The sequence below is a fragment of the Cydia splendana genome, chromosome 10, assembly GCF_910591565.1.
Source record: "Cydia splendana chromosome 10, ilCydSple1.2, whole genome shotgun sequence".
NCBI classification, from domain to species: domain Eukaryota; kingdom Metazoa; phylum Arthropoda; class Insecta; order Lepidoptera; family Tortricidae; genus Cydia; species Cydia splendana.
Window position 1 is genome coordinate 13486097 of NC_085969.1, and position 576716 is coordinate 14062812.

Below are 576716 nucleotides of genomic sequence, written 5' to 3' on the forward strand. Positions count from 1 at the left end.
ATTTAAATCACAACGGTTACACTCACAAAATACAAAACAAATAAATACAAGGGACTGTAACCGTTGTGATCTAAATATTTTAGTGTGATTTTGGTTTCGGAATCTGTAATGACTATAGGAAATCGGATAAAGAATTTTATATAGAGCTATTTAGCGTTCTACCGTCTGCTAAACAAACTAACTATAAATAAAATTAGAATAACACCCCAGAAACTATGTATGTGCAGGATGTTACAGATTTCGTGCCTGCGAATTCTAGCGATAAGTCGCCAGCATTTGAGCTCTACACTAAAACCTATGCTTGAAAACTGAATGTTTCCATGTTAAAGGGAAAAGGTCTAAAATAGTGCTGCATCCAGTTTGAGGTCATATATTTTGTATAAACTGTATACAATATATTAGATATTTTATATAATGATACAAACATTTTATTACAGTATAATATCAACAAATATAGTCAACCATTTAGTGTATCTTTTGAAGCAATATGTTGGTATAATCATCACCACATTCATATCATTATAAAATAATTTAACTAACTAGCATAACTATGAGCATAACAATTTTACTGGTATATTTTATAGTGCCAATATTTCATATGTAGAATGTACCAATTTTAGAAAAAAAACGAATGCTTTTGTTTATTAGCGCTCTGACTTGTAATCTCGCGTCCTAATTTCATAAATCTATTTTTATTTAACCCGATTGCAGTGCTGGGCACAGCTGTGATAATGGGCACTCAGCCCGTAGTGTCCGGTCGGAAGCGTGCACTGACGTGCATCTATGCACTCTGTTGCAGAACTCAAAGTGATGTTTGCCGTGTCCCGAGTAAACACTGGCGGACAGACGAAGTTGTAATGCGACATCTGGGCACGCTGAATCTCATTGTTCCATTTCGCTACTTTTATCCAGGAAAATCTCATTTCTAAAATGTTACGGCACCAGGGCGAGTATTACTTTTATACATTTGTCCGAGAACTTTGGCGAGAATTTACTTGGAATTGGGTTTTCATATTTTATTATCTATAAAGTCGTCATTCTTATTTTACGATGTTCTTTTGACGATATTGATGCGGATAACAAAGCTTGCTAGATAATCTGGCTCTATTATCGAAAATACTATAAAAAATAAGCGTATCATCTCACTTTTCCTGATGTAAATTTAGTAATATTTTATAGCATAATTTTATTGTTTTTACGTTCAAAAAATCAGTATTTGGGTCTAATTTGGTTTAGAAATTTCGGAAAAATACAAATGGCCCTTACAAAACACTCTCCCCTGTTGTTATTCGAGAAGTAGAATATATTTAAGAATGTATAACCACGTGCTGCTGACTGCGAACTGAATGAAATAAAATATTGGTGGATTATTAAATACGCCGGGCGCATATTGCCATAACTGAATTTGTAAGCAAGCTCCGTTTGAACGCTGCCGTTTGAATTTTCCAGGAATAAATTACGTGACAGTTATAACAATTCTGCTTTCTTCCGGCAACAGTGAGGCTGCATTCAGAAACTTGGAATCTCTTAAGACTCCGATAAATATTGGTAAGGGGCTCTGTTACAGTGCAGACTTGAAAGTCCTTTCATTGTTTCGCAGTTCTGTTTAACTTATATTTTCACCTAGACTAGGCGGATATTAATCTTCCAAACTGTTATACGTAGTCGGTAACTAGAAAATAATAATAAATAAGAATTTTGATATTTCATTGAATCTGTTACAATTACATTGAAATCTGCGATTTCAGGTGCCATATTACCACCAAACACAATTACTGAGGTGGCATTTGCCTCCGCTCTGGCCCGCGCTTCTATGGAGAGTGAACATTACCTGTTTGTAATGAAAGTGGAATATGTTCCCAATGATGACAGTTTTGCTGCGGCTAAAGCTGGTAATAAAGTAAACTGTTTACGTCAAAACTTTGGTATAATACTTGTGACTACAAGTACGACATAATGTAACAAAAGTGTTTTTTTATTAAAAGGTAAAAGGTCGTCAATGTTACTAGTCACCTTTAACTCAAAAATAACTGGCATTGCTATTACTGAACGACTTTCAAAGTTTCGCGTCTCGGCGCGATGAGCTTCGTCAGTAAGCATGCCAGTTTGTGTACGAAAATAACAATAACGCTTCTGATATCGTATCCAACGCTTTATAGTCATGACGATGACAAATATATGTTTAGTTTGATACAATTTGTATTTGTAGCCTGCAATCTGGTATCGGCGGGAGTGATCGCAATATTCGGCCCCACTGATGCCACTTCAGCATCCGTCGTAGAGGCACAATGCCGAGCTGCTAGAATTCCTCACATACAGGTACGAGAATTTGGTTGAGGAACGTAGTGCCGAATTATTTACAACAACCTATGCTGTACAAAGGGCATTAGTTCTGAGAGTTGCATAAAAAGGCACAGTCGCGCTTATCGTGACACTATATTTGTATTTCTTTATTTAGATCTTCTAGGTCCATTTTGTGTAAAAGTTCGAAACAAATAAGTCGCTTTTTAAAAAAGTCCAGAAAAATATGTTCAAGCTACACAAGCTTATATTTAGTTTCACCTGTCTGACTATCTAGACAGAGATACAGCACGCGGGTAGTCAATTCTTGTAAGTCTGACCCACTTGTGGCCATTCTCGGTATCCGATTGTGCCTATAAGTACTGTAAATTTGCATCGATTTCAAATGTAGCCATGGAAATTATAACGGTCGGACAGTTGCCTGTTAGAATTGTTTTCATTACCATAACATTTGATGACTACAAAAAAAGGCAGATTTGACAGACTTATAAGGCCTATTATGTACTTTACCAACTAACTAAGGGACTTATTAATTGTGTACTAAGCAAACTCAACTGCTAATGAAACCATAATGTTTTTAAATGACCCAATGTTGTTCGCTGTCGTCGTTGAGGTTCTCGTCTCGCCAACAGCGAAGTTTTAGTGTTTCCTAGCTTAACGAGTAACGGCCCGATTTGAACTTTAAGAAACGTCACATTTGACACTGATGTCTAATCCATATCGTTTCTAGATCTATTAATTGACGTATCCTAAAGTGCGAATCGGGCAGTAAGTATTCCTATTTTAGGCTGTGTGGCGTCCGCCGCCCATTCGAGGCTATCAGCAACCGACACCGCCAGGTATCAACTTGTATCCTGAGGCAGTGGCCCTATCGAAGGCTGTCGCGCATTTTATCAAGGACAGCGATTGGAACTCCTACACGTTGCTTTACGACGATGATTACGGTCGGTATTATTTATACCATAAATATTTAACTTATCTGCTTGCTAAGTGATAAATAATTCAATAAAATAGACAATAATATGTCCATAATTAAAATTTAGACTCCTTGATTAGTACCTAACTTAGATTCTAAGCATTCAAACTGATACCTAGCATCTGATCCCATCATAAATTACTTCATGATCAGAGTAGTAGAGACGAGTAAATAAACAAAATAAAATCAAAACGAATTTTCGAACGTAAGCTTATGGACCCATTACTGAACCCCTAGTGTACATTTCAACGTCCTATGGTCACCGTTTTGGAAACTCAAAATCCCATACAAAATTAGACTTAACGCAAACGCATACGTCACGTTTCGATAGCGTTATCGACAGCGATTAGTGACAGATTTATTTATAGGGCAATTTTTAAAATTTTTAACAGGTCTAATAAGACTTCAAGAAATCCTCAAATTTGCGGACCCGGAACACAAATGGTCGGCCAGAAGGCTAGTGCCCGGGGCAGACAACCGGCCCTTATTGAAGTCGTTGAAGTTGGCGGGTGAAAGCAGGGTCGTCCTAGACTGCCCTCCTCACAGGGTGATGGATTATCTGCGCCAAGCGAACGAGGTGCAGTTCTTTCAAGACTATATGGTGAGATATAGCTTAAATATTCATTCATTGTGTTTAGATGAATGTTTCAAAATGAAAATGTAATAAAATGCTTCTGTAGCAATTCTGTAGGGACATGAAGAAGTGATTGAATGAAGACATGAAGTTGAAATATTACGAATTTTATCGTTATTTTATTAATTATTTTATTTTATTAATTCAGCGGTATCATACTGGGTACCTCAGTACCTATTTACTTTTTAAGATAAAGTAGAGTAGAGCAATCTCAAAAAAATTAGTAAGTACCTACCTACCAACGTTTGTATGTTACATGTTACATAGCATTTGTTTGTATATGTTAGTTACTTATGTTTATTTCTTTTAGAGCTACGTTCTTATGTCACTAGATGCACACACGTTGGACTTAGAAGAACTGCGTTACGGTTTGTCGAACGTGACTTGCCTGCGGATATTCGCTCATGAAGACTCAAGGACGCGCTCGTATTTAGCCGATTGGAAAGTTAGGGCCTCGCCCGAAGTGAAGATACCGAAAGATACACAGGACATTACAGTAAGTCCACCTTGATTACCTTTAGTTTGTAACAAATTTTATGCATTCGATTTTCTTCTGTATCGTTATACTCATAAAGTCCGGATTACAAGCATTGTCCTGTTTGGGCGTCTTAAACATAGACTCTTGCTAAGCTTGACCATAGTTTGTTGAGTAAATAATACATTCGATGGACAAGGCGGTCGTAGGCAAACTGTAATTAGTACTTTAAGGAAAAAATCCTAGATATTAGCCAAAAAGATATGTCCTATTTCCTACTTATTTTATATCAATTACATTGTACCGAGTCCTGCATCAGCGTTACTAGAGCTCGGTATCTAATCCTAGATATACATAATTATTATTTAACTTAAGCTCTCACTCTTGGCCGTAACAAATGTCTTGATTGTAACTGCTTTGTTGCATTATTTACGCTTATAAAATTTCTTTCTTGTTTATTTAGGTCGAAGTGGCATTAGCCAGCGACGCCGCAAGACTGATTACGGCTGCAGTGGAAAGCTCTCCAGAGGAATTTAAGGTTGAAGCGCAGGAACTTGAGTGCAACTCCGAAAGTCAGTGGGAGATCGGGGAAGAATTCATCAATCACATATTAACGGTAGACGTAACGTATAAACTCTAACTCGGAGGCCTCATGCATTTGTTTTTCTGGGATATTTTATTTTCACCGAAAGGCATGTTCTAGTCTAGTGAATTCACCCGAAGCGTTTTGTCGAGGCTTTCAGAGCATTCTTACTTTTGAACCTTTCACGATTGATGACTAACAAAATGATGTATATTAAAACACATAAAACGCATAAATAACTTTAATTATTGGTGGCGATCTGGACGTATTGCACGATATGTTGGGTCGGTAAAGTTGGTATTTACGATACTTATACTTAAATCTTTCGTATGCACGGTATCGTAATATAACTACATAAATTGTAAATATATAAGGCCTGTAATCTAGACATTCTAGACCCAAATAAAACCGACAATTTTGTCGAAAACGGCCTATTATTAAACTATTTACACTCGTTTAAATGACAGCACGAAAGCTGAAATTGTTATTTCGATTGTTTTCAGAACCCAATAGTAGGTATAACAGACCAGATAATGTTGGACAATACAACGGGCGAACGTATTAATTTCAACGTGGAAATAATGGAATTATCAAACAGCGGGTTTAACAGCATTGCGAAATGGAATCCAGATACCGGCTTTGTGTACGTGCGATCGGAGGACGAAGTTTCCGATCTACTTGCGGAAAAATGGCAAAATAAAACTTTTCGGGTCGTGTCCCGAATCGGAGCCCCCTATCTTGTAGAAAGGGTTCCTGAAGAAGGCGAAGAACTAACAGGAAACGACCGCTACGAAGGTTATTCAAAAGACTTGATACATGAAATCCTTAAAGAAACTCTCCATTTAAATTATGTGATTGAGATCGTGCCAGGAAATTTATACGGTTCTTACCATAAAGATACAAGGAAATGGGACGGGCTGGTCGGCCATCTTTTAGAAAGGGTTGGTTGCATTTGTTTGTAAAACATTTGTTTGTACCTACATAAGCAATAAACACGTTACGAGTATAGTATAGTATATGTACGAGTATGTACATTTAAGGTCATAGTTAAGGCAAAGATACAAAATAATCTACACGACCTTACCCACTTGAAAATAAACGAGTTCACGTAATTTTGTACCTTTATCCGGAATCGGGATCGATATTTTTGTCTGTACACCTACCTACTTATACAAACTATTTTGATCATGATTCGTGATAGTCTAAAATGGTAGATCCATACATTAGTCATCTATTTATCGAATACGTATTCAAAACAAAAGCTTGTTTTCAGAAAGCGGACTTAGCAATATGCGACCTAACGATAACCTACGAGCGGCGTTCGGCGGTAGACTTCACTACCCCCTTCATGACTCTCGGCATCAGCATTCTGTATTCTAAACCTATTCCTCCGGAGCCGGAACTCTTCGGCTTCCTGAAGCCGTTCTCAGTCGATGTCTGGATTTATATGGCTGGTTCTTTTCTTATGGTGTCTCTGCTTTTACACATTTTAGCGAGGTATGTTAAAGATTTATGTTATATGGCTTCGTTGATTCGTGTCAAATATGCGCCTATAAAATAGTTATTTACGATACAAAAGGAAAAGAAAAGAGGAAATTCGAAACGAGTGGCGATAAATTAAAACATGACCGAAGGGAGTGTTTTAAATCGACACGAGTTGCGAATTACCTATTCGCACGTGTATCGTACAACGTTTTACAGTACATATGGCCCTTTAACCTTTTGACATACGCACGGAAAATAGGACCATAATATGTACTGTAAAGTCAGTATCATAAAGTAACCAGCCTTAAATATCTCATTGTAACTCTACGCGCAAACTGTATTTACTAGTCCCTAACTCGTAAACTCAGTTAATTAGTCGTAGGTACTATTTCATTCAACCATTTAGTATTTCCACTACTGGATAAATGCATCTGGGTTGTCCAATTGTCCATTCTATTTAACAACTTAAATTCGGTAAGTGCTAGGTACCTATTAGGACTTCGCAAAACTTTACGTGGTACACCTTTACGTCAGGTATAGGTAGGTAAGCATAGGTATACTACGATTTGGTTGTATGTAACTTATAATTACCGGCACTGATAAATATTAAGTTTTTTTTAAATAGTCTAGGCCGAAATTTTCATATCAACCGCAAATAACACGACGACATTTTATGTTAGTTACTATTAACTAGGTTAAAATAGTATGTTTTTATTCCTACAGGCTAGCACCAAATGATTGGGAAAACCCACATCCCTGTGACAAGTCACCCGAAGAGCTGGAAAATATATGGCATATTAAAAACTCGGCTTGGCTCACCATGGGGTCTATTATGACTCAAGGCTCCGACATTTTGCCAAAGTAAGTTCCAGAACTATCATATAAAACTATGTTCTTCCTCTTCATGTTTTTATGACTTTAGATTTTATTTCGTAGATTTTGAAACACATAAACATTTAAACAGTTCACATTTATGTCCATGAGTTTAATGTAAATTTATAGGTACATGAAATCTTCCAATAAGGTAGGTACTTAAGAACAAAAACAGAACTAGTATATCTTCTCAAACAAATCCCCTTGTTATTACGCGTTTTGTTTTTCTTATGACTTATTACGGTGTTTTATGCCTACTGATAGTTGGTATTCTAACTAGGCAGGTATAATAAATCAGGGATAGGACGAAGTTAACTCCAAAAAAGAAATATACGAGTATATATGTATATTTATATAAGAAAATAAAATCTCTAGATGTGTGAAGATGAAGACAGATACAGATGTTCTCAAAACACGTAACTCTCGCTTAGTGTTTCCCCGAAAGTATCATTAATCATCGTTTTATTTGACTTTAACACATCTAGGCGTGCAATGTGAGCAGTCTTTATACTATGTTTCTTTAGCTGGTGATTTCTCCCGTCCTGAAACCCATTCATATTGTTGTAATCTTAACAGCAACACTCTTAACTGACCATATCATCATCTTCCTCGTGTTATCCCGGCATTTTGCTACGGCTCATGGCCATGGGAGCCTAGGGACCGCTTGGCAACTAATCCCGAGAATTGGCGTAGGCACTAATTTTTACGAAAGCGACTGCCATCTGACCTTCCAACCCAGAGGGTAAACTAGGCCTTATTGGGATAGTCCGGTTTCCTCACGATGTTTTCCTTCACCGAAAAACCACGGATCATATACGGAACTTAATATCTTTGCATTATAAGTTTATTAGAAAATTGTCATTTAGGTATATCTGTTTTACGAAAACAAGTATTTGTCACTAGGGGTTACTCCACCCGCTGGGTGTGCGGTATGTGGTGGTTCTTCGCACTCATCATGTGCTCGTCGTACACGGCTAACTTGGCTGCCTTCTTGACCAACGCGGCTATGGACGATTCCATCAAAAGCGCGGAAGACTTGGCGGCGCAGTCTAAGATCAAATATGGAACAGTTAATGGTGGTTCTACCTATTCGTTCTTTAAGGTAATTTGAGAACACTGACATTTCAGTGACAGTCACTTTTCTTAAACAAAAAAAAATTTTGCGAATGAAGTAAAATATTTGCTTGTATCCGGCCTTAGCCATTATAAACGGTAATAGTGCCTGTTTATTTTTTATTTATTTATTTATTTTTTCAGCGATCTAACTTTTCTACATATGCAAAAATGTGGACAGCAATGGAATCCGCAAGACCGTCGGTTTTTGTGCCGAACAACGATGTAGGTGTCGAAAGGTATAAAGCACGTATTACCTATATTTTCTGTAAGTATGTATATATTTGTTGCTTACTTCACCTCCTAGGGATAGACTGAAAATCAGCACTGTTAGCACAGCTTTCCATATTTCGCTGTTAACATTTTGTAAACCTATTTTATAATGGCTTATTATTAACCGGGCAACTAAAATATTAAACAGGAACTTTCACTGGGCATATAATAATATAATTTGGCTGTGCATTAATATTTTAGCACCAATAAATTTATATTAGCCTCAAATTTAAGAATCATATTTTTAAAAAACTGGCAGCAAAATCAAGCCACCCAAAAAAATTATAGGGACCTTGAATTGATAGGTTGGCGTACAAAATAATAAGTTGGCAACTAATATTGTAAAGCGATCATAAAATTTGGTTGTTTATATATTTTGTACATAAACAGAATACCTAAGATACCTATATACATAAGCTTTAAATACTACATTTTTAAATAATTTAAATTTAAACATATGCATACTTAGTACTTTAAATTGACAAATTTCCTAATCCACAAAAAAACACAAATTTATTTACGTATAATACTATACTTATAGTCCAAATTCCTAATCATGAAACACCTAATGGCCATTATACCATTAGGTCTTTAAATTTTTAATTACTAATTTCAATAGTTACCACTGTGTTCTGCCAGAGTCAAAAGATAGGTGCGACGAGCGAAGCGAGGAGGAGCGTGTTAGGTTGACCGTGTAGTGACCAAACAAAATATTTTAAAAGAACTTCATTTTTAAATTAATAGATAGCCGTTTTTTTTTTTAAATGTGCTACATAAATAGTCTCCAATATAATAATTCAGTTGCCAAATAAATACTTGGTACCTGCCTAAAAATAAATAAAAGCTGTAACGGCATTAAAATACAACTCATATTGATATATTTTAAGGCTCCGTTTTAGTTGCCAAACTATTAATTTTAGTACCCATTTCTATTATTTTAAACTACCTAAATTCGACAAATTAGTTGACCGGTTAAATACGTGCCTTTTATAATTATTTTTTACATAGACACACTATGTATTGTGTCATCTTGTTTTTGTAATAATATTTTTTATAAAGGGTGCTTAAAGGCAAAAGGGAGTATGCATTTCTGATGGAGTCCACGGCCATTGAGTACCAGCTGGAGCGAAATTGCGAATTAATGCAAGTGGGCGGCTTGCTTGACTCGAAGGGATATGGTATAGCTATGCCATTTTGTGAGTATTACACATAAATACATATTATACTAATATTTTATTTCATATTATAATTTATTTTATACTTATTGCTTACCTACTCAACCTGACATCGTTAACGTTATAGGTATGAATCTGTCATAATTTTAAGGCAGTTCTATAAAGGCGATCCAATAGTTAAAAATCAACAAAGAAATAATATTTTGTAAGGCTTGCAAAATATTTTTATATCGCGAAAACACAATTATTTAATCATCTTTACTTGTTTTCTAAGGTTTTTCCATAGCAAATGAATAATTTATGATAAATATTTTTAGTCTCTTCCTATCGCACTGCTGTGGACAATGCTGTTTTGAAATTAGCCGAAAGCGGGAGACTAGTGGAACTTAAGAATCGATGGTGGAAAGCACCGGAGGAGAACGCGTGTGTTGTAAGTAAAAACAAGTCATAAATAAGTGGACAAGAGACCTAAACCGTCTGACTAGAAGAAAACTTTTACATTACCTATGGATACATATCTTAAATGCTTCTAGATAAGAATTGACTTTTCATTGCATTGGCATATTAAGGTCAAGTTTAATTTTAGACGAGCTACCAGACGACTAGTATAAATTGTGGCTTAGACTACTTACCTACTGATTAGACTATCTGTTTTTTAGGGTTCCGTACCTCAAAAGGAAAAAACGGAACCCTTATAGGATCACTCGTGCGTCTGTCCGTCCGTCTGTCACAGCCCATTTTCTCCAAAAGTACTGGACCAATTAAGTTGAAATTTGGTACACATATATAAACAAAGACGGACATTATACGTAAACAAATGAATTTTAAACATGGAGGCCACTTTTGGGGGGTAAATGCGAAAATTAAAAATTAATGTTTTTTAAGCTATATCGTATTACATATCAAATGAAAGAGCTCATTTTGAGAATCTGAAATACATTTTTTTTGTAATTTTAAAATAAATAGTTTAGAAGTTATTTAAGAAAATAGCCAAAACATGACCATGCATTATCTCCGAAACTACTAGGTCTAAAATTTTGAAAAAAATACACAAAATAGTTCTTTACCTATAGATGACAGGAAAATCTATTAGAAATATGTAGTCAAACGTGAGTCGGACTAATTACTTTTAAAAGCAATTCACTCGCGTTTCACATATAAAAAATACATTGTTAAAAATTGGGTAATGTCCGGAACCCTTGGAATGCGAGTCCGACTCGCACTTGGCCGGTTTTTTAAACCAGTTGCTGGTCTAGCAGCGTCTTAAACCAGCAGCGTTTCAGACCAGTTAACTCTTTAAACTAGTACCGTCCAATTTGTACCACTACATTGCACATTCCCGTTCCATTTGCTATGATATCCTTAATTAAGGCGAAAAACGCCATAAATAGAGATCTAATGTAATATTTAAACTGTGAAATATTGCTATCGAACTGCTTTGAGTTAAAGTTGCTCAATGTCAATTTTTGTACTCAGTCAGAGGAAGCAGGCGAAGAAGGTGCGAGTGCAGCAGAACTGGGTGTGGACAATGTCGGTGGAGTGTTCATAGTGTTGGGCACCGGCTGTGGAATAGCAGCCGCCATGGGAATATTTGAGTTCTTATGGCATGTTAAGGATGTCGCTATAGAACAAAAGGTAATAAACATCATTAGCAATTATTTTTTTAAGATTACTTTAGTGAATCACGCTACAATACTTCATCTTACCAGTTAAGGTTAGTTGAAGCAAATGAACCTTCTTTGTTGAGTGAAAATAATTATGTAAATGACCTTATTTAGTTAATTACCTGTATTTAATAAATTCACTCTTTAATCATTAAAATATAATCACTAGCCCCAACGCTATAAGTGACATACACGAAACAAACATACGTAGGTTCCTAAAATCATAAACAATTCCCGTAGTCCGGTTAAAAGCGTTTGAAATGGTTTTCTACTCTATTCAGATGTCACGGACTGAAGCATTTTGGGCGGAGTTCATCTTCGCGCTGAGTTTCTGGGAGACAGAGAAACCCGTGGCTCACTCCAGGCCATCTTCATCAGCATCCGGTTCGGGCAGTGACGACCGCTCACGCGCCTCCTCGGTGCTGCGCTCGGCTGCCGACTTGTTCCGTTTAGATGTCTTTAAATGAACCGCCAGAAAAGCACTTTTGTAGCGATTGTCTATCACCTTGCATCACGCTTGGTGCATTCTTTGAAGTTTTCATGTTGTTCTTTTGCTATTCGGTGCTTTGTATACGTAATCGCGACGTAGCGGCTCGCGTACTTAGCTTACTTTCGTTACCGTAAAAATGAAGCTTTTAGTAATAAACTGCTACAAATCGGTTGAAAACTTTGCAAAATTAATTAAATATACCTAATGAAAAAAACATAATATTTTATTATTACATTATATACAAAATCCGACCTTGGACTAAAAAAAGAAACAGGTGGGCTGTTTTAAAAACCTACACACTAATAGCCCTTCTGTAGTTCGATCTTCCCACCCACAGCCCACAGACATTAGCGGTCAGGCCTTCGGTCCAACGTAGAGCTTGACCTTCAGCACGAGGGGTCGACGGACTAGTATACTTCATTCAAGTTTATAAACGACTGCGCAAAGCTTAGCACAGATGCTGCTCTGGAACGGGAGCGTTCTCGGCTCGGAGATGTGGATTTGATGGAAGGAGCGGCAGAGCGCGGGGGCGCTGCTGGCTTGCTCAGCACGCGGGGGTCGAGGGACACGCGCCATTCACTTGCTAATGCCTCTTTGTAGGATATCTAAAAAAATAGAAATGATAATTGTATATTCAAAAATAAAAAAAATGTAGCGTACGTATGGTTTAGAAATCCAGAATTTCAAAAACCAGTTCGAAATGCCGATTCGGAATTAACTAGAAATATGTTATAATTATATTATACCTACATATGTTAAAAGAGGGTGTTTATTGCCAGACAAGTTGGATGGAACCTTTTAAACAACTATTAGCTTATTCAGACGCCTCTGCTGGTTTAAAAATAAAAGGAAATGCAAACATTAAAGTGCAAGTTAAATAAAGGCAACACATCTTTTGATAGGTACGCTTGAGTATTTGCAAAAACGGAGAACAAACGATATTAAAAATAATATTTGATGAATCTTACACCCTCCTTGACGGCGATCTCATGGGAATGCAAGAAGAATCCGATAATCGCAACGATGAAACCTAAAATTCCCCCAACACCGAGCACCAAGAATATCCCACTCGTATTTTTCATCTGGACGGAACCGCTGTCCTCATTTTTTTCCTTTTTTCCGTTTGAGTCATCATTCTGTAAGAGATATTGACACTATGATTTAAAAAAAATATACTTCTACAGGAAAATGTAATCTACTTCTACAAACGTAGTGCATAATTGTTTTCCATCGTATTTTCTCGGATACGTTCTTATTTGTCATGCTACTTCAGTCAACGTCAGTATTTTTTATACCTAGACTGACTGAAATAGCAAGACACGTTCGTACGTTTCCGTGAAAAACGATGGAAAATAATTATGCACTACATCTGTACCTAAGTATTGCAAAGGTTGATGGCAACCGATTTCGTTTGAGAAAAAAGACTGAATATTTGTTTGACCAATAAGTATTCCAAGTAGCCTTTTAAGTAATTTATGCCAACATAAATTACTTAAATCCCAATAGAGGTAACATTTGGACTGCGGCTGCAGGACCGTTACTGCTGTAGCTTTGCAATAGCAAGAAAGAGCAATGGATCTGTCAAGCTAGTAATTATAAATTACCTGGCATTCCTTGATATCTGGGCGGTCGGGATCTTTAACCCACCATTTATTTTTTAGGTCTTGAAGTTTTCCTTTTTCCTGAAGGTCCAATATTGCGTTATTTATAGCCATTCTATGTGGTGAGTCTGTAATGCAGATGTGTAAATAAAATGAATTTCATATTTCTCTTTTTGTGTAAATTATTACGAGTACAAGTGTTAAAAGTGATATCAGATAAGTTTATATAAAAAATGCACATGAATATATAGTTGTCAAAAATATTTACGAGTATATCTCACTTTATGTAGCTATGACATCGCCTGTACCTGTTTCGTGAGTTAATTAAATGCACACAACGCAAAAAATTGTGATATCACCAACAGATTATTAGTGACATTTAAAAGTATCACATCGTAAAGTTAATTTTATTATTTTGACGCCTCACGGTGGTGGACCATTCAATTGTGTCTACAACGAAATTCAACGAGTAAATTATAGTTTTTGATTCCTTCACTTCATTCCTATTATGCCCCAACCTTGATAGACATTTTAAATTTTATTCAACTATACACTACGTACTGACGACCTGGTTAAGGTCGCAGGAGTCAGCTGGATGCGCGTGGCGCAAGACCGGTCATTGTGGCACTCTTTGGGGGAGGCCTATATCCAGCAGTGGATGTCTTCTGGCTGATATGATGATGATGATGATGATGATGATACACTACGAACTAATACAAATAACAAACTGTTGTAGTCAAATCATAAAACGTCTGCGCATTTCATGATTTGGCTATGATTACGCATTATAACAATAGCATTTCTACTATATAGCAGGTTATTCATATATAAGTACATAAATTCATCTTACTTTTAGGCATTGCAATTCCGTAATCCTTGGAATCAAGTTTTCCTCCAACCATCTTCAACCTACAGTCTTGCTGCATAAAGTATTCAATGGTAGTTGATTCCATAAAGAATACAAATTTTCCTTTACTCCGTAACACGCGCTCCATTCCTTCATCATTGTTAGCTGTGAGTGTTGTAGGATTCGCGGTAGACATCCCTTGATAAAGCTTTTGATAGACTGGATCATTTGAGTTCTAGAAAGCATAATGGTATAAGTAAGTTTAATGACTGGCCTTCTAAAGGTAACATTTGGATTCGGACTTCATCACCAGCTTTAAAATCAATGGTAATGTCCTGGGTAAATAACATTTCATGCAAAAAAGCCGTTGGTAGTAAAGCAGCACACTACCGCTGCAGCAGTAACGCTGGCTTGAATTTGAATGTTATCTTCATTGGCAAGGAGGCCCGCGTGTGGCGCCATAGGTGTGGTGTTTTTTCGCTTACCCGAGAATACGTACACAAAATGCAAAAACAATCCATGAGCCTCACCTGGAAGAACTTATGCGTGGAACCATTAAGCATTGCACCGTAGCTGACAGCTGTCTGCTCTGAGAGATCCTTCGCACTCTCGATGTTGTTGCTACGACGATTGTTGCTCATGAAAGTTGACATGTTGGCCGTGTACGAGGCCGTCACAATCATGGCGAAGAACCACCACGTGCCTGCTATCCACCGGGAGCCGGCACCCCTGCAGCGGTAGATAACTTTATAGTAAATTGCTTGGCCTAGAATTGCGCGGAGGCGACCAGAAAGCCTATTGCCAATTTTGTACTGAGACTGACTGAAATAGCAAGACACGTTCGTACGTTTCCGTGAAAATACGACGGAAAACAATTATGCACTACATCTGTCCTTACCTAGGTAATATATCACACCCTTGAGTCATGATTGATCCCATCGTCAGCCACATACAATTGTAAAGGCTCCAAATGTTTTGAAGTTGTTTGGGGTTGCGATCGCAGGGATGCGGGTTTACCCAGTCTTCTTGGCTCATTCTAAAATAATAATGATTACCTAATACATTTGTAGAAAGAAGTGCTTGCACATATGAATGTTTTTATTATGGAGTATATTTAATTAGTTTTTGCAGTATTTGTATCCAAAAATCTTCTAGTTACTTACCTAGCACATATTAGTAAAACAAGTGATGTAATAATGTATACCACAGCGAGATACAGCCAAACGTCAGTGGACAGCGGGTTGACGAAAGAGAACATATCTGGGTCCGGTGGAGGGTCCACTTTGAACAGCATACTGATACCCAAGCTCATGAACGGAATTGAGAAATCCACCACAGCATTCCGCTCCGATGTTATAGTCAAGTCGGAAATTGCGAAATGGGCTTTCTAGAAAAGGATAAAAGTTATCAAGGAACGTGTTAATACATATATATTATTATTCGCTTGCCCTTTTTCCATGCATTTGGGGTCGGCAGAGGTCTTTTTTTCTAATCCTCTCTGTCGCCCGTCACTTCTTTATTCACATCCGTTTTCATATCGTCTCTTACGTAGTACATTCTTCTTTTCCTTACTTTGTATTTGCTCTTCCATTCCACATTACAAAGAAAACATTGTCATTAATAGAATGTACAATATTCGTTTTGCAGCATATTATTTCTACTTACATGTTCCAGTATTTCTCCTATTAAACCAGACCATCTCCTGCTGCCCTCTATTGGGCCACCGACCTTAAGGCCAGGATCTTCAACTACGTGGAACCAGCCGGGATGTTCTTTTTCTCTGATATATTTGAAAATTTCATCCATTAGATCGATGACGTAACCTTTAGGTGGATCCCCGTTTTTTGGTACAATATAATACGGGGCTTCTTTCCGTGTTACTACCTAAAATAGATAATAAATACTATTCATACTGTACGAGTATTATAAACTAGCTAGCTCTCCTTAAACTTGCCAACCTTACTCACGAGTCAGGAAAACAACGCTATACCTACAGAGTAAGTTGATATTCTAAAACCAAACAATGTTACAAAGGATCTATTAGCAGTTTTAAATAATTATGGTTTTGATGCTCATGTTAAAGTTCCAACTAGGCTCAATTCTTACATCGACCAAATTGCAAGTAATATAAAGAAGGTGTCTGTGAACATACATCATCTTGGACTTTCTGACCATGAGACTGCTCAGTCAATAACACTGCAAACTATTAAACGACAAAATACTTACACTACTTGGTTTGAATATAAGCATGGCTACAGCTTACATAATATACATACATTTTACAAATGTATCTCGGCTCTTTCTTTTTCTGAAGTCACTAGTTCAAATGATTCAAAAGAGGCATTTCAGCAATTTTATGATCTTATATGTCTATTTTATGGTTTATGTTTTCCAATTGTAAAGGTAAAAATAAATAACAGGACGAGCAGAATGAATTGACAAACCATAGGCTTGAAAAAATCATGTGCAAGGAAAAGGACACTATACTTTAATTATATCAGAAACAAATTAAATAAACAATCGAACAAAATAAAATACAAAAAATATAATAGGGTATTGAAAAGGTGTATATTAAATGCCCAAAAAATTCAAAACGCCAGATACCTACAGAATAGTAAAAACAAGTGCAAAGCCACTTGGAATGTCATTTCGTCTACCGTAAATAAAAACTGTATGGAGAACAATATAGACATCATCGGACACAACAATAATATCCACTCTAATCCTGTTGAAATCTGTAACATTTTTAACAATCACTTTATAGGTTCCCAAATAGCACTACGCTCTTCACCAAGCAAACAGTCTTGTGGATCTGTCTTAATTGACGCAAATCCTAACACTATTCTCTTAAAACCAGTGGACGAAAATGAAATTTATAAGATAATTATGTCATTGAATAATTGTAAATCTAGTGGCTATGATAATATTAATACAAAAATGCTTAAGTTATGTGCCTCTTATCTATGTGTTCCTCTTGCCCATGTAATAAATCTTTCATTTATAGAAGGTACCTTTCCACAAGAATTAAAAATCTGTGTTGTCAAACCATTATACAAAAAAGGGGACAATCAGGATTATAATAACTATAGGCCTATCACCTTAATCCCAATTATTTCAAAAATACTGGAAAAGGCATTTCACTGTAGACTAAATGACTTTTTAACAAAATATAATATTTTTTGCCCTGAACAATTTGGTTTCCGCAAGGGCAAATCGACATATCTCGCTTGTTTTGATTTAGTTAAGTTTATTGCTGAGTGTATCAACGAAAGCGTCCCCGTCATGTCCATGTTTATTTTTTTTTATTTTTTTTTATTTTATTTATTTGGAGAACCAACAGCTATGACAATACCATAGAAATTATAGTGGATACACATGACAAAAGCGTTTGATTTTGTCAATCATTCTAGACTTCTACACAAGCTGGAATTGTATGGTGTGAGATGAATAGCACTTAGCTGGATCAAGAGTTTTAAGTTTTAAGATTGTCCAAAGCTACATATACCTCGGCTCCACGATCACGAACAATGGTGGGTGAGAGGACGAGATCCGCAGAAGATGTGCTATCACAAGATCTGCCGTTGACAAGCTGAACAGAGTCTGGTGCAACCGCAACATCACTAAAACCACGAAAGTGCGCCTAATGAGAAGCTTAGTCTTCCCAATATTTCTTTATGGTGCAGAAACGTGGACGGTGCGTCTGAAAGATCGACGCAAAATTGACGCACTCGAAATGTGGTGCTGGCGGAGACTACTGCAAATTCCTTGGACTGCGTTTCGGACCAATGTTTCGATCTTGGAAGAACTCAAAGTGAAGGAGAGATTATCGTCGACTGTTCAAATACGAATCCTCAAATACTTCGGGCACGTTACACGAAACCAAAACTCCATGGAACGTCTCGTTGTCCAGGGACGAGTGGAAGGCAAGCGGTCACGAGGTCGGTCACCTACGCGCTGGACAGTCCTGATCAAATCTGCGACACAAACCACCATAGTCCAATGTTCCCGTAACGCTGAAGACCGTGGCAAGTGGAGGCGCATTGCGAGGGCTGCGTTATCCACGATAGATACGTCTCATCATACAACCACGACCACTCTGTCAAGAGTGAACGACTGAGGAGGGAGAGGGATCAAAAGTTACTTGGAAAACAGAAGGCAATGCACAGAAATTTTCCAAATAAAAGAAACAGGACATACAATACTAAAGCAATCATATAGGTCACATTTCAAAACCGTTAATAAAGGTATTCCGCAGGGCAGTATTCTTGGGCCTTTGCTATTCGTTCTCTACATTAATGGTCTGCCAAAGCCACTTTGAATAAAAGTATAATGTTTGCTGACGATACAACTTTGATAATCAAATGTAATAACAAAATTGATTTTGAACGTGACATAAATAATTAATTAAAGGACATTATTACCTGGATGCAAGTAAATGAACTACAAATAAATATTAGTAAAACTAAATTTATGCAATTTTCTTCGTACAACTCAAGCGACATTTATATACGTTTAATCGATAATAATGAAGAAGTCGAGAAAGTTGACACATTTAAATTTTTAGGAATAACCACAGACAATCACTTGAATTGGAAGGAGCATATTGAGCAAATTTGTAAAATACCTTGATAGATTCGTTTTTGCACTAAAAAGATTACGAAGTACTGTATCATCTGAAGCAGCACTTACAGCCTATCATGGATATGTATCGTCTGTTCTACTTTATGGACTGATATTGTGGGGCAATTCAGTAGATGTGGATAGAGTCTTCAAAATCCAGAAAAAGTGTGTCAGGGCTATTTGCAACGCACAATTTGACGACTGCTGCGTCCCACTATTTAAAAATTTGCATGTTTTACCCTTGCCATGCCTCTATATACGCGAAGTAAGTGTATTTGTCACCTCAAATCCACATTACTTTAAAACTAGGACTCAAATCATGGAAAGAAGGACAAGAGTGAGAGTATTAAATGGACTAGATAAACCGCTTGGAAAAAAAAATATTTACAGACGAAATGCTTTTAACATGTGCATCGAAATTTATAAACGCATACCCGAAGACATAAGGTCACTACAGGGACCTCTCTTTAGGCGTGTACTGACAAATTGGTTATTGGACAAATGTTATTATAGTGTTAAGGAATTTATTGAATGTAATGGGACTGTTATATAACCTGTATTGTTTAATGTTAATTATTATTATTATTTATTTTTCTGATATTATTTTATGCTTATCTAATAAATTTTGATTATATTGATTTAAAAATGTCCTAAATTATGTGTTAGGTATTTATGTAATTTAATATTTGCATGCCTGTATGTGGGCCGAATACACTGAGCAAAAAAAAAAACTGTATTACCAACTAATCAAAAACTGTATTCTGGCAAATAAATTATTTGATTGATTGATTGATTGTAAGTAAAATAGACTTATGGTTCTAAACTTGTATGAGGGTGTTACACATTTCCAGTTGGCCTGCTACAGATTTGAACATTATGTATGATATATTGTTTCGCTGTGCCCTAACTCTTTTATCATACGTTTGTCAAGCAGGCGTGAATACTTAATGTAGGTACACCTATATACGTCACGACAAGCCTGTTTCACGATCCTACCAAAACGATCAATCGAAGGCGTCAATCAAAAGTTCTTTATTCGCCTTTACTTAATCACGTTGTTACTGTGTTTGACAATCGCTTAAATCGATGTTGTAAATAGACAATCGCGATTCTTTATCTATCGCCGCGTTTCGATGTAAGATCAAGCCGAGTGAGCTACAATCCGTTTCATTCTGTCACTGAGCCTCGGCCACGGAACGCACGCTCGCGACCGCTAGCGCGATGCATTTATGGCTTCAGCGTCGTGTGCACGCTCCTGACGCTCTGAGCGTGCGTTTCGTGGCCCTGGGGTAACATTTCATGGAAACTTCATTTCACGGTGACATACTTGACAAGCGCGCTTGATTGCCTCGAGAGTTTCGTGACTATTTTACTCCTAAATCATGCACGTAAATAAAGATCTCACCCTAAAAGTAATATTTGATTTAACATCCGGAACATAGTTCAAGTTTATATCCTCTATCTTGTCGGTCGTCGAATTCCAGTTGCCGACATACACAAATTGGCTTTCATTGTTTAGTTTTGAATAGTGCAACATAAAATTAACACGTTTTCCTTTATCGTCGAATTCTACGTTGCCGGTGAATCCCTGACTTATTGCGGTCTGAAAATAAAAATAAATTGAACTAAATACAAAATATCAAGGAAAAAAGGCACAACATTAATTTACACCAAGTAATATCAAACCAATATCGAGTAATAGCGATAACGCTATGGGTCAAATATAATTATAGCGATATGGGAAATAGGACACCTTTCCTCAATTTGTTGAGTCGAAATGGGCCCAGCAAAGTCGATGAGAGGGCGGAGTTGGGGTGACAGGATGAATAAAACAACTTATCCTTAATACTATTACTCTGATAGTTACGAGTAGGTTTAGTTATAAGTCTACCAGTTAAGTAGAGCACACTGACTTGTTGATGACACATAACTAAAAAAAAAAAACTACTTACATTAGTTGAGAGTAAAGCGTCCCGTAGATTCGGGCCCATTTCCCATGGCTGAGTCCGTCCATCGTAGCACAGAGGCGGAGGTTGTGGTATACTGTATGAGCTATGATGAATGTTGTCTAACATGTATTTAATAGATTTCTCGAGATGACTGAGTGCATCTGCCGCCAAATAAGTTTCAATCTGAAAGTATTGCCGTGTGGATAAATTGGTGATAAGCGCTTTTCTTCAAAACATGCTCGGATATCTAATATAAAAAACGGTTTTGACAGCCAAACTAGATACTTATCGCCGTAGGTATTTAGTTAAACGTCTTCTGTGACTGCAAAAAATCAGGTTGTACATATCAGTTTCAGTCTTACTATAAATGGATTGGTTTATTTTTTGTTTACAATTCATTTGTAGCGCGAGAGAGCGGTTTCTAGGGGGCAATATGGAGCCCCTCGTTTATATGCGCGAAGTGATAGTAACAAGTTTTAGTTTCCGATTTAGGCCACAAGATGGCAGGACCCTCCAATGCGCAACGGAGCGTGCGTTAACTGTACGGGTTAACATCTGCTGCCACAATACCCTGCTGCTTGGCGTGAAGTGTCGATCGACCGCCTTAACGCGTACGGGCTATTATTGTAGAAGAATAATGTTGCTTTATACTTACTTTTTTAGGATTATCGATACGATTATCAGCCCACTTGTCTTTTTGTTCCATTGTTAAATGCCAGGTAGTCACGTTACCTTCGATGTTTATTGAAGTCAAGTCAACCGTATATGCATCTAAGGATGTTAATAGAATATTCTGAAATAATAGACAATTCATTAAAGTTAAAGTATCGGAATCCCAAAATAATTTTATTCCTAAACCTTTTTTATGGTTACAAAAATATGGTTTTTTATGGTTTGTATGGTTGGTGTATTATAATCATGCATTAAAATTAACAACACTGTTTTAGAGCATAAAATATGTCACTTTTAGCTTTCAGTAACAATTTCAAAGTAACTATTTATGAAAGTTGAAAAATTATGACAAAACGATTACCATAAATGGTATATCGACGCGAGAGATATATTGGCGAAATGCTTATGACATGACAAATTAGAATTTTTGACCTTGAAAGCTCTAGGATCAATGCCGAATACTTTAAAAATCATTAAGTATGTATATTACTTTCGGACCTTTTTTTTTCGATTTTGATAATGTTACTTATGAACTGTTACGTTACGGCAAAAGTCACTAAGACGATTTTTAAGCAGACTTTTGAACAAAATATGTCCAATTTGGTTATACCTCTTGAGCTACAGCTGCCCAAAGACGTATAAAAATATTTAAGCTTTATTCATAAAATAGCTTTATGATAATTACGTTGATAGTAATCAATAACTTACTTGGTATGCGGTGTAGTTCACCACACTTGTTATTTCCTCTAAATACTTTTTAATATTATCCGCTTTGCAGTCTATTATATGGTAACTGAGGCGAGCAACTTTAAAAACATGCTTGAATGTTTCTCTATTGTCGCCCTCAGGATATATTTTCTTGAAGAGTATAGGTTTTTTGTCATTTTCCCAAGTATTAATGACTTCTTGGAGACGAATAAAACCTTAAATCACAAAATGTTTATGTAAAGTATTTAATTTTATACTTATCCCATTTTAACCAATCAATTCGATTGGTAGACAAAACAATGGTCCCAGGTTTAAGTACCTATATCTTCATTTTAGTGTAAAGTACTTACCTTGGTTTTTATAAAAAAAGTAAGGGTACAATATAAACCAGGAAACATCTATGGAGTTATCCACAGACAATATGTTATAAGGACTTACTAAGAAAACAAATCAAACAAAACAAAGAAAACAAAAAAGTTTAGTTAAGTTTAGTTACCTACTGATGTACCCTGATAATTTTGACTAAGTATGGAGTTTCAACCTCACTATGTTTTACACTTCACCGAGTATAAATAAAAATCTGACAACGGGGAGGTCTTTCACGACGAGGGGAGCTGTAACATCAGCGTGAGGAAGAGTGACTCTTACACACGTGAAACTTAATGCACCTATAGTTGCCACATCATTTGACACTAGTTTCGAAATTTTATTAATTCGTTTTTCGAAATAAATAAGTACAGCGTGTCATAATATTGCATCTAAGACAACTATCTGAGGCTAAACCTATAAATAATAACAAACCCTTTCGTATACTTACTTCCTTCGTCTTCATACATGAATGAGAACCGATCCCAATCCTTCTTTTTGATATAAGTAGCGTAAACTTTCGAGATAACATCCGGGGGTGGATAGTAGGAAATTGTAAAACCTTCTTTAGGCGCTGATACAGCTGGTTCCCAATCCAAGGTTAGATGTGGAATCTTAAAATTTCATACGATTATGCTAATGATCGACGTTAATAAATATTTGACCAAAATAAACTTAACTACTACCAAAAATGAACTATTATGATATACCTATTAAAGCAATCAATAATTATAAGCATGCAAATAAAAGTGGTTTTTGTATAAAAAGTATTTTACACTCCAGTTTTAAATAAAGTATTTGTAAAATTAAATGATTATTTTTTGTAGTAAACGGTAGTAGGGAATGCTCGAATGTCGTGAGTTCAAACTTCCTTCGCGCTCGATAGTCATAATATTTTTATTAGGAAAAAATACAAGAGAATTGAATGTAATGTCTAATATTGTAAAGGTTGTCGAATTAAACCTACCTGTAATTTGTTGCTACGTAAACATACGTTGTCACAAATTCCTCTGGTAGGTCTGGCGTCAACTATCGCTGATGATCGAAAGCCTTCATCACACACTGAAATTAATAAAAATGTAAAATTACTCAAAATATCGTTAAACTTCAGTCTTTAAGTAACGTCCATAATAAAAACTATGGTTCGATAGTAGAATCTATATCTCTAGGTACTAACTACCTATATGATCTGTGGTACTAATAATGTTGTCATTGTTTGAAGGTCGGAAACTATCAGTGAGAAGACGTCAAAAATTAACTCTTCGATAGAGTCCGTCAAGGCTACCGCTTGACTTCTTTTAATACAATCAAGGCGTCATATTTTCTTAGAAATTTTAAATTTATGATGATAGTCCCACACTTTTTCAATACAAATTCCATGCAGAGAAGCTTGGTCCAGTTCTATTCTTCTTTTTATATTGTAAACATTAAAAAATATAGGTATCTCCTAAGATCTGCTAAGTTCAAATAAAAATTAAGTACACAGAAACGAACGGATTAGTTTAAAGGTAGAGCTTATTATATAAACAATTACTTTCCAATGACACTGTAAAGCTGTCAGGACTTCTTGAAATCTTCTCTTTGCCGAAGTATGAACGTCTCGAGTCATTTGCAAATTTTCTGAAGACTTCTACTGTTTTGTCATCCGACAACCTGGTGAACAATCCCCCTGTAAATTTCAAACAAACGATTATTGAAAACGTGTTAAGAAAAAAGGAACCAATGGTGCAGATCAATGTCCCTTTGTCAATAGACAGTATTTTTTAATCTCTAAACATACTTTTTGTCACTTGTTTTACCTTTCGTTAGTTGACTTTTGACCTTAATTGTTACTTATAAAATAAGCAGATTTGTTGATGCTTAGGCCATATTTCCAATGAGCTGCATGATAGTTACCATTCTATGTTTCGTATTTAGTTTTACTATGTTACCTACATACTAAAAATAAAACCGACAGTTTTGACACACACAACTTATACTTACAGATAGGGAATTGACTCCTTGCCGAAGTAATTGCCTTTATTTGGCAAATTTGCAGTACAAGTGCCAGTATAAACAATAATTTAAAGCGGTCCATTTTATACTTTTAGGCGTGCAAGCATAGTGAGAGCCCACACCGTCTGATATATTTTTGGAAAGCATTTTAGGTCGCGCAGACGGCGGCGTCGCGTTGTGATTGCCGGCATTTGACGATAGTTCTCCGGAAATAATACGGATAGTTTCATGTCTGAATAAATGTTAGAGTTTAGGCTGAGTTATTAAAGTTTGATTGCACTCGTCGAAGTGAGTGTTATGTCTGAACTATGTGGAGTGATTACAAAGTATTGTGATTTAACTTTTGACTAGTGGTAATTTTCCATATTGGTTTTTTGGTGCGTGAATGTGACAACATCAAATATGTGGAGAAGGACGCTACTATTTTCTATTTTCATGCAAACATGTTTGTGTCAGATAAGGCATATACATATAGAAGAAAAATCACAATTAAATATAGGTAAGCTTTTCTTGTATGAATATTAAGTTTAATACTGAGACTAAAGAACAAATTGCCTATCTTTTTTTTAATCTAATCGATGGGCCAAGCAAAAAAAATATTAGTTTGAAATTTATTGTATTTTAAACATGAATGTGAAAATGGCCTGCTTGACCACTTAACCCTTAAATGCATGATTTTTTCTTTTTGCCCGAAATTAATATATGTATCACATAATTGTTTGCCGACTCTAGGTAAAATAGTTAAAAAAAATATAACTTAGATTTTGTAATAAAAATTATCAACTTCTGGATATTTCCAAGTTTTCCGACTTTTCGTCTTAAAACGAATGTAATTTTTATAAATTAAAAATATTGCGTAAATTTAACTCTTAAATCATCACCCTACTACTTGATGTTTGGTATAAAGGTGCGTTCAAGAACGTAAGCCTTTTTTCTTTAAATCTGTGAGCTGTCTAATGCTTTGTAGACATTTGGCAACAGTATGAGAGCAATGAGACCTGACATTTATTTATTTTTTACTTATATAAAAATATGAACATTTCTTTTATTATGCAAATTGACATGTAATTTTTTTTTTTTTATTATCCTTAGTTCATTAAGTGAATTGTATATATAAATGACAATGTATGACCATTACTGAATAAATGATATGATATGATATGCATTTAAGGGTTTAGTTAATCTAAAATTTAACTTCCTTGAATCAAGTCAATATTATTGTCCGTTTTTAGAACCAAAGTAAACATTCACGTAATTTTCGACATTTTGATGACCGGTCTGGCCTTGTTGGTATTAACTCTGCCTATTAACCCGATGGTCCTGGGTTCGAAACTGGGATCTGGGTAAGGGCATTTATTTGTAGGATGAGCACAGATATTTGTTCCTGAGTCATGAGTGTTTTCTATGATTTAAGTATTCTTTTGTATATTATATTTATATATCGTTGTCTGAGTACTCACAACACAAACTCTCTTGAGCTTACTTTGGGGCTTAGTCAATTTGTATATTTACGAAAAACAATGGCCAACAGTGGGGATCTTCGAACCGGGTTCCGGAGTGGAGATGGGTGCCTTCAATGAAAGCATGAACAGTGCCGTGGGTGATGGCAACCGGCGGTTGGAGCCAATCATCATCAAGCCCACCGCGTCTGACAGCTACTCCGTAGTAACTGACCGTAAGTCTCAACTATACAAATACCACGAGTTTGAGGACATTTAGAAAGTACACTTGACATCAAAATCTGAATGATATCAGTTGGTTATCGCGCTTATGCATGTAATCTTTTTTTATGTTGTTTGTCAAAGGACATTCATATTATAGTCATATTATTCTTGCAGTGTGTACAGATGATTCAATAAGAACTATAGCCGTGCTTGGACCACACAATTTGATATCAGACAGGGGTGTGCTCAACCATTGCTCTAAATTGAATATTCCATACCTGCAAGCTACATGGCAGCCTTTTGACCCTGATTCCGAGGAAGAAGAAGATATAGAAAATTCCAATGACAATGAAGAAGACGAAAATGATGAAAACGAAGAACAGGAATACAAATTTAAAAATATTGCTATTAATTTTTTTCCGGACGCAAATGAAGTGGCAAATGCGTACGCTGATGTATTAAAATTCTATAACTGGGAAAGTTTTATAGTTCTCTATGAAGATGATTATGGTACCTACGTTTGAAGTCAAATAAGCTAATAATCGATATCTATTTTCTTTATTAATCTTTCTTCTTGGGTGTATTATTATAGACATTCTATTATACATATTTTTGAATATCACTTCTGCTATTCTTAATCGTTTAGTAGTTGAAAATGCAACAAGAGATCTCGTTAGGGCTCGTCACATTTCATTGCATTAGTATGCGATAATTGCGATATAATAAAAATTCGATGCACAGATAAATATTAAGATTACCATTGCCACCATTGTGAAGTATTTTATAAAGAGTTCCTCTTTCTATTACGTATACGATGCATTTTTTTCCAGGATTATTAAGAGTTCAGAAAATCATATCTAACTATTCAACAAATTTTTATGTGATATTTCGTAAATTGGACCCTGAGGCTGAAAACTACGAGGTATCTGTTTTTGGTATTAGAAACTTGGGTATTAATTTTATTGATGTGTTATAACAATTAATTATGAGACACAATAACATATTTTCAGATATTTAAAGAACTAAGTAAGATGCAAGAAAGTCGTATTATATTAGATTGTCATGTCGACAATATCTTAAAATATATAGAAGTTGCTGCCAAACTCAATATGCTTAACTCATATCAGGTAATATACATAACACCTCACCTAATATACATAATACACAGTATGATTTGATAATTATTGTTGTAATGTTACTTTTTGTGGCTCGTTAGCCGCTTCAGCTACTTTTGATTCTGGCTGTATAGTAATTACTACCTTCGTTATTTTAAAGCGAGATATGCCCAGGGCGATTTCTAAATTGTTGGTGTGGAATAAACTGGAAATATTACATATCGGCTAGGTGGTTAATAATCTCATTTAATTATTTTTTCAGCATTATACATTAACATCTATGGATACATCCCGGGTGGCGGATCAGTTGACCACATACGCTTCGAATTTTACTTGGCTTAGCCTTGCAGAGTACGAGAAACTTAGCAGTGCACAAGGCAGTCTTAATTCAAGAGTTAGTCACTGGAATAATGGTATCTCACTACCCGTTGTCAAATTTCCGGTATGTTATGGTAATTTCTTGTTATATGACAGTCGACTGATAAATAAAATCCTGAAAGATTTTGGATTGGAGAAAAAACTACGATAAACAAACAACATATATACTCCTACATTTACAAGTAATAAGGTAGTTAAAACTACAGAATCGATCATCTTAGATACGGATGTATGCATCAAACTTTGATATATACTGCGGCCAAAGTCTTATGACAAAGGTGAAAAGTATTGTGTCGGTCTAATGGCAAAGGTCCGGGCGGCTTGACAACTGTTACTGGTTGGGTTTTATTGTTTTTGATTATATATATACAAATAGGTAGTTAACATGTCTACTCTACTATTTAATGGCGTTGCATTGCATACTACAAAAATGTTGTCCAGATGTTACAGACGAGTGGTACCTATACCTATTAAGAACATATTTCAGTTTGCATTAAAAATAAAGTAATTTTCCAGAATGATGCTTTATTAATGGATGACGTTGCAAGACACGTCTTGGAGGCAGCGGAAAAATCAAGTATTCCCCCAGATTCCCAAGGAAAACTGTGCAGCAGTGAACCATGGGAATACGGAGCTAAGCTACAAGAACATATACTGAACGTATGTCTTATTTTATTCCGCTGCAATTTAATGACGCTTATAGTAAGACCTCTCATCCTACTCATTCCTCTATTCTGTTCCTTTTATTGATGTTATTTAAGCGGTGACCAACTAAGATAATTTGATTTCATGTTTCGAATGTGGCATACCTACAATGTCCAACTTTGCTGGTATAGGTAAAGGGACAAGTACTAGCCTCGACAAAACTTAATACTTACCATAAAATAACTTGAATATATCGTACATTGAAATATAACAAATATTTGATAATAACTTTTCAGACAACAACTACAGGAGTTACTGGAATAATATCATTTGATCCAATGACAGGCCGTAGAAAAGACTACACATTATATTTAAATGAGATACACCAATCACATTTGCATACCATTGCCACGTGGAAGTCTGAGCAACAGGAGTTTGTAAGCGACGAAAAGGCTATTGAGATACTAAGTAATCAGTCAAATACTCATCATTTCAAAGTAAGAATTACTTACCTCTATAGTAGAACATTGTATACACTACACTTATTACGATTATTTCTTTTTATTTCTGATAACATTTAGGTCATTTTTTTTCATTTGTTGTTTTTCATTTAACTATTTTATTATGTTTTTATCCACTTGTGTTTCGTTGTTTAAAATTAAAAACCATTTCTGACTGACAGGTTATGTCCCGACCTGCTGAACCATATATCGCGAAAAAGAAATGCTACATCGACCATCTACCGGGTCCCGACTGCGAAGAAGATGACGATGGACTTGAATATGAAGGGTTCTCGGTAGATTTGGTCACAAATATATTTAAAGTTCTCAAAGATGAGAATCCTGGATATACGTTTGAATTTGTGTATGACCCGAATATCACTTACGGAAAATATGACACCGTTCAAAAGAAATGGGATGGACTGATTGGAAAATTACTAGATAAAGTAAGTTTGTTTTACGGATTTTAAATTCTGATCAGCGATCACACATCACCCCGCGTTGAATAAATATTACCTTTTGTTAGAGATATAGATTTAAATCGCTATCTAAAATATTAACGACTTTTTTTTAGCAAGCCGATCTGGTCGTATGTGACTTGACAATGACCGAAGCTCGGAAGAAGCTAGTCGATTTTTCGGTACCAATTATGACTGTGGGTATCAGTATTCTCTTCACCAAGGATAATAAGGTCCCGATCGATACGCTGTCATTCCTCAAACCTTATTCTGTGGAAATGTGGATCTACACAGGGACAGCATACTGTATTGTGTCTATAGTACTCTTTGTTTGCTCAAGGTAGGTAAATATACCAGATTAAATGTTTTAACAGCGTTTTTTGTTATTATCCTCAACAGAATACTAGGTAAATTGTAATGCTTAGAGATGCTGGTCTATTAAACCAAATTTATTACGCAATATCCTTCCATTATGGTAAGAATGTGTTAAAATAATGTCACTAAAATGTCTAGATTTGAAACGCTTGAAGTAAGATTTATTTACATAATATATAATATAAAGTATGCAACGCACCAACAGTGACTTTATATCAAATAACTCTATTAAGCGCAGGTGCTCTATGTAGAAAAAAGAGTGATAAAATGATTAGCTTCTATAATATTCCAGAATATCTCCAGGTGACTGGGAAAATCCGCAGCCGTGCGAAAAGGAGCCAGAAGAGTTGGAAAACATATGGAACTTCAAAAATAGCACCTGGCTAACAATGGGGTCTATTATGACTCAAGGATGTGACATTTTACCTAAGTATAGACTTTATGTATCCTCCTAACGCCCAAAGACCTTTGAAAAGATTTTGAGTAGGAACACAAGTCAGTTTCGTTATCGTTTAAAAGTACCTAGCTGAATTTAAACCTACACAATTGGTTATAGTCTGTAGGCGTAATTGCAAAACATGTTTGGCTTCGCAAACCATGTTACTTTATTTGCCCAAATAAAAAACATGTATTTTTCCTGAATATATTCTGAGCCTGTACCATGCAAACCTATTAAAAGGACTTCAAAGGTTTCATAGTTTAGTTTAGTTTAGTTTATTTATTTCATAATGATACATTACAGTATAAATTATTCTTACGCTAATCTACATGAATTTACATTATGATCGTCAATAATTTAGCATGCAAACATAATTATACAATCTCATGTTACTTTTTATTGAAAGTTTGTTATTAATTATGTTTATGGTTTTAATAAATCTATACATATAATAAAGCTGAAGAGGGTCGAAAGTCTGTACATGGAAGATATTCGAAAAAAAGTTAGGTGGGGATACTTAGAATCGATAACAGAACACGTTCCAACAATTTTTAGAATTTTTGTCTGTTTGTCTGTTTATCTGTTTATCTGTTTGTCTTTTTATATGAACGCGCATCACGTGAAAACGGCTGAACGGATTTTGATAGAAACTTTACTAATCTGTCGAGAAAATCCCCGGCCAGGTTATAGGCTATAAAAATTCAACTCCTAAAAGGGGGGGTAGCTACAACACTCGATTGACTTAAGTTTGCCCTTGAATCTTATGGCGCTACTTAGGAAGGAGGGGCAAACTTTTTTCAAATATATGCTACCACTATAGAGTACCCTGGTAAACTAACATATGGCGCTGAATTTAATACGTTGTGATATGAATAAGCCACCGAGGAAGGTTTTTGCCAAATTAACTCTAAGTTCAGAATAGGGGGTACGGATATCAACAAATTTAATTGAATAATTGTGTTGATTTAATAATACAATAAAATTAAACGACAAAAAATTGATTGCCACACATTGCACAGTGCCATCTTTTGGGGCACAGAGTAAACATTAAGTAATCAAGAAAACTAAAAATGAGTTTACATAGTTACGTAGTAAAATAAACACACATATCAACACGCGTTTAATTGCATAATTATTTAAAATTATTATTTTTCTCCGTCATGAATTATACCTAATCGTAATTATATCGCATCCATATCAAATCCATATTCATACGTATCGCCTCCTTTAAGCATTTAATAATGGCCACGAAGGTGGGTACTTTAAAAAAAAAACATTGACCTCTGTCATTTGCAGTACCGGATTAACCCTTTTAAGCAAAATAAGCACTTGCTTAGGGCAACACGTCTAGGGGGCACCAAAACCGTAGGCAAGAAAACGCGCAGGCTGCATCAGCATTGCAGTTGTCGTGGAGTAGGTACCTACATGAAACTTTTATACGTGTACAAGTACCCATCTAACAACGAAGGGTAGTAGGGATCAAGTAAGAGAGTGAGGGTACGTAAGAACATCTCCAACGTAGGCTTTCGATTTGACCTTACGCGGAGGCCCTTAAAGTCATGGAAAAAATCTTGCTTTCGGGCTTGCGGCCAACCGATTTTTTCGACATAGGTTACCGATTTTATAGCGAATTTTGCTCTCTTGCACGCCAGATTTGTCGGCCAAGCCGAGTTGCTCCTTAGCCGCGATCCTGAGACCTAACTGTCAAAGTGTTATAAGGGGCCCCGTGAAAGCCGAAAACTAAAAGCATCCTATAAAGTACCTTAGCGCTTTCGAGTGAAGCCAAAGAGCGAGCAGTAGGATTTATAAGAGTCGTGATTACATGCATGGATTCGATTTCAAGCCACTCTTTTGCAGTTGGGCGTTAGGTCTTATGCGAGGCCTTCTGCCTTACGGCAAAGTTGATCTTCTGCCTTAATTACACTTGGGCGTGGATCCAAATCCAAGCTTTCCTCTTTCGCAGCTGGGCCTTCTGCCTTGCTCACACTTCGCCAATTCAATTCACTTGGTCAATTCCAAGCTCTGCTTTCTTGCATCTTTCTCTGTATGAAAACAACCTCGCTGAGACCCTTAAATATGCCCTATGCGAAGCTAGGCTGATAGAAAACTGTCCCATCCCTTCTCTGTATGAAATCCTGGATTCGCGCCTGGTTGGGACTAAAAGTAAAAATGTACAACTGTCTATCAAATTGCGTTTTTTATATCGAAAAATTTTCGCGCTCGCTTTGCTCGCGTTTTCAATAACTTTCTAACATATGATAAAGGTGACATTCGGGTGGCGACTGCAGCAGCATTACTCTGTTGCAACATTACTGCTGCAGCACTGTCAATTTTCGTGATATGGGATGTGACTGATTTCCATACTAAAAGTAAAAATGTACAACTGTCTATCAAATTGCGTTTTTATATCGAAAAATTTTCGCGCTCGCTTCGCTCGCGTTTTCAATAACATTCAAAGATATGATAAAGGTGATAATCGGGTGGCGACTGCAGCAGCATTACTCTGTTGCAATGTTACTGCTGCAGCACTGTCAATTTTCGTGACAAAATGATGTAACTGATTTCCATACTAAAAGTAAAAATCTACAACTGTCTATCAAATTGCGTTTTTATATCGAAAAATATTCGCGCTCGCTTCGCTCGCGAATTCAATAACATTCCAAGGTATGATAATGGTGACATTCGGGTGGCGACTGCAGCAACATTAGATACTCTGTTGCAACGTTACTGCTGCGGCACTATCAATTTTCGTGATAAAATGTTGTGACTGATTAATTTATTTATTAATGCATGAACGTCACTCAATTTACCAAAAAAAATCAATGTAATCTTGATGACCCTAGGGAGAGGGGGCACCATGGTCTAGGAATGCTCAGGGCATCAAAATATCTTAATCCGGCACTGGTCGTTTGCGGAGTCAAACGATTTGGGACTCGCATTTTATACGCATTACCATGCCTTCCCGAAAAAAATCGAATCATTTGCGAAAGTCTCGCGACGCATTGAGGTTACAAGGGGCACGGTCTTCCTCAGGCGTCCGTAGAAGACCACGGTGAGTGGCGCTCTAGCCAGGCAGGCCGCTTCGCTTTCGCTCGCGCGCGTACCTATACCTTACTGTATCGTCCGATATACACCTACTACTCTGTCGTTTAAATCACGTGTAAAATTTGAATAAGGGCGAAAAAAACTATTGCTTTTGGAGTGTAGTTTTATTTAGTGGTACCTAATTGTAAAATATTTTATCTGGACTACAGTCCTCTAGCATATCCATCTGTCAACTTTACTTCAAGTTCCGCCTCCAGGAGTGGGAGAGAAATTAGGATTAGAAAGTAGCAGCTTACTGATACAGACCAAATTCCACGCGGGCGGAGCCGCGGGCACAGCTAGTTTATTATAATTGCTCAAAAAAAATTAAAATGTATAGTTGGATAAAAAAAAAACAATGTCAACAATGATAATCAAATTACTAGCGAGGAATATTTCAGGGTGATAGTCTGAGTCCTCTGTGGTTCTGCCTAGCTCTGAATCCTCTCAGTACCTTGCTGAAGAATTTAGAACTAGGTTGCCGGCTTCGGAGAGGGGGTGAAGTCATTTCTCACCTTCTGTACATGGATGATCTCAAATTATTTGCACCAAATAGCCAAGACTTGGTGGAGCTACTGAAAACTACCGAAGTCTTCAGTAATGCCATCAACATGGAGTTTGGTGTCGATAAATGTGCGGTTATGCATGTACAGCGGGGGAAAGTTGTAAATTCAACAAATTTACAACTTTCTGAGACAATGTCTTTCAGATCCATCTCTGAATCAGAAACCTATAAATACCTTGGCATGTCACAGTCGTTGGGTATTGAGGAAGAAGGTATTAGACGGTCGGTGAAGGAGCGCTTTTTCAGTCGGCTCACAAAAGTACTCAACAGTCTTTTGTCAGGAGGCAACAAAGTGCGCGCCTTCAACGCCTGGGTAATGCCTCTACTCACATACTCCTTTGGCATACTAAGGTGGACTCAGACCGAGCTGGATGCCCAGGATCGGAAGGTCCGACAGCTGCTCACCACACACCGTATGTTGCACCCACGCTCGTCTGTTATGAGATTGTACATCCCACGGAAATGTGGAGGTCGCGGCTTTCTAAACGCCAAAAATCTCCACAACCGTGAGGTGTACAATCTCAGGAATTATTTCCTCAACAACGAGTGTGGGATGCATCGTGATGTGGTGGCAGCTGACAAGGGCCTCACGCCGCTCTCCTTGGCGAACGAGAACTGGCGCAAACCTGTAGTACTAAGCACCGAGGACCGCAAGGCGGTATGGAAGGATAAGCAGCTACACGGGCGGTTCTACAAGGCCCTCACGGGACCCGATGTGGACCTGCTCGCGTCGGTGAACTGGTTACGATTCGGGGACCTCTTCGGAGAAACCGAGGGTTTTGCCTGTGCAATTGCGGACGAAGTGATGATGACGAACAACTATCGGAAATATATCCTGAAGGACGGTACGGTCGACATTTGTCGGGCATGCCGCCGTCCCGGAGAGTCACTCAGGCATATTATCTCCGGTTGTTCTCATCTTGCTAACGGCGAGTACTTGCACAGACATAACCTCGTAGCCAGAATTATTCACCAGCAGCTTGCCCTCCTATACGGCCTTGTGGACCGCGAAGTGCCGTACTACAAGTACTCACCTGCGCCAGTTCTCGAAAATGGTCGTGCCACGCTCTATTGGGATCGATCTATCATCACTGACAGGACTATTGTAGCCAATAAGCCTGACATCGTGCTGATAGATCGATCGCAGCGCCGGACCGTGCTCGTCGACGTCACCATCCCCCATGATGAGAATCTCGTGAAGGCCGAGAAGGACAAGTCCAGCAAGTACCTAGACTTAGCCCACGAGATAACCGCTATGTGGGATGTTGACTCGACGATCATTGTTCCTATAGTCGTGTCAGCGAACGGTCTCATAGCGAAGAGTCTCGACCAACACCTAGAGAGACTCTCGCTGGGTGGTTGGATCAAGGGTCAGATGCAGAAGGCGGTAATTTTGGACACGGCGCGTATAGTACGTCGATTCCTCACTCTGCGGCCCTGACCACCGGCAGCTTGGACCCTGCCCCGCTGCCGGCGGCACCCTAGGTTAGGTTTTTTATAATGTGTTTATATATTTTTGTTATGTTTTGTAAATGTTTTTATATTTTACTTTTATACTCACATTGTAAAACCCTAACCTAAGACCCTAATTGAATAAAGATCAAATTACTATAATTTAAAAAGAAATTTGAGAACTATCGTCAAATTGAAAAAAAAAACTCAATAAATAACAGAATACATGTCTAATATCTCATAATGATCGTCATACTAAAACTAAGAGCATATAAGGACAATGAAACTCTGGGCGCTAAGAGGATATTGTAACTATAAACTCATCTAATATAATTTAATATTATCTTTTTATTTGCCTCAATAATATGAAACCAGTGAACTTTCAGAGCTTTCGGCTCCCGTTGGGTATGTGCCATGTGGTGGTTTTTCGCCATGATTGTCTGTCAAACTTATATCGCCCAGCTAGCCGCTTCACTAACGTCTGCTATGGAAAACGCACCCATTGAGGGAATCGAAGACCTGGCCAAGCAGACCAAAGTTCTATACGGAGCTTTTGAGGCAGGCTCCACTATAGAGTTCTTTAAGGTATGAATATTTGCGGTAGACGGACAGGAGTCTTTTTCTAGAACGGTAAATAAATCTCATTAGTCCATGAATGTCTAATCAAATGAGTTTATCATTTATGAAAATACATGGGTCCCCATGTAATACTGGCATGAATAGTTCGATTCCCAAGATTTTATAGTCCTTTTTTTGAAAATTGTGTGATACAGAAGAATTATTGTATGTATTTTAAATACGTGTCCGGTTTGCAAACGATATGATTATATCTACACTATAATCGACTGACAAGCATCTGCAACTTTTTTTGACACTTAAAACATTAAGCCTAGACTTAACATCATTCACAGAATTCGAAAGATAAGATGTACCGCAAGATCTATGAGAATATGATAGCAACACCAGGCGTATTAGTAGAGAGCAACGAGGTCGGAGAAAAACGTGTATTAGCAAGCAAAAACAAATTTGCATTCTTCATGGAGTCTGCCAGCATTGAGTACAAGATGAAACGGAATTGCTTGCTCAAGAAAGTGGGGGGTGAACTGGACTCAAAGGATTATGGGATTGGAATGCCTGCAAGTAAGTCTAATGCACAAGTAAATAATGTACTTCAACTCTTTTTTCCCGACCTACACGCATAGTACTCAGCGCGATATTAGGTAATTCGCTTACTGAAGGCCCGCGAGCAGCGGTCAGCGCGGTGCGTAGTGCGTACGGCAGCGCATCGGCGTTCACCTTTCGCCTGTTGGAGTTATACTAAAACGCTCTCTGGACATCATACATATTGGCCTGTCAGTGCCGACGGTCAGCGTGACACTAAAACCAGCCTAAAAAGCGCTTGACTTGATTTACTTCAGAAATCATCAAATCACCCAAGTCACGGACGACGCACGTCTTTAAAAATTGTGGCATTTTTTTTTCAGATTCACCGCATAGATCAAAAATCAATAGAGCCATATTAAAACTAAAGGAAAATAATAAATTGAATGATATCAAAGACAAATGGTGGAATGAAAAATTTGGCGCTATACCATGTGAAGTAAGTTTCAACAAAACAAAGGGTACAATGATGAATAACTTTGCTGACGTAATTTTGACAGCTGAACTAATTGACGAATATACATATGAACCTTAACGATGAAAATATTTTTTGTGGTAGATAACTGGATTGTTTGGCAATTAGGTACATTCATCCTTGACAACCCAGTAGTTATTTAGCAGTATTCAGTATCCTTAATATTTATTTCTTTTTGTATGCCAAATTTATTAGACAATTGTTCTAATATCATAGTCAAATTAAGTAGATTATTACAAAATAAATATACTCATATAATATATCTGTGCCTCCAGTGTAAAAGGGTTAAACTCAAAAAATTGAATTTTTCAGTATGGCCGAAAAACGTTACAAACCGTGTTTTCTCTGCATTATTTCTAAAAAAATTAAGTTTATGTTTTTAGTTTAGATAGCTTAAGTTGTGAATTATAACTTGTCATTGAAATTAACCTGACATAATATATGTGAAGGTAACAGAAATATTGGCTTTAAAAAAAAACTTATATCCCTTTTCACAAAAATAATGAATGTGTGAAAAGGTTAAACTGCACTTTCTCTAGTGGTGCTAAAATCTTTTTCAACTTTTGTACTGTGTAAAGCTGTAAAGAAACCATTTTGGGATCATAATATTGCATTTTTTTAGAATGATGGTAAAAAAGAACAAACCAAAAATAATAATATGAATGTAATTAAAGACTGACTTAATTTCTTTAATTTATCTGTTGAAATTGCGAATGGGCAGTACAACAGGGCAGTTGTACTTGTTGGTCTTACTTCCCCATCTTTGTTTTTTTTTTGTTTTTGTTGCCCAATTATTTCATAATCAGTCTTCCAGGTGTCTTTTCTTCGACAGGACTTTCTTTTTGATATTTGAATTCGCTCACCTCAATAAACAACAACTTTTCCTTTTTTTCGTTTACCTTTTCTCGCAGTGACTTCAGTTTTCCATAGCACACTGAAGTTATAAAAGCTGATGGCATGCGTCATGATTACACGAGCGGAACTCACAGGAGCCGAGCGCCGTACGCGCCGCCGACCCCTCTTCTGCACCCCGCACATCCTATTGACTTCCACCGTTTTGCACACATTGATCAACTAAAAAAATTCATATGAAAAGGAATCTAAGTGAACATTAACCATAATCATTAACTCAATTTAGCGAAACTAGATGGTGAAAAACGGTCAAAGTAAATTATTTATACCCCTTTAAAATACAATAAAATAAAAATATATTTATTACCCGAACACAAAACCAGAACTTTAACCCTTTTGCACAATCGATATCTCAGCAATTAGACGTCGTAGAGCCGTGGGTGTCAGCACAAAAGATGTAGTTTCTTGAAATAAACCTTTTACTGGCAAAATTTGTAATTTGGACAAACTCGAGTTAAACCCTTTTACACTGGAGGCACAGATATCAGACCCAGTAAATAGGTGCATTATTGTTGATCGATAATGCCGCCAGGCGCATTCGTACTTTATTCTTTTTTTATAAAGTTTATTAATATATAATTTATTTCAGGATACGGTAGATCTCAACGACGTGGAAGGTGACTTGGAACTTGAGAACTTAGCCGGTGCCTTTTATGTGCTGATCGGCGGACTTTTTGTTGCGCTATTTATTACTGCTGCCGAGTTCATGAACGAAGTCCAGAACATAGTGGTTGCTCGTCGTCGTGAAGTAAGATACTAATGGTGCTAACTGATCGTTATTTATTTGTTGTGTACAAAATGATGTTATAGAATTCGTCTGAATATTTACAACAATTTTTTAATGAATTTAAGCGTGTGAATGCTACATTAAAAAAGTGTTTGTGGATATACCTAATAAGTACCTACATAGGTACTTGTTTAACAGTAAGGGCCACAATGACAGACCCTAACCCAAGGGCCATAATCAATATATGTATGGCGGTAGGCGTCAGCGTCTAGCGTACAGTTCGTGGAAGAGGCGTTTAAAGCGCAACCATCTTAGACCCGCTGGATAATGTGACAATGATAAAGATATATTTGCAGGTGACCCACAAAGAAGCGTTTATGGCGGAGCTGAAAGCTTCCCTGAACTTCTTCCAGCTCCAAAAGCCGGTTATGTGCAGCCGCGCCCCATCTATCGCTTCACGCGGATCTTCTCAGAGATCGCTGAAGTCGCAAAAATCGAACAGGTCGAATGTGCGCGAGCAGTTTCTTACCAACTTTCTTGAATTTGAAAAGGGACAGAACTTATAAATGAACATCCTGGAGCCACGATTTATGTTGCTATGAGTAAAAAAATACATAATTTTAAGTTCCGTAAAGTCAGGTAACTATAGTCCTATACCACAAACTGTAGTTCAATTTTTAACGTTGATTACCTATTGATGAGCCGAATTGAACTATGTATTAGGTACCTACTGGATTGAAATACTACTACTACTTGGACTTGAAATTATTTTCGAGCTAGGATGTAGGTACCTACTAATGCCTTTTTAAATAACATACTCACATCAAAGATATGAATACAGTATACAGTGAAACCTGGACAAGTGAGACTTCAAGGGACGAGCAGATTTGTCTCACTTAAAGAGGTATTCCACTTACCCAGGCTCTCAGTTAGCCAGGTGCAAATAAATTTCTGTCTCATTTACAGAGGGTCCCATTAATAGAGGTGAGAATAGAGGATATATCTCAGTTATAGAGGTGGTTTATTAACCACCAAAAACACCTTAAATACCTTATTAGGTATTTTGTAATTATCTTTAAATGTTTAGGTAAAATAATCCTTGTCCCTAAATATTTTTTAAGTCTGTTTAAATATTTATTTGAATTTATTTTGAATGATTTTCCAAAGGATAGATTTTTTCAATTAAATTTGGTACGGACTTCATTGCGTCTTAGAAATTTATTAAATGAAAATGTATTTATTCTTGTTAGATATCAAGATTTCAGCTTTTGTTTCGATAGTTTTAACTTCATAAAGTAACTAAATAAAACTTGATGTCGTTTAGACACAATTAAGCAAATGTGGAATTTGTGGATAGACTAAGGGTTAGTAAGAATACGGGAATAGATCAATAAAGTCCAAGTTAGAGAGGTCATAGATTGACGTTATCTCAGATACAGAGGTAATTCGTATAAAATTCTAAAAAACAATTAGGAAAATGTAATATTATAAATATAGTCTCAGTAAAAGAGGTAAAATACACTCTCTGTCTCAATTATAGAGGTAAATGTGACTATAAAATCACAACAACTAATCCCAGTTATAGAGGTTCGTTTTATCTCACTAACAGAGGTAATTCAGTGCTAAAGTGTCGGGACCGCACCATGAGATATAGAGGTTTCTCACTTATCCAGGTCCCACTTAACCAGGTTTCACTTACACAAACTTGAATTTGTACTAATTCAAATCAGTGATGTGGACTAAATTTACCTGACTTTACAGTTGGTGTAATTTAAAGTTTAGCAAATTCTTAACTAAATATATGGTAAAAACAACAACAGACAATAAATAAGCTTGTTACAAGTAGGTATTATTACTTTTTGATAATGTATTTTATTTAAAAAAAAAGTAGGTAGTTTAAACAATTCATGTTGTTTAAAATTAACCTTGAACCGTCTTTAATATCTTACTGACAATTATTATGATTTCAATCAATAAGTATAGTAACAAAATTTCATGTTAAATGTACTTAATTTGAAAACACTACTTAATCCGCCATTTGAATTTGTATTACGAGAATATACCTAATAATTATCATTCTGAATGCGGCATATTATTGAACCAAGTGAACCACATCACTAGTTTGCATTTTGCACATGCATGCATGCATCGTGGACATGAATATTACCTATCATGAATTTCAACATTTGCCTAAATTCATTCGGCTTAATTATTCCAAAGGTTAAAAATCTGTGCCGGTATATAGTCCCAAAAAAGCACTCTGTTACTTTTCAGGTCTACTATGTGAAAGGTTGAAATTGTGAAGAATCAGATCATTTCGGCGGCGGCATTTCAGATAATTTTAAAACCTCAGTAAAGGCATTTTAGACTTCTAATAAAAATATACGGATATGTTCATCGTTAGGTACTGTCAAGAAGGTAGGAAATAAAATATGCCTTTTGTTGTTTCTTATTCATTTTACTCTCAGATTGTTTTCTAGTTTATTTGATGTAAACTTGAGACTCTTTTATTGTAATGTCGATGTCGTAGCGTTACAAGATGAAATGTAAGAAAAGGCGGCGTCTACACCTATGTAGTCTCAAGTACTGTCCATTAGCTCCTAAAGTGGCAATTATTTTGTGTACGACTTTGAACTCTATAGATAGACTTACTATAAGTTGTTACAGTAAATTGATTGATCAAAGAAAACGTTTAATTTTAAATATGTAGGATAATCCTTAGTTAAATTCTTCTACAATTACATCTCTAGTACTTATATTGTTTTGCTGAGTGGCAAACTAAAAGAAGAAAACGCTTACAATAATCCTACAAAAGACAGATATAAGAGAATATGTGGTAACGATTGCTGTTGTGAAATGTAATCGGTAAATACAAGTAACCTTAACTTTATTCGTTTGCCAAATTTATAGAATAAGTATTCCTAAAATACTTTCGCCCGCTGTTCACCCTCATTACCGTTCAATATTTCCAAACACATTAACCGTTGTTTATAAGACTGTATTTACAAATATTTGGTCTTTCTTGTTATATGAGTAGCTACAGAAATAATCCAAAATTAGTGAATCAATCAGAAAAATTAAATGCTGTTTCCATAATCATATACGTAGGTACAGTCGAGTCTACTCGAAGAATACGTAACTTTTATTTTTTGGTGCATACTCACTGTTCTAGTTTACCGACTTTAAATTAGGGCTTCCAATACCGGGATCCCGGGATCCCGAAATACCGGGATCCCGTCTGTTTAAACAGATTTTTCAATACCGGTATTTTTTAATGAAATACCGGGATCCCGGTATTTTCAAAAACAAGGAAAATGTGCCTATTATAACGTTTAAAATCTATTAAAATGCTCAAATTCGGCTGTATCAAGAAGATAACTTGCCAATTTAATTAAAGAAGATCATTTAATTGAAACAAGATCTGTGCATATGCGTTAGATAAATATTTGGTGATGAATTCTGATGTTCAGGATATATTAAGGGGCTACCCCACGCGAATGACCTTCGATCTGAATCCCTTAGTTTTCTAATGTTTTTTGTGGCTTATTATATTAACAACAACAGCTTGAAGCAATATATACTGCAAAACGTAATTACAGACCAAAAAAAGTAAGAAAATGTTGCCACTTTTTACTAGCGCGTCTTGTATTTATGCAAAAATAAGTATATAAAAGTACTTTTTTAAATCGCAGGAGTAAAATTACTAATAAATAAATTATCTTAGCGTGATTATTTATCAAAAGGAATTTACTATTTTACAAACAAATTATTGCAGTGGCAACATTGTCTTACTTTTTTTGGTCTTGAATTACGTTTTGCAGTTTAGTATCCTATATTTACTTCAAAGTTCATCGCCTTCGAGATATTTGGCATCAAAGTTGAACAATTTTAGGCTAAAAACTGGTTTTCTGGCCATAACTTTTGTGTTAATTAGTTTAAAATGAAAACCCTGGACACGTTTCTCGAGACGTCAAATACGAACCCAAATATTTAGATTTCGTACATGTAATTGTAAGATTCTTCACTGCAAACTAGATACGAAAAAAGTGTTTTTTTTTTTAGAAAAAATAGGAGATTCGATTCAAAACTTGTCAAAAATGTCGGGTAGCCCCTTAATATAATTAGTTCTTAAAATTTTATCAAAAAGTAGAATGAAATTAATTGTAATGGCATACGAATCATTGGTGCCAAAGAATATTTATTGGCTGATTATTAGGTTGAACTAAAAATGTGGCTTGTGAAGTCAACAAGGCGGATAAAATGATTGCCAACCTGGAGGGTTCACATAATTATTGCAGATGGCGATTATTGTTTAATATCCTAAGCTAAGGACATACATATCTGGTGTAAATGTGAGCCTTTAAAAAAAACTCAAATTTTTAAGCCATTTATAGTCAATACCGGGATCCCGGGATCCCGGTATTGATACAGACAGTTTCGGTATTAATACCGGTATTGAAAAAAGTCCGGTATTTGGAAGCCCTACTTTAAATCCGAACTTTTTACGAACTTCTTGAAAGTGGATAAAGTTCTTATTGTTGTCCAGACTCCGTATAAATGGAAGTGCTTGAGGAGATATGGGACATCGTTAAAGTATGCTTTTAGGAATGTGATTCGCTCTCTCAGGGGGCGCGGGCGAGTTTGAACGGACCAGTATAGGAGGACTCTCCGGTTACGCATAGTTGGGTCAATTTTCAAATAGGCATTTTTTTGCTGTCCCACGGCTAAAACTCGAAGTCCATAAGGCTAAAAGACTGGGTATGTATATATTTTCATTCAATGGATTATAAGCTTTAAAAATCATGCACAACTGTACCTAAAATATTATTTATTTCTGACAAAATCGCATTTGAAGTTCCAAAAACGGCGAAATTTGCCGTTTTTCGCGTGTCCCAGTGGCGACATAGCGCAAAAAAAAATCATAACTTTGGATGTAGGCAACGTATTATAAACAACTTTGTATTTTTATAAAGAGCATTTTCTAGAGAATTGATTTAATCATATTGATAAATTAATGCGTTATTTAATAAAACAAGGGAAGCCTTTTTATCGCTGTCCCGTGCGGCACCTGTTTTGTTATGACTTAAATATACCCCCTATAATCTTCTTTGTCTATTGAATAACGGTTAGATTAAATTTACGACGCAATACTGCGGTTTGTTGGGCATCGATTGACATCGAATGTAGACGCGGAAACAGTTTAATTTATTTAAAAACAGGTAAGAATCTCTTTCGATATATTTTTGTACGACTACAATGACATTTGTATGGACGCTTAATACACGACATAGTTGAAATAAAAATGTTTATTTTATAATAATAGTTGCAAATATAGTGTTAAAATATATAGTAAAATAAATAAGTGAATCGGTTGTATTGTGTAGGAAATATCGGTAAAAAATATTATTGGCGACATGTCGCGACATTTGTATGGCGACATTTATACGGCTATTTTGACCATAAAAATGTCGATTGTGGCATACAAATGTCGACACAGTGTCATACAGATGTCGAGAAGGTGCCATACAAATGTCGTCAGGGTCTTATAAATGCAACAAAAATAATAAATAGTGGCATATACATGTTGATACTGCCATAAAATGTCGAAAAAATGCCTTATACATGTCAAAAGCGCCTTACAAATGGCTAAATAGTGCCATACAAATGTCGATCTTTAAACGTCCATATCTAGCTAACTATAAAAAGTACAGAGGTGCCTCGTACAGTATATTTTTTGTTGTTAAGAGCCCTTTCTAAAACGATGATTATAAATCAGATTTTTCAAAAATAAAAAATTGCCATACAAATGTCAAAAACACCCTCTTCAAAAATTGACCCAGTTACGGATTTTTCGGTCACATTAGGCTGGTTAGCTTTACTTGCCCGCGTTCGAAATGAGAACACAGGGGCAGTTGTCAATGGCACGACGTTCGCGAGTCGAGTACCAATCCCGCACTGGCTGTATTCCAACGGATAAGAGTCAAGTCGACCGCTGATTTAGGCGGAAAACACACGCAGGCAGAGTGGCATCGAGCTGTCGAAATCGAAATTTAATGATTCTAATGGGTAAGTACGACAATGTTTCAAATTCAAACGCACTTGTACATGCTATCCTGTGTTCCGTCATAGAACATCATAAGCAGGGCATTCAATGAAACTTGACACTGTACCTTATTACAAAATCTGGGCGTCTGGCAGCTGTTCATCGGTGGAGGTCAGAATGACAAGCCAGCAAAATTTTTCTGTTGAAAAAAGGAATGCTTAAGTACTAGAAAAGAACCAATATTGTCTTAAGTTTTCTTATAAACATCTTTTTAGACACTACTCTTTATCAAAGAGAATAGAGTCTATAGAGACGGATTGTCAAAGTAAATTATGTAGCCACTGTAAATTTACTGCCATCTTTCGACAGAACATAAAACTGTTAGAACGCCATTTCACTTTGCCATCCTTATTCTTTCACTGATATGTGTCAACTTATTAAATATTAATATTAACGCCATCTACTCGACTATAGGCCAAAGGTATCGTGCAATGTTTTCGAGCGATGGCGCCATAACCTTCAGCCTATGCTCGAGTAGATGGCGTTAATATTAATATTTAACAAGTTAACACATGTCAGTGAAAGAATAAGGATCAAAGTCAAATGGCGTTCAAACAGCGTTAATCTTCTGTCGAAAGATAGCAGTAAATGAACTGTAGCTACATAATTTACCATAACAGTAACTCTCTACTTCAAATTCTCTTTGTCTTATCTACACCACGAAGAGTGACATTTATGCGTGTGAATGGATCTCCATGTGTCCCGTGCCTTACGTGAAAATCAAAGTCGCTTAATTCTCTGCAAGTTTCAAGAATGGATTTCCTTTGTAATATTTTAATAATAGAACGGAAAAAGCTCTTCTTCCAAGATTGGTTCAATTTTATGTACCTACCTATCAGCTTGTAACGTAGTAATCATAATTATTAGCGGTTACCATTTTCGTTAAGTAGGTACTAAGAAGTTTCAAAGTATATTTTATTTTTCAATACATGTTCTTTTCACATTATGATCAAAACAATGCTAGTATTATACGTTGACATGAATTTAGCTCAAAATTATTACAAATAGGTACCTAATCAATAAAATATGTGATATCCTACCTATTCTATTTCTTAATTTTGCAGCTACGTTTTTATCGTCCATCCCCAAAAGGGGATTTGAGGCAAATATCCATATATTTAGTGAATAGAATCAGGCGTTACTTTGCGGAAAAAATATAAATATATTGCCGCTAAAATAAATACGCAAATAGCGGTGGGAGGGTGGGATCATTCATTGCATGTAAAAAATACGCAAGTAAGTATAACGGGTTAGCACTGATTGACTAGCACGTTATCTTTTCACGGATTTGCAAAGTAATATTTTGGTTTTGATCCTTATATTTATCTAACAACTACATTTAATTTTAAGAGCATGAGTATTTAAATACTTAAATTACCTACATACAAAGTTGTAAGTTACCTACATACTAGAGATGTGCGCCGATGGCAAAATCATCGGCGGCGGCGTCCGATGATTTTTTGACCGGCGGCGGCGGCGTGATCGGCGTGAAATCGGCGTGGCATAATTTTTGATACTGCATGAGAACGTAGCTGTAGAAACTCTACATTAAAGCTTTCTGAGTATTTACTAGGCTATCCAAAACATATTATGAGTGTTTTCTAAATTATTGTCGAAAATTTATATCCCATCACGTCACTTGGCATTTGGCAACCATTCTTACTAACCTGATGGTTACCAACGGTATGTTTAAATATTAACATAAAAATAGGTACTTTAAAACGCTACATTTTATGCAGTATAATGACTTTGTAAGCGGAATACAAATAAAACACAAAAATAATTATTTATAAGTTAAGTCGTAAATCTATATATATACTTTTCCCAGCCGCTGTCGCCTCACCTAGAATTTTGTACGAAATAATGATGAACTACTTTACATTTGTCTGAACTGAATTATCAGAAATGTATGTTAGAATAAATATGTCATCGTTTTCGAAAGTAAACGCCAGGTTGATTCGCTCAACAGAATGTCTTTGAAGTGTCCTGTGTCGCATGGCACTTGCAGGGGAAAACCCGCGTGTCTTCAGACCTACATACTGCGAGCCCACATGCTACCCAAAGATTTGAAAGACGAGCCCTCTAACGTAAAATCGCTTGAAAAACTTTTTATGAGATAATACATTGTATTTCATAAAAGAGTTTTATGGAATATAGGTCTACTTTGTTTTCTTTACTGGTAGCTTAGTGATGACCCTTGGTGATTTAAGTTCCTATAAGTGTAATTGCTTAACCTGACTATTATAATTTTGATTGAAATATATATTGTCAAGTAAAAGAAGCCGATAATCACGATAAAATGACTAAGAATTGATTGTGTGTTGATTGTTTTAAAATAAATGAAATTGTATAATTGCTTAACCTGACTTTTATAATTTTGATTGGAATATATATTGTTAAGTAAAAGACCTAGGACAAGTAGTCCAATTAGGTAGGTCCAACTTCGAGAAAGAGGTCAACCGCCGAATCCAACTCGGTTGGACAGCGTTCGGGAAACTTCGTAATGTCTTTTCGTCCGACATACCTCAGTGCCTCAAGACGAAAGTCTTTAATCAATGTGTGTTACCAGTGATGACTTACGGCTCCGAAACGTGGTCTTTCACTATCAGCCTCATCTCAAAACTCAAAGTCGCTCAACGAGCTAAGGAGAGGGCTATGCTCGGAGTTTTTTTGCGTGATCGAATCAGAAATGAGGAGATCCGTAGACGAACTAAGGTCACCGACATAGCCCACCGGATTAGCAAGCTGAAGTGGCAATGGGCGGGCCACATTGCACGCAGAGAAGATGGCCGATGGGGTCGAAAAGTGCTCGAGTGGAGACCACGGATTAGCAAGCGCAGCGTAGGACGTCCACCCACAAGACGGACAGACGACCTTGTTAAGGTCGCCGGAGGACGCTGGATGCGGGTCGCCTCCAACCGGTACGAATGGAGGTCCAAGGGGGAGGCCTATGTTCAGCAGTGGACGTCTTATGGCTGAGATTATGATGATGATGATGAAGTAAAAGAAGCCGATAATCACGATAGAATGACTAAGAATTGATTGTGTGTTGATTGTTTTAAAATAAATGAAATTGTATATTATAGGATAAATATCTATCATATGATGACCCTTATGCGTGTCACCAGCATCATACGAGATATCATAAAATACGCAATTATAATCGTAGTGAAAGCTGGCTGGAGATTCTAAGAAGAAAATAGCATTTTTATGTCCTAGGATATGCATACCTGCAATTTTCTTGACTTTAGTTCACTTATTAAATTGACAATCAAGAGACTAAAACAAAATGCGTTCTACAAAAAAGCTGTGCGATAAAATATCAAATAATAACCTGTGATCCAGAAACTAGATCTTGTTTAAATTAACGCTAAATCGTTATCACAGCTAACAGCGCAACGACAAAAATGATGCTAATTTGGTTCACTGGCAAATAATAAGCGAAAAAGCATAAGGATCTTCAAATTATGTGTCTGATACTATCTACTCACTACGCAAAATGCGATAAGATACGTTAGGTATCAATATTTCCCACGCCGATTATACGCCGGTCAAATTTATCGGCGGCGGCGGCGTGGAAAAATCATCGGCGGCGGCGGCGCGGCGGCGCGGCGCACATGTCTACTACATACATGTTAGTCGGACCACTTGTTTATGTCAGGAATGGCTATTATAGTCCGGTAGCAATTTTGCAGCGCTTTTGAAGTTATAAGATTATTAATGTTCCTTATTTTTTACATATAGTTTCCAGACCACACACTAAACCTAATAATAATAATTTGTGTAATAATAAGGATTCTCTGCCTCTGGCTTGCCTTAGCCGGCCGGCCAGAGTGGAGTCGTTAGAGCTATAAGCTCCAGGAGTGGAAGTGAAATATGCATAAGGCGCGAGTTGGCACAGTGGCTGTTAACAGCCACTGGGTAGAAAGCGGCGCACACCTCTCGACACCCCTGAGCCGCTCACACCGGTGTTGCCCTTGAGCCATCCCAGATGTCGCTTTTTGTGGGGGCCCATCTTGTGAGGGCGAGTCACCGTCTGCCGGAAATAAAATTGCATACCGTTTTATTAGGCAGGCGTCCGGTTTTTTACCCCATAGCTCAGTTCTTAGTCCATTGCTTTCACCCAATAACCTAGTACATTTTAGATTCCATCAACTCTCAATAGTCCTTACACCCTGGCGGGTGCTGCCTCTGCGTGCGTCCCATGACACTGGCAAAGGCAGCCTCCGCTCGGTGTACCCCTTACATTTCATTAAAGTGTCAAAAGGGCCTCTACGTGTTGGCTTCGGCTCCGCGCACGCCTCCCAAAGGTCCGGAACACCATTGTTCCGTGATGGGAAAGACATACAAATAATTTGTGTCATCCTAGGTACTTGCTTAAGTAGAAATTTAGGTATTTCTTTTTTTAAACAGCATTCGGTAAAAAAAATATTCTAGATGAAATTCTTTGGTTCCCTGTAAATTCAAAGTGGCTTCCGACGTACACACGCATTTTGTGTCATTTTCATCCACGGGTATAATGACATTTAATAAATACCTCATAGTGAACCTAAAATGCCTAAAATAAAATTATAGTCGGTAAGTGAAGTGTTGTACTTCACAGGATATTATAATATGTTATTCAAACAAATGTGTGTCAAATTCATCCACCGCTTTTATTTTTAATATTTTTTTTTTCTTATAAACATCATGTATCTGCCACAAAAAAAAATCATGTTATTAAGTTTACGTCTACATTATTATAATGCCACATCAAGACAACATTCATAATTTGGGTCATTTTCAACAACGGTTTTTTACTATTTGGCAAAATAAAACTTTGCATGAACGGCGTACGCGGGGAAGGCTACCTACGCGGGTTGGGTGCTTGTTACATGAACATTATGGCTCCTCTACACGATGGGCCAACGCCGGCCACTCAATGAGATAGCAATATCACTTGCTCCCTCTAACGCATAAATGCGTCCCTTGGAGTGGCCGGCGTTGGCCCATCGTGTAGAGGAGCCATTACAGTGTATTTATTTCATTCGGAGGCATAATTACATTAAGTCTTTTCATAGTGTGGGAGTAAGTATGTTGTAAGTATATTTAAAAATAAAATGTAGGCTCCTCATACTGACCAACATTCGTGACGTTCGCAATCAAAAGGTACCACTTTATCCTTGCCATAAAGACTCTCTGACAGGTTATTTGTATAAAGATACAATAAAATTTCGTCTTTATGGTAAACGACAAAGTGGTCCCTACCTTTTGAATGAGAATGTCACATCAGCGACTTTTAAAAATAACATTTATTCGATATTTAGTACACTTTTTAAGATTATTTTAAGACGCCATGTATTGCTAATTTTGTGATGTATAAAGCGTGGCAAGCAACGTCAGTTACATTGAATACAAGACTTCATAAATTTTAAAAGTTATTGAAAAAAAAATATGCTCGTTTGAGGAGCAGAATATAATTGTTTTAATTATTTTGGTGATATTACGGGCTCCACCGGGTTGGTATAATCATTAGAAAAAAATTTGCCTTGCGATTATCGTTAGCCACGCCCCCCACAACATAGCATGAATTGAATGCAATGAAAATATTTGCACTTGCATGTGCAACTATAATATGTACCTAGTTGATACACAATATAAAGACTGATTTTATTAATTTTAGTAATATATATTATTACGATACCTTTTGGTTCAATTGGCGTAAATGACAAAAAGGCTACTTTTCAGGAGACGCGAAAAACTGCATTTTTTTAAATGTTTATAATATATTTTTGTTGTTTATTGAGGTATGTTTTTGATGTGTATTGGAAAAGTACTCAAAATGTTAGTCTCTTTAACCTGAATTAGCGATTGCTATAGATATGATTATATCTATAAATTAAATACGAAAGAAGTTAATGTCCTTTGAAATTAGTCAAAAACACTATGAATGTCCTTTACGCCCATGAAATTTTTGAAAATTTAGTGAATCTTGTTTATTAGGGGGTCGTAAGTGACGTTACCAGACTATTTTATACCAAAATCGGGGTGTATTATACCAGTCACGGTACACATGTTAACTTTTCTCAGCATAATTTACTGTTACGAAGCTTAAAACAGTATCAAACGGTAGTTGATTATGCCAGGTATATCCCGATTAGAGTTATAATTAATATTTTTCTGATAATATAGTATAATAATAAAGAAAACACAGGCATATTATCTCCGGTTGTTTTCATCTTGCTAACGGCGAGTACTTGCACAGACATAATCTCGTAGCCAGAATTATTCACCAGCAGCTTGCCTTTGCCTTGTGGACCGCGAAGTTCTCAGCTGCGCCAGTTCTCGAAAATGGTCGTGCCACGCTCTATTGGGATCGATCTATCATCACTGACAGAACTATTGTAGCCAATAAGCCTGAAATCGTGCTGATAGATCTATCGCAGCGCCGGGCCGTGCTCGTCGATGTCACCATCCCCCATGTTGAGAATCTCGTGAAGGCCGAGAAGGACAAGTCCAGTAAGTACCTAGACTTAGCTCACGAGATAACCGCCGTGTGGGATGTTGATTCTACGATGATTGTTCCTATAGTCGTGTCGGCGAATGGTCTCATAGGGAAGAGTCTCGACCAACACCTAGAGACACTCTCGCTGGGTGGTTGGATCAAGGGACAGATGCAGAAGGCAGTAATTTTGGACACGGCGCGTATAGTACGTCGGTTCCTCACTCTGCGGCCCTGACCACCGGCAGCTTGGGCCCTGCCCCGCTGCCGGCGGCACCCTAGGTTAGGTTTTTATAATGTGTTTATATATTTTTTGTAATGATTTGTAAGTGTTTTTATATTGTACTTATATACTCACATTGTAAAACCCTAACTTAAGACCTAAATTAAATAAAGAAGAAAACACAATATTTTTAACCAATTATATAATACAAAATAATTACATGCTCAAAAAGTAGCTAATATACGGGAATGAAGGTAAAGTAAATGTCCCACTGCCTTATAACAATCATAACATAACAGCTTTTAATCATAACAAGGGAAGTAATAGATCGCCTAACGATGATTAGAATGAGCATATCAAGCATTTGGACGTTTACTTAATGAACAAAAGACTATACAGTATGTTATAATAGGTAATCATTGGTTCAATATGTCAAGTGGTCTTATTTTAAAATACGATTAATCATTCCTATTTAAGTAATAATTTCTGTGTTATTTAGACCACGTTACCTTTAGCTGCAATAATTTATAATTTCATACGCTTAAAAATATTTTCTGTTAGAACGATTATGAAACAATTGAATGAATGAATGATTTTATAGGACATTCTTACACAGATTGGCTTAGTCGATAAACAACGATATTATAGAATATAAGAAATTATATGTATAATAATATACTATAAGAAATTCCACTGCGAGTAAAACGATGATAGTTGCTGAAAAACACCGAGCTGAGGTTTTTAATTTGAAGAGCAAACATTACATTTTAGTAATAAAGGACCCATACAACTATTTATATATGAGGCATTCTAGACCTTTACGCCCATGAACAAAGATAACTGCCGAAAAAACTCTTAGTGTAAATGCTTTCAAATTTAAGGGCAAACGTTACAATGTAGGTCCCAGAAAACTATTTATTTGTTATTATACACCGCTACGTCCATGTTATTTGTTTTAAATTTAGAGTTTATAAACTAATTCGTGGTAGTAAACGATACAAATATTAGAAAATTCCTTTACAACCTTGTTCGCTTCATATACTTATGGTAAAATCATTTTAGGGCGGGTCATAAAGGGCAAGTAAAATAATATCAATAGTAATATATGTCCTTTACAACCATATTGACCATACGAGATACGATATGAAAAATCATCAAGACAAATTAAGGGCTTAAAGGACGACAAAAGACATGTTAGTCATTTACAACAATATTTATATTTAGCGGTAACCTTTACGATTATATCTATGAATTTCTAATTTATAACTGGTCATTTACGCCCCTTGAGATAAGCTGTTTTTGCAAGCTCATAGTGAAAAAATTGGGTCGTAAATGCAACTTTTTAAGAGATATCGAATTTTTCACTATACAGAACGAAAGCGCTTGGAATTCTGAACAAAACTGTATATAACGACTACCGTAGGCTCAAAGGGCGTAAGGGACAAAATTGCGAAAATGCAGTTATACTCAGTATTTTTTTCTCTATCGAATAGTATATTTAACGGCTCGATAACTTGAAAAAAATGTCCGTTAAGCCCTATGAAAAATCAATGCTTAAACACAATTTTCCAACGCATTTGGCCGTATCTGCCAATTCAAAAAAATGTTGTGAGACATTTTGGCGTAACTCCCAACTTTGTGTACGATACGCCCTTTTGCATCGGAAATTTTATTAAATATGTTGTAATTTTTTTCCGTTACGCCTCTTTGCAGTAGCTTTTTGAGTGCTAAATGTACGTTACGCCCACAACTAATGGATATTTATACGAGTGTTAGATAATTCAATGTAAGAAATACGCCCCCATACTATGTATAGTTTCGGGTTTATAATTGTTGCTTTTTTGTGTTGAAGTGGGATGACCTAGTTATACTTTCCTTGTCAATTTTTTTATTAAGTAGGTACTTGCATTACCTGCTCATGTGCTCATTGCTTTATTTATAGGGTTCCTAAATTTTGACAATTTAAACTGAACTAGTGGGTACTTTTTCATCAGTTTTATGAAAATAATAAAACATGACTATATTCAAATGATAATTATGGCGATTAATTAAGGTTAGACTGATAACTATTAGTTTTGTTTGTGACTGGGTCATTGGTAATATTGATTAAGACGTAATATTAATACTTTTTTGTTTAAACCCTAATTTACAGGATTAACCTTATGAAGGTTACTGTCTAAGTATAACGTTTGCATTTCAATCCATAGAAGTACGTAAGCCTGGCCATATGCCTTTTTCTACTCTAATATAATGTCATAAATATGCGATCATTCGACTACCGTAGGCTCAAAGGGCGTAAGGGACAAAATGGCGAAAATGAGTTATGAATGCAGTTATACTCCGTTTTTTTTTCTCTATCGAATGGTATATTTAACTTCTCGATAACTTGAAAAAAATGTCTGTTAAGCCCTTTGAAAAATCAATGCTTGAACACAATTTTCCAACGCATTTTGCCGTATCTGCCAATTCAAAAAAATTACATGAGACATTTGGGCGTAACTCCCAACTTTTTGTACGATACGCCCTTTTGTAGCGGATATTTTATTAAATATGTGCTAATTTTTTGTCAGTTACGCCTATTTGCAGTAGAGGTTTGAGTGGTTACATTACGTTACGCCCACAACTAGTGGATATTTATACGAATGTTAGAGAATACAATGTAAGAGATACGCCAACATACTATGTACAATTTCGAGTTTATAATTGTTGCTTTTTTGTGTTTAATTGGGATGACCTAGTACTTTCCTTGTCATTTTTTTTATTAAGTAGGTACTTGCATTACCTGCTCATGTGGTCATTAATGCTTTATTATATAGGGTTACTAAAATTTGACAATTTATACTGAACTAGTTGGTACCTTTTTCATCAGTTTTAAGAAAATAATAAAACATGATTATATTCAAGTGATAATAAAATTATGGCAATTAATTAAGGTTAGACTGATAACTTTCGGTTTTGTATGTGACTGGCCCATTTGCAATTATGATTAGACGTAATATTAATACATTTTCGTTTAAATTAAACCCTAATTTATAGGAATATGAAAGTTATTGTAAGTATACGTTTGGATTTAAATCCATAGAAGTACGAAGTTGCCCTAGCCATATGCCTTTTTTGCTCCTTACTCTGATGTTATGTTATAAATAATCGCATATTCATTAAGTTTTACTGAACAGGCATACAAAATATCAAAACTACTATTGTACTATTGTATTGTGTTGTTAGTTAGTGATATGGAGAAGATTAAAGAGGATCTGATTAGGAGGAATGAATATGACAAACTCAAAGAGAAGTGTCGGCAATCGGACTCGGATGAAGATTGAATGTTTTATGTTAAGTAGGAAAATATAATTTGCCCTAAAGGGTCGTTGATAACCTAGATAGGTAATGTACATGGCACGAGTTTTTCACCTCGATAATACGATTTTCGTAACACGAGAAAAAGCATAGAGTTAGACCAAGATAACTGTGCAACAGAAGCAGAAGCAGTGGTGGCCGAGTGGATATGACGTCTGAATTTCAATTCGGAGGTCGCGGGTTCAAATCCTGGCTCGTACCAATGAGTTTTTCGAACTTATGTACGAAATATCATTTGATATTTACCACTAGCTTTTCGGTTAAGGAAAACATCGTGAGGAAACCTGCATAGTGCATAGTGCATACATCTGCTAAGAAATTCAAACGTGTATGTGAAGTCCCCAAACCGCATTGGGCTAGCGTGGGGACTATAGCCCAAGCCCTCTCGCGCATGAGAGGAGGCCTGTGCCCAGCAGTGGGACGTATATAGGCTGAGATGATGATGATGATGATGATTGTACCTATTAGTATTATAGTGTGTAAACTTAAATTTTACTATCAAATTAAGATTACAAACAGATATAACGCATACATACTTTCTGTAGTAAAGTAATCGTTATAAATTGTTTTGATATAAGTACATAAATAGATATAGATGATAGGACAGCAGTGATTCTGTTCTAGAAATATAAACAAATAAAAAAAGAAACATTGGTTTTCGTGGCTTAAAAAAACGACCTTTTCCAAGTTTAAGTATCCAAAATAACAAAAAATGGGGCAAAAACTTAACAGTGAATACATCTCTATGGGTTTTTGAAAAAATAATTGTAAATTATAGTACTTAGAAGTACTAGTGTTCCTTAAATGCAAGTTGCCAATATTGCAACGAAATTGTTGGATTTACGCCAAATGGTACTAAAACAGTTAATTTTTTGTACATTACGCCCTTTTTCTAATAAGATAAACCATAAAAAAGAGGCGTAAGGGACGCCCTTCTTAAAACAGTCGTGTTTTTTGGCGTAACGGACTTGCTATTTTCGTAAATAAGCAGTGTATTATATTTTCAAGCAATCAGATTAAAAGAGCTCAAAAGTTAAGAATAAGCCACACACAGGCATCAGTTTATTCAAACAAACAAAAAAGTTATAATTTTTTTTCTCAAAACAAAACTGTTTTTTGGCTTTTTTGAAAAATCGCGTTTTGTCCGTTAAGCCCTTTGAGCCTACGGTAGTCGATATACATTAAGGTTTACTGAATAGACGTACGAAATTTCAAAACTACTATTATACCTAATAGTATTTTAGTATGTAAAAGTAAAATTTATAATCCAATTAACATTACAAACAGAAATAACGCATAATACTTTCTATAGTAAAATTAATTTGTTACAAATTGTTGTATATCAATATACATAAATGGTAGGACAGCAGTGATTCTGTTGAAGTAATATAAACAAATAAAAAAAAAAACATTGTTTTTGTGGCTAAGAAAACGACCTTTTCCACGTTTAAGTATCCAAAATAACAAAAATGGGGAAAAACTTAACAGCACACTAATACATTTCTATAATTTTTCGGAAAAAAAAATGTAAATTATAGTACTTAGAAGTATAGTGTTCCCTAAATGCAAGTTGCCAATATTGCAACGAAATTGTTGGATTTACGCCAAATGGTACTAAAACAGTTTAATTTTTAGAACATTACGCCCTTTTTCTAATAAGATAAACAATAAAGAAGAGGCGTAAGGTACGCCCTTCTTAAAATAGTCGTGTTTTTTGGCGTAACGGACATGCTGTTTTCGTAAATAAGCATTGTATTATAAGTTCAAGAAATCATTTTAAAAGACCTCTAAAAGTTAGGAATAAGCCACATACAGGCATCAGTTAATTCCAACAAACAAAAAAGGTCTGATTTTTTTCTCAAAACAAAACTGTTTTTTGGCTCTCCTGAAAAATCGCGTTTTGTCAGTTAAGCCCTTTGAGCCTACGGTAGTGGATATAACTCATTTTCGCCAAAATGTCCTTTACGCCAATTGAACCCAATCCAAGAAGCTTGAACTATCAAAAGTGTTGGTAATTATCATTTAAGGTAAATATATTCAAAACATCAGAATAAACAGGCATTAAATAACCTCATTTTTTTTGTTCGTAGCATTTTTTTTTAAATAGGTATTATTAATTGCACAATTAATAATACCTATTATAAAAAAATCATAAGAGCAAAAAAAAACATTAAAAAAATAATGTGCATAATTTATGTTAAGTATGGAAAGACTGGTTTATGCTATTTATAATGAAAAAAAAAATATATCTCTATATTAAAATTTATTAGTCAAGTCACGGTATTAATAACCAATTTTACTAAAGTGGTACCTTTTCCCTGTCACTGTCACAAATATATGATGCATGACCGTGAACACTGAAGTTTGCAAATTGCGGACACTTTCTCTTTTACTCCAATTAGACGTATTTAAAAATGACAGAGAAAGATGTCCGCAATTTGCGAATTGCGATGTTCGCGGTAGGCCCTCAGGATGGATCTGTCGCATATTTGTTAATCAACATTACGTAACGAACGTCAAAGAGGAATTTCACATTCTCAATGTGTATAGATATAAACAGACCTTAATTCTCGCAATAAGATGTACTTACTTACAGTTCTTTTGGTAAATAAATGGTGACATTGTACAATATCTATAAGTTCTCTTTGTAGTAGTATAACTTTGCATAAGTTGCGTTAATTTGGCGCGCAGGCGAAGTAAACATGCGTTGCGTACGCAACGTGTGGTTTTTAGATAGAGGCCCTTACCCGCCGCCGCCACGCCAAGGTAGCGCCGTGCCCGCCGTGCCCGCCCTCCCTGCACGGCCCGCGTTGCCCGTTAATAGCCGCCCGCTAGCATCGTATGAACGCAATAGTTATTTGTACAACAAGAGATCAAAGTTTGATATTTCTTCGAGTGCTTATTTTGAGTCCCGTGCAAGCGAAAGATTCTATAATAGATTCACGAGCGTAACGAGTGAATCTAATTTAGAATCTTGAGCGTAGTAAGGGATTCAAAAGCGCACGAGATGTAAATAACTTTGATCTCGTGTAGTACACAAAATTTTTCACCCTAAGCAGTGAGAACATACCTAGAGGGACAGAGATAATAGAACCCAAGTATATCGAACTTGTATTAGACCCCGCATGTTGAAATGACATTTGACTATAAAGGTCACTTGAATGTCATTTTGTCTCACTCAGTGTTTTTAAGCAAAGTACCCTTGTTCGAGCTGCTGGGGTGAAAACATTATTTGTGGTATTATCTATGAAAAGGGACCTTATTGTCGATGGCGCTTACGACACTAACATCGATGAGCACAAAACGTAGTAGTTTAAAATTGGGGATTCTGGCCCATTTTAGTTATTTTGATTTCCAATTTAGCAATTAAGTTTCTTTGATTACTGGAACATTCAATGTTGCTGTCTATCCAATGCGGAGGTCAATTTATGTTATGTGACGCTGATAAACTTATCAGTCATCGGGTTTAAAGGTCCCTTTGTAGTTTTTTATAAATAACTCGTAAACGGTGACCTGTAGCAAAAATGTTCTGATACATAAGTAATCTACTTAAAATCTACTCACACCAGAGGATGCTGAAGACCGGACGCTTAGCTAAAACGCTAGGTTGAAGGAGAAGAAGATTGATCCTAGCGAAAAAGTGTATAGAATATTTAAGGCGCTCTTATACTCGAGTTTTACGTTTTCAAGGGGGTGAAGCAGACGAGTGGTAGAACGGGCAGGCGGGCGCCCCGCGCGGCGCACCGCACCATTCCCGCGCAGCACGTCTACGTCCTTATTCTGACGACATCGGTATTCTGAATCGTCAGTTCCGAGATTTTTAGTTCGGCAATTAATATTGAAAAAGATTTATTAGTAAATTCGAATTTTGATGAGTACTTAATGAAATTAAAAACCGGACAAGCGCGAGTCGGACTCGCCCACTGAGCCCACCGAGGGTCCCTTTGTAGTTTTTTATAAATAACTCGTAAACGGTGACCTGTAGCAAAAATGTTCTGATACATAAGTAATCTACTTAAAATCTACTCACACCAGAGGATGCTGAAGACCGGACGCTTAGCTAAAACGCTAGGTTGAAGGAGAAGAAGATTGATCCTAGCGAAAAAGTGTATAGAATATTTAAGGCGCTCTTATACTCGAGTTTTACGTTTTCAAGGGGGTGAAGCAGACGAGTGGTAGAACGGGCAGGCGGGCGCCCCGCGCGGCGCACCGCACCATTCCCGCGCAGCACGTCTACGTCCTTATTCTGACGACATCGGTATTCTGAATCGTCAGTTCCGAGATTTTTAGTTCGGCAATTAATATTGAAAAAGATTTATTAGTAAATTCGAATTTTGATGAGTACTTAATGAAATTAAAAACCGGACAAGCGCGAGTCGGACTCGCCCACTGAGCCCACCGAGGGTTCCGTACTTTTTAGTATTTGTTGTTATAGCGGCAACAGAAATACATCATCTGTGAAAATTTCAACTGTCTAGCTATCACGGTTCGTGAGATACAGCCTGCTGACAGACGGACGGACGAACGGACGGACAGCGGAGTCTTACTAATAGGGTTCCGTTTTACCCTTTGGGTAGGGAACCCTAAAAATGGTAGTCTTACCTACCGTGGTGAGGTCGGTGAGTGTACCTAAATAATTATTAATTATATGTATACAATATGAGTGTATACTTGACTGATCATGTTTTTTGTAAAAATCGATTTCGACTGGCAAAACATATTATTTTTTGGCAACCGGGTTTTTTAACCTAATTAGACCCCGCTGAATCCGAAATTGCCGGTTGATTGATCGAATTCTTGACTGGAAGTGAGATAGTTGATATTAAAGGTCCCTTTTTTTTAGTTTTTCGTAAATAACTCTTAAACGGTGGCGCATAACAAAAATTTTCTTAAACATAAGTAATCTACATAAAATTGCCTACAAGAAAGATTCCGTACAATTTTTCGCTAGGATCAATATTTAAAGAGATATTAAGGCGGGAAAGTTAATTATAATCACTTTTTGAAGGTCTCTTTTTTTAGTTTTTCGTAAATAACTCGTAAACGGTGGCCAATATGAAAAAAATAGTTAAACGTTAATAATCGACACAACATTTTGAATAAAAAAAGATTTAGTACATTTTTAGCAGGGATCAATATTTAAAAAGATAATAAAGAGGGAAAGTTAATTATAATAAATTCTAAGGTTCCTTGTTTTTATTTTTTCGTTAATAATTTGAAAAGTATGACTCATAGCAAAAACAAATTTTACACAGATAATAAACATAAAATTTCCGACAAGAAACATGTATAACACTTTTCGCTAGGATCAATATTTAAAAAGACAAAGCATCCGGTAAGTCAATTATAATCAATTTTAAAGTCCCTTTTTAGTTTTTTGTAAATAACTCGTAAACGGTGTCCCATAGCACAATAGGTTTTTATGAATAAATAATCTCCATAAAATTTTCTGCAAAAAACATCTGAACACTTTTCTCTAGGATCAATATTTAAAACGATATTAAAGGAAGAAAGTTAATCACAATCAGTTCACAGGTCGCTTTTTTTTCGTAAATAACTCGTAAACGGTTGCAACGGGGGCAGTTGCAAAAAATATTATACATAAATATTGAACATAAAATTGTCCACAAAAAAGGTTTTGTACACTTTTTCGCTACGATCAATATTTAATGAGGTATTAAAGGGGGTAAGTTAATTATAATCAATTTCCAGGTCCCTATTTTAAGTTTTTCGTAAATGACTCGTAAACGGTGGCCCATAGCAAAATAGGTTCTTAATGTTAACTAACCCCCCTTGGCTAAAAAGTGGCCTCCATGTTTAAAATTCATTTGTTTACGTAAGATGTCCGTCTTTGGGTCACGAATTTACATGTGTGTACCAAATTTCAACTTAATTGGTCCAGTACTTTTGAAGAAAATGGGCTGTGACAGACGGACAGACAGACAGACAGTCGTGCGCGGTCGGCCAAACGTCACTAACGGATGCTCGTAAATTTTGCAATTTTAACGGGCAAAATGGAGAAAAGTGATACGAATACATTGCAAAACTTGCTAATAGACCTAATCAAACCGATCGAAAACAAAGTGTCGGAGTTAAGTGCAAAATTAGACGACTTATTTGCTGAAATACGTGAAGTGAAATCAGTTTTACCGATCAAAAATACTGTGAGGTCAACCGATCTGTCCAATAACAGCGTAAACAACAGCGCCTCGTCTACACCATGCAGCGCGGTGTCGACACCGACTAGCCGTCCTGCTCGCACGCAGGCGCCTGCGCCGCGTAAAACGCGCGCTTCCGCCATCCGAACGAAAGAGAAGCTGGCTGCGCTTGTAAGCAAACCGTCAAATTTCAAACAAAAGAACCAGCTACCAAAACCGGAGTCCCAGCGCATACCGACCGCCATGAGAATACAAAATGACAACGCAAAAAATGCTGAAATTATCAAACCAAAAAGTGACCAAATTGTGAATGACATTGTACAAACGGATGATTTAAGTAAACAAGTGAATAATACCCCACATAACCCTGTACCGAAAACAAACAGTGAAAGTTCGTCTACCGAGCCCTCTAACAAAGAGACCCAGCCCGAAAAGCCTGGTTGGGAGCCCCCAAAGAGCCGTCACCAACGTCGGCGCAGTCATAAACCTGCCCCCGTATCAATAAAGGGGACCGCAAAAAACACCGAGGTCGCCGGAGTAGAAGTGCTTAGATACTTACACGGGTGCTACTTCAAGTACGATTCAACGCCTGAAAACATTATTAGCCACCTAAGAAGTATTTGTGATGATGTCCAGTACACCGTGGAAGCTATACCATCGAAAAGAAATACTTACAAGTCATTCAAGATAGGCATACCTACAAATGTTTATGACAACTTCCTAACGGCATCTGCATGGCCCTTAAACACCTGCATAACCGATGGCGGCCCTTTCTCCGACCCAGGGAGTCAAGAGCTCCCAATGCAGATGCCAACTAGTAGGACGCCCTCACCTGCAAACCTAAACAATGATAAAAGACCATTGCATAACACCGTACAAATGAAGATTTTACATCAAAACATAAATCGACTAGCAAACAAAACGTATAAAATTGAATCTGAACTACAGATAAGTGATCAAATTGACGTGCTTTGTTTTACTGAGCACTGGCTACAGGCTAATCAAATAGATTCTGTTAACATATTAAACTACAACCTGAGGGCCCAATTCTGCCGATCAACAAAGAACGGTGGAGGGAGCTGTATCTATGTCAGGACCGGAATCCCATGCATCGAGCGAAAAGAAGTCACGGACCTCGGAATTGAATCCCAGTTCGAGATCTGTGCTGTGGAGTGCATCGGACTTGACCTCGTCATCGTGTGTGTATACAGACCCCCGAGCGGTGATGTACCTTTATACCTATCTATGCTAAATAAACTTTTAAGTCTTAATTTTATTCAAAATTATAAGGTGATAATAACTGGTGATATCAACATTGATTTAATACCTAAATGTAGTAATGTAAAATCCCTATTAAATACAGTACATCAATTTGGGTTTAAGCAACTAGTAAATGTACCTACTAGGATAACTAATACATCAAAGACCTGTATCGATCACGCATATAGCAATATAAATAGAAATGACATTAAATCTGTATCGTGTTATGACTTGAATTTATCTGACCATCTCTGTGTATGTATAATTGTTGACATTTCAAATAATCGATTAACTCAATTAAATCACATTTCCAAAAGATCATTCACATTTCAACGAAAAAATGACTTCACTCAGTGTCTAAATTTTTATCAATGGGATCAAATTCTTAATAAAAGTGACTGCCCTAGCAAAACAACTGAACTCTTAATGAATGTCATCAAACATTATTATGATATCTATTTTCCTATAAAAAAACATTTAGTAAAAAATACTGTAAGTGTGTGGGTCAACGAAGCTGTAAAATCTTTACGTAAAAAGATAAACAAAACTAAACAGGTTTTATCATCGCACTCGCAACCCGACAGCACTGAGTCACGCACCGATCGGCTGACGCTGCAAAGTTTAGAATCTGACTACTGGACAACGTTGAGACAAGTACGTAGTAATTTTATTAACAACCTGATATCGAACAGTAATGGTGATAACATGTGTAGAAGTGTATGGCGGGTAATATCGGCAGAGACGGGCAAAAATATGAAATGCAAGGGCGGTGCAATTGATGTATTTGTTAGTAAGGCTGCGGGCGACAGCGTCGGCCAGCGCGCGGCCGCTGCCGCCGCGCAGCTAAACAGGTATTACATTGATGCGAATGTAAACAACTCAAACCCGTGCGCTCGCACCGCGCTCGCATATCTAGATCAATACCTACAAAATGCACCGCCTGCACCCTACGTGTTTGAACCATTCACGTTGAATGAAATTTTAATAACATGTAAGAAAATTAAACGCAAAAAATCCAAAGACAATAATGACATGTCTACTGAAATTATTGACTGCTTCCCTCCGGTTGTAATCTCATTATTCCTATTATTATTCAATAAGTGCATTCACGCCGGAATATATCCTGATAGCCTAAAGGAAATTAAAGTACAGCCGGTTTACAAAGGCAAAGGTGAAATGCACCTACCTAAACATTTCCGTCCGATATCACTGATACCAGTTATTTCAAAAATATTTGAACGAATGATGAGCAATAGGATAATGAATCATATTACATCTAATAACCTATTAAACCGGCAGCAATATGCCTACCAACCCGGGCGGTCGACGGCGGACGCGGCGCGCGATGTTGTGACGCGGGTGCTGGCACACCTGTCGCGCGCCTTCGAGATGATCGACCACTCACTATTGCTAGCCAAACTCTCCCGCTACGGCTTCAGTGGAAGTTTTCATGACGCTGTTGCCTCGTTTCTAAGCAATCGAAGGCAAGCTACATACGTGCTCAATACGAAGTCAATTCTGGAACCGATAAGATGTTCTGCTGTTCCTCAAGGATCCGTGATGGGCAATAACTTGTTTCTGATCTTAGTAAACGATATCACAACCGCTTGTCCCTACCCCGAGTACGTGATGTTCGCCGATGACACCTGCATCATAGTCAACGCCGATAATTTCGACAACTTAAAATTGAAACTTGCCCATGTAATGCATCAAATGGCCGAGTGGTTTACGGCAAATGGTATGTTACTAAATGTCGATAAGACTAATATAATTCATTTTCAATTAAAAAAGACACACAACCCAATAAATATAAAAGTGAACGATATCACAGTTCCCCAAGTTGACACGACAAGGTACTTAGGGTACATGATCGACGCCGGGCTGACGTGGGCCGCGCACGTCGACCACATGTTCGACAAGCTGTCCTCGGCATGCTACGCCCTGTCCAGATTCGCGCCCACCCTGTCTGCCAATAACCTGCGTAAAGCGTACTTTGGATATTTTCACTCTGTCTTAATCCAAGGAATTGACTTATGGGCCACGTCGGCCACCTGGGAAAGACTCTTTAAATTACAGAAACGTGCCTTACGCATCATTGATCGGAAACCACTCGACCATCCGGCGAAAGAAATATTTAAAAATCATAAGATCTTAACCTTGCCAAGTATATATATACTGACAGCTTGTGACTACATAGGCGAGAACCTACATAACTACCAAACACTAAATAGGACGTCACGTAGGCAACCGCTGCTAATAGCTCCGAACCGGCGGCTGGCGAAGGCCCGTGCAGCGCTCAGTGTTGCCGGGGCGAGCATATATAACCATGTTCCTCTAAACATAAAAGAGGCTAAAAGCAACGCAGCATTCTCGAAAAAACTGAAGGCAATATTAATGGACCTAGCATGTTACACTGTCTCAGAGTTTCTGCAAATGACCAACCCGTTGACCCTAACACATCAAATACCTAATATGTAAATCATAACCTGTAGGTATGTTTACTAAAAACAAAGGAATGTAATAAATAATTTTAAGATAATATACTTAATGCATAATGTATATAATGTTTGTGGACTATGAGAAAGCCTTCGATTCGGTGGAAACATGGGCGGTGCTTGAGTCTCTTCAGCGATGCCATATTGACTATCGGTACATCGAAGTGTTGAAGTGTTTGTATAGTAACGCCACCATGTCAGTCCGAGTACAGGAGCAGAGCACGAGGGCGATTCCATTGCGAAGAGGCGTAAGGCAGGGAGACGTTATCTCTCCGAAACTGTTTACTGCCGTAATGGAAGACGCCTTCAAGCTCCTGGAATGGGAAGGACTTGGCATCAACATCAACGGCGAATACATCACTCACCTTCGGTTTGCCGACGATATCGTAGTCATGGCAAAGTCGATGGAGGAACTCAGCATGATGCTCGATGACCTCAACCGAGTTTCACAACGGGTGGGCTTGAAAATGAACATGGACAAGACGAAACTTATGTCAAATGCCAATGTTGTGCCCATCCCAGTCTCTGTTGGGAACTCGGTACTCGAAGTTGTTGACTCGTACATCTACCTAGGACAAGTAGTCCAATTAGGTAGGTCCAACTTCGAGAAAGAGGTCAACCGCCGAATCCAACTCGGTTGGGCAGCGTTCGGGAAACTACGTAATGTCTTTTCGTCCGACATACCACAGTGCCTCAAGACGAAATCAATGTGTTACCAGTGATGACTTACGGCTCCGAAACGTGGTCTTTCACTATCGGCCTCATCTCAAAACTTAAAGTCGCTCAACGAGCTATGGAGAGGGCTATGCTCGGAGTTTCTCGGGTAAGTAATATAAGACATAACAACTTACACTATAATATTCATATTATATACGCTCATATTGTATAAGTTTGTTTTGTATACCGTTCAAGGTGTATAACGAACGTTAGATATAACATCAAAATATCTATTTTTGTTAAGTATAACGTTATTTAAGTATAATATCATTGTATATAACGATCATTATGTATAACGTTCATAATATCTCAGATTTAGAATGTATATTACTCAATACATCTAACACCAAAATGCATAATGCTCGTATAGAATAACCTAACCTACTTTTCTGGCAGCAGTTTGTTTTCTGTAGGGGTCGCAGTTCTAACCTAACCTAACCTACTTTTCTGGCAGCAGTTTGTTTTTTGGAGAGGTCGCAGTTCTACCTAATCTAAACCTACTTTTCTGGCAGCAGATTGTTTTCTGTAGGGGTCGCAGTTCTAACCTAACCTAACCTAACCTACTTTTCTGACAGCAATTTGTTTTCTGTAGGGGTCGCAGTTCTAACCTAACCTAACCTACTTTTCTGGCAGCAGATTGTTTTCTGTAGGGGTCGCAGTTCTAACCTAACCTAACCTAACCTACTTTTCTGGCAGCAGTTTGTTTTCTGTAGGGGTCGCAATTCTAACCTAACCTAACCTACTTTTCTGACAGCAGTTTGTTTTCTGTAGGGGCCGCAGTTCTAACCTAACCTAACCTACTTTTCTGGCAGCAGTTTGTTTCTGTAGGGGTCACAGTTCTAACCTAACCTAACCCACTTTTCTGGCAGCAGTTTGTTTTCTGCAGAGGTCGCAGTTCTAACCTAACCTAACCCACTTTTCTGGCAGCAGTTTGTTTCTGTAGGGGTCACAGTTCTAACCTAACCTAACCCACTTTTCTGGCAGCAGTTTGTTTTCTGCAGAGGTCGCAGTTCTAACCTAACCTAACCTACTTTTCTGGCAGCAGTTTGTTTTCTGTAGGGGTCGCAGTTCTAACCTAACCTAACCTACTTTTCTGGCAACAGCTTGTTTTGTATAGGGGTAGCAGTTATAACCTATTTAGTATACGTACGCTTTTATATTTTATAATCATTATACTAAAAGATAGTATATACTATGATCGATATACGTTATGAATGTTATATAAACTGAATTTATAGTAATTGAGTGCTATATAAAAAATCATTATACAAAATGAGTATTACTTTAACTGACCGTTATTCCTAATAAAAATATTGATTTTGATGTTATAGCAAACGTTCATTATATCTTGTGAACGTTATTAATATGAAATTATATATTATGTAGTTATATCTCGTGGGACGCACCCGAGTTTCTCTACGTGATCGAATCAGAAATGAGGAGATCCGTAGACGAACTAAAGTCACCGACATAGCCCACCGGATTAGCAAGCTGAAGTGGCAATGGGCAGGCCACATTGCACGCAGAGAAGATGGCCGATGGGGTCGAAAAGTGCTCGAGTGGAGACCACGGACTAGCAAGCGCAGCGTAGGACGTCCACCCACAAGATGGACAGATGATCTTGTTAAGGTCGCCGGAAGACGCTGGATGCGGGTCGCTTCCAACCGGCACGTATGGAGGTCCAAGGGGGAGGCCTATGTTCAGCAGTGGACGTCTTATGGCTGAGATGATGATGATAATGTATATAATTAATTAATTATGAACTGTGTGTACCTATTGTGTGACTTATAAATATGTATGTGATATTTACGAATAAATGATCTGAAATCTGAAATCTGCACGAGTGATCCTATAAGGGTTCCGTTTTTTCCTTTTGAGGTACGGGACCCTAAAAACTAAAAAAAGTGACATGTGAATTGATTGTAATGAACTCTCTTCCTTTAATATCGTTTTAAATATTGATCCTAGAGAAAAGTGTTCAGATGTTTTTTGCAGGAAATTTTATGTAGATTATTTATTCATAAAACCTATTTTGCTATAGGACACCGTTTACGAGTTATTTACAAAAAACTAAAAAGGGACTTTAAAATTGATTGTAATTAACTTACCGGCTGCTTTGTCTTTTTAAATATTGATCCTAGCGAAAAGTGTTCTACATGTTTCTTGTAGGAAATTTTATGTTTATTATTTATGTGTGATCAACAGGGTAAAGACCGGTAGTGATCACCGAATCGTAAGAGGCACACTGAATATCAATATTAAAATTGAAAGGTCCAGCCTGATGAAGTTTACGCTCCGACCTAATCGAGCCCATGTTCAAAACCCCGAAAGCTTTCAACTCGAGCTCTCTAACCGCTTTGCTTGCCTAGAGAACTTGGCTTCAGTGGACGAAATCAACGACGGGCTAGTGGAAACTGTCCACACAGTAGGGTCTAAGTTTTTTAGACCCCGCCGTAAAGATAGACCTCAGAAATTGACCGAGCAAACCTTAAACCTCATGGCTGAACGACGCTCGCTACAGTTGCAGTCTCCCGATGACGCGGAGTCATATAGGTAGCTCAATAGACGTATATATAAGTCCTTGCGACATGATCTGCGTCTCTTTAATACTAACCGTATTAAAGAGACTATTGAGCGAAACCAAGGCTCCAAAGTGTTCGCAAAGGACAAAGCAACGCAAGCAAAGCAAGGATCTATTGGGCAAAGCCAGCTGACAAAGCTGAAACGGGAAGATGGCAGCATAGCGTCGAGCAAAGCGGAGGTTTTAGGTGAGATCGAGAGGTTCTATGGACAGTTATACACTTCGATCGCAAAGCCCGTTCCGCCCTACAGCTTGGTAGGAGATCCAAGAGCCAAGCTGTCCCGACATTATACCGAAGATATCCCGGACATCAGTCTGTACGAGATTAGGATGGCCCTGAAGCAGCTTAAGAACAACAAGGCGCCAAGCAAAGACGAAATCACTTCAGAGCTTCTGAGAGCGGGTGGAACACCGGTACTTAAAGTCCTCCAGAAGCTCTTTAATTCCGTCTTGTCCGAGGGCATAACGCCTGAAACATGGAATAGAGGCGAGGTGGTGCTGTTCTTCAAAAAAGGTGATAACAACCTATTGAAGAACTACAGACCCATCACGCTTCTGAGCCATGTCTATAAGCTGTTTTCAAGGGTCATCACGAACCGTCTCGAACACAGACTTGATGACTTCCAGCCTCCCGAACAAGCCGGTTTCCGAAAAGGCTATAGTACCATAGACCACATCCATACGCTGCGGCAAGTTATACAGAAGACCGAAGAGTATAACTTGCCATTATGCTTAGCGTTTGTGGACTATGAGAAAGCCATGTTTCGGTGGAAACATGGGCGGTGCTTGACTCTCTTCAGCGATGCCATATTGACTATCGGTACATCGAAGTGTTGAAGTGTTTGTATAATAACGCCACCATGTCGGTCCGAGTACAGGAGCAGAGCACGAGGGCGATTCCATTGCAAAGAGGCGTAAGGCAGGGAGACGTTATCTCTCCGAAACTGTTTACTGCCGTAATGGAAGACGCCTTCAAGCTCCTGGAATGGGAAGGACTTGGCATCAACATCAACGGCGACTACATCACTCACCTTCGGTTTGCCGACGATATCGTACACATATTTAATTACACAAACGGGTCTACCGCGATATAATTTCATTGTTTTTACCTTTAATTCCGACGTTTCAGCTGAGTTGCACCAGCTGTGGTCACGGAAAGACTGACGTCCCAACAAATGTCAACGGAGATATTAATAAAACACCACTAAACTACCCGAAATTAGTTTATAAAAATGTTCGGGGTAGACAAAGAAATTGCAGCTACCCGTTAAAGTTTAATGTTTATTGTCCACGGCACGACACGCAACACTCACAGTATCCGTACACTGGTCCGAAGATATATCCGCTGGTTTCAACATTTGAATCACTGGTCCCCAAGTAGACGATAATTTGTACCCGTCCTCACGATTGAAATTTTTAGGGTGTTTTTTAATTTCAATCGCCTCTCTCACAAACCCTCTTCTCTCCTCTCCTTCTCTTCTGACGATATCGTAGTCATGGCAAAGTCGATGGAGGAACTCAGCATGATGCTCGATGACCTCAACCGAGTTTCACAACGGGTGGGCTTGAAAATGAACATGGACAAGACGAAACTTATGTCAAATGCCAATGTTGTGCCCATCCCAGTCTCTGTTGGGAACTCGGTACTCGAAGTTGTTGACTCGTACATCTACCTAGGACAAGTAGTCCAATTAGGTAGGTCCAACTTCGAGAAAGAGGTCAACCGCCGAATCCAACTCGGTTGGGCAGCGTTCGGGAAACTACGTAATGTCTTTTCGTCCGACATACCTCATTGCCTCAAGACGAAAGTCTTTAATCAATGTGTGTTACCAGTGATGACTTACGGCTCCGAAACGTGGTCTTTCACTATCGGCCTCATCTCAAAACTCAAAGTCGCTCAACGAGCTATGGAGAGGGCTATGCTCGGAGTTTCTCTACGTGATCGAATCAGAAATGAGGAGATCCGTAGACGAACTAAAGTCACCGACATAGCCCACCGGATTAGCAAGCTGAAGTGGCAATGGGCAGGCCACATTGCACGCAGAGAAGATGGCCGATGGGGTCGAAATGTGCTCGAGTAGAGACCACGGACTAGCAAGCGCAGCGTAGGACGTCCACCCACAAGATGGACAGACGATCTTGTTAAGGTCGCCGGAAGACGCTGGATGCGGGTCGCTTCCAACCGGCACGTATGAAGGTCCAAGGGGGAGGCCTATGTTCAGCAGTGGACGTCTTATGGCTGAGATGATGATGATGATGATGATTTATGTGTAAGATTTGTTTTTGCTATGAGTCATACTTTTCAAATTATTAACGAAAAAATAAAAACAAGGAACCTTAGAATTTATTATAATTAACTTTCCCTCTTTATTATCTTTTTAAATATTGATCCCTGCTAAAAATGTACTGAATCTTTTTTATTGAAAATTTTGTGTAGATTATTAGTTCATTTTTTTTTATATTGGCCACTGTTTACGAGTTATTTACGAAAAACTAAAAAAAGGGACCTTTAATATCACATATCTCACTTCCAGTCAAGAATTCGATCAAGCAACCGGCAAATTCGGATTCAGCGGGGTCTAATTAGGTTAAAAAACCCGGTTGCCAAAAAGTAATATGTTTTGCCAGTAGAAATCGATTTTTACAAAAATGTGACCAGTCTAAATTATTCAATTTGATTAATTTTATAGCCTTTTAAAATATGTTTACACAATTTATCAATCGTGACTGAATTCCGGATTGGTTAGATGGGTGTGTGCCTTTGCTGCCCAACTTGTTATAAAATGACAATATGACGGACGAATGTCTGAAATGTCACCGTATTTAAGAATTATTTTGCTTTTCTTCGTAAGTATGTTGAAAAACATTGTGTGTATAACATATTTGCATATTTATACTGTGATTACCCATTTTATGAAACGTCCGCTAAACTAGCACAGGTCCGACGCTGACAGTGGTCACGGGCGTACTGGCGTGAGGAATAGGCGCAAGGTATTGCCGCGTAGGGTGTAATTTAGTAGGCAAAATGTTGAATTCATCAAATGATGAATGAAAAAATTAACGTATCGATAAAAGGACAAGCAATAATGAAGATTTACTTAAAAGCTATCGACTGAAGTAAGTTTCATATACATTTTCGTCCTAGTACTTCTAACATAAGGAAATAAAGACAGTGTTAGGCATGTTTTCAACTTAAGATTCTATCGAGAAAATAATGAGCCGTCGTGTTTCTGACAAGCAATAACGTAGTTCAAGGACTGAAGTTATACATACTAGAAAATAATGCATGAAATCCTTGTAAAAGTCTGTAAATATGGTGACAAAAAAGTGCATTTTACTACACACTTCGCCTTAATGTAGACAATTTGATGTAGATTACTTATGTGTCAGAACATTTATTGCTACAAGTCACCGTATACGAGTTATTTATAAAAAACTACAAAGGGACCTTAAACCCGATGACTGATCAGTTCATCAGCGTCACATAACATAAATTGACCTCCGCATTGGATAGACAGCAACATTGAATGTTCCAGTAATCAAAGAAACTTAATTGCTAAATTGGAAATCAAAATAACTAAAATGGGCCAGAATCACCAATTTTAAACTACTACGATTAGTGCTCATCGATGTTAGTGTCGTAAGCGCCATCGACAATAAGGTCCCTTTTCATAGATAATACCACATTTTTGTATTATATGTTTATGCAATGGATGAAACTGACACAAATTCATATTTCTTATTAATCCCGCCTTTTATATTAATAAGATGTGAACTCTAGTAACTTTAATATTATTTTGTTATGGTAATAGCCTGTTAGAACAAAATTATCACAAATCTTATGAAGCTATGCCTTAATAAGACACAAAAACATGTAATGTACATATTGACACGATTAAATGCCACGTCAGCAAGTTTTTTTAACTTTAATTATTTTTTGAGTCATTTTGAATAGTATGACATAGTATCCGATTGCAATGGACGTAATTGACACAAACTATGTTTTTACATTAAAAAAACTATCCTAAATGCGACACAGTTACATGTTTTCTCTCGAATATTCTTTTCTCCAAAATAATTCAAAATATAAATAATTACCACAAATTATTAAATTACTTAAGAAGCAAATAATATCTGTGACACAAAACAAAATGTAAGATTAACATCTTAAAACAGTATTCGTAAGCGAAAAAATAATTGACTTTAATATTACTTTAAGTTAGGGCTCAAAATATAGCCAGCGCTACAGGACTATTAAGTACGTTAACATTGCTACCTACTTGTCTAGGCTTCACAATAATACGTATTTCGCGAAAATATGTTACCCTTGTCACCCCGGTAACAGCGTTAAACGCTAAGGTATGGGGCCTTGAAATACTTAGACCACAGATTAAACGGGTTAGGTATCTTTATAATACATGTACAAATGCAGATACGCTTCTGTTTTTTACTTGGGAATTGAAAGTGCGACTACTTAGGCTTAAGGTAGCTTTCAGATTCAAACTACACCAGCGTTACTGCAGAAACCGTCAGATTCAATAGAAATTTCTCATTAAATGACTTTTTGACGTTTCTTGCAGCAATGCAGTGGGTTGCATTACTGCAGCAGTATTGCCGCGCGACATTACTGCCGACTGCATTACGGGACTAATAAATATTTGTGCTCATCATGACATCCTAAAAATCCCTCACCGGGACTCGAATCCTGCACCATTCTATTAGCATTTTATATTCTGTACTAGTTTTATAATATATAGTATTATTCCAAGCTTAACAACGTAACGGTTTAATAAAACAATATGGCTAATACAGTGTACCAACACAAGATGATTGTAATATTAGTTATAATGACAGTTATTGAAAGCCCGCCAAAACTATACTTTTTAAGAGCGTAGGGCTGATATATGTTATCTGTGACTTTTAGCTTTGCCTGTCAACTTGTGAAGGATTACCGCTAAATGAGAAACCTGCTTTGTAAAACTAATATTAATTATAAACCTGTCAAGAAGAACATCGTCTTTATATTTTAAAGCAGCATACGAATCCCCAGAAAGAGGCTCACAGGGTGGGTTATCAATTCAGACAATATTCTCGTACTCATGCAATAAGTAGGCACATAATTTTAGTATTTCATGTTATTGTTTTAATACTTTCGTGTAGGTACTTGTATTTTGTCTGGTAAGTTTTGAGACAGTCGTTTCGGATAAGTAAGGATTTTCTCAGTTGGCTTTTGCACAAGTTAAAGTGGTTATGTACGCCCGCGTTGCACACAGCCGCACAAAGGCATAGGGTAAGAATGAGGAGCTTTCACGTGCTAAAATTATCTTAATAGGTACAGTACAATGACCAAGTACAAACTGATTGCATGGTTACAGCCTCCTAGCCTACTCGGTGACCCTGCCTGCGAAGCAGGAGGTCCCGGTCCCGAGCTCGAATCCCGCTAAGCACATTTATTTTTTGTGTTCAACACGAATTTGTTCTAGACTTATGGATGTTATTTATGTATCTAAGTATTTTATAATTACTTACTTTTAGAATACTGTTGATACAAGCCGCTAATACATATACTTACATACTTACATAAATATATGTTAATCTTATTATTTATCTCCTCCACTAGACAGGCTATGCCTAGTGTGGAGGTCAGTACCTATGCCTAACATGTAAATTTTGTCAAATAAACAATTTGTATGTAAATTAGCTTAACATACGTTTATAGATAAATACGTAAGTACCTACTTATCTATAAAAGAATGTTAAGCTAATAAATACCCATAAATAAATTTATATTCCCGTTTTTTGCTGTAGTGGGTACCTCTGTTCTACTGTTTACACCACGGCGTTTTTATAAAGACAAATAACTGCCTAATACAGTTAAGTCGCGGTTCCGCTCTCAGAAACTCGCTAACGAGCCAGTGACAGAATTTCAAAGCGAACGACAAAGACAAGACTTGCCGAGTTTTACAACGCTTTCTTACTTAACGAGTCTGGCGTGCTTATTACTGCAAATTGGCATACGTAAATCGTGGAAAATTGCCCCGAGGTAAGTTTATTTGACTTTTTATTTTTAAGTTACTTATGCTTGGCCGATTTACACGTGATCTGCTGCGGTGACCGACGCGACAGGTAAATAGAATTACCAATTATTGCAATCGCATATTATAATAGGTACAGTTTTATGTATCTGTAGCAAACCAGCCTATTCCTTTGTCTACAGTAAATAAGAACAAAGTTTACTAAATACCCAAGGCGCCATCGCCATCGCACTAACACTACACGATATTGTACCGCAGTGCCCCCATTGTAGTCGAGTTACGATCGCGCACTGCGAAAATGTTTACCGCGCTCATCATAAAATCCCATGCCAATATGATTTGGTAGTCGCAGTGTGCAGTTTACGATTGTCCCACATTCAACTGTTTGTCAAGTAATCCCAAAAACTGGTAATTTAAACGTTTACACGATCCTCGTGGTTCAGATGTCAATATGTTTGGGGTTTCGGAGTCTGTATTGGCACGCATCGTTGCGTGTTGACGTAAGTGCGAGTTTTTTTTATGCCACAATCCGCGACGGTTGCAATCTTTGAGCGCTTGCAATTTTAGTTGTGCGTGTTGCCGAACCTATGTATAGGTCTACAAGGATTCACACGGTGATCAATGATTTCACAAATAACAATTTGTGAAACACTCATTTCACAAACAGCTTCAAACTAAACTATTATCCCCAAATACGACAAATTTATAAAGGACTTTTTATAAAATGACTATATTTTGTGAAACGTTTTTAGTGAATAATATAGTCAACTCTTAACTCGACATGAACCATGTAGATTATATGCAACATATAAAAATGCTTTCGTTCAGATATTCAACATTAGTACATATTTATGCCAGTTTTCATAAATTGACTAAGAGAATCTGTTAGTTTAGCGAAAGGTGGCTGCTACGCCGAATAACCGGTGAAAATTCTTAGAGTCTCAATTACAGTTAAAACTTCCCCGAACTTTAACGGAAACTAAGTTTCAAATATGCCTAAACTTGTCCTATCAATTTCATCTCTCGTTGCCCCGGCTTTACCTCATGGCTCACCAAAAGAGAACCTGATCGCATTGGCACAGGCACGAGTTTTGAATGAGCCATTTGAAATCCAACTCAGTTGGGTCACTAAGCCTTTTTGGGATTACTCTGATCGCCTCATAATATTTTCCTTCATCGAAATGCGACTCGTTTCGTATAGTTCCAAGAAACTTATTGGTAATTTAATTTATTGGAGTCGGGGTACAGACTCGCTTTCTCTGTTTGAAAATCGCACACCTTACCGCTAGAATAATACCAGCATCAATAATGGCGGAAACTTTTATCCGCAGAAACTTTTAACAGAAAAGGTTTTATCCGCAACTAATACTGATACTGAACTTCTTTCATCAATGTTAAAATATAAAAACAAAACAACAATCAGTCTAATCAATAGTGATATGGATAATCAGGAGTTGTTGACGGTCTGACACCGTTGCCGGGCGTCAGACCGTTAACAACTCCTGAGGATGCCTCGTAGAGAGGCGAAACACGTGTCGAGGATTATTCTTTTGGTGGTTTGTTATATTTATTTGCGTACATATTTATTTTTGCGGTGGGAGGGTGGGAATATTAATTGCATGTAAAAATACGCAAGTAAGTATAACGGGTTAGCACTGATTGACTAGCACGTTATCTTTTCGCGGATTAGCAAAGTAATATTTTCGTTTTAATTAGTCTAATCAATTATTGAAATCAATTTCAATTGAATTTATTTCTATTTTCGAGGGACTACATCTTAGAGGTCAAGCCTTATAGTTCCCAAACTTTGCCTATATCCATTACTCTCACAATTCCTATTAGCCGAGAGCTCAATATTTAATCAGCAAGCTCCCAGATCGGTTCGCAATTAGCCCCTTGATTGCTCTTTATTTGCTTTCGGCGGTAAGTGCTCTCGATTAGTTCTGAATCTTTAATGTGTCTTAAGCAATCTGTGGCTACTACGTTGGAGACAGGATACACCGTAATCTTAAACTGAACGGCAAACAGCAATATAATGAATACTTATATATGACTAGCGACCCGTCCCGGCTTCGCAAGAGTTACACAAAACCTTAACAAATTATACTTAAACCTTCCTCAAGAATCACTCTATTGTTAATGAAAACCGCATGAAAATCCGTTCAGTGGTTTTCGAGTAGAGATGCACCGGATATCCGGTTACTATCCGATATCCGGCCTATCCGGCCAATATTTTACTATCCGGCTGGATACCGGATAGTGACCTACTATCCGGCTGAATACCGGATAGTAACATTGCTTGATTTCGGAGTAAACAAATTGGATTTAAGAAACAGACACGGTCATAATCGTACTTGTTTATTATTTTAAAACAATTTAATCATTCCATTGACTTGCACGCGCACTCATTTCGAACCTAGAAATGAGTCCGCGCGAACGTTTACTAGGAAACAGGTCAAACCTGCAGAATGCGCACCTGAAAAACCGAAATGTAGGTATAGTTCCTCTGGCCGAATATTCGGCGGCCGGATACCGGATATTCGGCCCATGTTCAGGCCGAATATCCGGTATCCGGTATCCGGCCAAACAACTATCCGTTGCATCTCTATTTTCGAGTTTATCGCGAACATACAAACACACAAACAGACAGAGGCGGCGGGGGACTTTGTTTTATAAAGTGTAGTGATTCGTTGAAACTTTTGTTAATAGAGTTGTAAGTTGCTGGTTGCAAAACATTGACACGATTTTAACATTGTCTTTGATAGGACCAATATGTAGCCCAGATTTCTACAGTTTTCTATCCTCAAACGTAGAACCAGACCGAGTGACCCATATCATAAGATAAAAGCAATGAGGCGATATGATCGATATCGTAAGTTAATATGTACCAGTCTCAAGTCTTAACTGACCAGCGGTCAACCTTATTTCTTTGTGATAAGGCTTAAGGAAGTCAATTAACATTAGGCGATAGTACCAGTATACGTAATGTTGACCTTTTCGAAGTTTCGGGGCTCTTGCGGTTTACAAGATGAGGGTACTCAGACCGCTAACTATAATAATGGAGGCTTGACCGGTACAACTTCGTAATAGTTGTGTTACCTATAAGTATGTAGCCTATCGCAGTCTACATACTTATAGGTAAATATTTTATTATGATGAGTGAGGGATGTAGTGGACTCATTAAGATTGTATAGGGTCAGACATATGATAGCATACGGTGCTATTCACAGTATCTACGAAAACAAAATAACATAAGAAATATAAAGTTCACCGCCGCATGAATCTAAGTAATGAAGAAAGATATAACAAGATTGTTAAGGTATCGTTTATTCACATTACAATCACAGTAGCGAGCGCAGCATGGTTCCATTTTTATCGCCTATCACTATGCGCGTCCCTTTCGCACTTACATACTTGTTAGAAGGTGACAGGCATGGTACCAACTGTAACGGATGTGGTTTTATCGGAACCGAAAACGGAAACAGATGTTTTCAATTTAGTTTAACGGAACCGAAAACGGAAACGGAACCGAAAACGGAAACGGAACCGAAAACGGAACCGGAACCAGAATCGGAGCCTGAGTGATAGGTGGACGAGATTAGACGTGTGCGCCGATTAAGAAATGATCGGCGGCGGCGTTTGCCAAAAAAGTCTGCTCCTAGTATTGCCTGAAGGGTGGTCTGCTGAAACCCCCATGCAGGACACTCCTCGAGAGTATGACGCGCGGTGTCTACCTGCGCGCCACACTCATGGCACATGGGGGATTCCTCGCTCCCTATATGGTGCAGGTACTTACCAAAGCATCCATGGTCAGTAAGTATCTGCACCATGTGAAAAGCCAGGGTTCCCTGCCGCCTTTCTACCCATCGTTCCAGATGCGGCAGTATAGCCTCTACCGTTGTCAGCCCATATTCTGCTCCGCCGAGCTCTACCCTCCAGCGGCGAAGTGTCTCTACTTGGGCTAACGCCCGGATGTTTCGCACTTCTTCTTCTTCCGGGAATTCTGCCGCCGCTCTTCTCCCAGCCCTGTAACGGTGGACCTCCGCAAGAATGTGAGCTTGCAGATGCCAGGGAGGGTTTGCAGCCAAGGTCGTTGCCGCTGTAAAGGATACCGTCCGATACCCGCGGACGGCTCTCAATGATATTGCCCTCTGTGGCCTGCACAGTAGAGCCCTATTTTCCGCAGAAAGGGCATCTACCCATATAGGAGCACCATAGAGGCCCATACTACGCAGGACGCGAGAGTAAAGGAGCTTACATGTGGTGTTCGGCTCACCAACGTTAGGAAGCAGCCGGCTGAGGGCTGCGGCTGTAGACATCAGCCTGAGGGCAAGACTGGCAAAGTGCGCCTTAAATTGCCAACGGCCATCCAGAATAAGGCCTAAGTATTTCATTTGGGCCTTAACCGCCACAACCTCCCCATATACTCTAATATGGGCATTGTGAGGGGGTCCTCTTCTTGGGCCATGGAAAAGAAGAGCTTCCGTCTTTGGTAGAGATACCTCAAGACCCAGCTGGTGGATTCGTTCCACCATAAGTGAGGTTCCAATAGTCACCTTTCTGGCTGCATCTTCATAAGAGATGCCTCGGCACGTAATAAGTGTGTCATCTGCATAGGCCAGCACATTCATTCCAGGCAGGACTGGGCCCCGCAATTAGCTTGCATTAAGACTTGGTCCCAATGACCTTCGATCCGATCTGTAACTCTCCGTTTTCTCAAGCTTTCCATGGCTTGTCCTATTAAAAATGGCATACTTCAACAAAACAGAACTCCACATATCCTTGAAATTTGCTAGACATAGTGGACTGCTATGGCTTTTTTTTAATGGTTTTGTTGTCGTACAAGCGCCAGGCTCACTGAGACGTATCTTCTTTCTCGTTTTCTCACTGCTGAGGATCGTGACATGTAATTTGTCTCCATTTCATGCGGTCAGAAGCCGTATGGACTGCACGGTGCAGACTGCCGCAAGCCGATCTCTTCATAGCGTTTGACCATCTCACACATGCTCCAACTCGAGCACGTTTGCCATTCATTCGGCTTTAAATTCATATGTTTCTCCACATCATACGTTGGATAATATGTCCGAAGAATCTAAGAACTCACCCATGGCATGTTGGCAAGAGCTGAGTGGCGATATAGAGCTCTCTGAGAATGGAGGGGTTGGTTCTCCTAGCTGTCCAAGGTATAAGCAGCAGTTTTCATTCGTTCGTTATCCGTAGACGGTGAATACTTAGGATTACTCATTTACTTTAATTGGTGTGTCAAATAGTTTCTGCAACTGGCTATTCAGTTTCATTTAATTAATAATTGATGTATATTTGACAACTGTAACATAAATAACACAAAAAATCCATATTGTAATCGAAGAACCAACTTGGAATAGCTAATTAACAACACTCAAGGTCACGCCGATTTCACGCCGATCATTTATCGGCGGCGGCGGCGTGGTCAAAAAGCCCGGCGGCGGCGGCGCGCCGGCGCGGCGCACACGTCTAGACGAGATGTTAAGGGTAGGTCTATTAAAAACAAAAATTCTAAATATTAATCAGCCTTTATTATGCCAGGCCTTTATTTTGGATTGGAATTGCACCACTTTTGATTTTTTAGCAGTCTCTTTAAGGGTCATTTGTTTTTTCGCCTCTTGAAGCGGCGTGTCTTTGGATGTCGAAGGCTGTGTATTTAACTATTTATCTTTTCAACTTCTGATTGGTTAAATTGATCATATTCTGCAACATGCATACACTTCAAATGACTTTTTAACGATGTAGACGTTTTCCCCTTTCTAGAATAAACCTTCAGCACAGAATAAATAATAGTACTAGGTACAGAAGACTCACTCTCTAACAAAACGCGTCTGTTACGATCAGCACAGATATGGCCGCTAGGTGGCGACAGCGCCACGCGCGGCTTATGGCAAACCCCAAAATTGGGGCCGAACGGATGTACTTTTAGCTACCTGTAGCAAAGCGACGGAGTGAGCCACGCCTGCCTTCAGACAAAGTTTACACTTAGCCGTGTCCCCACTAACTTCATCCAAATAGTTCCAAATCGAACTTGATTTCGGCTTCATTGTGCGTTTTTTACACACTAACATTCACCACACACAATACACACAGTCAGTAGTCACTACACAATAGAACACATACGATTTTAATTTTAATAACACGAATAAAACAAAGTATACAAACAAACAACAAATTAGCGTAGCACGTGGCAAGCGGGGCGATGAGCGAATGACTGGTATGAACCTGTTTGTTTTTGATGTACGCCGCCGCCGCGCGAAGCATTGACATCCGTTATAACTTCCGTTTCAAACATAACGGAACCGGAACAGAAACGGATGTGTAATACCAAACGGAAGTTCCGCCTTAACGGAAACGGAAACGGAGCTCCGTAACATCCCTGGTACCAAGCGATAAAAACGCGACCGTGCTACGGGGGTAGGCTTCGCAAAAACCGCAATATAGGAGTAAGCTTGTGACAAAGGGTTTCTTATTTCACTGAGAGCGGTTTCACCAAAAGATACTTTTAACAAAATGAGAACAGTCTCTCTAGTCTTTTTAATGTATTAGTATTTACTTTTCAGAATTAGACTAAAGGCAAGAAAAATCATCCTGTAGGATGTAGCTGTAATTTATAAACCACTAAAACTAATACGGAACGTAATATATTATACGATTTATACTTACGTATTAGTTTTAAAATTATGAGTGGAAATCGTGTTAGTTTAAACTTTAAATCAACATATCCTGTAGGTATATGTTCATAGTCACAATAATTCTTTAATGAAATATGAAAATTTTCGTCCGGCTTTAATATAGGTACGTATTCTGACGACGTGGTGTCGTAAAAGTAGTTTTGGCAGTACTAAAAGAACCCGCTTACATTGTTGGAGGCGTTTTACGACGGTGTTTTACGGATTCCGTCGGACTAAAGAGGCTTACAAATCGTTCCTAAATTTAATTGCTCAAAAGTTGTTGAGAATGAAGAATCCTTGTTTAGTCGGGTAAATGCCTTTTCCAATGAAGATCTTTCACCTATACATTCATTTGACTTGTGTTCTGCTATGAATTAATAAATAATTAAATAGGTACCGTAGACCGGGGTGACTTTGGAAAATTTGGGGTTACTTTGATAGATTTAAAACGGCCACAGAACCATTATTCATTATTTACTGAAAATGTTCCTGTATCTAGTTAGAATACTATATATTCATATTCACCTACTGTAAAAAATCTCTCATAAATATATATTATGGCTTAAAAACTAGAATTTTAAAGTCGCCCCTGCATTTGAAAGTCACCCCGGTCAATGGTAGGCTTTTAAGATTTTAAAATAATGTTTTCAAACTGGATACTAGGTTTTACTGTAGGACGAGTGTAGGTACATACCACCGCATTTGTGATACTTAAACTACAAAATTGCCCATGACTCGAGTGATATAAAGCCAGTTCTCTAAATCTGGGTCCTGTAGCGAGGTAGATCAGAGTAAGCGCACGTGATATATTGCGTTGTCCTATAGTCGTATCGCTTCCAGGTCATATGACGCGGTCTGACTACTATAAGTTGGACCTTTATTATCGTAGAAACTTTGCGCTATAAGAGATCACACTTGTTTGGTTTCGTGACTAGGCGAGAGCTAGGTTATTGATAGAAGTAACGCCTCTATACTACCAGTCACGTATCACATTCGTTCCCTGCATGCCTGCAGTCGTACAGCATCTTAGAAACGATGTGCCGTAACTACATTTGATTAACACTCGATTGTGTACCCTGTTGTATAAGAAACAAGTTTTATAACTGACTGAGAATTTAATTGTAGATATGATGGATAAGTTTCACACGGCAGCGACTCTGCCTGGGCGCAGCTGCTGGGTCCCATACTTGTACGGCGCTTTGTCAAGACTTCGTGAAAATTCAAAAGAGTTTCTCATTCAAGTTTGTTAGAGCGAGCATTATTAGCTTGGAATTTGATATTATGTTGAACTTTGCCGTTTCTGCCTTAATTGATGTTTTAAGAGTGTACGCTTGGATCACTTACTTTGACGTGCTTTGACTTTATGCTTTGACAATTTAACTGAATTTAGGAGGAAAATTCGGATATGTACTCGAGCTGCGGAAACCTGCCCGTATTACAATACAATATTATAAATAAAGTATTTTACCTATAACTAGTACGTTTTACGCATCGTTTACGTTCAGAGATCGCATCGTAACAAAAGGAACATAGGGAGTGTTCCGGAAAAAAAGTAGCAGCACATTATGAGCCCGATTCGGATTTTGAAATAGACACTTATTAGACATCTTTTAGACATCACCAAGATACGATAACGATATGTTTAAGATCTAACCTGTCAAATTTGACATTTGCGCGATTCTGGAGATACCTACTGTTGAACGATTTCCACAGGATATGACTTAGAGATCCAATTCACATCTAATAGATATCTTACTCTATCTAACGTAAAAGTGACATTGGTTGCCCGAATTGCGCTGCAAAAAAGAACTAGTTGATATCTAACCTATAACGTATCTAGAATGGATCTAGTACGTGTCGTCTCTTGTGAATATCTTGAAGTTCGAATACGGCAGTATGTGGATTTTTCATTTAATTTTGTAATCATTTGTAAGCATTTCATTTCTATAGTGATCTGTAGATAGACTATTCTTTACAATTAAATACACTCGTATTTAATACAAAAGCGTGAATTAGAGTTTTCGCGTTTTATATGACATGTCTCATGACACTTTTTGAACAGTGTCTTTTGAAGGAAATTATAAGGTATTTCTCATACACATCGTTTTTTCTAATAGTTTGAAAAGCGAATTAATACATTATCAAAATATGTTTCGTTCTATATAAAACTTTTATTATTTGACTTCACTTTGTGGTAGTTTCATGGAATTTCTACTTTTGTATATTTGCCATTTTTACAGAGATTTGTCTTCCATAGAAAATGAGAGGTTAGATTGGAGAGACTTCCTATCTACCCAAGATAAATTCCAATTTATTGGAATAGCTTATTCATTAGATGATGTTCTTAAAAGCATAAAAAAGTAATGAAACTGGAACTTCATTTGTGGCGTGGTAGAAAACGGTCAACATAATATTATCAAATTGTACTGTTCAAAAAGTTACAAAGTACATTGCAATAAAAATGGGAAAAGTCAAACAATTTCATATTTATCGATATTATTTTATTTTATATTTTTACTTTATAGTATATAATTAACTAAATTACAAAAAATATAAACTGCTTCATAATTAGCAAAAAAAATATACCATATAATTCACAGCTACTTTTTTACTGGACCACTCCTTACCTTCCAAATCGCTAATGTGACAGCACGTAATTTTGTGAGATACGAGCTGCCAAATGACAAATTGGAATTTGGAATACCGAAGATACTTACCTAAGATTTTTTTTTCGTTAAATAGAGACCATGTTTCATTAAACGTTGCCCATTTTTTGCGATAAACTTCCATTCCCGTTTTGCTATTTCTATCGTTTATTGATCACAAGCAAGCTCAAATAAACCAGTATCCAACTGATCTTTGAGGACAGATATTTATTATGGATCTAAGAGTTAAAGTAATATTAGTTCGTCTTCAATCGCCCAGCAATAGGAATGCTCTGGTTTCCTCTCGCTGGTATTGAGCGAAGTTTAATCAAGTTTGTGCTCTGCCCCAATTTATTTCGCATTTAGTTACTAACAATCTTTAGCCTATTATTATTTACTTGATAATGGTCTGATTATTTAGAAATATATTTATTTTAATTCGTAGGTACCTACATGTCTTCTTTCTGTCTGTGGTGTTAATAGTATATATATCTTACGAACCTTTTCTCATATACCTGTCATCACATAAATTGTGTCGTTCTAGTTATTCACGTGCATAATATAAAAAGACAAGAGTTGTCCTAACAAATTCCCTCATAATATTTGTATTTTATTATCCTGTTTTCCTATTAACGTTATGAATGTATATCTAATTACATCTGTACCAGTGCACCTTTTGAAACCTAATCCAGCATTTTAAGTTTAATTACGGAAGTCAGCGGCGCGCCTACGGCTGTAAATTGTGAACCTGCCGCCAATTTCGAAAATAAAAATTTTGTTATCTGCCTCTCTATCGCTTGCATATTTGAACGATAGAGAGTTAAATAGAGGAACGAACGAACGAAGCGGTTCGCGGTAGGCCTCTGTACTCTGTATCTGCACTAATATGGTTATCCCGCGCTTTGAACGTCGGAGCATTTAATTGGGACGGACTCGCCATCAGCCTGCATAATGAGAAAATGGCTTCCCTTAGTTGTACTGCTCTTTGGTAATGAGTGTTCTGACTAATCTGTTTCCATACATTTTTACGGGTTGAACTTAAGATCACATATATTAAAAGTATGTAGGTATAATTAGTACCTACATACTTACGTTGATATATGTAACCAATAAGAACATGTTCAAATTATATTCATTATTAATGGGCAGTATTTTCTAATTAATAGATGATTTAAATAAGGCGTAAAAACCCTTCCTTACATAAGTGAACATTCCTTAATACTAAGATTGTTTCAAGTAATTTAGTAAACAAAACCAAATCGACTACTACAATAGGTACCTACTAAAGAACTATATAGTCTGTATCTATAGTTATTTAAATAAAACAAACTATTTGTACATTTTCGGGTAGTTATAACATTGATTGGTAAACCAACCAAATACAAAACCACCTGGATCTGTCACTGAACGACCTGTCTTTAACCTTATTTGATCGTGTAATGTCTTCATCTATCCTCAACTGGCTTAAGGAGCCATTTGAAGGTAGATTTTGTTTACTTTTATTTGAATACCTAAAGATATAGACTATAAGTTCTTATAAAACTATCTATGTACTGTATGAACTTAAGGTGAATACTTTATATTAGTGACGGCTACATTTGGGCAGCATCCATGAAAAATACGCAATAATTATAACAAAACATATTATGGGGAAACTGGGTTAGGATAAAATCCATTACTACACTAGAGGTACTTTAGCAGGGTTATACACTCGGGTGCAAAGAAATCGGACCACCCCAGCATTTTTATCATTTTTTCAATTTCTGTAAAAACTGTATGTGCTACTGTGACATATTATATACCTAATGAAAGGTTGGCTTTTCCTCTATAAATTGATGTGCTTTTCACAGGTTTACTTCCAATATTTTCAGGCTTTCAGGGCTAAGAACTTTGTCACCCTAAAAATGCATACTGGAGTGAAACTTATGCATAATGGGAAAACTGCGATTCTAAAGATATCAAGTAAAAATTAAAACAATTTTCAGCATTTTAATACCGTGTATTGCCTCCTCTAGCCCTACGACATGCAGTCATTCGGTTTTTCATTGATCTTATGAATTTTTTTACAGTGTCTTGAGGGATGCCCGCCCATTCTTCTTCGATCGCAGTCTTTAGCTCCAGTAAGGATTCAGGGGCGGGATTTCTGGCCCGGATTCTTCTTTTCAGCTCGTCCCAAATGTGCTCGATCGGGTTTAGGTCAGGACTGCGGGCTGGCCACTCCATGACTCTGATGCCGACCTCCTCCAAGTACTCCTTAGTGATCCGGGCTGTATGCGGCCGAGCGTTATCTTGCATGAGGATGAACTCATCGCCGATATAACCCGCAAATGGGACCACATGATCAGCCAGGATTTCCTCCACGTACCGACGTGCAGTCAAACCGCCTGAATTCGGTCTGGTACCTGGCCCTGTGATGAACACAATGTCCGTCTTCGCTTCCAAAGAAATACCAGCCCAGACCATGATTGACCCCCCACCATAAGCAACACGTTCCTCGATGCAGCATTGAGAGAACCGCTCCCCAGGTCTTCGGTAGACTCGTACCCGTCCGTCATTGCCAGACAAAGTTATCCTGCACTCGTCGGAAAAAAGTACGGAACTCCATTGCTGAAGGGTCCATTCTTCATGTTCGCGAGCGAAGACGCGTCGTTGTCCACGATGTATTGGGGTGAGTTTTGGGCCATTTGCAGCTCTGTGAGCTGTCAATTCCTTCTCCTTCAGTCGTCTTCTAACTGTCCATCGGCTGATAGACACATTCCTGGTCTCTAGGAGCTTCTGCTGAAGCTGAACGGCATTCAGTCGACGATTTCGTAGCGAGGTAAGAACGATGAAACGGTCATCTCTCTCAGAAGTGATGCGAGTTCTGCCAGTTCCGGGTCTTCTGGATAACGTCTGATCTACGCGGAATCTCTGGAAGACACGTTGAACCGATGACTTCGATAGGTTGAGTTGTCGAGCCACTGCACGTTGACTAAGCCCTCCCTGCAATAGGGCAACTGCTTGGCCGGCTTCAGTCGAGGTAGTATCCATTTTTCTCCAGTTTTTCCAGGTTCAGGCGATGAGAGTAGTGTTCAGGAAGACGTACCAATCACGAATGATGCATAAACAATGATAATGACTGTTTTTATACCTAATGATAAGTGGTCAATTAGTGCATGCGCTAATGAGGCAGTTGGAGGGGGGTGATCTCCAGGCCCATATTTTGCACAATATCCATCCCCACCCCTGAATATTGATGTCATTTGATAGGGCAGAAAATTATCTACCACGTGGTATTTAAATTATCATGATCGAGGTTACAGTTTTTACACAAATTGAAAAAATGTTGAAAATGCTGGGGTGGTCCGATTTCTTTGCACCCGAGTGTAGTTAAGCGTACTCGAATTGTTCACAGATGGCTGGCTCGTTAAAATATTGTTGTGAAGTAAATTGAAAATGTTTATAGACTTCATCAACGCAGGCCTATTTAAATTTAAGTTTTATGATTTCTCTAGTTTCAGTGAGTAAATTTAATTATTTACGCAGACTGTTATTTATAAAAGCTTAGACATTATACAATACACAATATTGTAATAATGATAATAATTAATAAATGAAAATTACCAACATCTAAATGAACAATTATCACCCAGTCTCCTTAAATAATTTGTGCGTCGAGCAGGCAAATATTTTGAGGAGAGAGATAAAACAAATATCAGGGGTCAACTACCCACAAAATAGTAGGTACTTAGTCTTACTGTTCTACAAATGATTTGGTTTACCTACATTAGGTCGAGTGTATGTTTATGGTGTAATCTTCTAAAGCTCCAATTGCAACTATGTATTCCAACACGGTGCCGAGGAAGGTGTCCAAAAAATAAATATTTAACCATAAGCGTCAGTTCTACTATGTAGTTGAGTTCTTTGTAGTATTCATTTTTGTCTGTAGTTATGTTACGTTCTTCTTCATTTATTCTACTCATAAAATTATAGCAAGCTTAGAAGCACCGAGCTCGCGCACAGTTGAAGGTATTATTCCATACTTAGCTTTGCCTTTAATGTGCCATCTTTCATGTAAATTTCCACATAATTTTATTTTAAACTAAGATTGAGCGTAGACGCGAGCAATTTATTTATTCATTAGAACGGCGTCGCTTCGTTGTTCTCTGATATGAAATCTCATATTAACTTGTCTACTTCCACGGTGGATTTATGTGGCGAGGAAAATTGTCTCGTCGACTTGATGTATGACTTCACCATGTTATGTATGCACAAAGTTTGTTCCCCGAGAAGAACCCTAAACCCTGGAGCATTTTGTTGGTCTTATAATTAAAACTTTTGGTTTACAGCCCTACCTTTATTTTGTATATAAAATTAAGGGCGTACAGATGCAGTGAAGTAATAATAAAATTATTTAGATAAGCAAAGATATACAGGGTGACCTTAGCCATTGGACAAACCCTGAAATCCCACGTAGGGTTACTTCTCAGAAATGCTCTAACGGTAATATTTTTTTAATTAGAACTAAATATAAAACAAAAAAATTATCAAACAAAAGTTATTCCCAATAATCTACAACAAAAAGAAATATACTGTATTAATCACTGGCAGTGCTTTTGACAATTTGTTTGAAAATGTGCGGCAATGATGACATTTGTCAAAAGTCAGAATCTTATTAATGTCATAAATAAAAAAGATAATCACAACGGTCGAAGAAGGTTTCATACTATTTATTACCTCAGGAGCTACTAACACATACAGGTTGCTCCAAAGTAAAAAAATCGTAATTTGTTAATTTCTTCGTAACCGCTACACCGACTGTTATGATACTTTGTATACTGGTTCTAAATACCCTAATGCATATGTACATTTCGGCTTTGTCCAATGGCTAGGGACACCCTGTATGGCAGTTTGCTTCTGAGTAAGAAGTTGGTGCATTCTACTCTTCAACTTTACTCTAGCTACACAGTGAACATACGCATGCGTCCAATTAAATTAAATCCACCGACCCAATGTATTTGTTATGTCTACTGCTGTTTAGGTACATCAAATTTACCCCAAGTCTGGAAAATTAATGAAAAAATACATAAATATACCGCTGAAGATGAAATTGCTAAAAAGTAATAGAGTTAGACCAAGAAATGTCTCCAGCGATTTTGATAGCCCACGCAGTCCAAGTGTTATTTTAAACATCAAACTTCTATGAAATTATGACGTATAAGTAAATAACACTTGCACTGGCTATCAAAATCGCTGCAGACTTTTTTTGGTCTAACTCTAGCATGCTTTTGTTCTACTTATGCAGTGAGCTAATAGAGATGATTATTATGTTTAATTTTATAACATGATCTTCTTAAAAAGGACCGATAGTTAGCGACCTAACAGGGAAATTACTATAGAAGTTAGATGCTAATTTCACGTATACAAGGTTGTTGGCAGAAGCTAGATGTAAATAAATATCATCAATCTATTGCCACTTTCTACAATCTTGCTTGGTAAATGCAACCATCGTATCGCGATAAATTCCCAACAATCTTGAAAATTTTGCCTACACTACAAATGAAAGCACTAGGTATATTTGCGGCCGTCCCGCATCTGTGGAGGATTGTTGTTTTTATTTACATAGCAATTTATGCTAAACATCTGATGTATTTGGGTTCAAACGACAGGCCCAAATAGATTTGTATGTAAACCGGGATATCACGTGTCGCGAGCCCTGTTGACCTTTTCCATTTGATTTATCTAATAACAATGGAATCGGATCCCCTTTGTTCTCCATGTATTAAATACTTGTGGCTTATACCGAAAAGGCGTGTTAAAACTTAAATAATGTATGGAAATGATCAGATCTATAACTTTCGTTCGCATCTCTGTCATTTGGTTTGTCGATAAATGATCGTAATGTTTCATGCCGTCCCCTATACGTAGTACCTACCTTTTTATATTTTTTTAATTTCGTGAAAAATGCGATGTGTCACATGAATTCATAATCGTCCGTCAAATTTGACTCAAGTTTTCCCTGAGTTAATTAATCCATGTGTCGGTAGTCCCTAATTTTTTTTTTTTAACGGCCATGATATTTCATAAGACATAATTTTACTTGTTTTATTTCTAGATTTAAGTTGTCACTGTTATTTGTTAGTATCAATCATTCATTGACTTACTTGTAATTAGTTTGTTTGTAATATAATAATTTTCGATATTACCTGTGTTATTACTCAGCAAAAGTAATTTTATTATTTGTATTTATTTTTAGACACCAAGAATCATAAGTCGGTATCGAGAATTGTAAGAATTACATTGTGCATGTTACAAAATATGACAACTATAAGTAAATATGGAGAAGACCATCTATCAGATAAGACCGTCTACAAGATTTTACGTCGCTTCTAATTCTTGCGTGTATCACACTTACAAAAGGTCATTAGAGCAGAATTCTTACTACGGTAATCTTCCCAACCATAAATTTTAATTGCCGGTCTTCTCCACATTTCCCTTAAACGAAAGTCAATACTGTCTGAAATAGTCATATTGTGTACTTGACAGAAACCAACCGCGGCTTGTTTTTACGCCTCTCTGGCTCATTAATCAATGTTCTTTCACTATCTGGCTTAGAATAATATGTCTTGTGTTTTTGCTTCGGGGCCCAAAAAGTTTTGGGTAATTTCGTATACAAAGGAATTTTGTAGCAATCAAAGTTTATATAGAGTTACGCAGTTAGAGAGATAGAGTTACGCAAAGCTGGTATTAATTACTAATCTACACGTACAAACTATGTATAGTTACACCCTGATGTAGGGTGTTATCTCATTAGACGCATTCCTACAAATAAATTCATATCAACTAAGGGTCAATCACTAAAAATATATAGGTAACATAATATCATTAATAGCACACATTTGCGACCATTATTCATTTAGCCTGAAAAAAAAAACGGAGTATAGAATGAATTACAGTCGCCATCAGATATCGATACAGCTGCTCCGATGACCGCCTAAGGTGTTAAAGTGTGTGTTCAGATATTTTTGAGCACCTTGGACGCTCTGATATATCTGATGCCGACTGTACAACCAATGTTTCATGCCATTCCGTCGGCTACACGAAGAAAATTATACAATAAGAATAAAACACACGGAAAGTGTTTTTTTCCTTAATATTCGACTATACTAATAACAGCGCCATCTACAATAACAAAGATGAAACGCAACGACTTCTTTTACCCCGAACAACGGCGTTCCACGCACCCCTAATATTGCTGGCTCTAGGCTTCTACAGCCTTTTGGTGTCTTCGAAATGGTACAGAGGTCGCTACAAGTAGCAATTGTCCAAAACAGCGAAATAAAACTTTGCTTACTTATTTTTACACGCTTCATAGGTATTTATATACAGGAGACGAATATTTATTGTGTTATAACTTTTTAAAAATGCGTATTTTTTATTGAATTACAACTGTCACAACATAAACTATCAAAGAAATCAAGCTAGTTGTGAATTGCTAAACTACATGACATCAACCAAAATACATCTTTAGTTTTTCGTTATATAGATAAGTGATTTTAACTTATATTTGTGACACGTCACGCGCATGCGTACACGCGCAATTTTTAAATCTGTTAGTCACAAACGCAAGAACACTAAACAAACTATTATATCATTTGGAACGATCTCAATGCATCGTTTAATCGGCTGCGTCTGGCTATTTCTATCCGACAACGAGCAGTCGCGTGGCATAATTTCGTTACTATCATTGCATTAATCTAAACTCTATATTTCTTATATAAATATCATGTCCTAAATAAACCGATGACCATAAAATTTAAAGTTAAGTTTGTAATGCGAGGGTTTAAAACATGCATTGTAAAAGTCAGTGGTTAGTGTTTATAATTAGTTGCGTCGCATATGGAAAAGCTCAGAAAAACATTGGTAAGTGGTGTGTTATGGTTGTTAGGACGTAATGGCGCTAGTAATATTTGTATTAACGCCGCTATACTTATAATATAACATTATCGAATTCCTTCGAAAGGAGATACCTACGGTTCGCAACTTTAAGTATCTTCAGTTAAAGTCGCAAATACCTTATCCCCTTTATTTAACTTAAGAGGTTTGAGAATTTAGTCAGCAACTTTTTCAGGTGCTATATGCGACGATGGTGGGTTTGTGTTAGAAGCAGCCTTTACCGTGGCCATAGAGTCTGTTTCGAGTGAAGATGACCCATACGAGGCTAAAGTAGTACGCACCACACCGGGAGACGTACTTGAGGCCCACAATGCTATGTGTTCAGTTTTAGAGGTAAGGATGTAAACTTTTACAAATCTACTTGCATGTCAAGCTCATTGAGGTTGTAGCAGTTTTGCAAAGAAAATTGATAATATCAAATACGAGGCCAAAGTAATAATTGTCAGACACAGGGTCCGGTCATCCGTAGTCTACGGACTTAATTCTGGGATGTATATGTACTTAGAAGTAATCTGTAATTTGCGAACCCCGATGTAATTATGACTTTATTGATTTTCTATTTTGTTGAAAAAAGTGTTTGAAAGTTTAATCTAAAAATACGTAAACGCTACTTCTGTCACAAATGAGAAATTTAAACTTAATTTTTTCAGGGAAATGTTTTCGGTGTGTTCGCCCCAACAAACGAAAAAGCGTTGAAACACGTTCAATCCATATCTGATTATCTTGAAGTCCCTCAAATATTGGTGGACCAGTCAGTGGCACATAATCGGAATTGGTCGGCGATTAATCTGTATCCAAATCATGTGACATATTCGCAAGTACGTTTTTTTCTTCTAAATAGAAATGTTTGTTATTTCTTCATGAAGACATAGATAACCTGAACTTGCTTGCTGAAGTCAATAAGCCGGCAAAAATAATCAACGAACAAGAATTCATTCATTTAATTTTAAAGATGGATAGTCCATATGTTATAAAAACTTTTACAAAAAATAAGTAAACCGACTTCAAAAAGGATAAAATAAAATATTAGCCGTTTTAAGTATATGCGTTACCAACTGATATGTTTGAAGTCGGTGCCAAGACAAATTTGAAGCATACCATGATTTTAGGCCGATTTGAGAAGAATGTGGCTATATGTATATACGTTGGATTGCCTTACACGACAGCAATGATCATACTTTCTGTAGATACCTAAGAACACACTCCACCGGAGTCCGTACCATGTTTGTTCGTACTAGTATAAAACCAATGCGATTGCCGACATGTTTTTTAAATAGCAATTTTTACAAATTTTCGAACTGGCCATAGTAAGTACTCAGGTGTGGGATTGGGACTGAGTTATTTCCCGTCTCTTATCCAGAGAACTTGATTTCCCAATATAAAACAATTCAAGGACCATTTACAGGGCTTTAACTTTTTACCTGCATCGCAAATTTCACCAGTTAACATGGCAGTTGTTTAGCCGAAAAGGTGACAAAGAGACAGACAGTATTACTTTCACCCTTATAATATTAGTACAGTTGTAATGTGATTTATAGACATAAAGCTGATTATTTTTGACTGGTATTGTTAATATTTGTCTTGGCACCGACTTCAAACATATCAGTTGGTAACGCATATACTTAAAACGGCTAATATTTTATTTTATCCTTTTTGAAGTCGGTTTACTTTTTTTTTGTAATAGTTTAAATTTCCATTTTTAGTTTTCAGGCATTGTTAAAAGCTTATGAGTGACGCGTGAGTCGCGTGACGCATGAATGAAAAACATAATAATGCGTATCACTAAATTCGAAATCATACCTGTTACTGCACAAACACAAAATCCATCCTCCGCCTCGTCACTGTCTCAATCCCTCAACCCCCCGATCACTCAACCTCACAGCACATCAACCCCTGATCACGGAACCCTGAACCCTGAACCACCAACCCTTTAACCGCCATTTCCCGACTCCTCAGTAGCCTTACCATAAGTCTAACACTGACATATTCGCTAGCGTGTGCATAACTTACTTTCTATGCGGCTCGCTCGTACTGGCATCCTATTAGTGCGAGCGAGATGTATAGTACCTAAGTAAGTTACGAAGAAGTTAGTGAATATGTAGTGTCAAACTCGTGGTAAGGCTACAGTTGAACTTCATCAAATTGGTGATTTTCGGGAGGAAATGCTTGAGTTAAAACAACGATGTCGCCATACTCGTGCCATTAAAAATTGAGGAGTTCCCTCATTTCCTTATAAATTCCGTCATCAAAATAGAACCAACAATATTATGGGAACACCTTGGAGGTAACTTCGTTCAAACAAAAAAAGAATTACTCAAATCGGACCACGGGTTCCGGAGTAATCTACATTTATAAAATCATCGTCATTATCATCAACAATCATCATCATCAGGTCCACTTCATCAAATTAGTGGTTTTCAAGAGGAAATGCTTGATTTGCTTAAGACAATACCCAAATCACCATACATGTGCCTTTAAAAATTGAGGAGTTCCCTCAATGCATGAAGCATTGAGGGAACTCCTCAATTTTTAAAGGCTCCCATCATCAGAATAGCACCAGATTAATGTGGGACGTCCCTGGAGGCAGTTCCCTTCAAACAAAAAAAGAATTGCCCAAATCGGACCACGGGTCTTGGAGTAATCGCTGAACGTCCTACATTTTAAGAAATCGTCATGATTATCATCAAAACAATCATCATCATCAGGTCCACTTCATCAAATTGGTGGTTTTGGAGAGAAAATGCTCGTTGCTTAAGAAAACACCCAAATTACCATACAATTCTTCATGGATCCTATCATCAGAACAGCACCAGATTAATGTGGGACCACCTTGGAAGTACCTTCTTTTTAACAAAAAAAGAATTAGGTAGTCAAATCGGCCTACGGGTCTCGGAATAATCGGTGAACATACATAAAATAAAAAAAAATAAAAAAACGGGGCAAGTGCGAGTCGGACTCGCGCACGAAGGGTTCCGTACCATTATGCAAAAAACGGCAAAAAAAAAAACGGTCACCCATCAAAGTACTGACGCCGTCCGACGTTGCTTAACTTCGGTCAAAAATCACGTTTGTTGTATGGGAGCCCCACTTAAATCTTTATTTTATTCTATTTTTAGTATTTGTTGTTATAGCGGCAACAGAAATACATCATCTGTGAAAATTTCAACTGTCTAGCTATCACGGTTCGTGAGATACAGCCTGGTGACAGACGGACGGACGGACGGACGGACGGACAGACGGACGGACGGACGGACGGACAGACGGACGGACGGACGGACGGACAGCGGAGTCTTAGTAATAGGGTCCCGTTTTACCCTTTGGGTACGGAACCCTAAAAACATAGCCACAACCGAATACAGAACCTCCTCCTGAAATTGAAGTCGGTTAAAAAGAATAGGCGATTGGCATTCCAAACCTGAACGTCGATGTGTTTGTTTTTCTTTAACATGAATATAGAGCTAAGAGGATATATGTAATTAGATTTAAATTTAAATCTTAATAGAAAAAAGATTTGCTTTACAGGCTTTCGCCGACATTATTGACAACAAAGGTTGGGAAGAATTTACTATCATTTATGAGGGCGCGGAACTACTTCCATTTTTCGATGCCATTTTTGCTTTGCAAGACTTGGAAGCTGGCAATGAAGTCTTAATGACTGTCGTGCAGTTACCAGATGGCGACGATTTTAGGTACTTAATAATCTTTCGCTAAATCAAAGTAATAGTTAAAAGAAGCAATTCATCGCTGTTGGTCAAAGATACAAAACATTTTTCACCAATTTAACTATCTATATTTAGGGTTGTTTATACGATAGATATCGCTATCGTTAAATGTGTCAGTCTTAATTCTAATTAAAAACTTAATGAGATTGTGCAAATCTTCTAAAATTTACATAGATCCACATTGCTCTTGCTTACCGACCGCCGCTATGACTACGACGATTCAGACACTTTTCTAACTATAATTTTGTAAATGACGTCCTTTGCTTACATAGCGCAATTTTACGCTATACCTATAGGTTTTATATTATACAACTTAGTGCAAAAACGACGAATACAAAACGGGGTGTTAAAAGGCATCATTATTTCAGATCTCATTTACAAACGATAAAAAAGTCTGGATCTCTAAATTACCTCGTCAACTGCAGAAGGGAGACTTTAGAAACATTCCTACAACAGGCACAACAAGTCGGAATTATGTCTGATGAACACAGCTATGTTATAATGAATCCAGACTTCCAGACTATTGACTTGGACCCCTTTAAATACGGTGGATCTAATATAACAGGTAATGCGATTTATGAAAGAAAACTAGCAGTAGGTACTAATTTACAAAAAACCTACAAAAAGTTAGATTCGGATTGCGACTGCAGCTGTGTTACAGCGACTAGCGTTTAATAGGCGACGTCACTGTAATTTTCTTGATAAAATACGTTGCTCAGTATTTGCCGCATTGCTGTAGCAAACAGCAATTTTAAAAAGAAAGTGATAGTGAGATCGCCTATTTTGCGCTGCTGTAGGTACCTAACATTGCAACAATAGCTGCATCAGCAAAGCTTTAAAGAATTAGCAAACTGTTCAACTAAAGGGGGTGATATGAAATAATATTTCTACACTAAAATATAATAACATCTAATTAGGTAACTAGGCAAACACACTTACCCGACTTTAAACATACCTATCAGTTGCTAGCGCATATTATAAAAGGGATAATTAATATTTTATTGTATCCTTTTTGAAGTCGGTGTTTCCTTTTTAAAAAGGTTAACTTTATTAACTTTCCAGCAGTTTAATTTTTTTTGTATGTGTCTTCTATAGGAGTTCGATTTTTCGACCCAAGCGTCGAAGCAATTCAGAACTATATAAAGAGCATCAACGCAAAAGTAGCAGAGCTATCCGAAGATCAAATACCAGAAGCCGTAACTGAAAATGGACTGACACTCAGTTTAGCTTTGATGTACGACGCTGTGATGTTATATGTGGCGGCCGTAAAAGCTATGGCGCTCGAAGATGGCTCGAGTGTCACTTGTGAGAGTGGAACGGGATGGGCTTTTGGATCTACTCTGCTTAATAATCTTAAAACGGTATGTACACGTCAATAACAAGTTATTCACGTAACTTAATGGCTTAGCCCATGAATCACCATTATCATCATAAAACGGTCACTCTTGGACATAGGTCTTTCCCAAGTATCTCCAGTTAAAGATCTCCACTATAACCGGTTTCATCTAGTAGTTTATTCTCTTGTTGTCGTCGGATGTGAACTGTACATACATATATGTAGTACTTACAGATGTAGTGCATAATTGTTTTCCATCGTTTTTATTCGGAAGCGTTCGTATTTATCATGCTACTTCAGTCAACCTCAGTACTTTTTGTACCGAGACACTGAAATAGCAAGATACTCGTACCTTTCCGTACGATAGAATAAACCCCCTTCTTCGAAAAATCTACGAAAATTATTTAATTTAAGATTGATTGATAGATTGAAGACCCTTTTTTTTCACCCTTTTTATTAATATTTTTTCTACAGATGGAAATTGAAGGGTTGACTGGACTTATCAAGTTCGACGATGATGGACTACGTTCATATTTTGAGATAGAGATACTTGAACTTATGGCACATGGCATAGAAACGGTACATTTGAAGATTGTTTTTTTTAATTTTCTACTTTACGAGTGTAAAATAACTACTGATTCGTTAGAGACTAAACGTACAGAGAACAGAGAAAATAACTGCTAATTCTGCACCGACTTTGTAGCCACAAAGTGCCACTTCCACAGTCTGTCACTACAAAGTCTGTGTCTAGCTTGGTCTGACTCTTCGTACCGACTTATTAGTATTTTTTTATGAAGGTAGCGACTTGGAACATTGAGGAAGGATATAAGGAGACCAGAGTCATAATACCTGCAGCAGAAGTAGAAGGTTCGGAATCTATGAAAGGAAAACATTTCATTGTTTTGACAGCCTTAGTAAGTACATAGTAAGAAAGTTACGTAGGTACTTACACAATTTAGTGCGATCTTTGTTTGGTTTTTGTACTTTTAGCCCATAGTAAAATTACTTAGGAACGACGAAAGCGTCGACCTACTTTGCATTTTATTCTAACCGATAATTTAGACTATTAATATATATTAAAGTAAAAGTGGCTTGAACTCACTACCTTGGCTTTTTATACAAGATTAAGGCTTATAAATATGTAGCAAATGTCGACTTTTTTTTATAACACGCTGTGTATATGTGAATGAGTCCAACAATAATTTATAACATCTTCTAGAGTGCGCCTTACGGCATGCTGAAAGAGTCCCCCAAAAAGCTCGAAGGGAACGATCGGTACGAAGGTTTCGGCATTGAGCTCATCGACGAGTTGGCCAAAATGAACGAGTTCAACTATACCTTCGATATTCAGGCCGATGGCGTTTATGGATCCTTGGACAAGAAGACGGGCAAGTGGAACGGTATGATGGAGAAAGTTATGGACGGGGTGAGGAAAAGCATTTATGTACTTATAAACTTCCTAAACTTTTTTGATATCGAATCCCTTGAACAAGTAGACGTCTTAAGTCAGAGGAGTTTAGCGTTAGGCGAAGCGATGAACCACGAAAAACAACATTGAATGAAGCTGCCCATATTGACATCTGACAGCACTAATTTGATTTAACTCGTGTTTAGCTAAGAGGACCTGTAACTACCTGTGTTCATAAAATTATTTTTTATTTGTACTTCAGAGAGCGGACTTTGCGATTACTGATTTAACAATAACAGCAGCGCGTCAAAAAGCTGTAGATTTCACGAGTCCTTTCATGAACCTTGGGATCACTATTTTGTACAAAAAGCCGACGAAACAGCCACCAGACTTGTTCTCTTTCATTTCTCCGTTTTCTTTGGAGGTAAGCACTCCTATAATCTTTCAAAAATTCAGGAACTTCGTATCATCACGCTCCGCGATTGTTGCGCCAATTTGGGTCCTAGCTAAATTGGTTGTTCATTACTGACTTTCCAAATTAGCAAGAACCCTAACTGGCATAACAATCCCGTGTAGTGAATGTACCTACAAAACGACGGGAAATCAAACCATTCACCATTTTTTTTTTCAGGTTTGGGGTTGGCTGGCAGGAGCATACGTCGGGGTTTCCCTATTACTATTTCTACTAGGAAGGATAGCTCCAGAGGAATGGCAGAATCCTTATCCATGTATTGAAGAACCAGAGACTTTGGACAACCAGTTCACAATGGCTAATTCGTTTTGGTTTACTCTAGGAAGTGTGCTGACTCAGGGATCTGAGATTGCTCCAATGTAACTACCTTAGAATATGTATTACCGGTAATGCCTAGACATTGAGTAAACTGCTTAACACATCAAAGCAAAGTACAAAATTAAACTTATTTCATACTTTGCCCAGACATTCTATATATGAAACCTAGCAACTACTAAGTCGAAAACCACTATTATCAAAATCAACTGTGCCCTGCTCATTTTCAAAATCAACTTGATAGTTACCGTTTGTTTGCAATATTTATTGGATCATATCGTTCTTAGCTGTATAAGTTCAAGTAAATTGAATAAGTAAAATAAATTAAATATTTATTACATGACTACTGGAACTTATTTAAAAAATCTTATTTCAGAGCGGTGTCAACACGAATGGCTGGGAGTATGTGGTGGTTCTTCACTTTAATCATGGTATCTTCATACACCGCAAACTTGGCGGCATTTTTGACGGTGGAGGCTAAATTCTATGCTATAAAAACAGTACAAGACTTGGCAAATAATCCATACGACATAACGTACGGGGCTAAAAAGGGAGGTGCCACATTGGGATTCTTTAAAGTAAGTCTATATTCAAGTTGTAAGTAACTAACATGTGAAGCCGGTGAAAGGACTCAACCTAACGAAGGATTCCCGAGAAGTCCGAAATTCAATAATACAGCTCCTGCTTTGAAAGTTATAAGTTGGGCTTATGTACTATTTTTGGCAACATCAATTTCAGGAATCCGATAATTTGCTGTACCAGAAAATGTATCAATACATGGATGAACACCCTGAGTACCAAACGTCTACTAATGATGAAGGACTGGCAAGGTATTTTTCAAATAAATATGTACATCACAGACATTATTATAGTTACGAGAATACATGACAATATGTACATTTACAATTATGATTCACGAAATTAAAAGTTCACTGAAGCGCATAACTTGATTTAGTCCGCGATACAAATGTATTGTTACCTGTCTTTTACTTGGGTTGACTTGAATCAAAATTAAATAATGTTGTGTAGTTTTAATTCGGAGTTCTTTACACTGTACATTTTTCTACAATTGTGATATACTTATGTACATCTAGATACAATACTGATAGGTTACATCACACCGTCACAGTTTCCTATTTTCTAATATTGGAAATTGAAGAGGCCCAATTTATAAACAGAAGAACGTAGTCCCATTTGTAATCACTGGTGATTTGCTTTCAGAGCAAAATCGACGGAAGAAAATTATGCATTTCTGATGGAATCGACATCAATTGAGTACATGGTGGAAAGAAATTGTGATGTGGCTCAAGTCGGAGGATTACTTGACAGCAAGGGTTATGGAATTGCTATGAAGAAAAGTAAGAATCTAGATTTGTCATGAAATCGGCCATCTTCTTTGACTGTATACTATTCTTTCTACTCTGTATAAGTACTATTATTTTACTGAACTTCTTACATCTCAAGGACGCAGCACTGACTATGATTAAAAATATCTAAACGTCAAAGCGGCAAGATATTTTTGAGGGCGTTAGTAGATAATTTATGAAGTTGATTCTACAGTTACAGCTGCATATATTAGTATGGTGAATGAGAGATTTACTTATAAATAATTCGTCCATTTCAGACAGTCCATTTCGGCAACCCATGAGCGAATCAATTTTGCAGCTCCAAGAAGAAGGTAAACTGACGCGGATGAAGGACAAATGGTGGAAGGAGAAACGAGGTGGAGGGGCGTGTGCGGTCAGTGTAATAATAATTCAGCCTATATACGTCCCACTGCTGGGCACAGGCCTCCTCTCACGCGCGAAAGGGCTTGGGTTATAGTCCCCACGCTAGCCCAATGCGGATTGGGAACTTCACATACACCTTTGAATTTCTTCGCAGATGTTTTCCTTCACCGAAAAGCTAGTGGTAAATATCAAGTGATATTTCATACATAAGTTCCGAAAAACTCATTAGTACGAGCCAGGATTTGAACCCGCGACCTCCGGATTGAAAGTCGGGCGTCATATCCACTCGGCCACCACCGCTTGTTAGTGTACTCGATTTATATTTTACTTTATTTTAGTTATTACTACTTATAGTTTTAGCTTCATTAAATAAGAGTCAATTCAATACTGTCAACATCAATTCTTACGATACTCCAACAATCAATACAACAAATCATTGCATTATATATTTAGGTTGGAGACTTGGAGAGATAAAATGACTAAACGTATTCAAAGAAACTACAGCGTCGTTTTTGACGACGAATTGATCTATCTTGGTTTCTTATACATAGAAACCAAGATAGATCAATTACGAATTTTTGTGGGTCAGAGTGTCTACCGCTTCTCAGCTACCAATCGAGCACAACATGTAGGATCACGTTTTTCTCATTAGAATTCGGATGGGGTTTGTACATACGGGTTTATGATGGTAAGAATAATATCTCGTAAAGCTAGTAAGTACTTACATAAAAATAAACTTCAAGATGGTGTTTCCAGGATGACGATGCGAGCAGCGCTGAAGCCCAGCCTTTGGTGCTGGCGAACGTGGGAGGAGTTTTCATTGTCCTCGCTGCTGGCTCCGGCCTGGCCGTCATCTGCGCTATTTTCGAGATGCTCGTTGACATATGGCTGATATCACATAGGGAAAATGTAAGAATAAACCTATCATTTTTAGATTCCTTGAATTAGTCCACATGAATTCGCAGTTTTTTATAGAGAATTTTTGAATGTTAGAAAGACAGTTAATAAAAAAATAGCTTTAGCTCTGAAATATAACGGGATTTGCAATAACTATGACAATACAAATTAAGAGCTTTATGATTGTTTAGATAAATAAGAAAATCAAATATATACCTAATCTGGTAGTCATAAACTTATTCGAAGTTAAACATCGAAAGGCTTGTACAAATAGCGTGGATCTAAGACCTAGGTTTCCGGTAAAATAGTTAGCAACGTTTTGCTTGTTTACCTATATTCCACTTGACATTGTTTTATTTTATTTTATCAGAATAGCATGAATCAGTGCAACCCCTACCCCTGCCCCCGCCAATTTAGTCTTGCCGAGTTGTCAGTTCGTCTTAAGGGTAAATATCGTAACGTAATATATAATACATATCGACGCTGGAAAGGAGAAATTGGATAAGCGACACGCAGCTAACTTTACGGGGGAGCCAAAAAACTGCAATACTTTCTAAAAAAAATCATTAAAATTCCCAATGATGACGAAATTCCTATATGAGTAATTTTATATGGTTATAGTGATGTATTCTACATTATCCAATTATTATTTTACCTTCAAATGAGTTATTTAAGAATTTAGTGTCGCTTAAGCAAAATGGTCCTCAAAATAAATTTAGGTAAATTTATCTTACCGACATGTTTCACAAGAAATTAGTCAGGTAAAAAACTCCAAGCTAAATTTGTTGACAGAATTTATCGAGTAAAAACTATCTTATTGCAAAGTATGCTTATTTTATAGTCAAGCAAAAAAGTATATACGTAAAATTTGTCAAAAACATATCAAGATAAATTATCTAATCACTTTCTAAACAACGAGTAGACGTGTGGTAAACATTCCTCTTTGCATACGAGAAAAACTTGCAGAAAAAAGAAGACTCAGAAGAGTCTGGCAACTTAATAGACATGTGGAGGACAAGCGGTTATTCCAAAAAGCTGCTCGGGAACTAAAAGCGATGATTGCAGAAAATGAAAACTACACATTTCAACAACAACTTTTGTCACTATCGGCGAAGAAGTGTGATGAGTATTCCTTGTGGAAACTTACAAAACAATTCAAAAGGCCCCAAAAAACTGTTCCTCCACTGAAATCTCAGTCTGGTACATGGGTTAAAAGTCCCAAAGAAAAAGCCGAACTCTTCGCGCAACACCTTAGCAAAGTTTTTATGCCCAATACTAGCTCAATGACAGACTTCGAACATGAGGTGAAGGCTTCCCTGGAAAGCGATCAACAACTGTCACTGCCTATTCATGCTACTACTCCAAGAGAGCTAAAAAAGGCAATAACAATGCTAAGCAATAAGAAGGCACCTGGTTTCGACTTAATAACGGCAGAAGTTATGAAACACATACCTAAAAAATCTATTGTCTATGTGACTATGCTATTTAATGCCATAATGCGAATACATTATTATCCCAGACTATGGACAGTGTCTCAAATCTGTATGATACCCAAACCTGGAAAAACGCCTAAAGACCCAAGCTCCTACAGACCAATTAGTCTTCTACCAATAATGTCAAAACTCTTCGAAAAGCTCTTCCTGCGGAGACTCAAGCCAATCCTAGAGAAAGAAGCTATCATACCCAACCACCAGTTTGGATTTCGAGAACAGCATTCAACAGTAGAACAAGTACATCGTGTGGTAAACAAGATAAAACAATCTTTGGAACAAAAGGAATATTGTGCTGCTGTGTTTCTGGATATCCAGCAAGCATTTGATAGAGTCTGGCATGATGGGCTGTTACATAAACTAAAAATGTTATTACCTAACTCATTTTATATGGTATTAAGATCTTACCTACAAGACAGAAAATTTCAGGTCAAATTTGGCGATGAAGTGTCCCAGTTGTACAGCATCAAAGCCTCTGTCCCGCAAGGCTCCGTACTGGGCCCTGTTCTGTACTCAATATTTACGGCTGACCTACCATGTAGTGAAGAAGTGGTAACGGCAACATATGCTGATGATACAGCCTGTCTTGCAAGTCACGTAAACCCGACCATAGCAGCTGAAAAATTACAAACTCATTTATGCAAGATAAAAGAATGGCTTGAAAAGTGGAGAATAAAGCCAAATGTGAGTAAATCAGTACAAATAACATTTACACTACGAAGAGAGAACTGTCCAGCCGTGAACCTGAGAGGAGAACAACTACCCCAAGAAACTTGTGTAAGATACCTTGGTCTTCACTTGGATAGAAGACTAACATGGGCCAACCACATCAAAACAAAGAGAAAAGAAGCAGACCTTCATTACAAGCGCCTGTACTGGCTGATCGGCCGACAATCACCTCTGACACTAACTAATAAAATGCTAGTGTATAAATGCATTATAAAACCCATATGGACATACGGGATTGAACTCTGGGGAACGGCCAGTAACTCAAACCTCGAAATTTTACAAAGGTTTCAGAATAATGTCCTAAGGGCTGTAACATGTGCACCATGGTTTGCAAAAAATACAGAGATACATGAATACGTAAATATTCCAACAATCAAAGAGGAAGTTAACAGATATTGTGTTAAATACAAAGAACGACTAAAAAAACATACAAACGAACTTGCAAGGGACCTGGTAAACACCAATGACAATCCGAGTAGGCTGAAAAGGTGGCAAATACTGCGGCTGGACCAAAGGCACTAGAAGATAAACTCATCAAAGTCAAGAGAGAGTATTTAATGGAATACCTCTCAAAACCCTCAAAACGACAGAACATCTGATTATGGCTAAAACAGCCGATTGCAGATAAAAGGACCATAAAAAAAAAAAAAAAACTTTCTAAGGAGCAATTTCAAACTTGATAAGCTGCTTATGCGACACATTTTCAAACTATGATACATCTACATTCTATGAGCTTTATAGTTATTAACCACAAGGAAATTATTGTCATACCTACGCATATAAAAAAACACCCTTTAAGGAATTTTTATAGCTTTATTTCAAATAAGAAGTTATGTAACGAGTCTTAAGATAACAAGTGTACCATTTCTATTTGAGATCAAAATTGCTTTAAATGGTCAACTTAATTACGTGGTACCAGTAAGAATGGGAATGGCAAATTTGTATTTGAAACCAAAATAGGAAAAAATATTATCTCGTGTTTTCATCCCTTAGATTAACATTAGTTTATTTTATTTTATCTATTTTTTCCCTTACTTGGCAATTTTTCTGATATTATGAAAAATAACAACAAAAAGAAAGTACTTAAGTTAAAAAGGTAACTTCCAACAAATTTCAGGTAAAATGGAATAAACGACAAAAATTTTATATCTGAAATTAGCTAAATGATGATAAGCGCCAATAGTTCACATTTGACAGTTAAGCAAATTTATCCATATGACATTAAAACCTATTATTCGGTCAGGTAAAATTAGTTAACCGACAGTGAATGGTTAGTTGTCATAAGGCAAAACTATCCAAGTGAAGGTTAAGCTGAACTGGCAAATAAGTAAAAAACTCTAAGGATCATCACATCGAATAACTTTTCATCTAATCTCCACTTTTAAAAAATTTGTTGGTAACTAAGTCGTTTAGTAACTTAAATGTACCAGTGATTCTCCAAATCACCGACTGGATAAGCGACACTAAAATCGTCAGATGGGTACGAAACCTAGTCCATTCGATGCAGAAAAATCTGGCGATTCCAACGATGTATATAACTCAATATCTCTGAAAATGTCGCTTATCCAATTTCTCCTTTCCAGCGTCGATTATCATGTCTACTAACAGTTAACTCATAATGAACTTCCTCATAACATAGCATGAATTACCTACTAATAGTTCAGTTGAATGTAATCCTAAAGCTCTAAAGGATTTTTATCATAGTACTAATGACATGTACAGTAAAATACAAATATTTTACTAAATCAAAATTTTAATGATTTTTTTACACTTTTCAAGACATGTGCTGTACAATACAGGGAATAACAGGCGATCTAACTCTAAACAGCAATATCATTTTCATTTCTCATGCTCTGAAAGAGGGTCATTGTTGTTCTAAAAGGTGTGCAGACAATGATACGTTTCTGCACTAGAGCATTTTAGGTTCCAAGTACGATTTTATTAATTATTTTACGATAAGCAATTGCATTCTGATATTTGACTCCCCATTCCATAAATAACGATACTTTTGCCTAAATTTTTAATTGAAAGTACCCTCAAAAAATACTATTAAAATGTATACAAAACATGCATTTTACTTTCATCGATTCGAAATGAAAAGTAGAGTGTTTAACTCGGGTGAAAGGCATCATTTCAGCCTCGGACTACCTCGGCAGAAATGAGTGCCTTTCATCCCTTGGTTAACAATCTACTATTTATAATTGTCATTATATCATTATCTTTAGCTTAGGCATTTTCATTTGTTATTTTGTAAACAACGCCTTTTCACATTATAATTTATTTTTAAAGAATAAGTAACCCTACACATTGACAAATGATTTTAAATTCTTTTACATTCCAGGTGTCCTTTATAGAAGAATTAAAAGCTGAAATAAAGTTCATCATCAGCGGTAGCAGCGATACCAAGCCTGTACGCCACAGGGAACTTTCTGGGAGTGGCTCAGGGGGCTCTAAGAAGTCCAAAGTCGAAGACGAAGAGTCCCACAAGGAGGCCGAGAATAACCTGAATGCACCAACGCCGTCCGAACGTTCTGTGTCGCATCATTCGAGGCATACCTTGCATAGCCGAAGGCAGAGCAATGCTGTGCAAATGGCACGAATGAGAAAATTCAGCAAGGCAACATACTGATGATTGCATTAGCAAATAAGCTTGTAAATTTATTAAGAATATTTATATATGACATAAAAAATACTTAATTTGAAGTTGCGTTTTATCTGGAAAAAATTATAGAAAACCATTGATTAACATTTTTTTTAGTAGGCCTAAGTATAAGTACTAATAGAGTTCCTCGACATAGTATTTTGGATTAATTACTTTACTTGTTTTAATAATTTCCAAATTTGAGTGAAGACTTTATTTTCGCCGATGACACTATCTTCAATATATTTTTCGGATTATAAAACAGAAGGTAAATAAAAACATTCCCAAATATTTAGTCACTTCCACATTACGTCACGCGTTCGGCGACGACCCAAAAACCCGGACACACGCCACGCATCACTCCTCGCGTCAACTGCTAATTAACACCCGGCTTGAGAAATGTGCTGTCTCTGCGCTGTACTGGAGTGTCAATCAAATTGCTTACCGAATAAAAAGCTAAGAAGAGCCGGGTTAAGAGCTTTCTTCAATTACGCAATGTTATCAAGGATCTCGAGGTCACGTTGCACCGGTTCACGCAAGAACTATAAGTAGACTCGGCCGTGCGTGTTGCATTAGGAATAGGCGTAACTTGATTGGGTGCTCTAACGCTCTAACGAAGGAACCGAAGAACAGATCAGAGTTCAAAACTTGGTACCAAAAAGACAAATTGCATGGTAGTTGGCCGAATTTTCCGGTATGTAAGTAATATACCATAAGAATATTGAAATACAAGGTCGTATAAGATAAATAATGCATCATTTTATAATTTACTAGCGACCCGCCACAGCTTCGCATGGGTTAACAAATTATACACCTAAACCTTCCTCAAGAATCACTCTATTGATAGGTGAAAACTACATGAAAATCCGTTCAGTAGTTTTGAGTTTATCGCGAGCGTACAAACACATAAACAAACAGACGCGGCAGGGGACTTTGTTTTATAAGGTGATGGTGTAAATATTACTTAATCCGCTTCTTGATTGATTGCCGCTTCTGAAATTATTGGGGGCTGTGACATAAGCTCGATTGAAGTTTAAAATATGGTGCCAAACAGATGTTCATACAGTTGATCCAAACCGTGTTTACCGATTTTGCGTCTTTGATTTTATCACAGTCCACAAATTCATTATTGGGTTTCAGCTCTTTGAAATTAATATTTGGTATTTAATTTTCTCGATGTCAAGTTATTACGTAAGTAATGTGCCGTAAAAGTCTGTCAAGTAGGTACCTCAACTCAACGGTGTATGCTTCAGGGAGATCAAATGAAGTTATAAGTTTCTCAGCAATTTGTCCGGCTAATGGCGGCGTTTGAAAGATCGCGGTCGCGCCGTGTCCTCTTGCAGTTGTTATTCCTGTTTCTCACCGAGCATGGGCAAGTGCAGGGCAAACCAGCATAAAGCGCCTACTATAAACGTCAAATTGCACCTGACTCACAACTGCTTTACGCATAGTCGTATATATTCAATATGTCTTCTACTTTTTCTTAACACTTACCTAGGCGTAATTGAACAGAGTAGTACTATTATTTATTCTGTGACAGAGTACAAAAAGTAGAAGACATATACGACTATGCGTAAAGCAATTGTGAGTCAGGTGCAATTTGACCGTGGTCTTCATGCAGGCAGGTTTGTGTACTTTCATCACCTGGTACTACTTTTCCCCAAAATAAAACGCCTGGCATTGTTATATTTGAATTAAATACATAATTAGCTATGATATCACACCAAACACAGAGCTCTATAAATTACACAAATTTAATTGATTTTACAACCCCTTTGTTGCCCAACCACTGTTACACCCACCGCTGAACAGCTGCCAGGCGCCCGGATTATTTAATAATGATAGTATATTTCGTTGCTCTATAAATTGCATACCTATTTCCGTAGCTAGCTCTCTGGCTATTAACTTTACTTTATTAAATTGACTATGGCCACAGTAAGCTCAAGAAGGATTGATATTATATTCTTCGCTGGGTTCCAGTCGGTCCATCATTGTTCTTATAAATATAATTTTAGAAAGGAACAATGAAAAGGGTCATGACCAAATGCCCATTAACTTATACTCGTATACTCGTCTCTTTATTCTTCATTAGAGGTTCAGTTCGACTCGCTTTCGCTTGATAGGCAGTTGGAATAAAAGGCTAGGACATAAAGCCCCATGTATCACAGCGGACAACATCGCCTGTTCTAAGGCTCAGAGAAATTAATGACGACATAACACTCATAACCATTTATTTAAGGAGCTTTATTATGTTTATTATGACCCATTATAAATATATAATATTAATACTTACATACATAAAATGTATTTTTTTGCAAAAGCGGCACTTTCTTGTGTAAATTATATACTTACCTCCATATTCAGAAAAAAAATAATGTCGAATTAAAAAAAATACATGTTATGTTTTTTAAAGAAGTATAATTAATGTTAATTATGGCAATAACATGTACAATCACCTGCGCTCGCGGTGTTCCGCCCGAGAGCGATATTCGTTTGAACGCCTTGCAGGTAGCCAGGTAGCCGCTCGGTTGGAAGGATTAAGGCAAATTTTTCTTAACTGGAACACGCCGCGAGCGCAGGCGATTGTACCTACATACAATTTTTGTTTAAAAATTGATAAATATTAGCAATAAATTAGTAATAAATAAATCACGTCCCTGTTTTACCTAGTACTTATTGCCACTTATAACAGAAATAGCCAAGAAAAATCAGATCTCGTTTACTTCTATCACGGAGAATACCGCCTTCTCCTGGCAAATTGGACACTAAGATCAGAAGGAGAATGGCGCGAGCTATGCGAGTGACTTCTTGACCTCCGGGTGCTCGCAGACCGCACCGACAGCGAGCGCAGAGACCGCAGCTCGTCCTTGCCTTCGGCCTCGGCCACGGCGTCGGCCTCGGGGGACTCGTCGGTCTTCGCTGGGCGTTTCACCGGCTTCACGTCACCGCTAAACTTTAAGGCGAATTTCAGTTCTTCAACCAGCTCGTATTTGAATGTAGTCTGTAAACATAAAAAGTGGAAAATAAACTTTTTACCTACACTTTCTCGACGTAACGACTAGAGTACTAAATATTTTTGAGCTAATTAAACTTCCGGATTATTGACAGATGGATATAATGAGAAGACAATATATTTATACTTGGTTTCTTGTTGACTGCGGAAACCTAAAATATTACGGGGCAACACATTAACAATGTCTTACTTACTTTGTATTTGACAGACCGCTGGAAGACTCCCCACAACATGTCGAGTATCGAAATGACTATACCGAGAATACAACCTACTCCCAGAACAACAAACACCCCTGTCATATGCTTCATCCCTAATTGTTTTTCCTCTTCTTTTGTCTCTTGCTGTAGTGACAAAAAAAAAACACGTTTTTAATCAATATCGTGTAGAACAACGTGAAATGTCTCAGTTAGACATTCGTGCAAGTGGCGAATAGCGTGCGCCAGTAATGTGAACGCAGAAAAAACGAATTCGCCTCTTCCGTCGCCTCTCCATTCGCACGAATGTGTAAATACACCCAGCTGCAAATTTGCATTAACACTTTATGAATGAATTTTGTCCAACAATGGCATCGGTAGGCGACAAAATCGATGTCGGTGCCGTTATGTAGACGATTTTCAGTGAAAAATTTTCACCAGTAATTAGATAGTTTACAGACATGCTTACCCCACATTTTCCCCCTCCTCTTTTTTCTTTCCACCACAGATCTCTCAGTTTCTGTAACTCTCCGATTTCCTGAAGTCTCAGTAATGCATCGTCCATTACTTTTTTATAGGGTGAACCTGAAATTGGCAAATCTAATTAATAAATATACATATCATAACAATAAAAATGATGTTGGTTCGTAAAAACCTTGCTAAATTTAGAAAAGCCACAGTCACAAGAACACGATTTAAATATTCGCGTTTTGAACATGAACACATATTAACTCACATATAAGGCTCATTTAGACGATGTGAGAACTCGCATGCGAGTTTCATTACATTGCGGTTTTTGATCGGTCGTCGGTTGAATTGGACGTAACCAACAATCCGCAATGTAACTAAAATCGCATGCGAGTTCACGCGCCGTCTAAATTAGCCCTTATAGACGGGTCTATCGCGAATTTATTTTATTACCTTTATTTACCGACGTTTCGACACAGGTTTCACTGGTCGTGGTCGCGGCTAACTGATGTGCAAAATGCCAAAACAGAGATTTGTGCAACTACCCGACGAATAGTGTATGAAAAAGTTTGGGGTAAATATCACATTTTCAAATCACCCACTACACATAATGTTAACTATTGTCAATATAGATATTCAATAGACATAGATATTGACAACTATGTAGATTTGTACTGACATCGCGAGATTGTTGTCTGCATAAGTTTCAGGTGTCTAGTAAAAATACTAGGTACCTTACCTAATACGTAGTAGTATTCTGAAACAATTTGTTGCCGCGGTGTGTTATTTTTTTACTCAACATTCCTAATAGTGATAGCCGTACAGCCTGAAATTCGGGAATCAGCTGCAAATGGTGTTAAAGGTATGAAAATCGGCACGATTAATCTTTAGGCCATTTGAATCAATTTGACCCGTAGCACCAAAAAAAAAACAAACGGAAAGGAATTATGACGTCATCTTTTTTTAGTATGGAAAAATAAAAAAAAAATGTTCAGAAACCTGTCGTGTGTGGTATTAACTGAAAGGGCATTTTGAGCCGGTTCTAAAAATATATCACATTATTATATTTCCGTCACTTGCATTCAATTAAAATAAATATAATTTTCAAAACATACCAAGTTTGGGCTCCTCCAGATACGAAACCGTTGAATTATTTTTTGCAAAATATACCTCAAGTAATACCTAATATCCTCATATCTAACCCCAAGAAATTAATTTCGAAAATATTTAGTTTTAGTATTTTTTTTTTTATTATTACATAAATGCCCTTACCAGGGCTTGTATATATGTGTATACGGGCATATATTTGTGTGATGATGATGATGAACACACAAATAAATGCCCTTACCAGGATTCGAACCTGAGACCTCCTGCTACATATGTATGTTAATCTGTAAGGTATTTGTAATATGGGCCTTGTTGCCTGAATTAAATTTCTAAATAAAATAAATAAATAGGCAGGGTCACTATCGACTAGGCTAGGAGGCCGTTTCATTGATATATTGATAGATCACAATTTGTAATAATATTATTATTTTATAAATACTAAAACTAAATATTTTCGAAATTAATTTCTTGGGGTTAGATATGAGGATATCGGGTATTACTTGAGGTATATTTTGCAAAAAATAATTTAACGGTTTCGTATCTGGAGGAGCCCAAACTTGGTATGTTTTGAAAATTATTTTTATTTTAATTGAATCCAAGTGACGGAAATATAATAATGTGATATATTTTTAGAACCGGCTCAAAATTCCATTTCTTTTAATACCACACATTGATAGGTTTCTGAACAATTTTTTTTATTTTTCCATACAAAAAAAAAAGATCACGTCATAACTCCTGTCCGGTTTTTTTTTGGTGCTACGGGTCAAATTGATTCAAATGGCCTAAAGATTAATCGTGCCGATTTTCATACCTTTAACACCATTTGCAGCTGATTTTGGTCAACCGCTACTACTATAATAAACCGAATTCCTTACGCACTAATAATTACTTAAGTACCTACTGAATAATTCACTTGTACGTGTATCTTTACGGTTCAGAATCTATATTTATAAATACCTTTTTTTATTCCAATGCCATAACTCTTTGAGTCTAACAGATCACCAATTTGCATCAACGAGCAATGTCTTTCTTTGTAATATTCAATTGAAGGCGATTCCATAAAAAATGCATAATTCATGGTTTCTGCCCTGAAAAAAAAGCTACTAATCAAAGATGGAAAGGTCATATTTTAGAGGTGACATTTTGGCGCTTTTCTTATCGTATAAAAGCGCTAGGCCAATTAGTATAGGTATAGTTTGAAACTGAATACCTACATGGTAGGTAATCATATTTTACTCGTAAATATTTTGAAACACAGACACTTGCTACCGATATCTTTCTAACGATATTATAACTCATAAAATTCAAAAATTCCTGCTACACAGATCGAAAAATAGGGAAAATTACGTCATGTCTCAATGAGGGAGCTCGGACGTTACCAGGACATTATGAATATTATGACTGTAACCTGAGTGGTTTATTAGACGCTTCAAGAGTTAAACGTAATAGCTGATTGACGTTAAATTAAGCATAAATACGGGATTTTTGATATCATAGATACCTAAAAATAAAATAAAGAAACCTACTTCTGTACTCCTTCGTCGTTACCGGGGGCATTCCAACCATTCTTGACCATTTTTTCATACATTTTTTTGTATGTATTATCTTGTGAGTCCTAAAACGTGTTGTAATATTGATATATTTTTAAAATTAAAGAGATAATACACACACAATTACATAATGATAGTGTTTGACTTCAGTTTTTAGTAATTCGTACCTATATCTTTATACAAAAAATAGTTCTGTATCAAATTACTAACATATATTTCTTTACATTTCGTGATAAAAGTACCTAATATAATCTTTAAAAAAAACGACTTCACAAAACAGTTTGAAATGCCATTTCATTATTTACAACCGTCTCATAACAATTATAATTAGCGTCAAGACTTTTAAATATATTTTGTCGTAGAGGAGTTCCATTCTGGTCCGTATGAGCAGTTCCATTTTACCAAATAGCACAATCGAAGTGCAAATGCTGGGTTTTTACATATTTTAGTCCCGATCCAGGAAAGTTCGTTTATTAGTAAAGAATTAGGCACCTTAAAAAATTGAATAGTTGACCCCGTATCTTTGGCACCATACATGATGTTCTTAGTTTCATACAGATCATACGCATTTTCGAAGGGTAAAACGTTCTTCTCCACTACAAGAAAGGCCACCAAGGTCCCAACATACGATGCAACCATGATCATAGTGAAGAACCACCATATACTCGTTATCATGCGCGGAGCAAAGGCGCTGTAAACAAAAGTCATTTCACAAACAGGCCAATTCGAACGCGCACCGAACATCAAAAAGATATTTGAATCAACAGTTAGCTGTCATACGCGCGTGCGTGTCGCTCGCACTAATACATGGACAAATCCGAGCGAAAAAAAAGGCGCGTATGACAACGTACTGATATTATTCAAATGTCATTTTGATGTCAGTTGCACATTTGAATTGGCCTGTAAAAGTCATATTTTGTATTGGTTCCCTTATATTCCAAGACTTCTCTTTCCGCAAAGACTAATTATTGTTATTAATCAAAATAGCTGCGGATCTGCAAATCAAGCAGCAAGAACGACAGACAGACAGAAAAGGGTTAGTAAAATTTTTGTAGGTATCAATATCTTCTTTCATTCCACGGAGTCTCATTTTAAAGTTAAAGTGAAGTTTCTTACATCGGGGCAATTTCGGAACCCTGTTGCATGACTGAGCCAATGATGAGCCACACGGAATTGGCAAAGCTGAACTGATTGCTTAGTTCCTCCGGCTCCTCGATACAGGGCTGCGGATTCTGCCACTCCTTGTGCGACAATCGCCCCACCAGGATCATAATCACCCCGAGAAGTAGTTGTATCAGTACCATGTAATACCAAACCTAGAAATATTAAAGCAATAGTTATTTATTATGAAAACATAGTTGTCATTTAACTTTCTCTCTGGCTTATATTGAGACACAATTAAGTGAAATAATCCAAGATTGATTCGAAAAATTTAACTAGCTTTCCAAGGGTTTCTAATCATGACAGGCAAGCAAACTCTACTGCAGAGTGCAACACAACTTTTAACCTCACCGTTGTAAAACATGACAAATATTATTAGTTATCATTGAAAAAGATCTTAAACCAATACTGCCAAACCCAGCACGGACATCATGGTCGCATTTTTATCACCTGTCATGTCATGCGTCACTTTCGCGCTTTCATACTTGTTAGAATTAGAACACGCGTGACAAGTATGGTGACAGATGATAAAAAGGCGACCATCTTAGCCCTACAGGAAAGTTCGTAGGAAAACTGCCGTATTTCGTCTCTGGCATGAGCGAACTGTAATACAAATAACCATAAAAATTGCAAAATATAACCTGTTATAATTAGAACTTGAACCAGTATTCCTCACCTCTGGTGCGAACACTTCCATGAACGAAAACATTGCCGGGGGCTGTTTACTGGGCTCACGGTAAAGAATTGCGATGCCAAGTGACATAAATGGTGTTAAGAAGTCAATAGCTTTTAATCTGTTTGATGTTATAGTAAAATCGCAAATGCCGAAATCCGCTTTCTGAAAGGAATGCATATCATTGAAAGCCAGGAACTCTGTCAGTTTACATGAAAATTAATAAACAATTATGTTGGACTGACCCCGTGATCGATTTCCCCAGCTATCCCGTCCGTGTCCTTCAGAGTCTCATTCCAGCCTCCATATTTGAGACCTGTCACTTCAAATTCGCATTGGAATCCTAATTCATCAGCTAGTCTTTCAAATAAGTCGATAGCAAAACCTTCGTAACGGTCGTTACCCGTCAGCGTCGTGGCAGACTCTTTTAGGTAGCAAAATGGTGAGACCTAGAATTATAAGAAAACAAGTAATTATAATTTATTTAGCACTCCCAACTTGATAGTTACAATCTGTGGTAACTAGAAAAAATAAATCGTTTGAAAATTCATCTGTTGTATGTTTATTTCAGGGCGTGCCTATCCTATGTTCATATGTATGTATCAGAAAATTTTGTAAGTTTTCTGTAAGTTACTCTCGAGGGAATGATTTAGTATAAATACCATTGCAACGAGTATTTTAAATGTTAGGTTTCTCATTATGGATTCTCCGGTGATGTCAGGCATCAAAAGTAACGGTCGATTTACTGTAATATCGTTCTCCTTAAAGTCCCAATCTCCCATCTGAAAAAATCATTGTACCTCTGTATCATAAACTTCATGAAAATATGTATGTATTAGTAGAGAGGAATATTAAATTATTAATCGCTTTAAACAATAATCGACCCAGGAATGGCCGTTGTAGCTAACTATGCTATTACACTGTGTGTGATGTGGTTACTACTATCAAGAGCTTGCAATTTCTATCAGGTGTCGTAATATTTTGAAACTTTTAGTCAACATGAATACTTTACCGCACTAGTGCGGTAATTAGCAATTTACGTGTATATTTCGAAAATTTAAAGGGTCAAATGTATTGTAAAACGTCGTATGAAATACGTGCGAATAGGTAATTCGCAATTCGAGTCGATTTAAAACACACCCTTTTAAACAATCTTACCAGCTGACTACCTGCAGATGTTAATTCCAAAATGTTTATGTGCACATCTGATCTCTGACCGAATTCATCAAATATTAGTGGTCCTGTTGATTCCTCAATCTTATTCTAGAAACAGAAAAGAACGGAAGATAAACACCAACTTTCTCTATATGAAATCATAAATAAAGTTTCCGGAGGAATAAGAATAAATTTGTTCTACTCATAAAATTTCATCTCCTTGGTTATTTTTTTATGACAAAACAGGACCTTAAATGTATGCATTAGTTTTTCCGCCCTAAGTTAGAATAAATACATTGCACGACAAAATAATAATACAGAAAAATCACCGTTTTCATGAAGTTTAAAATAGAGGATCCGTAATCCCAGGAATTGTAATCTTCACAGTTGACAGTGCCAGAATCTACAGTCATGTCCTTCACCATTTTAATAGTTTCATTTAACAACTTCACAGCATCATGTATCAAGTATTGTTTAATTTCATTGTAACTCTGCTCCATCGTCCAGTCTGTGGTTTTGGAAATCATAAAACCTGAAAAAAATAGGAATTCATTTTAAGACAATCAAGTATAGCCCCAACGGGCAACAGCCCGGTTCTCGAACAACCTACACGGCAGGAAGTTGTAACATGGGACATCCTAAAAAAAGCGAAATGAGGAGAGCTAAAACATAATATCGTTCTAGTGGCCTTTACCCAATTGATTAGGTAATGGACAAATTTTGCCTGCTGGTGGTATTGTAACAGCAGATCAAAAAGGAGATGTCGGAACGACTTAGACGCGTACTACCTACGACGAATGATGTGAAACAGTTAGAACAGGACCGGATGGGGAAAAGAGGGGAGGAGTGGGATACTAAAGTAGGCTACTTAATAAAAAAGCTTACCAGTCATGTTGACGCCCCCATATCTGTACGAAGTTAAATCCTTATAAAACAAATCAAGCGACAAGAATATGTAAGAGTGCTCATCGGCCATCAAGCCCACTTGTTGGGCATGCTTTAAGAACTGTTCTAGTTTCTTCGATGGACAATCCACGATGAAATTCGTGTATCCATTCCTCTTCGAATTTATGAGGACGTCTCTGAAAAAAAACAGTAGGTACTAACTAACTACTTATAGTGTAATATAATATAAATTAGAGATTGTATTGTTTAGCAAGCAGGTCGATATGTCATTAAATTTTAGTTGTTCTTGTTACCATATTAGTAACTATAACTACATAAGAGCCATTCTTTAACACTTGTTTACAATGTTAGACTGCTTCCAAAGGACACACATTAACATTCGGTTTTAAAGCGAAGTTGCTTTAAGAAACTACTAACAAATAGGACTATGACTGAGAAAATAGATACCCACCTATAGTCCTTCCCACTTAGTTCTCGAATGGAGACAGTCATGGTCTTGCTGGCCATTTCCAGCACGTCGCTCACCCGCATCAAACTGTAGCCCTTCTCGTACATAATGGTGACGTTTGTCCATTTTTTCAATTCAACTAGCTTTGATATGACCTGGAGATAAAACATGTTTACGTTTAGTTAAGAGCCCATCAACGTGCACACTAGCGCCACTGCTAAATAATCGTGATTATTTAAATATAACGACAGATATTTAAAAAATATTTAAAACGTACTGCATTTTGTATTTACTTTTGAATACATCAAACTAGTTTTTATGTTGCTGGATTCATCAATCTATGCGTCCAAAGTTAAAACGGCCGTTTTTGTTTTGAGTTCATAGATTGACGAATCCAGCAACATAAAAACTAGTTTGATGTATTGAAAAGGTACTTAAATAAATAAAAGAACGTAGCGGCCCTCTTTTTTAAATATCTTTCGTTAAATTTAAATAATCACGATTAATTAGCAGGGGCGCTAGTGTGCACGTTGATGGGCTCTTAATAAATATGGGTGCTTATAAAGAACCCGGTTTCACGTTTGTGCTCACTTTCTTGCTACCTATAAGTGAAATTATAAGTTTATAACCATCTTAGATGCTCTTAACTAAATGGGCTACATTGCTTATAGACTGGTACCTAGACCAATGATGCCTAAAAGATCTGGATGGTAACAGCAAACTAGTTGTACTTACTTATACATATTTAGCATGTGAAAAAAAAAACAACATAGACGTACGTTACGGTTGTAATTATATTACCTACATGAGAGCGGTTACTTTCTGTTAGTAGATTTATTTTAGCTAATATTTTAATGATGATATATTCTTGCCATGTTATAAGCCTGAGGGCTGGGATGCAGGTTGAGATGGAACCAGTCCTCCTTGATCAAGTCATTGTGGTCGATCAGGATGTGCGGAATGTCCAACAAGTCACATATCGCTTGGACGTGTGCGGTGACTTTCCCGCTGGTGCCGTCAATGATACCAATGACACCTGCCTGAAAAAGTATTAGATTGTGGTTATAATACTATTTACTTTACGAAATATAATAATGTAAACGTCACTATACAAATTTTGAGCAATATAAGTATTAAAAATTGGTATGAAAAATAAATTCCAGTGCAACATAATTAAAATACAACTATTTTACCATTTACACATAAGTATTCGGGAGGTTTGGCCAAATTAACCTTTTGTCTGTGTTTGATTACACTGTTAAAAATTATGTAATTTTACATGCAAAAAATTACATAATCCTGTAAAATTCCCGAAAAATTCTGGGAAATTTACGGAAAAATATGACATTTTACGTAATTCTCGTAAAAATTTACGAGAATTACGTAAAATGTTTTTTAACATAATTTTTAACAGTGTAGGAAACTTGCCGATTTTTTCAGTAATCTTTCCGCATTTTATTCAAAACGATTTTTCCTGCTCTATACGGCACGACTGACTTTTATTTTGACCCACGTTTTTGGTCATACGAAATGTTTCCAGCAGTTTGAAAACTTCTGTCAACTATATATAATCGCGTATTAGGACGACGTATGTGACGATTATTTTGATTATTCATAGACTCACATTGGCGAGGTTGCACACGTGTTCTCCAGCTTCTATCAATTCTCCCTTTCGTGACACTTTTCTGATCAACACCTGGAACCCAAAGTGTTCAGCGCTGTTGGTCAGTGTTACGTCTAACTCATCTCCTTCATAAAATAAACCCCCTGAAATGAAAAGTAAATGTAGTTTAGTAAATAGCAGCTAAAAGCCTCTGCCCGTGACTCAGTTCGCGAAAAAGTGGCAAAAAAAATCAATTCCAAATTCAAGTCTTCATTATTTCCCCTTTGATTTTATTTGAAAAAAGAATCTTAGTCGAGCTCTAAAATATTTAAAGAATATGTTTACCAAATTTCAAGATTTTTGAACGGTTTAGCCTCTAAGTTATCTGTCACTATTTAAACAACGGAACCATATAAACTGAAAGAGAAAATATTGATCTATATCGGGAGCTCAGTCACTCGGTCAAAGTCAGTCAGTTAACACTTCAATTAACTTTTTGCAAACTGTAGGTAGGTATTTCCAAGATGTTGCAGTAGGTAAGTACTGCATAACTTAGGTAAAGAAAAGGTATTTACTGCAAATTTATCGCCATTAGTCATGGGACAAATGAACCACTTCTTTCGGATATCGAGAAACTCTCGTATTAGTCATTTTCTATTGATCTACGTAGTTACTTATATATTTTGCAGAATTCATACATTACAAGGAGAGTAATATTTTGGTAGACTAGTAATTATGCCAGTCGACAGTCATTTTCTTGGCATACCTAGTAATGTTAAGGTGAGGACTAAGGTTCATGGGCATAAATAAATATCAATCCCAAGGAAGTACTGAAATAAACCTACCAACGGCTTGTAACATCTTAAATATTTAGTCATTTTCTAATGAACACGGTCCTAATGTTAGTAAACAACAAGATTTATATAAATATTTACCTATTACAAACTGGCTTTGTATAAAAACACATTGCGCCAACACTCCTAGTACTATCACTTTAATCATTCTTAACTACATCCACTTTAAAATAGTTAAGTTTACGATCTTTCACATATTAACCGCAGGTCTTAAAATTTAACGAGTTTACACGATCTAATTAGTATAAGTAATCGGTTAACTGTATAAACGTTTGGAGTTTACGCCGGTTCTATGTAATGTGTTTAGATTGTGCGCCGACGCGACAGAAATAATCCTAACCTATATTTAACGCTATTCTCCAAAACGACATACCTTGCGACCGTCGCGGCGGCAGACAGTGATGGGGCGAATATGGATGCGGTTATTAAAACCACGACCTAAAATTTATTGATATAGTACTTTACTTTTCTTTACAATTATATTGACTACCTACTTAGATATTTAAAATTGCCCAATTTGATTGGACAGCGCCTGTGGTAAGTATAGGTACCTAATTATAGAATCTTCAATAAAATTACCTTTTTGTCAATGACGCCATATAAATAAGTGATATTATGTGTAGCACCACATCGTATTTCTGTAAATAAATAGATTTGCAAAAGTACATTAGGTATAGCTCAATCGGACACCGAAAACGGGCCGAGATCCAGTTTGACTAAATTACAGACATGGCAGAATGGTACGGACTGAATAAAAGCTCCTCTAAAAACAGCCCTTCCTGTGAAAATATTCATGTTGAAGTGATTTTTTAGAATCCCGAAACGCAAAAAAGCTTCTACATATTACAATAAACGCTTAGTTGCGTCTTTTTGCGAATATAAAAAACCCGAAATATCCCAAAACTGTTTAAAAAGAAATAGTTTCTCGGACTCTGAACTGAACAGATATTTACCAAAATGAATCTTCCCCCAAATAGTTTATAAACAGTCGGACTGTGACGCCATTGGGGTTTTCATAAGTTTTTAGGGTTCCGTACCTCAAAAGGAAAAAACGGAACCCTTATCTTGTTGTCCGACCGTCCGTCTGTCTGTATGTCAAGACCCTTTATCTCGGGAGCGCGTGGACGTATCGAGTTGAAATTAAAACCATATACTCAGGTCTACTGTCTGTGCAAAATTCAAATGTCTAAGTTAACGAAAAAAATAATATGCGATCGTTATTAATGCTACAAAAAACGTAAATTTCGGCACTTTCAAGGGAATCAAAATTGATAGGGTATGAAATTTGGCAAGTAATATTTAATGTCGTACTTGTGTGAGAACTCTCTCTGCAAAATCATTTGTGGAAATGAGAGTCATGATCTTGTGAGCTGCTATTGTAGATAACTGAAATGAATCGCCGCCCTTATGTCCTTTAGCGTCACCGTCGAGCGTCGGATGTAGGGTAACTCGCCAGTAACTGGCCACTGTTAGTAATTGGCCACCCTAAACTAAAAATGAATTCTATTCACTTATAAACTTAATTCATTTTAGTATAAGGTTTCAATAACTAGCCAGCCTTCAATAACTAGCCGCCTTATACTAAAATGAATTCTGTTTATAAGTGAATAGAATTCATTTTTAGTTTAGAGTGGCCAATCACTAACAGCGGCCAGTTAATGGCGAATTACCCTACGTACTAAATAAACGTCACTTACTAAACTTAATGTGGATGGACATGGACATTAAAGTGTTTGTGTTGAAGTATATCGTCCACGAATGCCTTGTTTTTCCTTTCGAGATATTTATAGGTAATTTAATAAATGACTTGACTATTATACACTGTATTTATAATAAATAATATATATATAATTTGTGACGGTTAGTTTTATTAAGTGACGGTGTGTTTTGTGACTTGTTAAGTGTAAACAAGTCACAAATTATATATATATATTATTAGCTGCATTACTGGTACGGCATTAAATATACGCCTAGTCATTTTTTTACAAGAAGTTTTATCAGTAATATCTTCTATAAAGTAATTTATTAATAATTATAGCTGGGGAGCCGACGATGCTAAATGTGGAATCGAAATATTTTTTAAATTTCGGGAGGTTGGTGGAGGGTTAAAAACTCGTTAAGCAGTTTGTGGATATGGTCGTTTTAGTCCAAGTTAATGCTTTATTTTTCTATAACTTAATATAACACTTATTTGTAGGCATTTTCTTAATCTGACGAACACAAAGTCTGACGCCTAATTTTTACATTGTAACCATCAGATTAAGGAAATGCGTACAAATAATTATCAAATTTAGTAATAGCACAATTATAGCGTTAATTTGGACTAATATGACCAAATCCACAATCTGCTTAACAATTTGTTGAACCCCCCACCAAGCCCCCACCAACCCCCCACCAACCAATGGCTCAACATAGAAGGCTAATAGGGGTAAAGGTAGACTACACGGGGTAGCAAGATATCACTCATATCTTAATCTGAAGCGCTCGAGTAACTACAAAAATCCCCTCTTGGGCTCCCCTACTATTATTATGCACGGCAGAGGTGTCAACTACTGGAACTCATTGGATATTCGTCGCACGGTCTGAAACGGATCGGCCATTGGCAACTAAAAACGTGCCCAGTTCGTACACAGAGAGTGAAGTGAACTAACTAGAGTAACAATTTTATACAATTGTGCTATAGATACAATAGCCCTACTTCTGAGTTAAGTCATTTCTGTTATTGGTGTTGGTGAGGTAGGTACTTGCCTGATGCATTTTGAATAGAAATTTTACTCTATTACTCGGTACTCTGGTTAGAACCGTTGTCTGGTTCCGGGGTCAAATGCTGTGTACACATCTTTTCAATTTCACACGCTATAAAGGGAAGATAAGGAATAGATGACTGCAGGCGAATTTAATTGTGTACCTGCGTAAACGTTGGCTTTCGGCCTTATAGCCTCTACCCGATAGTAACGAGACTTCCGGGCCTTGTCTAGTGATAAACTTACCTATCTACAAAGCACGTAGGTTATTATAATGAAAAAGAAGCACATACAAGCAGCATTAATATTAGGTCCTTACCTATGAAATTGGCGTTTTTGTTCATAGATATAAGTCTGATCCTAGTTTTTTTTTTTTTACAAAAGTACATACACAATTACAATAAAACTACAGTGCACTCAATAAACAACGATTTTACATACAATTAATTGTTATTTTTTATTGTTAAGTGTTCAGAATTAAGCCTTGAAAATAGGTCTTTTCATGTGCTGTCGGTTCGAGTATTAAAATTACTTATATTTTTCTAATGGTACCAATTTTCAAGAAATGGAGATATTGAAAACATACCTTAAAGGTGTCAAAAATTACTGGAAAAATTTTGTTTGGTTTGAATTAGCCATCAAAAAAATATCCGCAAAATTAATTGTATGGAAATTCGTGTTTCGTTGACATTCTCCGGACAAAACGCCAATTTCATAGGTAATGACCTAATAGTATATAGCTGGTGAGATTTCATGTATCTAGATCAAAATTGTGGCCCAGTGTCTAAAAGCTTTTAATTTTTTTTTATTAACACAAAGTATATAAGAACATTCATAAAATTATGACAGCGAACAAAGCCCCCTGAGGCTCAAATGCCGCTGTAAGCTTAAATAAAGATGTATACAATATTAGTCGCAGATACTTTGGAACGTGAGCGTGAATATACTTAACCTTTTTCGGCATTTTCCCCCTTTAGTCTATAGGTAGGTATTTTAAATGGATAAGTATATATGGGCATTTTCACTTTAAAAGTGTACTTACCATTAACTTTTTCTCTTTTTTCACATAGTACATTTTGTATGGACCGTTACAAAAATGACACCCAAAATTTTTATGAAAAATTGCGGACACTTTTTTTCTTTGTCTCATTCAATAGTTACTCCTGATTCTGAGTTTAAATAACCCAAAAGTTGATCGTTTGCGAAAAAAAGTAAATGGTACCTTTTATTCTGAAAACCCCCATATTAAATAATATATACCTACCTAACACCTAGGAATCTTTAAGTTTTCAATGTGATTTGTCTAAACTAAAGTCTTATTATTTTTCACATAAACAAGGTTTGCGATTTATTACAATCACCTCAAGTCGAGTGTACATAATGCAAATGTTAAGTCAACAGTAGTGTGTAATAAAATATGTATTTACTTTACGGTTTCCAAACCGAAAGTCACTTTTAGTGTCGAGGTCCTTGTGCACTTAATGACACAAATATTTATACACACTTAGTAGAAGGTACGATATTCCACAGCTTTTACCTGAAAGGTAAACCAGTAAAACATTAACACAATGAATACATTTTAATATAAGTAGGTAGCCACAAATCTTTAGAAGGTGTGAGGCTATTTTAGGAGATGTTTATGTTTGATATGAAACCAATTTTACTGGGTAAACAAATCAGTTTGTTGATCTAAAAAATAGCTTTTCTGCCACCTGAATATGCGTATCAAATTGATGGTTCCTTTGGACATATTATTGAAGTGTTATTTTGTTAAGAATAAATACAGGTGCATTTATTTTTATTCAATTATAGGTATCACTAAAATAATGATATTCTTTAAGTGTTTCCCGTTGATCCATCTCACTTCTAAACTAAAATAAATATAATTACGAGTGGTATTTTTGATATTCAGAAATTCACAAAACCCGGTATGCTTCCATTAAAGTAGATAGGTAAGTCTATTTTTTTTTTCGCCAATACCGTGAATCACAGATTGGATCATACAAAATGCGAATTAAGAAAACTAGCGTCACTGAACTGTATGAAATCTAATTCATTAAAGGTGAACACAATTACTTTGAAGTCCCAGGTGCAAGTTGCAACTATGTAGCATTATGCAAACTGGATCATATTTGCATATGACCTGCAGCTCCAATTGCAGAAGTGCAATTGAACATTTGCCATTGCGACCCTTAAGGCATTTTCACTTTAAAAGTGTACTTACCATTAACTTTTTCTCTTTTTTCACATAGTACATTTTAAATGTAAATTATGTTTAGTATAATTCATTAATCATTATATTTAATCTAACTTGCATTGAAGCGTAATTGACTTGTATATAAATGTAATATTCATTTAATATTATAATAATATGTTTGTTCCCCTAATTGTAAATTATGAATATGACGATGTACAATTAATACAAATAAAATATATTCTATTCTATTCTATTCTATGGACCGTTATAATCATAATCATAATCATAATCATTTATTGTATAATATTAATATTACATGTCACTTATTTACAAACAATATTGAATAAAATTAATTAATAATATAGGCGATAATCATTAATATAATTAATTATACTCTAGGTATAAACTCATAATTTAAGTTTTAAATATTCGTCAATACTGTAAAATGTGTGTTCGAGAAGCCAACTTTTTAATTTATTTTTAAAACAAGCTAGAGACGGAGCCGAGGTGATTGACACTGGCAACTTGTTATATACAGTCGGGCACATCACGCGAGTTAGCTTCCCCGATCTCGCGAGTCGTCGCTTTACCGGCAACAGCATGTTCGGGTGACGAAGCTCGCGGGCTGAATCAGCGCGTTTTTTAAAATGGCACATATTTTTATAAGCATAGGTGGCAATCTGTAATATTATTACTGACGGCACGGTTAGTATACCAAGCTCCTTGAAGTAGGTCCTTACGGAGGTGTCTTGAGACAGCTGCATCACCGCGCGCACGGCTCTTTTTTGGAGTCGGAATGCTCGTTGCCAGTCCGCGGCGCGCCCCCACAGCTCTGTGCCGTACTGCAGAAGCGAGTGGATGGTTGCAAAGTAGCACGTCCGTACTACATGCCTCGGCACGACTCGAGCGAGGCGGCGCAGTGCGAAGCATGCTCCGCCTAGCTTCCCACATAGCTTATCTATATGGGGAGCCCAGGACAGCTTCCGGTCTACTTCGAACCCCAAGAATGTGGTAGATTCTACCTGCTCCAAACATACGCCGCCAGCTTGAACCTTTAGTGATCTCGGTGTGCGGCCACCGACTTGAAAATGGATAAAATGAGTCTTGGTTAAATTGAGCGCTAGGCCGTTCAGACTAAACCATCGAGATAACTGGTTCGCGGCGTCGTTGAGACAGGTCTCCAGGTCATCCAAATTTGGCGCCGTTATAACACCTGCAACATCATCTGCATACATTAGAATGTCGGCTGTTGTCATTGCTTCGGGCAGGTCATTCAGTAGCAGGGAAAACAAAATATTAGAAATCGACGATCCCTGGGCAACTCCTTCAGATGTAGTTAGCGGATCGGACTTAGCTAATCCTCCATCCGCCACCACAACTTGGGACCGGCCACGCAACGCATCAGTGAGGAGGGAATGAGCTTTGCCGCGTATGCCGTAATGTAGCAACTTGGCGGCAATGATGTCGTGGTCGGCCACATCGAATGCTTTGGAGAGGTCACAGCATAGCATCGCAACTTGCTGTTTCCTCTCCAGGGCATCCATGACCTTATGTATGGCTTCACGCGCTAGGTCGGTAGTGCAGCGGCCGGACCTGTACGCATATTGGCGGTCAGACAATGTATTTGTCTCATTTAAGAATGCTGTCAGTCGCTGACACAACCCATTTTCCAGCACCTTAGCAACGCACGGAATGATAGACACTGGCCGGTACGCATCCTCACATTCTCTTTTTCCTTTCCCTTTGAAAAGGGGAGAGACCTTACTTATTTTTAGGGATTTTGGGTATGATCCATCTCTTAGGCATAAATTATACAAGTGCGTGAGTACCGGAGATAAAGTACCGGCGACAGCATTCAACAGATCCATGGATACGCCATAAATGTCTTTACTTGTTTTATGGGGTATTCGGGACGTTATTATGGTGTAGACTTCATCACAAGTGAAAGGCATCAGTCTTATGGAGCGGTCTGCAGGGGCGCTCGTTGTGTTCAGCTGATCGCGGACTCGGTCAAGGTCAGCGCGGGGGGCTCCGCACGCCATCGCGGCACCCACGAACCTAGCATTCATAGCATCTACCGCTTCTTTTTTTGTACTATATTTTACGCCATTTGAATCCACCACAAGTTCTGTGAAGTCTACAGGCAGCCGTACATTTTTCCCCCTTTCTTTATTTACTATATGCCACATAGTTCTGCACGAGTTTTGTGTCATGGCCATCTGGGATGAGTAAAATTGCGTTTTACGTTCATGTATTGCGTGCTTATATTCGATATTCAATTTTTGTATGTAATTTATTAACGAATTATTAGATGGAAACTTACGTTCCAAGTTAAGGCAATCAAATAGTAAAGATTTAATGTTTAATATGTCTTGTGTGATCCATGAGTCGGTATTTTTCGAGCGGAAATTCTTTTTTTTTAATGGGAAACAAGTATTTATTCTATTAGATAAAGTATTGTTCAACTGAGCTGACAAGACTTCAGCTGTATGACCATTATTTGACACAAAACTCGCCCAGTTCATACTTTCCAACGCAGATATGAAATTGACGCGATTTATTTCAGAGTAATTTCTGACTAAACGAGACGGTGCAACAGGTTTCCTAAATTCATTTGTCACGTTTAAACGCACTGCGTAGTGATCACTGATATTAGTCACTACAGGAGATGCTGTTATCAGACCTGCCTCCACATTAGTATATGCGTGGTCGAGTGCCGTGGACGAGTGAGAACTAACTCGCGTGGGGAACGTAACTTCATTCCTACAATCATGGGCTACCAATATGTCCTCTAGATTTCTACAGTCTACAGTTTTTTCTCCGATACAATTTATGTTCATATCACCTATAATGATAAAGTTTTTATTAAGTTCCGCTACTTTCTCGAGCACACATTCTAAGTGGGTCAGAAAATCTTTCGTAGGAATTAAATTAGTCCGATATAGACAAATCACAATGAGATTGGAATCTACCAAACAAACAGCAGATAGTTCACAAACTAGTTCTTTAGATAAGTCAACAATTTCGGGTATGTTTACTGCTTTGATATTATTTTTGACATATATACAAGACCCACCGTGAAGTGATTGCTTACGACAAAAGGACGACACCAGAATATATTTGTCTACATTAATGCACTTTAAGTTTACGTCCGAGAGCCAATGTTCGGTAATGGCTAATACATCGCATTTAAGGTCGGCACTAAGTAATACTTCCAACTTTTCCGATTTGTTATTAAGTGATTGTATGTTTTGGTGGCATACAATAATCGGCGCATTCGACGCATTCTCATCCCGTGTGTGTGAAGTGGACGCGCGCGCAGGCGCGCAGTCACTGAAGCACTGTGGCGATGGCGGGCAGCTCGGTGGTGGGGCCCCGCTCGGCGCGGGGACGGACGCGAAACCAGTCGGAGACGCGTATGCCGTGTGGCCACGAAGTCGGCGATTTCAACCGGTCGTATGCGCTTTCGGGGAAGCCAATTATGAAAGATGCGTGCCGGTTTGTTTTTATGTCCCTTTTTTCGACGGTATATTCCTTCGATTCGTGTATCTTATTTAAAAAGGTGACAACTTGCTCTGGTGAAGTGTCTGGCTGGAAGTTCCAGGCTTGTATGTATTTGAATCGCTCTGCGGCTTGCAGAGTGTTGTTTTCTTTGCCAACTTCAGTAATCACAGCTGATTTAGATTTTCGCTTTTTGCGCCGGGGATGTTGCCATGTACCAGCTTTGTCGTCCTCTTCACTGTCAGTTACCTCGGGCGAATTCATTTCGGTAGGTCGTAATGTCGTAGGTGCGCTATCTTTGTGTTTGTGCTGTGCCAACTCAGGTTGATTTTGTGGCCCAACATCTAATTGTGACGTCACCGGAGGTGCAGTTGTTGCAGCCTGCTCTTGCGCGCGTGCGGTATGCGGTGTCGTTGTCTTCTTTGCACTCACCGTTGACAGCGATGACGGTTTTTGTCGTGGCTGGACCTTATTGGTAGTTGTCGTCTTACTTGCACGATCGGCTGCTCTTCGAGCGCGATCGGTCACTGTGGTAGTAGTTGGTATTATGCTCTTCCTTCCAATTGGAGCTGCCGATAAGTCCTCGCTACTCTTGTCGGCTACCGGTTTAACCGATGCACACATCGATACATTGGCTGTATCGAGACACGATATAATTTTTTCGAGTACCTCCTTTTGCTTTTCGATAAGCTTTTGTTGAGCTATAATTTTGTCATTTTGCTCATAAATAAGCACTGTTTGCACACCAATTTTTTCAGCCAACGACTCTAGCGTTTTCTTTGCTTCGTCAAGTGAACTCTTAAAGTCTGTTTTAGCCATTTTATAGGGATATCCAATAAAAATAGCCAAGAACTCTACACAACACGTCTATATTGCAGCGCACACACACACACATATTACAAAAATGACACCCAAAATTTTTATGAAAAATTGCGGACACTTTTTTTCTTTGTCTCATTCAATAGTTACTCCTGATTCTGAGTTTAAATAACCCAAAAGTTGATCGTTTGCGAAAAAAAGTAAATGGTACCTTTTATTCTGAAAACCCCCATATTAAATAATATATACCTACCTAACACCTAGGAATCTTTAAGTTTTCAATGTGATTTGTCTAAACTAAAGTCTTATTATTTTTCACATAAACAAGGTTTGCGATTTATTACAATCACCTCAAGTCGAGTGTACATAATGCAAATGTTAAGTCAACAGTAGTGTGTAATAAAATATGTATTTACTTTACGGTTTCCAAACCGAAAGTCACTTTTAGTGTCGAGGTCCTTGTGCACTTAATGACACAAATATTTATACACACTTAGTAGAAGGTACGATATTCCACAGCTTTTACCTGAAAGGTAAACCAGTAAAACATTAACACAATGAATACATTTTAATATAAGTAGGTAGCCACAAATCTTTAGAAGGTGTGAGGCTATTTTAGGAGATGTTTATGTTTGATATGAAACCAATTTTACTGGGTAAACAAATCAGTTTGTTGATCTAAAAAATAGCTTTTCTGCCACCTGAATATGCGTATCAAATTGATGGTTCCTTTGGACATATTATTGAAGTGTTATTTTGTTAAGAATAAATACAGGTGCATTTATTTTTATTCAATTATAGGTATCACTAAAATAATGATATTCTTTAAGTGTTTCCCGTTGATCCATCTCACTTCTAAACTAAAATAAATATAATTACGAGTGGTATTTTTGATATTCAGAAATTCACAAAACCCGGTATGCTTCCATTAAAGTAGATAGGTAAGTCTATTTTTTTTTTCGCCAATACCGTGAATCACAGATTGGATCATACAAAATGCGAATTAAGAAAACTAGCGTCACTGAACTGTATGAAATCTAATTCATTAAAGGTGAACACAATTACTTTGAAGTCCCAGGTGCAAGTTGCAACTATGTAGCATTATGCAAACTGGATCATATTTGCATATGACCTGCAGCTCCAATTGCAGAAGTGCAATTGAACATTTGCCATTGCGACCCTTAAGGTCCAGTTCTTAGCACTTTTCTTACCCCTTGATAAGATGGAACACAAATTATATTTAATCATTTTCTTTGCGATCAGTATTTAAGTTATACAAGTGTTGTAAAGCTAGATCATTGCTCACTGTCTTTGTATTGCAAAGTAATCAAGGTCATCTCAAATTATCTGCATTTCCAATTTATGACGACATTATGACGCCTTCATAACTGGGGAAATGCATGCGTACCATTTACATGCACGCCGCGTAGGCGTCGCAATTACTATGTCACTTCATATGCTGCATATGCACTGATATGCGGGGCAACGCGCATGGCACAGTGAGAGCATAACAATCAGAGGGTTTTCTAATCAGATATTCGCGAATGCGCGCTCTTTGCTTGGCAACAATTATTACACTAGGATAATTCGCCAGTAACTGGCCACTTTTAGTAATTGGCCGCCCTAAACTAAAAATGAATTTTATTCACCTATACACATAATTCATTTTATAGTATAAGGTTTCAATAACTGGCCAGCTTTCAATAACTGGCCACCTTATACGTATAAGGTTTTAGTACTAAAATAAATTTATAGGCGAATAGAATTAATTTTTAGTTTAGGGCGGCCAGTTACTAAAAGTGGCCAGTTACTTGCGAATTACCCTATATGCCCGAAGCCAGTTGAAAGGGCTATGCTCGTCGGTAAAGCAAAACAAAGGAAGATCTCGCACCGATTTCATTGAATACAATTTGTTCAAGGAATATTAGTTGGTAATTGTCAAAGTTATTATAGAATTTGTATTTCTTGGGATATGTACGTTATAGATCGAAATTTAATGCCAAGAACTTTCCCACCCTCGTGTCATTTCCCTATATCTACAACCAAAAATCCTGTTTTTTAAGGTCATAAGATCGAAAAAAAAAACTCCACTCTACAACGTATTTCTACTCACGAACCTAAATAAAAGTCCGACAATAGGTCATTGCAAAATTTTCTGTAAGTACAACAAACTAGAATTTCTGGATGTACTGAAAATTGTACATCTACTATGGGCCAGAGGTTATGGCCGAAACAGATTAGAATATCACGATAGTTTTTTTTGCGAACGGCTTTGCAAAATGACCCGATATTGCGTGTCCAGTCAGATCTAGAACACAAAATTCCAATGCGAATATGATGTTGTACGTTGACGTTTTTAGTAGGCACATACCTACACATGAATCTAGAACACAACACTGAAATGTTTATTCTGTCATGAAATTTTAATCTGTTCCTTTTTCATTTATTACATTTATATGAATTAGGTATTTAGTAGGTAATCTTCGAGCTGTCTTTAATGTACAAATATCATATTTTCTATTTAAAAAATATACCTAGCACTAGAACATAGACACATAACACGAACATAATACGAACTCGTAGAAAAGATACAGGAGGAAACAAACATCAAAATTCACTTAGCAGTCTAGTTTCGCTTGAGAACTTGGCCAAACTATTGCCACAAACTACAGAAACTACGCATATTGCGAATCTAAAATATACCCTTGTATAATTTAAATTATGTACCAATCTCAGTGTGTTTTATCTATTTAAGTATTGTATTCATACGTTACAATAATCTATTTACTATTTACTAACAACTCTAAATACTAGGTACATAACTCGTCTGTGAGGTAGGTAGTCGGTTTTCTACTAAGTACCTATACGTCTACCATCAGTTTTGACATTGACATATACGCTCACGTCTACGTAACTTACTTTCTATGCATCTCGCTCGTACTCGCATATGCGAGCAATAGTGCAAGCGAGATGTACAGAAAGTAAATTACGTAGACGTGAGCGTTATGTCAATGTTAAAACTGATGGTAGAGGCTCTATATACAGAAGTTAGATTTGTTCGGGACGAAATGTTGTATATATGTATAATGTAATGAATAAATACCAACTACATCATTTTCCTTATTAAATTTGCTAACTATAACAAAAATAGTACTACGCAGTTAAATTTTCAACTACACCTTATAGGTAAACCAAAAATATTTTCGCTGTAATCGTATAACTAAAGCGGTAGATATATTAAAATCAAATATATTACTATAGACAAGTACCATAAATCTTAATTAAAGCAATTACTCAGAATTAGAAACATTTATTCACAAAACCATCTAAGCTTATGATGCAACATTTATAGAATATTCATTGGCCTGTAACAACAATAAAATGATGGTTTTATACAAACGTGCCCGAAAGTATATTCTGGACATAACCCACAACTTAAGCTCTTGAAGTAATACTTAACGAAATTCTGTCTCAAAAAGTATCATCTAGCGTCTATTGCCTTGGGACTATAAATTTTATGACAAGCTCAGAAAATAGTGCATCATACCAGATTATCCGTTTCAGATGCGATTATGTAAATACAGAATTTAGTAAGTATCAAAATAAAACGCTGCCCAAATATCGATCGAAACACGTCTCGAACTAGAATGTCATCATGATTTTTTGAAGTGAAAACTTCTTTAGCGGCGCTGTGCACTTTTTATGATGGGGAAAAAATGTTAAACTCGTAACAGGTGGCACGTGACCATAAGACGTAAGACTGTCATTGAGTGTTCACTTCTGCCGGCACTCCCAGAGTGCAACCCGTTGTTTTTTGTACAAATAAATACGCATTTATGATACTGGCAAAGCACTGCAGTGGCCGTGCACTGGTAAAAAATTGTATAGTAGTTATATAGTTTGCATCCAATCCAATATAGTGACGGCCAATGTGGCTAAATATATCGTAACACACTTGTGTTGTCACAATCTAATTGGTGCTGATGCTGACTGTACCTACAAGTATGAGACTAAATACTGTCAACCGCGATATATTTCATGCTAAAAGGGGGGGTTGTGTCAGGGGGAGGGGATGGGACACTAGTGTGCGTAAAGCACCATACCCAAAGGTATCATACTACATTCATTGAATGCTGGCTATAATTTGTTTGTCTTCCCTTCCCCATACATTAGAACACAACTTGACCGAATCAAAGTATAAAATATGTACTTAGATCTATTGATTCATATTTGGGGGTGACCGGGATAAAACTGAATCTATTTTATAAAGGAGAATAAACTGTTTAATAGGATAAGTGATGATTTGATATGTGATAGCTGCGGTATCTATTTGCTCTACCTATGATATCTCACCTCAAACAGCTTAACAAGCACTAGGATTATAGTCTGATTATCAATTAGGTAACTATCCATACGATCAATTAAACAAATTAAAGCCACTAATGATCACATCAACTGCTTTATTAACCTTTTATCCTCTATGACTATTATATCTCGTCAAAAACATTAGGTACAAGTAAAATATTGCAAGTTTCGCAACGGACTTCTTCTACTGCAAAAAAGCTATAAGACGTAATGTAAAACTATAAAGTGTGAGTTTATACATTTGCTACTAAACGCAAGTACTGTCTCAGATGTTCGATATGATATTGATAACTCATAGTTTTCAATGGTTTGGTTGAGTTAAATATAATGCCCGTGTTAAGACATCTAGGTATATACAGCATTTAATTCTTTTTTATAACAATTATAACAAAAAAATAATATACATAAAGCAAATTTTTGAAAATTAACAATGTCATTTCGTTTCCAAAAATGTACTTTATTAGCCATAGGTACCCCGAAAATAACAGAGTTTTATAAAAAACGGTGTGCCATCAATATCATACGTGAGAGGATTTCCATCAATTTTGTTTACTGGATTTTTGGAACTCGGGGGCACGATTTTTTTGTTACTATACTTACCTACAGTGAATCTGTGCTTGTAACGTTTGTGAGCTTGCAGTACGGTTACCATCAGTTTGTCACTGGCATAAACGCCGTCGAGAACGTAATTTACTTTCTATACATCCCGTTTGCACTAATATGCGAGTGCGAGCGAGATGTATAGAAAGTAAATTACGTTCTCGACGGCGTTTATGTCAGTGACAAACTGATGGTAACCGTACAGGTCACAAAATCAATGTTACAAGTTATAATTATAAGATAGGTTAAAAATATTGGGGTATCAATATACCCTAATATTTTTATTGCAATGGCATTGACTTGGCAAAAGTTGCTTAACATTTTTTTTAAAGTCATGTGTTTTCGTAGTGAAGCTGGGATATATGTTACGCTTGTCATCCATGTTTACTGTCTAGACATAGCGCTACGGCTAAACCCCTATACCTAGTCATTTAACACGTGCTTTGTGCACACGAGAGTTGTAGAGAGAATCTGACTAAAACTTACTAAACGCACTTGCAAAAGGGATAAATTCGCCTTTATACTGCCTATCCTGTGTCATATTTGTGTTTTGCGTTTTGTGCAATGAAGTGTTTATACATACACATACATAAAAGGGTACCTACCAAATCATGGTTATCTTATAATACATATATTTAATAGGTAATATACTTTAGTAGTAAAGTAACTTTCTCGGGAGCCTACTTTATGCGATAGGCACCTAAACTTCTAAATTAGTTTATAAAACGTGCATATCGTCGTTGCTCTTTCCAAAGCTGATATGTGTTCGATTTTTGATTGACAAATAGTTACCTAGTAACTAAACATATAAGGTATTAATTCATTTGATTAAAATCTCGCACATATCAGATTTGGTAAGCGCAACGACGATATGTACATTTTTAAAGTGTGTTTCCATTGCTGAAAAGCTGCCAAAAATTTTACACAAACGAGGTTTATGTCAGTACATTCAAGAATAACACGTACATTGCAGTGTATAACCGACTTTACAGCAATCCATCTAAGCCGGTAATCAGTGCTACGTCTGCCCGATAAGCGTGCAACTCACATCGGTTCATGTGAACACTCAAACTTATACGCAGACTCGACGCTACTGTCGATCAGTTCCATAGATCAGTGAATAAAGACAAAAACCTTAAAACCATTTAGCTATATTCTGAGTTGCACGATGTAAAAAAAAAACAATGAAATGAAAGCATCTAAAAAAAATAATTCATTCGACCTAACTTACCTTAAAACGCGTTACCTACTTGTCAGGTAATTTCGAGGGAGGAACAGAACAAACAACAATCTCGAGAACCTATCTCAAACTAGTGGCAGCCCTGTCAAGCGGCCTCTTTCATTCACTAGAACAATTAAACTATTTGTTTCTGAAGGCCTCTTTAATAAAAAAAAAACACATCTAGGTAAATTATGTAGAATTAGTTTATAAGTTTTATAACTGAAAAAGATAATTTTGTGAGGTCGTAGCCAAAATGAACATCGATAATTGAAAAGCCACTGGATATTTTTTTAGGTTTAAGATTCTTTATTCTCATTAAGAATTTGACAATTCACTTATATGAGAACTTAAAATACACAAATACATTTATTTTGCATGAAATTAGCGAAAGAACTAAATAATAACATGGAGGGTATTTAAACATACAGTAAAATAAAGATATGTGAATCATATAAGGAAATAATCACGCGACTCTTCGTTCGCATCTGACATTCCGATAGATTTTTAACTCGCATACTGTTTTACGGTTAACGATTGTCTCCTTGACTTCGCCTCAAATGGTGTAATGAATAGAAAACTTTAAACACGTAGCTTAAAAAAACCTCAAGTGAAATGAATAATGATTAGGTGGCTATCTACTCAGATTATACCTTTTATAATCCGGACATTCCGGACTGAAAACAAACCGCAGGGATTGGAGTTGTCCTCATACAGTTCATCAAACCCACAATTTGTGTCGCAAACTTTGGAATCCCAAGCTTTCGCCCGGAATTCGGTAGATCCATTTACGTAGGGGTTCAACGAGATACGAACCTAATCGCAAAGAAAATTTGCGATTCAATGCACACAACGTTAATTTTAGACACAAATAAATTTGGATGACCAATGGCTTTTCCAATTTGACTAAAAGCAACTTTTACATGCGTATACCGTCATATTTAAATGTACATAATTTATTTAATTTTGTTTGGAGTTACGGTGTCCGTCGTTTTAAGGTAATAAATAATTCTGAATGAGTTCACGAATTGCGGCTGATTTACATTGTCGGTACAAATTATAATATCGTTTTAATATATTATGCTACAGTGATAAATGTGTATTTAACACTTATATTATTACTTTTGGGTCACCTTTGTCTACAAATTCTGTGTGGTATCAGAAACTCTAAAGTCACCACAAGACATGACCGCTAAGCTCGTATTTTAGTACCTGTAGGTTCAGTAGTGAAATTTTCAGAAATAATGATATTATAGGTGTAATGCGTAAGAATGTTCACGTAAAATATGATTTATCATGAAGACACTAATAAATTACGTACTGTCAATTATGATTTGAGTATCACTGTGGTTCACAAGAGATGTCAGTCTAGGAGGACTAACGAGACAGGACATTTTCGCAATAAAATCGAAAAAGTCCCCCGCCCGTTGAATTATTCAGAAAAATTGAAAAAGGACAGAAACAAGTAACGGCCGACATGTCGAGACGGGATTATAATAAAATATTGAAAATTTTATGTCAAATCCATCGGCAATTTATATCGAGATAGTGAATTTTCTTCAATAAAAAGGCAAATATTAGTACGTGTCGGGGCTCCAGATCCGATTTCTTATGAAAGTATTTTTATTGAAACTAGCCGGGCAATATCGAATGACGCTTTACTGATTTAATCGAAAAACTTTCTGCAATATTGAATTCCAAAACTAAACACACATTAATATGTCAAACATGGTCACATCTATTCAAATAAGGTAGGTATTAAATTAATGATTTGACAATAACCATCCATTAAAAGTATCTAATTCTGTCTGTCATTTTGTAAAATAGGTGTATTCAAGGCTAAGCTCATTTTAGTACAATTTAGCACGTACAAAGCTTAAGCCCTAAGTTCATATTTAAGTATGGTACTTTCATTTTATTTGGTCTTTAGTCTACAAACTTTTTGATAGCAAGTAAAGTACCTAAAATAATTAATGTCTACAGAATTAACTTAAGACTATTCAATTACAGGAGTTAATAAGTAATATAATCTCCTTTTTCAGCTCGGCTTTCTTAGCGATTTCTTCTAGCAAAGCTCACTCAGCTTCGGCCTTCGGCTTATGTTAATTTGTTCAATTCTAGGCTACTTTTACTTGGGTTTTGATTTTTCTTATTTCACATGAATAATATCAAAAAGATTTAAGTACCTACATTAATTTTAATGGAGATACAAAAAACGTCTTCATTAATACAGTGTAAAAAAACATGTATAGGTACATACGCAAAATCTAAAAAGTAATATTAGTAATGATTTAATAACTAATGCAACACCAGAAAAGTATAATAATATTGTGTAATAATTAGCTTTGGTGCGATATTGTCAATTGAAATTTCGTTATCAGCTCGAATAATTAAGTAGGTAATAGCGTTACTGAAATTTTGAATTTCGCTGTTCGCAGTAAACTCTCTGGATCCATTAGGTACCTACCTACACTACATAAAATGAAAATGTTAATACTAGAAAATTTTAAACACTGGTACTATTAGAGTGTGCTTGGAAATTAGTATTGTTTAAGGTAAGGATTCATCCATTTCAATAATTGCTACTGGAGTGAATTGCATAAAATTTTGTAATTAGCTAAAGTTGATTGATTCAATTGTGTTACCACAGTTAAGCCATTTCTATTTAAGTTAGATGCATGAAAGTGTGTTAGCGTAATGCTATAGACTTATATGTGTACGAATTAAGTAGGTACAAATAAAATAGAATACAATTTGCATACGTAATTTTCCTAACACAAATTAATCAATTAAGTTAAGACTAATCACAGCTTCTTAACTGCGCTTAATTACGTACAATTTTTTTACAATTCACTCTGATTGCGTGAACAGTTACACACACTATATAGCTATAGACCTAGAGGAATAGAATATTATTAAGAAGTGTATTAGGAGATAAACCTTTTTATACTTTCATTACATCAATAGGATACACTCGAAATAGGCGGAAACTATTAATACTATTATGCACGCGTATAATAATGCCCACTAACACTTATAAAATGAGAACAAAGCAATAACCTGGATACAGAAGAGGCATTAAACTTTACGATCCATAGGTAATAAACTTAATCGAGAAATTGTTATTTCAATATATTTCCTTTACCAGAGATAAGTAAATAATAGACCAGTTGTATACACAAATTATATTATTTTCTCGTTTGTGTTTCCTGTTTTTTTTGTGTACCTTATTTGTAGTATATGTAATATTTACTAAATATTTAAATACCTACCTCGTTACGAAGCAAAATAACTTCTGAAGATTTTTAATTTATTATTTCTGTCGCGCAGACAAGGGCGGCCTCGTGCTATACCAAAGCTAATTCAAAAAAATGCCAATCCTCTTAAAACTCTAGCAAAATAATTGAAAGCTTATGTTTGTTGGGTTTGCCAAATTTCTTTTTTTGTCCTATTTAAGCATTGTTAGAAATATTGTAACGCATTCAAAAACTTAAACTGTAAAAAAAACAAATACGATACAGTTATAAATATTATTGAAGAAACCATTCTTCTTTAATGAAAAAAACATAATTAGTTTAGTTTAATTCTGAGGCTTACAATGTTTTGTAGCATTGCCTGTAAAAAAATTTCAATGTGGTGTTAAATAAAAATTTTCTATGTCTATGTCTATGTCTATAATCAATAATTGTTTGTAAAAATAAATGAACGCTTTATGTTCGCTTTTTTGTCAATCAAATTAGATTTTTTTCGAAGAATTTATTCCCTGCCAGCTGGCAATCGTTTTAATACCTTAATTTGGTCCTAATAAATGTGTTAATAGTGTTAATCCGAGTTTACTCCATCCCAGAAAGTGTGCATACATTTTGGGAGCCTTAGGAGATACATTTTTCCTTGGATTGCCAAACTGGATTACAAGCATTCATGACCAAATGAAAGTATTAAAATGATGAATGAATGGGAATTAATTCCTCAAAACGCTAATTAGGGTTCCGTACCTCAAAAGGAAAAAACGGAACCCTTATAGGATCACTCGTGCGTCTGTCTGTCTGTCCGTCTGTCACAGCCGATTTTCTCCGGAACTACTGGACCAATCAAGTTGAAATTTGGTACACATATGTAAGTTTGTGACCCAAATACGGACATGTAACGTAAACAAATGAATTTTAAACATGGGGGCCACTTTTGGGGGTTAAATGAAAAAATTAAAAAAATTAATTTTTTAAACTATATCATGTTACATATCAAATGAAAGAGCTTATTGTAAGGATCTCAAATATATATTTTTTATAATTTTCGAATAAACAGTTTAGAAGTTATTCAAGAAAATAGGCAAAAAATTACCATTCCCCCCCTTATCTCCGAAACTACTAAGTCTTAAATAAAAATAAAAATACATAAAATAGGTCTATACCTATAGATGACAGGAAAACCTATTAGAAATGTACAGTCAAGCGTGAGTCGGACTTAATTACAGTTTTTGATCCGACCCCTACGGATTTTTTAAAGAGATTTCACTCACGTTTCACATAAAAAATACATTGTTAACAGTGCCGGATTACTTAGAGTAGTAGTTTTCTTAGAGTAATTGGGGATAATTTTCTGATAAGATAATCATTTTAAATATTTAACGGTCTTACCTACTTACGAGTAATTGTAAGGTCAAATAAAAAATAATGTTTAAAAAAATATGTTAAATTGAGAGCTAGCTCAAAGTTTTTTGTACTCGTCGACTTTAATGGTTGAATTAATAAAGACTTTGTAACCAATAAGCAAAACAAGCACGTGCTTACGGCACCACCTTCAGGGGGGGGCACCAAAATGCCAGGTTGAAAAAGGTGAACAAATTTTAAAATTAGGGACAGACACATCGTTTTTACCACACGATTTTTTTAGCTGTCCAAAAGCTAATTTGCAAAAATAATGGCGCGTAATTCTTTGGGAAACAATCGGTAGCAGTAGAAGAGTCGTGATTACAGGCATAGATTCGATTTCAACCCACTCTTTTGCGGTTCGGTGTTAGGTCTTATGCGAGGCCTTGTGCCTTACGGCAAAGTTGATCTTCTGCCTTAATTACACTTGGGCGTGGATCCAAATCCAAGCTTTCCTCTTTCGCAGCTGGGCCTACTGCCTTTCTCACACTTCGCCAATTCAATTCCAAGCTCTCTGCTTTCTTGCATATTTTATGCATGAAAACAACCTCGCTGAGACCCTTAAATATCGAGCCCTATGCGAAGCTAGGCTGATAGAAAACTGTCCCATCCCTTCTCTGTATGAAATCCTGGATTCGCGCCTGGTTGGGACTATAACTAAAATTGCGTTTTTAAATCGAAAAATTTTCGCGCTCGCTTCGCTCGCGTTTTCAATAACTTTATAAGGTATGATAAAGGTGACATTCGGGTGGCGACTGCAGCAACATTACTCTGTTGCAACGTTACTGCTGCAGTACTGTCAACTTCCCTGATAAAATGATGTGACTGATTTCCATACTAAAAGTAAAAATGTACAACTGTCTATCATATTGCGTTTTTATATCGAAAAATTTCCGCGCTCGCCTCGCTCGCGTTTCTATTACTTTCTAAGCTATGATAAAGGTGACATTCGGGTAGCGACTGCAACAGCATTAGGTACTCTGTTGCAACATTACTGCTGCGGCACTGTCAATTTTCGTGATAAAATGATGTGACTGATTTCCATTCTCAGCTGTAATGCGGCAATGAACTTCTCTCAATTTACCAAAAAATCAATGTAATCTTGATGACCCTAGGGAGAGGGGGCACCTAGAAATGCTTAGGGCATCAAAATATCTTAATCCGGCACTGATTGTTAAAAATTGTGTAATATACGGAACCCTTGGAACGAACTTGGCCGGTTTTTTTTATATAGGTATTGTAAGAAAACCGACGACTGCTACTTCTGATTTTTAGTGGGCGTATCTTCGACCCATCAGTCATTTAATTAGTGTTGCTATTCAGATGTGATTAAATTCCAATGACGTCTGGAATAAATAGTTTATTAGAATACGGGTAAAGGTTAAGGCACACTTACGAAATCTGCATTACCGGCCGTCAAACGTACAGGTAATCCGCTTCGTAGCGTAGCGACTACAGCATGCGACCGGAGGCTAAGTTGCTACGTGACACGTTTTGACAATTTTTATCCCCCTCCTAGCCGCTCGATGTCCGCCCATAGTATATGCCGACCCCCCCCCCCTCTAGTTTTCACGTAGTACATTCCTACAATAGCGAACTTAAATAACCTCCCCCTCTTCCCTGTGGCCAGGCGTGGTATTTTAAAGACCTCCCTGAACGGATCACGTAGTATGGGTAAGTACGTCCCCACTGCCTATCGGCAATGCTTAAGTGCAGCGGTGGCGACAAGATGCCTTGCCATGAAGTGAGACGGTGATGACGATACAGTAGTTAACTTGCACTATGAAATTAATTACAAATTAAGTTCAATATTCCAGTCGATCTAAGTCCCGCCTAAAACAATACAATGTATTCCGGTAGTTAGGATAAGTTAGTAGCTACTTACAAAACATCACACCAAATTTCTATGTATGTGAATTCAGCGACCGGCAAGTGAGCCTTTTCCTTAAAAATGCGTGGGCGGTGGAACTGATCAAAGAAGATAAGAAAGTTTAGTATCAAAGGAATGAACTGTCAAAGAAATGCATCACCTAAAACCGGTTGCACATTGGACACGAACTTAAAATTGTATGTATTAATTTACCTAAATAAATAAATAAGTCGTGCGAATAGAAAGCGCACATTCGATGTCATCTCTTCAAACTACCGCCCCATCCAAGTACAGGGCGTTCAGCGGCAGATTAGTGATTTCAAAATTTTAATAAAAAAACTAAAACAGATGAACCAAAACTATTATTTTTTTATAAAAAGAAGATGAATCTTAACGAATTTTTTTGATAATCACATTTTCTAAATGTCGACATTCGCTTCGATTTTTTCATCGGGAGGTCGAAATACTTTTTCAGAATATCAAACAAAGACTACCTGATTGCAGTTTAGCTATAGGTACCTAATGAATTAAGTTGAGCAACCAGTAAACATATCAGAACGGAGAATAAAATCTACCAATTGAAATGCGCACAACAATAGGAATGCAAATTCGCACCGATCATCCACCTATCTCCTGGTGGATGCATACCCTAAGAAAGGGCTGTTCAGACGGGAAAGCGTAGGAACCTATTTATTTACAGTCCAGACTGTCGATCTAAGAAGCGAGCTTACGCCTACACACCTCGAACGCAAATAAATAAGACTGCAGTGAAGAAAGTAGAATTTTTAATACGGATCCCAGTCAACACATATCAAATGTATGGGCCCATCGGGCAGAAAGCATTATTTAAACTAGGCATGCATGAAGCCTTAGCAAGTACCAAAAAAATGGAATGGAACTATGTGATTTTTTTAATCTTGTCCCCTTCTTTTGTGTCCCAATTAGCAATTTAATTTTTTTTTACAAAAAAAAATTTGATATTACGACACAACTGCCATATCTGCCAATGAATAATAGGAATGTGGCTAGGACTTGTTTCCAAATTATGCGTTGCACAAATTTTGATGTTACTAAAGGGGCCCACTGATTACCAGTCCGCCTGCAGTCTCTGGCCTTATCGGGCGGCCTGCCGTCCTAGACCAATAACGTCCACAAACATAAGCGATTATTGCCGGCCGGCAATGGTCTGCTGCCACCTCTGCGACTACAGACGAGTCGTCAGTTTCCCACCGTACGGCCGTCCGCCGGCAATAGTCTGATATAATTTTGACAGGTCCCTACAAATTGACAGTTCGCCGGACGATATCAGCCTGTCAGTTGATCGCAAAAGGCCACACATTAACAGTTCTACTTCAGATTTTGGACTGACGGCTATTCGAACTACGGCTCGTCGATTCCGGTCAGCGTCGACAGATATCTGCCGGACAGTCCGTGGCCTGCAGGCCAATTTACACACACATTATCAGATAGCCGGCCGGTGGCCTGGTGGCCGTCATCTGCTGTCAGTCGAGAGCCTTCAGTTTCATGTTTTTCAACTAGTTTAATTTTTTCATCAAAATGGACAGTCGACGTCAAAGATAATGTTTACACTTTTGGACCTTATTCCTTTGTAATAAGGCAAAAAATGTAAACATATTTTTGACTACTATAGTGAAACCTGGTTAAAAGGGGATATTACTGAAATGTTCTGCCGCCAGAGTGCAGCACTACCGACTCAGTAAATTCATAGACTAACTTATACATACTGTGCCTTAAACTGTTTTTGACAAGTTTTCACAGACAATAAAATATGACATTGATGCATCAAGGCGGTTTGTTAACAAGGGCCTACCGGTAAACGCGAAAATCGAAATTTAGTTATCTGCCTCTTTATCGCTCGAATATGCAAGAGTGATAGAGAGATTAGATAACGAAATTTCGATTTTCTTGTTTCGCGGTAGGCCATGTGATTGACGTGACGTGTGATGTGTCAATGTGGTTTGTTTACTGTATGTGCCACAAAGGTGCCACCTACGCACTAGGTTGTTGTCGAATACAATGGCTCGCTTTTCGTATATACTTGCGAATGATTACATCGAGGATGAATGTGTCACTGAGTTTCATAGGATACTTTCCCAAAACACAAATTACCGTCCCCGCGACGTACTTTTGATGCAGGCTATGCATCTAATCGAGTCCGTTCCCGCCGAAGAAGAATTAATGATATATTAAATATATAGTAAAAACTACAAGGGTTGCGAAACTATAAGGGTTCCTATAGGGTAGTTGAATACGGAATCCTAAAAACAGACAAACAACCTCTGTAAAATATAACGATGCGAGCGGAACACTAAATGCCTCGAGCTATCTCGGGCTTGGCCAAATTATTTATTACAAGGTATCAAACAAAAAAATCACTCGGGTAACGGCCAAGTAGACCTAATATTATGTAGAAAAGGTTTAAAAGAGTAGAATGAATATAACAAAAACATAACAGTAAAGTATTTTCATTTCTTTCAATTTGGTATACATAGATAGTACCTAAATAAGAGCCGGTGTAAGTAAAAGTATGTTGAATCCACCGCTTGCAGCTTGTGACTCCATATCCTGTTTTTGTAATAATTGTCACATATTACGAGAATTTCGGGTAGGTAATATCGCCACGCCACGCTCTGTAACTCCGAACACAGTTTGCTCCAGATATTCTCTTAACTTAAAACGGAATAAATTAATGATGTCATAATTCGGATCCCACTTGTAGCTGAAGAATTTCAAGCGTAGGTCTTATCTCTTGTCTAAGCAGGTACCTCCATACTTGCGCTAGTGTTTCTACCACGTGTCTTTATAGCGGAATCAAAACGCACAATAGCTAGTCTTTTCATTGCTAGCTGCCGTGAACGCCATCGAAGGTATACCTCCCGGCGTTGTCTTGAGAACTATTAAAATTTTAACCAGTGTTGTTATATTGGGACGCTAATTTCCCTATTTGAATCTTTCAATGTTTGCTCCTTTTTTACTCGGTTACTTACTCTTCCAGCAATCAATAATCAAGTCTGTATTTTCAAATATATAAGCCATGCAAATACTATAATAACATGTCACATTTAAAATTAATAGAGAAAAAAATAAGGTTTATGTTATAATTCTCTCTATGACATTTATTTTTGACTGACAGTAAACAACAGTTGCGAGGTAACAACATGATAAATAAAGAAAAGTCTTGACAAACTAGATACTATGCAACCTTCGCATTGTTGTATTCATGCCTTAAAATTAAAATGATGCCTATGAACCAACTATGAACTCTAACTACTAGAATTAAAGTTGAATTTTACTAACGTACATATCTGTTTTTTTTTTACTGATTCTATTTCAATTTGACAGAAGCCCTACCGTATTTAAGGTTAATAAGGTCTACTGGCCTTAAAATTGTGTATGAAATTACAAGCAAATATCAGCGTCATAAATTAAGTATTGGATCCGTGATGTTCGAAGACAAAAAGTCGTATGCTTATTTTAGGGACTATGAACTCTTAAGTACTAGGAATAAAGTAGAATTTACTAATGCTGTAACGTGTGTCGATCGCCGGCCGGCTACCTCATGATGTGTGTTTGACTGGACTCGAGGCCACGGACTGTCCGGCGGATATCTGTCGGCGCTGACTGGAATCGTCAGGCGGCCACACACTATCGGTTCGTGTAAGTCGTCAGGCCGAAAACTGACAGAGAACTGTTTAGTGTGTGGCCTTTTGCGGTCAACTGACAGGCTGATATCGTCCGGCGGACTGGTAATCAGTGGGCCCCTTAAAACAGAATAGAGGGCAGCAAACTACATCATTCTGTAATGTGGTTGCAACGGCTTATCCGTTTATATCTAAATCTCTTGAGCGCGATTACTTAGCTTGAGAAAGGACTCCGGAGAGGTTAGAAACATGTCGTGAATCCATATTAGCTAAACAGTATATTGGCTGCGTGCACAATTGGCAGCTAATCGCCTGTTTCCTGCACCATGCTGAAACCTGAAACGCTGTGTAGCAATGCTTTCGGAATAGGAATGTAACCTTAAGATGGTTGATAGATGTCAAATAGAAACTTTTTTTAACTTATTCGACTCAATTGAGTAAGTTCAAAAAATCGCTACGATCAATTGAGCTCCTCTATCATCGCTTCCACCACGCACAATAGCTCATGGTAAGTACTATAAAATTTAATTAAGCTGTTGATAAAATTAACGGCGAAAATCGTCTGCGGCAGACAACGCCATTAATTACCGTAATTGAGTGACGAGAGGCTCTCCAACCTGGGGAGAGGTACACAGTAGCTCAAATCCTTTACCGGGCACAGACAGATTGCACACGCAAACGAATGGCAAGTATTACGTATTGGAGAATTTTCAAACAAATGGGACTCTCACGAGTCAGTCATATAGATAGGATATACTAATCTGGCCATTCGAAAAGACACGAGCGTTAAAGTAGCAGTGTATGTGCTATGTATGTTTGAATTACTCGTATTGTTGAGTATGTTGCAAAGTAACGTCGACTCACTCGATTTTGATGACTGAGTTGTCAATTGTCAGTTTTAATGGCCCCAGATAGTCCAGATACTATAGTTTAAGTTTTACGCAATTCAAGCCGGGTTATATTTTCTATACTTTTAAACCCTTATGAAAACTTCAGCTAAACATTTAAACCGGTGACTGTACCGGAAAACTATTCCATTAGCACGTGCCAAATATTGCTCCTGACTACACAGTTACTTCCGTTTCAGGGAGTGTATTCTCATTGCGCCTGCGAGCACTGACGACTCGAGTTTCCCAGCAAACAGTGACATTTCTTAATACTATGTAGACCATTGTAAATTTACAAAGTGCTAAAAAAATAGTTAAAATAAATTACGGTTCATGTAATTTTCATGGATCCAATTAACGCAACATTGCTGCACCAAAAATTGCTACAAAATTTAAGTTGTCTAAATAGTTTACCTACTTATTACAAACTGACCTGTAAAGAATAATTATTTACAGGTCTCTAATCTAAATTATTTAGATCAGAAGATGAAGTTCACGGGTTCTTTCAGTCCAATTTTAAATCTGGGTGTGTACATCTGTAGATGAAGGGAGCGAATACAATTTCCTCTGATTCCACAATAATAATGAGGAGGAAAATCGCTAAGCGCGAATAAATCTAGGCACCATTGGATGTGTATCTGAGAAGGGAGCTAAAGATATCATACATGCTGTCATGCTGTGCCGATCAGCAATTCATGGTATGTTTAATCACCATGATAACCGTCCCATCATCAACGCTGATGAAATTAAGGAGTGCAGTTCCTGTGCACATTAGGCATCCATATGCAATCGATTCGCGACGGTGTATCTCTGTAATTTAAATCTTCTTCTTCTTATGGTGCCGTCTCCTGCCGGAGGTTGGCTATCATTAGGGCTATTTTCACTTTTGACGCTGCAGCTCGAAACAACGATCTGATGCTCATCTTGAACCAGCACCTGAGGTTTTAGAGCCACAAGCTTCTTCCACATTTTCGTTTTCCCTGGATTTTCCCCTGTATTATCAGCTGGAGAAGGTAGTATTTGTCATTTCGTAATACACGACCAAAGTACTGCAGTTTCCTAATCTTTATAGTATCCAAAATGTCTTTTTTCTTTTGCACTCTCGGCAGGACGCTGTCATTGGCTACTCTATCCGTCCATGAGATTTTCAGTATTCTCCTGTACACCCACATCTCAAACGCCTCTAGACGTTTACTTATAGCTTTAGTGAGTGACTGTAATCTATATAAGAATTATTAATAATCCATCTATAATAGCTCTGCATGTTCGGAGAACGATGTTATACTGGACCACTCGATCGACTAACTCGCCCGCTAGTGGAATGACAATCCAGAACTAAAAGAGTTGTATTTATTTAACATACCGTCCATTATCCGCAGCGCTCTGATAGTTTTGTGCAGCTGGGCAGCTCCTCAAACATATAAAGGCCTAAGCGACATTTGGGTTGTATTGGACATTCCTACGTCCATTAATGGGCGGGACGAGTAGGCTCAAATAGAATTAAGTGATGGCGGCCAAATTAAATCAATATCAATCTCATGGTTAGCGGAATAGCAAAAATAGTAAACCATTTGAAAAGTGAATAAGTACATCTCGTATTTGTCAGTTGACGGGTAGAAAATAGTGTGAAAATTACGCAGTCCTTACGGACTGCTTTCACTCGTCAATAAACAAAGAAAATCACGCAAAATAGTTAAATAGGTATGTTACTAAAACTAGTTTAAGTTCACATTTGATCGCAATCGTATGATTCGCTAAGCTGGATCCCAGGATCTAGGACTACAACGAATTGGAATTCAATATTTGAACAAATCAATTTCTCTTGGGGATATAAAGTTAGCTATACAAATACCCTTTTAGTAAAGACAAATAAACAAAAAAGGCTGTATTTTAAATGACTTGTTACTGGACCACAAATCATTTCGATTACTAAATAAGTAAGATAACGTACTTAATATATAACTGCCGCTTTTAGGTACCTTTTTCTTTATTTCATAGGCGTTATCGATGCTGAATATTCAATACGTTCACAAATACACCTATCTGGTATATCATTTTAACACATCCAGGGCCAAGAACCCGACTGTCGGGTACACTGTTCGTAGCGACTACGAGCTCGATACGGCAAAACCGTGGCTACGCGCTACGAGCGTAATCCGTAGCACTTAGTGGCAATGAATGTGTTATAAATAATATAAATACATTTTAATTTATACCTGTGTCCTTTATTGAAAATGTTTGCCGTTTTTTTCTGACAGTCCGAATATAATTATATATATAGCTATTAACGTTTCAATTAAGAAATTTTCGCCCAATTTAGATGTTCCAAATTCTTCTTCTTATTACCTATGTTATTGGAAAATCAAAGACAATTAGGTACAGACGTTTTTCAAGTAATATAACTCACAATTCGCAAGATTGGTATTGTTAAATGGAAAATGTAGTAATAGGTATACAAATTACTGAAGATCTTTGTTGCTATGTGGCATCTACAAAATCCTTTTCAACCTGTAGGTGAAACCCTACCCTAGCAATTGGTAAATAGAGGAAAAAAATACTTTGTTTTGTTACAAAATTAGATTGGTCCTGATATACCTACAAGAATGATGCAGAATACAACTCTGCACATAGATTGACTGTCTTTATTCTACACTCATTGCTATTGGCAAACAGTCGGGTCGTGGTTATAGATAAGGTCCTGCCAAATTCTTGTCAGGCACTAAAGTGTAGTGCCTAAAATACGTAGGTACTGCTCATATCTAGATATAAGAGAGATTAATTTATCGAAACATACACTTCTAGTCATTATGTAGAAGTTAAGAGCATTGTGGTTTATAATTTTTCTGACGAAATGTCTAAATTGCAAAATTCCTATCATTTAGCTTTCATGTCATTATGAACACTATTTAAATGCAATTCGCATTAATTTAATACTTTTAATAAAGAAGACCACGGAAGTTTTTTATCCGATAATCCCTTAATTGGAATTTTATGTTATGATTACAGGAAGATAATGCAGCAGTAAATTAAGTTTCATGCTTCCGATAGGCCCGGAGCTCATTAATTTTAGCTTTCCGTAAAATTTGGCTAAGTGGACCGCACTCCTTATTTCATCCAGATTACCGATAGAGATTAGGGCAGTAAATTCTTGAGTGGAAACTGGAAGAGGCAGCAGGAAAAGACACCCACAAAATGGACCAACGCCAACGGTCTGGTTACGATCGCGACAATCGTTAGATACATAGGTAACAGCGCAAAATCACTCGTTGTGGAGTTGCCCTTAGGGGCCTATACTTTGCACTAGTTTAGTGTTATTAGAAACAATGATACTCCTAGTATAGAACCGTTAGTTAATCGTGGCTGACACCTTTTCCATGAATAAAAATGTAGGTACTCTGCATCGATAATGTAGGCCCCGATTAAGTCAGCTGCAAATGGCTCGTGGCAGATTGGATTAAACGCGTCGTTTCGTCCTGTTAACCTCCATTACCCGCTCTTCTGATTTATGACGGCTTATGTATTATTTACCTGTAGTTTTAGGGTCTCTGAAGGATGGCTTATGATTTACCTACTGATTTATTGACGAAAGAGAGGCACCTCTCTCAAACTTTCGGGATATATCGAGTGTGCTCGACTTCTGAGCATCTTAATTCAACGTCACGCGCTGCATTAAGCACGATTAGCCAAAGTGGAAGATGCGCTAACCGGCAATTCTGTTGCCGAGTTTACTGCGCTTTTGTACTAAAATTTGAGCAATGTCCGTTGGGCAAGGGAACTGTTATTTTAGTAGGGTTATGTAAGTATTGGGATAGAAAAACAAGGATTAACTACCCTGGGACTCAAGTGTATAGAGGACGGCAGTGTTTTCATGTAACATGATTTTTAATGTAAGTGCTTTAGTAGATACGCACGAGATTTTGACATATGTTGTTTCATACGCCTCACGGCTTTTTACTCGGAAACTAAAACCAAACTATAAAGCCAACCGGCTAGCTAAAAGTTGAGTTCCCAAATCGAATATATAAGCTAATAGCAGTTTATCCTGTCGACTGAAAAGTTTGTTTCCATATGTCGTATGAGTAATAATTCACATTTACCTATGTAAATAAGTAACCATTCAAAGTATGCTTTTTAATAGGTATATATCAATTAAGTAGATACCTTTATAAAATTTTATTTGCAATTGAAGTCTTGAAAACGTGATAAAGGAATGTCGCGATTGGATTTGATCCAGTGCATTAAAATTTCAAGCATTTATGACAACAGCTGCGAGCTACGAAAATGTTGTATTTCAGAGGTACTGTGTACCTATGCATTCATGCATTGATAGGTACCAATATGTTGCCAACGATGAACTGTATACTAAGGCAATATAGGTATACGAGTGTAAGGTGTAGTTGGCATAATTCGGTTCAGAGACGACGCTTTTAAAACTATAGAAACAACTGATTTCACTCTAATGGTGGGTCTTTACCCGAATTGTCGTGCATTAGAAGTTATACGGTTCCCTTATAATAAATGAGGGCTAATACTAGTGGCTCTGTGAGCTGTAGACCTCGCGAGCAGAGCTTAAAACTGAGTAAATGTATGGCGCCGTTGTTTAGAAGAATTTAGAGAATCTAATTTGACAATTAAAACCTTATCTATCGAACCTGCTTACAATACGCTTAGCCTAGCTGCTTATAATAAAAAATACGAAGTTTTTAATTTTTATTAATAAAAAAATTAAATAAAAAACAACAATTGATATGAAATTTAAGTGTAAAAAAATTCAAAAACTTATATCCCAGCATATATGTAATTACTGGGGATCGAACCCAGACCTTCCGTGCAAACAAAAAAACCGGGCAAGTGCGAGCCGGACTCGCGCACGAAGGGTTCCGTACCATAATGCAAAAAAAAAAACAAAAAAAAAAGCAAAAAAAAAACGGTCACCCATCCAAATACTGACCACTCCCGACGTTGCTTAACTTTGGTCAAAAATCACGTTTGTTGTATGGGAGCCCCATTTAAATCTTTATTTTATTCTGTTTTTAGTATTTGTTGTTATAGCGGCAACAGAAATACATCATCTGTGAAAATTTCAACTGTCTAGCTATCACGGTTCGTGAGATACAGCCTGGTGACAGACGGACGGACGGACGGACGGACGGACGGACGGACAGCGAAGTCTTAGTAATAGGGTCCCGTTTTACCCTTTGGGTACGGAACCCTAAAAAGCGAACATTTGCCAAATACACCATGATAGTTCTTACATGAGGTGACGAAATTTAGCTACTCATTCTCAAGTAAAAACTAAATATATTAATACCTCCAAAACCAGCGAAATAAAATTTCTGAATTTTTGGCCATTTAATCTGTAATCATGTCTTAAAAAGAATACACTCTTATAATACCGATACGACTATTTGTTTAAGCGCGAGCTATCACAACTTTTCCATTTTGATAAATTTTCAAAAACCGGCTCGACTAAAAAATTTTATTGGTTCATAGAATTCGGTTACAAAATTTCACGAGAATCGGTTAAGAATTGCGACCTGTAGAGGAGAACATCCGGACATACAAAACTAAATATCTTAATACCTCCAAAACCAGCGAAATAAAATTTCTGAATTTTTGGCCATTTAATCTGTAAACATGTCTTAAAAAGAATACACTCTTATAATACCGATACGACTATTTGTTTAAGCGCGAGCTATCACAACTTGTCCATTTTGAAAAATTTTCAAAAACCGGCTCGACGAAAAAATTTTATCGGTTCATAGAATGCGGTTACAAAATTTCACGAGAATCGGTTAAGAATTGCGACCTGTAGAGGAGAACATCCGGACATACAAAACTAAATATCTTAATACCTCCAAAACCAGCGAAATAAATTTTCTGAATTTTTTGACATTTAATCTGCAAACATGTCTCAAAAAGAATACACTCTTATGATACCGATACGACTATTTGTATAAGCGCGAGCTATCACAACTTTTCCATTTTGAAAAATTTTCAAAAACCGGCTCGACAAAAAAAAAATATCGGTTCATAGAATTCGGTTACAAAATTTCACGAGAATCGGTTAAGAATTGCGACCTGTAGAGGAGAACATCCGGACATACAAAAGCAAAACGCCCGAGTCAAAACGTAGACCTTCGCTTCGCTTCGGTCAATAAACTAAACTTTTAAATAATTAGGCCTGATTTTGATTTTGTATACCATAAGACAGTGACAAAAGATAGTCTAGTCAAAGGAAGTCTTTATAAAATCGAAAGGAAATGAAGAATTAAAAGAAAATTACAATTAAAAGATTCCAGACTAAATCTTAATTGGTTGTCGCTGAAAACAGACAATATTATTCCTAAATTATGAATCTAGAAACCCAGATGTCCCAGATTTAGTACCCAATATCAATCTTCTGAACGTCATGAGAGTAGGAAGTACTTTTGTCCCTAATGTGCTGTTGAGCATGACTGTTATTCCTATAGCCTGCCAAGGGTATCGCCTCAGACCAAATAATATGAGTATAAGGTCAATGTGGCTTACATTGTCTGCTTAGGCAAGACCTTTACATCGGAACACTTTGCTCAACTGACAAGTGATCTTCACGTATTCTCGTAAGTAGGTATGTGATGACAGCTGCTGAATTGTTCGTGCCAGACGTTAACGGAATTAGGTACTAGTTCTGTTGTTAAAGAAATATGAGTTTATCCAACATGGACAGGTTATGTACTTACCTATATCGAATGTTTGAAACTTTACTTGGGGATTTGCACATATCAAGTCATTGGATCTTCGGTAAGTGATATGAATACCAGTCCTTGGATGAGGCAATCCGGTTGATCACGCCACGCCATTACGTCGCGCGAATATTAAACATGTCCTTGCACATTGATCAACAGAAAAAGAAATGGGGACATTTACCTCTGCAGAGGTAACCATGGTTGATAGTATGACTAATCAGCGAGCGTTGGTGGCCAATCGCTAAGATGTACGGCTTCCAACGGGAGGTCGTGGGTTCAATTATCGGCCCATACGCATGAGTCTTTTGAAACTTAAGTACAAAATATAAATAGATATAATATAGACGTTGCTCTTATTAAAACAAAATATTTTGAGAAAACTGGGCTCCCAATCCCAATAAGTTTCTTCACTGAGAAGAACTGATGGCAGTCGCTTTCGTATCTATGCCAGTTCTCGGGATTAGGTTGACAAAACCGGACCCCACCCAGGCTCTTATAAAGTACTAATATATTACTGATAAAGTACTAAATGTAAAGAAGAATAATACCGCTATTCCAAATTCTATCAACTTACTTTGGTCACATAAATCCATTTCACACGCTCTTATACTAACGAGCAGTGTCAGAAACTGATGCAGTATCTATGGTGTCATATCGACTAATAATCCCGACTATAACACAGTCGCTGGAAAAAGTAGCACTAGCAGGTAAATAATCAAGGGACACGATCCACAGAAGCAGGGGCGTATTTACCATAGGGCCAAGGGGGCCATGGCCCGGGGCGGCAGGCCGCAGGGGGGCGGCGAAGCCGCCCCCTTGCGGCTTTTTCTGAGCGCCTTTTATAATCAAACTTAGCTATATTTTTTATTATATTTTAATTGACATTTAAATTAATAAACAAACGAACGCTTCAAACCCCACCAATTGCTAAAAATATCTACCAACAAGTACCTAAATTAAGCAACATTTTCGTTCAAGAAGTATTAGTACGGCGCAGTGCCGGATTTACCACTAGGCTGAGTAGGCTGAAGCCTATGGCGGCAGATTTTAGGGGGCGGCAAATTTGGGTCAAAAAAATATTTTATTAGCTGTTCAGATAGGGTCGACCAGAATTTTGTCGCTCCCCTATTTATTTGTAAAATTTAAATAACAAGCCTTGTCGATTTTGCCGCCCTCTGTCATGTCAAGACCCTTTATATTGAGACAGACAGACGGCCGGACGGACAACAAAGTGATCTTATATGGGTTCCGTTTTTTTCCTTTTAAAGTACGAAACCCTAAAAATGTACCTACTATTTTCTCGAAAAAATTTCGCGCTCGCTACGCTCGCGTTTTCACGTACGTACCTAACATTATTTGTGACCCATCTGACTATATACATACGGGCGGTTCTTGTGTCTTCGTGGTATTGAATCTCACTAAATTGTTCCGATCCCATGCCGAAACTCAGTACAGATAGAGTGCTCTCGATATCAGGTACAAATACAATACTTTTCATGACTTTCCAGCACCACAGAATGAGGGATAATGGTACGGCCTGTGTAATACGCATCCCTACTACTGTCGTCTGCGTAGCAATGATTATCATTGATATGCAGCAATGACAGCACAGAACCTAGTGCAACGCCAGCGGTAATGTCCACACTATCGGAGCAGCTTCCGTCTACTATACGGCTCATGTGAAAGCTAGCGATCCATTTTTATAACATATAGTCCCTCGAGCAGACTCGATGCCAGACCCGACCGAACTCCTTAGCTATATCCAGCCTGACTGCCATGTCTCACCTTGATTCTCAATGGCCAAAACCCAGCAGTACCCACCGGTCACCGATCAGATCAGGCAAATATAACGAGGTCGCATCGTCATTGAGTGACAAAAACGGCCCATATAAATCTGTATCTAGAATAGTAACATTAGTGACGTCACCTTTCTGCACTCAAAAGAATAAAAAAATATCTACGTTCCACTATCAGCGGAGAGCGCCTGAATAGCTTAGCTCTTCTTAATATAGAAGCTGAGCTGACAAACGTTTTAAATTACGACAGCGTTATTGATGATTTTGTCAACCAATTTGTACATAGGAAAACAATGTAAATGCCTATGTGAGTAAATGGTAAATGTTTAGTTTTTTTTTATTTCACACCCCAAAGGTTTTTTTGTTGCAGGTTTTTTTTTTCTTAAATAAAATACTTTATCGTCACTGATGAGGGGGGGCGGCAAATCAAAATGGCCCGGGGCGCCAAATTTGTAAATACGCCTCTGCACAGAAGCCGATGCAGGCAAATTATTATAATGCTTACTCAAATTATGCCAGATGTATCACCCGATGATCATCACTATATCCCCGGCTTAAGAGATAGGTCTTTGACAGTCCCATATAAAAAGAAATAGATACGTAGCTACAATCGTCTGCGTTCGCGGTGTTCCACTTTTCAACCTTAATATACTGGAATAGAGTCTAAAAGTGGTTCACCGCGAACGCAGGCGATTGTATACATACTTTTATGGCATGAAAACATGACTGTGCTTGATACGATTAACAAGATGCCAAAATGGTCCTAGCATGTAACCTACATATTGAACTAATTGGATCAGTAACGACACATGCCAAAGGCTTGACTTCAATATAGGAGCCAACTGCCAAGTGGCACATATTGGTAGTTCATGCTGCATAAAACTCTCTTAAGGTAACATTCCAATGACGAATTCACTGCAACAGCGTTAAGTAAAGCGTTGTCTCTGTCAATTTTATTGATAAAATGAGTGACAGATTGAATGTTCTAATCGCGGCAGTAATTCAGCAACGATATATCAACGCAATGTTCCAGAAATTGACAGTGAAGATAAATTTTATTCGTATTCTAATTTGGTACTTATTGAATTTTAACGAGGGTGCGGAGTGTGTTCTCACCTCTAGAGTTTCAAGCATACATAGACTACAGAGACAGCTTACTATCAGGCGGGCCGTATGCTTGTTTGCCACCGACGTAGTATAAAAAAATATTTTGCTGGTACAAGTATGTTTGTTATTCACATCGCAAATAAGCTCATCTGCCGCCTGCTGAGGTTCCAGATAAACGAATGTTTTGTGTAACAAAAAGTCATTCAACTTTGAACTTGTTTCTACTCACCGAAGGGCCTTGCAGCAGGTAAAGTGGCAGCTATCTGTAAAAGGGAGAAAGTAATACATAAGGTATGTAAGTATTACCGTATCACGCTGCCTCAAGCAAATAGCAAAAACGCAAACGGGAACGATGTTTTACTACTGCTACTGCGCTGAAAAGCGATAGGAATACATTGAGGATTGTCATGCTCCTGAGCAAGGAAATCAAAAGCTCATCTAATCCAGTATAAGCACTTACTTATAGTTGCAACGGCTCTCGAGGTCATGTTACGCTGGTTTCATGAAATTGGTTAGAAAATAGAAGCCGGCTGCTATCAGTGGTTTTATCAACCAGTGTCGTCCCGACGCCGACTGGGACGCACGCGTTGACCGCGTAACGCGTACTCGCGATTCTCGCAGTGACTCGAGACTTTCGCAAGTTTTTCATAGGTAAGTAAACATAAGTTTGATATGTTTGTAATCTACGTTAGATCATACAATTGTTGATGGTCAATCATTACGTTAAAAAAAATTAATTGAATAAAAAATAAATAAAGTTACCTAATTATTTCATAAAAACGAAGTTTTCAGTCTTTATTTCGTCTAAAAAGCTGCCAGTATTAAATAAAAATTCGCATGTTACGGAGGTTCACCCACTTTTGTATAGAAAATTTGTACACCTTGATAAAGCACGTTATTTTTTAGTTTCCGTTTGTAAATGTAACCCAGAGTTACGTCTCCGTATTTTTTTGGACTCGAAAATATCTATTCCATTCCATTTAAATAAAATTATATCACTGAATAAATATCTACTTTGATGTTTACATGACTGTATGCGGATAACTAGGTATCTATATGCTCTCTTATCAAAAGTTTTAAATAGGTAAATATATAAACAAAAGTAAAAATAAAAAAAAACAGAGTAGGTACGAGTATTATGAAGGGACCTACCTAAATTAAAGCGGCACCTAGTAAGGAGTTAACTATCGAAAAGTTTTAAACTAGGTAAGAATTTTGTTGAACTGTCGTATTTAGGTGAGAAATAAATAATCACTCATCAAACTTTCTCGTTTAACGCTCATTAATAAACAGAATTTTTAGCCCAGTCGGTTTGCGACATAAAAAATTCGGCCAAAGCTTGAGTCCTTGTAAACTTTTAGGGAAGTCGGCACTAAATTATAATAAATAGCCGCTATCGGCCAACTTTCGTCGTTAGCGAGGGTCACCAGATTCTTTTATTCTAACCTTCTGCTAATAATTATTTAGGCTTCAACATTAAATTTTTATAGAAGAATGAACCAGCTGTTCTCAATTGTTTGTTTCTATTTGATTTACTGTGTTAACAGACTGTTACTAATTGTACCTTCTTGAGCTATTTCGGAAGACATCTTTTATTTTCTAAGATATTTAATTTTTAGATTGTAGAGAAATTATGAGAGTAGCATCACACAACAAAATTTACCCTCTGTAACTCTGGATGGGCTTAAAACTGGCCGGATTTGTATAAGTAATAAGGAGTTCTACGTTAATTTAAAAAGGGAATAAATGTTTTTTTGTATGTATTTCATTTGTATAATTTTGCAGAATGGGAAGCACATGCCTTCGATTTATTTCGAGTCAATGGATGTAATATAGTTTTTTGAGTAAGAAAACTGTTTTAAAATTAAAAAGAAAAAAAAACAATATTGGTACGGTACATATGACTACACCTTATAAAACCAAGTTCCCCGTCGCAGCGGTCTATTTGTTCGCGATAAACTCAAAAACTACTGAACGGATTTTCATGCGGTTTTCACCTATCAATAGAGTGATAGTTGAGGAAGGTAGTGTATAACTTGCTAACCCGTGCGAAGCCGGGGTGGGTCGCTAGTTTATTATTTGAAAAGTTACCTTTGTAGTCATTGTATATTTTTTTGTCAAACTTTATGGGATTCGCATTCGCACTTTAAAAAGCCCGTTTGTTTAATGTCCGAGTTACCTACTAAAATAAATCAGTTTGTTAAAATAAACAATATTTCTACGTTCGGTACAGTCAAATGTTTTTGTTTACACCATTTTGTACAAACTTTTGCGATTTGGTATAAGAATAAGAGAAGGTATAAAAAATCTGTAATAACATGTAGTGGAAAATTTGTAAAGTGCTATGAAAACGTTGCGGTTTATTGAAAATAAAGGTTAGCAAAAATACGTAGGTACCCTGAATTGGCCTTTAGTACACTTAAACTTATAATACATAAAAATAATTCACATACGTCCGACTGCTGGGCACAGGCATACTCTCATGCGCGAGAGGGCTTGGGCTATAGTCCCTACGCTAGCCCAATGCGGATTGGGGACTTCACATACACCTTTGAATTTCTTCACAGATGTATGCAGGTTTCCTCACGATGTTTTCCTGCACCGAAAAGCTAGTAGTAAATATCAAATGATGTTTCGTACATAAGTTCCGAAAAACTCTTTGGTACGAGCCGGGGTTGGAACCCCCCGCGACCTCCAGATTGAAAGTCGCACGCTCTTACCGCTAGGCCACCAGCGCTTCAACTTAACTAGCATTAAATCATAATCCCACTAAAACCTATATCGTAGGCATTGTATAATTAAAATAGGTATGATTTGGAATCACTTATCTAAGTAAAAAACAACAGGGCAAAGTTGGGGATGGGTGGCGAAATAAGTTTATTTTAAACACTTCAATAGCTCTTCAAGTACTCTTTATTAAAGTAAAAACAAACAAAAATCTATAATGCCACTAAGCACCTTATTGCAGTACTGTACGAGTATCTCATTCGGTGCTTAAAACTATTACGATTAAGGTACTTTCGGTTAATGTGATAGTTCGTTTTAGTGATACTTAGAGAAAGAATCGTGCAAGCACGCAATTAACTTCATATAGGTGGTTCGCACTACATGTGAGCACTGAGCATCACGGACTAAATCTACAACTTAGTTATGTTCTATCCTGCGATATTACTCTACTTAGTTTAATAGTTTGATATCTACTGGGACTACTTACATTTATATGGAACCCGGCCATGTAGTTATTTGAACTATGAACATTATACACACTTTTTAACATGCGTATAGATGTTAATGTATTAGAGGTGATGGTAAAAATACTTGACTGCAAAGTGTACGGTTCTCATATTCAATTCAATATCTTTAATGTCAAAACACATCTCAAAATATACAAAACAAATAAAATTAAAAATACATAACTTACACTAAATTAAAAAGTAATATATACGAGTATATACAAATGTCAAAATAGTAATATAGGTATACAAATGTCAATAAAAACATCAAAATTCGAAAATACAAATGTCTAGCAAATTAAGGAATCTTTTTACTACAATTTGTTTTTACCGTATAATAAATAATATAATTTTTTTTGCCTGGTTAATCAAAAAACGCTTTTAAAGGTGGCCACTGACGAGCCTTCCAACCACAACGCGGCGCGCTCATTCTTTCTTCCGTGCTTCCAACAGTCCAAATAGCGTGGCTGTGCATTCCAAAATCGGTCCGTGAATGTCAAAAACGTACAATGTTTAATATTAGGATGCCGTCCATTTGGATGAATCCATTGTAACGGCATCCATTTGGAAGGCTCGTCAGTGGCCTGCTTAACTTTTTAACAAATAGCTCGTAAGAAGCCGCCTCTTTTATTTCACGGCTCAGGCTGTTATAAATTTTAATACCAACTACCCCCAACGAGTTGGACGATTTTACGAGCCTGACGTACTTGTAAGTACCTACATAGTTCTAAAAAGACCTGTTAGATTATTCAAGTCTAGCAGCGAGTTTAGGTTTAGTTTTGTTTTCCTGCCGGTGAGTAAGGTTGCCAGAGCTCAACGAGGGTGCGGAGTGTTAGGGTCGGCAACGCATTATGTACCGAACACCTCTGGAGTTGCGGGCGTCCATAGGCTACGGTGACTGCTTACCATCAGGCAGGCCGTATGCTTGTTTGCCACCCGTATGTTCGTTTGGGGTTTAAAATAGTCGGTGCGGTACTTAGGTAGGTATTACCTAATGTGTATGCAGTTTTGAGATTTCATTTTTTCTAAATTTGGTTTCGAATTTGGTGGTCGCGATTGCTTTATAAGCAATAATTAAAAACATTGCATGTTTGCTACAGTATAAGTTACTTCATATCATACGTGGCAATGAAACTTCAAGCAAGTTTGTGAATATGAATTAATAGTCCCCAACTTCATGCATATCATCCCGGGCGTTAGGAGGCGCAACATATTCCGTGTTACGTTTAGGTACTTACAGAACGAAGGTGCATGACTCGAATATTACATCGAACTATAATGCAGTAAGACTTAGAGACAACACAGACAAAGCAGATAAAACCCTTTTGTTAGTTTGCTGTACTATCTTATTAATAGCTTATTTAATTAATTATTAATTATTTAATTATTAATAGCAGCTGCCAGGCGGGATCCCACCTGGCAGCTGTTCATCGGTGAAGATAAGAAAAGCAGGCCAGCAAGTATTTTGTAAATACAATCGAAAAAGTCTTTCTCCTGTGTGATATCGGCGCTCGATATGTGGTTTATCTTTATCCGGGGCTCGCTGACCTGATCATTATACTGGTTCGAATACGCTCTTAAATAAATTGCCTGCGCTTAGTTATATAGCATCTGGAGTACTGCCCTTGTCGTGGCAAGGATAGGATATTCAAGGAGCTCTAGTTACTTTAAGAGGGCGTAGAGGAGGGTAAATTTTCAGATTCTGTCAAATTACCCCATTTCAGACACAAACGCAGCTCACGCACACTACCTCAATTTACTGGGACAGGTCAGTGACCCCTAATGTTTTTTTAAAGGTGCTGTTTCGAGTTTAGTGTTAACTATTGACCACCTTTGAGGAATTCAAACTGTCAAAGTTTCCTTTGTGAGAAAACAGAGAAAAAACATTTTATATATAGCTTTCCTTGTTTGTTCAAGTCATGTCATAGGTATGTGACGTATTAGGTAATTAATTATTTTCGTTGTTGACTTTTGTATTAAGATAGGTACAAACGGCGACGCTCTTAACTGTCCATCGGTGGACCTTATGCATTTTGTAATAAGGTTTACGAACTGTCAGTTAACAGTGTGGTGGTGGGCGATGGTATGCGGTTTGTAAACATAGACCGAATTAAACCTAGGAGTGTTTTTATTAAAGATATAAGAAATCGTCTATTTTACCTACTCGAAAAAAGTGGACTATATCTAAAATTATCCCTTCAGTAGTTATAGGACTTTAGATCTCCGTGTGACGTTATTTATTTTGAACACAGTTTTTCACTGGTATCATCATTCGTATACGGACATGAATTTCTGTCAATATATATGCCAATCCGAAATGTCAAACTGGGACGTAGAAGTACGCGACCGCTCCGGATGAGCCCCAGCGGGCATCTGATTAAAAGGATAATTTGACAGATATGGCGGATGTATGGAAATTTTACGAAAGTTTACGTTTACGATTGAATTTATCTGTTGCCTTTAAGAGAAAAAATAGGAAAAGCCTGATTCGTTGTAGTCCAGTTATCTGGCTTTCGAAATCACTCGGTTTTAATAAATAAATAAATATTATAGGACATTTTTTACACAAATTGACTAAGCCCCACGGTAAGCTCAAGAAGGCTTGTGTTGTGGGTACTCAGACAACGATATATATAATATATAAATACTTAAATACATAGAAAACAACCATGACTCAGGAACTAATATCTGTATCATCATACAAATAAATGCCCTTACCAGGATTCGAACCCGGGACCATCGGCTTCATAGGCAGGGTCACTACCCACTAGGCCAGACCGGTCGTCGGGTCGCCGGGTTTTATAGCTTGTGCATCGATTTTTTTATATAAATTTTACTAAACGGTGACACTCGTTCATCTCATTTTAGGTACAACTTTGCATAAGTGTATTTATTATATTGTAAAAGATTTCAGATTTTCAAGGGTGATTCGTTGTAAACACACTCTTTGGGATAATAATGACATTTATTATAATTTTTTTTATCAAGAGATGTGAACGCTAGCGACTAAACGGTGACTGCCTTTTTCGCTGATTTTGCTCGACGCAGTCTTAAACTTGAGGCTGCGGAACCATACAAGTTTATTCATACCAGATACGACCAAAATTATTCATACCCCTTTTATACCTCAAGTAGGTAATTTAGCCCATTCATTCGGAATTTAATTAATGAGTAATTCAAGTGATCATAATGATAAGAATAGTCCATTGTTGGATAATTATATTCAGCGAAAAACTTGTGTTGTTGTCACCGACGTCACCGTTAGGACGCCCACTACTACAGGATTAGTTACAAAAATGCGACGATGTAGCCCAATTAGACACAATGCTATGTTTACAGCATTGCTATGTTTTTGGGTAGTATGTGTCTGATTGTAGCCAAACAGTTTTATATGCATTTAATTAATCAATGAGCTGTAGTTAGGAAATTCAATACTGCAATTAAAACTTTTCTTTTCTATTTTTAATCAGGTGTCATTTGCGAAGCCTGATACGCAATTTTTCGCGGTGTTGTACTGTGTCGATTTCACAGACATCTTTACAAGCCAATGAATCAAAAAAATATTTTATTTACATCAATATCATAACTAGGCTTAGGAGTTTTCGTAGCATACCGTGGTTCTAAAATCCTTGGAACCGCCATATGTAAAATTTTCTAAGTCAATGTCAAAGTCAAAAAGTATTATGTCATATTAAATATCGGTTCAAAGATCTTTAAAATTTCTCAAAAGAATTTTTACAATTCACGTATATGAGAAACTTATATAGGTACTTAAAACTAAATATTTACAAAGTGAGCACTAAAACTAAACATTACATTCACATTTTGTGCCGCTATACAATTATACACAACGCGGGTAGATCCGAACATGCTAAGTACTTGGCGTAAGCGTGGTGCGCGAGAAATATAATGATTTATACATACTGTCACATCGTTACTGAGTTCATTTTAATCGAACGTAATTAATTTTATCATAAACCTATGTAATAATACTAATTACTGATCACATGTGATGCTACAATATTATTTATCTAGTTATACATCCTCTTTCATGCCCGTGTTTAGTGAGTAGTGCAAATTCATTCGCAATTTAAAATAAAGATATTGACATAATTAGTTGACACCTTTGATAAGAGACCTTCAAATTGGTTTTTGAATTTATTTAAAATGAATAATATTACAACTTCCGAGATTAAATACTGGATAGAGCGATATAAGGAATTAAAATATAATGAAGAAAAATATAGTGTTCATTGTTTCTTATGTGATGTATATTTTACAACGACAAAAAAATGTTTTTTGTGAACCATATCAATAGCATATCTCATCAAAATAACAGTGATGAGAATAGTATAATCCTAAGTTGGATAAAACCTTACGAAGAACTAACGGTAAGCGAAGATAAGTCACACGTATATTAATAAATTAATTAATTTTGTTATAGCCCCTAGAAGCTTCAGTTTAAGTTTGATTTGTTGAGTAAAACTTAGCGAGTTATATATAGCTTTTGTTTTGACCGATCGCGTTTCGTCTGCTGAAATTAACGTTATGTTTTCTACGTTTTTTTATATCACCGTTATAAAATGCATTGTAAATTAATATACATATATAATATACATATGTTACATTATACTATTTATATTAAATGTCCTTTTTTTACTTTATTATATATTATTTTACAACTAAAAACTCCATAGAATCTAGAACCACGGTATGCTTCAAAAAGTCCTAAGCCTTTAAAATAACTTCATACTTTTTGACTTTGACTTTGACTTCGAAAATTTCACATATGGCGGCTCCAAGGATTTTAGAACCACGCTATGCTACGAAAAGTCCTAAGCCTAATCATAATCTCCCTATAATACATTCAGAAACGATAAATAAGCTAACGGCCTATATGTTAATAAACACTTATCTGTGGGTGTATTGTAATTTTAACTTTACTTTATCGATAAAATTTAGAACATCTCTGAGAAACAAAGGAATTAGATTTGGCCTCTATGTTCGTTTTTTTTAGCATTAGAAATAAGGTAAACAATCTTGATGTGTCTTTTAATTGAAAAACACTTTTTAAAAATAAGTTACGGCAAATATGTAACAATTATGAACCTAATACGATCATTTATATTCTTCTGCTTTCATGTATACATCTATCTATCTATATACATATAATAAAGCTGAAGAGGGTCGAAAGTCTGTACATGGAAGATATTTGAAAAAAAAGTTGGCTGGGGATACTTAGAATTGATAACAGAACACGTTCCAACAGTTTTTAGATTTTTTGTCTGTTTGTCTGTTTATCTGTTTATCTGTTTGTTTGTTTATTTGAACGCGCATCACGTGAAAACGGCTGAACGGATTTTGATAAAAACTTTACTAATCTATCGAGAAAATCCCCGGCCAGGTTATAGGCTATAAAAATTCAACCCCTAAAAGGGGGGGTAGCCACAACACTCGATTGACTTAAGTTGGCCCCTGAATCGTATGGCGCTACTTAGGAAGGAGGGGCAAACTTTTTTCAAATATCTGCTAACACTATAAAGTGCCCTGGTAAACTAACAGATGGCGCTGAATTTAATACGATGTGACATAAATAAGCCACCGAGGAAGGATTTTGCCAAATTAACTCTAAGTTTAGAAGACCCCTCTTCTACAATTTCAATCAATCGTACGGATATCAACAAATTTAATGGAATAATTGTGTTGTTTTAATAATACAACAAAATTAAACGACAGTAAATCAATTGCCCCTCATTACACAGTGCCATCTTTTGGGGAGCTGAGTAAACATTAAGTAACCAAGAAAACTAAAAATGAGTTTACATACTTACGTAGTGGCAAAATAAACACACATCAACACGCTTATAATTGCATAAAATTATTTATTTTCTCCATCATGAATTATACCTAATCGTAATTATATCGCATCCATATCAAATCCATATTCATACGTATCGCCTCCTTAGGCACTTAATAATGGCCACGAAGGTGGGTACTTTGAAAAAAAAATTGACCTCTGTCATTTGCAGTGCCGGATTAACCCTTTTAGGCAAAATAAGCACTTGCTTAGGGCACCATGTCTAGAGGGCACCAAAAATTATCGAAAAATTTCCCTTAGGTCTCATGGTCCGATTGACTAGTCCGATCAATCGGAATACGAATATTTTTTTTCCTGTTGGCTCGATTGATCGGACTATAAGGACTTCTCAAATCCTGTCAGTCCTACTATCGGAGTAATGGGATTTTAAAAGTTCGTCTAGTTCGATCGATCGAACCACGAGGTCGTTTTTTCTTCCTGTTGGATCGATTGATCGGACATAACCGTAGACTTGATATTTTGCTCCCGATTCCGTATTTGCAAAAAGCCATGATGTTATCGAAATACAACTTTTACCTGCCACCAAATTCACGAGTGTGCCGCGAACATATGGATGCCGAAAACTGGGACTGTATCATTAACGCTAGTACTGCTGTCACGAGTTTCAACGAAACTCACACATCAGACATAGTGCCTACAAATATATAAGAGTGTGTTCTGCAGTTAGCACAAATCACTGTAGCGTCTGCCTTGGAGTAAAAATAAACTATTATCAAAGAATATGCCTATTGTTTACTAATATAAAATTTACTAATTCTTATTCACACCGAAAACAGGCTAAATCCATGAGCGGTTTTTAGAGAATAAGGGCTCTTAAGATTATTTCTTAGATCTTTCCCTCGAAATCACTATTTCGTGGTAGTAAAATTCCGCGTCGAAAGTGATAAAACACTTTTGAGATGTTGGTAGATTACAAAATTAACCATAAAACTACCGGTCGGACAAATAGGAAAAATAAAAATTGTGTGATCGGATTAAGAGGTTTTTTCAAGCTCTCGTGGTTCGATCGATCGAACTAGACGAACTTTTAAAATCCCATTACTCCGATAGTAGGACTGACAGGATTTGAGAAGTCCTTATAGTCCGATCAATCGAGCCAACAGGAAAAAAAAATATTCGTCTTCCGATTGATCGGACTAGTCAATCGGACCATGCGACCTAAGGGAAAAATTTACGCGTTCGCTTCGCTCGCGTTTTCAATAACTTTCTGAGATATGATAAAGGTGATATTCGGGTGGCGACTGCAGCAGCATTAGGTACTCTGTTGCAACGTTACTGCTGCGGCACTGACAATTTTCGTGATAAAATTATGTGACTGATTTCCATACTAAAAGTAAAAATGTACAACTGTCTATCAAATTCCGTTTTTATATCGAAAAATTTTCCATTCTCAGCTGAAATGCAGCAATGAACGTCACTCAATTTACCAAAAAAAATCAATGTAATCTTGATGACCCTAGGGAGAGGGGGCACCATGGTCTGGAAATACTTAGGGCATCAAAATATCTTAATCCGGCACTGGTCGTTTGCGGAGTTAAACAATTTGGGACTCGCATTTTATACGCATTACCATGCCTTCCCGAAAAAAATCTAACCATTCGCGAAAGTTTCGCAACGCATTGAGGTTACAAGGGGCACGTGGTCTTCCTCAGGAGTCTGAAAAAGACCACGGTAAGTGGCGCTCTAGCCAGGCAGGCCGCTTCGCTTTCGCTCGCGCGCGTATACCTTACTGTATCGTCCGATATACACCTACTACTCTGTCGTTTAAATCCTTAGAGATTATAACCAACGGAGACACCATGTCTATAATTTTCGGTACAAAATAATCTGGCGTTTTTTGCGGGGGAGGGGCACATCAAATGTGTACCTACGTAACGTAAACATAGCCATGTCAGATAAACGTCGGTTGACCATTGGCCGCCTATTTTCGACAGAGGGGAACGCCTGTTAATGACCACTTTTGGTTATATTCTCTAAGTTTAAATCACGTGTAAAATTTGAATAAGGGCGAATAAAACTATTGATTTTGGAGTGTAGTTTTATTTAGTGGTACCTACCTAATTGTAAAATATTTAATCTGGACTTTAGTCCTCTAGCATATCCATATGTCAACTTTACTTCAAGTTCCGCCTCCAAGGGAGGGGGAGAGAAATTAGGATTAGAAATTAGCCGCTTACTGACACAGACCGAATTACACGCGGGCGGAGCCGCGGGCACAGCTAGTAAGTAATAGTTACTGATTTTTAAAAAGCGTTTTTAATTAAAAGACATGTCAAGATCGCTTACCTTCTTTCAAGTTCTTTCTAATGCTAAAAAAAACGAACTATAATAACAGTCGAGACGACGTATTATTCGGAATGAAGTGTCAGTTGCAAACAATTTTGTCAAATTTCGCATCTTACTTGATATGGAATGATAAGGCAGTTTGTGTCTGAATAAAAAAAACAACGAATAATAATAATAATAAACCCACACTCGTATTTTAATGCATTTCATTATGTAGCAGTCACATAAATCACTATTACATTACACGACCTTATTATCAGTGTCTTAAAGATGTTTGAACCCGACTGTATCAGGATTGTATGGTGTCGTACCCAGATCTTAGAATTGATAGGTACCTAATTTTATGATGTGGCAATCATTTCATGAGATGATCGGTTGGCCACATATCAATGGCATTTCATGAAATGACCAGAATCTGTGATCGAGCCACATTGTTATTGTTAGTAAGTGTATGTCCGTGTACTTAATTGGAATAAGTATTTATATTTTATTGGCGATAATATTTTTGCGTACCTAAGTACGGAAACATTTTTAATTGAACAATCTAAATGTAAATCAAGACTGAAAACCCTACTTTTGCGATAAACTGCCTAATTCAATAATAGGTCAGGAGTTATACTAATTTACCAAAACGAAATTCCGGTCACGAAACGTCCCACATTTGGCAAGCCCTAGCCAATCGACTGTACTTTACCCAGGCAATCACAAATGTCGTTTCGTGTAATATGGGTACAGCCTCCTTGAACAAAAAAGGTAGTTTTATACTTACGAGTTTTTTTTATGTCTCTATGAATCAATCAATTTAAGATGTACCTTTTTTACTCAATAGATGAAAAGGGATTGAAATTATTTGAGTGCCGTATTATATTTCTTTGTTAGCTGTAATTATTTGATGGTTGATGGTGAGATTTTGATTGGTCGCGTGAGGTATTTAAAGACAAGAACTCTTCTATATTTCAAACGAGACACTACCGTCGTGCTTGACGGTTTTCCGTATTTAATTACATATTTGGGTCATCATCATCATCATATCAGCCAGAGGACGTCCACTGCTGGACATAGGCCTCCCCCAAAGAGTGCCACAATGACTAGTCTTGCGCCACCCGCATCCAGCGGTCTCGCGCGACCTTTACCAGACCTTTTATATTTGGGTATTTAAAAGCAATTTAATATCGTTATATTCATATTTAGCAACTTATTGGTGGATTATCTTAACTTTTAACTTATATCTTCAATTCTTCAAGCGTTATAAATCGAATGTTTACAATATTTTACATCAACGAACTTGGATGTTAGGTACACTGAACAAAAATGATAACGAGTATTATTGTCGTTTGGCAAGATCGCAAATCGGTCGTTTTCGAACGTAAATAAGTAAAACTAAAGCACTTGACAAAGTTCGAGCAACCAAGAAAACCTCAAAATCGAAATGCACGGTACATTCCTCCACGTAAACATTTTAGGATTTTTCCTTTACCAAAAAGCTATTCGGGTTAAAAGCATTTTTCAAGTGCATTCGTTTTCAAAGTTTAAAACTAGGTAGGTAGGTACTTAGTTCGTTTTAAGATGCTACGTTGTGTTTTTTAGGGTTCCGTACCTCAAAAGGAAAAAACGGAACCCTTATAGGATCACTCGTGCGCCTGTCTGTCTGTCCGTCTGTCACAGCCTATTTTCTCGGAAACACTGGACCAATTAAGTTGAAATTTGGTACACATATAAATTAGTGACCCAAAAATGGATATGTTTTTTTTATAATTTTAAAATAAATAGGTTCGAAGTTTTTTTAAGAAAATAGCCAAAAAATTACCATTCCCCCCCTTTATCTCCGAAACTACTGGGCCTAAAATTTTGAAAAAAATACACAATATAGTTCTTTACCTATAGATGACAGGAAAACCTATTATAAATGTGCAGTCAAGCGTGAGTCGGACTTATGTACGAAACCCTAGAAACGCGAGTCCGACTCGCACTTGGCCGGTTTTTTTTTTAAATAATAATACGTATATAAAGTAAAAACGTTTGAAACCTTTTTGAATGCCAGTTGCTGGTGAAGTGTGCATGTGCTTCTTAATTGCCAAAGTCCATATTTTATGCAGAATAAAGATATTTGATATTAGGTACGAATAAACTGACATGACAAATATAAAGCAAAGAGTATAACGCGAAAACGTAACGAGAGAGCGACAGCAATATTTTAATACATATGGTGCTTAAATACGAAAGTAATTCTGTCAGCCTGTCTGTTCCTGTTCTGTGTTCTGTTCTGTATCCTATGTGTCCTTTTCACGTCCAAACCGCTGAAACGATAATTAATTGATTAAACTTGGTATAAAAATAGGAAATTCGAGTTAAACTTTAAGGACCATAATTATGTTTTATTTTTAGTACATGTGGATATTTAAATTTTCGACGTAGTTACGTAATGTGCTTATTGTAGCACCTGGTGTCCTAATGTCGCACCAGATGTACTGTAAAAATTATACTCGTAAACGGTAACTGTTTTCCTGTTCTGTCCGACCAATTTGGCTGACTGTTTTGTCGTATGCCTCCATGTTAAATAGCCCGGGAAGTAGTGTCATAAGGTGCAAATGTTGGTATCAGGTGAATTCACTTACCACAGATGTAATATACGTAAAGCTAAGCTAATTGAGCCCGGTAGACATCCGCCACCCCCTTACTTATCTTGTAAGTATTCTAATAATATGCGCATATATAAAAAGTTTCAAGCCCCACACTCGAAAAAAATGTTGATCTACTTACAAATTTTAAATCCCTATTTCGCCACCTTAGGGGATGAATTTTCAAAAACGCTGAAATGAGTGTTCTTGTATTTCAATAATATTTATTTTAAGGAAGTTTGAAATTCCTAGCTTAAAATAAAACATGAACCCCATACAAACTTTCATCCCCTTTTTAACCCCCTAAAGGGGTCCACTGATTAACAGTCTGCCGGACGGTATCGGCCTGTCAGTTGTTCGGAACTGTCAAAATTTTGTTCTAACTGACAGGCCGATACCGTCCGGCTGACTGTTAATCAGTGGGTCCCTTTAGGGGTTGAATTTTACAAAATCGCTTCTTATCTCTTGTACACATTATAAATGTAACCTGGTGTGCAAATTTCAACTTTCTAGCATTTGTAGTTTCGGCTAATAATAGTAATAGTTGAATAAAAAAATAGCAAACCGATTTTGATTTGGTCGTCAATATCTTTATTTTTTTCTATTAAACTGTACAATTAATGTCTCAAAAATGAATTCCTCGTGCCCGATTTATCTGGAAATGATACCAAACTCGAGGTGATAGGTAAATAGAAGCCGATATGCGGCGTGTAACTTTGGACTTGTAAAAACAACATGATGATGCAATAAATATACTGAAATAAGATGCCCCCCTGCCTACCCACTAGGGGGTGGCGGATGGCTACCGGGCTGGCTTGGCTTAGCTTTACGTATACTACATCTGTGCCAAGTGAATTCATCCGATACCAAAATTTGCACGTCCCATACATTGGGTGACACTACCTACTTCCTTCACTAAAAACAACATTGTTGCTTAAGTCGTTTCAGTCAGGACTATAATCTTACTGCAGTCGCGTAGATCTGTTTGTATGAATCTAAGGACCGCGTCACATAGCGCTCGGTTAAAACAACGGGTAAGGCAACCTAACACGTCATAATAAATTCAGTGCGCAAGGACGGCAGGCGACAAATTCTAAAAGATTTATCGCAAAGACGCAACTTCTATTGACAAAAGGTATCTTTTATCCCACGTTTGCCTTTTAGTCCGCGGTAATGGAACAAAGGATTCAATGTAACGTAGGAAGACTATTTACACCCACTTACCCGCATAATTATTGCAAATTACCACCTGTACGAATTCTTCGGCATTACCTACCTACTGCGACCAACTTCCTATTAGATTAACTACATATGGATTCAAATCTTATAAGTAGGTATTTTTCCTTTTCCAAATAGCCCCCTGGAGCCCCATCTCTATATTATATGAAAAAAGTTACCTATGTAAATCACACATTCGTATCTCTAGACGTAATATTTGACGTACGGTACGTCAAATATTACGTCTAGAGCTACGAATGTGTGATGATAGGTACGTCACGTACCTATCTTCAAGTTCGAATTAGGCCGATTAAAATGTTAAAATGAAATGAACGTTACACGTCTCCATGGTCACTTACCAATGTTAAAAGTTGCAAAACTATAGATGGTCAAGCAAATCTTGTCAGTAGAAAAAGGCGCGAAATTCAAATTTTCTATGAGATGATATCCCTTCGCGCCTATATTTTTCAAATTTGCCGCCTTTTTCTACTGACAAGATCTGCTTGACCAAGTATATGACGCCAAATAACTAACAGGTACGTAGGTATACCTACTTACATATATAAAAATACATGTCTCAGCAAGGATGGCATTGCGTCTGCAAGTCATAAGATAATTATTAATTCACCTATCTATAAGCATATCTTTCCATACTTTTATAAGAATCGTCATTAGAGAGAAATGCTCATGTTTGCTTCAAACCGCTGGCGCTCGGAATTGCCGACATTCCTGGGAAGAATGTGTTTACCCTACTCTAGAGCAAAATAAGGACTTTGTGTGTCTGCTAAACACTTTTTATTAAAGGCTGGGAGTGATTAAAAATATTTAAGATAGTGCTAGTTTTCATTTAGGTACTTTTTTTATGTTCTTCAGTAGTGCATTTAGGTTTTGTTTATGATGGTATCTACCTTTACAGAGAAATACTTGGAATCAAACGAGGATTTTTAGTCATACAAAGATACCTAGTAGTTTATAGGTACCTACAATTTAAAAAATCTGTTGACTACATTGTACCTAGTATTAATATTTTTCTAAAATACCCGTACACTGTATGTATCTCTTTAAGTTTTAATGAGGTTATAAGCGATCCGCACGTGTTTTGTAGGTACATATCTATTTCTGAATAATAAGCAGCTGTGACTATTCACATGTAAACACATAGTTAAAGTTTGATTAGCTTTATCTACAACTTAGTTAATAATCCAATGAGAATTAGGGAAATCCTTTAAGTTTGTGTCCTTCAACTTTAACAATCGCGAGGGAATTCGACTAACTCCAAGAAATGAGTCCTACCTTCACGATCTCTCATTCTTTCACGGATCTGGAAATGAACTCGACTTTGATTTTTATATCAGCTCATGACATTACCAATAAGGTGATATGGTCTTTATTTTTTTTATTTATCGTATGGTCTTAAAGTAAATGCATGCATTAGGTATACAAATCATACAATAACGCCTATTTCCTTTACTTTTAAGTATTTGGGTAAAACCTATGAAATCGTTGACGGAGTCTTTGTTCGGAGGCTCGAGTCCTTTATGGGTTGCGTTTAAAAGACTCGATAAAGGACTCGACTCGGGACTTAAAAGACTCGGAATTTTTTAAGCGCTGTCTTGTAAAAACGAGTCGAGTTCTTCAAATTTAGACTCAAAAGACTAGTGTTCCAACATCAATGACGACTTTTACTGCTGCAGCATTGACGCAGGTCATGTAAATCACGTCACTGTCATTTGGTATTTATAAATTGTGTCGCTGTCATTGACGCCTTAGACATTTCATCTAAGAGATTGATAATTGCAGCAGTAGCGCAGCACCATCAGCTGCTGCAGTCACCATTCGAATAAAACCTTTATTTTCAGCGTGCTGTTTTCAACAAAGAATAGTGCTAGTTTGCTCATATGTCAATGCATAATGTACACAATTATATGCAAGTGTAAGCACATAGTGGAAATAAGAATTCCCAATTCAATAAGAAGCAACTAATAAAAAACAAGTATATGCGCTAAAAATTATGACGTAAACATGTCATAAGATTTGCAAGAAATGGTGGAACACACCTCTGAATCAGAATTAAGGAGCTGTCACTAAAAGAAGTCGAATACCGTTCCCGACCTTTTGTTAAGTTTGTCAGAACATCCATTCAGAGTGATAAGTTTAAGCAAACTTTCTAAGCGCTGTTAAAATAAGAAATTGATATGTTCTGTAGATAGGTGTAAAAGCGTAGAGAGTGGTTTTTAAGTTGTCAATCACATTGTCCGATCGAGCGTTCTTCGGGCCGTTACAGACGGACTGCAACCTGACTGCATCTTGTGCAGGAACTGCACGCCGACCTTGCAGTTGGCGTGCAGTTCCCATACAAATTGCAGTTGGGTTGCAGTCCGTCTGTATCGGCCCTTACACTAACACACAGCACTAGCTCTATTCACATTAGCTCTCTTGTAAATTTCAATAAATAAATAATAAATCTAACAGAGATCTATCCCATATTTATATATCACCTAGCAATTAACAAACTATACCTACTTATAGTCAACATTGTAATCTATCACATACTTGTATGAGACACACGCACGACTGTTAACGTTATTGGAAGTTAAAGACAAAATCATACAACAATTTTCTTAGTGCTTAGTCTCCTTCTTCATGACAAGCTCAAAACGTGATGAAGGATGACGCGAACAGGCTTAATAATATTTAAATCGAAAAAAACTTGGGCTACTTAAACACAACTACCAATAAAGGCGTGTCCAGACGAGTCAATTTTTCGCCAATCTGATTAAATTGTCCGATCGAATCAGGCCGTGCGGACGCAAACGCCAATTCGGCTCGCCGAATTCAACCGCCGATTATGACCGATATTACCGATAAAATGAGGTCCGGACGCAAGAATACCAATTTGCTACGCCAGTATTTTCATTTTGGGGCATTTATTCAATTAGAGGGCGCTAATAATATCACCATAAATCTATATTTGGTGATTAAATTGGAAATTGACGCCAATCTCATTTCTGATCAAATCGGTCGATTTGATCACCCCGTCTAGACTCCACTTAAGAGTAATTGTTTAATTTCGTACAATATTTCCATTGAGGATTACAATTTCACACTGTTTATTGGGTAATTATCTATTATCTAGACACGTGTTCGACTTTGAATTGCAAGAAAAACATAGCAACACCCTCTTTCCATATCCGTAACTTTGTTCCCACAACATTAACATGTATTACGGACTAGAGAGAACACGAATTAAGTAACTTTTCAGTGAAAACAAACAGAGAAAGGATAGACGAGTGTAGTGATGTGCATAAATATTCCCTGAAATGAACTTCTATGTATAACGTTCAAATTTATTCTATTTAATTGGTTTGAATTCTGTAGGTTAAAGCTTAACTACAGGCAGCACTTCTAAAAGTCTTCCGGGCACAGAAATCTGCAGGTCCCGGTTCAGTCAACTCTTAATAACATGTTTATGACTTTAAAATAACTTTAAACAACTTGTACTTTTCTGATCCAATAAACTAGTTACTTTACTAACTCTCCCTATTAGCAACGGAGTAGTTTCATAACAAATACCTGTCTACTTATTTAAAAAACGTTTCACTTCCCTTGCCTCCTACAATAAGGACTCTATGACTACTTCATAATAATTTGATACAAATAAAATTTCCAATGACGGCTATTAATTAACATATGAATGTGTTACTTTAAATGTTCCGTCAAAAAGTATCGATAACCATAGGAAATATCCCATAACTAGACGTGTGAAGACCACATTTCCCACTTTCGGCAGAAACATAATAAAATTTGTTGGCATAATGGAAGGCACGAGGATATATTGTCCTCTCTCGTGACCGTGAACTCGGCGTGAAGAAGGACTTTGTTGACTTAATTCTGTGGTCATTAAAATTAGGTACCTACTTACCTATCTAGAAAAAAACCTACACTTACTTTCTATGATGCTGGACGAGCTTTTTTCTTTCACTTTGGATGACTAGTAAATATTAATATATTTATGAGTTATGTATAATATTATGTAATAAGGAGAGAAATGTACCCATATTGATTTTATTTTGAGCAAGCAAAAGTTTTGCTGCAAAACGTGTAACGTTACAAGAAAATTCATATTTGTTTAACGAGAAGTTGGAAGGGGAGCGCTTCAGGTTAATAGATTAGCTGCCCGATTCGAACTTTAAGATACGTCAGCTAATAGGTCTAGAAACGATATGGATTAAATATGTCAGTGTCAAATGTGACGTTTCTTCAAACAAAAACGTCACTTTTGACACTGACATATCTAATCCATATAGTTTCTAGATCTATTAATTGACGTATCTTAAAGTTCGAATGGGGCCGTTAGACAGCTTATCGAAGCACTTCCGTCTTGATACGTCTAAAGGCTTACCTGAAGTTTCTGTTAAATAAAACATTTACGCGTAGTTATATAAACTTAGAAATAATCAGTGTGAAGTGAACATACAAGGATGTGACACATAGATATAACAAATATTTTTTCACACACCTACTCGAAACAACACCTATTAGAAAAAGGGCTTTTTCTTCCCCGCTAAAGGGGCCCACTGATTAACAGTCCGCCGGACGGTATCGGCTTGTCAGTTGTTCGGAGCTGTCAAAATTTTGTTCTAGCTGAGAGGCCGTTACCGTCCGGCGGACTGTTAATCAGTGGGCCCCTTTAGAGGGATCAAAGTGGCACTTTTCTTCCCTGCTAGGAGGGATCAAGGTAGTAGAGGGTACTTTTCTGTTCTAGGACACATTTTTTTCTCATTTTTACATACAATTTTTTTAGCTTAAATAGTGTTTTGATACATGATAATTTCCTCATTTATTTATTTTTTTATTTTCCTCATAGTTGATGTGAAGAGCAGTATGTGTCACACGGTATCGAAATTATTTCGTCTTGGGCGTTAACACTTGAATCCCTCATTACGCTCAGGATTCAATGTACGCCCTTGACGGAAATATACCATTTTGATCCCTTGTAACACAAACTACTATACCACGCTCTTCTTCGCATCTTCATTCAATATTTAACTCTCGATTTTAAATCATTCTTTCCCGATGTTTATGAGGAGATCTATATTAACTCGGGAATACTATTTTAATCCACCTTGGTTTATGTTGATTTATTGATATACGGATCTAATATTAGGAAAAGTCGCGTTGTCTCTATGCTAATAAGATCAGTGTTGTAGCCTGTATACATAGAACATTTTAGAACGAAGTGTGAATGTGTGTTATCTAACTTAATTTGTTTGTTTTTCTCAACTGTAAACGAAATAGAACTATTCCGGGACATTTCTTAAAACATTGAATGCATTTGATTAGAGATGCACCGGATATCCGGTTACTATCCGGTATCCGGCCTATCCGGCCCTCTTTTTACTATCCGGCCGGATACCAGATAGTTAACTACTATCCGGCCGGATACCGGATAGTAATTTTGCTTGATTTTGGAGTCATCAAATTGGATTTAAGAAACAGTGACGGTCATAATTCATAATCGTACTCATTTATTATTTTAAAACATTTTAAACATTCCGCTATTGCACGCGCACTCATTTTCGAACCTAGAAATGATTCCACGCGAACTTTCACTACGAAACAGATCAAAGCCTGCACAATGCGCACCTGAAAAACCGAAATGTAGGTATAATTTCGCCAGCCGAATATTCGGCGGCCGTATACCCGGAATATCCGGAATCCGGCCAAACAACTATCCGTTGCATCTCTACATTTGATCACTTACCGAAAACCCATGTTGGACGTATTCTTATATTTATATCTGTCTACATAATATGTCTAATTGCCAACTACGCGCTACTCTATCCGTGTTTAACTTGTTAATGGAACTTTCATACAAACTTTCACTTCATGATTAGGTACACTCTCTTAGGGGAAGAGTTCCCGAACAAAATTATCGTTATGTTACCGGAGTCACTTATCTTTAGGTAGGTATATACCAGATTAATTGGGCATTCTTTTTTCAGTAGGTATTTATAACTTCCGCATTGTAAGTATGTCATGTTATACACTTATATTACATACAAATATTATTTATTACGGATTACTTTGGTTAAGTCATCATTAGAACAATGTGCGCCCGCATTGCTCAGAATAAAGCTTACCCATTGCGGGGAAATCATTTCTTAATTTTTATTGAGTGTTTGTGGGTTGTATATTTTGTTATCTAATTCTAAGTCTAAGACTATAAGGCCTAGGCAAAACCTAGTAAATTGAACATCAATCAGCACTAATAGTAATAGGAATAGTCACTATGCTTCTTCCTCCTCGTTGTCTCATTACTGAGGATCGCGACCACACGGCCTGCATCCATTGCGGTCATAGGCTATGTGGTCTATGTGTCGGCGGCCGATCCTAAGATCAGGCATATCGTGAAACGTGAAAATCTTTGACTCGTTCCCTGAGTCGACGGAGCCCCGCTATGCGGGGCTCCTATTTCTGGGCAGTTTGCCCTTCGGGCATCTGAAGCAACCTAACGAACCTATCCTACCTATGTATTGGTTTAATGTGACTACTTATCGTCAAAACATTACACAGGACATTACGATCTGCCTGATATTACGATCGGCCTACGACATATTATGCATTGCAAGCTGCCGCCAGCCGATTTATTCACAGTCAGTATTATACATCTCGTACGTAATTACTGATAATTAACTATTAATGGGTTGAAAAAGAAAATAGCGGCTTTAATTACTTACAGAGTAATTGGCAATCAGAACCCGAGTGGGTTTTCGTGTCGAAAATTGAATAAATGACCGACCGACATTTGTTATTTTTATATTTAAAAACATGTTTGTTGTCATGCAAATATACTTAATTGTTGTATTAAGTTTATTAAGCATTATTTTTGTATTATAGGTGTTTAAATGTAGGTACTAGGTATGTACCTATACAACTGGACATACCTACCTACCAACCTACTTTCGCGGCAGGCCCTCTGGTATTTCTTTACTGTCATGTTACATAATATTTACTCATAAAATAAAATTGAAACTATCAAACATTGTAAAAATACATCTATCTCAATATAAAAAGATATTTTAATTTCATCATTGTGTAAAGCCTGACTAAAGTTTTGTGACAAAACAAGGGGCATTTTCTGTTAAGTAACATTTTTGTGATGGCCGTTAACCGCCCGTTAAAGATTGAATACGACAAATACTTAGTTTTCTAAAAAAAAAAAAGAAATGAGCGATCTCGCAAAACAAAAGAAAACGTCAACCCTCGGTCGTCAGTAATTTGAATATGAAAATTAATCACAGTCCAAATGTCACAGTCATAGCCACAGAGCTCAGCGCATTCACCCGAATAATAAATAGATTCTTCCATGCCAACACCCTCGAGCCGCAATTCTACATTGTTTTTTAATAGAGCAAAAGAAACAAGCCAATTGAAACCTTAATGTTAAGAGTGGCCAATTACTATATAGAGGCCAATAACTATAGCACTCACCCTACTAGGTATGTTATTTACCCATACGAAGTTGTATATGTCGCAGTCGGATCGTATAATCCGCCGTATTACATTACGGCTAGCCGTTTTCAAAAACAGGGGCGTTTTGAAATGCGGCGGTTTAACCATTAGCCGGATTGAATGCGGCTGAATGAGAATCCGCCGGAATGTATTCGGCGCCATACGTTCTTCAACACGGCTAGCCGTAATGTAATACAGCGAGTCATTAGCCGCCGCTTTGACAGTTTTTAGTTCCCATTTTTAACACCTGTGGCGCTGCCTGACAAACGCTGGGGTGTCCATCAAATCTGGAGTTCGTCGGACTGTTTCTTTTCAAAAAACATTTCCTTCGCAACTTAACTGTACGGAGCCCCGCTTCGCGGGGCTCCTATTTCTGAGCGGTTTGCCCTTCGGGCATCTGAAGCTACCTAACGAACCTAACCTACCTACCTATTGATTTAGTGAGACGTCCGTGAAAACATTACACTTTGAGGAAAAAAGCGTAGGTAGGTAAGTAGGTTAGGTTCGTTAGGTAGCTTCAGATGCCCGAAGGGCAAACCGCCCAGAAATAGGAGCCCCGCTTGCGGGGCTCCGTCTATTTAAGTTGTGAAGGAAATGTTTTGGAAAAGAAACACGTGTAGTGCGGTGGGACCATGGTAAAAATAAATTAAATTGCAAACATTGTCAAACTCCGGTTACGTAGGCGACCGAAAGAACTGGTCACTCTACAATCTAAAATAGTAGTACGATGCGGCTAAACGTAGGCCGCCTTATTGAAGAACGTATCGCAATGACAATCCGGCTAATCGTCGAACCGCCGCATTTCAAAACGCCCCTGTTTTTGAAAACGGCTAGCCGTAATGTAATACGGCGGATTATACGATCTGACTACGACATATATACCGTGAACTAACATACCACACACCTTTTTTTGTATGGGCGAAACACTCTCCCTACATAAACGTTTAACACAGAATGACGACAATCATCAGTATCATCACTCATTATATTCCCAAACATATTCAAAAGCTACTTCAACATCATATTTAATACATCTGTGTTATTCACGAATAAATCATGTTCTACCACTATCTAAATTAATGTATCAAGATAAAGTCATAAAACATTTTCCAATTCACGTGGCGAATGTACATATGATTGAAATAATAGCACGAATGTGGGTTAACATGCGGCAAAAATACATGGATCCGATTAGAGGAACGCTGAACCTAACAGAATTGTTTTATTTTAAGCTTATTAGGGCGAGCGAAACGAGCCCTATCACTAATCGACGAACTATGCATTCTTGTGGTACACTTTACGGAAAAACTACTGCACTGTTAGGTTTGAAATTTAACATAGTAATTTAAATTCATGTCTAGATGTGTTATCAAACATAAAAATATCAATTTATAAACCTAAAAAAATAAAATAAAGTAATAACACTTTGTATTACTACTAGCGACATCTGTTGGCAAACTGATACATTAACATTCGTGCTAATGTTAATTATTTCTTTCTCTAACAGATGGCGTTAGTAATAAATAAATAAATAAATATTGGACATTCTTATACAAATTGACTACTTGTGTTGTGGGTATTCAGACAATACGATACCTATGTGGTGTTTTCAAGTTCAATAATGTCGATGGCGCTTACGCCATTAACAACGATGAATACCAAAGTGGGTACAATTTTGGATTCAACCCACCTCGCTTCACTTGGTTTGATTCCCATTTTAGCAATTAAGTTTTTGTGAATACCTACTAGAACAATCAATCTTGCTGTATATTTACTGCGGAGGTCAATTTACTCGTATGTTTTGTGACGCTGACAATGTGATGATCAGTCATGTTGTGTTAGCAAACTTAAATCGGGTATTTTCAGTTCGAGATACAGTTTTGGCGCCATTCATTTATTACGTAAGACGATTTTGGGGTGGAGGGGGGGTCGAACATATCTTATTTTTAGGGTTCCGGACCCTATTACTAAGACTTCGCTGTCCGTCCGTCCGTCCGTCCGTCCGTCCGTCCGTCCGTCCGTCCGTCTGTCACCAGGCTGTATCTCACGAACCGTGATAGCTAGACAGTTGAAATTTTCACAGATGATGTATTTCTGTTGCCGCTATAACAACAAATACTAAAAACAGAATAAAATAAAGATTTAAATGGGGCTCCCATACAACAAACGTGATTTTTGACCAAAGTTAAGCAACGTCGGGAGTGGTCAGTATTTGGATGGGTGACCGTTTTTTTTTTTGCTTTTTTTTTGTTTTTTTTTTTGCATTATGGTACGGAACCCTTCCTGCGCGAGTCCGACTCGCACTTGTTTCTTACAAGGGGGTTTTCATAGTTCTTAAGTAAGATCACAAAGATGCGATATTTTTTTTAATTTCTATGAAATTATGACGTTTAAAATAATACTTCCACACTCTATGCTATCAAACACGGTGCAGAGTTAGCTTAAACGAGCTCAAGTACCTTTGTACAGGTCCAAATAAACATTCATAAAAATATTTTTTTGAAAATAAATTATATTGGTGGCTGGACGGGGTCAGCCTATTCTTATTATTTCTTACATAGATGTGGGAGGGGGTCAAAAGCTGGCAAAAATTGTCTTACGTAATTAATGAATGGCGCCTTTAGTGTTACTATTGCTTGGAACCGCTAAAATTATAAATAAAGATAAGCATAATTAATACAAACTTCAGTGACTTAGGGCCGATACAGACGGACTACAACCCGACTGCAACTTGTATGGGAACTGCACGCCAATCGAAACGTCGGCGTGCAGTTCAGCAAAATGACCCAGTACCCTGGCAGTACCTAGTGGAACTCAGGTTTGGTGTAACAAAGGCACATTATGGTTTGGTCATTCGACTCATCTTGATGAGCACTTAGGAGAGTAGTACCCAAGATAGAGCCGATGCCGAACCCTGGCAGTACCTAGTGGAGCTCAGGTTTGGTGTAACAAAGGCACATTATGGTTTGGTCATTCGACTCATCTTGATGAGCACTTAGGAGAGTAGTACCCAAGATAGAGCCGATGCCGAACCCTGGCAGTACCTAGTGGAGCTCGGGTTTGATGCAACATACACACACGCTGTTTTGGATATCCGACTCGTCATGATGATCACTGGGTAGATCAGTACTTTCAGTACCCAAGATAGCTGATGCTGAACCCTGACAGTGCCTAATGGAGCTCAGGTTTTATACAACCAGAGCTGGGCACCGTTAATCAAAAAGTTACCTTCGTTAATCGTTAATCCGTTAAATAAAAAGTTAACTTCGTTAAACGTTAAAACGTTACTCTTCAAAAGTTTTAACGGAAGTTAAAGTTAATCGTTAATCGTTAACTCGAAATCGTAAATCGTAAAACTAGGAGAAATAATCATAAATTTTGATTTTTATTAAAGACTAATCTACTAATTAACATGGTAATCATTACTAATTAATAATAGCATAGCCAATAAAAATATCATTCGCTAGCATCTGACATAAGGTGCATGTGCCCCTTCATGAACATGAGCATATTAAAATTGTCGTCTGATAGCGACGCCCGTTTTGGAGAAAAAATATCTTTTCCCGCCGAAAACAGGCGTTCCACAGCAGCACTCGATGGTATACTAGTGTTATATTGGAGGCAGCGCGCGGCCTTGGTGTGAGTAGGTACTTAGGTATTAACGATTAACGGACTTAAGAAAAGTTAACGGAAGTTTACAAGTCCGTTACAGGTTTTTAAAGTTAACTTAAAAGTTAATCCGTTACTCGAAAACTTAACTTCGTTAATTAACGATTAACGGATTAACGAGTTAATGCCCAGCTATGTATACAAGATAGGCACACGCTGTTTTGGTCATGCAACTCGTCTTGATGAGAACTTAGGAAAGTAGTACCCAAGATAGAGCTGATGCCGAACCCTGGCTGAACCTAGTGGAACTCGATCAGGTTTGATGCAACATAGACACACGCTATTTTGGACATCCGACTCGTCATGATGAGCACTTGGGAGAACAGTACCCAAGATAGAACTCATGCTGAACCCTGGCAGTACCTAGTGGAACTCAGGTTTGTTGCAACATAGGCACACGCTGTTTTGGCCATCCGACTCGTCTTGATGAGCACTTAGGAGATTAGTACCCAAGATAGAGCTGATGCTAAACCCTGGCTGTACCTAGTGGAACTCAGGTTTGGTGCAACATAGGCACACGCTGTTTTGGTCATCTGACACGTCTTAATGAGAACTTGGAAGAGCAGTACCCAAGATAGAGCTGATGCTGGACCCTGGCTGTATCTAGTGGAACTGTGTGTGTTAGTTTATGTGCGGAGCAGCGTGATTAAGTCATAAGTCATAAGTCATAAGTCATTTATTCATAAAACCAATTTACACGTTATATATAGAACATATTTACAATATGCCGTGAACAAACAAAAACTCAATTTGAAATACATCTAACATCACATCATTACATTACATTATTTGTAATAATTTAACACTAAGAGTTACTTGACATCCCTTTTATGAAAATTTAGGTACTCGTCATAATCATAAAACGGGTGCTCAACAAGCCAGCGTTTGAGGCGACATTTAAAACTGCCCAAGCTCTGGGCGCTGGTGATGCTAAAGGGCAGGTTGTTGTAGACGGCGGGCCCCATGATGTGGGTGAGCTTGGCCGACTTGGCCATTTTACAGCCCACGCCAACGAGCTTGTGGGCGTTACGTGTGTTGTACTTGTGTACCATGCTATGCGTTTTGTAGGCCGAAAGATTTGACCTCACATACATAGCCACCTGCAAGATGACTATTGCTGGTAAAGTCAGTACCCCCAGCTTTTTAAAATAGGGTCGTGCAGGAGTGTTGTGCGGGACACGGGCGATTATCCTGATCGCGCGCTTCTGGAGACGGAATACCCTTTCCCACTCGGCACAGCGTCCCCATAGCTCCGCACCATACTGGAGCAGCGAGTGCACCGTGGCAAAATAGCACGAGCGCGCGACCTCGTCCGACACCAACCTAGTTACTCGTCCTAATGCAAAGCACGCACTGCCGATTCTTCCGCTGAGTCTGTCAATATGATGGTCCCACTTCAGACAGGTGTCAATTTCGAACCCTAGGAAACCGGTGCTACTTAATTGGTCTAAAGCGGTCCCATTTGCAGACACAGCAAGTGGCCTCGTGCTGCGACCCGATAGATTGAAGACCAGGTAGTGGGTCTTCTTGAGGTTTAGCGCTAGACCATTGACATTAAACCACTGTGCAAGCTGCGCCGCGGTTTCATTTAATTTCTCTTCTATGGCGTCCACCGATTGCGCTGTGACGATTGCAGCAACATCATCTGCGTACATAAGGATTTCAGCAGCCTGTATTGCATGCGGCAGATCGTTCAGTAACAACGAGAATAATATGTTTGAAACCGATGAGCCCTGAGCTACACCCATGGTAGTTTCTAGCGGGTCTGATCTAGCCTTTCCGCCGTCTCCGACTACAATTTGAGATCTATATTGCAAAAGACTCTTGAACAAGGAAAGTGTCGGACCATCGATCCCATAATGCCTTAGCTTGCTGGTAAGGACTGCGTGGTCCGCGACGTCAAAAGCTCTGGACAGGTCGCAGCACAATATAGCAACATGCTGTTTCCTCTCTCTGGCATCCACTACGCGTCGGACCACATCACGAGTCAGTGTGGTTGTGGAGCGGCCCGCTCGATAGGCGTGTTGTCTGTCCGATAGGGCGCTCGTCGACTCTAGGAAACTCGTCAACCGGCGGCTGATTCCGTTTTCAAGTACCTTTGCCATCGCGGGGATAATAGCAACGGGTCTGTATGCATCCATATCCCCTCTTTTACCCTTGCCTTTAAAGATGGGAGCTATTTTGCTGATTTTAAGTGGTTTAGGGTAGGTGCCCTCCCTTATACAGCGATTGAATAGCTCCGCCATGGCATAGGCTAAGGGGGTTGGAGCAGCCCTTAGTAGCTTCATATTTATCCCATAGATGTCCATTGAGGCTTTAGGGGGGATGAGGGAGGTTATCAAGCGATAGACCTCATCCGCGCTGAAAGGTCGGAGCCTCAGGGAACGATCCGCGGCCGGCAGTGCGGCGCGCAGCTGGCGTAGGGCACGGGTGCCGTCTGCGCGCGGCGCGCCGCACGCCGCCGCGGCGCCGAGGAACCTATTGTTCAGCGCATCGACAACGTCCTTTTTACTTGCGAACTGTGACCCATCGGTGTTTACAATCACCTCCGTGACGTCCAATCGTGGGCAATTATTTTTACCTCTCTCCTTGTTAACGACATTCCAGAGCATTTTGGACTAGTAGGATTACCGCTAGTAGGTGTCCAGAAGGGATAGTTTTTCGATCAATTGTGTGGAGTGGACGCAAAAATAAATTCAAGAACATTGGCTCGCTGACCCAACATTATGTAGGAAAGCCAGTTGGGTTCCTTACAAAAAGTACTGGGCGACCGTGTAGGATGTAATGCACTTATGAAATTGTATATTACGTGTGGATGATATTGGCAATTTGATTTTGTCGTCTGGACACGTTTTTAAAGGACAAAGTAAAAGCTGTAACAGACAGGCGTACCGGACAGCAACCGGTTCGGTGCGTTAAGGTAGAAAACCTCCGCGAGCCCTTACAAAGCTCTGCTTTTTGCTAGTTATATTACATAAATTTCCGTCTATTCTATATTCCAAATACATATTTGAGATGGCATACATTTACAGAAATTGTTTGTGTAAAAAAAACTGATTTATGCCTATCCGAGTCCATGAGCTGATCATTGTGCGAAAAATGAACAGTTATAGGTATACAATGGTTCCTTGTTACCTACCACATCCCTTATGTACTATACGCGTAAATACGTGTAATTAAATTGCTACGTGGTAAGTCAAACAAAATTAGTTTTCGTCTCTCGGTGCCATCGCACGCCAGATTCATACAGCGTTAGGTTCTCACACAGAGTATATCTGTGTAAGTATAGTATAAGACAGAGTATATAGAGTTTAAGAGATAATACGTTTACGAATTTGGAAACCGACTGCGTCATCTTCAGTATAGTATCTTAAGTAAGTTAAAATGGGTCGACAGATTCGTAGCTGCCTCAGACGTTCGAATTACTCTAACAGCGGTAACATTACCGAATATAATGCTGAATCGCCAACGAGATTAGTTGCATCAGGTAGGTACATCCTTAAATTTTTCGTAATAAAAAATATTTCCTTCTTGTTTCAATTAAAATGCGTTAAAATTATGTTCTGACAGTAAATTCAATCAGTTATTTCCGTTTAAATATTTACCTTACTCAAATCAAAATATGTGACGTTATCTATGAAAAGGGACCTTATTGTTGAAGGCGCTTACGCCATTATTAACGAGGTTCCGATATAAATACAATGCCGCGCGACGCTGTGCGGCTTAAGCGCCATCGACAATAAGGTCCCTTTTCATAGATAATGCCCCATATTTGAGTAAGGTGTAGTGATTGAGTAGGCTCGCAAAACCCGTGAAGAACGATTATATGCAAATTTGATTTCTTCTGACCCTAACTAAAAATCGATCATTCAAATTGAACAATTTCGCCAGTTTCCCTAATATATTTTTTTAAATTAAATACGTAAGTCATTGTCAAAAGCCGTTACTAAATCGTTACAAGCCTTCAATCATTTCTCGGCGTCGCAGCTTTCGTGATTGATTAGCAGGTACGCAAAGAAGCCAAAATAGATTCCCTTGACCTCCATGATGACACTTGAAGGATCCTTTTAATCTTGTACGGGTAGAACTATTCATTCTGTAGATAATAATATCTTGTGTTACCTACTTACTGATGGCGAGTGAGATTGCCAGAGCTCCCGAAAATATACTCTGCATCTGCATTATTTCCTTTAGCTGTCAACATAGTGAATCTTATAAGAGGTATGTAAGATCTCTAAACGTCGAATTTGAACTTATGACTGTCTCAATTCGACAACCGTGCGCGTCTCACTAATAGTACTCAGGTATATATTATAGCTCGTATATTCGCGAGCGGGATAGGCATGCTGTAATTACTTGCATATATCATATAAATATCAAAATGCATATATCATAGACCTTCAAACGCATAAATATGTAGACTACGGTCACCGTCCACTTGAAATCAGATCATTTGTAAACTAGTTTGCCACTATCCTAGTTAGAATGTTTTTTTTTTTTATTTTATATGGAGACAATCTTATACATAATTTACCCTTTTTGGTTTATAAGCGAATGAATTATGGAATGTATTGGCAATTTTAGAATAAACTTTTTCAAAAGCAGTCATCATAAATGTTGACCCAATTTTTGAGCTTCGTCAAAAACCTAGTTCGAAATCGCCGCCGCCGGGTCGGTTGAGCTTAGAGCTCGGCGAAATGTGCGGAAATCAGTTCTATTGTTCTATTTTTCAGTCCGAAAACAGTGGACTAAAATGCAATTTACTAGATACCGTCTCTGGCGAACCACGAGTTTAGATCCTATTATGCCTTTAGGTTTTTGCTTGCATGATTTTCAGATACAGCGTGACTATAAAACTAGTTTTAGGTGCAAGTTTTTTTTTTTAATATTTAAGGTTACATTCGAATTGCGCCTGCAGCAGCTTTAAGACCGCTGCATTAACGACCCGCTGGTTGTGGGCGATATTTATCATTGTCAATTTCCTTTACAGCAGCAACGCTGGCAGTGGCCATCTGAATAACACCTCTCTACTCGTATACCAAAAGAAGATCCTTTATATGTAGATGCAAAAAACATCAAAATACACTACTCTTTGCAGTCATATTCACAAAGGTAACATAGCAGTCTATTGATGATAATTAGGTTTAGGTTCTGTTACAAATGAAGCGTTTTTATTTATATATGAATAATGCAATTTGACGATAACAATCCATCAGTTTCAAGTCTCCCTATTTTAGGTTTTAAATGCTTAAGTTAATGATAAAAAAACTTTGACGCTCAACGTAATGTAATAGAAAACAAGGAAAGTACCATTGTTTAGTACAAAGCGTAAGTACTAAGTACTACAAAAACAAAGCAATGTTCGTTGCAACAGCAAAAATTATATAGAGAACAGTACCTACAGCGCACTATTAAACCAACACTTTGCTAGGAAACAACATTGTGTAAGCAGAAATAGCCTTTAGAAAACTTAATTACTTTGCGTCAGATACAGTAGTTATAATAAAAGTCGCTTAGTTGATAATTATAAACTCATATTTGTGCTCGAGAAATGTATTAAACTTAGGGTTTAACTAAACTAAATATCGATAAACTTCATTCATCGCTACGACATTTGTACTTAATATTCAACTAGCTACACGTAGAACACGTGTTTGAGAATTGATGAAGTTAATACATATTTAAAATTCCATTTGTACCTATTATTTTATTCCCTTTACCACCAGCTGCACCTTACCCACAATCTATTACGCCAAATCCTACATAACATAATATATTTATTTCAAACTGAATCTTAAAGAAGAATCCACGCCAAAATTAATGAATCTATTCCAAAACTAAGGGCATAGACAACAAGATAGAAATACATTTCAGGGATCACGGCGCGGATAATAAAAATAATGGATTTAAAATTCAATTGTCTGCAAAGCGATAAGGCAACAAAGGAATCCAAGCATGTAATTACGAACTATGAATGCCTGGCTGGATGAAATGGTGTCTGAAAAGTTCGGTATTTTGCCTGCAATTTACTCCTAATATCGTAGTTCCAATTCAGTTAAAGACATTCTATTTTTTTCAACTTTTAACGCCAGACTCTAATTTTCCATTTGAATACGAAATTCACACAAAAAAAATCAACCTTTGTTATTCTAACTAAAAGATCTAAGTTACTATTCTTCTTCTTCTTCTTCGCCTAGCCTTTTCCCATATCATTTATCATCATCATCATCTAATTTACAATTATTAAAAAAAAATCGCATTATGCTACAGTTTGCTAAAGGACTTAGAAAAACTCCACTAAACCGATAAAGCAAACCTTTGTTCTGTTCGCTGATTTTCATGGGAAACTGTTGCGAAACTTTACAGTTTGAAACTTCAAAACTGTTTCTAAAAATATGTTGTTTCGGTAAAGCTCCGTTGTTTTTTATGATGGAAAGTTTGTGTGGTTTCTTTATCGATATAGTTTTGTAAAGTTTTAGATAAGGATGTGTCCTGAACATAAATAAGCCAGACGTTCGTTAAACCGATTGGCTGCTTTATAAATCTTTGCAATAAACTGAAGGCAAATCAGCAATTAAAAGTCCCGGCGAGATTTAAGGAGAGCTATTTTCGGAACGCCCAAGAATCAGCGTCTGTGATCAGATCCTTATCGCCAACTTAAGTCAACTCACTTCTACTAAGAGGTACATTTGGATTTTAAAAATATCACATTGATTTCAATTTCATATTAGTGGTTTTCGTTTGCACATATATATTATTGCAAGAGGGATGGACTTACACTAAAATACAATCTTAATTTAAACCCAAATGAGTCTCGTAGTAGCTTAAATAAGTCTGAAGAATAGATACTTACTTACTTAGTAGATACCTATCTCGTGTAGTTTAATGGGCAGAGTAAGTATGTACAATCCAAATCAGATAATCTAGGCTATTTTGTGAGATCATTGCGAAATTCACGGCCAATAAAGCACGGCATAAGTATGTTTTTCTGGTGATTTATTAAGGCATCACATTTTTTTATTAGACACTGAATGTTACATGGAAAAAAAGTAAACGAGAAAACTTCATCGAAGCGAGCCTTTATAAACAGGATTGAAATACTGAATTTATGGCTTTGCAAATGGCCAATATAATTCATCTCATTTCGGGGCCAAGGGCTACCTGCCGCTTATTTTACGTACATTTTGGCCTTGTAGGTCCCTACCTACTAAACCCCTAGGCTTAATACGGCGCAGCCTCCTGTATTTCAGTAATCTGTAGATTTCCATAACAGCCTCTTAAAGTCAAGTATTATAAACTAACTAGCTTTTGCCCGCGACTTCGTCAGCGTGGAATTATTAATTTAGGTAGGTAGCTATTATTTTATTCAATCTTTGTTGATTCCCCATACAAAGTTCAACCCCCCTTTTCACCCCCTTAAAGGGTGATTTCTTGAATGAAAACTACCATTTGTCCTTCCTCGGGACTCAAACAATCTCTATACCAGATTTCATCTAAATCGGTTTAGTGGTTTACGCGTTAAGAGGTAACAGACAGACAGACAGATTTCCTTTTATAATATTAAGGATGGATATACATATAACAGAAGTCGAGCTATATAGGTAGTTACCTAATATTTATTAATAAGTTCTCATCATCTCTGTTGTTTCAGATTCGCATGATACAATCGGCGTCAGTTTAAAAATGAGACCGCGCAACGTAACACACTATGTTGCTTCGCCGGTGTGACAGCTTGCCCACGCGGCTTCGCGACGGCGACGCACCCGCCACTGCCGACCCCGCGCCTCAACCGACTCCCACTAAACTACCCGACTCAAACACCGTCTCGAATTTCTGCGAAGCATTCACGCGAGAAGAGGTTATCGCCACTTGGAAATCTCTATACACGGACATCAAAAACATAAAAAATGGTTTCCCGACTAACGACCTGCCAAATCATGGAGGCGCCGAAAAGAAATCCATTACGCACAATTTCATTCCTTCTTTTCCGTGCAACAATAAAAACGTGCCGCGAAGAATCACTTATGATAATAGGCAGAGGGTCATCCCTAGAGTGGCCGAACGCAGGTCATCATTATCGTTGGACACGGGCCAAGCTCGGGAGCAAGGCGTGAGCAGGGCTCGTCGAAGGACTTTGCTGCAGCGTCTTCTCTCATGGAGGACCCCGGATTGCGATTGCTCCGAGCGCTGTCCGAGACCTTACCGTCAACAGGAACTTTGTGTATGCAATGCGACTTGTATGCGAAAACCGGTTAAGTGCAATAAGTATGCGGAAAGAGGCCGATCTAAAAGTGTAGGTTATGAAGCAGCGCGAGAGGTGACTAGGTTTCGACGGTTAGTGTTTGTGTTAAGCATTTATGGGAAGAATTATTTTCTGATTGATTTACCCTGTCGAATGCATGTATATTATGTAGCTTTTATATGTAGCTATACTAGGTCGATAACGCAATATTAGCTTGCACCGTCGCGGAAAAATAATATAATAAATGGCAGATATCAATCAAATCAGGAGATAAATCTTCTCAAGCCCGCTAAAGTGTTATGGTGTATATAGGTGCGCGAGTGCTGGTGCAACGGTCGGAGTGGAGACGGCGGCGGCGTTAAGGGCCCGAGCGGCGCTGACCCTCGCTCGCCGCTACTACCCTGAGGGAGGATGGGGCTGGACGATTACTATAGTGGGAACTATTGTGCAAGTGATATCTCATGGGTTGCAGCTCGGCGGTGGCACGGGCGCCATCGCTTGCACGGCAGCATCGAAGTATCGCGTCCCGCCTCTTTATACCCACGGTAAGTTATTTTACAGGTATTTAACTCAAAGTGTAACAACCAGTGTATAGTACAAACCCTGGTATGTCCAACCGGGGGAAAATAGACTGAATCTCTTAGCCAAGATCCTCATTGGGCCAATGAGTCTGAGTAGTTTGATTCTTGGATTAATTTCGATACATCTTAGCCTCTTCAAATATAACTCGATATGTAAAAGAGTTTATAAAAGTTTGTAGTCTACTATAAAGGTAAATGATAGGTAACACTGAACCTATCTTTATATTAATTAGGTATTTCGTGACACGGCTCAGCTCTAGCGGACAGTAATTTTGCTACCAAGTATTAGTTCCGCTACAAGGTAACACCCAGGGATAAGGTCTAGGATTATATCACAGTATTTCACAGCTCAATTTATTGTCACCGTTATCCGTCCAACTATTTAATTCTACACAGCCAAATATTTGAATAATAAGTAACCCGTGTTTTAACCGTGGTACCACGGCTTTTGTACCACAGGGGACCACGGGTAATTTTTTTTCTCCGTAGACCCACTGCACTAGAATGGGACTACGGGTAATTGAAAAGAACTGTCTTTTTTTTACCCGTGGACCACCGTTGTCATATTTGGAAGGTTATATAGGTAGGATTAATTATTACATTCTCTTACATTTATGTTTCTTCTCCAAAAACATTTGCTTCACAACGTAACTAGACGGGCTAGACTAGACTATTTCTGGGCGGTTTGCCCTTCGGGCATCTGAAGCTACCTAACGAACCTAACCTACCTACTCGTACCTACCTACTTACGCTTAAATTGAAGTGGGTCTATGGGGAAATAAATTATCTGAGGAATGACCAGTGAGCCCACGGAAAGTTTCGTATTGAAAAAGATAACTTAAAACTGGAGCAGTGGGTCTACGGGGAAAAAAATTACCCGTGGTCCCCTTGTGGTACAAAAGCTGTGGTACCACGGTTAAAACACCAAGTAACCAAGCGCGAACCAATGCCCTGAAGCAGTACGGTGAGTCATTTAATACGCGAATAAAATATCGAATACATTCTTACATGTGATTTCTATTTGTTAGGAATAACGACCGTAAAGATACGCACGTGAGTTAAATGTAAAGGCTCACCTCACGTATTCTGCAAATACACTGACCTACTTACAGCCACGTAACATTCGATATCGAATAAATTGCGGCATCGTAAACAGTGATTTTGAATTGCTTTGCATTGCCAACAAGTATTAACTGCTACCTAGTATTACTGTAATAAGTGAGTGGCTATTTAATGTGTTCGTTTGATAATTGTCGCTACACTGACGTTCAGTTTATCAAGGAAACAAAAAGTGCTGTTTACGCGGTAGATTCCAAAAAAAAATTAACTGTTATAGGTAAATTACATCGCTAATAAATAATAAACAGGAGGAAAAATCTGACAACGACGTTATTGCCATTGAAACAAAAGTACTTTTAAATTTTACTTAATGTTCAAGGTAATAATTGAAGGTATGATTATTTATTTTGATACATTTTTGACCAGTCAGTCTGGATTCGTAGTCAATATGACAATGGTTGAAAGAAAACGCCTGACGAAACTTAAATCATGTATGGAAATAGTCACGTGACCTTTCGTAGCATCTGTTATCCCGATACATTTTTACTTTTCGTTTGGCGTTTATTGATGTACAGTCGACGTCAAAAATATGTTTACACTTTTGCACCTTACTCCTTTGTAATAAGGCGAAAAATGTAAACATATATTTGACGTCGACTGTACAGTTACCATCTTGGCTATGCCCACGTCTCGCATAGTTATTCAATTCAATTATTTATTCATTTCAAATCCAGAGATCCATAATATTGTTAGTACAACAAATCTTAAAATTAATTAAGGTTAGTGACTTGAAAATTACATAATAATAATAATAAACCTATCTACAAGTACATACTAAAAAATAAATATAACTAGGCAACATAAATGCACCACTTCTCAGCATCTGTGGCTGCCACATGCAGTCCATTCCAGTGCATGAGCAGTAGTGGTGCATCTATAGTTATAGTTGGGATGGAAACATAAAACGGCCACAACCAGACTGCTAAGAGAACATGTCGAAGAAGACATGTTGACTTTTAATAATAAAAATAATATTTCCGATGACTCGTAACTAGTCGTAACTCATGTAGTTCTAAAGACAGTGACAATACATACGCCTGTAACCGCCCGTCACGGCGATAAGGAAACTTCGCGTCGCTCTCGGCCAATCTGATTAACGACCCCGCTGTCTAACCACTCATCTCGCTTTTTCCGGGTTATGTTCCGAGAACAGATAAACTCCCCTTAATTCCTTGCAAAATGTACGTTGTCACGCTTTCGAAAGGTTTTGGGGCACGTATCCGTCTAAAAATGTGTTTTTTTTTATTCAGCAGCTACTATTAGATTTTTGTGGTGGTGCCGGGGATTATTTTTACGTTATGGTACACTAAGGTGGTATGTCATATGGTCCGTCAACTTGTAGGTACCTTATGCTATATATTAATATAAACTAATACGGGCTTCACTCATTAATCAGTAATTAAAATGGGACTATCGCGTGTATGTACTTATTTTTGCTATCATTCGTTGTATTGTATCGTTATGTGCCAGAAACTCTCTTCGTAACTTTTATAATATATCACACATAAAACATACATACATTACATACTTTGTCCTTATAGGTAAGTAATTTAGATTTATGGAGAGTAGTAGTAGTAGTAAATTCTTTATTGTACAAAAAGACATATTAAAAATAACATAAAATTAGTAAGAAGTAGATACAAAGGTACAACTGTACTGTGTCAAAAAATACTTCACTCCTTCGATCGGTGCATGTCAGTATCGATAAATCGACCTGTAATTGAAGTTAACATACTTAAGTAACTTCGGAATAAAGTTCGTGTGTCAAGTTGGAATGTTTCGCGAATACTTTCGGTACAAACCTAACGGAAGCCGAGCGCAGTCGCCAGCCATTTTCGATTTTTATGAGGTAAGTTTTTATGTTCTAAGATTTTTACGACTCCTTTCATTCAATATGAGTTGAAATTTTTTGACCCGGTTTTTTCAATCGAGAGCTAAAAAATAAACGTTATTAAAAGGCGAAGGTTATTGTTATCGATTATTTAGACATGGTAAATACCCGTTATAATGGTACCTAGTTAGAACATGTACATATACTTTCAGCGCTGCAAACAGTGAGCAATTATGGTTAATTCTATTATTTATACAATACAAATCATACATTGATATGATACTAATCTAAAAGTATGTCGGTCATTTGATTCACCACAATCACACAAAATACAATTTATCAACAAGGCCGGTTTTCTGTGCATATTTCGCCGTTGTTGATTTTTTAGAACATCTAATTCCCTCAGAGAGTAAAAAAATTGTTGCAGTCTATTTTTGATACCGGCAATAGAGTAGATTGAATTTTATTGACGCCGGGGATTATGAATTAACAAACATTGCCCGGAGCTACTCGGATTAATCCCAGTTTTAATGGATACCTAGTCGAAGTATTTTTAGGCAAATCGATATTTTGTTGATTATCCCTAATACCTAGGTCCCTCTAATGATTTCGCTTTAGAAACGTGGAACAAAAACTGGTTGATTGAGACAATGCATGGTTACCAAGTTCCGATTTTTATTAGACTTCAAATTTCTAGATACGAGTATTCCTAGTTATTCAAACAAGTCAAATAAGCACCGGTCATCTTTTATTACCGTTAACCGTCTAACATTACCCTGATGGAGGTTGATACATTACCCGGCGATAAAGATTGCACATCGGTCTTTAGAAAGGGAATATTGGAGACAACGAGAGAGAAAGAGACAACACTCTACGAAGCCGAAATTCCGATGTGCAATCTTTATCGCCGGGTACCTACTGTACCTAAATCCAAATATATATCAAGTTATAGCTGGTCAAGCAAATCTTGTCAGTAAAAAAAGGCGCGAAATTCAAATTTTCTATGGGACGATATACCTTCGCGCCTACATTTTTCAAATTTGCCGCCTTTTTCTACTGACAAGATCTGCTTGACCAAGTATATATAATATCATTACATCAAGGGTGAACTAGGACATTGCACACTGTGACTGTCCACTGTTATTAACGGCGTACAATAGCGTAACGGGCTCCGTTCAGATCTGCTCGCAATGGTGAAATGCATACAGGTGCTTCCAGGTGCATTGTATTCCATTTCACTCCAGTCCGCTCAGTTTTTGGTGGAAAGCAGGCATAAGTAATGAAACCACTGTCTTTAAAAGTTTCTTTTTTGACAGTAATTACAATTACGGTATTGTTAAGCATGGTCCTGAGACGCCTACAAGCTACGCCTGCTGATAGATGATAAATAAACACGTACACTTAGGTTAGTCGAGCCACACGTCCACGGCCCAAAAACTTGTAATATCCCAAAACACACGCGTCTCACCAACAAATAAATCAAACTGCCGATATTGGCATTATCCCGTCTGTTCTAATATTAGGGACGTGATGTGACGAACACGTTTCTTTTTGAAAAAACAAACGCATGTGCTTTCTTGTAGCTAACAATTTCCAAATTATTAGAAGTCGAGTTTGGCAGGCGTAATATTTACTTACAAATCGGAGCTCGACATTGCAAATTTGTAGTTTTGAAATACTTATAGGTACCTACCTTAAACCTAATACGATTAAAATATATTTTTCAAAATCATAAAGTAATAACCCTTAAATTTAAAAACGCCGTTTTATTCAAATCAAAGTCATTTTATGTAATAAAAATATTGTTTCTTCCATATTACAATTGAAAATCAGTCAAACGATTGTTGAATAAAATATATACATATATATATTTTTTCAAAATACTGCTTGTAAATGTATGTAAACTCAAATACGATAGAGCCGTAATTATGTAAATTTATCGTCCCTAAATTGGTAAAAATCACTCGCTGGAGTCGCTGGCTGCTTATCAAGTCCAATATTTAAATGACAACAACGGTGCTAAACAAACCTCATGAATATTTTTATTCCTCTTATTCTTATTATTACATGTAGTTCCGTCGTAAAAAAAATCGACAAAAAAGATCTGTTATGACACCTTATGGGTTTAGTTCGTTATTAGGGTTCCTTAGGCGAAGGCAGACAATCGGGCCCTAATACGAGTAGGTACTAATAAGCCTCCACCGCCTGTTCCAATCTGACTGTTCGTCTGTCTGTCGGTCTCTCGGCAGGCTCTAATGTGTATATAACCGGTAACACGTATTTTCCGCTTTATGGCGAAAAGCACCTGCGAACAAAGAACCCGCCATACAGTCGCTAGCATTTAATGTGTTAAGGAAAATTTTCTTTGTAAAAAACGGTATTATGGTACTGGTACAGAACCCTCAGAGCGTAAAATACAATCATCTCGTACTTATCCGATTTTTATCCCGCATCTCAAAATTGCTCTGTCACTTGGGGAACATTTAATAAGACATTGTCGTACAATATGATTATTTCCATAACGTGCGTGTCACGTCTAGGTACCTTAATATCGATATCGATTGAGTTGTTGGCAATATGGCGTCGATATTGGCAGCTACCTAACCTTATTACACAGCATTTTGCTCTAAATTGACTTGTGTCGATACTTTGTTTGAAAATCATTATTATGGTCTGTTCGACAAGTTCAACATGGTGAAAAGTAGAGATACCTACCTACTCCTCCTAAAAATGCGTGTGATAGGTACCTCTTTGGATTCGGAATTATGTGTACTTATAGAAAAAAGGATTCGAAAGCGTTTATTAGCCCACAAAAAAAAAGTTACAGACAAAAAAAGGCGGAAAAAAGAAGATATTTAGTTTTTCGCTAATATCTCTAAAAGTAAATATAATATGTATTATTAAAGGCCTGACCTGGAAAATTCCCGGAAAAAGAGGGCAAGGTCGCCCACGTACCACCTGGAGGCGCACAGTGGAAAAAGAGGCGGCATCAGTTGGCCGCTGGGCGGAGCTGGAAGAGGCCGCGCTGGACCGCAAAGAATGGAAATCCCTTCTGATAGCCCTATGTCCCTGATGGGAGATAACAGGATATCATCATCATCATCATCATCATCATCATCATCATCATCATCATCATCATCATCATCATCATGTATCATTAAAGAGGTTGAAATTTTCATATGGTAATTATTAGTTGTTGCTAGACAAATGTTATATAAAAGTATTGTACTTATCTGTAAAGAAGGCATTATGTCGTGTCTGTAAACGCTGACAAGCTGCTGCTGCACGCTGCTGTGCGGTATAAATCCAAACTAAAAATACCTACTGACTAAAGTGCCAACTGTGAGTGTTAACTTTAACAGTGTCCTGTTGCAATTCTAATCGTACTAGTTCTATTCGAAGTAGGTACAATGATACAGCGTGTTCCATTCCACTTCGATTGAGCTTCCTCCTATTGTTAAAGGAAAGCGATCAGATATATTCCAACCACCTGCCAAGCGCGGGCGATCCAATAAAACCTAGTACTTTCAGTCTCTGATCTAGAATTAAGTTTAGGCGTAAAGTTAAACTGTGCAATAGGGAAGCCATCACGTAAGTATGTGAACATTTCATGAGTGCGAAAGAAGCAGACTACATAAATGAAAAAACGTGACCACGTTTGAGCTTCATAGCGGCCGCTTGAATGTACCAAAATGTAAGGTTAGAGGACTAAAAAATGCGAAAAGCTGTATTCAAGGTATATAGTTGGAATATACTATTTACAAAGCAAATAATTTACACAATAAGTACTCCCAATGACACTTGACATCATTACGATTTTGGTCACAAGTTTGAACAGGCAATCTTGTATCATCTCATTCTAGCAGATAGGTCTTGTGAGAATGAAAACAGGACCGTGTAAGAACTAGATTACATCTCCAGTTATACATAGTTGGTACGGATCTCAAGGCCACATCATTGAGGTAAGCCTCGGGAGGTAGCGATGGGTAATTTCTAGAATATTTCATTTATCGCTTCTTATACTTACTCGTGTACGAGTAAGATATGTTATATCAAAAACACAGACCAGTAACGTGTTCTGTGACCAAAAACAACACTCTGCGGCAATAGATTTATTACCTACGTGTTCTATTTACAATTAATGCCGATGATAACGTTCTCGTTTCTGAGAATTCCTTTCCGAATAAATTTTCAGAAAATTTCCAACTTTCTCGAGAACGTTCTCTTATTAGCATAAATAAGTTATGAATAATCTTAATTTTTTTTATGGAATGACATACTTTTGTTAAGTTTATACCTTTTGCCTCAAATAACTTGTTTGGGTAATTTTGTGGTGTTTTACTCCTAGTTTTTTTATCAATTAGTATTATTTTTATATATTGCTATGAATGGTGCCAAGTATTTGCTTTTATGCTTACATGGTATTTGTCTTATCTCCTACACTAAGCGATTAAACAAAATAATTCATCGCTTTTGCGACGAAAGGGAACATATCTGAGAAATTTTCGAGAACGTTTCGGATAGATTTCTCACTTCTCGGGAAATTTTCGAGAACGGCACATCGCTCTATGTAATCTACAAAAGGATCAGCAGTGCTTAATGCGGTGTTATACATGTGAGGGATCCGTGATAACACGGTGTTAGATAGAACCATAGTTAGTGGAGTGGAAGGGAACATGAAACAGAGTTGTGTGCCGAGTTCGACGTCTTGGAACTCGAAACGATAGGCCAAATAATAGTTCAGGCCATTCTAACCTATGATATACTATGTCTGTGAAGTTGGCATATCAAAGTCTAGCAGATCACGTTTTTATTGGAGTTCTATTAGCATGCACCATAGTTCTAGAGTTCCTGATACTTTTTAGCAATAGTTCTGGCGTTTTTACCGTGAAAACCAATACTATGGAATTTCACAAAATGATATATGCTAAGTTCACACACTAGCATATCATTTTGTTACAAATGGGATAAAAAAAAAAATGCTCGCCTCGACACATGGTAACAAAGAGTTCCTGACACAAAAAAGGCATTTTTGTGAACATTTACTACAATTTTTAACTAGATTTTAAATTATATGATATGCTAAGTTCACACGTGCTATGCTGATGTCATTTAACAACGCACAGACATATATTTGGTTCCAAACGAAAGCTCTTGCTCTATTGTTTACAGAACTTAGGAGTTCTCGGTTCTAAATCGAGCGAGGAAGTCATAAAAATGTAACTTTCATAATCTTCAAATAAAAAAAAATACACGTGTAATATACAAATATATTTTTAAAAGTTCTAAGCGTGTTTTGAGTCTAAAATGATAGCTGTGCGTTCTATGTATACAGAACTAGGGAGTGCCTGGCCCTGGCGTGACCTATAAAGTGTAGAAAACAATTATCTTTGAATATTTCTTTTTTTTTCAGTATAGAGAAAAATTATAGGTGTGCTATGCTGAAACGTTTTCAGGAGATTTAGGCTTGCATTTCGTCTTGTATGATAGCTGTGAGTTCGTAGTATATAAAACAGCGGAGTTCTAGACATTGGTTCACTTTGAAAGAAAAATAAATATTAAGTTTGAAACTTCGATTTAGTCAATTTACAGGTGTGCTATGCTGAAACGTTTTCAGGAGTTTTAGGCTTGAATTTGGTATTGTATGATAGCTGTGTGTTCGTAGTATATAAAACTGTGGAGTTCTAGGCATTGGTTCACTTTGAAAGAAAAATATATATAATGATATACTTACCTAACGATGTACTCACCCATCAGACTGGCCGTATACTTGATTGCCACCGTCGTTTTTAAATAAAGCCTGTGAGACCACACAGACTGGTGTGAACGACATGCGTCTCAAATGTCTCAATACCCCTAACGATAATGTTATCGGCGGTGAAAAATCGCCCTTTACCGCACAAAGGTTCTAAACGACGGGTAAAAATAGATTTGACACGTTTCCTTGCTGGTAATGTTTGGCTATGGTATCTAGTCATTAGGATTTTTCTCTGTTGTATCCTTGTCACGAATCAAGTCCGATCTAAGTCGGATACTGTAGATACCGCGATAACAACTACTTAATATTTGAGATGGCAATGACATTATTAGTTACCTATTTATTACTTTTTACTTCTATCAAGAATATTTCCTACGCACTTATAAAAAGGTAACTGATGTTGCCACCTCAAACATAGTTTTATCATCGCAATATCTACACGATCAGACTTCAGTTGGACACGATTCGCGATAATCCTAAAAGATGCCCATCTTTTAGGATTATCGCGAAATTGGCCTGGTTTTATCACATTGTTTTCCCTCACCGAAGAGTTACCCGGCATAAACCAATTATTTCTTACCAAGTTTCGAGAATCTAGTTGGTAGGTACAAACAAAAATATGTCTCGTAGATCTTATGTCAGCAAATTAAGAACTATGGGACATATTTTTGAGTAAGTTATATGCACCCATGGTATAATAATATACTCCGCCTGGTACTCTCTTCCCGTCTTTTCGTGGTCACGTGACTGACACAAGCCTACGTCATCATGCGACAGCGCTGTATGATAATATGCGATAGCGCGCTATATAAAGTGGCAATGTTATTGTGACGTAGGCTTGTGTCACTCTGGGAAGAGAAGACCATGTTTTATTAGACTATGTAATGCACCCATATTTTTACACTTGACTGTACGAGCCAGAGGGAAGAGTCCGAACTCTTGGCCCTGGGTTTAAAATCCGCATGCCTTAAGTACAGCTTGGCTGCCGGTGCTCATTAAAGCATTTTTTTTCTTTGAATTTTATTACAAAATACAGGTCGCACACAGGATATAACAAGCAGATGTCTACTATCTAACAAAACCTGTTGAGTCCTGCGACCCATATATTAAGAGAATAGTTGACAACCGCCTCTCCATACAAACGTTGTTCCCATTTTCATCCCTGTATATCGACATGATGGAAAATATTTTACACAATTACGGAAATTTTACAACACAAAATGAAACGAAAATAACGTTTTTTTAAAACGAAATTATTGTAATAATTGTAAATCAGACTGATCTTTTTCGTATCAAAAGGTTATAAGAATTTGAATGCCGTAAAGATGTCCCCAATATTTATTTATTATTTATTTATTTATTTTCATAATAAAATAAAAGTGACTTTATTTATTTATTTGTAACGGTACCTACAGCTATCATAATAGCGCACTCGTATAGGTATATTATCATAAAGACGTAAACAGTTACATATCAAATCAATCTTTATGTTTTACTAAATACGCGTGTCTATAAAGGGAAATCTTTGGAATTAAAATAATGTCAAAAATAAAGTATATAATTCAAACTGAAATAATATACAACTAACCTAACAAATTTAAAAGTGCGTCCGCGTTGCAAGATCACTGATTTTGAAGAGCTATTTTGTTAAAATCAAAATACTGTGTTTATCACAGATGCATTATGTCAACACGAAATATAACTAGGTACGAGTATTTCGATTCAGTGAATTGCTAAACATTCCTCAGTATGCGACATTTAAAATCATAAAGTGAAAAAACATAGGTAAGTACATAAAATGTCCCTTTAATATATTCTGATTTAACCAAATTACAGTGTACTGACCCATATAAGTTGCACACTAAATAAATCGAGACGTACGCTATCAAGCAAAAAAGGCTACAAACAATTTCCAGCTTCTTGGAGAAACAGCTCCGTCTAAGGTATTATTGGCCTGAGGATACGATTTTATTAGTAAGGCGATATATTTTACATATTTAAAGGTAAAAATGTAATACAACTTGTTACATCACTTTTAAGTTTTTAATTCTACCTAGGTACATTGGCAAAAAATATTATCAATATCTAGCTGCACGCATTTTTTGAAATTTCCCCGCTTGGTTTTGATTATTCACTCTTAAGGTGCCCCCTGATTAACAGTCCGCCGGACGGTATCGGCCTGTCAGTTAGAACAAAATTTTGACAGTTCCGAACAACTGACAGGCCGATATTACCATCCGGTGGACTGTTAATCAATGGGCCCCTTTACGCTAGGGCTAGTGTCACGGTCTTCACACAGCACTAACGAAAATCGAAGAAAAATTTGAAGTTAAATAGTTACATAGTTATTATGAATTTATGAACTACATCCCTTTCCTTTAATTATAATTCTGCTGTTTTATATCATAACTTTTGACCGATAACAGTCGAACGAAGTTTAAAACAATGATTGGCTAAATTAACATGATTGATGGCCCAATACAGGGCATTGGAAATTTTCAGGCCCTTATTGTTCGTTATATCTAGTTGATTGATGTGATATCGTAAATAAGTAATTTGATAGTTACGAGTGCGCATAGCTATTTATAAACTCACCGCGATTTTGTATAAATTATTATTTACTTAAATCAAACAACATTTTTAAACTCTTATATATGTATTAAGATTTTTCTGGATACTGTTTGTATTAACTAACTTATAATACACAATTGTATTTTCATGACACAATTGTTTGATTATTTAGGGACGATACAGAGGGCCTGCTGATGCTGCAACTGCAAAACATTGTATGCATAGTTTTCTTGCAACTTGCTTTGCCACTGAACTGCTATCGGATACTGTATTTTGACTCTTCTCATAGTATTTAAAAAGCTGCCAAAGTACACCTTAGCATAACTCGTATTTTTATTTGACCGTCCTTTTTATTAGTAAAGAAAGAGTATTTATCTAAAACTCAAAATAAACTTTCGCTAAAGCATAATCCGCCTAACACGCAGTACAGTCGGCATCAAAATTAACGGATCAAACTACGCTTCAAAAGTATCAACCGTTCTCTAATAGCTTAACAAAAAGAGAGAACAATCAGTACTGCAACAGATACTTTAGAACGCGAACTGTACCTAGATCCTAGAGATATATGTACCTATCTCTATTTGGAAAATAATCCCAGGATCGCAGATACTTCTGGAACGTTGTTTCATCTGCTACTATGGATGCTGGCTGTACATAAGCTCCATCAATCAAGGTTTAACTTTTTGTCAACTTAACAGACTTAAATTTAATCTAGCAAATTTTGATATCCAGTCGTCAGGGGTTATATCAAAAACAAATACCGAGTCAATATTTCATTTTACAAATTGTCAAATGGTATCAAGTCAAGGCTGTCTACCAGATATTTGTCGTTAAAAGAATCATGATTTAATATGGAACATTATTTATAGGCCAATAAACCCGGTAGAGGGCACTTTATCAACAGCAGGCGACATGGTGGTGAACAAAGTCGTTTTACTTTCCGTTATAAAACACGGAAAATATTCTCGTAGGCATTTTTGTCTTAGCCCTAGCACGCATAAGTAATAGATATGTCGCAGTCGGATCGTATAATCCGCCGTATTACATTACGGCTAGCCGTTTTCAAAAACAGGGGCGTTTTGAAATGCGGCGGTTTAACGATTAGCCGGATTGAATGCGGCTGAATGAGAATCCGCCGGAATGTATTCGGCGCCATACGTTCTTCAACACGGCTAGCCGTAATGTAATACAGCGAGTCATTAGCCGCCGCTTTGACAGTTTTTAGTTCCCATTTTTAACACCCGTGGCGCTGCCTGACAAACGCTGGGGTGTCCATCAAATCTGGAGTTCGTCGGACTGTTTCTTTTCAAAAAACATTACCTTCGCAACTTAACTATACGGAGCCCCGCTTCGCGGGGCTCCTATTTCTGAGCGGTTTGCCCTTCGGGCATCTGAAGCTACCTAACGAACCTAACCTACCTACCTATTGATTTAGTGAGACGTCCGTGAAATTATTACACTTTGGGGAAAAAAGCGTATGTAGGTAAGTAGGTTAGGTACGTTAGGTAGCTTCAGATGCCCGAAGGGCAAACCGCCCAGAAATAGGAGCCCCGCTTGCGGGGCTCCGTCTATTTAAGTTGTGAAGGAAATGTTTTGGAATAGAAACACATGTAGTGCGGTGGGACCATGGTAAAAATAAATTAAATTGCAAACATTGTCAAACTCCGGTTACGTAGGCGACCGAAAAAACTGGTCACTCTACAATCTAAAATAGTAGTACAATGCGGCTAAACGTTGGCCGCCTTATTGAAGAACGTATCGCAATGACAATCCGGCTAATCGTCGAACCGCCGCATTTCAAAACGCCCCTGTTTTCGAAAACGGCTAGCCATAATGTAAAACGGCGGATTATACGATCTGACTACGACAGATATACCTACATAGTAATATAGTGTAGGTACCTATAGGTACGTACCGCCACCAATATCTTAGTTTATTTGAACATTAAATTGGTATCGAGAATTACTTAAGTATTGACATTTGCATGTGTGTACTTTTAATGAATATTGTACTATGCTTTTCTGAAAAGAAAAATACCTTTATTTTCATGACTAAGTATTTGTATTTTTACTTATTTAAATATGCCTTAGTCAAAAGACAATTTTAATCTGTTGTAATTTTACTCCATTGTAATCACGTACAAATCATGCCATTATTCCCTGACACTAATAAGATTAATATAAATATGTACCTATACTTTTGCACATATTATTAATTTTATTTTTAAGTGAAGAGCACATCGCAATCGGTCTCAGATGCTTTTATGGCTATGCTTTTGATTTAGCAACATCTACAGACATTTAAACAGTCCACTAAACATATAACACCGCTACTAAATCGTCCACATATAGTTCTGAGGTTCAAAGCTATTTTATTTCTGTCTAGCAGATTACAACATCCCAAATGATCGGTGTCGCCTGTTATTTCAAACGCTAGTAGGTAGTTAGTCCCCGACTGCACTTGCCTTGCATTAAAGTTGAGCGAGCGATGGACAATTTTATCTCACCACTGTAAGTGGACCCCTACGCCTATAAAACTATGTGCAAGCAGAGAGAGCTCTTATACTGGTCGAGCGAACGAATGGAACAACACCCCTTGTCTCATTTCACCGAGGTCAATGACTTGTTAAGTTTTCCTGAAGGTTGTTTGGAGTTTATTTTTAGATCTGTTTGCTATTTTTAAAAGAAAATTGAGATAATAGACGGGATATTATTAGAAACGTTATCTTATAATATTATATTACGCTTGTCTGCGAGGAAACAAAGATTCAATATTAAGCCGTTAGTTCTTAGCAGACCTTTCATTAAAATTGAAATAACAATAGATGACTGACAGTGTTGTTAAACTTCCAGCCGGTGATATTGCCTTTTTGGTCAGATTCAATGTAATTTAAATAAATTCAGATGTAACTCTACCGTATTGTGTTCCATAAAATATTTCGAAGATGGATCAGTTTACAATCCACTGAACTAAATTTATTAACTTTTAATAAACCCTTGTTCGGTACGATTTCCATTTTCATTAGGTTCGATTCTGCAATGTCACGCACAGACTTCGTTAGCGTCTAAACGTGTTACGCCGCAATTGAGATGTAACAGACGTAACCACGTAACGATGAGATTTAACGATGTTAACATTGATTATCTCCCATTGTTCCCGCATTATTTATAAAGCATATACTATTATAGACGTCTTACATTACCTTGCGAGGCGTACGGTCTAAAGTAGGTACAGGATATGGAAGCGTATAAGCATAAATAGTACATTATTGTCGAGGCTCGGAAGCAGCTACTTGAAGGCTGAGGATTCGTTTTAAACGGACGACCTTGGGAGTCCGTTTAATTGAATCCGAAGCCAGCAAGTAGCCTTCCAGCCGAGTCATATATAGTGCTTTTCTCAAAAATGGTGCAAGAAATATAAATATCATAGAAATATTTTACAAAAGCAACGTTCTTACGTATATATTTTCACAGAAAAAAGTAGAAACAATTGAAAAAATTAGCTTTGCCGCCTTTTTATTTTTTTTATAAAAAAATAGAAGTGTATTTTTCTGCCGAAAATACGCCAACCTATTTGAGACAGCTAAATAGTCGCGGTACTAATGATTAGTACCTGTTTGGCTGTTTAATGGGCCTGTGCCTTCATTTGATATGGCCATTTCAACTTTTAAAAAGTTTGGAACTCGACAAATAATGGAATTTGTATGCAACATTGCAGTCCCAAAATCGAGACTGCAATGTTTTTAACTTTTTAATTTTTGACTGACCATAAACTACGGCACTTAAACGGCAAAGTCGAATTTGCCGTCCATTTTTGAGAAAAATACCTTCTGTATCTAATCTAATACCTTTAAACGAGCAATTCTTGTTTATTATATTTCGGGGATCTCGGAAACGGCTCCAACGATTTCGATAAAATTTGCTATATGGGGGTTTTCGGGGGCAATAAATCGTTCTATCTAGGTCTTATCTCTGGGAAAACGCGCATTTTCGAGTTTTTATATGTTTTCCAAGCAAAGCTCGGTCTCCGAGACTTCCCAGACATCAATGTCTTAGGAAAAACTAAGATTGTCTAGGTGGACTGAGAGTTGCGTGGTCAATTGTGTGCTTAAATTTGTCCTAGAGGCTGTCCATAAATTACGTCATTTTTGACGATTTTTGACCCCCGCCCCCTAAAATCATCCAAAAATCATGCTTCGAATGACCCCGTTTCCTCCTACGTCATGCTACCATCATGTTACCTTTATTTACCGACGTTTCGACACAAGTTTCACTGGTCGTGTGGTTGTGGTGGTGGTCGTGGTACTGGTCGTGGCGGCGAGTTTAATACATTCAGTGCCAGCGCGAGCTACGCGCTACAAGCGTAGCCGATAACACGGGAAAAACCGTATGTAGCGAAAAGCGCCTACGAACAGAGAACCCGCCTAGCGGGTCGCTGGTAGTGAATGTGTATGTGTTCAAAACGCGAATGTTTTAAATGTTATGATGAAATTATTGTACCTACATATTTGTAAAAAGAGTTATTGTATTATTAAATGTGAATGTTTGTACTTATGTATTCGGATTTTAGGGCAGTGCAATTGAGCTCAGCAGTTACACTTTCTGTGTGTCGTGGATAGTCATATCATATCTGTGATACATAATGTTGTAGCTATGCATTAATTAACTCATTTATCAGCAACTTGAAATGGCTAAAAATACATATTAGAAAATTATATAATTTCCATAATATTACACAAGAAATATATTCGTAGTATTTAGTAAACTTCGAGATGAAAATGGGAAAAAATGTAGTAGCAGGGACCAAATCACAGATATTGCCACAACATTTTATAAATCTTTATACTCTTCCGACTCTTTATTTTCAATGCCCAAAAACGGTAACTCTAGTTCAAATAACATTCTCCCTATAACAGGTTCCGAAGTAAACGCCGCTCTCAAGAGCATGAAGTACCAAAAAAGCCCTGGAGTAGATGGCGTTACAACCGAAGCACTAAAGATGGGAAAGACAATTTGTTACCTCATTTAATAAAACTATTTAACTCCATTCTTTTTACCGGCAAGGTCCCTTCCAAATTTTGTCATTCCGATATTGTACTTCTGCATAAAAAAGGAGATAAATCAGACATAAATAATTATCGTCCCATTAGTCTAATATCCCATTTATATAAACTATTTATTAAAATAATAGAAAATAGAATTGCCCCACTGCTGGACAAACATCAGCCACCCGAACAAGCAGGATTTCGACCTAGCTTCTCCACCAGTGACCATCTCCACACTCTTAATCAAATAATAGAAAAGTCCAACGAGTTCAATGTCCCTCTATACTCTATACCTTGCTTTTGTTGATTATAGCAAAGCATTCGACAGCGTCAAACACTCCGCTATATTTTCCGCCATGCAGAATCAGGGTATAGACACGGCATATGTTGAACTCGTTGGAACTATTTACAACAATAGCACAGCGAGCATTAAATTGCACGCACCCGGCCCCGTATTCAGCATAGGGAAAGGCGTTAAACAGGGCGACCCGCTATCTCCAAAATTGTTCACCAGTTGTCTCCAAGAGATATTTCAAAAGCTAGCGGTCTCATGGGAGACGATGGGCATTGAAGTCGGCGGCAAGAGGTTAACAAACCTGCGCTTTGCTGACGACATAGTCCTCTTCTCCCATACGTCATCACATCTGCAACAAATGCTGCAAGATCTCAGCACGGCGAGCCTTGAGGTTGGACTTACAATGAATAGAGCGAAAACTCAGTTGATGACCAATCAAGCTAAACATAGCATTGTAGTAGATGGGCAGGATATACAATATGTCGACGAGTACATTTACTTGGGCCAGATAGCATCCTTCGAGAACAGGCGGTCTATCGAAATCGATAGACGTATCGAGAACGCCTGGAAGAGCTTCTGGTCCATGAAAGCGCTAATGAAGGGCGACCTTCCCTTGTGTCTTAAGCGCAAACTCCTTGACATGTGCATTCTGCCCATCCTAACTTACGGTGCACAAACTTGGTCATTAACTGAGGCTCTAAAATCTAAACTCAAGGTTTGCCAGCGTGCGATGGAGCGTAGTATACTAGGTGTTCGCAGAACTGATCGAATCAGAAACACGGAACTACGCTCCAAAACTAGAGTTGTAGATGTAGGCGTCAAGACCGCTAAACTTAAGTGGGACTGGGCTGGACATGTCTGCCGCATGCACCCAGAAAGGTGGGCCAAAATGGTTACTGAGTGGGACCCACGGAACACAATAAACGGTGCAGGTCGGGGTTTAGGCAGACCGAAAAGAAGATGGCGGGACGACTTGGACGCATTCTACCCCAAATGTTTGGAAAATGACAGGGTCCCGATGACAGGGTCGAGTGGAGAAAACGAGGGGAGGCCTTTGCCCAGCAGTGGGACACCAAAGTAGGCTAAAAAAAAAAATAATTTAGTAAACGGGTTCCGGAAAACGGGTCAAACAATTTTGGTGTACTTTACTAAAATTTATGGAGGTATTGTTAAAGCTTCAAATATGTACTAGTAAAAGGTTTATCTATGCTTTTTTTACGAAACAAGGCCAGTTTTCCCTCTGGTTCGCAAAGTCAAACTGCAATCGTGCAGTTGTTTTATAGTTAGTATCTTTAAGACGCCGTACTCTGAACGAATTCTTCTTCTTGATCGGAACACTCTTGACAGAGCGGTCGTGGTCATCATTGGAAGTCTCCCTTTGTGACACGTTTGACGGCTCGCCTCCACTCCTCCCTGACGGCTGCGCGTTTAGCGCATTCGTGCAAGGGGCCGTCCATTGCTGCCTTTATTTGGTCCGTCCACCTCATGGGCGACCTTCCTCGCGCTCGGGTACCTTCTACTCTGCCCTACACCCTGCACTCCTGCACTCTGCACTCTGCCCTGAACGAATTACGACGATACAATTTTAGCAAGTTGCGTCTGCTCGTTTGCCTCCTCTCTTAAAAAAATACTGATCATAATAAGTTAGTCATATTATGATATAAAAGTTGTAATAAATAATAACTTCATATCCCCACCTGGAAAACCCCTCAGTCTTATCAGGTGTATGCAATACTGTATTCCCGGATCGTTGGCAGCCGTTAGACGCCATTAGCCGCCTCGTTCGGAATTCAAAACGAGTTGGAAGCCAACTCTATGAACATTTATGCAACATAATTTAACATGGCTGATAGAGTATGCCTTATGGTAAAAGTCTACTGTTTGTAACTGTGTATAAAGTGTGTGAAACGTAGCAGCCCGTGTGTTCAATGAACTCGGTATACCTACTTAAACAAAACAGCTCTCCTAATACTTGGTATAGATTTTGATATTATAAAACCGGGTTACTAATAACATAATTATACAATTGTATTGATCTCATCATTCACGATGGCTGAGATGCGATATTACGACAAATATGTGACCCTCTTTAAAATTAGAGATGTTTTATGTGTGTTATATATTTTTAAATGGTTTGGGTAGATTTTTTATGCATATTTTAGTTTGTTGACAGATTACTGGCAGTGTACTTGTGTAGAGTTATTCACAAAAGTTTGAAGTCTACATTTTAAATTTATGTTGCGATTAGAGACGAGTAGAAGTTAGGTAATGATGGTTGTGGTAGGCGTATTAGAGATGGTAACCCCTAATCTGCTACATGCTGCGTCACCGCAGACCCTCATATCTATTACTCTTATCTAATAAAGTAGGTAATAAGCTACCCTGACCTGCTAGCATGAGTTGCGTTCTCGCGCGCGACTCAATACATCTTGCGCGCGCGAGAATACAACTCATGCTAAGCAGTCTGAACTGGTATTAGCTACGCAAGGACGGACAGAAACAAAGTTGAAGATATCACACAACAAAGTCCCTTGTTCTCCGTACATAACCTAGTTATATAACCAGCACTACTACACATACAAAAAATCCAACTCTAAAACCGGGTTTTGTAATAAGTTTTTTTTCTTTTCTAGGCAAAACCAACGTCATATTTAGGAAAGAGAGCTGTGGAGTAGGAATTTTTTGTTTTTGTACAGTGCTGGTTATGTAACTTAGTTATGGTACGAGGAAGAAGGGAGCGAAGTTAGTCAATGGGCAGTCCGGGTGAATATTTCTGAAAGCAAAAGCATCGCAATTAGGTAATGCCGAGCTGCATTCAAACTAATAAAATTCCTTGCATTTTTAATGAATGGTTCAAGAGGCATTCAGTTACTACGGTACCGGACATTCATTCAGCCAGGCATTTTAGGCTCAAAATAATTCAAAGCGATGTGTTTTTTTTCTCCACGATCAGAGTTCATAATTGGTATTTGTATAAATAAAACTACATGGTTGTAATTCCTGACTTAAATTTAAATTCAGAATTGTATTTTAGTACTTATAGAATTAAAAAAAAATAAGAAATAGATTAGATAGGGCGATCTCTGACTCATCTTTGAGCCTCATGACTCTCGTGTTTACGTACGACTTTTCGTTTACACGCAGCGCAAAGCACGAGTAAGAAAGACGAAGTTGTGGGTTGCCCGGGTAGTGAATACCTTGATAGGCTTGCTTACTTTGGTTCGGCTGTTATGTTCGGAAACTTTATATTTATGTACCTATAGACAAACACTTATATCAGATATACCTCCAACATCAGATTCCGATATTATTAAGCTACAAAGTCACCATATTACAAGTCAATCGCACATCGCACATGTTTGCAAAGCAAGTGTTTTCCGGTTCCAAAACTGTAATTTTATAAAATGGGATCCAGATATTAACTCACGTATCAGTACGAGTATAACGCCGTTACAAACTTTTTGATTCCATATAGGTACGTGAGCTTTGAATATGCGTGGGACGATTAGAGTGGAACAAAAATGTAAAAGATATTTATGTATTTATGCACATTCCCATTAATCCTTTACATTATTGTACAAATAGGTGTTCATTCACAATCTGCCGCATCACTTGCCAATCCATTACGCCTACCTACCTAATTCATAATACATTTGGTATGCAGTACTGAGAGAGAGAGCTCACTTTTGTAACTTGATCTCGCGGCACATAGCAAGTCTGTATCACATGAGATCACACGTATAGTGGAGCATCTCTGCTATGTGCCTGCTAAGCAATTAGAACATCGACGCCTATATTATCTTTGATTACCGAGGTACTTGTAAAATGATTTAATATTAGCACGATCAAGTTTTTATTTAACTCCAGTTCATAATCTCCCATGCAACGCACAATAATTTTCATCATGCGATATAAATAATCCGTTTACCTACATAGGTACTTATATTTCATAAACTCAATTTAGGAAATACAAAAAAAAATACAATTCAAAGGACTATTATTTTTTGAAGCTAGATTTCTTCTTCATACAGTCACGATTTAAAACAGTTTATATAAACTAATTCGTAAAGTTATAAACTTTTAGAATTAATTGATTTACTTACTTACTGCTGTGGCGCAACGAACCGAAGTGGATCTTGGCCTTCGACACCAAAGACCGCCATGCTACTCTGTCCAAAGCCGTTTCTGTCAAGTCGACGGCACCGAGTTCGCTAAGGTCTTTCTGCACTTCGTCTCTCCAGCGGTACCTAGGGCGTCCAGCCGGCCTTCGGCCACTTGGTACTCCAGAGTACGCCCTCCAGACTGCGCGAGCATCCCCCATCCGGACTACTACGTGCCCGAGCCATCGGAGTCTAGCGGCTTTCGATTCTCCAAGGATGTTCGGCTCGGACACCAGATCTCCTGGTTCTTGCGGAGTCTCCAAGTTCCGTCCTCTCGACGTGTGGTCCCAATATCTTGCGGTAGATCTTCCGCTCAGCTACCAGCAGCGCGCGCTCCTCTCTTTGTTTATTAGTTTTCTTAAGTTAATTTTACCGTCTTCTAGTACTCAAAATACAAGCTTAATTGAGCTTACTGTGGCACTGGGTAGATTTGTTTCAGATATTCTCATAATATTAATTATTATTTTTAATATAAAAATATAGTAAGAAATAAAAAAAACTACTTAGATAATTTAAGAGAGCAACCAAAGCGGCAAGAACAAAATGGAATGACAAATAGCTGTAGGAGTAAGGTCAAATAAGGCTTTATTTAGAGAGAGAGCTCTGTAAGCAGTAGAAAGAACACCCAGATATTACGGCAGAGGGTTAATCGTTCCATCCGCCCTTAATCCCGTTAGGTTGCCCCGATTGTACAAACTTATCTCGATTAGGACATATTTTACTGCTAAATGCCGAACAAACTTTAACTTAATTGTACCTACTGAATAATAAGTGTAAACCTTAACCCATTTTAGCAATGCCTAAATTTATACAAAAAGTACCAACAATGGAAACTACTGTCCATCCGCTGGTGACCATTATTTATAGTTATCTTAGGGGTCATCCATTAATTACGTCACATGAATTTCTAGGTTTTTTACCCCTCCCCCCCCCCTCGTTGTCACACTTGGTCACATTTGGTAAACCCCTCCCCCCTGGTGTGATGTCACATTTCTTCAACGAAATCGGCAAATATTTATTTAATATTTTATCAAAATATTTTTGACAAAAGAAATATTAGTAATTTTATAACCCAAAACTGATTAAGAAATAAAATTAAACGAATAAAAACGATTATCGTTTCAAAACCTTGTTATTTAAATGATAATTAGCGTATAAAATAATTTAAATACATTTTCGGTTACTGATGAAGTTAAAGTGACGTCACAAAGTTTATGACTCCCCCCTCCCCCTTGACACAACATGTCACATTTTCTTGACCCCCTCCCTCCCCTTAAACGTGTGATGTAATTAATGGATGACCCCTTATTGCGACTTGGAAAAGTAGTTGTTGTACTAACACAATAAAAACAGACATCAATCCAACCTAAATAAAAAAAACCCGGACAAGTGCGAGTTGGACTCGCCCACCGAGGGTCCCGTACTTTTTAGTACTTTTTAGGGTTCCGTACCCAAAGGGTAAAACGGGACCCTATTACTAAGACTCCGCTGTCCGTCCGTCCGTCCGTCTGTCTGTCACCAGGCTGTATCTCACGAACCGTGATAGCTAGACAGTTGAAATTTTCACAGATGATGTATTTCTGTTGCCGTTATAACAACAAATACTAAAAACAGAATAAAATAAAGATTTAAGTGGGGCTCCCATACAACAAACGTGATTTTTGACCGAAGTTAAGCAACGTCGGGCGGGGTCAGTACGGTTACCACCAGTTTTGACATTGACAGATACGCTCGCGTCTACGTAAATTACTTTCTATACATCTCGCTTGCACTAATATGTGAGTACGAGCGAGATGCATAGAAAGTAAGTTACTTAAACGTGAGTGAATATGTCAATGTTAAAACTGGTGGTAGTGCTTCAGTACTTGGATGGGTGACCGTTTTTATAGATAATGGTACGGAACCCTTCGTTTGCGAATCCGACTCGCACTTGGCCGGTTTTTTTGTTGTTATAGCGGCAACAGAATCACATCTGTGAAAATTTCAACTGTCTATCACGATTCATGAGATACAGCCTGAGGGCATACCGCGAACCACGTTCGACGTGTTGCCTCTGTGTCGCACTTGTAAATTAGTACGTAAGTGTGACGGGGAGGCAACACGTCGAACGTGGTTCGCGGTCGCGGTAGGCCCTCTGGTGACAGACAGACAGACGGACGGACAGACGGACAAACGGACAGATGGACAGATGGACAGCGGAGTCTCAGTAATAGGGTCCCGTTTTTACCCTTTGAGTACGGAACCCTAAAAACGAAATTTTAAATTGTAAAATTCAGATAATATCTTAACATCACGATCCTGTTAAAGGACAAATTACGGACTGTCGGATGCATATATGGTCAGACGAGTATGTACCTACTATGTCTATTAACTAATAAGTATTAGTACCTACCCAGGGGCGTATTTACCCTAGGGCCATCCGGGCCATGGCCCGGGGCGCCAACCCCCGGGGGCGGCATATGCCGCCCCTGGCGGATTGCATTTTGTTTTTCTTCCTTGACTTCTGGGGCGGCGAAACGTGCCAATGCCCGGGGCGCCAAATTTCAATATACGCCCCTGTACCTACCTAAACCGATGCTGCTGTGTTCAGTCGAAAAACTATTAGCTACTCTGTGTATTGTTACTTTGGCGATTATACGTGTATGTTAAGGGTTATTCCTTCACTTTAATCCTTTCTAATGGTTTAACCAAAAGAGAGCTGGTCGTAAAGGGAACGCGGATTCATCCATCACCAGCGAGATTACATTCCTGCACCTTCCCGATAGATAACACCTAATAGATTCCCATCACGTGCTCCCCTAATGATGAGTGAGTGTTTTTGGGATTTCGCGGACCCTAATTGCTATGGCTGCATCGTCTGCCCGTCCATTTACTGGTAAATAATAATAAAAAACCCTAAAAACGTAAAATACTTTAGTACGTACCTTGGTTTTCTTCATTTACGTAGTTCAAGTAATATTTATTTATAAAATGTGTATGTATGTATGTGTATGGTACTTCAGTTTTCTTTTAAATGCTACGACGCTGGCAAAGTTTACGACTCGTCTGATGGAAAGCGGCTATTGTAGTCTAAGGACTACTACAGGGGAGTCACATGAATGTAAGTTGCTAACCCTTTAAAAACCTTTTTTTGAAGTACCCCATACTGTAATCTCTTGAGATGAACTCATCAGGGAGGTTTAATGCCCGTGTCAAGTAAATCGATTGCAAAAGTACTTAGCCTACTTACTAGCATACTTAAATAAGTATGTCATCAGTCTATCACATAATACCTACCGTATCTATTAGGGTAATTCTTATTCTTGTGCATTTTTTGTGTAACACGTAAGAATAGCATGTATTTTTGTGAAAATAAGTAAACTATATCAATATACTTAGCAATTTACCTCTAGTTTTAGGTCAACCTAAATGTATTGTCCTAGGAGTATTAGAAACATATTTAAAAAAAATTACAAGTGCGTAATGTCACGGACCGTGTAGTGTGACTTCCCCAGATCTTGTGATATTTGTTTTTTTTTTGAACATATATGAAGTGATTTTGCAATAATTTATATCAAATATAAAACACTAATCCTTGTTCTACAACACTGTTTAAAAATTGTATGGATTTATAACGATTTTATATAATTTTAAACAACATACATTTTGTGATTAGTTTTCGCGTCACCACCGCGCGTGGTAATATACTTAAACATGCGTTACTCGGTAGAAAATTATCTTTACTACTGGCAGCCTTATTAAAGTTTTTCTAGAACAGCAACACTGTGTTGTTGTCAGGTTTACAAATGGCTGAAGGGAGAAGTTTTGTCGAAAATTATTTATTTGTGTTCATTTGAAAAAACGGTCAACCTTAACGCGTCACCGCCGTGTTAGAGTTTTAAAAGTAAGTTGCAGTTTCACGTTATTGTTTGTAACATAAGATATAGGTACCTCATACATTGCAGATTAAGCAAATTATTTAACATTTGCAAAATCAAAGGAAATGTTTATGTAATATCGAACATGTTCCAAATTATCACGACCGTGGCCTCAAAAATCTGTCACCACCACGGACTTTTGAGTCCACGTTCGTGACATATAGACACGTGGTCGTGTCATTCTTAATTCATTTGATTAATTTAGAGGCACATGCACTTTGCAGAAATGCATTTTTATTAGCTACAGATCATTTGCTATTATTTCACGACTGCCAAAGCAAAAAAAAAATTTTTCGCTTGTATGTATGTATGATGTGTATCGAATTCTTTGTCACGCTCTACAGCCTTTATAGTTTGACGGATTTCAACGTCTGAGCTGTCATTAGGTTTCTCGTAGTCATAGGAGTGACTTAGGCTATGTTAAAATAACTATATAAATCAAAATAGCCGAGTTGGCCACCATAATGCCGAAATGTCACGACTGAGGGACACTTTGTCACAACCGTGTTTATGTACTCATTTTATTTACCTTTCCTGAGGGTATTAAGCTTGACCATATGAATAAAAAAATTGCTTTTTGTATGTACTTTTGATATATGTAATAATATGTAAAAAATAAAAACGTTAATGAAAAATTTTTTTTGGACGCAATTTAAGAATCACCCATTAACCATCAGTATACGTACTTAGATAGTTAGTAGGGAAAAATGATGAAAACTTTCATTGTCTTCATTACTTTTCACTCTGAACAAAAAAGGTGTAGCCTGGGCCCACGTCAAACTGAAATTGATTTCGGATGTAATGGAGGAATAATTTTTCTATAAACAATGGACCGGTCAGATTTGTGCCATAGCCCGGGTATCTCTTAAGACCGCTATAAATTACCGCTAAAGGCTGTGGCTAAAGAAACAAAAACGGACGTCTATTTACTGGCTAGTCTTGTACATAGATTTCCTCTACTAGATGGATCATTATAAGACTTAATGACGACGGCCATGCATGACCTTTCAACACAGCTGTATACAAAGAGTAGTATAATATACAGGGTGATTTCGGGGTCGTGGAGCAAGAGAGCCAGACATCATACAGAATCCAAAGATGAGCCTAATGATGTTGTTAATTATTGTTTATCACCAATAATGATGATTATTTTCCAGATGACAGTTAGGAAAAAACATTTTTCCATACAATTTGGTGACCTTACTCAATGTGACGTCTTGTCGCTTTCCATACAGCGTATGTCAAAAGTCATAGGGGGACCATAATTACTTATTAGTATAACATTAATTTTACTTGAAAAATAAGAATAATTCAAGTAATTATCTTTTAATCAAATACTACCATATGTCTAATAATGTGGATCATTTACAGACTCAGAAAAAGTGGTTCTGGATCACGACCCCGAAATCACCCTGTATAGCCTGTATGGGTCTTAGACGACGATTCATTTATTACGTAACACGTTTTAGAGTTGGGGGGGGATCATGTTTTACAAGGGGACAAAGGGAATCTTGATAATTCTTACGTAAGATCACAAAATGGGCAAAATTAAGATTATATTTTGAAAAAGCGCGGACTGATCAAAATTGTATGTAATGAATGATAAAGAAAAACATTAAAATGAATTTGATTAGGTATGTTTTACCAAAAATAAATATTCCTACGTTATTCCTAAAAATTGTGTAACAAAAAAAGAATTAAAATATACCCAACGCCCAACGTGTTTCCTTTGATGTTTTTTTAAAGTTGACAAGCATGGAGAACGCAACAAAACGTTGAGTAGGTTTCGTTTATTTTATGAAATTTAAGTGTGCTATTGTGCTGTGAACGACATAATTATGCTTCATAACGCGGGATCCTATAAGTGGTAATCTACGGCCTTATGTAAATGTCCCTTTATAGGGAGAAGTAGATCTTAGAAACTGTTTTAGCAAGTTTCTTGTAGTATATTTTACCTCATGTTTTTTTTTGTGCAGGTGTGCTACTAAATATTTATTCATCTAATTTTAATATAAATAAAAAATAAAAATTTTGAAGTTTTTTTATAGTATTTGAAAAATAAACTTCCGTATGCAACTATTGGATTCAAATTTTGGAAGTTATATTTATTTATGGTACCATCTAACAGATCTGATGATGGAGTCAGGGGTTTTTAGAATTTATATTTATACCTATGCCCCTTTGTTTGTTTCTTTTTTCGGTTTATAAAAAAATAATATTGAATTTGTTCTTCGCTTCTAACTCTTATTATAGTCTGTTCGAGATCCTGAAACGGTGAAAAATAAAGATAATACTCCTAAAAATACGTGTGAGTCCTCATTAGATTCGTCATGATGCCTAGAAAAATGTATTCGAAGCGTGTGACACAAAAAATATCAAAAGTTATAAACAAAAAAGGGGGGGAAAAAGTAGTTATGTTTTATTTCCCCAATATCTCAAAAAGTATTAATGTTTAAGAAACCAAAATTAATATTATAAAAGAAGAGGATATTTCTAATAAAGCACTCCATACTTGCAGAACTGTATATCCATTATTTATACTTTTTATTCAACACTGAACCTGACTGAACACACCCCTCCGCGCCTCATTTTCGGGAAACGCGCATGGCGTGAAAAAGCGATTACGTAACATTAAATTAATAATAATTAGTAATTTTAAAGATATTAAATATTGATAGAAAATTAAAAAAAAATATGTTGTATTTGGAACATGTCAACAAATGTAATACTTGTAGAAATTGATCTTAAAGTTATTTTTTCAACAAGTTAGGCAATTGTTAATGAACAAAATTTTCTCGAAATTCCTTCTTTATTTAAAACGAAAAAAAATGTATAAATAACGATTGTAAAATGTTGTCGCTTTCTAGAGCCTTTCTCATATACATGCTTAATAAGATCGCGTTATAAAAGTTCTGAATATAATCGCTTTTTCACGCCGCGCGCGTTTCTCGAAAATGAGGCGCGGAGGGCTGTGTTCAGCGTTGAATAAAAAGTATAAATAATGGAGCTACAGTTCTGTAAGTATGGAATCTTTGATTGGAAATAACCTCCTCTTTTATAATATTAATTTTGGTTTTTTTGTTTATAACTTTTGATATTTTTTGTGTGCTATAATACACGCTTCGAATACATTTTTCTAGACATCATTACGAATCTAATGAGGTATCACACGTATTTTTAGGAGTATTATCTCTATTTTTCACCGTTTTCCGTTTCTCGAACAGACTATTATACCTAATCAAAAAATCTAACAAAATCATACGAAGGGGCAGAGCTGTGGTAAATATACTTATATTCAATTGTGACCACTTGGATGTAAACACTTTACTGTACATAAGACAGGTTAAATTACAATGAAACAAAATATATATATAATGTACAAAGGCGACCGTAACCCTATAAGGGATCTCTTCCAGTCAACCTTTGAGCAATTTAGAGTAAATTAAATAAAAGACAATTGTGTAGGTAAAAATATTTTCTATAATGTCGATACCCAGGGATGTTAATGGGAACTACGTTTGTATGGAGAAGCGGTGGTCCCCTTTCCTCTTAATTATTTATTTAGACGCCTAATTGTGTACTTCTAAAATATTCATTCGCAGCTCTTATACACGATGATTTTTAATTGGTGATCAGTACGGTTACCATCAGTTTGTCACTGACATAAACGCCGTCGAGAACGTAATTTACTTTCTATACATCTCGCTCGCACTCGCATATTAGTGCAAACGGGATGTATAGAAAGTAAATTACGTTCTCGACGGCGTTTATGTCAGTGACAAACTGATGGTAACCGTACAGGAGTAGAAAAATATTAATACCTAGCCCAAATTAAACTTATTAGGCTAGGTCGCACGCAATTATATCATTGGTTAATTAATTAAAAGTTAAAACATAATTAAAACTAATAACCACTAAATTCATGGTTATCCTACATGAAGTAACTAGTACGATACGTCAAGTGCCATCGAAATGGCGGGAAATTTGACGGATCTTTGACTTTGTTTTTGCATATGACAATGACAGTGACAAGTTATTACTCATAAATTATCAATTGCCATTAAGTTTGTAAAGAGGCTATAACTCATAGATATCGATTAGTAGAGTGACAAGGATTTTAGGATAAAAATGATCTCAAAATTAAAATTAAGATAATAAAAAAACAAGTTTGTTTCCATGTAATTACGACTTCAACGTGATCTACATCAATTACTGAGTTAGAAAAAAATGTTCCTGATCACCGATCAAAAATCATCGTGTATACACTGGCCACCGGTTAATAACTGCCAACCTTATACTAAAAATGAATTCTATTCACCTATAAACAGTATTCATGTTAGTATAAGGCAGTGGTGGGCAAACTTTCTTCATGAGGGGCCAAAACTTGAAGGAATTTCAGAGGAGGGCCAGATTTACAGCAAAAATGTATTTTTATTATATTGCTGGCCATATTATACATGTTTTTAAATGACCGGCGGCGGGCCAGATAAATCCTTTCGCGGGCCGCACTTGGCCCGCGGGCCGTACTTTGCCCACCACTGGTATAAGGTTTCAATAACTGGCCGCCCTTTAATAACTAGCCACCTTACACTAAAATGAATTCTGTTTATAGGTGAACAGAATTCCTTTTTAGTATAAGGAAACAGTGGCCAGTAATTGACGCATTACCCAACCTACTTAACAAAGTTTCCCACATTTGTGCCTACGTCAGATTAAGCAGTAAACTAAAATCCCTTTTACATAGTTTAAAAGCACAATGCTTAATAATCCCAATCCTCTTGGCAACTTTTGACAATTTCTCTTTCAATTAAATACCTATTTCAGGCGTACAGAGCGATGTCAAAATGCGAATTTAATTAAATTAATTAACACAGATAAGAATATAATAATGACTGACAATTTCCATACAGTCACTTAACTACCTATAGGTAGCAGTGGCGGCGCGTCCATAAAAGCCGATTCCCACCGGCTTGCCTGTTTTTGGATGTTTGGGCAGAGTTGTAAAGGAAATATAAAGACATTGTAAGCCAAATTAGCCCCGGCTTGCCTATGGATATGTTTGACGCGCCGCCACTGATAGGTAGTATAGGTAGGTGGCGTCACCCAAGCACGACGTCTTAAATTAATGTTTTACTTACAAATAATTTACCTATTTTTTGTTTAGTTGTTTTCACCTCTTAATTTCAGTGTCTTTATTCAAATCTTGCGATTTATAATTGAATTTACGAGTTCTCGCGGTAGCAAAAATTTTGCATATCTGTGTTACTTCGTGGTTACATTACAGCGCTATGTTATTATGCCATCAAATCAATCTCCTTAAGTTTGGGCACTTTACAAACGTCTTTATGGAAGTAGATGACCTTTTATAGTCAAGTAGAAGTCTGTTATAGCTCTGAGATCTTCATAATCATCATAATCAGTTTCCTGATGAAGTCGAAATAGAATTACAGGTGACTACGATACGAAGAAGACGTACGGTACCTTTAAGAAACGTTGAAGATCTAGTTAACTTGGCTACTACATTCAACGCGGAGAACGCAACGTTGTATGGTTATTACCAAACTTTACTATTTACCTGTCTCTGTTGTTAGGCGTCAAAAGGATCAAAAGCGTAGGTAGTAAAGTATTTTCTTTGAAATTGTTCCTTTTAAAATTAAATATACTTTAATCTCAGACTTTAACAACATTGATGAAAAAAATATTTCGGCTAAAATAAAATCAGTAACTACGAGTATAAAAAGATTAAACAATATCAGCACGAGAGATACATAGTTCTTTATAAATCTTTCTCGGGTATTTGGTTTGATATTTATGTAAAATTACAGTCATTGAGTGCATAACTGTAGCATTTATTTATTCCGGGTGTTTTGCTCTTTGAATAGTACCTATAGCTTTACCTATACCTATACCTTCCAAAGAAACCAGCAATTTTCTGTATATTATATCTATTATATCTGACTAAAGTTAATAATTTAACCAGCTTTTACAGCACCAGACCCCAGAGGTCCGTTGCGCAGCAAATTTAGGAGATCATAAATACTGTTTACAATCCTCCGTCACAGGGTCCCGGGGGTCAGTCTGACCTTCAGCCCTTCAGACGCACCTGATGGAAAAGCGTACTTAGGGCCTCACCTTGAGGGAAATTTAGTTTATCAGGGTGATTTGGCGTCCATTATTATATTATAGCACTTTTGTAAAAATTCAGCTGGCGGACGTATGAATGTCAAAATTTATCTCAAAAACACACACATCTTTTTTTAGATTTTAAGTCGCCAGTCTGGAGTTAAAAGATTTCATTATTTAATTTTTTTTAATATATTGAATCGAATTTCTCACTTATTCATAATGCATTTGTGGCGTGTTAACACCTAGCTTAAACAGTTTATCTCAGTCTGGCACACCACCCCCTACACGCCATCTTGTGAATTTTAGACTAGCACCGGCGTACACGCCGCTCTGTGATTTTTGAGTTATATAATTATATTGAGTACACTCTGTAAAATGTGCAAAACTATCTATTACACGACATATATATAGTGACTGCATTATCAATCAACTCCCATATTATCCCTGGCCAGCGACGGGAAACATTTATGTCGTCCTATATAACTTTAAATGATAATCCCTACTATACTATATCTCTAGTAATATTATCAATGGTAAAGTAACTCTGTGTGTCTGTCTTTTACCACTTCACTTTTTTATCAATTCAGTTCACTTTTTATCAATCATCATTTGATTATCATCATCCCCCACAGAAGAAGTCGCGGGCAGAACCTACTTTTTATTAAAAAACCAATGCCCAGGAAAATTTACCTCAATAATATCCTATAACCATAACCCAGCTGCATTCTCTAATATCCTTATCAAGTAGGTTAAAATAAATAAGTACTTACTTTACATAAGATACTGGAGTTTGCTTATATTCCATTACGTCTCTTTATACCCATTTCCTCCAATATGTTTGAGAGGCGGTAAATTTAATTTGCAATTTTTCTTCGTGCGTGGCAACCCACGCAACCCACCCTGAGCAACCCTTGTTACACTTTTGCACATTCATTTAGTAAATGAATTTTGATCAATGAAGAAGGCATGAAAGACCTTTGTAGCACCAATTATTGACAAATTTACCATGATTATGAGCATTTAATTGAAAAAATTGTTGTTCACCGGCAAGATTCTATGTTTTGCAAGTATTGTAATACGCTCGACTTTCAAAACAGAATCTCATTGCGATCACAAGAATCACCTATTAAAAGAATATAATGTCTTCGCAGAATCATAAAACAACAACATGCCTTTTATACTGAAAATTAACATGAAATAAACGGTACATTTTATTTAATTTTCAACAAATTAGCGTTTGAGAAATCTGCAGTTCCTAGATAGGTAGGTACAACTAGGTGCCTAGGTAGAGGTACGCTCAAAATAACCTATCTATATGATCAGCAGGGATAAAGTTTAAATGAATAATATCCAATAAAATCTACCTGCGAAAGAATACTCAATCACATTACAAAGTAAGTGATATGGAACGTTTTCCCTTTGTGATCAGGCGGTATATTTCTAACGCTATCGAGAATTCGAGACCGGGCCAGTCGACTTTTCGACTCTATCGAGTTTAGGTAATGCGAAAACTGGCCTTGTAGACAAAATGCCAATCGCTAACGCTCCGTAACAAACGAAACGCAACTGTCACTGTCATACTAATATAGAAGAGTGACAGAGAGACACAAAGCGATTCGATGGCGAAGCGCAAGCGAATATAGTTGTGATCTAAAAGGAGAGCGAAAGTATATTCCGTCCTGGTCCGCTCTATTACCTACTACCGCTCTAAACCTTATTCGGTATGAATAGCAGAGCTCACCTACGACAGATTTTTCATTCAATTTCACGATATCGCTTACGCAAATGAGAAATGGCTATAAAGCCAGACAGATTTTAGCGTACCTACTGAAAATTCTCATTGGTTCGAAGATTATTTTGAAACAAAGAAAATTGATTAACCCCATGGAAATTGTAATTTTGACACCAATGGGTTGCTTCAGTTTAACAATATGGTTAATATTCTAAAGTATACCTAAAGGTGACGTTCGGATGTCAACTGCAGCTGCATTACTGTTGCTGCGTCGTTGTTGCTACCGCTGTTTCTGTCAATAGGCTACATGACAAATTTTCATTTATGGTATCAATCAATCAGGTTTGTTTTTAGGATCAAATGTCTATATGGGACCAATTGCATTAAAGCAATACAAAAGTCAGAAATGATAGTCAAAGTCCAACAGTCGTACTTCACTCGCGAAACGCCCCTAACAAAACGATAAGTGACCGTGACGTCAAGGTCACTGAGAGTCCATCTTGAAGTATGAATACTATGAACAAAACAAGAAAATTGCGTTTTTGTCGGTGAAATATTGCGTTTATGTATATAGTTGCAATACAATATTTTTTTGGATAAAATGACGTGAGGAATCGAATGGTATCCTTACTTATTTCGTTCTTGGAAGTTAAATAAAACTTCAATTTTGAAACTTTTTTTTTTTTACAATATGTGATAAATTGCTCATTTGCTATCTATTTTACTAGATTTTGTTATAAAATTCAACATGTGTCATCAATCCTATTCCCTTGATAAAATGAGTGACGGAATGAACGCCATAATCTCGGCAGCCGCATTACTGCGTCACTTTAGCTGACACCGCTGTACTGGCCCCATTCTTATTGCTCGTAAGACCCGTCCTTAGATATATGTTGGCTTTGGCAACATCAGATGATCAGTATGCTTGTTTATATAAAAACCTATATTTTAAGTTACATAAACGCTTCACTGCAGCATACCTTACTCCTTACAAATTTTCTGCTGCGGATGGGTAGGACGGGTATCTCAGCCACAAATAATGGCCATCAGCTTTAGCCAAGCCAGAAATCACTTTACGGCCTGGCCGCTGAATCGAGCCTCATTAATCTACTTCGTCATTTATTTAGCTCAGCCAACGGAATACCTCTAGAGATTTATTAGCGCTAATGTAAAAACGTGTCCTAGTATGACCACTACTAAACGAATGATGAATATGGCTTCTTGTCAGTTACTAACAACAGAACTAAGGATTGGTAGTCTTTATAAAAAAACTACGGTACCTACTACTATATACTTATACTTATATATACAGGGTGATTCAGGAGACGTGAGCAGGACTAACACTGCATATATCGTTAATTATAAGCAACTGTTTCGTATCAGTATTAGTGAGCTTAACGTTAATTTTCTAGTCGTGTTGAAAAAAAAAGTTATAAATTTTTTTACGACATGCATGGTCACCCTAAAATTAGAATACTAAACTACCGATATTCTGTGTCAAATTGAATGTCATTACTGTCATACTTTTATTATTGGTTTATTACTGGTTACTTTTGAAAACTCGTATCTCACTCAAGTTTGACAGTTTATTTTCTTCGTAATCAAAATGCCATTACGGTTAAAGAGGTTTTATGTTTATTAATTAGGTCCTGTAGGGTGACCATGATTGTTGAGAATTAAATTTGCCCTCACCAAAAAGTTAAAAAATAGGAAAAAGTGTTGTTGTTTCTCCTAAATACGACGGTGATCGATCAATTATCAGTTACTGAGTGTGCAGGATAAGTCCTGCTCACGTCTCATGAATCATCCTGTATAACGCCATCTTCCTCAGATCACGCGATCTCATTTCAATTTATTTTTTAAGGCATTTTGTCATCTATATACTTTACACTAGCGGTCGGCAACCTTTTTTTTCGTAGTTTTAGTAGCGTAGTTAACGATGAGTAAGTTGACGCGGGCTGCACTTTGTTAATATTTATGACTTTACTAGACGGGCCCGCAGCTCCGCTCGCGTAAATGAAATAAAGAGTGTGTCAACCCTGCCAGGGTTCATAACGGTGATAGGGATTTCTTATTTGTACCCGTTATTTGGATAACTTAATACGCAAAATATCTGAAAAAAATTATGTGAATTGATAAAAGGCAAAATTATACTTTTTCATCTACGTAGTTATTTATTTAAAACTCGTTTCAACATAAAATTATTATTTATTTTTATAAGCCTAATTGCAAAAACGTTCATTAGATTAATTTCCGCCTTAAGACGAATATGGACGACCGACCACCGCCCATAAATCGCCTTTTGGTACAAACGTACGTACTCCCCATTTCCCTTTCTGAATACTAATATTACTTACTACGGTTATGTGAATCCTGGCCTCCGAGAAAAGACAAAACAAAACACACCATGTTTCTCGGTCTTGCGATAGCTCTCGCCAGTCCCCATGGCCGAGGATAAAAGCAGATCTCGAGCAACTACGTCGTTCCAGCGGTAGGTACCTGTGACGTCCAATTGGGCGTCTCCCATTTCGTTGTCCCAAGTATTACGCTCTCGTCACGGCACGATCCTCTCCCATTCTCTCTAAATGTCCGAGCCAATAATATGTAAGCTTAGCCACTTTTGTTTCTCAGTATTCCGCCAGTATATCGGAACACATCCTTATTTCTATGGCAACAGAGTTATATTACGATATGTGGCCGACTGCTGACTGTACGTTTGCTTATTTTCACCAGGTCGTTTCGCTCAAAAATATCTGAACCTGCACTTAAATTTTATCTACCTACATTATAACTTGCTATCAACTTTAATTGTATTTTTGGCCCATCTCGGCAGCCCGGTCCCCGGACGAATTTGTTTGCCGAAGCTGTGAAAGTAAATCTGAATAATATAACTCAAAAAGAAATTTAAAACAACAAAATACATACAAATTACTATTGATATTGATAAGTCATTATCAGTCATTATATGGCATGTCACTCGTATGGGCATAAACTAAGGTAAAAGGTTGAGGTTGACAGCACTTTTTATTTTACTTCGAGTAAAAAAGGCCGAAATCACTACATACCAACATAACAAACATAATTTTGGTTATTTGAAGTTCGAAACGAACCCAACCGAGAGTTTCCAAAAATAGCCGATAGTCGTAAAATGAAGAATGTTATGAAAATCTCTTTTGCTTATTGTAAATTAAATACGCATCGAAAGCGATAGTTTTTATGCTCTAGTTATATTCTCATACTTAGATAATAGATTAGAACAGTTTTTTCTTATCATACGTGCGTCGTATTTGAGAAACGTGTCAAAAACTTTTTTAGAAATTTGTAAGGCGCCATCTCGCTTCTTCCCTCGTTTTTTATCCCGTTCTGGTTTTTCAATTTTATATATATGATCAGACATTGTCGTTTCTCAATATTACATAGCCAGAGAGCCTCGCAGGCCGCAAGTGACAGTTTCACGAGCCGCAAGTGACAGTTTCACGAGCCGCATGCGGCCCGCGGGCCGCAGGTTGCCGACCGCCGCTTTACACCATTAATGAGATATACAGTGAAACCTGGTTAAGTGGGACCTGGATAAGTGAGAAACCTCTATAGCTGGGACTCATGGTGCGGTCCCGACACTTTAGCACTGAATTACCTCTGTTAGTGAGATAAAACGAACCTCTATAACTGGGATTAGTTGTTGTGATTTTATAGTCACATTTACCTCTATAATTGAGACAGAGAGTGTATTTTACCTCTTTTACTGAGACTATATTTATAAGATTACATTTTCCTAATTGTTTTTTTTTTTATTTTATACTAATTACCTCTGTATCTGAGATAACGTCAATCTATGACCTCTCTAACTTGGAGTTTATTGATCTATTTCCGTATTTTTTCTAACTCGTAGTCTATCCACAAATTCCGCATTTGCTTAATTGTGTCTAAACGACTTCAAGTTTCATTTAGTTACTTTATGTAGTTAAAACTATCGAAACGAAAGCTGAAATCTTGATAAGTAACAAGAATAAACAAATTTTCATTTAATAAATTTCTAAGAGCCAATGAATTCCGTATCAAATTTAATTGAAAAATCTATCCTTTGGAAAATCATTCAAAATAAATTCAAAGAAATATTTAAACAGACTTAAAAAATATTTAGGGACAAGGATTATTTTACCTAAACATTTAAAGATAATTACAAAATACCTTATTAACCACCTCTATAACTGAGATTTATCCTCTATTCTCACCTCTATTAATGGGACCCTCTGTAAATGAGACAGAAATGTATTTGTACCTGGCTAACTGAGAGCCTGGGTAAGTGAAATACCTCTTTAAGTGAGACAAATTTGCTCGTCCCTTGAAGTCTCACTTATCCAGGTTTCACTGTATTTTAAATCTTTTAACAGCTGATTTTTCGATAGGTAGCTTAAATACCAGAGATTGAAGCGCTAGATAATATCGCTAAAAACAAAAAAAGATACCTAATGCAACTTTGTATGGATAATGCCTATTTACTTCTTACTCGTCTGTTGTTCTTTACTTTCTGCAGCGGAGTGTTTTCTTAGGCTGTTGACAATAACAATCCAATTTCCTGTGTTGTCAGTTAATTTAACCTCCAGAGTATTCTTTCTTGTCCAATTAGATACCTACTGTCAAAATAGAAGACATTGAGGACCGAGGTTTTGGCATAAAGTGTTCCGTACAAAATCGTGTCTTTGAGAAATGCTAATATAAAATTACATGTATAACGGTTAAATAATTTTAATTAATATGTTTTAATTATTAAACTGACTTTGAGATAGAGACGGAAAGTATTTGACGATCACGAAGTCCGAGGAAGCGGCTGCTCTTATTATGTAGATAAATATGTATACATACAATTTTCAGTCAAACATGTCACGCCCTTTTCCGTTGCTCATCTTGTTCAAAAACAAAAACTACATCAGCTGCTTTTAGGTTCTTGGCGTCAACCTCCTTTACATGTTTTTTAATTGAGAACTTTATTTCGCTTAAATTAAGCTTCGTTTTACAAGTTGAGAATGCATTGTCATATGAGTTCTGAAAATTAATGTGGCAATACGGACAGTTTCAACAAAGTCCTAAATCCACAGACGATATCCGATGCACGGTTGGGAGGCCTCATGTTACACCGTATCGTGCCAAAACGGGCGTCATTTATCTTTCACTCACCTAATTAGTGTACCGTACAAAACTTTGTTCACGGTACACTTATGGGATCACTTCGGTCTTGCAAATCAGTTAAATTTGTTTTTATAAATAGATAGGTATTCCCGGCTTCGGGCATGACGGATACATAGGTAGGTATAGGTACAGTCGCCATCAGATATATCGGAGTGGCCAGGGCGCTCAAAAATATCTGAGCATGCACCTTTACTCGCCTTTACTCCCGCTCTATTAGACTGGCGGGCGCTAAGGCACCACGGCAGTAACTAACCTAATACTGTGGTAAGGCTAAGCACAACACCAGAGGCGTATTTTAAACACTTAGCGCTCCGGGCCAGTTAGATTCGCCGCCCCATTAAGTGATGATAATATATCTCATATAAGGAAAAAAACTCTGTTTTGTCGCCCCTAGTACCCTGCCGCCCCGAGCCATGGCCCCCTTGGCCCTAGGGTAAATACGCCCCTACCCATCTCCCCACCCATGCCAATAGTACTCGTGTACGAGTTTGGTAAGTACGGCTTGGGTTAAGTTCGGTACGGTGTAGAGAGAGACGTCTTTTAGACGGTTCAGTCAAAATAATGCTCTTCAATTTATCAACCAACCGCACAAATCCACGGAGCCTCGTCAACAAAATATGATAAATGACGACACAAGAAAAAATAATTAAGCGTGTCACCAACATTTCCTTTGCCAAGAAAATACAGTGATTTTCAGCGTATTTTCACAGCTTAAAAGTGTTTAAAGGGTGACATTTGTATCAGTCTTGTCTAAAATGGCTGCGGTGCACTTTGAAGATGATGGGCAATTTATCTCAGAGCTGCCCCAAACGAGCTTAACCACAGACTTATGGTAGGTAATAAATTCAACGATGTTTGATATAAAACGCCGCGATTTAAAATTTTGTGAAATACATATTTCTCTGCCAATCGTTAAATCATTTTATGTGGCGTAAAGTGGAATACAATTCGTATCTGCACCGAGTTTGAAATATGACTTTTTGAAACTACCAGTTCCTCTTGAACACGTACGTTTCGTAGCAAGTGTTCCAATTGAACTTTTAACACTGTAAGGGGCTTTCGATGACATCGTTTCCCTTCAAAAATTAACGGATACCTACCTAAAATAATATCTTATTTAGGTACTTCGATTATGGCAAGTGTTGAAGGGCGAGAGTAGTAAATAACGTAACTTATCTATAGGGATGAAAGATAAAAAAATACAAAGATAACGGATACTACAAGCTTTTTCTACTCGTATGTTTTTTCGTATTTAAAGCATTATTTATGTAGGTGATATTTGGATGACTTCTGCTACAGTATTACTGTTGCGTTGTTACCGCTGAGGCGTTAACGCGAGATCTGTCTCGTATAAAGGGGCCCACAGATTCCCAGTTGGGCCCTTAAAATGAGTGACGAACTGAAACTAGCTTCCAATATTAGCACAGTAACGAACGACATTCATTTTTTATAGGTAATTGACAGTTACAGCAGTCGCGTCAACATCATAACAGTTTTAAGTAGGTAGGTAGGTATTGCTACTGTGCTACTTGCTATCCGAATGTAACCTTTAGGTATGTGGTGTTCTTTAATGTGCAACCGCTGGTAAAATGAACACTATTTACCTACCTTTGTCTTCGTGAACATTATTTCAGTTTTATAATAGTTATTTACGATACAAGTGTGGAAAGTAGGAAATTCGCAACGAGTAGTGATAAAACACGACCGAAGGGAGAGTTTTAAATCAACACGAGTTGCGAATTACCTATTCGCACGTGTATCGTATAACGTTTTACAGTAGGTACATATGACCCTTTAAAGTTTTGACATACGCACGCAAAGTGGTCTTAAAGTATAACAGTGCCTAACCAGAATGTAAATAATTAGGGCTCTCAAACAAATTAGCTTTTCCCGTTTTCACTTTAAACCGACTGCTGGAAAACTACGAACAGAGCTAACTAGCATAATACTTACCTATTATTGTGTACCTACCTATATCCAAATTCTGGCGGCCGTGCCAACAGAGTTGGGGCAAATTAAACTAGCTTAGCCCGATGCTATTCGTTGGCCTAAAACTGTAACCCGCTGTGAGATTAAGGTAAGTTATACGAAGATGCAGTGTTCCTGAAGTACATTATGGACTAAGAGCTAGTCCCGGAGAATGTTGTAAGATAATAAGAGCAATAAAATCCGACTATAAACCTAACTAGGGACCAAATCAAAACATTTTTTACACAAATCAAAATCTTTTTTATGAAATATTTTGATTCGGGTATTAAGTCATAATAATAAATACCTAATATGATTTGTTTCCTATTTGTATAGATGAGAGCACCATCCCTCTCGCTATACTACAATAAACCCGTAAAGGACTTTTATTTCGTATAGGACTGCAAGCACCATCAGCCGCAAAAGTGCATGGCGACTTTATCAATGAATTCAATCATAATTTCTCCATGCAATTTCGCAGTTCAGCTACTGCTCACACTTTAGAGTTATATAGTCAAATGCGACTAGCCTTTCAAAGATTGCATATCGGTACTTCAGAATTTGGGACGGGAACCACCGTTTCTGGGTGGCCTAGAGGTCGTGGGGTTAGGTTAGCCACGTAAGTTGAAGACGCCGGTTCGATCCGGTCTCGGCCACTTAAGGGCTTGGCTACTTTTTCTTTAGTATGTGACATCTATTTCAGTTTATGAAATCTGTCTAGTTAGATAGATTGCTATACTAGGTATCCTTATACCTGGTATGGCAGTTGTTCATCACTAGAGGTTAGAGTGACAGGCCAGCAAAACTTTTCATATGGAAAAAAATGAATACCAATAAGTAAGTATACGAGAAAAGTGCCGAAGTTGTCCCATTTATTGAACGTATCATCATTATATTGTCATTGGAACAAAGAACATACCTAGTGCCTTAAGTATTGCGGAAACAAAATCTTATTAAATAAATAATACTTAGAATAATATTACTACACCCAGAACCCTAAAACATGCATCCTTCAAGTGGCCCATAATTAAGTTCTACTATTGGACACAAATCCCACAGGCTTTTTCCAGCCTTTTTTTAATAAAAATATTTCAGCCCATAAATTTATTTCCGTGAAAGCCCATTGTTGCTACAATTCTCATACCTAATTCTAAGAAAGTTTAACAAAATCCAATGCGAGGAAAATGTGGAAATGAAATTTCCGGCTCCAGAACTCATGCGTGCGAGCAGTTGAGTTGACTTCAAAAATAGGTACTTAACCCATTTGCTGTATTTGTTATGTAGTTGTTTTGTCCAATAAAGTGTTTACTACTACTACTACTACTTTTTGCTTACATTCACACCTATATGTATAATTATAATTACATATACTCATTTTAAAAAAATCTTGATGCTGTTGCATTACTGCAGCTGTATTGTATCGCGATATTACTCCCGACTCCATTACTGCCGTAAATGTCAAAATCGATGTTTCTGCCCATCTGATGACTCCAGCTACCATTCTGATGATGTTAAAATCTTGATAATAGAGACTTTGTTCGGATATTTGTGAACACCTTGGCCCGATTGGTATGGCTCCGATATATCTTATGGGGACTGTACTCAGGGTTTTGCACTGGGTACAGCATGCTGGTATTTGTATTCTTTTTTTACTTGAATATTAATCTTATTTTATTAAAAACAAAGAAAAAAATATTTAGTTATCAGCGCCATCTATAACTTTGCCGTTACAACAGAACGTCTGTTCAAAACCACAGAGACGGCCGCGCGGGTTGCAGCTTTCAATATAATCAACTTGTTCTCCATTCGTGGCGATGTTCGCAATTTGTCACAGATGGCGTAACCGTCGTGTAAAACAAAACAACCCAACGGATTGAATTTATCAACATAAACTTAAAACTCCTTTTCATCTAAGGGCCAATACAGATGGACTGCAACCCGACTCCAATTTGTATGGGAACTGCACGCTGTTACAAGTTGCAGTCCTTCTGTACCGTACCGGCCCTAAGCGCTTTCGGATTTCATCCTTAAAGGCTCCGAGGAGGTCCGCTTTAATGGCACTCATCCGCAGAGTTTTGTGCCCGAATTTAGGTGTTTTAATCTTATTAAGACGTGACGTTTATTTTTTTTATTTCATGTTTCAGGTAAGTACTCATCCTAAGCATCTAAAAAGGAGGTAAGGTTAAATTAAAAATGTCATTATAGCTTAATACTCAACAGGTATTTAAATATGTATGTATTAAATATTATGTAACAATCCCACACAACATAAAATAAATGTTCGTTTCATTAGGTCATAGGTATTTTATGATAAATAAATTTAAAAAAATCCACTATAGGTACTGTGTATCTTTAGATATTTAAATAAAAGTAAACTAAATCTAGTTGAGGGTAGATGAAAATGTTCATTACATGATCAAATAATGTAGGTTAAAGTCAGGTCATTTAGTGACTGATCAAGGCGGTTTTGTATTTGGTTGCTTAACCAATAAATGTTATAACTACCCGAAAAAGTACAAATTGTTTGTTTACTTTTATCTAAATACCTAAAGATACAGATTATAAATAGAACCATTTTTATGGGAATAGAGTTGCATTTGTTTTATTTCATTCGATTTCAAAACGACTCCAAAAATATGAGCGAAAGAGATGCAGATACCGAAATTTAGATTTTCCATGCTCGCCGTAGGCCCTAATTCCCCTTAACAGTTTCCGCAAGCTCCGAATGTACATAATATACATGACATTCAGAGCTTGCAAAAACCGTGAGGCATGGCAGGAAGCCTAAACGGTAGTTTTTGTCGCTCCTTTATTGTCATTGTTTCCTTGTTTGTACTAACAGCAACACACTTAAAAACTAACCATTGTTGACTCTTATGTCTTTGTAATAAGGCATACGAAGCGTAGACGATGGGCATTACGGGGAGGCGCTCGCTAAGAGATTCATTGTCATGAAAATCGGCGAGACCTGACTGTAATAAGCATTTTGGTTGCTGTTCACAATACGGTCACATATGTTTACGAACTTGCAGACAGTGAATAGGTATACCTCTTCACTGTCACGTCTTCTTAAAAAGGGTCAACCCTTGGGGGGGGGGGGGGGGCAGGAAATTAGAAGGGGTCATTTTACCTTTTATCTTAATTAGTCTGAAAATACTTAATACTGCTATGGTACCAGTATTTGGATATGATATGTATTTTTATGTTAGCAGACAACTTTTACCACATTCACTGCCCCCGACGCACATGTGCGTCCACCGTCATACAAGTTTGTTCCTAGGCCACGTCCCCTGGCAGTGAATGCGTTAAGGTGAATAAATAAATAAATATTATAAGGACACTAGACGGGCCCGCAACTCCGCTCGCGTAAATGAAATAAAGAGTTTGTCTTAAGTTTAGTTAAATACCGATATTATTATGTATTCAACCCTGCCAGGGTTTATAACTGTGATAGGGATTTCTTATTTGTAGCCGTTATTTGGATAACTTGCCTTGATTGCGAAAAGGCAAGATAGTATTTTTTTATCTACGTAGGTATTTATTTAAAACTTGTTTCAACAAAAAAATATTATTTATTTTTATAAACCTAGTTGCAAAAACATGTATTAGATTAATTTCCGCCTTAAGACAAATATGGACGTCCACCGCCCATAAATCGCCTTTTCATACAAAGGTAGGTAGTCCCCATTTCCCTTTCTGGATATTAACATTAGGCACTTACTACGGCTACGGTGACGCAAAGACCCAAAGTGAGTCCTGGCCTCCGACACCAGATCACGCCATGTTTCTCGGTCTTGCAATAGCTCTCGCCAGTCGCCATGGCCGAGGTTGAGCAGGTCTGGAGCAGCTACGTCGTTTCAGCGGTACCTAGGACGTCCACTCGGGCGTCTCCCATTTTGTTGTCCCAAGTACGCTCTCTTCACGGCACGGTCCTCTCCGATTATCTCTAAGTGTCCGAGCCATTGAAGCTGCCGCTTTGGTCTCTCAATATTTCGCCACTATATCGTAACACATCCTTATTTCTATGGCAACAAAGTTATATTACGATATTTGGCTGACTGCTGACTGTACATTTGCTTATTTTCATCAGGTCGCTCAATAATATCTGAACATGCACTTTATCTACCTACATTATAAATTACTATCCACTTTGTATTTCTGGCCCATCTCGGCAGCCCCTTCACCGGCATGGCAATGTTTGCCGAAGCCGTGAAAGTCAATCTGAATAATATAACTCAAAAAGAAATAAACAACAAAATACAAATTATAAATAATATGATAGAAATATTAATTTGATTGATGTCATATATAGCATAAGTCACTCGTATGGGCTACAGACTAAGGTTGAGGTTGACAGCACTTTTTATTTTACTTCGTGTAAAAAAACGCCGAAATAACTGTATACCAACATGACAAACATAATTTAGGTTACTTTAACTTACGAACAATTTGGTCTAGTCTGTAGCACTACCGAAACGAAAACAACCGAGAGTTGCCGAGAGATGGCCGCGGGCCGATCGTCGTAAAATAAAGATTGTTATGAAAATTTATTTTGCTTATTATGAATTAAATACGCATCGAAAGCGATAGTTTTTATGCTCTAGTTCTATTCTCATATTTAGATAATAGATTGGAACAGTCTTTTCTTATCATACGTGCGTCGTATTTGAGAAAATGTCAAAAAAAAATTTAGAAATTTGTAAGGCGCCATCTCGCTTCTTCCCTCGTTTTTTATCCCTTTCTGGTTTTTCAATTTTATATATATGATTCTTACACAAATTGACTAAGTCCCACGGTAAGCTCAAGAAGGCTTGTGTTGTGGGTACTCAGACAACGATAAATATAATATACAAATACTTAAATACATTAGAAAACATCCATGACTATAATATGATGAATAGTGGATTTCTTATTCACTTTTAATAATATCGATACTTTAAAACGGAGGAAAAAAATTACTATTAAGAAGCTTGAAATGTGCACTATAGTACTAATTGATTACCTACAACAAAATTTCTTCATTTTCTTCATACACACGAAATGAGACCAAAAAACCGGCCAAACGTGGCGGCGGTCGGGTCACGCATAATAGAGGGTTCCATACTTTCATACAATACAAAAAGCCATACAAGTTATACAAGCAAATAAAATGGGCGTGGTGTATCTATGAGACAGTTATGTCGTTTTAATAAGATGTTTTTTTTTTTGAAAACGCTCATAAGTAGCTTAACCAATTACATATATTCAAAATAATTTTCGAGGAAAGTATTTATTTAGTTTAAATTTCTGTTCTTTTTTTTTGCACACCCGGTTCTAAAGTTAGAGAGGGACGGGGCCATAATCTTTTTGACTTTCAGAGCGATTATGTCAAAAATATTTATTGACAATCAAAACACGCTCTTAGCAACCTTAATATTACTTTTAAAGACCTATCGAATGGCGGCGACACACGTGGCTTTTACCTTTTGCTATTTTGGCTACGGAACCCTAAAAAATCCAACAACGTCGAAAACGGCAGCAGCTAAAAACGTTACCGTTCCTGTATACGATTATGTAAAACAGCACGAGTAAAAACGTAATCTTTTTGTCGTTACGTTCGCATCATGCGGTACTTGCCTGGAACCAGACCCTCAGGATCATTTATAATAAAAACCGGAGATGTGCCTTTATACGAGACGGGATTTAATAAAAATTGTGACACATGAAGCAGCAACTAATCACTACTATCCCTACTAATCATTGTAAGTGCGAAAGTAGCTCTATGTGTCTATCTATCTGTCTGTGTGTGATTTAGATGAAATTTGGTACGGAGATAGATTAAGGCCCTAAAAAGGAGAACACATAGTAGTTTGAATTAATCATCATCATCCCACGCAAACGAAGTCGCGCCGGGAAGCTAATAATTAAATATGAACTATAAAAGATTCGCTTGCATAAGATAAATAAAACTAGTAATTGAAGCGCAGGTGACAACGCCATCTATTTTTATTATCACAGAAACTATATTATAATAAATTTGAATGGGGCGGCCAATCTCTATTTGATAAAAATAATAAAAATATTGTTGAGCGTGCGAGAGTAGGAGCCATTGTAGTGAAAGTTCAAGCATTATACAAATAGACGATCAAATATTAGGATATATTAATATTTGAGGTGTACCACACTACACAAAGACACACACAACTCAAATAGGTGCAGTCAAGTGTAAAAATATGGGTGCATATAACTTACTCAAAAATATGTCTAACAGTTCTTAATTCGCTGACATAAGAGCTATGGGCTATGGGGACATATTTTTGAGTATGATGTGTGCACTCATATTTTAACACTTGACTATACTAATAAGAACATTTTTGATTGACCATCGGTGAACTTTATATCTTTACAATAGAGTTTATTTTCAATTAACAGTACATAGACGGCGGTAGCTAGACAAAATAATAGTAAGGTGTGTAATGTTAATGTGTGATATGCACTTCAAAGTGAATGGTCATGACAAGTTCATTTTATAAATATTATGTTAAATGGATGAACTATTTGTTAAGTTTATTTTTATTTTCCCACAGAGGTGCCCCATATGTCACTGGTTTACCAGATACCTCAGCCTAAGGAAGCTTAAAAATCCAGAGATTGGACTCAATGCAGAAATCCTTCGTTATAAGAGTCAGCTTATACTTCCTATGGTACGCAATACCGCCTCTACGTTCCATTCACAAAACAGCTGCCTTCGTCATATAGGTACATCATTTAATAATAGTAATTATAACATGAAAATGGTGTGTCCATACATTACATTGTTTGTTTTATAATAGTATTCAATTCCATCGCCTACGCAAGAAACTATAAAACTGTTCTCATTATCGCTAAATAATATATATGTATATTTATATAGAATTAGAGTAAAAACTAACAAATAAAAGAAAGAAACTAAAACAGCCTAGCGCAGAAGGGACACGACAGTATCTCGCCTGCGAGATAGCCTACCTATTTTTTTTCTAACTGTATTAAATAAAGAGGGATGGGTAGTCTATCTCATGGGCGAGATACTGTCGCGCCAATCATGTGCTCGCCCGGTTGAATCTTAGTAACTGTTAAAATTATTATTTTTTGCTTAAATGAAGGCAGCAGCGCTACTCGAACTATTACGAGTAGGTATGTACGACGTAATAAAAACTAAAACGGGACTTAGGTACCTACTCTTACCTACAAATTTGGAAATTACGTCCGTGATCAAAAAAATTGGTTAATATCCTTTTATTTAAATAAAATTGAAATAAATTCAATTAAAATAAGTCTGAAAGCCCTCGCTCTTATTTTTCCCGGGTTAAAAGCTGTCACGCGACGGAAGCACGGGAATAACGAGCCATGCAGTTATAAATAATTCGGTCAAGTCCGAGTGGGGCTCATGCACTTAGGATTCCGCTTTATCATACAATAAGAGATTTTCATAAATCTTTACTTTATAGCCTGATCTGTTATTATGAATTCAAATAAAATCCGTAGGTACTAATATGTATAAAGTATTAGGTAAAAACTAGTGCCTACGCCCAGTTTTTTGATTAGTTGCCAAGCGGATCCCAGTTCCCATGAACCGTAGCGAAAAAATGTAAACGCGAGGAATATGATGACGGACTTAAGGTTACTTTTTTGAGACATTTCCTGAGGGGAGAGTGCCGAAGGGACATATGCCCGCAGGTCCAATCCCAAGCGAGCGCACTAGTATTATATTATGTATTTATAAACTTGAACAGCCTATTTATTTATTTTGGTTGCTATAATATACCGATAAGACGGCCTGTTGCTACCGTTATTTAAATTGTAAACCTGTTTTGAATTTGTTTTAAATGTGATTCAGTCAATAATATTTACTTACTTATAGAAATGGTGCCGTGTGGTGCCGGCATCAGAAAATAAATAGCACCACCCCATCTCGTCCCGTGGGTGTCGTATAAGGCGACTAAGGGAAAACTGGCGACAGATATGCATATGAGCAAGGCTCGCCCGTATCCTTAGCGGGGTCCTTGCTCACAAGACCTGTGCGCGCGCCTCATCGAAAAAAAAAAAGAAAAAAACCTATAGAAATGGTCGGACAAATAGAAGATGGTATTAGTGTTATAAGGTTTACATAATTTGTGTACTGAACCCTAAAAAGATTAAAGAAGCCAAACGTATGGTAATTATATTGGAAGTGCTGTCGAGCGTGTCTGATCTTGTACTGTAGCAAGTATTCGCGCCTTGTTACTTTTAAGATATCAATTATTTACGGCTCTCTATAAATATATTATACATTATAATCCTTTAAATTTATGAAGTTTTATTTGATTGCACATTTAATATTTTCTTTACCTAAGGAAATGCCCATTAAGGTAATCGTACTAGTGCTCGACATGCTAATGCCTAGTGCCTAATAGATGACACCTTGCTGTCACCTCTATTGACAATGACCAAAGATATAAGTATGTAACTCCGTATAAGATAAATAAAGTCTAAGAAAAAAACGTGCCTCGGAAATCAAGAAAAAGTCATTCTCGGAAAAATGGCGCACACACCTTTGGCCTATGCTCAGCTAGATGGCGTGACAACACCGTTTCATATTTAACAATTTTAACACATAGACATCAGTGAATGAACATGGGTCAAAGTGATATAAAAATAATAAAATCATTTATCCATATAAATACATTTTTTGATAATTTTATACGTTTTCATTTTGAGTTTTAGTCGTGTGTCGATAGATGGCAGTAAATTTACTGTGACTACAAAATTTACTATGACAAGACCCCTCTATACTATCTATTATCTTTGGTGATATTTAATATCTGAACCCGCCTCTTTTGTGAAAGCGTTACATTAGAGCGCGTGTTCAGATACTTTTGAGCACCTCGGCCGTTCCGATATACCTGACAGCTATTGTATCTTATGCATGGCGAGCATAATACTTAGTGCTCAATATCGCAAACGCTTCTTCAATCTCATATTTAAGTTCACGTGCTCATAACTTACCTACTCCCCTACAGATAAGAAATAACTGTTATTTACATCTTTTTTACACACGCAACAATGGGGGCGACACCGGCAGTGCCGGGGCGGGATCGAACGTCGAAAATAATTTATTTAGCGAACCGGGTTGACCTCGACTTGTGGCGTATTAACTATATCGGCAAAAAGGCAATATAACCAGACGTCATGTTGAATAGACGTCGCATGTATAGGTACTGTTAAGGTATTAAATATCGAAACTAATAAAGTGCTAAAACTATGTATGTAACACGACCTTATTCCCTTTTATTAAGAGCCCATCAACGTGCACACTAGCGCCACTGCTAAATAATCGTGATTCTTTAAATTTAACGAAAGATATTTAAAAAAAGTGTGCACGTTGATGTGCTCTTAAGGGAGTACATAGTATTTTTAGCCTGTAAAAATATGTAAGGCGCTATGTGATATGTAAAAATAGATAAAGATAAATATAGACAAAACTGATAGGTCTTGTCAGATTTTTTTTGTTTGTTTTTTCGTGGAAATTGCAGCAGTCACTCAGACTGTGATATTATTACGGTATTTCAGCAATTATCAAAACACATCGTTGCGGGATAACTTAAAGAGTTTATTTTTAAAATATTCTGACGTACTTGTATAAGAAAGGGTCATGCCGAATTTGGCCTACGATTCGATAAGCATGCTATATATACGATAAATTTAATCATATTTCTTACAATCTCATACATATATTAGATTCCAACGGACACTTCTTAGTAAAAAAAATAAGTTAAAAAGTAATTAAACCAAATCAACACATCCCACGCCATTACATAGAATCAATGACATTTCATAAATGGACGTCCAGAGCCAAACAAAAAAGTATGGCAGCAAAATACCTTTCTACGATGTTCCTGTTGATGCTAATAACCTCGGAGTAATTAACGATGGAGCCGCCGTTAACCGGCGTTCCCCTCTGTCGAAAATAGGCGGCCAATGGTCAACCACATGTCAACCATATGTATGGACTGACGTTTGTCTGACATGACGTACCTATACATTTGATGTGCTTGTGCCCCTCCCCCGCAAAAAACGGCAGACTATTTTGTACCGAAAATTTAAGACATGGCATCTCCGTTGGTTATATCCTCTAAGCTAATAACGCTCACTTCAAAGAAAAACATTCATACCACTAACAACATACTGTTTTAAGCACTAAGTATCATATTTGCAAAAAGAACTGTGATACAGTAAAAACTTTTTATTCCAATGACTTTAATTGTAACATACCCAAATGACTTACGTCAAAAGTGAATAGCGAACGAATATGGAACGAATAGAGTCGCTATGGATTGTGTTTTCATATTAATTATTACATATTTATTCGATAGTACCTATTGTATGAAATCTAGAAGAGCACCAATTTACAATTAGCTTTCACCGGCTTTCCCCACTGAAGTCGTTTTTTACTTCTTTAAAATTGATTAACTTTTTTAATAAAACCTTATTTGATACCAGGTATCAGGATATGAATAACACGAAAATAAGTTAATACTTAAAAATACATTAAAATAAAGGGAACAATATATATCTAACTTTTTTTTTATAAATTACCTACAAAATAGGAATTCTAACTTCTTTGAAATAAATTAAGTTTATTATTAAGTGCCTTTTAGGCACACATTTGTTTTTGAAACATTCTTTTTTGGAATGAGTTAGTTATCGAATTCATTATAACAATCCTGTGATTGTTACTGTATTTCTTCTCTCTCTGGAATTGAAGTAAATATATTTACTTAAGTGATTGGTTTTACATTTGATGCTATAACAATTTTTACTATAAAACAGCTCTAGTTGTTATAGTCTATTCCGGTTCGCATGCTATGTCTTATTCATTTAAGGAAGTCGTATTAAATATATTATTTTCTTTAAAAAAATGTATTAACCTAATACCAACTGATTCGATTTTTGTTCCTTGACAGCCTTTAAACGCCCAATATCATCGATATGTTTACACTATTTACGGCACCTTATTTCCTTGTAATAAGGCATAATAATATTTAACATGGCTCGATACGAGGCAGAATTCCTAACCTCAAAATCGTAGAGAAATTCCGCTTTTATAATGTTCTGTGAAGTGTCCGTGAATTTCTAATAACTGTCGGGACTTTCATTTCATGTTTGGAGCCTAACAATATACCACCCATGTTTAGCGAGTGTTGGGCCAAACTTGTATGGGAGAGGAACATCATCCTTTACTAATCAAATTCGAAATAAACAGAGTGCCATGTGGATTAAGTTTTATTACTACTTACTTGCGTTTGATAATTATAGCGGGCAGTCCTCATTACCTGTAAAGAGTTCAATAGAAATATCAATCAAAATTAAACGGGTGGAAAATCAAGTCAACTAACTCAGAAAAAGATTAAAAGCCTTTTGGGGTAGAATTTATATAAAATAAAGTGACACCCAAATTGTGAGCGTTGGGATAAACTATTAAAGTAATTTAGGTATATGTCTGTGACAGTAATCGTCTGTGGGGCAATCTACAAAATAATGAGTTCACCGAACTTGTTTTCTTAACGGTTATCTCCACGTACTCTTTCCTATACGAAATTATGACCCAGCGACATATTACTTTCAGGATTTCCGGTACATCCCTTCCTTCGTACGTTTGGGACATTCGTATGCTCTTCATGTGAATGGGTAGACGCCTACACTACGCCTTTCTGAATTTAGGAGAAGACGGATTGTTTGGTTCTAAATGACTCGACGTCAAGTAGGTAATTTTTTTTTTTCAATTTTCGCCTTATCAAGCGGGATGATGAGTTTCATAATTTTGTTTCTCAACTACATTGGAATTTGGAATATGATTGTGGCAACCAAAAAAGTCATAAGAATACAATGTAATGTTGATACCAATTACTGTATCATGTTTGCAATCGCAAAATTATGGAAACAAATAAGTTTTCTTGTTTTTACCGAAGTTACTACTGCTTTAATATTAATTATATGTGGCTTTCCATTACAGAAGGGTCCTTATGCTTCAATTGCGATAACGATCATCTTGTCTGAAATTCCAACATAAATTTTGATAGAATGATCCTTATTGCACATGAAGCATAAGGACCCTTCGATGATGGAAAGCCTTCGCATAATATTGAGGCTTCCTTTTAAATACTTAGCCATCAATCATATTAAATGCGATAATATTAACCAGTTTACTAAGTGGTTCGCCAAAACGCAACATGTTGTGTGGCCAGCATTTTACTGATCTCTAAAATTGATATATTTGCCTCGGGCAATCGATTATGGTAATTATTTCAAGGGCTTAAAGTCTATACCAATACTCTAAAATTTCACGCACCTAGTACAGTCACGGTCAAAGCTTGTATAAATATACAGAGCCTCTACCATCAGTTTTAACATTGACATAACGCTCACGTCTACGTAATTTACTTTCTGTACATCTCGCTTCCACTATTGCTCGCATATGCGAGTACGAGCGAGATGCATAGAAAGTAAGTTACTTAAACGTGAGCGTTATGTCAATGTCAAAACTGGTGGTAGCCGTACAGGTTGCCCTCAGCCATCAACGCCTAGCCTTACCATAGGCCTTACGTGGCGTTGCAAGTTCATTCATACATAACTCACAAAAAAAGCTTTTTCATACATACATATTTTTCATACGTCTTGGGTCCTTTACTATGCACCGTTTAAATATTCGCCCGTATTGAATTTACACACTGTATACACTTCCGCTGATTAGATATGTCTATGTTTCCTATAGGATAGTATTTTTTTCTCAATTATGTGGTTAATCGAATAACATACTTACCTATATACTTATGATATTGTAACTAGACGGGCCCGCAGCTCCGCTCCCGTAAATGAAATAAAGAGTTTGTCTTATGTTTAGTTAAATACCGATAATATTATGTATTGAACCCTGCCAGGGTTTATAACTGTGATAGGGACTTCTTATTTGTAACCGATATTTGGATAACTTAATTCGCAAATTTCTCAAAAAATTATGTGATTTGATAAAAGGCAAGATTGTATTTTTTCATCTACGTAGGTATTTATTCAAGAAACTATAAAACTGTTCTCATTATCGCTAAATAATATATATGTATATTTATATAGAATTAGAGTAAAAACTAACAAATAAAAGAAAGAAACTAAAACAGCCTAGCGCAGAAGGGACACGACAGTATCTCGCCTGCGAGATAGCCTACCTATTTTTTTTCTAACTGTATTAAATAAAGAGGGATGGGTAGTCTATCTCATGGGCGAGATACTGTCGCGCCAATCATGTGCTCGCCCGGTTGAATCTTAGTAACTGTTAAAATTATTATTTTTTGCTTAAATGAAGGCAGCAGCGCTACTCGAACTATTACGAGTAGGTATGTACGACGTAATAAAAACTAAAACGGGACTTAGGTACCTACTCTTACCTACAAATTTGGAAATTACGTCCGTGATCAAAAAAATTGGTTAATATCCTTTTATTTAAATAAAATTGAAATAAATTCAATTAAAATAAGTCTGAAAGCCCTCGCTCTTATTTTTCCCGGGTTAAAAGCTGTCACGCGACGGAAGCACGGGAATAACGAGCCATGCAGTTATAAATAATTCGGTCAAGTCCGAGTGGGGCTCATGCACTTAGGATTCCGCTTTATCATACAATAAGAGATTTTCATAAATCTTTACTTTATAGCCTGATCTGTTATTATGAATTCAAATAAAATCCGTAGGTACTAATATGTATAAAGTATTAGGTAAAAACTAGTGCCTACGCCCAGTTTTTTGATTAGTTGCCAAGCGGATCCCAGTTCCCATGAACCGTAGCGAAAAAATGTAAACGCGAGGAATATGATGACGGACTTAAGGTTACTTTTTTGAGACATTTCCTGAGGGGAGAGTGCCGAAGGGACATATGCCCGCAGGTCCAATCCCAAGCGAGCGCACTAGTATTATATTATGTATTTATAAACTTGAACAGCCTATTTATTTATTTTGGTTGCTATAATATACCGATAAGACGGCCTGTTGCTACCGTTATTTAAATTGTAAACCTGTTTTGAATTTGTTTTAAATGTGATTCAGTCAATAATATTTACTTACTTATAGAAATGGTGCCGTGTGGTGCCGGCATCAGAAAATAAATAGCACCACCCCATCTCGTCCCGTGGGTGTCGTATAAGGCGACTAAGGGAAAACTGGCGACAGATATGCATATGAGCAAGGCTCGCCCGTATCCTTAGCGGGGTCCTTGCTCACAAGACCTGTGCGCGCGCCTCATCGAAAAAAAAAAAGAAAAAACCTATAGAAATGGTCGGACAAATAGAAGATGGTATTAGTGTTATAAGGTTTACATAATTTGTGTACTGAACCCTAAAAAGATTAAAGAAGCCAAACGTATGGTAATTATATTGGAAGTGCTGTCGAGCGTGTCTGATCTTGTACTGTAGCAAGTATTCGCGCCTTGTTACTTTTAAGATATCAATTATTTACGGCTCTCTATAAATATATTATACATTATAATCCTTTAAATTTATGAAGTTTTATTTGATTGCACATTTAATATTTTCTTTACCTAAGGAAATGCCCATTAAGGTAATCGTACTAGTGCTCGACATGCTAATGCCTAGTGCCTAATAGATGACACCTTGCTGTCACCTCTATTGACAATGACCAAAGATATAAGTATGTAACTCCGTATAAGATAAATAAAGTCTAAGAAAAAAACGTGCCTCGGAAATCAAGAAAAAGTCATTCTCGGAAAAATGGCGCACACACCTTTGGCCTATGCTCAGCTAGATGGCGTGACAACACCGTTTCATATTTAACAATTTTAACACATAGACATCAGTGAATGAACATGGGTCAAAGTGATATAAAAATAATAAAATCATTTATCCATATAAATACATTTTTTGATAATTTTATACGTTTTCATTTTGAGTTTTAGTCGTGTGTCGATAGATGGCAGTAAATTTACTGTGACTACAAAATTTACTATGACAAGACCCCTCTATACTATCTATTATCTTTGGTGATATTTAATATCTGAACCCGCCTCTTTTGTGAAAGCGTTACATTAGAGCGCGTGTTCAGATACTTTTGAGCACCTCGGCCGTTCCGATATACCTGACAGCTATTGTATCTTATGCATGGCGAGCATAATACTTAGTGCTCAATATCGCAAACGCTTCTTCAATCTCATATTTAAGTTCACGTGCTCATAACTTACCTACTCCCCTACAGATAAGAAATAACTGTTATTTACATCTTTTTTACACACGCAACAATGGGGGCGACACCGGCAGTGCCGGGGCGGGATCGAACGTCGAAAATAATTTATTTAGCGAACCGGGTTGACCTCGACTTGTGGCGTATTAACTATATCGGCAAAAAGGCAATATAACCAGACGTCATGTTGAATAGACGTCGCATGTATAGGTACTGTTAAGGTATTAAATATCGAAACTAATAAAGTGCTAAAACTATGTATGTAACACGACCTTATTCCCTTTTATTAAGAGCCCATCAACGTGCACACTAGCGCCACTGCTAAATAATCGTGATTCTTTAAATTTAACGAAAGATATTTAAAAAAAGTGTGCACGTTGATGTGCTCTTAAGGGAGTACATAGTATTTTTAGCCTGTAAAAATATGTAAGGCGCTATGTGATATGTAAAAATAGATAAAGATAAATATAGACAAAACTGATAGGTCTTGTCAGATTTTTTTTGTTTGTTTTTTCGTGGAAATTGCAGCAGTCACTCAGACTGTGATATTATTACGGTATTTCAGCAATTATCAAAACACATCGTTGCGGGATAACTTAAAGAGTTTATTTTTAAAATATTCTGACGTACTTGTATAAGAAAGGGTCATGCCGAATTTGGCCTACGATTCGATAAGCATGCTATATATACGATAAATTTAATCATATTTCTTACAATCTCATACATATATTAGATTCCAACGGACACTTCTTAGTAAAAAAAATAAGTTAAAAAGTAATTAAACCAAATCAACACATCCCACGCCATTACATAGAATCAATGACATTTCATAAATGGACGTCCAGAGCCAAACAAAAAAGTATGGCAGCAAAATACCTTTCTACGATGTTCCTGTTGATGCTAATAACCTCGGAGTAATTAACGATGGAGCCGCCGTTAACCGGCGTTCCCCTCTGTCGAAAATAGGCGGCCAATGGTCAACCACATGTCAACCATATGTATGGACTGACGTTTGTCTGACATGACGTACCTATACATTTGATGTGCTTGTGCCCCTCCCCCGCAAAAAACGGCAGACTATTTTGTACCGAAAATTTAAGACATGGCATCTCCGTTGGTTATATCCTCTAAGCTAATAACGCTCACTTCAAAGAAAAACATTCATACCACTAACAACATACTGTTTTAAGCACTAAGTATCATATTTGCAAAAAGAACTGTGATACAGTAAAAACTTTTTATTCCAATGACTTTAATTGTAACATACCCAAATGACTTACGTCAAAAGTGAATAGCGAACGAATATGGAACGAATAGAGTCGCTATGGATTGTGTTTTCATATTAATTATTACATATTTATTCGATAGTACCTATTGTATGAAATCTAGAAGAGCACCAATTTACAATTAGCTTTCACCGGCTTTCCCCACTGAAGTCGTTTTTTACTTCTTTAAAATTGATTAACTTTTTTAATAAAACCTTATTTGATACCAGGTATCAGGATATGAATAACACGAAAATAAGTTAATACTTAAAAATACATTAAAATAAAGGGAACAATATATATCTAACTTTTTTTTTATAAATTACCTACAAAATAGGAATTCTAACTTCTTTGAAATAAATTAAGTTTATTATTAAGTGCCTTTTAGGCACACATTTGTTTTTGAAACATTCTTTTTTGGAATGAGTTAGTTATCGAATTCATTATAACAATCCTGTGATTGTTACTGTATTTCTTCTCTCTCTGGAATTGAAGTAAATATATTTACTTAAGTGATTGGTTTTACATTTGATGCTATAACAATTTTTACTATAAAACAGCTCTAGTTGTTATAGTCTATTCCGGTTCGCATGCTATGTCTTATTCATTTAAGGAAGTCGTATTAAATATATTATTTTCTTTAAAAAAATGTATTAACCTAATACCAACTGATTCGATTTTTGTTCCTTGACAGCCTTTAAACGCCCAATATCATCGATATGTTTACACTATTTACGGCACCTTATTTCCTTGTAATAAGGCATAATAATATTTAACATGGCTCGATACGAGGCAGAATTCCTAACCTCAAAATCGTAGAGAAATTCCGCTTTTATAATGTTCTGTGAAGTGTCCGTGAATTTCTAATAACTGTCGGGACTTTCATTTCATGTTTGGAGCCTAACAATATACCACCCATGTTTAGCGAGTGTTGGGCCAAACTTGTATGGGAGAGGAACATCATCCTTTACTAATCAAATTCGAAATAAACAGAGTGCCATGTGGATTAAGTTTTATTACTACTTACTTGCGTTTGATAATTATAGCGGGCAGTCCTCATTACCTGTAAAGAGTTCAATAGAAATATCAATCAAAATTAAACGGGTGGAAAATCAAGTCAACTAACTCAGAAAAAGATTAAAAGCCTTTTGGGGTAGAATTTATATAAAATAAAGTGACACCCAAATTGTGAGCGTTGGGATAAACTATTAAAGTAATTTAGGTATATGTCTGTGACAGTAATCGTCTGTGGGGCAATCTACAAAATAATGAGTTCACCGAACTTGTTTTCTTAACGGTTATCTCCACGTACTCTTTCCTATACGAAATTATGACCCAGCGACATATTACTTTCAGGATTTCCGGTACATCCCTTCCTTCGTACGTTTGGGACATTCGTATGCTCTTCATGTGAATGGGTAGACGCCTACACTACGCCTTTCTGAATTTAGGAGAAGACGGATTGTTTGGTTCTAAATGACTCGACGTCAAGTAGGTAATTTTTTTTTTTCAATTTTCGCCTTATCAAGCGGGATGATGAGTTTCATAATTTTGTTTCTCAACTACATTGGAATTTGGAATATGATTGTGGCAACCAAAAAAGTCATAAGAATACAATGTAATGTTGATACCAATTACTGTATCATGTTTGCAATCGCAAAATTATGGAAACAAATAAGTTTTCTTGTTTTTACCGAAGTTACTACTGCTTTAATATTAATTATATGTGGCTTTCCATTACAGAAGGGTCCTTATGCTTCAATTGCGATAACGATCATCTTGTCTGAAATTCCAACATAAATTTTGATAGAATGATCCTTATTGCACATGAAGCATAAGGACCCTTCGATGATGGAAAGCCTTCGCATAATATTGAGGCTTCCTTTTAAATACTTAGCCATCAATCATATTAAATGCGATAATATTAACCAGTTTACTAAGTGGTTCGCCAAAACGCAACATGTTGTGTGGCCAGCATTTTACTGATCTCTAAAATTGATATATTTGCCTCGGGCAATCGATTATGGTAATTATTTCAAGGGCTTAAAGTCTATACCAATACTCTAAAATTTCACGCACCTAGTACAGTCACGGTCAAAGCTTGTATAAATATACAGAGCCTCTACCATCAGTTTTAACATTGACATAACGCTCACGTCTACGTAATTTACTTTCTGTACATCTCGCTTCCACTATTGCTCGCATATGCGAGTACGAGCGAGATGCATAGAAAGTAAGTTACTTAAACGTGAGCGTTATGTCAATGTCAAAACTGGTGGTAGCCGTACAGGTTGCCCTCAGCCATCAACGCCTAGCCTTACCATAGGCCTTACGTGGCGTTGCAAGTTCATTCATACATAACTCACAAAAAAAGCTTTTTCATACATACATATTTTTCATACGTCTTGGGTCCTTTACTATGCACCGTTTAAATATTCGCCCGTATTGAATTTACACACTGTATACACTTCCGCTGATTAGATATGTCTATGTTTCCTATAGGATAGTATTTTTTTCTCAATTATGTGGTTAATCGAATAACATACTTACCTATATACTTATGATATTGTAACTAGACGGGCCCGCAGCTCCGCTCCCGTAAATGAAATAAAGAGTTTGTCTTATGTTTAGTTAAATACCGATAATATTATGTATTGAACCCTGCCAGGGTTTATAACTGTGATAGGGACTTCTTATTTGTAACCGATATTTGGATAACTTAATTCGCAAATTTCTCAAAAAATTATGTGATTTGATAAAAGGCAAGATTGTATTTTTTCATCTACGTAGGTATTTATTTAAAACTTGTTTCAACATAAAATTATGGGGTTGCATTTGAATTACGCATTATAGGGAGGGCGGAGGGAGTAGGACCCCCCCCCCCCCCCCGAACCCATCCCCAAAGTTAGGAAATCAATAGTTACCACGAAAATATATTTTTTTATTTTTTGAGGTTATGTTCAATAATACAACCAAAGCGTATGAAAGGGTAACCAATTTGGAATTTCGTATACATATTTTTGAGCACTTTGTCCGTATACATGTTTTTGAGCACTTTGTCCGTATACATGTTTTTGACCACTGTTCTTCTTTTTTGACAGCGAGTCGGGTGTGTTGTGAACGCAAGATACCTGACACTTCTCTTCGCTTCGCTCGTCGTCGTACCTAACGGTGACTCTGGCACTGTATTTCGTTTTTGACAGCGAGTCAGGTGTGTTGTGAACGCAACTTCAAACACGTATAAAAAAATATTTTTACCGTTGACTGTACGACCACCGCCCATAAATCGCATTTTCATACAAACGTAAATAGTCCCCATTTCCCTGTCTGGATATTGACATTACTTACGACGGCTACGGTGACGCAACGACCGAAAATGAGTCCTGGCTTCCGACACCAGATCACGCCATGATTCCCGGTCTTGCGATAGCTCTCGCCAGTCGCCATGGCCGAGGTTGATCAGATCTTGAGCAACCCTTGAGCTCCAAAATATCTGAGCATGCACTTTAACTACATTATAATTTACATTGTTCAGATATTTGTGAATACCTACCTCAGCCGTTCCGATATATCTGATGGTGACTGTTCAGCAAGAAGAAAAAATCCTACCTGGTCGAGTCGTATCGTATTACGCGAGAAAACAGTTCCCGAATTGGTTATATCTGTAAAGTCATTAAAGTATAATTATCACACACACATTATTACGGGCACCATCCCTTGAACTGATGGGTTCTCTGGCCCATCTCGGCAGCCCGTTCCCCGGACGAATGGCAATGTTTGCCGAAGCCGTGAAAGTCAATCTGAATAATATAACTCAAAAAGAAATTTAAAACAATAAAATACAAATTATTAACACGATAATCATACGATAATATTAATTTGATTGATATGTCATAAATGGCATAAGTCACTCGTATGGGCTATGGACTAAGGTTGAGGTTGGCAGCACTTTTTATTTTACTTCGTGTAAAAAAACTCGGAAATACCTGTATACCAACATGACAAACATAATTTAGTTTACTTTAACTTACGGATTATTTGGTCTAATCTGTAGCACCGCCAAACGAAAGCAACCGAGAGTTGCCGAGAAATGGCCGATGTCGTAAAATGAAGATTGTTATGAAAATTTCTTTTCCTTATTGTAAATAAAATACGCATCGGAAGCGATAGTTTTTATGCTCTAGTTCTATTCCCATATGTGGATAATTGATTTGAACAGGTTTTTCTTATCATACGTGCGTCGTATTCGAGAAACGTGTTAAAAACTTTTTTAGAAATTTGTAAGGCGCCATCTCGCTTCTTCCCTCGTTTTTTATCCCGTTCTGGTTTTTCAATTTTATATATATGATACGCCTACTTGAATAATAAACTATCTTATCGTATCTTATTTTATAACCTCCTACGCATTATGCCAAAAATAATTATTCCAAAAATGCCTTACATTATTTTAGAACAGAGCTGATACTCTTCAAACCGCTAGATAGATTTTGATCAAACATAGCTAAGAACCACCGCAAGGAAACTTGCTTTCACGTAAAACCGCATCGAAAACGGTCCATCCATTGGAGAGCTACGATGCCACAAACAAACAGACACTGGCGTCAAACATATAACACCCCTCTTATTGCGTCGGGGGTCAAAAAACCAACCCATATTTTCTTGTTTCTCAAATAAGATTAACATTTCTCATAGTAATATGTTTATGACTATGACTGTACAGATATTATCATACATATAACTGTAGCAAGCAATTTTAAAAGCATTGCCTTCGAATTCCGAGTGATCGCTCTCATTTGTAACAAGCGGTCATTATCAGATTAAACATGACTTCTTAACACCGCGGTCAAATGATTACGATCTACGATTTTATTCGGATGAAGTGGTGGGCCACAAAGTTAAAAATGGGTGTGATAAATATACGAACAGACAGACGGACGGACGTGACGAAATAACAAGGGTTCCGTTTTTGCCCTTTTGCCGGAACCCCAAAAAACCAAGCAAATTTGTATCAGTGTCGAGTTACTGATGGATAACTGGATTCGGTTCTTTAGTTCTGCGGCTAAAATTTCTTCAACAACCAAAAGGTGCAAGGTAGATTTCATAAGATTTTTTATTTATTGTAATCCTTCCCATAAACGGGTAATAATTTTCGTTGAAGCTAAAAAATCAAGGTTTAATTGCTACCCGCAACCACCATTAAATTGTAACCCAAACCATTATTAATCACTCAAAGATAACACAACAACTCTGGATATCGTCTTTCGCGGTTTACGCACTCAAGTCACACAACCGGGCGCCGAATATAAATGGTAGGTGTTCATTTGTTTTTGCAACCAGGTTTTTCTCGTATGGGAATTTTATTTACAAATACTGATTGCGGCAAAAACCTTGCATTGAAGTATAAAATTCCTTGCAACGAATATATACGCCCACCCTGTACAAAAGAAAATTTATAGATAGGACTGAAATAAATGCTTGCCATCAAAATTATAAATCACAGTTGTCATGAAAATCAGACTCATTACGACGTGAAACGTGCTCTCACTGTCTGAAAATCCGGAAATGAGTGTTACAATACCGTCGGAATGTACCCAAACACCAACTTAGCTTTATTGTCAGAACGGTCGACAAAATTGTTGAGCACTTTGGCACTGTAAACTGCAACTACTTTGAATCGCGGGGTATTTAACATTGGTGATCGATTTTTGAGGAATAGAGACTTGATTTTTGAACCCGAGCTTAAGAATTTTATAATGCGGTTGGCAACCTTAACAGAAAAGAAAAGCATGATGAAAGCGCTCAGAAACAAATTCCTTCCAGTTTAAAAATCGATGATCAATATTCCGAATCAAAGTAACCCAACCGTACTTCGTCATAGTATACTTAAAATCCTATCCTCCGCGTTTATGACGAATACGAACTACCATTTACAAAATGACAGGTTCTAAGTATGTTAATCATTTTGTTGAGCTTACTATACGAGCTATACGTGATAAGATTTCATAAATTCATAAAATATAGAGATATGTAGTAAAGCTCGTTCCATCGTAATGACGTGTCAAGATTAGGATAAGACCACAGACTACCGGAGAATAATGTCGGATTCAGTCTCAGCTACATTAATCAAATGACTGGGCTTAGATTACTTAGACTTAGACTATTATATAATATAGACTCACATAATATATGTCTCTTTTAAAGATAACGAAGAAGTGACGTTGACTGTGGGTAATTCGAAAATATTGTGTTTTAAATACTAGTGTGTAGGCCGGTAAAATGGTAGCCGAGCGACAAGGCGTGCGGTGCGGCTTCTAAACCAAAGGTTCGAACCTTACATCATATAAGTTGATGATCTTCTAATATATTATCATCTGATGTTTACTAGTAAGGACAACATCGGGAGGAGACCTGTACATCCATCAATTCATGCATGCAGCTATGTGAAGTCCCTAATCTACGTGCGGTATATATCTTAGTAAGTTTGAAGCAAAATAGCCTGTCCTTTTTGTACATGTTACAAATGTTACAATGAAGTATTAAGTGTAGCAGCTGTTTTGAGTTGTATTAACACGGAACACCAACTTTGTAAACACATTTATTTTTCCAAAATATACTTTATTCTTAAGTAAATAAGAGCGTTTACGACGCTAAAACTACGTGTAAGAACTATGCTAACATTTACACAGACAGCTGTCGCTGATTAAGATCTATTCACTAATCTATTTCATGTTTATCTGGTAATGTAATTTGGAGACATTTCATAACAAACCGCGCGACAGTTACAAATACCCATAAAATTTCTGAATACTTGGGTATTCATTACGTGAAATTTATTAATTTATTACTTCAATTCAAGGAATCTACAGTAATGTACAATCGATTCTTTGAAGCGAAAGAGGTAGGTATGTCAGGATCGTAGCAAGTGGAAATCCGTGGTCTCTGCCTACCCTTCCGGGAAATAGGCGTGATTATATGTATGTATATGTATGTATGATTCTTTGAATGCTACTGGCCAATTCTCATGAACATCACTGGTCTATGTATTAGTTAGGGAATGCAAATCGGTTATTTTTTGTATGGAAATAACCGCGGCGTCGGTTAAAAACCGATTATTTCCATACAAAAAATAACCGATTTGCATTCCCTAGTATTAGTGTACAATACACCTCAATGCTGAATTGTACGCATGCTAGGTATACTCGTATACCTAGGTGCCTCTTAAAGTACTAGAGGGACTTTGCGAATAGCTGGTTTCCTTATAATATTTTCTTTCATCGAAAGGCATCTGGTACTGCGTACATACATAAGATGTGAGAACCTTTATTCTTAAGGCCAGGGATTTCACCAACCGTATTTTTATTTTTGGAAATGTAGGTAAGTTATATTACAGAGAGGGCCTACGCGAGCAATCGGCACATCTACATAATGCCAACTTACATGTTAACCTGCCTGTTATGTGTATGTTATATAAGTATCGTCCTGACCGAATTTGTTAGAATAATATTCCATTCTCAGCCAACCCATTGTTTTTCAATGTGATACTTAATTAAACATACTTACATTTAGGATAATTTCAGTTTTATAGGTACACTTTAGATACATAAAGTGATAGCCAAAACTTAACTTTAAAAGTTACGGCAAATACTTAAATGTGGTAGAAACTCATTTTCTCTATCAATATGCAAACAGTTACACACCTATGTAAAGAAACCTCAAAATGCCGGTGTAAATTATTATTTTGGTTTGTCGAAAATATGCGTTGGTGGTGTAATGGTCAGCATAGTTGCCTTCCAAGCAGTTGATCCGAGTTCGATTCTCGGCCAACGCATACTTTTTGCAAATTGTTGTTATAACCCCTTATTCCTTTAATGTTATTTTATACAATTACATGATGACGTCACTTTCTGACACCGCGTGAAAAAGAAACGAGCGCTATATCGTGTTATAGGTATCTTGAACGGTAAATAAGCGCGAACATAATACGCTTTCAGATTGAGCTAGTACGAATTTTCTATCACTTAGCCAAGCATCTTAAATTGTAACAAAATACATTGTATTAGTAACTTTCAATTTTTACTGCACTGATGCACTCTCTATAAGACCCAACGCCGCAAACTTTTAAACATGAACGCTTGAATTGCAAGGAAGTTTGTGAAGAATAAAATAACGAAGCGAAGACTCGAAGAAGGCAATCAACGGTGAGAAACCGAGATTGCATCCAACTCTGATTTTAAACAAACTAATAATAATAAAGTTGAGGAATAAAGATTATGTGTTTCCGACCTATTCATGCTGAGTTTACACAAGGTTGGTGAACTAATGCTTCGTATTTTTTTCTTTTTCTTCTTTTTCTATTATTAAAACACCAAGCGCAAATGAAAAGCCACTCTACGTATTATTAATTCAAAGAAACAAGCATACACACCTCACAACTGAAATCTTGAATCCGTTAGGTAGGTATTCATACCTTAGTTTTTTAGGGTCCCGTAGGTACCTCAAAAGGAAAAAACGGAACCCTTATAGGATCACTCGACATCACTCGTGCGTCTGTCTGTCTGTCCGTCTGTCACAGCCCGTTTTCTGCAAAAGTACTGGACCAATTAGGTTGAAATTTGGTACACATATGTAAATTCGTGACCCAAAGTCGAACATCTTAAAGTAAACAAATGAATTTAAAACATGGAGGCCACTTTTGGGGGGTGAATGAGAAAATAAATAAATAATGTTTTTTAAACTACATATATCGTGCTACAATATCAAATGAAAGAACTTATTTTGAGAATTTCAAACATTTTTTTTTTGTAATTTTAAAATAAATAGTTTAGAAGTTATTTAATAAAATAGCCAAAAAATTACCATTCCACCCCCCTCCCCTTTATCTCCGAAACTACTGGGTCTAAAATTTTGAAAAAAAATAACGTAGTTTTAGATCCGACCCCTACGGGTTTTTTAAAGGCAATTCACTCGCGTTTCACATATAAAAAATACATTGTTAAAAATTAGGTAATGTACGGAACCCTTGGAACGCGACGCGAGTCCGACTCGCACTTGGCCGGTTTTTTTAAGTACCTACCCGTGTTGGCGTCAACCTGACTTCGTACCTGGCTACGTTCACACGGCGTCATTTTTCCCGTATACCGTATACGAGATTTTATCGAATATCGTAGTGACAGCAAAATTTGTATGGCAACTCTGAAAATCGTTCACACGGCGTCTATACGAGAAAATCTCGTATTCGAGACATATTTTTTACCGTATACCATAGGGTCTTGCCACCGAGAATGCGAGATTCTCGAAATGATTTCATCGAATGCGATACTCAGTGGCGCTTACGTTTACGTTGAGTCGTTCACACGGACAAACTAGTTTTTCGTATACGAGACGCGCGCGGGGGCAGGCAGCCGGCAGTTGTGTTTGAAACGTCGTTTGCAAAGGTCATGATGGAGGACGGATTGCCGATTACGATCGAGTTATTTAAAAGCTTATATGTATATGCTTATATATATTCAAAGCTGGCTATTGACATACGAAAATAATTAAAGAACACACGTTCATAATTTCTGATGTCTTGAAAAAACGCTTCGAATCTTCTTTGTCGGTGCCAACCTGTTTTTAATAAAGGATGGACCCAATATCTTCTCGGGCGCCGATGCCTCCTCCTTAAATACCAATATAAAAGAATTGGAATACGGGGATCCATGTCGGCGTGCACTCAACGACTGGTGGTGTGGCGGAAGCAAGCCCCCTACTCTGTCTGTTCTCTTTGACGGCGCAGCAACTAGTATCATTTCTCTCTCCTTGCTCTTTTAAACATGCCGTTTGTCAAAAAAAGACAACCATACTGTTGACAAGATGGACTTCAAATCCAAGTGTCCCCTTTTTAGGTGACCCAGGTTGTGCATGTGTGCGTAAAAACGTATATGTGTGCTCTTTTAGGGATGTGAAAATTCGATTTTAATCATGTTATATATCGATAAACGCTACACAGCGGAACGAAATAGCGATTAACTGAAGCTTCAATATCTTCGTTAAACATAAACATAATTGAAATGCTAATAGATAATGAATATATTATAATGTAATAAAATAATTCAATTATTGCAGAACACCTATTTCAGTAGGTATTTATGTATTTTAATTAAATATCTGAACTTTCCCTTGGTTCTCTCCTGGGGCGTGACTATAAAATTGTGATCTGATAACCACAATAAAGAATAAAAGCGTTTTTGTTCATTTTAGGTATCGTTAAACCATTGAAGTAAAATTAAAATTGCATGAAATGTCGATAGTTTATCGATATGACTTTATCGACATGGCTACAGCAAAGTGGGCCGCTTTGTTAATCGTACACTAAACAAAAAGTGGTCCCACTGACAGCTCGCTTGGAAGGTATCTGTATATTCTTATATCTATGGGCGGAAGGTAAATTGCATCGAATAGATGCCGTGTGAGCGGCTGTCACGTATACGGGAATACCGTATACGAGAAAAAACCGAATGGATCTTGGGCCGTGTGAACAGACGTCCCGTATACGATAAAACCGTATGCGAGAAAATATCGAATCGAATAGTCGCCGTGTGAACGTAGCCTACCAGTCGGTCAAGTATTAGGTACTACTAAGGTAGGTACCTAGGTATAGAAAAATAAGTAAGCTTAGAAAGCTCACTTCATACAAAGATAACCTCTTTATAATAAATTTTTCTCAAAAATGGACGGCAAAGTCAACTTTGCCGTTTAAAAAATAGGTCGCGAAGTGCGGAGTTTATGGTCAGACAAAAATTAAAAAGTTAAAAACATTGCAGTCTCGATTTTGGGACTGCAATGTTGCATACAAATTCCATTATTTGTCGAGTTCCAAACTTTTTAAAAGTTTAAATGGCCATATCAAATGAAGGCACAGGCCCATTAGACAGCCAAACAGATGATTAATACTTATTGTTATAATGTTGGTACCGCGACTATTTAGCTGCCTCAAATAGGTTGGCGTATTTTCGGCAGAAAAACACACTTCTATTTTAAAATTTAAAAAATAAAAAGGCGGCAAAGCAAACTTTTTCAATTGTTTCTACTTTTTTCTGTGAAAATATATACGTAAGAACGTTGCTTCTGTAAAATATTCCTATTATATTTATATTTATTGCACCATTTTTGAGAAAAGCACTATATATGACTCGGCTGGAAGGCTACTTGCTGGCTTCGGATTCAATTAAACGGACTCCCAAGGTCGTCCGTTTAAAACGAATCCTCAGCCTGCAAGTAGCTACTTCCGAGCCTCGACAATAATGTACTATTAAACCAGCTTTGTGAAAACTTATTTATAGTGAAACCTACTTGTAAAGTCGGACTCGCCCACCGAGGGTTCCGTACTTTTTAGTATTTGTTGTTATACGGCAACAGAAGAACACCATCTGCGAAAATTTCAACTGTCTAGCTATCACGGTTCATGAGATACACCCTGGTAACAGACAGACGGATAGACGTACAGAAGGACAGTAGTCTTAGTAATAGGGTCCCGTTTTTACCCTTTGAGTGCGGAACCCTAAAAACTATTAAGTTTTAAGCGAGTTTAAAACTTATTAATAATATTTTTAGCATACCTCGCAATTATTGCTTCACGCATAGTGTCGCATATGTCTTCTACTTTTTGTACTCTGTCACAGAATAAATAATAGTACTACTCTGTTCAATTACGCCTAGGTAAGCAGTGGCGGATTTCCCATAAGGCACAGTAGGCCCGGGCCTAGGGCGGCAAGATATTAGGGGCGGCAAATTGTGACAAAAAAATCGCTGATGATAACAAAAAATAACTCAAAATTAGGCCAGGCAACGAATTCTCAAAAAAAGGTACCTATAGATGGAAATGCTTGAAACACAATTTTTGACTTCGTACCTAACTTTATTTGGACTATCTAGGAGGTGAACATATCAAAAGTCCTCGGCCGTAGCCCTTAAGACGGGGGAAGAGAGGGGTTTGAATGTCACATTTTTCGGTTTTTCGCTTATATCTCTGAAACTATGCGTTCTAACCACATGATCATTATACAAAATGAAAGCTGGTTAAATTTGCTACAAGTTTTTCGATATCTTGAGGGCCCTCCATACCTACTTGTGCGCGAATCGCGGCGCGAAGCCGCGAACGCGAGTGTTTCGTCGATTTCGCAGATTTTGACGCCTTCGCGCCTTGTTCCCCGTTTTTAGGGTTCCGTACCTCAAAAGGAAAAAACGGAACCCTTATAGGATCACTCGTGCGTCTGGCTGTCCGTCTGTCACAGCCTATTTTCTCCGAAACTACTGGACCAATTAAGTTGAAATTTGGCACACATATGTAAGTTAGTGACCCAAAGATGGACGTGTAACGTAAATAAATGAATTTTAAAAATGGAGGCCATATTTGGGGGGAAATTAGAAAATAAAAAAAATTTTTTTTTATAATTTTAGGAAAAATGTTATATGAGTGTTTATAGGTATAGCAAAAAAAAATGTTTTTGTTATGTTTCTTTTTTAGATTTTTTGAATGTTTTACAAATACATGGTACATAAAAAGTCAATGTTATTGGTAAAACTGTCACTTAAAATGAATAAGTATTTGCGGACTTTTGATATGTTCACCTCCTAGGTAACGAGTCCAAATGAAGTTATTAAGTTAAAAATGTGTCCCAAGCATTTCCCTCTATACCTTTTCGTTGCCTGACCTAAATGTAGTCAATATGATGGGTGCTGATGCTGAGAAAGGGGCGGCTACAAGGCCTAGGGCCTAGGGCGGCAAAGACTACAAATCCGCCACTGTAGGTAAGTGTTAGGAAAAAGTAGAAGACATATACGATACTATGCGTAAAGCAATTGTGAGTCAGGTGCACTTTGCTCGTGCTCTTCGGCAGGCGCTCAAGTGATCGTGTACTTTCATCACCTGGCACTACTTTTCCCCCAAATGAACCGCCTGGCATTGTTATATTTGAATTAAATACATAATTAGCTATTATATCACACCAAACACAGAGCTCTATAAATTGCACACCTTCAATTGACTTTACAACCCCTTTGTTGCCCATCCACTCCCGCACCCACCTCTAAACAGGTGCCAGGCGCCCGGATTAATTAATAATGATAGTATGGCATACTAACTAGAGGGATTTCGTTGCTGTATAAATTGCATACCTATTTCCGTGGCTAGTCTTAGACCATTAGTTTTAATGACAGCCACTAACTACACTTGTGTAAACCGAGCTGGCGGTGCACTGCGCTGGTTCAATTATGTCCTGTTATTGAGATAGCTTGAGAAAAAGACTGTACCTAATTGTATTTGAGACACAAGTGGCTTTAAGAAAAATAATAACACGATAGCTGGAAAATGCTTGAAAATTGAAGATGGGTATCAAGTGTTCCGTATTATCTCCTTTATAGTTTTTCTTTCATATTTATATTAGCAGGCCTATTCGGATTTCGAGATAATCACAAAATCTTGAAACGATTTAGAGATCAACTAGATCTACATTAGATATCGACTAGATGTGACTTGGATATCTTAAGTCATAACTTGTTGAAATCGTTCAAGACGACCTCCAGAATCGCGGAAACGTCAAATTTGACATATCTATCTTACAAATATCTTTAAATTATCCGTATCGTAACTTGTTGAAGTCTAGTAGAAATCTAATTCATTTTCCGAATCGAGCCGTAAGTATTACGAGTATAAATCACGGGTTTAATAATAGGGAATATTAGGCAAAGCTCTGCGTAGGTGGCACAACTAGCACATACAGTAAACAAATGAAATGACACATCATGCGTCACTACGTCAATCATATGGCCTACCGTGAAACACGACAATCGAAAGTTCGGTTTCTGCCTCTCTATCACTCTTGCATATTCCAGCGATAAAGAGGCAGATAACTAAATTTCGACTTTCGCGTTTACCGGTAGGCCCTTGTTAACAAACCGCCTTGATACATCAATGTCATATTTTATTGTCTGTGAAAACTTGTCAAAAAACAGTTTAAGGCACAGTATGTATAAGTTAGTATATGAATTTACTAGAGTCGGTAGTGCTGCACTCTGGCGGCAGAACTTGCACTTGCAGTAATATCCCCTATTACAATACAATACTCTGTACCAGGGATGTTGCGGATGCAGATTTTTTGACATCCGCGGAAGCGGATGCGGATGCGGATATTTAAAGCCTCACATCCGCGGATCCGGATGCGGATGTGGATGTCAAGATTTGGTACTTAAAAAACGTCAAATATTACATTTTTAGTAATTTTTATTTAAAAAAACGAAATGTATTTGAGCAAGAATAGGTGCGTTTTTAACCGACTTCAATTTCATAGAAGGAGGAGGTTCTGTATTCGGTTGTGGCTAAGTTTTTTTTTTATTTTTATTTTTTCTATGTACGTTCACCGATTACTCCGACATCCGTAGTCCGATTTGAGTAATTCTTTTTTTGTTTGAAAGGAGCTACCTCTGAGTTGGTTCCATTTTAATTTGGTTCTGTTCTGATGATGGGATCCATGAGGAATTGAGGCAACTCCTCATTTTTTAAAGGCACATGCATAGTGTTTTGGGCGTTTTCTTAAGCAACTCGAGCATTTTCTCCCGAAAACCACCAATTTGATGAAGTAGACCTGATGATGATGATTATTTTGATGATAATGATGATGATTTCTTTAAATGTAAGTATGTTCAGCGATTACTCCGGCACCTGTGATCCGATTTGAGTAATTCTTTTTTTGTTTGGAAGAAGTTACTTCCAAGGTGTTTTCGTATTATTTTTGGTTCTGGTCTGATGATGGAACCCATGAGGAATTGAGGGAACTCCTCAATTTTCAAAGGCACGTGTTAAGTGATTTCGGGGTTTTCTAAAGTAACTCGAGCATTTGCTTCCGAAAACCACCAATTTGATGTACTGCAACTGTAGCCTTACCACGAGTTTGACATTGACATATTCGCTAACGTCTTATGCATCTAAATGTAACTTTTTATGCATCTCGCTCACACGAAGGTTAGTACGAGCGAGATGCATAGGTATATCAATGTCAAACTCGTGGTAAGCTGGTAAGGCTACTGATCGGGGGTTAGGGTTAGGAGTTAAGGGGTCGGGAAATGGCGGTTGAAGGGTTGGGTCGGGATCGGGGGGCTGAGGGATTGGGTCAGTGGCGGGGCGGGCGGATGGTTTTAGTTGACAGGAATTATAATTTCCCAGACGGACTCGAGAAAATTCCTGATTACATATTTACTAAAGTAATAGGTACACGAATTTAGCGTTAAACATGATCTTGTTTTTCATTCATGCGTCGCGCTCTTAACAATGCGTTAAAACTAAAAATGGAAAAATAAAAACTTTTTACAAAAAAATCAAACCGACTTCAAAAAGGATGAAATAAAATATTATCCTTTTTGAAGTCTATGCGTTACCAACTGATATGTTTGAAGTCGGTGCCAAGCCAAGTAGTAACAATACCAGTCAAAAATAATCAGCTTTATGGCTATAAATCCCATTACAACTGTACTAATAACTATTATAAACGTGTACTTAAGTAATTCTGTCTGCCTCTTTGTCGCCTTTTCATGGCTAAACAACTGAACCGCTTTAGGTGAAAGGACCATGGGCAAATTTGTATGGGCACTGTCCCCACCCACCAACAGAAATGAAACATGTCTCATTTAATAGATCTTGGCAAACTGATGATTTTTTACTATGACGAGAATCGCCCTATGTATGGGGTTTTTTTCTGTCCCTAAGCAGTTATGTTTTCATGGCGGTGTTCCGGTTTGAAGGGTGCGACATGGCAGTGCAATTACTGGGTATTGTGGCATAAGATCTTTACGTCACATGGTCGGTAACGCGTATTACGTGATAACCATGAGTTGTTACATCCGTCTTTAGGCTGCGGTGACTGTTTACCATCACGCAGCCCCGCATGCTTGTTTATCAATCAACTAGTATAATAAAAAAAACAAAAACTTTCAATGAAATGAGCAAAAAATATGTAAAAACAAAACACGGTTTTCCAAGAAAACCCCATACATATGCCGATCCTCGTCGTAGTAAAAAATCATCAGGTTGCTAAGATCTATTAAATGAGACATGTTTCATTTCTGTTGGTGGGTGGGGACATTTCTGCCCATGGTCCTTTGGCAAGAAGGTAAATTTTTTGAATTGTTTTATATTTTCAAATGTAGTCCTCTGGATAAGGGACGGGAAATAACGCAGTCCCAATCTCACACTTGCGTGCTATAGACTGTTCGATTATTAAGAAATTATTAGGCATTAGTAAGAAATGCTCTTTAAATACGACGGAAAAAAATGCATTGGATTTCCACTAATGTGCCGATAAACATGGTACAGACTGCGCCAAAAAGGTTTGATCGTGTGTTCTGAGGTGTGTTCTTAGATACAATCGACGTCAAAGATATGTTTACACTTTTGCACCTTACTCCTTTGTAATAAGGCGAAAAGAGTAATTTTTAACGTCGATTGTACTACAGAAAGTACGTTCATTATCGTCGTGTAAGGCAATCCAACGTACATCCTTATCGAATCGCACCAAGGTCATGGTATGCTTCAAAATTTGGCTTGGCACCGACTTCAAACATATCAGTTGGTAAAGCATAGACTTCAAAAAGGATAATATTTTATTTCATCCTTTTTGAAGTCGGTTTGATTTTTTTTGTAAAAAGTTTTTATATAAACAGTAACTTGGCCGACTTTTCGGGATCTAGACGATTTCGTTATATATAATGACGAAATTACTTAGCACTTACGGCGCCGCTAAGACGTTCCTGTTACCGACTCGGTCGACATCCGCATCCGCATGAGCTCCGCATCGATTTTATGCGGATGCATAATACGCATCCGCTGATGCGGATGTTCAAAATAATGCGGATGTTCCGCGGATGCGGATGCGAATATTCGCTACATCCCTGCTCTGTACAAAACCTTTAAAATTTTGAAGTTATACCGTAGGTTTGAGTAAGACCAATAAAAACAAGTCTCTTTTTGTGTACTTTGTAGGTACCTACTTATGTAAAGTGTCCGTATGTCTTAATAGTTAACATCATTGTCCTCATGCCATTATCTTGCTTATTTTAGTAAACTGAACTGTCACAGCAAAATAATCATCACTTTTTATTTCACCTACCTATTTTTAAACTGAAAAATAAAGCTGTTAATTCATGAGCATAGTTCTGATAAGAATAAGACCAGTTTTATTTGCGTGCAGTAAACATTCAGAAATTATGGACCCTTAACAACCTGCTCGATAAAATCCTAATGTTTTGGCAAAACAGACTTATAGGTACAAACTATGTTTGGCATTTAGGTACGTGGTCTTTTGAAGTTAGGTACTCATCAGATCCACCTATATGAATACAATATGTCTAATATTACAAGTCTTTTTTCTTGTATCAATATAAAATTGAAAAAGGGCCTAAATTCTGTCTAAATTAGTCAAGTTTTCTGACAAAGTGGGCTGTCAACGCAAAACTGTTTGGGAATACTGCCTGCGCTGTATGGTAGGCATCGGACATTGGCTTTTACAGTATAACAAAAACTGTTTTCAAGTTAAAAAGATTAATTTTACGGTTCCGAAGTCAAAATGGCAACAAAAAGGTTTTTTACTCGGTAAGTAGAGGTAATAAAATAATGCGTGTATTCTGTACCGCCAAATTACATGTTCGATTTCAGAAACGACTATCACGGCGATAACATCTAAATGGACACGGCTACTGGGCACCATAACCTCGAAATATAACACGATTTGAATCTACACGATTACTTTACTATTAACGCCTGTCTATCTCAGGTCTCAGGCAATCATGTTTTAATGATTTTTTGTACCAATCACATTGCTCACGGTTGGAATATAATGACTTTAATTTTAATTGTCGCTTAAAAATAAACGGTAACCACTGATTTAAACTTTCACGATTAAATACGCGATTAAGTCCCGTTTTACAATTTAATAATAAACGATAAAGCATTGCCAAAAGTCATACCTACAGTAAAATCGAGAACATCTTTCTATTTTGAACTTGGTTAAAAAAAATTGGGACCCTATAACTAAAGCCTCCGCCTGAATTTATGGTACCGAATCCCACTGTGAATCGGCCGCCTTTTTTGTACGAAAACAATTCTTTTTGCTTTTTCCAAGTGAGTTATACTTACACGTTTTGCACGCTTACCAGGCGAATGACTACCATGTGTTTGTCTTCGGTCTTAATAAACGGCCAATGGTATTAACATGTCGGTTAGGAACATGCAATTTATACCCGACTAACAAGAAAAGAGAATAATGTTTTTTGAAGGTATGTATATTTCGTGATCATTTTACTCTAGGTCTTCCTACGACCTAATCGCAACCTTTATTATTCTGTTATAGGTATGCATAGATATAACCTCCACAATAATCTTGAATGTATTTTTCCAAACTTTTCTTTAATCTAATAGTGACGATACCGAAATGTTTACCAAACGAAAAACTTCCTAACTTTAATAAGTTGGTTCTAATCAAGTGATTTCATTGTTGATATTGTGATTGCAGACCTTTGTTCTGCACATTGTTTTTTTCTTGAAAACTAATTCTTAGCACAAGGGAAAATTGGTTTTGCCATTCCTCTGTGTGCAATTTTCGTCTATTGACTTTGATTGCAGGTTTTGGGGAGGGTTATTAGGAACGAGACGTTGCGATAAAAGTTAAGTATGCGTAGTTACCGAACTGTATTCGGAGCTGAATTCTTTATTTCAAAGGTTAATGATAGATATTAGGACTCTGGCCGGAACAAATGAATAAGGCAGTTTTCGTTGGCTAAATCATTAAATTTAGATGTACTAAGATATGTAATACATATGTTTACAAAACATGTTCACCATGTAAACGGTTACGCGTCCATGGGGACTGTGATGGGACGCAACTGAAATGATCTATCTACGAGCCCCGATGCGTATGTTTTCATCTAGTCAGACTATTTTTTGAGGTTCTCGCGTTTGTACAAAAATAATGTTTTAGGTTAAAAATCACTAATATTTAGTGCTTATACTAATGTACTTTCATTTTATATGGTAATATTCTACAATAACTAAATCCAAATATAAGAAATACCGCTTGTACTGAGAGAAAAAAAATTACTTACGATTTTTTATTTGACGGGTAGGAATATAACAGATGTGAGAAGGGCTAGGGAAAGCAACACTGCTCTGCCAATGTACCGACAATTTTGTTTCGAGCGCATGCATTCAACAGTTCTGTATAGTTCGTTTTTTTAGCATTAGAAATAAGGTAAACAATCTTGATGTGTCTTTTAATTCAAAAACACATTTTAAAAATAAGTTACGGCAAATATGTAACAATTATGAATATAATACGATCATTTATATTATTCTGCTTTCATAAGTAATCGTTATTGATTTAAAAAAAGCGTTTTTCAATTAAAAGACATGTCAAGATCGCTTACCTTCTTTCAAGTTCTTTCTAATGTTAAAAAAACGAACTATAGGAGAGGACAATATGATTTGGACAACGTTTTTGAAAAGTACATTTTTTTACAATAAAAGTCTTTTATTACTGTATAATAAAAGCAATTTTATTATACGATCAAAATAAACTAGATTAAACATTACTATTATGGTTCCCATTACTGGGTCATTTTATGTTCTTGTGTAAATTTATTAGAATAAACAAAATTGCTGTGTGGAACTAGACGAACTAATTTGCATCGGGGCTTGTAATAAGATGCGCTCTCGCACACATAAGCAAAGTGTGATCATGTTTGGTAGCCCGTGATGATAATGCGTTTGACCAAATATTTTCAATGAAAGAGTTAAAAAATATTTTGACATATTATTTATGCATTCTGCCATAATTCTCCAGAGCACCGAAATAGTTATTTGTACAACAAGAGATCAAAGTTTGATATTTCTTCGAGTGCTTATTTTGAGTCCCGTGCAAGCGAAAGATTCTATAATAGATTCACGAGCGTAGCGAGTGAATCTAATTTAGAATCTTGAGCGTAGTAAGGGATTCAAAATAAGCACGAGATGTAAATAACTTTGATCTCGTGTAGTACACAAAATTTTTCACCCTAAGCAGTGAGAACATACCTAGAGGGACAGAGATAATAGAACCCAAGTATATCGAACTTGTATTAGACCCCGCATGTTGAAATGACATTTGACTATAAAGGTCACTTGAATGTCATTTTGAATCATCAAAATGACTCAGTGAGCAAAGTCGCATTTTGCTCACTGTTTTTAAGAAGCAAAGTACCCTTGTTTGAGCTGCTGAGGTGAAAACGTATATACCTATCACAAACATAATTTTATAGACGGGGACAATTAATCTGGCTGTGATGACATGGAGTGACACACACGCAATGGGGTATTAGATACTTATATTTATACTCTACCGCTAAAATGTAAGACTCAAGTTTAAGTTAATGTTAGGTGCAGTGGATTCAGCTAGCAGTTTTTGTAAAATTGTAGGATCATTCAAAGTCACCACCTGCAAGCAAGAGTGCTCATCTACCTACTCTATATACTGGAGGCCCTCCCAGAAGACCTGATAAAACTAAACGACGAAGCTCTCTTAAGTCTTAAGTGGATTAATTATCTGGAGTTATATTTATGATTTCTCTGTACCTATCTATTACCTTTTATGTACAATGCCATACATTTAAATTAAATAAGGTAAACGCAATCATGTTTAAAATTCGACACGTGTAAACGCTTTATTTCAGTTAGATTACATTGACGTTAATAGCCGCTCAATCTCAATACGTTTGTAGCTTATCTGTGCCGCCGTGCTTGTAACAACCGCGTTTAAGATTCCATACACAACGCAGAAAACGGGATTGCAATGGAAAAGTGCAAACTAACACCCACATCTCACGACGACTGGCAACGCCTCGCAGGGGTATACCTATGTATATCACAAGTCTAAGGAGACTAGTAAAAGAAATATGTGTTCCCCTTTAGGAGGAAAGGTGATCCCCGAATATGTTGAAAAATAGGTACTTACCTACCTATTTGAATAAAATGTTGTTCTCTCATTGCGCTTACGCGCTTGGCACTAAAGGTGTATAAATCTTTTGCTAATTCGCTGCCCCAATATTACAGGGTTCTATGTTTCACTTTTATCGTACTGATATTTGAACACAAGTAGCATGGAAGTGTCGGCAACATCAATATAGCAGCCAATTAAGAACTTAGAGTGATTTAAGGGACATATAAGAGTGTCAGAAAAGATTTAAGCTGTATAAAAGGTACTTTACAGACATTATACAGCTCAAGCTGTATAAAATCATTATAAAGGATTCTGCGGAAGCATGGGGTGCTTTATCAGAATATAAAAATCTACTATAAAACTAAAAGTGTTGTGAGAGACTACAAGCTAATTCTATCGTAAAAGCTGTATACAGGCTGTATTGAAGTAACACTTGGCACTTTTAGCTGTACAAAAGTATCTGTCAACTCCGTTTTAAAACATTAAGTGTTATGAAACACTACAAGCTAATTTTATCGTAAAAGCTGTATATAGGCTGTATTGTAGTATCACTTGGCACTTGTAGCTGTACAAATGTATCTGTCAACCCCGTTTTAAAGCTATTTCTTATGGCGTAATCTTACTCTCCTATAAGAATAGTAGTTGTATAACTTCTGTCTGTAAGGGTATTATAAAACCAAATGAATAAATGGCAGCTATAGTACAGCTTTTTTCTGTATTACTGATAGAGTCGCTTATAACAATCTTTTGGCGTAATTTTACACTCGTATAAGTATAGTAGTGTAATGATTTCTGAAAATAAGTGTATTATAAAACTAAAGGAATATCTGACAGTTACAGTCTTCTTCTTCCTCGCGTTATCCCGGCATTTCGCCACGGCTCATGAGAGCCTGGGGTCCGCTTGACAACTAATCCCATGATTTGACGTAGGCACTAGTTTTAGTTTTTTAGTTTTTACGAATGTTTTTAATGAATGACAGTTACAGTACAGGTTTTTTATTTGTTATACGGATCTCTAAAGATAATTATAACTTATGTACGGAGAACCGAAATACAGCCAAACGAATACAAATATTCTATTATAAAGCTGTTTTAATTACAAAAGCTGTAAAAGACACTCTATTTATTACACAGCACAGCTACTAAGATTATAATGCTCTCCAACTATCCTGTAGGCTGTTTAAAAATTGTCGCCATTTTACAAGAAATAAAAAAACGTATTTGTAAATATAATTAAAGAAATACTTGCAAATATTTAGCAGACTAACGCCGTGTTATGATTACCAGCTAAAATAAATTGTTTAGCCTTAGAATTAATATTTATAAATATTTTTGATACTCTAACCTTAAAAACAAACAGTAACTTTACCGATTTTTGATATTTTCCTTATGGTTTCTCTTTGTTATTTTGCAGGCGCGTAAATATTTTGCCAGAAAAGATACACAGGTTCACAATAAATAATAATCCGCACTTACCAATAATGTAAAATTCCATTCAAGGCCTGTATAATATTTACTTTTACTTTTACCATCCACTATAACACTTTATTGTCGCCATTACTATATTACGAATGAACAAGATTAAGACATTTTAGTTTCTTTAATGATTATTATTCTCTTGTAATTCTTTCTTATAACTAATTTAAAACTTATATTCTTATATCGTACTTATAAGAGATTATCTGTAGTGTTAAGGTTTCCTGTTACACCGAAATATAGCTGTAATGCAGCTATTATGCAGCTTATGTATTGCTTATACAGCTACTCTACAGCTCTAATAACGCCAAAGGCTGTATAATTTGGGCCCTTTTTTTACTTATAAGGGCTGTATAAGCGCTTATACAGCCTTTGTACAGCCTAACTGTACAGCTTATAGTATACAAATAAACTTTAATACAGCTTATATACAGCTTGCAATGCTACTTGGGTTGTCATAGTGACATTAAGTCGAATTTCAACTATCTTGAAAATGTAACATTGAACCCTGTAATATTGGGGCAGCGAATTGGTGGTTACGTTATAGTGTGTGAGACAAACTTAAACTTACAGGCGTGCTGGAGGGTATTTGAAATTTATAATAATCGATTAAGGTAGTGTAAAAATATAACAAAACTATACCTATCTATTATCAAATAAAGAGATCCGTCTTTTTCATTATTCTCTTTACAAACAGCCTTCTTCAATGTCACATGAACACATGTCCTATTTTGGTATAAAATAAAGGCATGCCGAGCTTAACAAACTAAGTTACTAGACGTTACACTCCAGCACACTCCAGGCGCCTGCACACAATGGACACAGTTCTCCGTTAATCTGCGCAATGGATCCAATTGTCCCGAGAGTATTAATCGCACTCTTCCTCACTCGCATTTTAAACCAACCTCATTAATAAAAGTCAGTTTAAGCAGACTCGCTTGCGTCCGCTAAGCCGGAATCAAATCGTTATCTCGACAAACAGTGGCGACAAAAAATCGGAATTAATTGAGCTCCGCTGTCTGTATGTGACGTGCATTTCACAATAACAAAATGTATTTCCATTTCGTTTGAAAGCATTTACGGTAGAACGGAGTGGCTTTCAAATGCAGGGGCGACTTTAAAATTCTAGTTTTTAAGCCATAATATATTTTAATGCGAGATTTTTTACAGTAGGTGAATATGAATATATAGTAATCTAACTAGTTCCAGGAACATTTTCAGTAAATAATGAATAATGGTAATTCTATGACCGTTGTTAAATCTATCATAGTAACCCCAAATTTTCCAAAGTCCCGTTCTACGGTATACTGTTTTCGTCGTTGCAGGTGGCATTTGAGTTATCTTTACGTACCTACTGTACCTGAGATTATGTACAGTTGGCAGCCGCATCAATTTTCGTTGTAAATTTTTAACTCACGCCCTAAGGGTCCCGTACATCACACATTTTTATACAAAAAAATTTTTTACTCTTTTATAAGTTTATCTGTAAATTACATGGCCAAATTTCTCTTGTTACCTTAAATTACTGCCGTTGCTTTTTTCCTTTTGGGGTACGGATCCCTAAAAATAATTGTTTACATGGTCACTTACGTAGGTACTCAATGTTGTATAATATGTAATTCGATATTAAATAAATGATCTCCAACAAGCGATTACTTTTAATATCAGAGCTAGTTCAATATTACAAGCACTCAAAAAGCCTTCAAGCCACCATCATCCCAAATGACACAAACATTTGAAAGAGATTTGCGCGATTCGTGTCTCGTCACTTTAATAAAAATGCCATCTAGTTGTTCAACCTCTTCTACTTCTATTACATTATTAGAAAAAATAACTTTATACACTATACAATAAGAGTGTTTTTGCAATTGTATAAATGTATTAGATATGAGGTTTGAAGAGTAAGTGTACGAAAGTTCGGAGACGCGTGCCGAGAGCCAAAACGAGTTTAAATTCTGTGCGCACATCGCAAAACTATTATTATTATTGCAAGTCGATGTAATTTTACCCATCCTCAAAACGTACAATTTCTTTTACTGTATTGTTATAGGCATCGGGATAGCTATTGAAATTCGCTATCGAAGGAGATTTTAGAAATCGTAGCATTATTATTTTGCTGTTGGAAGCTGCTAAGTACGAGAGTGATTAGTTTTGTTTTATGACTTTCGGCAGATTTTAGTTTTTATTCGTTGAAATATAACTTATATAACATTATTTTTAATCGTATATTGAACACGATTAAAATGAACAAAGTTTTAACTTACAATCTAAGCTAAGGCTAGGTTTAGCTCAGATATTTAGCTTAGCTGAAAATCTGTCCTAGGTGTAAAAGTTATCTGTATCTAAACTCTCTTGTCACTGAACTTACTTCAACTGAACGATGTTAGATTCTTTTACTTGGAATACTTTTACATTTTCTCACCGTAGAATTGTCTGTAACCGGAAAACTGGACTTCGATTATTATTGACTGCTCAAGTTGAGCAGTAATTGGCGACGAGGGATCGCTTAAGAGACGCATTAAGGCTGAAATCACCACTGTCGCGCCATAACAGTTGCCATTCACATTGCAATACGAGCGCGGGCCAGTCAAACGACAAGTCAATATCTAAGCGCGTTTTTTTGTGTGAGAACGTTAAGAAAATTAGTCATTTTCATTTTGTATCACAAGATTAACCTTATGCGCAATGCATCAGCGAATCCAAGCGCATATTGAACCCATAATGTAAAGAAGAACAGCCGTATTCGAACAATGAGATACGTCAAATACTAGATATTGAAACGATATGGATCGGATATGTCAGTGTCAAACAAGTGTCAAAATTGACGTTTTTGTTTGAAGAAACGTCACTTTGACACTAAATAAACACACTTGTTTGACACTGACATATCCGATCCATATCGTTTCAATATCTAGTACATATTTGACGTATCTCATTGTTCGAATTAGATATGAGCGCCGCGCCGGCGCGCCGCCGCCGCCGACAAAATTTTCGCGCCGCCGCCGCCGACGCTGCGCTATCGGCGTGGCATCGGCGTGACCTTGTTAGATAGTACTCCTTTCAGAATCAGAAATATATATTTTATTTAGTTTAGATCTTTAACAGCGCCAGTCTGAATAGCTCATAGACATTCAAAAGGTATTGTAAGTTGTAACTTATTGTATAATAAATAACTAAATAAATAAATAAATAATTATAGGTCCATATAATTAAAAAATATTGATGGTAAATTCAAACTTTTCTGTTTGGTAACCGCGCTAGTACTGTTAGGGCAACGAAATGACTAATTTTGCCAGCTGGCTAGCTCATCCGTCATCATCTCGGCCATAAGACGTCCACTGCTGAACATAGGCCTCCCCCTTGGACCTCCATACGTACCGGTTGGAAGCGACCCGCATCCAGCGTCTTCCGGCGACATTAATACGGTCGTCTGTCCATCTTGTGGGTGGACGTCCTACGCTGCGCTTGCTAGTCCGTGGTCTCCACTCGAGCACTTTTCGACCCCATCGGCCATCTTCTCTGCGTGCTCATCCGTCATTCACCGCGAATTTAATCATTGCAAGCATGGATTGAATGTCTTTAAAAGGGGTTAATTTCAGATATTAAGTGTTTTCACGCCCAAAGGTCCGGCCGTTGGCTTCGCACGGAATCACGGAAGGGCCTCGGAAACGGAATCTGGTCTCATATAAGCTTGGCCATTGTTCAAATTTCAAGCTTTGCTTTCTCGCAGCCCAATCTTTGGCCTCGCATCGCTCGCATAGAAGTAAAACGCTATCTGAACCTCCAAGTTTTCGGCCCTCTTTGGAGCCTAACTTTCGGCCTCACTTTTAAAATAAATGCTTGGTCATTAGATCTTCTCCGATCTTAGCTTCACTGCAGCACGGCCTTTAACCTCGCACCAATGCACCTGCAGGAAAGCTCCAGGTCTTTAACACTATGGCCTCGGTCTTTATCGGCCTTCGGACTTGCTTACACTGGACCTATAGTTCAATTCCAAGCTCTGCTCTCTTGCAGCTTGGCCTTCGGCCTCGCACAGAGGCGCGCCGTAATCGGCGCTCCGGGCATTCGGCCGTCAGCCAAGCTCACACTTGGCATTACCTGCAGCTTCTGGCCTCGCATGGGAAGGTGTCGGAAACAGGTCTTCGGTGTTAGGTGGAGCTCGGCCCTGGACCTCACTTTTTGACATAAATCTGTTTTTTGGGTCGTAATTGGTTAATGACGGAGCTTGATTTTCCTCACTTCGTCTCTTTGGACTGTCGACCAGACGTTTCCCTGATACAGTCAATCCGCTACTTTTTACTAAGCACAAAAGATAAGGGCCTCGCAAAGATCTTCCGGCCAGGGCCTCGCCAAGATTAAGACCGCCTCTGATGCCGCGCGATACTGTTCATACTTTATAAAACTTTTTTCGTACCTTTATTGAATAAATTTTGCTTGAAATTGAAAAATGCACTTATTTTATAACTTCCTTACAGCAAAAACATGTTAACGGGTAAAATTTTGGTTTGAATTCGTTTTTCATTAATCAAAGGTGTTTCAAGGCCACGCCGCCGATTCGCCGCCGCCGCCGACCGATTTTGACCGGCGCGCCGCCGCCGGCTAAATGCCTATCGGCGCTCATATCTAGTTCGAATACGGCTGGAAGAGTCTAGATAAGTGGATGGACAATAAGTAGAAGCCATTCACATATAGGTCACCTATAAGCATGATCCTTAGTCATAAAAATCTGACAGAGAGACAATATTGTACAGACGCTTATACTGGTTCATTTTGGTAAGTGTTCGGTAAGTGATTGGCACAACAATCAAGATGCCTCAAATTTTATCCACGCGCCTTATCGCGGCCTCTTGATTTTCACTTGACAACATAATTGCCTCTCGTAACCTTCGCAAACTCTTATCTCGACAACCAAAGTTGAAAACAAGACTTTGTTCCATTTTAACAAAGTTTATTTTCGACCGAAAGCAGAAGCGAGATAGGAGCTTCCAAAATATAAGTGGTTGTGATTGCCGTGACATAGTGGAATCATGCTGATTCGAGTCGTAAATTTTGGCCAAATGAAAATTTATGTATGCTTCTTGTAATTTTGACCTTTAATAACAATTAAATGTCCATCCATCAATTTCATCATTCTTATTTTAATATTTAGGGTTAAATTTCATACCTCGTATTGGACGTAGTTTTGCAAACGCAAACCAACCCACACTAAATCTCCATTTAATTGTTTCTTAATTTTTAACGACAAGGGTTAATTTTCAATTTTATTATTATGTGGTTGGTTCCCGTTTGCAAAATTACGTCCAATTGACGGACAAATGAACGGACCTAATCTAAAAAGTTAAGTAAATAGATTTAAATCTGCCTTTTTAACAAATGACACTATGCCAACTACTAGTAGGTGAAGGTGCCTACTTTTTAACAAATGACACTATGCCAACTACTAGTAGGTGAAGGTGCCTACTTTTTAACAAATGACACTATGCCAACTACTAGTAGGTGAAGGTGCCTACTTTTTAACAAATGACACTATGCCAACTACTAGTAGGTGAAGGTGCCTACTTTTTAACAAATGACACTATGCCAACTACTAGTAGGTGAAGGTGCCTACTTTTTAACAAATGACACTATGCCAACTACTAGTAGGTGAAGGTGCCTACTTTTTAACAAATGACACTATGCCAACTACTAGTAGGTGAAGGTGCCTACTTTTTAACAAATGACACTATGCCAACTACGAGTAGGTGAAGGTGCCTACTTTTTAACAAATGACACAATGTCAACTACTAGTAGGTAAAGGTGCCTACTTTTTAACGAATGACACTATGCCAACTACTAGTAAGTGAAGGTGCCTACTTTTTTATCTGGATACCTAGCAAATCTTTATTGTTTGATACCTACTACCTACATATTATATTAAATAATCCAAAAAAAATATTATCATAGTTTCAACCAGCGGATGTATGATGGAAAAAGTTAAGGGTATGACGTGATAACGAAATGCTAGTAAAAACGTTCTTCATTTCGACACCGCACTATAGAATGAGTCGGCCGCTTTATCATTTTATTACCACGTCGATAACCTCGTCCATCACACGCCCGCAGTTATCCACTACTTGTAAATATATATATATCTTCCTCAAAAATCTCCATACAGTATCCATTATGCAAATCTAACATCTTGTTTCTACAGGCCAGCGACGTTTGTCAGGTCTAGGACATCACTGGAGGTAATTAAAACAGACATTAATACCTAGCCGGTTATTATCCAGTTTGTTGTAAGCTATTTCTCGGTAAGTATTCAGTAGGTAATTTCATCTGTAACCATCTTAGAGCATTTAGTAACTGGAGACGTCATGGCTGTCATTTTCTATACGAAACAGTCTGCCGATTTTTGCCGGTTCTACATGATTTGTACGTAACGTAAAAGTTTGCACAATTGTGCAAGTTTTTCGGCAGAGGGGTAAGCTCTTAAAGGCGACTTCAGTTATTAAATGCTCTAAGGTAACCATGACTGAAAAGAAGTAGTGAAAATACCTATATACCGCGGGTTCTTACCAGTAACAAAAACTAGCGGCTAAATCTTTGATACCTGAAATCCATTTCAGATTACTGTCACAACCAGGTCAACGAGGGAATTCATAGCCCGGACAACCCAGACAAACGTCACGGCTCGAAGTTTTCCGAGTAATTCACCCACCTTACACCCTTCGAGCACAGTAGATAATATTAAAACAATACATACCGCGAAACGGATTAAATTGCTATCTAATTTTTAAATGGCAATTTAAGCTGTAATACTTGTCCCTTATGGAAAATAAAATTATCAAAAAGTTAAAACCTCAGATCTGAAATCCAGCGCCAATTCTTATTATTTGGTTACTCATGATACGGGGTACTGAGTGAAGATTTTTCAATCAGTGACTACTCCAGCCAGCCAGTTCTATGTGTTAGATTACAGTTCTTTTTTTCTGAGATCCCATTTCTAGCTTTTTGTACCCAATCATTTTTTTTCTTTTCAGGTAAGCAACAAATATGTACAAGATTTACAGGAAGTTTAAGGCGAGGCTTAGCTCGGTTATTAGTGAGTAGCCATATATATAAGTATGTAGGTACATACTAACATAAAAATTCTGAAAAATAAAACAGGATTTTTAAGGGTTCTCTAATCAGAATGATAAAAACGCAATCATTATAGTTTTGTCATGTCTCATGACATATATGACTAATTTTACTTATTAAATTATACGATCTATATTCATGAATTTTAGAAATCATTTATTGATTTATTAGTGCATACAAACTTAATATAATACATACCTAGAAACAAAACAATACCATAAGTCATACCTAACACATAATTAAATAACTAACCTACAAAACTTAAAAACTAAATCTAAAAATAAATAAAACTAATTTAAAAATAAACATTTACAATAATTTAAGAATAGTTTTCTAATAGAACTTCTATAACTACAGAACTAAGTGTACTGAAACAATATAGTTTACTGTGCTTTGGGAGCAATAACTTGCTTACAAATAGTCAACCGCGACCGTTTTGCAGATTAACTTTTTATTTGCATACCTTCCGGCGCTGCGTTCGGTTGCGAATTGTTATTCTGTCTTTTACTGCGTAATTAAATTAGCTCTTTGATTCCTTCTTCTTATTATTGTAATAAAAATATGTTAATTGTTCCTCCTCGCCATTTTTTAAAACGGGCTTTGGTACCCGTAGGTACAGTCAATATTTTACTCTTCGAAAGCCGCAAAAATATGTGGCACTCTCTTATGGCTCTACAAACAAGATCGTGTCAGATATTTTTGCGGCCTTCGTTGTGTAACATATTATTGCAGGTGACTGTACGGTATTAAATTAATATATACTTGTATCCAAAATAAGAATTAACACATCTGATTTTTTTTTTCAAACTGTTGTTGATTGAGTATCGGGGCTTGTTTTACAAAACAAAACGGAGATCTCTAATAGTTATTTTTTTACAAGGGGGCAAAGTTGTTGTTTAACCGCTCGTGCTAATATTGATACCCGAGCAAGCGAAAGATTCCAAAATTGAACCACGAGCGTAGCGACTGGTTCGAAAAATGGAATCTTGAGCGTTGCGAAGGTTTCAAAGCACGAGGGTTAAACAAAATTTGCCCCCGAGTGAAACACAAAATTTTTCACCACACCAACCTGAAGCAAAATATTAAAGGTAAGGGCATTTATTTGTATGATGATACAGATATTTGTTCCTGAGTCATGGTTGTTTTCTATGTATTTAAGTATTTATATAACTATTATATATATCGTTGTCTGAGTACCCACAACACAAGCCTTGAGCTTACCGTGGGGCTTAGTCAATTTGTGTAAGAAATGTCCTATTTATTTATTTATTTATAAAAAAAAAAATGTAAAATATCAAACAAAATCAAATCCAAATGAATGTTATTAAATATTGATCATCCAAAATCATCATTTAAAAGTCAATTCTACCAGCAAAACAACTCAAAATTTGCATTTGATTACTTTGCCTCACATGTGAATAAAATGCAACTTTGCTATCAGTTTTTGAAGTGCAAAGTAAGCCTTTCCGAGCTGGTGTGGTGAAAATTAATTATTTACCTTTGAAATTGGAAGAGCGTCCGTCTGTCCGTCTATTTACGAGTCTATTTACGGAATGAATGACGTTTGGTGTTATCCGGTTACAATTAGAGAAGCCAATTAACAAATTAGATGATGAATCGGGAGTTTATAAATTGAGCAAGAAACGCGGCGCTAACTTTAGATTCTATAAATAAGTAAGCTTTCTTATATTTGACAGCCTGATACCGTCGTTGACAACAAGTTTGTCACTTCTAAATCTACGCATTAAGATTAAAGCTACAACTACTAATGAGGTGAGGACTATTTAGGTGTCCCCAACCGTTGGGACGCGCGTCCTTAGAGAGCGAAGCGACAAGGGCGGCGAAGAGAGATTTACCTATGAGGGAAAGCAATAGTTTTTTCCCTCAGAAAAGGGTTATTTTTCTGTTCACATATAAGTCGAACTCAACGCTAACAAGGTTTGAAACCTCTGATTTTGACGATGCCAAGTACTTAGACATGTGGGTAGGGTACGTCACTTTTTAATATTATAATCGTACCTACATCGTAAATTTTATAGCATTTTTGCTGCAGCGGAGTGGTGTTAACGGAATGGGTTTAGATAATTTCATCTGAAATGGTGAATTAAGGTTAATATTAACGTAATTAATGCAAATTAATCATTAGGGTTGAAATTGTTTATACCAATCCGCGTTAACACCACTCCTCTGCACCGAAAATGCTATAACATTTACTATGTCTGATTATAATAAACTGTTATCTTTTGCATGTTATGAATTTAAGAAAAGGATTTTGTACACCTATTCAAACGTCTAAAATACAATTGTTCAAAAGCCTTTTCAAGATGTGGGTAGGTAGTTTGAATTTAAGTCTATTTTATTTGACTTCAAAATCAGCCACCGGACCACGTTAGCCAACACTTTTATCTAAATTGCTTTCAGTCCTATAAAGATTTCCCAAAATAAATCTAAGGCTAAATGCTGATAAAGTTAATCTTGAGCATTAATCATAGATGAAATAATGTAATAATGGATATCAAGCCCAGACCACTTGAAGGCCTATAGTATAAATTATGGCCGGTCTTGTGATTTTCTCCTTACTTAGGTTTTCCTTGTGCAAATGAAAAACAAACGTTAAAAAAAATATTTTAAGCAAGAAATGAATATTTCATTACTTTTTGAAAATTTGACTTAATATTTTTTTTCCCTTGCTCTATAGCCAGAAAATAATTTTAGACCTCGAAGACGCCATAAAGTAATATTCAGAGCTAGATTTCCTAAACTGATAGCGATTTGAAAAAACATTATGCGTCAAAACATTAAAAAAAAACAAAATTGATTCATACAAAAATAATACGCAAAAACATTCTCATAAATAATTTGTGTGTGAATATTAATTTCACTACTTATTCACATTATTAACACACTTTAATTTATTTATTGTTTTAAAATCGTACTCACAGAAGATTTATTATTCCCTTTCTAGACAGCTCCGAGACAACACAAATCGGATGCCCAAATCATTGTGTGCTACGAGGCTACGGCAAAATGGTTATATATCTAATTATAATTAAAAATCATTTATTGACATACAAGATATATACAGTGGTACTACTAAACGAAATCAATAACTAGCTTAAGTCTAAAATAGACCCTTGAGGCATTGTACTGAGGATGCTGGCGGCATTTCCTCGCTCTATCGCAATGCTGATAGGTACGTTGTGCGATATCTTATAATAATCAAAAACTCGAAAAAAAGTCAAATGAAGGGGCATAAAGATGGTTAATAATATTAATCCAAGGAGGAAAATGGGAACTACGTTTGTATGGAGAAGCTGTCTTCCACTATCGTCTTAATCATTTTTAGGGTTCCGTACACAAAGGGTAAAAACGGGACCCTATTGAAATGAAATGATTTTTTTTTTTCAGGCAACTAGTGGCCCATACATAAATACCTTAAAACTAGCATACATATTATAAAAATATATTAAAAAAAACTAAACACTACATATCACATTATGGCTATGGCTATTACTAAGACTCCTCTGTCCGTCTGTGTGTCTGTCACCTGGCTGTATCTCATGAACCGTGATAGCTAGACAGTTGAAATTTTCACAGATTACCTATTTCTGTTGCCGCTATAACAACAAATACTAAAAAGTACGGAACCCTCGGTGGACGGGGTGGACTCGCACTTGTACGGTTTTTTTTCTTTACTGCTATCTTGCAGTTTCTATTCGAGATGAGTTTTACAAATGGAATGTTTATTTCTTCTGAGCTTCGGGGAAATAATTTCTTAAAAGATCCACCTACTTAATTATAAAAAACGCTACTGTCTACTGATTAATGGCAGCATCAATACTTTAATTTATCTTTAACGCGCGCTCCGCGTCGTATTTGTCATATGATTACGGAGTCAAATTAAAATAAATTGAGAAATATAAATAAAATCATTAAACTTCTGAGTATCTGACATATAAAATAATTGTAACTAGGTAAGTACAGTCGACGTCAAATATTATGTTTACACTTTTGCACATTATGCCTTTGTAATAAGGCGAAAAATGTAAACATATCTTTGACGTCGACTGTACCTAATGAAATAAACAAAAGAAGATACGTTATATTGCGACATAAAATAGTAGAAATTAAATAAAATGGTAAGTACTAAAAAAAATCCATACCTAATAAATTATTGCCATGTTTAAGCATTTTACGTCAAAAATGTGACAGTTACGTAGGAAGTGCCGGAAGTGGCGCCTTCAAATATTTTCTACAATTTCTTGTCGGACTATACCTTCTTACATTTTTAGACGAGTTTTCTAAATTGATGTTTTTAAAGCTTTTGATGTGTAATACGTTGTAGTACATAATTATGCAGCGTTCTTATGCATATTGCGGTGTCCACAAAAAACGCAAATAAAATAAGTGCTTCTGAAATATAATTTACATGCTAATGAAGTACGGTAACCTGTGTATGCAAGATATTTTTAAGTTCTAGCCAAGTTTGTTTTTTTTAAATAGTTGAAATTAGACTTCCACTACTTCCAGTGACTTTCAGCAACTATTTTATTTTATTCAGGATATTTCACTATTATCACAATCTTACGTTAACTATTGAAGGCGAAGGAACTTTTTAAATAAAAACAGTAAAATAAATATATCAGATATATAATAATAATAAATAAACAAGTATATCAGAACCAATATTACCAATAAGCTCTAATATTGGCAATACGTTGCGAACTCGCAACACCGACGTAATAGTGTAACACGTATGTAAGTACGGCTATACAGTTGATTGTAGTTGTTACCTAGGCGTCAAGTGTTTCATATAAAGTTAATACATGATATCAAGTCGGATAATAGTCCGGTGTACTGTTATTACCGATGAGCGAACTATCACTGCACCAGTTTACTTATGATCTCTAATTACATATAGTTACTGCAGATCGTGAAGTACGCTAATATTGGTCGTTTGGCACTCAGGGATACGTGTCATTTCAAACGCTTAGCTAGTCCCATGCTGAAGAGAACTAGTTTAAATCCGCTCTTAGATTAGGCGCAGTTTTCAAGGGGTTAAAGGCTAGGTAAAGTGGTTTGCTTGCGCTCGCCGAGCGATTAGAACACAAGGTCTACACCGGTCGAATGTGGAGCACCGAGCAAGCCGCGCGGCGATGCCTCCAACAAAAAATCAGTGTAAGCTCCACACGAAGTCAAAACGGTCGCGCGCTCGCTTGCACCGCGCGGATTCGAACTTTCCGAACTAACTTGAAACTAATTGAAACTCCCAATTTTGAACCCAAGTGTTATTTTAACGTGAAAAGTGTTATTGTGTAAGTTCACATATGGCCATGGCCCGGTCGTGGCTCGTATAGAATCACGACCGAGCACGTGTTTGGAGACTTGCCGTTCACTTCACCTATTTTGTCGTACGCTGGTCTTACTATTAGTCACCGGCCCTAAGTAAGCCCTTGCGGCGTTTTTGCGTCTTCATAGGTTGATCAGTCCGAGTACTCCTTGGGTACACTAAAAAAACATAACTTAAATATACAGGGTGAAATTTTGGACAGTGCACAAAAATGAAAACGTGCGCTGAGCATAAATAGTTTTTTTACAGGACATTGATAAAAGTGTCAATATTGAGGCATCGTTAAAAAAAATATTGAAACATACTTATATTGAAATTTATGCAGTGTCATAAATTTTACCCTGTGGTTAAGTTGTTCAACGAGCCGTTAATTAATGCGGCTTAAATTGAAACCTTAATACCCATGCAGTAAAGCAGTATTTACTTACATTACTGAAATCATACCCAATCTATTTATAAACGTTTATCGCATAAATATTATTTTAACAAAACAAAAGTTTTTAATTTTATAAAGTCAACAAGAAATGTAACAACCTAGGTACCTAAACAGCTCTACTTATATGAGAAAAACTCTACAAACCTTGAGAAGGATCAGAATTGTTTTGAAGCTAATTTTCATAAGTACATATTGATATAAATAATTTCAAATCTTATATACAGTAACTTCGTTTCTACATAAACCTATTGGTGATAATTGATGATGATGATGATGATGCTCTTAACCGATTTCAGCCACAGCACAGCGAATGTGTGCTCTGGAGTAGGCAATTTATAATAAACCTATTATATTTACATATATTAAGTAAAGAAACAAAGTAATTCATAGAAGGGATAAACATAAAGGTTATTTGCTTCTTACAGCTAAATGCTTCATACAAACTTGTAAGTAATGTGCGAAGACATAACGTATTGATGCTGACATCCTCTGCATGGCCATGTCATGCGCCAATTTACCATAGACCTATCAGTGAATCCATAATAGACAGGGCTATATATCCCTTCAAGTGGCGGTCAACCCGTGAATGGTCGATGCGAAAACCAGTAAACTGTCATTTACCAGTGAGTGGTTAATGAGGTGTTGACGTATTTAGAGGTGAAATTGAACGCATTTAAGTACAGTTACGCTCTTCTAGCGCCCAAAATTAGGTAGCGAGTTAGAGAAGGATAGCATACCATAAGAAACACAAAAACACTTGGTATAAAAATTTGTTGGTAAGGATCATTGATTCGGGAGCGCCGCCTAGTCCTAGGTCAGTCTCCTTTTTTAAGAGGTTGTTTTGTAAAAGAAATTGTATCTTAGGTCTTTTTTATTGATTTCATCTTAAAAATAAAAGTCTTCCTTTGATAATTAAATAGCAATTAGGGGTCATCCATTAATTACATCACACGTTTAGGGGGAGGGAGGGGGTCAAGAAAATGTGACATGTTGTGACAAGGGGGAGGGGGAGTCATAAACTTTGTGACGTCACTTTAACTTCATCAGTAACGGAAAATGTATTTAAATTATTTTATACGCTAATTATCATTTAAATAACAAGGTTTTGAAACGATAATCGTTTTTATTCGTTTAATTTTATTTCTTAATTACTGGTTTATTACGGGTTTAAAATTACTAATATTTCTTTTGTCAAAAATATTTTGATATAATATTAAATGAATATTTGCCGATTTCGTTGAAGAAATGTGACGTCACACCAGGGGGGAGGGGTTTGCCAAATGTGACCAAGTGTGACAAGGAGGGGGGGAGGGGTAAAAAAACCTAGAAATTCGTGTGACGTAATTAATGGATGACCCCTTACCTCCAATAATCAATTATTATGGTGGTAGTCATTTTTAACAAGGAAGCTGGAAAACTGTCATTCTTCCGGAGTTTGATTACGTCTGGCCAAATGTATAAGCATTAGAATAATTTAATTGCTACATTCAAATAGCCTATATAACGCTGATTCTAACAATATGTGATTTAATATACTTTCAAACATAGAAAAGCTTAAATCGACGATTTTGTAAAATTTTCTTAATCCGCGCTGACCACCCACCGGGGCCCCGCCACTTGAATACTTTTCGCGTTTTCGGTGGCGCCACTTGAAGGGATATTTTTATTCTGCAACGCTTAAAAATTTAAGAATATATATCATAAACTACGACTATATAAGCCCATTGAAGTTTTTTTTCGGACCCAGGAACAATGATTATCAGTATTATCACGAAACAATTTTTGGTCCGCATCTTGAAAATAATAAGTAAATTAATATTATATTTAATTAATTTTGATAAACCAAGTCTAAGGACCAACGCTAGAAACCGGCTTTCGAATAAACAAAACCGCATGCAAATCGGTTTACCGCTTTAAGAGCTACGGTGTCACAGACAGACACATACACATAGCGGTCAAACTTATACCACCCCTCTTTTTGCGTTGGGGGTAAAAAACTGAAATCAATCCTTGAAATTATAGCCCCAAAATCAGGCAACTTGTATCTCAAGTCAAGTTCAGTTTGGGCAATGGGGCCTAAGTAATAAGTCCGATTTATACGTGCCCCTTAAGTATACCCATGTAGAGAAATTGGCCCTTGGAAAGTTAACCGAGCGCGTACCAATCTTAATTGTAGGTAAAGGTCACTAGTATTTCTACAACTGAACCTTTCCAGTACAAATTAGCCGTACTTTTGTGTAGAGCAATGTTGAACTTTGCTCATAATGTATGAGATAAAAAACTGTACACAAATTTATTTACTCCGCCTTACGCTCTTCGAATAATTTCAAATAATGAAGCGTACAAATAAATGATCGCTGGCCAAAACAATACAAACTGCCGAGCATAAACAGGACTAAGTAACCAAAAAATCTAACCTAATATCGACTTCATGTGGTCCCGTACCCAAAGGGTAAAAACGGGACCATATTACTAACGGCTCGATTCGGAAAATGAATTAGATTTCTACTAGACTTCAACAAGTTACGATACGGATAATTTAAAGATATTTGTAAGATAGATACGTCAAATTTGACGTTTCCGCGATTCTGGAGGTCCTCTTGAACGATTTCGACAAGTTATGATATGACTTAGATATCCAAGTCACATCTAGTCGATATCTAATGTAGATATAGTTGATCTCTAAATCGTCTCAAGATCTTGTGATTATCTCAAAATCCGAATAGGCCTGTAAGACTCCTATGTCCGTCTGTCTGTCTGTTATCAGGCTGTATCTCATGAACCGTGTTAGCTAGACAATTGAAATTATGTAATTTTCACAGATGATATATTTATGTTGCCGCTATAACAACAAATACTAAAAACAGAATAAAATAAATTTAAGCGGGGATTTCATACAACAAACGTGTTTTTTTTTGCCGTTTTTGCGTAATGGTACGGAACCCTTCGTGCGGGAGTACGACTCGCACTCGGCCGGTTTTAAAAGTAACTACAGTACGGTTACCATCAGTTTGTCACTGACATAAACGTCGTCGAGAACGTAATTTACTTTCTATACATCTCGCTCGCACTCGCATATTAGTGCAAACGGGATGTATAGAAAGTAAATTACGTTCTCGACGTCGTTGATGTCAGTGACAAACTGATGGTAACCGTACAGGTTTGATTTTCAAATTACGTTATAAGAATACCGTCCGTCCAAATCAGGGGTCGGAAACCGGTATTTGTTCCATACAAAAATACCGGTATTATTACGTTCTTTTTCGTTCTTTGGTTTTTTATTTCATTTTTAATGGGACAATCTAATAATACAAAGTTGTTACCTAAATACATGATTCAGTCCTACGTAAAGAGTATAAAATGATCCAAAATATTGGGCTATTAGGGGTTTAAAAAAAATACCGGTTCCGAACCCTGGTCCAAATTACGATAAAAGAGCAATTCTTTTTAAGTAAAATATACAAAACACAAAAAGCGTCCATATAAATCATTTGTATATTGGCTCGTTTACCGTCACGAGTCGTATACCACTACCAATTAAGGAACTAATAATTTTCGACGATACATGTAATCTTTAAATCACGTCTCGTCGATTTTCGCATTCGTATTGAGAACACATCAGAATATCTTAATCTTATATTGCAAGCCCAAACCGACCAGTTAATACTTATACAATATACCTTCTACATATTGACTGCGTCTTCGTGATAAATCAAGGATTTACCTATATACAATACAAACGTACATACGCACATAACTAGCACTAATACGTTTTTCAAACTTATTTAAAAATTTAACGAAATTCGCTAGGGGTTTGAGCATATTGTCAAAATTTAGTTACTGTTACGTACGTTATACAGGGTGGAAAGGCACGACGATCCTTCCCGGAAGTATTAGGTCGTTTAAGTGATACAGAGACTATTGGTAATGGTAAGAATCGTTAATTGAGTAAAAAATAAAAATTGCAAAAATACTACTTTTTAACTGTGGTGATAACCCTATAGCATGTGCACATGACGGCTAGATTAAGGATCTCCGTCGGGAAAGCTCGGGACTTTACACTTTTTTCCGATCGTTGACAGTATCGCAATGATGTATGAATGACGCATAAATGTCAAATAAATCAAATGCATGCAAAAATATTACAAACAATTTTATTACTTTCTTAGATAATTACTTTTTTCCAATATTTAATACTATCTTCTTTTCACATACGGTGTTCAAATGTACCTCCGTGTATTACAACGCCGCCGCAGCCCGTACCCGAGTATGTCGATGCACATGCGATATAGTGTATGCTCTTCGTCATTTATCCTCCGCAGAAAGCACCAATTAGCCTTTGTCTCATTTCGTCCGCAGTTTCACATTCCGTTTGGTTTGGTACACCATATCTTTTACACAGCCCCACAAATTTAAATAGCCACGAGCATCTAACATTTTTATTTGAAGAATATGACATTCAATAAGTATAGTTCAATGAAAATTTAATTTCAAACATCAGACGTCTTGTCTATTTCCTACCACGCAAGAAGGTTTGTTAGTTTGGTATTGAAGAAGTATTTATTCTTGATTTATTCTTAGTATTTAATTTTTGCAAGTTCATTTGGTGCAACTAACACAACCTACTTGTTATTTTTAATTATTTTAGATAGTTTCCAATTATTCGAAAATAATTTTGTGAAACGTGTTAAGAAACTAAAACCTTTTTATCAGTCAAGGAAACCAGAGATATTTATAAGACGATTGCGTACTTTTGAGTGGTTGTCAATGTCACCATTTGAACTGTCGTTGTAAACAATGTTGTGGTTAGTGTTATTAATATTAAGGAATAACATAACTATTTCATTCAAGTATTGAACAAGTGGAACCACTAAGAAAGCGAAAATCCTGCAATGATTCTTACCGTGCTGTAAGCAGACCTAAAAATGGTTAGATGGTAACAAATTAGCATAATTTCCTGTCGAATACTGATTGTTTACAAGTAAGTTCATTGACCCTGTCACCTGTTAGGGTTAGAACAAAGTAGTTTTTTGCGTGGATGTTTAAAAGGTTATAATTTAGAAACGGTTGCCCATATTAACATAGTTTCTATGGAGAAAATATAGAGCTTAGGCTAAACTATCTCCCATTTCCGGAAAGGATCGTCGTGCCTTTCCACCCTGTATATTATAAAAGCTGTTTATTTTGACCATAATTCAAATATAATATAGATATATGCGGCAATAAAAGTCGGTTTACTTTTGCTAATTAAAACCATACTTCCCGAATTACATAAAGCCCGATATAATTGTTATTGTTTAATACCAGGCCCAAGCTAAAAAATGCGTCAAAACATCCGGATCCGTGGGAAAAATATAGTATTATACACCGTTATTGGCAATTTGTTATCATTCGATAGCCGACATTGCAAATTTATGAGATTTGATGAATAAACGGAAATAATTCGAGTTTTAATACTAAATAGTGAAACTAGTTTCTGTTTAGCTCATGCGGGCACCGTCTATTAAAGACAAGCGTGCAATCAGTTTAATTAGAATAACGAAGTGTTACTGCAACATATATTATTTTAACGGTTATAGAGTATAATAAAATACCACAAGTAGCTTTTTATTGAATAGAATAATAGCGCAAATATCCTTGTAGATTGAATCCAACACAGTATTTACAGTTACGAATTTACCTCGAAATTGAAGAATAAAAATTGTGACGTTATTTATAAGAAAATTTAAGGGTTTTTCTCAATTTGTAAAAAAATTACTAATTACACGAGGAATTCCCGACCTAACCTTAAACATTTGCAATTTGAAAAATAGTTTAATATAATTACCCGTTTTCGAAAACTTAAATTATCTAAACAGTTTTATATTATTCTTTTTTACGTCTTGTAACTTTTGTTCACGTTTTCGAAGTTACTCTGTATTACGTGACGCTTGAGTTCAAAGAAAAAAACCGGGTAAGTGCGAGTCGGACTCGCGCACGAAGGGTTCCGTACCATAATGCAAAAAACGGCAAAAAAAACGGTCACCCATCCAAGTACTGACCCCGCCCGACGTTGCTTAACTTCGGTCAAAAATCACGTTTGTTGTATGGGAGCCCCACTAAAATCTTAATTTTATTCTGTTTTTAGTATTTGTTGTTATAGCGGCAACAGAAATACATCATCTGTGAAAATTTCAACTATCACGGTTCGTGAGATACAGTCTAGTGACAGACGGATGGACGGACGGACGGACGGACGGACATGAATACCTACTTGAATGATTTAACCTTTTATCCAATATACCTTCAGTCTACGTGAGAAAAACTCACTTTCTAAAGTTAATATACATTGTTACTGTTCTGACATTTATAGTTAAAAATAAGTACATGAATGGTTACCCTTTCAAAACAATAAAGGACAACAAAAAATCTGTCGTCGTGGCAGTTGAAAGATGGCGGTGACAAGCGACGAGAAATGCACTATTACGAGAGAGATAATTAGCTTTGTTACCGCTGCTACGAATTCTTGCTAAATTGTCTCTTTCTTTAAAAAAATAACCGTAAAACTGTTGTCACTTACGTCTAAAAAGCCCGCATTTATATTGAAAACTTTTGAATAAAGTCGTAAGCGACATTTGCACTAAGTTCTTGTTTTATGTGGATGGACACAATTAGCCACTGGACGGCTGGAATGTTTCATTTTAACGGAAATATCTGGGCTACTTCAGGCATTTCTGCGTGTAGGGCTGAAAGTATGTAACTAAATGTTTCTTCTTCTGACACTGATTTTCTAACCGAACAAGAAAAGCCAGGTATTTTTGTTAAAAAGTCATCTCTGTCATGTTACTAAAGAGGTAACCTATGTCACCCACGTCAAAGAAACGCATCATGCGTTCCAAACACCTTCATACATAGGATAATTAACCCTTCTCTTTTAAAGTCATAACCCTTTTGAGTAATCGGGTAAAAATATCTAGTTCTGAAATACCTACTGTTCTTCTAAAAGATCCTTTTGTTGCATTACAATTTTTATATTATGCCTTATTGCTTCCAGACTTTCCTGAGTCTTATGTAACAGTGAATGGCTTTTATCCGCACTCCTTGTATTTTCAAACCTAACACAATTTAACTCCCTCGTGTTTCATACGCGAAAACGGAAACGGCAAAGCTTGTACTTCTCATCTGGGAATTTAAATCCTACATTTACATACGATCATATTCAGCGCACATATTTAAATCGAGCTAAAAGAAAACCTCATACGAAAACTGCTGGGAATACGTTTGTTGAATTTTCTATTAGTTGCAAACCATAGATTATCTATCATAGATTCAGTACGAGTATTACGGACTAGCTTGTAAATGTGGATTTCAGAATTAATAGGCGTTCTTATATTTGTAGGGTTCCTACTAGGGATGTACCGACTAGTCGCCGACTAGTCGGGAAAGCCGACTATCCGGCCACATTTGTAGTCGGCGATTAGTCGGCGACTAGTCGGCAAAAATGGCCGATTAGTCGGCACTTTACTAGTTAAAGAAAACAGAGAAAATAGAAATTAACTGTCAATATTTGGCATATGTTTTATGTCTATTTTACCAAAATACCTATTGAGGGTGCAGACGAAAACTTTTGTTCATATAATTGACCGTTTGATCGTTATCGTATGTTGGTGGGCTGGTGTTTTCCTCTACAGGTCGATCTCAACTGATTCTCGTGTAATTTCATGGCCAAGTTCTATAGTTAAATGATTTTATTAATATTTAGTTTTTTTTTAATGGTGGAGCCATGGGGAACTGTTAATGTTATTGCAAAATTTTGAGACTTATAAACAGGGCACGTTGCTCGTAAAGACGCTGACCACAGGGGATAAGTTCTTAACTGGCGACTACGTACGGGAAATAGAGCCTTGGAAATACCTCCTACTAGCTGTACTGACGGTCTACTCAGGATCGCAATATAACAGAAAGACAGAAATTGAACGAAGATTCTTGTGATAGGTCTTTGAACCTGTAGAGAACACCTTTTAGCCAAGCTAATATGATGAATAGCGCAACCAAAGGAGTAAAACTATTGTCTTTCACCTGAAATTATACGAAACTAATGATCTGGCCGACTAACCGACTAGTCGGCCGACTAATCGGCCATTCGAGCGCCGATTAGTCGGCTAGTCGGCCAAATCAATAGTCGGTACATCACTAGTTCCTACCTATTGTCTTGATTTGTCTTTAATTAAGTTGGCTTTTGCGTCATTTTATATTACAACTTTAAGATACGTCAAATATTACGATTAAATACGATATAGATTAGATATGTCAATGTCAAAACTGACGTTTTTGATTGATGAAACGTCACTTTTGGCACTGACATATCTAATCCATATCGTATCTAGCCGTAATATTTGACGTATCTTAAAGTTATAATCGGGCCGATAGGCTCTATTCGACTTGTCAGTCAGTACGACAGGTTTTGACGTGACTACCTACCACTATGTCCACTTAAATGACAATTTATGAAAATAGTGGACGTACAAGTACATAGGTTACAGTACGCTTGCGACTCCGTCATATCTATCTACTCAAAGTTTGTTCAAATTCTTTATCTATTTGGCAAGTTGTCTGGAATCAACTTACTATATACCTAAGGCTCTCACAAATTACATGTAAGTATATAGTTGTGTTATAGCGCCTATGCGTGATAAACGCGAGTTATCTGATACGCTCGGTCTGGCAGGTAAGCGATGGCAAACGGATTCGTCGTCAACAAAAAGGCGCGAGCCAAACCGTTCAAAGGCTACTCAAAACTTTTTTGTGAACTAGTGCAAAGTTGGGCATATGTGGGAAAAGCATGAATAGGCAATTCCGGGCATTTCAGATCACGTACTGTCCTCTGGGCCCCGGCCAAACGGAGACACATAACTTTCATTTGATGCTCTTTTCGTGAAAACTTTTTTCTGAACGGCAAAAAAATTTAAAGCACGGGAAAGTTTTTTTGAAACAGCGCATTAAGGGCTAAAGTTATACAATTGTTGGCTTTTATTTAGCCGATTAATGATGGTACAACTACGATATTTTGTAACTTACTGAATTATCGCACTTAGAATAAGTTCGAGTGGTTTTTGCCATTGTGACCGAATGTTTCTAACATTGTTTGGAGTTTTTTATTTGGATTTAAAGGTTTTTATTAGTTGGATTCGTAAGAGGAATATGTAGTATGTGTGAGTAGTCAATTACGTCACTCTGACTAAATAATTTTCATGATTTGCAGAAAGGTACCTAACATACACCTATATTGATTTATTTAAACCACCACAACGAATGGCGACGTCAACAAAAACTAGGGGTCTCTTGCGTTGGCTCTAGGTGTAACATGGGGCCATTATAAAGTCCACGGCTCACTTGTAGTCAACTTATAGCCACACCACTTTTACTTCTCGAAAAGGCGCCTCGGTAACATGGAATTATTAATGGAAGAAAAATATATAATACGATATCCTTCAATCTACCAAAAACGTTGCAATCGCTACCTAAACTGCAATTTATAGCAAGCCATTAAAATCAGCAACACCAAAAACTCTCTTGAACTGGCGAATAAATTATATGTCCAGTTGAATCCTTAAAGGAACTAGTACTTCCACCTCCTGTTTAGGGCAATGTAACATTAACTGCGATATTACCAAGAGAGTGGTCAGAAACACCAAAACATTCTGGAATTGGAAGATAATTGAGATACGCAGTTATCTCAAAGAAACTACCGTGAAATGTGACGCGTTCCTTTACCTCCTGTTTAGGGCAATGGAGCTTCAACCGCAAATTTACCGACAAAGTAGTTCAGAAAGACCAAAATATTCTCGAATTGACAAATACATGAGATAAGCAGTTATCTCAAGGAAACTACCGTGAAATGTGACGCGTTCCTCCACTCCACCTCCTGTTTAGGGCAACGGAGCATTAACTGCGATGTTACCGACGCGACGATAAAGATAAAACAAACTCAACATACCACGCGTTGCATTGATACGATCACTGGAGTTCGTGCGAGGGTTATTCTCAGCTCACAAATATAGGTTATATATAATATAAATGTAAGGACCTGGGGTTTATCTACTAGTAGGTATACAAGACCAACCTACTACTTATACTACGAAGATACTACAAGATTGACCCTATAGGAAAAGTATGAGAACGCAACCGTTCATAATAATTGCGCTACGACGAGTTAAAAAATAAATATTAACAAAACTCAAGTTTTGAAGGTAAATTGAAGCTAAATTCCGTAGAGTGGGTTGACTTAGGATTCTGCCGCAAAAGTCAAAATCGACGATGATTTGCGGTAGCCAAGGCCCCAACGTTTTCTGTTCAGTTTGACGGCGCAGCAAGTAGTATCACTTGTCTCTCCTCGCACTTTTAAAAATGCCATTTGTCAAAACAGGACAACCATACTGTTGACAAGATGAACTTCAAATCAAAGTGTTGCCTTTTTTGGTGCATCCAGGCTGTGTATGTGTGCGTAAAAACGTGTATGTGTGCTCTTTTAGGGATGTGAAAAGTCGATTTTAATCATGTTATATATCGATAAACGCTACACAGCGGAACGAAATACCTATTAATTCAAGCTTCAATATCTTCGTTAAACATAAACATAATTGAAATGCTAATGAATAATAAATATATTAGAATATAATAAAATAATTCAATTATTGCGGAACACATATTTTAGTAGGTATTTATGTATTTTAATTAAATATCTGAACTTTCCCTTGGTTCCCTGCTGGGGCGTGACGATTTTGTTCATTTTAGGTATCGTTAAACCTTTGAAGTAAAATTAAAATTGCAAGGACATGTCGATAGTTTATCGATATGACTTTATCGACATGGCTACAGCAAGGTGGTGTTAAATTGTTAATCGTACACTAAACAAAAGTGGTAACAGTGACAGCTCGCTGAGACGGAATCTCTATAATATTATAAATCTATGGCGGTAGCAATTCAGTCGGCAGCAATGTCGAGGCACTATATTTTTTGCAGCAGTAATCAAGTGTAGTCCGAATCCGAACGGCACCGTTAAATAGTAAGGATCACGACTTGTTTGTTAAGTTACCATTACCGTTATTTAATAGTCGATTCATATTAGTTTTTATGACTTGAACCCGCAGATTTCATGGAAGTTGCTTTTTAAAGTCAAATCACTCATATTACAAGATTTTCCGTTCCTGCAATAAGCCCCAGTAAACGAAGAAAATCACCTGGGAATACCCCACTTCGAATCCATTACATCGGGAATGGTAGCAGTGCCGACATGCAATAAAAAATAACTCATCCCCCGACTCTTTATGACAAACTTGCACATAACAATAAATAATCTGTCATCATTACAGCGAAATAAATTTTATACGCAATCATTATTGCATGCTGTAAATTGAAAAAGTGGTCCTGGTCATGCCCGTCGTCTTTTGTTTCGAATAAATCGAAATAAAGCCACGGCATGGATTAATAAGACATTGTAGAGGTTAATAATTTTGTGGTTGTACGGTCGAAAGTATTAATTTATGACCCATTTCGTACCTAATCACAGTGACAATCAATATGAAAGTCGCTAGAGACCTCGTACTATTGTCACTGTGACAAGGTACAAAATGGGTCATAAATTAAAACTTTCGACTGTATATGTATCACTTGTACCCTCATTAATCACTTGGTCCATAACATACATAGGTATATACATTGTTTAAGCAGTCTTACAAAATATAGGAAAGTTTTAAAAGTAAGTATAACAATGCTTATAGCCTGCTATAGTTCACATTACGCCGATCAAAAGTTAGCTACTGCGGCCTAGCGACCGGCCATGTGCGAGTCGGACTCGCGCACGCAGAGTTCCGTGCCATAACGCAAAAAACGGCATAAAAACGTTTGTTGTATGGGAGGCCCACTTACATATTTATTTTATTTTGTTTTTATAGTATTTGTTGTTATAGCGGCAACAGAAATACATCATCTATGGAAATTTCAACTGTCTAGTCAGGGATCATGAGTTACACTGGTGACAGACAGACGGACGGACAGACGGACAGACGGATAGCGGAGTCTGAGTAATAGTGTCACGTTTTTACCCTTTCGGTACGGAACCCTAAAAATTATCTAAGCACAACGTTATTGTTAAGGGAGAAAGAGAGTAGGGAGATTATATTGACCCTCTTAGCTTAACTACTATTACCTTTAGGTATTTTAGTATCGCTAGTTCTACCCTTCAACTAGCGTCATTGCGAAATATTCTACATGTTAAAATAAAAGTCACAAGAAATGCAATTCTAAAACCAAAAACTTGAGCTGAGCATAGCTCGTCTATAGGCTCTTAAGGTTTATAAGATTTGGTTTCAGAACAGCGTTATATTATTCCGTTAACGATAAAAACAAAATCTCTAAGTCTTTCGGAATAATTTCCGTTGAATTTGGTATTGAAAATACCGTGGAACTCTGAAATTCGCAAGTTTCCCATTCTTGTCAAGATCTATTAATGGATCAGGCGGGTTATGGCGATCATAAACGACATTAAATTTAATAGCTGTGTCGCTCGTTTAGTACCTATAAGTTCACTTCATTTAATGTAGAGTAGAACTTTGTATTAAACTTCTAAATGAAATATAAAATACTTTATATTTTGAAGTAGGACTATTTTTATAAACTTTCAGTAACTAAACTGGCGACGAAAAATTTTCCACACTATTTTAGTAAAAATAAAGTACGAGTATGTTCAATCTTCTTTCATCTTTTTGACAAGCTTTATACTCATTCACCGTTATTTTAATAACCGTAAAATATTCTCTAATCAAAGTTTCCATGTTAGACTCTAGAGAGGTTTTTTATTCCCTAGACGTTCCTTATTGAAACAACGCAATAACATATTAATATGTCATTGTGAAGGACACAAAAACATCATAATAAATATCATCATCCAATGCGTGAATCCTCAATAACGGCGGCCACTCGCCAAATAAATTGCTCGCGTGTGCAGTTTTATCTGGCAGATTATAAACTCGGAATATATATGCGACACGCAAAAAAAGAAGTTGACGCATGCCGTGTTCGCTGCTTTCCTTTTGATAAAACACTTGATTCAATGAAGTGATGTATTTTCGTATGCGTTTTGTTCTCGTGTGAGATTTGTTTTTTTTATATTAAAAGCACAGCGTTCTTTTAGTTTAGTCCCGGTGATATGCAAGTTCACAAATATTTTTATTTAAGCATTTTATAATGGTAAGTACTTCGATAAGTGAAAAACTGCTTTAGTTATTTTACGGAATTAGGTAGCTACATAAAAAAAATAGTGTAGTCTCTAACTAACTAACTCATTAGTCTCATTACATACTTATTAGTCTGACATTGTAGAGACTGTAGTATGAAAAAAAAACAATGCAATCAAGTGTAGGTATGTATATATTTTTAAACTTTCTAAATGATAAATATCCTTGATAAATATGAAGACATTTCGCATGAACATAATTACATTCGTGTAAGCATGTTACTTATTTCATAGTAAAGCATAATGTACGCAAGAGTAATGAAGTGGCGTCAAACTTTGGACGTTCAAGAGCTTTAAGATTGATGGCGGAGATTCCGGCGGTACTCCATTTCCGAGCTAGTGGGATTTATTTTTTACTTACTTACTGCGGAAATTTAATTATACCCCTTTGTTAAACCTAACAATTCTTTACCAGCAGACTTCAAAAGACAAAAGGAGTATTTGACCTTATTTTGTATGTTGATTACGTGATTATTTAGGTATTATTTCAATTATTTTTTATTTTATTGCTGATATATGCTTGGCTTCTCTGCTCAATAACTTTGCCAAAATGAAAAATAACATACTAAAAGGATGGTTTTCATTTAGAAGTATTGTCAAAGTTTTTTTTAATTTCAACATACTTACCAAGATAATTACTGCACTACGTAAGTTTTTTTACCTGTAACATAAAATTAGATAGATTATTAGGTTTTTGTTGTAAGGCTTCGACAAAAATATGTAATTTGGTCAGGTAAATCCTGTGTGACTTTTTACTACTTTAGTTATTATGAATCTTTTTGCTTTAACATTATGTGTGGGATTACGAAATATTCACACTTATTGTTTTTGTAACATTTCAATAAAATACATTACTTATCACTTATTTCGTGTCAACTTTAAATTTATATTTTTATTTTAAAATAGAACTTAGAGTGTAATTGACACAACAATTATCTACTCGTATTTACAGGTAATTATAATATTGTTCATTTCAGACTTTTTTATACTTACAAGCACAACTTTTATAAAGCTTATCTTTTTTTAATGCATCTCATGCATGCATTCAGATCATAATGGGCAGCGGAGCCGACCCAGATGCATAATACGTTAACGCATGCATCCCATCATTTGCAATAAATGACAAGTGACACTCGATTTTATACCGAAGACATGTGGCATTTATCGAAGCATTCAACTTGTTTTTATAAAAAATATAGACATTTTATGTTGGCACATACAAATTAAGATTATATTTTACTTGTGATCCATTATTTATACTTTAAAATATAAAAAAGTAGGTAAAGATTTAAATCTATCAATATCATTATAGAGTCAGACCAAGAATAGTCTGCAGCGGATTTGATAGGCCACGCAGTGAAAGTGTATTTTAAACGTCAAACTTCTATGAAATTGTGACATATAAATGACACTTGCACTATGTGGGCTATCAAATCCGCTGCAGACTTTTTTTGGTTCGACTCTACCTATTGATTAGTGTAAACTGTAAAGCTGTCCAGAATTCAAAATGTTGTCTAATATATAAGTAGGTATAAATAAGTAATTAATAATATGCTATCTAAAAATACTAGCTCGATCTTAGCTCTTTCAATCCTCGCCAGCGAAAAATGTATTTACATAAATCCCTTTCTAAGAAACTTGCTCTCTATTTTAGCTACGGAGAAATAGATTGGTGATATATATTTTGTTCATCTTTCAACAGAAATTCTGAGTAAGCAAAGATTTAAATAACGTGCGGGTTATAACACAAGCGTATGCAGTCAAATATAATATTTTTAGAAACATCAAGTTACATTAAAAAAACATATTTTATTGTATCCCCGGTTTATAATAACATACACGAAAGAGACAGGATATTATCCATCTTTTTCTCAAACAATTTGCTGCTACTTTTCAGTTTTGTAACTCACAAGAACAACCAATTTAGCCGTAGTATTTTTCATTTTCACTTCCATAAATCACTCATATAAAGGCAATACGGGCTAAACATCCATCATGAAGATCGCTTGAACCTAATTGCGACGTAGAACATTTATGAGTTATGAGTGATGAGTGTTCTTTTTGCAAACTATAGATAGTATTCCATTTTAATATTATGATTGACTACAATCACTAGATCAGTTTTTTTGTAACATTTACGTCTTTGATCGACGTAACGAAGGAGCTTTTAGATTGATATTAAACTTAGCGTGATATCTTCCATTTTTAACTACGGCAAATAGAAGATTTTCAGATTTTTACAACACTTGAGACGCTTACCGTTTAACGTGGCCATTTTAGCACCCATTCGCGGGCTTTTACTGTCCAGTGCTAACCTTCTAATTACTTTGACTATTACAAGGACGTTATCGCAAAACTCAGTAATCCTCAACTCAAAAATAAAATCATATATAGGTAAGCATATTATGTGAGCATGTCCATTATATTATAAATTGAATAGTTTAAACGGCGGACGGGACGTGCGTTCGAATACTCACTCGTAATGAGTTTCTCAGAATTCCTGAATATAATTATGTAGTTTGATATTTGGAATGATTGTGTTTCCCAATTGTTAGTCGCCGCAAAATAATGGCCGCTAAAGTCAGGTTCAGTTCTATTTTTATTTTGTCTATGGGCTCTAAACCTGTCGGTTCCCTTCCACGCCCATTAGTTACCCCTAACCGTTTCAAATATAACGGTTCATTAATACATTTTAATGTCTCCGTTATAATTTGTACCCCATTCAAACGTCAGCTGTGTAAACTATTTAGTTAATTAACAGTGCCATTTGACCACACATTAATGTCACTTTTACAAGTAATATTAGTCTTTCTTCGGTTTCACGGTGAAATATCTTTTTAGAGCTGGCTAGAGCTAAACAACACAAAGCAAAGTTTTCTTTTATCTTTCCCTAAACTCTGTAACTAATGTCTTGTGTATCGGCAAGATAATTTACGTAGGCAGTCCATGGTAGAAAATAATATTATGAAGGCTAAATATCTGTAATATTGCCGTACTGAATCTTAGGCATTTTTGTTGAAATGTTTTTGTAAGCTTTCAATATTTGTTTATGTCCATGTAAAGTGTTGTCTTGATTGTTTCAATGTACCGGTTTGTCTTGAATGCTTTACAATTCTGGCAAAGAAATGTAAGGCATTTGTTACAAGTAGCCGGTTTAAGACTTATTACTTATATACGTTGCGGTTTATAAAAAATCCGTTTTCAGTGATACGAAAATTCAAACGTATTTTTTATGTCGCATACTTTTAGCCAAAACATGCAATACCTTATTTGAATGGCACGGTATGTCAAATTTAAAATGGCAGTAAAGACTATTAAATAATAAAAACTGTCGATCTCTGTACAAAACTTCATTGCTCGTTACTAAATATTGAAGATAGTACCACTTAGCCAGGTCTCAAATCTTTTCATAGGCACCTACCGACTTATATTTTTTGCGATAGGTACTTTACTACTTTGACTTTCGCTAGAGAATTAGCATATATGTATGATGTTGTATATAAAGAATGGTATATAATTAAAGAAATTTCCTTTAAACCTTCTTACTGAACTGTATGACAAGCCTGACCTGACACGCAATAAGGTTTCGCTATCTTTATACTAATGACGAGGAACGCATCTTTGTATAAATACTACCGATCTTCATAATATACCTTGTTTGTCTCTGGTAGCAGCCAAATTAAATGTCATCGTGTACTTTAAAAGGCTCTCAACGGAGCACGTAATAAAAAGCCAAACACCGAAATTAGTGGTGATAAAAACGTTTTAAAATGTCCCGACTTCAGGCATACTGAGGGGCTGACGGCGAATCCATAATAACCATTTTATTTGTTGCTAAAATTACACACGGACCAATTTAATTGAATTCCGAACTGTCAATTAACCGACCCTGATAATGACTGTTTTTTGTAAAATACGCCCCCAATTAAATGAGTTACATCGAAATAAGACATCGGTAAATGTCGATGTTGGTAACATTTAATAACTACTGCATTTAATTTGTACGAAAACTGACTTTCATTGATCGGCTTGGATGTTTTTCCATGCCTAGAACCAATTAATTAGGTAAACATATATGAAGTCGGATCAAAAATGTTTCACACGTGATTTGAACGTTTCATACCCAACATTTTCAGTTAACCTGATAACCGGAAGCACACAGGTATTCCCAAAAATATTTAGGAATAATCACAATAAATACGTAATCATTAGAATTATTTGAAGATTTTCGTCATATTATCTCAGTTTTCGTAAGTAGTACAGAATCATTTAGAATTTTCTGTTTTATTTAAGGAAAAAATATTTATATTTTGTTTTTATTAAATATTTTGTTATTTAGGGTTTTCTGCGGCATTTGTTGTAAGTGACAAAAATACCGAAATATAATAAATACTCTTCCATTCTTTGGCATATGGCTGAAATATAGGCGAGTACCCACTTTTTTAACTTTTAATAAGGACCAACCGGTTGCGTAATTGTGCGAATGATATGTGTGCAATAAAAGTGACGTTAATGGTCGGTCCCTGTAATTAATCCCCTCGGTAATATATATCGCCTCAACTCTGAGACAGCGTCATAATTGTCTGCGCGTAAAAATATGACAATAAAATATAGTTGGCAGGTAGTTTTCTGTAGCGCTAGACGTAGTGTTGTGCCGTTTTCAGGAATATTGTCGGTATTGGCAGGCAACGATAACGTTGCGGTAAAAATTGTTCTGAAGTGGAAATGTTAGACTATTACAAGACAATACCTATGAATAGATAGCATCAATTTGTTGGCAGTTCAAAATGTGTTCTGAAATTATTAGAAGCTCGGCAGAGTCACATCTCTACATAGCTCCTGGTTTATGGCCGTTGCAAATTTCGTGTCACATTATTTATAAGAGAAACCGTGAATTGCGTAGCTTACTTAGACTAGATTTACTTTAGCGAACTGAAATTAAACTTCGGGAATCTATGTCAAGTTTATAAAAGCTTTAGGTATCTTTTTGGTATGAACAGGGAGAGTCCTTTAGTTGTCGTTAGTTCAAAATAGCCAAAGGCATTTAATTGAAGCTAGCTTAGTTATTCTGTGTAAATCGAATTAATACTGTCGGCAAAAAGTTCAGAAACTGTAGCTTGTATCTTATAAAATAGGACCCAGGTGGCTAAACTGCCCTCATAGTAGCTAGGTAAAACAATTGCATACAAAACACCTGATCGGCGGTCGCTACTATGTAAATGGTCAATTACGCTATATTCTCGCTGTAACAACGAACATTTGCATATAATGAGTTTTGTTGACTATTTTCTAGGTGTAGCTATGATAATAATTTCTGTCTGATTACTCCGCATATAAGGCCGTATTCATAAAAGTTTTTTTCACCCATACTTGCCAAAGTAAGCGGAATATGTGTCATAATTCTGATCAGTGGGTATTTTGCGGTCTTAATATTAATAACAGCTATGATCTGAGGCTACTCAGGCTACTACGTAGGTACAGCAAAAACGGATCAGTTGATTTTAAAAGTTGTTTTTGTTAACGCGTTTCGTTTTCTGACTAGGGGTGCCTTATATGTTTTATGAAATGATTTGTGTTAAAGAATACTATTTTAATAAGGTATATTAAGCGTAATACTTATAGCCTAAGAATTATGGATGTTTACATGTAAATAAAGACTATTATTATATTGCTCTTACCTAGAATACTATCATAAAAGATCATGGAAAATCTCGGAAGCGGAAATCTCGTGCCCAAGGCCGGGACTCTCGGGAACTCTCCGTAATTTCATCTACTTACTCGTACCTACGTAGAAAAGAGAATGAAACGAAGCGCACGACGTCCGATACTATGAACTCCCAAGGCGTAACCGTGTATATTAATGTTCCTTTTATATAACGTGCATTCGATTTTGCTTGATTGCGACTACATTTATACGATATTTTACAATGTAAAATTACCTAAATACTTAGTTATCAATTACAACATTACTTCTAAATTTTCAAATGTCTATTCACGTTTCAAAATGAAGATGTTATTTAACAGTTACCTATTTAATCATTTACACAAAAGAAAATAATTTGGTCAAAACATAGACTTAATGCTTTAAAGAATTCTTTGCCATTTCGGATATTATTTGCCGGTACAACATTATCATAGTTTTAACAAAACGATTTAAGTACAAGATTTAATATAGCGAGTTAGTTAATTTACTGGGCTATGAATGAAAAACTATTTTATACTCTCATCACAAACAATATTTTTTTGTCATTAGCTAAGTCATAAAGTAAATTTACTTTTTGCGATAGAAACCTAATTATATTTCTGCTTTAGGTGAAGTGGGTTCAGTGAAAAAGTAAAATACGAGTTGAAAATATTAACTTCATTTCGCGCCAAAACTGAAAAAAAATTGATTGTTTGTTCTTTTTATGTTATTTGAAGACAAAATCTGATATTTTGTGGCATACACGATTTAATTAATTTGCCTCTATAGAAAATAGTTATTTGTACAACAAGAGATCAAAGTTTGATATTTCTTCGAGTGCTTATTTTGAGTCCCGTGCAAGCGAAAGATTCTATAATAGATTCACGAGCGTAGCGAGTGAATCTAATTTAGAATCTTGAGCGTAGTAAGGGATTCAAAAGCGCACGAGATGTAAATAACTTTGATCTCGTGTACACAAAATTTTTCACCCTAAGCAGTGAGAACATACCTAGAGGGACAGAGATAATAGAACCCAAGTATATCGAACTTGTATTAGACCCCGCATGTTGAAATGACATTTGACTATAAAGGTCACTTGAATGTCATTTTGTCACACTCAGTGAGCAAAATCGCATTTTGCTCACTGCTTGAGACACACTCAGTGAGCAAAATGCGATTTTGCTCACTGAGTGAGACAAAATGACTCAGTGAGCAAAATCGCATTTTGCTCACTGTTTTTAAGAGGCAAAGTACCCTTGTTTGAGCTGCTGAGGTGAAAATGTATTTTTCTTTTTTTTTTCCTGTAACTTGCCCATTTATTTGTTTGTTAACATTGTAACCAAAGTTCGAACACTTCTAAAATCAATTTGCTCCTATTAACAACGCGCACCTTAAAATCAGACATAAATAACTTTCAAGTAAAAAACCTCACGTTACAGATCGTGACGGATGTAGGTACCGGGCGCAAATCATATACGGTATAAATATCTTGCAGTAGCTTGATTTTTCTATGCCGTCTTGACGCAAATATAAAAGAAAAGAGAGAAACACAGAAAATACACGGACCATCCATTTATTTGCGTCGTGAATGAAGGAAATCATTTAAACTTAACTTTGTTATGCTATAAATCCTCATTAAATTTATTAAGGACTCTTTACAAAACTCCCCATCGAACGAAGTCTTTAACGATCCCATGTATGCGTTCCAAAGCGAGCTGGTTCGGTTTGACCTGCATTTTGGTTATGTCTCCATCCAGCTTGGGCGCTTCTTCTGGGGCCACTGTTACCATTCCCGCCATCATTATACCTAGGAACAGACCTAGGGGTCTCATCTCAATTAGGTCTGCATCAAAGGTTTCCCGAGGATACATCTTCTCCACATCCACATTAAGCTGCTGCAACGCCGAGGTCAGCTGCGTGAAATAGTGGTCCATGAGCCGCTGGTAGTGGAAACGACGGAACTCCTCATCAGAGCCAGAGAAGACGAAATGCATCAGGTCAGCTACTGGATTTCCACTCCTCAGGGTTTGGTAGTCTAAAGGGACTACCTCTAGCTTACCGTTGCGGCGCCTGTGCATCAAATTGCTTGGTCTATAATCTCCATGAATCAAGAATTTTTCGTCTTTCTTCATCGTGGTCATCAGCATCGCTATCTTCTCTGTCGAGGCGAAAAACTTTAGGAGTCGTTCCTCATGATCAGCCTTTAAGCCTTCACATCCATTCTCAAGCAGCGGTTTTAAAAATATGTTCATCATCTCTTCGTTCTCGGATAAATCAAATTTGAAATTGTCGACTATTCTTGTAAACTCATGAGGATTTTCATCACGCAATGCTAGTCCAAGAGCATGAAATTTTGCCAACTGCGTAACAGCTGTTGATGCATACTCCCAATCGAAAGTCTTCATTCTATCAAAGCTCTTATATCCTTTTGCTTCGAGATTTTCCAGAACTAGAAGTTCCTCGTAAGGGACTAATAAGTGCCCGTAATATTTGGGTATATACAACCTGTCTTCTACAGGGACTTGGCACTTATTGTAAATTCTTTCGAAGTTTACGGCCAGTTCTGAGTAAAAAACTGCTTCTGTTTCGTATACCCTGGATAGGAAGTCATTGTTTTTTCTTGCGTCCTCATTCAAATTGGCGGCTTTGGCAAAAATATTTATATCCGGTTTTAGAAGTTCTGAAATTGTGGCCAGGTATAAATCTGTGGTGTAGTTGGCTCCTCCAGAAGAGATTGGTTTGATGTCGATTTTACTGAGTAGATAATTTTCTTTTTTTGCGATATTTTGAAGAAATATCTTCAATTGTTCCGTTCCTTTTGTCATTTTATATTTATTTTACACGACCACCCTGTGCAAGTTTAGCAATTGTAACTGATATTAAGCTTGTGGATCAGTTATCATGGAGTATAATTAAATGTTGCGACATAAATAATACAATTGCTGCCGTTGATAACGATTACACGTTCAAGATTAAGTAGTGACTTATCTATCTGCCCTATTTCCATTTTTTTATTTTATAGGGCATCAGTTTTGTTTCAGTAAAACTAACCTTAATCTGTAGGGTCAAATAACTTGCTACATACTTCTACCTGTTAGTAACTTTATAGTTAGTATTATAGTAGTATTTTACAAATAAATAAAAAATACTAATAATATTTCTAATCTTCTATAGTTGTTTATGTCATCGTGACATTCAAAGTTAAAATCTCATACCTATCGTTAATGATTATTATTTATCAGTAATTTATCTAGCACTATACTAGGCATATTGTTGCGATAAAATCAGATGAGTCATTTAATTCAACATCGCTGACATTTTTTCAGTACATACTACGAATAATTTTCATCATCATTATACACGTAGTTATTTTTTTTTAATTTATTTACACAAAAGGTACATGCTCACAGACAAAATGTATTAACTAATCGAATCATGCACCCAAAAAAAGCAATTAGCAGCTTAAACAATAATCCTTATATATTATTTAATATAAAACTAACATGCACACATGCCTAGTAAGGAATTAAATTTTCCAAATGTTTAATTTTCTAAAAGGTAGGTATGTTTTTAGTCTCTTCTTTAGTTCTCTTCATTTACAACGCGTGCTTCGATCGGTACCAGCCTTTATATTAAATAAAAAATAAAATACGAAGATGGCGGGACGACCTAGACACCTTTCTCAGTAAACTGGCCAGAGCAGGCGCTGGAAGACAAGGGGAGAGGCCTTTGCCCAGCAGTAAGACACCATAATAGGCTAGCAACAAAAAAATCGCTTTTGCTGGGCTAGCTGGTAGCTGGGAGTATGGTACCGCAGTTGAGACTTGGCCGGTTGACTACCAGGGTCATCTCTAACCGACAGTTCTTTAAATAGGTACCTACCTTTTGCCCTTGATCTTCTTCTTTCTTAATACTTTATACCTAATACTACAGCTTATTAAGTATTATACCCTTCTTTGATTTTAAATTCGAGTATCGCTGTCTGATGTCAATTAGCTGGTCGACTTGAAAATACTCATTTAGTTCGTATAACTGTGCGAGTATAATTATAACGTACTTATAGATTTTCTAATTTTTATGTTAATGTAGCTATCTACATACAAGATACTACTATTGTCTAAGAGCTAGCCACGGCAACAGGTATGCAATTTATAGAGCAACGAAATCCCTCTAGTTAGTATGCCATACTATCATTATTAATTAATCCGGGCGCCTGGCAGCTGTTTAGCGGTGGGTGTGGGAGCGGATGAGCAACAAAGTGGTTGTAATATCAATTGAAGGTATGCAATTTATAGAGCTCTGTGTTTGGTGTGATATAATAGCTAATTATGTATTTAATTCAAATATAACAATGCCAGGCGTTTTATTTGGGGGAAAAGTAGTGCCAGGTGATGAAAATACACGATCACTTGTGCGCCTGCAGGAAGATCATGCCTAGGTAAGTGTTAGGAAAAAGTAGAAGACATACAGACAGCTCTATAAATTGCATACCTATTTCCGTGGCTAGCTCTCCGGCTGTATTATCTACTCACGATTATACTCATACTAGTAACGATTGCCACGAGTTAAAGCACTGGTCAAGTATGGTACCTTAACTGTGGCATCAGAATCTCGATCAAGTTGCTATTATCTCATCAATCAGATGATAGCTTTCGGCGTTCGAGGCCAGAGTGTAATGACACCGCTTATTATTGTGTGTTTATATGTAAACGTGCCATTATCTATGATCATAGGGAAGTTGAACGTTCAATCAAACTGATATTTGATTAGCTGGTTGATATGTTTCCAGATGAAACCCGAACTTTGTGAACTTAATGCCCATGAGGCATTCTCTACCAGTCAACCTTAGGGCAAAGTAGAAAATATTTTGCAATTTATTAATATATATGTCGCAGTCGAATCGTATAATCCGCCGTATTACATTACGGCTAGCCGTTTTCAAAAACAGGGTCGTTTTGAAATGCGGCGGTTCAACGATTAGCCGGATTGAATGCGGCTGAATGAGAATCCGCCGGAATGTATTCGGCGCCATACGTTCTTCAACACGGCTAGCCGTAATGTAATACAGCGAGTCATTAGCCGCCGCTTTGACAGTTTTTAGTTCCCATTTTTAACAATCGTGGCGCTGCCTGACGTAACAACAACAAACTATGAAAAACGCTGGGGTGTCCATCAAATCTGGAGTTCGTCGGACTGTTTCTTTTAAAAAAACATTTCCTTCGCAACTTAACACGGGGCTCCTATTTCTGAGCGGTTTGCCCTTCGGGCATCTGAAGCTACCTAACTAACCTAACCTACCTAAGATTTAGTGAGACGTCCGTGAAAACATTACACTTTGGGGAAAAAAGCGTAGGTAGGTAAGTAGGTTAGGTTCGTTAGGTAGCTTCAGATGCCCGAAGGGCAAACCGCCCAGAAATAGGACAGGACTGACTACGACATATACATGCTAATGGACTCAACTGTACCTACGAAAACGATGGTTACAATATTTTCGTCTCAGTGTGCAGAAAGGATAAAACAACACGCCAAAAGTATCTGCCACCCTGGAGTACTCTTCCAAATAGAGACATATTTCTACAGTTCGCTTTCAAAAGTATTTGTAAGTCACAGTCTAATTGCTCTAGATAGAGAGACATATACGTGGGCCATACTGAAAGTTTCTGGATTCTGATATAAGAGAAGACTTATTTTTTCTAAGTGGCCAGTCCAGGAATTTTCAGTATGCCCTAAGTATTATCTCTTTTTCTTCAGCTATTAGAGAATGGTAGATACTTTTGACCGTTCATTTTAATGCTGACAGATAAAAGCGCGGCCATCTTAGACCTGGGGCCCGTTTCTCAAAAGCGTAATACAAGTGGAAGTCCCTTTCTAACAAAAGCTGTCAAAAAGTGACATCCGCTTGTATTACAAGTTAAAAGCTTTTGAGAAACGGGGCCCTGCTGCAAAAAATTTAATATTATAAAGAAGTAAATGCTTGTAAATAATAATGTAGATTTTTTTCATATTTTACATTTTTAATTATTTTAAAAGCCTCCTTCCTCATATATATAGTGGACGTCTTTCGGCATTATGACGAACATTTTTTAGTTAATACCGAATCGAACATAAATTATGCATTAAATTCATAAAATAACGAAACTCATAATAAATCTGAGTCGTAAATATTAATGACTTTTAAATTCACATTTAAGAGACGTTGATGTGCCTACAATACATCAAAAAATTCAATTCGGGCCATCATAAAATTGTATGTATCGCCGCCGGAGAGAACCGAAAGACCGCAGTTAAAGTTTAAGTTCACTTTAAGTTTAAGTTGCAGTAGGTTCACCTAGCAGCGTTTTTGAGAAATCGATTAAATATTGTATAAAAATGTGATGAAAATTGTGTATCAGATGGCAATATCCTAAGGGCTACCCTAAAGAAAATCTTGTTTTATTATTTAATTTCTAAGATAAATGGATTCAAGTCGACGTCGCACAGACTACATTATAGTCTTAATATATTCTATCTCACGTAAACATAGACAAATAAATATCCCAGTTAAGAGATAATATTACCACAGTGCTACGTTAGGAGTTACTAGTTAAATGGGGTGGAAACTGTGAAAAGATGGTTGATGGGCGCACATAGATCACTTACTAGATTGACGGAGCATATACAACGATTCTTAATGCATAATCATACATATAAAACCAGAACGGGATAAAAAACGAGCGAAGAAGAGAGATGGCGCCTTACAAATTTCTAAAAAAGTTTTTGACACGTATCTCGAATACAACGCACGTATGATAAGAAAAAACTGTTTAAATCTATTATCTACATATGAGAATAAAACTAGAACATAAAAACTATCGCTTTCGATGCGTATTTAATTTACAATAAGGAAAATAAATTTTCATAACAATCTTCATTTTACGACTTCGACCATTTCTCGGCAACTCTCGGTTGCTTTCGTTTGGCGGTGCTACAGATTAGACCAAATAATCCGTAAGTTAAAGTAACCTAAATTATGTTTGTCATGTTGGTATACAGGTATTTCTGAGTTTTTTTACACGAAGTAAAATAAAAAGTGCTGCCAACCTCAACCTTAGTCCATAGCCCATACGAGTGAATTATGCCATTTATGACATATCAATCAAATTAATATTATCGTGTTAATAATTTGTATTTTATTGTTTTAAATTTCTTTATGAGTTATTATTATTCAGATTGATTTTCATGGCTTCGGCAAACATTGTCATTCGTCCAGGGAAAGGGCTGCCGAGATGAGCCAAAAATACAAAGTTATAGAATGGGAGACGAGCGTACTTGGGACAACAAAATGGGAGACGCCCGATGGCGAGAGCTATCGCAAGATCGGAGGCCAGGTGAGTCCTTTGGATCGTTGCGTCACCTTAGCCGTAGTAATGTTAAGATCCAGAAAGGGAAATAGGGACTACCTACGTTTGTATGAAAAGGCGATTTATGGGTGGTGGTCGTCCATATTCGTGGCTTAAAGCGGAAAATAATCTAATGAACGTTTTTGCAACTAGGCTTACAACAATAAGTAATAATTTTATGTTAAAACAAGTTTTAAATAAATACCTACGTACGTTATAAGAAAATTTCGAATTAAGTTATCCGAATAACGGCTACCTACTTGACAAATAAGAAATCCTTATCACAGTTATAAACCCTGGCAGGGTTGAATACATAATAATGTCGGTATTTAACTAAACATAAGACAAACTCTTTATTTCATTTACGCGAGCGGAGCTGCGGGCCCGTCTAGTAAACCATAAGATTAAACATAAAAGCGCAACGGCTCATCGCCGGAGGGTTTAATACGTTTTAGTTACCTATTACAGATAGTTACCTATTATAGATAGTTACCTATTACAGATAGTTACCTATTACCTAAGAATTTTGTGTACCAATCACAACTGATTAGTGAGGTTGGGTGATTTGGGTATGGAGCGCCTACACGTGGTGACCGCGAGTTTGAAACTCTGATTTTTATTGTTTAAACAAATAGCTAGTGACTAAAGATAGAATCCCACAAATAACAGGCGCTTTCATGGATAAAAAGCGATCTAATTACACAAACGGGTCTACCGCGATATAATTTCATTGTTTTTACCTTTAATTCCGACGTTTCAGCTGAGTTACACCAGCTGTGGTCACGGAAAGACTGACGTCCCAACAAAAATGTCAACGGAGATATTAATAAAACACCACTAAACCCGTTACCCGGTAGACCCGTTTGTGTCATTAAATATGTGTACAAAACGCGAGAGTTTAAAGTGTTAAAAAGCGATCTCTTCCAGCCTACTTTTGACCTAGCCCAGTCATCTGTGTATTGAGTGTGTATGTGTGTAATTTGTGCAGAATTCTAAACAAACTGAGACGAAAGGTTAATGCGTAGTGTATGGGAGATTGTCTATGTAGGCTGAAGTCGATCTAGAACCCGCGATAGATAGTGGGTTGTTTGTTGTAACACAATTTATGGGCGGACATTATCGGTGCGAGCCAAAAAGTTACGTTGCCCTGCAAACGTTGTTGTTCCTACTTACGATCCGTAAAGGGGTTATTAAGGTATTGGGAGACGTCTGTTGTTATTGTGTGTTTGTCTGTTACGAGTCACTTCGGTTAATTAATTACCTTTGCTATTTTAAGACTACCCGGGGACGATTGTTCCATGTAACGCCCATCTTTCCGATCGAAATTTAGAAATAAACTCTTTCAATAGTGACTTTGAGTAGGTATTCTAAACTTATTTTCAAGTAAAATGTGGTACAATTGAATGTTGATCTTCAGGCCCAAAAGACGTCTAATGTTAATTGTCACCTACTTATGTACTAATATGATTTAGGGTGAAATTAAACGATATACGTATTACGTTTACTCCAAAACTGACTTTTCAAAATCAACCAAGTTCCACTTAGATCGAAAATGATACAATTCAATTCAATTCAATAATTTATTCATAAAATCAATACAATTTTACACGTCATATTATAATAGGTACATTACCATTCTATATTTAAAATACATTATTTTACATATACATTTCGTTATTTAAATTAAGTAAGAAGTGCATACATTATTATAAATTCACCTATACGAAGAATTCATTCAACGAATAGTAGGCAGCAGAGACTAGGCATTTTTTAAGTTTGAGTACGAATGTGTTATCGCTATTCACAGTTTTTATGTCTTCAGAGACTCGGTTGTAGATTTTCGAGCCAATTGTGTGCAGACATTTTTTAGATTTAGCTAGCCGTGTGCGCGGTGGACGGAGTTCGTGGCGGTGCCTAAAGTTGTATTTGGGTTCCGCGGCATTAGACTGGAATTGTTCGAGATTAAACCTTACCTGTTCGAATGCTATGGGTAGCATTTTAACAGTTTTATTATAAAACGGAACATAAGCTGGCAAAACAATTCCATGATCCGCTTTTATCTGAAGTGTCCTCGATAATACCATTACATCGCTGACAACCTTTCATTTCACGATTCCGGAGGATTATAACAACTTATTAGACTTTCTGACAACGGTACGACCGTCTTCAAATAATAAACCTCCAACTCCAAGCCCTTGATATCAACTATAACTTTTGAATTCGCGTATCTTGTTACCGATGTTAACTGAGAAGCAACCTTAATGAGGAAGGAGTAACGTTCAAATTTCGAAAACAAGAGTTGTGAGATATTTTATATCAAGAATCCTGTTATTTGGTCCTTACTCGTGTTACAATGACAGTCCATAATACTTTTCTTTTTAGGTCTCGGTGTCGGTTTTATCAAATGTCTGTCTTTTTATAAAAGGACCAACGCGTGGAAAATATCCACTTTCTAAAACTTAGGGTTCGGGATCACAAACATCTCGTATGTCATTGTAAAAGAAATAATAATGACCTGACTTGATGATGACTTTGTAACTATTGAGAATTATTTCTTGTAAAACTTGAATCACCTATGCTAAACTTCATTAAATACCTAACAGTAATTTGCTTCGCATCTAGATAATTCTAATAATTGATGAGCATTTGAAAGATAAGTATTTTTTAATCTTTAACATAAAAATTGTCACGTTTAAGATAGAAAGATATGACATACAGATAAAGACAAAGAAAAGTTGAATGTAATAAAAGAAGCCCACGTACGGAGAGATCATAAACTATGGTTAGAACCCAATCGAGTGTGTAATCTTAAAGATTCGTCACGTTTTGACATCGTCACTTCACGTTCGAGGCCAACTATTATAAAATAAAAGTACTATATAATATAAATAGTAAATACAAACTACGATTAAATATGTGTGTGGACTCCGCATTATATAACCCACATACACCGGATCGAGCGCATACAAGAAAAATTTACAAAGTTTTTAAATTATCGCTTGAGAAAAATCCCTGAAACGTATGAGGATAGATGCAAATTTCATAACATTATCCCACTTAGTAATCGGCGAAATGTAGCAGACATGATGTTCCTCCACGATGTTCTCAACGGGCATCTAGACTGCGTTGGATTGCTGTCACAGTTAGGGCTCCGCGCTCCCACGCGCCGTACTCGTCACACCACACTATTCCATATTCCCTGTCATCGTACCAATTATGGCCAAAATTCTATCCTGAGTAGAATCGCACGTACCTATAATAAATCGTTCCAAAACATTGACCCTTTCTTCTCCTCCAGACGTGTTTTCAAATCACAAATTGCAAAGCAACTTTCCTGGTAGTCACGCACTATCACACCCACTTACACACACACACACACACACACACACACACACACACACACACACGCACACACACACACACACACACGCACACACGCACACACGCACACACGCACACACGCACACACGCACACACGCACACACGCACACACGCACACACGCACACACGCACACACGCACACGCACACGCACACGCACACGCGCACGCGCACACGCACACGCACACTCACACGCACACACACACACACACACACACACACACACACACACACACACACACACACACACACACACACACACACACACACATACATACATACATACATACACACACACACACACACACACACACACACACACACACACACACACACACACACACAAATTCCAATAAATGCATACAAAGTAATAGATTCGCTCGTTTATGTAGGTACTGTATGTATTTTTATTTTACTATTTTTTATTTCTTGTTTACGCAAAATTAGAGCTATACCTACTATTTTAGGTTTTTTTTCCAGTTTACAGTTATTATTAAATTTTTCTCTTTTTCCTTGTACCTTAAAGACTTACAAATTAAGTTATATTTACAATTCTTGTACAGCACAAGTTACAAGTCTACCCACAGATGATTTTTTATTATGTATAAATTCCAGGAAGTTCTGTTATTGGCTATGCTATAAGTTCTCATGTTTTTTATATATTATTTAATGTAAACGCTGTTGAACTTCTCAATAAAAAAAAAAAATATATATATATATAATTCTAGAATTCGCCCACATAGGAACAGCGAGACCCAGGACCGAATACTTCATTAGTTAAAGGGCATCGTTTTGGTGTCAAATTTAAGTTTAAGTTAGTTAGAATTGGCCTCCTATTCTAACTGACCTATTGTAGGATTTTTAGGTACATACCTTATTCCTCAATCTTCTTCTATGGCGCCGAATCCTGGACAATAAGGCAGAAAGAATGTGTGTATTTTTTTTCAAAATTTTAGACCCGGTAGTTTCGGAGATAAAGGGGGGGAATGGTAATTTTTTGGCTATTTTCTTAAATAACTTCAAACCTATGTATTTTAAAATTATAAAAAAAAAAATGTCCATCTTTGGGTCACTAATTTACATATGTGTACCAAATTTCAACTTAATTGGTCCAGTAGTTTCCGAAAAAATAGGCTGTGACAGACGGACAGACAGACAGACGCACGAGTGATCTTATAAGGGTTCCGTTTTTCCTTTTGAGGTACGGAACCCTAATAACCATCACCGGCTTGCCAATACCTGAAGCTATTAAGACTGCCGAGGACAGGAACACTCGGAAAAGCATGGTACATCGCGCAGGAAACTCTTCAAACTAGACACGACCTTCAGCAATGAAGACGCCGACTAAGAAGAAGAAGAAGACCTTATTGGCGTGGGACTGTGGAGTGATAGGTTCCAGTAAAATGAAATTTCAATTTTTTCACTAATATTTTATTTAAGTTCACTTTCTTTTCTTGAAACCTAGGTAGAGGGCACTAAAAGCTTAGCATGAAAAACAACAGCACATTCTGGTTTACTTGAGTAAACGTTGTGGTAACGTTATTACATTCACGTATATAATACATCCTTAGTATGTAAACATAACCGTAGGCATTAGATTTCGTTCCGAGCTTTCCGTTTACATTCAACCCCTTTACGCAAAGAGCAAAGTGTATCTGGCAACGTAAAGGTTAACACACATATCCACTCGAAACCAAGTCAACATCAGCCGTTGATCATTTAATTGTTAGGGCGAGCGAAGCGAGCCCTATCACTAATCGACGAACTATGCATTCTTGTGGTACACTTTACGGAAAAACTACTGCACTGTTAGGTTTGAAATTTAACATAGTAATTTAAATTCATGTCTAGATGTGTTATCAAACATAAAAATATTATTTTATAAACCTAAAAAAATAAAATAAAGTAATAACACTTTGTATTACTACTAGCGCCATCTGTTGGCAAAATGATGAATTAACATTCGTGCTAATGTTAATTATTTCTTTCTCTAACAGATGGCGTTAGTAATAAATAAATATTGGACATTCTTATACAAATTGACTAAGTAACAAGGCTTGTGTTGTGGGTATTCAGACAATACGATACCTATGTGGTGTTTTCAAGTTCAATAATGTCGATGGCGCTTACGCCATTAACAACGATGAATACCAAAGTGGGTACAATTTTGGATTCAACCCACCTCGCTTCACTTGGTTTGATTCCCATTTTAGCAATTAAGTTTTTGTGAATACCTACTAGAACAATCAATCTTGCTGTATATTTACTGCGGAGGTCAATTTACTCGTATGTTTTGTGACGCTGACGATGTGATGATCAGTCATGTTGTGTTAGCAAACTTAAATCGGGTATTTTCAGTTCGAGATACAGTTTTGGCGCCATTAATTTATTACGTAAGACGATTTTGGGGTGGAGGGGGGTCGAACATTATCTTAATTTTCTTACAAGGTGGTGGGAGGGGGTTTTCATAGTTCTTAAGTAAGATCACAAAGATGCGATATTTTTTTTAATTTCTATGAAATATGACGTTTAAAATAATACTTCCACACTCTGTGCTATCAAACACGGTGCAGAGTTAGCTTAAACGAGCTCAAGTACCTTTGTACAGGTACAAATAAACATTCATAAAAATATTTTTTTGAAAATAAATTATATTGGTGGGAGGAGGACGGGGTCAGCCTATTCTTATTATTTCTTACATAGGGGAGGGAGGGAGTCAAAAGCTGGCAAAAATTGTCTTACGTAATGAATGAATGGCGCCTTTAGTGTTACTATTGCTTGGAACTGCTAAAATTATAAATAAAGATAAGCATAATTAATACAAACTTCAGTGACTTAGGGCCGATACAGACGGACTACAACCCGGCTGCAACTTGTATGGGAACTGCACGCCAATCGAAACGTCGGCGTGCAGTTCAGCAAAATGACCCAGTACCCTGGCAGTACCTAGTGGAACTCAGGTTTGGTGTAACAAAGGTACATTATGGTTTGATCATCCGACTCATCTTGATGAGCACTTAGGAGAGTAGTACCCAAGATAGAGCCGATGCCGAACCCTGGCAGTACCTAGTGGAGCTCGGGTTTGATGCAACATACATAGACACACGCTGTTTTGGATATCCGACTCGTCATGATGATCACTGGGTAGATCAGTACTTTCAGTCCCCACGATAGCTGATGCTGAACTCTGACAGTGCCTAATGGAGCTCGGGTTTTATACAACATAGGCACACGCTGTTTTGGTCATGCAACTCGTCTTGATGAGAACTTAGGAAAGTAGTATCGAAGATAGAGCTGATGCTGAACCCTGGCTGTACCTAGTGGAACTCGATCAGGTTTGATGCAACATAGACACACGCTATTTTGGACATCCGACTCGTCATGATGAGAACTTGGGAGAACAGTACCCAAGATAGAACTCATGCTGAACCCTGGCAGTACCTAGTGGAACTCAGGTTTGTTGCAACATAGGCACACGCTGTTTTGGCCATCCGACTCGTCTTGATGAGCACTTAGGAGATTAGTACCCAAGATAGAGCTGATGCTAAACCCTGGCTGTACCTAGTGAAACTCAGGTTTGGTGCAACATAGGCACACGCTGTTTTGGTCATCTGACATGTCTTAATGAGAACTTGGAAGAGCAGTACCCAAGATAGAGCTGATGCTGGACCCTGGCTGTACCTAGTGGAACTGTGTGTGTTAGTTTATGTGCGGAGCAGCGTGATTACCGCCAGTAGGTGTCCAGACGGGATAGTTTTTCGATCAATTGTGTGGAGTGGACGCAAAAATAAATTCAAGAACATTGGCTCGCTGACCCAACATTATGTAGGAAAGCCAGTTGGGTTCCTTACAAAAAGTACTGGGCGGCCGTGTAGGATGTAATAAGCGTTTATGAAATTGTATATTACGTGTGGATGATATTGGCAATTAGATTTTGTCATCTGGACACGTTTTTAAAGGACAAAGTAAAAGCTGTAACAGACAGGCGTACCGGACAGCAACCGGTTCGGTACGTTAAGGTAGAAAACCTCCGCGAGCCCTTACAAAGCTCTGCTTTTTGCTAGTATACTTATAGACCAAAACCACATCGTTTCATGAGGTCTTGTTACAAGTGAACGACAAAAGCCGCTCCTCAACACGTAGCTTTACGATACGGAAGTAACAAAAACTGCATTTGTCCTGTGTTACCGCGTAGAACAATTTGCCATAAAGTAAACTGAGTCTCAACTCGTCACAGTGCGTCACTTTTGTCGCTCACCCATCAGGATATGAAAATTCGCCGTTACCGTACTAACACCACACCACCACCGCGTGACAGCAAAACTCTCCCTACAGAGAGGAACCAAATACGTTTACCTACTTGTCCATGCTGCGATCAGTTGGCATCTATATGTCAGTTAAGCCAGGAATGTGTGCGATAACCTTAATGCGAAAAATCATATAAAGTATCAGGTTATTGGCCGTATAAAAGCTAAAACGCTTCACGTGCTCTTCAGATAACAAATATTTTAGGAGACTGTCGTATCGAACGTGTAGGTATTCGTACAATATGCAGAGGAGCGTCGACGCTCAGTTATGCGCTTGTGATGTATTGCTGGCCGTGACAGTTGCATTTGGACAATAATCCGACTTATTTACGAAGATTTAGTACAAATAGGATACTGACAATGACAGTGGACTCTGGAGATTTATGAAGGTGCTATCCAGACCGTGTAGGCATGCTCGTTGTTGCGCGAGCACGAGTCTTGTACTATGTTAATAAGTTAAACCAGTGTAGCGTGATCTAAATATACGAGTACCTACGTAACAACTATGCTATGCAGAGTTCCTGGAGCAATCGTTTTATTTTGAATTTGAAACTGTCTATCATTCAATAAAAGTTTGAAATAAACTTTTGAATATTAATAACTACGTCTTGTCTAGTTAAAGTGAGACACGCTCGAGCGCTGTATGTACCTCAATATTTGGTAACAGGCTCCCTAGAATAGCTCCAATCGCTTACCACATGCAGGCGAATCTACCGGTTTCGGAAAAATATTAACGTCCCGATTATTTAGCACCAAAATATCTCTGTAACAAAAAATAAAGGAATCCCTTTAAATGGAATAAAAATGTTATTAGTATGGCATTTGTAAATGGAACATACCGCTCTAAACTTTCTGTAATTCAAATAGCACGCCATCCAATAAGTCATGGTTGTAATTTTGGGGACACAGTTTTTCTGGTTCCTTGATCCTTTATCTTGCTGCCTTTGTACAGCAAAGGCAATATACCTACGGCCTACGGTCAAGCGTTTCTCAAGGGCATGAAACATCTAGTGCCGGGCCTGACGGGTATTCCAGTGGTTTTCTTGATTTGTCGCTACACTTAAACCCCAACTTATCTGACGTGGACAAAATGGACTCTTCGTCGATTTTATTTCGTTTCTTTATCGAAGATGTTGAAGAAGTTTTAAAATAGAATAGAAAACTATACTTTGATGTTATCGGTTTTAGTGCAGCACTTCATTTCAAGTAGTTTTGAAGTGAGGTAAAACGATAACGAAAACTATTACGATCATCCTGATGGTTGTTTTAGAAGCTTAACTTTCAACGATGCTTGTAAATGAAGGAGTCCGATCTATTTCCTACTAACCTCATTATGTAGTTGTTATTACAACTATGTATTATGTAACTTAATTATTGATAATTCTGTTTCCAATGTGGCGGACGTCTATCTTCTTGCCAAGGCTTGGACGCAACACAGAATCACAGGGACATGAAAAACCAATTCCTTAGTAAAAGCTCCAACTGAAACTCTTAGAAAAAACAGTACTTAATTGAAATTCTAGTCTAAAATTAAATGTAGCAGCATGGATTAACATTGAATTACTGTTGTATTGTTTCTTATTTGACATTGTTTTCTTTATCATAAAGACGATCCTTATTGGGAGATACTACATATGTTATTGTTTTTTATATTGTTATGTGTTGACGATTCTTATTGGGAGATATTATTTGTATTTTGTTTGTGAATTTATATTTTGGATTTGTAAGTATTTACCTACTTACTCTTATTCTAATTGTGTTGACAATCCTTATTGGAGCTATAATCTTATTTCATTATTATTGTTATTATTTTCATTTTTATTTTATTTTACTTTGCGATCATGATAGAAATTTTTATATTTTTGACATCAATGCAAACTTATTACGTAATTGTCTTTCATGAAATAAAACATCTAATCTAATCTAATCTAATTTGCTTCGACTACCTCCATATTTTATTTGAAATAGGTATCCTCAAGGCTATTAAAAGTTTAGTAGTCAGGGTCCTCGAACGGCAAGCTTCTAAAACACTTAAAACAAAACACAATCAATACTCGTATTTATTTCCCGGTGTAGTGAATAGTGATCCGGCACGGACATGATATCCGGTCTTGCGGCGTACCGGTGATGCGGTCACAGGATGCGATGCATTGATGGAAGAGTCATGGTCGAGCGGCGGGGCGCCGCTGCTCCGCACGCGGTCGCTGCCGCTCGTGCTCGAGCCGAGCGGGCCGCCGCGGCAGGCCAAGCTCGACCCGCGGCAGCTGCTCACGCTCACCCGCCACTACTACCCCGAGGGCGGCTGGGGCTGGGGCGTGGCCGCCGCGGCGACGCTGGCGCAGATCCTGGCGCACGGGCTGCACCAGGCCGCCGCCGTGCTCGCCGTCGAGGCTGGACGCCGGTTTGGGCCGGAGGTGCGGATGCAAGCAGGTAAATGCAGACATCATGATATTCACAAGAACAGCATACAGGTACTGCAAAAAACACTGCTTCTGCAAGCAGTGTTTTGTGGAGACATGTAAGGTTAACTTTGATGGATTAAAATTAAGCAAAGGTGCGGACTAAAAGTCTGCTCTGAGGTTATCACAGCTCGCACGTAAGTAGATATGACTCTTACCTCTGTTATACTACTGTATAGGGCTGAGGTTGAGTTACATAACGTGGAACGGATAAAACATATTAATATATAACAGGTAACAGGGACGAACATAGAAAATCACTTTAGCAGGCTTCTAACTAACTAAGGGTACGTAAAGTGAAATCATGTTTCCCAAATTTGCACCAAATATGTTAAAACCTGTTCTTGAGGGAAATATAATATTTTATGATGGCATTGTTCTCTGAAAAATATCCCCTTAAAAAGGTTGTTACGAGGCAAAAATAATAGATGCTATAAGAGAAGTGACAATAAATCAAGCTTCGACGATGGCGACAGCCAAGGGTAAGGACCCTCCCACACCTACTTATACTGCTCCTGATTCTATTATGTAAACCATCACGCAAGACACGAAATAACAAAATGCCAAAATATCTCACATTTGCAAATTACCTCGCGAAAACTTTACAAGAAAAGGAAAATTCATACGCTAAAAGAGTGCACACAATGTTTCAAGAATGAAAGAGCCAAACGTCTCGCGGATTTATATTATTACCTACTCGTACATTTTCCATCTGTAGTTTTTTGCATCCACTCCACTTTGCAAATAATTTGTCCCAGTCATTACCCGATATACTTAGGTACAACAACAAGCCGTGAGAAATGTCCTCAATTTTTCTTCACGTAAAACGATCCCGCGTATTGTCAAAGTTTGAAAGGCACGTGATTCACTCCCTTGAGTGTATTTACATGCGTAGGCAGATACAAAACAACCTGGATAAATAGAATCTCAAGAGATTATTTATTTTGTTTCATTTAAAAAGGTATTCCATTAAATCATACTCGTTACAGTATACCATTTTATTTGATTTATTAATCTTTTCTAAAAATTTAGTTCTATTCCAGTAGACTGAGGTAATAGTGTCCACAGTGGCCAGTGGGTACAGTACATGCCTGCATAATTCTAATATCAGACAAGAAATAACCTATTCTAAAAGGTAGGGGTAATACGAAACAATTTACAATTCATTTTGATTTAAAAACAAAGGTAATTTAGTTTTGGAACCGGGCAACTTTATTTTTTTCTTTCCAATTATCCCGGCCCCATTTACCCAGGATTCACTGCATAACGTGGGCAATCGTGAAAGCGTCTGCTGCGGCGTGCGCCGAACCGTGGGGGTAAAGTGAAAAGGGAGAATAAATATATTACTGTGGCCATTGTGTCTAATCGCTCAAGCAGAATGTAATGGGCACAGACAGAAAGTTCTCCCATTTTAAAGACATTATGTCTTGCTGTGGGACTTTAGCATTGCTTTTTAGGGGTTGGTATTCGTTAAGAAAGCATAACGCGATTCCTGTACTGGGTTTGTCTTGCCGTGTGTCTACGCATTTTATTAAAATTATTTTGATTTGTGTTTGTAGGTACAATTTTATACCTAAGTTATTACTACAATGTAAACTAGGGTCATCATAAGTCTCACACACAGCTTTGTTTAAAAAATCTTCGATTTAAAGATTTCATCTGAGTTTAAGATTGTTATTTTATATTAACCGAAACAAATAAAATTTAAAGTAAATATTTTTAGTCAAAATAGTAGACGTGGGTAAAAATGGACATTTATGCCCTTGTTGTACACTCTGCTTTTCACTTCGATTGCGAGGAAAATATACAAAAAAATCGGGCAAGTGCGAGTCGGACTCGCGCACGAAGGGTTCCGTACCATATAAAAAAAAACAAAAAAAAAAAGCAAAAAAAAAACGGTCACCCATCCAAGTACTGACCACTCCCGACGTTGCTTAACTTTGGTCAAAAATCACGTTTGTTGTATGGGAGCCCCATTTAAATCTTTATTTTATTCGGTTTTTAGTATTTGTTGTTATAGCGGCAACAGAAATACATCATCTGTGAAAATTTCAACTGTCTAGCTATCACGGTTCGTGAGATACAGCCTGGTGACAGACGGACGGACGGACGGACGGACGGACGGACGGACAGCGAAGTCTTAGTAATAGGGTCCCATTTTACCCTTTGGGTACGGAACCCTAAAAATCAAATATTTTAGGTTATTTTAACGTATTTATTCAAGACTAAAGAAAATTGTTCTTGGGCCGGTCTGAGGCGCGGGGCACGCCGATCGGGAGAGCGCCGGTCGGGGGCGCGCCGGCAGGGCTGGCAGTTTGTATGGCAGAATTTGGACTTTATTGCTAAGTCAATAAGGGTCGTGATAGATGATTTTACTTTATGCTCTAGAGCATAAAATGCGATTTTATGTCGTCTACGCACGACATAAAGGTGCACTTTTTGAGCATGAGAAGTGAAAATATATTTAAATGCTGCTATTCCAATTAAAACTAAAACGCATTTGTAGCATTTGATTAAATGTTACTTCCTAATGACATTCATCCTATTTGTGCATCAAAGTAAACAAGATTGATAATGTTTATTTAAAAACTCATTAACAAGTATGCGGACACGTTAAGACGAAGAAATTAAACGCCTTCCCTTCACCATCGCCACGCATACGCGGCGGAAAATGACTTCCACACCAAATTAATAAGAGGCTATATTCAGACACTCAAACTCGATACTAAATATAAAACAAATTCAACAGGAATATTCTCATACGGATCTCCAAACGCGCGTGATACTCATAGTTGCGCTACGCGCTATAATGAGGATAAAAGCGCAAAGCGTAATGCAGATGGCGCTGTAATAGACATGCCAAATCCACAAAAATATAAACCACAGACTACATGAAATGAAATCTTCATAATGTTCGATACTAGCTGTCAAGTTGTCAACTGACAGATAACTATGTGTCCTATATCCGCCAGGGTGACGCCATAGTCATACCTACACAGAACGAATAATAAGATAAAGATAATTAACCCATAATAAGATAATTAGCCTAAACTGATTGCAGACGAAAAAACACTTTCAGACTGTCACATATCTCGTGTAGTGTACCTACCATAATTAGATTACCCTGCAAAAATTTTGCTATCGATCACGGCACTTTTGCCATTCATTTCGAACAGGGGCCGATCTTTGAATTTCGACCGCTTGATTTCGTGTATTATGTTCAATAATATCTCCACTACTAGACATTTAAATTCTACTAAATAGACTTGAAAACGAGCGGGAAATACCTAGATTCCCAATTTCTATCGCTCGTATCTCAAAAATTAGCATTTCGCCGTTTTCCACCGATTTTCGAGTGACAAAATCGAGCGATCGAAATTCAAAAATCGCTCCCCCAGGTGCGTAGGCTTTTTTTTGAACTCCTTTTATTAGAAAAGGGACTTTCCTGACTATTACATGTTGAGGTAATCTGTAATTAAAACTTTCATGAAATAGGCCCCAGAAACCTCATTTACACGACGACGACGTACGACTTACGAGTAGTCAATACGTTTTCATTATAATTTTGATACATCAAATACACATTGTTTGATGCCCAAACTTGATGTGAAGATAATTAAACTTCTTATAAGAGAGTAATTAAAATCCTTGTCATATAAATAAGTCTTGTCTCATCTTGGCTTACCCTTACTGGTAGCTCAACAAAAAAACAGGTACACATACAAGGTATGGCGAATAAGAAATATGAAAGATAGATGATGAAATTACTTATATTCCAAGTGTAGATATAACATGTCGTATTTATTAAGTCCCTAGAAGATAAGCAAAACCCAACTTTTACAACTTAATAACCAAACAAATTATCAACTACTACGCGTTGTCCTAGCTTTTGAACAAATTTTAAAATTGGATGTAGATTAGGATATTAAACGGTCGAATCTGATCCAATTACATTACATCATTTACATCCAATACATAATATTTAAGTGGGTATAGTATGATATATTAAGAGTTATATCCTTGGACAGAAATGAAATGAAATTTATTATTCATAACATACAGTTATAGGTCAATACATAATGGGATTATTTTACATTTTGTATATTTAATAAATACTTAATTACATTAGTTTCTATTATTATATTGCAAAAAGTACAGGCCTCAGATTCCCCAACTTAGTTTTGAAGTTGAGAAATTTAGGATTCATAAACTTAGTACAAGTATTACTTAGACCGAGTATTTTGTGGAGCTCGCGCCAGGCCATTGTCTGGGCCATGATTTTAAAATGATTGAATCAATGAAGTGGAAATATAAAGTACACATTTGTGTATAAAATACTGCTGCTGAGGTTGGGCACTACATCTGAGATACTTAATATCTAGATAGGTATGAAAGGAGCGAAAGAAACTGAAAAACATGTATATAAATTACTCAAAGTGATGCTGTTTACTATAGTACTAGTTGTGACAATTTTAGAAGCTTTTCACCAAAACTTACGTAAACGAAATAAACTGAGTAAACAAATGTTAGAGAGTGAGTATTTAGTATGCATTATGTTATTTCATACCAGGCTTGTATGCATTAAACATATTTACGCAAGTATATATAGATACTCTCTGCCACTTACCTACTCAAATCATTTCACTTGGCATTGGTATACTCGTACACACTTAAGCACGATATTGGTTCGTCAAAGTGACAGGACTGGTGTGGTGTGTCATAGTATTACATAACTTTAATGTTTTGTAAATAAAGTGGACACATAAAAACCACGCACGACCTGTCAGTCTGCCAGTCAAATTGTGCCTCTGTCCATATTTACCATTCTTCATGCGTATTAAATACAATAGTTATAATAAAAGTAACGCCATAAATCAATTTTATAAGTCCAACATTAATTAAACCGCATATTTATCGCCACAATCGGCAGAGAAAATTTTATTCTCGTTAATGAACAGCTAAGACCCGTTTTATTTAATTAAACCTGCAGATTCATTATGCATTCGTTTAATTGGAAAACCAGCTTCCTTTTTACACCATGTGGGTCTACGGGGGAGGTCATTAGTGTCAGTGATAAGCCTTACAGGCGGGACAGTGGACAGCTTTGGCTCCGCTCGGGAGCGAATCTTACACATAAAGAGAATTTAACTAAAGTAAGCCTTTGAAAAAACGTTCATGCTGTATTTAAAACATTTTATGACATTGATAGTCTCCTTTAATCCCTTAGTTTATAAGTGGATCTATGTCAATCCTATTCGATAACTAATAAACAAATGCATTTAAAATTTTGGTAAAAAGATAATGTATGACTTTTTGCCATATAAGTACTTTCATGAAATCAATTATGGAACTTTTAAACGAGATCAGTTAATAATTTCTACGTAAAATGTGTCGTAGGTAATAAATGTAATGATATAGACCGAATAAATGGTGTATATAGCCATCCTTCAAGAGGTCCTTACATCCTTATATTATCCCGCAATAAACGCTTGACTAATAGCCTTCTCATCGTATTGTCGCTTGTCGCGCCGTTAAAACTGACAATAAATAGGGTTGACGCGTCCCATGGTCGTCAGGAATCGATTATCCTGTGGGCCAGTGTTATCTCCATATCTGGCTGCGTATTCTCAAATTCACATTGGCAGTATGAGAGACCGCGCGAATTTGATTCAAGTCCTAACATACAGAATTTCCAAGGTATTGTTTTTTCTATTGCATTAAAGCATTTGTCGAATCGCTTTAACTTCGGCACGTTTCCACTTATAGAAACGAAACATTATCAAATAAATTATGTCAAATTTTTCTTAAGAAATAATTTATCTGAAGTTATCAGGCTTCAAAAAAACACGCTGAAAAGAGTATATTAAACGAATTAGAATTTAGAATTAATTTTATCCCACGGTTATTTGCGTAATTACGGGGTTAGGAAGGTTAGGAATGACTGAACTTTGAATGGAATGCCCATTTTAGTCATTAATGTGTCACACCTTTACAGTCATTATGTTTATAATCATAAGTGGTTAAATATACTTAACTATTTGTAGGCCTACACAGTTATTTAGCCATGAGATGTTATGTGTCTATATGAAAAACGTTCGGTCTCTGAAGCAGTTAGATGGTCTTAACTAAAGGACACCTTTAACGTGGCAAAGGTACCGTTTCTAAGTGGAAATTACGCAGACTAAAGCAAATTTAATACATACAACGTCGACATCATATTTCAGTCTATTCCCATTAACCAAGGCCGTCCAATCAGCGATAAGGTTAACCGAGCTTGTATTCATTATTTTCGAACGTCCATTCAAGCTTTGATGGCTGTTCCCGAAAATCGTAGCGGACTCTTGTTTCCAATTTCATAGTCAATAAATTTAAAATTCGTGCCCAAGAATATTAACAATGGTTTGTATCAGTTTTAAATTCAACATTATATTTGAAAAAAAAAGAGCAGTTTTCATATTATTTTTAGCAATACCTTAACTTTTTATATACTTGTTAAACTAATTATCGCTTAATGACATAGTCCGTCGGTCTCTTGCCACCATCAATGTGCCTGCTCTTCTTGAGCCGACTGGCATTATCAGAGATGATGGCAAGGGGTTCCGTCTATTTGGCATAACTTCCGTGACCCGAAACGCATCTGGCATAACCTATTTGGCAGAAATATTTTTCGACGAATGTTAAATTTGCAGAAAGCTTCAGTTTGTATAATATGCAATAGCCCAAATGTTTCCAAGTCCGAATCTTAAATAGACTACTACTATCATGGCCGAATTTTGATACGAATAATTTTATTTTGCATTTGTTTAAATGTCCGAAATGTGATTTTCATAATCTGTTTAGCATAATAGGATTTAGGCGAATATTTACATCGAAGAAAACGTATTTAGATTCTTTCTATTTGGTATAACTTGTATGACCTAAAACCCATCTGTCATAAGCTACATTTGGCAGAATGTTTTTCGACGAATGTTAAAATTAAAGAAAGCGTCAGATTGTATAAAATCCAAGTCTAATTTATATTTAACAATGCATTTAACACCTAAATATGTAGCTGACTGACTCATTAACGCAGAGCCGTAACTAAAAGCTCTGCCTACGTTTATAATTCGTAAAAAAAAACATTATTATTGTATTGTAACTTTGGGTGGGAACATATTATTGGCATTTTGGATGTATACATATTTTTAGCTCACAAAACAAACGAAAACAAACTGTTGCCAGAAAAGTGGATTAGGTTAGGTTAAAACTGCGTCCCCCAAGAAAACGAACTGTTGTCTGAAAAGTGGGTTAGGTTAGGTTAGAACTGCGACCCCCAAGAAAACGAAATGTTGCCAGAAAAGTGGGTTAGGTTAGGTTAGAACTGCGACCCCACGAAAACAAACTGTTACCTGAAAAGTGGATTAGGTTAGGTTAGAACTGCGACCCCACGAAAACAAACTGTTGCCTGAAAGTGGGTTAGGTTAGGTTAGAACTGGAACCCCACGAAAACGAACTGTTGCCTGAAAAGTGGGTTAGGTTAGGTTAGAACTGCGACCCCACGAAAACAAGCTGTTGCCAGTAAAGTGGGTTAGATTAGGTTAGAACTGCGACCCCACGAAAACAAACTGTTGCCAGTAAAGTGGGTTAGGTTAGGTTAGAACTGCGACCCCACGACAGCAAACTGTTGCCAGAAAAGTGGGTTAGGTTAGGTTAGAACTGCGACCCCACGAAAACAAACTGTTGCCTGAAAAGTGGGTTAGGTTAGGTTAGAACTGCGACCCCACGAAAACAAACTGTTGCCAGAAAAGTGGGATAGGTTAGGTTAAAACTACGTCCTCCAAGAAAACGAACTGTTGTCTGAAAAGTGGGTTAGGTTAGGTTAGGTTAGAACTGCGACCCCCAAGAAAACGAACTGTTGCCAGAAAAGTGGGTTAGGTTAGGTTAGAATTGCGACCCCACGAAAACAAATTGTTGCCTGAAAAGTGGGTTAGGTTAGGTTAGAACTGCGACCCCACGAAAACAAACTGTTGCCAGAAAAGTGGGTTAGGTTACCCCACGAAAACAAACTGTTGCCAGAAATGAAATTATGAGAAAATAATATGTAGTTGCGAATTGGGAAAAAATTGGCGGATTAATTTCCGCCAAAAAATATTCGGCCTACAACATATATGATTCTTGCAAGTATGCAAAACATTTCTATGCCATAAGATTTTATGCTTGTAGTACTTTATGCTTAATGGCGAATAATGCAAAAACAAATTATTACAAATAAAATTATGCGAAATAAAACAGATACCAGGTCTCGATTCGGACATTAAATTTATGCCAAAAGATACTTCGATCAATAAAAATTATGCGTAGAGTATGTATGCGCAACAATCCAGTACCAAGTGAGTTTATGCTAACAGTATGTTATGCCTAAAGGTATTATGCACAATAGAATTATTACAAAAAAAAATATGCCAAAGATAGGGGAACCGATGGCAAGAGGCCCGATGGAGTGTCCTTAGTTCCTTGGAGCTTGGGACGGATGTTGGTGTGGGATGCTACCTGCGTAGACACACTGGCACCGTCCCACCTCCAACGGACTACTGTAAAAGCGGGCGGAGCGGCGGAAAGCGCCGAAATTCTAAAACGTAACAAATATAAGAGCCTCGGTAGAGAGTACCATTTTGTACCATTTGGTGTTGAAACTCTAGGTCCATGGGGTCCCAGCGCGCATAAGTTGTTCGCAGAAATCGCGAAGCGTCTGGTTGACGTAACTGGTGACCGAAGAGCTGGCGGCTACCTCGCACAACGTATCAGCATTGCGATACAGCGAGGAAATGCCGCCAGCATCCTTGGTACAATGCCTCAAGGGCCTATTTTAGATTTAAGCTAGTTATTAATTTCGTTTAGTAGTACCACTGTATATATATTGTATGTAAATAAATGTTTTAAAAAAAATTATCTTGTTTACCTCATATTAGTCATATTGATTAGGTAATTTCCGCGTATTTATTTAGGGTTTTAATGATTTGGGCATATTTATTTATAAATTTTGGGTAAGACTAGGAACTTTTTTTAGATACTTATTTAAAAAAACCGGGCAAGTGCGAGTCGGACTCGCGCATGAAGGGTTCCGTACCATAATGCAAAAAACGGCAAAAAAAAACGGTCACCCATCTAAGTACTGACCCCGCACGACGTTGCTTAACTTCAGTCAAAAATCACGTTTGTTGTATGGGAGCCCCACTTAAATTTTAATTTTATTCTGTTTTTAGTATTTGTTGTTATAGCGGCAACAGAAATACATCATCTGTGAAAATTTCAACTATCTAGCTATCACGGTTCGTGAGATACAGCCTGGTGACAGACAGACGGACGGACGGACGGACGGACGGACAGACGGACGGACGGACAGCGGAGTCTTAGTAATAGGGTCCCGTTTACCCTTTGGGTACGGAACCCTAAAAACCTACCTACACAATTTATTTGAAAGATTAAGAATAAAAATTAAAACATATTTGAAAGTTAATAATTTTCGTTTTAACCGACTTCAAAAAAAAACCGGGCAAGTGCGAGTCGGACTCGCGCACGAAGGGTTCCGTACCATAATGAAAAAAAAACGGGAAATAATGCAAAAAAAAAAAAAAAGGTCACCCGTCCAAGTACTGACCACGCCCGACGTTGCTTAACTTTGGTCAAAAATCACGTTTGTTGTATGGGAGCCCCATTTAAAACTTTATTTTATTCTGTTTTTAGTATTTGTTGTTATAGCGGCAACAGAAATACATCATCGGACGGACGGACGGACGGACGGACGGACAGCGAAGTCTTAGTAATAGGGTCCCGTTTTACCTTTTGGGTACGGAACCCTAAAAAGGAGGAAGTTCTCAATACGTTGGAGTGTTTTTTTATGCATGCATGTTGCTTATTTTATAATCTCCCTAACTGTTACGTCAGCAACATTTTTTCCAAGAAGAGCAGATAAAGTCCATCATTCACGCCTTTGACACGCTTGTCGCTGTGTCGGACCTTATTTTAAACATCAATCTTCGCCCGCCATATTTGGAGCGTGGAATCATTTCGGATAAATTACGCGGTTATCACACTGATCCGCTCCGTGTGTGAGCGAGACGGCGCTATGCACGTACGTAGCGATGTCTTGCTCGCACACCGGAGCGGCGTGCGGATCGGCATCGAATGTGAAGACCGTCTTAATATTGCATCACGAACCCAAAGGAAGCTGTGTTGATGACGGAGTCAGTTAACACTATACATCATACACGCTGATGATGAATTGTGCTCACACCATGCGTGGTTGAAGTATGAACTTGGGGAGATTGCACTATTTTTGGGAGTGGATAAAAATGCTTGAAATGGCATAAAATAGAAATCTATTTCCGTAATTATACTAATTATCCTTTAATACTAAAATTAACATTTTTTCGGAAATTATGACTGGGTAAGTGGGTACCTAATTGAATAAACGTTTTCTGAAGGATCGTTTGTTTGATTATAATCTGAAATATTATCTTAATCCAATGTATGTAAATTAATACTTTCGGGAACTTTCACGATAAATATTTACTTCAGTTGAAATATAGCGTGTTCCTAATTGTGATCTTGAAGGATTGGTGAATTGAGAGAATTTATCAATTGGTTTCATGGAACTTAATGGGACACAAAAAGTTATTAAAATTAACGTTTTTTAAATTGTTAAGCCTACACGGCATTATTGATTGGTATCTAAAATTACAGGTAGTTGTGATAGTTATAATCCGCAATAGTCCTGAAAAAATCTTGAACGTGCCAATAATTGGGTCTGTGCTAACAAAAGGTAATTTTACCCTATATTTCATCTGAATGTTGACATTAGTTTCACATTAACACGGACATTATGTGTGCGTAATGTGCTCTTTTATAGATAAACAGCCTGGGCAATGTGTTCCTTGGAGGATAGAAGTCTTCCTTCCTGAAATACTCATGTTATATTAGCCGGCTATAATAATTTCTTACCAACCGCCTCAGTTAAACGGTAGACCTAAGTATCCTACTTTTTATAGTTCCGTGCTCCAAGGGAGCCGAATGAAATCGTATCACTAACCCCCCGCTGTCCATCCGTTCGTCTATCTCTGTCTATCTCATGAATAATAACCTAAAATTCAACCAAAATTATATAAAATGTAACCAAAATCCGCTTCATTGAAACTTCTACAAGTATAAAATTTATTGCAGAGAATTTTAATACAGGGCTATAATAAATCATCCCTTAGATAAACCTTCACTGTAAAATCCGGGGTTAAAAATAAGATAAAGCTCTTTATTCACATACACGTAGCTTACCGAGCTGTAGAAGCCGATTCAAACTTTACAAATTGATCTCATTTTGACATGACTCTTTGCAGCTCTCTCATATCATAATGCGCTCAAAAAAAGCGATAAAGTAATGAAGTTACAATTGTGGCACAGAACGTAGGAAATTTATGAAATCTTTTCGATTTGAACTTCTTGACATTTCGGGAACTTTCTATTCCTTCTTATTGGTTAGGTGAATACCTTCTGACTCAATACATATTACAATTAGCAACCATCTGCCTGCTGCCTCAAGGTTCACGAATCTCAATAGATCACGTCCCACTGGTTCGGATCGGACGAACTCGACTCCTCCACCCCTATACAATTAATAACACACGGCGAAGGATGTTATCGTCGCGCGGGATCTCTATATCGCGGTCCTGACGCATGTCACCGAAGCGAAACATATTAAACGTCCTTCGGATGATAAATGTGGTGTTCGGCGTGAGGCTAATAAACGATTGGGATGATTGGCAGCCGGCCTGCCAACGCCAGTAAGCCTTTAACGATGAGCCTGACGCCTACCATGTCACAGGGTTAGGAGGTTGGAATTTGAAGGGAGAAGTTTGGTTTTTATTCTGGATTTTTTGTCAGTTTGTAAATTTAATTAGGGTAAGCTCCTTACATATTTTATGCAATATAGTTAAAATATATATTCTCACTTTGTCTTGTTTGACTAAATTCTTCCCTCCCCTCCCTAATGTCTTTTACCATCATGCATCGTGGGTCATGCATGCGGCGATCAAGTCATAGAGCGCATTTAGGTAGTTTGGTATTCGAAGATTAGTGTAATTTTGTATTTTTTAGTATTTTTTTAAAAGACTAAGCACTATCAAGTTGCTTTCAATTAGTTTTTTGTTAAAAAAATCACACCTATGTCACTTGAAGATGAGTTTAAGTCTAATTCATCATCATACAGATGAATAGAATCAAAAACTGTGCGTAGGTATTAAGAATGACTCACGTTAGACCGGGCCGTGTCCGGGCCGGAGCTTCCGGCGCTTACTTTTCTATGACATGGCAGGCGATCACGTGATGCTTTCCATAGAAAACGATGCGTCGGAAGCTCCGGCCCGGACACCACCCGGTCTAACGTGAACATCCTTTAAGGTGATCAGAACTTGTATTGTAGCTCAGGCAAGTTTCCGCAACTCGATGACTGGCGCTTATATTGCATGAACGGAACTTATTATTTATTACTATAACGCAGTCGTGCATAAAAAGGCGAACTTAACAATAAACTGGAAAAGAGTAAAATTATTAACAAGATAACTTTAAAAAGTTTTACTCAGGTGTGTATCATGGTCTCCTGGTTACTTGTGAAATTCAATTGAAATATTGTCGACAACTTTCAAACTTTCTGTTGCGCTCCAGACCGTTACAATTGAAAATAGCAACAGCTTATTTTGCCAAATATTCGTAGTGGAAAATAAACGAAGCACTAACCGTAAACAAAAGGTTGTCAGCGCCATCTGTGATGTTATTCCCAAAGCTTATTAACTCGCCACAGATCAAAAATTAAATGTTAGTTTATTTTAAACTTTCGGGAACAAAAGACACAACTTTTGTTTACGTGTCACCATGACACGAAGCCATCTCTTAAATCTAATTCTATCAAACTGTGAGGATAACAATAGGATAGGTCGAATAATGAATACTGTTATCGCGTGATAATGACAGGATAAAGCGTCCATCTCATTATATTGAGCGGTGTCAAGCATTCGCCTCAACAGATCACGCTCTTCATGGTAGGTATTTAATTGAAGGAGAAATTGGTCTTGATAATGTTTTTTATTTAGAAGCGAAAATTCAATAAGCGGTAGGAATAGCACTGTGTACACCGTTATGCAGAAGGTCGACTGTCAACTTTTTATTCTGCCCATAAACAGTACAACTGTCACATAAAAAATTTAAATTCTCTTTTGAAATCAAAGTAAACAAAGGAACGTGCAATATGTTTCTTCGCACTGCTATGTACATGTACATTTTAAGACATGTTTTCGAGATAATATTAATCATTTACGAAATACTGTATCGTCAATCTTAAGAGAACAACGTCATTGAAGTAAACGATCATTTTTTTATTTATTTATTTAGGATCACCAACAGACAATACATCAAGAAAAAAGAATCAGTAGCTTACATAACATTAAAGGTAGACTTTTGTCCAATTATAGGTAACCACAGCTTGATCCAGTATCTTAGGACATACAATATAGGTACATATGACATTTAGACTTAAGCTATTAATAAATAAAATTTAACAAATATATATTTTTTTCTTAAATAGAAGAGAATTATGTATAAAAGAATGAATTAATTAATTGGAATACATTCGCACTTTGTGACAGAAAAGCGACGAAATAGGACATCATTAACAATAACATTGACATTATTTTGAGAACAGAGACAAAATTATGAGGAAAACATGCAGGAAGATGGAAATACAGTGTAAATTTATTAAATTTAAATGTTGCAGTATAACATAACATGCACATTACCGTCTCCCGGAGTCCAGGGAGCTGAAATACTTCAGCACTTTTCTCTTAAAATCTATGAGGCTGTTACCAAGTATATCAACTTCCAAGGAGTTCGGGAGATGGTTGTAAGTTTGATAAAACCTAGATAGTGGCGAGTTGCGCCCCAAGTTTGATTTTCTCAACCTATCTTTGAACAGCTTGTAAACACCAGGGCGCGGCAATCTCGAAGGAACGGCAAGGTTAACCTTTGCAAGCAGTTCTGGACAATCCACTCCTTTATGGTTTATTAGTTTATAAAAAAACGTTAGATCAAGCATTTTTCTCCTACTATTTAGCGTTGAAACATTGAAGAACTTAAGACGCTGTTGGTACGACCGTAGTTTATGTCCATTACGCGATACAAACCCTAAATGAGTCAAAAAGCGTCTTTGTATTTTTTCTATGCGGTTCTTATGGACTTCGTAGATGGGTGACCATATCTGTGAGCAGTACTCTAGAACGCTTCTCACCAGGGCAAAATAAAGTATCTTTCTGGTACGAACGTGCTTAAAATGTATAGAGTTTCTTATCAAAAATCCTAACATTCGAGACGATTTCATTATGATACTATCATAGTGAGCGTTGAAGGTTAGTTTACTATCCATTATAACACCCAAATCACGTATGGTATTTACTTTAGTTTGTAACTGCTCTCCATTTATGTTATACTTTGAATCTATAGTGTTTTTGTTACGTGTGTAGCTAAGGGGTCATCCATTAATTACGTCACACGAATTTCTAGGTTTTTTGACCCCTCCCCCCCTCCTTGTCACACTTGGTCACATTTGGCAAACCCCTCCCCCCTAGTGTGACGTCACATTTTTTCTACGAAATCGCCAAATCGAATTAAGTAAGTACCTAAGCTATTATTAATATTTTATCAAAATGTTTTTGACGATATAAATATTAGTAATTTTATAACCCAAAACTGCTTAGGAAAGAAAATTATACGAATAAAAACGATTATCGTTTTAAAAACTTGTTTTTTAAATGTACAGCGAATAAAATAATTTCAATAAATTTTCGGTTACTGATGAATTTAAAGTGACGTCACAAAGTTTGTGTCTCCCCTCTCCCTCATGTCACAATATGTCACATTTTCTTGGCCCCCTCCCTCCCCCTAAACGTGTGATGTAATTAATGGATGACCCCTAATGTGGTAACATTTTTTAGGGTTTAGTTTAGTTCCATTTTATTTTCTAAGCACCAGCTGTGCAGTCTGTTGATATCGCTTTGTAGAAGCAACCTATCTACATCAGTTTTTATGGGCCGCACTATTTTTAGGTCATCTGCGTACAGGTATGGTTCCGAGTATGAACAACAATTCACGATACTATTGATAAAGATCAGAAACAGCAAGGGGCCTAGGTGCGAACCTTGCGGTACCCCAGATGTGGCAAAAAACGGTTTAGATAACTCTCCGTTAATAGAAACATGGAGTTTTCGATTTGTTAGGTATGATTTGAACCACGCCAGTAAGGGGTCACCTACTCCACATTCAGAAAGTCTGCTCAACAAAATAGCGTGATTCACTCTGTCGAAAGCCTTGCTGAGATCAGTATATACCGCGTCTACCTGTACACGGTTATCTATGTGTTCAGCAAGCTTCTCAACAAAAGCTACCATATTCGAGTTGGTCGATCGCGACTGAATAAAACCATGTTGCTTGTCGGTTAACTGTTGTTTAAAATGAGCATATAGGTTTGGGTAAACCAGTGACTCAAATATCTTTGGGATAATGGATAAGATGGCTATGGGCCTATAGTTTTTAATATCAGTTTTTGGACCATCTTTATAAACGGGTACAATTTTGGTTTCCTTCCAAGTGGTTGGAAAAATGCCTGTTTCGAGAGATTTATTGAAGATGATTTTAAGTGGTATCAAAAGGGATTTTGCACATTTATTTATAATATATGATTATCATTTTAAGACAACAATATACATAATTATGTATATCTTCTGTTTCACCACTCTAACGGACGTGTTTTTAACGCATTCACTGCCAGGGGGCGTGGCCTAGGAACAAACTTGTATGACGGTGGACGCACATGTGCGTCGGGGGCAGTGAATGTGTTAAAGAGAATTTCTGAGGAACGGAATTCGCTCCCGTTATTTGTATTTACTGACAAATATGACACTTTATATTACTTATCAACAAAGTCCATACAGGGTGGTCCAAAAGGGTGTTGGCAGTTTGAAAATTGAATTTAAAAAAAACTTCAAACCGTACAACATTTTTAATACTATGTACTTTTAAAAACACAAGTTACGGAAATTTTCTGACTCACAATAATGTGTAGATTAGTGGCCCACTTGAGTTTCTAGGCGCTCTTGAAGGCAAAATCTCAAATTCTGGGTTTTTTTTTTCGAAATATTCCCCTCGGGGATATTGGCGATTTTCCGATTTTTTTTCCTTTTGAGGTGCTCAAAAGCTTTCGAATTTTTCTCAAAGACTACAGATTTGAGGTAATCCCACAGAAAAAAAATCAAAAGGACCGAGATTGGGGCTGGGTGGTGGACATTTGTTATCATTCCTTTCGGAAATGAGATTCAGCAGAGAGCATCTGATTGGCAAAATGAAGTCGGTTATTCGCATCATTTGGTTGTAATTCATAAACAAACTGAATCTTTTAAACCTTAAAATGCAAATTATACTTCAAAACTTGTCGCGTTGCGTATAACATTAACAATTGGAACCTCACGTTAATCTCGTAAATGGTATTCCTGTCGATACACCCATGGTGCAGTAATCAACGATTTAGGGTTTTGGTAAAAAGCTCATACACAAAATGCAGGCTCCGTTCGTGTGTACTGCTCTATGCCAATAAAATTTCCACGAAACGAGGCGTATAGCAACAACCGCACCCCGCCAAGCGGTTTTGAAAAATTCAAGATTAAAAGTACCAACACCCTTTTGGCCCACCCTGTATAAACAATTTAAATTGAATGAACTTAAACTGGCTACAATTAGACCGCAAAGATCATTATTCATTCTGGGGTTCTCAACGTGCAACGCACTCGAATTTTTAAAGTTAAAATTTTCTATTTACTTAAAAATTATACGTTATTAAAAATACTTCCGTTTACATAATTTACATTCTTCCAAAATATATGTCACACTCCCAATGATAAATTTGCACTCAATTACACAAAAATAGCAAAATTAATCGCCCGAAGCACGTATTCCATTCCGTTTTATCGAAATTTACTAACCCTCGGCAGATATAAGTCGATAAAGGGACAGACAATTTGCCACTTAGTAAGTCTTGAGGCTGCACAATTTCTTTATTTCGATTCGATTGAGAATGAAAACTTTCCATTTATGTACGCATTGAATGACGAGGGTGACCAGGCTTGAAAGCTAGGGGTGGACAGCAGACTCGAGTAAGTATTACAAAATTTCCTAAAAATGCTTTGCCCAGCATTGGGACACTTTAACAGGCTAATAAAAAAAATTACGACGTAATTGCAATATAAATTAATGACTATAGGTACCTACTTATTTACAGCTTTATTCTTATGGCATTATTCATAAACGCGTTACCGTAAAATGGGGTGAGTAGGTGCAAAACTGACATTCAAACCTCGATAACATTTTATTTTTACATATGCAAACTGAATGGTGTATATAATAAGTGTTCCGGACGTTTGTATTTTAGTTTTTATTTTATTTTGGGTAGTTCCACTTCATAACTTTGACGATAAACAGGAAATCCCACCTCACCCCGTAGTCCCTCGTATTTGGGGGAGTTGGGTTTTCATACAAAGTTGATTTTGGAAGATTATTGGATCGATTTTTTTTTATTATGAGTAGTACTATAGCTCCGTTTTAAATTGGAATACATTACTTTTGTAGCAGTAGCCTTAAAATCCCATATCGCCCCCCTTTCATCCCTTCTCTCCCCATTCATAACCCAACTCTCCCCGCGAACCCTACTCACCCCACCCCATTTTACGGTACTGGCCTAAATTAGCTATGAATCGTTTGTCAATGTTTGTCGTGACTTATGTAAGTATTTGTAAGAAAGGGATAAAACATAATTTAACTAAATCACGCCCGTAAAGTTTTATGAATAAGGGGGTTAGGCAGTATTTTGTTTTTAAAGGTCTATTTATTATGACTATTGAAGTTTTGTGAATAAAATTAAACTTAGAAAACAAACCGTATTCCTCTGCTATTAGGCAACTACACTACATATTTACGAAGTCGGTATTTTGAAATTTTGTTTTGAAAAAGATAAGCATTTGACGACAATCTCACCTGATGGTACGAGTAACTGCCGATGCGATCTAGGTAGGAGGCAGCATGCTTACGGCGCTTAAGTACCTAAAAGATATCTATTCACTCTCGATTTGAAAAGATTCAAGTTATAGTGGGCTGGGAATAGAATTGCACGACGTTTCATTTTAAGAAACAAGCAAAGTTCGCTATTTAGAACAACAGTTGGTGTCCCTACAGTCCCTAAAAATAAAGCCAGCCCTTATTTATGTCCTAGCATTGGTTTAACTCGTATCCATTCAGTTTCATAAAGTTTCGTTTTCAAATTCCTTTCTTTAAGGGAATACGTAGACGCCTTGAAACAACTTTATTGATATGGCCGTCTCTACTTTATGAGTTTATCCGAATTGCTGGCGATGTGAAATCTTTAAAAATGCAATCACAATAAAGCTACAGATATGATAATGGTATCGATTCCAATAGGTACTCATATGAGCCATTATGAGCTCTTAAGGATTAAATATACCTACCAGGGGCCCATTTCTGGAACGATATTAGCCTAATATTATTAGTGTGATGCAATGGAAACCCATATATACAACTTGATAGAATTTTTATTTGAATTATGGGTTGTTAATATGTTGGTATCTAGTAGATAAATCAAAATTTCAACTTACACAAAGTAGGATAGTTGGCTTAGACTTGCATGTTATTTGCTTTCAAAACATCAACCTTTTAAGATTTACGATTCGAAGAGAGACGAGACAAACAAGCTTAGACGAAATCATCAATCCACAGAGTATGGACCGATCTATTCCCAGATGTGTGGCTGAAGATAGTTAAATGTCGACGAACTTGCGGGGAAGTTTTTCAATAGCGGTGTTTGTCAGACGAGGTCTGAAGTAAACTGGAGTCTCCGGGATAGGTACCTATTCATTTATGAGCGTTAAGGCTCGGTTATGTGACGATCGTTATACTTTGAAAAAGCTTGTTTATAACTATTTGTAGTACTTTTGGTATAAGTATTTGTTACTTTATCTGTAATGTATCAAATAGATTAAACTAAAACTTTTTGTAAATACTTTACACTTTTATGAACATCCAACAAAAAGATTAAGCCGCTCTTTCACCAAATGGGTGTTGCTAAAGTTATTTTATGAGAATAATATTTGACTCGCTCCTTTAGAGCTTAGGTTAGCACAACCAATGTCTGTTAGATGTGTCTCTTAAGTAGGTACTGGTCAACTATATTTCTATTAAAAACGACAACGAAAAGCCGTGGCTCATTGTGCTAGCCGAGAACCAGAACCGCACAATTTGTTTGTATAACAACACAAAATAAAAGTTGTCTTTACTCTTGTCGCTGTGTCGCGCTAAGTTATCTACGTTGTCACTTCAGTCTCGACACAAAAGTAGAACAGGCCCTTAAGAAACCATTTTCGAGAAGAGTGGTTACTCTGTTGATAGGACTCAGCAATCTATCTAGACGCTATCGCCCAGACAATACTCTCACGAGTAATTGCGTTTTGGAGTCCTGGACGCAAAACGCTGCTCTGTTTAACTAATTAATTAGATTCATGAGTTTACTAATTGGGTAAACGTGATTCAGTTTCTTGGTTTAATTACGCAGATTTGTTACAATTTAAACGAGGTATATGAAATTAATATTTATGGCAAATGTAATAACACGTGCAGTTTATTAATGGTTTCAATATTGCCAAAGGAAGCTATGTATTTTATTTTTTTTTAAACCATTCGTGGCACACGAATGCTTGCCTGTTTTGAGTCAATCAAAATGACGGACTTATGCGTCTGCGTCGTGCGTTGGAACAGGTTGTCGCACAACTATGTACTTCTTTATTTAGGTTAATTTTTAGCTCAGTTTGGGACTTTTTGATTGAAAAGTATTTGAACCGCCCATTATGAAAGTTTTAGCTATTGTGAAGTCAAAACACACGTAGTCCATTGACATTTCAATTTGTTAACTGTAATAAAAGTAAGTATAAAATAAACCTTATTCAGGTAATGTGGACAATATCAAGCGACATACGACATATGTATGAGTGACAACACGCATCAAGCAATGTGCGACATCATACCGGACTGTCCGGCATTTTATTTTATGAGGGCAATCTTTACGGAGACGATAAAACGAAGCAATCTTTTTGTTGCCACCGTTTTTGTAAATAGCCTGTGTCTGCCGAGTTTCGACAGGTCAAGTGTGGGCTCAAGCCATCAGTATAAACCTATGTGGTTTTGTTCGCCATCTAGTCTACATATTTTTAATAGATACAAAGGGTGAACACGCAAACGAATATACTAAGCTTGTTTGCATATTTTTACGTTGTTAGTAACGTGACTGGTTAGTCAAGGATCTTTGAATCTATAAAACATAAAAAAGTAATAGATTTTGATAGGTATATCGTCGGGCAGGTTCTGGAGCATTTTCACATATTTCTCGAAGAAAAGCTACATATTTATACATGTGCGACGAAAATATTTGACCTTCGCTTACAATTTTTCCTACTCTTGCCCACATTACGGATCTCTACAAAATAATATTACTGAGCCGACGTAAGCTCTTCGGAGATAAATAAAATACCGCACCCGGATGATGTGTGTTAATGCGATTAGTATCGGATGTTTGTGTCACTTACCCCGTCTACGGTGAGATGAAGCAAGCCGAGTCTTATTATAGAACAGTCTTTTGATTTATTTCATGTCACTTTTTCGTCAACGATTTAAGAAATAAGGCGACAACTGAATTGGTGGTAAGGGGGAGATGCTGGACTAAGAATTCCTCTAGGGATTCTCACAACGAGCTGGCGTTGCTTCTATCAAACGGAGCGTTTTTCTAGGTAACTACATCTAATAGAACCCTATAAGCTTCGGAACATGCTATAATAATAATTATAATCATCGCTTATTCGTCAAAAGTCGCCTACCTACTAGGTATGTCCAGTCCCAGTCCTATCGTAGCCACAGATTATTAACTAGTTACATCGTAGCCGGTAATTTAATGAACTTAGCTATTTGCTCCTAACGGACTCGAAATACTGATCTCTATGAAAGTTAGAGGCCGTCCAAGCTAACTTTGCACCAAACTAAAACAGAACAAAATGAGGGAGTATCAACTTCATATTTTATAGAACTTTGACATTAATGACGACATTATTACACTTTTTCATTGCAAATGCCATGCAGTGTTAGCTCGGTCCGATTCTATTACAATTTACAAATCTAGAATTCATATGTGTTGTCTGTTTTTATTTTTATTATTGTTTGTAAACCCTATTAAGTTAATTATAAGGTAGGTCCCCGCCGAAAATCAGCGCTGCGGCTTACCGTACCATTACGCTGATTTGCCTTTTAACGTCCATCTGACCTATATCTTGTTTTAATTTAACTGGTTTTGTAACTATGATGACGTGAATATAGTACATTGTGCAACATGGGGCGTAAGTTGAATATTGCAAACGAGAGTAAATTAAATCGCGACGGCTTGCCGGAGCGATTTATAGACTCGAGTTTGCAATATTATTACGCCCCGAGTTACACACAATGTTTTTCATCACACTTGTGATACAAAAATTAAGTATAAAGACAAAAAACTGTTAATTATGGCACTAGAAACTTCATAACTCCCTAGGGAGAACGCTTTTTCTATAACTCCCGCTAAACCTGCGTGCAATTCCACATTTACTGAGCGAGTGTGATGAAAAATGTATTTTCTTTCTTTCTTTCTTTCATAGGCATAATCATGCTGAAAACGAACGCTTGGTCGTGTACAAAACGTTTTATGAATGAATTGTCCGTCCTTGAGCGATCTAATTTTACGATTACCTACGCCACGCCGTCTACGGTTTGCGACGCCTACGTTTTGATGTCGTCTGATTTAGATGCTTGCTGGTGTTCGCTGTAATCATGATCATAAACAATCGGCTCGATTCGGAAAAAGAATTAGATTTCTACTAGACTTCAACAAGTTACGATACGGATAATTTAAAGATATTTGCAAGATAGATATGTCAAATTTGACGTTTCCGCGATTCTGGAGGTCCTCTTGAACGATTTCGACAAGTTATGACTTAGATATCCAAGTCACATCTAGTCTATATCTAATGTAGATCTAGTTGATCTCTAAATCGTCTCAAGATCTTGTGATTATCTCGAAATCCGAATAGGCCTGAATGTTATCTTCAGATCTTACAAATAGTTTGGCGTACCTACAGTTCCATAGGTAATGCTTCTGTTTCATTAATGTATTTCGGACACTCAAAAATTTAAATGCTATATGTATTTAACAATTTGGTTGAGAAACATATGGTATGTAGGGTGATTTATCGACAAATGCACATGCTTAAAACCATAGACATTCTGGATTTCCTCATGTAAGACTGAAGACCATCATACATGATTGTCTGGAACAGATCGATGAAGTCTCAGTAAAAAGTGATGGGTACCTATGCCGATACCTTTCCGCCCGGTACAACTCGCTGGGGTTTGATTGACTAAACTTAATATTTATGTTTTTTTTTACATTGTAATAGTTTGTGTACTTCGTTCTTTTAAGATTGTAAGATGCAAAACTACAAGTTAGTAGTTTTATTAATTTGGTAGTTATTCCTTCTAAGAATATGCTTCTCTTTGTTCCAGGCTGTCTAGGCGCGCTATCAGCTGGCGTAGCGCTAGCCCTCTCCCCAGTGACGGTAGCGCTCTGCGTTCGCAAGTCCACCCGCGTGACCGCAGTAGTGGGCGGGCTTGTGGCCGCGCTCGGATGCCTGTTCACCTCCTTCGCCACGCAGTTTCACCAGCTGTTCTTCAGCTATGGTGAGTGTACAATTAATAGGAACACTCCTAACTGTACATCGGTGAACCTTATTACAAAAGGCATAAGGTCCACCGATGTACCTACAGCTAACAGTGTAGGCGATGGCACAGGCTAGGAAAAGGGGGTTAGCTCCCGTAATAGCGAGTCGCTTCAGTCGCTACATTGCGCGACCGCCCTATGGCCTACTTGGTCACAGTTTTTGCGATCCTTAGTGACTCCGCCTTCGGCCTCGCTATAGATATCGCTGAGCCCTCCACCAGACTATTCCATCAGTTGTTCTTTAGTTACTCAATGACTGCAGCCTATAAACCACCTACTGACTAAGATATCTGAAACCATAGGAATTCAAAAAGTGACGAACGCTATACTTTGTTTGTGACGCGTGATAAATACTTACGATCATTATAAGCCTGCAGTTAGAAAAATATAGAAATAAAGTGATATAGGTATACAACAGTAGGTTGTTTTAAGTCATTATCTCGAAACACTTACTCGTACGAAAGTTAACACAACATGTCCCAATCAACCCAAAAAAGAACATAAAGATAACACTTCCAAGAAAAACATGACCCGGACTACTGGTTATGATCACATCTGATTCGTTGCATTAGCATAAAGTAAAAAATAAATATCCTTCAATTGAAAGAAAAAATGGAGTCAGGTTCCGTCCATACAAAAAATAATATTTTAAGTATAGGTGCCGTTCGTGACTCTTACTGCCTACAAAATGGCAGCTTTTAATGTTTTCTAGTAATATTCGTGTCTATGGATGTGTAAGGTGCATTCATAAAAACCAATACACGACCTACAATTGTTTATTGATTAAAATTATTGTCGACAAATTGAACTCTTCCCAAACCTTATGGTTACTTTAGAGGAAGACAGGAACTGATCCCCAAAATTGACGTTATTGTATAAATCAAACGCCAGTTCCCGTTTCCTCTTAAAATAAATAACCCCAGTCAACAAACACGAAACGCAAATAAATGCATTTGCAAACCCATCGCACCCAACTTGCACAATTTAAATGCTGAATCCGACAACTCAATTTATTTCGTCAGATCATATCCGAAACCCGTTCGACCGCACTTCAAAGGTATTCTTTAATTAGCTGTCTTGAGTAAATAAGCTGATATCCGATATGGCCGGGAATAAGCTGTGGTATTGGAATAAGATGGTCGGTGCAAGGATGAGTCACGTTGTCGTGACGTGCCGGGTGTGAGTGGCCGCCGCTCGGTAAATTTATTTGCCTGTGCCGGGACACAATTGCCTAAATGCAAAATGAAATTAATTATAAAATAGCAGACTTTAAGCTGGCTTTAATTTTTAACAAGCAGAAACGTCTGCGAACGATGCTATTCCTATAATATGGTGGAAAGATTTGCTGGCTATGGATGAGGTCTTGGTGGCTCAGATGGCAGAGCGCTGGAGTATCAATCCAGAGGCCGTGATTCAAGTCTCACCCAAGACATTAATTTTTCCACTTTTAAATTTATTTTAAGGTTAAGCTGGCTTATTTGGCCATTGTTCTGGTCCTTTCGACCCTTGCACCTTCCCATGTTTCACATAGTTTCGCAAATATGACCGGTACAGTCTTGCTCTGGCACAACTGAATCCAGTTGAGCCTGCTGGAATCTGTACATCACTTAATCAATACGGAACCGATATGGTAGCAGCTCAACACGCTGCCGTCATTATTTCTCGCGGCCTGTCGAGATCTTACTTTTAAAGTTCACTAAATGGTAGGTACTTTAAATTGTATCCCCAATGCACAAAGACGTTTATTTACACGGCTATTTTGCTACAGTCATCCGTCAACCTACTCGTAAATCTAGATTCGATATCGTGTACATTTCGTCTAAAATAAAATATTTATGTTACTGTTCGACATGCGTAAATTTCGTTGAATTCGAAATTATTCGGAGTTATTCCCAAGAATCAAATAAAAGCTCCAGTTATCAAAAGTTGTACGAGTTGGACTAGTGATGTGCCTTTGTCGGTATTATTGGAAATGTCAACGTTAATATTGCCTCTTGTTTTATTGCCGGCAATTTAGGAATTGCCAACCACTTGCAATATTACGGACTAAAGATGGATCTCATTAGGTGTGCGGTACTCTAAGGATGCTCTTTGACAGCTAATCGGCTTTTACACTGGAAATCGAACTCTCTTAGGCCCTAAAAATGATGTCAGGAAAATTGGCATCTGTCGGATACATATATTACATTTTTAGTTAATTCATCTCGTACCTACTTGCCGAGATAGCAAATAAATTTGGAATTAAATAAGATAGATATCAATTACATTCCGATTGATCCTTAAGGTGATATTCGGATGGCAACTGCAGACGAATTACTGTTTGCAACGTTACTGCTGCGGCTGTGACGGATTGAACGTTCAAATCGCGACAAACTGTGTACGATCAACAACGAAAATCACCCATTTTATAAGTAAACAATGGAAGCTCCCGCGTTCATGCCGCAGCAGTAAAATTGCAACAGTACCTAATTCTGCTGCAGTCTCCATACGCCATACGAATGTCATCTTTATTTTACTGGCAACATAAACATGAAAAGTATGATTACGACAAAAAATCGCATTAATCGAATTATTGGCAATATAAAGCACGTCACTGACTTCGACCCGGGTCACAAATGTCATTTCCGGTCACCGGATTCCATCCTTTTTGCAATAAAGTCGGTAAAATACTTCTACATTCCTTTCCACCGTAGTTCGGAACGGAAAGGATTATGCAGGTAATCTAGAATCTAGATCCAGTTGCATTCGTAATGAACTAATGCAGTTTTTATCCCCACATTCAAGTTAATCCTTTGGCTAAACGACCGTTTACCTAACGTGGTGATTTTATATGCTAGTGTGCCTCATAATAACAGATCACCCACCCCTTAGACGGAGCATATACGACAACTTGCGTTCATCAAACACTGAGTAAGTAGGTACATGACGCGTAAAGTAAAGACGCTAATAAGCACGACAAGTTTCGCACATTGACCAGCCTGTTCCTATCTCTATCTCACGCGCATCATATTGCTGCTGTATTGCTGCCTGGTCGCTCGGTCGGGTCAATGTACGAAATTCTTCATGCTTAGCGTCCTTAGTTTAGGTAAACATTTAAAATCCGTGGATGAGTTAAAACATTGCGTTCAAGGGGCTGGAAGATTGGGAGGGAGTTATGAGCTGTGTAGTAATAGAAAAAAGGTATAGTCCACCAATATAAACGCTTAAAAGCATTAGCTTTTACGTGATGATCAGCATGGCCTTTGTTATATAATTTACTAAGTATAACATATACTTTAAATTGCGGAATGTATGGGAGGAGATCTATATTCATAGTGGTAGTGGAGTTAGCACAAAATAACGATATGCAAACTCCGTGGCAATTTAGTGTTAAAGCTTGCCCTGTTACTCTAATCGCTTCCCGCTTCCATATTAAGGCGTGCTTTTCCCGTACGAGCTAAGCGAACCAGTTTTTTGAATCCATCGGAAATATAAGAAACAATGTTTTAAAATTGTGAAAAAAATATATCTTATACTTAAGGATCTGGCAGATATGTTTTGGATCTCAAAAACATGATTAGATAAACTTTGCTCGATAGAAAAAAAATCCAAAGTTACGCCTTTTTTTAACAATAAATCAATCTCAGAGCTACAATACAAACTTTTTTGACTTGTTTTTTATATAAATGTATAGGTAATAAGATAATCTAGATGATTTGGATCACTTTGTCTCGGTAACATCATTAAAATAATTTCTATGTTTCAATACCTACTAAATCCGCAACCGCCATCACTCGCGAACGCACTTACGCCCTCTTCAGTCGCGCGACAGCGCTTGTAGAGGACGGACCTGCGTCAGTGTGTTCCGCGCGGTCACGTGATTTTACCATTTACAAACAATGGGAAACAAAGCATATGAAACGTAAGAAAAAGTCACTAAGTGCTATAAAAACACACTTTCTGATAACAGAAGCATCTAATACTTTACGAGGTGCTTGAAAGCGCCTAGCTTTCCTACATCAACAGTTAAAATATTTCAGTATTTTCACTAGGTCAGCAACCAATTTCAATGTAGGTAAATAATATTATATTCCTAGATAATATAATTGTGAGTATGTAAGTATGATATGTTTACAGTATTTCACCTTTACTGATATACCTACGTCCGATCTGCAAAATGATTATATTCCTTCGTGCTCTTTGACTCCTTTGAAAATCAGAAATTATTTATTTGGATTGATACAGTATGGGGATGTTACAATATATGTATAGTGTTATGCTTTTAGTATGAGGGTGCCGAAGGCGCCCGGCTTCGGATCGCATGCAACGCGCCACGCCCGTCAAGCGTGCAAATTCATCATCATAATCATAAATTTAAATAAATATAAAATGTCAAATTAAATAATTGAAAAAATTACCCTAATAGGCATATCGCAATACAATTATTTAAGAACTAAATACATATCACTAATTTTAATATTTGACCACGGTCGACATGAATTAAATATAATTGAGAGTTCAAGGTGCCTACAGGTAGTTCATCTTGCGCTTGGTTGTATTAGTCTTGTTCGAGAAAATGAACACGGTGAAAAATAGAGATAATACTCCTAAAAATACGTGTGCTCATTAGATTCGTCATAATGCCTAGAAAAATGCATTCGAAGCGTGTAGTAGCACACACAAAATATCAAAAGTTATAAGCAAAAAAGGGGGAAAAGGTAGAGATCTTTAATTTCCCCAATATCTCAAAAAGTATTCATATTACGGTGCGAGATGGGTGGGGGGTGCTCGACTAAATGTCATAGAGGGCCCCAAGACAAAACAAACTGCATTTAAAAATTTTCAAAATGGCCGACTTTTTTGTTTTTTTTTTTCAAGTTGGTCCGAGCGCGCTGAGATTCGGCATGGCTAAAGATAGAGGCCTCTAGATTCCTATGAAAAAAAAATTTTTGGAAAAAATCTAAGATGGCGGAAATAATGGTCATTTTAATTTTGTATGGCAACTTTTAAACGGTGCGAGATGGGTGGGGGGTGCTCGACCAAATGTCATAGAGGGCCCCAAGACAAAACAAACTGCATTTAAAAATGTTCAAACAGGCCGACTTTATTTTTTATTTTTTTTCAAGTTGGTCCGAGCGCGCTGAGATTTGACATGCGGCGAGCTTGGGAGCCCAAGATTACCATGTGAAAAAAATTTTTTGGAAAAATCCAAAATGGCGGCGGACACGGGCCAGATTCAAATTTCCAAGTAGGTTAGGCGAGCCCGAAGGGCGAGCTTCAGGCTGGGAGGCCGAAGGCCGACACCGCGGAGGGCCGTCAGGCCCGGAGCTTTATCTCGAATGTCCAAGCATGCTCCACCCCCAGTAATTTTGGGCGAGGCCGAAGGCCGAGCTGCGGGAATGACGAACAAAGCAAAATCCTATACAAAAAGTGTGTTAAGCGAGCCCGAAGGGCGAGCTTCAGGCAGGGAGGCCAAAGGCCGACCCCAGTGGATGGCCGAAGGCCCGGAGCCTCCACCCCGACTCCCAAAACGCGAGGCCGAAGGCCGAGCTGCGTGAATGCAGTTCCTCCAAACGTCCTACAAAGTCAACTTTCTTGATAAGCGGAGCCGGCGGGCCGAAGGCCCGACGGCGAAGCGTCAAGGCTCGCGAAGGCCGAAGGCCGAGCTCCGCGTTGGGCCGAAGGCCCGAAGCGTCACACGTGAGGAGGAAGTTGGAGCTGAAACACGACCCAATAGGAAAAGTTACGATTTCGGGAATGAAGTTCTCGCATGCGGATCTTTTCTTTCTATCAAAAGTACAACTTTATTTATTTCCCCCTTTGGAAAACAAACTACTACACAACAATAACAACAGCAGGAATGGACTGCTACCAACAATGTGGGTTAGGTTAGGTTAGAACTGCGACCCTCACAGGAACAGACTGCTACCAGAAAAGTGGGTTAGGTTAGGTTAGAAATGCGACCCTCACAGAAACGGACTGCTACCAGAAAAGTGGGTTAGGTTAGGTTAGAACTGCGAACCCCACAGAAACGGACTGCTACCAGAAAAGTGGGTTAGGTTAAATAGGTTAGAACCGCGACCCTCACAGAAACGGACTGCTACCAGAAAAGTGGGTTAGGTTAGGTTAGAACTGCGACCCTCACATAACCGGACTGCTACCGAGCTACAGGAATGAAGTGCTCGCACGCGGATCTGTTTGTCCTAGCAAAAGTACAACTTTGTTTCTTTTTCCCTTTGGAAAACAAGCTACTACGCAATTACAGCAGCACAAACAACAGCAACAACAACACGTCAACAACAGCACCAACAGCAAACAACACGCGCCCTCGGGCGTTAGTAGCGTAGTTAATATTATTAAAGAGGAGGATATTTCCAATACAACATTATATACTTGCAGGACTGTATCTCCATTATTTATACTTTTTATTCAACGCTGAACACAGTCCTCCACGCCTCATTTTCGGCGTGAAAAAGCGATTACGTAACATTAAATATATGTAATTTTAAAGGTATTAAATATTCATTAAAAAGTAAAAAAAAATTATGGTGTATTTAAAACATGTCAACAAATGTACTACTTGTAGAAATTTATCTAAAAGTTATTTAGGCAATTGTTAATTAACAAAATTTTCTTAAACTTCCTTCTTTATTGAAAACGAAAAAAAAATTATAAATAACTATCGTAAAATTTTGTCGCTCTTCTCATATAAATGCTTAATAAGATCACATTATAAAAAATTTAATACGTTTTAAGACGCTATTTTGGGTTTTACACATTATTACGCGATCAAGATCATAAAAAAAAACATTTAGTAAACTTTACTAAATCAGATTATTTGTGAAGGGTGCGGAATACGGGGTGTGATTACAGGGAGTTCAAAATAAGGCGGGTATAAGACAAGTTTTTTTAATATTTTGTGTTATTAGAATAGAATAGAATAGAAAAACGTTTATTGCAAAAACCATCTACATACAGCACCACACATATAAATTTAAAAAAGAGGATCTTATACACTAAACAGTTTAAACTATTATTAGCTTAACTAACATGCAATAATAATCGTAGTATTGATGCTGCTATAGAGGCTACAAATGGACACCACTCAGCATATGCTCTAACATAATATATATGTTAGGGCTCGGCTTCCTTTTGAGCGCTAATCGTGGTAACTCGTAGTAGGAAGGCTGAGGTCTTCGTTGTAGAAAAGAAACTTCGTTGTAAAATACTCATATTTATCGTTTATTTATAACTTTACACAGCACACTTTTTAAACTATCAGCACTTTAGCTATTTACAGTAATATTAGTAGCACCATCGTACAATAAATGACAATAATACACTTTTAGGACACTTTTTGTCAGCATAGGCTGTTAAGGTCTTACTCCTAAGGTTGCTCAGATAATAATGGTCGCTTTAATGAGGTGCAAGGCCTTTTATTAGACCATCGCCCCTCCAATCTCGACCACTTCCACCTGTTCGTCAGGTGAGGTGGGCTGACCGGTAGTGACGTCACAATTGTTTAATTATTTTAACTAAAGTAAAATTGGGAAGTTCAATCACCTTACTTTGTATAAATGAACACAAGTAAATAAGAATGCGGTATTATTACTCTTATTTTTGGAAAGCCGCTAACACGGCCATACTGACCAGTGGCTCGTGCTCAGAGACACTTAGTGTTCGTATTAATTAAGTTGTAACAAGTAAAAGTACAGATTGATTTAAAACAATTACAACGGCTCATTGAGTTTACTGCTTGATTTGTATGTCAGATACAGCAGGTATCATATTGTTATTTTTTTTTTTATGAATTATCGATTATTTTAACTTATGTTAACAAAGATTCAACATAATTAATGTTTCTGTCTTATGTACGATCATGATTTTTTCTTATGATTTTAGATTAATGTTACATTTAACTGTAAATGAATTACACTTGGAAATAAAAATTAAATGTATTTTAAACAGTGTAATAAAATTATTGTTTAGTTCCCGCTCACACGGCTATTTATGACTTTTGCTTCGGTCATTCTGACATCAAGTGATAATTCAATAATAGAATTGATCCTAGGGGTTTGAATGTTTTAATTATTTTCAATCCATTTTAATTCACAAGTACTTTAAAAAAGAAATTTACTTGCTTGTACCTTTAAATTAATGTTGGTTTTTTTTATTTTTAATATTTTTTTTGTATGTTTTTATTTTTGCCAAAAGAAAAATGAGTTTACCGACGCTTCGGAAAGGCTCTGGTGGAAAAGAAGCGCCAAGAAAAACCTCCCGGTTGCCTTCTTTTATAATGCATTTAGTTAAGTTTTTATGTACCTAAGTGTAGTTTTTTTGACATCTTTTGTCGGTTAATACCGATTATTACGATTGATTAAATTTGCTGAATTGTAAATCTTGGGTTTAGTTATATTTAGTGACACTACGCAGCATACTTCCTATTTACTAAAGGTAAGTGAAATTCTATTAAAATTAGTTCTTTGGTATCTAAAGTGATTAAATGATCATAATTTGTTTATGGAATTTATTGATTCAATATAACTCATTAATATATGAGAACCAACCATGAAGTTTAACGCTTCTAAACAAAGACTAAGTAAGCATCATAAGCTTTACATAAGATGAGAATACTAAAAAAAACTGTGGTTTAAAGTCTCCACCTCATCCAAAAAGCGTTAATGATCAATTTAAAAAATAAGAAGAGAAACACAACACTACACAATGGATTTGCACGATGGGGTATTTTAAGTGCTTTTAATTTAATATTATATTATCATAAAAGCTATTTTAAATATTTTCTAATAGAAGCTGTTATTAATTTGTTTAAGTTCAAATTAAAGCTATAGTATTTCTTTGATGTTTGGAATGATAAATTGTTTGTATTATTGTTTATACTATTTAAATTTCTGTACTTTATTTCTTAACTCATATTACACATGAAGACCAAACACGAAGTTGAACCTGTCTTGAACGTTGCTAAACAAAGATTAACTTGAATTTAGGATGAGAAGGATCAATTGATGAGCCGAAACTCGTGCTCGAGTAATCGGTTTAAAAATAAGGAATGCTCAGTTAATTTACCAGCCCAGTTGTACTAAATCTGTATGACCGATCCAAACAAGTGGCAGATAAAATAAAGTCTGAGCTTAGGGAACCAGTTAGTTGGACGGCCCAGTCACTGAAGCCCTTCAGATTCGTTACAGCAAGTGGCCGGCAGACTATGGTTCCCATTTATTGAACGGCCCAGTTATTGGATTAATCCCTCTGAACCATCCATATAAGTGGCAACTTTTATCCTTTTAATGGCCCATTTGTTGGAGTAGTCCCTCTGAACCATCCAAACAAGTGGCAACTGTTTATACTTTCAAATCTTTCAATAGCCCAGTTACTAGACTAGATCCTTCTGATGAATCTAAGTAAGTGGCACACACATTACTTAACGTGGTTGTTTTTATAGATAGTTGTTCACGTAGGATCTTAAATTGAATTTGCAAAAATTATACAATAGTAAAAGTTCAAAAAGCGATAGTCACTCAATCACTCTGTTCGGATTTTTATTTTGTGTGGAATTTTCATGACTGAATATTACCTATGGCATGCTAAAGGGTTTTTCCAAAAAAAAAATCATTATGTGGTTGGATTGGTAATAAACGGTATTCTTCATTAAATGGTCTCTACATTTTTTTTGTAATAAGTATCATTATAGCAAAATATTGGCTGTTTTAAAGAGATGACAATATTGTGGTTTTGTACTTTGTCCTTAATGAATCGATTTATGATTTGTCATTTTGTGTTACCATGTAAAGGACATCTGTCAGATTTGGATTGGCTTCATGATAATTTGTAACTTGATAAGTAACTACTACTATTGTAACTAGTACCTAGTGTAGTTGACTAATACGAGATAAGTAATCATAAATCACAAGTACCTACAACATATCATTATGTCTCCTCTGATCACTTGAATCATTGCTACTTAAATACGTACTTACATAACGTTAAGTTTAAACACTCGTAAATTAATGTCTCTTTTGCATCTTTGTATTTAAATCGGTTTCCTCCTGTTGTAAATCCTGATGTGTGTTAGAATCCAAAAGCAGGGCGGCGCCACAACAACACGTACTTCTACAACAAAACACAGAAATCTGAGGTTACTATTTATCACACATGTTATTTCTATTAATAAAATATTAATTATTTGCTTAACGTACAACTAATGTTATTACAGTACATACAAATAAAGTATGATTAATACTGATCACATGTACCTATATATATTTTTTTAATTTTGTTTATATATATGAATGAAATGCATAATGATATTCATAACATTGCCATATATTAAAGTAAATGTATTTGGAGGTGATAATTTTTTACAACAGTACAGCTACTTACACCGTGAAATGGATCGTAGTTGAGCAAAATAAAATAAGCAGAATTTTGACATTTCTACGTACGTTTTGGTTGTACCGTTTTATTTAAACGTTTGACTTTCAAGCTGTATTCTGATGGATTTTACTGAGAGATATTGATTTACGCGGTATACTAAATGTGCATCAGTTATGTAATTTGATATTATGTTACTTATTGTGGATTAATTTTCAAAATTCATACTTAATAAATTGATTCGAAAATATGCGATAAAAATTTGATAATTATGCAACGATTTCGCTCGTAAAGTATGGCGAATTACTAATAAACGTAATATATTAATTCACGTAGAATAAATATTTTGTTAGCGTTGTATAAATGATATTTATTAACAAGAAAATATGTTTAATTTCTTCATCACCCTCATCATAATATCAGCCCTTTATCGCCCACATATTTAATGTATTCTAAAACTGGTTTCGAAATAAATGTTTAAAAGTTGTCCGTTAAATTATCTTAATGTCATTCATAAAAAAAAAATCAAAAAGCTTGTAATCACGGTTACAAATAAGATTGAATAGGTATTACTTTACTATTATCATTCAAGTTAGCAATTCTAGGATTATGTGGGTAGATAACTTGTTTGAGCTATGTGCCTTCATAATTCCATGTTAAATGTTTACTTAAATGTGAGTGGCTGGCGATGTAGTGATATAAAGTTACATTATCTCTTTTTATCATTAGTTTTTGCTTTGTTGTGAAAGATTTTGATTGCTTTTATTACTCGATTACTGTGTGACTTATTGTGTTTATACGGAATTTAGAATGCATTACAAGAATAACAACCACTGGCGATGATTTTAGTAAGTTTTCTTTGTATAGATAAGTATTAAGATGTCCCAGTACCATTTTTGTGGTTACTTTAAGTATATTTAATCACAACGCTCATCGCACATGCATTTTTTTTTTCTAAAATAAATCAATTCAAACTTAAAATTTGTCAAAATGAAAGCGTCTCACCAGATAATATTGTGTACAACAACATTTACTAAAACGTTAACCAAATGAGTTACTGCTCGTGTCGTAAATTGGCCACCGATAATTGGCAACACGTTGATTATTCTTCGGTTGTTGAATTGTGTTTTAATGTAGGCAGCAAATATAACTTTTTGCTCATCCAATCCACATGGCGTTTCAGGTTCTCTTGCGCACTTCTGATGTTAGGGCTCGGCTTCCTTTTGAGCGCTAATCGTGGTAACTCGTAGTAGGAAGGCTGAGGTCTTCGTTGTAGAAAAGAAACTTCGTTGTAAAATACTCATATTTATCGTTTATTTATAACTTTACACAGCACACTTTTTAAACTATCAGCACTTTAGCTATTTACAGTAATATTAGTAGCACCATCGTACAATAAATGACAATAATACACTTTTAGGACACTTTTTGTCAGCATAGGCTGTTAAGGTCTTACTCCTAAGGTTGCTCAGATAATAATGGTCGCTTTAATGAGGTGCAAGGCCTTTTATTAGACCATCGCCCCTCCAATCTCGACCACTTCCACCTGTTCGTCAGGTGAGGTGGGCTGACCGGTAGTGACGTCACAATTGTTTAATTATTTTAACTAAAGTAAAATTGGGAAGTTCAATCACCTTACTTTGTATAAATGAACACAAGTAAATAAGAATGCGGTATTATTACTCTTATTTTTGGAAAGCCGCTAACATATATGCTATAGCGCTGGTCTTCCGTGGAGCCCAGGGCAAGAAGATAGCTCAGAACAGTAAAGGCAGTGTCAAAATGTGATTCGATACTTAATATTTAACACAAATTAGAAACTTATACATGAAGAAAAAGGAAAAGAAAAAAAAATGAAATTTGATATGGAAGTGAGTGGGTTGGGAATATGTAAATATATATAAAAGAAGTCAGGCAAGGCATGTATTTAGTATAATATTAAATATTAAATATAGTGGATCATATATACATAAAAAAGGGAACTCGAATAAATAAAGAATTAAAATAATATAAAATTTGTGAGTTGGTAGTTGTAAATCGGTTTATAGAAAAGGCAACGATCGACGGTTTTAACCAACAAAAAATATACATTATGCACAATATCACGCCGGAAGTAAGTAAAATATACCTATGAAATGATTTAACTAAGATGCATGGAACGCTAAGAACACGGCAGTTGCAAGCTGAAAAGATATTGTTTAAATTTAAGTTTAAAAGTGTGTAATGTTTTTGAGTTACGTATTGGAGGGGGTATGTTGTTCCAGCATTTCGTGGCAGAATAGCGAAAACTGCCACGAAACGCTGCACAACCGCCGTGCCTCGGACAGAGAATTCGAATGGCATCTCTCATTGGGCGGGAGGAGAACGACAACTTGTTAAAAAGGTATTGGGGCTGCTGAAATTTTACTACACCGAAAAGTAGGGTCGCAAAATGCAACGATCGACGTGCTTCCATTTTCAAAATCTTACCACTGTTAAGATAAGGGGTGACATGAGTACGTGGAGGGATGGGGAAACAGAAACGGGCACAAGCATTCTGGATGCGTTGAAGGAGTGCCTTCGAACGAGCCAGTAAGCAACCATTAATCACAGTATCGACATAGTTGAGTTTGGATAATATTAAAGTGTCGCATAGTTTTATTCTAAGGTCGATACTGAGATATTGACGAACCTGGTATAGTACTTTCAATCTATAGTAGCAGTTTTAGTGACATCGAGTACATTTTGTTCAAAACGCAAGCCCTCGTCTAAGAGTAGGTCAAGGTTACGTGCTGCAGAGACTCGTTCGAGGCGTTCCCTCCCGAGCATAACATTAATATCAAAGCTGGTGACTTTGTCAACTTGGCCTTTAGTGCCAAGCACTAGAAACTTTGACTTGTTGGGGTTAAGGACTAAGTCACACTGTCCAGACCAAATGTCGATACGATCAAGATCCTGATTCAACAGCTCCACAGCAGTTTGTGTCTCCCGGGGAGACACAAACTGCGTTCTGCATAAAACGTTCCATTTATAAATTTGTAGGTCATCTGCATACATGTGATAGTGACAGTTCTTTATACAACTCGCAATGTCTGCCACGTACAAAATAAACAAAACGGGACCCAGGATCGACCCCTGAGGGACTCCGCAATTTACAGATTCATTTAAAGAGTAGTCTGTTAGTCCAGAATAATTACGAAGCCCAATTTTCTGCGAACGACCAGAGAGATAGCTATCAAACCATTTTACGGTTCCGACGTCGAAACCATAGTAAGCAAGTTTAGACAGCAATAGCGAAATATTTATAGTGTCGAAGGCACGGGAAAAGTCTAGGACTTATTCAGTCAGTTACGTGGTCTTTCACTATCGGCCTCATCTGAGAATTCAAAGTCGCTCAACGAGCTATGGAGAGGGCTATGCTCGGAGTTTCTCTGCGTAATCAAATCAGAAATGAGGAGATCCGTAGATGAACTAAAGTCACCGACATATACTGTGTGCATATTTATTTGCGTTATTTGACATCTGTCACTCACAACAGCAATACAACGTAAAATGTCTCGCACATCGAAATCACAAAGGAAAACAATTGCACTACGAACGTTTACGTTCTACGTCTTTTTTTTAATTTTAGGGCTAGCCGGACACCACCTTTATGAATCGGTAGTCGTCTAAGTAAATCGATATGAATTTTTCATTTTTCTTTTAATAAAAATAAGGAAAAGGTGGATAATCAACTGTAAATATGGATATATTTATCGTCATCTAACAGACAACAAATTTGACACAGAAATAACATAAATAAACTTTAAAATAGATCCCCAGTTAGTTTAGATTTTGACGATGGGTGCGACCTACTCGGTCGGTGTATTAAATGCCTTGCGCGAAAACCATATAATTCTAGCTTTATTTAAATCGCAAATAAAAATTCATTATACGTCACAATTCGATACCTCAGTCTACGTGCCATCCAATCGTAATCGCTTGCTGTGACTATCGATTTGGGTTAGTTACATCTCTATACAGGATGTCCAGTAATTAATGGACAACCTTCTAACCATCGACAGGGCAGCTTAGGCTGGACCAGAAAATTCACTTATAGGTCTAGTAAAAGTTTCGTGGTTTTCGAGATAATCGCACTTTTGTCTTTTTTACTAGTTAGCACCATACTTCACTTTAAACACCATCTAGGCCATATCTTTATTTGTAGAAATGTAAATAGCATGTGTGATACCATTTTAGAATCAGTATTAGATAAACTATTTTTAAGAAAGTTGGCCACTCTGTTCTCCATACATTTTTTTTCACCACAAGCGACCAGACTTCTTGAAAATGTTATATATATATATATATATATATATATATATATATATATGGGCAGGCCGTGTCGAAAAGTGCTCGAGTGGAGACCACGGACTAGCAAGCGCAGCGTAGGACGTCCACCCACAAGATGGACAGACGACCTTGTTAAGGCCGTCGGAAGACGCTGGATGCGGGCGCTTCCGACCGGAATGGAGGTCCAAGGGGAAGGCCTATGTTCAGCAGTGGACGTCTTATGGCTGAGATGATCATGATGAGTCAGTTACAACTTAATTAAAAAATATATATATAATGTACTTAATAAAATGTAGATACCATCGGTGCGCGAGTTTGACTCGCACTTAATTGAATTATTTTTTTGAAAACATTGTTTCGTTAAAATTGTGTGATCATTAAAGTAGGTATAAAGTCGATAGGTATTGTAAACAATAATTTAGTAAGTTAGGCAACAAAAGTATTGGAAATTGTGATAATGAGATCCACCAAAACATTTTCATGTAAAATGTTGCCAAGACGAAACCATAAGGCTTGCACTGACAAAAAGTTATCAGAAATTTACTTTGAAACTGTTTTTTTTTGTTTTTAGAGCTTATAAATAAGTACTACTGATCAGTAACAACGTTTTAATTTCACGGCAGCGTTATTGAGTTAAAGGAATCTGTAAAGTAAAATTATTGATTAAGGTTAATAACCTTTATAAATAGAACCCTTAATTGACCGTCTCCTTTAAAATTGTTACTTTCCTTTAGGTACTTTAACTCGAACACGCTGCCATGAAATTAAAACGTTCTTTACTGATCAATAATAAGTACACATGTCTATATAAAAATAATAATTCTACATGAAATGATCAGAAATACGTAATGCAAAAAATACATACGTACATATACAATAAAAACTCTAAAACGTGACCATTTCCCGGTCTAGTTAAAATACTGCCATCATAAGATCATTATACTGTGACCCGTCTGCTATGTTTACCGTGCGCGGCGCGCGCTCACGATCTCGGCGAGCGGGTCGCGGGACGCGCGGGCGGGGCTTCACGGTTTGCCGCGCACCTCACCCCCTCAGATTCGTTGATGAGTCGAATCATATCGCCTTAAATATCATAAACGAGCATTCGACCGTGGGCGTAACTAAGATGGACCTACTGGCTACTTTTATCATCTGTCATCTTGGTTATCACTTACGAACAAATACGTAAGTGCGATAGTAAAGCATGACACGATAGACAACAAACTTGCAACCATCATATCCGTATTGAGCTAAGCTCAAAAAAAAAATCTCAACTGTACCCCAAGTTTTTTTAATATATTATGTTTTATATAGGTACTCTACTTGTCAAAGATTTTTTTATATTGTTCTCATTGAGCTAGATTCTGTAGTTCTGGCCCCTGAAACGCTTGTCGGCATTCAGCGATGTTAGCTGTTAGCTGCCATTACGGCAAATGTGGGCTTCCCGCCACGCATACTAATGTGCCGACAAATGACCAAGAATAATTGATACAGCCGAGTTATACTGATCCCTATATGAAAGCGAATGATACGAGCAACATGAAGTAACAATAATAAGCAACTTTTAGCAAGTTGAACCCATATTTATCTTGTCAAATCAATTAAGGAGCATATTTTTTCTGAGAATGGTAAGAATAGTGAGCCGATTTTTGTTATGACACTGTTAAATTTTTAAGTAGTATCCCCTATTTTTAAAGTCCTCTCTGACATGACATGCTACTCGCAAAACCTTGCTAGTTAATTCTTCACTTCAAGAGGTCGCTTTGACATATTTGAATGAAATGACAATAATCGTATTATACAAATATTATGGTAGGTACTCAATAAAAATCAAACAGCTATCTTAAATTAAATGGCATGAAAGTATCTCCGCAGATTTATAGCTGGCATTGAACATAAACCTCTGCAATCGACACTTTTATCTTCTGAAGAAAGGCTAAGCTCGCGCCGCAATTCAATGCAGTTTATCCCTACGAAGACCGGCCATTGCATTAAAACGATATAAACAGGGTGCCATTGCCGTGGTGTTATTTTCTTTGTTTCTACAGCAAACGGAACTACTTACGTTGATGCGGATAATTGTCCATTGTTTATCGTCTACCCCCATTCATAAAACTTAGGAAACCTTTGTGTTTTCTATCTTTCTAAAAACACATGAATGACGGATAAGGTCAAACGCTTATTGGATATAAGGGCTTGTTAGACTTAATAGGCGTTTATAAATATTGTCGGGTGACAAGCAAAAGTCACTAACTAACACCATTGAAATTATTGGACAATAAACCGTGTTACAAGTGTAATAAAGTGCATTGTTACTTTAATTTTTTGATAGTACTTAGTGATTTTTGCTTGTCACCCGACGATATGTAGTTCCATTAGGAGTTCCCAACAAAACGAGCCGCTTCGCGAGGCGAACCAGCTCGGTCGGCGGAGACGTGCCTCGCCCGAGGCATGCGTCTACACAGAGCTGCTTCGCGCGGCAATATCCTCGCGAGGCGGCTCGTTCTGTGTGGACCCGCCTATTAGCGTTTATCCCGATATTCCCGATATCCTCAGCTGCGGGCCTTGGGTTCGCTTTCCGACTTTTTCTGTTCAAGTTTGCACGTAGCTATTTTTTTACTTCTATATAGACTCACTCCCTCATCCATTCAACACATATTCTCTCTCTATCTCTTGAGAAGCAGTATACCTAAGTTTATTACACACGTAATTTGCCGATTTCGCGACACTAAGCACAGTAAGAGCCCAAACTGCATTTTCCATTGCTGCTATTGCTGTCTTTTACACAATTTTTACAAACGAAGGCATTATACAGTACATCCCAGCGCCCGTGCCCTGAATGAAGCATCTTCATTAGTTGCATCACGACATCGCAAACTCTTAAACAAAGTACCATTTTATAGAGTACTTAGTCTGCATTCATTAAGAGCGTTAGATGTCTAAGTGTTTTAATACCAGTGCTCTGAATGCTTAAGTAGTTTAAGTACTAACTATTTTACGCAGTAGTGTGTATCTAATAACATCACGGAAAGTGCATTTCAGTAAAGGAAAGGATTTTATGAGAAAGAAGATAAGTATTAAAAGATATTCCGATATTCAATGTAAGAGTTTGATGATGACTTTTAAAATTCACTTGGTAATTTTGCAATAACTAGATACGTTATAATTATGTACCTACATACATAATAACGTACCTACGAGTAGATTAAAATTGTTCTTCCTTCTGTGCTACACGGCCACCCTCAAAAAAATTAGGTAGGTACCACAATCAGATTATGTGCGGAAAGAGAAGAGTTGTGGAATGTATCCCCAATACATTCCACGACTCTTCTCTTTCCGTACAGACTACGACTCTAGAATAAAATCTGTGCAGCCTCAGTCACTACATACTACTTTTCACTTCAATTTGCCAACAGACCCATCAAAAGATTCCCAAGAGTGCTACTGCAACTGTCATTGACTTAAATTTCGAACTGCGAAATAAATCAGGCAATTTAAAACCGTTTTTTAACTGTCACAATCTGTCAGGACCCCTGCACTGATAAGCTGTAATATCCTGGATGAGGTGTTTGCTGTTTGCAGCCGGAAAGTTGTATCTAGATCTATACTATGTATGCACATGTATGTTAGGGCTCGGCTTCCTTTTGAGCGCTAATCGTGGTAACTCGTAGTAGGAAGGCTGAGGTCTTCGTTGTAGAAAAGAAACTTCGTTGTAAAATACTCATATTTATCGTTTATTTATAACTTTACACAGCACACTTTTTAAACTATCAGCACTTTAGCTATTTACAGTAATATTAGTAGCACCATCGTACAATAAATGACAATAATACACTTTTAGGACACTTTTTGTCAGCATAGGCTGTTAAGGTCTTACTCCTAAGGTTGCTCAGATAATAATGGTCGCTTTAATGAGGTGCAAGGCCTTTTATTAGACCATCGCCCCTCCAATCTCGACCACTTCCACCTGTTCGTCAGGTGAGGTGGGCTGACCGGTAGTGACGTCACAATTGTTTAATTATTTTAACTAAAGTAAAATTGGGAAGTTCAATCACCTTACTTTTTATAAATGAACACAAGTAAATAAGAATGCGGTATTATTACTCTTATTTTTGGAAAGCCGCTAACACGGCCATACTGACCAGTGGCTCGTGCTCAGAGACACTTAGTGTTCGTATTAATTAAGTTGTAACTAGTAAAAGTACAGATTGATTTAAAACAATTACAACGGCTCATTGAGTTTACTGCTTGATTTGTATGTCAGATACAGCAGGTATCATATTGTTATTTTTTTTTATGAATTATCGATTATTTTAACTTATGTTAACAAAGATTCAACATAATTAATGTTTCTGTCTTATGTACGATCATGATTTTTTCTTATGATTTTAGATTAATGTTACATTTAACTGTAAATGAATTACACTTGGAAATAAAAAGTAAATGTATTTTAAACAGTGTAATAAAATTATTGTTTAGTTCCCGCTAACACGGCTATTTATGACTTTTGCTTCGGTCATTCTGACATCAAGTGATAATTCAATAATATAATTGATCCTAGGGGATTGAATGTTTTAATTATTTTCAATCCATTTTAATTCACAAGTACTTTAAAAAGGAAATTTACTTGCTTGTACCTTTAAATTAATGTTGGTTTTTTATTTTTAATATTTTTTTGTATGTTTTTATTTTTGCCAAAGGAAAAATGAGTTTACCGACGCTTCGGAAAGGCTCTGGTGGAAAAGAAGCGCCAAGAAAAACCTCCCGGTTGCCTTCTTTTATAATGCATTCAGTTAAGTTTTTATGTACCTAAGTGTAGTTTTTTTTGACATCTTTTGTCGGTTAATACCGATTATTACGATTGATTAAATTTGCTGACTTGTAAATCTTGGGTTTAGTTATATTTAGTGACACTACGCAGCATACTTCCTATTTACTAAAGGTAAGTGAAATTCTATTAAAATTAGTTCTTTGGTATCTAAAGTGATTAAATGATCATAATTTGTTTATGGAATTTATTGATTCAATATAACTCATTAATATATGAGAACCAACCATGAAGTTTAACGCTTCTAAACAAAGACTAAGTAAGCATCATAAGCTTTACATAAGATGAGAATACTAAAAAAAACTGTGGTTTAAAGTCTCCACCTCATCCAAAAAGCGTTAATGATCAATTTAAAAAATAAGAAGAGAAACACAACACTACACAATGGATTTGCACGATGGGGTAGTTTAAGTGCTTTTAATTTAATATTATATTATATTATCATAAAAGCTATTTTAAATATTTTCTAATAGAAGCTGTTATTAATTTGTTTAAGTTCAAATTAAAGCTATAGTATTTCTTTGATGTTTGGAATGATAAATTGTTTGTATTATTGTTTATACTATTTAAATTTCTGTACTTTATTTCTTAACTCATATTAACACATGAAGACCAAACACGAAGTTGAACCTGTCTTGAACGTTGTTAGCGCCTCATTGGTGCTACCGTCGTGTACCTACGTGCTGGCCGCTTGATCGCCTAATGAATTCGGAATTCGATTATTGACATTGACTAGATTTATATGATTTTGTTCATTCTGTCGAAATTATTGATTTTTACAAAGAAGAAGAAATGTTATTTGTTTTACTAAAACGTTAAAATATATTAATAAAGTGATTAATTTAAATGAGTTGTATGTTCTCAAACATATTTTTGGTGACCCCGACGTGATCAAGTTCGCAATATTTGTATGAAGATAGCGCTGATTTGAAATGAAGACTATCCTTCGGAGAATGTCCCAATTTATCCAATAACGATTACCAGATGTTGTGAGTTTAAGCCGGTGAGAGCACGGATGGCTATTGCTGGTACCCATCAACTATCTATCAATCGCTATTAAATTATCGTAAGTAATTAATGGGTAATTCTACATAGCGCGGGATTATTACTGTAAGTACCTCTATGTACCTAAATTTGCTTTAATGCGTATGCAAGTATAATTTACCAGTTTAAAATAATCTCGCACCCTCAAAATGGAGGAACTCAAACGACAAAGAGGAACAGTTCGGAGGGCTTTAACCCTATTCAAAAAATTCCTCACGCCGTTGTTAGATAAAAAGAATCTAACTCAAGTTCTTGTAAATGAATACACCCTTAGGTTGTCTAAAATACAGGAGGCATTTAATCTTTTCGATGAAATTCAAACTAATATTGAATTACAGGATGATTCTCAGAGTGAGCTGGATGCTCGGGAGGCCACAGAAAATGAGTTTTATTGTGTAATGGCTCAGGCCCAAGAGGTAATTGCCGCCTTTAAGGAAAAAGACCATCAAGGGGACGAGTTCTTCAGCCAGAGCAGCCGTCAGCGCGGAGGAGCGAAGAATGTGAAACTCCCGCAGCTAAGACTTCCTCCCTTTGATGGAAAGACAGATAAGTGGCTAGAATTTAGAGACCTTTACCTGTCTTTAATACATGACAACGAGAACATTGATGACGTTAGTAAATTTCACTATCTCAAGTCATACCTTCAAGGCGATGCAAGCTTAGTTATTAATTCTGTGTCCGTCTCAGCTGAGAACTATCCTATCGCTTGGTCTCTTTTACGCGAGCGATATGATAACAAGCGTTTGTTAATCAACCAGCATTTAAAGGGTTTGTTTAGCATAGAGCCTTTGTCGAAGGAAAGTGATGAGGGTTTACGCAAATTGATTGACCATTTGTCAAAAAATTTACAAGCACTCAAGTCTCTTGGTGAGGAGACCGATAAGTGGGATACCTTGGTTATCTATATGGCCTCGTCGAAACTTGACGTTAGTACCGCGCGAAAATGGGAAGAGTTTCGTAGTGACATAACTTCTCCATCATTACAGGAGTTTTATAAATTCCTTCGTAACAGAGCTGACGTTTTAGAAACGGTATCTAGTTCGAGGAACGACAAACGTCAAATTCAGACGGATTTAAATAAAAACGACAAACGTCAAAATGTTACTCGAACTAAATGCTTTGTTTCGTCAGGCCTGTCACCGGGATCTGCGACTACCGTGGTTATAAATGAGTGTCACTATTGTAAGCAGGATCATAGGCTAAGCGATTGTCCCAAATTTAATTCCTTATCGGTTGATGAGCGCTTCCTACAGGTGAGTCAGTGGAGGTTGTGCAAAAACTGTTTACGTCCCGGCCACACTGCTTATCAGTGTCGCACCAGTACTGCGTGTAGGGTTTGCAAAAAAAGGCACAACACCATATTGCATAAAGAAGTGATCAACCTGCAGCAAGGTGAAGAGGAAGCAGCTGCCAGACCTAGTAATAATATTTCAAATCCTCAAATGTCAGCAGCTCCTTCGCCTTCAAACGTAAGTCAAGACGCTAAGCCCCAAGCATGACTAGCACGGTCGCGCGCCGATCCGTGGGTCAAGTCGCTCTATATGTATAAAGACGCTAGCGGCGGCGCAAACTATAATGAGGTTTCTGATTCGGCTATCGTAACAAACTCGACTAACACGACTGTCACGTTGACAGCGGCAGACCGTCGTCATATTATTTTGGCTACAGCTCTAGTTGAGGTGACTATTCACGGAAACAAGTTTGTTTTGCGCGCGTTGTTAGACAATGGTAGTCAGTCCTCATTTATTACTGAAAAGGCTAAACAAAAGATTGGTTGCAGTACAATTATTGTAAATCGCTCCATTTCGTGTCTTAATAAAATACCTTTGGTTATAAATGAATATTGTGATCTTAATTTACATTCACTCCAAACGTCATTTATAGCTGAAGTGAGGTGCTATATCATAGCTGAGATTACGGATGAGCTTCCTGCAGTCAATACAGGAATAAAAGTAGATATTCCTAACAATATTATCCTAGCTGATCCTAAGTTCCAGTCGCCGGCAGAAGTCGATCTCTTGCTTGGTTCCGATATATATTGGGACTTGATTGGGCAAAGAAAAATTAAGCTAGGTATAAGACAACCATATTTAGTAGAAACCGTGCTAGGTTGGATAGTGGCTGGCCCTACGGGGGGGAGGCCCAGGGACTCTACGAGTTCTCATACTATCCGCTGTAACTTTTCACAAGATATTAAAAACCAGTTGTCAAAATTTTGGGAACTGGAAGAGTTACCTAGTTCGAAACCTGTAATATCTTCAGATGATGCTTATTGTGAAAAACTCTTTAACGATACTACGCACCGTAATAGTGACGGAAGATATATTGTGAGTATCCCCTTTCGAGAATCGCCAGATGCTCTTGGTGATTCATACAAATTGGCAGAAAGGATACTCTATAGCATTGAAAGAAAAATCTCTAGGAATCCTAAACTTAAAAAAGGTTATTCGGATTTTATTAAGGAATATGAAGACCTTGGGCATTTGACTGAAGTCTCGAAAGCTGAAGAAGGTAGTCAGTTTCTTCCTCATCATGCTATTTTAAGAGAGCAAAGTGAAACTACCAAATTAAGAGTCGTGTTTCATGCGTCAGCAAAAACTACGTCAGGTAAGTCTTTAAATGACATACAGTATGTAGGACCCGTAGTGCAAGACGACTTGTTGTCTATTTTGTTAAGATTTAGGCAACATAAATATGTAGTTACAGCAGATGTAGAGAAAATGTACAGACAGATTCTAGTAGAGCCCAGCCAACGTAGATACCAGCAGATTCTTTGGAAAGACCCAGATACTAAAAAGATGCGTATATTACAATTAAATACAATTATAGTAACAGCACCAGTCATGGGACATTTAAGAGGAAATTTGGAGTATTTATGATATTTCCCTTGTACATGCAAATGGTCTTCCGCTTAGCGTGTTAAAAGATGAAAGTCCTATCCGCCTTTCATGTTTTAGGCGTGTTGTATCAAAGATACTGCAATGAGTTTCCACATAATTAACAAATTAAAACTATGCTTTTTTTCTCCAGTCATGGACACCAAAGCTCCAGTAATGGGCCCCCGGTAATGGACGTGGATCCAGTAATGGGCCCCCTATAATGGACATTGCTCTATCAGTATAAAATTTTGAAATGGGGAATAAGTTATGGCAAAAAAATCAATGTTTGGTATAAGCTTTTATCGCTGAATGTATTTTTCTTTCCACAGCTAATTATTATTGTATTAGATTCATCGAGACAATTCTAATATACCCAAACACAATTAGTTAGGGTTTATTGCGATAAAGTTCCCATGGCCACCTCCTGTCTCCATCATCACATCAAGTCCATGTAATCATAATATTGCATTATCATCCGATTTGCATACTTAATTACACAAAATTTCAACTGAATCGGAAATCGAAAAGTGGGTCAAATTCAGCTACTAAGATTTGACCCACACTAACTAACAAGGCAAGTTAAATAAAAGTTTGGAAAAACGATATTAATTTATCCTAAGTCCGAGAATACCTCCTGGTTGACATATTTCGTAACTACATTTTACTTCTGTATTGTTTAAAACATGAAATTATGGCATGGCAAGCATCATTATGTCAATTGTCCCATCATAGGAGGTATGCAGTTTTACAGCTCCTATAATGGGATTGGACCAAATACCACTATTTTTTTACATCTGTGGAGTCACAACATAGTGTGTTATATACCTTATCTCATGGTAAATGCAATTAATGAAACACATTCTAGTTTTCATCAAGTATTAATTAATTAAAATTTAATAAATTAACTCACCTCTCTTAGCGAAGTTGTTAAGAATTTTTAGTGATATTTTTTTTCAGTGGCACGACAACTTTTGGGTTGACGCACATTTCTTAAAAAATAACCGAATTTAATAAAAATTCAAACATAATCAGCTCTAGGACTCTTATTTATGATAAAACTATATCCAGTGTTTTAAACTACTTTTATATACTTATTTTAGAGGAATTGTGTTTTTTTGTCCCATTACTGGTTCCGTGTCCATTATAGGGTATACTACTATACATACGGTACTGCTTCAGCGCCTTTTTTAAGCACGCGATGTTTGCTGCAATTAGCGAAGGAATGCGACAATCAAACTATCGCCCAAATAATACAGCATGATTTCTACATGGACGATCTTCTGACTGGTGCGCAGACTGAAGCGGAGCTTGGCAACATATGCGAATCAGTTACCAATATATTAAACGGAGCTTGCTTACCTCTTCGTAAGTTTCATACGAACGCTCCTGATATTGTCAAAACCAGCCTAAGTACCATGATACCTAAGGATTTAGATTTAGCGGGCCAGTCGAGTGTTCTGGGTTTGAAATGGCAACCAGCACCCGATTGTTTACAATTTTCAGTGGAAATTGAATCCACACCGCCAGTAACTAAACGTACTATTTTGTCAAACTCGGCAAAAATATTTGTACCTCTCGGCTTACTAAGTGCGGTTACAATTACACCTAAAATCATTCTTCAGAGGTTGTGGTTATCAAAACTGGACTGGGACGATCCAGTCCCAGCTGATTTAGGTAAAAAATGGACAGATTTTGTAGACAAGCTCAAACATTTGACAAACATTAATATACCGAGATACGTTTTGTGTAGTCAACCTGTAAACATAACTCTACACTCATTCTCAGATGCATCTCAGGATGCATATGCTGCATGCATTTATTTAACCTCCTCAGATGTTGACGGTACCATGCTTACACGTTTACTGTGCGCAAAAACAAAGGTTGCTCCCTTGAAGCCGACATCTATTCCACGTTTGGAACTTTTAGGCGCGTTACTGTCTGTTCGATTGACTGTTAAGGTTCAGAAATCGCTACGCTGTAATATTGAGCAAGTTTTCCACTGGACTGACTCAGCTGTCGTTCTAAGTTGGCTTCAAGCGGAACCTCGGAGTTTAAAAACGTTTGTAGCAAATCGGGTTGGTGAGATTCAAGAATTGTCTCAACATAGTAAATGGAGACACGTGCCAGGAGAGATGAACCCTGCTGATTTGGCATCAAGGGGGGTTGACCCTCAAAATTTATGTACCGCCGATATTTGGTGGCAGGGTCCCTCTTTCCTTAATGACTATATGTCAAACTGGCCAAAACTGAATCCGCTTATCAGCGATACTAGTTGCATACCCGAAATGAAAACGTTTACTCTTATCGATAATATAGTAGATATAAACTACAGTGTCGTAGACTTTGAAAGATATTCGAAGCTGACGACTTTGCAAAGAGTCTTTGCATATGTGCAAAGATTTATCTACAATGTAAGAAATCCTGCGTCTAAACGTTGTGGTTATTTAACTACAGAGGAATTAAATTCATCTTTAAAATATCTGACAAAGCAATCTCAACTAGAGTCTTTCGGTGATGATCTTTGCACACTGCAAAAAGGTAAACCTTTACCTTTAAAGTCTCGAATACTTAAGCTTACACCATTTATAGATGAGAACGGACTACTACGTGTCGGTGGTCGTATTCAGAATTCTCCAGTCAGTTACACGCAAAAGCACCCCGCATTATTGGATGCTAAACACACATTCACGAAGCTGCTGTTTCAGCGTGAGCATAGTAGAACTTTGCATGGATCTGTTAAACTAATACTAAATAATCTACGCAATCAATTTTGGCCTATACGCGGGAGAGATTTAGCTAGGAGTACGGTTAATAAATGTAAAAAGTGTTGGATTATGAAAGCGAAAACTGTAAATCCTATAATGGGGAACTTACCTGAAACCAGAGTCACGCCAAGTCTGCCCTTTAAGGTTTGTGGAGTTGACTTTGCGGGACCCTTCTTGATTACAGATCGTAAGGGTCGAGGCTGTAAGATAACCAAGGCTTACTTAGCTCTTTTCGTTTGTTTTTCGACAAGGGCTTTACATTTAGAACTCGTCAGTAGTCTTTCCACTGACGCTTTTATTCAATGTCTCCGACGGTTTATATCTCGTCGTGGTTATCCATGCGAGATTCATTGCGATAACGGTTCAAATTTTGTGGGTGCGAGTAACGAACTTGCTTCCTTTCTGAAGTCTAGCAATAATTCTGTAGCTTCGTGGGGGGCTAATGAGGGTATAAAATTCGTGTTCTCGCCGGCTTATTCTCCACATTTCGGAGGGATATGGGAAGCCGGAGTCAAGTCAGCGAAATTCCATATGGCGCGGGTCCTAGGCAACACCCACATGACGTTTGAAGAACTGTCAACGCTTTTCAATCAAATTGAAGCCATCTTGAATTCTCGGCCGCTGACCTATTTATCGACCGATCCAAACGACCTGGAGCCATTAACGCCCGGTCATTTCCTGATCGGCCAATCATTGATGTCTTTACCTTCTCCGAACCTGTTGGACATCAACCCAAATCGGCTAAGCAGATATGAGCACATCGAGCAAATGCGGCAGCAATTTTGGAATCGCTGGCATAAGGAGTTTCTGGCCGAACTACAGGAACGGATTAAGTGGAAGGTCAACACACAACAACTTCAAGTTAACGACGTGGTTGTCGTTAAGGAGACAAACGTCCCTCCAATGAAATGGAGAATGGGACGAATAGTTAAGTTGTTCCCCGGACAAGACAACGTATCCAGAGTGGCGGATGTTAGCACGGCACGTGGCATAATACGAAGAGCAGTTCATCGTCTATGTCCACTACCCAAACCGGAAAAGGCTTTCTTCGTCCTCGAGGCTCTACCTCCTCGAGGGGGGGGAGTATGTTAGCGCCTCATTGGTGCTACCGTCGTGTACCTACGTGCTGGCCGCTTGATCGCCTAATGAATTCGGAATTCGATTATTGACATTGACTAGATATATATGATTTTGTTCATTCTGTTGAAATTATTGATTTTTACAAAGAAGAAGAAATGTTATTTGTTTTACTAAAACGTTAAAATATATTAATAAAGTGATATGTTTAAATGAGTTGTATGTTCTCAAACAAACGTTGCTAAACAAAGATTAACTTGAATTTAGGATGAGAAGGATCAATTGATGAGCCGAAACTCGTGCTCGAGTAATCGGTTTAAAAATAAGGAATGCTCAGTTAATTTACCAGCCCAGTTGTTGTACTAAATCTGTATGACCGATCCAAACAAGTGGCAGATAAAATAAAGTCTGAGCTTAGGGAACCAGTTAGTTGGACGGCCCAGTCACTGAAGCCCTTCAGATTCGTTACAGCAAGTGGCCGGCAGACTATGGTTCCCATTTATTGAACGGCCCAGTTATTGGATTAATCCCTCTGAACCATCCATATAAGTGGCAACTTTTATCCTTTTAATGGCCCATTTGTTGGAGTAGTCCCTCTGAACCATCCAAACAAGTGGCAACTGTTTATACTTTCAAATCTTTCAATAGCCCAGTTACTAGACTAGATCCTTCTGATGAATCTAAGTAAGTGGCACACACATTACTTAACGTGGTTGTTTTTATAGATAGTTGTTCACGTAGGATCTTAAATTGAATTTGCAAAAATTATACAATAGTAAAAGTTCAAAAAGCGATATTCACTCAATCACTCTGTTCGGATTTTTATCTTGTGTGGAATTTTCATATTTTCATTCATGACTGAATATTACCTATGGCATGCTAAAGGGTTTTTCCAAAAAAAAAATCATTATGTGGTTGGATTGGTAATAAACGGTATTCTTCATTAAATGGTCTCTACATTTTTTTTTGTAATAAGTATCATTATAGCAAAATATTGGCTGTTTTAAAGAGATGACAATATTGTGGTTTTGTACTTTGTCCTTAATGAATCGATTTATGATTTGTCATTTTGTGTTACCATGTAAAGGACATCTGTCAGATTTGGATTGGCTTCATGATAATTTGTAACTTGATAAGTAACTACTACTATTGTAACTAGTACCTAGTGTAGTTGACTAATACGAGATAAGTAATCATAAATCACAAGTACCTACAACATATCATTATGTCTCCTCTGATCACTTGAATCATTGCTACTTAAATACGTACTTACATAACGTTAAGTTTAAACACTCGTAAATTAATGTCTCTTTTGCATCTTTGTATTTAAATCGGTTTCCTCCTGTTGTAAATCCTGATGTGTGTTAGAATCCAATAGCAGGGCGGCGCCACAACAACACGTACTTCTACAACAAAACACAGAAATCAGAGGCTACTATTTATCACACATGTTATTTATATTAATAAAATATTAATTATTTGCTTAACGTACAACTAATGTTATTACAGTACATACAAATAAAGTATGATTAATACTGATCACATGTACCTATATATATTTTTTTAATTTTGTTTATATATATGAATGAAATGCATAATGATATTCATAACATTGCCATATATTAAAGTAAATGTATTTGGAGGTGATAACTTTTAACAACAGTCCAGCTACTTACACCGTGAAATGGATCGTAGTTGAGCAAAATAAAATAAGCAGAATTTTGACATTTCTACGTACGTTTTGGTTGTACCGTTTTATTTAAACGTTTGACTTTCAAGCTGTATTCTGATGGATTTTACTGAGAGATATTGATTTACGCGGTATACTAAATGTGCATCAGTTATGTAATTTGATATTATGTTACTTATTGTGGATTAATTTTCAAAATTCATACTTAATAAATTGATTCGAAAATATGCGATAAAAATTTGATAATTATGCAACGATTTCGCTCGTAAAGTATGGCGAATTACTAATAAACGTAATATATTAATTCACGTAGAATAAATATTTTGTTAGCGTTGTATAGAATAAATGATATTTATTAACAAGAAAATATGTTTAATTTCTTCATCACCCTCATCATAATATCAGCCCTTTATCGCCCACATATTTAATGTATTCTAAAACTGGTTTCGAAATAAATGTTTAAAAGTTGTCCGTTAAATTATCTTAATGTCATTCATAAAAAAAAAAACAAAAAGCTTGTAATCACGGTTACAAATAAGATTGAATAGGTATTACTTTACTATTATCATTCAAGTTAGCAATTCTAGGATTATGTGGGTAGATAACTTGTTTGAGCTATGTGCCTTCATAATTCCATGTTAAATGTTTACTTAAATGTGAGTGGCTGGCGATGTAGTGATATAAAGTTACATTATCTCTTTTTGTCATTAGTTTTTGCTTTGTTGTGAAAGATTTTGATTGCTTTTATTACTCGATTACTGTGTGACTTATTGTGTTTATACGGAATTTAGAATGCATTACAAGAATAACAACCACTGGCGATGATTTTAGTAAGTTTTCTTTGTATAGATAAGTATTAAGATGTCCCAGTACCATTTTTGTGGTTACTTTAAGTATATTTAATCACAACGCTCATCGCACATGCATTATTTTTTTTCTAAAATAAATCAATTCAAACTTAAAATTTGTCAAAATGAAAGCGTCTCACCAGATAATATTGTGTACAACAACATTTACTAAAACGTTAACCAAATGAGTTACTGCTCGTGTCGTAAATTGGCCACCGATAATTGGCAACACGTTGATTCTTCTTCGGTTGTTGAATTGTGTTTTAATGTATGCAGCAAATATAACTTGTTGCTCATCCAATCCACATGGCGTTTCAGGTTCTCTTGCGCACTTCTGATGTTAGGGCTCGGCTTCCTTTTGAGCGCTAATCGTGGTAACTCGTAGTAGGAAGGCTGAGGTCTTCGTTGTAGAAAAGAAACTTCGTTGTAAAATACTCATATTTATCGTTTATTTATAACTTTACACAGCACACTTTTTAAACTATCAGCACTTTAGCTATTTACAGTAATATTAGTAGCACCATCGTACAATAAATGACAATAATACACTTTTAGGACACTTTTTGTCAGCATAGGCTGTTAAGGTCTTACTCCTAAGGTTGCTCAGATAATAATGGTCGCTTTAATGAGGTGCAAGGCCTTTTATTAGACCATCGCCCCTCCAATCTCGACCACTTCCACCTGTTCGTCAGGTGAGGTGGGCTGACCGGTAGTGACGTCACAATTGTTTAATTATTTTAACTAAAGTAAAATTGGGAAGTTCAATCACCTTACTTTTTATAAATGAACACAAGTAAATAAGAATGCGGTATTATTACTCTTATTTTTGGAAAGCCGCTAACATGTATGTATGCAGGTAGGACGGCATGATGCAATCTTTACTAAGCGCCTCGCAGGTATTTACAGAGTTTTTTTTGTGTACCTACCTAATTCGGGAATGTCAAGATCTATTAAAATTTAGAAAGATGATCTTTATAGCTGTGTTATCCGGTCTACCGCTTAATTTAAGCAGTTGGTGAATATGGAACAGACTCATTTTCACCCGATTTCATTACTCTTTAGGCCCACTTGCACCATTCCACTAACCCGGGTTAACCGGTTAAACCTGGAATTACCATGGTTACCAGTACAATTTGACACTGGGTTTCCGCTTAAGCCCGGGTTGGTGGGATGGTGCAAGTGGGCCTTAGTGTATTATTTATTATTTACCTACGTTTGTCTGGTAAACATATTACAATATAATACCAACTAAAAAATTTCTGCCCAAGTTAGACGAAAAAAAAAAACAATAAATTAGTAAATTAAATACCAGTTTTTGTGGACTAAGCAGATTGGTACTTGCAAGAATCACCTAGATTCACCCTAGTAGAGTTCAGAGAAATCTGAAATGCAATTCATGCATGAGGTCGTAGCATTCCTAACCTGAGTCAGCATTTCTGCGTTCCAGTTTTCTCACTCTTGTAAATAGGCAATTCCTATACGTGTGCAATGAAGACGAAAATATTCTAACTTAGAGAGGTAATAGGATCTGGGCATTGAGCTCTGCTTGAAAGTAGGTATGAGTTTAAATCATAGTATTAGAGTGGCGAGATTAAAAGCGCCTAGCGGTAAGAGCGTGCGACTTTCAATCCAGAGGTCGCGGGTTCAAACCCCGGCTCGTACCAAGGAGTTTTTTGGAACTTATTTTCGGTGAAGGAAAACATCGTGAGAAAACCGGGCCAATCCTAATAAGGCCTAAGTTCCCCTCTGGGTTGGAAGGTCAGATGGCAGAGTCGCTTCCGTAAAAACTAGTGCCTACGTCAATACTTGGGATTAGTTGTCAAGCGGACCGCAGGCTCCCATGAGCCGTGGCATTTGGCCGGGATAACGGGAGGAAGAAGATTGGAGTGGCGTGAATATTACATAGGCAAGTAAATTGATATTATTTTTGTTCGAGCGCTATTTTTAAGAGGGTATTCCCATTTGCCCCGCCCCAAGTGACTGCGCCATACCTACATGAGGCGGGGACAAATGGGAATGATTTATCATCATTGGCCTTTACATCTTCTTCAGATGTTTATTACAGCTGCTGTGTATTCCGAGAGTCGCATCTTTTCTTGTGACTGAACAAACCGATGCGGGCTCTGCACTGCTTCCCAACAACGGTCACAAGTAAATTTGGCGTTAGCTGGAGGTGCCGGTTGTTGTCTCTTTAGACGACGCTCCTTAAGTTATTCAAACCACAGATCGTCGTGATTTGTTCTACCTTTGCGTAGTAGGTAAGTGACGCCATTCCAGTATGTCCAGTGCCACGAATTCCCAGTTTTTTGGCTCAATTCCAAAGTCCTTCATGTCACGCTTGCATGAGTCCTTAAACCTGAGCAAGTGACTGCGCCATACCTACATGAGGCGGGGACAAATGGGAATGATTTATATGAACCGCCTATTTTAGAGTTATAAATTATAATTACTCGTACACCGTTTTAAGGTTATAAATTGTATGATGACGACAGCTGTCACCGTAATAAAGCTATGTGAAAAATACTATCCAGACTTCCGGTTCGAGCGCCATCTTGATAATAAAGCTTTGTGATTAATTACTTTGGTTTTTGCTCATTAATATTGTTTTAAGTGTAATATCGATAGTTTATTAAGTAGGTATACAGTAAACTAATATGGTAGTGTGCATTGAATGGAGAATTAATCTTGAAACGCGATTGACCACCATTTTGGAGTCAACGGCCGGTAGTCCACGTGCTACTTGTAAAGTCTAGTGCCCTGTTTATCAAAAGCTTGTAACTTGTAATACAAGTGGAAGTCCCTTTTTGACAGCTTTTGTTAGAAAGAGACTTCCACTTGTATTACAAGCAGGGCTCGAACAATTCATGCGGATGATGTCAAACCACTGATAGGATGATTTCAAATAGTATTTTCACAAACAATTACTTACCACTTATCATTTATCAACCTCTTTCATGATATCGTCACTTGAAATGAGCCGAGTACATAACGCCTTTGACTGACATTATCATTAAGATGAATAATAAATTAACTTTGTAATTGTTTAGCTGTTGTATCTTCACAATTATATGTAGCTAGATTTTTTTAACTTATGTATATAAATACGCTATAAAATGTCATCTTTACTAGAATCTTGTATACATTTCATGGATTTACTCCCGATTATTTTGTTACTTCATGCGACATGTCACACGGAAGTTTAAATACAAACATCATCCTGTGTGCAAAATTACGTCATTTTTACCTCATCCGCATGAATTGTTCGAGCCCTGATTACAAGTTACAAGCTTTTAATAAACAGGGCACAGCTATCGTTTTACAAGAGCTAATAAAATCACCGTACACTGTCTTGTACCTACTAATCGTATAATTTCAGTCGTATTTAAAGCTCCTAATATCTTGACACTGGCGAAATTGTGCCACTGGAATGAAGACATAATTTTAAAATAATGAATGAATGAAATACTATCCTCTAGAGCAGCGGTCGGCAACCAGCGGCCCGCGAACCTCTCACTTGCGCCCCGCGAGCCACCCTGACTATTTTGTATGTAATATTGACACATGACAATGTCTGATAAAGTCATAAATATTCACAAAGTGCGGCCCGCGTCCACTTCGTTAACTGCTATGTGGCCCTTGACTGCTAATAGGTTGCCGACGGCTGCTCTAGAGTCTAGCTCACTCGTCAAAACTTACCAAAACAAATGCAAATTTGATTTGTCGAAATAAATATTCAAAATATAAAGGACCTTTTAAGGGTTCCGGAGCCAAATGGCAAAAAACGGAACCCTTATGGATTCGTCAAATCGTCATGTCTGTCTGTCTGTCCGTCCGTATGTCATAGCCACTTTTTTCCGAAACTATAAGAACTATATATACTGTTGAAACTTGATAAGTAGATGTATTCTGTGAACCGCATTAAGATTTTCACACAAAAATAGAAAAAAAAACAATAAATGTTGGGGATTCCCCATACTTAGAATTGAAACTCAAAAATGTTTTTTCATTAAACCCATACGTGTGGGGTATCTATCGATAGGTCTTCAAAAATGATATTGAGGTTTCTAATATGATTTTTTTCTAAACTGAATAGTTTGCGCGAGAGACACTTCCAAAGTGGTAAAATGTGTGTGCAGTTTGACAAAATGCAATGAACTACTGGACTGAAGAATAAACGCATGGCACTGATTTGCATCATATTTCTGAATATGACCCACGTACTAATTGGTAGATGAGGAAATTGAAATCGCTTACCTTCCGAACATCGGGGTTATCACCATTGCATCTCAACAACACTCAACTCTAACCACGAATCACAAATCACTGATTGACTGATTCATCATTCCTCACCACCTTCACCATACCATAACCACTAATCATAATCACTGTAACACTTCAAATAACCACTGTAGTTCGAGAAGTAGCTATCCATGACGTTCTACGGTACAATAAACTATTTAAATTTCAATCAAATCAATATTTTCAGTCAATTATTAGGTAAGCATATGACAGTTTTTATACTTCTGTTTTTATGGTTTTTATACCTACTGACACTGACATGACGGTTCTCTTTTTTTATTGACGTGGCAGGCCATTGGTAGGCTGTTTTTAAACTTTTTACTATTTATAAACATTCTAGGTCCACCAAAAAGTATCTATTTACTTTAAGTACCTACATAGTAGGTACAAGTGTAGGCAGTACTGCAACTGCAACAACAAATCTGTTAAAAGAGAATGTAGTAATTAGGTAACCTAGGCACTTTATAAACGCGTTGTCAATGTAACAATAAGACATTCTGAATTATTTCTTCTCGTAACACCGTGCACAAATCTACGTCTCCAGTTGGTCTCCACACATAAATTCGCCGCTTCATGCATAAATACCTGTTATGTTACTCCAGGGAATATGTTCGGCATGGGACTGCCCAGAGAATGTTCCACTGATGCATGATGGTCCTTGGAAGAATAATTCGTCAATGTGATGGGTGCACCGTACTACAAGAGAGCTGGGGGGAGCTGGTGAACATATTTATTGTTTCATAAATGTCATAATACTTTATTAACCTTTACACGTCCACTACTTACCAACCTCCAAGAGGGTTTGGGCTTTGGTCCCGATACGCCGATAGATTGGGTACTTTTTTAAATTTATTTATTTCAAAAAAATACTTATGTCTAGGTATACAAAAGTTTAGCCAAACTGTAGACAGTTTGTTGGCGAATAGTGCGCTCGAAACACCTTAAATTTCTTAGCAGATGTGTGCAGCTTTCCTCTTTTCATGACTGTCTGTAAACTAAATTAACTAATCCTCGCATACAATAATACATTCCTCCAGGAACTATGTCCGTTATGTCACAGAGTACTAATTTAAGACACGAATAATGTTAGCACAGATAGTCTGAGGTGGTATAGTAAGCAAGGAATTACCCAGTTCATGAAACAATACCAGTCATTTTGCTCCAAGGACTGTTTTCGACGTCAGTGTGAGGCTGACTAAGAATTGTTCGACATTGACGGTAGCCAGGGCAGAAGACAGGGCGGTACCTAAGAGACAGAAAGATGGGGGTGATCACCATAGATAGTATTATATCCATAACATTAATCCCCGTTAATTTGTTACAGGAACTGTTGTCGGCGTCGGCGTGGGACTGACAAGAGACTGCTCGACGTTGATGGTCGCGCAATACTTCAAGAGACGAAGAGAATTTGTGGAGATATTCATAGTCAGCGGCAGCGGGCTCGGCATCGCGGTCATGTCCACGTTCATCAAGGGTGCTATAAGGTTAGTATATTTACTTTGCTCTTTGAATAAACAAGGAACAAAGGTACACGCTTTTATACTCAGTTGGGATTGAGAACTTCTGATCTTCGGCGGTAATGCATCTCGTCTGTTGATCTGAAGACTTATAAGGCTTAAGTTTGTGAACTTCTTTAACATTTACAGGGCAATCGGCTGGCGACTCGGCCTGCAGGCCGTCACAGGAGTCGTGTTCGTAACGTTCATCCTCGGCACCTTCTACCGCTCCGCCTCTCTCTACCACCCGCAACGCCGTGCCATACTGCACCTTAAGAACCAGAATAAAATCAAACGCAAGATGAAAGACAGGACCAAAGCAGACGACCGCCAACCCTTCTTTGACTTTTCGACGTTAAGGTCGAAAACCGTCCGCATACTACTCATGTCCACCGGAATATCAGCTTTCGGGATCAACACACCTATATTTTATTTGGCGTACCATGCTGAGGAAGAAGGTAATTAATCTCTTATTAGAGTTGGCTAGGACTGTCTTACGAATTAAAATTTGCAGCACTCTACTTGACATCCGTTTATCTATATATTTTTTTAATGCCAGTCCTTTTTTGCTGACCCCTAAATGGACTCGACTTACTACAACCTACCTGTAAGATTCAGTCATCAATTTTGATGGTTCTACAAATAGGTAAGAATAAACGCAAGCAAGATCCATGAAAATGAATCGATGAATATCTAAAAAATTATAAAAATTCATTAATTGCTCATCACTATCGTCACTTTTGCAAAACTTTAAATGATGATCCGTTTCTGCAAATTACTTAATACTCTGTAAATAGTTAAAATCAGACTGAAACTTAATTACTACAGTCTAAAAAACCTACTCAAGGGTTATAGACTCCATAGTTTTAAGTCGTTTTGGATACAACCCGTATACGAGTAAATAGGGTAGTATGTAAATATTCAATTATAATTGAAACCATAAACGTTGCCTATTCTACAAAGGAAGTATGACGCCACATATTTTTTACGACTCGCGATGGTTGGGCAGGATAAACAAATAACATTTATTCAGCATGGCTATAGACAGACCGGATGATTTGGATAAAAGTTTATGTTGCAAAGTATCTGATGAAATTAGCGTTTCATTCGCCATGAGTTGCCCTTTGAAATTTATTGCCCGGGAACAAAAGTTTTCTTTATAATTTATTGATGATGTCGCGAGCAGAACGCAATAGGTACAGCTTTCCTCAATTTACAGTTTCATAATAGGATTACGGTTTCCTGTCGTCGGGGGTAAATTATTTCTTATTGAAGTGAAATCTTCTTTAGCGGCGCTGTGCACTTTTTGTGATGGGGAAAAAATTTTAAACTCGTAACAGGTGTCACGTGACCGTAAGATTCGTAAGACGTAAAACGGACACGTGACCTGATCGAAAAACTGTTACAATGTCATTGAGTTAAATGCCTTGCTTTTTTGATTTAAATGCCATCTAGTGAGTTTCCCTCTAACTGGTACTAATATAACTCGAGTACTAACAGTGATGTGCTTAGGGGTTTCAAGTAAGTAAGTAAGCGACGAAATACGCTAGATGGCGTTAACCTCAATTATACATAGTGCTGCAGACATTTTGCACTAGATGGCGCTGTTATTAATATTTTGACGTAAGACGCTTCGTAAGACGGACACGTGACCTGATCGAAAAACTGTTACAGTGTCATTGAGTTTTCACTTCTGCCAGTTCTGCCGGCACTCCCGGAGTGCAACCCGTTGTTTTTGTTATGAAAACGATGTCGATGAAATTTAAAATGATTTACGAATTTACAAAGGCGATAAATCGATCTAAGTACATACTTAGCTAGGTTTGTTAAACATACCAACCTATATGATTTTTCGTCGTTATTAAAAATAGTTATTTCTCTGTGTTATCTGCAGGAACATTTTGTAAATGTAAGTCTTGCCCTGACCTCGCAGATTAGTAGGTTTCCTTATTAAAAAATGATTCTCCGTGGTTTGACCCAGAAAATAAGAAGCTCCCGTAATAAATGTACAGGAAAATGCAAGTATTTTATCAATTTTAATTTTCAGGTCTAGGAGAAACCGCCGAGCTGCTTCAGGCCTACCTCGGCCTCGCCTGGGCCGTCGGCTGCGCAGCCTTCGGCCTGCTAGTCCGCCAGAACTCAGCCGAGTGCCGCATCGCGCGCCAGTACCTCACGCAAGCGGCCGTCTTCGGCTGCGCACTGGCCACTATGGCCTTGACGGCTGTGGAGGGGTCGTATAGGGGATACGTTATGTTCGCGTGGGTCTATGGTGAGTTTGTTAAGCCCTTATTTACCAGGATGTCCTGCTAGTCCGCCATAACTCTACATGCAGAGTGCCGTATCGCGCGACAATATCTAACGCAATTGGCAGTCTTCGGCTCCGTGCTGGTCTCTATGACCTTGACGGCTGCAAAGGGGCCGTAAAGGATATATTTGTATTTACCGGAATGTCCATTGACCACTATAAAATGACTTATGGCCCATAAAGCGTCATTCATCCGTTGGAAGTTGTACGACAATCTATTGCAATTAACTTTAGTCACTATAACATAAACATTTCGTCATATTTACTTATACGTATTTTATCGAACACATTAGGAATCTAAAATGGCTTCTCTTAAGAATCGTCAGTCTCGGAGATGCTTTACGTTGCAGCCAAATTTTCCCACAACACTATTTAGTTACTATAGTGTTACTACTTAGGTACCTACCTACACAATTAACAACCGCTTTGGGGTCATCCATTAATTACGTCACACGTTTAGGGGGTGGGAGGGGGTCAAGAAAATGTGACATATTGTGACATGGGGGAGGGGGGAGACACAAACTTTGTGACGTCACTTTAACTTCATCAGTAACCGAATTTTTTTTTTTTAATTATTTTATTCGCTGTACATTTAAATAACAAGTTTTTAAAACGATAATCGTTTTTATTCTTTTCATTTTCTTTCCTAAGCAGTTTTGGGTTATAAAATTACTAATATTTATATCGTCAAAAATATTTTGATAAAATATTAATAATACTTAGGTACTTACTTAATTCGATTTGGCGATTTCGTAGAAAAAATGTGACGTCACACTAGGGGGGAGGGGTTTGCCAAATGTGACCAAATGTGACAAGGGGGGGGGGGGGGGGGGGGGAGGGGTCAAAAAACCTAGAAATTCGTGTGACGTAATTAATGGATGACCCCTTTATACCTACCTATTTCCTTTTAATTCCGCATATTTTCTACTGCTATATCTATTAGACAGATGTAGAAGATATCATAATACGCTAAGATCACTTGTACGTCGTGAAATACGATTACGACGCAATCAGTCAGACTAGCGACATTTCTGGCACGTTTTCATCTGAGATCTAGGCCGAGATGTCTGCCGGAAGCCTAAACCGACTAAAGACTAAACATTCTTATAAAAATACGATAAGTAGTGCCATTAGTGTCATGTCGACATGTTAGGGAGATAGGGTTGGTAACATAATATTATGATCGATCTCTAACTATGATACTGGTTTCGGCGCTGTAACATGTAACTCAATAATGTAGCTGTCTGAAGCAATATTTAATGTAGGTAATAAATTACCTACTGTAACTTAACACAAATACAGAGCAAAGTCTTAAAGACCCTGATACGTGGCGTGGCCTAAAAAACCGCGCTGGCTTCATTATTTAATAAATTAAATAATATTGTCGCCCAAGGCGGTTTTTTAATGATATGACAGCCCTCCTTCTACCCGCTGTCAGCAAATCGGAGGATTTCAGTTACCAAGCGATATAGATCATGTTAGTGCAAAAAATCGACCATTCTAAGAATAAAGTGTTACATTCTAAGAAACTGGGGGGAGGGGGGATGCTTTGATGTAGGTATATATACTGCGTGGGTAACGTATCTATCTATCTAGCCCGCCTTGCCGCCGCACCCGACGTTTATGTACCCTGGAACGTTTGTTTGGATGGATATCCACACATCGACTGAAACCCCTTTGCTTCCCTACTGTAAGGAAGACTAGATGTAACCACTAGATGTAAGAAACACTTTTCTCACTAGATCCATTTTGGATCTATCGACTGGATCTAAAGAGAATGATTGGTATTATCTACCCCTTTGCCTATGTATTATGGTTGTTATGATTTTTTTTACTAAAGCAAATCTATCTATCTATAGAGAAAAATAAATATATTATGTTGCAGGGATTTTCTGCGGCGGCTACCACTACTCGCTGAAGATGTACACATACGAGCGTGTGCGTTCCCGCAACTTTGCGCGCACGTGGGGCTTCGTGCAGTGCTCGCAGGCCGTGCCCATCGCCATCGGCGTACCGCTCTCAGGTAATAATAACAAACTACGCGTTTTTTCCCTTCATTAATTTACACTCATTTCTGAGTGTGTTCATCTTAATAACCGGTGTAAAATAATCTGAAAATATTACTACAAGAATTCAAAGTCTGATAACCTAATTTACCTAATATATAACTACAAAGAAAAGAAAGAAAACAAATACCATGAAACTGATGTGATCAAATTAATTGGCTCAGGTCAAGGCTTTCAATAAAATACGAAGTATTCTAGTAAATGTCGCCATTGTGGTTTCTTTATGGCTAATTGAGGTAGAACATCCTCTTGATGCTAGGGGATAAACTTAGGATGAAAGACAGATAAAAGATTTAAGTCTGTGATTTAAGTGATACGAAAGTTTTTATAGGTCGTAATTAATACTGATCTTATTCTAGAGGCGAATTAAGTAGTAAATAATAAAGACAGCTAATATTATTACGAAAATGCGTTGCCTACCTACTCCATAACTAATCGTTTACTACTTATGAGTATCAGAGGCTATAGAAGTATAGACCAAGAGCTAACCTCGAAAATAGCTACCTCATACAAGTTTAAAATCAACTAAATTCACGTACCTATTAATTTTCTTTGCTATACTTAAAACCCTTATTACTAGATCCAGGCATCTGGCAGCTGTTTATGGCTGGAGGCTAGAGTAGCATAGGGTACACAAAAAACAACAAACGATTTGCCCAACGGTTAAGTAAGTATAACACTCCTAGATACCAGTACTAGTATCCAGTTAAACTCTCTCCATGATCTTTAGCGTTATTACATTTATTACGCTTTTACGTTTTTCATGTCTATTGCTGACGTTTTGTACGATCAGCATTGTTTTCATTCACTACACATCACCTCTACTCCACACAGCACCTCTAATCCATCCAAACAAACGTTCCAGGGTACATAAACGTCGGGTGCGGCGGCAAGGCGGGCTACTACTTCAGTTCCACGTGCTCCATCATCGGTTCCCTGTCTCTCTTCTGCATCGACCTGCATCGCCGGAGCGTTGCACACAAACACACCAAGTATGTCATCGTTATATTAGCCCATTATTAGCCAAAAGACATCCGCTGTTGGAGTTGCTGGATATAGGCCTTCTTTAACACATTCAGGGCCAAGAACCCGACTGTCGGGTACACTTCTACGACTGTTCGTAGCGACTACGTGCTACATATGGCGAAACCGTGGCTACGCGCTACGAGCGTAACCTGTAGCACTTAGTGGCAATTAATGTGTTGAGATTCTAGAATATGAAAACTTGCAAACTTATGTACTTACTTGCGTAATTTTTCAGAGAAAACGGCGGTACGGTGACTTGTGAGTCGGCGTGTCAGCCCCGCCGCAGCCGCGACCGAGAGCCGCGCGCGGCCACCGGCGCCGCCACCGCCTTAGGTATTATTAACATTAGATGAGATGAGAATCCTTCTTGGTATACTAGTGGGACTTGGATACAATACATGGGAAACTTACATAATTGTGGGCGATAAAATATGGGACTGGGACAAGTATAAAGGTTTTTCCATCTTAAGTAGAATACGTATTAGGAACGTAGATACGTTAGAACCTACCTAACATAAGGGTTCCAAAGATTCAACGCCAGAGTAAGCGGGAAAATGTATACCTACAGTATCCGATCCGGCGGCGTCAGACCATTGAGTTGGGGGGCAAAGCGAGGTTTTGAATTTTTGGAGGTCGCACTCACAGATTGTACCTACACAAATGTCATGGATGATACGTTAACCATTCATGTACCTATATAACCTTGCCTCTCTCAGTTCTAGGAGCAGAATTAGTCGCCCCCGGGCGCACGGGGCGCGACTTCCTGCTGGACAGCCTCGGGCCCGGCAGCCTGGGCTCGCCGCCGCCCGGCGCGCCGCCCGAGCTCACCTGCATCAGCGAGGAGGGCGGCCTGGACCTCGACCTCGACCTCGACATCCCGGACCATCTGCTCGAGGACCTCGACTGCGGCGGGGATTGCATTACTAGTTGTAATAAGGTACTCCAAGCCACATTTTGGGGTCATCCATTAATTACATCACACGAATTTGAAGATTTTTTGAACCCTCCCCCCTCCTTGTCACACCCGGTCACATTTGGCTAACCCCCTCCCCCCTGGTGTGACGTCACATATTTGGCAATTTTGTTTTCAATGAGATCAACAATTGAAATAATTTTTTATTGTTTCCACAAAAAAAAACATTTTTACAAATTCATTGTTAGAAATTTATAATATGAAGCCGATTAGGAATAAAAATACCATAATAAGTTTTTGGCAAAAATTTCATTTTTGGTACTTACAAGCTTTTATCGCTGACTGTACTTTTCTTACGACAGACGACTAATACTCATCGAGACAATTCTAAAAACCCCTAACACAATTAGGTTGCGTTGTTTCATCACAAGAGTTCCTATGGCCACCTCCTGTCTCCATCATCAGATCAGCTCGATGGTACCATAATATTGCATTGTCATCCGATTTATACATCCATGCAAAATTTCAGCTCAATCGGAAACCGGGAAGTGGATCAAATTTAACTTACAAGATTTGATTACAGACCGACAGACAACGGGACAGGTGAAACTAAATAAAAGCTTGTAAAAATGATCACCATTGCAAAAACTAGTTATTTAACTATTAACAGCGAATAAAAAATCAAAACCATTTTCGGTTACAGATGTATAGATGGTCAAGCAAATCTTGTCAGTAGAATAAAGCGCGAAATTCAAATTTTCTATGAGACGATATCCCCTCGCGCCTACATTTTTCAAATTTGCCGCCTTTTTCTACTGACAAGATCTGCTTGACCAACTTATAGTTAAATTGACGTCACAAAGTTTGTGACTCCCCCTCCCCCTTGTCACAACATGTCACATTTTCTTGACCCCCTCCCCCACCTAATCGTGTGACGTAATTAATGGATGAGCCCTTTATTAATGCGTCGGTGGCTAGGTGGCTGGTGGTAGATACACACAAAATTTAAAATTTACTTTATTCATGTAGGCCTAGCAACAAGCTCTTATGTTGAGTGTTGACTTCATGAATGAAGTACCTACCTGCATAAATATGAATGAGAGGACTGGGTTCGGACGTCGACCTTGTTTGTCTGCTAAGTTTCAGATGTAACACCAAGTATGATTCAGATGCAAATGATCAAACTTAACGAAGAATTGGTTATCACTACTACCGCTACTATGCTATACCTACATACCATACCTACTTACAAAGATTAACCTAGTGCCAAACTAAAAGGGACAAGGCGTGTATTCTGTTGGTAGCTGAAGATATTTGGGTTTTATCCTTCAATAAATACGTAGAGATATGCACTGCGGCACTGCGCTAAAATTAAGGCTTGCTTCAGCTCGGTAACTCTGAGGTTATTAGATTGTCATCTGGTTTAAAACTGATTAATATGACGGTAGATATTGTCTATTAAAATTTAGAGCTTTTAGATGTCATATGCAACCTCACTAAAAAACAAAAGTTCTCCCAGCTAACACCATTCTCTTTTTCCCAGGTCGAAAACTACCTAATGCTAAGCGAATACGAGAACAACCTCATAGCGGAGCTGCCCACCATGGCCGAGCGGCGCAACCGGCGCTGGTCCATCGTCGTGGCCAACTCCCCCCCGCGCGCCGCCTCCCCCGACCGCCCGCGCTCCCCCGACCCCCCCAACTCTCTCAAGTGGAAGAAAAAGTGCCATAACACCAACAACAGACTCATCACAGTGATCAACGAAGCCTCGCTGTAGGATCGTGAACGCACGTTCAGACAATAAGTAGTCGGCTAGGTTATGTTATGACCTATTTAACCTCATTAATTTATTTGATGTGTGTGAATAGATGTATTGTGTATCTGTAATTTATTAAATTATTATTAATTGTTTGGAGTTTTAGTGTTATAAAACCCCCTTCCCTCGGCATATATAGAGTCGGATCAAGAAAAGTCTGTAGCGGATTTGATAGCCCACTAAGCCCACGCAGTGCAAGTGTCATTTTAAACGTCAAACTTCTATAAAATTATGACGTATAAATAACACTTGCACTGCGTGGGCTATCAAATCTGCTGCAGACTTTTCTTGGTCCGACTCTACCTAATATGGTAATGATAATATATTACATTTATTAAAATACTAATGTCAAGTTTGACTTGCAATGGAACAGGCATATTATAGAGACCGCGCGCGTTGGAGGGTCTGCCATCTTGTGGCCTGAATCGGAAACATATGTGCACATGTACATTGCCAAAGCAAGTGCTACCATCTACCGTTCTCGTCGGTAAATTTCCATGTGCATAGTAGGTTCTGCCATCTTGTGGGCTACATCGGAAACATTAACGACACATTTACGCCTCGCGCCAAAAATCTGACGGCTCCTATGCTGCCCCCTATAGTTCATGCACGGGGCCTATAGTTTCACTTATCGTGTCGATAACGGGTAACGTCAAATTGAGAGCTTGGTTGTTACTACCGCCAGCTACCGCGTAGTGTCAATGTGTAGCATAATGGCCATAAGTGATGTACTCTTGCCTTATTTCATCGATGTACCGTTGCACGATAAGTACGACTATAACACGAGTACCGCAGACCTTACCTACAGGATGTGTAACACAAAACAAGATAATATTTAAAAGTAGATCACTTTATTGAGATTAACAAAACCATACCTACTTACAAGGGGATAATCAAGTATATTATATTGACATACGTTTACGTATTACACAATTAAAAACTAATCAATGCTGCACCAAAAAAATGCAATGGAACACAATAATACTTAATTATTTATAGTTTCCAGATACTAAAATGTCTTATAGAAATTGCAAACTCGAATAGAGGTAAATTTAAACTGATATATTCTCCTAAGGCCCAAGGTCCTATCTATAGCACCTATTCAGTTCGATGAAATATAAATCCCAATCATTCTACGGTAGAAGTTAGAAAAAGGATTTCACCAATTGATTGTGACAGCGAGTCAATTCCATTATATCCTCCTTAGCCATACAAATGAAAAATCCAAAACTTGCCACTGAAATTTGAACCTATATGGTAGGAAATAGAGTTGATTTTGCGTTGTTGAAAAATTGAACGAAACAAAGGAAAAGCGACTCTGTTCCAATTGAATGGGATTTATATTTCATCGAACTGAATAGGTGCTATAGATAGGACCTTGGGCCTTAGGAGAATATATCAGTTTAAATTTACCTTCTACCTGCTGAACGTAACAACTAATAAGTGTGTCATAGGCACCCCTAAAACAAGGATTCATATACCTAACCCGGTTCGTAGTCTTCTTTTGGTAATCATAAACTAGCCCTTATCACCGAGCACAATACACTGTCTTACTTACACAGGACACTTTGACATTACTGTTAAATGACGTCTTAGATAATGAATGGAGATGAAATCATTTACTTTTTATTTTCTCTCTGTCACACTTTTTGTTCCGTTCCTTTCCACCCGTCCGTTTTACCTAAATATATATAGGTAGATCCGTGTCTTAGTGATATCTCGTGACACAACGAGCGCGAAATTGGTCATGCGTTAGGTATTTTGAAGTAATGATAATTTTACAGTGCAATAAGTTAAATAATCTTTTTATACTCTTAAAACGAGTAATGCTCGTATTTTAAAATAATTAACACGAAACTGATCCAGGCATTTAACCCTTTGATCGCTTAAGCTAAGACGTCAACCTGACGTGCGCGGCTACGGCGCAATATCAACCTTCGTGCATTCCAACAAGACTCAAATTGACGCGCAGCACACGGTAGGCGTGGCGTTCAAAGAACACAAAAAAGTCACTTTAGTATCCGGAAACTGAGAACAAAGTTTACCGCTGCGGCACAACAATATCCTCTAGAAACTGGGCGAAACAGCGCATGGCTTGCAGCAACGCCGCCAGCAGGATAGACAGAGACAGACTAACCAGCTTCTGGCTCTCTCTCGTCATCAGCTCGTTGCTCACAGGAACTACATTTTGGCTCGAACCTACACTAGGAATGACATTATCACAATTTGTACCTATCTTATCCTCGTCGGCATCCGATGCCTCTATCACAATAGATATCTGATTGTCCGTATCATCTAACTCCAACCCTGAGGTATCAACAACACTTATACTAACATTGTTTGAACAACACGGAATCGCATTCCATTTAGCGTCGAATTGTGGTTCGGTTAGGCACTTTATTACATCATTGCTTATTTTACTTACGTTCTTACTTAGGTCGTATTTCAGTGATTCGTCCGTCTCTTCGGAAGACATGCCACTATCATTATCTATGTTATGAACATCACTGTCAGGCGATAAAAGTTCATTTTTTTCTTCAACACTCTTAACTAGATTAATTTTAGTTTTACCAAAGCTGCCGTATATGAGAGGGGGCGCTGTGGTTAGTATCGTGCCGGGCGGCACGGCCGCGGGTCAGGATGTCTTGGCGGAGCCCGAGTTACCCTTTATGAAGCTTGTACTGGAGTTCGATTGTTGGGTCCCAAATATGCTAATGTCCGAGAAAGACCCGCTTGTTACTGAACAAGCGTCGTCTAGCAGCATCTCCGAACGTAAACCCTGGAAATTTAAATTAAAGGTAAGTAAAATAATGTAGACAAAAACCATGTGCGTGACGATTCGGTGATGAGGTAGAACATTTATCTATGGAATTATGCAATGGTGTTGGCCGGTCGAAGTATTTTACAGATGACGCCAGCATAGCTTGCCCTGTCAAACACCTAGAGTTTTTATGGAATTTTATGGCCTGGATGCCAGCTCTTTAAGCAAGCTATGATGGCGCCATGTATGCAAACCGTTGACAGTTGCCAACCCCATTGGCCGAACTATCAACTCAAGTAGTTTTTCAGTTTACAATCCTAAGGCCCACTTGCACCATTCCACTAACCTGGGATTAACCGGTTAGACCTGGAGTTACCATGATTACCAGTACAATTTGACCGCATCGGGTTATTGAGATGGTGCAAGTGGGCCTAAGCCGCCTATACCACACTCATACCCATTACCTATTCAGAACTAAAGTTACTTCGCTGGCAATAGGTATGAGCCAGTCAAAATCGATTTTCTTTATCGCAACCACTATGAATTGGCTTATCAACTCCCACCTTTTGTGATATCGCGTCGGTAGAAAAATTTCCTCTGCCTCCCACCGTCGCGATATCGCGGCACAGAATTTCATATAAAATATATAACAAAAATCAAACGCCTGCAAGTCGGAGTTATATGGCAAAAGTAGTGGGAGTTGAACTGAAGAATCTATAAAGAATCAAATCATACTTACATCAGAAAAATATTCGTATTCTTTTTCAAAAGACAGTATAAAGACGCAAAATATAGCAGTCAACACGTAACTACACATGGAAGTGACAACAAGACAGGCGTGCACTCCGCGCGTTCCACCTGCAAACAATATAAATTTTAAATTAGTACTGTTCATAAAAAAATATACAGGGTTGCCAAAAAAATAACTGCATTCCCATTGCCAGGGAGCTTTTGGGATTATATCCCAATACCTCCATGAAACGTACGTAAAAACTCCATGAAACGTACAGAATCATTAGCAAAACTACCTCTATTAAGCTATCATCGTTGATAACTGGTTATAACTTATAAACGTACCTTTAGGTAGAACGGAGACGAGGGTGCCGAATATCGCCATAACAAGTAAAACCAGGAAGCTCACGTTGGCGAGGTATTGTCGGAGAGTCGTTAGACCCTTGTCGTAGTACAACGTCGAGAGGTATGTCGTGATCAGGCTCTGAAAAGTAACGTAACGTAGATATAGTTTGGCTTAAATGGTTTTCTCACTTGAGCAAATGCAAGAATTATGGTGATTCATTCAGCCAGCGGTCGGCGGCCTGCGAATCTCTCACTTGCGGCTCGCGAGCCTTCCTGGCTATTTTGTATGTAATATTGACAAACGACAATGTCTCATAAAGTCATAAATATTAACAAAGTGCGGCCCGCGCCAACTTCGTTAACTACTATGTGGACCTTGGCTGCTAAAAGGTTGCCGACCGCTGTGCTAGGTGATCATCCCCCAAAAACAGCCTCGTGCAAAATCCCAAGCAGATATTATTTCACTTAGCAGAAAAGACAAGGGCAAACATCTGCGAAGCTCCGCAATGGTTATGGCTGCCGCTGGTTTTGCTTATGGGATACCTAGCCCATTTTCTTCGTGATTCCGAGGTAAGTCGACGTGCTGTATTTATTCACATCGCCATAGGATATGAGTAAGGGTTGAAAAAACACCCTGTATATCATGAATATCGCTGATAGTTTAAAAAAAATCGCGCAATATATTTATCACACCACCGTGGCATATAACAAAAAATCTCATACGGTTTTTTTTAAACATAATTACGATTACCAACATTGCATGTTTATAACTTGTAATACCATCCTATTATGTATTATATATTAAGAGCAATAGCAGAGTTCTTATAGGGGAGTCAAGCCACTTGACCATGTAGGCCAATGGGTCAGTCAAATTACCTTGCACGCGATAAAAAATATGCTGCGATAAGTCGGACGGTGTAAACGTGACATAACAGAGCAATGGCATGGGCTTCGCCATAATAGAAAAAAATAGACGATGCAATGAAGTATAGACTTTATAATTATGAGGGATAAAGTTGGTTTTCTACTTTGATTATCATCCAATCGTGTTGCTTCATAGTACTGTCGGATCTCATTCAAAACTTACTTTGGTAGATGGATGTTATTTTGATGGAAAGTTTGCTTTAAATCGTAGTGTCAATACAACACATATACTTAGGTACTTAAGGGGCCGGTATATGACGTTTTCGATTTAGACCTCACTTTGTAACCATAATTTGTTCAATAAATGTTTAATAATTGCATTAAATTACACGTAAATTTGTTCACGAAGAAACCGTGTACCGACTCTTCATGCCATTGTATTTTTAATTTGCTGTTCTTCTCTACAAATCGACACTAAAAGTATCAAAAAATCAAAATATGGAGTTCCGTTTGAGACAGAAGCAAAACAATTTTGTCTTTGACAGTAATTGAATTATTATATGATTCTGAAAGCTAGATAATTCAGCTACCAATTTATTATCGATTTATATTTTTACTCACAAAGACAACACAGAAATTCAATCTCAAATGTAAACTTTCGAACAATTACCATACATTGACGACATCACTCAAAATTCTTCTTCAAGTCAGATGCCCGTTGGGGCTACACCGGAGCACACGTGTACTTCTTCAAATGAAAATGACAGCTTGATTTTCTTGCTTTTGACAATTATATTGACATTAAATCATATACGCACACGAGAAAGTATACCAGTAGATAAATTGTATTTCAAAAAATAGGGTACATAAATATCAGCTCGCGTCTCATTTAAATTTGATTTGCTGTTATAATGGTTGAAAACCGCAGTAAACTATCTTAAAACAATACGATTACAGTCGAATTTAAGTATTATGTTCCTTCAAAACTCGCTTAAAATGAAAAAAGTTTAAAGACTCATCTTTACTGATTGGGATCAATTTTTATTATGCTGGTATCATTTTGCGTCAGTTTAAAAACGTATTTGACTTCTGTACGTCAATGAATTTTGATGACAATTGTAATCTTGTATTATATTATAGAACTTTTATCTTAAAATAATGCCTATTAACAGAAAGAGTTATGTAATTCGTATAAGTAATACCTGAAAGTCTTGTACCTAGATCTGTAATACCATGGATTGCGACGAATAAATGATAATGATTATGCGGTTCGTTCCGTCTATATGTATAATGCGTGTACGTGCTGTTCTCTGAAAATCTTCAAGAAAAAATAACGGCTAGACCAGCACTAAGTACTAGCGAGTTTTTGCGGCTTTGGAGACCGAGATGAAGCTTACAGGCCAATAGCGCTCTAGTTATTGTTATGTATACCTATGTATCGAATGTTTTATAAATTACCTATAAAAAGCAATGTTTTATTTCGATTAGGTCTACATTTTGTGCATATTGCATATCTGAAGTATTTTCGTACTAAACTTGAAACTTTTGTTGAAACTAAATAAAATAATTATTCCAAATGTACAGTCGCCTGCAATTTATGTTACACAACGAAGGCCGCAAAAATATCTGACACGATCTTATTTGTAGAACCATAAGACCATGTCACATATTTTTGCGGCCTTCGAAGAGTAGGTACCGTCATTATCACCAACTTTGCCCGCTTAATTTTTAAAACGAATTTCTCAAAAAACATCACATCCTATGACTTTTTTTGCTCAGCACGTCCATTGTGATCAAACGCATCAGTTTATTTGAAAGAAAAAATATTTTTTATCGTGTTTTTACTCATTTTTTTGCGTTTTAGAGGGCGGGCATAGATATCCGGGGTTTTCGCCAACATTGCCCACGTCAATTTGGTATTCAAATACAGCTCGTATGATGATGATGTCTAAGGATCACTTAAAGGTTTTGGGCATGTTATTAACTTTTATTCCCTGTTAATAACTTAGCGATAAGTGTAAAAACTTTAAAATAAATTTGCTGGGCAATGTTGCCTACCCGTTTTTGCCCATTTCCAAATAAGGCTCGCCTAAGCATTTTACAAAGGCTAGGGTTGTCACTTTTGAGAAAATCTGTTACAATAGTTTAATGGCCAAAAATATGATTTTTGTTGTGTTTTTCATTCGTTAACGGGATAAAACATCTAAATAAAGGATAGTAAGACAAATTAAATACAGTATATATTTATAAACTTATTTTAGTGTACAAACATAACCTTCTTTTACTTGCGAAGTTGGGTAAATTAGATGAAAGTGACAACCCTAATCCGTTTTTGGTGGTGGGCAATGTTGGTATAGATGCCAAATTACCGGATTACTTTGCCCACCGCTAAAACTTTTGTGTATTTAGGCCTTTTTAGTTTAAATCTCAATAGACATAATCTATGCTTCATGTGTTATAACTCAAACCCGGAAATATTTGTCAAAGGGTTCTCAATTTTTTCTACTTGCATTCATTATTTATCAATTTTTTGCCCGCCGAAATATACCCTATATTAGACAACTCGCTCAAACTCTAAATTCCCAAGTCAAGTTATGCACAAGTTTGGTATATAGTTTTGTCAGAAATATAACCTATTTTCTACTAAAAATAGCAGGGTGGCCATAACTATTATAATTTTTTCTACATTAACGAATTTGTTTAAAATTGTCGTTTTGGGCAAAAAGGAGGCAAAGTTGGCGCTAATGACGTAACATATTATTGCAGGTGACTGTACATAAATGTTTCGGTGATTTTGAGATTATTTTTCAGGTTAGTTTACTAACAATCAAGTTATGCAGATACCGATTTCGTGAACGTATAAGTAGTAAGGTACCGCTATTGTTTAGCGATACCGATTATTTTTGAAGGCAAAACTATACCGTTGAAATATAAAGATATTAAAATTACAGCAGGGACAACCATTTTTTATAGGTGTACCTAAACCATCATTGGCCGAGCATTAGCAAAGGTCTCCGTTTCAGCTTGGGCAAAAATGCTTTTGTATGTTCTCCTTTGCAGATCACATTTCTCAACTGATTCTCGTGAAAATTTGTAAGCAGGTTCGATAGAACTATTCTGTTTCGCTTTATCCGCCAAAATGGAATTGCCACCCTGCTGAAACTTTATTTATTTAAATTCCTATTGAATGGATTTTGCACCTTATGAAAAACCGTATAGAGTAGTAAATAACATTTTACATCTGACTTAATGACATCTTGTTTTATTCGCTTTAATTGTACAAAACGCGTATCTCGACAAAGCAATATTAGGTAGTAAAACAGTCAACAATCAAATTAATTAAATAGGTAAGTACGTCACGTGTGACATGAACAGACAAGGAAAGCAAGATTAAATGCATTGTTTCTCTTTCATCTTTCAATGGAACGCTTTTACCCTCAAAGGAGGCTAGTGGTCAATACTAAACTAAAAGTCCAATCTAAAAAAAACATGATGGGTCACTGACCTGTCCCAGTAAAGTGAGGTAGTGTGCGTGAAGTGCGCTTGTGTGTGAAATGGGGTAAATTGACAGAATCTGAAATTTTACCCACCGCTACCGTCGCCTTAAATAAACCTGGCAATTAGGTTGGCAACTGTCAAAGACATAGATGGCGCCAGCAAAGGTTTCCCCTGTTTCTAGCTTTGTTGGCTTAAAAGGGCTAGCGTCCGGGTCATAAAACTCCAAAGGAAAAAACAAATTGTAACTTAGTTGGATTAACAGGGCAACCTATAATAGTACCATCTATGAAAAGCTTCCTCCATCCAACCCCATTGAAATACGGGCTTACATTAAATGCAAACACATATAAATGTTTAGTTACATAACTTAAGTACTTATCCTCCTAAGTAAATTAGTAAACCAGACTCTTATGTCTATATGTTTAGGTATTTAAATAAAAGTAAACAAACAATGTGTACATTTTCGGGTAGTTATAACATTTATTGGTTAACCAACCAAATACAAAAGCGCCTGGATCAGTCACTGAACGACCTGACTTTAACCTATATTATTTGGTCATGGAATGTTTTCATCTACCCACTTTAAGTAGCCATTTGAGGGTGGATTTTGTTTACTTTTATTTAAATACCTAAAGATACAGAGTATAATAATAAATAAGTAGATAAAGCAATAACTAACCTGCATCCATATGTACAACGTGCCGAATCCGCATATAAAAATACTCAGCGCCGTCAGGCCATAACTATCAACCTGGAACACAAAACAAATCCGTTAATAACACAACTTTTAACATCGCGAAACCGTCTATTTCTGCACTATATGTAAGTAATTAAGTAGACTGAATTTAACCATTAAAAAAACGTAAAGCCGACCACTGACTAACAGGCCGCCGGACGGTATCGGCCTGTCAGTTAGAACAAAATTTTGACAGTTCCGAACAACTGACAGGCCGATACCGTCCGGCGGACTGTTAATCAGTGGGCCCCTTAAGGTAAACCTAGTCTTTGGCAGCCTTACTCCAATAGTTTACAGCCCGTTTGCCACCTTTTTTGCTTGGAATGGGGTCGGTTGGCCGGTCGAAGTATTTAGCAGATGACGCCAGCATAGCTTGCCTTGTCTGTTTTTTAATGGAATATTATGCCATGCCCTTTAAGCCAAATCTCACTGAACAAAAATAGAGAAAGGGGCAAGCTATGATGGCGCCATCTATGCAAACCTTTGACAGTTGCCAACCTCATTAAGATAGAAAGTGGTAGGTAAGTATTGGGACAGTGTTTATGATCGGGACATTTACATTAAATTTATGTTACAGGTATATATATGGATAATGAGCAAAATTGATCGGTTCATCTTTTGCAATGCGTGCCGCATACGTTCCGAGTACCTATGCAACGCAAGCAATGTACTGCAAGCGGAGCCGGAGCCTTTGACGCATGCTGTCTATATGTACTAGGCCTAAAATCAGTCGCTCATCGCGGCAGGCGTTGTCAATGTGTGAATAGCCTCATAGTCTAATAAAACATGGTCTTCCATTCCCAGAGTGACACGGGCCTACGTCACAACAACATGGCCGCTATATATAGCGCTATCGCATATTATCATATAGCACTGTCGCATGATGACGTAGGCCCGTGTCAGTTAGGTGACCTAGAAAAGACGGGAATGGAGTACCAGGCGGAGTATATTATTATACCATGAATAGCCTTAGCATTTCAGTCGAGAAAAGAAAGTCGATAGATCTTAAATATCTTAATTAGCTGTTGTTTTTCGATCCAATCGGGATGTTTGAGATTCGAGATATATCAGATATACCTAATAACTGGTCGCGTGTTCTGAAGGCCATTACGAACACGCGAATTTTAACTGCGAAGCTAAGATGTTCCGTTATTCATTTGATTCATTTCATACCATTGAAGCAAATACGCCACTCTCATGCAAAAGAGTTATTTCCATTTTTAATTGACTTAAAGGAGGAGGTTTCATCAGAGATATTTGTTTTTAGGATTCCGTATTTTATAGTTGTTTTTCTCGTAGACCGATTGTTTTTATTTTTTTTAAGGCAGGCAGATACGTGGAAAATGCTTTGAAATATTTTAATCGATAAGTGCCGGGAAGTTATCTTCGATGTAATTCAATATTTGAAACACAATAACTATAAAATGAATTTGATGTTTTTTCCAAGCTTTAGGTAAAACTTCTTCGTGCTGAAGTAAGTATTTTACACATTAATTCTATAATATATACCTATTATATAGTATTCTAATCGCGGTTTTATAATACCAAGATATTATATATTTATTATTTATTAAAGTAGGTTTAACAACAAGCACTTTCATCAAGAACAAACATCATCTTAAACTAATTATCAGAGCAATTTATTGATGCAATTATGATTGGCCTATTAATTATTACACGAGTACCTAAGTCTGTGCGAGTACCTATGGTGAAACGGAAATTATGTATTATTCCAATTTTCTAGTGTGATTGGTGAATTGAATACATGATAATCATAATTGTATTAATTACAGTATAATATACTATATCCGTCCGCAATAGAATGAGATAAATGGCGGACTTGTCGCCATAAGGCATTCTCTACCATGGTATAATAATATACTCCGCCTGGTACTCCATTCCGAGATTCGCGTATGACCTAACTGACACGGGCCTACGTCCTCATGCTGTTTACAGGTTCTCAAACTTTAAAATGTGGGAGAATTTTAACCAACGGTGAAAATTATTTTAACGGCATTCATTTTAAGTTATTCATGTAGAAACATAGCAAAATAAAACAAATCTAATGTATTATATTAAACTTTATTTATCTGTACAAGACAAACGTTTGAAAAACTAATTCACAGTTACACATTAATTACCAAGCTTACGACGTGAAAAGTTTGGAAAACACTGCGACTGCTGACACTGAGCGAGAAGGAAATAACAATTAACACGCGTTCGACAAGGATGACGGTCAGGGCATGAAGTTATCTAGATCCGAATTGTCAAATATGACAGCGCTATCCTGTGTTGCCAGTAATGTAAACAGAATTACCCGAACGTCTGAAATTTCTTTCGTGAATCGGAAGATATTGCTAACGAATAATTAAAAATGACGTGTTATTGTAAAATTTAAGATAAAATACACCCAACTAGCAAATCTATGTGCTATAAAAGTTGAGAGCACGTTTTTATTTTCGCTTTTTGGTGCTATAAAAGGTGTAAAAACAGTCGAATAAAAGTCCTGTAAGCGTTTACTCAACGCGAAAAGGCGCACTTATACAGACTAAAAGTGTTATAAAAATCGAGTAAGCGCTGTATAAGAAGCAAATCGATGCTGCAAGAGTTGAGTAAAAGTGGATAAAAGCGCTTCTGGTGTTTTAATAGCAACGATAGTGCTTTTATTCGACTATTTGTTCTATAAACATTAGCAATTTACTATTACTCAGTGAAAGTGTTCTATAAAAGCAGCCGCACTGCTTTTTCTCAGCAAAAATGTTTCGTAAAAGTAGCCGAATTGCTTTTACTCGGCATTTTAAATGTGTAAGAGTGCAGTAAATGCTTTTATTCAACTAATATGTGCTAAAAACGATCTCAGGTAAGCGATTATATTACAATTATTTTATTATGTTTGAGGCCTAAAATCGGCTTCACGTGTCTAATAAAACAAAAAGGTACTTAAGTATTTTTTTACTGCTGTCATCCATGACATTTATTTTTACCGTGATTGTGTACATAAGTTTTTACTGTCTGTAAGTACACGTAACACAGTAAAACCTAGCGCGAAAAATACTTTATTGATAAAACCAAAGGCACTGGTTCATATATATTCATGGGCCGTCTATTTTCTTAAATTTCAATAAAAAAATATTAATTAAAATAAGTAAAAATTTGCTTACACGATCTAGTTTCTCTTATATCTCATTAATTCGACTATAAGTCGAGTAACTGCGTTTACTGCTACACTTATAGCACATGATGTCGCCATGTTTATGGATTTATAGTCCGGTGGCCGACTGCATGAAACCCTACCTGATAAAAAAAATTGAAAAATCCTACTCTGTAGGGGTAGCTGACTTTTAGCAGCTTCAACTGCTCTTGGACGGCCGTGGCTTAACTTGGCAAATTTTGCGCAAGTGGCAAAAAAGTGGTACAAATATTCATCAAAAAACAAAAGTGGTCAGCTACATCCTGTGTTGGCTGGTTCCTGTGTCCGACCGAATTTGTGGTACCAAGTGAGCTACAATTTACCTCATCGAAAAATAGAATGTCACTTGTATGGTAGGATAGCTGCCATTGACATTTTTTTAATGCGGACGGACTGCAAAAGCTGCCAGGCTAAGGTGAGACCGACCAAGACATACGTCAACAAATTTAATGTAGGTATTACAATCAGTTTTTTTCATTCTATTTTTCGATGAGGTAAATTGTAGCTGTCACGTTGTACCACAAATTCGGTAGGACACAGGAACCTGCCAACACAGGATGTAGCTGACCACTTTTGTTTTGCTGTCCTCAATTCTATTATACGATGGGGTTTTTTTTGATGAATTTTTGTGCCACTATTTTGCCATTTGCGCAAAATTTGCCAAATTAAGCCGCGGCCGACCAAGAGCAGTTGATGCTACTAAAAGTCAGCTACCCCTACAGAGTAGGATTTTTCTATTTTTTTATCAGGTAGGGTTTCATGCAGTTGGCCACCGGACTATATTGAAACGACAACATGGCTGACTTGTGCTGTTAATGTAGTTCAAAACTCTTTAAAAGTACTCTAAGCTGAATACATTTTGAATAAAACCTGTAAATACACTTCAGCTCCTATAACAGCGGTTTGAACCCCATTACCCGAATTATGATATAAGCGCGCTGTTACAGCAGCATTGTTGCCAAATGGTTATTGGATTGCTTTTAATAAGCTTTTATAGCAACAGAGAAGAGAATTGAGTAACAGTTGTATTAAAGCGCCTTATTCAGACAATTAGCTATTCTATAGCTGTTATATGATTTTAATAGAACAATTATGCGGAATAAAAGTGATTTAGTAGCGCTAACTCAGCATTTATTAAAAGGTGGAATAAAAGTGCTAAAAGATAGTGCTATAAACGTTTATACGACATGATTATAGCACTAATTAGCGAAAATTGCTAAATAGTCGAGTTAACCGCTATTATACGATATATTGGTGTTTCAACAACCGTAACTCGGCTGTTATACGATTACAGGCTGAGTAAATCAATTCTTATACGACTATTTTGCTAGTTGGGCATATAAATGAAAATTATAAAATTATAAAGAAATATTTTAACTTATTAACCATAGGTATAATGTACCCATGTAACATGTTATGTTGAAATAAAGTGGCAATGTTATTGTGACGTAGGCCCGTGTCACTCTGGGAATAGAAGACCATGTTTTATTAGACCATGTTCTCTACCAGTCAATCATTAGGCCAAAGTTTCGATATACGCAGATACTTGCACTTGAGTTGCACTTCACTTTTTACTGCTTGTAGATGAAAATAATAATTTACCACTAATAATAAGCCTATTTATTGTTTAGTAAAACAATAAAATGACTGGGCTTAGTGTGACACCAATGTGAGCGAAAGTATTGTAGTGTAAGTAAGTGTAAACACATTCTAACAGGATTATAGATTAAATTCTAGTTAGCGACTTAGCATTATGATACTCACTTAGTAAACCCCGATGTACGGAAACCATATAAGTAGGTATTTACTTAGCAGTTAGGTACGTACCCTACTCTAAAATAAACAAATGTCAGTTTATGCTAGGGGTCTCCAAACTACTTGTTTTTGCTACCCGCGTGGCTGATTGGGTTTCGAATAAGCTGTTACATAAATTTGAACCTTAATACTATGACGATAGATGCTTATTAAAGACATTGTTGCTTTAACACGTGCCATCAAGACGGGAGCTCACCGCTCTTCATAAAAGCACAGAATAAATAATAGTACTACCGTACAGAAAGGACACTCCCTACAAACCCGAAGTTTTGACAGTAGCAGGGGTGCGAAACTCCTGACTTCGGTCAAACTCGGCTCCACTCGGCTCAGCATTGCTCCGAGCAATTATTAGGGTTGGCACCACTTGACTTCCTTTTGCGTGCACGACCACAGATAAGATAATCACTTGATTTTTGACAACCCTAAATAGCCGAAAGGAATAGTGCCATATATTAGAAAGGGACAGCATGATTCGACCCTGAACCGCTGTCAAACTCCGTTTTTGTAGGAAGTTTCCTTTCTGTACGGTAGTACTATTAATTATTCTGTGACAGTAGTTCGAATCATGCTATCCCTTTTGGCTATTTAGGGTTTTCAAAATTCAAGCCATTATCTTATCTGTGGTCGTGCATGCAAAATGAAAGTCAAGTGGTGCCAACCCTAATAATTGCTTGGAGCAGTTGGAGCAATGGTGAGCCGAACGGAGCCGAGTTCGACTGAAGTCAGGAGTGTCTCCCCACTGATAAAAGTAACAAAGGCTTTTCTTTAACAAATTAGGGCCCGAGCCTAAAAATCATTTCATAAAATTCATACTAAAGCACAAACAGCAACACTGAACTGAACATTAGTAGACCTTATTATCTCTTTGCAATAAGTATGAATTCTCAGGTAAGGGCTCATACACACTTGCAATTAAACTACGGCCGCTTTTAGGCCTGTACAGTCGCCACCAGATATATTATATCAGAGCGGCCAAGGTGTTCACAATATCTGAACACGCACTCTAACGCCTTGACAATAGAGGCGTGTTCAGATATTTGTGAGCGCCTTGGTCGCTCCAATATATCTGATGACGACTGTTCTATGACCGCATCGCAACGAGCGGGCCTCAAGCTCTCCTCCGAACCAAATCGTATGATCACTCGCTGTTGCATAATAAAAACGACATTGCGGCACGCCGGCGCGATTTAAACCGCAGGTGCGTATGTGCCCTTATTCTGTAGGTACGTAGGTAGACTATGAGTACTGTAAATATGATATAATTAAATATGAATGTTAGTTACCTTCAATAAAAATAGAAACAGATAAACCAGGAAGCCCAACGACAGGAGAGAGGCCGAGAGGGAAGATATCTTATTTGCAAAGGAAGTCACGTTTGGGTTGGGTGTTAGTGAGCCTAGTATGTGGATCTGCCGGTAACGGTCATAGATGATTTTGCCAGCTGAAAAAAATTGTTAGCACACAAACATGATGGAATTAGTAGGTAATGACATTTTGTAAGGTCAACACTCTTAATATGATTCGGTTCTGTAATACATATGTACAGTCAGCAGCAGAAGTTGCTAACAGGGTGACCACTATTTCCTACAACTAAAATTCCCTGACTTTTCCCGGTTTTCCAGGCGTTTTTTCAAGTTTTTCCCTGACCATAATCTTAAATGTAATAAATATAAAATATATAATTGGAATACATTTTTGCGCTTTTGCAGAATTATCTGCTAGCAAATCACAATTTATAAATACAATGAAATAATACAAAAACGTAAATAATAAGAGGTAGTATCTGAATAGCTCAGTTGGTAAGAGCGAAAGTATAGTTAGACGGAAGTCGTGGGTTCACATCCTACTTCAGGTGACGTTTTTGTACTGTTTCATTGCATTTAAAAATTGTAATTTGCTATCAGACAGTTCTTACAGTTACCCAATAATTAATTTAATTTTTGACCATTATTGTTAAAAGCTAGGTATACAGGAAAAACCAATTGAAACAGTAGGTACCTCTGACTACTGAATTTATTGGATATTAAATGTATCATATAATATAATCGAGCCGCGTGGATCTTTTTTTTTCAATATTTATTTTGTCTATACCGCCGTGGTAGAGTCAGACCAAGAAAAGTCTGCAGCGGATTTGATAGCCCACGCCGTGCAAGTGTTATTTTAAACGTCAAACTTCTATGAAATTATGACGTATAAATAACACTTGCACTGCGTGGGCTATCAAATGCGCTGCCGACTTTTCTTGGTCCGACTCTAGGATATAGCGTCATAAACGCGTCTTTGCGCAATTATAGACTCTTGCGAAAGATTTTCCACTAATATCTCCTTATTGATGGAAAAGTCACGCTCAGCACTATAAGCGTTTCCGTGGGATAACACCATGACCATTTTTATTAAAGTTTGCATGTCTTTATTTTCCTTTTTTATCAAACCGAGCCAAACATCATCCAGTCGGTGACCATCCTTAATGGAAAATTGTTTCATTCATTTCTCAAATTCAGGTGATTTACAAATATCATTGCAGACCATAGAAGGTAGGATCGTATAGAAGTGGTATACGCGTGCCTCCGTGAGGGACAAAAAATACGCAAATGCGACACTGTGATTGGCCGAATTCATTTGTTGCCCACCATAATCCATACTAAATTTATAGAAGAATAGAATAGAATAGAAATAATTTTATTCGTAAGCACAAACACAAAATAAAAACTTATACTAAACAGAGAAACATAAAGAAGAGAAAGTGCCACGAAATGGTCTCACCTCAGCATGTTGCTGGCGACTTCCAGCGCTGATCTTCCGATAAGACCATCCGGTGAAACAATCACGACAGGTAACATGAATAACAAGAGAATTAACAACAAAATTAATACATACAAAATACAAAGATAGTAATAAGAATACAAAAGACAAAGATAGCAATTAGTCAAGAATACATTACAATAAATTACTATGTATAGTTTTACTACGTACAATACAGCTGTTACATTATCAGGTCAAACTCATCTTGGCCGTACATTACGCCTGACATTACATCTAGCGCCATGCGGCAGCTGCGCAAACTAAACTAAAATGACAAATAAAACAGGTCGATTTGTTACGAACAAAAGCAGTTTAAGCAATATTTTATCGATCATACAGATTTAACTACATATAGAGAGTCACAAGAGGGCGAGAATAACATTTTTTAAAAGTAATGTGCTATGGCAATGCAGAGGGAACGTAATCTAAGTGGTAAGTAAAAGCAGAAACTACAGGCAGCTTGTATCGTGTAAGCAGGTTTCCTGGCTAAGTTGGTGGCTAAGCATGTACTGTTTAAGCTTCGTTTTAAAAGTATGAATACTTTGCAGGTTCCTCATTGGCGGTGGCACGTTATTCCAACATTTTGAGGCAGTATAGCGATAGCTGCCCCGGAAAGCTGCCGAAGCGTGGCGTGGCGTCAACAATTGAATCCCACATTTACGGCGGTCGCGGAGCGTGATGCAAGATAACTTGTTACAAAGATATGCAGGGGTTTTATACTTCAGAACTCCGAAGAGCAAACAAGCCAAATGAAGTTTACGACGGTGCTGCATTTTGAGGATCTTATGACTATTAAGAAACGGAGTGACGTGGGCTCTCAAAGGAATATCAAAACAGAAGCGAGCACAGGCATTTTGAACACGTTGTATGAGTCTTTTTGTTTTAGCAAGTAGCCTAGGCCCAGTTACAACATCCATATAATTAAGTTTTGATAGTACAAGTGACTCGATCAGTTGAATGCGCAAGGTTTCGCTTAGGTATGGCCGAATTTTATATAGCACCTTAAGCTTATAGAAGCAACTTCTTACAGCCTCTGCGGTATGCTTTTCATATCGAAGTCCACAATCCATTAAAAGGCCCAGATTTCGCGCTTCATACACCCTCTCAATTGGTTCATTCATTAACATAACATCTACTGAAGTACTGACACCAGCCAGTTGGTGCTTGCTGCCAAAGACAAGGTACTTTGTTTTATTTGGGTTAAGCAGTAGGCAATTTTCTGTAGCCCAGGTTGCTATACTCGTGAGGTCTTGATTGAGTTTCTCTATAGCAGTGTTAACTTCCGATGGCTTACATGATATGTAGACCTGTATGTCGTCTGCATATATGTGGTATTTGCAATGCTTAATGTGAGACACAATATCAGCAGAATAAAGTATAAAAAGGAGCGGGCCAAGTACCGATCCTTGAGGGACTCCTCTAGTAAGCTCTGCTTTTTCTGAAAAAAGGGAGGAACCATCACCAAGGCGCACTTTAACTATCTGTGACCGATTGCTGAGGTAACTTTGGAACCACTTTATAGTTTTCTGGTCAAAACCATAGTAGGTTAACTTAGATAATAGCAGATTTATATTTAAGCAATCGAAAGCCCTCGAGAAATCAAGGAGCACTAAAAGAGTGCACATGCCTTTATCCTGAGCATCCAAAATGTTGTCAGAAACATCAAGTAAAGCGGTTGTAGTGCTACGTCCTTTCCGAAAACCCGATTGGACATCCGGCAAAATGTTGTTGGTTTCTAGGTAGGTGGTTAACTGAGCACCGACAACTTTCTCCATTATTTTAGACATACATGGTAGTATGCTAATTGGCCTAAGGTCCTTAATCACAGATGGGTTAGCTATTTTAGGCAAGGGGTTTACAACTGCTAACTTCCAAATATCAGGAAAGGTGGATGAAAGAATAGATGTATTAATTAAACTAGTAATAATGTCAATTGTGTAAGGCAGCGTTAAAATAAGCATATTTAAATTTATTCCATCAACACCCTCCGCATTAGATTTTAAACTTCTAATTATTTTAGTAATTTCATTAGAACTAACTGTATTTAAATGGAAAACTGTGTCACTGTACTTATGGAACTCAAAAAAAGTTAGCCGTGACAATGTTACATCTGAAATTCCTGGCAGATCGAGAAAATGTTTATTTAAGGTACATGGGTTATTGAAAAGTGAAGGTAATTCATTATTCTTACTAGGCAATATTGTGGATTTCAGGTTTTTCCATAAGGTTTTTGGGTCATTTATTTTATTGTTTATATTTTGTTTAAAATAAGCCACTTTTTCAAAATATAGAGCCTTATTCACAACAGATTTCAAGTCCTTGTAGTATTTTTTTTTTACATCATTCTGGTTCTTGTGAAAGTCTGATGCAGCGTCGTCACGCAACCGCATCATGAACTTGACAGTATCAGTAATCCAAGGGTGGGATTGTACTTTAACTAAGGATGTTTTTAGAGGGGCATGTACATCAAATATACTAAGTACTTGTTGGTTGAATGCTGTTACCATGTCATTGATACTGCCAAGATTTGATATTAAGTCCCACTTCACGTCCCGCAGGTCCACATCTAAGTCTTTGTCACAGATTTCCTTAAAAGGTCTGTAGGTAATGTGATAAGGCTTTAATTTCTCACGCTTGACATTGAAGTTGCAAACCACAAGGCAGTGACCATACAGGGAACCCACGTGATCAATGGTAGTGTTTTTTGCCTGCATGTCTGAACACACAATATCGATCAGCGTTTGGCTGGTGTCAGTAAAATGTGTAGGCTGAGACACCAATTGAAATAGTCCAAAACTGGTAACAAAATTATGGAATTGAGTGCATTTTGTGTCAGAGCTGTTCAATAGATTTACATTAAAATCACCCAGTATTATTATGTTATCATAACTGCGAATTGAACTTATCGAGTCACTTACAGCATCCAAAAATAGTTGTAGGTCCATCCAAGGTGGTCTGTATGCCGTTCCAATTGCCAGCTTCTTGCCGTTGAGAGTAAACGTGATCCACATCTGCTCCACCAGCTTATGCAACGGGTCAACGGGATGAGGCCAGGTCCGAGCTTTGAGATTACACTTAATATAAAAGCCTACGCCTCCACCACGTGACCGGTCGCCCTGCGGTCTAGGAATATGCCGGAAACTGTATCCAGGAAGTGTCGGCGCCCGCCCTTCTTCGCCCGCCCTTAACCATGATTCGTTGATCGCCAACACATCAACATCCTGCCGAGTAGCAGCCGCTATGAAATTGTCATGATTTGTGCCAAGAGAACCTGCATTGTACAAACCTATTTTAAGTGTTTTATTTACTACTATAGTTATAAAGATACACCTCAGACCAGACAGACCACCAGACAGATGTCGTTACTTTAACAAAACGTATAACAGTAACAGAACCAGTGTCGCGTAGATACAAGAGCCTGCAGATTATCAACAACTTTATAATTATATAAATGCTGAAAATTAATGAGATGAACAAACAGACATTGCCGCCCCATTGTGTAATGATAAAACAATATATGCTAAATTCGCCCGCCCAGACCTCAGACGGTGCTGACTCCAAAAACACGATGCAGGTCTGCGTCAGAGCGAATGGAGAAAGCTGGCTTTCCCTCGCCTTGTCGGGCATAGACTCGGCCCCGCCTTGTCCACGAGAACCTCCACTGATGTTCCCTGCACAGCTCTCGAACTTTGTGGAACAAGAGGCGGTTCGTGCGTGTGAGGCGCTCGTTGACGAAAACGCGACGCGGGGGGCCTGGCAAGTCGTCAACAGAGAAGGTGAAATTCCGCCGAACGCGGGCGGCCTGCAGCAGTTCGTCCCGCAGCTGCCGCCGCGCCAGCCTAACGACGACGCGACGCGGCCGGCCTCCAGCCTCTCTGTCGGCCCCTTCTCCGGCCCGGCTCACCGCCCCGACTCGCTCGGCGAACACCACGTCGCGCTGCTCCAGGGCGACACCCAACCTGGCCGCGAGGACGGTGACCGTGTGGACAACGTTCTCGCCCTTCGTCTCCGGAACGTGGCCAATGTCGAGGTCCGAGAGCAACGCGTCCTGGTCGCGGTCATTCAGCTCCAGCTGAAGGCGCGCCACTGTCTGCTGCAGCTCCACCGTTGCTCCTGACGGCGATCTGTCTCCTGGCTCACCGTCGACGAGCTCCACGGGCCGCTCCTCCAGGCGCCTGACCTTCTCCTCCAGGACATCCAGACGGCCAGTAAGACCACCAAGGAGCTCATTGAAGCGCGCCACCTCTTGGCGCAGGCCCGCAACTTCATCGCGCACAGCGCCGAAGTCCCCACGAAGCAAGCGCAGCTGCTCAGCGACATCGGGCTGCAGTTCCAACGGCGCATCGTCGTCGCCGGCCCCACTCGGCTTCACCGGCGTATTGTCGGAGTTGTCACGTCGAGGGGTCGTCGCTTTGCACGCCGGACACGCCCATGTGCTTGCGACACGCGCATTTTGGCCCATGCCCACACAAGCTTTATGGTATGATTGGCCGCAGCCGCACTTAGCGACACCTGTCGCACCAAGGGGTTTACCACAAGCCGCGGCGCAGACAACCATTTTGCTCGCTATGGATTAGAGCTGAGAAGTTCCTACGGGAGCCACTAGATGGCGCTAATATTAAAGTAGTGTCTATATAATTTATATAAAATGATAATATTCCGATTGCGGTGGTATTATTGAGAGTTTATAAGTGTATGCCGTCGTAGTACCAAATTGTATTTCTTTAAGAAAAAGTTTCGAAGTTATTTACTGAATAAACGGCTGTATTTTCTTAATTGGCACCTACCCCCACACGCAAAAAAGTCACTTAGTGTTACACAGTAAACAGTCGCTATCAATTTTATTGCACTATCACAAGCGCGCGCGGATCACGCACACTCACATAGCTTAGGACAACACAGATACACACAGCGATGATTGCGGATGCAGGTAAATATCACGTTTACTATTTTAATCAAATAAAGTACCGCGAGTGTGACAGTGTGTGTTACCGTCCGTGACGTCACTCCGTAATTTACGGTGGGGAACAAATAAAATGTGAGACTGTGACAAGGACAAACAATAATAGCTCTTTCGCTGCTACTCCTACTGAAAGATACATAAGACTATCCTGTTCGGTCACTTCTCCCCACCCTCATGCCAGATTCAGTTTTAATACTAGATTCATGTTGCAGACACTTTTGGCGTTATCTGCTTCATATCCTGAAAGCCGGTTATTTTTGACAAATATGTCCAACACTTTATCGAGCCTCTCTCGTCGGAATTCTGCATTGACTGCGATTGCGGGATCGAAACAAGATATTCCCTTAGTCAAAGCATACGAAATAATTTTAGTGGCGCGATCAATAACGCTAACGTTCTCGAGCCAACGTACGTACTGCACAAAAATTTAATGGGAATGTACTCGAGCCTGAAAACCTTGTATAGTCTTCACGTCGCGCGGGGCTATAGCAGAATAGGTAGTATAGAGAACGTAAAAACGCTAACCTTCCATCCCGAGGCTTTCAGTGATTTTTTAAACGCATTGTTGAGATTATGAAGTCCACAACTCCCCATGTTGAGCAGAATTGGGTCACCTGCTTCGCCCTTACTTTTGAGTTTGGGCTTTAGGTCTTGCAAAAAAATATTATCCATCGAAACCTGCAATATTTTTTTTGTGTCATTGCCATCAGTCGTGGCAAGAAAAGCCTCCAACAAATCAGCAGCAGTTGCGTGCCCCAGAAAAGCTGAGCCGTAATATCTACTTCGGACTTGGTTTTTCTCATTGTCCCAATAACGGAAAAAGATGTCCATCTGCCCTTTCTGAGCAACTTTATTAAGGGATTCGTCAAAGCCTATGGTAACGACATCACAATCAGAACATGCTTCTTTTAATTGTCGAAAAAAATATGGCGTCCGTATACAACAGTGTAGGCTATTTTTGTTCTTTGCAAGCGCATTTTTTTTGCGATATCAGAGCCCGGAATCATCAGAGGAAAGAGATCCACGGCTTGTCCACCGCTCCTTTGTTAGCTATGACTTAGTACTTGATACAAACACCAAATGATTTCAGCCTTCGTAACTTCGTCCTTAATCAGCATTGTCATTATAACACGTTTTTCTTTAATATTAGTGTGATGTGATAGAGTGATCGCATTTACCTACTATAGTAGATATTTATAATGTTTGGAGATGGTAAAATTAATAATTTGTTTTTTTATTGTGTACTTATATTATGTACCGACGTCAAAGATATTTATGTTTACACTTTTGCACCTTACTCCTTTGAAACAAGGCGAAAAATGTAAAGATATCTTTGACGTCGACTGTACATACAGAGACAATTTTTATTCCCTGACCTCCATTAAATTTCCCTGACAATTCCCTGACTTTTCCATGACTAGCGAAATTCCCTGACTTTTCCCGGTTTTCCCGGTTTTCCAGAAAGTGGCCACCCTGTGCTAAGCAGGCCAGGTGTTCAAAATGAACTTGACGCGACTTTATTCTTAAGAGTGTGTCAAGGTAATTTTGAACACCTCGCCCGCTTCTCCCGCAGTAACTTCTGCTTCAGTTCATCATTTGTTAACAATTTATATGAGTTAGCAATGATACCCCTGAGGCTAAAAATAACTAGGTTTATGGTAAAACTCAAAAAATAGGCAGAGGCCCAACATGCTTTTATTTTACTTTTATTATAGGAATCTCTAGTATCCCTTCATACATACATACATACATACAGAGTCATTTTTGGACCGTTAGCCATATTGTACGAGGTGATTAGGTTGGCCATACTGAACAACTTTTTCTATGGGACCAACTCCAAAATCACAAAATTTTTTTTGGCTGTTTCATAGATTTTGGTTGAGTGGATGACGACGTTTTCTATGGGTAGGCCAAATTTTTTATTGGGATTTGCGGTTGGGTCATAGAAAAAGTTGTTGAGTATGGCCTACCTAATCACCTCGCACAATATGGCTAACGGTCCAAAAATGACCCTGTATTGAGCAGGTTCTTACTTCTTACTGTAAAATGGACTAAAACAATCATGAATATTATGCATATATTTGTGATGTTTGCAGGCAAAAGGTACCACATTGTTGGTCACAATGTCAATCAAAGCAAAATCTGGTTGGATTGAGTACTTTATCTTTTGTTTGCAACTGGCACACATCCAAATATTAAATGTTTTGTTTATATGACGACCGGTCTGGCCTAGTGGATAGTGACCCTGCCTGCGAAGCCGATGGTCCTGGGTTCGAATCCCAGTAAGGGCATTTATTTGTGTGATGAACACTAATATTTGTTCCTGAGTGATGGCTGTTTTCTATGTATATAAGTACGTATTTATCTATATAAGTATGTATATCGTCGCCTAGCACCCATAGTACAAGCTTTGCTTAGTTTGGGGCTAGGTTGATCTGTGTAAGATGTCCCCTAATATTTATTTATTATTTATTTATTTATATTTTTGTGGAATTATTGAATTAAGTCTGAACAAATTAATAAAGTTATACTTTTGGGTCAATGGATTTTAGTATGCATTTCAGCAAATTATTTTTTTCTATCAATTAAATTAAAGTGTTATTGACATTATTGTTACAACAAAAATATTGTAAAATGACTGACAACAAGTCACCCATGAAATGACTTATGTTGAATACAAATTAATATAATGTATTGTTAAGCGAAAGGTTAGCTAACATTGAAAACATTTTCATAATATATGCAACAGTTATAATTGAAGACCTTGAATACAATAACACACACAACCATTACCAAAGTTAACCAAAGAGTTTCCAACCCACTTAAATTTTCTTGCAATGGCAAAGTATGACTCAGTTGTAATGGAATGCAATGGTTAAGTAACATTAACATTTCGTCAACTTTTACATAACACATAAACATGCCTCTTACCTATAGCTCCGCTGGCCACATAGAGTAACGCAAATCCTGTGTCCAAGGAACTTGTATCTTTAGTAATCTGGGAACAAAGTCTGCAAAGAAAATACATTCAAAGTAAGCAATATATGGCCACAAGTATAAAAGTCTAAACAAATACACAACAGGTGAAAGTATTAAGTAAAGAAACTAGGCAGTTCGTAATAATAACATTATTTGAATTTGTATTTAATTTGTAGCAAACCGTAAAACCACTTGATGTTCTGCTAATACTCGAAATACGTAAAGAATTACGATTAAAAGTACTTAACATTCCATTGCAGACTATTAAAGAAAAAAAAACATCGCACATTCACTTCTGGTATAAATTGTTGTTTCTTCGCAAATTTAGTGATATAAGATGAAATATTGATTATACTTACGACAAAATGTATGTAGTTGCTAAAATTACCAGCCCACATCTAAAATACAACATATTATGCAAAAAAATAAGGAACAGAATTGAGTCACTAATATTTACTATAACTAGAACTGAGAAAATAATGCCTGTCAATGTCAGTTCAGTTTGCCAATTGAGTTCGGATACGCAATACACAAGTTTATATCATCTAATCTAATGTACTGAGACTCTGGCTGGCTCATTATATTAAATGATTCTTGAGCAATCGGTTTTGTTTGAATTACAATTCAACCGTCTCCTACAACAACAGTATTTTGATTTCTTACTAATATTCTGTGAAATGTTAATTGATAGTGGCTATGGTATCTTGCAAGATACTTAGAGTTAGACCGTAAAAAGTCTGCAGCGATTTTGATAGCCCACGCAGTGTAAGTGTCATTTTAAACGTCAAACTTCTATGAAATTATGACGTATGTATAAATAACACTTACACTGCGTGGGCTATCAAATCCGCTGCAGACTTTTATTGGTGCGACTATACATAATTTTACGCCCTTTTTTGTATTTTATTCTAAGAGCATTTTTTTTTTGCTCTCTTGGGCGCAATCGAGGCTTGAAGTCACGTTTTTTTTTATTTGTCAAGAAAAGGGTTAAGGTTTGTATTTCTAAGGGCAAATTATCCATTTATTTAAATCCAATTATACAAATGCTATTTCAAATTCCAACCCAGATAAAATTACGAAACGCAGCTATGCTTTGACATAAAATAGAAAAAAAAAATGTTTTCCTCTTATTTTAGATCGTTCCTACTAAAAACACAATCACTAATTATTAAAATTTAACAAGAAATGTGTACATCAACAGTGGAAACTTTTCTGTAACATACATTTTTGCTTTAATTAACAATGGAGCCGCCATTAACAGGCGTTCCCCTCTGTCGAAAATAGGCGGCCAATGGTCAACCACATGTCAACCATATGTAAGGACTGACGTTTATCTGACATGACGTACCTATACATTTGATGTGCCCCTCCCCCGCAAAAAACGGCAGACTATTTTGTACCAAAAATTTTAGACATGGCGTCTCCGTTGATTATATCCTCTAAGGTACGTAACGTACAAATAGCTATGTCAGTCCATACAGAAGTTTGCACAATTGTGCAGGTTTTTCGGCAGAGGGGTAAGCTCTTAATGGCCACTCCAGTTATTAAATGCTCTAAGTAGGTACTATACGTGGTTAATTGTTTAACCATAGCAGATATCTGTCCAGTACAAACTCGTTGTATTAAACCTGACGGTGACGTGTAGAGATATAAAATGATTTAATGATTTTCGTTAATTCACGTCAGCTGTAGAGAAAAAGTACTTCCCTTCCCAGCACACAAACTTCTAGAGTCAGACCAAGAAAAGTCTGCAGCGGATTTGATAGCCCACGCAGTGCACGTGTTATTTTAAACGTCAAACTTCTATGAAATTATGACGTATAAATAACACAGACTGCGTGGGCTATCAAATCCGCTGCAGACTTTTATTGGTCCGACTCTATGCATAGCAGAGGGGCTACCGCCAAAACCGAAATTCGCAAATTGCGGGAATCTTTCTCTTTTATTCCAATGAAGGCATAATTAGAGTGACAGAGAAAAATGCCCGCAATTTGCGAACTTCGATTTTCGCGGTAGGCTGGCAGCTATGTAAGACAATGACAATATGATTATCTCTGTCTATGTTTGAAATGAGACAGTCCCTGGCTAAACTATAGCATTTTTTTGTATTTCATTTTTGCATCCTATTCCCCGTGTCGGAGCAGTAACTCTAGTAAAGTTATTTTATTATCATTAATATTCTGCATATCAATGATATGTTATTGACTAACAATATTCATTGCTATGCAGATGACAGCACTGGCGATAGCTGTTATACAGGTCGTGTAAACGCCCCCCCTGAGCAGGTGTCGGAGTGTAGGATGCGACTTGTGTCTGAGATCGAGACGTCCCTTGAACAGGTCTCCGAGTGGGGTAAACGTAACCTCGTCCAGTTCAACCCCAGTAAGACACAAGTCTGTGCGTTTTCCGCTAAAAAAGCCCCATTTGTCACGGCGCCAAAGTTTCAGGGCATTCCCCTTACCATGGCTAAAAGTATCGGGATACTTGGTGTCGATATTACGAACGAAGTCCAGTTTCGGAGTCATTTGGAACATAAAGCCAAACTGGCCTCCAAAAAGCTTGGGGTGCTTAACAGAGCCAAACAGTACTTCACACCTAGTCACCGGCTTTTGTTATATAAAGCGCAGGTTCGACCTCATATGGAGTACTGTTCTCATCTCTGGTCTGGCGCTCCACAATACCAGCTCCTTCCTCTTGACTCCATCCAACGGCGGGCAGTTCGTATTGTCGGCGATCCCGAACTTACTGACGGCTTAGAACTGTTAGAGCAAAGAGTCCTAGGCAATTGTTGACAGACTGGCTGGTTTGAATCTTGAAGGATGTTTGAATAGAATGTTATGACGGTTCTCTGTTCGAGAAAATAATATTGTCAGCGGAGGCTGTTTTTATTGTAATTGTATTATTTTATTGTGTTGTATTTGATATTAAAGTATTGCGTTATACACAGTGTTTTCAGTGATTAGTTTAGTGTGAGAGGAGAAGTTCTCACAGGTTATGGGAAGCACGATTTCCAAAAATCTGATCGATCTAATCATGAACAAGGTACAACACTAGTGTAAAGCTCAGAGAGAAATATTTTATGTTGGATCTAGAGGAATACGGCGGTAAGAACTACCTACCTAAAACGTCCTACGTTCGTTCGAGTAACAACACAATGAGTACCAACATGTCGAATGCGGGACCGGGGCTCCCGAGCATAGAGAAATTGCAAGGTAACAATAACTGGAATACCTGGAAGTTTGACATGGAGTGCATATTGGTGCACGATGATTTGTGGCAGTATATTGAGGCAGTTGCTGACACTACAAATGCTACGGCAAAGAGAAACGATCAGAGAGCGCGAACCAAAATATGTTTACTGATCGAGAGTCAGTGCAAGGTGCACGTGCGTAAAGCTACTACGGCGTACGAGACGTGGAATAATCTGAAAGCAGCTTACGAAGATAAAGGTATCAACAATAGATGTAGATTGTTGTCAATGCTAGTGAGCCTAAAATTGAACATGTTTAATTCAATAACTGAATATATAACTGAACTGATGCAAGTTAGCAACCAACTAGCAGACTTAGATAAAGAAATCGATGACGAATTACTAGCAGCTCTCATGCTACAAGGCCTACCTGAGGAATATGCGCCTATGAGGTTGGCGCTGGAGAGCGCGAACATAACCTTAACTTCGGACTATGTTAAAACAAAACTGCTGCAACTCGATGAGAACAAAATGAGTGCAGGCCCAAGTAACAAGCCTAGTTCGAGCTCAGCGCTCACTTCATCAAAGCATCACAACACTCATAAGAAATTTGTTCAGAGGAACAAAGAGTCCAAAGAGAAGAGGACTGTCAAATGCTTCATTTGCGAGGGACCGCATAAAGCTTGTGACTGTCCACACAATCCACGTCAATCGAAGAGGAATCATATGGCGACAGCACTAAGCAGTGTAGATCGAGAGAAGACTCATCAAGACGAGTGGATAATAGATTCAGGAGCGTCAGGACATATGAGTTTCAGGAAGGACTGGATGGATAAGTTTGTGAACTTTGACAAAGAGGTAGAAGTGAGTTGCGCGAATGGAGGTAAGGTTTTTGGAGAAGGGTTTGGTATTGTAGAAGATGGTTCACTTGATATTAGTATCAGTAATGTGATGTATGTACCAGACTTGTCTTCAAATTTACTTAGTGTGAGCAATATGGTCAATACTAAAAATAAGGTTGTGGTTTTTAATAAAAAAGGTTGCCAAATTTATAATGCTGATGAATGTTCTATAAAAGGGCACCCATGTGTAACCGGAAAGCATGATAGGGGCATTTATAAACTGACATGTTCCTCACAGGCAGTTGCACTGGCGTCTACAATTGGAAACGAGATGGAGCTTTGGCATAAAAGGATGGCACACTTGAGTGTACGTAACCTGACTTTATTGAGAGACAAAATGGCAACAGGGGTGAGTTTTTTAAACATTACTAACTCCAAAATGGACTGCGTAGCCTGCTTGATGGGCAAGCAGACTAGGCAACCATTTAAACGTAACCAGGCTACGAGAGCTGGAGAGCTCCTTGAGCTAATTCATTCGGATATTAGCGGGCCAATGAGTGGTAAGTCTATTGGGGGTCATAGGTACTATATAACTTTTATCGATGACTACTCGCGAAAAACTTTCGTATATTTTCTTGAAGCTAAAAGTGAAGCGTTTGAAAAAATAAAAGAGTTTATAAATTTAGCAGAGAGGCAAACAGGAAAGAAAGTGAAAGTAATAAGAACTGACAATGGAACTGAATACGTAAACAAGAGAGTGGATGCCTACCTCAAAGAACATGGCATAAGGCATCAGCTAACCATTACATACACGCCTGAACAAAATGGTGTAGCCGAACGTGCAAATCGGACGATTGCCGATAAGAGCCGAGCAATGTTACAAGAGGCAGGACTTCCCGTCAGTTTTTGGGCCGAAGCAGTAAACACTGCTGTATACTTAAAAAATAGAAGTCCTACTATAGCGGTAAAGGAGATGACGCCAGAAGAGATGTGGACTGGACGAAAGACAGATCTAAGTCATCTCAAGGTCTTCGGATGCAAGGCATATATGCACATACCAGATCAAAAGAGAACCAAGTGGGATCCGAAGAGTAAAGAGCTGGTATTTGTAGGATATTGCGAAGAGTCAAAAGGGTACCGGCTGATAGATCCTTCAAATGGAGAGCTACATAGAGCCCGAAATGTAGTATTTTTCGAGAACCAAAAATATGAAGGAGGTGCAAGGGCTCATGATCCTGAGAAGAAGCAGCACGTTACAATTAACCTAGAAGATCATGTACAGCAACCGGTAACTCCACAGCAAAGAGATAATGTTCAGCAACGGGAAACTCTACAGCAAAATGTTCAGCAAGAGCAAAGGGTTCAGGTAGAGAACCTGGAGTCAAATGATGGAGGTCATGATGCTCATATTGAAATATCTGATTGTGAAGAAAACTGGGCTTCGTCTGAAGAGAGATCAGATGAAGAAAATAGAGATATATCAGTAGAACTTTTACCAGCTGAAGAGAATAGAGATACATCAGTTGAACCTTTAGTGGAAGAAAGGAGATATCCACTCAGAGACAGAAAACCTGTTCAGTTACCTGACTATGTAACCTACCAAGCGACATCAGAGGTGGATGATCCGCTTACAGTGCAAGAGGCATTATCCGGAAAGGATGCTCAACAATGGAGAGATGCGATTAAGGAGGAGCTTGACGCACTGATGACAAACGGAACGTGGATTCTAGTAAAGCCTGAACAAGCAAGCAACGTTGTTGATTCCAAATGGATATTTAGAATCAAAAAGGAGGCGGGGAATAAAACTCGTTACAAAGCTCGCTTGGTTGCACGCGGCTTTAGCCAGAGAAAAGGCATAGATTACGACGAGACTTTCTCACCGGTAGTGCGACACAGTTCAATGAGACTTCTTCTAGCTTTAGCGGCTAATCTCGGTCTACAAATTGATCACATGGACGTAAAAACCGCGTTTCTAAATGGAAGTATTAATGAGAGAGTCTTCATGCGTCAACCACCACATTTCGAAGAGGAAGGGAAGGAAGACTACGTGTGTCTTATCCAGAAATCCCTATATGGACTTAAGCAAGCACCAAGATCTTGGAATTTGAAGTTACACGTTGAGCTGGAGAGCCTTAACTTCAAACGATGTAAAAATGAGTCGTGTGTTTATATAAGAAAAACAGAAAAGGACACGATAATCCTAGCTGTATATGACGATGACATCTTGATACTATATAACAACAAGATTGAGATGGAAAATGTTAAAGATGGACTGAAGGCGAAATTTGAGATGAAGGATTTGGGAAAGGCCGAACTGTTTCTTGGAATGCGAATTAAACAAGAAAACGGAAATATCCAAATCGACCAAGAGGAATACATAGACAAAGTCCTTCGTAGGTTTAAAATGGAAAACTGCAAGCCAGTTAGTACACCAGGAGTTCCAGGCCAACGTTTTCAGAAACCACAAGAGCCATATACACCTGATGAGAGTATACCCTACAGAGAGCTGATAGGATCACTGATGTATATAGCTGTGTGTTCTAGACCTGACATAGCACATTCAGTAAATTTTATGAGTCAGTTTTGTAACTACTATGAGGAAGTTCACTGGACTGCTACAAAGAGAATACTGAGGTATCTTAAAGGTACGAAAAGCATGGGACTCAAGTACTCCAAGGACATGACATACGGATATATACGAGGATTTGCCGATGCAGATCATGGTGGAAACCTTGTTGACAGAAAGTCATATTCCGGCAATGTCTTCATGATGGCAAAGGGAGCCATTTCATGGCAAAGTACCAAACAAAGGAGTATAGCTTTATCAACAGCTGAGGCTGAATATATGAGCCTATCCGAAGCTGCCAAAGAAGCCATATTCCTTCAAAGGTTCCTTACAGAAATTATGGGAAAAGAGGAGTCGCCCATAACAATACATACGGACAGCCAATCCGCTATGGCAATTGCACAAAACCCAGTGCAACATCAGCAGACTAAGCATGTTGATGTTCGCTACCATTTTATTAGAGAAGCAATCGAAAATGGTGCAATTTCGCTGGCGTACTTAGAAACAAAGCGAATGGTTGCTGATGTCTTGACAAAAGCCGTTGTTAGAGAGAAGCATGATTTTTGTCGTAGAGAGATGGGTGTGTGTTAAAGGTTGTTCGTTAGTCAGAGTGAAAGGAACCAGGAGAGTTTGGATGAGGAAAGGATGTCTGAGGGAAAACAATTGAGGAAGAGTGTTAGAGCAAAGAGTCCTAGGCAATTGTTGACAGACTGGCTGGTTTGAATCTTGAAGGATGTTTGAATAGAATGTTATGACGGTTCTCTGTTCGAGAAAATAATATTGTCAGCGGAGGCTGTTTTTATTGTAATTGTATTATTTTATTGTGTTGTATTTGATATTAAAGTATTGCGTTATACACAGTGTTTTCAGTGATTAGTTTAGTGTGAGAGGAGAAGTTCTCACAAGAACCTCTTAGCCTTCGGAGAGACGTTGGCTCTCTTTGCATGTTCTACCGTCTGTACAATGGGGAATGCTCGGAAGAACTTTTTGATTTGGTGCCATCGTCTCGTTTCTATCACCGCACCTCCCGCCAAAGGAGCAAAGTTCATCCCCACTTCTTAGATACATGGCACACCAAGAATAAGCGGGCATCTCGCTCGTTTCTTCCCAGAACGTGCAGAATGTGGAATGACTTGCCTCCTGAGGTATTTCCTTTGCGCTACGACATGGGATTCTTCAAGAAGCGGGTATTTAGGGTTCTCAAGGGTCGGCAACGCTTAAGTGGCTCCTGTGGTGTTGCTTATGTCCATGGGCGACGATGACCGCTTCCCATCAGGTGGCTCGTCTGCTCGTTTGCTGACTATAACATTAAAAAAAAAAAAATAATAATAATTTCACATTCACAATTAATTTTAATACTGATAATTTTGTGCACGTGTATCCGAACAAACTATTTTACACAACCCTTCTTTTTTGTTCGTAGTCGGGTAACTTAAGGCATTTTTTAACTTTGTAGATACTCTGCTGCAGCATAGATACATAGGATTATTTAAAAGTATTCTTAACAAACTTATTTTGGTCTAGATTTCTTTAAGAATTTTATATTTATTATCTTATTTAGTTTGTTTTCAAGAAGTATGATTGAATAAAATGGAACTAAATAAAGTAGTCCATACAAAGTGCTAATGATATGAAGCTACGCCTCATAACTCGCCCTGCTATTGGCTAAAATTACAATGAAAAATTAAAAAATATAAACTGGCGCGCCAGAGGGCTTACCGCGAACCACGTTCGACGTGTTGCCTCCCTGTCACACTTACGTACGAATTTACAAGTGCGACAGAGAGACAAGACGTCGAACGTGGTTCGCGGTAGGCTCTCAGTTTTGACAACCAACGAAACGTCACTTATTGTTATTATTACTTTCGGCAACTGAGATTTAATTTTGTGTATATTTTGCATATTTTAACTAGTCTGTAAACTAAATATTGCAATTAGAATTACTCTCTGCATTATAGTGTCTAATTAATAACTGGACAATGTCATCAACGCAACCAATTCATGCACTAAGCCTAGGTAAGAGAAGAATAGCAGGCGCAGATCTTTTCGTATTTACTTACTGTTAAAGGGCCCGTATGTGATATATGGAGAGAAAAACGGATAGATTTTCCAACATACATATACAATTTTCATACCAGTTTGATATACTGTTAAATTTCTTGATCTCCAAGCAGATTTATTCTCTTCACGTTTGAAATGGTTTTTGAATGGTTTTGAACTTTTATGATAATTTTCCCGCCGTCTCCATGCTAGTTTTAGTTGGTTATTGTCTGGTTAGCCTCCTGTTAGCTATAGTTTTTGCTAAAATCGCCAGGACAGTTTTTTTGTATGAAAACTTGCAACTTTAAATGCATTTTTTATCGAAACTACTGCACTCTAAAAGATTTGTACAAATGATCATAAGTGTAAACCATATTAGCTTGAGGCATTGTTCCCAGGACACTGGCCGGGTTCCGCGTTCCCCCTCTGCACAGGGAGGCTGAGTTTTTGCACAAAAAATGAGCCTGCGCAAACTTTTATTTTGTTGTACTTCTCGTCATTTAGATCAGGGGTTCCGACTAGGGAGTGCTTCCGGTACTGGTTTTCTATACAAATACAGTACCGGAACCGGGAATTCTCAGTTCTCAACATACAAACTCAGTACTGGGAGCATTCCCTAGTTGCGACACTGCATCGCATCATTGTCAACTGATATGCTCATAAAGGTATTCATACTACAAAAAAGATTGGGAACCCCTGATTTAGATTACTTATGTAAATATTAACATGCAAATTCCGAGGTGATCTGATGATGCAGTCAAAGATGGCCTGAGAAACTCCTAGACAACAAATGTAAACTAATACAGAATAGCATTTTTTTTGTTTGTTATTGTATTTTCTCGATGAAGCAAACAATGTTGTGGATACTATTTTTGTGTGTAGCAACTATGACAAAGCCTGCACTGTTGATTGATATTGTAATTAGTTTGGATTTTTGTATTTTCAATAAATGATTTTGTGCTCTGACCAAATACAGTAAATGTAATCATAAGAAAGGTCCTAAACAATAAGAATAAAGACAAGAACATGACATGAAGAATGACAATAAACAATAAAGAGGAATTGGGAGACTTAAGAACAAGAGATACCTAGTCACAAAGCAAAAGTTTTTTATTAAAGTAACTTGTTTGTTTCAGACTCGGTGCAGCAGCAAGCCTTCATTAAATATTTTAATGCATTACCAGATGTAAGTACCATTATATTGTCATCATACTGCTATACTATTACATTCTGGGTGGGAAACTTAGAGACAGAGTCAAATTATCCATAATCAAGGCAAAATCAAAAACAAAAACAATAACTAAAATAATAAAAGAACAAAAATGGCGCTGGACAGGCCATATGATGAGAGAAACCTGATAGAGAGACTAGATAAGTGGACAAAGGACCTTGTAGAGTGGTGCCCAAGATATAATAAAAGAAAGAGTGGTCCACAGAAGTTTAGATGGTCGAATGATCTAAAAAGAATAGGAGGAGGTAAATGGATGCAAACAGCAAAAGATAGAATAAAATGGAAATCTATGGAGGAGGCCTACGTCAAAGGACGAGTTGAAGCTAAAGTTATAAAACTGAATTAATATATACTACAACTGACTTCAATAATAAAGGCTAATTACAATTACATTCTGGGTTACTTTGTGCTGTTTCCCAAATAGTATCTAATTTTTAGGGTTCCGTACCCAAAGGGTAAAACGGGACCCTATTACTAAGACTTCGCTGTCCGTCCGTCCGTCCGTCCGTCCGTCCGTCCGTCCGTCTGTCACCAGGCTGTATCTCACGAACCGTGATAGCTAGACAGTTGAAATTTTCACAGATGATGTATTTCTGTTGCCGCTATAACAACAAATACTAAAAACAGAATAAAATAAAGATTTAAATGGGGCTCCCATACAACAAACGTGATTTTTGACCAAAGTTAAGCAACGTCGGGAGTGGTCAGTATTTGGATGGGTGACCGTTTTTTTTATGCTTTTTTTTTGTTTTGTTTTTTTTTTGCATTATGGTACGGAACCCTTCGTGCGCGAGTCCGACTCGCACTTGCCCGGTTTTTTTTATATAGGCAAAGCATGCTTTCACTTTTGCCTATGTTAAGGGGATGTGGTTGAAAGTTTGTGAAATCTATGTACTGGATATATAATAGTACTTTGTGGGGCACTTTTGGATGAGACCAGCTCAGGACCGGGATAAGTGGCGTACATGAAGAGAGGCCTATGCTCAGCAGCGGGCCACTGAAGGCTAGAATGATGATGACCTTGCTAATAGAGACCAATTTGCAATTGGGCAATTGTAATTGAAAAATAAAATGTTCTAAGTGCGGTCATGGCTTGACGAGGTTAAGCAGAATTTAAGTAGACAGGATGTAGGTTTAATTATATTGGACATTAATAAACTGTTATAGAGACCCCACAATCTGGTGATTGTGATAATCTGCATGTGGTAGTTTGAATACAGGTAGGCAGAAGATTATGACAGTTTATCTTACTGCTGAGTATTATGCAATAATGTTCTTTTATTTATTTGTTATAAAATGTTGACACATACTTCAAACTTATCACCGTACTATTCAGTAAGTGCCCCAACTTATTATTGTAATGTTTTGGCTACCTAACTGTTTTTAAACAATGTCACTGCTTTCTTGAATAATAGCTCTAACATGATAAACTTATCTCTTTTTTTAAGCAAGTTCAAGTTCAGTAGGGTCATGCCTGATACAGTTATCATGGAATAAAACAATGACTTAATTATTTGTAGCATTTAATTTTTCTAGCAATTTAAGCATTATGACTAGTTTTATATGATTTAAACTATTAATTTCCTCTCATAAATTAATACATAGTGGTAAATACCAAATTTAGCTTCTTCTAAACCATGAAGCAACGGAATCTTTAGCACTGGTAAGTTTGCCACCCACTGACTTCCAAAATCCGGGCTTTTCTGTTGTTGTGACAGAGGGTGGAACTATTTCGATGTCTTGTTTCGGATTGGTTTGGGAACCATGGTCACTGACAGGAGTAATCTTCTGTTCTTCAGCTACCTGTGTGTGTGAATGAGTTACAAATTCTCTAGCTTCATGTTGATATGAGGTTTGACTGTGCTGTTCTAAATTGGAGAATTGTTGTAAATTTTGTTGGGTTAGATCTTGAGTTTGTTGTCCAAAGTCTTCGAATTGCTGTTCTGTATTTTGTTGGTCAAGTTTTTGGGTGTGCTGACCTAAATGGTGAAACTGTTGGAGATTATGCTGACTTAAATCTTGATTTTGCTGTCCAAAATCTCCTGTGGTTAGTTGGTCAAAGTTCTGGCTATGTTGACCCAAATTAGGAAACTCTTGTAGATTTTGTTGGTTTAAATCTTGCGTTTGTTGTCCAAAGTCTTCAAATTGCTGTTCTGTATTTTGTTGGTCATGTTTTTGGGTGTGCTGACCTAAATGGTGGAACTGTTGAAGATTTTGCTGACTTAAATCTCGACTTTGCTGCCCAAATTCCTCTGTGTTTAGTTGGTCTAAATTCTGGCTTTGTTGACCTAAATTAGTAAACTCTTGTAGATTTTGTTGGTTTAAATCTTGGGTTTGCTGTCCAAAATCTTCGAATTGCTGATCTGTATTTTGTTGATCAAAGTTTTGCGTGTCAACGTTTTGATTGTGCTGATCAATATTCTGGGACTGTTGTTGATTTTGTTGATGAAAATCTTGGTTTTGCTGCATTGTATTTTGTTGTTGTAAATTATGATAATTTTTCTGTATGTTCTCAGATGTATCATGCTCCTGTATTTCCTCTGGCTGTCCCAAGAAATGTTGTGCTCCAGTTTGACCATGAGATGTTGTGTGTTTTACTGAACGTGGAGTAGTTGTTGATGATTTAGAGCGTCTAATCTGATGTAATTCTTCTGTAGCCCTTTGCCGTTGTTCTTCAAGCGATTTTTGTTGACTTATGCTTAAAACACTAAGTGTATCTGACTCAGTTGTATATTGATCAGTGCCCCTTGATAAGCTTAATGCTTCGATGTCTTCAGGGCTCTTTTCTGGCTTTAATTGGGTTGTGTACGTTTGATAATTTTGAACAGATTTTGGTGTAGTTTTTGAGTCACCTTCAGCACCAATATCTCCGCGGCCAACTTCAGCTGGTTCAAGTTCTTCGGGTGTTTCATCATCATCGTCATCTTTGGGTTTTTCAGGTGCAACTTCTTTAGGCAGTTGGTCGTTCTTTGGTTTGTCGCTTGTACTATTGAAAATAATAGATGGCTGGTATCCTGAACTTTGTGCTTGTTGCTGATTCCAATTGCTACTTGCCCAGTTGCTATCATGTTGAGAGATATTTTCCTGTCCATATGAGTGTTGTGAATTTTGATACTCAGTATGTTGCTGGTTTTCATTTGAATGCTCAGATTGCTCTTCCATATTGTCTATTTTGTCCCATATACTTTGCAAGGGGTTATTGTGAGATGTTTGCGCGTTATTGTTATTGACATGTTGTCCCCAACTAACGCCATGATCCTGTGAATTTGAATAAGAATTATGATTATTATAACTGTGTTGACTGTAGTTATGGTTGTTTTCATGCTTTTGATTATTGGTAAGACCCCAAAACTCAAGATCGGCAGGATTGTTAGCGCCTGAATTTTCTTTATTGAAGGTGTTTAGGGTGTTTCCAGCATGCTCTCTGTTAGGTTTTACCTCATCAACACTTCCAAAATGTGTTTGAGTCTGTTGTTCTGTGTTTGTGTCTGTGTGCCGTGTTTTATTTATGGTATTTATGTTATTCCATTGAGTTTGTACTTGTTGTCGCGCTTGATCTAAATCATCCCAATTATTATGAGTTTTTTGTCCTAAGTCTTCAGTTTTTTGTGTTTGTTGACTTAGGCCTTCTATATTGTCCCACTTACTTTGTGTTTGTTGTCCGAAATTATCTAAATTTCCTAAAGTTTGTTCAGACTGATGACTGTTAGTTGCCATGTCATGCCACTGGCCCTGTGTGTGACTTGCTTGTTGTTCAATGTTACTCCATGATTGTCGACTCTGTTGGCCAAGGTCCTCTAAATTACTTTCAAATTTATGATTTAACTCGTGCCACTTACCCTGTGTTTTTTGCTGTCCAAAATCTTCAAGATTTTGAGATTGGCTCTGCTGTTGAATGTTACCCCAAGATTGTTGTGTTTGTTGACCTAGGTCTTCAAGGTTTGCTGACTGGCTGTGTTGACCGAAATCTTCGAGATTTTGAGTCTGTTGCCCTAGGTCTTCAAGGTGTGCTGACTGGCTCTGTTGACTGAAATCTTCGAGATTTTGAGTCTGTTGCCCTAGGTCTTCAAGGTGTGCTGACTGGCTCTGTTGACCGAAATCTTCGAGATTTTGAGTCTGTTGCCCTAGGTCTTCAAGTTTTGCTGACTGGTTGTGTTGCTGAAACGAGTTTTGAGCCTGTTGAGAAAGGCTTTGATCCCAAGCTGTTTGAGCCTGTTGTCCTAGATCCTGCTGGTAATAATCGGCAGAGCGTGTAGACCGACGATACCTGCACAGACTATCGCAGTCTACAGCACTTCCTTGAGAATAATGCTGATGGGAACCATAACGTTGCGATGAAGCAGCGTTTTTAGTACCGGAAACAATTCGCTGTGATGCTTCTCCAGTTGTCCCTGATGGGTAGATTACATAGGGATCACCCTGTTTTTCCCATGACTTGTGATAGGCATAAGAGGATTGGTAACTTTTAGGCTGGGCATCTACAAGAGGCGCGAGTCCAGAGTGACTACCATGTGCTCCTTGCGTGTAGGCGTTTGAGTTAACGTCGGATTGAGAACTGGCTTGAGCATTGTGCTGGGATCTATAATCCGCTTGGTGACTGGATTGACTTGATCCTGAGTAGCTGTTGTATCTATTGGCAGAATCGTAAGAATTGGCACTGGCGCCTTGAGCGTCTTCATATAATTCACTATTTACAGACAATGGATTAACTACAGGCGCGACTGTTACTGGTGCATCGGTGGTTTCGCTATGCCTTTCCCAAGCTTTGTGATAGTCGTACGAGGAAGAATAATGCTTCCCGTTAGGCGTTGGAACAGAGCCGATATGTTGCTGGTTGTTGTTCAAAACTTCAGCTTCACTATTAATAGCATTTTGATCGAATGAAGAAGCAGCTGTTTGCGAGGCATACCTGTTGCTAGAACTTTGGCCCACGGAAGAGGAAGCTCTGTAGGCATCATAACCAGCCTCTCCGTAAACCGGTATCGCTATTTGAGTTCCGGGCCTTGCTATGATTCGTACTGGTGTTACTACAGTATAACGGCGAGTTTGGTCACCAGTTCCATAGGCTCCGGACTGTCCAGTTAAACTGCTTTGGTCATAAACGTTTTGAGAGTTATACCCTGAACGAGATTGGTATCCAGACGCTGAATGATAACCAGTGCTATGACTGTTGCTGCCAAGGCTAGATCCGTAGCCAGCACTATCCGCGGCATGCAAGCTTCCTGAATGCAGTGACGATTGTCCTAACTGGCTTGATGCACCATACGCACTTTGCTGAGACTGGCTTCTCCAGTCAGCGTTAGAATGTTGGTTAGAAGCCGCCAACGAAGAAGAATGAATGCTGTCAGAAGATGAGCTATCTCCAAAATGCCTTCCCTGAAGGTTGCTCAGATCGTGGTAGCCGGATCCATAGTGTCCTGCCGTGTTAGCAGCCGTGTAAACGCTTCCCGCTCTAGTTTTCGAAGCATCACCTAGTTCTCCTTGTACTTGGTTTATGGCTCCACTCATTTGATGCTGGGCTAGAGTGTCCATGTTGTGTGCTTTTTCGTAGTTGCCTGCCACGTTACCTCTTTGAGCACCATAGTAGCCGGATTTACTTCCTTCGTCTGAAGAGCTCCTGGCGTACTGGAACTCTTCGGTTTCCTTGTATGTTTCAGGCCTGGCCCAGGCCAGCGCTGAGATGGCGACGACGAGGATTAAACTCCTCATTGTGTTGTTTCGATTCGCCTCCTATAATATAAACAATACATCATCAATAGGTTTAAATGACACTATTATTTAATATTAAATGGTAAAAAAGAAATTTGGAAAGATCCTCGACCAAAGACCCACGTCTCAAGCGTCTCATAACAAAAATCACAAAGTATCACAAAGAGAGAGCATTTCTCTTATTTTTAAACCCGAAAAAAACAAACTTTATAGGAGTTTTCAGGCCGGCAGCTCACTTGAACATGTAGGCTCAAATACTTGTAATATAGGATAATTCGCCAGTAACTGGCCGGTTTTAGTAACTGGCTAACTAAAAAAATGAATTCTATTCACCTATAAACAGAATTCTTTTTAGTATAAGGCGGCTAGTTATTGAAGGCTGGCCAGTTATTGAAACCTTATACTAAAATGAACTCTGTTTATAGGTGAATAGAATTCATTTGGTGGCCAATTACGAACAGTGGCCAGTTACTGGCGAATTACCCTATCAATTTCCTTACTTGCTCAATTCGTTTTTAATAGTAGAAGGGGTAGGTACTTATAGCTAAGAAAAAAACGTGCTTCCAATTTGACAGCTGAATTAGGTAAGTATACTATGTCATTGCGCTACACCGTACAGTCAACAACAGAGCTATGAATACAGGCAAAGTGTCAAAAATATGTATACAGTACTTTATTGCCTGTACATTAAGGTCGTGTATACATATTTTTGGCACTTTGCTTGTATTCATAGCTCTGTTGTTGACTGTACATTATGCGGTATGCGGATGTGGTAGTTCCGGTTGCCAAATTTGACGTTTGACTATTCAGTTGCCAAAAAACATACGGCGCTGTATCGGCTGTCAAACTTGTTGATACGATTTTTTCTCAGACTACACCTCTTCTACAAGCAATAACTCTATGCTTAGTATAAAAAAAACGAGGGATAATTGATTAACAGTCCGCTGGACGGTATCGGCCTGTCAGTTATTTTGACAGTTCCGAACAACTGACAGGCTGATACCGTCCGGCGGACTGTTATGGTAACATTCCATTTCTAACCGCAGCTGCATTACTGTGAATTTTACTATGGAAATTGACAATGACAGCGACGCGTTCAGTACCGGTAGTGCAGCTGTGGTTAGAAATGGAATGTTACCATTAATCAGTGGGCCGCTTTAGATCAAAAAAATTACATATAACGATCAAATAAAAAAAATACAATGAGTCTAAGCACGGATATTGTATTTCATGGTCTTCATCAGCAGTTCCATCCACTTTACCGAAGGGTTCTTTCCGTGAGAAAATGCACGAGAAGCGCTTCCTTTTTGACCTCGGTTAAAATCTTTAAATGTTCACGTGAGTCGCCGGTTTCGTGAATTAGTTATCCTGAACTTCTTATTTGTATTTAACAACTTTAAAAAAAATGTTGTTTTTTTACATATTAATATTGTGAATAAATAAAGTAGTAATTATTGGATTAACACAAAAAAAAATGTATCACAAATCATATCGTATGTATAAGTATCGCCTCTTTGTGAAAAGTTAGGTTACTTAGGTACTGCAAAGGCATAAAGACCACAATGGCCACTATGGTCAGTTAAGAGTGTGTTACTTTCAGTACAAATCCTTCGTTAAAATATATATTTCATATTAAAAATGATTCAAGTTCTAAAAGTTGTCTTAGGTATATCCTACATACTAAAATGAGAGTTCAATTGGGCCAATTTGTTTAACTGATCTGTCATTTTAGCAAAAAATAAATGGTACAGAAGCTAGATATTTGTGTAATAAATTGGTCAACCTAACTAACATTTTAGTAGGTATCTGAGATATAAAGGCAGGGTTTGTTATTTACCTTTCTAACGACGAGTCGGTCCCCTCAAAAATTAAAACGCTTCAAATAATTGGACCTCTCCTGTCTCCGTAAGTCCGCACACTGACATTGCCTGCTCGATCGCAGTCAATATATGGCCGTATTAATTAGTATTATATTATATTCGATAACCCTTGCTCTGTCATCATAACGTTTTCTGCGAATTGGTCCTGGTTATTCTTACTGTTAGGCGAGCGAATGAACGAGTTCTACGGCCCACCAGTCAATCGTGACCTCTCGACTCTTGACAGTGCCGTTTGTCACCTGGGCCTAAATATGAGCCGCTTATTCTTATTTCAGCCAGTTGTCATAAATCAAATAAGTATATACGTAATCGAAAATACTTATCACATAAGAGAGTTTTTCGACCAGCGGCGATAAGCGAGAAGCGAGTAGTGAAAGATGAGCGGGTTTTTTTTCTTCTAGGGCTGGTGTTTTCTCTTCCCCGCCATTCATCTCGTGATTTATCGGGTTGCGCTATATGTTAAACGAAATTGACTCGGCGAGGTGACGCTATAAAATACCATGAAACGACTTGTTTGCCTTTAGTAAAGGCACTTGCCAGTATTTATAAACAGTCCGTGATCAATTAGGTAATAGTTATATGCGTCAGTTGCGTTTACAAGGGATTATCATCTACAAGTACGTTTCTTGCGTCAGAAACCGGTTAAATTTTATGAGGCAAACAGTCAGTTAGCGATTGCAATAACAGCAAAGATGCAAACGCAAAAAACAAGAGCTACTACTTGTACACGGCCAAACTGTTGACAAATGAGCAATCACTATTTATATAAGTGATTTTTAAGTTAATGGTAAGAGTGAATCAGTGACATGACTTCACCATGCTGTCATTGATGTCGCGTGGGTATTTAATTTTTTATTACATACTGAATGTAATTATGCAATGTGTTTGTAAACAATGCTTGACGAGGCTAGACTAGGTGTCGTTTCTATTGATTTCTACTTTGTTTTGTGGTTACGTTTGCCAAGAAATTAAGGCAAACATGTGTGCTGTGCATTCTTTCAAGTGGAGTGAAAAACTACGCACTGCTTTCTTATTACATGTTACTTTGTGATGAAAATAAAGGTACCTAATAATATTCTAGATACCTAATGTACTTGAGGCTACAAAATTATTCGGTAGGTCATAGGTACCAATAATCACAGCACTCTCCTCATCACTAGCAGCTAGTGCTAGTGCTAGCTAGTGCTAGGGCACTGATTAGTAAAAAAAATCTCCTTTACCCCTCTTTCCCCAGGAGACAACCCTTATCCTTATATTAAAATAATATAATGTTATACCCTCAAACTTGCCTCAAACCCTCTACACGCGCATTCACAAACTCGCAAAATGTATGATCTATACACTTCTGACTTTCTGACCTTCCTTAAGCACATCTTATCGCTCTGCGGTTTGACGACCTATATTATCACTTGTCTTCTTGGAATCCGGCACCTATCGCATACTGATTTGAATAATAACAAAATAAAATAACTTATTTATTTTTATTAACATCTTCAATTCCCTGGTAGACAAGGCGTATCAATGTTGAAGTTTCCAAGCCTCTAGAAGCCGATGGACGCCAAAAACGGATAACGGCCTGGACATTGCGCGACTGGCTTCGGCTAAGGCGACAACCATAAGTGAGAACGAAAGGTCCGATCGCTGTGTCTCGCTCCAAGCTATCGTTGTCGCCTTAGCCGAAGCGAGTCGCGCAATGTCGTGGCCAGCGCGTAAAGGCGTGAGTTGTCTTGCACACAGTGCCAAGAATGTTTAGGAAACTTTTTTGATTTGGCGTTTACTTAAGTTTTGGTTTTACAAGTGCGGTTAAATCGATCTGTGGAAGCTTATACATATATATTTAATTCACTAAATTTAACTGTCATGTATAGTTTACAGTAAGAAATGTTTCCGTCAGCCCCATGGAAATTTCTAGCTAACTATTATTGTTTTCATCACGGTCGTCCGTTGTATCAGATAAGCAGAATAACAGAAGAGTTCAAGTTTCAGTTCAAGTGAAGCTTGATTCTACAGATATAAACAGATTGCCACAAATAACGGCGAAGATGTTTATAATTTTATGTGTCTTCTGGCTAGGGTTTAATGGTTATCCTTTAAAAGGTGAATATCTTCACACTATAATTTTAAACTTTATTCCATAGTACTAGGATTTCATTTTGAGTAACAATATCTTGCAACTTCATGCCTCTTAAAAGGGAATAATATCATTATGATATTTATGATATTATCATTTTGGTTCTTCATGACCACCATGTCTGCTTCAAATGATTCATGTGGTTCTACTATTAGGTACAAGGCTTTTTTGGCAATTTGTGATATTGCAAATGTCACAAGTCGCCTAAACGTCTAAAACATATGTACATATATGCTTATATGTATATATATGCTTTGCACTTAGGTACCAATTACAAACAGCTTGTATATAGTAAGACTTTTTTGTAAATCTTACTCAATGTGGCCTAATTAAAAATCTGAACTAATTAGGTTGTTTTTTCCTCCTTTTCGCAGACGCAATATATTTGATAAGTGATATATTACCGTCAACATACTAAGATACTGTTATTTATTTGCTGAATGTAGGTCTCTTCCAAGGATTCTCGTACAGGAAAAAGATGCTCTTGACACACTTTGAGTTCTGCAGAAAAATGTCGCGATATTATTATTTGTCATAGGTTTATATCTTTTATCCGGTCTTGAGCAAAATGTCAAGGGCATTAATAAATTGTCTGAATAGAAAAGCCTGTGTCTTAATAGAAGTTCCTGCAGCTTTTTATAAAATAATTGTCCAGTAAATTTTGAAATTTGCACTGCTAACCGCCCTTAACATGTCCAAGACGATATCGCCGGCTTACAATAATTTAGGCGACTATAGGTCCTTTATAGGGGTATGGGAATTTCACCGTAAGAACCCACCATGCACACAACAATGAATCGTTTACTAAAACTATCCACCAAACACACATTTTAAAACTAGGTTTCTAAACGCAAGACCTCTAAAAACTTCATTCCTGCTTTGCATTTATTTTATCTTGCCTTGGGTTTTCAGAAACCGCCCACAACGGTCAGAATCTTCGACCGCAATGAGTATTACAGCGTGCACGGTGTGGACGCGACCACCTGCTCCAGGGAGGTGTTCTCGTCCATCGCGAACATCAAGAAAATGGGCCTGGAGCCCAACAAGCTCGAATATCTCGTGCTCTCTAAAGGAAACTTCGAGATTCTCATCAAGAAACTGCTTCTAGTAAGTTCAATACCATTATAATCCCATAGGCCTGGCCAGCCACATAAGGGCTCACGCTAGACAACGTCCATGATGTTTATTTAGGGTCGCCCTCATCGAAAACAATGAGGTGGACTATATACAATATAATCCCACAGGATTACTCCATAGAGTATACCTACATATACGACATCTACTCAAAGAATCACAAATGACCAGTACATACATGGGTCTGTATGGTATCAGTTATGCCAACAACAGTACATCGTACATCCCACTGCTGGACATAGAAACTCCCCACAACAGCCTCAACCTTCGACCACTACTTTTTCTAGCGTCGTGCTCTTAAGGCCCCAGTACACAATGGGCCATCGCCGGCCACTCCAAGGGACGCAGCCATGCGGTAGAATGAGATAGCAATATCACTTGCTCCCTCTAACGCATAAATGCGTCCCTTGGAGTGGCCGGCGATGGCCCATTGTGTACTGGGGCCTTTAGGGCCAGTTGCACCAACCACATTTGATAGACTGATCAACGTCAGCCGGCGCGCCCCGGCACTTGACTATGAAACTTTCCATACATAAAAATTTAGCGAACTCTTTAACGATACGAACAGTTTGGTGCAAAAGTTTCATAGTAAAGCGCCGGGGCCCGCCGGCTGACGTTGATCAGTCTGTCAAATGTGGTTGGTGCAACAGGCCCTTACCCCCTTATTCATTAACGTTTACTAAAGTTGACAAGCCGATAATAATCGTTTGTCCCTTTCCATCATACCAATACGTCGGAAAGGGACAAACGATTATTATCGGCTTGTCAACTTTAGTAAACGTTTATGAATACGGGGGCTAGCCTGTAGCCGCCCAGACATCAAAACTTGCGAATACAAATGCAATTTTGATTTGTAAAAATAAAGAATCAAATTAGAATGGAACGGGAGACCTTTTTATAGGTCTCCGGGCGGCTGGAGGATGATAACATAAGAGAAGCCAGTGGCTTATTACCTAACTAGTGGCACAGCGCTCACCACCTTCAAACTTGACATTCGTGTTACTTTCTTCTTTAGCGGTCACACTGGCAGCTCTTGGTCTCTTGATGCGTTCCTGATTTCTGTTAGTATTCGATATTGCATTAGAAATGACCTTCAGTGTTCTATTATAATATTTCTAATAAGGCGCCGTTTATATGTCGTTCCGGAATGAGACTACTAAAGATAACCTCATTGATCTTGAACTACTTACGGATTAATGTTCAATGATTTTTGCTGATGAGTATGATAGTGTATGAGACGTAAATAAATATGTAGATACATAGTTACACATGTTTTGCAACAAAGATAGTATCATAACCAAATACCGAGAGACTAGTATGAAATAATGCAACTATTAATTCATAGTAACAGTTTTGCGCTGGTTAAAACGTCGGTTAACAGCTTTTGCAACCAATGCCTACAAGGACGTTCGACGATTCTTCATTGATCCTGTCCCGTAATTAATTAATTAGTCAGGGTTAAGGATAGCAAATAATAAAAAAACACTAAATAACATCAGAAAAAAAAATTACAAATACGGAAAACCTCTTCTTTGAAGCCTTTTAGAGTCCGACACCGTCCTCGCTGGCTCTCTTATGGGGTACTAGCCACCTGCCCCGGCTTCGCACCGGTTAGCAAATTATACACCTAAACCTTCATCAAGAATCACTCTATTGATAGGTGAAAACCGCATGAAAATGTGTTCAATAGTTTTTGAATTTATCGCGAACATACACACAAACCGGACTTAGCGTGGTCGGAGTCTAAAAGTGTGCCATTCTCAACCAAAAGAGTACTTATTGTCGGTTGACAATAAAGCGTTATTTACATATATCTCCAATTTGAAATCAACCATATCGACAACCGACAATGTGGTACCTTTTGGATGAAAATGTCACGAAACTTCTTTATTTTCAGGTGCGGCGCTACCGTGTAGAAATATACGTAGCAGAAGGTTCGGTGAAGAACAGCGAATGGGTGATCAAGTACAAAGGCTCGCCGGGATGCCTGTCACAGTTAGAAGAAGTGCTGGGCGAGGGTCTCGGCTCGACTGACGATAGCACGCCTTGTTTGATGGCAGTTAATATCAAAACTGATCCTGTCACCAAGGTATTTTATATTTAACAATTTCAAATAAGTTCAATGTGGCTACTTCCGTCATAGGGGCTATTCCGTACACGAGCGTATATTTCTTTGATTTTCATCGTAGGAAAAAACCATTTGCTTTTGATTGCTGAAACTAAAAGCAATCGCTGCTTTGTCGACGAAATTATCTATGTAGTTCGTTGTTCGAAAAAAACGCTAGTGGACGAAATTAGCCAAATTGACCTTACCTATAAAAATGGCGCCCAACTGGGATCGGCATTTTGCTGTCTGCATGAGTATCATGATCATGACATACCTATCATAACCACGATTACCAGATATGCCAATTAAGAGTAATCAAGTATTGTAGGCTTGTTACTCATAACAGCACCACGCTTGTAAGATAAATCGTGTCGTCTCAAAATTCTTGGCACACCAAAAGTCGGGCATCATGTACATACTTTCTAGTTCTACGGAGTACTGTCATGTGCATGATGCCCGATGGCTCATATGATTTCATGCTTTTTTCCATGGGCGATTATGACCGCTTCCTATCAAAGAGCTCGTCTACGCGTCTACCTCTTTGTTAGGGTATACCTATATTACATAAAAAAATCCTATTTCCAGGGACGACTAGTCGGTGTGGCTTGTGTGACGGCGGGTGACTATGAGTTATCAGTCACAGAGTTCACCGACGACGACTTATTGACGGAGCTCGAGACCATTACGGTGCAAATGGCGCCTTCCGAGTGTCTTGTGCCCCTAGCGGAACATGAAGATGTAAGTATCGTGATGTTGTTATCCTAAGATATTTTTCGGGGCCTAGCCAAGATGAAAATTGTTGATAGAAAACGCCAGTCGAATAAATAATGTATGGAATATTCACGTGACTTTTCGTAGCATCTGTCATTCCGATACATTTTTTTTCTTTTGGCGCTTGTCGATGTACGATTGTCATCTTGGCTAGGCCCCCAGGGCTCTGCAGAGGTTCAAAAATGCACGAATTAATTGCAAAAATGTAACAGAAAAAGTAACTAGAAAATTAATAAGGCGTTTTAACAGTCTCATTCATCTCATTTCAATCATGAATATCATGATTGTTGTAGATGGCGCTAATTGATTAAATTTGTAAGTATTGTAACTTGGTGCGTGGGAAACTGTCGTCTTACTGAAACGCGACATTTGACTTGCCAGATAAAGTCACAGATACGAAACTATAACAAAAGCATAATAAATTGATTTTAGGCATGCATAGTAGAACACCATCTACTTTTACCCCTCTTAATAAGCGCTAGATATAATTTTTATGTTTAATATATTTTCAGTACAAATCCCTAAAGAAAGTAATGGAGCGCGCGAGTGTGACTGTAACGAAGCTGAAGCGAAGCGAGTTCTCCACCGAAGGCCTGATCCAAGACCTTAACAGACTGTTAAAGTTCAAGCCAGAACAACAGCAAGACGCCAATGCGTTTGAGGAGACGAGGAAGGAGGTCGCAATGAGCTGTCTAGCGGCGGCGATTAAATATGTGTCTTTGATGACTGAGAATACTAATTTTGGAAGGTCAGTAACTAAAATTGGCAAATTTCATTCAATCATGCGGCACACATCTGGGTATCTGACCCAAAAAGCTGGCCAAAATGATTTATTGACATTATTTTGATTAAAATCATATTTTAATAATAGATTTTATATTTTGTATTTTTTTTTATACATTTACGGACCTGGAAGTTCAGAATTCCAAATCCGCATCCGTTTGATTAATTATACTATTTATCTGGGATGAGATACTTTTTTTCGTTTAAAATTCAATGATAAATATATGAAAGTTACATATTCTGCAGCATTTTTGCAGGAAATGTCAATACCAATGTCGATACGTACATGGGTGCAACTGGCTCATATTCAACTGTTCTGATGTATTAATCTCCCATTTCAGATTCCGTCTGACCACCATCCAGTCAGACATGTTTCTCCATTTGGACGCGGCGGCGCTGAGCGCGCTCAACGTGCTGCCTGAACTAGGAGACGCGCCTGCGCCTTCCCGGAGCCTGCTGGGCTTGCTGGACCGCTGCCGGACGCAGCAGGGGAAACGGTAGTTAACACTCCAGTCGTTTCAGATTCCGTCTGACCACCATCCAGTCAGATATGTTCCTCCATTTGGACGCGGCGGCGCTGAGCGCGCTCAACGTGCTGCCTGAACTAGGAGATGCGCCTGCGCCTTCCCGGAGTCTGCTGGGCTTGCTGGACCGCTGCCGGACGCAGCAGGGGAAACGGTAGTTAACACTCCAGTCATTCCATATTCCGTCTGACCACCATCCAGTCAGATATGTTCCTCCATTTGGACGCGGCGGCGCTGAGCGCGCTCAACGTGTTGCCTGAACTAGGAGATACGCCTGCGCATTCCCGGAGTCTGCTGGGCTTGCTGGACCGCTGCCGGACGCAGCAGGGGAAACGGTAATTAACTCCATTCATATCAGATTCTGGCTGACTACCATCCAGTCAGATATGTTCCTCCATTTGGACGCAGCGGCGCTGAGCGCGCTCAACGTGCTGCCTGAACTAGGAGATGCGCCTGCGCCGTCCCGGAGCCTGCTGGGATTGCTGGACCGCTGCCGGACGCAGCAGGGGAAACGGTAATAATCGGAATCTTTATTGCCGTCACCTATCAATTCATAACTCACAAAATTGTAAATAAATGATGAAGTTTGAAAAACAAATATCTCATAAACTTAGAAATGAATCTAGAACCTAAACTTTCAAAGAGGAAAAGGAGAAGAAGAGGAAAAGGGGGGAGGAGGAGGAAGGAATTGCTTTCAAACTATACTGTTTAACCTAATAAACTCTTTTTCTTTTTCTGCAAACTTTCAATTTTCAAACGATTGCAGCGCCATCTGCGCTAAGCATGACGCGTTAAACCTCATGGGGCATAACTATATTATTACTTCCAGACTTCTAGCTCAATGGCTGCGCCAACCCCTCCGCGACATAAACCTGATCAACGAGCGGCTGGACGTGGTGTGTCTGCTGGTGCACAGCTCGGCGCTGCGCCTGCAGCTGCACGACGACCACCTGCGGCGCCTGCCCGACCTCAGGGCGCTCGCACGGCGCCTCACCAGGAGGAAGGCCAACCTGCACGACTGCTATAGGATCTACCAGGTCACTTTTGTTCAGGAGACTATTATTAACATAAGACCCAGACAAACATAGACTCAGAAACAGATGACAGACAAACAGAGATAGAGAAAGTGAGACACTTGGCTTAGTCAACCTCTCCGCGACATAAACCTGATCAACGAGCGGCTGGACGTGGTGTGTCTGCTGGTGCACAGCTCGGCGCTGCGCCTGCAGCTGCACGACGACCACCTGCGGCGCCTGCCCGACCTCAGGGCGCTCGCACGGCGCCTCACCAGGAGGAAGGCCAACCTGCACGACTGCTATAGGATCTATCAGGTCACTTTTGTTCAGGAGACTATTATTAACATAAGACCCAGACAAACATAGACTCAGAAACAGATGACAGACAAACAGAGATAGAGAAAGTGAGATACTTGGCTTAGCCAACCTCTCCGCGACATAAACCTGATCAACGAGCGGCTGGACGTGCTGGTGCACAGCTCGGCGCTGCGCCTGCAGCTGCACGACGACCACCTGCGGCGCCTGCCCGACCTCAGGGCGCTCGCACGGCGCCTCACCAGGAGGAAGGCCAACCTGCACGACTGCTATAGGATCTACCAGATCACTTTTGTTCAGGATACTATTATTAACATAAAACCCAGACTACACTTGACTAGCTTAGTAATCAACCACACACTAAGCCATCTGGGTTCGAAGCGGGAAAATGTGCGCTAGGCACCCGCTGCATGGGACTCACTCTCGCTTCCTTAGCTCAGAAGGGCTCCGCGCTTGGACTCAGATGTGGGTATGCTTGTGCCGTGTGTTCCACCGTAGCAATAAACTACTGAGATATTTGATGAAATGTCAAATAATTTGTTTTTATGATGCAGTTACGACATGGGCTTAATTTTTACTGACTTCAAATAAACCCTAAACCCTCCCCGACTTAAGTTTTTGGAACTTTTTGCCTGTTAAAATGATATTTGCAAACTCTACAGCATTTATGCTGAGTCCGCGCCTTTTCTATACCACGACACATGACCCTCGAGTAAATTAAAAATATCTAAATCGTTATTACTTTTATTAGTGTTATTTTGCTTTTTCTTTTCTTTGTCTCTTCTCAATTGTTTGTGTCACTAAACATGTAAGTTGTGCTTGAATAAAGTTTATATCTATTTGAATAATGACAGGCCATCAAACGTCTACCGGCTCTCCTACATTGCCTGTCCGAGGCCGACAATGCTACAGTCCACTCCTCCATCGCCGAGCCTATCTCAGAGCTAAGTGAAGACCTCGGCAAGTTCCAGGAGATGATTGAGACCACTGTCGACATGGAGGCTGTTGATAGAGGCAAGTTTACACACGTTATTGACCATGCCTAAATCTGAACCTTATTTCCGCCAGATAAGGTTTACATTTGGTCAGTTAATTGTGTTCAATTGTTAAAGAAGTTGAAGTAGAAGAAGCATGGAAATAATGTGGCAGCGCCATATCATAAGAGTAAGGGGACGCAATTACACTGGGTCGTTCGCCTAATGCGGCCGCCGAATCAAAATATGGGTTTGCCGGGCAACAGACATTACTATAACTTCTGTTCGAGAACGTTAAAAAATACAACATATTACAATATTTACTTCCTTTCCCTGGCCTTTTTTATCTGCCAGTCAGACACAAGAATTAACTAGTTACCTAACTAAGGTGTATTCAATTATGTACTTTGGACAAATGGTTATAAGCTGTTTTGGTACAAGTAGACTTGGTTAGCTAAATTATTACGATCAAAATTAATTGTTTTGTTATTTTTCTCCAGGCGAGTTCCTAGTGAACCCCTCATTCGACGAGCAACTGCAGGCGTTCAGGACTGAACTGGACAACCTGCAATCGTCAGCAGACAAAGAACTGAACAAGGCTGCCCGCGACCTGGGTCTTGATGCCGGCAAGACTATCAAGTTGGAAAGCACGCCCAACGGATTCTGCTTCAGGTAAGTACAGGTTGGATATTTAGTTGTGAGTTCCTAGTGAACCCCTCATTCGACGAGCAACTGCAAGCGTTACGGACTGAACTGGACAATCTGCAATCGTCAGCAGACAAGGAACTGAACAAGGCTGCCCGCGACCTGGGTCTTGATGCCGGCAAGACTATCAAGTTGGAAAGCACGCCGAACGGATTCTGCTTCAGGTAAGTACAGGTTGGATATTTAGTTGTGAGTTCCTAGTGAACCCCTCATTCGACGAGCAACTGCAGGCGCTCAGGACAGAACTGGACAACTTGCAATCGTCAGCAGACAAAGAACTGAACAAGGCTGCCCGCGACCTGGGTCTTGATGCCGGCAAGACTATCAAGTTGGAAAGCACGCCCAACGGATTTTGCTTTAGGTAAATACGTGAAATACCTGATGAATCTTCTTCCTCGCGTTATCCCGGCATTTTGCCACGGCTCATGGGAGCCTGGGGTCCGCTTGACAACTAATCCCATGATTTAACCTAGGCACTAGTTTTTACGAAAGCGACTGCCATCTGACCTTCCAACCCAGAGGGGTAACTAGGCCTTATTGGGATTAGTCCGGTTTCCTCACGATGTTTTCCTTCACTGAAAAGCGACTGGCAAATATCAAATGATATTTCGTACATAAGTTCCGAAAAAGTCATCGGTACGAGCCGGGGTTTGAATCCGCGACCTCCGGATTGAAAGTCGCACGCTCTTACCGCTAGGCCACCAGCGCTTTGATGATGAATCTTTATGAAGTCTTAGTATAGCTTCGGCAGTAAGGAAGATTTTCCTTGCGCCAGCATTCCATTGTCAAGATAACAAACATTTTAGAGACTAGGTTGGGTTAGCTACAGCTACAACTGCCACAAATCAAAGATAATCTATTTGTTATGAAATAAAGTTTTTTTTTTACGTTCCTTTAAATGTCAAACAGTCCTACTATACTTGAGGATCATAACCACGGCTACAATCGTCTCTATTCTCCCGATATTTTGTTTGATCCTCGACCAGATATAAAAAAAATCCTCGACAAAATGCGCCTTGGAACAGCAAGCTTTGATGCCGAGAGTTAACACATGTACATATACATATGAATAAATAATAACCCCCTTATTCATAAACGTCTACTAAAGTTGACAAGCCGATAATAATCGTTTGTCCCTTTCCGACGTATTGGTATGATGGATAGGGACAAACGATTATTATCGGCTTGTCAACTTTAGCAGACGTTTATGAATATGGGGGTTAATGTTTAGCTCGCTCCAATATGAGCTCCAAATTCCCGACACTTTGAAAATGTATCCAGATATTTTTGTATTTCGATCTTGCAACCCTAATGATAACATTGCATAAATACAACAATTAATTCGGAACGCAAATAAACTTTAAATTATAACTATTAACCTTTCAGAGTAACAATGAAAGAAGAACAGGCGCTCCGCAACAACAAGAAGTATACAATCATAGACGCGGTGAAAGGCGGCGTCAGGTTCAAGACTGGCAGGCTGGGCGATCTGACCGAAGAGTACGTGCAGACCAGGACTAACTACGAGAAAGAGCAGGACAAAGTCGTGGCTGAAATCGTGGGGATTGCTTGTAAGTTAGATTGCGAAACCTCTAGCGCTATCTCGGTTGCATCTAAGGGTGGTATTCTCCGTGTCCAATGTACATTGCGTCTCGCTCTCATTAAGCAAAATGTGAGACGCAAATACAGATTGGACCAAGATATTGGACAGATGAAATACCACCCTAATAACTGTTACGATGTTTTCGTGATTGGGTAAATTTGGCAGTACATAATTCCTGAGGGCACCATTGGTACCATCGCTCACATTGTTAACTGTCCATCGATAAACCTTATTACAAAAGGCATAAGGTCCACCAATGAACAGTTAAGTGTTGCTGTTTGTACGATCGCGGACATCGCGGTTCGATCTCACGGCCTCAGACATGAAAGTCACATGACTGAGAAAACCTGCTTAAGTACCGTATGTGTGAATCCGATGAGGCTAACAGTGGACACAAGGTCCGACAGACCTAATATGGTATGAAGGGGCACAGATTACCAGTTCGCCGGACGATATCAGCCTGTCAGTTGTTCGGAACTGTCGTCCGGGAAACTGGTAATCTGTGGGGCCCTTAACACAACATTGTTTGGTCTAAACCAGTTGACATAGAATCTAAATCATATTAATCAAAAATTGTATTTTCCAGCGGGCTACTCCGAATGCCTGTTCTGCCTGTCCCACGTGCTCTCGCGCCTCGACGTGTTGGTCTCGTTCGCGGTGGCATGCGTGTCGGCGCCCGAGCCGTATTGCCGTCCCGTCGTCACTGAGAACATCAACGAGTTTGTGCTGAAAGATCTGCGACACCCTTGCTTGGAGGTTCAAGAAGGCGTGTCATTCATACCCAATGACGTAGTGTTTAAAAGAGGTAAGGTTCTATCACTATTATATGCCTGATAATATAGCACAAAACATTCCTTTTGCTTCTCAACGCCACTTTAATAAGTTAGTTATAAGATTTCCTATTTTCAACGTGATACCGCTTGAAAAAAGCATTAAAAATGCTCCGAAATGGGGATTGTCTGCCTCGTGTTACTAAACGACCTCATTGTTTCTCGGTTTGTGCAGTAATGTATTGATATGACACGCTTAGTCAAACATCTGCTCTGTCTATCCTGCTTTGCCTCGATGTCTTGCTCTCGTACATCAGGCCCGTTGTTACTGGAAAGATCGATGAGATCGTGATGAAAAATCTGCGACACCCCTGCTTGGAGGCTCAGGACTCTCAGGAGCGGTGTCATTAATACCCAATCATGTTGTGTTCAAGATAGGTGAGATTAGGTTCGTTCTATCTACCCAACGATGTTGTGTTAGAGAGGTAATATTTTCTCAAACATGTGCGAAAATATTGTTGTTATATTTACGATAATAGGCTGTTGTAGGCGCTTGGGTGAGACGCGCCGGCAATGAACCCTCGCCGCACGTTCGCTGCGCTCGGGCGACTATAACTATATTAACTAGTACTAGGCCAGCAATCGTAAGTTTAAATCTCATCTCATGTTCGTGATTGCTCCTGAAAACTCATTTGACAGTACAGTTGTTTTAATTCTTTATCAAAGACCATTTTCCTACTCCACCCCGAACACAAGCTCTAAGGAATCAATAGTACATTGTAGGAGAGGACGGAAAACCGCTAAAAAATGGACGAGTGCGTTTGAATTCAGTAAGTATTTTCAGATCCCGCCTTTTTTACTTTTTTATCACTTTTAAGAGGCGTTTTTCTGTTATTTGCTTCAAACTGACTCTAAACTTAGAAGCGTTTTTGCTATAAAAAACCACAAACAGCTACAAAAGTAAAAAACGCCTTAAGCGTGAACTGAATGGATAATTGTTTTAAAAAAATGAACTGAATGGTTTTGACATTTCTTTTTTTTTTAAACAAGAAATGGGTCCTGTAAATAACCTAATTTTATTTTTGAAGGAAAAAGTTGCGCCAAAAAAGACCTTTTATTGATTTTTATTATAGATGCCACGAATATTCGGCAACTATTCGGTATTCGGCCTATTCGGCCACTTTGCCGAATATTCGGTATTCGGCCGAATGTAGCCTACTATTCGGCCGAATACCGAATATCTGTTGCACCTACCTAAAAAGAAAAATTACACAAAAAATAACCATAAATATATTTAATATTTAAAATGTATTCTTGGAAAGTAGTTAAATACGAAGGCACGTTTTTGAGCATTTGTTGATTACAATTGTTTTTATTTTTATCATGGGTCTGATTTGATTGACTCTAATTACATGCATTAGGTAATTCTGTTCAACATAAAAATATATATTAGTAAACGTTGTGCTTTGTTGGCGAACAGTTTTCATGAGAATTGTGACTCAAAATGTTCGCAAGTTATGCCGAATATTCGGTATTCGGCCGAGAGAGGGGCCGAATATTAGGTATTCGGTATTCGGCCAAATTCACTATTCGGGGCATCTCTAATTTTTATGTTTTATGATACTCATTGCTGTAGCGAACCGTCACCAATGACAGATGATGATAACAATGAAACATTGTAGTAGTGGTGGTTCAGGTGCTACAGCTATTGCCTACTTTCCAGCTTGGTTTTAGACCATCTATTGCCACATTTCCGAACAGTGGCGTGAAAAAACAATTTTCAATGTTCAGTGTATTCGTGATTTTGAAAAGGTCGCAGGTCTAGAAAAAGTAGATTTATTTTTGGCACGTATTTAACCGGTCAACTTAAATATTAATCGAATTTGGGTAGTTTAAAAAAATAGAAATGGGTACTAACATTAATAGTTTGGCAACAAAAACGGAGCCTTAAAATATATCAATATTAGTTGTATTTTAATGCCGTTACAGCTTTTGATTATTTTTAGGCAGGTACCAAGTATTTATTTGGCAACTGAATTATTATATTGGAGACTATTTATGAAGCACATTTTAAAAAGAAAACGGCTATCTATTAATTCAAAAATGAAGTTCTTTTAAAATATTTTCACTACACGGTCAACCTAACACGCTCCTCCTCGCTTTGCTCGTCGTCGCACCTATCTTGTTGACTCTAGCAGAACACAGTGGTAACTATTGAAATTAGTAATTAAAAATGTAAAGATCTAATGGTATAATGGCCATTAGGCGTTTCATGCTTAGAAATTTCGACTTTAAGTATAATGTTACGTATTGGTAAATTAATTTAAGGTGTTTTGTGTAAATAGCAATATTCATTAAATTTAACTGCTTTCGTATAAAAATACTACCTAGCTGAAACGACATGCTCAGTTATGACTATAGTTGATTACTTAGGTGTGAACAACTAGATGACAACTAAATTTTATGATCCCTTTACAATATTAGTTGCCAATTTATTATTTTAGTCGCCAACCTATCACTTTAAGTTCCCTATATTTTTTTTGTGTGGCTTGATTTTGCTGCCAGTTTTTTTAATAATATGATCAAAGAGAATAGATAGTATAGAGGGCTATTGCCATAGTAAATTTTGTAGTCACGGTACATTTACTGCCATCTATCGACACACGATTAAAACTTAAAATAAAATTGAAAATGTATAAATTAATCAAAATATGTATACGGATAAATGATTTTTAATTTTTATTGTTCCATACTGACCCATGTTCGTTCACTGATATGTGTTAACATTGTTAAATATCAAACGGTGTTGTCAACGCCATCTAGCCGAGAATAGGCCAAAGGTATGGCGCCATCTATTCGAGAATGACTTTTTCTTGATTTCCGAGGCACGTTTTTTTCTTAGTTTTATTTATCTTATACGGAGTTACATATATCTTTGATATGATGCTTATATTTGAGGCTAATATATATTTTTTGGCGCTAAAATATTAATGCACAGCCAAATTATATTATTATATGAAAGTTCCTGTTTAATATTTTTTCTCAAACATGCAATGAAATATTTATGTTATGTTCCTTATAATAGGCTGCGAAGTATGACGTTTCAGGTGCGGCTAGGACAAAAGGTCGTTAATGGAATTTCATACACATCTTGCAGGCCTAGGCCGGCAAAGTCCTCTTTTTTAATTTTCATTTCACAGATATTTGTGACACAGCATCGTGGCATTCATCCATTAAAAAAAACTAGAGGCAGTATTTGCTTTATGGTTCGTAATGGCACTCTGCCACTACGCCTATAAAAAAAAAACAAAAAACAATGTTTGCTATAATTTGCAGTTTTATTTGTATAAGATCAACATGAGCTTAATAAATAATACATTCTATAATTTTAAATTATAAATTTAACTACACAAATAAAAACATTTAAAATATTTCATCTAAACGTTAGCGGTAAAAAGGTCTACTCAAACACGCGTAGTTATATTTTTTAAATTGTTATGGAGGTAAAGTTGAAAAATATTCATTCTGTTTTATTGAATTTATGGTGCGTTGTTAATTTTTTGACTTTAATATGAGTTCCGATGAAATAATGAAATTAATATTAATTGTAATCATAGGCGTTGGAATTGGCAGCGTAAGCAGAATTGATTTTAATAACTTGCTGCCTCTGCCGCCAAGTCAAAGACGAAGTATGTATATGGTTGCTTATGGCAATTTTATTATTTGAGAAACTAAGAAAAATGGCTTACAGTTTATTAGAAACAGTTTTGTGGCATATTTTAAATGAATGTAACTACAAATTCGTCAACACTGTGGAAATTATACTTATTTACTCCGTGCATAAAGCAACGATGTATGTGAAACATGATATCAACATGAAAGACTATGTAAACTTATGTGACGAAAACGACAGTCAGACGGATACAAGGCGAAAAAATCAAATATACTTACATGAAAATATACGGGTAGTAAAAATACACGACTCGTGTAAAACATACGCGTGATAATGATATAGGTACGTGTTGCTTATATTTTGGGTGTACTTTACTTTTAGTTTTTTCTATAAATAAAACTTGGGTTTCGTGGATTTTTTATTTTATTTATTTCATTCCATGTTTGAGAAAAGCACTATACATACCTCGGCGGGAAATGGGGTTGCCCGCGCTCAGACCTATCCGGCCTTGCTTCGCTCGGCCGTCTATATGTCTTCGGCCGGCAACCCCTTTCGTCCCGGCCTCTGTAGTAATGTACTATTGTTGCCCGGTTAATAATAAGCCTTTATTTTTTACGCTGTACTTAGTCACTTCAATGGCACGTGCCATGAGATAACCTATCTCTTTTTCCAATTGTTTGAAAAAGATAAGATAACAAATAACTACTAATATCTATTTAATACTATTGGAAGTTGTTGAACCGCTATCCACTTCCTCCCTCTTAGATTTCAACCCCTATTGCACAACTATGAGATAAAAAAGATTCCTGTCTTTAAAAAAAATCTTAATCTGATTAGATATCTGTGTGCCGAAATCTAGTCAAATTTCTTCAGCTGTCTTCAAACTACACATAATTTTCACACAATACATATTTTTCTTTTAGCTTGCTTTTAATGTTATCTCATTTCTCTGTATTCAATACATCAATCAGCTTCACAAAGAAATCCATTTTGACACGTTCACTTTCGTAATTTTGTGATCCGATAAGGTTCTTATCGGTCGTTACGTCACAATCAATTTGCAACAATTCACTGGTATTTGCACAATCATTTATTTTTTTGTGCTTATCTACTTTCATCTTGTAAACTATATAAGACTGTTATCAGTCAATCTGGTTGCGAAGTCATATTCTATTTGCAAAATGGTATATTGTTTTAAAAATAGCTATTACATTTTTTATGAGTCATTAGGTCATTACTTTTTGTGTTTTCTTCCTTGGACACCTTTATTCCTTGTGACATTAAATATTTCAACAATCAATAGTATTCTATATATTCCTTTTTCTTTTCCGTGAAGAATTTATTTATGTATTTTCGTATCAGTATTTTCGAATTTCTATTGTGATTCATAGCAGTTATATATCGGGTCCATACAGGTCTCAAAACTTAGAACTGGAAACCTAGGCTTTCTTAAATATATCGCGCGTACTGTAAAATGCGTAAGCAAAGTCAATCAATCGTAGTGTCCGTATTTTGCTTTCTTGTATCGTTTTTGAGAAAAACACTATATTTAACTCGGCTAGAAGGACGATTTCTGGTTTCGTATCAAGTCGAAGTAGCAAGCTCGTCCGTTTAAAATGAATTATACTTAGTAATGAATAAAGCCATTGTTGCGACTGCGACAATAATGTACAGTACAGTCGCCATAAGTCAGATATATCGGAGCGGCCAAGGTACTCACAAATATCTGAACACGCCTCTATTGTCGAGGCGCTAAAGTGCGTGTCAAGTTACTTTTGAGCACCTCGGCAGCTCCGATATATCTGATGGCAACCGTATTTATAAATAAATAACGCAGGACAATTTTACGCAGATCGACCCAGTCCCACAGTAAGCTCAATAAGGCTCGTGTTGTGGGTACTAGACGACGATATATATAATATACACACACATAGGTATATATAAATACTTATATACATAGAAAACATCCATAACTCAGAAACAAATATTTGTGATGAACACACAAATAAATGCCCTTACCAGGATTCCAACCCGGAACCTCCTGCTTCGTAGGCAGGGTCACTACCGACTAGGCTAGGAGGCCGTTAAAATACTTTTTCTCAAAAATGGACGGCAAAGTCGACTTTGCCGTTTAAAAAATAGGTTGCGAAGCGCGTAGTTTATGGTCAGTCAAAAATTAAAAAGTTAAAAACATTGCAGTCTCGATTTTGGGACTGCAATGTTGCATACAAATTCCATTATTTGTCGAGTTCCAAACTTTTTAAAAGTTGAAATGGCCATATCAAATGAAGGCACAGGCCCATTAAACAGCCAAACAGATGATTAGTACCGCGACTATTTAGCTGTCTCAAATAGGTTGGCGTATTTTCGGCAGAAAAATACACTTCTATTTTTTTATTAAAAAAATAAAAAGGCGGCAAAGCTAATTTTTTCAATTGTTTCTACTTTTTTCTGTGAAAATATATACGTAAGAAAGTTGCTTTAGTAAAATATTTCTATGATATTTATATTTCTTGCACCATTTTTGAGAAAAGCACTATATATGACTCGGCTGGAAGGCTACTTGCTGGCTTCGGATTCAATTAAACGGACTCCCAAGGTCGTCCGTTTAAAACGAATCCTCAGCCTGCAAGTAGCTACTTCCGAGCCTCGACAATAATGTACTATTTCTCAAAAATGGACGGCAAAGTCGACTTTGCCGTTTAAAAAATAGGTTGCGAAGCGCGTAGTTTATGGTCAGTCAAAAATTAAAAAGTTAAAAACATTGCAGTCTCGATTTTGGGACTGCAATGTTGCATACAAATTCCATTATTTGTCGAGTTCCAAACTTTTTAAAAGTTGAAATGGCCATATCAAATGAAGGCACAGGCCCATTAAACAGCCAAACAGATGATTAGTACCGTGACTATTTAGCTGTCTCAAATAGGTTGGCGTATTTTCGGCAGAAAAATACACTTCTATTTTTTTATTAAAAAAATAAAAAGGCGGCTAAGCTAATTTTTTCAATTGTTTCTACTTTTTTCTGTGAAAATATATACGTAAGAAAGTTGCTTTTGTAAAATATTTCTATGATATTTATATTTCTTGCACCATTTTTGAGAAAAGCACTATATATGACTCGGCTGGAAGGCTACTTGCTGGCTTCGGATTCAATTAAACGGACTCCCAAGGTCGTCTGTTTAAAACGAATCCTCAGCCTGCAAGTAGCTACTTCCGAGCCTCGACAATAATGTACTAATCCGTTGAATTTGTTTCAGATTCGTGCCTGATGCACATAGTGACGGGCGCCAACATGGGCGGCAAGTCCACGTGGATGCGGTCGTGCGGCGCGGCTTTGCTGCTCGCGCACGCGGGCTGCCTCGTGCCGGCCGCGGCCGCCGCCGTGCCGCGACTACGAGCGCTGTGCGCGCGAGTGGGCGCGGCCGACCGCGAGCAGCGCGGCCAGAGCACCTTCATGCTGGAGATGATCGAGTCCGCTACTATACTCAAGGTAAAGCTGATTAAAGCCCCATTTAGACGATACGAAAACTCGCATGCGAATTCAATCAATCGACCGATCAAAACCCGCAATGTAATGAAACTCGCATGCGAGTTCTCGCATCGTCTAAATGAGCCCGTATACTATAGCAGGCGTGACTCACTCCGCGATTTCGTCGCGTCGCTATAAGTACATGCGGCCCACACCAATTTTGGTGTCTAGCAGTAGTAGTTGCCGCGCACCGCTACGGAACGGACGCCTGCTCGTGCTTGCGCCACCTTGCGGTCATATCTGTCGTAATAAACGCGTTTTGTTAGAGAGTGAACCTTCTGTACCTAGTACTATTATTTATTCTATGTGGCTGTAGCAAAGAGAATTTGAAATAGAGGAATATTGTCTAAATAAATTATATAGTCAGTACATTTACTGCCATCTTTCGACACAAACGATTAACACTCTTAGAACGCCATTTGACTTTGATCCTTATTTTTTCACTGATATGTGATAATTTACTTTGACAATATTCCTCTAATCTAAATTCTCTTTGACTATATCCACGATCGTCAACTTCTCCAAGGGCCATCCGACATCCGATATCGGATCGGATAATGGGAATACACTATAAAGGAAGGAGTTAATGGTAGGCCAATACGTTTAAATTCTAACTTGTATTTTTGTTTCTATATACTAAATACCTCAGTGAAACAAGTTCCACAATTATGGTTCACGACGTCCTAGACTCCGGTAGGTATTCTTAAAGCCACCCCACACTAGCGTCTCCTGACCGTTAGCGCAACTGCGCAGCGACGCCATTTTCAATATCACTGACTAAACGCCGACGCTCAAAAGACGCTACTGTGGAGTGGCCCATAACCTTTAGAATTTTAGTAAAATATTTTTTTTTGCGAGCACTACCAACGTTAACATTTTCAGACTGCAACACCGGACTCTCTGGTGCTGATCGACGAGTTGGGACGAGGCACGTCGACCTACGAAGGCTGCGGAATAGCTTGGGCTATTGCTGAGTAAGTATTTCATTCTATACAGTTGTATGGATATCATTGTCTGGAGATCTTTAGTTATTAAACAAACTGATGACTTTGAATCCCGTCGACTTAACGAACGAACATATCAGATGAGATGAGCTGAAAGCCCGACCACCAGCGACTATTAACGCATTCACTGCCAGGGGGCGTGGCCTAGGAACAAACGTGTATGACGGTGGACGCACATGTGCGTCGGGGGCAGTGAATGTGTTAACCTATAAGGGTTCCTAGTTAACTACGAAACCCTAAAAAACTAAGTGTCTAGATTACATACAAAGTTGCGTTTCTCCTAAATAAAACGGTAATGTCATTTCCCTCGCTGGGTGGTCTAGAACGCAACTTTGTAAGGAGATTAGCTGTCATTATTAGTAACCGGTTAGCACAGGCGGTACATTGGCTTTCAAGGAAATGATCTATTTTGCCCATAAAAGGTAGCTAATTTTATTCTGCAACCTTTATAATCATTATCATTTATTGCATGATAATAAAATTAAGTAAATTCAATTCGATTTATTGTTATATAAATAATAAATTCGAATCTATGAGTCTTCATTCAACAAAATCGACTAAGTTATGGCGCTAAAGTTGAACATACAATACTATTATACTGCTGAATTCATAATCCTTCAGTCAGCAGCAGCAGCAGTGAGTAGGGGCTCGTTCAGAAATCATGTGATCATATTTGGCCTATTTTTGACCCTCTCCCTTGGTGATATTAACGCTACACCCCCCGGGCGGGTCACAAGATCACGTGATAATTATGATGCGGGTACCCCTTAGACGCTAAGCAATCAAAGCCAAGGCGCCCATGCGAGCTTTTATTATGTATGTTTTAAAGTTGGTGCTATGAATGTTTTTTATTGGGTAAACGATGTAATGTAATGTAAAAAAAATACACGTGATATCATCTCTGACTCCCCCTCCCCCATGGTGATCATTCGTGATATTTTTCTTACCCCACCTCCCCCTCTAAACGATCACATGATTTCTGGACGACCCCTAGGCAGTCAGATAAAAACTTGATAATCCCATATTTTGTTATGACGTATGGATTCAAAGAAAAAACAAAAATACAATACTCAAGATAAGATAACTTGTATTCGATTCTGTTGACGTACAAACATTTATCGTAATTCGTACAAGGGATCATCCATTAATTACGTCACACGAATTTCTAGGTTTTTTGACCCCTCCCCCCCTCCTTGTCACACTTGGTCACATTTTGCAAATCCCTCCCCACCTGGTGTGACGTCACATTTTAGGCAATTTTGTTTTCCACAAAATCGGTAATAGTAACTCGGCATAATGTTTTTATGAAAAAATATTTTTGGTACAAGAAATATTAGTAATTTTATAACACAAAACCAATTAGGAACGAAAATTACTTCCAAAAACTCATTATTTAACTGTACAGCGAATAAAAAAATATAAATTAATTTTCGGTTACTGATGAAGTTAAAGTGACGTCAAAATGTTTGTGACTCCCCTCTCCCCCATGTCACAACATGTCACATTTTCTTGACCCCTCCCTCCCCCTAAACGTGTGACGTAATTAATGGATGACCCCCAACAAGATACGAATCTATAAAAGTATTTTTTTCTTAGAAGGCGCCTGCTAGACGCTTACTTGTAACACTTGTTATTAACATTCTTTAAAGATGACTCGTGCTCATTTTCTTAATAATTTGTAACGGTTATAAGAAAAAAGTAGTTCATTGTTAGTTGCAACAAGGGCGACTTTTAAACGTATCTTTATGCCAAAAGTGCCTTACTGATAATTAACAAAATGGTGTATTTTTGCCGAAACCAACGAATCCGTTTCATGCATTGACGTATATCTCAGGACTGGCCTTACGGGCAATAAGAATGGGGCCAGTACAGCGGTGTGACACCGCTACAACGCGATTGATTGATGAGTTCGCATCACGCGCGCGATTGGTCGCAACTAGTTGCGTTAGACTGCACGATTGGCTCGAATTCGTGAGTAACACCGTTGAACTAGTACCATTTTTAATGCCCGTAAGGCCCGTCATGAGATATACGTCAATGGTTTCGTGAATTTGTAGCTCGGCTTCTTCTTATTTGTTTTGACAGTGGTTTTCCTTCCTTAAAATTTGCTTTGCCAGTAATTGGCATGACATAATTAGTTAATAGTATTAGTATTTAGTTATTGACAAGGTATTCAAAATATTGCCGCTATTGTAAATATTATAAATTCGTAATTGTTACCAATAATAATATTATTGGAAATAAAACTTATTATATCAGAGAAGAAAAATAGGTCATTAAAATTAAATTAAAATCAAATATCATTTATTTTCAGGCAACTAAGGCCCATAGATATATACCTAACGAAATTACATAAACACATACAATAATAAAAAGGTAATATTGTTGAAAAAGTAATGGTGGTAGGTAATTAGACCTTTATCTAATTCCGTCGGATATCCGTTACATGATTGGATGACCTTCGCTCGAGAAATAATCCCAACATATTTTATACTTCAAAATTCAAATCCAACGTCGTACGTGAAACGTACTATTGTTTATATTGTAAGACGAATTTTCTTCATGAAGAACAAACCTGTGTTTTATACTCCAGCCGATATTTTTCCATGTCTGTAATTTTACAGTTGCCAAAATAACTAATCAAAGCAACACAGTGATGTTTTGAAACCAAAATAAACTGTTATCATTATCTTTCTAGGGAGCTAGCAACGAAATGTAAATGCTTCTGCCTCTTCGCCACCCACTACCACGAGCTAACCCGGTTGCCAAGCTTGCATCCCAACGTAATTGTGAACTCGCACGCCGAGGCGTCGGTTGTGGACCAACAGTTGCTGTTACTTCATAAGATCGCTCCGGGGCCGGCCACACACTCCTTAGGGCTTCATGTGGCTAAGTTAGCCGATCTACCGGATTCTATCATAGAGGTAAGCCTTGTACAACTATCTCACCAGTGTGTAGGTACAGCGTAATTGTGAACTCGCACGCCGAGGCGTTGGTTGTGGACCAACAGTTGCTGTTACTTCACAAGATCGCTCCGGGGCCGGCCACACACTCCTTAGAGCTTCATGTGGCTAAGTTAGACGATATACCGGATTCTATCATAGAGGTAAGCCTTATATACTTAACTATCTCACCAGTGTGTACAACGTAATTCTGAACTCGCACGCCGAGGCGTCGGTTGTGGACCAACAGTTGCTGTTACTTCACAAGATCGCTTCGGGGCCGGCCACACACTCCTTAGAGCTTCATGTGGCTAAGTTAGCCGATCTACCGGATTCTATCATAGAGGTAAGCCTTATATACTTAACTATCTCACCAGTGTGTACAACGTAATTCTGAACTCGCACGCCGAGGCGTCGGTTGTGGACCAACAGTTGCTGTTACTTCACAAGATCGTTCCAGGCCCGGCCACACACTCCTTAGGGCTTCATGTGGCTAAGTTAGCCGATCTACCGGATTCTATCATACAGATGAGCCTTATATACTTAACTATCTCACCAGTGTGTACAACGTAATTCTGAACTCGCACGCCAAGGCGTTGTTTCTCGACCAACAGTTGTTGTTACTTCACAAGATCGCTCCGGGGCCGGCCACACACTCCTTAGGGCTTCATGTGGCTAAGTTAGCCGATCTGCCGGATTATATCATAGAGGTAAGCCTTATATATTTAACTATCTCACCAGTGTGTAGCAACGTAATTCTGAACTCGCACGCCGAGGCGTCGGTTGTGGACCAACAATTGCTGTTACTTCACAAGATCGCTCCGGGGCCGGCCACACACTCCTTAGAGCTTCATGTGGCAAAGTTAGCCGATCTATCGGATTCTATCATAGAGGTTAGACTTGTAACTACATATCTCACCAGTGTGTACAGCGTAATTGTGAACTCGCACGCCGAGGCGTCGGTTGTGGACCAACAGTTGCTGTTACTTCACAAGATCGCTCCGGGGCCGGCCACACACGCCTTAGGGCTTCTTGTGGCTAAGTTAGCCGATCTACCGGATTCTATCATAGAGGTAAGCCTTGTACAACTATCTCACCAGTGTGTACAGCGTAATTGTGAACTCGCACGCCGTGGCGTCGGTCCATCAGTCGTTACTTCACAAGATCGCTCCTTGCGGCATGTGTAGCCACTTTTGGTAGCTGATCCACCATACTCTATCATAGAATTAAAATCTCGGTAAAGATCTTACTTCTATAATTCCGAAACGAACCGGTAGAAAGAGTCCTTATTGCAGAGTGCACTAAAGTCGCTTTTCATATAATTCATAACTTGCTATGTCGCTGTCGTTGGTCCTATAGAAGACATTTATTTTATAGTTCTTAATGTTATACCGTGTCCTGTACGACGAAGGTGAAATAAATGTATAATTATATTCACTCTTTCTCTAAATCACTCACATCACATCATACAGTCAGCAGCAGAAGTTGCTAAGCGGGCGCGGTGTTCAAAATTACCTTGACACGCTCTTATTTACTTAGCAATAAAGTCGCGTCAAGATCATTTTGAACACATGGCCCGCTTAGCAACTTCTATTCACTGTACTAGCATAATTTTATTATCCTCTTGACAATTCGTCATGGCGTTCAAAATATGAGGAAAATATAGACCTAATCATTACTAATCACAAATGTGTAATAATGGAAACCCGTATTGCTAATGAGACCGCCTAGTCACATACTCAAACGTCACCTACTTAGCTCACTGATAAGGACGATAACAGTACAAAGCTGTTTCATTGTTCTTTCCACAGACAAAACATCCTCCAGACTGAGCATAGTCGCGCTACCCCCTCTGCCACGCATACAGTAGTTTTACTCCATTTTCGAGTTGAATGTGTCTTTGTGTGACGTCCGTGTCTTTGAACGGACCAATCACGGCACGGGACTTTGCTCACCCCGTCCCCCGCACCCTCGTATTTTTGCCATCATCGGTTTCATGAAATAATTGCTCTAAACTCGGTCTAGCATTTCTGGTTCTTTCTAGCATTTCATATCATTGTTACCTATTTGGAACGCCAGGTACTAATACAATCGTCAATTTATTTGACCAGTCATAACCCGTATTGCGACGATATAAGGACTTCTTATGGTTAGTCAACTGACTTGCTTTGACTACCTGCTTTAGCCCAAGGCAATGCTGATTGTTTGTAGACTTCTTTAGACTCGCCTATTATTTTACGGCGAGAATTAAAATGAGCCATTGACCGTTTCACCTATCGTGAATGATGTCAAATGCTATAGTCTGTATCTTTAGGTATTTAAAAAAAGAGTAAACAAAATCTACCCTCAAATACTTACTACTGCTACTTAAGCCAGTCGAGGGTAGGTGAAAACATTACATGATCAAATAATGTAGGTTAAAATCAGGTCGTTGAGGTCGTTCAGTGACAGATCCAGGTGGTTTTGTATTTGGTTGGTTAATCGATAAATTTTATAACTACCCGAAAATGTACAACTTATTTGTTTACTTTTATTGAAGTACCTAAAGATACAGAGTATATACGGCCTCTCACACAGACATTTACAATGACTGCTTATTTTGATTGTGACCAGATCCACAATCAATTTATTGGATGCCTTCCGTCGATCCGTATGCACTGTTCCGATGATGGAGACTAAAGGATCGGAACTCTATCATAAAATAACTCGACCTCATTGAGTTTAGGCTTGTTAGAATTACTTTAAGGACTAAATTTATAGATGATATTCAAAAAAACAGAAGTACAGTCGCCATTAGACATTATATCGGAGTGGCCAAGGTGTTCACAAATATCTGAACAAATCCTCTATTAGCAAGAATTCAAGACGTTATAGTGCATGTTCAGATATTTTGGGTTATTCCCACTAGTTACCACCAATTTGTTACCAGTGATAACTACTGGGATTTTTTTTCCCACCTTTTACCAGTGGTAACTACTGGGAAAAATTATTCCCAGTAGTTACCACCAACTCGGTTTGGTGTAAAACTGTAAATTCGGTGAATAGAAGCTTGTATCAAAACTATTTTTCGTTATGGCAACTGTCTGATTGTAAGTTATGTCATAAAGAAAAAAAAATACAAAGATTGCTTACTCCATACATCAGTTTTGGTGCCAAAAAGACTAATATTTTCATAGTCGACATCTAGCATCGGGTAGCGGAATTATCAGCACTGCTAAGTAGTAGTGACAATAGATGGAGCACCGACCGGAAAGTCTTATGTTGTTTATTTATTTATTGGAGAAACAACAGAAGTATGCGACAGGATAATAGGTTACATTGATAGGTACATATATTATTGAGATGAACACTTACTTCCTTAAACGCTCTCACTAAAACATACTTAAAATAAACGGACTTAACTAAAACGTATCTTTACATACAAGTTAACCAAGTGTTGTAGACCATTCTTATGTGAATTGTATATAATATTTATTATTGAGGTTCTAAAATTTTTAAATTAGCTAAACAAGAAAAATAAAGAGAAAGTTGAAAATACTGACAACCAATCTGATCAATAATTATTAAGTACAATGACAGCAGAGATAGTAGCGATGATGACGACACATTACTGACGGACACTATGTTGGTCGTTGAGGATATTGAGTATTTGGTTACGATATTTGGGCCTAGTGACATTGAAAATATCGATGGAAGTAAATTCTTTATTGTAAGTGTTACAAATACGACGCAAGGGGGCTCGCAACCCGGCGTTACTAGAGGCGGTGGGAACTGAGAACAAAGCATTAGAGCGCGAGCATTAAACTGATGTATGAAGTGAGCACTCTTGTCTTACTATATTTCTCTATGGTTATGTTTTACTATTTTTTACAGTATGCTGAAACTAAGCAAGCGGAACTGGAGACCAACTTATTCGAGGCAGCCAACATAGAGGACCAAGAATCAGAGGCCGGACAGGCCCTGGTACTGGACTTCTTACGCAAGTGCAAACACCTTGAAGCCTCCAACCCGTCCAATGAAGACTTGGTCAAAGAAATAGGAGCTTTGAAGAAAGACTTGCTCAAGCAGGATAATAAATACATACGAGCGCTTATGACAAACTGATGCCGTTTGATTTGTTTTGAATAAAGTTTTTGATAAAAAAATATGTTTTATTCTTAAGTACCAAATGCGGCCGCAGCGGTCAACGGGAAGGGAGTTGTTTTACTTAACAAGCCAAACGAATGCACGTGTTTCTAAAGTAACGACGCCAAGCGCGAAGAATTTCGTGCATTGACCCGCGTGTTCCTATCTCTATCGCACGCGCATAAATTATATTGCTGTCCCGCTCGCACAGTGGCATCGACCGCCTGCATCATAGCGGGACGGGACCAGTGGGGAGACACTACTGACTTCGGGCAAACTCGGCGCCGTTCGGCTCAGCATTGCTCCGAGCGATTATTAGGGTTGGCACAACTTGACGTCCCTTAGCGTGCACGACCACAGATAAGAGAATGAATGAACTTCAATTTTGACAACCCTAAATAGCCGAAAACGATAGTGCCATACATTAGAAAGGGACAGCATGATTCGACCCTGAATCGCTGTCAAACTTCGGTTTAATAGGAAGTGTTCTTCCTGTACGTTAGTACAATTATTTATTCTGTGCTAAAACTTCAATTGAAATTTAACTATAAGTACAGGCCGCGTAGTCAACATGCCAACCGCTGCTCCGTAGCGATCCAAACGCAACTGTCACTGTCGCGTCGCACTAATATGGAAGAGTGATAGAGACACAAAGCGTTTCGTTGTCGTAGCGATAGCGATTGTCACCTTGGCTAGGCCGGCAGGTTCGCAAATTATTAGCCGCTGGAATGCAGTCCGACTGTATCTGCCTTTAGGTCTATCCCAGTGGCACGCTTTAGGAGCCCGGGGTCGGATTGACTACTTAACCCTTCGTAATGTAGCACTGATCAGTGCGCATGAATTTAAATCCATTGTTTAATACAATAGGTTTAAGTTCATTCGCACTGATCAGTGCTTAGACATACTTAATCCCAAGAACATTGACGTATATATCTCAGGACTGGCCTTACGGGCAATAACAATGGGGCATGAATGGGACCAGTACAGCGGTGTGACACCGCTACAACGCGATTAGTTGATAAGTTCGCATCACGCACGCGATTGGTTGATGAGTTCGCATCACGCGCGCCATTGGTCGCAACTAGTTGCGTTAGGCTGCACGATTGGCTCGAATTCGTGAGTGACACCGCTGAACTAGTACCATTTTTAGTCCTTACTGTCCGTGTCCGGTGCCCCAGAATTTATGGACGTGTATCATTCACCTGACTTTTAAAACCTGAGGGAGAAAACTAACGGTCTGGAGTTTTAACTAGTCTTATACTTATCCAAGGTAAATCAACAGAAACAACAATTTTAGTGAACAATTTTATTATAACATTAATTAACATACGTAATTAAGACGAAAAAAACTCTTACCTTTTCTAATGGTTGAGACCAGTGCTCAATAATTTAATCTTTTCAGTGCTCTTCTATTGACTAATGTCCAGTTGCAAATACATTTTTAGCTTTAAGTCGTATGCTTTACATTTTTATTTTGTCATAAAATAACCAGCAATGTAGAACATTATATCTAACATACGTATTTACAACTGGAATTCAATTTGAAATTAATAATTATACATTATTGAGATTTTAATTTCAAATATAAGTTGTGGTATAATCTGATGCTGATATTAGATCATTCAGGTATTGTGTTCAAATACCTTTGTTAATTGGATGAAATACCTAAAATTCAATATTTATATGACGGAGCACTTTGAAACTCGAAACTTTGAAAGCTGCATTCATCTCTCTGGATTTTGTAGAGGAAGCAACGTTACGTATTGCGCGTTTCAAATTGGTCCCTCAGATTCCTATTTATAATTAACACAATGTCGATTTATCATTGAAAAGAAATTATTCAATATAATATGTTTAGTTATTTGCTTACCATTATGTCTACCTAATACTCTGTTTTGACATAAATTAGTAAATTATTGTCAAAATAGAAGCATATTTACAGGAACAATAATAGGTTAACTATTTTTCATTAAACAATAGTCTTAATAAGCGTTTCCAAATGAAAATATTAGGGGTATTTATAATCGAGTACTTATATAAAAGATTTACAAAAAAAAATCACTGTCTCAAATTAATCATACATAAAATAATCACTTTTAAATGCAATAAATGAAGTCACCTTTTAACATTATATTTGATAACCACCAGTTACTGGTTTGTTATTAGACCCTAATTAGATTTGCTAATCGTACTTCACAGGGCCCGGTGGTAATTTCAAGAGACTAGTCGGTGTAACATATTATTTGACAGTCCAAACTTTCACATCAGAAAGGTACGCGACATCATTTATAGCATATAGAATTTCATTTCAACTGGTGGGACAAAATGATAAGCTAAAATTGTTATTTACATTGGAATTTACATGTCAAAATTTTTTACAATAAATAATTTAAAATCATTCAACATTTACAATTCGCCAGCGGTTCGTCGTCGGACCGGAGACGTTCGTCCTTCCGCCGTCGATTTAAATTAAAAATCACAGCATATCGCGTAGACTCTTAGGACGGGTCGCACCAAACCGTATAACTTTATCATAGTTTGCTCATAAAATCAAACAAGGTTTATATAATATTGCAACATACATACAGTTGTTGGAAACAGTTTATTGCAGAGTCTTGTTACTAAACCGACGTAGGCCAGGGGAACGAACATTTGCACGTACGAAAAGTTTGATGGGATAACAACTGCCACCCTAATATTTAAAGTCGATAAGTTAGATGGATGATTAGCGTGGTGCAACCCGTCCTCAGAATGCTTGGAAGCTAGGCCCGCGGCGCGTTTCAGGCGGCCGCTACGACAGGTGGCGGTTGACTAGAACCGAGCCTCGCGGGGCTCCACTCACGAGTAGTACAGGCGCACGGCGCTCGTGAACGTCCGCCGGCACATGGGGCACTTGTCCGTGGCCAGCGCGCACTTGGCGCACGCCACCACGTGCCCGCACGGCACGAAGCACACGTTGCGCTCGTTCTCGTAACAGATTTTACACAGTTTTGAGTCTTCCACTTCCGGTTTTTCGTCTTCGCTTTTCGTAGGGGCGACCGGCTCCGGTTTGGGCGCGGGTATCGTTTCGGGGACGACGCACGCCTCCGATATGACCTTCTGTACGTAATCTCGGCCCTTGACGAGCTGGACGTACGCGCACCGGTCGAACCACCGCGCGTGCTGCTCCCACGGGACGTCGTCCTCCTCCCAGTCCTTGAGGCCGCCGTCGCAGTAGAAGCATTTGGTCTTGTCGCTCTGGCCGGTGTAGTAGAAGCCGGCCTCGGCGAGCTCCTCGGGCTTCTGCTTCATGCTCTTGGGCCAGTCCTTGAAGGTGCGGAGGCGGGCGGCCTCGGTGTTGTAGCGCGGGTGCACGGGGCCCGGCATGCACACGCTGGCGCCGGCGGGCGGCGCGCGCACGCCGCACTCGTCCTGGCCGCTGCCGTCCACCAGCGGGTTGGCGGGCAGCGTGCCGGCCGCCGCCTGCTTGCGCAGGAACGGGCACTGCGGCGCCCACTTCTGGTGGTCTCGAGCGGGGTCGTCGCCCTCCACCCACCGCATGATTTCGACTTTACAGAACGCGCATCGGACCTCGTCGCTGCGGCCGAGGTAGTAGAATCCGTTGCTGGCGAGAGTTTGGGGGCTTATGAAAGTCAGGGGCCAACTGTCGAAGGTTTTGAGTCGGTTCTCCTCGCGGTGCATGTCGGCGGCGAGCACGTGGTTGTTGTCGGGCTTGTCGACGGCGAGGGGGAGGTTGGGCAGCGTGGGCGAGGTGGGCGACGAGCTCAGCGAGCTGCCGCGCGAGCCGCCGGGCTCGTACACGGAGCATGGCGTGGGCAGCGTCAGCACCGGTTCCACCAGAGGTCGCGTCTTCGCGGTCGCGGGCGCATTTTTGAACAATGCAGTGCCCGGCGCTACTGATGACACTGGAAATAAAAGAAAACAACATTTTAAATGCCTGTTTTATTAACAAAACGTTTATTCACTGATTTTCCAATGTTAATATAGTAGGTACCTAATTTGATATTAAAGTGGTAAATATTTATCTATAACCCAAACTATCTAACATGGCAACGTCAATCCATCGTCACCAAACCAAACTAATACTTTCAACATAAGGCCTATCTTTGCTTTTATATTTCGCGTTCATTTTAGCCACTGGTCCTAAGACTTTTGAACGTGATACTGTCTCATGTCATATGTCATAACATGTTACTAGCATAAAAGGCACCAAAGCAGCTGTCTATGTGTGCAGAATTGAAACTAGCCCGTGCTCGCGTCCAGAAACAGTTCTCGCAACAAGTTCTCGCTGCGTCACCGGCATTCCGCGGCGCAGCCTCCCCCCGAGTGCACTCAGTGCGCATGCACTCAACGCACGCAATCAATTTTTCTTTACCCTCCGTACGGGCCTCTGGACTCAGAAAACTATACTCTGTTTACATTGTCTGCTAACACAAATAGTTTATTTTATTTATTACTTTATAGTTTATACGATTATGATAGGTAGGTACTTAACAAAACTTTAATTCGAGTTTCGTCAAATCGGGTCCAAGTTTAAGTAGGTAGCGATATTTCTCAGAGGTTGAATGACTTGAATTTTTATTTACACTACTCTGCCAAAAAAACGAGTGCATTCTATTTAGGTTTCATGCTTGTAAATATGTAGGTACCTTCAAAGAATTAAGTCATTGATAAACTGTATACTAATGTTGTCTACGATTTAGTAGCGGATCTTAAACCTGTATTTAATATAATTCAGTAACAAATACAGTTAGGAATTCCACAGTAATTGAATGGAAATGGTAAAGTACCTATCACGAAGTACGACGCGACCCGACATTACCTTGCAAAATTCCAATGACGCAGGATAAACCCCATATAATATTTATAAATATGTTTATTCGCAAATACCTACATTTGCACAGTGGTTCATTTGCGCACTGTTTCTCGTCAAAATTTTAGAAACCTACAGCTGTATCAAAGTACCAAATTATGGTGGATCGATAAGCTTATCAATAACAAAAACGAGATAAGTGCGTAGTATTAGCTTTTTAGCAATTAAAATGTAAATTTTAATGAACACATTATCAACAAAATGTTAATGATGTTTTATTTTACAGCATTGTTTACAATCAGCATTAGAAAGCTACGTATTGATTGTTGAAAATGTTTTGCTGTGTTGGACAAATATGAAACCATGCTGTTGTATATTGGAATTATTAGATGCGTAAAAACATAAACTTACTTGAAACAAAATACTCAAAATAGCAAATAAATATTTATAAAGTAAAACGTGTAACAAATGCGTAGCGTACAACCAAGTAGTACGCAAGAAAGTAATGGCAATGGCCGAAAAAAATCAATAGAGGATATTTACCATTTCTGTGCTTGGAGTCAACTAACATAGGCATTTTGATGAAAACAATGTACTTGTAACTTTAATCACGTAACACTCAAATAAGACATTGCCTTAAATTGCTTCACAATTTGGAAAAAATAAACTTTTTTACTTTCAGCGTGCGGTAATGGCGTACGACGGGAATCAAGCATCGTTGGCTACTCGCTTTGTGCCTGGTGGGGCGATATGGTGCTGCAATGTCCCCCTCTGCGCATGCGTACAAATTTAAAGAGGGTTCCATTTCGCCTACGAGGGGTGCACAGCTGTGCGGGCTACTATAATTATAAGTATTTATTGTTACACTTCCAAACATGTCATTCGGCAAATGTGAACTGTATGTTGTTCGTAGTACACGCATCGCATCTGAGTTAAAAAGTTATTTATCATTTTACTCAAAGTATCCTAGTAGCCCATGGGAAATTAAACCAACATACTGATAGTGGATGGGACAAACACATTTGGACAGTAAAGTGTACATTTAGCTAATAATGTCTGGGCGACAGTTTATGACGAGGAATGCCTTGATAAACGAATGAACTGGTGTTCATTGTACGCCCGGCTACGTCTATAGAGACTGTACGATAAGTGTGAGCGTGAAGGGACGCTCTGTGGGAGAGTTGTAAAGTTCTCAATCAGGCTGGCGTCTGGAGCGACGTTGCCGGGCCGCACACAGGCGACCGGGTTTCATTCATATTTGAGACGCGACGTTGCCGTCTCCGGCGGAAACCGCGTAAAAAAGGGCCTGAGGAATGTGGCGGTACTGCTGAGCGGCTCTAATGCCGAATAAAAAGTTGCAGGAATGCGGACAGTACTTAAGTACAAGTACTCGCGTGGGTAGAAAATTTGGGTTCACGTATTGTAATGCCCAAACTTGTGATTCAAATTATAGTTGATATGCGGAGTAATTAACAGAAAAAAGTTATTTGCATGAAATTTGTAATTAATTAAACTGTGAGTTTAGTAGACTGGGGGTGTTTGCAAATTTTCTCTCTCTCAACTACCCACATCGCGACGTGGCAAAATGGGCATTGTATTAAAAAAATTGCATTCGTCCAATTTACTTGCACTGAGAGCAAATGAAATTCAGCATTGTGGCTATAAGAGAGCGGCGAGAGGCGGCGCCCTGAGAGTAAGCAGCGTGGGGACGGGGACGGGGCCGCGTTCTCATGACTTTGGGTGGTCGGCGCTCGGCTTTCGAATTCCATTCCCTCGCCTGTAGCGCCTACGCACGCAGTCTAGGTATTATATATACGTACTATTACATTACTATGAGGATTATAAAATTATATAGGAATGCTGTAAGAAACAAAAGGTTACTTGGAAGATGTTTCATTACTTTAACTGCCCGCCATTGATAGATACAAAATAATTCCAGCATTGGTATAATTGGTAAACACTTACATTCATAATCACCTACTAGGTACCTATATAGTAGACAACAATAACGGGTGTTCAAACAAAGAATGGTCGAGCTTTGAAGTTATTTCTGGTTCAACTGAAAAACTCATGAATGAATTTTTACAGTGCCGGTTTCGTTTACGCATCATAAAAGATGAAAAAATAAATAAAAGGATAGAAGCGGAAATCGTGTCAGCTGAAGTGAACATCCGCCAGATGGTGCATATGCAAGGCGCGTTTATACCAAGAGGGCCGTCGTAATAAAACAAACTGAATGAAAACCCAACTAAACCTTAGTAAGACAAGCTATCTTCGAGTTCATCAAACAAAGGGAAGATTTCATTATAAAAGGAACAACTCGCTCGTGAAATGAGATATGAGCGCGTGTGCAAATTTTAATGAGCAAAATGGGATTCTCAGTTGTTTCGTATAATCTCGCGTTCAGAAGAGGGCCCTATAATGAAAGCCGCCAGCGCCGACCAGACAGCAGACCGCTCGTATATTGTAAGTACTCGGGTTCAGCCGCGAGGTAACTACATTCCACAGCGGAGTTAACTAAAGGCCGCTCCCACCGATAAAAAAAGCGCTGCGAGTTATTTGATAACAAAATTAATTTATAATGATATAGAGGTACCTATGCTAAGATAGTGATAAAAGCAATTTGATAATTATAATGAAATCTAATTAGGTGGATGTCGATAATTATTTTGTCCGCGTATTTCATACCTGAGAACCACTGTGCATTAAAAATATGTCATCAAATTCAAATATCATTGCATGTTTCTGACAATGCAAATGAACACCTATTTAGATACCTGATATATAAACAACTTGTTTGACTGCTAAATAATGCACCTAAACTTTATTATGTTTTCTATAATGATCAATATAACATGTCATACATAAAATGTAATAAGTAATTGACTGAAAGCGCGTTATGAACCTGTAGGGACAAAATGGGGCAAAATTTTAAGTCTTCAGGCAAAGTTGAATCTCTCGTTTTTAACTACCACCTAGATCTAGATATATTATTTGTAATTATGTATTTGGCCACATAGGTATTTAACCTATTACCTATACATGTATACCCGCATTTCCTGTGTTGTGTTGTGAGAATGATAGAGGATAAGCCTACCTTGAAATATCTTTTATTTTCATTGTCTACCAAACAATCACAATGGTCTTATTGTTTCTACGGCAATCTAGTTGTTTATTTACTAGTCCACCAGACAATGTAGTGTTATCAAGCACTAACAGAGGGCGCTACTAGTGATGTTCCTACCATTATCAGCTACAAATGGAATAATACTGAAAATTATGAGTAGTAAGGAAATAATGGACAACTAACTATTATGCTCTAACTTTATGTATGTATGTAGCCTTTCAAAGCAGAATTCAAGGAAGGAAGGAAGGCACTATATTTATCCTGTTGTGTAGCAGACTTGTCCCTGTTACGGCTGTTACCATGGATATCCTATATGTATACCTTGATGTATTGAATAGACAGAATGTTTTTGTAAGCCAGTTCTATGTAAGTGCTTGCCAAATTGGTGAGGTCATGCACCAATCCAACAGCTAGAGGCCCCTTTTGGGTTTGCCTCACAGCCAAGGCCACTACCAAAAAATTACTATAGGCTATTATAGATAGAATAACTACTGTGTTTATCTTTTTGTGTTAGTTTTTACTTTAATTCTGGAAGTGTTATGAAATTTAAATGTTAAAATAAAAGGAAGTCTTATAACATGGGTTTATGTTGTCAAAGAACACTTTAAAGATTACACTGATAGGGCCATATTCAATACGTCAATGATAAAATTACAGATAATAGAATTTATCTATATATTTCTTGGAATTATTGATAGCGTTATTTTATACACTCCGGCTTAGATTATTCCAAGACTATTACTAATTTTCCTGTTACAGTAAAATTCCTAGTAGGTATTTAATTCATATAAGTAGATGTAGCAGTGCAAATTGAATTTACATTAAGACTTTAAATTTGAAAGCAAGTGATGTCATGGCCTTTTCAATTTCCCCCATAGCAGACATCATTCAGTTGCGAGATAACAGCTGCTTGGAGACCTATGCCACATGTTCCAATACTGAATAACTATATATAGGTATACCTTTTACTGATTTGTGTTTTGTGACTTTTGTGTCTACATTGACAGAATTGCTTCATTAACCTATACTTTCTACTCGTGCTGGCGAAGAAGCTTCCAATATCCCGAACTAAAAATAAGCCCAGGGAATGCGAGCAACGTTACTATTTGGGGTAGACGTACAAATAAAATCATCCAAAGGTAAGGTTAAACGTCCGACATAATATGCTGATTAATGTCCAACATTGCTCGCTGACGTAGCGTACAAACATTCCGTAATAAAGAAGCAGAATGCTTGTACATAAGAAATTCGACGTTGCCTTCGTTTCGTTCCGCACATATGGAAAGGTTATGTAAGTAAAAAACATTTTATTCACCTCTCACGGCTTCCATATTAGAAACTCCAATTAAACTTAGGATCCACTGAACTGCATCTATCCTATACACTAGCAAAATTTTGCTGTCCTCAGTCCGCACTCACACTTCACACCGAAAACAATAACACACACTTCTTACACGAGCGCGAAACTCATCGCAACTGAGTTTGGTTTGGTTGGGTTGGTTTGGTTTGACGTCGGAGCAAGAGGAATGACGTTTTGACGTTGGTTAGGTTCGGTTGGTGTGTTGTGACTTCACTTCGTTCGTAAGCGCCACGATAGCACTACATCGCACTCGCTCGCACTCGCCGCTGTTCGACTTCGACAGTATTTGTCGCACGATTGCAGGCAGCGATAACTTTTTTCGGCGTTTATTAGGAAATACTTACATAAAGGCGAAATTGGCATTACAAGTTTAAATCGTTATAACTACAAATTGAATTTCTTATCTATTAGTTAATGGATTAATATAATTATGAATATGTTTAAGATTACCTATTGTTGTTTAATAATTACGACAAAAATATTTAAGACTTGGTAATAAACTCACCAGCACCAGAGGAAAATTTTGCGTCCTTATTGCTGGCAGCCACAGAGTCGGAGGAGGCGGCGGCAGCGGCTGCACCTCCTGAGTCTTTTGGGCATTTTGGGGATGTTTTTTCTGCCATACTTTTACATCCTACATTAACAAATTTACAATAAATTTCGGCATATTTATGTTTTCATATCCATTTCAACGGCAATATTCTGAAAATTTTAAAACTACTTACAAGTGAACTACTTACTTGAATTTCAAACGCTCGATTTCGTGTGGCATAGGCATTTAAATTCTATTAATATAATTGAAAACGAGTAGGTTCCCAATTTCTATTACTAGTATTTGAAAATTATCAATTCGCCGTTTTTCACAGATTTTCGAGTGACGAAATCGAGCGCTCGAAATTCAAAAATCGGCCCTAACGTTAAATACAAAAAGAAAAATCGCTGAACAGGCACGTGTTGTGTAAATAAGTATGAAACCTACGGAATTTGACATTATTGTGACATATTATTTTTTTACTTTTAAAATTCTAATAAAAAGGACTTTGATAACATCACGTATACTGTGTGTAGGCAAATCTCAAAACCGTTAATCATGAAGGTGGAAAACATATTAAATAGTACGTACGTTGGGAACATTTCATACGGTTAGATTATCAGATAAAACGTTACGCCACACTGATTAGTAAGTAAATACCTACTTTAGTTTAGTTAGTATTTTCTTATATATATTATTATGAACACAACGTAAGTAGGTACTTACGTTGAGTTCATAATAATATACTTATTAAGAAAATACTACGATACCCAGTCATACAATACAATAACACTCCTTCGAAATGGAAATTCAATCCAAAAGTGCGGCGATCTCAGATCAGCTGATAATGCTGATATGAATAAATAGAAGCATAGACAAGATTTATATTTTACCTGCAGCACGTTGGTACAGCCACTAGATGCTGGCGCCGACTGAAATGATTCTATTGGATTAACCTGCGCTTGACATAGGTACGTTTTAAGATAACTACCTAATTCACGTGTATCATGGACTGCAATGGTCACCATGTTGTGGGTGTGACGTGACGTGATCGTCTCTTACACAATAATAAATGCAAGGTTAAATGACGTAGTTGATCATAATATATTGATGCTGTTTGGATCAGATTAGGTGAGTTGAGGTAATAGAGGTGAGGTGAAGAGTAGCCATTGCTATCGTATTTTACCTACGGTTTTAAGGTAGGTAGGTGGTAGGTACCCTTGAAAAAATCTATAAACAGTAAACATGTAGTACAATAAAGCACAGCAAGGGCTATAAAACTGAAAACAGCCCTTTCGCCAGATACGCAATTTATCAGTCCGAGCCGCCTGGCTAGACTCAATATAAAATAAAATCGATATCACGTCTGTAATAACAAGATGACATTTGAATTTTTACAAAATCTTATCATCACCGTAAACATACAACTACCAACACACAAAGACTGGCACTTCTTAAGTTTTTCAACTACGGGCCGATGCGTAAGGTTTTGTAAATTCAATTAAAACTCGAGGCAGATGCCAACCGTCAGCTGTTGGGAATTAGATCGAAAAAAATGCCAGAGCGGCGATAAAACGCGGCTCGAAGGTTCCGACCATCTAATAATTTTGTTTTGTGCCTACCCACGCTCAAAATTAAAAATGAAAACACTATACTTCGTTCTTTAGCATTAGAAGGGATTTCACAGAAGTAAGCTTGCAGTTTTTATTAGGCTCTTTAATTGTTAATAATTATTTTTCACGCCACTGTTCGGAAATGTGGCAAAAGATGGTCTAAAACCAAGCTGGAAAATAGGCAATAGCTGTAGCACCTGAACCACCACTACTACAATGTTTCATTGTTATCATCATCTGTCATTGGTGACGGTTCGCTACAGCAATGAGTATAATTTAAAACATAAAAATTAGTGTCCGACCGAAGGTTCGGTTTCGGTTTCGGCCAGTTTCGGCCAAAAAATCATGTTTCGGCTGTAGTTTCGGTTTCGGCCAAAAAACGGCCGAACCTTTCGGCCGGGCCGAAACTTACGAAATGGTACTTCGGACAAAGACCAAAAGTTGGGGAATAAGTAGGAGAACAATATTAATACCTACATATATATACTGATTCATTGATAGGTACAGAAATTAATTGGTTTATTATAAAACACAATTCCACTAATGAGGGCGCCACTGGACAGTCGACGCAGTCTTAAGAGGCTGTCAATACCTATAGCGCGCACACTGTCTAAATTGTATTGGAGTGAATGAGATAGCACTGTCGCACGTAGCCGTTGGCCGAGTACCAGCTCGGCCCGAGTCGAACGATGTCTTTTTCGCTCTTATTCATGCACTCACTTATTCAGTCATTTTCCTATCTATAGTTTGTCAAAAGACTTTCAATCATAGACAGAGAGAATCATACTATCTTTGTCTTAGACTAGCACCCAAAAGAAAAGGAAGAGTATAGATTTCCTGGTTCTTACTGACTGACAAATTGGTTTGACCAACTATACCTCTAATGGCAAATTTTAAGCGAGGCTAAAGGATACGCTCAACTAGTGCCGCAATGTTGATTTTCTCAATAGTTAATATTTGCGAGGCTGAACAGCTGAATATTGATTAAAACGAAGAAAAAAACCTTTAAATGTGTCCCCAGTACAGTTTTTCATACGAATGCTCGACCGTAGCCTCACTTTTTACCTCAATTTACCATTGGTTTGTGTTCCACATGTCCTCTACTTCAGCTTCGCCTTTGGCCTCGCTGCGCCATGCTCGGCCTGCGGTCTCGCTTTTTAATACAATGGACATTGGTTGGAGTCTGTGCTCAACTACTTATCCTGAAGCCTGAAGCACGGCTTTGACTTCGCATGAAAGTTCGCCTCACTGGGGCACTTCGGACTTTTAGGCCCAGGTGAAGATCGGTACACGGCCTTGCGAAATTGTTAACAAAAAATTTCGCGCTCGCTGCGCTCGCGTTTTTGGTTTCGTTTTTTGGTTGACCCTGTATCTACATGTTAGCTTGACTGGTGAATGAATAGAGTTAGACCAAGAAAATTCTGCAATGATTTTGATAGCATACGCAGTGCTACTAGTGCGAATGTTATTTATACGTTATAATTTCATAGAAGTTTTGACGTTTAAAATAACACTTGCACTTGCGCTACGTGTGTTATCAAAATCGTTACAGAATTATCTTAGTCTAACTCTAGTAATTTTCTTAAAAAACTGCTTAAGTAACATCAATTTCAAGGACATTGGGTGTTGACAGCCCCATAATATGTGTGTAAAAGCGGTTTTAGGTCATTTTTTCAACGATTTTAACAAGTCTACTAAAGTTTCGGTTTCGGTTTCGGTTTCGGCCGAAACTAGAGCCAAAGCCGAACATTCGGTTTCGGTTACGGTTTCGGCAAAAAAACCTGTTTCGGTCGGACACTAATAAAAATCAATAAAAGGTCTTTTTTGGCGCAACTTTTTCCTTTAAAAATAAAATTAGGTTATTTATAGGACCAATTTCTTGTTTAAAAAAAAAAGAAATTTTAAAACCATTCATTCATTCAGTCAGTTCATTCGATTCACGCTTAAGGCGTTTTTTACTTTTGTAGCTGTTTGTGGTTTTTTAGCTAAAATGCTTCTAAGTTTAGAGTCGGTTTGAAGCAAATAACAGAAAAACGCCTCTTAAAAGTGATAAAAAAAAGTAAAAAAGGCGGGATCGGAAAATACTCACTGAATTGGATAGTGTAAATTGTGTTTGACTAAAAAATACAAGAAACACGTATCTACGCTCGCTATAAAAATGAGTTCTTCTAATGAAGAAAATGATATTCTTACGCTGACGCCTACCGAAATTCAAGAGACAGCACAGGCAGTGGCTAGTAATTTGCTACCAGAGAAATCGCGGGCTAGTACTTATAGTTATGCAAATGTTTTCTTATTTCCACGCAGTAGTCGTGAAAAGCACTATGTAATGCCTCGGCCGGAAATGCTAAAGATGGACTCGTATTATTTGAGGGCCTCCACTAATGTGTCGGCCCTCAAACTCACTCGTCCATCTTTTAGCGGTTTTCCGTCCTCTCCTGCAATGTACTAAACAATAATGGATTTATCTAATAGCATGGTCAATACTTACTTATAATTTACTTCAAAATTTTATCGCAAAAAGTACCCGATTTGTAACCGCAAGCTTACTTCTGCGAAGTTCTTTCTATCACCAAGCACTGATGCTAACTAATTTTCATACGGCCTCGCTTATTAGCCTAGATTGGACGTAGATACTCAAGTCTGAATTTCAGAATTCTGATCTCTCCAGATCAAAACTTCGTTGGTAACAAAATAGGGCCAAAACACAATGCGATGCGACGTCGTGTTGTGGCTGTGGCACGATGCGACATCGTGTCACGTTGCGACGTTTTGTCGTGGCACGAAGCGACGTCGTGTCACGTCTCGAGTCTCGACGTCGTGTCAACCGTAAAAATACGTGGCTCTGTGAGCACTAGACTTCGCGATTAAACTAAAAAAATTATAAATAAAAAATACTTACCTACTTACTTATAATCGGTTAAGAGATGCGACCTGCCGAGGAGAAAATACGAAAGCGTTTTTGCCCATCAAGCTGAACGGAGACCTTTGCTATTAGTGCTTGGTCAATTCTGTGTTTCTCTCTCTTCTTTATCCCATAACAGCGGACAAGATTAGAACACGTCCGTCGCTGTATAATATCTCTTGATTAACTGCAATGTTTATTTAATTTCATTCGTTAATCGTCACCGTGCCGTAAATCGTACTACGATGTGATATCGTGTCGTGAATCATTTCGTATATTGTAGATTTCCACGACACGACGTCGCAACATGATACGACGTTGCATCGTACCACGTTAATTTCGAAGTCATTTGTTCAAAAAACTGAATTTATTTAAACTCATAATACCTACACAGTAGGTATATATGTAGGTAATATACTCTGGGTCTGAGGGCAGATCGATCCTTCGCGCCTACATTTTTTAAATAATCCGATGATACAGGATACACCATTGGTAAATGGTCGTAAATTATCACAACTATGATCAGATATAGCAAATTACTGGAAAGGGTCAATAAACGGTTACCTACTCTACGTCCGTTGACGGTAATATGAAATACCGGATAGCCTCTAAGACACTGAAACATATTTCTTAGCACGTACCTGGTCCGCAGAACCGTGATCCCCAATTTTCGCGGCAGGTGCGCACGCAGCTTGCCCGTGCGCAGCCAGCTGCCGATCCACGTGCGCGGCAGCTGTCATCCCCCCGCCCCCGCCTGTCAAATGGTTTACAGGATTACATTTCGGGGGTGTAGCGACAGGCTATGAAGGAATTAGTATGGTCGAGCACTATAGTTCGTTTTTTTTAGCATTAGAAATAAAGTAAACAATCTTGATGTGTCTTTTAATTGAAAACACATTTTAAAAATAAGTTACGGCAAATATGTAACAATTGTGAATCTAATAAGTACGATCATTTATATTCTTCTGCTTTCATAAGTAATAGTTACTGATTTTTAAAAAGTGTTTTTAAATTAAAAGACATGTCAAGATCGCTTACCTTCTTTCAAGTTCTTTCTAATGCTAAAAAAAACGAACTATAGCAAAGGGTTGTGTGCGAAAATTTGTGTGAAGGCAGGAATAAATCTACTGAACTGACTCCCTCAGGATAAACTGCATGCTTTCGAATGATAAGGACTTTGGGTCCGCCACTCTAAAAATATTTGCTAAAAACCGAAAGCTTACTGTGTAGAAGAAATAAATGACCTGTCATGTCAGAGGTTACATATCAGAATACCGAAAACTGATTTACCTAATGTTGAATCACCTATGCTTGATTCACCTATTTTTAAATTACCTTTCGATCATTTTACCTAAACATTGACTGACCTAAGTTTATAATACCTAAGCTCAAATAACCTAATGGACGAAACACCTAATGCACGATATACCTAATGCACGTTTTACCTACTGCACGTTTCACCTAAAGCTATTATACCTACCTAATGCACGAATCACCTATAGCTGATATACCTAATGGACGATACACCTAAAGCTGATATACCTAATGAACGATGTACCTAAACTTGATTTACCTAATGGACGAAATACCTAAAACTGTTAGACCTATCGCACGACATACCTAAAGTTGATATACTTCCTGAACGAATTACCTAATTTCGATATGCCTAATGCACGGAATACCTAAAGTCTATATACCTAGTACAAAATTCATATCATTTTGCCGAATGATCCAGTGGCAACTCCACCCAATAAATCGTATGATTTCCCAACCTTACAGTAGAAACTGTTTGGATAACAATTTAAAAATATACTTTAAGAAACGCTACTTTTTAGGTAGTACAATGATTTCGTAAGTCTAATACAAAATTAGTTAACTTATCAAAAACTTAATTTTTGTAAGTTAACATTATGACGATGAATAAAAGTCGGTTTTGGCACTGTTTGGTCGTAGTTAACCTAACACGCTCCTCCTCGCTTTGCTCGTCGTCGCACCTATCTCGACTCTGGCAAATGACTAGACCTTATATTATAATAAAAAATAGTAAGCCAATTGAATGATTTGGCAAAAAAAATATACTTATGTCCTAATAATATTCTACTAAACAATAATGATATTTTTGATTTTAGGTACATATTTCGTTCATTAAGTGCATCGACTTCAGGTATTTCGTGCATTAGGTGTATCAAATTTAGGTATTTCGTTCATTAGGTATGTTAACTTTAGGTAATGCGATCATTAGGTATACCGACTTTAGGTAATTCGTGCAGTAGGTATGTTAACTTTAGGCAATTCGATCATTAGGTATACCGAGTTTAGGTATTTCGTGCCTTAGGTATATCAACATTAGGTGTTTCGTGTATTAGGTATATTAGCTTTAGGTATTTCGAGTATTAGGTGTTTCAACTTTAGGTAAATCGAGCATAGGTATTCTGAGCTTAGGTAAACCAATTGTAGGTGAAACGTGCAATAGGTAATTCGTTCATTAGGTGTTATGAGCTTAGGTTAATTGATCATTAGGTATTTAAAAAAATAGGTGAAACGAGCATAGGTGATTCAACATTAGGTAAATCGATTTTCGGTATTCTGATATGTAACCCATGTCAGATGAACTAAACACGAACGTATATTTAGTCCAAAATAATTTTCAAGATGATCTTGAAAATGATTAATAAGGCAATGAGTACTACATTATGAGTACCTAGGTGTAAATTCTTCTTAATTTGGCTAACACTTACCTACAAGCCACCAAGCTCTGAAGCTTATCTAGACGGCGTTTAGTTTTGTCTAGTTATAATGCCTGTGTTCAGTTAAACAAGTGATATTGATATTATTTTCTCTCATCTCAGTAGGTAGGTTCATGCCGCTTGGATTCATATCGGTACAATCATACTTTAAAATGTCAGTTCATTTAGTACTTTTATAGAATGTCAGTAGGTATGTTTATTATGTTTCTGGCGGGAAATCTAATAATTAGGTATCTATACACTCAATAACCTTTTGTTTTGTTATCGCACTTAGAAGGTATACCTAATGTACCTATGCAGTTGTGCATGCAGGGTCTAAACAAGTGGTAGGTATAATTAGTGCACAATTGTATACTATTCTAGGGCTTAACCGTCCTGCATGTGCAAGAGATAAGACGCTGTTTATATACTTTATATACATCGTAGATTAAGTCGATATTTAGGGTTCCCTACCTCAAAAAGAAGAACAAAGCACACCACGTAACATTTTTTAAGGTCTGTGCACATGGGTTCTTTTGGACGCATGGGAAAAACCCAGCGCAATATTTTTTCGTAGTCTTCCTTTCATAAGGATAAAATCGCAAAAAAATCATAACCTTTGACAAGTTCTCAGAAAAATAATCTGAATGACATTCCTTTACGACCACACGGCTTGGTAATATTGGTTTACGCTCAAAAAGGTCCGCAGGACAGGAGAACGCCTGAGTCGTTGTTTTAGTCTTATTTTACCTAGTCTGTTCTCTCTGAACACTATAATTCATCAGCGATCTTCGGATCCCACCATTTTGGTCTAGATAAATTGTTATCTAGATATTAGAATAGAAGTCTGCTTTGACTTGTGGCAGTGCAGCATAAACTGATAACGTAAAAGAACGCGCTAAATCGTCGTGACCCAAGAGTTCTGCTGGGGATTTGGGGAGCGAGTTCTAAGATACGGGACCCTCGTATTGCTTGGTAAAAACGTGGACTAAGGAAAGCAGTCTGCTTTTACCTATAGAGTTCGCTCCCCAAATCCCCACCAGAATTCTTGGGTCAGGACGATTTAGCGCGTTCTTTTACTTTATCACGTAGAAGTTCATACTGCACTGGCACAAGTAGTACCTAAATTTTGGGAAAGTTTGTCTTAACATTTGAACGAAAGAAACTCACGATGTCCATGCACTTACCAGCTGCCAGGTCGAATACTTACTTGTTTACCATCATGATAAAACCATGTTTTCCTTTTGAACTTTTCTTTGTGCAATCTGAGGGCCTACTACCAACATCGAAATTCGAAAATCGTTAACTATCTGCTTCTTTATCGCTAATATGCAAGAGCGATAAAGAGGCAGATAACGATTTTCGATTGGTCGATGTTGGCGGTCGGCCCTCTGAATATGATCGAGCATTGTAAAGCAGTGTCGGCGTCGGTTGGTAACAAAATAAATGCATATTTTAATGAATGAATCCGGCCGCGGCTGTCTGCCTCGCGTTCACTTTATACTTCGTGACTTAACGCTGCCACAGAGTAGATAAATAAGGGCAGACAGCTCTCCAGACGGCAAGGTTTAAGCTGCTTTAAGAATGCCTGACAAGTTTAGCGGATGTACCTAATCTAAAGCGTGCTGCAAATTTTGTTGCAAAACGTTGCAAGCTACCAGTAGTACCGACCCAGCTATACAAATCCATCTCATAACTTCATTATATAAGGCTTACCAACCGTTTATGTACCTGGGTAATAAGTGATTGGAGGGTGTAGAGCCTACTATTTCTGTATGTAGTTTATGCGGTCACCTTTACGGCTACCATCAGTTTGGCATTGACATAAACGGTATCGTGAACGTAATTTACTTTCTATGCATCTCGCTCGTACCGACATATTAGTGCGAAAGAGATATATAGAAAGTAAATTACGTTCACGATAGCGTTTATGTCAATGCCAAACTGATGGTAGCCGTACTTAAGCGTCGACTTGTCCTTTCGTCGTCATCTTCAAACTGCTGGGAAAACTAGAGGTCTTGCAAAATCTGAACGCTAGAAATATTATATAACTGGAAGGAGTATCAGAATTGTGTAAACAAGTCTCGTTTTCTTATCACGGCGTAAGATAATAAAAAAATATTATTTTAGGGTGTCTGGATGTTGTGAAATCTGACTGCAATATGTGTCATGGCCACGCAATCCACACATGTTCCATACCGCATTAATAGATAAATAGGTTTCATGCGTCATACCGATTGTTCCCGATGAAGGCAGAAGTGGTACCTATACCTATCAAAGTTGAATGGGCCACGTGCGAGTACAATTCCGTGCCGAATTAAGGGGATCTTCCCTCGAAATTCGGATCTATGTATCTTTATCCGGTTTACTTACTTTACGGACTTTTCCACCATTCAAAATTTGTGACATAAAAACTGATGCAGTATGACCTACTTTATCTTTCTCTTTTACTCTACGGCGTAAGTAGGGTGTAGGGTGACAGTGACAGAGAAAGCACAATTTGACAACTTCGGTGTTCGCGGTTCGGCCCTCTTTTCCAAAATCATTTTTAAAAATATGTGACTGTCTGGCCTACTACCGTGAACAGCGAAGTTCGCAAATTGCGGGTATCTTTCTCTTTTACTCTAAGGCGTAAGTAGGCTGACAGTGACAGAGAAAGATGCCCGCAATTTGAGAACTTCGGTATTCGCAGTAGGCTCTGTTCCATCCATTGCCAGACCACTTGACTCGTATTCCGCATCTGTCGCTCGCCATCTTTGCCGCCCTGGAGGCGACGGCGGCGTGGTATGCGGCCCGCTTTCCCAGAACTCCTCTCGCTATGTCGGGACCGGGATATAGCTACGTATTTATACAGGACGCCTTGAACGGACTTATTTTACTTCATTCCAGCGAGGGCACAGGGCCGGTCGGCTGCGTGGACAAAGAGATTTTTAAATACATATGGTTCTGAAATATATCTAGTAATATAGGTAATGAGGTATTTTTGAATACACCGACTCACTTGAGACGTAAGTGTGCGCGAAACAATTAACAGACACCTATACTTACCATCCACCAGGAACATGAATTTTTTTTAAGTGTACCTATGATTATCATGAATCTACATTTTTGTACGCCGATACCTACTTACCTACTATAGAAATACCAAGAAAAGTCTGCAACGATTTTGATAGCACACGAAGTTTGACGTTTACAATAATAATTTACTTGCACTGTGTATGCTATCAAAATCGATGCAGACTTTTCTTGGTCTTACCACAGTATAAGAACAGTAGTGAATCTTCATAGAAATGTGCCGCTGCCGGCTTGAATGTGTGCGTGCGCGCCGGGCGCCGTGTACGCACGCGCTGACACGCACACATTAGCATAATATACGCGGGAATACGGTGGCGGCAGTGTGGGCCGTACCGCGACCGCGACTGTGATCGCGCGCATTCGAGTACGCTACCCGCCCGCTCGCATTTGTCTGCTCTGACGGTACGCCTTAATTTTTTTGATCATGACTATGAACAGAGGCAATAGTATAAGTAAGGTACTAGATTGAAAAGCTTGATTACATCACTATTGTATACAATTCTTTTTCTACGAATCAACAAAAATAATACTTTAAACTAGTAGAATCATACAAACAAACCAAACCAAAAGTATACAGCTAAGATACGGGAGCAGCCGCGATACCTTCATAATACTGCTACGCGCCCCGGCCGCCGCGTTGGTTGGTCAATGACACCTTCTCGTAACTCATGAGGCCCTGGTACTTGCTCCGCGCTAAATTCAATTTTTAGACAGTTGTTTTCTCGATTTTGGCCACCGTAGCCTATGGAGACTAACAAGCAACACTAAGTGGTTTTCGTAGTCTATGGATGTTGCTATATTAAGGGTGTCACATGCGCGTTTCTGGTTTATGAACCAATTGTTTCTACCATACAACCTAAAATTAATAATTAATTTGAGCTATGGTTTTGTTTCGTCCTCTTGACCGCGGCGAGCTGTAATTGCTCATTTTCATTATAGTTGACTAAACTGTATCGAAATGAATATTATAGTTGAGTTGGGAGCCCGTACATTAAAAATACCCATTTGCAGTTTGGTATAAGAAATCTTAATTCAAAAATTACAGTCGTACAGTAGAAAAAAAATATAGTGTCTCAATAACGACTCCTCAAACCCGGACTTGTCATTCTTCATAATACCTACTTGCCCATGCTTCCCTAAAACCTTTTTACTAAATTTATACGTAAGGATGAGAATTTACTTTACTTTAACCGCTAACAATAAAGCGTTCCGAACATGCAGAAACCGGAGGATTTTATTCTGTATCGAATTTATATTTTTTTTAATAACTGCCATTTCCTAATGTTAATATTTAAAAAGCGTTTTATTTATACTTCATTTATGAATTGATAGAACATTTCATTATATTATAATAAATAGAAACGTAGTGCTACTCATAATACGCAAATAATATTTAACTAAAAATAAAAGTGACAACCCTAAGCGCCAACGCAAGAGTAGGCAAATAACTTGCCGAGCGGCCTTAGATTCACTACTGTTCTTAGTATACTGTGGTCTTACTCTACCATTTATCGATTTTTATAGAGAGAGAGAGAGAGAGAGAGAGAGAGAGAGACGTTCAAATACTGCTGCATTACTTTTGCTGATGTCTGATGTTAATTAACATTTCATTAACTCGTGGAATTAGACTACTTAAAATGAGATTGTACCATTAAAAAAACAAATAAAAGTAAAGTAGGTAGCAACGCGGCAACATTTTGATAAAGTTTTAATTTAACAAAACCGATGTCGCAACGTATTAGGTAACTTAATTTACTTCGTTCAAGCCACTTAACCAAACGAGATTGCTTTCGCGTTCGAAACCAAAACTATTTCCACATCTTTCAACCGCGCGATCGACTACAATACTCGATTTTTTTCTATCGAAATCCGTTACATTCCATGCCTGGATCTCGAGTTGGGCACGAAGACGAGATTTCGAAATTCCAAGAAAGGCAAAGCCTTATAAATTATCTCAAAAGTGCCGACGCGGCGCGGCCAGAACGTTTTTTTACACCACAGGTAGGCTCGCTGGCGCTAAGAAGGGAATGGAATTTATACCACGCCCTATGTTACTTGATACTAGCTACAGTTTTGTACAAACTTAGACCCGGTTTCTTATAAAAATCCTAGGATCAATTTACGTTGCCGCAATATCGCTTTATTTTATTATCATATTTTTACTGGAGAGTCGTGCCATGCAAAATAATGACACAGTGAGAAATTGTCTAAAAAATTATGGCGAAAATTCTCCCCATGGGGAGTTAGTAGGTAAAGCTATGATTTCATATTATGTTAACCATTCTTCATTTATACTTATAGAAACGATTTGACTTCACATAAATAACATCAGTATTCAGTAGGATAAAACCTACGATAAATTCATAAATTACATATTAAATATACTCAAAATATCACGTGATCTTCTATTAGGTATATGTACTACTACATAACTTTATATTATTTTTAACGTAGCTTGGGTACTCTGACATATGTCATCTCACTACATCAATATTTTGCATTTTAAGCATATAAATGTATGGAGATGGCAACTATCAACGCAGCCAAGTTATGTGCAAAATACTATAAGTATACCTACCTTAATAAAATACCTTAATATTATAATAGCACGTTACCAAGTATCCAGCTGGCGTAGGTACGTGACATTCCAGTAAAAGCCAGGCTTACTATCAAAATATTTAAAATCCCAAGGCAATGCGTGTAAAAAACGCGCTTGGGATCGGTTCTTAGAAAATGGCACTCTTGACTCTCTTGAGTGTCTGTTCTTGGGACTCCGTAACCCTGAAGGCCGAGGGTCTGCTGTACAGACATATTTATAGTGGACTAAATGAACTGTGATTTTTATGAAAAAACTGTATCAAATTCAAAGTTAAATTTGAACAGAGTGAGATTTGAGTTATGGTCAAAACTCAAGATGTGTCGTGAATGTGATAACAGATTCCTAAACATCAGTTTCAGTAGTATTTTTTATTCAGATATCGATTGAAATTCCAAAATAGTCCGATAAATAGGCAAAGTAGGAAATATATTAAAGTTATGGTTGTTATTTAAAATTCTAAATGATTATTTTTCAGATCGGGAATATTTTGACTCTACAACAAATGTATGAAAGTTAGGTAAGTTAGGTTTAGGTTAGTTACTTACTTACTGTGTAATGTAAAGCTCATGTGAATTGGCGAAGTGCGTGAGTAAAGAGGAGTGGACCGCACTTTTTGTTTGGATGATCTACCTACGTATATATCTCCCTGTAGGTTTAAAAATGGCGGCATTGTGCGTGGCGCCTTGTTCGGTCCGCTGCGCCTGCGCTCCCCATTTGGCAGTAACTAACCTTTTATCGCGACACAGCATCCCTTTCGTATGACAACACGACTCCAATTGTGCAAATGATAACTGCGCAGCTTGTTAAAATTCTATTCATGTGCTTTCCAGGTAAGGTCTAAAGACTACGACTGTTAATACAAATGCTTAGCGAGGCGAACGGTCTTATGTACCAGTATAAAGGCGTATCCAGATTAGTAAATTTTTCGCCAATCTGATTCAATTGCCTGATCGAATCAGGAGGTGCGGTGCGGATGCAAATACCATTCATTTCTGATCATATCAACCGATTTGATCAGTCCCGTCTGGATACCACTTTAGTTCGCTTTCCGATTATGCATACATAGTTATTCCGGATTACAGTTTCCCTGGTTCTCGTCAAATATTCGTTTTGCTTGCGCTGTGTAAGCAAGCTAAATACTTGGTCAGGTAAGCTCTAGCTCAGTTTCTCAATTAGCATAAACTGGAAGTCTTCGAGCAACGGTCCTATTAAAATGATTGCTTCTTGCAAGCGATTTTAACTGTTGTAACATCCATAAAGCATCTGCTAGACATTAAGCGCAACATAGATCACTGGAACTATGAAACAACGGCTCTCTAGTTGGCGCTGTCGATGGAATCTGGATCTTATGGTGTGGGAGCTGGGTTGTAATTCAAGGCGATTGGTCTTGAACGGATGGTGTGCTTTGGTATTTGGGGCAAGTCGCTGACTCAACGCCGGACCAATCCCTTCCCTCGATCTTGATTAAGGTTGCTAGATAGACGTTTGTAAAGTCTTGAACTCTTGAGCAAAGTCCCGATTCTTAGACCAATTCCGTAACGGCTGTAACCAAGGGACTGCAGTTTGCTTTGACAGTGGTGGCTGCGAATTTAGTTACGTTGATTGTTTCATTAAATAATTGAAAATTGTATCCAGTATTTCTTAAATAAGTACGGCAAAATCTGCCTCGCACTTTTGAAAATGAATGTTTACCAAGGCAATAGAGTTTACTGGAAAATCAAACAGGGTCCAGTATTTCGACTAGGTATTTAATTTTAAATCGTGATCGTGATCCTTTACATTTGCAAATGCCGGCTTTATGTCTTGATAAACTTCCAAAATACGATGTCAGGAAAAATCCTACCGACTGGCAACCCTTCACTCGATACTCTGAGACTGTACGCGGATGTGAATGGCAAGGCAGCTTAGTGTTCTTTACATAGCTTTGTACTTCGATATTATCGAGTGTAAATCTGTGCTCTTTAGTAAATAACTAACTAGTTTTTACACGCGAGGTCGTTCTGATAACACCTGATAATTGCATTAATTTTGCATCGATAAGTAAAAATGTATCAGGGTGACAGATGCAAACGAAAAGTCATGTGATCTTTTCCGTGCATTATTAAAGTATCGATCGGCGTTCTCTAATACATTTCACTAAGTTGGGAGCCGGTAGCCAGATAAAGAACAATGTTTATGTAGCAAAAAGCCCATTGGTACTAATCTACCGATATGTCTTATCGGACGATAATGATTGTTATCAATAACTACGGTATCGGACCGAAATTATGTCAGTTGATGAGGGCTGTTGGGTATGGTAACAGATATGGTGACGGAAAATGTGAGAATAATGCTCTTACTCTTATAAGAAAATATAGAGTTGAGACACTTGAGACTATAATATTAACTAGTTATAAACAAGGCAGTGTTATGACAATGAACCACTATCATACCTATCTATGATACCTCTCTATCTATATGGCTATATGAGTATATGTATAGACACTATTAGATATTGAGCATGATGGAGCAATTTTTTTTTGTTCTACAATTTCATTCGCGTTGTCTGGCTCTGGATCTCACCCCGCAGTTACACTTTCATGGGAATAACAATGTGCAAGTAGCAGAACAATCTCAAAAATGCAGGAACACCTCGCAAGCTACAGAAGATTAGTTTCTATTCAGAAAGATTCTTGTAAGAATTTTCCAAAACAGTATTCTATTTAATATTATGTCATATTGATTATTAGGTAAGCAGTCGAAATACCTTAAATATGTTACCTTTTCCTATAGAAATTCGGCAACTTCAGAAACTTCTCCTTGATTGGATGTCGAGGCCAATGGCGAACGCGAATGTGCAGACACTGGACGGTGGGCGAAGAAAACGCGCTATTCTTCTCGCCGTTCGCACGAATGTGTACTACGGGTTACAGAATCGACTACCAAAGTGTTTCATTTGTATTTTACGTTTAATAATTTACGTAGGTACGCCATCTTTAACAATTGAGTTCCACAGTCTATCCATAGTGATTTCATAGATATTTCATCACAATCCTAAGACTAACAGACGGGACAAAAAACGCAACAATAACATGACGAGTCGCGAGAAACCCATTGTTAGGCCTCCGCGAGGCCGTCAAAATAAAAATTCACAGATTTCGTGCCTCACACGACTATCGAGCACATTGGAAATGAATCTACGGAATTCGAAAAAATATTGTAGCTGAGCGACGAGAAAGTCTGGATAAGGAAAAAGTTACATAATAAAACTACAACGTTGAATGATAATTATTTTATTCTTAGACTAACACAAGTATCCTGGACATAACGCATGTGAACAAACAAATTGCAAAATTTCCACACGCGTATCCAAGTTTGAATAATTGTCGCCGTGGCGCATAAGTATAGGTACATATTTCATTTTTCGATTAATAAGCAGGATATATTAACTTTGAACTATATAGTACTGGACACTGTGTGACATAGGCTCATCAGCTAAATAGCTGCTCGCCTATAATTATATAATAATAATAATAATAAGGATTCTCTGCCTCTGGCTTGCCTTAGCCGGCCGGCCAGAGTGGAGTCGTTAGAGCTATAAGCTCCAGGGGTGGAAGTGAAATATGCATAAGACGCGAGTTGGCACAGTGGCTGTTAACAGCCACTGGGTAGAAAGCGGCGCACACCTCTCGACACCCCTGAGCCGCTCACACCGGTGTTGCCCTTGAGCCATCCTAGATGTCGCTTTTTGTGGGGGCCCATCTTGTGAGGGCGAGTCACCGTCTGCCGGAAATAAAATTGCATACCGTTTTATTAGGCAGGCGTCCGGTTTTTTTACCCCATAGCTCAGTACTTAGTCCATCGCTTTCACCCAATAACCTAGTTCATTTTAGATTCCATCAACTCTCAATAGCCCTTACACCCTGGCGGGTGCTGCCTCTGCGTGCGTCCCATACCACGGGCAAGGGCAGCATCCGCTCGGTGTACCCCTTACATTTCATTAAAGTGTCAAAAGGGCCTCTACGTGTTGGCTTCGGCTCCGCGCATGCCTCCCAAAGGTCCGGAACACCATTGTTCCGTGATGGGAAAGACATACAAATAATAATAATAAGTTGTTCAAAGTACAAGAAAATTATTACACGGCAAATCCGTAGTCAAATCGAGAAGTGGTGATCGGCAGCGGCCCATTTGCTGCAAGATATGAAATTTTCTTGACAGCAGTTTGACGCGACGAGAGATGACCATAACAGCGTTTGTCTATGTTGCACCAAACCTGAGTTCCAATAGGTACTACCAGGGTTCAGCATCAGCTATCTTGGGTAATGCTCTACCATGTGCTCATCATGACGAATCGGGTGACCAAAACAGCGTGTGTTTATGTTGTATTAAACCCGAGCTCCACTAGGTACTGCCAGGGTTCAGCATCAGCTATCTGCTAGCAGCCGCCAGCAACTTGCTGAGGTGAGACCATTTCGTGGCACTTTTTCTTTTTTATGTTTCTCTGTATAAGTTTTTATTTTGTGTTTCTCCCTCTCCCTCTCCCTCTCCCTCTCCCTCTCCCTCTCCCTCTCCCTCTCCCTCTCCCTCTCCCTCTCCCTCTCCCTCTCCCTCTCCCTCTCCCTCTCCCTCTCCCTCTCCCTCTCCCTCTCCCTCTCCCTCTCCCTCTCCCTCTCCCTCTCCCTCTCCCTCTCCCTCTCCCTCTCCCTCTCCCTCTCCCTCTCCCTCTCCCTCTCCCTCTCCCTCTCCCTCTCCCTCTCCCTCTCCCTCTCCCTCTCCCTCTCCCTCTCCCTCTCCCTCTCCCTCTCCCTCTCCCTCTCCCTCTCCCTCTCCCTCTCCCTCTCCCTCTCCCTCTCCCTCTCCCTCTCCCTCTCCCTCTCCCTCTCCCTCTCCCTCTCCCTCTCCCTCTCCCTCTCCCTCTCCCTCTCCCTCTCCCTCTCCCTCTCCCTCTCCCTCTCCCTCTCCCTCTCCCTCTCCCTCTCCCTCTCCCTCTCCCTCTCCCTCTCCCTCTCCCTCTCCCTCTCCCTCTCCCTCTCCCTCTCCCTCTCCCTCTCCCTCTCCCTCTCCCTCTCCCTCTCCCTCTCCCTCTCCCTCTCCCTCTCCCTCTCCCTCTCCCTCTCCCTCTCCCTCTCCCTCTCCCTCTCCCTCTCCCTCTCCCTCTCCCTCTCCCTCTCCCTCTCCCTCTCCCTCTTCCCTCTCCCTCTCCCTCTCCCTCTCCCTCTCCCTCTCCCTCTCTCCTCTCCCTCTCCCTCTCCCTCTCCCTCTCCTCTCCCTCTCCCTCTCCCTCTCCCTCTCCCTCTCCCTCTCCCTCTCCCTCTCCCTCTCCCTCTCCCTCTCCCTCTCCCTCTCCCTCTCCCTCTCCCTCTCCCTCTCCCTCTCCCTCTCCCTCTCCCTCTCCCTCTCCCTCTCCCTCTCCCTCTCCTCTCCCTCTCCCTCTCCCTCTCCCTCTCCCTCTCCCTCTCCCTCTCCCTCTCCCTCTCCCTCTCCCTCTCCCTCTCCCTCTCCCTCTCCCTCTCCCTCTCCCTCTCCCTCTCCCTCTCCCTCTCCCTCTCCCTCTCCCTCTCCCTCTCCCTCTCCCTCTCCCTCTCCCTCTCCCTCTATCTCTATTTCTCCACCACCACAATAATGCATAGATTGTCGAATAGTGCGTTATCTACGCCCGTCTCAAACAGGATAGATAGATTTTGAAAGCCCACGCAGTGCAAGTGTTATTCTGCCGTCATAATCCCGATAATTCACAACAAACACCGATAACGAACTCTGCGAAACAACAAAAATGTCGTTCTGACTTTTTGACTATTTTAAGGTTAGGCTACAGGGCAAACCCTTAACCCGATCGTCTTTGTTTTAGGCTCAAATTGTAGCTGACTAAATTGTCCAGAGCCGTATTTCTCAAATTTTTGATATCATTCTTCGTTTCCAAATTATCGAGCACCAAAATCAAAAATTCGGAAAAAATTGAATTTTATTTTCACTATTTCGACCATAACTTTTTTTTGTTTTTGACTTTCTCGAATAATTATTTTTGCACCTTACAGCTCTCGTGATTATGCGTCTTTTGAGCCTATTTTTTAATATCATATCTTCACAACTTTCCGAGATATAAGGGGATCGCACTTTTTCGTGAAATCGGACCGTATACTGGAGCGAACGAAAAGACATTTCCAATGTCAAAACACCTTTACTACCGTGCCTAGCCAGTCGTTAAAGCAGTAACTACGTAGATAATTGCAAACACAAGTTTTGCTTTAGGCAGACTAAGCTGCATACAACTAGATAGTTAAGTTTTTTTAAATAGATATTGGTAATAAATTCTAATTTTGTAAGAACATAGTTGTTAGAGTCTGTGGAGTCGTAGCATGTATTGTATCCCATCCATTTCACGACTCTTCTCTTTCCGCACACACTCTAGGCATTAGAGAAAAATCTTCCTCCTCCTTCTCACTCTTTTGTTTTTGCTCTCAAATGCTGCTATTGTGTATAGATTTCTCCATGTCCCAATGTAAGTAGGAAGGAAAAATGGTAGAGTCTGTTCGGAAAGAGAATAGAAGATTCGTGGAATGTATTGGGCCCCATACACGACTCTTCTCTTTCCGCACAGATAAGACTCTAAAAATTGAGCAATTTCTTCCTTGAATGTGACGGATGATGCTATTAATTTGTGGTATTATAGTGAAGAATAGAATAAAATCATTCACCACTTTGACGTAAACATTTAACCTCATTTGACCGTGGAAGTTCCACTAACTATTCAATTCTACTTTCCTTTTTGAATAATTAAATGACTAATAGTAATAAAATAATTCCAACGCATAGTTAGTTCCACGTTAGTTCATTCATCAATTAAACTGACTGATGACAACACTTGTTCTCGCCCTCTCTGTCGCGAGACAAAAAAATTGGGAAATTGGCGCGAAAAATATGTGCACCGATTGGCTACCTACGCAGTTCGCGCGAACTTAGAACTTAGCGCGCGCTAAGAATGGAGCTAAGTAGTTTAAACGAACGCCTTACACGAAATTATTTGAACCAAATCATTCTGTATTAGTACAATACTTTCATAACATTTACCTCCATTTAACATTTAAAACATACATAAAAAAAATGAGGAAGTCCTTAATTTGACTTTAGGTAGGTACCTACCTATTCTTTATATGTACGACTGTTTCCCATGAAGAATTCAGATGCGCAATTTAAGTAGGTAGGTGGTTTTAGTCATCGCGTTTAAACAAGAAACTTGGAGGTCGAGCGTTTACCTTGCCAAAATTTGGCATGACGTCATTTTCGATTTATCCAACTCCACACATTTATTTAAACTGTTGTTCCATTGCTGGTTTACTAAAAGCGGATCATAATAAAACCTGTACATATGAGGTATTGTACGTGCAGAATGTTGAAATAGTCGTTTTCTCCGAAGATTTGCATTCAGTAGGAGGCAGTCGAAAACCGTGACGGTGTTGTTTTGATGTCGGATTGTCGACTGTTTATCTTTCGACTTTATAATCGCAACGCAAATAATCCTTGCAAATTTCTTGTCACATTGCTCCGTACGTATGTAGATATTACATACCTATGACTGCATTTTTTCTAAATCGTATATGAAGGTCGAATCCGACTCGCTCTTTGCCGGTTTTCAGAATTTAATAAACTCACGCATAAGTTGCCGAAAATAAAGCTAAAGTTAATTCTTGCTTTTCTTGTCCATGACTAACTACCTAACCAGGTTTCGGCCAAAACGCATTTTACCTAAAAGGCAAAGCTGCTTATAAACGATGCCATAAATCGAAACTGATGATGTCGCTAATGTATTGATATAAAGCTGGCTCCACACATGGTGCGTCAAACCCATATGTAAAGCTGATTCGAACATTTTACGCAACTAACGTTAGTACGTTTCACGCCTTACTACTCGATTTTTGTCGACCCCACAACAAAAAGGTCGCGAGTCATGTACCTAATGTGTACTTACAGAGCTCTCTTCACATTAAGTTCACTAATTTATACAAAACCGCAGGTGTAAAGTCGATTCGCACACAATTCGCTCGAACTTTACGCTGTGATTTCCCGTAAAAAGAGGACGCGACACTCACAAGTCTCACAACATGGATTCAGTGATTCGCACACTAATTATAGAGCGGACTTAACCCTCGTCTTATCGAGGCTAAAAAGCGTCCCGCGGTCACGATAAACCAATAGCTTAAGGTCTTTTTGAAGACTTGTAGGTTACTTAGTTTACAGAAATATACCTATTCTGTGATCGTATAAAGATAAACACAAGAAATTACACGATTTTTATAAAAAAACATGAAATTGCTGATTAACTTGAGTCAATAGCCGTTAACATTATATTAATAAGTAAAAATAGCCATTAACTTACAAAGATCTATCGTTAGCGATACTTAATACAAACACTCATTACCAGACAGGATAACTCATTTATTCGTATTTGCGTGCAAATATGCTGTCGGTTCATAGCTTCTATTTGTCAAATGTGATGACTGCTTTAATTACTCTACAAATAAGAAACTAAGTAGTTTATTTACGGCTTAATTAATTGTTTTCTATTTTGCAGATATGAACATTTCGCTATTGCACGCACGTGTCCTAAGTAAATATGCCTGTTTTTAGCTTTCAAACAGGTCTACCTACCTGGTCTACAGGTCGGTACCTGGTTCCGTAGAACGTAGAAAAGTGCTTTCTAACCTTTTTTCATGCGAAGGATGACTGTATGAAAAACATTTACCCTCCACTCCACTACTTAATACTATTTAGAATAAAAGTGCTCGGAGTGGTCGGAGCATGGTCGGAGTGTGTTGATCAAAATTGAATGAGATATTTTTAACTACTAGGTCATAATACTCACTCATAAGGTTATTGTAATGTTGAGTTCTTGATTGAGAATAGATAATATTGCGTATTCCTAAGATAAAAATACTTATTGCATGCACTTTTTGTATGTCACTTGGCAAGCTGCAGAATAAAACCTTGAGGATGTATTACACAACACTGAAACCACTGATTTCACTTCAGTATGCAGTATATAGAAGGCGTATGCAAAAGTAGGTACGAGATACGAGTTGGTATTCTTTGCAAAGACACACAGATTACCTACCTCTTGGGTCCTAATTATCAGATAGGCCATTCTCGTACAAAATATTCCAATTGGCAAATATAACTTGTTGATGGGGTGTTTAAATAAAATAAAATAAAATAAATAAGGTTTTATTTCAGGCAACACGTACGCCCATATCAAAATACAATTTTAAAGTTACAAAGCCAAAGAAATACTTAAATAGAAAGAAAATAAAATAAAAGTTAAACAATTAAAATAGTATTACGCAATTTTTTGTTCCCGTTTTGGTGCACGGAAAGCCAGTGCCTATACATATTACAGCTAATGTTGCGGTACACCGACATGAGAATGGTGTTTTGCGAGCGGCGCATCCCCTCCCAAAAAGAAGCTATACCTACGCGCGCGTACCACTGCGAAGAAGTCAGGGATTCTGGCATTTCTGGCTTCTGCGAACATGGTGGAGGCACTGCAGGAACGCGGCAGCCCCATCAGTGTCCGGAATATGTTATTATACTGCACACGGATGGCGCTGTACGATTTCCTGCTGTAAGTACCTAACCCACAGTTGACAAGTGTAGAAGGAGAGACAATAGGCATTAAATAATGTACATTTGACTCCCCTGCTACACCTGGAATATGTAGACAGACTTAAAATATGTAGACATTTTTAAAAAGGTATCCCTTTTTTAGTAGCCTATAATTAAATTTATCATAGTCATAATTTAAAGATGTGTATTTTCATTTCAAAATTTTAAGAACATCAACATAACATTTTTTTTTAACTTTAGTTTTTCTTCCATATTTCAATCCTACCTATCGCCTTCATCACGGCAATTAGCCAGTGATGAAGGCGAACGTTTCCCTTCTGCTGCTGAAGTTGTACGTCATGGCATCTATATGGATGATATCCTGTGGTTATGCGCCACCTTCTGCATCCTTCTTCTGCATGCTTCCTTATTCTGTGTGCATGTGCATTACAGGACGAGTTGATTAATAAATATGCTACAGTGCGGAGGACTTGTGCTTAAGAAGTGGTCGAGCAACTCTGAACAATTGTTTGAACGCGTCCCGGCTGAACATCGTGAAACTACTGTAACTTTTCAGAAGGACAGGGATGACGTTTCAATAAAGCTTTTAGGCTTGAAATGGTCTCCGGTGTTTGACGCGTTTAGCTTCTCATTGAATAAACAGTCCACCACCATTGGCTTTACGCCACAGTAAGTACCTATGTATATTATATTATAACTTTGTCTTGATTGTAATCGTGAGTATATTTTTTTACTAGTTTGTGTCTAGTGTAAAAATGTATTTCATTTTAGAAACTATAAATACCACGATGAAGAAAATCGCGCGCGAAAATTCTGAAAACTATCACGTCGGGCTTTGGACAGTAGCACAAAAAACTAGTGTCCGACCGAAACATGTTTTTTTGCCGAAACCGAAACCGAAACCGAATGTTCGGCTTTGGCTCTAGTTTCGGCCGAAACCGAAACCGAAACCGAACCTTTTGTAGACTTGTTAAAATCGTTTAAAAAATGTCATAAAACCGCTTTTACACACATATTATGGAGCTGTCAACACCCAATGTCCTTGAAATTGATGTTACTTAAGCAGTTTTTTAAGAAAATTACTAGAGTTAGACCCAAGGTAATTTTGCAACCATTTTGATAACACACGCAGTGCAAGTGTTATTTTAAACGTCAAAACTTCTATGAAATTATGACGTATAAATAACATTTGCACTAGTTGCACTGCGTATGCTATCAAAATCATTGCAGAATTTTCTTAGTCCAACTCTATTCATTCACCAGTCAAGCTAACATGTAGATACAGGGTCAACCAAAAACGCGAGCGCAGCGAGCGCGAAATTTTTTGTTAAAATATCGCAAGGCCGGGTACCGATCTTCACCTGGGCCTAAAAGTCCGAAGTGCCCCAGTGAGGCGAACTTTCATACGAAGTCAAAGCCGTGCTTCAGGCTTCAGGATAAGTAGTTGAGCACAAACTCCAACCAATGTCTATTGTATTAAAAAGCGAGATATTTCCTTGAGCGCTGGTGGCCTAGCGGTAAGAGCGTGCGACTTTCAACCCGAAGATCGCAGGTATAAACCCCGGCTCGTACCAATGAGTTTTTCGGAACTTATAGGTATCCGAAATATCATTTGATATTTACTATTTGCTTTTCGGTGAAGGAAAAACATCGTGAGGAAGCCGGACTAGTCCCGATAAGGCCTAGTTTACTCTCTGGGTTCGAAGGTCAGTCTGATGGCAGTCGCTTTCGTAAAACTAGTGCCTACGCCAATTCTTGGGATTAGTTGTCAATTGGACCCCAGGCTCCCATGAGCCGTGGCAAAAATTCCGGGATTACGCGAGGAAGATGATGAGTTTTCTTATTATTCCTTTGCCCAGGCCCAGTAACATGCGACAGTGCTATCTCATTTACTCCGATACAATTAGATAGTGTGCGCGTTATAGGTATTAACAGCCTCTTAAGACTGCGTCTAGTGGCGCCCTCATTAGTGGAATTGTGTTTTGATAATAAACCAGTTAATTACTGTACCTATACATGAATCAGTATATGTAGGTACATATTAATATTGTTGTCCTACTTATTCCCCAACTTTTGGTCTTTGTCACATAGTTTAGTTTCATAGTACGAAGTACCATTTCGTAAGTTTCGGCCCGGCCGAAAGGTTCGGCCGTTTTTTGGCCGAAACCGAAACTACAGCCGAAACATGATTTTTTGGCCGAAACTGGCCGAAACCGAAACCGAAACCGAACCTTCGGTCGGACACTACAAAAAACCCTGTCGCACTTTTCGCTAGTGGCACATCTAGATCTACCAAGTAATCTATCCCAAGGATCTCGTTTCACCACCGTTGCACAATGGACATTGTCTCCTGCCGACACCGGAGACTGTTCATACAGACCTATTGTCTACTCATACAAGAATGCACATGTGTTCAACATTCCGCGTTGTGTAAACAGGAACTTTATAGATACCCGGAGGTTTTCTGTTGAAAACGCTTGCGAACGAGTTGACTGGGGTACAGATTCAAAGATTGTCACAGCAAATGTAGCCAAAAATATTTCGTAACAAATTCGGGTGTGTCGCATTACACAGTGGCATCTCATTAAGAAAAACGAGGTTTATGAATTCGCTCCTAGGCTGTTGTAACTTTGAAAGAAAGTAAGTAACCTACATTTAATTTGCACACACACGCGCCACAATATCAAGAAAAAAGAAAACATACAAACATAAGACACAAACATTGGACTTTAAAATTTTATAGGATCCCAAATTCCCTATTTAGCATAACGCCGCGGCAATCCGTATCGCTTATTTTCAGTAGGACCCAGTGGCGGATTTGCCCTAAGGCTAAGTAGGCCCGGGCCTAGAGCGGCAAGTTTTTTGGGGGCGGCAAATTGTGACAAAAAATTCGCTGATGATAACAAGAAATAACTCAAAATGTAGTCAATATGATGGGTGCTGAGAAAGGGGCGGCTACAGGGCCGGGGGCCTAGGGCGGCAAAGACTGCAAATCTGCCACTGGTAGGACCCCAATTTGTCTAGTAAGTACCACCTCCGTATGTAGGTAGGTATAAAAACTAATAGGTACTTATCGCTAGCCAAGATGCAACACGCATGAGCAAATACGGCCAAGTCAGTTACGGCCTAACGTGACATAACGAAACAGTTTCGTAACGTATCGTAAACAATTTGTGCAGTACTGGTACTGTTACCGATTAATATGATGTAACCGATTTTGTAAATAATTACTATCTGTACGGTGACTCAAAATACGAGATTTGACTCTACGCTTCCCTCCGACGTGATATCGTCAGCGAAGAGAGTCAAAATGTATTTTAATTTTAAAAACATTAAGGTCTTTTTTGGACAATAAGTTTTGATCCCTGGGAGCTGAGGAGACAAGCAAAGCACAGCAAAGCACATATCAAAGCAAACATTGGTTTGTGTCTAAATATGTACTTTGGGAGCAAAGTACATATTTAGACACATGGCAGTGCATCCGGCCAAGTACGAAGAAAATAGTCATACGACACTTTATATTTACGCGAACCCCTTCATTCAAAACTTTTTTCAACCTTGAACCCAATAAGGACCTAATATTTTTATCGAATATAAAACCTTGTTTTATGCAACGTTTATTGGCTCTTATTTTAAGAGGCTAGAAATTTTAGGTATCGGTCTCATCATATTTTTATGCTGCATCACCTTTTCTTCGACCGCGGACGAAATAAAATGGTCCAGTGGCTTCTCAGAACAGTCAGTATCCATGTAGAACGTCACATATACAGGGGGCACTAAGGATCCAAGGCTAAGGAGGACGAATATTAGTATATACAGGATGTTCCCCCTATGGTTCATTTGGAAGAGATGGCCTATGAATCCCATTTTGGTAAGATTGTTATTACACAGTGTAGTTATTCTCTTCGATTAAAACTTTGAGTATATGGCGTCAAGTCTAGTTGGCTGAAAGGCTTATTTGTACTTAGGTAAACATTTTCATAGCCCTCTAGATATTCCTAAATGCCAATTTACAGGGTTAGGTTTAGGTATAAGTAAGTATGCTAGTTTATTTTAAATTATTTTTACTGTGTAGTGCGATTTAAGTACATTTTGCTAAAATCAATTCCTAAATCGGTATTTATCTAAAAGCTGGAACCAGCATAATCTCAGCAAACATGCGTCTACTTCTTTAAGTTTTTAAAGCGTTTAAAAATATCCAAAGCCTTACGCAACGAAATGTATGAGCGCTAAATCCGCAAGCAGTCGGTTTGTCTGGCTCGGGCCCCGCTTTCGCAAGCCGCCTGCTAGCCCGGCGGTGAGCAAACGGATAGAAAGCGCCCACTTTCACTCGTAGCTAATTCACACTCGCGCGCTTGCTTGTCTACGATTAACTAAAATTGGGGTGATGTGTTTTTGTTTCTTTTGATTTAGAAGTAGGACGAGTGGACATGTTAATTGATTGTACACGTGCAAGTAGCTATTAGGAAAACCAGTATTTTTCCACCTTTTTCATGGCGGATTTTTATGAAAGCCAAATTCGCGATCCCCACTAGGTACTCAATTGGTGTGAAGGTAAAGTGTGTAAAATATTATAACGGTGAAAGTTTGTGTTTAGATATTTGGATGTTTGTTTCTTCATAACGTAATAACGGCTAATCGGAGAAGAAAAAATTGGCAGACATATAGTTTTTAAATATAACCTGGAAAAGGATATATGTACATAGGATTATTTTCTATCCCGGAATTCATCCCCTAAGGTGGAGTGAAAGGGGTTACATTTTAGTACCTACTAAAGAGGAGAAAAAAGGCATGCAGATAAACGGCTTCTACCCAGACAAAGTCAAAGGCAAAGACTAGTAAAGTATAAACAAGTATTAGGTATTCTCAGTCTCTTTTAAATTATAAACTGCATCAGTTGGTTAAATTTAAATGTGGCACTTCCATAGAGATAAGTGCACTTCACATTGGGTTGATAAGGTCAACTGATATCTCCAATGATTGTCCGTCATTCACCGTGCTCATTGAGTCAATTTGCTCGGCGTCAATTGATTTCCAATAAGTTGACAATTGAGACGAATGTATGCGGGTTGGATTGTTAACTAAACAATGGCTAACGACGACAATGCCGAGTGTAAACACTCACTAAACAGCGTTATCGAATACCACTATTTTATGCTTGTTTTCCCTTTTAGATTGAGATACCACTGCATATTTCTGCGCTTATCTGTTATTGCAATGTAACGTATGGCGTGTCGTAGGCTGTTTTTCCATATGGTGGGCTGAAATCATCCAAAGACTCTGAGTTGATGTCTGAGACAGATGTACGACTAAAGGATGACTTACCCGGTTACGGATAGACCGGGCCGGAGCTTCCGGCGCATCGTTTTCTATGGAAAGCATCACGTGATCACCAGCCATCTATCATAGAAAAGTAAGCGCCGGAAGCTCCGGCCCGGACACGGTCCGGTCTAACGTGAGTCATCCTTAAATCCTATATGAAAATGCAGAGATCCTGGGTTACGATTACGAGACAAAATTTGGTGTAGCTTTGTACACGCTATTGGGCCTATTGGCATTCAACAATCCTTGAGTGCTGATATGGTCCACATTAAAGAAAGAAGGCCTCATGTATATTTATATGAGTATTTTTATTATTTTATTTTTTGTAAACTAGTAGGCACAAACATATTGTTGGTAAGTAATTAGTTTTTCAGGTGCGGTTTGGGGGACATGGAAACATGTAGAATAAGTATGGAGATAAGAATAGGCTTATTATTAACCGGGCAACTAAAATATTAAACACGAACTTTCACTGGGCATATAATAATATAATTTGGCTATGCATTAATATTTTAGCACCAATAAATTTATATTAGCCTCAAATTTAAGCATCATATTATTAAAAAACTGGCAGCTAAATCAATCCCACCCAAAAAAATATAGGGAACTTGAATATAGGTTGGCGTCTAAAATAATAATTTGGCAACTAATATTGTAAAGCGATCATAAAATTTGGTTGTTTATATATTTTGTACATAAACAGAATACCTAAGATATACACACATAAGCTTTAAATACTCTATTTAAAAAAAATAAACATATGCATACCTATAGTACTTTAAATTGACTAATTTCCTAATTCACAAAACACCACAAATTTATTCACGTATAATACCCTACTATACTTACAATACTTATAGTCAAAATTCCGAATCATGAAACACCTAATTTCAATAGTTACCACTGTGTTCTGCCAGAGTCAAAAGATAGGTGCGACGACGAGCGAAGCGAGGAGGAGCGTGTTAGGTTGACCGTGTAGTGACCAAACAAAATATTTTAAAAGAACTTCATTTTTTAATTAATAGATAGCCGTTTTCTTTTTAAAATGCGCTTCATAAATAGTCTCCAAATCATAAATCAGTTGCCAAATAAATATTTGGTACCTGCCTAAAAATAAAGAAAAGCTGTAACGGCATTAAAATACACCTCATATTTGTATATTTTAAGGCTCCGTTTTAGTTGCCAAACTATTAATTTTAGTACCCATTTCAACCATCATCTTATTGATGTTACAGGCCAATGATGATGGTGATATATTATTATTTATTATTACTTATCTATATTTTGTACACACAAAACCTACTAAGACAGGGGAAGGTTCTGTTTTTGTAACTCGAGAAGGTGTAATTTTACAAGTTTTTTAAATTTTATCAAGGGCATATGACTTCTTAAGGGTGGTGGCAAGTCATTCCATATTATACCATAAGAATATACTTACAAAAAAAAAATAGCCGCTGTTGTGTGTCTTCTACAGTACTTACAAGTTTTTACAATCCATTAATGTGCCATATCAAATCATATTCTGGTATGCACTATTTTATTTTTACCTACACGGTGTGCTCTGACCTTTGAGGCCCCGAACAATCTTGACTTGTAGTGTAGTCAATTAAAGGGAGACATAAGCCTACATCATGCTTCAAATTCCTTAAACGTCTCTAGGAGATGGTATTTGGTAGAACGTAGGAACAGATGGTTGCAGGAATTAGCTGTGGTGCCCAAGGCTATTAACATCACGCAGATTATGAAAGCTGCGGGAGGTCCCAAACTCAACATAAACAGGAAAATAATACGTAAACACGCGCTAAAAGCTTTGCCATTTAGAATGTTTCTCTTTTTACCGCAAGTAAATAAAACCTGATACTTGTTTACCTAATGTAACTTACTCATTATCATTACTTACTTATTAGGGATCGCTTTCAACAAAAAGTTTGAGGAACGATTGGAAATGTTCGTTTAAAAATGCCGTCGGCGATAAGATCGGATCGCCTTACTGTAACTGTCTTGTAAGAGCTGAGGATAGTGATAAAGTAAATACTTGGAAAATTACACTTTGTATTAAGGCAAAGGCAGGATGCACGGCACAGTGGAGCGAGACGGTTGCGCGCTGTAGAACGGAACTTTACAGTCGCCTTAAAGACTTAAATCAAACTTCACGTCACTCCAATACCTACCCTAAAGGAATACAATAAGACTCCAAATGTATTAATGCAAGTGGGAGTTGAGACGCGTTGAATATTTAAGGTTATTAAATTTCAAACGCAATGTCTTCGTCTGCGTGAAGCGATGCAGTCATTTCAAAAGCACTCTCTCTATCGTTACTTACGGTTTTTAATCGCGTAAAGTTCGATGGTACTTACGTCGTTCGTTGATGTTGGGTTCCCTGAACCGCTTCCGCCGCAGTTCTTCCGTCTCGGATTGCTGGCTGCACACATTCCAGCACCGGACACCGGCCCGGGAATGCCACCCAGGGCCCTGTTCCTATCTCTCGGCCTACCGCAGAACGTTCGCCTCGGGCTTGTGCTTTTTCGTCATATCCTCTGAGGGTAAACCACTATAATTTTGTTGCAGAAGCGGAGGCTATAGAGAAGAATTGGAGCTACATGCACGAGCTCCGTGAATTTTCGAGCTGAGGAATTGGATGGTGTGGGTCGCAAAGTGCGCCGTTGAAGGTAACCGGAGCTCGTATGCAGAGGCAACCCAAGTTTGAAGCTTGAAGAGTAAAGCTCAAGACCGAATGGGTTGGCGCTGTTTGCAACACACTATAGGAAACGCCTTTTTCATCAATGGGACTATGGGACATAGGTCATATTATCCCTAATGTTTAACAATAGGTGCAGCGGACCTAAAAACCTAAAACAATCGGATATTATTAAACTGGTTATACGACGGCGATGCGCTTTCAGAGTGGTGAATAGGCCAGCCGATGCCGTGATAGCTTAATGCCCCGACGGCATTCCTGAAGATAACCAAGGCTCTGGGAGATAACCAAGGCTGTTTGGGCATGCCTCTGAAATCCATGGTTTGATGACTCAGAAATACCATTTAACATAGATGCAAACTACAATAGTTATTATTTACCTGTAAATAACCCTTTTAAAAGAAGTTGGCTTGGTTTAGGTATACCTACATGGCTGACAACTTTAAATCTAGAGTCTTACCAACGTACGATACCTATCTTGATAGTTTATTTGACATAAGTATGTATGTACTTTTAGTTATCAGCACTTGTAATATACTAAGTAACGGAAAGTTTACATTAAAATAATACTTGTGCAAATATAATTAAAGTAAATGAAGTCATCGTTAATAACACACTATCTTAGGAGTCACTGTAGGGTACAAAAGTCAGAGAACAGGATACTGTTTGTGTTTTGTGCCTAGCTTACTCAAGTCTCCCTTATCAGATGCAACTTGAACTTTGACAAGTGTATCGTCGTCTTATTGTATGTTTCAGATCACTTACCAATTAGACGAAACGATCTAATGGAAATTGCAGCAACTCTTTTTGCAGCTTTCCTGCATGCAGTAACGCTCTCACGCTAGAGCATTTTACGTATGTGGCGTAAGCGCTTTTGGGTTTGCGAGGTCTACAAGTTCTACAACTCAAAGAGCCATCTGTGGCCTATTTTATAAAGCTACAAGTTACAATTTACAAGCGGAAGTCTCGTTCTAAAACATAGGGTTAGAAAGAGACTTCCGCTTGTAAATTGTAACTTGTAGCTTTATAAAATAGGCCACAGCAAGTATAATAATAAACAGTAGGTTTGTTGACTGCGAGTAGAGTTAGACCAAGATAAGTCTGCGACGCTTCTTATAGCACACGCAGTGCAAGTGTTATTTTATACGTAATAAAGTCATAGAAGTTTGACGTTTAAATTAACACTAGCATTGCGTGTGCTATCAAAATCGTTGCAGACTTCTCTTGGCCTAACTCTATGTGTATACCTACGCTTCATTGGTAATACGGAGTCTATGGTTTCCTGTCGTGTAAAGCGAACAACACTGTTTTTGTTCATTTCTGTGAATCGTGAGAATGTTTTGAAGACCCGATCCCATATTCCCATTCAAGGAATGGTCCCACGGCGCACATGTGCAGCAAAAGTGCGGCCGTTTCAGTAGAATATGGAAAAAACGCCTTTAAAGGTTACTGTGAAGCATTTAAAGCTTGTTATTCATTAACAGTGACTTTTGCTCTTCTTTTGACAGTTGCTTTATAGGATAGGATCGGATTAACAAATCGCATCCCAAAATGTTTAAGAGCCCATCAACGTGCACACTAGCGCCACTGCTAAATAATCGTGATTATTTAAATTTAACGAAAGATATTTAAAAAAGGGGGTCGCTACGTACTGTATTTTGTATTTAAGTACCTTTTGAATACATAAGACTAGTTTTTATGTGCCTGGATTCGTCGATCTATGAACTCAAAACAAAAACCGTTTTAACTTTGGACGCCTAGATTGACGAATCCAGCAACATAAAAACTAGTTTGATGTATTCAAAAGGTACTTAAATAAAAAATACAGTACGTAGCGGCCCCCTTTTTTAAATATCTTTCGTTAAATTTAAATAATCACGATTATTTAGCAGTGGCGCTAGTGTGCACGTTGATGGGCTCTTAAAAATTATTCCTGATAAATAGCACATAGTGCTCTTCATAAAAAAAATATAGAGACCAATTTGACGTTGGCGCTTCATGCTTAAAAATCTTGCCTTTATTTATAAAACACTCAAATTCATTAAGAATAACTAAATAAAACGTATGTTTTCGAACATACAAGAAATGTTTAAACGACTGGGTTTATTTCGTAGCTCATAAAATATGTATAAGCCAGTATTAGTTTCGCTCCACATCCCGTAATGTATGGACCGCGTTATACAAATTTCTCAATGAGCTCGATTCATGAGTGATGGGACTATTCGGGAGCATAACGGTTTTTGTATTATTTTTTGTCGCCTTTGACCGTGGGGTCTCAATGGATCGCATGTGTGCGGCTCGGCACAAAAAGGGCTCAATAAAATGTACATATTGTTCCTCTTTAACGAGGATTCTGGAAATCAATCTCAAAAACAGTTTTAATGTTGACATTAATTTAAAGCAAGATATGTAACCATAGTAAACAGAGTTATAATAAATAGGCTTGACTTTAGACTTACGACTAGAGCAAATATGTGTCCTGAGTGATAATAGGCAACACGCTTGCCACTAGTGGTAGACCTAATTAGTTAATGTTGTGAAGTTTATGTATACCACAAAATCAGAGAACAGCTAGCATTCCTAGCTTATTCTGCAAGATTGCACACCGGTAAAAAAAACAATGGCAAAAATAATAAAACGGTAGAGTTAAACCATGTTAAACCAAGATGAGTCTGCAAAGATTTTGATAGCACACGCAGTGCAAGTGTTATTTTAAACGTCAAACTTCTATGAAATTATGACGTATAGGTAAATAACATTTGCACTGCGTGTGCTATCAAAATCGTTACAAACTTATCTTGGTCTAACTCTAGGTATGTACTAAAATTGATGAATTCCCAAACGTTGGTCCGGTATCGTCTTGGGTCGTCCCATTTGTTTTTCGTCAAGTTCTTAAATTAGTCCTATTCTGCTTTCGTCACTCATTCTACATTGAAAGCCACCGACGATTGTGACGAATGTAGAATGAGTGACGAAAGCAGAATAGGACTAATTTAAGAACTTGACGAAAAACGAATGGGACGACCCAAGACGATACCGTTGGTCCACATGCACTGTTGTAGGACGCGCTATGCTTGCATCTTATAGATAATTAAAAAATATGTTTGTGTGTCCAATTACATTATGACATTTCTCAAAACATCTGTAAAAGTACATCACGGTTAACATGTCCGCAATGCATTTTAATAATCAAAACATGAATGAAATCAGCGTATAATAGAGCCATTCATGTTTTTTCTGTACCCGTTCTTGTGTTGGGAATCTTCGTTTTCTTTTAGCTGGGAGCCATGGGAACTGCGGTTGCTTTCACACGGTGTAACGTTGCCAATGATGATGAAATCACTTCTGAGAATTGTTGCATTTAATCAAATGTAACTTTGAGTAGGTACCTCCGTACTTTCTTTTCACGACTGGAAAATCTAAAAACAGGCGTGTCATTCCGCTTTCCTTCGTAAAATTCACGCACCTAATTAACTATATAAGGTAAACGTACTGGTGCTCGGTCCCAGTACATGTCGTCTTGAAACTTAAGTCATTGTCAATAGAGGTTACAGCAAGGTGTCATCTATTGGGCATTAGCATGTCGACTAGTACGTTTACCTTATAGTTACCTACGTCTAAAGCGCGTTAATCTACTGTATTTTTTAAGGACTAGGTACATACTTACTAAATCTTATATTGCAATAGGATAGGACACAAATGTAGATAGTGCATCCATAGTTAATAGTTTCGTGAAAAAGTCATGTCAATAGTTTTCCAAATAGAGTCATATCCCTAACAGTTCGCATTCAAAAGTAACTATTACAGTTTAATATTTCTGCATATAAAGGCAATTAGATAATGGTGGATACTTTTAATGCTAACTCTACTTATGTTAACTGTAAAATCCTAATAGAACATATAAAAAGTTATCGTCGATTACTTAACGGTGTTTTAATTATTAATTAACTAGTTAATAATTGATTATAAAGTTTTATTACGTATGTTATGACTTTTGCTGGTTCTTCGTAATAAGATTTGTGCTTGTGAGCGTATCTATTTAAATGAAATCCGCAAGTGTTTATAGTTGCGTGTTGATTGTTGAAAGTTTATTGTTAATCAACAAATCAATTGGTATTTCACTGATTTTTGCAACCGTTGATTGATTATTTAATTTTATTGTCGTAACAACTTTTATTTGTAGGTAATAGCAGTAATAGGTAGGTACCTACCTATTTTGATAATTTGAGTTTCTTCCATCTTAGCTGCGATATATGCGAGTACGAGCGAGATGCATGGAAAGTAAGTTACGCACACGCTAGCGAATATGTCAGTGTCAAACTGATGGTAGCCGTACTTGATATTGTCCGAGGCAAGAACTCCCAGGTCATGTTCGATCGAGTGGAAGATGGTTCGCCGTACATCCGTTAAGGACGCAGATATGAGTCAAGGCTGACGCCCGAATGTTAGCACAATAACATTTTTCTTGTTAATTCCGATAATACCTAGCATTGATATTCATTGCTTTTAATTCTCATAAAAATAAAGATAAAACTCAATCGTCTAGCAGCTATCGGACTCGGCGGGAATGATGCTCCGATAATGTTCGCCGAAATATCGCCTATCGGTAAAATCGGTAATTAGATCTGCATTGTTTATAAGTTGAGACGTGGTGGAAGGCAGGTTCCACTTTGTCAGGGCTCAGAATAATAAAGGATGACTCACGTTAGACCGGGCCGTGTCTGGGCCGAAGCTTCCGGCGCTTACTTTTCTATGACATGCCAGGCGATCACGTGACGCTTTCCATAGAAAACGAGGCGCCGGAAGCTTCGGCCCTGACACGGCGGTCCGATCTAACGAGTCATATCCTTAATACGTATATACATACAAAACTTCTCAGCTAAGTACCTACTCAATGTCTTCTTGTCTCACAAAAACAAACCGTCTTTTAACATCAAGGTAACGAATCGTGTTGTGTTGTCGCATGGTCCCGATCCCGATGACGTGTATTTTTTACAGTATCCAACCGAAACCAGATTTTTTGCCGAAACTGAAACCGAAGGATCGAAAAGTCACGTCACTATTTACATTACATTATAAGTTTCGATTGTGGTTTTCTATCAACGGTTGTCATATTTGCTAGGCCCCCTGTAGATCTCGTTAAACTAGCCCAGTACGTCTACCACCAGTTTTTACATTGACATAACGCTCACGTCTACGTAATTTACTTTCTGTACATCTCGCTTGCACTAATATGCGAGTACGAGCGAGATGCATAGAAAGTAAGTTACGTAAACGTGAGAGTATATGTCAATGTCAACACTGATGGTAGACGTACAGGGGTCTGTAAAACCATTAAGAAGAAAAGGCATCCGCAATCGAAATCGCTATACCATTACAAAGCCCAAAAGAACCACAAAGGTTGTTTTTAGGGTTTCGTACCCAAAGGGTAAAAACGGGACCCTATTACTAAGACTCCGCTGTCCGTTTGTCCGTCTGTCTGTCACCAGGCTGTATCTTATGAACCGTGATAGCTAGGCAGTTGAAATTTTCACAGATGATGTATTTCTGTTGCCGCTATAACCAAAACAATTAAAACAAAATAAAATATATATTTAAGTGGGGCTCCCATAGAACAAACGTGATTTTTTGGCGTTTTTTGCGTAATGGAACCCTTCGTGCGCGAGTCTGACTCGCACGTGGCCGGTTTTTTAGGATCTAAGAACGCTGAGTTTTTTGGGTGAGTTGAAGAGCCGCAATTGTACCTCCAAAGAGCCGCATCTGAACTAGCCTAAGCGTTATAGCAACGGGAACGTGTCTGGAATGCGGGTCCGTCCTTCAATCGATTAAGGGCCATCGACTCGCCCTAAATTACCATAACGCGTTCATTAAGATTAGATTAGTCAACGAGGAAAACCCGGCCGCTGGAAATATGTCACCTCACTAATGGAACAATCACTACCTACGTCAGTAATTTGTTTGCCGATTAAGTATTCTAGAAATATATTGCTGGTTCTGGGCGTTTATCGCAAACTTTGAATCGATTTTTTTTCTCTTTGTCCTATAATAATGAGAGACGGGGATAGATAAGTAGTGATCCTCATTAATACGTTTCTTCATTATAGTTCAACTTGGTTTTGAGGAGCTACCGCGAAAACGTTTGTCTCTTTGTCACCCCAATAGAGATTTAGATAGTGTGGCTTCGCGGATTTGGATATTCGCAGTAAATTGTATAATTCACAAAGCAAACTCATGGCAACAGTACGGTTACCATCAGTTTGTCACTGACATAAACGCCGTCGAGAACGTAATTTACTTTCTATACATCTCGCTCGCACTCGCATATTAGTGCAAACGGGATGTATAGAAAGTAAATTACGTTCTCGACGGCGTTTATGTCAGTGACAAACTGATGGTAACCGTACTGGAGAACCAGTGTTTTCACTGCTTAAAATAACGTAAGTACATTACGCACAGCCCTGCTAGAGCAGGACGTAGCTATCTACTAGAGTGAGGTGATAAAGATTTATATCGCCATCGCACTCAGCATCGCTGCAGCAGAATAGGTACCTATAGATATGGGGTATGCTAATTAGGGAATGCAAATCGGTTATTTTCGGTTATTTTTTGTATGGAAATTATCGGTTATTAACCGAAAAGTTCGGTTAATAACCGAAAATAATGCTAATAGTGGTAGGTAAAATGTAAAATTCCTACGTACGTACCTACTCAATTCGTCTCTTTCTGACAAACGCAAATGTTAAAGTGATGGGGTAAGACAAACTAATTTCAAAGGCATTTTAGATTTGACAATAGGTACCTACTAAAATGTACCTATGGCTTCGATCGAATGTACCTACCTATATATTTTACTAACTAACATATCGAAGTTTTTAATTAAAAAAAAAAAAAACCAACCAATTTAACCAACAAACAAACAAACCACGAATGATATAGAGTCATACTGTTTTCAATCAGAGACAAAGTAAGTAATAAAGACTGTTCCTCTCTATACAAAGTCGGGGGTCTTATTATTGTTGCATTGGAGTCACAAGGTAGGTAATGATAGTCGTGAAACTTATTATAAGACCACTGGCTAGTTAATTGTTATATGGAGATAACCAGTACTTTTAGTATCTTGTCTTTCTTCTTGCAAAACAACAAACAAAACTAAGGAATTTTACACCATTCAATGGATTGTTTTTTTGTTGGTTTGTATGAAACACGTTTTTGCCATTTTGGCTACTTAACCCTAAAAATACTTACGTCTCTAAGTGAAGTGAAGATGAACATTTAGTTTAGTTTATTTCTTTTTCTACAGACGCCATCAGATATATCGGAGCAGCCGATTTGCTCAAAAGTAATATTCAATCAAGTGAAATAAACTTAGAGTAGTTAGAATCCGTCTAAGCTAACTCTGCATCGATTTTGATGTGACTAAGTGTACGTGTGCCTTTATGTAATAAACATCGATTTAAACTTTCACGATTTTTACACATTATTATTTACTTACGAGGCTTTACCGCACATCCGATGCTGGTCTGGTCAGATATGTAGTTAAAAGTAGATTAAGTGATTTCGTTTTACCGATTTTAGCGTCCATCGCTGGTTCTCACACGGACGACATTCTTTGTTCCGCCTGGCGAGGTAAGGACGTCCAATTAAAGCTCTGGCTGTCTGCTTCCATCGCTTACTGTGCCCAGGCGCATGAGAGCGTTCGTCTCTACGAACTAATATTTAGCTTCTAATATTAACTTAAATGTAGGTTTTGGTTTGTGCTGAGTAGCTAAAGAGACAGAGTTTTGATGTCTCTACATACACGACAACGTGACGGCGATAGCGACAGCTTGAATTTCTACATCATCATCAGAGTAGTACCTAGTAGGGTCTCCAATTATTACGCTCAATTTATAGGTACCACGGCGGTAGCCAAACAAATTGCCGAGCCTTTCAATAGGTACCTACTACAAGGATTCATTGTGTTGACTTGTTAAGGGACAAATCGTCGGGTGACAAGCAAAACTCACTAAGTACTATCAAAAATTTTAAGTAACAATGCACTTTATTGCCCAATAATTTCAATGATGTTAGTTAGTGACTTTTGCTTGTCACCCGACGAAATACAGACCCCAAACTCTTTTTTCACCACGCAGCTCTTAAAGGCTCTCTTTATCCTTCACAAACTGCTGAGGAAGTTGCATTTTATCCACAACAGTGACAAAGTAAGAAGTAAGTTGATGTAAATTTTGTGTTATTTCCTCATAATGGCTGGTAGATAAACTTTTAAATGTTTTGAATTACTTAAAGATCATTTATTTACATACAATATTCATACAGTGGTACTACTAAACGAAATTATTAACTAGCTTAAATCTAAATTAGGCCCCTGAGGCATTGTACCAAGGATGCTGGCGGCGTTTCCTCGCTGTATCACAAATATCACAATGCTGATACGTTGTGCGAGGTAGCCGCCGGCTCTTCGGTCACCAGTTACGTCAACCAGACGCTTCGCGATTTCTGCAAACAAGTTATGCGCGCTGGGACCCCATGGACCTAGAGTTTCAACTCCAACTGTTTTGAATTATATTTTAGATATGGTGCAAAAGTTACGAGTAAACTAGGTCCAAAGATTTTATCGTTTCTCGTTACCAGCGAATTTACCATTTGAGCTTATTTTAAAACTTCTACTTTCTTAATGGCTCATTAACTGCAGCACTCTTGCGTTGCATCTTCACTGGCTAGTGAACCGAACGCTCGCTCGTTCGGCGAGCGGAAACAGGCCTGGATCGGGATAAAAACTCGATCTCACTCACAAGGCTAGCGGTCGCTTGCGCAGACCAAAAAGTAAGCGCATTCCATTGTGGAGTGGAAACGAGTCGCGGTCGGCCGCACCAATGGGAAAAGTCGCAGAGCACTCGGCCATGAAGCAATGGCGTGCAGAGATGACATGGATTGTGGTAAAATTTATATTAAAGAGATCGAGTCCCATGAATTGTACTGTACGGTGTTTGTTTTGATCAATATTCTATTTCAAGCAATGCAGTTTAAATGAATAAATAATATACATGACAAACATTTATCTAATATTACAGTAAGTCGGGGGTTTAGAATATATATATATATAATATTTATCTGCAACATGTGTAAACTCTTTTGACTGGAACCGCGGACACACAATTCTCATTAAAACTGGCAATCACAATCCATTCACACAGTCATTACCTAATTGATAGAATATTTTTTTTCTTGTTATTGGTATCTATTATTAGTACGCTTTAGTAGTAGCAGGAAAACCATTTGTTACATTGATCTTAAATGCAAAGATATATGTCTGCTGTTTATTTCATATCTCGTCTATTTTGATAGCTGGCTCTCTTTTCTGTAGTTTTGATTAGGCTAGTATGAAGATATTTACCACTTTGACCAACTACATATTATATCAGTCATACGCTCATACCACACTCAACATTAAATTTAACAAAGAGATTTATGCTGCTGAAATAAGTTGATATTCTGATGAGTTAACCACAACATTGAAGCATCGACACAAGACTGTAAGAATTAGGATCCTAAAGTTCAGCACATACCTACTTAAACTATCAAAAGCTAACCACCAGAACAGGCAGCTATCAGGAAAGATTGGTGACGTGTTGCGAAGTTTGAGCTATAATGATAACTACGATCACTCTGTCAAGAGTGAAACAACAAAGGAAGAAGATCAGACATGAAGTAAGCACAAAGCTAAGATGTCGTGTCTACAAGTTAGCGTAGTGCGTGGCACGACCCAGTGCAGAGCGTAATGCGCCGGTCGCTTTCACACGGGAACGCGCTGCCCGCGCGCAGCGCCCGCGCCACATTCCAACCACCCCGATATGGCGTAATGACAGCACGAATTAGACTAATAAATGCTCTAAAAACTACGTCAGACAATGTCATTTGATGTTTTCATCAGCTGCCTAGTTTTTGTAAGCTGTTTTTGCTGGAAATGCTGTAAAAACTGCGATGGATACTCTACAGTGACTCTACATCACATTTCCATACTCAACTCTTGGTAACTGGAAACTAGGTAACTGTAAGCAAATAAACTAATCAAATATTCAGTTTAAAGGGTCTTAAATCTTAAGAGACTTATATATATGACTATAAAATCTGCAGCCAAATTAATGATTTTCAATCACAAATCACATATAGACAGATTTCACCCTGCTCGTTTGTTTATGATGGATTTCAGGAGGACTTCTGTAAACATCGTGTCCCATATACGTGTGACTGGTGGTGGTAGTGTTTATATTTATCTCTTTCGTATCTTTTCGCTGTGCTGAACTAGGGCTAAGTAGTCCCCTGCTCACGTCGCCCTATTTGTTCAGAGCCCGGAACGCGTAGGCCGCACTTAAACTGATACCTTATTTCCATCACCTACCACCTATTTCACCAGAGCAAGGCCAGACTAAGTATGATACACGAATACGCATAGATGTTACTGTTCGCGAGGTCTGTTTATATGGCTGTGCTTATAGTCAAAGTGAAATGTTTCGTTAATTATGTAGGCTGCAAAGGTCCCCGCGTTCCCAGGCCATTCCCTACTGTCGCACTGCCTACACGATCAATGCAATACTGGCTACGATAAGCATTCAGCAAACTAACAATATGTCGGTTGCTTTAGTTCAAAATTATCTACACCATACTAGTGATGTCTGGTAAGAGGGTTAAAAGCTGACGGCGTTTAACGTTAGGGCTACAGCTACATGTATGAAAAATATTTTATCTACACACATATCATAAACTCTCTATGATGCCTTCAAAATCCGTAAATAATGGCCCACATTACGATAAACTGTTTTGTTACAGCAAATTTCTTATCTGTGAAAATGTGGTAATAGCTTCATTACTATATCAAAATCGATTTGGTAATGAAATTAAAATTTCGAACATCTCTGAAAAAAAAAGCAATTTGATTTGACCCCTATTCTAATATCAGTCGAGATGACGTTTTATTCGAAATCAAATGTCAATTGCATACAATATTGACAAATCTCGCTTGTAAGTTGGTATCGGACGATATGGTAATCGACCCCGACTCTAGTTTGTCTCTGAATTAAAAAAAAAACTACGGATGCGTGACATGCGTGAAAAAAGTTTTCATTTGCCGCCATTTGACGTACAGTTTATCTTTTAATTAGTTTGTAGTAAAAAATAATTTGTTTTGTTGTTTTTAAAGTAACTATAACAAAAGTTTCGTGTAAAATGTGCGATAAAGATATTTCGGAGACGCCATCTCATATCCGCGAGTTCCGCCAGAGAGGAAAGTGCCCCAATGTCGGTTGTAATATGAGGTTAGTGAATATATCATAGAAAGTTTATAATATGTGTGTAGATAAAGCAGTGTATGTAACTGTACATAATGAGGCATTAAAACACTCGTGTGCTACTATTATGAAACTCATTTCATTCGTTTCATAAACCCACACTCGTATTTTAATGCCTTTCATTATGTAGCAGTCACATAAACTACTATTATAATGTTTGTTCAATAAACACGTTCAACAATACAACATTAATGCAAAAATGTGAAATCCGCAATTTTTTCGATCATTATTATAAGTATGTATATTCTAACGTAAAAATGTAGCAGTATTTTTTGCAATTTTATCATAATTTTTATCGTGAGTAATGTTTAAGTTTTCGGTCCTTGTTGGCAGCGTTATAATTTTCAGAATTTTCTGATGCTAAATTCTAAGGTTTTGCATTTCAGTAAATGTATAATTTTTAATATATCATGATATTCGTGATATAAAATGAATATTAAATATATTACGATATGAATTATGCGTGCGTTGAATGAATTAAAATGATTGTGTTAAGTTGTTATACCGGGTGTATAGGTATACAAAGCAACTTATGTAGGTATAATACCTATACCAAATATATAATTCCCTGCTTGACGTCAATAGTTGTGGTAAAAGTTTTTTATAATTTATTAATTAGTTATTAGTCAGTTCCACCATCCAATATGGTAGAGCCTACATACGTTACGAGCTTGTGTGAGTTTCATTATTACATAAATCAATTTGGATTTGTATCATATATGTAAAGTTCACGCAATGACCCTATGTTATTATTTTGAATAATAATAATAACTCCCATACTACTTATTATTTTATAAATAAATGTATGGAGTGACCACTAAGGTTACTTATTTCTATATGACCAGATATAGGAAACAGTTTTTACAGCACTTGACCGAAACTCATAAAGTCTAACAGTTAATACATGACTCGTGAATTGATAGACCGCCATGTGAACCGGGTCATCGCTCTGTCACCACCGTTACCTACATGTTACCATATCCTGCCATATCAGCATGTAGTTTGTATCAGTCAGCATGATACGGTTGCCAGGTGATAACTGGCGGTAATGGAAACATGTTTGTATAGTTTTAACCTTTACTATTGTCATGTCATACAAGTGAAAATGAAATGTTAAAACAGGAACTTCATTCGTTACGATAGGTAGTAATTAAGTTAATTTCTTAAATTTTGAAGTTCCCAAGACAACTTACATTTATACCTACAGATGAATTAATAGGTAGGTACTTTAACATTTAATATTGTTTAAAAACACCCGCAACCGCATTGTTTCTCTTTATCGCAAAAAAAATTACAAAATTATAAGTACTACGCACAGCAGTGGCGCCATCTACCTACTATGGACCTACTTGGAGACGCTATAGAAAATATTGTAGTGGAAAGGGGTCATCCATTAATTACGTCACACGAATTTCTAGGTTTTTTGACCCCTCCCCCCCCTTGTCACATTTGGTCACATTTGGCAAACCCCTCCCCCCTAGTGTGACGTCACATTTTTTCTACGAAATCGCCAAATCGAATTAAGTAAGTACCTAAGTATTATTAATATTTTATCAAAATATTTTTGACGATATAAATATTAGTAATTTTATAACCCAAAACTGCTTAGGAAAGAAAATTAAAAGAATAAAAAGGGGTCATCCATTAATTACATCACACGTTTAGGGGGAGGGAGGGGGTCAAGAAAATGTGAAATGTTGTGACAAGGGGGAGGGGGGAGTCACAAACTTGTGACGTCACTTTAACTTCCTCAGTAACAAAAAATATTTGTACTATTTTATTCGCTGTACGGTTAAAAAACAAGTTATTGGAACGACGTTTTTATTCGTTTAATTTTCTGTTCCAATCAGTTTTGGTTTATAAAATTACTATAGGTATTTCTTTTGTGAAAAATATTTTGATAAAATATTAAATCAATATTTGCCGATATCGTTGAAAAAATGTGACGTCACACCAGGGGGGAGTGGGTCTGCCAAATGTGACCAAGTGTGACAAGGAGGGGGGAGGGGTCAAAAAACCTAGAAATTCGTGTGATGTAATTAATGGATGACCCCAAACGATTATCGTTTTAAAAACTTGTTATTTAAATGTACAGCGAATAAAATACTTAAAAAAAAAAATCGGTTACTGATGAAGTTAAAGTGACGTCACAAAGTTTGTGTCTCCCCCCTCCCCCATGTCACAATATGTCACATTTTCTTGACCCCCTCCCTCCCCCTAAACGTGTGACGTAATTAATGGATGACCCCAAAGTGTAAATGTAATTATTTAAGTATCCCTACTCGTATGAAGCTAATTTAATACAATCTTAAGCTGTATTTTTTTCAGAGACATTCGAAAATAGGTACTGGTTCTACTAGAGCTAGACGTAGATGGGCGCTAATGCCTGCATAGCGGCTGGCCTCGATCGATGGAGTCCAAGCCAAAAAAACTTTTGCACATCACTTCACCGGTCGTTAACCCGTTTTGGCACGGCGTGCCCAACTGCCCATGCGTCTCATCTCATAACATAACCTCAAAAATCTAACTGTTTCTATAAGGTTTCTATTCTTCGAATTGGTCAATAATAGCGATAGTTAGCAGCTGAAGTTGATAATTGTTAACCGGACAAGTTTATTTTTGAACCGCTTGCGTCTTAATTTGTTGTGGTATTTTAGTTAATTAGATTAGATGAGTTTAAAATTGAAATATTTTGAGGTTTTTGTCTATTGCCTCATTCAATAAACCTTTGTTCAATTTCTAAATTATTGATGTTCTAACGAATTCTCAGAAATAGAAATATCAAATTATCAAGCCAATAAGTAAAGATAAACTAAGCTGGCTCCGATTGATTTACCTACAGTTTTGGGACTATTTAAATGTTATTTTGTTTTATCAATAGACTAGTAAGGACCTCTTAACTTCTCTTTAGTGTGCTATATGTAAATTCTAAATAGGTAGATAGTAAGAAATTTATATTCAGATGTGGGTAGTCTAACTTGATTCATAATCGTATAAACCATTTCACCACGGTGACAATTAACACCTGACACTGACAAAATCCTGTTAATTTTTATGGGATTTTAGCGTTTTTTCTTGAAATCTTTCCTAATATAATATTCTAGCAAATGAGAGTTAATCCTTCAGAGTTAAGTAATCCCACAAAATGCCGCTCACGGAATTTATATTTCCAGATGCTTTCAGTCCGAAGTAGGCCAATAGTTATTGCTTCTGTTTACCGTCTTCACATAAAGTGTTTGCATCACTCCATCCAGAAGACATTCTCCAGGAACAGTTATTTCTGTCGGATGACTACCACTGGTAGAATGACGACTGTATGAGATCACCAGCCCTTATTGACCAAACGCATTCGATTAATAAAATGAAAACGAACCGTGTTTGTCAGCGCATTGGGAGTTTCTTCAGTCTTTTTCATGCGAATTTTATTTCTGATCAAGAAGCAACTAGTTTTGATTAGGTATACCTATACTTATCTTATCTGAAAAGTACCCATGTCTGGTAATTGCAGAAAATTTGGTCAAAATAATTAAATTTCTTAGAGTGTATGTACTTACGTATGTACTTACATATGTACCTACCTATAGAACTGATATAAAGATATAACTTGAACGTCATACCGTTACTTCTATATACTTGGACTTTGGGGTGGTCTTGAGTCTCTGACGTTAAGCTAAGCACACTAATTAAATTTAATGCTGTTATGGCCAATTTCGTGATAATGGAAACACAATCTGTAATGTCATGCGTTGATGTAAACTAAGTTAACGCAAACTTAAATATTAACGCAATTGAGCCACAGCAATATCAAGAAATGGTGTAATAAAAACCGGACAAGTGCGAGTCGGACTCGCGCACGAAGGGTTCCGTACCATAATGCAAAAAAAAAAACAAAAAAAAACGGTCACCCATCCAAATACTGACCACTCCCGACGTTGCTTAACTTTGGTCAAAAATCACGTTTGTTGTATGGGAGCCCCATTTAAATCTTTATTTTATTCTGTTTTTAGTATTTGTTGTTATAGCGGCAACAGAAATACATCATCTGTGAAAATTTCAACTGTCTAGCTATCACGGTTCGTGAGGTACAGCCTGGTGACAGACGGACGGACGGACGGACGGACGGACAGCGAAGTCTTAGTAATAGGGTCCCGTTTTACCCTTTGGGTACGGAACCCTAAAAACTGTAGAGGCGACGAAACTGACCAAAAGTGAGCTTCTCTGAATTGCTTCAATACCTAACTCCATTTTTAGCCGACCGACAAAAAAGGAATGGCAAAGTTTTCTAAACACATACATATATATATGGCTATGGGCGGATCAAATGGCTATTAGAATTGCCCATCTCTAAGGCGTGTACTCGTGTATAGGCATCAAACGTTGCTTCTTTGTTGCAGTCGTATAGGCGCAGTCTCTTCTTATTGTTGATTTCTTAGATGCCGTACTTGATTACTGCATCAGTTCAAGGACTCTTTAATTAGAACAATGTCATTTATTTTGCTAGAGAATGTTTTATATTTAAATATGATTAGTATTGTATATTCTCCTACTCTCTCATACTCATAATCATGGCCTAATGTTAAAATAATTTATGAAGCAGGGCAATATTAGGGAATTAATTATAAGTGGGAAGGATCAAAATGACAGGCGATTCTCAGACTGATTTTATCCCATATTCTTTTATCATTTCACAACTAACCTTTCCCAACATAGAAACTCTGCAGGGACACGGCAAGAATAACATTGCGGTAAACGGTCTATAAATTACAGATATTAATTTTAATAAACTTGTGTCGTCGGGAATAGTCTGGCACCCACATGCCAGGACCATGTGGCGGTTTAAATAAAACCCGCCACCATGCGGGGGACCGCAGCTTCAGTTAAAAACGTTTTATTGAAAATATCCTTTCGTATTTGCGGCGTTCATGAGGTGGCCCTCTGCCCACATAAATAAGTTTTGCCGCGGAACATTAACGGTGGTATTGCAGCTTGCCTATATTTAACACTTAATTCTTGGTGCAAAATACTTATTTGCAATGGGACCAATGAATATCAGCCATAATTTCAGCGTAAAGGCACTTACAGGCCTATTCGGATTTCGAGATAATCACAAGATCTTGAGACGATTTAGAGATCAACTAGATCTACATTAGATATCGACTAGATATGACTTGGATATCTAAGTCATAACTTGTCGAAATCGTTCAAGAGGAACTCCAGAATCGCGGAAACGTCAAATTTGACATATCTATCTTACAAATATCTTTAAATTATCCGTATCGTAACTTGTTGAAGTCTAGTAGAAATCTAATTCATTTTCCGAATCGAGCCGTTAAGATTTTTTTGCGGCGGAAGAGGATCACAGCTAAGTAGAGTCATATATCAAAACATGGGTTAAATATCCAACTCGACCAGAATTGCTGTGTCTTATTTCAGGGTCCCCGTCAATTCAGCAATCACAATCAAAATTCGTTGAAACCTTAACAACTTCAAATTGCTAAATCGGTCTAATCCGCGGGAACCCCTTTATAAGCAAGTTCGTATTCGTAACGTCTTCTACACAGACATAATCAGCAATTTATAAAGGCCGGCCCCAAATTAAAGCTAAGAGGACGATGATTAAAAAAACATCTGGCTTTTTCATGTTGGAACAAGTTTGACACACGATGTGCCGAATTAAAGGGGGCCGGTCCGGTATTATTTAGATTTTTGCTACTATTATTCTCCCCCTTATTGTAGAGCCCATACCAAATTACGTATTAATATATACAATCCAGTTTCCATTCATATGTAATTCAAGTTATTGTAAGAAACTGTTTTTAGAGCAAGATCTGGGTCGCAGATGCGTGTTGAATTGAGAAATTTTAATAATAGAAACGCGCAAACTGCGTACTAAAATCCTTGCGAGTCATCGCGTTCGATATCTTTTGAGGGGTCTTTTGAAATGTTTTTAAATAATTTTATCAACGGGAGATTCATGATTTTAAATGGTCGAATTACTTCTGCTCGAATTTATAGAGGGTTGCTCTCCAAACCAGTCCCTTAATTTACAATAATGTATTTGTATTTTTTCATCGTTTGTCGTCTTTTTATTATTATTGCACGTGTTCGTGTTACTTCAAACGTGTGTTGTATCCGAATTAGCTAAAACGATTCAAACAGAAGAGGCATATTCAGACTTTAGAAATAGAGTATGGTACTAATCATAAAAATCTCCGGCATCGCTCGCACTCACTATTAGTTAAGTGCGAGGTGGATGTCTTGTCTTGAGATTGGTACCTATAATATTTATATAACATTTTGAAGTCTGAATATGTCTCCAGGAACAAATCGTCGCGCTTCAGTAGCTCGTGCGCACGAAGTATTGTTATTCTGATATGGCAATCTATTGTTTTACGATGCGTGACTCAACGAGGGCTAATGAACACATCTACACTAAATTGTAATGGGGCTGCTGTTACAAGAAAAAAGTTACAAACAGTAGTCCTTTCAGACGTGATTATCGGCGCGGTGCTATAAAATGTTATCAAATTGTACAGGTGACGTTCGGATGTCATCTGTAGCGGGTGACATCCAAACGTCACCTTAACAGTTATCTTACGTCACGTAATGCTAGTGTAACCGCCACGGTTTCAGTGAAGTTTTCGTGTGTCGCAACTCGATAATCGACAATCCAATCGATATTTTACCTGATAAACTATACATCTTATTGTTGCATTCCGACATCTTGAGGATATTGTATATCTTAACTATGTATTTTCATTCGGCATTACCTACTCTAACATAATACACTGTACAGCGGATGGTCCCATTCCAACCACTTAACGGTAACGACCACCGTATGCGAACGACAAACGACAACCACCGTCGTTCTGATGACAAATCACGTAGTTACGTATAATGTCGATTGATCACATAGAAAGGCTAGGCTCCATGTAAGTATAAGCTCAGATGGACTTTAGACCACAGACGGTGCGTTGGTGTGATTTCCATTTCCTGTCTTCTATTTATGGATCTCCGTCCGCTTTAGCAGTCGTGTTAGTCGTAACTGGAGAGAGAAAAGTTTCCTTGTAGATTGTGTGGCATTCGTATGCCTACAATTATCTACAATAAGAGAGGTATATGCGAGCAATCGAGTATAAAACTATAGAACAAGGTAAAAATATTTTTTCACCAACTACCATATTTTTATTTAACTTCAGTGCCAGTCAGTGCCACTGTCAATCGGATCGGAAGGACACTATCTTGATAATCGAATCCAACTAAAAATATGACAGAATGTCACAATTGTTATTTTATGATGTGATATTTACGACAGGGACTTTGTTAATGCAAAGAAAGCAAGGATTGTGAGTTATGAATTACGAGATACAAACAAAATGTCCCAAAAAGAAAAAGAAAAACTTTTTCACCTCACCACAACCGCCGCGAACTCATGTCACATATTTCCATTCGGTTTGGACGTATAGCCAAATGTTCTTCAACTTCTGCAGCGGCAAGTCTATCTGTTTAAGCATTGTCAACGCTCCAGGGTTTTCTTTTGATGTTACAGTAGGCTTACTCACGAAAGTAGGGATTCCCATAGTGTCAGGCGACCGCATCATTCCCGTGGCACTTGCGGCGTCAAACGCCCTTTATGGCGAGGACGGTCGCGCAGGAATGTGGCCCACGGCTTGGACACATGTGACAAGTGGCTTGAGGAAAGTTCTAGACGTTTTTTCAAGAAAATTTTGGCTTTAATAGTCATGGGTGTGTTTACATGGTTACTTTAACGTCGAGTACTAGCGTAAGACGAAGACAGTATGATTCTCTCTATTTATGTTTGAAATAAGACAGTCTTGGGCCAAATTACAATAAAACTAGAATTTCGTATCATACATGAACATCTGAAAATAACCCAAGTCATTTACGTAGAAACCACGTAACAACCACACATATACATACCTACCTAAATGTCTCGCGTGGAGGTATGTACCTTGTACCAGCTATCTCTTTTCACTTGCACCAAAACCATAAATACGACGATGGCAGTGTAGGTACATATCTTTGCATGCAACACTAAACGCAACGGCTTTGGCTCTGAGCCGCATGCCGGCCCAATGTCCAATATCAATTGAATGTGCAGTACACACAGGCATTTAAAAGTCAGTTTAGATATAGACATCTCCCTGACTCTTAAACTAAATGAGTTTAGGGGAAAACCTTTTAAATTCGTGACTAGTTACGATGTTTGAAATTGAATGTGCTTATATTAAATAAATAAAGAAATGTCATAGCAAACTGTCAATCTTAATATAAAAACTACTGTCACGACATCGTCAATAATTACAAAAGTATCCAGAATTCCAGATCGCTTTCTGACACTTTCTCGAGTCAAATAGCATACCTAGGTACTCGTAAGTACCTACTGGACGGAGTTCAGGAAAGGGTTCAATAAGCATACAATGCACACTTTCCGATGCAAATGCTTGAAAAGAACATGCCATTCAGTGAGTGACCCGTCATTATGTTTCGCTACACAAGTATACGAATATTTTTTCTCAGAGAATTAACGGAACTCATGTTCCGGATCGAGCATTGACTCATTCCTTTTGAGGATTTAAGATAATTTCACCCTGTCCAAATATTTTTATTAGTTATGCCAACACGGGGGCAGTAGGTAAAAGCTTGGTAGCCTGGGTAAGAGGTAATGGCAACCTTTATGCGCGATTGTTAGAAATTGCCAAGTGTTTTATGCGCAATTTTGATTCATTTTTAACCCTTAAACAGGCCTGGCGCATTTTTACTTTTGATTACTGATTCGGGTAGCTAATAGCGTTAAAGGAAAAGTAATTTCTTGTTTTATTTTTATTATCATTAATTCAATAAAAAAACCCCGGTGGTTTTTATATACCCACTGCCCGTTAAAAATGGTGCTACGTGGTACATATATGGCCACTGTCTTGTTAGCTATAGAGAGTAGTTTTAAGGGTAAGTCATGTGCATGTCACATTTTTACTTGCATCACAAAATACACTAACTTGGCTCACGCGGATGTCGTGGCTCGTAAAACTAACCGTTGAATAAATATTTAATTTAAAAACCAAAGGAAAATATGTTACTTTTGTACTACGAGGGTTCATTCATAGTCATAAATCTTACCCTTAAATGATATGTAAACTCCTTGCAGGGCAGTGGCCACTTAGATACCACTAGAACGTGCCCCAAACGGGCAGAGGGTTCATACGAACCACAAACTTTTAGAGCGAATATTTTATCAGAAAACAATAACTAAGGTAAATTATGACTTACTATACATACATTATCTAATAATCTACCAAAAAAATACAACAAAAAATACTAAAACTGCAATTTGTTGTCGATTTCAACTTGACAACTACAAATTTGTTTAGACACCTCCCATTTTTTTACGTTCGGAAATCACCCACTTCATAGACTTTACGGCAATAACATTCAGTGGTCGTTGTATTTATTCGGCTCGTCAAAAAAAAATCATATATAGACACACAACCTGTTTAAATAATGCGTATGCGTATTATAAGAAATGGCTGTGTTGACAGCTCAAAAAAGTTCTTGACATGCGGTCGGGTTCGGAGTTTAATGCACTGAAAGTATCGTCAAATCAGTACCAAATTAGTCATCAACATAATATGTACTTCAATTAAAAATATAGGTATATTTGGTCCCATACTGGCATCACCTGTTCTGGGCAGTCTGCCCTGCACTGCCAGACTGCCAGCGTAAAGGGCTGCGTACCTAATTACCAATATCGGTCCGTGAACAAGGCAATAAACAGTGAGCAATGCATAACAAGCGACAGGTGAGTAGGAAGTTCGGTGTCGAGCCTTGTACGGGTCAATGGACAAGTCACAAAGATGCCGACCATCCGAAGCCATCTAGAGCGCGGGGTTGTTATTTCCGTTTGGAGCAAGCACGTGTGTCGAGCGAACCAGTGTAAGAATGGTTTTAGAATTAGTAGCAAGGGATTACATAAGTACTTCTGAAATGCTATATTTTAAGCGAACCAGCGAAGCCGTCGAATCGAAAATCTGTAAGTATGTATAAAGTTTTTAATGTTAGATGGCGATTGCTACGTTTCATTTGAGAGGGTAAAATTTATTTGATTATGTTAAGCACATTCGTGGGATTTCAATAGTTAATGATAAATGGTTGCTTCTTAGGTGAATAAGCGTGGATCTTTCATCATAGGTGGAAATTACAATTAGAGAGTCTCCATCCTTTTTGGGTGCAATTAGGACAAATTGGATTCTTGAAATATCGCATAGGTAGAGGCCAGTAGGTACCCTATATAGAGTGGGTGATTCAGAAAGCTATTCTCCAAACGCTGTTTTCAGAATTTCAATATGGGCCTTTTTGTAACTGCGTTATTGTAGGATCTTACTTAACACTGGCCCCTGAGGCCATTGTTGAGGAGCAATGACAACAACTACGCTGGATCACCGCCCGCGCAGGTAACGGTTCGGCGCTCAAATATTTAGCACTAAGTACAGCACGCCCGGCACGATTTCCGACCACCGTTACTGGGGCTAAGGAAGACTATTTCATTGAAGGAGAAGCTAAATTCCGGACGTTAATGACGTTGATACTAGTACCTATAAACTTCGAGTAATTGGGTCTCTTTCCAACGATGAAGGCTTTAATTGACGGTAGAGTTACTGTGGAAAACGAGCTTTCAGAATCTCAAGCACTTGATAGTTCGGTACCGAAACGTGGAAAAAGTTGAAACCAAGAGACAGTAAGTCAATATACTTACAGACAGACTGTCAACTTCACCAGCTCGCTCACCGCTGAAGAAAAAAAAAATGTGTTCTGAATGTCATGAATCGTGATGTGAACCTGTCGAACTACTGACACCTTAAAATTTAAAGTCACTGTTTCAAAATTACTCTTTGTAGAATTAAATATACTTAACCAGAATGTTAAAACCCTATAAATAAATTCTTACTTACCGATGTTCGCAAATGTGTTGGTGTTTGATGTTGATATTTATCAATATTGCCTAAGTATAATAACTGTTAGAATAATAATATCGCTACTGTAGAACATTTTAACGGTAAAATGTTCTACAGTATATAGAAAGGAAATGGCTGGAGTATATGTACACGTAAAGTTAACCGCTAGGAAAATGCGGGTGGCGGAGGAAACCTCAAAGCTCTGGCGATCGTCTGACAAGTTCCCATTTAATGGGCTTCCCTGCTTTAATGGCTGCAAACTGTCTACATAAAGCAAATCACGTAACTAGAACGGATACGTTTATCGCTAGACGCGTCTGTGTGGTTATTAAGGTTGCTAAGAAAGTCGTGATATTGTGATAAGAAACATATCTAAAAGAAAACAAGCCAATTGACGACAAATAGGTAGTTAGGTAGTGTTTCATTATTAATAAAAAAAATATTTAAAATTTAAAAGCACCGGTCCGAAAGTCAGTAAAACATTGTAAGGGAGGTTTTCCTACTGGAGGATAAGGGATAAAACAGGTAATTGTGAAAAACGTTTAGGTTTTAGGTATTCTTATATTTCCTTGTGCAAAATGGATATATAAAATTTCGTTATTTACTCGTACTTATTGTGAGTTTATGCAAAACTAATATTCGGAACAGACTAAGCATTCCAAGTTGAAATCATCATCGTAATAATTTGATAGCTTATTAAGCTACCTTTTTCTTATAAATAGTACTTAGTACCTACTTAGGGCAGCATGAAACTGCAAGAATGTTATTTGAAAGTCCCGCTTCATGTTTATACGTTTAGACTAAAGTGTAACTGTTTACAATAACGGTACGTGCTGAAATGCGGCCAATCGAAAACAAATTTAGCATGAGCAAACATAGAAAACGTAGGGTAAAGTCAGGCAATTACTTGACTCAATTTGTAGACTTCCAGAATTTTACTAGAGCTACATCAACCATCGAAAGAAGTCCGCTGCTAGATTAAGGTTACAGTGAGGCAAGGGCCGATGAAAAGGCTTACGTTGCAAAAATTCATGCAATGTAGGTACACGACTTAAAGGCATCTCCCAAAGACTTCTTCTATAATGACCAGCCGTGCCGTTATTCAATGGTTCCTTTGCGATCATGATCATTTTTGGGAGCCTTTTACGACGTAAAGCTGCACATTTTAAGGACAACAGAGCAGTGAACTATGACAACTCCATACAATAGAATTAAGTACCTAGCGAATGTTTTTACGGTGGCAGATGGTGCAACTGACCCGGCGGTGTGTGCGCTGTGTATTTAAAAGTCATTAGTATCTATTACTCTATAAGGTTTAAGGAAGCTTGATCGGGTTATGTGGTTACTATTCACGACTTAAAAGTCATCATGTAGATGGATCTTCTACTGCTTATGTAAGTTGGAATAGAATTAAATAGCAATAAGGAAGACCGAGAATAAATTATTTCAACCAAATAAAAGAAAAGGTTCAGGACGTATCATACCAGAAGGTTAAGGAGTTGGCAGAGGACCGGACGAGTTGGAGATTGCTCCACCGACGAGAGCACAGCTCTTAAATATAAAGAAGAAAATAGTTTGTTTTTGTTGTTGCTGTAAGAAGTCGGCCGAGTTTCCCCAACACTGCTTACAAGCACTCTCAAATAGGACCGAAGCGATTGCCATTCCGAGTCGTTTGTCCGGAATGCGTTGAGTCATCCATCCATCTCAAAGGGGCTTTCATCAATCCATCACGGGACCACTCGCGTCGAATACGAGAAACAAACGTAATAATAATTGAGAACTCGCATTTGCAATTGATTTTACATTTATGGAGAGCTCAGCAAACAGCAATGCAGATGTCTTTGGCTGACTGCGACATCATTGTAGAATTTCATATTAGTATTAGTGTATTTACAAACATGCAAGTTGCAGAAAGTTGGAATATTTCTCAGAAATGTCAGGAAAGGTTTTTGGTAATGGAAAACTTCGATCTGATTTCCATGTGAAAAAGTAGTTTCGGAAACTTTCCAAAGGCACATCAGTAGTAGGTAATACTTACCTAATATTAGTTTTGAAAAGATACAGGATATCTACCGAACCGAAAACTATTTCACCCGACTATACTGCGAAGCTAAAGGAGGGTTATGATTAAGTACTTGTTGTATTTTGTAGAGAAGCCATACCTGTTGGCAATTGACAGCGTTGACTTGAGAGTCACAATAAATAAATCGAATCATTGCTTACCTAATGTCTTAAACTGTTTTGTTATTAGTATATGTATTTTATTTTTTGTTTCAGCAACGACAGTGAAACGATTACGTTATTTTGGTTGAAATAATTTTGACCATAATTTTACTGTATTAAAACGAAATTTCCTGTTAAGGTATTTAGAACTCAATCAAGATTTGGTCTCTCAGATCTTTATTTTGGCTCAATCTTGTCAGCAACGAACAAAGTCACGTCCCGGACCGTAAAAACAAAGAGGTAATGAACTCATCATTAGGTACTTGAGGCCTTACAAGTCACAACTGTGTCACAAGAGTCTTGGTGCGGTGAAGTCATTCCGAATTAATGTTATCCTCAAATGCTGCATAAAAAGGCAACAAGCTGTTTTGAAAGAACATGTAAATAACAAACGCACATTATCCATACAAAACATACCTATACCAGGCGTGGCTCACTCCGCGATTTCGTCGCTTTGCTACAGGTAGCAGTACATCCGTTCCACATCCACACCAATTTTGGTGGCTAGCCATAAGCCGCGCGTGGCGCTTTCGCCACCTACCGGCCATATCTGTCCTGTACGGCTACCACCAGTTTTGACATTGACATAACGCTCACGTTTACGTAACTTACTTTCTATGCATCTCGCTCGTACTCGCATATGCGAGCAATAGTGCAAGCGAGATGTACAGAAAGTAAATTACGTAGACGTGAGCGTTATGTCAATGTTAAAACTGATGGTAGAGGCTCAGATCGTAACAGACGCGTTTTGTTAGAGAGTGAGTCTTCTGTACCTAGTACTATTATTTATTCTGTGCCTATACATATTATACAAATATGCTTTTCGAATATAATATGAAATCTCTAATAGGTACTTACTTAAAGAGAATACCTAATTACTTAAATATATTTTTTAATTAAACGTGTTAATGAAATGTAAAGTGCAAGAATAATTTGGGCCGTACATTATGCGGTAATCCTAAAGTTGACGCTTGATAATTCAGTTCCCACCAAATGTAAGAATTACATGTACAGTCAGCAGCAGAAGTTGCTAGGCGGGCGAGGTGTTCAAAATTACCTTGACACGCTCTTATTCTCTTAACAATAAAGTCGCGTCAAGATCATTTTGAACACCTGGCCCGCTTAGCAACTTCTGCTGCTGACTGTACCATCACCATCTGGTTGAGCTGTCATCAAACTTTTTCTTAGATATTACACCTCTTTAAGTACCTACATTTAAATATTTTGCTGAAAATACGTCTTCTTATTCTAAGAGGACCGACATTCCTTTCATGTCAGCTTTTATGTAAAGTTACAATAAACATGACAAACAGACAGATATCTCAACATTACAGTTTACAAAGAAAATGACTGTGTTGGTAAGTTTTCCTTTCTTCATTCGCTTTATATTGCCTCACTTACAGGGTTAAACGTATAAACGACTGTAATTTATATGCCGCCCAGACCGAGGTCTGAGACCGCAGATCATTTAACCTAGATGGAGCATGAATGATAACTTGCGCTTACCACGCATTTGACGTACTAACAAAAAATACGAACGCTCATTTTAGAAGAGGTCACTCGAAATCGAATAGGCAAACAAAACAAATTGAGAGCCTCCTTTGTTTTGAAGTCGGTTAATTAAGTTCCAGGAACATAATATTATTATATTGCACTAAGTCGGTACAACTCGTGACACAGTAGGTGCAAGTAAAAAATATAGCGCTCCCGGGGTAGTAGCCGCGAGTCATCAACATGCAAGTTCAACCCGCGCACCTTACTGGACCACGGACGACCCCTTACGTAAGCTGTAGCAAGAGAATCAATGAGGTCAAAGACATCGTAATGTAATAAATGAAAGCCCACTGATAAGTATGGAGATTGCAGAGTCTACGCGGGGGCTGTCTAAGTCTGTGACACATTGCGTATGCTTTATGCTCAATTGCTTTTTGCTCCATTTGACAATTTTCAGTTTGTCGCAGTTCATTTACAACTGAATGCCTCCGTTGTTTCGTGAAGGGTTAACCGAATGGGCCATAAAATTAACACTCTCGAAAGCCATACGTACTTTTACCAGTAGGTATTCTGGTACTATAAAAGTGGCAGTGGAAATGTAGAATAACTCAGATTTTGGCAGTTTTTAAAGTATATACTTATCACAATTAGCAGCAATACGCAGGTACCCACTTAGCACACTTTATATTTACTACAAAATATTTGATGTTTTTATTACTGATGTCTATTATACATAAGGTAAACGTACTAGTGCTCGACATGCTAATGCCCAATAGATGGCACCTGTCACCTCTATTGACAACGACTTAAGTTTCAAGATGACATGTACTGGGACCGCGTCGAGCACCAGTACGTTAACCTTACATGACGTATGTCGAGGCAGATGGTAATTAGGTAATTTTTGGAAGCCGTGTGGTTTATTGTTTTACAAGATGAAGAACCCCACACAAAACGAGGCCGCAACATTAGGCCTGCTTTGGTTGCTAATATATTGCGGATTGTCGATTTTATGTGGCCGAGGATCAACAGCGATGAGTTATTAAAGGCAACCGTTGATTTTAAGAACTAAGGATATATAACGTAAAAGGATGAGGTAACTAAGGGCCGGTTGCGCCAAACCGTCTGTTAACGTCATCGTACTTTGTTATGCTTGTGTGACAAAACTGACAGTTCTCAATTGGATCTCAGCTGCCTGATGCCGCAATATGTACAAGCAGTTCGCCCTAAGCTATAGTTCGTTTTTTTAGCATTAGAAAGAAGGTAAGCGATCTTGACATGTCTTTTAATTGAAAAACGGTTTCTAAAAATCAGTAACTATTAGTACTATTACTTATGAAAGAAGAAGAATATAAATTGATATTAGATTCATAATTGTTGCATATTTGCCGTGACTTCATTTTAAAACGTATTTTTCAATTAAAAGACACATCAAGATTGTTTACGACCTTTTAGCTAATGCTAAAGAAAACGAACTATAGACACTTGTTCTCGAAGGTTTATTTTTACATTAGCTGGCTCAAGATTGATCCACTATCGATCGCAATTTCCAATGTTGTAGTACGTTAATTGTGAAAACAAAGGTGCCTGTTTCACAGTGGTATTGAATCCAACGATAACATACCAAGAACAATAGCACGTTATCAACACCCATTATTGCAATATATGATTCCGATTGGTCTGGTACAATGACCGGGTGCAACGATAAGCTTTACTTTGTCTGGATGCATTTATTTCTGCACTCTGGAGTGGTAAACAGTGCGTCATCTCCAGAAGTCTCTGATCTGGTAATGCATACATGTTTAGTAATGTTCCACAGTGAACTTCCACTTGATATGCAAATTAATAGCTCATCGGTATTTGTGAACAAAGTTTTAGTGCTAGAGCAGCGAGATACAAGCGATGCCCACATATTACATGTAAATTTTTCAAATCAGATAAACTTGAAGTTTATTTATTCCGTCAAACCAGCATGTACTAAATTTTAATACGTACTCGTATGTTTGTGACTGCGGTGTGGCGCTCGGGTTGAAGAGTTTAGAGACCCCTGTTCTAATATAAGGCACCTATACTATGTTTCGTAGTTTCTGTAGTGCAGTGAAGCCAGTGCAGAGTGCAGTTTTTAGGCTCGAACTTCTGCATCGCATTCTGAAGTGGTAAACAATACGTCATCTTAAGAGTCTGATCTACGAAATGTAGAATATTCCACTTTGTATGCAAATCGAAATCTCATCAGTATTTTCGCAAACAATGTTTTTGTGCTAATGCCCCGATGATGACGGCAGTAACGCGTTTTACACGACCTCACTAATGAGTATGCATTATGCACCTGTTTGGTATGCGAGCGAAGTTGCTTTCCATTGATTTAGAAGTCATCCGTGATGAGTTGCGTTTGTTTTCCCTTGGGACAGGGTTGTCGGATTCTAGTAGGTACCACTATTATTTAATATTCAAAAGAACTATGTCGAACCATACCCACTCTGTTTAGGTTCTGTAGTCACCACCTTTTTTCTAGAAGGTAACGGCGTTAAAGACGCTTTGGGATAACTTCGAAAGCGGGTTAATTTTGAAAATCGCCAATTTGGTACTTAACTACATATAAGCACTTTCTACTGTAAGTAGCCCCTGTGCAAATTGGTATCTGTGGTGGATAAATGGATAGACCTACTTACTCTACATGATATGTCGGTATTTTATGCAATTTATCAACAATTTTAACATTCCAATCGGACCCCAGGCTCCCATGAGCCGTGGCTAATAAAAACCGGGAAGATCATGATGATCAATCATTCTAACATTTCAGTATTTTCTTCCTGACTCAAAATCTAAATTCAAGACGTCTGGTAACCCTGCGTATGGAAAATCGTGCTCTATTTTGTTAAAAGACGTCAGAGGCTTCGGAATTATTCATATGGTGAAATCTTATTCAGGTGTGATCAAAACAAGACGACATCATTGGCTGCCGCGTGACCGCACGTTTCTTTCCCGCGTGAGAAAAATTGTTAAAAATCCTCTTTTGAATATGTGAAGAAGTATATATCGATTGGATTTACCTAAATATATCACAAATATCACAATCAAATGGCACAATTGACGCAGTGACCTCCCTCAAAATTATACACCCTCAAGCAACCTTATGCAGCGATTATGACCTCCTTATTTAATAAGTGAAATTAGAAAAGGAGTTCCGCTTGTAATATTAGTTGTAGTTTGTTATGCAATCGGCCCCAGATGGTTGGTTCAAGCCTGGCCTTCTCCTGCTACGTCTTAGCCAGCGACCAACTGTCACGATATATTATTCAAATGTGATCCTGATCATTTGATCAAACCAAGAGGTGCCTACTACGGCGAGTGGCGTACGCGTGACCACACGTTTTGTGTCAACACGTGATGATGTCCTCGAGCGCAGCGTATTCTGATTTCTGTTATGATTCTGAGATGAAGTTTCCACGGGCATCAATAAATTTTCCGCAACGTGCATCTCTCCCGCGAATGACTCAATTGTCGCGTAAGTGCAAATGCATTATTTCTATTTAATTTTAGTCACTGTGGACATTTATCATATGCAGAACAAATGTTATTCACATGGTCTGCAATGTGACTACTGCAATGTGTTACTTAACTACCTACTTGAGTATGTACTTATCTGAGAATTTGCGTTCAGAATCTAACACAAAAAGAAGATACTTACACTTCATCAAAGTTCACATAGCAAGAAGAGTTTATTTTAGCTGAAATATCGCGTATCTGTATTATGGTCCTATTACCGACAGATTGATCCTCAGGGTGCAATTGCCATACGAAGACCCTTTTCCTGGTTCCTAATGGAAACTTGAGTAAACTTAAGACGCCTCATAAATAATCTTAAGAACATATGGGCCACCTCAAAACTTCTTTACTGTAAACAAACACAGGCGACTCACTTGCAAAACAAAGACGAAACGCGCCCGAAATAAAAATATTTGCGCAGTGGCTGCTGAGTCAGGCGGCTTTGTTTAAACGAATAACCCTCTGCATGAAAATAAATTAATGTCACACACATAACATGAACCGAATGCGCGGAGGGCGTCACACCCGAAGTTTGATTTGGGGCCTTTGTAACATAAGATGCTTTGTTTAGATGTCGTCATGATGTCATGTCGCAGACTAAGACGTAGTAAGGTGGCTCCGTAGAATGCGTAATTTAAAAACTCTCATCGTAATTAATTCAGAAATCTGAAATCTATGGGATTTTTAAGGTTAGGTTCTTTAATTTTCATATTACAAAAAACCTATAGATATTTTTGAGCGCTCGATCAGGCCAGATTCTCAGCATGAGAAAATTGGGAAAGCTGGGAGCCTGGATGGATCGACGATCCGAACAAGATCAAATCAAAGGATACTTTTAATTGTGGGCAGCACATGACCGGCTATCATGGTGATCCTTCGTTTGTGCAACAACTGATGACGTTAGCTGATGATGATGATAAAGCAAGTTTGACTAAATATGTAGTTATTTGTCGATAAATAAAATATGTAATTGCTAGCAAATTACGTGTGGGTAATAGATGCAACTAATTGCCGTAATAAAGGACGTGTCGGTTGTGCCTGGCGCGACGCGACGCGACGGAGTCGTGAGCCGACACGGGCGACACCGGACGTAAAGCATTAGTTTAATGAAATGACAATTTGCATCCAATAGCTGGTGCACAGCGGATAAGGTAACAGCAGGCGAAGTATTGTCATAAATACGATTCGAGTCGAGTTGCCGACCGAACATGACGCCATGATATGTGAACTGACAAGTGCGACGTGCATTAATGAAATACTACAATTTGCATCCAATAGCTGATGCGGCGGCAAGCTACGGCAAGATGATGATGACGACGTTTATGTTTAAAGGTGACGTTCAGATGGCAAGAAGTGCAGCTGCACTACTGATCCGACATTAAGTACTGCTGGTGCTGCGCCCTTGACGAGGGCGCTGTCACTAATAATTTCTTTCATAAAATGAGTGCCGCCGCATGGTTGAGGGGTCTTTTCCGTAAGAACTTGTTTATTGTTTGCAACTATGACTTCGTGAAATACAGACCCACTGTTATTCTTCACCCATCATGTAGGTACTTATATTGGACCGAGATTGGACCCGACCCGAGTCCTCGCTGCGTATAGCATAGGTAGATACAGACAGCTCTCAATGAGTGCACGGAGACCTATCTGACTCACGCTCAATGAACATAGATCTTAATTGATATAACCGCTTGCGCATACCAGGGCTAGGCGTTGATAGATGCAAAAATGTATGACGAATTTCCGCTATAACTATAAATGAGCTTTGAAAGGAGTAGTAACTTAGGAAGTCGGTTCTTCAAATGTTTTTCTTTACATTCACATTTCATATACTTATATGTAGTTCGGTTCCGTCCGTAGTGAACTAGAAACGTTTCTAGTTTGTACTTAGTATTTTACACAGTTTGGAATTCATCATACAAAATTACCTAATATAGGAGGCATATATAATTTATATTATACATAATATTCAGAATTTTAAACTATCACCAATTTAATTTCAATCGCACTGCGTCTTATTTCATAAAGCAATAACAAGTATTATAAACAAGAAATTATAAACTACATAAAACTACAACTAAAATTATAAAGCACTGCGTCTTGCTCGCACAAATACATTTCAAATTTATTAACATCAATTTAAGACTTTACTTTGTTTGAGGAATGCAGTAGGTACACGGTAGGCAATACATGGAAATTACAGATTGGAATGGAATGATATAATATCGGATTTCATCAATAAATAACATACACGCAAGTATTTTCAATGAAGTTGCTTCATTCATGCCACATAACTGGGAACCAATCTGAGAATTTATAGCTGATAATCTGAAGAACCAATCGTAGAGTCGCAACATGTTTTCTTAATAAATGTCGTTGGCACTGTTATTTGATTATTGTTTATATGCGTACTTAAAAATAATGGCACCACAAGTATGCCAATGGGCCCTGTACCATAAGTTATGTCTAGTTATGCCTCATAACATGACGCAAATCATCGAGCTGAGGACTTAAGATTAGGTTGCAGAATAAAATAAATGTTCGGTACAGTGTATGTGGTTGGGAATATTAATAAGGGCCGTAGGTATAACCTCCGATGTAGGCCTACTTAGATAACATCCATAACTCAGGAACAAATATTCGTGCTGAACTCACAAATAAACGAACCTCCTGGATACGAACCTCCTGGTTCGCAGACAGGTGCACTACCGACTTGGCTAGAAGGCCGTTAATACATACACTACATACATATTTATATCAAAGATTTAGGAACATTAATGTTTTCCTGAGACGTAAGTATATTTAAGTGTACCAATAAAATGTAATATACAGCCTAACCTAATCAAAATGCTGTACTTCCAAGAAATTAAATATAGAGATCGTAAGATACAAGACCTGTCCAGCAAAAACAAGTCCATAAACATAAAAAGCCGGAGATTAGATACCAACATGCAGTAAACAGAGCAAATGAGTCATCAATCATGCGCACACGCTCCCGAATCGTGATCCATCAACAGCATCCGTTACTCGTTGCTATCCCTAGTTGCGAAATCATTAGGAAATGGCTATTGGGAATATATAAATTTAATATTCGTTGCAAAGGTATCTTAAACTTTAGTTTTATGTCTCAGATATTAAGAACAATGTAATAGTCGCGCAATCGCCATACTTTATGTGAAACTATGCGGACCACTAAACGTTGTCGGAGTCTAAGATACCAATTTTATACTGTAGTTTTTAAAAATGTATCTCTGTTACCTACTAACACCTCGAATTTCTACATTTACAATTTGCTTATGCTTAGCATTCTTAATCAACTAAAGATGCCACCTGCATGTAAGAATCCCGTCAACCCAAGTTGACCCCTGCAGAGCCTCGCAGGTACCTAAGGAACGTATAATCGACTCTTTTGATTTTTTTAAGTTGAGCGGGAAGTTGTGTTTGGAATCGATAGAACAAATCCCTGAGTTCAATGTTAGAACTTGCTAACCTGCTTGCGAACAACATAAGAATTATTAAGGAAATTCCAGGACATGTAGTACTTATGATATCAGCAGGCGTCTGAATGGCGCCAATTTCGTCATTCTGCATAATCTATGAGATAATCTGTGACAAACAATTGTTATATCAGTTTATCTTTTGTTGATAGGGTGACCGGGTGATCAAAGGTGGCTGTTCAAATAAAACCTTAAAATCTAATCAATGTAGAATTTGTAGTTTTTGCAAGAATGTAGAACTATCATTCAAAATCTTCACTTCAATACCCATGCTTGTCCTTGTTCCATCATTTATGGTGAAGATTATTACCTTTAATTTGTATTTATTATCGTTTAATTTGTATTATGACATAAAGTAGACAATTTATTCCTGAAAAATTAAAATGTGAATAAAAACCGATAAGACAAAACAGTGGGGAGGGTCAATTATCAAATAGGCTTTCTTGCTGTCCCACGGCTATAACTCGAAGTCCATAGGACTAAAAGACTGGGTATGTATATATTTTCATCCAATGTATTGTAAACTTTAAATATAATGTACAACTGTACCTTAAATATTATTTGTTTCTGACAAAATCGCATTTGAAGTTCCAAAAATGGCGAAATTGCCGTTTTTTGCGTGTCCCAGTGGCGGCACACACCCCATAACTTTGGATGTAGGCAACGTATCTATCTATCTATACATATAATAAAGCTGAAGAGGGTCGAAAGTCTGTACATGGAAGATATTCGAAAAAGGATTGGCCGGGGATACTTAGGATCGATAACAGAACACGTTCCAATAGTTTTTAGAATTTTTGTCTGTTTGTCTGTTTATCTGTTTGTCTGTTTATTTGAACGCGCATCACGTGAAAACGGCTGAACGGATTTTGATCAAAACTTTACTAATCTGTCGAGAAAATCCCCGGCCAGGTTATAGGCTATAAAAATTCAACCCCTAAAAGGGGGGGTAGCCACAACACACGATTGACTTAAGTTTGCCCCTGAATCCTATGGCGCTACTTAGGAAGGAGGGGCAAACTTTTTCGCGCCTGGTTAGGACTAAAAGTAAAAATGTACAACTGTCTATCAAATTGCGTTTATTATATCGAAAAATTTTCGCGCTCGCTTCGCTCGCGTTTTCAATAACATTCTAAGATATGATAAAGGTGATATTCGGGTGGCAACTGCAGCAGCATTACGAGTACTTTGTTGCAACGTTACTGCTGCAGCACTGTCAATTTTCGTGATAAAATGATGTGACTGATTTCCATACTAAAAGTAAGAGAGTGAGGGTACGTATGAACATCTCCAACGTAGGCATCCGATTTGACCTTACGCGGAGGCCCTTAAAGTCATGGAAAAAATCTTGCTTTCGGGCTTGCGGCCAGCCGATTTTTTCGACATAGGTTACCGATTTTATAGCGAATTTTGCTCTCTTGCATGGCAGATTTGTCGGCCAAGCCGAGTTGCTCCTTAGCCGCGATCCCCGTGAAAGCCGAAAACTGAAAGCATCCTATCAAGTAGCGTTTTCGAGTGAAGCCAAAGAGCGAGCAGTAGAAGAGTCGTGATTACATGCGTAGATTCGATTTCAAGCTACTCTTTTGCAGTTCGGCGTGAGGTCTTATGCGAGGCCTTCTGCCTTACGGCAAGGTTGATCTTTTGCCTTAATTACACTTGGGCGTGGATCCAAATCCAAGCTTTCCTCTTTCGCAGCTGGGCCTTCTGCCTTGCTCACATTTCGTCAATTCAATTCACTTGGTCAATTCCAAGCTCTGCTTTCTTGTATCTTTTCTGTATGAAAACAACCTCGCTGAGACCCTTAAATATCGAGCCCTATGCGAAGCTAGGCTGATAGAAAACTGTCCCATCCCTTCTCTGTATGAAATCCTGGACTCGCGCCTGGTTGGGACTAAAAGTAAAAATGTACAACGTCTATCAAATTGCGTTTTTTATATCGAAAAATTTTCGCGCTCGCTTCGTTCGCGTTTTCAATAACAATATAAGATATGATAAAGGTGATATTCGGGTGGCAACTGCAGCAGCATTACGAGTACTCTGTTGCAACGTTACTGCTGCAGCACTGTCAATTTTCGTGATAAAATGATGTGACTGATTTCCATACTAAAAGTAAAAATGTACAACTGTCTAACAAATTGCGTTTTATATCGAAAAATTTTCACGCTTCGCTCGCGTTTTCAATAACATTCTAGAATATGATAAAGGTGATATTTGGGTGGCAACTGCAGCAGCATTACTCTGTTGCAACGTTACTGCTGCAGCACTGTCAATTTTGGTGATAAAATGATGTGACTCATTTCCATACTAAAAGTAAAAATGTACAGTCTATCAAATTGCTTTTTTATATCGAAAACTTTTCGCGCTCGCTTCGTTCGTGTTTTCAACAACATTCTAAGATATGATAAAGGTAATATTCGGGTGGCGACTGCAGCAGCATTACTCTGTTGCAACGTTACTGCTGCAGGACTGTCAATTTTCGTGATAAAATGATGTGACTGATTTCCATACTCAGCTGTAATGCGGCAATGAACGTCACTCAATTTACCAAAAAAAATCAATGTAATCTCGATGACCCTAGGGAGAGGGGGCACCATGGTCTAGAAATGCTTAGGGCATCAAAATATCTTAATCCGGCACTGGTCGTTTGCGGAGTCAAGTCAAGCTATTGATTTTGGAGTGTAGTTTTATTCAGTGGTACCTAACTGTAAAATATTTTATGTGGACTACAGTCCTCTAGCATATCCATCTGTCAACTTTACTTCAAGTTCCGCCTCCAGGGTAGAGGGAAAGAAACAGAACAGACCGAATTCCACGCGGGCGGAGCCGCGGGCACAGCTAGTTATGAATAACTTTATATTTTTATAAAGAGCATTTTCTAGAGAATGGATTTAATAATTTCGATAATTTAATGCGTTATTTAATAAAACAAGGGAAGCCTTTTATCGTTGTCCCGCGCGCCACTTGTTTTGTTTTGACTTAAAGATACCCCCCAAAATTTTCTTTGTCTATTGAATAACGGTTAAATTAAATTTATGACGCAATAGTGCGGTTAGTTGGGCGTCGATCAACATCGAATGTGGACGTGGAAGCAGTTTTATTTATATAAAAACAGGCAAGAATATCTTTCGATATATTTTGGTACAACTATACAACGACATTTGTATGGACGCTTAATATGTTGGTATACAATCAAAATAAAAATGTGTAATTTACAATAATAGTGACAAATACAGTGTTAAAATATATCGTAAAATAAATAAGTGAATCGGTTATCTTGTGTAGGAAATTTCGCAAAAAAATATTATTGGCATTATTTGTATGGCGACATTTGTACGGCTATTTTGACCGTATAAATGTCGATTGTGGTATACAAATGTCGATATACTGCCATTACTGCCATACAAATATCGAAAATGTGCCATACAAATGTTGTCAGGGTCTTACAAATGCCACAAAAACAATAAATAGTGCCATCAAAATGTTGATACTGCCATACAATGTCGAAAAAATGCCATATACATGTCAAAAGCGCCTTACAAATGGCTAAATAGTGCCATACAAATGTCGATATTTAAACGTCCATATCTAGCTAACTATCAAAAGTCGAGTGGTGCCTCGTACAGTATATTTTTTGTTGTTAAAAACCCTTTCTAAAACGATGATTATAAATCTGATTTTCCAAAAATAAAAAATTGCCATTGAAACCCACGTTGGGCGCCATTTCTTATCATGATCGTGCGCCTACACTGGCAGATATGTAACTTTATATAAGACTGTGTGACAGGGACAATATAATAAGAAAGCTATCAATAATATATCATGTTGTACCTTACATACGATGTTATGTAACATTATATGACAGTCAGTGTATAACAACTATAACAACATTTCTAGATTTTTATTGTCAGTAAAACAACATTTTACTGTCATTTCTATTATTTGCGGTCGTGCTAGAACGTAATTAGATATATATGCATGCGAAAGTACAAATAGGTTAAGGATATAGGTATGAGATCTGTGCTGCAATTTGCCGTTTAGGTACCTAGGTATTTACTTACTTTGCAAAATACGAAGATTATTATGAAAACGACAATCTAATTATTATGAAAATGATAAGTACATAGTTCACTTTCTATAGAAAAGTTGGCAGTATATTCCATTTCATGAATGTGGCTTATGCTTATATATGTTTCCGGGTCAACCTTTCAACCTAAGGGATTCCTATAGATTATTTTTATTGCAAGAGCCACAATGTAAATTACATTGTGAGTCATCATTGGGAACATATTAATTACGCATGCTTCAGGTTATTTTTAACTTATAATCAACATGACTAACCGGGAGTTGACACCCACATTCACCTACTACATAAATAGGTTCTACAAGTCACTGATTTTTATTAGGTCACATAATAGCGCTGAAAAATTGAAAAATCTAATCGCTTTGAATGATGACTGCTTTCAGAGTCAAAATTAAAGCTAAACAAGTAAAAACATTGACTAAAACGTTGAATAATTTTGTTGTGTGACTGTACTCTCCACGTCTGCCATCTTATGACACCACTCGTATCGTGATGAATACAAATAAGAAGGCCATATGTGACAAAAAACTTTCACCGTTTAATTGAAGTTCTAGAATCCATTCGATGGAAGAACATGTAGGAAAATCGTAAATCACGCCTGTTACGACATTTAGAACACAGGAAAGATTAGCTGTTTAGTTTCACTAAAGTGTTTACGGGGGATCAAACAGGAAACGATCAACTAAATATAACCCCACGTGCTAACGCACCTCACTTAACAAGATTTACCTAAACAGCTGCCGGTGCCTTCATCTGTTATTAAAAGTATTAAAACGAGTTTAACTTTAGAAGGTAAGGTTAAATGCAGCTTCATTTTAATGTTCAAAGAAAAACCGCAGCTACTATGTTAACTTATTTGGCGTTATAATGCTATATTTTTCTGAGACTTAAATGTAAATTGGATAGTTGAAAAATCAATGAGTGCCATGTGGTCATGAAACCTCGTGCTGCCCAAGAATAAAAAAGATCAAAAGATCAGCTAAACGCCCAGTGTGCAATATAATAGCCATTATATTTAGAAGCCGTAACTGCCCACGCACTTCAATCATTTGTTTTTTAATGAAAAACTCAAGCAGGACTTTTTTTACTTTTTTCTGGGTATATGTGATAAAGTTTTATGTACAACGTATTGTACACTGGGCGTTTAACTCTGAATTTAATTTCTAAAGTCTGGGCAGTTATGCTGAGTGTCACTTTGTAGGTACAATGTGTTGCACATTGGGCGGCACGAGGATAAATAAATAAAGGTGCCTACTATCTAACATTTTTAGTTAGTTTAATATTATGTATGTAGCTGCATGCTGGACCAATTAAGAAAAGAGTTCGAGCGACACCATAGCTCTCTGACAAACCACCTTCCCTGTTAGACCTTCCAAAGTCACACATTAAAGAACTAAACTGGTAATAAGCATTCGGACTGCCTGCAATGGGAATACCCGCAAATTGCGGTGCAACCTGCGTTTACGCATTTAGCCCGTCGAGAGAAACCGCGAGGTCCGGCTTGTCTCCGAGGACAAGGCCTCCGCGGCCGAGATTATATGATAGGTGAGGTGACATTTTACAACGATCTGGTAACAAGGCGAGGCTGTCTGGTACAATGTGATTTATGTTGCTAGGCTATTACGTTCATTGACCGAAGCGAAGCGAAGGTCTACGTTTTGACTCGGGCATTTTGCTTTCGTATGTCCGGATGTTCTCCTCTACAGGTCGCAATTCTTAACCGATTCTCATGAAATTTTGTGACCAGATTCTATGACTAAATAAAATTTTTTTGTCAATCCGGTTTTTGGAAATTTTAAAAAATGGCGGAGTCGTGATACCTGTCGCCTAAACAAATAGTCGTATCGATATCATAAGAGTTTTTTCTTTTTGATATATGTTTATAGATTAAATGGCCAAAAATTCAGAAAATTTGTATCTCTGGTTTCGGCGGTATTTAGATATTTAGTTTTTACTTGAGAATGAGTAGCTAAATTTCGTCAGCTTTAGTAAGAACTGTCATGGCGCATTTTGCAAACGTTCGCTTTTTTGTTTGCATAGGGAGGTCCCTGGTTCCATCCCCAGTAATTGTATGCTGCTACCTGCTACATAACGTTTTGTATTTTTTTATACTTAAATTTCGTATCAATTGTTGTTTTTTATTTTATTTTTTTATTTTGAAAAAATTAAAAAAATCGTATTTTTTATTTATCAAGCGCGGGCTAAGCGCATTCGTTTATTTTTTGCAAGAGATGATGGCTTTTTGCGCTTTAAAGAAAATTTGATTCTTGAATATACGGCGCCATACCTTTGGCCTATGCTCGTCTAGATGGCGACACCATTTTATATTTAACAATTTTTACTCATATCAGTAAAAGAACATGGGTCAAAATCATATGGCGTTCTAAAAATAAAAAAAATCATTTATCCATACATATATACATTTATTGATTTTTTTTTTCATTTTCATTTTAATCCTGTATCGAAAGATGGCAGTAAATTTACTGTGACTACAAAATTTAGTATGACAATAACCCTCTACTACATATAGGGACCGTGCGCGTTGGAGGGTCTGCCATCTTGTGGCCTGAATCGGAAACATGTACATTGCCAAAACAAGTTCTACCATCTACCGTTCTTGTAGGTACGTTTCCTTATGCATAGTAGGTTCTGTCATCTTGTGGACTACATCGGAAGCATAAACGTCACATTTACGCCTCACGCCAAAAATCTGACGGCTCCTATGCTACCCCCTATAGTTCACGCGCGCCCACTATAGGGACCGTGCGCGTTGGAGGGCCTGCCATCTTGTGGCCTGAATCGGAAACATATGTGCACATGTACATTGCCAAAGCAAGTGCTACCATCTACCGTTCTCGTAAGTACGTTTCCTTGTGCATAGTAGGTTCTGCCATCTCGTGGGCTACATCGGAATCATAAACTACATATCTACGCTTCGCGCCAAAGATCTGACGGCTCCTGTGCTGCCACCTATACACTTTATTCTCTTTAGATTAGATATTTAAATTCTTACTCGAGAATAAGTAACCAAATTTCGTCAGCTCATCTAAATGCTATCATAGCGCAGTTGGAAAGACGCTTACAAGCAAGGATATGGGATAGGTACCCGGTTCGATCCCCAGTAAATGCAAATTTTTTTATTTATGTTTTGCACTTAATCATCATATTGCTGATTGATCAAGCGAGCGCGAAGCGCGAGGTAAGCGTATTCGTTTGAGTTTTTGTTTGAAATTTTTTTTAGCGATTTTAGTTCAAGGGCATGGCTGTTCCAGGAGTCAATTTCCACTTACGTTTATAGCATGGGCGGTCACCATCCATAAATCGCAGGGGTTAACATTGCCTAGGGTAGTGGTCGACCTTGGGCTCAGGGAACTAGCTGTAGGTTGCTCGTACGTTGCGCTTTCCCGGGCTCAAAGTCTAACTAACAATAATGTTAGTTAGACTTTGAGCCTTTTAATTTGGATCGCCTCGCTAAAATGGCCCATAATTTCCGCAAATCATTTTTTCTTCGAGGCAATTACTCCGTTTTCATTTTTTCCCAGTGGAATTTCTTCGCTTTATTTAATTTTTCGTGTACATTTTTTCATAAACTAATTTTTCCTTTTCTCAATTTATTCCCTTTTCTTTTTAATCCCAGTAGTTAAAATAACCAGTAGGTTTTTTTTTCACTAACTAAATATTCTCTATCTCCATATTTTCTCTTTTTTTTAATGCTAGTGGTAAAAATAACCAGGTTTTTTTCAAATAGGTAGGTTAGGGTTATTTTTTTTGATGACCCTAAAAACGAAACTGCTCCCAGAGATAGGTAGGTTAGGGTTATTTTTTTTTTGATGACCCTAAAAACGAAACTGCTCCCAGAGATAGGTAGGTTAGGGTTATTTTTTTTAGATGACCCTAAAAACGAATCTGCTCCCAGAGATAGGTAGGTTAGAGTTATTGGCTGACAGCGTTTGGTTTTTTACTTGTAGTTTTGTAGATTATGTTTTAATTTTAGTGTTTTTGATATTTGTTGTATGTGAAATACCTACAAGTAACAAATATAATTACTACACTATTAACATACAGTAACAAGAAAATATTATCCTAGATATTTAAAAGAACGAAACCTATAAGGAAAAGATTAATTTAAAAATATTAAAAATAGGCGATTGCGGAAGAAAACCATTGGGAAAATATGGGAACGGAGTAATTGCTACCGAGAATGAATGATTTCGGGAAATTATGGGCAACGCAAAATATGAGAACGGAGTAATTGCCTCGAAGAAAAAATGATTTTCGGAAATTATGGGCCACACTCGCGCACGAAGCTTCTTAGTTGCAGTTTACAGGTTAATTCAAAGGTAATGTTGGTTTCCTAACATAAGTAGAGTTAGACCAAGAAAAGTCTGCAGAGATTTTGACACTGGCACAAATAACATTGGAACTGCGTGTGCTGTCAAAATCTCTGCAGACTTTTCTTGGTCTAACTCTATCCACTTTTCTATACAATTAGTATGGCGACGTGTATACTTAAGGGGCATCGACCGTACACTGACATCGGGATGATATTTTTATCATGTTATTTAGTAGTCATCGTGCGTCTCGCTTGCGCCAATACATGTACGGACAAGAACGAGTGAAATGCACGATAACTAAATGACATCAGTTAGATAGATGTCTTTCTGATATCAGTGTAAGTTTGAATTGGCCTGTTAGCCAAAAATTGTTTCGTATGTCCATATGTTCTACTCTACAGGTCGCATATCTAAACCAATTCCCGAATTTTGTAAGCAATTGATAGTTAAGTTTTTATGGTCAAATTAGATTCTCTAAATTCTTCAAAACAACGGAACCATACATTTATTCAGTTTTAAACTCTGCTCGCGAGGTCTACAGCTCACAGAGCCACTAGTCTTAATGGTTGAAAGAAGCCGGAAACTAAGGAATCTGGATGAAGGTTCAGACATCTTAGATATATTTGATGACTCGATAAGGCTCGATAATACTGTTGATCAAGATATTAGCAGGCATCAAGATAGGCATCAGGTTAAACATATGAATACGAAGGTGTTCCTGATATGGTATAAAGGATGACTCACGCTAGACCGAGGCGTCCGACATGTCATTTTCTATGACGGCTGATCGGTCATTACGTGGTGCTTTCCATAGAAAACGACGCGCCGGAAGCTCCGGCCCGGACACGGCCCGGTCTAGCGTGAGTCAACCTTAATGATGACGAATGATGCTTGATACAAATCGCACAATATTGGAAACGCATTTGCGTGTTGGTGGGTTTTGATTTTGCTTGATGATGCTTACAGTCACATCTTTGGAAGTACGTCATCCATGGATGTCACTAGATGCACTAAAATGACAGTACCTAGTTTGGCAATTACATCCACGGCAGTGACATTCGTGGTTAATAGAATGGGTAACAGTGTGAAATGTATAAACGAAGGTTTAGTTCGGGTGTAGCCGGTGTAGGTGGGAGAATAAGTAGGTACAATTATCACCATCTGTCCTGCGAGTCTTAAGGTGCCTCATAATACCACACCTATGATTGCCCATGCCCAAATGCGGTCTCAACTCAACATAAGGAAAACTAGATCGTAATAAGTTCATGAAAAGAAAATCTCATTGAAAAATCTGGAAAGCATAAAGTCACTAAAAATATAAACAACATACAAATGTAATAAATATTGGTATAGGTGACTTGGAGCCGTATAAATAATCGGGACGTTTGCCTCGTGGCCTTAATTCTTATGCCGACGCCAACGTCTGGATGTCGCATAATCAACCCGATGTTAACCTTCTTTAGGACTTACAGTGTTTTGCATACAGCGAAGGGTACCGAAGCCGAATAAAAGGCACCGAAACTTTGAAAATCATTGTCAGTTTATACCTGCATGTATATATAATCAATGGAGCTGAAAATGTCTTTATCGATGACTAGGCGAAGGAAGAAACCCGGGGCTAGAGACGTGTAAATCCAGACACAGTAGGTACCTACAACAACCGGCGAAGGAACCGAATATTTACTACCTATATTAGGATAAGTTAAAATTTAAATAAGGCCCCATGCACGATATGTCACGAAGTATGGCGAATTTCAAGTCGTGTGTCAAAATTGGAGATATTCAGAGCCAAGTAGTTTCAAATAATTTTCTTTCCGACATCTTTGTATTATTGGCATTGGGAATGGCTATTATACGGTTGACATTTTCTTTACCTGTTAGTTACCTAAGAATATACTTACCTTCCTATTAACGCATATTAATTTAACCTTTTAAGCAAGCTTACATTACACATGCTACTTAGCATTAAACGATATCATATAGGTATTAACTTAGTTTTCCCTGACACAGAAATAAAACCTGTTTCGCTCCGTTTAAGATTACTAAGTACAGTCAACAACGTATATGACAAATACATAGTTAAGTACCTAGGTACTTTATTACTTATTATAGTGATAAGGTGACAAGGTATCAAAGTATAGGTAGGTACCTACTTACATTTATATTGATCGCTGTACTGTGACGAGCACCTATTTAGAGTTTAGAACGGTTAATACGCACTTTGACTCGTAATTTTAATGCCTATTAAATATTAATTTAACTAGGTAGGTAGTATAAACAGCTGCATACTTAATAGTAGATTTAGTTTTAGTCTCACACTCAACAGAGGAATCTAATGAAAGGAAAACTAATGGCTTTACGTATTCAATCAATCAATCAATCATTTATTTGCAGATAAAACATAGTAGGTACAATGCATGCAAATACAATTATATTAACATTACACCACCGGTAATGTCAAAATTAATTACAAAAATCAAAAGATTAAAAATCCATTACAATTAAAACCATAGTAAGAAATAAATTATATGTATATTAAATGTCAGTTAATTCGTGATTACCAATAAAATTTAGAAAATAAGTTAAAACACAAGAAATACAAAAGAGAACACATAATCAGAGTTAAAGTATAAATGTCAAATATTAATTTAATCTAAAGCTCTAGCAAAGTATTCTTTAATGGAATAATAGGGCTTACTAATAAAATATTGCTTCAGTTTTCTTTCAAATGTTTTTAAATCCTGGCATACCTTTATATCTTTATCTAATTTATTATACACCCTTACTGCGGTGTTGTTTAAACTCTTGTCAAAATATCTAAAATTACTTTTAATTACTAACATGTCATCCCTATTTCTAAAATTACTGCGAACATTCTGTCTGGCTGTTTCGAATTGGTCTTTATTTTTAAAAACATATAGGCATATAGAGTAAAGGTAAAGAGAAATAGCTGTTAAAATTTTATGCTCTACGAATATATATCTATGCGTGTCAGGTACATCCGAACATCCTACAAGAAACCATAGAGCCTTTTTCTGTTTTATGAGCACATCTTGTATGTTTATGCCATTGCCCCAGACTTATATGCAATACCTCATAATGCTCTCGAAATATGCATAATAAACCATTTTTAGAGTATCCCTATCTGCAAAACTGGATAGGCTCTTTAAAGCATAACAAGCAAAAAAGAAACCCAGGTTCCTTTGAATAAAACCGTCAAAGTATCCGTTATAATACTTACTTACTTAAAATTTTACGAGACATATTCGCAGCAGGTCTATTTAATCATAATTAAAGCAATAAACTTAAGCCCAGGCGGCGTAGCACGGTCGCGTTTTTATCCCATGTCACCATGCCCGTCACGTTCTAACTAGTGGCTCTGTGAGCTGTAGACCTCGCGAGCAGAGTTTAAAACTGAATAAATGTATGGTTCCGTTGTTTTGAAGAATTTAGAGAATCTAATTTGACCATAAAAACTTAACTATCAATTGCTTACAAAATTCGGGAATTGGTTTAGATATGCGACCTGTAGAGTAGAACATATGGACATACGAAACAATTTTTGGCTAACAGGCCAATTCAAACTTACACTGATATCAGAAAGACATCTATCTAACTGATGTCATTTAGTTATCGTGCATTTCACTCGTTCTTGTCCGTACATGTATTGGCGCAAGCGAGACGCACGATGACTACTAAATAACATGATAAAAATATCATCCCGATGTCAGTGTACGGTCGATGCCCCTTAAGTATACACGTCGCCATACTAATTGTATAGAAAAGTGGATAGAGTTAGACCAAGAAAAGTCTGCAGAGATTTTGACAGCACACGCAGTTCCAATGTTATTTGTGCCAGTGTCAAAATCTCTGCAGACTTTTCTTGGTCTAACTCTACTTATGTTAGGAAACCAACATTACCTTTGAATTAACCTGTAAACTGCAACTAAGAAGCTTCGTGCGCGAGTGTGGCCCATAATTTCCGAAAATCATTTTTTCTTCGAGGCAATTACTCCGTTCTCATATTTTGCGTTGCCCATAATTTCCCGAAATCATTCATTCTCGGTAGCAATTACTCCGTTCCCATATTTTCCCAATGGTTTTCTTCCGCAATCGCCTATTTTTAATATTTTTAAATTAATCTTTTCCTTATAGGTTTCGTTCTTTTAAATATCTAGGATAATATTTTCTTGTTACTGTATGTTAATAGTGTAGTAATTATATTTGTTACTTGTAGGTATTTCACATACAACAAATATCAAAAACACTAAAATTAAAACATAATCTACAAAACTACAAGTAAAAAACCAAACGCTGTCAGCCAATAACTCTAACCTACCTATCTCTGGGAGCAGATTCGTTTTTAGGGTCATCTAAAAAAAATAACCCTAACCTACCTATCTCTGGGAGCAGTTTCGTTTTTAGGGTCATCAAAAAAAAAATAACCCTAACCTACCTATCTCTGGGAGCAGTTTCGTTTTTAGGGTCATCAAAAAAAATAACCCTAACCTACCTATTTGAAAAAAACCTGGTTATTTTTACCACTAGCATTAAAAAAAAGAGAAAATATGGAGATAGAGAATATTTAGTTAGTGAAAAAAAAACCTACTGGTTATTTTAACTACTGGGATTAAAAAGAAAAGGGAATAAATTGAGAAAAGGAAAAATTAGTTTATGAAAAAATGTACACGAAAAATTAAATAAAGCGAAGAAATTCCACTGGGAAAAAATGAAAACGGAGTAATTGCCTCGAAGAAAAAATGATTTGCGGAAATTATGGGCCATTTTAGCGAGGCGATCCAAATTAAAAGGCTCAAAGTCTAACTAACATTATTGTTAGTTAGACTTTGAGCCCGGGAAAGCGCAACGTACGAGCAACCTACAGCTAGTTCCCTGAGCCCAAGGTCGACCACTACCCTAGGCAATGTTAACCCCTGCGATTTATGGATGGTGACCGCCCATGCTATAAACGTAAGTGGAAATTGACTCCTGGAACAGCCATGCCCTTGAACTAAAATCGCTAAAAAAAATTTCAAACAAAAACTCAAACGAATACGCTTACCTCGCGCTTCGCGCTCGCTTGATCAATCAGCAATATGATGATTAAGTGCAAAACATAAATAAAAAAATTTGCATTTACTGGGGATCGAACCGGGTACCTATCCCATATCCTTGCTTGTAAGCGTCTTTCCAACTGCGCTATGATAGCATTTAGATGAGCTGACGAAATTTGGTTACTTATTCTCGAGTAAGAATTTAAATATCTAATCTAAAGAGAATAAAGTGTATAGGTGGCAGCACAGGAGCCGTCAGATCTTTGGCGCGAAGCGTAGATATGTAGTTTATGATTCCGATGTAGCCCACGAGATGGCAGAACCTACTATGCACAAGGAAACGTACTTACGAGAACGGTAGATGGTAGCACTTGCTTTGGCAATGTACATGTGCACATATGTTTCCGATTCAGGCCACAAGATGGCAGGCCCTCCAACGCGCACGGTCCCTATAGTGGGCGCGCGTGAACTATAGGGGGTAGCATAGGAGCCGTCAGATTTTTGGCGTGAGGCGTAAATGTGACGTTTATGCTTCCGATGTAGTCCACAAGATGACAGAACCTACTATGCATAAGGAAACGTACCTACAAGAACGGTAGATGGTAGAACTTGTTTTGGCAATGTACATGTTTCCGATTCAGGCCACAAGATGGCAGACCCTCCAACGCGCACGGTCCCTATATGTAGTAGAGGGTTATTGTCATACTAAATTTTGTAGTCACAGTAAATTTACTGCCATCTTTCGATACAGGATTAAAATGAAAATGAAAAAAAAAATCAATAAATGTATATATGTATGGATAAATGATTTTTTTTATTTTTAGAACGCCATATGATTTTGACCCATGTTCTTTTACTGATATGAGTAAAAATTGTTAAATATAAAATGGTGTCGCCATCTAGACGAGCATAGGCCAAAGGTATGGCGCCGTATATTCAAGAATCAAATTTTCTTTAAAGCGCAAAAAGCCATCATCTCTTGCAAAAAATAAACGAATGCGCTTAGCCCGCGCTTGATAAATAAAAAATACGATTTTTTTAATTTTTTCAAAATAAAAAAATAAAATAAAAAACAACAATTGATACGAAATTTAAGTATAAAAAAATACAAAACGTTATGTAGCAGGTAGCAGCATACAATTACTGGGGATGGAACCAGGGACCTCCCTATGCAAACAAAAAAGCGAACGTTTGCAAAATGCGCCATGATAGTTCTTACTAAAGCTGACGAAATTTAGCTACTCATTCTCAAGTAAAAACTAAATATCTAAATACCGCCGAAACCAGAGATACAAATTTTCTGAATTTTTGGCCATTTAATCTATAAACATATATCAAAAAGAAAAAACTCTTATGATATCGATACGACTATTTGTTTAGGCGACAGGTATCACGACTCCGCCATTTTTTAAAATTTCCAAAAACCGGATTGACAAAAAAATTTTATTTAGTCATAGAATCTGGTCACAAAATTTCATGAGAATCGGTTAAGAATTGCGACCTGTAGAGGAGAACATCCGGACATACGAAAGCAAAATGCCCGAGTCAAAACGTAGACCTTCGCTTCGCTTCGGTCAACAAGTATGTAAGTGCGAAAGGGACGCGCATAGTGATAGTCGATAAAAATGGAACCGTGCTGCGCCCGCAGATACGGTAAAATCTTATCTAATAGCGATTTAGAGATCTTACGGTCGTTCTTGATTTCTTCCAAATAGCGGTTGCTATAAATGTAAAAGCTTAACAACATACTAACTGCCTGTACAGACTACAAACGTTCCAATTTTAACTCCTTTTATGGATAAGCTAGTTTAGCAATAGTATCTTTCAGTTTCTTTTAAACTTAGGATGACATACGGATCACGACCACAGCAGCATTACTGTTGCATTGCAACGTTGTTGGTGCAGCGCTACGGCCCACATTGGTTCAAGAGCGGAATAAAGTCCAAATTTTACAGGTCAGCTTTATGCATTCGTATGTCTTAAATCTAAAAGTAGAATACTTGTGTAGCTCTATCGTGAAAGGATTTTAATTTTGGTGTAATATTTATTAGTAAATTAATAGACCAAAGTACACGATGCTGTACACATGCCAATGTTCCGTCAAAAAACTTGTTTATTGCAGGTCATATATTTCTGAAACCAGCGCTAAAGTATACAAAATATTTATTTTAGTTACAGGAGCATATATTAAGCTATTTATATGTTATATAATATTAGTGACTTTGTGGCTTAATTTGAGTATGGCTTGGGCGAAAACATGATAGTCATTATTTTGCCAATTTTCATTATTCAAAAGAGTATTACTTCCTTCCGCCAGCAATCGCTCCATCGAAAAATAGCACAAATGATAGCTTAAGTATCTGAGATAATTACTTAATTGATTCCAACTGCCGGGGCATGCAAACATTTGAATAATGACCATATAACTCATGAGCGTACTTAATGTAAGGAAACACCTTAATGAGGTTAACACCTTATTGAGGGTGATTAATAAATAAGTATCTTGATTTTGGGTATAGAATGCACACATTATTTTCTTCTTCTTCATTTACAATTATCGATTCGAGAAAATAGCACTGTTTTTTTTGCGTTATTGGACCTACTTATTAGTTATGGCAACTTTCAGCATTTTAAATGCAGAGTTAGTTGAAATTGCTATCTCAAGTGACCGAGATGTGCATAAGTGCATTGAAAGCCTGAGAATTAAATATCCAACACATAGCCTACAATAAGTCATTTTGTAAATGGAATACAAATGCAGACACACGACCACAAAAAGAAGCGGAAAAGAAGATAATTCCAAAAGAGTTGTACGAAAGATTGGGTTTGAAAGTTGACATCGTCAAGCAAGGTATGGGGTCATCTAATGATGGTAATTCCTCCAGGAGATTTTTCTGTAACCCAAGTTGAGTTGCGGAGATTACAGGGGTAGATGAAGAACTGATTCACCGGCGTTCAGTAATATTACAGGCAATTAACTCTAGTGCCACAATAGATGCTGAAAAATTTGAAGATTACTGCAATAAAACAGCTGACATATTCGTTGGCTTGTACAGATTGTAATATATGCCAAATACAGTACACAAAATACTGACCCATGGAAGTAAAATAATATCTACTGCTGCTCTCCCAGGAAGCGCGGAATAACGATTATCGTCGGTACAGATTGTACCATTCGAGGATATGCTCAAGGGAATCTGCGAACGAAGATATTATAAACATGTTTTTGACATCTTCTGACCCTTTTATTTACAGCTTAAGAGCAAAAAATAATTATAAGAAAACAGGACGAGAGCACGACGAAATACAAAAATTTATTGTAGACAATAATTAATTTAAAGCCTTTTTTATTTATTTATACTAGTAATTATTTTTATTATATACTCAATTTATTGCAATTTTATTCTGTAAACCATTTTTGAATTATTATACAAGTATGTTAATGTTAATGTTTTCATTATTTTGTAATTTATAGTATATTTTTGATGATTTTAATGTAAATTTCTGATATTTAAAAAAATATCTATATTTATTTTATTTATTTTACCTATTTCTATCGATAAAACCACATTACACATGTTTTATAATCCTACCTATTCTTAAAAACAGTTAATTCCGCGCGCCCATACAACCCGAACCACTGTGCGGCCTACGGCAGCGGGAACTGGGAGATGTTACTGTCGATAGCTTTGATAATTTGCGCGGCAGTCGTTGCCGGATTTTAGTGGTGATAAGAACGTTGAATCCGTCACCCATTTTACTAACGAACATTTTTAGATAGCCATACCTATACTTGAAGGTGGCCACTGACGAGCCTTCCAACAGTCCAAATAGCGTGGCTGCAATCCAAAATCGGTCCGTAAATGTCAAAAACGTACAATATTTAATATTAGGATGCCGTCCATTTGGATGAATCCATTGTAACGGCATCCATTTGGAAGGCTCGTCAGTGGCCTGCTCTGCTTTATAAGATCCCATAACATGCATAATAATTTAATAGCAAGTTACGCAAAGTTGTTTTGTAATGTTTTTACTTAATATTCTACAATATAATAGGTATGTATATTCCGTCTAATTTAACTGTGCACCGACTTGAACACAACAAAAGTGTGGGAGAGTCATTATAAATGTCATATTTTCATTGCATATTTGTCATTTATGACGTCAATTGCCACACTTCGCCATGCAAATGCTATGCAGAGTAAGCTTGGTCCGACTTCTAGAAAATTTTAAGTAGACATCATTATGGGGAATGCAGTTATTATGTTAACACCATGTAAATATGTCAAAAATAGATAAAGTGGAATATTGTCCTGGTTATCTTACTTTTTAAACAGTATATCTCGTTATCTGCCCTTCATACGGATCGTATCGAGCCGTCCATCGCCGACCAACGATAAATAAAGCGACCTCTTTGTGCCAGATTAGCCGTTGTCACAACAACGCTGGCCTCACGTCACGGTACCTACGTGATAACCCGTCTTTAAAATTCGATAAGATATCGACTAATTATACAGCGTGACCTTAGCCATTGGACAAACCCTGAAATCCCACGTAGGGTTACTTCTCAGAAATGCTCTAACGGTAATATTTTTTTAATTAGAACAAAAGACAAAAAAATAAATTATCAATCAAAAGTTATTTCCAATAGTCGACAACAAAAAGAAACATACCTACTGTATTAATCATTGGCAGTGCTTTTGACAATTTGTTTGAAAATGTGCGGCAATGATGACATTTGTCAAAAGTCAGAATCTTATTAAGGTCATAAATAAAAAAGATAAAACGGTCGAAGAAGATTTCATACTATTTATTACCTCAGGAGCAACTAACACATACAACTAACGCTCCAAAGTAAAAAAATCGTAATTTGCTAATTTCGTCGTCACCGCTACACCGATTGTTATGATATTTGTATACTGGTTTTAAATACCCTAATGCATATGTACATTTCGGCTTTGTCCAATGGCTAGGGACACCCTGTATATTTACTTATAAGGGACCCTTGTAAAATAAAACATATTGTCATGATTTAAAACATCCACTAAATACGCACACGTCGGACACCTCGAATGAAAAAAGCCCATCAACCAAAAAGCCAAAAAATCGCAACATCTTTGTGTCTTGCTAAGTTACAATATAAAATAATTTTTAAGAAAAAAAAACCGACTTCTATGGGGCCCGGTGAAAGATTGTGGTAGATGGTGAACTATGTAGAAAAGGAGGTAAAACCACCCACTTTTCTAGTAGCATTTCGTTTCTGTAAGGGTCGTAGTTCTAGCCTAACCTAACCCACTTCTCTGATAGCAGTTCGGTTCTGTGAGGATCGCAGTTCGAACCTAATCAAACCCACTTTTCTAGTAGCATTTCGTTTCTGTAAGGCTCGCAGTTCTATCCTAACCGAACCCACTTTTGTTCGGTTCTGTGAGGATCACAGTTCAAACCTAACCTAACCCACTTAACGGCACATGCGGTGCGGTGTACGGGGATTTGAGCGGGAGGGATTTGGCATCATCATACTTTATACCTACATTTTATGGTAGGTAATCATAGTGGTTTATTTAGTTTAGGTATCATAGTGGTTTTCCAGGTCAAGGTCCGGGTCTGAGTCCGAGTCCGGGTCCGAGTCCGAGTCCGAGTCCGGGTCCGAGTCCGAGTCCAGTTCCGGGTCCGAACCGGATCCGGGTACGATTCCAGGTCTGGGTCCGAGTCCGGGTCCCAGTCCAAGTCAAAATCGAAATTCAAAATCACCAAACGTGTACTATGCGTCGTTGAAGAGTTCTGTACTGATCATCATCAGCAGTTCCATTTCATAAATTGCGACAGTTTTTAAAGGAGTTCCCTCGATTCCTCATGGATCCCATGTTATGAACTTGAGCTTGACATAAATATGGCTTAAAAACCTAACTTGCTTAACAAACATAACGAAGAGGAAAAATCGCCAAACGCGAGCTATGCGTCGTTAAAGAGTTTCGTCCTGGTCATCATCAGCAGTTCCACATCCTCAAATGTCACTTTTTTGAGTATAATGCTTGATTTGTTGATAAAAACACAACAATCACTATATGTATGCCTTTAAGATTTGAGGAGTTCCCTCGATCCCTTATGGATCCCATCATCAGAACTCGAGCTTGACAGAAATGTGGCTTAAAAACTAAACTTGCTTAACAAACATAACGAAGAGGACAAATCGCCAAACGTGAACTATGCGTCGTTGAACAGTTCTGTTCTGATCATCATCAGCAGTTCCACTTCATCAAATGTGACAGTTTTTTAATGAAAATGCTTGATTTTCTGATGAAAATACAAAAATCTCTATACGCATGCCTTTAAGATTTGAGGAGTTCCCTCGATTCCTCATGGATCCCATCATCAGAAATCGAGCTTGTCAAAAATGGGGCTTAAAAACTTAACTTGCTTAACAAACATAACGAAGAGGACAAATCGCCAAACGTGAACTATGCGTCGTTGAAGAGTTCCGTTCTGATCATCATCAGCAGTTCCACTTCATCAAATGTCACGTTTTGGAATGGCTCCCATCGTCAGAACTGGGTTTTGACAAAAACGGGACCAATCTGTATGCATATACATACAATCAAAAAAATAATTTTCAAAATCGGTCCAGTAATGACGGAGATATGGAGTAACAAACATAAAAAATAAAAATAAAATAAAAAACATTCAACCGAATTGATAACCTCCTCCTTTGGGATTTGGAAGTCGGTTTAAAAAAAGGTTACATACAAAAATTATCGCAACCTGAAACACTCGTCTAAATATTCTCTGAACACATAAAATTTTCTAACACAGGACGGTCTAGTGACTCTAAGCAACTGAACTTGCAAGGACTTAAACCGAAGTCGAAATAAGGGAAGTATTTGGACTATTCTGTAATTCTGTAGCATATACTTAATATGTAGTTGTTGTCCTTAACTGGCGGCCCGTGGATCGTTGGTAATCCGTGCTGGGAGAACCTGAAGTGGTCCGCTAATTTAAAATAACAACCAACCAACAACCAGCCAACTTTGTTGACTTTGTAGTGTTCAGCATATTTGCATTGGAAATTCGGATACGCGCGAAAGTTTAAATCAATAAAAGTACAAGTACCTAACTCCATTCAGGGTATAAGTCTCTTTGCTCAAGACATCTCACTTCGCTTTGTGTGGCGCACGTCATTATTGCATTCCATCATGATCTGTTTTACTTAATACAAAGCTGTTACAACAATGAGCCCGGCCTCATTTGTCACGCGGCTGCTTTCATATCGTGCCCATTCTTCAAGATCGGCCACTTTCATCTCAGCTGACTGATGACCTGACGGACACAACGATTATCGGTTTATCCTTTTGTTAGTTAAAAGGTTAAGCCCTACCGAGCAACAATGGTCGGCTGTATCAAAGTGGTTCAGTCGGCTGCTTGGCTATTGATTCTAACATGCCAATGGCGCAAGTTTCAGTCTTTGTTTCATCTCGGATATTCTTGACATAGCGGCGTAGTCGTAGCAATGGATAATGGCTTACAAATGCGGTTGCTGCTTTCGCGACCTTTCACAGACACCAGCATACATTGGCTGCATGTGAACTGATGAAAGCATTTATCTTGGTGAATAAAATGATCAAGACGTCCTTGGGGTTAAATTAAATTCATTTTAAGTTAGGCATTACTGTGGGAGATCCTCGTTTGTTTGTCATATCAAGAAAACTTCGAGCAGCAAACAGCTCTATTTACTTAATATGTACCTACTTACCTACTACTAATATGTACCTACTTATATTAAGGAAATGTTTGCCATACCCTATTAGGGTCCATGAGATACCATTATTTTGTAACAACTTGTTTTTACCATGGTGCAATAAACGATATTCTATTCTATTCTATTCTATTCTATTCTATTCTATTCTATTCTATTCTATTCTATTCTTAAATAGATAGACGAATAATTATGTTACGATTCTGACAGAACTTGCATATCACGCGTACGCGCTACGCACGTCATATTCAGAGCTATTTAAATGATCTTGTTTATTCTCAAATGTAGGTCTCGTATCGAGGACAAAGATTATTGCAGCAGTATTGTTGGAAGGTTCAATGAACTGCTTACTTAGCACATTATGATGGATCATAATCACGTCAGGATCTTTTAAATATTTTAATGAGAACGTCCCAATTTCTAGATTTTCATCCATTTAATTAGTGGTCTCGTTGTTAATAGAAACATTTAATCTATACCTACAAATATTTTCGCTAAAATATTTGTAATGAACTGAATTTAAAATTTCCATTTCGTAAAATTGGTTACCAAAAGTTACGCACTGGGCCTAAAGGAACAAAACAAATTTTGCGTTCGATTTTACCCGCCTTCGGACCACTCGATAATTTGGTACCATCGAATTGATTTGATGATAAAACCAGATGGTGGATTACTGGCACTTGGGTTACCAGCAACTGCTATTTAGCTAATTTGGTTTATTTTTTCTACACTGATTAGAATTTTTAATGATGAAGCTGGAAAATACATAGTGGAACTCTGTGATTTTCAATGGTCACTTATCAACCCTCTTGAGCTGGGGTTCATTTGGTTTGTTTACTAGGCAATCTCTGATGATTGAACCAATGGCTACTTGCAAACCTGTCTATATTCGCAAATATAGGTGTTAGAGGACAAAGATTGTAGCATAGGTAGCATTGTTGGCAAGGTTCAACGAACCGGCTCATTATAATGGATCATACTCGCGTGATGCAATGTCGGTCGAAACGCACGATTTTGCGCGGTTTAGTAACTTTACAACTGAGTTGGACTGACGAAAGATGCTATCAAATACTTAAGAATAACAAAGGAGTTGGCTATATATAGACTTATTCTATAAACTGCAATAGAAATTGAATATTGCTTTTAACTTTTAAAAGAACGCTAGCGGAAATTGTCAAAACTAAGGAACTCCATGGGGTACACGTTTACTTAGTGTGGCCGTACCACAAGAACACAACAAGGTAAGTTAGTCGAATTTTCCCGATTAAGTTAAGTACTTTAAAATATTCCATTTCCTCTCATCTCATTGACAAAGCAATCAATACTAATGAGGAGACTAAAATTGTCTCCAGAAATCAGCATAATAAACGGCGGTTTCCAACCTGCTTGGTCCGAAAACAAAATATTAACACCTCTTTTTTCCAGATTAGTAAAGGTTTTGCGCTTTCCTTGTCCTTTCTACTCTTCCTTAGGATGGATGGCGCCCCACACTAGTTAAGTAAGTAACTCGCTAGCTTATAAAGATATATTACCAAAACATTACTTCGAAGTTCTAAATAATGTAGAACAATTAGACTGTGACAGTCTGACAGATAATTTTGAACGCGAACTATGGAGATATATTCCAATTTAGAAAAGTATCCCAGGGATAGCAGATACTTTTGGCCCATTGTTTTATACGCTACTTTTGATGCTGACTGAACTACACCCTAATAGCATTTTCTTGTAGGGATTTGGTTGGGCCTTTGTTTACGTATTAGTTGGGCAACCGTTATATTTGGCCGTACGATTTGCTGGAGGGCCCTCGACAAAGGCCCTCCCGAAGATTCCCAACAGAGGGCCATAAGAGTAATTTTTTCGTTGGGCCTATTTAAATAAATCATACAATTATTCAACGGTGGTGGTTTTGGTTGGGCCGTGGTTGGGCCTATACACATTTGTTTGATGGTTGGTTAATTGTTACATTTGGCCGTACGATTTGCTGGAGGGCCCTCGACAAAGGCCCTCCTGAAGATTCCCAACAGAGGGCCATTAGAGTAATTTTTTCGTTGGGCCTATTTAAATAAATCATACAATTATTCAACGGTTGTGGTTTTGGTTGGGCCGTGGTTGGGCCTATACACATTTGTTTGATGGTTGGTTAATTGTTACATTTGGCCGTATGGCTTGCTGTAGGGCCAACTGCAAAAAAATAAAAAAGGGCAATTTTTTCGTTGTGCTTCTGTTTGCAAATTCAACAATTACCCAACGGCAAGTCAGGTAGGTCGGTAGGTAGTCGTGCACCAGGTTGGAGGCCCAACACAGCTTGTCCCACAAAGGGCCAACATTGTAACTTTAACGTTGGGTCTTGTGTAGGATTCTTACAATACTACCATAGGTAAATCGTTGTGTAATTTATAGTGGGCCTACAGTCTAATTATGTAATGGGCATTTGTTTACGAGTCTTACAGTTACCCTACGTTAGGTAAGTGGTTGTGTAATACGACGTTGGGCCTTTGCTGATAAATATTACAATTACACTACGGTAGGCATTGGTTGTATGTATACCCACATGAAGGTCCTAGGCACCAGTTGTTGTTAATCTTCTCTGTATCGTTCCAATTTTAGTATATGTACTGCCGAAGCAAGTACACTTACTATACACTCTAATTTGTATATATACTAACCGCACTTCAAAACTTCGTAAGCGAGATTTATGTTTTTTGAGATTTAAATTGAGAAAATGTTGGTAAAATACAATTTTTTAAATTAATGTATAAATTTTATAGTTATAGCTATTAGATTTATAAGTTACTTCAAAAAAATATTATGATTATATCCGGAATAATCGAGAAAATAACTATAACTTCGATGTTTGGAGACAGTAACGCCATCTAGTGACGCCCTGACGCCACAAGCAAAGTTCCACATCCAATGTTGGTAAATGCGACATTTGTCGTCATTGGGCCATCGGATGATTTCGTTGATTAGCCAACGTTACCAAAGTAAACAAAGGAGGCCCATTGTTGGGCATCAGTGCCACAGCCAATGTTGGTAAATGCGATATTTGTCATCAGTGGACCATCGGATGATATCGTTGATTAGCCAACGTTACCAAAATACACAAAGGCCCATTGTTGGGCATCAATGCTACAGCCAATGTTGGTAAATGCGACATTTGTCGTCATTGGGCCATCGGATGATATCGTTGATTAGCCAACGTTACCAAAATAGCAAATGCCCATTGTTGGGCATCAGTGCCACAGCCAATGTTGGTAAATGCGATATTTGTCATCATTGGGCCATCGGATGATATCGTTGATTAGCCAACGTTACCAAAATACACAGAGGCCCATTGTCGGGCATCCGTGCCACAGCCAATGTTGGTAAATGCGGTATTTGTCATCATTGGGCCAACTAATATTATCGTTGTTTAGCCAACGTTACCAAAATACACAAAGGCCCGTTGTTGGGCATCAGTGCCACAGCCAATGTTGGTAAATGCGATATTTGTCATCATTGGGCCATCGGATGATATCGTTGATTAGCCAACGTTACCAAAATACACAGAGGCCCATTGTCGGGCATCCGTGCCACAGCCAATGTTGGTAAATGCGGTATTTGTCTCCATTGGGCCAACGAATGTTATCGTTGTTTAGCGAACGGTAGCAAAATACACAAATGCCCATTGTTGGGCATCCGTGCCACAGCTAATGTTGGTAAATGCGGTATTTGTCACCATTGGGCCAACGAATGTTATCGTTGTTTAGCGAACGGTAGCAAAATACACAAAGGCCCATTGTTGGGCATCACTGCCACTGCCAATGTTGGTAAATGCGATATATGTCATCATTGGGCCCACTAATATTATCGTTGTTTAGCCAACGTTACCAAAATACACAATGGCCCGTTGTTGGGCATCAGTGCCACAGCCAATGTTGGTAAATGCGATATTTGTCATCATTGGGCCATCGGATGATATCGTTGATTAGCCAACGTTACCAAAATACACAAAGGCCCATTGTTGGGCATCACTGCCACTGCCAATGTTGGTAAATGCGATATATGCCATCATTGGGCCAACTAATATTATTGTTGTTTAGCCAACGTTACCAAAATACACAAAGGCCCATTGTTGGGCATCACTGCCACTGCCAATGTTGGTAAATGCGATATATGTCATCATTGGGCCAACTAATATTATCGTTGTTTAGCCAACGTTACCAAAATACACAATGGCCCGTTGTTGGGCATCAGTGCCACAGCCAATGTTGGTAAATGCGATATTTGTCATCATTGGGCCATCGGATGATATCGTTGTTTAGCCAACGGTACCAAAATACACAAAGGCCCATTGTTGGGCATCTATGCCACAGCGAATGTTGGTAAATGCGATGGTGGGCCAATACAAATTTTAATGTTGGCTACGGAACGAACCTCATCCCAACGTTTTCCCTACCGTTGGCACCGTGGGCCCCAACGAAAATGCTACTAGGGCAGGTACCTATATACTAGTAAGTAGGTAGGTATACTAGGTAGCTAGGTAGGTACTAAAAGTAAATTAAGATATTAAAGCGGTTTATCTAACAGAACTAACGTTCTAAGGCTTAGCTATATAAATACAGCGTGTAACGTTGCCGGGTAATCTCGCATTGTTTGGCCGTGTGGGTGGCGGCAGGTGTGGTCGGTCAACACGGCCGGAATGCGGGCCGTCAGCAGTTTCGTTCATGCTCGGTGTGAGTTCATTCAAATAAGCCGGGAGAGCATTTCTAAAAAAGCTTGTATAAGTATAGGTACCTATAGCTAGCTTTGGTAGCAGGTGTTAATCATTAGAAAACTGGTAAAAAGTAGGAAAGTTACTAACTGGGTTAGATCATTCAACTGAAATTAATTTAAATCGTTATGTCTCATATAGTCCGTCTAAGCTAACTCTGCGTCAACTTCAACATGACACAGTATGGAAGTACATACATAAAATGTCATATATTTATTTTCATAGAAATTTGAAGTTTATGGTGAACTTCCACATTTTGTTAATGCAACGTCTATGCAGAGTTAACAAGATGTAGAACTAAAGTTGACAAACCTAAGTCGTGACGACGACTTTTGTGGGACTACAATTACTCTTTACTAATGGTGTGTTTCTTCATGTTTTCTTTTTTGTACCATAAAGTGTTGTGTTTTACTACTATAGGTACTACTTGAGTTAAACAATGGTGCTCAGAATAAGGCGCTATAAAAATTTAGTTTGAATTAGCACTCACAAACACTCCTCAGCTTTCTGGGAACCAGTGTTGGGCATTCAAGAATAAAATCATTATTTGAATAAGAATTCGTAGGAATAAAATCATCTCGATTTTATTCCCGTCAAAAATATTCAAATAATTTTGGTTGGGAATAATTCGTATGAGAAAAAATTGAATGAGAATAACTTATTCTTAATCAAATAAATATAATCATGATTTTTAATTGAAATAATATTCCACGAATAAAAATGTAGTTCGGGTACCGTATAGGTACTAATTACGTATAGTTAGGTAGATGTAATAGTAGTTAGTATCTTGTCTAATTTATACCTATTTTATGGAATAAAATCTTACAAATTGACTGTCGCATAACGCATAGTTTCAGTAACCGTATTATTTTTAATTTACTAATCAAATCATTAGGTTCAATTTAACTGGTCTAGGGGCCTAGCCAAGATGCCAATCGTTTGCGCTCCGACAACGAAGCGCTTTGTCTCTATCACTCTTACATATTAGTGCGATAGAGAGACGGAGGTAGCGTTTCGTTACTTTCGTTGAAGTAGCGCAACCCATTGGCATGTTGGCTACGCACTCAAGGTGCCTAACCAAGATGCCAATTTTTGTTTTTAATTTAATAATCAAATCATCAGGTAAATTTAACCGTTCTGGGGGCCTAGTCAACATGCCAATCGCTTGCGCTCCAACAACAAAGCGCTTTCTGTCTCTATCACTCTTACATATTAGTGCGATAGAGCGACAAAGATAGCATTTGTTGTCGTAGCGCAAACGTTTGGCATGTTGGCTACGCTCCCAATGTGCCTAGCTAAGATGCCAATTTTTTGTTTTTATTTTAATAACCATACATTAGGTATAGCTGTTCTGGGGGCCTAGCCAACATGCCAATCGCTTGCGCTCCAACAACGAAGCGCTTTCTGTCTCTATCACTCTTACATATTAGTGCGATAGAGAGACAGAGATAGCGTTTCGTTGTCGTAGCGCAAACGATTGGCATGTTGGCTATGCACCCAAGATGCTTAGCCAAGATGTCAATTTTTGTTTTTAATTTAATAATCAAATCATCAGGTAAATTTAACCGTTCTTGGGGCCTAGTCAACATGCCAATCGCTTGCGCTCCAACAACGAAGCGCTTTCTGTCTATCACTCCTACATATTAGTGCGATAGAGAGACAGAGATAGCTACGAACCCAAAGTGCCTAGCCAAGATGACAATTTTTGTTTTTAATTTAATAACCAAATCTTTGGATACAATTTAGCTGTTCTGGGGGCCTAGCCATTATGCCAATAGTTTGCACTCCGAGAACGAAGCGCTCTCTCTGTCTCTCTATCGCACTTATATGTAAGAGTGATAGAGACAGAAAGCGCTTCGTTGGCGGAGCGCAAGCGATTGGCATATTGGCTAGGCCCCCTGAACAGCTAAATTGTACCCAAAGATTTGGTTATTAAATTAAAAACAAAAGTTGACATCTTGGCTAGGCACCTTGGGTGCGTAGCCAATATGCCAATCGTTTGCGCTACGAGAACGAAACGGTATTTCTGTCCCTCTATCGCACTAATATGTAAGAGTGATAGAGACAAAAAGTGCTTCGTTGTCGGAGCACAAACGATTGGCATCTTGGCTAGGCCCCCAGAAAAGCTAAATTTACTTAATGATTTGGTTATGAAATTAAAAACAAAAATTGTCATCTTTGCTTAGCACCTTGGGTGCGTAGCCAACATGCCAATCGTTTGCGCTACGACAACGAAACGCTATCTCTGTCTCTCTATTGCACTAATATGTAAGAGTGATAGAGACAGAAAGCGCTAAAAACAGCTAAATTGTACCTTATGATTTGGTTATTAAATTAAAAACAAAAATTGGCATATTAGCTAGGCACCCAATCGTTTGCGCTACGAGTGCTACGACAACGAAACGCTATCTGTCTCTGTATCGCACTAATATGTAAGAGTGATAGAGAGAGACTATGCGCAACTCTACGGAGCGTCAACGTTTGGCATGTTGGCTAAGCACCCTGATCGGATGATAGAACTAGATAGCGTATAGCGGAACTCTTCAATGTGTACCTATACCTAAACTAAAGTAACAAATATCTGATCAATCCGACTTTTAAATAGAAGGGTGAAAATCAACTTACAAAATTTAACCAATAATTGTACTACAAAAATTAACTTAATTCTAAATAACATTTTAATTGAATAAAACCTTAGTTAGAATAGCCTCACTTCTAGAATAATTATTCTGTTTTTTATTCCGCATTTAAAATAAAAGTCACATGATTTATTCACCTTAATTTTATTCTAAAATAACTAGTGCAAGAATTATTCTAATTCAAATTGATTCGAATAAGAATAAAATTTCTGTTTTTATTCTTATTCTTATTCAAGTTAACTTTTGCCCAACTCTGCTGGGAACCCTCAGACCGGAAGCCCTTTGACCCTTTGTTTATCATCAGCGGAGCGGATATGCGCCGCTGCCGACGGAAACGGTCGGGTAACGGCCCGTAGGGAAGTTCCTCTGGATAGGGTTGCCGCTTCCTCCTGATAGCTGCTGATTGACAGCGAGTACTGACGGAATTGAATAGTGAGGTGGCCACTGACGAGCCTTCCAACAGTCCAAATAGCGTGGCTGCAATCCAAAATCGGTCCGTGAATGTCAAAAACGAACAATGTTTAATATTAGGATGCCGTCCATTTAGATGAATCCATTGTAACGGCATCCATTTGGACGGCTCGTCAGTGGCCTGCTTTAGAGTGCCCGATTCGAACTTTAAGATACGTCAATTAATAGATCTAGAAACGATATGGATTAGATCTATTAGTGTCAAAAGTGACGTCATTGTTTAAAGAAACATTTGACACTGACATATCTAATCTATATCGTTTTTAGGTCTATTAACTGGCGTATCTTAAAGTTCGAATCGGGCCGTCTAGTCCGTCTAAGCTGACTTAGCACTGATTTGAACAGAACAAAGTAAGAGAATGTAATTAAAAACGTCATATTTTCGCAGAAATTTGACATTAATGATGACATTATCACACTTTGTAATTGCGAATGCAGAAGTAGTTTGATTCTAGTCTAGTTTAAGTTCTAGTGAAGTGTTGGTAGCCAAATTTTAAAGGGAATTCCCCTTATCGGAAAAAAATCTTGTTTGTACTTTTTACTATGTTTTATCAGTAAAAAGAGTAAAGAAAGGAGTATTTTGACTCCTCATATATATGAATTAATTAAGTTTTGATATTTCGATCCCATATTAATTGGTTTATTTAAAACTTGTATGATTTTAAATTGAACTGAAAGGAAAAGGAGTTTTTAAACTGCATACTTATTCGTGCGGCGTTCCTAGTTACTAAAATAAATAGATAAGTATATGTATATTGTACTTATTCGTATCAAATACATCATAAAAAAAATACGTTAAATATTTCAACATTCCCAACTATATATCTAGTCTAGTGAATAGGTAGATGATGCAGCCTCTAGAGGTTTCGGCAATTAAGAAACAATTAACAAAGATAGCAGTGAATTGTCATTTTATAAGCGTGCCTACACAATACAATGTGCAGCAGCCCTGACCCGGCTGTTTTCGTCCATCGTCACATACGCATGTTCGTCACGACCTGAATAGCAGCGACCTCTGTTGGTAATGTATGCACTCCATTGCGTCCGGTGACAACCTTACAAGTCTTACTACCCACAAGACAAACGCTCAGTAGAACGAATAAAGTGGTGCATGTAGATTGATCTAGTTAGTTTAATGAAGGTCTAATTATAATTGTAAACTGCTATAAAAACGGGGTACCAATTTACCACGTATATTTGTGTACAGGTATATACATGGTTAATATCCCCTTTTCATAACTACATATACTGAAAATCGTAATTCAAGACCAAAAAAAGTAAGACAATGTTGCCACTTTTTACTAGTGCGTCTTGTATTTATGTAAAAATAAGTAAATAAAAGTACTTTTTTTAAATCGTATTAAGAGTAAAATTATCAATAAATAAATTATCTTAGCGTGTTAATTTATAAAAAGGAATTTACTATTTTACAAACAAATAATTGCAGTGGCAAAATTGTCTTAGGTACTTTTTTTGGTCTAGAATTACGATTTTCAGTTTTTTAACGATGTTACCTTGACATAATATGGGACTTTATAAATAGTAAACTATGATACAAGAGCGAAAATTTGGAAATTCGCAACGAGTAGCGATAAATTAAAACACGACCAAAGGAAGTGTTTTAAATCGACACGAGTTGCGAATTACCTTTTCGCACGGATATTGTACGTTTTACAGCAGGTACATATGGCCCTTTAAATTTTCGACATACGCACGTATAGTGCTATACTCTGTATCTTTAGGTACTATTTAAATAAAAGTAAACAAATAATTTGTACATTTTCGGGTAGCTATAACATTTATTGGTTAACCGACCAATTACAAAACCGGCTGGATCAGTCACTGAACGACCTCACTTTAATCTACATTATTTATTTGATCGTGTAATGTTTTCATCTACCCTCAACTGGCTTAACGAGCCATTTGAGGGTAGATTTTCTTTACTCTTTCTTAAATACCTAAATATACAGACTATAGTTACCGCACTAGGGTGATAATTAGCATAATACCACCTATAGTATATTATTATACTACGTCTACCTACTTATAGTTACCTGCGTAGTTCCTGAACAATAGAGAAGCAATTTTAGCGTTCTTAACTATGGACGGTCATAAAACATTACATGCCGTTACATGGCTGTAGTTAAAATGATTTAGTCATTTACTTACAAATATAAAATGTTCTAGTGACAGACAAAGACGAACGACCTGTAAATCTTTGTTAACCAACAATTTTATTACTACCTAACATAATACCCGAAACAATACACGATATAAAATTTACATAAAAACCTTAAATGTCTTATATATAAGGTTCAAAATCGAATTTAACGTTTGATAAAAGGCAGTTACCTAACAAAACGCTTCCTGCATCTTTGCGCCATCTATCGGCACACATTATAATTAATATGAAATAAAGAAATAATTTAAAAAGGTGCTATGGCGCCTAGTTATTATTGACACGACAATTAAAGTAGGTATAGGAATACGTATGTATGTAGGTTAATACACAGTGATTTTGTTATGTGTGACTCTTGAGAGGTGAATATGTAGGCCATACATGGTCATACTGAAAAACTTTAACTGTAGGAGTCAACCCCGAAATTAAAAAAAAAAACTTGAAATATGTTTTTTTTTCTTTTGGAGGGGTAGCGGCGCATTGAGAGTAAATATAATATAAATAGGTACTTAAACTAAGTTAAAACCCATTTGATTTCAATTTCATCACGAAGAAGATTGAAATTATTTTCAAGTATGTACCTACATTTCTGCACAAATCACGCGAGGTGTTTTCGTCTAGTTTTTGACCCCCCCCCCCCCCTCACCCCTTGGTGATATTTGGTGAGATTTATGGCTACCCCCCTCCCCCACATAACCTCACGTGTATTTTTTTTATATTTTCCATCCGACCGGTTAAGGCCACACGCTCCAAAATTTCGGAAAATAGACTCGCTATTTTGAAGTGCATAGTGAAGATTTAGGTTTAACGAAACCGAGAAAAAATATCTACTCATGTGGTAGGAATTTTTACTTAGTTTCGTTCACTGTAGAAAAATACACGTGAGGTCTCCTTATACCCCCCTCCCCCAACGTGACCTGTCGTGATTTTTTCCTTCATAAAGCCCGGCGTATTGACTCACCTGTCACAGTAATCCTGTTTCTGTGCATTCCCGTTCCCTGAATAGAAACCTCTCCCAATTAGCACGAGGAAGCTAACAAAGACTCGGCGATGAATGGCCGCCATGAATGAACTCAATGGCGGCTTCTAATTGGAACTGCGGTCGTCGTGATATCGTAATTACTAACTGGGAGATAAGTAATAATAAAGACTGACAACTTTACGTATCTAACAAACTTACAAGATGCGCCGCTTTGAAAGTTTTTACATATTTACTCTTTGGACTGAGATTTATAAGATTTGGCGCCCTACAGCCGCCCAAATCTGCCACTAGGTTCGGCTAACGCACTCATCACGGCTTACACGGTCCCCTTTGCCCTTAGGACAAACATACACTCCCTTTCTTTCGCTATAGCGACTCACTATGCTCCTATGTAAAAGGGGTTTAGCACTACACTTATTGCTATAGCAATAAGTGTAATTGGATTCTACAATAAGGAACGCAACTTAGCGTATAGCCTCCAGTCTCCACCTTGCTTCGGTTTCCTCTTTACTGATATAAATATTTATAAGGAATAGCTTCTCTTTAATAATTTGTCGATCTTTTTATCAAGCATCGTGAACGTTGTAAACAAACCTGAACCTGAGAGAATTTGGTTGGTCCCGCGCATTGTGCTCCTGCATTTGGAATATTTTAATGGAGACATGGAATAGAGTGGGACCAAGCTAACTCTGCATGCGTTAGCAATGACAAAATGTGGTAATGTCAAATTTCTTTGCAAATGTAACGTTTACTTGACACTCTTACACTTTGTTCTATGCAGTCCCTACTTTGAACCGACTTCAATGGGTTACCTACCTTTATTATTGACTTAGTCTCTGGCGGGAACTAAACGCGGCTTCACGTGGTCGACCGATGCCTATCTGGCTATGTTATTAGAGGTCCTTAGGTAAATTGCGAACAACATCCGGATTCTTACGTGCACTGTGAGAATGCAACGTGCAGATTAGTGTCAAGCTAATAATTGGGCTACTGGGTACCAACAACACTTAACTGGTCATCGACCTAAAGATATATGTTTAGGTTATACATAATATTTATATTATCTACATAGATATAAATAAGTCCATTGGTCATCGTATAGTGGGGTTTAAATAAACATGATTGGTGAGCTCAGGGCAGGCGCTGTTTACGTATACAATAAGCAATTGTTTCGGGTAAAGGTCACTGTTATTAACATACAGTTCCGTACGTTGTTCAATTCAAGGCACTCTTGTTTCATACAGATGCAAAAGTGCGTTCAGTTAACTTTATCTTGTCGGTAATCTGAAGAAAAATGTGCACACCACATTTTTTACGGTGGTGGAAACCAAACAACATAATAATATTAATTCGGTACCTACCTACTTCAGTACCCGTCCAGTCCTATGAGTTATATCGTCCACTCTGTCCTCACTTTTTACCATCAAGTGAAACTACAACTGTAGGATTAATTTTTCGTCCGACTCTTTAAAGAGAAATTTTAAAGCCCGCCTCATTTCCCCTTCATCTATATGTCAATCTGGATCCCACTAGCGGAATATAATCGGATTTGAATCCGGAGACGACATATCTCCCGTATAATTTAGATTGGGATTGAAAATATGTCGGTACTTGAGGGTGGTGGCGCGTACAACGTACGTTCCAGGTACTGGACATGTATACCGTAGTCAAAGCCGCAACCTGCTCGTTTGTCATCACTCGGTATATTTAAATACTAAAAGTACAATCAAGTAGTCGTTAGCTGCAATATCCATTACTCTAACATCTAAACAAGGGGTTTATTATGAAAACATTCGCGCGGCAGTCGCATGACTCGGCGGCGCCAGCCCAACTTGGTCAGTACGGCATCGATTGTCTATGCATGTAGCTTTGAATTCCTGCAGTTATTACTCACGGCACTGGATAAGGCACGTCGCTCCAATGTTGACGTGACTCAATTAACAAAACTAAAAGATGTGGAAAGCGACAAAGATTCCGCAAGAATGTCACATGTCACATAGAACTGTTAAGATACCCTATTGTTCTTACTTGTGAGAGGGCCCTGGCGATAAGCCGGGGCTGCCGCAGGGCGCCGTGGTGGAATGCCATCCCAGTCGATCCCAGTGCGCCCTCACGAACGGCAGAGAGGGTGAAACGCCGGAGTGGGTTTAGTGGGTAGGGCCAAATTCTCCCCCTCTCTTGCCAGGAGAGGGGAAAGGAGCGGCGAGTCCCACACACCGCAAACGCATTGCCACTCCGTCAAAAAAAAAAAGGGGGTAGGCAAACCACGCGGCTCCGAAGCTGTTCTTGGGGCATGGAATTGCGGCTGATTTGATGCACACGAAACATTTACGGAAGGTAAATCCCTCAGATCGATATTTGTAGCTTTCTTTCTCTCTTTACTTTTCAGCTTTTGTGGGACTCCTTCAACTGAGCTTTGCTACGTGGAGAAATTAATTAAAAACAGTTAGGTACTTATATGAATCTTCGTACGATTGCGACTAGCCCAGGTAAAGTCAGCCCAAAATGTGAAAAGCCGTGGTAGAAAACTGTGTGCGTGGAATGCAAGTGCAATTGCGCCGTAACGTGAAGGTACATAGGGGCTATTCATAAATTACGTCATTTCAAATTAGGGGGGGGGGGGTCTGGACATCGGATGACGGTAGCATGAAGTAGGAGGAAATGGGGTCATTTGAAGCATGATTTTTGGATGATTATAGGGGGGGGGGGGTCCAAAATCGTCAAAAATCGATGACGTAATTTATGGACAGCCCCATAGCATTATCAGTACAATTACAATGTTTACAAACATTATGTTTACTCTGTTTTAATAAGGTCACTTACCTTAATGCTGTTTAAGTAGGCGCTGTGATAAGATAGCTGGCACTTAAATAGCGCGAATATGTTAGTCTCATGTGCTTTAACTGTTAATGTTGCCATATTAATTAGCCCTACTAAAGAACGACAAATATAAATGAAACTAAATGAAATAAGTATGGAAAGCTAATATGCACATGCACACGAAAGTGGCAACATATATATCATATAGAATTGAGAGAAAATAGTTACAAACCTAAGGTTTTTACAGGTTCTTATAGTTATAATTAGATACAACTGATACCGTGTACCGGCCAGTACTGCCAGTGGTTATTGTGCCCACAGCAGTATCTACTTTAGGAAGCCAATGCTGATAGCCAGTCATTTAAATACCTATATTGTTATTCATTTTAAAACCACGTCAGAATATCTAGCAACCTAATCTACTTAAATTATATCCATTTTGTTACAACCGCGGCCTTAAACTATGTAAAGAAACCATAATAATTATACAATAGGTACAATCAAATAGACTGAAACTGGTCTGTTGCCTTCTCATAGACGTAATCCCCTTTTAATTTTGGCTTTTTCTGGAAAACAGTGGATTTCCATTTTAAAGCAACCCGGGACGATACTATTTTTGCAAAAATAAATTACAATTATTTCCCGTCATACAAATTTAACTGTAAGTATTAATTAAGCGTATTTTGTTTTGTATTTGAATGTCTATGACAGTTGCCTTCCTCATTTGAAATTATGTATTTCTGTTGCCGCTATCACAACAAATACTTAAAAGTACGGAACCCTCGGTGGGCGAGTCCGACTCGCACTTGTGTTTTTTATGATATACAGGGATAAGTATACTTTATTTATTCTACTGTTATTGACAAAACTTGTTGCCAGACTACAGCTTGGTGTTGTCGTCGGGTATTCAAATTGCAGTATCCTTTACTAGAAAGATAAATCAAAAGCCAGAGCCGTTTGTCCCCTAGTGAAAGCAAGCATTGTGGTCGCGTTGCGACATAGCCGCGAATGGCGGAAGCATTGGCCAACTTGCAATGCGATCGTTAAATGTAATGCTCCATGTAGGATTAACTGGAACTGCTGCAATATCATACATGTACACTAACGCTAAACGGAATGGTCGTTGACTGCGGGCATTTTAACTGTAGTTCTATGAATTATCACTGCGAGAAATCTGTTTTCATAAGTATGTACTTATATTGACTAAAAAAAGCAAAGTGATGCATAATTCAACATCGTTTTTGACAGCGGGCGAGCTAGTGTTTAAAATGATCTTGACGCGACTTGATTGTTAAGAGAACAAGAGCGCGTCAAGGTAATTTTAAACACGTCGCTCGCTTAGCAACTTCTGCTGCTGGCTGTACAAGTTTTGTGAAAATATAATTAAATCTCCCGAAATTCTATTTCAACTTGGGAGTTAATACGAGGCTATATGCGTGGCAATTGCGCCCGCCTGACAGCTTCGTCATCATCAGCGATCATCGCTTTTAATATTTAATTTAGTTATACCACCACGCAAAAACCCAATAGGTAGATACCAACTCAATTGCGGCACTGGGGATGGGTGGGCGTGCCTGAGAAACAGGCATTAATTTCGGGAGTTGGGCACCAGTCGCCAGAGGAAAGACTATTATATATTCTGTGGTGGAAGGCCTCGTCGGGGAACATGAAAAATCCTGTGCCTGCTTAATTTTTATGTCATTCTTTACAGAATTATTAGAAGCAGGTTTAGAAAACCTAAGATTTTTACGTTAGGCTTGCTAAAAGTAATATGCATAAAAAAACTGTCCACGCAGAAAACCCTGCATAATGAATCTAATGAGGAAAGACTTAAGTGGGCAATAGAACAAGTTTAGCAATCCACTACCTAATACAACGCGGTTTGAAGCAGCTGAAGAAAACTAGTCGCATAACATGCACCACGACACGTTTGATATCAACTCTATCAAACAGGAATTACAACCAAGTGTTGCATTTTTTTAGCTGGGATATTTTACTAGTTACTATATTTGTTATGACTACGGTTGCAAATCCAATTAAATGAAATAACAAAATCGTTGCACCGTGGCCACCGTGGGAATCGCATGCACTTAGCAATGTCGAGCGATAGACTTGTCGAGTGACAAGATCTTAGGGAATTGTCGGAGCAGGAAAGCACAGCACGCACACCATCGGGCGATGTGTATGATCCTCGGGGTCTTTGTTCAGTGCCAGATTGGAGAGTGTTTCGGCTGATATAGGAATGATAAACACATGACAAAAACCAGAAGCTGGATTTTTATGTTAGCTCCTTGGTCGCCATGAATTCCCAAAGGCCTAAAGTCGCCATTATCTTGCCATAATAACGTCAAGAACTATTTCAATCTGAGTGTCGATTTTGAATATAATGGACCTGCGTAATAATATTATGATGTTCAAAAGGTTAAAGCATTTATCTCGGAACTGGCAGTCTAGGAATTCTAGGATTCAGGTTGGTAATCCTGAAGATCCTGCTATATCGATTTTTTTACTGTTCGATCTTTGTTTGAATACAAGTTCTGCAACTTTAACTACGACAGAGTTGTGTGTGGTCGTGACTAGTGGAAAGTCCATAGGTACTGTAATATCCTGCGTGAATCAGTGCGTGACTTCTGCACCATTGTTTCTACGACAACAGAGCATACAAAGCGTGTATGCACACGCTACACACGCGTGTGTGATGTCATGTCACCGTGCCTGTGAACACACGCTAAGATAGAACAATGCGGTTTAAAAAACTGAGGGCGTCACCGCTGTCCCAAACATGTTAGAAGTTCGCACACTTAAAAAACCGACAGTAAGTTGGTGTCGAAAAAAAAAGTTGTCATAGTCAGTGACAAAGATCTTCGTACCAGGCTTGTCGGCATGGACAACAGAAAATACAGCAAAAGAGAAGAATTATACTTTAGCGCTTTACTTTAAAAATAAGGTTTTTTTTACGTAGAAGCTCTCTCAGTTTTAATAATAAGCATATTACTTAGGCACTCCTATATGAGCAAATCATACAAAATTAGCAAAGAATGCGAATACTTACGCAAACATATGAGTGAATTGCAAAAAAATTGTACGTAACTAAGCGCAGTTAAGAAACTGTGAGTAGTCTTAACTTAATTGATTCATTTGTGTTACGAAAATTAACCTTTTGGCCACCGGACCTAGTCCGCAAAGATGCTCACTCACACGCCAGAGTAAATTTTAAGTAAACAACTAATAAAAAGTTTAGGGATTGCAAATAGTGATATCGATATTTACAATTTATGGTAAAAAACTTCTCAATTTGGCTTTGTTCTTAACCAACTTTAATTTATTTCGAAAATGCCAAAAATTAACATGTTTTTTACACACGAAAATGTTAAAAATAAAGGTCTTTATCATTAAAAACAACCACTAAATAATATCGATTCATGACGTAATACAACGTAATATCACCGCACTAGGCTGTACGAGAAGTCTTGTATACAAGACAACGGCGCGCATGGACTGCCCGCAGTGCAGACCGACAAGCAGTTTCCGCGCGGATTAAGTAATAATAGTCTCTAGGTCAACGGCGTAAGGGCTTGTCGGTACGTAAACTTTATAAGCGTAAGGTTAGAGCCGCGCACCGTGTGTCGATAATATAAATATACCGGAACTGCATTGGGGAAAATTACACGTGGGTTGAATTGTCAATGAGTGAAGAACAATAATATTGGAAAAGGGTGGGTATCGGAAATGTTCGGGAATGCATGTTTCACATTCGACATGTTCCTTAGATGAGCTTCTCAGCTCACGTATTACATAAATTTACAGCCTCCCTACCATGACAATATTTTGTCTATTTCAAATATATAACATTCTCATAGTTAGGTGACACTAGTCCGAGCGTCCACCTGTACCATTCTTCTGCGAAGCGGTCACTTCAGGGTATCACTCCCCACTACACTATCATCATCAAAATGAATCATTTGTTCATTTCTTTCATTCTGACTCTACTATCAACAGCTGAAGAAGCTCCCTGAACTTCAGCTATAGTTATGCCTATCTCTCTCTCGTTTAACGTATTCTAGTTACTAGTTACCACCAATTGGCATTTAACAGGTGTTCAAATGCTTAAATAAAACCAGATTTGCGATTTGATATTTATTTTGAATATTCTCATATCGAGTTAACATTCCCATCCCTAGCTGTCTTTTATACAAGACAACGGCGACGAGGAACATGACAAACGTTGAAACCTGGAGCAATTTTTTTGATAGCCTTATTATAAAAGAATGGATTTATATAGATGCTTTAAATGCAATTATTTTAAAAATCAAAAACCTAAAACATTAACACGAGTGTAAAAAAAATACAATTGATGTTTTTTTTCACATTTGCCGAGCGGTTGAATTTGTGTCTTGTATACAAGACAGCGGCGCCAGTGTATCGTTCTATCGTTGTCTTGTATACATGCCAACGGCGGTCAAAGGGTTAACTATGTAAATTGTATTGTATTTAACTATTTATTGTACGTACACATATAAGTCTATAGCATACGCTAACACACTTTCATGCATCTAACTTTAATAGAAATGGCTTAACTGTGGTAACTCAATGGAATAAATTAACTTTAGACTAATTACAGGTGCTTAACTATGTACAATTTTTTTGCAATTCACTCATTCATATACTTCAGACCAGTGTTGGCCGTAATGGTTAATTCTAATTAACAATTAATCAATTGCATTAACCATTAATTCCGCAATTAATCAATTGCATTACGCATCAATATAATTAAAATTAGTTGGAATTGAATTTTGAGACGTTTAATTACATTGATTGTCAACCTGCATTAACGTTTAATGGAATTAAATAATTTTTTTCATAAACTAATAATTAATGTTACTTTTGCTTGGAACTATTAAAATTATAAATAAAAATAACCATTAATACAAGCTTCAGTGAATTATCAGATCGTGATACATATTTTAACATGAGACTCTACACTATATGTTTCTATACACTCATTATAGGTGTATTCCTATTTGTCCCTGCCATATGTGAGTTGGAGACAAATGGGAAACGGGGACAAATGGGATTTATATGCAGAGCCTATTCCATCTGTTCCAGGTGGGAACAAATGGGAAAACATCAGAAAATGATGTGTTCCCATTTGTCCTCACTTTATTGGTGTGGAGACAAATGGGAAACGGGGACAAATGGGATTTATGTGCAGCGTCTATTCCATCTGTTCCAGGTGGGAAAAAACGGGAAAACATGGGAAAATGATGTGTTCACATTTGTCTCTACACCAATAAGGTGGGGACAAATGGAAATGCTTTATATGAACGGCGGGGAACAAAAGGGATACACCCGATATTAGTATTCCCATTTGTCTCCGCTCCAATGAGATGGGGAAAAATGGAAATATTTCTATGCAGCGTCTTTTCCCATGTTTCTATACACTCATTATAGGTGTATTCCTATTTGTCCCTGCCATATGTGAGTTGGAGACAAATGGGAAACGGGGACAAATGGGATTTATATGCAGAGCCTATTCCATCTGTTCCAGGTGGGAACAATTGGGCAAACATCAGAAAATGATGTGTTCCCATTTGTCCCCACCTTATTGGTGTGGAGACAAATGGGAAACGGGGACAAATGGGAAATAATTGCAGCGTCTATTCCATCTATTCCAGGTGGGAAAAAATGGGAAAACATGGGAAAATGATGTGTTCCCATTTGTCCCTTCTCATGTAAGGCGTAGGACACGTGGATAGGGGACAAGTGGGAACACACCAATAATGCGCCCATTATAACCAATAATGAGTGTATTCCCATTTGTCCCCTCGGGGAACATATAGGAAAAGGCTGCATATAAATATTTCCCATTTGTCCCCACCTTATTGGTGTGGAGACAAATGGGAACACATCATTTTCTGATGTTTTCCCATTTGTTCCCACCTGGAACAGATGGAATAGACGCTGCATATAAATCCCATTTGTCCCCGTTTCCCATTTGTCTCCACACCAATAAGGTGGGGACAAATGGGAACACATCATTTTCTGATGTTTTCCCATTTGTTCCCACCTGGAACAGATGGAATAGGCTCTGCATATAAATCCCATTTGCCCCCGTTTCCCATTTGTCTCCAACTCACATATGGCAGGGACAAATAGGAATGCACCTATAATGAGTGTATAGAAACATATGGGAAAAGACGCTGCATAGAAATATTTCCATTTTTCCCCATCTCATTGGAGCGGAGACAAATGGGAACACTAATATCGGGTGTATCCCTTTTGTTCCCCACCGTTCATATTTATTCACATAAAACATTCCCATTTGTCCCAGCTTCATGCATGGCGTAGGTCACGCGAATCGGGGACAAATGGGAATACACCAATAAGCACCCATTATTACCAATAATTACCAATAATGGGTGAATTCCCATTTGTCTTCGCGGGGAACATATGGGAAAACCCTGCATAAAAATACAGAGACAAAAATTACGATGTTTATTCTTGTTAATTGTTAATTATCAATCACATTTTTAATTTTCATTCAAAATTGATTTAATTTTTAATGGTTTGTAAAGCAATAACCATTAATTCTTTTCAATTGTTAGTGGTTCGAAATAAATTAATATTAATGCAAATTGATGATCAATGCAATTGATAATTAATTTTCCTTCAATGGCTAATGGTTAATGGCAATTAACCTTTTCAATGGTTAATTTTTAATGGTCAATTGCATTAACGTTCGGCTAACACTGCTTCAGACTGTTCGCAATCTGAAACAAACATGCGTGCGCACTATCGGCGCATTCGCTAGATCTAAACGCACCTTTAAAGAAGTTATTGCGATCACCGCCCCAAGCCTGTCATAAGCGGGAAATTATGGGCTTGGCCTTATTGAGATAATTCTGTATGGTGAGGTCGGTACCTGCCGATGACCCGGTGACTCCCACCGCCCACAGACTTTTTGGTTTTCGGTCATCGTACTTTAGTAATAAAGTCACTTCAATATCGAAGCATGATGACTAAAGCTCACACTTTATGCACTCTATAAGTGTTAGGAAGGTTCTTTCTATATTAGAATACAATGGAAATCAGGAAAAATAATCACTGAAATTGAAAGATCTAACCTACTACATTGGGAACGACCCCAAAAACATTATTTTAAATATTTTATTTTACCATATCAGGCGTGTTTGATAATTAATATGTTGAATATGGACGAACTACCTATGACGTACATATGCACAATACAGCTTTCAGGGTACCGACTAATATTTATGCTAAGGGATTCTTAATACCCGCAATGGTCACAGAGCCAAGTCGCAGACAGACAGACAGACAAACGAACAATGTAAAGGTTTTCAAGCTACCATTTTCTCAGGGCAGAAGTATTTTTCTTAACGAACCGGTGGTACTTATTCGTTTTATGGTAGGATTCAACTATTATCCCTGGCAGCTTAGAATATCACCTATAATTTTATGTTGTTTTTAATGTAAGTATGTTAGCCTGCACTCGTCCAATTCGCCTTTCATAAAATATTGCACTTCACAATCAGGACGACTTTTCTCTAAGAGAGCCCCAATTAAAGGGACTTGGTAGTTACCATGCCATATTGTGCATACCATTCCACAGTACAGTACTGATAGGTAGCTATGTGTATTAGCTGATACCAGCGGAACGCTGTTATCAAGTGACCCAGTCACCGCGATAACCAGCATACGCCCCGCACAATGGAACTCATATTACTGCAGTCGGACAGCTGTTTACCTTTGGCCAGCGTGTCATGTGATGTGTCAAGTCTAACATTGTTTGGTATTGAGTATTGATGCCATGTAGCGTTTGCTTTTGCGAGGTTTTGTGTGACAAGCAGTCAAAACCAAAATTGCCAAAGCGAACAGCGGGCGTATGTTGGACTTGATAACGAAGAATCTAATATGTAGAAACAAAATATCTATCAGTACGGTTACCATCAGTTTGTCACTGACATAAACGCCGTCGAGAACGTAATTTACTTTCTATCCATCCCGTTTGCACTAATATGCGAGTGCGAGCGAGATGTATAGAAAGTAAATTACGTTCTCGACGGCGTTTATGTCAGTGACAAACTTATGGTAACCGTACAGGACGATACGAGTATTGGTCGAGAGTGGCAGTCGGAAATTACCTACTGACCCTACTGTACCTACGGAGTATCATTTTATATTTTACCAGGTGTTCTACGGGGAAGAAAACTAGTGAGGAAACCTACACACATCATGCATGAAATCCAATCCGTCAATGTGATGATCTGTAGTATCTGCTTATCTGCATGTATTACCTACTTAAGGCTCCGTTACGTTCCATATAAATTTTATAAGGAATGATGTTTTGTTCTCTAGGCATGGATGTCAACACTTTAATGGCTTAATTGCTAACGATGCGCAATACGACTAAATAGGTGTTGTGTGCAAGAATTTTAAGTAGGTACCACATACATACTTTAATGAAGTAGTAGAGTATTAGTTAAAAAAAACTTTTACTCATTTGGAGCAAGGTATTCTATTGATTACAAATAAAAATGTATTGACATTTAGAAACGCCGCGGTAACGCGTTCTAGGACGGTCTACAATTTACAAATGGATGGATTGCGAGTTAGTGAAAAAGACAAACTACTAGTACTTTACTGTTCAAACCTTGTAATAAACTGAAATATAATATAAATATGTAATATGACGTTACACTTTTATTAACATAAAATGCTTATCGATCATCAAGCTGCTTGGACAGTATGAGTAAGGATAATAGGATCAACGTAAGCGCGTCGCAAGAAGCTTTCTCTCAGTCAATCGAAATAATAAAAGTTAGGTAAGTAATTGTTTTTAACCAAACTTGAAGCAACGCATCTATATATGTATGTCGTGTCGGAAAGAAGGCGCACAGAGCTTAAGAAGCACGGAGTGGGTCGTGACATCGCGTAGGCCAAGTAGTGACTCATTGAGCGCCCACGCCCGAAAGTCTCGCATTCTTACACGTAGATGGAGCTTCAGCCAACTAATCCTGGATGTAGCTTACTTATTACTAAAGGCCCGATTGCAATGGACTAAAGTATTGAGCTGCAGAGTTAAGTGACCCCCCTGCAACAAAACATCTATGCATGGGGTGGGTCACAACTCTGAGGCTAAGTACCTACTGTACATTAGGATCACTTTGGAAACGCGGTAATTAATAATTTTTTAAATTACAAATATTTACTACCAAGAGCAAGACGCCTTTAAAGAGCGTGTAAGAGGTAGGTACCTAACCTAAGAGTTCGGAGCTTCAATCATGCGTTTGATGAGTTTAACTTGAATCTATAGATACATAAAATACGCTAGAATGACACTTACGCTTAAAGATAATTGAAGTGTGGAAAAGTTAAGCTTTTTCAAGGGATGCTAAAGAAAGTAACACCCCAAAGAAAACATTTGTGCTAACTCAGCAGCATTGGCATCATAGCCAGCTCCGGTGTTCCGTTGTTTTAAAACACTAAAAGGAAATGATATTTAAAATATCATATTCATATGAGACAGAGCTGGCAACAACGTGACCGGATCCTGAATGACGGTATAGGAAGTGAAATCATACTTTAATACTAACATTACATTATTCATAAAAATTACACTATGAAAATGATTCATTGTGCAATGGGCACGAAGGGCGCTTTTTCGCAAAGGATGTTATATTATATTTATATTCTTCTCCTTATTGTAACCTCCACAAAATAACATTTTTACACGAGAAATTATCAGAGCCAGCGGGACGCTGATATTGATGAGGGAAGTGGGTAATTTGTGGTATGATATCAACGGTAAAAACGGAATTGTTTGCCAATAATTCAAATGAGTAATAACTACATAGCAAGGAATAAATATGTAGTAAGGTTATCAGCACCTAGAAAGAAAACATGATCACATTGTTCACCATATAGAAGCCGTATAATGCCATGATAAGCAGCTCACGTCAAGTTAACTCGGGTTCTTGATTATTATAGTCATAAGTAAATCATCCTACCCCATTACCACATACGTATAGGTACAAGAATAATCCAGGGTGACACGAACCAGCAAATTATGCGTGGTTTCCAAAATTAATTCACATTCATTTCACAGAGTGGTCGAACTTACGGATAGTCGGACAAAGATGTTGATTTACCAATTTTTCTCCCCTTATCTCAGTCTTCAGTACCAAGTACCCTACTGTAAGGCTTTTTCATATAGTTGAATCACCAAACGGACGGATAGACCGATAATTTTCAGGGCTAGTTCGAGTTATACTAAGGACAAACTGCTTTGTGAATGGAATAGGCAGGCTATTCTCAAGTCAAGACGGATATGGTAGCGTCGGCGCCGCGGATTCGTTTCGCGCCCACTCGCGCATGCGCTTTTATATTCATATTGCTTACCCAGCAAGGGCAAGTCGAACGTTCAACATACCAGTGTAACTGTGACCTATAACAATGCGTAATCGGAAAACGCTCTTAGGGGCACAATAGCCAAATCTGACATCAGAACCGAATGGTTTTAGAACCCTCAAAAACCCTCTGATACATTCATATCGGATGCCTATACATATATGGTCACAGAAATCTGACAAATAGTACCTACTACGTACCGCAGATATAATTGTATAATATGGTCAAGAAAATCTGACGGTTCTCTCTAAGCTTACCTATCCAACCGCGAACATTTAAATCTTCGATATCTGCCTTTCGGTCGTTCTTGCTTATTCGAGCCATAGACAAGCAAAAAGACGAATGAAAACAGTGATTCGCGGCTAAAGCCCATATTTCGGAGAACATGGATATAATTTATAAGAGCCAATCCACTTCAGAATTCAAATGTCTGTGGTGGCCCTTATACTGGTCCGCACGAGCGTCATTGCTGCCTGTCTCGGTAAGCAACTGAGTATTCTCAGTCTGTAATTGCTGTGCCGCGAGCGAGTGGGTGGACGGCCGCCCTTCGTCGGAGATTATCTTATAAGTAACTTTAAAATCAGACCTACCACGATACCCTTTTGAGGCATTGGGAAGAACATCCTTTCAAGGGTTGCCTTGCCTTTTATGAGAGAACTGTATAATGAATGAATGAATGAATGAATATTCTTTATTTCAGACCAGGTCCATATAAAATTAAAATTAAAATAAATAAAATTAAAATTAAAATCAAAATTAAAATTAAAATTAATATTAAAATTAAATTAAATTATAACATTACATTACATTAATACATTACATGTGTTAGTAACAGTGTGAAATCATTAAATTAATGTTCCTACAACTAAGGTTAGTATATATACAGGACATCACAGACTTTCTACATACAGTATATTGGCTTGCCTGTCAGTACATGTATCATATTACAATGGTTTATATACTGACAGTCAAACCTTGACGCAAATGCCCTCAGGATAATGTTAGAGCTGTCCCGCACCCTACGCGACAGGGATGTGCACCGCTTCCGCATTGTGGTGTAGAAACAGTCTACCCTAGCTTCAGCAAACATCCCCGATGCGCTGCAGTAGCGAGACAGCCCCATCATCATCCTGAAGGCATTGTTGTACTGTACACGGAGGGCGTTGTACTGTTTCTGCGTATAAGAGATCCACAGGCTGCTCGTGTAAAAAGTTGTACAAAAGGCTCTAAAGAGAGTTACCTTAACTTCAGCAGAGCAACGAGCGAACCTGCGGGCCACCATGTTTGCCCTAACAGACAACGCCCTCCGTTCTCGCTCAATATCGGCATCATCTTTCAAGTCAGAGGTTACCACATGGCCAAGATACTTAAAAGATTCTACCCTATTCAAAGGAGTACCATATAATCGAATAGGCGGCACAGGTGGCAGATCTTTACCTCTGACTTGAAAGACCATGCATTCGCTCTTTTTTATATTGTACATTAGACCGTGACTTTTAGCATATTGCTCACATATGCCAAGCAACTGCCCAAGGCCACACGGAGAGGCACTCAACAGCACCATGTCGTCAGCGTAGCTTAAGTTGTTGAGACATACGTCATCAATGTGGCAGCCGACATGAGTGCTGCTGAGCTCCTCTATTAATGCATTTACATACAGGTTGAAGAGCTTGGGTGAGGAGATACCCCCTTGCCTCACCCCGCACTCCAACCTGTATGGATCCGAATATGCGTTTGACCATCTCACCACGTTGACCTGGTTAATATACCAGAACTTAAAAAGGCGGTAAAGCTCAGTAGGCATATTGATGTTTTTTAGTTTCTGCCATAATACATCATAATTAACCAGGTCGAACGCTTTAGAGAGGTCAAGAAAACACGCATACACGGCCGTGCTTCGACCCGTATAGTACCTGACTGTCTGCTTTAAACTCAAGATAGCCGTTTCGGTTGACAGGCCCGGTCTGAAACCGAATTGGTTGTGATGTAGATTTAGGTACTTGTCAAGCTGAGTGCTGAGCAGACTGTCAAGTACCTTAGAGATCACGGTTGCCAATGAAATCGGCCTATAGTTGCTTTTATCACTTATATCAGCATTTTTGTTTTTAACTATTGGCA

General features: G+C 37.7%; 13 protein-coding genes, 1 long non-coding RNA gene and 1 other non-coding gene across 27 annotated transcripts; 6 read left to right on the forward strand and 9 right to left on the reverse strand.

Annotated features, from left to right (window-relative positions):
• The first annotated feature begins 729 nt into the window (after nt 1-729).
• Nucleotides 730-12105, forward strand: LOC134794324 (glutamate receptor ionotropic, kainate 2-like). Its single transcript, XM_063766107.1, has 17 exons — nt 730-946; nt 1450-1548; nt 1749-1892; nt 2210-2319; nt 3089-3245; nt 3670-3878; nt 4222-4407; nt 4850-5002; nt 5473-5910; nt 6243-6466; nt 7178-7315; nt 8231-8429; nt 8585-8679; nt 9773-9909; nt 10206-10318; nt 11365-11523; nt 11834-12105. Exons 1-17 carry the CDS (start codon nt 931-933, stop codon nt 12017-12019), a joined length of 2763 nt encoding a protein of 920 aa, XP_063622177.1. The 5' UTR covers nt 730-930; the 3' UTR covers nt 12020-12105.
• Nucleotides 12106-12384: 279 nt separating this feature from the next.
• On the reverse strand, nt 12385-25086 carry LOC134794325 (glutamate receptor ionotropic, kainate 2-like). 2 transcript variants are annotated; one of them, XM_063766108.1, is made up of 16 exons: nt 24789-25085; nt 24340-24474; nt 23773-23867; nt 23257-23419; nt 22440-22654; nt 21715-21852; nt 21063-21242; nt 20516-20713; nt 16156-16374; nt 15654-15877; nt 15389-15526; nt 15021-15219; nt 14494-14725; nt 13647-13771; nt 13011-13178; nt 12385-12647 (listed from the first exon to the last, which is right to left on the reverse strand). In XM_063766108.1, exons 1-16 carry the CDS (start codon nt 24880-24882, stop codon nt 12450-12452), a joined length of 2721 nt encoding a protein of 906 aa, XP_063622178.1. In that variant the 5' UTR covers nt 24883-25085; the 3' UTR covers nt 12385-12449. The 2 variants fall into 2 exon arrangements, with proteins under 2 accessions (XP_063622178.1, XP_063622179.1); XM_063766109.1 differs by lacking the exon at nt 15389-15526 and having other exon boundaries at nt 24789-25086.
• Nucleotides 25087-25173: 87 nt separating this feature from the next.
• On the forward strand, nt 25174-39339 carry LOC134794322 (glutamate receptor ionotropic, kainate 2-like). The gene is made up of 16 exons (XM_063766102.1): nt 25174-25299; nt 26332-26475; nt 26639-26974; nt 27295-27386; nt 27475-27591; nt 27842-28021; nt 28474-28617; nt 28899-29099; nt 29285-29548; nt 29677-29900; nt 30228-30365; nt 35862-36060; nt 36387-36615; nt 36960-37075; nt 38613-38771; nt 39107-39339. Exons 1-16 carry the CDS (start codon nt 25203-25205, stop codon nt 39314-39316), a joined length of 2850 nt encoding a protein of 949 aa, XP_063622172.1. The 5' UTR covers nt 25174-25202; the 3' UTR covers nt 39317-39339.
• Nucleotides 39340-91160: 51821 nt separating this feature from the next.
• LOC134794323 (glutamate receptor ionotropic, kainate 2-like) lies at nt 91161-106177 on the forward strand. Of its 3 annotated transcripts, none has more exons than XM_063766106.1 (17): nt 91161-91405; nt 91614-91771; nt 92089-92256; nt 94961-95127; nt 95529-95725; nt 96256-96521; nt 96971-97075; nt 97294-97410; nt 97848-97922; nt 98167-98328; nt 98536-98735; nt 99068-99269; nt 99430-99521; nt 99913-100049; nt 100316-100431; nt 101178-101330; nt 105879-106177. In XM_063766106.1, exons 1-17 carry the CDS (start codon nt 91333-91335, stop codon nt 106164-106166), a joined length of 2676 nt encoding a protein of 891 aa, XP_063622176.1. In that variant the 5' UTR covers nt 91161-91332; the 3' UTR covers nt 106167-106177. The 3 variants fall into 3 exon arrangements, with proteins under 3 accessions (XP_063622176.1, XP_063622175.1, XP_063622174.1); XM_063766104.1 differs by having other exon boundaries at nt 91163-91405; nt 97716-97922; XM_063766105.1 differs by lacking the exon at nt 96971-97075 and having other exon boundaries at nt 91162-91405; nt 97716-97922.
• A 2685-nt stretch (nt 106178-108862) lies between these two features.
• LOC134794320 (glutamate receptor ionotropic, kainate 3-like) lies at nt 108863-119734 on the reverse strand. Its single transcript, XM_063766091.1, has 17 exons — nt 119392-119734; nt 118478-118620; nt 117726-117893; nt 116857-117008; nt 116385-116581; nt 115829-116031; nt 115503-115607; nt 115007-115126; nt 114590-114793; nt 114348-114509; nt 113627-113826; nt 113003-113201; nt 112487-112575; nt 111918-112048; nt 109855-109970; nt 109386-109532; nt 108863-109179 (listed from the first exon to the last, which is right to left on the reverse strand). The coding sequence occupies exons 1-17, from the start codon at nt 119456-119458 to the stop codon at nt 108907-108909; spliced, it is 2676 nt and encodes an 891-aa protein (XP_063622161.1). The 5' UTR covers nt 119459-119734; the 3' UTR covers nt 108863-108906.
• Nucleotides 119735-182683: 62949 nt separating this feature from the next.
• On the reverse strand, nt 182684-184483 carry LOC134794580 (uncharacterized). Its single transcript, XM_063766387.1, has one exon. The coding sequence runs from the start codon at nt 184481-184483 to the stop codon at nt 182684-182686; it is 1800 nt and encodes a 599-aa protein (XP_063622457.1).
• A 4996-nt stretch (nt 184484-189479) lies between these two features.
• On the forward strand, nt 189480-385508 carry LOC134794326 (monocarboxylate transporter 10-like). 3 transcript variants are annotated; one of them, XM_063766110.1, is made up of 11 exons: nt 189480-190205; nt 190426-190658; nt 341472-341645; nt 377119-377278; nt 377441-377748; nt 379338-379559; nt 381481-381618; nt 382527-382653; nt 382923-383020; nt 383404-383624; nt 385144-385508. In XM_063766110.1, exons 1-11 carry the CDS (start codon nt 189580-189582, stop codon nt 385375-385377), a joined length of 2541 nt encoding a protein of 846 aa, XP_063622180.1. In that variant the 5' UTR covers nt 189480-189579; the 3' UTR covers nt 385378-385508. The 3 variants fall into 3 exon arrangements, with proteins under 3 accessions (XP_063622180.1, XP_063622181.1, XP_063622182.1); XM_063766111.1 differs by lacking the exons at nt 189480-190205; nt 190426-190658 and adding exons at nt 281590-281807; nt 318302-318729; XM_063766112.1 differs by lacking the exons at nt 189480-190205; nt 190426-190658 and adding exons at nt 281590-281807; nt 318376-318729.
• On the forward strand, nt 254658-254729 carry Trnag-ucc (transfer RNA glycine (anticodon UCC)). Its single transcript has one exon. It is a non-coding gene; the product is annotated as a tRNA-Gly (tRNA).
• LOC134794587 (uncharacterized) lies at nt 302813-304086 on the reverse strand. The gene has a single exon (XM_063766394.1). The coding sequence runs from the start codon at nt 304057-304059 to the stop codon at nt 302890-302892; it is 1170 nt and encodes a 389-aa protein (XP_063622464.1). The 5' UTR covers nt 304060-304086; the 3' UTR covers nt 302813-302889.
• A 1902-nt stretch (nt 385509-387410) lies between the features above and the next one.
• LOC134794349 (uncharacterized) lies at nt 387411-387892 on the reverse strand. Its single transcript, XM_063766141.1, has one exon. The coding sequence runs from the start codon at nt 387890-387892 to the stop codon at nt 387458-387460; it is 435 nt and encodes a 144-aa protein (XP_063622211.1). The 3' UTR covers nt 387411-387457.
• Nucleotides 387893-388044: 152 nt separating this feature from the next.
• On the reverse strand, nt 388045-410596 carry LOC134794348 (uncharacterized). Its single transcript, XM_063766140.1, has 7 exons — nt 410461-410596; nt 410054-410133; nt 400641-400798; nt 394296-394367; nt 389255-389393; nt 388917-389035; nt 388045-388195 (listed from the first exon to the last, which is right to left on the reverse strand). Exons 1-7 carry the CDS (start codon nt 410511-410513, stop codon nt 388052-388054), a joined length of 765 nt encoding a protein of 254 aa, XP_063622210.1. The 5' UTR covers nt 410514-410596; the 3' UTR covers nt 388045-388051.
• Nucleotides 410597-412567: 1971 nt separating this feature from the next.
• On the reverse strand, nt 412568-418031 carry LOC134794588 (uncharacterized). Its single transcript, XR_010144687.1, has 2 exons — nt 417609-418031; nt 412568-412846 (listed from the first exon to the last, which is right to left on the reverse strand). It is a non-coding gene; the product is annotated as an uncharacterized LOC134794588 (long non-coding RNA).
• A 522-nt stretch (nt 418032-418553) lies between these two features.
• On the forward strand, nt 418554-455685 carry LOC134794352 (DNA mismatch repair protein Msh2). The gene is made up of 16 exons (XM_063766146.1): nt 418554-418715; nt 419876-419925; nt 430603-430797; nt 432722-432913; nt 433517-433669; nt 434215-434450; nt 434827-434982; nt 435839-436046; nt 437195-437354; nt 437815-437986; nt 439406-439590; nt 440209-440427; nt 447323-447555; nt 448477-448568; nt 451297-451522; nt 455414-455685. The coding sequence occupies exons 1-16, from the start codon at nt 418679-418681 to the stop codon at nt 455642-455644; spliced, it is 2745 nt and encodes a 914-aa protein (XP_063622216.1). The 5' UTR covers nt 418554-418678; the 3' UTR covers nt 455645-455685.
• Nucleotides 421477-427638, reverse strand: LOC134794350 (GATA zinc finger domain-containing protein 14-like). Of its 4 annotated transcripts, none has more exons than XM_063766145.1 (3): nt 427517-427638; nt 424078-425700; nt 421477-423909 (listed from the first exon to the last, which is right to left on the reverse strand). In XM_063766145.1, the coding sequence occupies exons 2-3, from the start codon at nt 425677-425679 to the stop codon at nt 421591-421593; spliced, it is 3921 nt and encodes a 1306-aa protein (XP_063622215.1). In that variant the 5' UTR covers nt 425680-425700; nt 427517-427638; the 3' UTR covers nt 421477-421590. The 4 variants fall into 4 exon arrangements, with proteins under 4 accessions (XP_063622215.1, XP_063622213.1, XP_063622214.1 ...); XM_063766143.1 differs by having other exon boundaries at nt 423946-425700; XM_063766144.1 differs by having other exon boundaries at nt 421477-421838; nt 421950-425700.
• A 1271-nt stretch (nt 455686-456956) lies between the features above and the next one.
• On the reverse strand, nt 456957-465648 carry LOC134794353 (putative inhibitor of apoptosis). 5 transcript variants are annotated; one of them, XR_010144663.1, is made up of 3 exons: nt 465471-465648; nt 458312-459570; nt 456957-458206 (listed from the first exon to the last, which is right to left on the reverse strand). XR_010144663.1 is itself a non-coding variant. In XM_063766149.1 (2 exons), exons 1-2 carry the CDS (start codon nt 465586-465588, stop codon nt 458504-458506), a joined length of 1179 nt encoding a protein of 392 aa, XP_063622219.1. In that variant the 5' UTR covers nt 465589-465648; the 3' UTR covers nt 456957-458503. The 5 variants fall into 5 exon arrangements, 4 of the variants coding, with proteins under 4 accessions (XP_063622219.1, XP_063622218.1, XP_063622221.1 ...); XM_063766149.1 differs by having other exon boundaries at nt 456957-459570; nt 465477-465648; XM_063766148.1 differs by having other exon boundaries at nt 456957-459570.
• Between the last annotated feature and the right edge of the window lie 111068 nt (nt 465649-576716).

Excerpts from the sequence above, each read along its gene's own strand:
- LOC134794325 (XM_063766108.1), bottom strand. The coding sequence starts at position 24,882 with ATGGACCGCTTTAAATTATTGTTTATACTGGCACTTGTACTGCAAATT. Across the intron at positions 21,853-22,439 it reads TGAACTACACCGCATACCAA|AATATTCTATTAACATCCTT; the intron begins GTAAGTTATTGA and ends CTATTATTTCAG. Across the intron at positions 15,527-15,653 it reads GTTTTACTAATATGTGCTAG|AATGAGCCAAGAAGACTGGG; the intron begins GTAAGTAACTAG and ends TTATTATTTTAG.
- LOC134794324 (XM_063766107.1), top strand. Across the intron at positions 1,893-2,209 it reads TTTTGCTGCGGCTAAAGCTG|CCTGCAATCTGGTATCGGCG; the intron begins GTAATAAAGTAA and ends TTGTATTTGTAG. Across the intron at positions 2,320-3,088 it reads CTAGAATTCCTCACATACAG|GCTGTGTGGCGTCCGCCGCC; the intron begins GTACGAGAATTT and ends TTCCTATTTTAG.
- LOC134794350 (XM_063766142.1), bottom strand. The coding sequence starts at position 425,679 with ATGAGGAGTTTAATCCTCGTCGTCGCCATCTCAGCGCTGGCCTGGGCC.
- LOC134794320 (XM_063766091.1), bottom strand. The coding sequence starts at position 119,458 with ATGATTAAAGTGATAGTACTAGGAGTGTTGGCGCAATGTGTTTTTATA. Across the intron at positions 116,582-116,856 it reads CTAAGTGGGAAGGACTATAG|AGACGTCCTCATAAATTCGA; the intron begins GTGGGTATCTAT and ends GTTTTTTTTCAG. Across the intron at positions 113,827-114,347 it reads TGGAAGTGTTCGCACCAGAG|GTTTGGTATTACATGGTACT; the intron begins GTGAGGAATACT and ends TAATATTTCTAG.
- LOC134794587 (XM_063766394.1), bottom strand. The coding sequence starts at position 304,059 with ATGACAAAAGGAACGGAACAATTGAAGATATTTCTTCAAAATATCGCA.
- LOC134794580 (XM_063766387.1), bottom strand. The coding sequence starts at position 184,483 with ATGCTCTGGAATGTCGTTAACAAGGAGAGAGGTAAAAATAATTGCCCA.
- LOC134794349 (XM_063766141.1), bottom strand. The coding sequence starts at position 387,892 with ATGTCTTCCGAAGAGACGGACGAATCACTGAAATACGACCTAAGTAAG.
- LOC134794352 (XM_063766146.1), top strand. The coding sequence starts at position 418,679 with ATGTCATCAACGCAACCAATTCATGCACTAAGCCTAG. Across the intron at positions 432,914-433,516 it reads AAACTGATCCTGTCACCAAG|GGACGACTAGTCGGTGTGGC; the intron begins GTATTTTATATT and ends TCCTATTTCCAG. Across the intron at positions 448,569-451,296 it reads ATAGCTTGGGCTATTGCTGA|GGAGCTAGCAACGAAATGTA; the intron begins GTAAGTATTTCA and ends TTATCTTTCTAG.
- LOC134794323 (XM_063766104.1), top strand. The coding sequence starts at position 91,333 with ATGCATTGTAAAAGTCAGTGGTTAGTGTTTATAATTAGTTGCGTCGCA. Across the intron at positions 95,726-96,255 it reads CGGTGGATCTAATATAACAG|GAGTTCGATTTTTCGACCCA; the intron begins GTAATGCGATTT and ends TGTCTTCTATAG. Across the intron at positions 97,411-97,715 it reads TCATTGTTTTGACAGCCTTA|AGTGCGCCTTACGGCATGCT; the intron begins GTAAGTACATAG and ends AACATCTTCTAG.
- LOC134794348 (XM_063766140.1), bottom strand. The coding sequence starts at position 410,513 with ATGTTGTATTTTAGATGTGGGCTGGTAATTTTAGCAACTACATACATT. Across the intron at positions 400,799-410,053 it reads TGTGGCCAGCGGAGCTATAG|CTGGCAAAATCATCTATGAC; the intron begins GTAAGAGGCATG and ends AATTTTTTTCAG. Across the intron at positions 388,196-388,916 it reads AATACGAATATTTTTCTGAT|GGTTTACGTTCGGAGATGCT; the intron begins GTAAGTATGATT and ends TTAAATTTCCAG.
- LOC134794326 (XM_063766110.1), top strand. The coding sequence starts at position 189,580 with ATGTTGCTTCGCCGGTGTGACAGCTTGCCCACGCGGCTTCGCGACGGC. Across the intron at positions 341,646-377,118 it reads CCAGCTGTTCTTCAGCTATG|GAACTGTTGTCGGCGTCGGC; the intron begins GTGAGTGTACAA and ends AATTTGTTACAG. Across the intron at positions 382,654-382,922 it reads GTTGCACACAAACACACCAA|AGAAAACGGCGGTACGGTGA; the intron begins GTATGTCATCGT and ends GTAATTTTTCAG.
- LOC134794322 (XM_063766102.1), top strand. The coding sequence starts at position 25,203 with ATGTGGAGAAGGACGCTACTATTTTCTATTTTCATGCAAACATGTTTG. Across the intron at positions 26,476-26,638 it reads CTACTCCGTAGTAACTGACC|TGTGTACAGATGATTCAATA; the intron begins GTAAGTCTCAAC and ends TTATTCTTGCAG. Across the intron at positions 29,549-29,676 it reads TTGGAAAATTACTAGATAAA|CAAGCCGATCTGGTCGTATG; the intron begins GTAAGTTTGTTT and ends ACTTTTTTTTAG.
- LOC134794353 (XM_063766148.1), bottom strand. The coding sequence starts at position 465,588 with ATGGCAGAAAAAACATCCCCAAAATGCCCAAAAGACTCAGGAGGTGCA. Across the intron at positions 459,571-465,470 it reads AAAATTTTCCTCTGGTGCTG|TGTCATCAGTAGCGCCGGGC; the intron begins GTGAGTTTATTA and ends TTTTATTTCCAG.